This window comes from Ursus arctos, unplaced genomic scaffold, assembly GCF_023065955.2.
Source record: "Ursus arctos isolate Adak ecotype North America unplaced genomic scaffold, UrsArc2.0 scaffold_3, whole genome shotgun sequence".
Lineage (NCBI taxonomy): Eukaryota > Metazoa > Chordata > Mammalia > Carnivora > Ursidae > Ursus > Ursus arctos.
Window position 1 is genome coordinate 17,342,473 of NW_026622985.1, and position 487,587 is coordinate 17,830,059.

At 46.8% G+C, this 487,587-nt stretch overlaps 5 protein-coding genes, 2 long non-coding RNA genes and 1 pseudogene across 20 annotated transcripts in view; 4 read left to right on the top strand and 4 right to left on the bottom strand.

Moving 5' to 3' along the window:
* The window catches only part of SYPL1 (synaptophysin like 1), a 24,292-nt gene extending 9,997 nt beyond the window's left edge, over positions 1-14,295 (top strand). The window contains exons 2-5 of one of the 3 annotated variants that reach the window (XM_026503692.4): positions 4,949-5,070; positions 6,313-6,520; positions 11,045-11,230; positions 12,852-14,295. In XM_026503692.4, coding sequence (XP_026359477.1) covers positions 4,949-5,070; positions 6,313-6,520; positions 11,045-11,230; positions 12,852-12,986 — 651 coding nt within the window. In that variant the 3' untranslated portion in view covers positions 12,987-14,295. Of the gene's footprint in view, positions 1-4,948; positions 5,071-6,312; positions 6,521-11,044; positions 11,231-12,851 lie in introns of those variants that run through there. The other 2 variants (XM_057304072.1, XM_044385777.3) reach the window with 2 other exon arrangements.
* Positions 14,296-55,619: 41,324 nt separating this feature from the next.
* LOC113258705 (uncharacterized) lies at positions 55,620-96,456 on the top strand. Of its 4 annotated transcripts, XR_008956261.1 has the most exons (9): positions 55,620-57,731; positions 62,400-62,539; positions 76,649-76,764; positions 77,482-77,592; positions 80,007-80,092; positions 91,259-92,891; positions 93,921-94,097; positions 94,868-96,029; positions 96,281-96,456. It is a non-coding gene; the product is annotated as an uncharacterized LOC113258705 (long non-coding RNA). The 4 variants fall into 4 exon arrangements; XR_006410000.3 differs by lacking the exons at positions 91,259-92,891; positions 93,921-94,097; positions 94,868-96,029; positions 96,281-96,456 and adding exons at positions 64,724-65,136; positions 80,843-82,920; XR_008956260.1 differs by lacking the exons at positions 76,649-76,764; positions 91,259-92,891; positions 93,921-94,097; positions 94,868-96,029; positions 96,281-96,456 and adding an exon at positions 80,843-82,920.
* CDHR3 (cadherin related family member 3) lies at positions 68,114-128,034 on the bottom strand. The gene is made up of 19 exons (XM_026503703.4): positions 127,924-128,034; positions 117,598-117,800; positions 113,298-113,463; positions 110,177-110,274; positions 99,845-99,939; positions 98,952-99,056; positions 94,250-94,398; positions 92,227-92,416; positions 86,234-86,405; positions 84,917-85,019; positions 83,925-84,023; positions 82,242-82,468; positions 80,050-80,221; positions 78,091-78,341; positions 76,080-76,261; positions 73,994-74,007; positions 72,561-72,592; positions 70,760-70,808; positions 68,114-69,090 (listed from the first exon to the last, which is right to left on the bottom strand). Exons 1-19 carry the CDS (start codon positions 127,967-127,969, stop codon positions 68,789-68,791), a joined length of 2,655 nt encoding a protein of 884 aa, XP_026359488.4. The 5' UTR covers positions 127,970-128,034; the 3' UTR covers positions 68,114-68,788.
* On the bottom strand, positions 106,261-107,067 carry LOC113265627 (cathepsin Z-like; annotated as a pseudogene).
* A 28,396-nt stretch (positions 128,035-156,430) lies between the features above and the next one.
* Positions 156,431-200,977, bottom strand: LOC113258717 (uncharacterized). Of its 2 annotated transcripts, none has more exons than XR_008956262.1 (5): positions 200,637-200,977; positions 169,950-170,645; positions 165,442-165,511; positions 165,079-165,170; positions 156,431-157,156 (listed from the first exon to the last, which is right to left on the bottom strand). It is a non-coding gene; the product is annotated as an uncharacterized LOC113258717 (long non-coding RNA). The 2 variants fall into 2 exon arrangements; XR_003317337.4 differs by lacking the exon at positions 200,637-200,977 and adding an exon at positions 190,086-190,384.
* A 416-nt stretch (positions 200,978-201,393) lies between these two features.
* ATXN7L1 (ataxin 7 like 1) lies at positions 201,394-430,506 on the top strand. Of its 8 annotated transcripts, XM_057304073.1 has the most exons (13): positions 201,403-201,606; positions 202,121-202,189; positions 283,189-283,293; positions 381,484-381,706; positions 401,395-401,675; positions 404,896-404,978; positions 405,854-406,110; positions 416,551-416,743; positions 420,589-420,710; positions 422,135-422,440; positions 424,911-425,850; positions 428,634-428,708; positions 430,251-430,506. In XM_057304073.1, the coding sequence occupies exons 1-13, from the start codon at positions 201,426-201,428 to the stop codon at positions 430,290-430,292; spliced, it is 2,877 nt and encodes a 958-aa protein (XP_057160056.1). In that variant the 5' UTR covers positions 201,403-201,425; the 3' UTR covers positions 430,293-430,506. The 8 variants fall into 8 exon arrangements, with proteins under 8 accessions (XP_026359556.2, XP_057160056.1, XP_026359566.2 ...); XM_026503771.4 differs by lacking the exon at positions 422,135-422,440 and having other exon boundaries at positions 201,394-201,606; XM_026503781.4 differs by lacking the exon at positions 422,135-422,440 and having other exon boundaries at positions 430,254-430,506.
* Positions 430,507-447,936: 17,430 nt separating this feature from the next.
* Positions 447,937-457,304, top strand: EFCAB10 (EF-hand calcium binding domain 10). Its single transcript, XM_026503866.4, has 4 exons — positions 447,937-448,086; positions 455,210-455,374; positions 455,485-455,572; positions 457,229-457,304. Exons 1-4 carry the CDS (start codon positions 447,978-447,980, stop codon positions 457,263-457,265), a joined length of 399 nt encoding a protein of 132 aa, XP_026359651.1. The 5' UTR covers positions 447,937-447,977; the 3' UTR covers positions 457,266-457,304.
* RINT1 (RAD50 interactor 1) lies at positions 457,029-487,212 on the bottom strand. The gene is made up of 15 exons (XM_026503842.4): positions 487,013-487,212; positions 486,511-486,556; positions 481,108-481,292; positions 477,209-477,450; positions 474,520-474,693; positions 474,060-474,209; positions 473,385-473,541; positions 471,866-471,976; positions 471,543-471,768; positions 470,896-471,033; positions 468,111-468,310; positions 462,494-462,708; positions 458,711-458,891; positions 458,518-458,636; positions 457,029-457,609 (listed from the first exon to the last, which is right to left on the bottom strand). Exons 1-15 carry the CDS (start codon positions 487,052-487,054, stop codon positions 457,417-457,419), a joined length of 2,379 nt encoding a protein of 792 aa, XP_026359627.1. The 5' UTR covers positions 487,055-487,212; the 3' UTR covers positions 457,029-457,416.
* Between the last annotated feature and the right edge of the window lie 375 nt (positions 487,213-487,587).

The window sequence follows — 487,587 nt, forward strand, 5'->3', positions numbered from 1 at the left end:
ATTTATTTATTTGACAGAGAGAGACAGCCAGCGAGAGAGGGAGCACAAGCAGGGGGAGTGGGAGAGGAAGAAACAGGCTCCCAGCAGAGCAGGAAGCCGGATGCGGGGCTCGATCCCAGGACCCTGGGATCACGCCCTGAGCCGAAGGCAGACGCTTAACGACTGAGCCACCCAGGCACCCCCAGTATGCCATTTATTTACTAATTTTTGTATTTAGTTAGAACTAGTTTTTATTTTTGTTTCAGGTTTTGTTTTGTTTTGTTTTTAAGTAAGTCAAGACACAAGAAAAATGCCTATAGTGGAATTAATGAACCCAAGTCCGTGGCAGCCCAGGAGACAGAACAGTTCTGCCATAAGAAACTGGGTAGGGCTTTTTAAGGTGAGCTTGCTGGAGAACAATTTGGGGGTGGAAAATTCCTGGCAGAAGAAACAAATACACTGGAGGCATAAATACATGATGTGTTTCAGGGGCAGTGGTAAGTAGTAGTACCGTGTGACAGAGTCATACAGTACCTGGCAGGGAGTATAGTGCGTATAAATCTAGAAGGATAAGGTTGAGGGTACCTCAGCCATGCCTGTTAGGCCAAATTTAGAAGTTTGGGGGTTTTTTCTTTTCTTAAATTTAGTTCTGGAAAGTCGTTGCGGAAATCCCTTTAAACAGGGGAGTAATGTGACCAGATCTTCATTTCAGATCGGTGTGACATCACTGTAAAGCACCTGTCCAGTAGAAACAGATGCAAACTACAAATGCAAGCCACAATAATTTTTAAGTGTGCTAGCCACACTAAAAAAAGTGAAAAGAAACAGGTGAAATTAATTTTAATAGTATATTTTATTTATAAATCCAAATATTGTTTCAACAGGTAGTCAATATAAACAGTTATTGATGAGATATTTTACATTTTGTATAGTAAATCTTTGTAATTCATTGTCTGGTTTACACTCACAGCTATCTTAATTCAGGCAAGCCATTTTTTATTTTATTTTATTTTATTTTATTTTATTTTATTTTATTTTATTTTTTTATAATGATTTTTTATTATATTATGTTAGTCACCATACAGTACATCCCCGGTTTTCGATGTAAGGCTCGATGATTCATTAGTTGTGTATAACACCCAGTGCACCATGCAATATGTGCCCTCCTTACTACCCATCACCGGCCTATCCCATTCCCCCACCCCCCTCCCCTCTATTTTATTTTTTTAAAGATTTATTTTATTTTAGAGAGGGAGCATGGGGGAGGTGTGCAATTTGCAGAGCGGGAGGGAGAGAATCACAAGCAGATTCCCCGCTGAGCACAGACTCCCCCCCCCCCCAACACACACAGGGCTCAATCTCAGGACCCTGATATCATGACCCGAGTCAAAATCAAGAGCCAGTTGCTTAAAGGACTGAACTACCTAGGCAGTCCAAGACGAGACATTTTTAAAGTGCTCGAGAGCAGATGAGCCCATGCTACAGAAGAGATTAGAAATAAGAGGAAGAATCTGTTGGGTTAATCCCCGTGAAAAATGGTGAAGGCCTGAACAAAAATAGTGGCAGGAGTGGTTAGGTAAGTAACCAAAGCTTTTAAAAGAATGTCATCATACTGTATGAAGACTTAGGCAACTTTTTTTTTTCCACTCAGCATTAAATTTCTAGGTTTCATCCATATTGATGTGGGCAGCTGTAGTTCCTCTGTCTTTATTGCTATTAAACTGCCCATTGTAAGTGTATACTATTAGGTTTTATCCATTTTCCTCGTGCTCCCACTTTTTCTATATTTTGATACTATAAACCATGTCACTCTGAACATTCTTGTGCATGTTCTGTAGTACACATGGGTAAGAATTGCTCTTAGATCTATATATACTAGTAGATACTAATCCTTTGTGACGTTATTGCAAATACTTTCGCCTAGTTTGTAGCTTGTTTTACATTCAAAAGCTGACTTGATTTCAAAAGTTCTTTTTCTGTAGTTGAATTTAACAGTCTTTTGTAGTGTGTTTTCATTTTTAATCTTAAGTTTTTCCTTTCTCTGTGGTCACAAATTTTCTTTTATACTGTCTTAAAAAAATTTTAAAGACTTGCATTTTGGATTTGTTTTTAGCCTATCTGGACTTTTTTTTTTTTTTTTAAGATTTCATTTTATTTATTTGAGAGAGAGAGCAAGAGCAGAGGGGAGAGGAAGAAGCAGACTCCCCACTGCGCAGGGAGCCCAGCGTGGGGGTTGATCCCAGGACGTTGGGATCATGCATGACCTGAGCCAAAGCCACTTAACCAACTGAGCCACCCAGGTGCCCCTGGACCATTTATTGAAGTCCTTCTCTGTATTAGTTATCTGTTGCTACATAATAAATTACCCCAACCTTAGCACTTAGGACAGTACTCGGTTTATTATTTCAGTTAGTGTGGGTCAGGAATCTGGGAGTGGCTTAGCCTGAGGGGTTTCAGCCCAGAGTCTCCCTGTGTGCAGTCAAGCTGTTGGCTGGGATTGAGTCATCTCTAGCACCCAGCTCATTCACATGGTCTTTGGCAAGCCTCAGATGATACACTTCCAGGCTCACTCACATGGTTGCTGATAGTCCGTGGTTCCTCAACACAAGAGTTTCTCTGTAAGTTGCCTAAGTATCTTCCCAACATGGCAGCTGGCTTCCTCCAGAGCCAGTGATTGAAGAAAGAAAGGAAGGTAAATTGTAGTCTCTTTATCACCTAGTCTCAGAAAGGATGTTCCATTCCTTCTACTATATTCAATTTACTAGAAGAAGCCCACACTTAAAGGGAGGAAAATTAATCTTTGCCTTTTGAGGGGAGGAGTATCAGATTTTGTGGGCATATCTTTAAAACCACTACACTCCTTTCCTTGGTGATCTGCAATGCCAGCTTTGTTAGAATTTATCTAGTTACACACAGGTCTCTTTCTGGCCTCCTTATTGTACATCGGTTAAATTTGTGTCTCCTGTTTCTTTTTTCTATTCCTAAATGGGTGTATACCCAATTTTCAAGCCTTCTGTTTTCATCCTTTATTGTTTTCATTCTTTATTCATGAACATTTATGTGTAGAGAATATCCATTCTGTCTTTACCTGTGAACTCTTAACTGAAGATTCCAAACTGTGTGCTGTCCTCAGACTCTTCATATCTGTAACCACATTCCTTTTCATATATCTCTTCTTTACAGAAAAAAAAAAAACAACTCTTGATAGTTATGATCCTGGTTATGGCCTGATTTAACACCCTGTATTAATCTGTGAGAGGCAGTATATTAGTGTTTAACAGTACAGGCTTTGATATCCGACCTGCACTGTATTCTGTCTGTTCGCTAGATGAATGTAACCTTGAGCAAAACAAAGTCCCTGCCTTTGAGTTTATATTCTAGTGAAAAACGGACAAATACTTGAGTACTGATAGGCAGTGGTAATTACAGTGGCAGAAAACCAGAGCAGCATGAATTAAGGGAATAGATACTGTGGGGTTGGGGCATTATTAATGTAGTGTGGTTAGGAAAGGCCTCTCTGATAAAAGTCCTATTGGAACAGGGAGCTATGAAGTAGGAAGTATTCCAGGCAGAGAGTGTAGCCAGTGCCAGGGCTCTATAGAAGTTTACCCCTTATCTTTAAGGAATAGCAAGGAGACCATTTTATGTAAAGAGATTTGACAAGGGGAAAGGTGGCGATGTGTGATCAGAATTATTAAGGGAAGAAAGGATCTTGTAGACCATTATATGAACTTTGATTTTTATTCAGAGAGAACTCAGAAGCCGTTGGAGAATTTTGAGCAAAGGCTATAAAGTTTTTTGCCTTGTATTTTTAAAAGACCACCCTGGTTGGTATATTGACAGTAGACTGAAGGAGGGACGAGGACAGAAGCAGGATTATTTAGAAGGCTGTTAGAATATAATTTGGGCAAGAGGTAATAATGGTGGTTTAGATCAGGATGTTATGATGGTGGTGATCGGTTCCCAAATATGTTTTTTAAATAGAGCTATCAGAATTTGCTGAATGATTGAGCTTTTGGTCACTGCACTGTATGTGGGGTTTTTTGTTTGTTTTGTTTTGTAGAAAATTTAGAAGATACAAATAGAAAAAAGAATTATCTTTATTTTCTGTTCAGAGGTGACCACTGTTGAAATTTTGATGTATAATGTTTTTGTAGTGTGCTTCATATGTGTAGCGTAGACATGCACAATGCATGTGTAAACAAACTTTTTTTAAATTAAACTCTACCCCCAAAGGGGGCTCAAACTCACAACCCTGAAATCAAGAGTTGCATGCTCTACCAACTGAGCCAGCCAGGCGCCCCATAAACAAACTTTATATGTAATGAATGTTTTTCAGTATCATTAAATATTTGCCAACATTTTAATGACTGCGTAATGTTCCATCCTATGAATGAATTACATTTCATTTGATTCCATATCAACATTTAGGATGCTCCCAGTTTTTTCCTGTTAATAGCATTTAAGAGAATATTGCATTCTTTTAAGTATGTGCTTGATCAGGAAAACAAATTTCCAAGTACTTTTTGAGACCTGGAAATACTGAAATACTCAAAAATGAGGTCCTACAAGCTCATGAAATAGCATCTCCTCTTTGCTTGCCAGTCTCTTGGCTTAACAGTTACCATTAAAAATATACCTCCAAATCACCCCTTTTGATTTTGATACTAATAAATAAGACTTCGTTTGAATTTCATACTAATATTTAGTAGGTACACTTCAGTATGAGCAAAAGAAGTATTCTATGGACTGGTATACTAACTTCTGTATTACACTCAGGGGAAAAGAAAATCATTTGTTGACAGTTGGAAGTGAGTTTTAAGTGTTTTTCACCATCTGCATTTAATTTGTAAGTAAGAATTTCTAGAATGTTAGTGAGCCAGTTTTTGGTAATATATTTAGGCTTTAATGACCCATATTTTGGGTACAGTAATGCTTCTTCCCCCTTTTTTGGTCTCACTTTGTATAGATTGCTTCTATCTTTGCTTTTGCCACCTGTGGAGGTTTTAAGGGCAAAACAGAAATTCAAGTGACTTGCCCTAAACTTAACGAAAATAAAACGATCACAGCTGCTTTTGGTTATCCATTCAGGTAAGATATTTATTTGTTTTTATGGTTAAAAACTTTTTACTTTCATATTGACTGTAAGATTTCCAGCAGTCTGGGGGGGGGAATATTTTAAATTGCATACATGCTCATTTGTAAGTGGTGATCATTGCTCCTCAAACTGTGGCACATGGAGCAGAGTCTGTCTGCAAACTGTGTTCCTGGCCTGTGATGAATTAAGTATAGAAAACAAGAGTAAGCATTTAGAAACTTTTATATGACCTTGCCTTGACATTTTTATTCTGTCATCTCACAGTGAATCGAAAATTTAAAAACAAAACAGAGACTGCTCTATTACCTTAGTGGGAGAAGCCATGATGTGGAAGCAATCACAGCTTAAGAAAATTCAAATTTCTCATGTATTTGCAATTACTAAATAATAGCATTCTTTATATCATTTTAAGACATGTATTTAAAGCAAGGAGTTTGTGTTTATTTTCTTACTCAGACTAAAATGAATATTTTGTGAATTCTTCTGTTTATCTTCAGTGTTTATTGAAAAGTTTATTGAATATGTCCTGTGCTTAAGCCATGGTATAAATCTTGTTTCACTTACTACTTATCTGACCTCTCTAGGACTTGAAATTTCTATCCATTGACTTGGAAATCTTACCTTTTAGGGTTGTTTTGATGATCAAATAAACCCTTACACTAAAAATATGTCAGATAGCAAGGGCCTGGTTATGAATCATTGCCTCTCCACTTCCCAGCCCTTCTCTTATAAAGTTCCTATATGAGGAACTGTTATGGCACATTTAGTGATAAGTGCTTTTGCAATTTATAGGTAAGGAAATTTAAAAACAATCTAAAGTTAGCAGCTAGTTAATCTAGGGTTAAAATGTGAATCATAATTGGCTCTCCTGGTGCTAGTCACACATACTCTGCCTCCTAGAATGGAATATCATGTCTCAAATTGCAAACTATTTTGTATCAGCTCTCTTAATCTGCTAAATTCTTATTATAGGAAGATAGTAGCTGGGTGTGAAAGTGTTTAATGCAATCTATATTCAGTCTATCATAAACCAATTACAAGGCATAATTTATGTACATTTCTTAGGAAACTTTAAATATTTGAATTTTCCCCCTTTTTTCCCCAAAAGAAAATGTCCGTGATATATTTTGGGAGTGTTTTTTGAAATGTCATTTCAGTATTCTGCTTATGTATTTCTGTCTCTATTGGGAGAGTCCCAAGTAATTCACAAATTTATTTGAGCCTTTTTTTAATAGGTTGAACGAAGCATCATTTCAGGCACATCCAGATGTAAATGTGTGTAATGTAAATTGGAAAAGCTATGTCCTTATCGGAGATTACTCTTCTTCTGCACAATTTTATGTTACCTTTGCAGTCTTTGTCTTCCTGTACTGCATTGCTGCTCTTCTGCTCTATGTTGGTTATACGAGCCTGTATCGGGATAATCGAAAACTTCCCATGATTGTAAGTAAATACTTTATTTTTATACAAAAATCATTTGTACAAGTGTACCTTATATTTGGAGTTAAATATAGATTTTCTTACACTGGAAATCAAAATTCTTGGCATAAACCAGGTAAACATATTTTGATCTGAGTTTGTGTTAGAGGTTTGATCTGAGGTTGAGCTTTCTCTGGTTGTCACATTGAACCTAATTATTTGAGCCAGTTTGCAACGCTTTCTCTGTACTCTAGGGAATACAGAAGTCTGTTTGTTTCTAAATCTTACTTTAACCTGGAAAGATCTCAAACATATAGAGCATATTAGGTTGCAAGTAGAGAAATTAAGTAGAAATTAATGCCTTTAATTTGAGGAATTGCTGACCATACTAGTAGTCTTATGATGGTGTTCCTACTTCTTACCTTTTTTCTCTTTTCTCAAAGACCCCCTTTTTATGTCTCTGCAATGTTTTATTGAGCTTAATAGCCAGTATCGGAAATCAGCAAACTATGGCCCACAAGCCAAATCTGATTCATTGTGTTTTTTTTAAATAAAGTTTTGGGTTTTTGTTTTCTTGTTTTATAACACAGCCATACCCAAACATTTCCATACTGTCTATAACTGCTCTCGTGTTATAGTGGCAGAGTTTAGTGAGAGAGACCAAACGTATTTACTGTCTGGCCCATTTCAGGAAAATGCTGACTCCGGGGCTGTATTCCTAAATTCCTTAATTTAAAATCTGACCCAGATAATTCTGTAACAATTAGAGAATTCTCGCTAGTGATGTTCATGAGCTAATTTTGAATCTTGGAGATGGCAACAAAGGATTTGGATTTGAAGTCCTAACACCTTTCTTGGCTTCAGAGTCTTCTGAACTAGAAATAAAAATAATCTCGAGATTTAGGTAGTAGAATCTCTGGATTATTGGTGCAAATGCAGAGATAAGCCATGGTTTTAAGCTAGACGTCCACAACAAAAGAATAACTACAAAGTCAGTTTTAGGTGTTACTGACTTAAAGGGAGAACAGAGGTGCTTTTGAGATACCAGTCATTTATATCTTGAGAAAACCCTGTAACCTGCTGATAATTTGTGAAGTTACTTTAAAGGGAAGGCTATTTGGGTATGAAGAAATTATTAAATAAGATAACAGGTTTTATTTATTATTTATTTTTAATTTTTGCTGCCTGGATCATAAGAATACAAATGGTAAGTAAGGAATAAAACAGTCTGCTAAAATTCTTATTTATTTTGTTTCTTGTATCTGAAAAGAGATTCTCAAACCTGACGTTTTCATGAAATATTTTCTTGGACGTCTTTCAAAGAGATAAACATCAATTATTTTAATTTTCAGTGCTTAATCACCAGAAATTAAGAATCTGTAACTTGTATAGACTTTCCAAGACTTACTTAAAAATGAACTGTGGAAGGGTGCCAGGGTGACTCAGTCAGTTAAGCATCCAACTTTTGATCTCGGCTCGGATCTTGATCTCAGGGTCGTGAGTTCAAGCCCCTCATTGGAGGGGAGTTCAAGGCCCCCATGGAGCCTACTTTAAAAAAAAAAAAAAAAAGGAACTATGATAATCATATAGATACTATCTTTTATTAAAATTCTTTATAATTTAAATACTAAAGACAGTTCTCGCCATTTTGTCATTATCCCAACAAACTTTTAAGTTAACTAACAATGAGCCCTTTATGTTTCATATTTTGTTTAGTGAGTTTTTAAAAAATGACACTTTCTAAGGCAGCATCTAAATCTATTTTTGTAGAGGGTTTTTCTCTTAAAACTATAAAACTGATCTAGGGACGCCTGGGTGGCGCAGTCGGTTAAGCGTCTGCCTTCGGCTCCGGTCATGATCCTAGAGTCCTGGGGTCTAGTCCCACTTGGGGCTCCTTGCTTAGTGGGGAGCCTACTTCTCCCTGTGCCTGCCACTCCCCCGCTTGTGCGTGTGCGCGCTCTCTCTGACAAATAAATAAAATCTTTTAAAAAAAAAACCAAAAAACTGATCTTGGTGCATCATTCAGGAAGTCAAAAGAAATTTTCCATCTCGGAGTGATCAATTAGTGGTCATAGGTAATCCAGCACTAACCCTTTAGATGTTTTTTGTTGGTGGTGGTGATACAATATATAAAGGATGCTTCTTGTCTGTAAAAATTCAAGCTTCTAAATTAAATTTTGAATTCTACTTTTAATTTAACCATATAAATGTAAAAAAGTTTTCTTGAGATACTCAAATTTAAAATATAGCCAAACAGGACATTGGTTTTTTTTTTAAAGTACTCTTTGTAAATGAGGACGTGCCTTTCTGGCAATGTTCTCAATTCTCTACTAAGGTATTTCTAGGAGCATTTCAGTTGTGGCATTTAAAATCAACTTCCCTTTTTAAGTAAATATAGCATTTTTTTGGTTTTAAATAGCAGGAACTTGAGGGTTCTAGGACATGTGGAGAATCCGAAATATCCAAAAAACTGAAACCAAACAAAGATAAAGTATCCCAAATTCTAAAAATCTGTTAGGAATCCTATCCCAACTCATTGGTGGGACCAAAGCTGCCACAGGCCAATAAGGTTGTGCACTGCAGAACTGCGGGTGGGCCACACCCTAAAAACAGAGTCCTGAGTACGGCAGAGATTATTTCAGAGGCCCTCATTTCCCACACCTCCCGACCCCCGGAGGTTACTTTGTGCATCATTGTCAGAAAACTTCCCTGCTTTTGAAATATAATTTGTCATGCCAGCAGCAAAATAGATTTAAAAGAGCATAATCAGAAAAACATTGGTATGTTTTTTAATTAGGAAGTTGAAAGGAAGAAACCTGGAAATTTAAAGGATTTGACATATATGGATCAAAGCTATGAACTTTAGCCCAGAGAGAACTTGTTTAAGTGTGATAACCTTGTACTATTTATCAGTTCTCCAAAAGCATTGTGTTTCTAGCAAGTGTTTAGAAAATACCTACCTGCAGCGAAAGTGCAGCCAAGTGCAGAAGCGAAAAGGAGAGTACCCCCCACCCAGGGCAAAACATGGAAGCCATATTTCTGTCCTTTTTTCTTTGATCTACATTTTTTTAAAAGAAGACCAGGAGCAGTGGAAAGCTCAAATGCAGAATGCAAATACCTCCATCTTTGTAAAATTAGTCATTGTTTTTGGTCCCTTGTGATCACAAGGCATTTATTCATTGCCATTTTGACCTGGTGGATAAGCTATATATAGTAGAGTTTCTGTATGTTATAAGTGGTTACTGGTGTTTGGTCTCAATAAATGACTAAAAGCTGGTTGGAAAAAGTAATTAAAAACCAATCCCATTTATTTGCGGGGGGCGGGGGGGGGAGGAACACTTCTCTGATAAGCTCCAAAACCCATTTCTGAGTTTGCAGAGCTTTTTGCTACAGATATGTAAGAACCGTAGCTTTGGGTGTACCTGAATGCTAAGAATACAGAACATTAAAAGAGACAAATTTTACATTATTTCCACTTTGGCGGTTAATTTAAAGGAAAACCAGACAAGGTGGGACTTAGACTTTATATTATACAAATGCATTCTTTAAAAAGTCTTATTTAGATTTTTGTAACCCATGCTAGTTAACAAAATTTTAGTTCCCCAGCAGAATAGATGGAGTAAAGAGAATACATTTTTTTCTTTCTTCATCTTATTCAATAAGAAGCTATCCAGAATATTTAAAACTTTAGTGCTATTCTTGGAAATGTAGTAAGTAGCAAAGACTTTAGAAGAAAATTACTAGTGAGAAGATGCCTTGAGAGATTATTATTTTTTTGTCCTTAATATAATGAGTATTCTTAAAATTTTAGGGTCATGAATTTTAAAAGAAACAAGTCATCCTGGATGCATGCTTTTCGCCATTTCATTATCCAGATCATGGACAGCTAGATTTTTTTTTAAGTTTTTTATTTTAATTCCTTCCAGTCATGGGGGATTAGATTTAACTGAAGTTAGAGTTTTGCCAGAACAGTATGAGAAAGCAGGAGAAGGTGAGGGAGTTGAGTGTGTGCAAGGGGTTGTAACGAAGGACCTTAGAATAGAAATTAAAGGGGAAATGAGAGCATGAGTGAGGTTGAGAGACAGTAAAATAGTGGTAAAATCAGATTATAGGTCTCAGCGGTGTCAAAGGATTTTTGAAGTTGGGGTGCCTGAAGGAGCGTGCGCTGATAAGAGAGATGCTATTGGGAAGTGGGGGGAGTGAAACTGGGATTATGAGGGGATAGTTACTGGTGATAACAGGGTTTGAGGTGTGAGTGGGAGTGAGTGGCTTAGTCAGGGTTGTGGTGAGGGCTATGTGAAACTGAGTTCTCGTGTCAAAATCATAGGCTGCTGCATAGATGATTGAGTCTTGTTCACTGCTTTGCTCAGGCACAGGGCTAGTGATGGTAAACAGCTGCTGACTGTGGCCTTTTTTATAAAGAATGTCATGCAGGTCACTTCTCAGTACCATAAGTTCAATGTGATCTCAGTTCCTTCATCATGGATCTGAAATGTAATATGTTTAAATTAACTCTTCATTATTAACTCATACTTATTTTTGCTTTAGGACTTTGTTGTTACTCTTGTTGCCGCTTTTCTGTGGTTGGTGAGCACTTCAGCCTGGGCTAAAGCTCTTACAGATATTAAAATAGCTACCGGTCACGGTATTATCAAGGAACTTCAGCCTTGTAATCAAGAAGTGATGTGTTATTTTGGCTCTGTGACTAGTATGGGATCCCTAAATGTATCTGTGGTACGTATGCAGTATTTATGAGGTATTTTATTTCACATAGAAAAACCTTACTAGTGATATAAGAAAGCAATAGTTTTTAATCTCTGGATGAACGTATTGTTTTCATTTTTACTAAGCTATCAGAATCCTAGCTACCAGATAGTCTTTACCTTTATAACAGTGAAGAAAAGTTTGTCAGGAAAATGATTACTTGTTAACAGGTTTGAACAAGATCGTGATTGAGCCTTTCTTTTCATTAACATTGACTAGGCAAGACTTTTACCGGAAAGACACTAATAGTAGTCACTAACATTTATAAAGACTACCTTTCAGGCATTGTGCCAAGGGCATTACGTTACACTCATCTTGTTTAACTTATCCAGTAACCCTAAGAGGAATGCAGGAGATAGTATTATTATCTTCATTTCACAACTGGGAAAAAATGTAGCTCATGCGTTAATTTGTTCAAGGTAACATAGCTAGTAAGTTGGCAAGTCAGTGTGTGGACCAGATCTGACTTAGGGCCCGTTCTCTGGTCTGACTTGCTCTGGGTCTATGAAAGTAGTACTTTTATGGTTTCTTAAATTATCTAAAAAAATTGGTATATATAAATTTAGATAATATTTAGTCTATTTTACCAAAATACAGATAAATGTATTAGTAAATATGTTATTAATATACTGCATATATTATGTTTAAGGAAGTCTTCTGTCTTTTCAAGAAAATATTTTTCCAGTGGATGAAGTTAGCATGCCTTGTAGAGAAATTTGGCCAAGTTTTTGTGTTACAGCTTTAAAGTCTTTTTTTGCATTTATATTGATCATGATCTGAGATGGACAATTTCACAAATGTTGTCTTTTACGCAAATATGCAAAAAATACAAAGAATTTGGCCTTTGGTAATATGATACCACTCTCAAGCTCTTTACCCCAGTCTTACATCATATAAGTCACTATTGTTTTTATGTTTGGAGGAAAAAAATATGAAAAGAGGGTAGCTTCAGTTTATGCTGAAGACTTTTTATCTCTGAGACTTCGATCTTGTCAGATTTGTAACTGGGAAGACTAATTTCTTTTACATTGACTAATGTAGGATGTGATGTAAAGTTCTTGTGTGACTCTTTTTCTCTTCTGGCTGCAGCTGTTGGAGTAGGAGAGATAGTAAGTAGTAGGGGAGATAGAAGGGAAATAGGAAAAGATACCCAGGGCCAGTTAATAACCATTCAAATGGAGAAAAGTGAGCGCCCCCAAAGAAGGAAGCATGGATTTCTGTTCCTCTTCACCTGAAAGCACTAAAGTCTGATTACAAAGTAATAGTAGGGTTTTACTTATTTTTCTCAAATTTAATCCCATCTTCTGGGTATTGTTGAGCATGCAAAGGTAAGCTTTCTTTTAGTCATGATTTGTATGTTACAGATTTAGAGATTTTAGCTTTATTTCATTGGGAATAAATCATTATGTATACAAATTTGGCATTGAAATGGAAAGTCTTCCTTTTTTATTCTACTTTATATGTAGTTTACATTTTAAATGAAATAATGGTATACTGCCTAGAAGTGTTAAATATTTAAAGGAAAACTAAGACGGGTATAAATTTTTAAGTAGATACTAGATTTCATGGTTTTTTTTTTTCTCTTTCTTAGATCTTTGGCTTTCTGAATATGATACTTTGGGGAGGAAATGCATGGTTTGTGTACAAGGAGACCAGTTTACACAGTCCATCAAATACTTCTACTTCCCACAGCCAAGGAGGTATTCCACCTCCTTCTGGAATATAATTAAAGGGAGAAGTACACTGTATGAAATACATGTCTATACTATGACCTGTTGCCAACATCTTGAGAAGCATTATTTGTTTCTAATAAAAGTAATGGCTTTTTCAATAAATTGGTGGGTTTAAAATTTTGCTGCTTTTTTATATAAAGCCTGTGCCTTTCCTAGAAATTTAAGATGTAAGTGTATTCTCACATGTAAATTGGAAAATTCAGGGGCCTATTATGAGATGATACACATTTTTAAATGATTGGTTATTTCTTTACTAAGTTGTTTGCCTTCCAAAGTGTTTACACCTTAAGCCTTAACATATATCTTCACTCAGAAAAGAGTTACATTTTCATATCATAATAGGAAGAAAATCTCTGTTTGGAATATACACTACTGTAAGTTTGTACAGATCACATACCTAAGACCTGTCTTTGTTTAAGAAAGCCTTGATTACATAAATCATATTTAGAAAAACATATTTAGTTCAGAATTTGTATCTGAACATTGTTTATATGTTATGAAAATTTTTTAATTGCAAAGACTGGTTGTATGTTTTATTTCTGTTTTTCTAAGTGACCTACAGTACTTAATAGGTGTACTAAAACTGTTTTGGGAATGGGGTTCGGAAATTTCTGATAGATGTATAGTTAATTTAGTGATTCTGTCGCATGAGGTGTAAGCTTCCATTATGCTGGTCGTGTAATAGACTTGCTGTATAAGAAAGAACATGGCTCAGCTAGATATTTTGATATGTATGGGCATTACTCTTAGTGGTATTTGTTTGCTGTCCTTTTGTTCATCCTACTTAAGTGCAGGCTGAGACCTAGTCTCCTTGCAAGTGGAATAAAATAAACCACCTGTTTTTTGCAGACCCTTTCATAGGGTTAAAAAAAATTAAGATTGCCTTTTACTTTGGAAACATTTAACGTTTAGATTCAATGAAGTTGCTATTTTGAGTGTAGCATTGATATTGTGAAAATAAATGCAATTTGGATTTCATGTTTCTTAATGTTCATTCTTATTTCACAATGGATGATTAAGGAATTATGCATCATAAACAGGAATTTAAGTGAGCTGTATTATGGCTGCACTGTCTTTGCACGCACATTTGGGTATATTCTGAATACAGGGATTATTCACATTTTGCTTCCTAATCTTTTTGTTGTACAGGGCCAGATTTCTTGTTCTTACCACATGATTGTTTATATGTGAAGCACATCTTGCTATTGCCTTATTTTTTGTTGCTTTTGTTCATGACAAGAATTGTCAATATGAGAATGTATATCTTTTATGCAACAAACTTAATAAAGAAGTTAAAAGAAAGAGTGCACTGATTGTTATATTACAGAGAAACTTCATCTTAAAGGCAGGAGCAATGCAAAATGGAATTGATTTCCAAAGTAGGAATAATTTTTTTTAAATGTTTGGCAAGAAATAAAAGACGAAAAATTCTTTGGAGACCCTGGTTCTATCCTTTTTACTTTCAGTCTTGTTTTAAAAATGCTTATTTGTAAATTTTGGAGTCTCTAGAGCTGGAGAGGGGAATGTGGTGGTCTTGAGCAGAAAGGCAAGGTATGCTTCAGGATTACATAGCTCTCCCTTTATATTCCTCAGAGTCCTGGATGTTTTAGCATTTATTTTTCGTTGGTGGTAGTTGTACTTAATGACGTTGAAAGTTAATAGCTGTTGAGATTACAGCAAATCCAGGAAGGAGTCCTTTCTGTTGCTTTTTCACTTTGCAATTTTGATTCTGGTTTTGAGTCAACATCACAGGGTTAAGCAATTTATAGGATAATTTCTAGGACAGAAGTAGTAAAAGCTCTGGGCCACCCGGCTGGCTCAGTCGGTAGAGCATGCGACTCTTGATCTCGGGGTTGTGAGTTGGAGCCCCCACGTTGGGTATAGAGATTACTTAAAATAAATCTTTTTTTTTTTAAAGTAAATAAAAGCTTCGACTTTCTAGGTGATAGGTTGCAGAGAATTATTTATAAACAGCATCATTACTAATGTTTTTGTGAATTCAGGTCATTTGGATAAGGATACTTAAAGTAATTTTTAACCTGCTGTAAATGTTAAGGGCAGTGGTGCTTCTTATGTACTTTGTTTCACACTTAATTTAAATTTTTTAACTACGTAGTATTGCAGATAGAGAAGTATAAGAAATAGAATATAACGAAGTCCCCCACCACTAGATTGAACAAATGCTAACATTTTGTTTTGTGTCAGATTTGTTGGTTTTGACTTTTTAAGGAAATAAAACATTACAGATACAGATACCGCCTTTTCCTTACTGAAATACAGTTAGATTTTTTTTGCACTTTTACTATTGCAAGATAGTACTGAAATAAACATTTTTGTGAACCACATGAAGGCTTCTCTAGGACGTATCACTAGAAGTGGAACTGTTGGAATGTGAAATAATTCACATTTTCAGTTGTAACTTAGGTATTTCAAATTGGTCAATAAAGTGCCTGTACTGATTTCGTCTCCCACCAACAATATGTGACCCCCATTCTTGCCACTTGATGTTATTGGACTATTGCTAATCTGATGGGTTTGAAATAGTGTCTCTGGTGTGTTTTTAATTCGTATTTTCTCTAATGACTACAGAGTTTCGTGATCTTTGTGTATTTATTGGACATTTAGTTTTCTCCTACTCTATTGCCTGTTCATATCCTTTGCCAGTTTTTCTATTGTGTTTCTTTTTCCTGTAGATTTGAGGTGTTCTTTGTTCTGGATACTAATTTCTTGATACGTATATGGATTGCAGATGTCTTCTCCCTGTCCATGGCTTGTATTTTCACTTAATATTTTTTTGTCATACAAAAGTTTATCTTAACCCTGATTTAACTTTCCTCATGGTTTGTGCTTATTGTGTCTTAAGAAATTCTCAGTGTCATAAAGATATTCACTTCTGTTTCCTGAATACGTTAGATTTGTTTTTTACTTTTAGGTCTTTAAGCCATTGGCAATGTATTTTGAGGTAGGGATCTAATTTTTATATTTTTCAATACTCGTACCCAATTTTCAGAGTACCCTTTATTTAAAAGCTCATCTTTTAGGGGCACCTGGGTGACTCAGTCAGTTAAGCAGCCAGCTCTTGGTTTTGGCTTAGGTCACAATCTCAGGGTCCTGGAATCAAGCACTGCCTTGGGCTCCATGCTCAGTGGGGAGTCTGCTTGGGGACTCTTTCTCTCCCTCCCTCTCCATCCTCTTCTCCCACCCCCCACCCCCGCTTATTTCTTTCTCTAAAGTATATATCTTTATAAGATATATATATAAGATATAAAGTATATATCTTTCTCTAAAGTAAATAAATAAATCTAAATTTATTTATAAATAAATAAATAAATAAATAAATAAAGGACACCTGAGTGATGCAGTCAAATGTCTGACTTGGTTTCTGCTCAGGTGCTGCACCGTCTCAGGGTGCTGGGATGGAGCCCCCACATCAGGCTCCATGCTCAGCATGGAGTCTGCTTGAGTTTCTCTCTCCCTCTGCCCACAGCCCCCATGCACATGCATTCTTCTCTTTCTCAAATAAATAAATCTTTAAAAAAATTTAAAAATAATAGTTCATCTTTTAGTCACCTGTCATATATCAAGTTTCCATATTAATTTGTAACTCTTCTGTATGCCCTATACCAGCACCGTATTTACCCCTATCTTTCTTTAATTATATGTAACTTTCCAGTAAGAATTACTGTCTGATAGAATAAGTACCAGAGCACCATCATTATTTTTACTCAGTTGTCTTAGCTGTTGTGAGCCCTATACTTTTTTGTATAAATTTTTGGATCAGCTGGTCAAGTTCCTAAAAACCTTTTTGGGACTTCAGTTGTAAAGAATTGCATTCAATTAATGGGTCAACTTGGGGAAATGATCATATTTATATTACTGAGGCTTTGTATTTATGAACACAGTGTATCTCTCCATTTAGGTCTTTCATGTCTATCAAAGTTATAATTTTCTACATAAAGATTTAGATTTATATCTGTGTGCCTTGTAGCCTTTGTTACTATTATACATAGTAACATTTAAGTTATATTCCAAATTATTTTCATTGCTGGTCTATAGGACTTTTGACTTTTCTCTATTGATTTTTCTATAAGGTAACCTTTCTAAGCCTAGTTAATTTTAATAATTTGTAGATTCTCCTTTTTATGTGGCAAATGATGCCATATATAAATAATAATAGTTTTTTCGTTTTGTTTGGAAGCTGAGCCTTTTTTCTCCTATTATCTTTCTTTAATTATAGTTGCATGGTGATTGTCATTGAAATCTATGAAAAATAGAAAATATATGTTCATTTGAAAATACAACAGCTACCATTTTGTTTCAGGATAGCAAACTTAACCGCAAATTTATACCATCTTGTATCTTGGTCATGCTAGTAATGTATAAAATTCCATCACTGTCAACAATTCTTACGTTGTGGAACAGACAAACTGAAAATACCAGTTAGGGGGCACCTGGGTGGCTCAGTCAGTTAAGTGTCTGCCTTTGGCTCAGGTCATGACCCCAGGACTCTGGGATTGAGCCCCCTCATTGGGTTCCCTGCTCGGCAGAGAATCTGCTTCTCCCTCTACCCTGCTCCTCTTTCCCCCCAGATCATGCTTGCTCGCTCTCTCTCTCAAATAATTCTTTAAAAAAAAATAAATTGATCAAAATAAGACAGTACTATTACATGGTATATTTTACAATACTGCCATCAGAGTCAATTTCTGACTGTTAGAATTTGAATTTTGCTTGCACAAAAATAGTAATTACAAATGAAACCTTGCTTGCCAGTCACATTTGAAAAATATAGTTAATATACTTTCTTAAAAAGTTTCAGGTATAATTGACATACTATATAGAGTATACAATTTAATAAATCTATATATATCTGTGCAACTGTCACCACATCAAGGTAATTATATAAGTCAAACCCAAAATGTTCTCATGACTCTCTCACCCATCCATCCCACTTATTTCCCAGCTGCCATGGATTTTCGTCGCTGTTAAGTTTGCATTTTCTCGAGTTGTATATAAATGGATTCATACAGTATTTGTTCTTTTTGTGGGACTTCTTTCACCCAGCATGATTATTTTGAGATTCATGTTGCATATATCAACAGCCCATTCCTTTTTAGTGCTGAGTGTTCCGTTGTACTCAATTGGTGTATATGTTCACCTGGTAGATATTTGGGCTTTTTCTGGTTTGAGGCTAATACAAGTAAAGTTGCTGTGAATGTCCACATAAATGGCTTTTTATGGACATATGTCTCTCTCAGGGGTCAATAGCTAGGAGTGTGATAGCTGAATCATGTGGTAGGATTATATTTAACTTTTTAAGAAATGCCACAGTGGTTGCACAATTCTAAATTCCCACCAGCAGTGTATGAGAGTTGAGTTACTTCACATCTTATCTTCATCAACACTTAGTATGGTCAGTGTTTTAACTGTAGCCATTCTAATGGGCATGGATCTCATCATGGTTCTAATTTGCATTTCTGTAATGGCTAGTGATGTGGAGCATATTTTCATGTACTTATGTGCCATTTGTATATCTTTAGTTAAGTATCTGTTCAAAACTTTTGCCCACTGATTGTGTTTTTCTTACTGAGTTTTGAGACTTCTTTAGATAGTCTAGACACAAGTCCGTTATTGGACTTGTCATTTAATTCTCAGTCTTTCAAAGAGCATGAGTTTTTAATTTGTTTTTTTAAGGTTTTGTTTTATGTAATCTCTGTACCCAACATGGGGCTCAGACTCACAACCCTGATGTCAAGAGTCGCGTGCTCTACCGACTGAGCCAGCCAGGTGTCCCACAAGTTTTTAATTTTGATGAATTCAAATGTATCATGTTTTCCTTATGGATTGTGCTTTTGGTGTTGCATCTGTGAAATCTTTGTGTAACTCGAGGTCATAAATATTTTGGTGTTTTTTTTTCTTCTCTAAAAGTTTTGTAGTTTTAGGTTTTACGTTTTGGACTATGGTCCATTTTGAGTTTAGTTTTAAGTGTGCATGATATTGATCAAAGTTACTTTTTTTTTTTTTTTGGCATATGGATATCCAGTAGTTCCAGCACCATTTGTTGAAAAGCTGTCCTTCCTCCACCAAATTGCTTTTGCACCGTTGTTAAAAAAAAAAGAAAAAAAGAAAAAAATAGCTGTCCGTATACGTGTGTCAATTGCACTATGTTCTGTTCCACTGACCTATTTGTCAATCTTGATGCTGATACCACACTATCTTGATTACTGTAACTTTATAATAAGTGTTGAAATCAGATAGTGTGAGTCTTGCAGCTTTTTTTTTTCCAAGTTGTTTTGGCTGTTAGAGGTCTTGCATTTCCATATGAATGTTAGAATCAGCTCAGTTTCTACAAAAATGCCTACTGGGGTTTTGACTGGAATTGTGTTGAGCCTATAGACAATTCAGAAAGAATTGACATCTGATATTGAGGCTTCAACTTGTGAACATGATAGAATGCTATTTGTATAGGTCTTTAATTTCTCTCAACAGTGTTCTGTAGTTTTCAGTGTACAGAGTCTTACATGTTTTGTCAGATTTATCCCTCAGTAGTTAATATTTTTGTGTCATTATTTTTATATAGAAATATAATTTACTTTTGCATATTAATATGTCTGTTACACATATTAAGGTTGTATGCTATAACCTTGCTAACCTGACTTATACTAGTAGATAGGAGCAATCTCATGTTTCCATTCCAAGGTGCAGTTTGATTACCTGTCACAATCCCATTAGCCATCATCATCATCCCAGGAGATCAAAATGACAGATTGATCATAGGTTCTGCTGAAGCGTCTTTCCTTGATTGGAAGATAACTTTCAAAGGGGACGTGCTTTTCAGGATCCCTTTTTTAGAGGGAGAGTAATTCATCTGATTCATCCACTGATGAGCAGCCATCAGGGTCACTTTGGAGCCGGAAGCAGTGCAGAATCTCAGGCCCCACTCCACACCTGCTGACCCTGACTCTGCATTTTAACATCCCCCTGATGATTTGCATGCGTATTAAAGGTTGAATAGCATTGGTTCCTGTCGACAAAAAGCACCCTTGCAGATCCTTTACTCTGGGCAGATCTGAAAAACTAGCTTTGTGTGTAATTTATCGAAAGGAATTTCAAGCCATTATCCCATAAAAGGACTATAAAGACTTTTGTGCCCGTTGCTAGGTTGTTTGAAGAAATAGAGAAATTGATTTACATACGTTTTAGTCTTTTTACAGCATGTATTGACCTATCATCAGAACTGAGAAGGAGGCTGTAAGACCCAGGTAGAGACCTCAGATAAGTGAATAGGGCCTTACTCACAATACCATCCTCAAGAAGCAGGGAGTGCTTTGCTTTCCCTCGTCTCCTCCATTACACTTGCTTCACTCACCTCCTTAACCACACCCTAGACCTCTTTACTCTAACCGCCCCTCCTCTGATTTCTTTCTGATCAAACAAAACCTGCCATCTTTCCCACTGCATCTGTTCTCTGAGCTTACAAGGACTGCTGGCCAGTCCTTCCTTTCCTCCTCATCTCCTCTGGTTTTGCTTCTAGTTTGACTTTCTTCCCCACCTGGTGACTCCTCCCTCCTGCCAATATTCTTGACTTCCTTGCCTAGCAGATTCCCAACCACAGATCATTCTGTCGGCTTTCTCTAGTCCTACCTTCAGACTGCTGAGTACTGCTGGAAAAATCATTCAGCTGTGCAGACTCATATGACGTTGAACATGTAGAATTTTGCTGGGTCTCCTTAGCCATCCTTCCCAGGCAACTCTCATCCATTCTCCATGTGTATGCATTTCCTGAGGCTGCTAGAAGAAATCGCTACAAACCTGACTTCTTGACACAACAGAAATTTGTTCTCTCTCAGTTCTGAAGGCTCGAAGGCCAAAATCTGTTTTCCTCTGGGAAATCAAGGTGTCGGCAGAGCTGCACTCCCTCCAGAGGCCCTCAGGGAGAATTCGCTCTTTGCCAGATGGCTTCTGGTGGTTCCTAGCTTCCTTGGCTTGGGGCTCCATCACTCTTAATTGTTGCCTACGTAGTTACAGTTACGTCGCCTTCTCTTATATGTCTGTGAAATCTCTCTGCCTCTCCTAAGGCTAATTATGACAGCATTTGGGGCACACTAAGTATCCAAAGTGATCTCATCTCAAGATTCTTCATCACAGCTGCAAAGACCCTTTTACCAAGATAACGTTTACAACTCCAAGGATCAGGATTTGACATTTTGGGGTGGCCATTATTCAACCTACTATACCATTCAAAAATAATTCTGTTATGAAATACAGCACATATAAAAGTATATGAAAATGCACAGCTGTCCAACCAAGAAACAGGATGTTACCGATGCCCCTCAAATTCCTTTCACTTCCCCTCCCTGATTGGATCTTCAATTCCAAATGTTGTAGTAATTCTTCCTCTTTTTTTTTTTTGGTAGCTTTTACATCCTAAAGAATATGCGGTTTCGATTGCTGCTTTTGAAGTTTATAAAAACAAAATGGTTTGGGGTTTTGGTTTGGTTTGGTTTTTTTCTTACTTTCTTGGACATTTTTTTGAAATTTATCCCTGTCGATGAATTTCGCTGTAGTTTATTAATCCTCACAGTATAGTTTCATTATATAAATATACCAAATTGGTAGACATTTGGATTATTGGGAGCTTTTGCTATTATGCGTGGTACAGTGAATTGCCGAGTTGTAGGGTAGATGCCTGTTCAACTTAAGTGATGTAAACCATTTCTCAAAATGGTTACACCAGTTTACATTTCCTCTGGTAGTGGATGAGGGAGCCCATTGTTTCATGGTCTTACAGACAGTTGGAGTTGTTTCGACGTTCAATTTTTGCCAGTTCAGTGACTATGAAATATTTCACACTGGATTTAACATCCCTGATGATGAATGAGCTTAAGCATCCCTTCTTAACGTTGCTCTTCTCCTTTCTGTAAAATTACTATTTTTGTTGTTTCTGCCTTTTTTCTTACTGATTTGTTATAGTTCCGTAACACTCTGGATACTGTTCCTTTCACAAATACTTTTCTCTAGGTACCTAAAATAAGTCAAGAAGTGTTTGCTTTTATTCTTTACTCTGAAATAATTTGTGTAAGATTGGGATTGTTCGTTCCTTGAATATTTTGTAGAGCTCACCGGTAATATCACTGGGGCCTAGAATTCTCTTTGTGAGAAGATTATTTTTAAATCAATGTCTCAGTCTTATTTGTAATTATAGGATTATTCAGGTTTTTAAGTTTTTCTTGAATCAGTAATATTTTGAGGAATTTTTCCATTGCATCTCAGTTTTCAAATTCATTAGCATGGAATTTGATTCATATTTTTAAAGGATCAGTTTTGACTATTGATCCTTGTTAGTTTGTTTTCTTTAATTTCTGCTCTTACCTTCATTAGCCCTTTCCTTCTACTTTCTTTGGATTTGCTTTGCTGTATTTTTTTCCCTAACTTGAAGTGGTTACTTAGCTCGTTAATTTTTCGACCTTTTTCCCTAATAGGCACATTTGTGATTTTATATTTTCCACTGTTTTAGCTTTATCCCACAAGTTTTCCATGTGTGGTATTTGTATCATTTTAGTTCTAAATGTATTCACATTTTACAATTCTTTGATCTGTTGGTAATTTGGTAATGTGTTTCCCAAAATGGATTTTTCTAATTCTTTTTTTATTGGCTTCTAAGGTAATTGCATTGCAGTCTCTGCAATGATCAGTCCTCTTTGACATTTGCTTTGGCTTGCTTTTTGACCTAGTTTATGATCAAAAATGTTATTTCATGTGCTTGAAGGAACGTATATTCTATTGAGTGTGGTGTTCTATGGTTTGCCTGATGTATTAGGTTATTAATTTTATTATTTAAATCTATATGTTAACTAAAGCATATGTAAAATAGGATACAATACATTAAAAATAAAACAATGATTAAAAAAAAAGATCAGGCTAAACAAGTTTACCTGTTAGGGATTTGCTCAGCTTCTTAAATCTATAGGTTTATATCCTTTGCCAAATATGGGAGTTTTCAGCCATTATTTCTTCTAGTCCTTCTTCAGCTCTGCCCTCTTTCTCCTAGGATGATCATGACATAAATGTTAGACTTTTTTGTTGCAGTTCTGCAGGTATCAAAGATCTGTTCTTGTTTTGCTTTGTATAGTCTATTTTCTCCCTAGAAGTTGTGTAACATCTGTGTTCTAGGTTACTGATTCTTTCCTCTGTGTCTTTGATTCTGCAGTTGAGTCCGTCCGTTGTTCAGATGTTGTATTTTTCAGTTTTAAAATTTCCATTTGGGGGGCGCCTGGGTGGCTCAGTCGTTAAGTGTCTGCCTTCGGCTCAGGGCGTGATCCCGGCGTTATGGGATCGAGCCCAGCATCAGTCTCCTCCGCTGGGAGCCTGCTTCTTCCTCTCCCACTGCTTGTGATCCCTCTCTCTCTGGCTGTCTCTCTGTCAAATAAATAAATAAAATCTTTTAAAAAAAATAAAAATAAAATTTCCATTTGGGGGGGGTGCCTGGCTGGCTCAGAAGAGTATGTGACTCTTGATCTTGGGGTTGTGAGTTTGAGCCCCGTGTTGGTTATAAAGATTACTTAAATAAATAAACTTTAAAAGAATAAAATTTCCATTTAGGTCCTTATTTACTGAGACTTACTACTTCTTTGCTGTTTTTTCATTTGCTTCCAGAACGTTTATAGTTGCTTGTTGAAGCATCTGTATTAGAACTGCTTCAAAATCTTTGTCAGGTAGTTCTAACATCTCTATCATTTCAGAGTTCTCATTGTCTTCTCATTCAGTTGAAGATCTAACTGGTTCTGGGTGTGATGAGTGATTTTTACTTGAAACCTGGACATTTTGGGCATCATGTTATGAGACTCTGGTGCTTTTGTCAGCTTTCTGTTTTAACAGGCCTCCTCTGACTCTGTTCCAGCAGAGAGAGGTCGGGCCACCTCTTGATCACCTCACACGGGTGTAGCTGTTGGCTCCTCCTTCTCTTTTGCTGGTGTGGGTATTGGTAGGGCCACAGACTTTCCCTGTGCTGTTTGGCTGGAGTAGAGTGGTTATTGTCTGAACATTTTCTGTCTTGCTAGACCACCCTTTTTCTTATCCTTTGACTAGAGAAAGCCAGCTTTCGCTGGGATTTTTTTTTTTTTTTTTTTTTTTTGGTCTGCACCTGTTGGCATTTCCAGATTGCCAGCTTCTTCAGCTCCAAGTCTGGGATATATGAGGTAAATAGAAAATCCAGGGAACGCACCACTGTGTTGTGTGTTCCTTGGGTCCCAAGGCCCCTGGCTACTGTTTGATCATCTCTCCATCTTTCAGAAACTTCTTACGATCGTTTTATATATAATGTTCCAGGTTTTTAGTTGTTCTTTGCTAGAGAAATAGGGAAAGGTACATCTCTTCCGTCTTATGGGAAGCAGAAATTCTCCTTATTTTCTTATTTGTCAAACTACATGTTTAGTCAGAGGAGGGAAGGTCAGTAGAGAAAAAATGACTGTTCTCCCTAAGTAATTGTTTTCTTCCTGCTTAGCACAATGACCAGATGTGCTGGAACAATCATCAAGGTATAGAAATCGTTTTGACATAAATTTTCCTTTTACCGGGAACTCAAACCAAATAGTCAGTGTATAATTTCATTTTAAATCAGAGGTGGTGTGCATGCTCCTGATTTTACCCATGATCTGAGAGGAGATAATTTTAAAAATCATTGCTTTAGAGATAGAACTTAGTCACTTTATAAATGGGATGTGAAGTATAGCAAGCTTGAAAGTGGAAGTAACATCCGCTCTGGTCCCAAAAGGAAAGTAAATCTGGACTCTCAACTCAGTTTTTCCTTCCACTGTACTATTTGCTTTTAATAACTGTTAGCTTCTAGGGTTTATTTTATTGGGATTTTTAAGAAAACTATATAAATCAGCAAGGAATACAATTGGTTGCAAATAACAGAAACCATCCTTGAGTGGTTTAAGTAGAGGTGGTCTGTATCATACAATGCTTTACCTCTTTGAAAAAATAAATTGTGAATAAATGCACAAACCCCATGTATTTATACCTCCTACACACACACACACACACACACACACACACACACACACACAAGATCAACTGTCAAATGCTGAGAGATAAGATGAGGACTGAGAATCAGCCTTTGCATTTGACAATGTGGAATGTATTGCCTTTGATTAAGTCCATTTCAGTGGAGTTCTGGGAACAGCCTAGGTAGTCCAACAGAATGATTTGTGGTGAGAGTGGAAACTAGCAAGTATAGATGACTCCTGAGGTGTTTTGCCATAAAGTTGGGCAGAGACCTGGAAGAGCTGAAGGTGGATGTGGGGCATTTTTGTGTCCTTAAGATTTAAGATATTATAGCATGTGGGTTTTTTTTTCTTTTAAGATTTATTTATTTCAGAGACCCATAGGGAGCACTCTGGGGGAGAGGGACAGAGGGAGAGGGAGAAAGAATCTCAAGCAGACTCCCTGCCAAGTACAGAACAGGACACAGGACTCGATCTCACAACCCTTACATCATGACCTGAACCAAAATCAAGAGTTGGTCCTTCAACTGACTGAGCCACCCAGGCACCCCTACAACATGTTTTTAAGCTGAGAGGATTGATTCACTTTAGGACTAAAAAAAAACAGATGATGCAAGGAGAGGAGGGATGATTGAAGAGCTGAGTCCTTGAGAATGTAAGAGAAGAAGGGATCTGATACCCAAAGCAAAGGCTGATCTTGGTGAGAGCAAACAGTTCATCCATTATATTAGGAGAGAAAAACAGAATTTTTAAAAGTTTTGTTTACAGATTTTGGTAATTAGACTGAAGAATTTCTCTTTGGTTGCACCTGTTTCTTTCTTTCTTTCTTTTTTTTTTTAAGTTGGTTCCATGCCCGACGTGGAGCCAAATGTGGAGCTTAAGCTCATGATCGTGAGATCAAGTCCTGAGCTGAGATCAAGAGTTGGAGGCTTAACTGACTGAGCCACCCAGGCACCCCTGCACCTGTTTCTGAACATGAACTAAAAGCAAGGTCACTAAGTGAGAATGAGGAGAGAGGAGGCGTAGAGGTTTGAATGGAGGGGAGAACATATGAAATAGAGTGCATAAAAATGAAATGGTATTGTAGGGGGATCCTAGCCAATTCAGTAAGATAAGGAAAGAAGTTGTACATATAAGAAAGCAAGAAACTAAGCTGTTATTAATACCTAACACGTATCCACATAGAAAATCCAAAATGAGTACTAAGTACTAGAATTAATGAGTTTAGGAAGATAACTGAATATAAGATCAATATACAAAAGCTGCATTTCTATATAGAGTAACAATTATAAAACATAATTTAAGAAAACATATAATCTAAAGTAACAAAGAGCTAGGAAGTGAGAGATAAAGCTAATATGCAAGATTATTAGTAAGAAAACTGTAAAACTGCTCTGTTGAGTAAACAGATTTTGTTCAATTACAATAAAAATTCCAAAGTTTATGGAAAATCTTGACAACCTGATTCTTATGGAAGAGCAAAAGCCCTCAGATTACCAAGACACTCCTAGAGGGGATTAAGTAGTAACACTTAGTGTAAAGCTATTGTAATTAATATGGTATGATGTGAAGGAGAGACAAACTGACCAATAGAAGAAAATAAATTATTTAAGAAAGAAACTATGCAAATAAGTAAATTTGATGCATGATGTAGAAGATATTGCAGATTTAGTGTGTATAAAATGCCTAGCACATAATGGGTGATCAGTATATATTCATTGAATTAATGTTTAGATAAATGAGTGAGTAGAAAAAGTATGAGCTTTTTAATATTTGATGCTGGGACTATGGGTTATCCATATTTTAAAAAATTAGATTCCTCCCTCAGACTGTAATTAAAATCAATTTCAGATCAAATAAAAACCTAAATGAGAGAGTACCTGGCTGATTCAGTTGGAAAAACTTGTGACTTTTGATCTTGGGGTCATGAGTTGGAGCCCCACATGGGGTGTAGAGATTACTTAAATAAATAAAACTTAAAAAAAAAAAAAAAACCCAAACCCTAAATGTGAAGATAAAACTTTAAAAATTTTAGAACAGTCTGTGGAACAATATTTTTTAGACTTCAGGGTAGGGATGGATTTCTCAAACAGATACAAAAAATGTTCACTATAAATGAGGTAACTGACAAATTCAACTATATTAAAGTTTGGGACTTCGCTGCTGTGAAAATGAATAAATTGCATCTATATACAACAACATGTGTATCTTAGAAACAAAGCAAAGTAAAAATAGCAAATCATAGAAGGCTATTGATGTGATACTATTAAGCTCAGAAAGAAGCAATGCAAACTTGTGTAGGTATACAGTGATACATGGTTAAACATTTTCTTTCTAAAGAAGCAAGGGAATTGATAAACATAAAATTTAAAACATGATAACCTTGGAGGGAGAAAAGGGATTGGGATCTAGGAGGAGCACATGGGGATTTCAAAAGCACTGATAATGCTCTAGTTCACAAATTGGGTGGCGGGTTCTTGTGTGTTTAGTGTTTTATTATACTTCATAACGAAGGCTGTTGCATACACTCTTTCAAATGTATCAAATACCCCATAAGAAAAACATTTAAGGGAGAAAAAAATACATGGTAACATGTGCACAGTAAGACTTGCAGACGATGGCTGTGAATAGAGGCATCTATGGCTCTTCTCAGCTTAACTCATTGTTTACTGTCTAATCAACAGCATCCCACTCTGCTCCCCTCTCAATGTCTACCATCTTGTTCAAGGCAAGGTACTAGCTGTCGTCCTACTGGCTTCCTGTCTCTATCTGTCCCACCTTCATCTCAACCTCCTCATTGCTATCAAAACCACTCTAGTTCCTGGCAGTAGGGTTGAGTTACAGTGTTTTTCTCTGGCTGCACTAGTGACAGTAGGAACTTAGCTCTGCCTTCTCTTCCTTCACATGCACATGTAGTAATTCCTTCACTGCAGGTGGAATTCTGCCCTGAGGAGCAAAGCATCACAGTCACTCCTGTGCCCATCTCTCCCGCACTGCAAAAAACAAAAACAAAAAACCCTATGTAATTTATTTTGGAGAAAAAAAGGAAAATTGCTCATATATGTGTGTGAGGTTTTAGTTGCAGTTAATTATGCTGCCTGGCTGGCAAAATCAGATGATTTACCAGAAGAAACACAGACCTACAGGAAAAAGTCCTATATTGGTTTGTTCAACCAGTTATTGCCTTCTTTAAAGCATCATGGCTTTTCATTTTTTCAGTAAAAGACAGGTTTTTATGTCCCCCATAATTAACTTAAAAATATAAACATAATACTGTAATAGCTGATACAGTTAACAAATGTTTATTAAGTATTACTTTGTGCCGGGGATGCATCAGTGAGCCAAACAGAAAAACCGCCTCGTGGTGCTTACATTTTAGAGGAAGGACAAACAACAAAGAATACACCTAATCTCAGTAAATAAAAAAGGTGTGTTACCAACCAATTAGGTAAAATTTTGTGACAGAAACAGAAGAGAAAAGACAAAGCTGGTTCAAAACTTTGAGGGAGGTTTGGAGAAGAGAGACTAAAATTTTTAGGTGGTTAAGACAGGCCTCTTTGAAAAGGTGGCGTGAATACGAGGGTGTTGGTCCTGAGGTTATCAGGGAACAGCACCTAGAGGGAACAGCTAGGACAAAGGTGCTGAGGGGGGAACACGTCTCACGTGTGCAAGTGTATCAGCATCCAAAGGGATTTGTTAAAAGGGTTGGGCCCCGTGCAGTCTGGGAAGCTGGTGACAAAGCCTGGGGAGGAAGGTCGCCTGTGCAACTGGTGCTATGAGGAAGTCGTGGTAGACCAGCAGGACCAGCAGTCGGGAAGGGCTTGAACTCATGACCCTGAGATCAAGAGTCTCATGTGCCACCGACTGAGCCAGCCAGGCGCTCCCACTTTGAGCATTTTAAAATAAATGAACAGTAAAAACAAACATAAATAAGTAAATAAGTAAATAAACAAATAAATGAACAGTGATATGCTTTTAATTCTGCCCTCTCTGACAAGAGAAGAGTCTTGGGTTTGCCCTAGATTGGAGCTCTGAGATCAGGAAGTAGATAAGGTTGACCTGTGGGTTAAAGAAATGGCTTGCAGCTTTTTTGTAGTGTTACTGTTTATTTTTATAATTTCATGGAAAGACATTTTTATAAGACATTTTTCCATCTTGCAAGATATCCATGTGATACTAGCCTAACTGCCCATCTTGGTTTCTGGACCACATCCCCAAGATGTGGTAAAGACCAAATATCCTTTCCTTCCTTTCTATCTTAAATTAACAGAACTCCATTCGCTCTTTGCCACCCAACTAAAAGACTATATCCCAGCCTCTCTTGCAGCTTGGTGGCTAAATTCTGGCCAATGAAATGAAAACAGAATGTTTTATCAGACTCCAAAAGTCTCATTAAAATCTGATCTTAGGGGTGCCTGGTGGCTCAGTCAGTTAAGCGTCTGACTCTTGGTTTTGACTCAGGTCATGATCTCATGGGTCATGAGATCAAGCCCTACACTGGGCTTCATGCTCAGTGGGGAGTCTGGTTGGAGATTCGTTCCCTCTACCCCTCCTCGTACTCTTTCTCCCTCTCTAAAATGAATAAATCTTAAAAAAAAAAAAAAAACTTTAAAAAGTCCAATCTTAAATAAAACTCTTACAATAAAAATCATGCTAAGTAGGAAAACATTGGAAATTTTCCCTTGAAAATCAGGAATGAAGTAAAGGTGCCTGCTCTTATCGCTTCAGTTCAGCACTTTATAGAGATCCTGTGCAACACAAAAGGTCATGAAAAAGAAATTAAACACATTAAGGATTGAGAAGGAGGAAGTAAAACTCTTATTATTTGCAGACGATATGATTATCTAGATAGAAATCCCCTAAATAATTTTAAAATAAATTATTAAACATAAAAGAAAACTTTATATGATAAATTCAATTTCATTTCCATATACCAGACACAATTTAAAAAATAATTTATTTCTTAATATCAATATTATTGATTTACAATACTATAAAACTAGAAAAATTCTAGGGGAAAAATTAACAAAAGATGTGCAAAATCTATACATAGAGAATTAGAAAATTTTAGCAAAAAAATATCAAAGAATACCTAAATGGAGAAATATCCCATCTTTATGAATAAGATTTTAGCATAAATATGCCAGTTCTCTCCAAATTGATCTTCACATATACTGCAAATCAATTACAGTAAAAAATCTCAACAAGGTTTTTCATAGAACATGAGAAGTTGATTCTAATATATATGGAGGACCAAAAGGTGAAGGATAGATATTTTTGAAGAAGAAAAATAATGAGGGGAATTATCCTAGCCGATATAATGATTTATTGTAAAGCTATAATAATGAAGACAGTGTGGTACTGATGTAGGAAAAAAGAAACTCACCAATGGATAGAATAGAGAGCCCACAATCAGACCCATGCATATTTGAATTTTTAAGACATTTTGGAAGTAGAAAGTGGGAAAAGGAAACACTGAATAACAAATGGGGCCCAAAAAATGAAATCTGAACTTATTTCACATCTTATACAAAAATCAAACCTAGAGGCATTAAAAGCTTAAATGTCAAAAGCCAACTTTAGCCTTTAGAAGAATATGTAAGCAAAAATCTTTCTGATCTTAAGATAGGGAAGAGTTTTCTAAACAACATACAGAAGCACACTAATCATAAAAGGTATTAGTAACAAATTCAGAGACATTAAAATGAGTCATCAACACATGTCATCAACATACCGTAAAGAAGCTAAAAGTTGCAAGTAGAAGAATTACCACGCAGAATATATAAAGATTCCTACCAAACAAATAAGAAAAAGAAGAGTAAACCTGATAGAAAACTGTGCTAAGGATTCAAACAGGCCTTTCACAGAAGAGGAAACAGATACAGCTGATAAACATGAAACACTCTCAACCTTGTTATTGGGGAAATGTAAGTCAAAACCACACAGAGGTATCATTATACGACTATCGATAAAAATGGCGAAGTCTGGCAACAACAAGTTTGAAGGGAATATGAATTGATGTGATCACATTGCTGGTAGAAATGTAAACTTAATATAACCACTTGGAAAATTAGCCTGTCATCTGGTAAAGTTGTTCATGCTTTAGGACCCAGTCTAGGTATTTGCCCCCCATGAAAAATTAGCCCCTGTGTGATATAAAATAGATAGGAGAAGGTTCATAGCAAGAAAGTTTGTATTAGAAAAAGAAATAGAAATAGCCCAACTCTCTACTGGCAGGAGAAAACATAAATACAATTTGGTAGAGTCACGCAATGAACTATAATACAGAGTTGAAAATTAATGAACTGCAGTTTTACTAACCATGTAGATGTCTGAGAAACAGCACTGAGAAGTAAATACAGTGTGATACTAATTTTATTAACCAAGCAAGCCCAGTTATGTCTTTATTTAGGTGTACGAGCGTATTTGGTAAAATTCCTTTCAAAAGACAAAGGAATGGCAAACACCGAATTTAGGAGAGGAATGATCTGGGTAAGAAGCAGAGAGCAGGACAGAGGTGTCGCCCTTACTTAGGTTAAGGAAAAACGCTGGTGATATGCTAGTTCTTGGTTGGGTGTTAGTTTCAGCAGGTGTTGATTAGCAAAGAAAAATAACATGAAGTAAAAGTGGGCCGTGCATGCACCCATGATGAGAGTGTGCCATAAATCCAGGATTTTAATTGCATTCTGCGCATGTGAAACCCATGTTTTAAATTATTTATTTTTTTGAAGGCCATGAAAACCGTAAAAGAAATTTTCCTTAATCCCACTACCCAAATGCTGCAAGCAACTCCTCTTAAAAGTCTCAGTTAATGACCTGGAACATGCTTTTATGGCTTTCCAATGAAGTGTGAAGTGTTGCTGTTCTTGTCAACAAACTGTCAAACTGCATTTCCAGCAGCTCGAAGGTCAGGGGAATGATTCTGAAAACCTTGGCTGGGAATTTTAGGAAGGAAACAAAAAAAGGTGTCAGCGAAGGCTCCCTAGGGACAGTTTACAGTTTATTTTAAAAATCTGGTTCCAAAAGTCTCATTTAAATTCTAGAAAAAACAAATAGGAGTATTGCAAAGTCAATGTTTATTTTAAATGTCAGAGTTTCAGATCACATTTATATTGTAACACGCCTTGCACTTTCCTTCTGTGTGAGCCATTATTAAAATTCTCTTTATAACTTTATATAGCCCTTGGCTTCCTCATAAAAACATAGAAAGGCATTTTGATTTAGAAGTAGCAACTAGGGGCATCTGGCTGGCTCAGTCGGCAGAGCATGTGACTTGATCTCTGGGTCATGAGTTTGAGCCCCACGTTGCACATAGAGTTTATTAAAAAAAAAAAAAAAATTAGAAGGAGCAACCAAAAATGGAGTTTGGGGGGCTAGTATATAGGTGCATTTAAAGCAGTAAGCACTCTGTTCTCCAAGAGGGCAAACAAGCAAATACACACTGTCCACCATCTCTCGGGAACTCTGTGCTACGGTTCGAAGTGACTGCACTTAGGAAAAGAAAGGAACCCCATACCGTAAGTCCCTGCTGTGGGTCCAATCCGCTGAGCCTTTAGAATCCCACTTCCCCATCTGGTGAACTTCAGGCACCAGCACCTGCCTTCCCTGCCTCCCGGTCAGCGTGACGATGCCTACATGGTTCTACACGTGGACAGTCAGTAGTCAAGGAGGAAGAACGGCAGACCCCTGGGGTGCATAGTTCTTTTACACCCACTTTATCGCGCTTGGAGCACGATGTTACTGTGTATAATGACCACGGAGTTCAAAGTTCATTTATTTTTGCGTTTCTAACGGAACTCATCAAATCCTATCCGATATGTTTGATGTCAAGTCCCTAAGCAGGAGTGTGGCTCCGCGTTTAGAACGTTGTCCCTGTGATAAAAAGTATAATCCACTCTGCAGAAACCTGTTTTATGATGATCCAGTTCACGTGGTGGCTTCTAGAAAAGTGTTTTGGCGACCCCCGAGGATTGCCGGTCACTGAAATAGTAATAGTCTATGTGGAGCAATGAGTGTGGGCGTCACTTGACGCCACGGAGGGTAAACCGGTGCCTCTGAAGCAAACACTTGTCCCCACGACTTCACATTATCATTTCAAAAGCACTTGATCTTTCTTTCTGCTTGATCTCTCTTTGAGGGCGGCACTCCCAAAATGTCCGCTCTTCAGCTTCTTGACGAGTAAGTTAACGATCTGTAAATAAATCCTTAACTATCCTCAGGGATCCGCCACGTGAAGGAATCCTATCAGAAACGGAAGAATCCTTCCGAAACGCAAATACCTTCCTTGTTACGGAGCCGGCCTGAAGTTTTACCCAAGGGGCTCTTGGGGCTTTCGGAGGCAGCAAACCCCTCATACGGCCCCCTCCCCGATTTCCTTTAGTTGATCTCACTGTTTTTCGGGGAAGACAAGGGAAGAAGCATCCTAGAAAATCTTTATCTCTTATTTTTTCAAGAGGAGTAGGAGGAAGATCGAAAATAGTTAGGTCTGGCAGCTTAATCTGGGTTGGCTGTTTTTGCCAGCAATCTGTAAAATGTGTTTTTCAAGGATAAGAAGTTTGGGCCCCGGGCCAAAGCTCATGTCTGTCATCGGCAGGAAGATAAAGGATCCCTTTACCCACTCCTGTGTTCTGTTTACCTTTGTGCTTGACCGTGAGCACCATGCCTGCCACCGGCCTGGTGCGGCTCAGAGGTGACCCTCTCCTCGGGCCCTCGGGTTGGGCAAGCGTGGCAGGGCCCACCTTTGGTTGGGGGAAACCAACCAGCACCCGTTCCTGGGATTGGTCTTTAGTTTTTCATGCCGCTTAATGAAGAGGCTCAGAAAAGGAACTTGAAGTATTGCTTTTTTAATGCCCACAAAGTGCATTTCCTAAGTCAGAAGAACAGAACGTACACGTGCCCTCGGGGTGCCAGTGGCTGCCAACCACGGAGAGTGTCTGGGGGCAAGAACCCTCTGGTGGAATCTGGTGTTCATTTATTATGCAAAACTTCATTCTAGCCTGTAGCTAACGGTGGCGGTACAGCCGGCTACTCCTGGGGCATAAGGGGATGCCTGCTAAACCAAGTTTCCTGTTTCCTGTAGAAGTCACCACAGCCCTGTGGAAGGTGTCAATGAGGGGGGAAGGCTAAGGTGAGGGGGGAAGGCTAAGGCGTCAAAAAGAGATAGGATGGGCAACACAGCAGGGGCTCCATCCCTCCCTGCTCCCCCTCCCTCCTTCCCCCGGGGAAAGCTGTCTGCTCAGGGATGGAGAGGCAGGGGGCAGGGTCCCAGCTCCTTGGGGAACTGCTCCAGGCCATGTTGCACAGGAGGCCAGACACTGCTGGATTTCCCTCGCTCGTGTTCCCCACCCGGCCCCTGAGCTTCTTACTCCCTCCTTCCCGTTGAAGGCCAAGTGGACCAGCCCAGCTGAGAACCGATGGGGGTGGGGGGCTCTGACCAACAGGCAGTGAAAGAAGGATGGAGTGAATAAGTCACCTGCCCAGCCCAGCTTCCCCAAACCCTGCTCCTCAAGCTGGGGTACTGAGTATGGAGGAGGACAGACTGTGGGGCTGGAGGATGAGTGGGGTGGGAAGAATGAAGTGGCATCATCTCAATTCTACTCAAAGATTCTGAGAGGAAAGATTGAGTTTTTAAACCTGTAATGTCACTTTTTAAATTAACCCTTGTTTTTCTGAAGTTGGGTCCAGCTAAGCCCCCATTGTCTGTGTTTAAGAAGCAATGACCCAGTGACAGTGCTGCCCTTGTTTGGTGGGGGCAGGGTGTGAGGTGCCCACCCCTAGCTGCCCAGATGAGGTGACGTTCCTTTCAGGGACTGACTAGCAAGGAATGGGAAGAGGGGGCTGCGGGGGCTGGGGGCAGTGGGGGCAGTGGGGCAGGCTCTCTAGGGTGGGTTTGGCTGCCGCGCTCACCATCCTGGAACAAATCTTTAGCACCTTAGCCACAGAGAGGATGGACCCGGGTTTGTCTGGTGAGAACATGCCCTGAATTCCACCAGGCCTGCTCAGAAAGTTGGGGTGCTCTGCTCAGGGAGCTCCCAGCCTAGCGAGGCGGAGGCGAGTTCACAGGGTCCTTCATTGTGAAAGGCTGGGGCTCTGACTGGGTTCTGCAGGGCGGCAGGGACCTTAGGAGGAGCTGGAAAGAGGGAGCAGAGCATGGCGTTGGGGTCAGGAGACAGCTCGCTTAGTAAGCAGTTACACTACCCTGGTCAGGCCCCTTGTCCTCCCTGGGCCTCCATTTCTTCACCTGCTGGGTAAAGGGCTTAGAGGCTCAGGGGACCTCTGGATTCTGCCTGCGCTGGCTTGCACCTGTGCAGGGCTGTTCGCTCTCAGGAGACAGAACCCAGCCCCAGGGCAGTTCAGGTGGTGGGGGGTAGAGGGTGAGCCAGGCCGTCCTGACGCTCTAGGAAACGACAACAGCGCCTGCTGGCCTCAGACGGTCAGAGATTGCCTTGCGGGGAGGGGGATGGGCGGCCGTAGGCTGTTGGCAGCATTGATTCTGAAATCCTGCCAACCGGGGCGATGAGCAGGCCTGGTGGAATTCAGGGCATGTTCTCACCAGACAAACCCGGGTCCATTCTCTCTGTGGCAAAGGTGCTAAAGATTTGTTCCGGGGTGGTGAGCGCAGTAGCCAAACCCACCCTAGAGAGCCTGCCCCACTGCCCCACTGCCCCAGCCCCCGCAGCCCCCTCTTCCCAGTTCCTTGCTGGCAGTCCCTGAAAGGAATGTCAGCTCATCTGGGCAGCTAGGGGTGGGCACCTCGCACCCTGCCCCCCACCAAAACACATGCACCATTTTATGTAGATGTGAAACGTAAGCGACTCTGGCTGGCTTCGGAAAGGCTCCTGTCCTCCTCCTGCAGGCAGTGCCATTTTCAAGGCCAGTATTTAAGTCCTGAGGAATTCCACCATCTGTTCAAGATCGAGCCTCAGTGGCCTCCTCCTATCCCACCTGTGGGCTTCCATAATCCTGTGTGCATATCTCCACCGAGCTTAAGAGCACAGCCTTGCAGTTTATCTGTGGACCTGTCCTTCTCCCCACCAGGCCCTGAGCAGGTTCTCAGGGCAGGAATGGTTCAGTGCAGGGCGTCCATCACCTAACACCGAGGCCTCTACCAATACCCAAGTACTGGGAATGCTGTAATCAATTCCAAGTACTCTGTTCTCAGCTTTTCTCATATTACTTTTTATGGTCTCAATTCCTTCCACAGCCCTGTACTTATTTCATCTACCTTACCAAATGGTGGTGTTGGGTCATCTGGGGTGAGAAAGCTAGGGGGAAAAATGCTGAGACTCTGGCCGCTACTATTTCTAGGAGTAACGAAACTGTCTTTCTCTGGCCCAAGAGTCTCATGTCTTCCACCAACATCCATGCAGTTGTGGCACACTGATTTATTAGCCTATAAGGAGGGCAAAATCCCAGGCCCTTCACAGTTCTTGACAGCGTAGGGCATTGCAGGTAGAAGAAGCTGTATATGCAAAGGTCCTGAGGCCTGAGGGAGCACAGCCTGTTCTAGGAATTGCCAGATCAGCATGACTATGGCATAATTTCTTCCTTCAGGCTTTTGCTCAAATATCACTTCAGTAGAGTTATCTTCCTTGACTGTCCTATCAATGACCGTCCTGTCCATCTGGGAGCGATCGAGATCCTTTAAAGTATTGTGTTTGCATTTTAGGGTAATGATCCCTTTAGCAGTGTGAGGAGTTCATTGAAAGAGAGCAAGACCACTGGAGGCTGAAAGACCAGATAGGAGGTTGGTGCGTAGTCTAGAAGGATGGTGCTAATCTGGATTTAGGATATTAGGAGTGGAGAGAAATGGATGAATGTTAAAGCTACGAAGGATGTAGAATTGACAGGACTTGCTGATTGATTGGAAATGGGCTGCAGGTGAGTGAAGGTCACAGGTGGCCATTAGGGTGATGAGGTGATTGGTTCAGGGAGTTCAGGGGAAATGGGGCTCTCCTCAGGGGAGAGTTTCAAAGTGGCAAAATTTTGGCTTAAACTGTGGGGAAAGCCTGTAGACATTGCTTGACATAAATCCAATGGCAAGCGGTTTGTTGCTGTCTCCAAGGTCAGAATGTGACTCAGCAGGGGAGACCCCCAAGGAGAAGCAGGTTACAGGGCTTCCTGATGACTGAGGCCAGACAGTCCCCATTTAACTTGGTGTTTTCATACCTTCTCCAATTTCTCTTTTTCTTTTCAATACTTTCATTGATGGGGCGCCTGGGTGGCTCAGTCAGTTAAGCGTCTGCCTTCAGCTCAGGTCATGATCCCAGGGTCCTGGGATCGAGTCCCGCATCGGGCTCCCTGCTCACTTCTCCCTCTCCCTCTGCCATTCCCCCTGCTTATGCTCTCTGGCTCTCTCTATCTCTCTGTCAAACAAATAAATAAAATCTTTTTAAAAAATACTTTCATTGACATTATGAAAATTTTAAACTTTTATTTACATGCACTAAAATGCCCAGTTCTTGAGTACACATCTCTATGAATTGTTAGCTCTGTATACACTCCTATAACCACCCTTCAAACCAGGATGCAGAATGTCCCATCTCCCTGGAAAGTTTTCTGTGCCTCTTCCAAGTCCAAAGTCACAATCCACTCCAACTCACCACTGTTCTGACCTCTGTTCTCTGAGATTATTCTTGCTGGTTCTGGAACCCTACTTTCTTGTGTGTAGCTTCTTTCTCTCAGCATGACTGTGAGGTTCATGTTGTTGCATGTTTCAGAAATGTGCTCTTTTTTATAGCTGTGTAATACTCCATTGTGTAAATATGCCACAGTTTGCCTTCCACTCTCCTGTTGGTGGGCATTTGGGTTATTTGGAGTAAAGCTACAAGAACTTTCTTGTTTAAGCCTTTTTGTGTCCGTTCTCATTTGATAATTCCAGGGAAGCCCGTGTTTCCTGTGTATGAGTGGGTGTTATTAAAGGAAACCCTTCCTGACCAGGCCTTGAACTTGCTGTGGGTTTCTGCCTGGGGCAGTGTTAGGGATCGGCAGGTCTAAAAAACACCAGACAGGAACTCAATTCTCAGTGACTGGGGGTAATGTCATGTTACCTCAACTGTTTCTGTTTTATCAAAGATCATGGGGATTTGGGGGAAACATACCAGTGGTCTTGAGCAACTGTTTTCATGCACTTAGGAGACTTTTATATACTTCCCAAGGACCAGAGCTGGGGAAGGAGATGGACCCAGGATATAGGATGGGGCCCTGTGGACCTGGAGAGTGGCACTGAGCTCCCTACAGCCTGTGGCCCTAAGTCAAGGAGATGGTTTTCCCATATCATAAATGAAAAATATTTCCACTTCTGTGTAATCATGCTCATAGTATAAGCAGCCATCATGAGGATTCAGATGAAAGAGGCCATCTCCTCATTTCTGCTAAAGGACTTTTCGCACCCCTGATTGCTGGTGACAGCATGACATTCTCATAGACCCTATTTCCCTTCTAAGCAGCTTCCCAAACACTTCTGATCTCTCCCACAACTCCACCAGTAAATGCTGAGATTCCTAATGCTAGACTCCTCAGGCATTTTAGAAGAGAAAGGGAATTCTTGATCAAGCCTGGCTATGTGCCAGGTATTGTGTGGGGGAGTTTATATCCCTTTTCTTATTCAATCTTCACAACAACACAGGGAGGTGGGGGTCATCGTTCAACTTTGACAGAAGAGGAAACAGAAGTGCAGCGAGGTTAATTAACTTGCCCCAAATCACACACCAGAGCCAGGACTGATCTCAGACACGTTTGACTCTTTCTTGTCCAACACACGGCCCCTTAGGGACTGTGTGTGTCTGACCAGATCTCCTCGCCTGGATCACACTGTTTCTGGGTCTAAAAACAGTGCTGTGCTTTCAAATAGCTCTGTGGGATTCTACTGTCCTTTTATAACTTTATTACATGGAAAATAATCATAGATCTTGAGGTTAAAGTAACACCAACCCAGAATCACACATGGCCCAATGTTAAAAAGCTTAACGTGACACCAGTGTATGATGGGGACTTCCACAAACCTGCAGGCCAAAGGGGGGAGTTCCCTTTGGGGGAATTCTGTCAAAACCTAGAACATTCTATTCAAAGCGTAGAATTGCCCAGGGCTGGCTTCTCTGGCCTTCCTCTCATACTTCTTAACCTTCAGAGGGGCCTGGGACAGGACTTAGTGCCTGTTCACCTCAAGGAAAACCTGCATTCTCCGGGTGGGCTGGGCGGGTGGGGCAGGGATCTCCCCAACTGTCAGAAAGGTGCAGAAGGGCACAGACCAGCTGGGGCCTGACCCCTCGGACTGTGACAGCCCCACAGGGCTGTGATTAGCGTCTCCCCCCTCCCAGGAGCCCTGCAGTAGCAGAGCCTGAATAATTTCATGCTTCCTAATTTCTGAGGGTAGTGAATCCGTCTCCCCTCCTGCTTGCCTAGAAGAATAGCTTATGTAGATAAAAGCCTCCTGGGAAAGTCATAGAAAATCACGTCAGAAAACAAAAGACTTGTAAACGAACATTTGAATGCTCTGTGTAGTTAGCGTGGGACGCTCAGGTTGTGAGAAGCCTTCCAGAGGAGTGAACAAATGGGCCCCCGATCATTCTAGAAAGGAACCCCAGGACACTGGATTTCAAATAGGAGCAGTGAGCCCTGGAGATAGAGGAAGAGGGTGCTTCAGACTCGGCTCTCAGACATACTTCAGAGTGTCTCAGGTCAAGTCACCCAGGTCACCATAGTCAGTAGGCCCTGTCTGGGGACAGTCTACCAGGAGACCCCCTGTCCACTGGAGATATCAGCCTGCTTGCTTTCAGGGACAAAGGACACAGGGGTTAGGACTGGGAAGAGAGAGCCCCGTGAGGGTAGGGAGCCACAGAGAGTGGATTCCAGCTGCTGTAGGAGGGGAAGGCCTCACGTGGCCAGACCCAGAGAGAAAGGGGCTTCCAAGAGGCCTCACCCTCCAGTCCAGCCAAGAGGTGGGCAACGCACCCGGCAGCAAGCTGCTGCCTCTGGCAGCCCCGAGCCGTTTTCCCTTTTACAGAAAGGAAAAGGAGGGGAAAGGCTGTGAATGCTGGCCTGGCTCCCAGAAGCCGGGCTGCGGCCCAAGTGGAAACAGCCGTTCACCCGGGCCAGTGGGCTTGGCAAGCGCAGGTCAGCTCCACGGCCAGAGCGAGAGGCGGAGCCCCAGGCCCTGCCCCCCCCACCCCGACCCCGGCCCTGGTCCCTCGGTGGCCACAACGCCCACCGCACCCCTCGAAGGCCCAGCTCCCCGAGGTGGGAGGAGGAGGAGAGACAGCACTGGGTTGGGAGTGGAAGTCCCAGCGGAAGGCGGAACTTTCCTCACGTGAGCGCCCGTGGCTGGCCACAGCGGGGGGCTGCAGGACCCGCAAGCCCCTGGAGGGGTTCGTCTGGGCTGTGGGTTTGCCCCCTCCCCTGCTCAGAGCCTCCGCAGCTCCGGGACCAACAGGTACTCGGAGGTATTTACTGCCTGGTTCATAATGAGCCCCGTCAGCGCCCACGACGAGGTCCAGAGGGGTTCCCAGGGGCTCTTTGGAGCCCAGGTAGATGCCTCGGGCCCTCCCCGCCTCCGCTTCTCGGAGAGAAAATGAGGCGAATACTTCACAGAGCCCATGGATGGGTTAAACCAAGCAGCATATGGGAAGCAGGAGGGGGGCCCAATAAATAAACGAGAGTTCTCTTTTTCCAAGCACCTGGAATCCCTGATCACTTCCTTCCCTCTAGGGAAGGGGTGAGAAGCTGGGGAGCCTGGTCGGAGCAAGGACCTCGCTGGTTTTAGGGTCACATCTGTCACTCTGGAGAGCCAAGGAGGCACATCTTAGCTTGGGAAGAGGCCTCATGCTGAGGCTGGGGCCCCACGGGGGTGACATGTGCAGGAGGGCCCTGTTTAAACACAGCGGGGAGTGAGGACCCCCCCTGTGGAAGACAGACCTCCGGCTTCTCTGAAGCTCGCTGGCCTCTCCTACCTGCCCAGCTTCTCACCTGTTGGCAAGGAGAGGGACAGGTCTGACACAGTGCTTTAGAACAGAGTGCAGGCGTTCCAACATACGCCTTTCAGTGAGAGGGAATGTTAACCCCTGATTGTCCTGCCCCTCAGCAGGCCTCCTGGTGCTTCCTGCTGCTGGGACTCCATGTGTCAGTCCCTACGAGGTGGATGGATGCGCCTGTCACTTTACCAGTGTGATGACAAAGCCCACTCAGTACACTATTTCCTGCGCTCCTCACTGTAAACCAGGGAGCGGGCAGGGAAAGGGTCCTCCTCTTTTTATGGACAAAGGCATTGAGTCCCAGAGAGGTCACATGGCTTATTAGCAGAAGGACTGGAACGCATTCCCTTGTGCAGACTTGGCCCGTTAAAGGCAGAGAGGAGGGAGCCTCGTTGTTCAGCCTCACGCTCTGAGCTCTGGCAAGACATTTGCATACATACACGGGCACATGGGTACACGCACGTGCTCTGTTTCTTCCAAGGTTCCGCTTCCTGTCACCAAGGGCAGGGAAGGGACATGGAGAGGACCCTCCCCCATACTGTACAGTCCACTTTGGAAAAACAGTATGCAGGGGCTGCGGCGGTGGTGGCTTCTCTGGAGTCTGAGACCGCCTTGAGCCTGGCCCTAGACCCATTCAGGCTGTCCCCACAGAGCCAGGGTCTCCCCTAGGCCCTGCTTGGTGAGGTGCTGGGCGATGGTGCCACGGGAGACATCTGTGACTGGTGCCCTATCTCAGGCCGCTGCAAGCCAGGGCCCAGGTTAACACACCGGGCAGGGGTAGAGGGCACCACCGGGCAGCTACTGCCAGGACCAGGCGAGGCCTTCTGCACGGAAGGGGGAGAGCAGTCACTTCAGACCCAGTGAACTCTCAGCACCCACACGTTCAGGGGCTACTCCCTCCCCCGCCACTGTGGTGTGGCCCAGCCCACAGGCTGCAGAGTGTGGAGGAGGGTCAGGGCAGAGCCAAGGGGCATAAAAACAGATCTCAGAGTCCCATGGTTTTAGATTCAAATCCTGACTCCCTTTCTTAGCAACAGGGTGATCTTGGGAAGTCACTGAACCTCCCTATTTTCCAGTTTCCTTATTTGGAAACTGGGGATAATAATAGCACCTACCAGGGGCTCCTGGGTGGCTCAGTCCATCAAGCATCTGCCTTTGGCTCAGGTCATGATCTCAGGGTCCTGGAATCAAGCCCTGAATCAGGCTCCCTGCCCAGTGGGGAATCTGCTTCTCCCTCTCCCTCTGCCCCTACCCCTGCTCATGCTCTCTCTCTCTCAAATAAATGAATAAAATCTTAAAAAAAAAAAAATAGCACCTACTACAGGAGTTACTAAGCAATTTAAATGAGATAATGCACCTGAGTCACTCGTGGCAGTGCTGCTCTGGTGTTTGCTCAGTCCACGTTCACTGTCACTCCAAGGTCAGCAAAGTTAACTCTTCCCACAGCTGTTGTGCGGTGCAAATAGAAGGTGTTCTCAGAGCTGCTCATCGCATAACATGTCGTAGGCTTCACCGTTCAATGTCCTGTCTCTCCTGCTGGAATAGCATTTCCATGAGGGCAGGGATTTGTGACTGTTCACCGATGTGTCCTCGGTGCCTAGAAGACCATCTGGTGCAAAATGAAAGCTCGGTTTGTTGGCTGAAAGAGAGACAGAAAAAAAGAGAGTGAGAGACTGAGAGAAAGAAGTAAAATCTCTTTAGGAATGAAGCTGACGATGGTCCAGGGGAACCACTGCGGATCAAAGAGCTACCCTGCCTGTTGGTTTTGTTTTCGGATTTGGGTTTTTTTATTTGGCTTAAAAAAAAAATCATGAATATTAGACAGAAGAACTAATGATGTATTTAGAAACATTTGCCATTGGAATAAGAATCAGGAGATGATTTGCCTCCTGTTTGCTCTGTTGAGATCCCGCTGGTAAAAATACTTTCATCAAATGAAGCTGTCAAGTTCTAGATTTTTCATTCTTTCAGCTTGAGGCTGAAGGTCATCCCACTTCGTCTTCACTACTGGATGTTGACACTGTCACTCTCCGGCCTACATCTTCTTTAAGTGGTGTTATGTCGTGTTGCTCTGTAAGAGGCTTGCCTTTGCAATCCTAGCCAAGCCAAAGCGGACGGTCACTGGGGCTGTATTCCTGATGTTGAACTCGGGCTGACCTTCTCTGAGCTGCCTCCTGGATCACCAATGTATTATAAAAGGATAAAACTCAGGAGTAGCCAGAGGGAGGAGATGCACAGGGCAAGGTATGGGGGCAGGGTGCGGAGCGCAGGCAGGTGCCCCATTCTCCCCGAATCTCTGTACGTTCGCTACCTGGACGCTCCCTGCCTCCTTTACAGAGGCCACGGCGGCCGCGGTGGCCTGAGCTGGCTTGGCATGCACAGGGCATGCACAGGGGGTGCCCCCCCTCGGAGGGGGCAGAGGGCCACGGTCCAGATTTCTGAGAGCAGAGCAGCAAGGAGAGCAGAAGGTGACCACGGCACTCCCTCGGTCACGCCTGAGTGAGGTCTCACCAGCGAGTCTGGAAGCGGCGCCGAACCCGCTATTCAGTGTTTATTTGTTGAACATGTAATTATGCGGAAATTCCCGATGGGCTCAGCGGCATCGAGTTCTCATTCCAAGTGTGGGCTCAGTCATTTCAGGATATTCTTTCAGCGGCCTGTTTAGTTCTTAAAGGTTTCTGAGCCAGGTAAGCCCCAAGGGAAAAGTGTAAGTGAGAGTCTGTGTGGGCAGAGCAAGGCGGCAGCCCGTCGGGGTGGGGCCTCCTCCAGGCCGGCCCCAGGCTGCCGTGCTCCCTGTCACACGAGGCCCGCCTCAGCCAGTGGCATGACCCCGCTGCCCACAGGGAGGAGGGGGTATTGGGGGCCAGTTGGGGGAGCCCCTCTTTCACCTGGACTTGGTCTAGAAGGTGCTAATTGTCGGCGGATTTACCTTGTCGTAAATAGTCTGCCCTCAGTTCCCCATGGGCTTGTGAGGTGACGTGGACTGATTTTCGGTTTCAAAAATTGTCCTTGCAGCCCCACTGGCCAGGCTGAAACCTGAGAGAAGAGCCAAGGGAGGGCCCTGAGAGTGGGGGTGCGGGAGGGATCTCTGCCTCCCACCCCCCACCGTGGTGAGAAGAAGGGAAAATGCAGGGCCAGTAGGCCAGGCTTCCGGGGAAGGGCCCAGGGTCACTGAAAACCATCCCAGGAGAGCTCTCCAGGCAGGGAGGGTCCAGGATGCCTGCCTGCACTGGAAGAAACAGATCCCATAATGGTCTGGGATGGCATTTTCCTGGACACTGCCACGGTCAGCATTCCATATGTGTACTTGGCCCTCTGTGTTTCTTCTTCTGTGACATGCCTGTGTATCATTTTTGCCTATTTTTCTATTGAACTGCTGGTCTCTTTCCTGCTCCCTGTGTCCCTCCTGGAGTCCGCAGACCCTTGATCTATTCTTGATTCTAATCCTTTGTCACTTCTGGGTTATACACATCTTATCTTTTGAAATTCTTGAAAACATCTGTGATAAGCTGAGATTCTTAAACTTAATGCAGTTGAAATTATGAATCTTTCATGGCTTGCGATTGCCTGTGTGTGTCTTGTTCCATTTTGTTCTGGTTGGATGTCCCACCCTCAGGAAGCTGCTGCCACTGTGAGACCTGTGCCCCTGCCCCAAGGTGGGGATGGGCAGGCTCTCGGCATACCTTGACATCAGGAAGGGCCCTGTACCATCCTAATGGTGCCCCTGCCGTCTACCTGCATGACAATGGGCACTGGGCACAGACCAATCCTCCTGCGCGCCCCCCTCCCCCCACCCTGCCCCGGCTCAGCACGAAGGGGCCAGTGCATTGGAGTCCATAGGGGTCCACGGGGAGGTAGAGGCAACACATTGTGGATGGTTTGGACGCTGCATCCAACGGGGGGGGGGGGGGGGGTGCTGGAAATACTGTGACCAGCACAGAGCTGTCTGCTCACCACATGCCAGGATCTGCCAGGGACCATCTCACAGCTAATGACAAACCCTCCTGTCAGGGCCACAAAGCTGCGCTTTGTGATGCTGCAGTATCCCGCGTCCTCCCAGGGCAGGGCTCCAGGCCCGGCTGGTCAGCCCAGGCCACGGCGGACAATGGAGCCATAGACGGGGCCGCGCTGGCAGTGGGGTCGGTGTGGAGAATGGCAACGAGACGCCAGCTGGGCAGCAGCGGCCAGGTCCGCACACGCCTCCCGAGCTGGGTGGCAGGCGGGGCATGATTCCCCAGAGTAAACCGGACAACCTGAACCTTGAGAATCTGGCGAGCACCCAGGCAGGCTCCACAGACACCGGCCTGGGCCTGACTTGACTGTTCTCGGTCTCCCACGTCCGGCAGGAAGCCCTTGTAGAGTCAGCCCCCCCGAGCCTTCTCCCAGGGGACAGGCCTCGGCAGTGAAGTAAGGAGACACCAGGAGGAGGCCCTGAGAGGAAAGCCCATCCTCAGCCTCTCCTTTCTGCTGGGGGTGGGGGGAGGTTGGTTTAAGAGCCTCCCCGGGGGAACCATCCACCTGCAGGTCTGACCACCTGAGGCTGGGGTTCTCTGAGCCCTGCTCTCAGGGGAGGAGGGGCAGTCGGGCTTCCAGAACACTGGTTCATGTGGTATTCAATTGGTATTTTAAAACACCAGTAACGAATAGAGAAGTGTCAGGGTTTGGGGGTTTTGTTTAAAAAAATAACACAAGATGCTGAATTAAAAATTTGCATCTTTCCTATCAGACGAGCGAGGAGGGAGCTTTGACTCTGTCTGTGGCCCCATCTGAGCAGTTCTGGGCCAAGTCTCACTTCTGCCTTCCCGCTCCGCTGCTGCCCACGGCAGCTACCCCCCGGGGGGGCCATCCTCTGCCCGGCCCGTGCTTATCAGACTCCACCACCCCTCCTCTCTCTGGCCACAGACTGTGGTTCTGACCATTTTGAATATAGTTTCCCAGCTAGCTCAAAATAACCCCCCACCCCGTTACAATGGACTTATACGGAATCTGTATGTTAGACTAATCATGGACGAGACTTACACAGAGCATCCAGTGGGTGAGAAACTGTATACTGATGAAAGTGCCTGTGAATTCAGTAACCCCATGAAGTGCATCGACATTTTCTTTATCAAAGGACCATCCGGGCACCTTTGAAAAGCAACAATCCAGTAGGTGCAAGTTTGCTGTCTGTTTGGTCTAAGGACAGTGGGGAGTATGCCTGTGAGTTTGAAGACGCTCACAAAAGCTCGGGTTTCTGGAAGGGAACCCCAGTGTCCCCCCGCCTGGAGGTTCAGGGCATTCTCCGGGTTCCTCCACCAGAGAGGACAGGGCATAGAGATCCGGGTCTCCAGGGTGCCCAGTAAAATGTGGTAAAATGTGGATTCAGCCCAGGCTCCCGGCCAAGTCTGGTCTTGGATGGTGGACTGGTTGGATCAGAAGTTCTTTGCCCTTTTTTTTTTTTCCTTTTGCTGGAATGCAGAACTCCAGAGTGAAGCTTTGGAGATTTCCTATGAAAAGTGCATTTTACAATTTTACAATTCAAGGGATTCCCAGATTCCTGGAGTCCCTCCACAGGTGTCACGGAGCCCATGTTGGCTATCAGCTAGATCAAGAGATCTCAGGAAGTTCAAGTTCTAAGAGTCTGTGGTTTATGATTTGCTTAGCACCTGCTGGACTTTGATTCCCTGGCAGCAGGCTTTGAGTGGGGGCAGTGGTCTTTGTCTCCTCCTCTTCCTTCACATGTGTGGGGACCCGTGACTGTGAGGAGTGGTATAAAGCCACCCTGTCTCGTGTTCTGACTTCATTTCTTACTACTCTCCCACTTGCCTGCTCTGACCCAACTATACCAAGCTCCTTACATTTCTGCCTCAAGGCCTTTGCATTACTATTCCTACTGCCTGGAGGTCTGATTTTGAAACCATTTATGCAAAGGCAGTTTGTATTGTCATATTATGAGTCCAAAAAGTGTAAATTTTTATGAGGATGCTTTCATTCTTATTTGGCCTTAGATTGAGAAAATATCACAATGAGCACATTAAAGAATTTTTTGAAATTTGAGGGAGCTTTAATGCAGATAATAGAGGGTGTATTAGTCAGCTCTCATTACATGTGGCTACAATGACAACCAACCTCACAGTCACAGTGGCTAGCAGCAACAGCAGTACTCTGTTACATAAACAGAGTTGTTTATTCCCTGCGAATCAGCTGTGGCTCTGCCCCTGACGCCTCTTCATGGCAGGAGGAGGACCTAAGGGACTGCTGCTCAGTCTACTCTTTCACCCCCTTCAAGGAGAGGGTGACACTGAACCAAGGAGCCAGGAGCCCCTGCACTGCCTTCCCATTAACGACCTTCATGAGGAAGGGAAGTCTGCAGGGTCGCGGAGTAGAAACTTCCTCCAGCTGTAAGGATACTAGGCGCCGTCTCCCCAGAGCAGGACGGAAAAATGATCACTGCCCTAAAGCAGGAGTGGGCTGTGGCCATCGGGGAGGGACGGGAGCGTCCCAAACACCATCCACCTGGACCCCAAAGTGCCTAAGACTGCAACAGCTCCCAAACCTTCCTACCTCAACTGCCCAAAAGGGAGTAAGAGGGCTTCTGGATGCCATTAGAAAGCTTCAGGCAAAGGCAAAGAAGAGGACCGGGAGAATCCTAGGGGAAGAGGAGGCCAGGAAGAGAGAGGGAACGGGGGGGGGGGCTTGGCACACGTGTGCTCCAAGACTCCGGGCTTCTGCCCCTCGGGACAAACCGGCCAGCACGGCCAGCCCGAGGGGCTCTCTTCTTAAAGGAAGTGCCAGCAGCCTGCAGTTACCCCCAAAGCTCTGCCTACCCTCACCTGCACACCTCCCACAGGGAAGGAATGGACAAGCGAGCGGCCCCCCTAGAAAAGTGCTGGGTGATTTGTTTCCTTCTCTTGAAAGATCTCTTTTCTCAGCCCCAGGAAAACAAGTTTCAAAGTGGATTGGAAAAGGGGGGTGGGGTACAGATATGGAAAGAATGAGGGGGGAACAGATGGTGCCTGCTAAGGCGACCAGATTTTTTCCCCCAGTTAATCTGGGAATGACCTAATTTACATAGCATTTGCATAAATTTCCATTTCAAATTAAAACTGTCCTAACTTCAAGTATACAGGAGAAACTAAATGAGATCAGGCGATCTACTGTAATTGAACTCAAGCAGACTTCTGTGAAATGCAGGTCAAGCTTTTAAACCCTGGCAGATGAGGAAGGAAGTTTGCCTATTGTCCTCCTGTCCATTAGCAGGAGCAGGGCTGGAGAAGCTCTCTGCCTCTCAAATTAGAAAAAGTTACCACAGGTGGGGCCGGAGAAGTGGGAAGAACCAACATTAAGAATGGAGCAGAAAAAGCAGGGACTGTGTCTTGAGGCCAGGGTGAGGGGCTCTGGGCCCAGCACCTTCCAGGCCCAGCAGATTGGACACTTGTATGGAGAGCGGCCATCCTTTCTGCTCCTCCCGGTCATGTGTCCGGCTACTTGTCCCTCCATCCATTCATTCTCGTCCTCCCCCAGATCCCACCAGATACCCTCACGGACACACAAACTCACATGAGTGCACAGGTACACACACACACACACGTACACACACACACATCCAGTCCCAAATCTGGCAATGGGAACCGTGAAGCCCCAGGATATGCGGTCCCCTCGAGACACCAAGAATTTCCCAGGTCGGACGAACTCTCGGGCTGACTCTAGCCCACTACACGTCCAGCAGCCCCCCCAACCCCCGGATCTGGAACTAAATCAGATCCAGGCAGGGAGTTCTTAGGGCGGGTGGGAAGGACACAGAGCTACAGTGGAGCTAGGATGGTGTCGTGCACTATAGAGGCGAATGCAGGCCAGCCAGTGGCCCTGAGTGGTGCTTACTTCCGTGAAGGCTTAAGGTCAAGGTGGCCTTGTGCTGACAAGCCCGAGTGCTGCCTGCAGGGGCCGCGTCTCCCTCCCTCAGCCTACTGGTGTCTCCACACACAGCATCCCATTCTATTTCGCACCAGAGAACAGAGATGCGGGAGCCTTGCTCTCTCCCTTCCTGTTCCCCTGAAACAGATTTCGCTGAGAGTTTTCAATACCTCCCCTATGCTGGAAGTTAAAGTCCCTGTCCCCCCCACCCCCAACTCTCTTGAGACAAGAACACAGAACAGCCTGGCTCCTGGGGGTGACAGGGAGTTTGAGGAGAGGAGGGTTAAAAAAAAAAAAAAAAGAACAAGGAGAATCAGGCATTTATGAATCTTTCAAAAAATTGGCTTTGCTGCATACTTCGTTAGGAAGCGGTGACCTAGACGTCACATGAGCTCAAAGTAAGATAGAGCAAGACTAGAGAAAAGTGTCGATAGCAAGGCAAAGAGGGAAGAGAAAGGTCACGTGGGGAAGCCAGAGATCAGGGCTGGCTGATTTTTCAAAGGCGGCTCTCTCTGAGCCCCAGTCCAGCCCCAGCCCCAGGCCCCAGGCTCGGCCGCGCGGTGCCTGAGAGTCAGGAGTCTCGGAGCAGCTGCCAGATGGTCACTGCCCAGGCTGTCGGGTGGTTCAAGTTTGCCCGCCACGCCGGCCTGATGCTCCTGCCGGCCCGAGAGAGGCTCAGAGAGGGAGACCGCAGCAAAGCCAGATGTTCTCAGCCAGCTGGTCTTTTCAAGGCCCCACGGCAGCAAAACCATTCCTTTTGGGGTCAGCCCATCACTAGCATGAGAAATGCTGTGCTTTGAGCCCAGGGTGGCCACACTCATTCTGTAAAGGGCCCGAGAGCAAATATTTCAGGCTTTGCAGGCCATGCCCAGGTCTGCCACTGTAGCCACAGACGACATGCAAAGGAACGAGTGTGGCTGTGAGCCAATAATTAGAGACACTGAGATTTGAATTTCATATACTTCTCATATGTTGTGAAAGTGTTCTTATTTTGATTTTTTCCCCCCATTTAAAATCATTCTTAGCTCACAGGCCTACAAAAACAGACAGAGGGCTGGATTTGGCTGACAGGCCATACTTTGCTTTAAGCAAAGCCCAAAGCAGAAGGTTGGGACTTCATAAATGCAAATTAAGAGGAGGTTGATTTGATTTATAGAAGAATCTAAGTAGAGGATGTCTTGAGTGCATTTCAAATAAGATTTGATTGCAACTTCTTCCTGCCACACTCACGGCTACCTTTCTTCCTTTCCCTCCTTTGGTGTTTCTCAGACTGACATTTGTCGTCCATTAGTGGGATGCAAAATTCATGAACGGCATTTTGGAAAACATAGGATAGAATAGGCTAGACTAGGATAAAAAATATAGCAGAGTCCATCGCACGTAACAAAGATTATACCTTATAAAATGTTGCCAGTGGTGTGTATACTGATACATCTGCACTTACACGCCTATGTGCGTACTGGATTGTAATGGGAGATGTATTTCTGATAGTGGATCATGGTTAAAAAGACCACACTCTGGTGAATATTGGGAAAGAGAGAGGTTGAATTTCCAGCCCTCCGAGTCTGACATTTCTCTCTCTGCTCCTGCATCCCTGTGGATTTCTTTGCTGATCGACCCTGAGAACCGCTGGTCAGGGGTCCTCACCGTGGTGCTCTGGCACATGGGGTACCAGAGACGAAGAAGACACAGGCCACACCTCACTGCCTTCCTCTGCACCCCACCACGACACTGAGTGCCGCTCACTCAACACCGTGGAGACGGAGTGCCTGGTGCCTAAGAGAAGCTCGGCAAATGTTTGTTGAATGAATTCCAGACAGCAGGCTTGCAGGTGCAAATGCTCTGTGGCAGAAGGGAGCACAGTGCAATTGCGGAACCGAGAGAAACTCAGTGAGAGAGACTTAGTGGCTGTTCTGCCAGCTACCCCCCCCCCCCCGCCGCCTCAGCTTACACACACTGCGCATTAGGGCCTAGTAGGGGGTCTGAGGCAGAGCACATGCCTCCTCCCTTTTGTCAGGGAGCAAAGGGGCTTATTCTCCAAGGGACATGAGGTCCGTGCAAACATTTGGAAGAGCTCACCTTGGCATGAAGAGAGGGCCATCGCATTACTCAGTGAGAAATGCTAGTTATCACGAAGGCTTCAGAAAGATGTAGAAGTGCGTCCCAGCAACCCAGCAGAATTCCCCATTTCCGGGAGACTGAGAATGGCAAAGCAGGCTGAGGTGGGCTGAGTGGTGCCTTCACAGGCAGGGCTGGGCCGGGTGGGGCAGGGGGCTCTTAGAAGGGAGACCAAGGAGGACTGTCCCAGGGGTGCTGGCAGAAGCAGCTACAACCCTTGCCCTTGCTGCTTGCAGAGGTCCTCCCCGCAAGCTCCTTCCAGATCTCTAGCCTTCCTCTGGCTTTGGGCCTCCAGGCACAGTGGTGGCATTGACATTCACAGGCACTGGTGGTTCTAAGTGCGGTGGCTGGAGGCAGCCCCAGAGGGTGACTGCCACTCTCTGGGTCTCCTCCCTTCATGAACCAGATTTGAGACAATGGCATAACACCACACAGCAGGGACTAGGGAATAGGCTTTGGGAAGAGAGAGGGGAAAGTCACAATGCCAAAGGAGAGCAGGAAGAAACAAGCAGGCACCCTTCTGCCATCCTTCGTGGGGCAGGGTGAGCTGGGCCTCCAGGCGAGGTGTCCTCCCAGCGGAGGGCCGGCCCCCCAGGGCTGGCTGGGGCAGTACACAGGCTACTTGGCTTCAGGGAGGAGGTACACAGGCATTGTCGTGGGTGCTCAGTGCTCCCTAGGCACCGATGAAGGGCAGACAGGAAGCCCCCGGTCTGGCGAGCTTGGGGCCAGCCCCTCGGGCAGGGCGGGGTCCCAGCTAGCTCCCATCCAAGCATTGCAGAGAGCTCCCAGGGGCTCCCTCTGATCCCCTCCACCTGCTCTGCCCAACCCAGGGGAGACCTCGTGCTCCTCAGTATTTCCGTCCGCCTCCCGCCCAGCCTTCTGAATAGCCCGCCAATTCTTTGAGACCCTCCATGTGCAAGGACCTCCTGAGTCTTTCAAGATTTTGGAAAATCCATTGTGTGTACTGATGGCCTCAGACCTGACACATCCTAGTAAGAGCTGGGACTCCTGACTGTGTACTGCCCACCAGTGGACAGACAGGTGGTGGCCCCCAGTGTGGACTTGCAGTGGACCCCAAGGAGGCAGGTTGCAGAGACCCAAACTTTCCCTTCCAGCTCTCAGTGTTTGGTTGTGGTGCTGTGTTCTGGCTTGTTTTATTATTTTATTTTCTTTGGGTGAAACAAACATCTGGTACACAGATCTTCACACATTTTAAATGTCTCCGCCACCTCCTGTGGGTGTTGTAACCCCGCCCCTCTCCTAGCCTGCCGGCTCATTTGAATGTGAACTTAATGGACACTAAGTAAGTCAGCAAAGATGCTGTTTTTATGCAGTGGAGCAGATGTGTGTCTGAGGAAACGTGCTTATACAGGCGACATCGCCCGAAAGGCACCTCCAGTCCGTGCCTTGCCACCCGGCGGGACCCCAAGACAAACCACAGGCACAGCCAACCTTGTAAGTTGTGCCCTGGAAGAAGCTCTCGGGGGAACTGAATGTGAAAACACCACCTGTCTCCGTCCCCTCCACGTGGCGCCAAGGACAGCCCCTGAGCTCGAGTGGCACGCACCAGTCCAGTGCTGGGAAAATACTCTTTGCTTAACAATTCTGATGGATTAAAACCAGGGATGAATCTTTCAAGTTCCAGCCAAACGTAGTTCCAGCACTTTTGGGGATTCTGGGAAGAGCCGGATAGGCCAAGGAATGCTCTCGAAGCCTGGGTTGACTCATCCTCAGGGTTGAAGAATGCTTGCCTGACACATTCCCAGTTTGGGATTTGCCTAGACCCAGAGATGTTCCTTAGGGGAGCTGGAAGCTGGAGCAGGACAGCTGTAGCCCCACCCCCACCGCTCCAGCAAGGACAGGGGTGTGGGCTAAGGTACGAAGCAGCCCAAATGTTCACATGGGCTTTTGGGGCAGTTGTCTTCCCAGCGGAGCACAGGCCTCCCCGGCTCAGGTATGACGTGATGTGATGGAAGGACAGAGGCCCCAGTGCTGGGTCTAGCACTGCTCCTAATTGGCTCAGTCATCTTGCCCTCTCTGCGCTTCCCTCTGTTTATTTGCATAACAAAGGGGGGTCGGCGCAGACGACCTCAAAGCTTTTTGTAGATTTAAAACTCCACGGACAGGGGCGCCTGGGTGGCTCTGTGGGTTAAGCGTCCACCTTCAGCTTGGATCATGATCTCAGGGTCCTGGGATCAAGCCCCGAATTGGGCTCTCCGCTTACTGGTGAGTCTGCTTCTCCCTCTCCCTCTGTGATCTGTCTTGCTTTCACTGTCTCTCAAATAAATCAATAAATCTTAAAAAATAAAGTTAAATAAATAAAACTCCATGGACAGTTGTGTCTTCTCTAAACTCTGTCCAGTGCATGGGATCATTCGGAGATTGGCACTGGGTGTGTGAAAGCCCCCTGCAAACGGAAAGGTACCACGCACATTAGCTCTTCTGATGATGGTGAGTCTGTGAGCTCTGGATCTGCCTGGGCCGTCACCTCGCAGATACTGTTCTTAATGGATTTTCCAGCTTCTTAGATCAGAGAGTTAACAAAAGCCTGGCTGAGCCTGGATTCGGTTTCTCAGAGACTGGACTTGGGGCCTGTTCTGTTGAAACACTTTCTCGGAGCCCGGTGACAGTCACAGACCAGGTGGTGGGGGCTCCTCCCCCAGTCCATCCTGTACTGAATGCCCAGTGACATCCAGCAGCAAGCACTATGCACTAAAAGAAAACCCCCAACTGAAGAGTGGTGGGTCACTCAGTGCTTAGCACACTTTCCACTCGGTGAATGGCCCAAGTCCAGACTTGCATGTTCCAAGTCAGCCATTGTCTTGGTCATCTTCTCCGGAACCAGTGATGTTTGGCCTGAGGTCCTTGGAGAGGCAGGAGGAACTGAGCCAGGAGGAGGATCCCATAGCACCCAGCTATGATGTTTCTGTCACCTTCACCTAAAGGGGCCCCCAAGTGCACAAGCCCCAGCAAGGTCTCTAGGAAAAAGGGCTGATGCTCCCCAAGGAAACCCCACCTAGCTAGAAAAAACTGAATTTTGGCTGCTTATTATGTACATGATCTTGTTTAATATACACACCCCACGACGGGGCAGGCTGGTGCCGCTATGGTCATCACATCATCATCATCATCACCACCATCATCATCATCACCGTCATTGAAATGGAAGCACAAAGATGTTAAATAACTTTACTCAAGGTCACAAAGCACCAGTATTTGTGTATCTACTATCAGAGTCGACACTCTACTATGCCTTCCCCAGAGTAGGGACAGGTCAGCTTGGTGCCTTCATGTGACCAGAGATCTTGTTCTGTCTTGAGACACTGTTTGGCAGCAAAGTCAAAAGAGTCACCAGAACTTGGTGGGTTAAATAAATAAAACTTGAACAAAGACCTGGCAGCTTTGGAGAAATGAGCTACTGAGGTTTGAGAAGTCATTTATCTCTAGGATTCTAGGAGCCTTTGAGGAGGAATTAGACCTTAGGGACAGCTTTTTATAAAGGCCTGGGAAGAAGTCAGTCCAGGCAGAGAGGTGGCTTTCCCAGTTTAACGCTCCAGCTGAACGGTGCTAGGTGAAATAGGGACCTCCTCACCAGATTGTCTGCCACTGCCAACCGTGGTGGTTATGTCATTCTATCAAGAAGGGAGGCATTCTGGTGACTGACAAAATCACGACGGGATAATGGCAGAGCTTCCAATACACCATATGCATGGCTGGTCTGGGGCTTCCCAGGTATGAACCTCCTATTTTATAGTTTTCTGTGTGTCTTTGTTGTTGTTGTTGTTATTTCTTAAAAATATTTTATTTTTAAGGACTCTCTACACCCAACGTGGGGCTTGAACTTACAGCCCTGAGATCAACAATCACACGTTCCACTGCTCCACCAACTGAACCAGCCAGGCACCTCCCTCCTGGTTTTTTGAAAGCACTTAGGCTTGTAGCTGGAGGCTCCGGAGTTGGCATTTAGAGAGTTGACACAACACTCCAGAATAAACCAGGTGGCAGCTGGGTGCTCTGTGTCAGGGAAAAGGAGTATTAAAATGATGCTCAGTAATCCTTCTCTCCGCAGAGTCCCTCAAAGAGCATGAGCCCAGGCAGCCTTTGGCTTATAGGAAAATAAAAATGGATAACATTCACAGAGATAGCCAGTAAGCGTGATGCAGGGAGAACAGAGGTGTTCAAGGTGCAGCCAACCCTTGACAATTATTAGGAACATCCCACTCCAATCACCATCACGATTTTAGGATAGGAGAAGGTACCAGACACATCGATCATGGAAGCTATCATACCCATGATTCCTGGCTAAGAAAAACTGCCCCAGTCGTAGCGCCCAAGGAGGGAATTGTCCCCAGCTGTTCCTGATCCAATGTTTGATTGTTTTTACCACGTGACCGTCTCTTTGCCAAATGTGATTGAACAGGAGTGGATGCCTTGCCCAGGACGTGCCACCCATGGGGAACTGGCTGGTATTGTTTGATGAAGCCCATGTCAACTGACCCTACCCAAATGAGAGAATTAGCAAGTAGATCAACCAAATTATATCTTTCTCTCTTAGGGAATTGATTTTGGAAATAAAGAGAAAATGAGCTGGCTGGTAGCAGGACACGAATCATGAAGGAACACTTAGAAGAGGTGAGTGAGGAGTGCAGTCACCAAGTCACCCTGATGCCGGGGAGCACCAGGACCAGTTCTAACACAGATGTCTCCCCGCGCGGGCTGGCAATGTACCCTCACAGGTGGCGACCACATTGTGCACAAGGTGGAGGATGTACCTTTTGTTGCAACTGAAGATGTATATTGTTAAACAGTGTTTGTCAGACAGGATGTTGAGAGGAGTGCTTCAGGCAGAATGGAGAACCCCAAGTGGGTGCTTTGGAGGGAAGAGCTGGAGCATAATGACAAAGTGTGCAATGGAGTTGTGTTTTGCACAGGTGTGCAAGTTTGGTCCTGTTGAGTATAGAAGACAGCAGTTGGGGCCATAATACTTATCCTCAAATAAAATACATCTGAAGGCTTGAAGAGTAACCAAGTGAATGGGATGACAAGTGGGGATGGGATTTAATTCCTTTAAAGACTTGCCAAAAATTCTAGTATTTGAACGTGCACCACTGTATTAGGGCTCTTTTGGTTTCAAGTGACAGAAATTCAACTCAAATGAACTTTTGAAGGAACTAGATGGCTCATATAATTGAAAAACGTAAAGACAGAACTGACTTTAGTCCTGGATCCACATGTGCAAAATTAGGAGTTACCCCTTCTCTCTTACTCCGCTTTCCTCCAGTTGGCTCTCTGCTTTGGTTGGTAGGCTCTTCCCACACTTGACAAGGTGGTCAACATTGTACTGTATGGTGACTAACATAATGTAATAAAAAAATTTAAAAAAAAAAAGGTAGCCAACATTGACTTCATACTTCATGCTTCCCTCCTTCCCGCTGAGCAGCCTCAGTAGGCAAAGAGTAATGCCTACAAGTATTACCCACGTCCCACGGACAGCTCTCAGTGGTCCACCTTGGGACACGGATTGATTTCTGAACCAATCACTGGGACCAGGGAAAAGCAGCGCTCTGATTGGCCTGGGTTGGATCACGTGTCCAGCTCCGCGCTAGGGAATGACGTCATCCTACCGGCGCACAGAGCCTACTACAGAAAATGGTTGTTACTGGAGGGATGGATGTTGAACAGGCAGTGACAACAGATGCCACCTTAGCCCCAAACAAAATGGCTGAGCTCAATCTCTCCAGAGTCATGAGCCTTGAACTCCTGACGTTAACCTCCTATAGCCAATGCTCAATGACTTTCTGTTCCCAGTTCCGTGAGGGAGGATAAACAATATTTTGGGTTTATTAATAACGGGTTTATTAGGTTCTTACCTACAAAAAGAATCCACTCTGGTTTGTTTAAACAGAAAAAAATATGTTAAAGGATATTAGTGGCTCCCAGAATCTCCAGCAGAGTCAGAGAATGGGGCTTGAGGCTCTGCCACGAACAATACCCCACTGCCCACTCGTCCGGGCACAGGCTCGAGCCCACCACCCCTGTCGCAGGCTCCTGGGAGCGTCTCTGTCCCCGCTGCCTCCAGGGGCTGCACGTCCACTGCCGCGCTCCGCTCTGTCGCCAAGACGCAAGCCCCTGCCGCAGCGGCTTCCTCGCTCTTCATTCTTCCTGATTGAAGTTTCGTGTTGCTACGGCCAGTTGGCAGAGCCCGTGTCCTAGCTGCAGAGTGAGTCTGGGAAACTGAGTTCTGATCTCCACCCCGGTGAAGTAATGCCTGAAACACGGCCTACTTTCCTAAGTTAGAAAGGCTGTTCAAATGATGCCGGACTGGCACCAATATGACCCACATCCACGAGGCCACACTTCAAACAGTCGGGGCTTATATGTCTTCTGGGTTCCGGAGAGATCAAGTCACGGGGTCAAGACTCTTTATTTCCGCATGTGTCCTGCCAATAAATCTGTGAGTCTCTGATCTTTGCAACCAATGGAAGGCCGTTAACGCAAGCAGTTTGGCCAATGCAATTTGGAGAAAATTTAGCTTGGGGGAGTGTTTCCTTCCCAGCCAGATTGCATCACTAATGCTGAGATTTCTTCTTCAAGAGGAGAGTCTTCAGTGGGGCTTCTGAAGGTGCCTGCAAAGCATGGCCACGCGGAGCCTTCCCAGGAGTGCCAGCCCACAGACATTTAACAGGCCTTGTTCCAGAACTCTACGAATGCCACACTGGGCCACTGTTTCACCACAGACCATCCCCAGCCATTGGTAAGAAACGGGTTGCCAGGAGGGGGCTCCCTGGCAAGGCCTTCCCCATGTGATAAATGTCCTTCAAAGTTTGGAATCCTACAGCAGCACTTCCCAGGGGACTGGGTTATCTGACCTCCTTCCTGTGGCTCCCCACTGCTCTTAGGAGCTCAAGTGATTAAATTAAGAAGATTTTTGAGGGGCGCCTGACTGGCTCAGTTGGTGGAGCTAGCGACTCTTGATCTCAGGGTTGTGAGTTCGAGCCCCACAACAGGCGTGGAGATTACTTAATTAAACTTAAAAATATATATAGATTTTGAGTATCAACTATGTGCCAGGCATTGTACTATTGTACTGACCCTGGATGTACGCGGCCTCCAGGGACACTTCAGACAAGTATCTCAGCCAAAGCTTAACTGCAGCAACGTGAGGCAAGGATGAGAATGAAAATGTTCAAGCACCATTATCCAGAAAGAGAGACATGGTTTTCATTTTTACAGACTTATTGATCAGGGTCACTTCAGAAGCTGAGGTCTTTGACTTAATAATACAGGCACATAGGGGCACCTGGGTGGCTCTGTCAGCTGAGCGTCTGACTCTTGATTTCGGCTCAGGTCACGATCTCAGGGTTCTGAGATCAAGCCCTGAGTCGGGGTCTGCCCTGGGCGTGGAGTTTGCTTAAGATTCTCTCTCTCCCTCCCTCTCCTTCTGCCCCTGGACCCTTCTCTCTCCCCGTCTAAAATTTAAAAAGATAATAATAATAATAATAATAATAATAATAATAATAATATAGGAGTATAGTCATTATGCTTTCCAAACACAGAGTCTAACAAAGAAATGTCTCTGATCAGATCATTCCTTTGTGTAAAAGTCTTTCAAAGTTCTCACCATTAAATATATTTAATTTTATAATAAATGAAAAGTGTAAACTTGGAGCAAATAATGACCACCTGAGAAAACCCAGCCAGAGCAGTCACCTGGATACACATAACTGGCCCTCCACCCTGGCGGTGTGTGGAACTCCCCTCAGAGTATTGAAATGTTCCACAAAGCAAAATACGGGCTTTGAGAGCAAGTGAAAAGGGGAAATGTTTGCTCTAGACCCCAAATACTCTCGTCTGACCAGAGGCCTGGCCGGTCCCACGGAGGCGGCAGGTGCCCACGAGGACCGCTAGGTGTCGCTGTGAACCCGCGAGAGCCGGGCCTCACGCCGCGGGCACAGTTGAGCTTGGTCTGTTTTCAATCAACACGTTGTCAGTTTTCCTCCGCGAGGCCCCAGGGGTGTGCTAGGAATTTTTATTTCTTGAGAAATCCTGCGATTCAGCTGCCCTTTGTTGGCCCTGCTTGAGAACATGAAGACTGTGCTTGCTCTCCCAGCCCCCCAGGCTGGGGCCCCCCTGGCAAGGGTCTTTGGACCACCAGCTACAGTGCCACTCCTTCCCCGTTCCTCCTGTGAACAACCCTGGCCTCAGCCTTGCTCTCCCCCTCCCTTTCTGCCTCTTCACTCCTCTTTTTATCTTTCTCTCCCGGTGCCCAGTGACACTAATGAGCCCTCAGGGGCTCTGTGCAAAGGGCCTCATGCTAGAAGCCTTGTCCTGGTGAATTTCAAGGCACGCACACCAGCTCCCACATCAACTAGCTTGCAAATTCCATGCTCGCATTCCACCTTCCCCTTCCCCTTTTGATTTTACCCCTGGCCTTGCCCCTTTTCTCCAAAGCAGCCACAAAATTAAGGCAGTGTTGGAATGGGAGCAACAAGACGCAAAGATATCTTACTGTGAGTTTCGGACCCTAGTCCTGGCGTAAAGGGGTTGGAAGCCACCCCTGCTTTCAGACCCCCCCACCTCCCTCTGCCACTTGCTAAACCGTGAGACCTCTGGCCTTCCTTAGCTGTGAGAGCTTTCTGAGTTTCCATTCTTCAGAGGTAAATTAGATAGTACCTCCTGATGCATCCATTAAATAAAATTATAAGTACAAAGGGCCCCGTGAGATCTTGCACACTGCAAGCATTCTATAAATGCAAAGTGATTTTAATTATTATTGCATGGACACTTATGCAGACGCGTTAGCACACACTCAGCCAAAGGTACAGAACTTAGGCCCTCGTTCTCCTGAACCTGTGGTAAGATGGTGTGTTAAGGAAACAAAATCTGGGGGCACTTGGTCAGAGATGCCAAGCACCGCGGCTGATTCTAACCCTCTCTACTCATGTCAACAGTGATGAAGTTGTTCTGAGCCCAGCTGGGAGCTGTCTTGGTCAATAGCAGTAGCTTGCTTGGCAAAATGCCCTGATCGAGGTCCTGGGGCCTTCTGGGAAAAGGCCACTTGTGGGCGGAGCCGCCCCTCCCTCCCCCCTCCCGAAGGTTTGGTACACCACTCCCTGGCTTCCAGCTACCACACTGCTGCTGTGGGGTTTTGTGGGTGACCACACGGCAGAATCCCGACTGTGGGTGCCCTGTGGCAGCTCTGCAGGCCCTGAGGCTACACACCCTGGAGAGCTTGGGGGAAAGGTGGAAAGAAGGCAGAGCCGGGTCTTTTACCGGAGGCGTTTCTAGACTACTGGAGGAAGAAGCTAAATGGTAAAAAGAGCCCCTGCTGGTCCAGATTAGTAACTGCAGCCCCATCCATCCGCCTTTGGAAGAGGGGGCTCATTCTGAGTGACCCAGATCTTGATTGACTGTCTTTGGAAGGCCCTGGAATACTCAGAGCCAAGATGAGCCTGTCTCATTGAGCCGCAGACAGGTCGGGAATGTGTACAGAACGGAGGAAAGAGTAGACTGCCTTTTATGCCGCCCAACGCTGAGTGCTCTGAGCTTGGCAGGACTCTGGGAGGCCAGTGGCCATTTCAGATCCCAACCCAAGGCAGGCAGAAGAGGACAGACACTCTGGGGGTGTATGTCCTGGTCCAGAAGCTGGTGTTGACACTGTACCTGTGACAGCTTGATTTCTGCAGCCAAAAGAAGCCTTGGACTTTCAAGGAAAAGAGTTATTCGGTCAGAGGATCCACCAGAGTGTTCAGTCATCTGACACCTTTTCCCACCGGAATGCAAATCAAGGGGCATCACTGAACTCTTCCCACTCAGGCTCGGAGCAGGCACCCCCAGGAACCCTCAGGTTCCTGTCCTGGTTCTGTGACCTCTGGGCAAGTCCCCTCATCTCTCCAGCCCTCAGCTTTCTCCTCTGTAAAATGCAGGGGACGGGACCAGCCGCAAAGCAGTGCCCAGCACATCTTAGACACACGGTCCCATCCTGAGGTTGGTAGAGAGATAGCTGCAGACCCCCCGGGGGTGCAGAGGAAGCCGCCACGGAGAAGCTCGGTGAGGTCAACCCACATTCCAGAGCACGCTTAGACTCCTCCTGCCCAGGATCTGGGAAGGGCCGAATGCCCCACACCACGGCCTAGTCTGAGGGTGCCTCGCTTTCTTTGACAAATTTGGAAAACCCTCATGCCTTGGTGCTGAGAAGGCAAAATGGTACAGCCCCTTTGGAACACTCCGGCAGTTTCTCAGAAAGATACAGAATTACCACATGACCCAGCAAGTCCACTCTTAGAGACAGTCCAAGAGAAATTAGAACCTAGGCCTGCAAAAGTACTTGCACGCGAACATTCATTGCAGCATCATTCATAATAGCCGCGAGGCGCACACAGCTCGATCCAGCAGCTGATGAATGGATAAGCACAGCGCCATGTGCTCCCCCGGGAGAACGTCCCTCGGCCATGGCTGGGAAAGAAGTGCGGTGCCTGCTGCAGCCGAAACGGATCTTGGTAACGTTATGTCCAATGAAATAAGCCAAGACACAAAAGGACAAATACTCTAGGATTCTATTTCCGTGGAACGTCCAGAATAGGCAAATCCATAGAGACAGATGGATTCGTAGGTACCAGGGCCTGGGGACGGGGAATGACCGCGTATGGGACTGGGATTTATTTGGAGGAAGATGAAACTATTTTAGAATTAGGTAGTGCTGGTGGTCATACCACTTTGTGAATATACTAAAAACCCACTGAATTTTATGGGATGTGAATTAAATCACAATATGGATAATAAAATGGTTACCGAAAAAAAAAAGGGACAGTTTCGCATGCCAGCTGGAGTGTGCTCTTACTGTGGAAGGAGAAACGAGATGGGCAGTGCGGGGAGGGCTAGAGAGCCTTGCCTATAAATCAGATTAACCAGGTTCCCTCCCTCAGCCCTGCCTGGCTCTGAAGGGGCTAGGGCTGCCTCCGCGTTTTCTCAACACCACAGAAATCAAAGAGCTGCGGGGATGCTGGGGCTCAGCGTGGGGGCAGCAGGAGGCTCGCCTCCAAGCACTGGGCCAGCCCCACCCAGCAGGAAACACATAGGAAGAAAAAAGCTCCTAAGCGTGCTTTGCTTTGGTCTTAAGATTTACAAGGATCATGTTTTCCAAACTCCAAATCAGGACTGATAATTACAGTTTGTGCTCATGGGGACAGTAGGAAATACCATTTTAAGGTAGGACCGTCTCCCCAGACCTGATCATAAGGCTTCAGTTTTCCTGGACACACTCATCTGCCTTTTTCCCCTCTAAGCAGACAGGTTTCCTAAGAGCTTAGACCCTTTGGGGAGTCCCAGGGAACATTTTTTTCCTACAACTCAGGTCTCCTGGGGAAAGGTGTTTAATCAGAACTGGACAGTGGTCAACCCTTATCTGTGATTTCGCTTTCAGAGATTTTCATTACCTGCAGTTGACTACGGTCCGGAAGCAATGATCCTCCTTCTGGCGTGTTGCCAGAAGGTCGGTGGTACCTCAGTGTCACAGTGCCCATGCCATTCACCTCATCATCTCTCATCATCACAAGGAGAAGGGTGAGTACAGGACAATACGATATTTTGAGAGAGAGAGACCACATTCACCTAATTTTTATTGATGTGCATATTGATATAATTGTCCTGTTTTATTATTACTTATCGTTAGTAATCTCTTACTATGCCTCTTTTATAAATTAAACTTCATCATAAACTTTATGGATGTATAGGAAAAATATAGTACAAATAACGTTTGGTACTATCTGCCATTTCAGTCATCCACGGGGTGGGGTGTCTTGGAATGTACCCCCCATGGATGAGGGGACTACTGTACTTTTTAGACTGGGAGCAAATGTAATGCAGTGCTTGGGCTGAATGAGGTGCCTGTAACCTCTCCCGTGGCAGGGCACTGACTCCAGACCTAGAAAATCTATGCATGTTTCCTGTTTCCTCCAAGCCTGTTTGGAATATTGACAGGAAGTTCAGTGCAGCAGAAATGCTGAGGGGTTCTCTTTACTTCCCCAACACACACATGACCACCATCCCCTGGTAGTGACAGATGTCACAGATGAGGCATGGGGGCAGTTACATTTGGGAGGAACTGTTCAGTGTTCTCTGAAATGGCTGGTAGTTTCCACTAACCCCTGCTGTGGCCCTTTTCTCTAATATGGAATAGGGCCTGAGAGAACTCAGAACTTCCTTCCTATCTGAGACACTCGTTCAAGAAGTTTCCTTATACCCACCATCCCCCACCTCTGCCACCCTGGACCAAGCTACCGACATTCATATCTGGATTAATCCAATAGCCACTTCATTGGTCTACTTCCAGCCCTGTTCCCTGCCCCCCATATGTCTATTCTCAAATCAGCAGAGAGATGCCTTTTTTTTTCAAGATTTATTTATTTATTTATTTATTTATTTATTTTAGCTGGGAGGGGGAGGGAGAGGGACAAGCAGATACGCCCCCAGAGCCCACCTCGGGGCTCAATCCCACGGCCCAGAGATCACCACCTGAGCCGAAACCAAGAGTCCGCCGCTTAACAAACTATGTCACGCAGGCACCCCCAAGAGAGATGCTTTTAAAATATAAATGGTATCACCCCTGAAAGCCCTGCAAGAGCTCGCATCATACTTGGAGTAAGAACCAAAGTCCTTACTAGCGTCCCCAAAACCCTACGTGATGATTATACGATCCCCCGACCCCTCCCCATACACGCCCACAGACACACATTCCCAGCCTGTCCCCACAGATACATGCTCCCTCCCCCACAAACACCCCTCTGCAGTCACCTGCAGTCTTTATGCTCATCACCCTGTTCTTCTTACCGATCCTCGACTTGCCCCTGCCTTTGTATTTCCAGCCTGGAGGCTCTTCCCAGCTCCCTGCGTGGCTCTTTCCCCACTTGCAGCCACTGCTTCTCACCTCACTTACCGTGGGGGCGCTCCTTGAGCACCCTCGTTCACGTGGCCGTCCCCTCCCTCCGTAACCCTGACCCTGTTCATTCTTCTCAGTGGCATTTGCCACCATCAACACTTCATGCATATACATGTGGATTATGTGTCTACAGATACACATATGTAATGTGTAGAATCCATTTGTCTATCATTCCTGTGGAAATAAACGAAGACCAACCCTATGAGAAGAGCAAAAGCTACGACTTGTTCATAGCTCACTCCAGCAAGGTAGTCCGCCAGGCCACTCGAATTCTAGCAGAGACTCAAAGGCAGGCAGAGGAGCGGGAAAGCTGTAGGTGGAACAAAGGGAGGGCTTCAGGTATGGTCTGACCCGAGGCTGCGGGCGTGGGGAGGCTGCCGGCGTGGGGAGGCTGCCGGCGTGGGGAGGCCGTAAGCAGGCTCACTGGAGGGGACGCATCTTCTGCGATTGGTGGGGAGTGATACCTGGCTTTCTGTGGTCGGTCCTCAGTTGGAAGTGGACATCAAGTTAGGGAAGCTTCAGTAATTCATCAGGCCCTGGCCATTCCGGGCAGCCTGTTACAGAAGTTATCGCTCACCATCCTAGACTGAGACTAAAGAGAGCGACTTGGCTTCCGGCGAGCCTGACTTACAAAAGGCCAGCCTCCTGGGCCGCTCCTTGTGGATCAGGCCTTGGTTTCCTGCAGGTGGTGGGTCAGAGTTCTGTTTTTATCCACGGTCCGAGCGTTGTTCGTGTGTACATTCAGTCTCTCGTCCTTCACGAGGATATACACGGTAAGAACACTGTTTTATTTACTGCTCTATCCCCAGAGCCTGAAATAGCATCTGGTGCCTCGCAGGCACGCGGTGGCTGTTTGCTGTTGACTGTCCTAGTGTTCGTCCGGGTCCGGATCTCGTCGGAAACGCCGTGGCTCTGCCGCGTGGCCTGGGGAGCAAGCCCAGAGCAAGCGTGCAGAGTTCAGTCCCAGTGTGCGAATGTTCGCTGAGCGCTCGCTGCACAACGGAGGCTCTGGTGGGGCTGTGGTTACTCAGCTTACACAGCACACGCGGCGGCTGAGCGTGGATCGAAGACCGGGATTCCCAGTGCTTTCGCCTTTGCTCGGAGCTTCTCTTCTCTCCCAGTTTGAACTCCTCTCTACCTTTAAGGTCCCACGGGTTCTAGGTCCTGCATTATCCTCGGAGACTGCTGGGGCCACCCCTGCTTTCTCCAGCACGGACCGCCGGTGAGACTCATTCAGTCCCCACAACGTGCCCGTGTGGTAGCTGCTTGTCTTTTTAAGGAGATGGTGATCTTCTCAGTTGGATTATTTATTCCCTTTTAGAGCAGAAGCTGCCTCTCACCCCCAAAACAGGTGACACACAGGAAAGTCTTGGGGGTCTGAGTCTCTGCCCATCCCCCCACCCCTCCTATGTTTGACCTTTTTTTCCCCTGAGGTCCGGATCAGGTGTCTAACTGGCCCCAGGATACTTCCATTTTCCACAAACGAAATCCCCCCTGGCTCAGCGCTGCCATTCGGACATGTATGCTGGCCTGACAGCCCATGGCTGGGGCCCCCTACTCACACATCTTAATTATTTTCTGACAAGGGCTCCCCTTGAAGTCTTTTACAGAAATATTTAAATAGTTCTGAGTTACCTGTTCTTCCAGAAAGGTTTGAGTTAATTTATCTTTCAGACAGAACCCTCAAGGCCGGGGGCACCTGGGTGGCTCAGTCAGTTAAGCATCCTGACCCTTGGTTTCAGCTCAGGGCATGATCTCAGGGTCGTGAGATCGAGCCCCGAGTCAGGCTCGGTGCTCACCATGGAGTCTGCTTGGGATTCTCTCTTTCGCTCTCCCTCTGCCCGTCCTCCTGCTCCCACACTCTCGCTCTCTCTGTCTGTCGCTCAAATAAATAAATCTTAAACACACACACTCGAGGAACCAAGAAACGAATAGTCCAGGATGGTACAGGGAGCAGAATCTTTGGGGGGCGCTTATCAGCAGGCTAAGGTCAGCCGTGGCAGATGGAACGTAAGCCCCTCAAGGGCAGGGATGTGGGGCAGCTGTGTTTACTCCTGAATCAGCACCTGGCATACAGTAGATGCTCCATAAATATTTATTGAATGAATGGGAGTTACAAACACGCACATTAAGTTTGAAATGAGAAACGCCACGTTTCAATAGGGATTGTTTTCAATATTCACTCATTTTGTCGCTTTGGTTTTCTCAGCCATCACAACGCACATTACATAAAAAAAGGCAAATGATAGAAGTACAGATGCGAAAGAGGGCTCTGAGGAGTGAGTGTCCCTGCCCGGTTTCTGTTCACGCTTCCCACGGAGCACCACGGAGAGCTTGAACTCTGGAATTCACCACGTGGTTTCAAATCCCTCAACAATTATGGGTCCCTCTGTGGTCTAATCCCTGAACGTCTCTGTCCCAATTTTATGACTCAGAGGCAGGCAACTCAACATTAGCTGCAGAAGTCCATATGTGTTTAAGGCCTTGAAAGGGAAATGTGAGAAAATTTTCACAAGATCCATAGCACTCCCTGGCTTTCTTTTATTCAGATAAGTTTTTTTCCCCCAAACCTGGTAAATGTTAGAAAACAAATGGCCTCAGCCCTGGACCTCAGAGTTCTGCTTTCCTCTCACCCGGGAGCTAAATATGCAAAGGAAAAAGCAGATTTTCTCTTGGCCAAAGAACGTCTCACCTCATGCCGCTCCTGCCCCCCTGTCTTGGCTTCCTCCGGGCTCCCATCGTGGGAAGAAACTGAGCCCCTTGAACAGACCCCAGCCTTCAGGAAGTCCCTCCCTGTGTCTGACTTAAATCTCTTCTGGCCGAGAAGTCCAATTCCCCCTTGCCCTGTCATCACTGGAGAAGGGGGAACAGCTGCTCGCTGCTCTCCTTTTAATCATCCTTAATGGGCTCATAAACAGTTATTAGGTCCCCCTTCAGCCTTCCCTGAGCCTCATTTTACTTGCATTGAGGCTGAGAGCTTCTGAGGAAGGCGTCTTACTCAGGGCTCCACAGACTTGTGGAGTCTTAAATGGGTAATCAGCCACTTCACCCACTTTAACCTCCACAAATGAACAGCTCTGCCTCCTTTTGCAAAATTTAAATCCATTCAAGGGAGTTCCCTGGCAACCAACCCTTATTAATAAATCACGCCTGCTCTAGGCCAGGACAGGGCATTTTTTAAACGTTTCTTTCTCTTGAGAAGTCACACTGGCGCACAGGCACACAATAAACACACAGCTGCTCCCTCAAAGTTCTGCATTTGCAGAATTGTGGGCCTGGGGAGTTCTCAGCTGGCTCCCCAACCGAGAAGGGGGTTTGCTGCTCTAATAGACTCTCGCCTGGGCCTTTCTTGTGGTTACTGGACTAGGAACATAGCAGCTGGGGGCGGGGGGTGGGGGCGGGCAGGACATAGAGCTAGAGCAAGACCCGCTCAGCCTCCGCTAGGCACACACTAGAAAGTTCCATTTTCTGCTCCGTCATGCTACCGTTTATTTTCCGTACTGTTCACGCCCACTGGGGAAAGTCCCAATTGTTTGGTTGGTTAGCGCTTTCTACTGTATCTCCGCTCTGGGTCCTGTGGTTCCCTCCAGCGGCAGGAGGCAGGGGAGGAACAGGCAGGGAGGTGGTAAGGTGGGTGCTGTTTGAGCTTTGAGAAAGAGTGACTTCATTTCAAGAGAAATTTTAACCAGGATGGCTAAGATGGAAAGGACTGACAACACCAAGTGTGGGCAAGGAAGTAAAGCAACTGGAACTGTCCGTCACTGCTGGTGGAGTTGTACATCAGAGCCACCAACTTTGGGATTCTTGGCCGATCCCACCAATGGCTCTGACAGTTCTACTCTTAAGAATATGCTCAGAAGAAACAGGGGTTTGTGCTCAGCAAAAAACCTGCACGAGAAAGTTCATAGCGATGGGATTTATAATAGTAAAATACCGAAGCAGCCACCCAAGTGCAAATGGACAAATACACTGAGGCATATTGCTGAGAAAAAGAAGCCACACATAGAGGGGCCTAGGTGGCTCAGTCGGATAAGCATCAACTCTTGGTTTCGGCCCATCATGATCTCAAGGTTGTGGGATCGAGCCCCGAGTCCAGATCTGAGCTCCGTGGGGAGTCTGCTTGAGATTCTCTCTCTCTGCCCCTCCCCACCTCTTTCTCTCTCTCTAGAATAACTACATCTTAAAAAAAAAAAGCCAGACACAAAAGAACATTTCTGTGTGATTGTGTTTATATGAAATTCAGAAAAGGCAAAAACTAATCTGTGATGATAAAGATCAGAATAGTGGCTGCCTCGGAGGGGAGCCTATGATGAGTGGAATAGCTTAGATCTGTGCACTTGATAGAATGTAAGTTATACCTCCCTGAAAAAAGAATACAAGAAGGTGTCCGTTGTGTTTTCTTCTTCCCAGATGAATAACTCATTATGTATTCATCCATTTTTTTTTCACTGCTCTGCTTCTTTTGAAAGATTTGAGGGGACTTACAAAGGTGTGTGGCTTTGAGTGTGTTCATCAGGGAAGAAATCAGAGCGGTGCTACACTAAGGGCAGGGGATCTGGATGAAACCCGCTATGAGGGGAGCCCTCAGTATTTATATCAGGAAGTCCTGAGCACTTCCTACGGAGCTTCCCAGCAGTCAGCATGAGGAAGAAACATGATTCCACATCCAAAAGTTAACGGTTCATCTGATCGGAGGACAGAGACCCAAGAGAAACTTCTCCCATTTGGGGCCCTGGCTCTCCAAGTCCTTCAGCCCGTGTTTTCACCCTGGTGCTTCCACCCCTGCCCTCAAGGGAATAGGGCGAGGCAGTGTCCCAGGGATACTCAAGGCCCCTCCCACGTGCTGCACTGTGGGGCCCGCACCCAGATACCTGTTACTTTCCTGGGTGCGGTTTGGGGGGAGCCCAGCTCGTGAGGGCTGGGTTTCTGCTCTTTGGGGTGCCCAGCTTGCCATCCTGGTTTCTGGAACCAGGGCTTGTGTCCTCAGCCAGCGCTTTGCTGCTCAGCCCGTCTTGCTCACCGGTGCTCCTTGGTGGCCTGGTCCCTTCCCCAGTGACAGCTCTACTCGGAGCAGCTCTCTGGGGGCCGGGCTCTTTCCATCTTGGCATTTGGGTTGAGGGATCTTTCCATTTTCTGGCTCCTGTGTTTGAGTTGAATTCATATACTGCCCCAGTAACTAGGGGAAAAAATACACAATCGCCATATAAATGAGGGAATTCAAATGCTCGCCTCTCCCATCTCCACCCCGCTCCGTTCTTACCCCCAGGGAAAGAGGAAAGGCCCTAGGAGGGGTGAGTCATGGAGAGAGGAAGCAGGCTGGTGAATGGCACCATCTTCCCCAGCCTGCCCTTTCTCTGAGCTACAGGGCTCCGGCCACACAGGTATCATGCAAATCACATGCAAATATCATGCCCCCTTGGATAGAAAGGCTTAGGACAGGCTCTCGGTTGCAAGATTAAAAAGCTACAGAAGTCTTGAATTACATATTGGCTTTGGATAAATTTGGTTCAGTTTCTAATGGGGTTACCCATTATGTTCTGATTTTTTTTTAAAGATTTTATTTATTTTTTTGAGAGAGAGAGAGCGAGCAAGAGAGCCCAAGCTGGGGGGTGGGGTGGGGGGAGAAGCAGACTTCCCGCTGAGCAGGGAACCCAAAGTGGGATTTGATCCCACGACCCTGAGATCAGGACCTGAGCCGAAGGCAGACGCTTAACTGACGGAGCCACCCAGGCATCCCTGATGGGCTTGTTTTAAAAACCCCCTGCATCCCAGACACAAGAAGAAAGTCACCGAGGAAGGAGGAAAGGACTCTGACTTTAATTTCGGTTAGGTTAGCGGAGATTCGGAGACGCGGACAGGGAGTCGGGCCTCTGTGGAGACGGCGCGAGGGAGCCATCTTGACTGTGTCAGCGGCCAGCACTAATTGGTGTGTTTGTTCCCGTTAGCGCAGTTGGCTCATTTCTTCCTTGTTTCCTTCTCTCAAGCACATAAATGTGGATCACAGCCTTGATCCTCCCTGGCTTTTGCCCCAGAAGATGGAGTCCCAGGCGATGCCCCGCTCCTGCCGTTTCCCTGCGGCATGAGTGGCTCTCGGCAGAAGATCCCACCAGCACTTATGCTAATGTGGGCACATTATGGTAACAAGTACCTAATAATAGAGGGAAATTTAATTCCAGCAGCAGCAGCAGCCTCTCCTGGAGAGGAGCCATCCTTGCGAGAAGGACCGAGTCGATTGCATGTGAGGGTGGCAGGCAGCCAGCACACTTGCCTCCCGAGTTTGGTTTCCTTCCCTTTATTCACATCTATAATTGAGCCTTTGTAAGTGGAGGGATGTGTGTAAAGGAGCTAAATTTGGAGCTGATTTCATGGGGGTGAGGGGAGCTCTGGAGGCCAGCTTTACCTTATGTTCATCTCGCCGACCAAGAAGAAATTCTTGGCCCCGATCGAGGGGAAGAAGGGAGCCAAGCCTGCCATTTCTCCACCGCGCTCACTACCCACAGGACGGTGTGAGCAGCATTCGGAAAGGACGGCGGGGGGAGGTTGCGCTCCAAAGAGCAGGCAGGATTCACCAATCCCCTGAGCCGGCTTGGGATTTAGGAAGGGCGCCTAGCGAGGGCCGAGGCCTTCGGTGGAAACGCGCCGGGGCCTCACGTGTGGCCCGAGGCTTGAGCGTCTGCCCGCTCGGGGTGCCGTCCCGCGGGACGGCGGCAGGAAGGGCCAGGCCACATATTCAGATGAAGGCACAAACTGAGTTAAGGGCAGGACCTGGCATAGGGTCCTCTATGAGTCTACCCGCCTGGAAAAGGAAAAACACCTTTGGATGGATGGCATTGCCCCTTAATTACCTGGGTCGATGGCTTCTCCGTCAAAGACAGAGTTCATGTGAATCGTTTCCTGAGGGGGGGAAAGAGACAGCTTCAGGCACAATCCTGACACACCTGCCACGGGCCAGGCTTCTCCTCCTCACAACGGGCTGCGTTCCTTACCCAGGGCCTTCTTGACCCTTGTCTACTCGCTAGGCACCGTGCTAGATGCTGGGGGCATGGCAGGGAGCACGGCAGGCACGGGGGCTGCCTGCACAAAGCCTGCAGGCAGTGAGAGCCCCGCCAACAGGTGCACGGCATAGAGTGGTAAGGTGGACCGAGCGACGCTGGCGTGCTCGGGGGCCGCAGGAGGGCCAGGAGGACAGCTAACCCAGCTTGGGAGGCAGGAAAGCATCCCGAGTGAATGCTGTGTAAGCCGCACAGAAAGAAGAGCAGAAATGCCACACGACCTTGGCTGAGACCCCCTGTCAGGCCGGTGGGCAAGGCAGGCAGAGAGTGGCACTCACGTGTTCCCACCCATGGGCTCTGGCTGTGTCCCCTCGCCTAGGCCAACACAGGGTCGCATCTGGGCCTGGCCTGCCTTCCCTACGTCCTGTGCTCCGCCTCCCCTCCTTCCCCTGCTCTCTGTGCCACCCTCCGGGACCTGAGCTCTGTCCCCAAGGAACACCCCCTGTCTCACAAGGTGCCCTCCAGAGGTGCCCTTCTTTAGCTCGCTGATGAGGATAGTGTTTGGAGTCTAGGGGGTCCCTCCGGCACCGGTTCACATCACACCAGCCATCGTCTACGCACTGGCCCACGGCTCCCCAACTCCCACGACAGAGGAAATGGAGACCAGATGGGTTTTATCCATTCCAACAGCTCAGCAGCTGCGCTTTTCATGGTCATGGGGATTTACTTATTTAATTGATTAATTTAATAGTACATACTTCTGAGGTGCTCTCTGAGTGGCATCACGGGGGGTTCTTGCCTTAGACACTACGACTAAGGAGATAAGAGATCCCCTCTTCCTCCTGAGTGTAGACAGGCCCGTCTGGATAAGCACTTAGGTGACGGACCTGAAGCAGAAGTTCTGGAGCCCGGCCTTGTGTTCGTCATTGTGCATATCATTCCCCCGATTGGTGGGTCTTGGATCATCACAGACTCTTACTATCAGGGGGTGAGGGAGATGGGGAGGGGTCACCTTCAAGTTCTGTCACTTCCCAGGAGGCAGATCAGGTGCAGTAAAGAAAAAAAAGGAGATAAGGGGGGCGGCGGGGAGACTCTCCAGCTATCTTGTTACACTTGGCATCTGTGTGACTCTTAACAGTTCTCAAGGTAGTTCCCCACCTGCGACCCCAGGGCAGGTGTTCTTACTCCCATTTTACAGATGAGGAATCTAAGGTTCAAAGAGGCTGAGGGAGTCTGCCAAGTGTGCAGAGCCCACCCCTGGCCCAAGAGGTGACCTGTCTTCCTCGCTTCTCTGCAAGGTTGTGAAACAGCAAAGAAAAAATAAGTCCCACCGAAAGCTGAGGCTCGAGTTCTGGTCTTTAAGCCCTTCTCCCTCCAACCCACTCTCCTAGAGACCTAGTGTAGATAATAAACGCCACTATTCAATATTTATGAAATCCACTTCTTCTGCAAATATATCAGCAGACATGTTCAGTGGAGGGAACAAATTCTATCAGGAGCTCGTCACACAGCAATCTGTTCCAGTGGCCAAATGCAAGCATCTCCCTGAATGATAAACACTCCCATGAGGCTGTGGCAGGGTCTGCCTGAGAGGGGACGGGATAGGCCCACCACACGCCACCCAAGCCACATGCCCCGCGGCCACCACACTTACCACCAAAACCTCTGTCTTTGTAGTCTTCATTTCTGCAGGGAACAGAACAGATAGAAGTGAAGCTCCTTGGACACCAAATTGACCTTAAAATCCTACCTCCGCGATGGGATTTCTCTTAAACAGGCTTTGAACTTAGTATTGCTGACACAACAAGAATTCTCTCTCTGTAGAAATGTTTATTGACAGTTTTCTACCTTCTCAGAAAAATACACACACACACACACACGTACATGCACACACATAATAATAATATACAGAAGTTTTTTTAAGTGTTACTCTTTTCCCAATTTATTGCTATTACTGGACCTGGGAAATTAGCTTTTTACTGAAAGATAAGAAAGATCCAGTTGATACCTTTGTTTGTAATGTGCCATTTTCTTTGCATCCATTCCCTATGCCCTTTTTAAAAAGTAACTAGGGTGGGTGACCGTCTGTGAAGACCTCATTAGAATCATTTCACTTGATATGATCAATAACCATTATAATCAAATTTCTAACCCCGCTTAGTGCCTTGTGCATGTCAGACTCGCATGGCTATGGATTGAGTGATTAAAGCAATCTTTTTTGGGTGCTGGGTAGCTCAGTCAGTTAAGCAACTGCCTTTTGCTCAGGTCATGATCCTGGAGTCCTAGGATTGAGTCCCACATCAGGCTCCCTGCTCAGTGCGGAGTCTGCTTCTCCCTCTGACCCTACCCCCTCTCATGCTGTCTCTCTCTCAAATAAATAAATAAAATCTTAAACACACTTTCCAATTCTCTGTCCTGTCTCTCCCCATAGCCTGTCTTCCCCTCGAGGCAGCAACTTTCAGGGTGGGTGCTGACGTCCCCTTGGGCTTGGCATTGTTATTCAGATGGAAACTTGCTCAACTCACCAGTGCCCCAGCTCTCCCCACCCATCTGACTGCACCCCGCCCCCCTTTCCGACTCGCCTGACCCAAATAACTTGTGAAAATGATCAAATCCATTACAATCTGAGAATAAAGTGTCATTTGTTCTTGCAAAAGAGGCATCTGTCCAATACAGAGCCTCAGCTGTCCTCGGGAGCAGTCCCACCCCTCCACGTGCCACAGAAAGTAGATACTGTCTGTGTTTCTCTCATGGGGAGTTCTTCCCTCCTGGCGCCCTTGGCGGGGAGCAGACCTCTAGGTGCCTCAGTTCAGCCAGCTGGAGGCAAGTCTGGGTAGGGAACAGGCAGGACTCAGAGGAGAGATCCGAGCGCCCTAATGGCGCCATGTGCCCTGCGCTGCCCTTCTCTTTCTCCGGCTACAGCTGACCTCTGCGTCATTTTAGCCGCAGAAGCCGCGACTGGAAACACACCGAGACAGAACTGCACCCTGATTCTCTGCTGAGTTGGAACCCTTTTATTTAGTACAAGAGAGCAAGCAAAACCCAACCACAACAGCCACAAACAAAGGGGACAGGCATGGTACATACCTCCTTTCTTCACCCTATGGGGAAAAACAAGAGAAGGACAGGAATTAACCTGAGAGTGTTCTGCTCTGGTTCACACACGATAACTTAGGGCCTTTGGTCAACTGTGTTCCTTGGGATTCAGGGATTGATTAAAAGAGGGGCCACGCATGGGGACTAAAATGAAGGCTGGGCTCCCACCCCTGCTCCAAACGGAGCAGCTCCATCACTGTTGGTGTGGGACTAAAGAGGTTCTGGGAGTGTGCTAAGTTTGAAACTGTTGCCTTAGAGAACTTGAGGGAATGTATTTTCTCTGACAGCACAGGTGAGGGCATGACCAGCGGGCCTGGCAATTCTTCCTGCCTCCTCTTTCTCCCCAGTAGTCAGCTTGAGCAGAAGGCTTGGCTCAGAGCAGGAAGCTTCAAGGGCTGGCAGTGAAACCCAGTTTTCCTTTAACAGGAAGACCTGGACTTGGAGGCCAAGCCCCTTCCCATGATAACCTTGGGTTCCGTAATTCTGTGACTCTAATTTTATTCTTTGCGGTTGGGCAAACGTTGGCTGCCATATGGTACACCTAATTTCCAGAGAGGCCAGGCCTGAGTCTGTATTAATGGCTAGTTTTTCTTTTTTAAGTCAACCATGTTGGAAATGGTTAATATTTAGGCTGTAAGTTAAGGCAGTCGGGTTCAAGGTGCACTGAACCATAAAGGGCTAGGCGGCTGCAGTGTCTAGTGGATGCCTTCCTTTACGGACTTCTAAACCCCATTACGGAGCACCACCATCCCTACAAGCTTAAGCGTCACTCTATTGGAGCCAATTTTTTCTTCCAAATCCATTTGTGAGTAGAGCCCAAACAAAAATGCCTCTTTTAATTTCAGCAGATGCTCGAGGATTTCTTACCTTGAAGTCAAGGTTGCCAATAGCAACAAACTTCCCCGATAAATATGGCAAAATGCAACGCACATCCTTATGCTAATGCCTTCTACTTTTGTACAGGCTTTCTTCATCCATCGATTTTAAATTATTTGACAGTACTAGTTCATCTTCAGAATACCTTTAAAAGGTATATGAAGTCTCGTCACTCCCTCGTGGTGCCAAAACTCAGGTTCCAACATCCCAAGATACTTGAGCATAGAGCTAAGCTTGGAATCTAGAATTCTGAGCTCACTAGGACTCAGCCACAAAAAATAATGCAACAAGACTCAACAAGCCCTATATGAAGGGTTGACTCAACATCGGGAACAGTGCTAAGTGCTTGCTTTGCCTTTGCTCATTTGATTGTTTACTTTTCAAATAAGGAATTGACATTCCCAGAGGTCGCCACCTGTCTAAGGCCGTATAGAACACGGTGAGCCCAGATCCGAACCAGGCCTTGTCTCTCTCCAAAGCCCAGGCTCAGAACCATCATGCTGTCATGGTGGGAGCCTCTGAGACTCAAGAAACTGGGTCTTGGGGAAGCTTGGAACAATGAAGCGCTCTCTCCATTTCACTCTGGTGTCTCACTTCAGCCAGTAAAAGACACTCCACGGAGTACATGGTGAGAGGCACGTGAGTGAGCAGGAGGGAACTGGAGGGAGGGGAAACAGGCTTCTGCTTCCAGCCCTGGAGAGTGAGAGATTGGGGTCACATGCAAAAGAACAATGATGATTTAGTCACACAAAAGCCCAGTGAGTCACTGGAGCCAAAAGCTTAATTCCCTTATCAGTTTTCTGTGCTTCCTCTAATTCCACCCCATCCTTTAAATATTCTACAAATACCAGCACAGCATATTCTATCACTACTCACAACCAGGCTTTTTTTTCCTGAAGCGTTTATCTAGGGCAGGGTCACCGGAGGATGAAGCCCCAGTTTCATAGGGAATGTATCAAGGACAGGGCAGGTGCCCGGGAAAACCAAAGGAGCCATTTCCTGGCCCAGCAGGTGATGAAGAGGGTACCAGGACTGAGGGGAGCTGGGATTCCTTCCCCCCACCCACTTCTCCTTCCTTCACTCCAGGCTCCCTCTCTACACTGGAGAGAAATCCTAATTCCTTTCATTCCCTCTCCTGACATCACTGGAAACGATGTCCTAAAGGAAGTGATGGAAAGGGCCCAGCCCACTGACAACTTACGGAAGTTTCTGGTGCTTCCCAGTCTTGTGGAGACAGTGTCTGTGGATGGCTTTGGCCAACAGGACAAACAGGGACACCAGGAGGCCCAGAAGCAATATGGAGCCCAAAGTGATGACAAAAGGCACATACCATGCTGATGGAGAGTAAATGTTCTTTCTTAGGACCTGGTAGATGACCCTGGGCTTGAATGACAGAGGGGGGCAGGTGAGTGGAGGGTGGTTTGGGAGCCATTTTTGACATCAGCACTCTCTCAGGTCAAGTGTTGGTTCTGCTCTTTGTTCTTGCTTTGTACACCGGGGCAGCCATGTGCTCACATTTCTTGCTGCTTCAACCCATCACCTTATTTATAGTCTTTCCAAGCACCCAGGAGATCAAAACCCAGAAAATTTAGGGAACTGAAAAGCAACTCCAGGCCTATTTTTACTCTCTTTCTTCCCCTTCCCAAACACTAAAAATCCCATTGGCTTTTTTCCCTGCCAAATCATGGCATAACCCTGGGACGAATATAGCCATTGTCTCTCACTGGGAAGGCATGTGCCACGAAAGTTGTTCTTTTTAACACTTTGTAGGCTGTGCAGTGCTCCCTGGCTACAAGCGACTCTGCCAGATCACACAGGGCTGATAGCGCCGTGGAACCTCAAGCTTGGCGTTTGCTTCCTAGAGAGGGAGACAGATACCAAACAAGGTATGGAGATTCAGGGGCCGGAGATGTCACCGTCGGGTCATGTAAGCCCTAGAAGGGTGGCAGCTCCTTACTCAAGGGAGCCTACTGGCTCCTACCACAACAGAAAGCCTCTTAAGATTATCTTGTGCCTCTGTTCATTGGGGTAATATTGACTCCAGCACACGGGAGATGAGCACCCACCAGCGCGTGGTAGGACTCTGACAAGCAAAATTTGACCACCTGTCACAGGTAGCTAAGGTTCTGGTGACTTCTCCTCCAGCTCACTGCACGTGTGGGGCTGCCTACTAAGGGCACAACTTTCCTTAGGAGCAGGAAGGAAGGGGACAAAAGAGCACAAATATAAGCCAGTCCCTCCAAGGGAAGATAATCCCATTGACAGACTCCAAGCCTCGTCCTTCCTTCATCACCCTGGTCTGATTAGGGCACTTGCTTGTTTGCTTCTTACTATCTACTACGATCTGCAGTTAATGCGTGAATTTAGATACCTGTCATCTGTCTTGCTCTCTAGATCAGCAGCTCTCCAACTTTAGAGCACATCAGAATCCCCTTGCTGGCTTATTAAAAACACAGATTGCTGGGTCCCACTCCCAGAGCTTCTGAGCCAGTAGTTCTGGGGATATGGCTGGGGACTCCGGGTTCCAATATCTTTCCCTAGAGGTCATGGTCATCACAACTTCAATATTCTGGGGTGAGCCTACAAATTTGCATTTCTAACAGGTTTCCAGGTGATGCGGTTGCTGATGGTCTGGGGACCACTGACCTGCTAGAAGCTCCACGACAGCAGAGATCATTTTTGGCTTGTTCACCAAAGAGCTTGGCATATTATAGGTATTCAATCAATATTTGTAGATGGAACCAGTGAATTTTTTGGATTGGGGGTAGGAAGTAGGGTACAGAGTGATGCATAGGGATTCTTCAAAAGAAGTGGAGAAGAGCATAAAAGCAGCTACCTGCCTTTATGGACATTGACTTGCAAAGGCTCCTAAGGGGGTTGTAAAGGTAGCTGCTGGCCCCATGTCCAGGTTGGCTCCTGTGCCACAAGCACCATATGTGCTCAGTACCTGACCTGTCACAAGTCGGTGCAGAAATGCACATTCTTCTTTAGCAGCATAGGAAAAGTTCGTGGTTCCCCAAATCCAAGGTCTCACTCAGACCTTTGTCTACCACCCAGTGACTACTTCAGTCCAGCCCCTAGTCAGCTTTCCTGGCAACATCCTAACCTCTCAACTCTTTTCAGCCCATCCCATATTTCTCCTGGGTTAAGGGGCTCCATCGATGTACATCACAAGGGAGGTATCTGGGGAGACCAGGTCCCAAAGCCCTTACCCTGGGCGTTGTGGTGACAATTGTGGTGGGGTGAGGAATGACTCTAATACTCAGTGTCACCGTCCCTGTTTCAACGTGAGCCTGAGCTTTCTTCCTGCCAGACAGCAAGTTGTCATCAGTTATGTAGACAAGTAGTTTGTAGTCCCAGATTTTGTCAAGCCCACCGGCATAGTCGAAGCGTGTCGCGAGGAGCAGGCTTGTAATGTTGGACCCAGCGTTGGGAGAGAAGGTGAAATGACTGTTGATGTTGCCTAAATGTGATTTGATACAAGGATTGGGGGAAAAGAAAGAAAAGAGAATGAGATAAGGGTTTAGAAGAAAACTGTATTCCATCATTTCCTCCAACATCCATGCCTCAGGTATCAGCTGTGTTTCTGACACACCAGAGCCAGGTCAGTGATATGATATGGGCCATAACTACACCAGAGATCTCATGGGCACAGAAGAACTCTTGTGGGACACCTGGGTGGCTCAGTCGGTCAAGCGTCTGCCTTCAGCTCAGGTCATGATCCTGGGCTCCTGGGATGGAGCCCCGCGTCAGGCTCCCTGCTCCATGGGGAGTCTGCTTCTCCCTCTCCCTCTGCCTCTCCCCCTGCTCATGCTGTCTCTCAAATACATAAATAAAATCTTCAAAAAGAAAATAAGAAGAACTCTTGCTCACAAACAGTGTGGCTGTAACAAGAATGAGGTAGAAAAGAACAGCAGCGCCCGTCCCAGGAGAATGGCTGCCATCTTTCTGGGCATCAGCCAGAGATTTAATAATCCCCGGGGCAGCCTCTCCAGCCCACCCTCCTGGACAGCGTTTGTTTGAAAACAGAGGGTAACTCACACTCAGACCAGCGGGTGGGCTGGAAGAGGATAGAAAGGCCGCCCCCCCAGCCAAAGGCCAAATGCACTCCGTTGCCTTTGGTGGAACCTGGCTGGCCCCCCTGGTGGCCACCCCGGTGGTACCTCCTGGCTCGGCCGGGATCGCAGTCCCAGGTCCTCCTGCATCCACCCTGTACCCGCCTCCCCCACGGCTTGGTTGGGGTTCAAGGCTCACAGCTTAGAGTGCCCGGGGCAGAAAGGCTGCCACCCAAGCAGCCCTTGCTCAGTTCTCTGGTGGCTCCAAACTCATTACCAACGGCAAACCAGTAAATGGAGCAGGAGATGATGTAATTTCTACTCCCTTAGCAGCGAAGAGCTCCGTAAAGGCCTGAGGGTTCTCAGTATGGATTATTTCCATCTCGGCAACTGCTGTTTGGAGGCAGTCTCTGCCCCTGGGTTTGTGACACAGCCTGCTCGCGAGGCTCCCTAGCGCTGGAGTTCCCGCTCCGCCAGGGCTCAGCGGGCAGCCCGGATAGATTTTCACTCTTTCACATGGAATTGCTCTGCTTGTTTGGGTTTCAATCTCTGGCCCCAGCACTTCATTAGATGAGCTATTTTGGTCTCATTTCCATTGAGGGGTGCTCTCCTCCCCCCCACAGTGGTATATTTTTAAAGAGAGAAAGTGAGTGGAGTAAAAGAGAATTCCTGAGGACACGTTTCAGAATGCATTTAATCTATTTAATCTATTATTATCCAGAGAGAGGATTGGGATTCCCCGCCCCCATTACAAGCTGGCAGGAAAAGAGGTGGTTGAGGAGGGGGACTAAAAAAATTTAAACTACACTAATATGGTTCATGCACCATGATGGTGGGAATTGTGGAGGGTGGGGGTGCCATCCGTGGGGTTCACTCTTCCTTGGGTCTTTGGGCAACCACGGATGGGAGTCTGGGAAGCATTAGGTGAGACGGGGAAGCCAGAGGGCTTGGAGGCACAGGACCATTACACTCCTCAACCTTGCTTCCCTCATTCAAAATACCCCCTCACCCCCACCCCCCCTACACTGTGTTCCAATCAGTGTGTGAAAAGAGACCCCTTTCCCCCTAAACAGCTGCTAAGGCCTCCAACACCAAGAGCCCTTGGAAACTGTGTACCTGGGCCCATGGAGTAACGGAACGACCTGGGGCTGGAATCAAGGTCAGTACACGTCAGCTTGAAATTCTGAATGTTTGTGCCAACTTTCAGATCCACTGGGATGGCCAAGAAATAAGAGTTTGGGGTACAAATCGGCTTTTCATCATTTTCTTCAAGGATGTTCACAGTTACCTAGAACAGCAAGAAGGCAGCCAGGAATAACAGCTAGAGCTCACGGAGAATTTACTGTGTGCCAGGCCCTGGGCTAGGTGCTTTTGGTGGACCAGCTCATGGAACCTCCTCTGAGCTAGACGATATGATTATTCCCATTCTCCAGACGAGGAAACAGAGGCTTAGGGAGATTAGGTAGTAGACCTCAGGTCATTCCATTTGGTGAGAGGCACAGTTCAGGCAATCTGAACTCAAGTCTGTCCTACTCCAAGTCCTGGGCTATTAACCTCTGTTCTGTGTGTGTGTGTGTGTGTGTGTGTGCACGCGCGTGCTAGTGTGAATAAATATACACATTCACATCCCCCCCACGCACCCACATGCATCTAGACACATGGGCTCATCCCCACAGGATGCGGAGTTGTTTTCCCAGGGATGATGATGAATTTATGGTGACCCCCTATAGTTCCTTGCCCATTGCCCTTGTGAATTGGAAGTTCTGTCTTGAACTTTGGAATATAGAACAATGGTTCTTGGCTCTGGTTCCACTTTGGTAGGCCCACTCCAGACCAGATGACTTGGACTCTCGGGAGGGTGGGGTCCAGGCACTTCTGTAAATGTTCTCCAGCTGATTCTAATATGCAGCCAGGGTTGAGAACCACTGGGAGAGAAGGAGTCGACCTGGCTAAGCCGGGATCTCATCTGTGACCTGGGCTATTAGCACCGCACGAAGCCAGTGCCCTAAACTGCCACAAGCAGGAGCCGGCCTTTTCTGTTTCATCGTTGTCTTTTATGCGTGGTGAATTGGAATATGGACTGGGACGCCTGCCAGCATGGAATCACAGAACGTCAGCCCTGAAAGGGACTTATGTGATCATCACCCTTTTTAAAGGCTTATGAATTTTGAGTCGTATTCATTCTACCTTTGAAATTTGGGGATTTCAGCTATTTCTGAGCCCAGGAATAAATTGAAATGTTCACTCCAGTTAGCTCCCAAAGTGGAGTCCATTCATTTTTCTCAAAAACCCAGCCTAACAAACACGACAATTATCTTCAACTTAGCACGTCTTTTGCTCAGCCAGCAATGTCGAGCCTCACACCTCATTAAAAAAATGTCCCATTAATTCAAAGCCAGTCATCAGAGGAACTGGACTGTTCAGGCGATGGGTTATCAGGTGACTCTCCATTTAAGAGAGAGAGAAATGGGGACACAAAGATGAGCATTGCTCAGACCCCCTTGGAAAATTGGGATCAAAGTTGAGAAATGAACTCCGTCTCCTGACTGAACCAGTCGTTCTCTGTATCACACGGGGCTGCCTACCGCTAGCCAGGAGTTCATTTGCCTTATGCTTCTTCACTTTACTAATGAGAAAGACCAAGAAATAATTCCATCTTTGTGGCCATCATATTACCTTCAGATCATCTTAACCATGGACAGCACAGACCTGTTAAACCCTTGTTACTCAAAGTGTGGCCACGGACCAGCTGCACCAGTGGAAATGTGGAAACGTGTTAGAAATGCAGATTCCGAGGCCCACTCAGACCTCCCGACTCAGCGTCTGCATTTAACCAGGTGAGCAACACCAAGGTTGAGAAGCAGCAGAGCCCTGGTTCAAGCCACATCGTGTGAAAGTCTACCCTACCTGATGTGATGCGGGTGGGGTAGAAACATGGCAGAACTACTGGGGAGGGGGAAATGCATAGCTACGAAACTACACCCCACTTCTGGAGGCATGCATCTCACCCCTAGCCACTGCCAAAGCGAAGAGAGATCTAAAGGGTAACGGGAGGAAGCTGGCCACGCAGAGTGGTCATCAGTCTTGGCACGCCCCCCAGACACCCACAGACTTGGGCCTACAGATGCCCATCTTTACTTCCTAGGCTCTAGGTGTGTCCAAATGTGCTGTCCTGGACACCACGTCATTTCCATCTGTGGGATATGCCCTGTTAAGATTCCTTATCGCTACAGCCACACCTGGAAAATGCCAGAGAGATCCTAAGTCAACAGTTGGGCTGGTGTGAACACATCCACAGCCCCACTCACAGTGACTGAGCTGCTGTCCTCGCCGTTGGTGGCCTGGATTCTGAGAATATAGATGGGGGTTGTTTCGTAGTCTGCTCTCGTCACCAGCTGGAGTTCTCCCGTCTGGGGATTGATCCAAAATATGTTTGGGTACTGCGGGCTGGCTCCTCCGGTGGAAATGGAGTACACGACCCTTTTCTGGGGGTGGTCCTGATCAGCGGCGTGCACTAGGCCAACTCGGGTTTGAGCTGGAAGAATCAAGTACCTGCGATTAGTCCTACTTGGGGGGGGGGGGGGAAGACTCCAGGAGCAGACATTCCCACCGTCACCAGCAGAAGGGCTTTTGGAGGTGTCTTTGCTGTTCAAACTCTGTATGGTGTATGTCTTCAAGTCTATTAAAATCAAATTATGCTAATGAGCACGTACCGGGTAACTGGCCCTATGATCCAAGCCATAGAGTAAGGCGTGAATTGTAAGGCGTGAAAGACAATTCATGCCTTTATATGGACTCCGAGCACGCCAATTACGTGCTCATGTTACGTGATTGTAAGCAACACTGCAAAGAACATCCTCACACATACTTGGTTTGCCACAGCTTTGTCTATTTCAAATTTTGTCTTTTTGTCTCTTTCAAATTTTCTGTAATGAGCGTGAATTGCTCTTATAAACAAGATGAAAAATAAACAGTTTTTAAAAGGGTTTTAAGGACTGTTGCATTTTGCTCATTTTACAAAGCTTGTTGGTGGGGCTGCTGGAGTTCTGGCTGGCTTCTTCCGTGGGTCTTTCTCACACATCGCACTCCTGTAGGGCAGGAACCTCTTATTTCGCTGTACAGCCCCAGCACTAAGTGCTTGACCCAAAGTAGGTGATCGCTAATCGTGAAAAGATCTGTGAAGAATAATGAACCCAATCTCCGCGGCATGTGTTATTCACTGGATAAGGTATAAGGAATTAAAAGCATTCTCCTCAGAGCCTCTTCTTGTGCTTTGTTTAAAACTTCAGGCCAGGAAATGGAGACCATCCTCAAGACAGAAAATAATATGGAGAGAAGATCCTTTTAGAGGGAGTGTTTGGGTTGGTTGCCTGGTTGAACAGAGAAGAGGACGTAGCCATGAGTAAAGGATCAAAAGCGGGGCTGAAGTGTGATGATCCTAGAGTTAACGGTCCCACCTTGAAGTCAGGGGAGATGAGGAGAAGCTGAAAGAGGGGAAGAACCTACAGAAATCGAGTTGTCAGCAGAGGGCACAAGAGGCCTCCAGGGACTCCCATTACGGGCGAGAAAATGTCCTTACTTTGTTTTTAAATGAAGGAGATCTACAAATGGGAAATCTGTTCTCTATTTTTAAATTTCAATTCTCTGCGCAAGTGGGATAAAAATCACAGTGGAGACCGAGGGAAAACTTAGGCCACAGAAAGGGAAGATGAGCAGAATCAGGCACGCAGACAAGGAAGCAATCAGGGGTTCGGAGAAACGCAGCTTAAACAACAGGTTTCAAAATTTAGGTTTCACCTGAAGAGCTCCTCAGCAGGGAGGACAATTTCAAAAGAAATGAGAGATGCAGTAAACACGAATGAGCTGTGAATTGCCCTGCACAACGCCACTCGGGACCCCCTGAGCTGAAGGCGGCTTCTGCTCCGTGGACCACGCGTGTGGATGAAGGAGTCCACAAGAGCCCTGGGATCTGTGCCCTGTCGGCTCCTTACCTGGCCTTAATTCTGACACCTCGAATACGTAGGATGGCCTGTCAAAGGTAAGAGGAAACTCATTTTCAGGCTTTGTGAAGATATAAATGTAGATGTTGTCTGAAAGCAGAGATAGAAAAAAAATTAAATTGCAACACCGCACTTGGGACACATTTGTTTATTCACCATTTTTAAAGCACCTGCTGTGTCCCAGGCTCTGTGCAGAACGGAGGGGATACAAGGTGGAGAAGACCTGGTGGGTCCTGCCTTCACGATGCTTAAAGTAGTTAGCTGCCTTCGGCTGAACACGTGTGCAGGTCACTGTGGACGCCGGGAGAAGCTGGCTTGTAGGGATATTTAGAGTTACACAAACGGGCCAGGGTGGAGTGGGAGGGAGTTGTGGGCACGTGTGAAGATACCGAGGTAGAGAACGGCATGACCGTCTCAGCGAAACTGCAGTTTGGAAAAAGGGGAACTTAGAGGTGGGCAACCAGAGCAGATGGCAGAGAGTTAGGCAGGGGCCAGAGATGAAAGTCCTTGTGTGCCAGGTCCGAGTTTGAACTTAAACTTGACGGCTACGGGGAGACACGCGGAGGGCTTTCAGCGAAGAAGTAATATAATGGTATTTGCATTTCCTGAAAATCACTGTCAGAATGTGGAGGGTGCACCGGAAAATGGCAAGACAAAAGCCAGACAGAAAGATCCTTAGAAGACTCTGAGTGTTGTCATTGAGCCAAGAAAGGGGAGGTCCTGTGTTCGAGCCCTACTGCTAGAGGGGGGTGGGGCAAGAGGGGCCGCAGATCCTTGAGATTTTAGTTGAAGAAAGGACTCAGAGACAGGTCAACAGTCCCTGGCAAATGACCGGAGGACGCTGGGCTGATTCCCAAGTGTTAGGGTTTTTGAAGTCCCCTTTTGAACACAAATGCCTAGGCCAATACTGAGGCTGCCCAGTACAGTTTAGCTGTTGCTACTCAAGGGAGATACTTCATGAAATGAATCAAAATAATACTTGCTTTTATAGTAAGGAAGGGCAACGTCCTGCACCTGGACTATCACAGTGTACTTATTGCCGGCGGCTAGATTACTTGAATTTTCATAATCTAGGTCACCAATCAGCTAGATTAAAACAGAGATATCATATTACACAGAATAAACAATCCTTTTAATTAAACCGACAGAGACATTTTCATGTACTGTTAAGGGATACGTAAATTGCAAAACCTTTTTTGCAAAGCATTTTGCCCATAAGAGGAGCTTTAAACAAGTTACATCCATACCTTTGCTCACTGCTAGAGAATTTATTCAAAGGACTTGACCAGGAGAGAGAATCTGTGTTTAAAGATGTTCAGTAAGCACTATTGCCCAACAGCATAGGCTTAAGACTTCAGGTTAGCTGAAGAGAAGCATGCTATAGAATCCTATAGGCAGGGATATGTCCATCATTTAAAATATCTATGCATCTATGTATGGAATATACATAAAAATCCATAACATATCAAAACGTTAATAGTGGTTATCACTGAATGGTAATGCTGTTCTGTGTTTTCTACGTTCTACAGTGAAGATGTATTCATTTCCTAAACAGAAAAAATAGAAATTATTTTTTAGTTGATACATGTGCATAAAATTGGCAAGACTTTCTTGGGGGTAGAAGAAGGGCTTGGCATGGGAGGTGGAGAGAGAATGCCCAGTGGGCCACTCTCTATCCCTAATGCCAAGACCTCCCCCCACTCCCAGACCCTTCTGCCCTTTCACTTCCTTCTCCTCCTTCCTCATCACCCTCCGGGGGAACCCTGTAGGTAAAGGTCTCACACAGCTCATTGGGACCTGCCTTTTAGACCCACACGCCTACCAATCCTGCTTTTATGCCCCTGTGAAGCTGCTGGGGAGGGGGACACCTACACACCCCCACTCCCGCATTCTCCGCTGGGTCTGCAGGGCTTCCACAGTCAGGGCGCTGGGCTGCTTCTCTCTCACCTCACACCTCTCTGGGCCAGAGATGAGCACTCAAGTACACAGAAGTGCTTGAGCCCAGAGGGCACTAATGGGACGTGAGGGGCACACGGAACAGGCAGGCCAACTGCGAGCTTTGCAGGAAAGAATCCAGTCCTTAGCGCCCCAGGCACAACTATGCAGAACAAATGATTCCCGGAACTTGGGTAAAATAAAGAGCGAACGGGGAAAACAGAGTCACTATTAAGTTTGTCAGTTACAGTCGCTTTGAGAGGGAGTTACCTTGGAAATGTCTCTCTGCGGGGCAGCAAAAGCACTATGCATGTTACACCAGCTTCCCCAATGCCCTTTCAATGATGCAATGACCATTAACTGACCACGATTTTCCCAGAGCCAGCTGGATCCTGTGAAAATCTGCCGCTGCTCCCTACTCCAGATGGCGTGGTGAAGTTGAATCGGTTGTTTGGGGCTTCGCTGTCATCATCAAAGCAGAACTTGTTCAGGTCCAGAAGCAACGTCCCCTTGGCTGCTCTTTCAGGCACCATAATGCTGGCGAAAAGACACGATTCAGTATTTTCCCCAACAAATGGTGATTGAGTGTTCCTCCTGACATAGGCCCTAGGCTAGACACCTCTGCTTTAATTTCAGTTCAAAGCTAGTCCACGGTGACTACAGTCACTGCCTAATGGGTTCCCTGCTCTGCCCTTGCCTCCTTTCAGACTCTTCTTAACACAGCAGCCAGAGGGATCCCGTTAAAACGTTGTCGGGTCACGCCACTCCTCTGCTCCTAAATCCCAAATGGCTTCTATTTCCCTTTGATCTAGGGGGTCTTCAGGAGGTGTGCGCCCTGCCTCGCCTTACCTGTCTGAACTCAGGTCCTTCTGCAAGGCTCCCTGTCGGCTCCCGCCATCGGGCCTCCCGGTGCTCCTGGAACTCTCCCGGTGCTCCTGGAAGTCAGGCCTCAGGCCATCCCACTAGCTGTGCAAACGCTCTCCCCACAAATGCCCACCCGGCTTGCTCATTCACTTTCTTGAGTCTCCAGTCAAGGTCGCCTCCTCGGGAGCCCACCCAGGTGCCCATCTCCAGCTCCCTGCTTTATTTTAAATTCTTAGCACTTACCCTTTCCCATCTACTTATTTATCCTGTTTATCTCCTGCTTCCCTCCTGCAATGTAAGCTCCAAGAGGACAGAAATCTTTGCTCTGTTCTTGGCACGCTCGCTAATGTCTGTCGAATGAGTGAATGGTGACTTATGAGACTAGCACAGCCGTGAAGAAGAATATAAGAGAAACAGAAATCTTGCCCTGCCTGCCAGGCGCTTATGACCTGGTTAGGGAAAATCACTGGGCACCTAAGCTCCTCACCTCCCACGCTTTGAAACTCAGGATTTCCGCCACTTGTGTTCTAATGGACTTTGACGTCATAAAAGGGCCCCCTGACACGTTAGTGTCATTCACCCAACAGAGCTTTATTAAGGGTTGAATTTGGGAGTCCCGATCTCAGTTGACTCCAGTAGCACAAACGAGGAAAGCTGCCGCCACACTCGGAGCCATCTGGTCCAGCTGAGCTCGGTGTGGGAGGCCCTGAGGAAGCGTGATTAACACTTTTAGGCTTCAGTTCATTCAGGAACTTTATTGTATCTCCAGGTGTCAGGTTTTCCATCTATAATCTAGACATAAATCATGTCAGTTAGCTTTTGCTTTATAACAAACTGGCCCAAAAATGCAGTGGCTTAAAACAAGGCACTTATTATTTCTTGCAATACTAAGGGCTATCTATGCGTTCTCTGGGTTCTAGTCTGGCTTGGCTGATCCCTGTTATCTGGCCGTTCAGCTGGGGCTGGCTGGTCTGGGATGGCCGCGATCACATGCCTGCTGGCGGGAGGGCAGCAGGTGTCTGCTTCATGTTGTCGATAACCCTCCACGAGACAGGTCCAGGTTCTTTGCATGGACATCTCAGGTTCCCAAAAGTAGCAAAAGACGGCAAGTCCCAATGCATGCACCCCGTTTGATCCTCTGCTGCATCCCATTTGTGAGTGTTCCAGCGGCCAAAGCAACTGACGTGGTAGGTCCAGATCCAAGGAGTAGAAAGAGAAACCCATCTCTTGATGGGAGCAACGGCAGAATCGCATTGCAAAGGGGTGTGGGTGCAGACAGAGAGGAATTTGTGGCTGGTGTTTGGTTTGGTTTTTGCTGTCTACCTCAATCATTTCTGTCTTACAAAAATACATCGTGGCTGCCGTGAGAACGTGTCTGGAAGACCCTCAGCCGAGGAACGTGACTGATCACAGACCCTGTGCTGCTGTGCTCTGAAATCCATTGCTTCGTATGCTGTGAGGCCGCGTGCCTGCGACTTGGTGTCGCAGACATACTAAGGCAGGCTCATTCCCGTCCCATGACGGCTGACGCTGGCGCTAGGACTCCTTGATGCCCTAGCCAAACCTTCCAGAGACTACACAGCAGGCTAGAACATTTCTGCCCACCCTCCTTCCCTCTTCCCTTCACTGAGGTCAGACTTGTGTTGTGGTCTGATGACTTGCTCAGCCTTGTCTGCCTCTCCCCATTTTCTCCCCAGGCGTGTCCCCTAATGAAAGCCTCACACATTTATCCTGTCTTGGTGTCCTGTTCTCAGAACACCGGACTAGCATGTGTTATGTTGCCTAATCTTCCGCACGATCACCTCTCTCTGCACTAAACTACGGTCCCTTCTATATCCCACGTCATCTCTTCAGGGCAGCTAACGTGGGCTCTGGGCTCTGCGAAGGCAGACCAACGTCTGACAGCAAGGAGGGCGTTCGGCTGCTGAGGATAACTGGGCTTGCTTCCTGGAAAGCGGTTTTTCTGACAGGTGCCTCTTCGGCAGAGACAGCCTCTGTTTCAGTGGGATTGGGGTCCCGTTCCTGCCTTGGCTACCATGTCGTGGTTTCATTCCTAAATACTTAGAACAGACATCACTTATTAAACACCACTACGTGTGGTAACAAAAGAAACACTTGAAAATCTACCTCTAATTCCCTCATCCTCAAGCGCTCTGGATTGTTGTCCCCATTTCACAGGCGAAGAAAGAGTGGTTCAGAGTGGTTTCAAGACCTGTCCAAGAAAGCTGGCGCAGGCAGGCACGCTTCTCTCTTGTCTGTGTTAGTAAATCTGGCTGTAAGTTCCGGCAATGAATCTCCAGGCCTACAGACAGTTTGGGGATCCAGACCTTGATTCCGACTCTGGAAGCCAGAGTGTTGCATCATCCAAAGAACCCTGCTTCCTGCAGCCAGGGGCTCGTTTCAGCATCCCGGGGCTGCCTAGCCTGGTCTTGCCATTCTTCCCTCCCCGACGCTTGCTATTTTTCCCCCAAACGCATGAGTTGGAGAACCACTCCCCCTCATTCATCAAGGCCCAGCCTCAAAGGCTGGCTGCCCTTGCTCCCAGCCATCTGACCATGCTCCCTCCCCGCGCAAAGGTGACTGGCCCAGCCACAGTCTGAGCCGGCTGACCTTCTCCGCCTCTGGCTCACAAACAGCTTGCCGAGCGCTTTCAGCCAAGCGCAGGACAATTTACAACCAGAGTGGGGGCTGTCACGGTGCCTTTGATGCCTCCATCAGGCACTGGGCTCATTCATCACCAGCCTGGGAAAGCCGCAGGGGCCTCAGTGCTAAGGGCTGCTTCCATCACCAGGCTGGCCTGAGAGCCTACAGGACCCATGCGACCCACGGGGGCAGCAGGGGGCCGGGCACGCAGCCACCTGCCTCCAACCCACTGGGTGCTGGCGCCCTCCCCCTCTCTTGCACCTGCTCTCCCAAACTCCCTGGCAGGGACCATGCCAAAAGCCCTGAAGAAGGAATAAATATTCAGGGATGCGTGTTGTCTGAGCTGGGAGCAGCACCAGTCCTGTTCTGTTTGGTTTGGACGCACCCGTGTGCTCTGGCATGGTGGGAACGGGGAAGGTGGTAAGGATCGGTGGCAGGCGATACTGGGTCAGGTTTCCCAGCCCCTGGAGTTTGCAAATGAGGCTGGGTTTCTGGAATAAAGATTTCCACCTCCCGCAGCTGCAGAGGAAGGAGCCCTTTTGTTTCCCCTCCTCAGATCCTGGCTTTCACAGGATGCCTGCAAGATGGAAAAGCCAGAAGCGGGACTTGAACGCTGTTTAGAGTTACCTACAGTAATCAGTACAATTAGTCTAGTTACTGCCTGGCATTGACCTTCAGGGCTAATTTGGAGAGATTATCAAGAGTGGGACTCTGTGTGGCCTTGCCTGGACAGTCTCAGATCATCAAACTGTGGTTTTCCCAGCCAATATGGAATGCAGTCTGCAAGCTGTCATGCCACACATTGGGGGAGCCTAGACCACAGCAAGCCACAGTATGCACTCAGCAGAAGTGACCGGGAGGTGAGGAAACGGACAAGGAAACTTGGAGACAGCACGGTCCTCGCCAGTCATTGATTCCCAGAGTTCTTACTCCTCAACCCATGCCCTCCACCTCTCAGGGTGGAGGAACAAAGAAGAGCAGGCGGGCCTGGAAGGGCAGGGCATGAGGACAGGACATCGCCCCCAGCCACTAGAGCCACCCAAGAATGCTAGATTTAGATTGTCAAAGAAAATCGAAGTGGGACTGCACATGGCATCTTGACTCCATCCCCACCGCCCAGGCTCAGTTGACAGAGGTGGGTTCCATTTAAGCGTGTAATAGTGTAGAAGTCAGAACCCGAACTACCCGCAGCAATCAGCCCCACCCATCAAACGGACTCTGAGGTTATGGTTACGGGATAGAAACCTATCACACGGTCAAGGCTCGTACTGACTTGATCAGGGCCTCAGCGGGAAGCAGATGAACAGTTAGGAAGACTCTAGGAAGGGTTTAGTAAAGGGACTATTACAGAGGTGCACACAGGGTATATGGAAATCTCAAGGGATGGTGCAGTGTTTCAGGGCAAGTAAGAGTGGAGCTCCCTTACCTCCTCTAGCCCCAGAGGGGCCGGTGCAGGGAGCAGTTCCTGAAGCTGGAACAGAGATTGCTGTGTGCGATCTGGGAACTGCAGGAGGTGGAGGGATTTCTCCAGCTGACAGGCAGGGAGCCAGGAGGGTAAATACCCTGACTTGACTCTCCCCTTCATTCTAGGTCTTCCCATTGGCCACCCAGAAGGTGCAGGGCAAGGGAGCCAGTGGATAACCTTATAGGTCATATCCATACCCCTGGGGCACAGAGCAGGGCGGGGACGTCTGGAAGCTGGATCCGAAGGGGGCAAATAGGGTCCGTCCAAAACTGGGTTTAACTGTTTCGATATCAGACTCCAGGCCACACTGAGTTTTAGCATCATGCTGGGCACGCCAATTGAGAAAACAGGGAGACATTCATAAGTATAAGCAATAGTTCTATTGCCAACCCTCGACAGTCTTTGTCCTTTGTCCTAGGGTCCCTTGCATGGCCACACCATGGATTACATCTGTGTCCAAAGTCACCTAGAGCTTAAAAAGTGACCTTGCAGAACCTGTCAAAGGTGACCTCCGAGGATGACTCTCTCCGTGGGGACATCTGAAAGGGGAACATGCTCTGGTCTTGAACTTCGCTCCAGAGCAGGCATGCGCTCAGCCAGCGTCACGGTCCCGAGAAGCAGGAGACTGGCAAGCGGGAAGCCACAGAGATGAAACCAACCCTGGCAGCGACTCGTGTGGCATTTAGACAGAATTGCTAGTAGAGACACAGTGCTGTTTGCCAAAAGGCATATTAACGCAGAACCACGATGGACTTTATTTTTAAATAACACCAAAGAGGTTGTGACACGAAGAATAAGTCAAAATGGACAAAATAACTTGTTTCTGCATCTTCTCCCTTTTTGTTGCCTTTGATTTACTGGCAATTAAGTTGTGTAAGGTGAATTCGAGGCTTTGTTTTATTTTAAGTAAATACGTGGTGTGATTTATTCCTATTACGGGTGGCGTGTTTCTCGGGGAGCTCCCGGCTGCTAATCCTAAGTCTCGAGTATCTATTATAGCTGCTAACTAGCAGCACCGTCTTGCCACCGGTGGCAACAAAGAAAGAAAAGGCAAAGTCCAGAGAGGGCCTAACAAGTCTCCATGGTACGTTTCACCAACAAAGATGGACATGCGATAGGAGAGAGCAATATATATATATATTTTTTTTTATTTTTTGCCAGAGTGCAAAAGCACAAAAGGGAAACAAGGAAAAAGAAAGAAAATGAAGACAGGGAAGAGAAAAGGATCAAGAAAGGAAAACCTATCTCTGAAATCGGACAGCTCAGGTGGGTTTCTGTTATTGAGGCATGTCCCGGCTGCCCGTGATTCTTCGGTTCCTGCCAAAGAAGCCAAAGAGTGTAGGCCCACCGAGCACCGAGGGGGGGGCACCCGGCACGTGAATATACCTGAAGGTGGTCTTGGTGCACGCGGCAGGGTTGTCATTAATGTCCTCCACAATGAAGGTGATCTGCATGCGGTTCTCTTGACCCCCCGAGGGTCTGTCCTTCACCAGAACTTCCAGAGAAATGGTGGGATTTTGTCTTAATTCACCTGCATCTCGGTCTAGCCTGTGGGCCACTTGGAGCGTACCGGTCACTGAGAAGACAAAGGGAGAACACGACTCTTGGAGACTTGGAGGCAATTGGAAAGATTGTTCTGGTGTGAGGACTGGCTTGCCAGGAGAATACCTTCTATACAAACACATTTTTAAAAAACTCGTGTAAGTTCCTGTGTTAGACATTGATTGGGATGCCCGGGCTGACCCTTCCAGAACTCTCACCTCAAACTTCAGGGTTGGGCCCCTGGCAGCAGGCCTTGCCCAGAGTGACGAGACTGGTAGACAGCTGACTCCAGCTTGACCCTCTGAGTTGTCTCACTGGAGAGTGTGTCACCGAGAGACACAAGTCAGGTTATCAGTGGAGTTACAGATCAGAGGCCCGAATTCTCGCTGCCCGGAGGCCCGGATCATGGGGGTGGGAGGGCACCTCCGCCGTGACGCTGGCTGAGGCCCAGATCCCACCCTTCCTGTGACCCGCCCACTGGTTCTCATGGGATCCCCAGGACCCTGCTGGTAGGTATCCCCTATCTTTTTTTTTTTTTTCTCTGTGCCTGCTTTGGCGTGCCTTCATTTCTGTTACTTAAGACCAGAGTCTTAATAAATATGCTCCAAAAACCACTGCATTTCTTAGAAGTTACATTTGCAATAGTAGAGTGAACAGAATTCTAAACCATGGCTGTCCATCCTTCCACCGTTAGCTCAGTGAGGTCTTTGATGACAGGACACTAGAAAGTGCTCAGAGATAGAGCACAATTATGACCTTAGCCCTCCAGGCGTCCTTTGCCGTAAAGCCAATGGGGCAAATAACACATTGTCTTTCTGGGATTGTCCAATGCTCGCCTCCATAAAGTCATCATGTAAAGCAAAGCCCTTTGGAAGGATGCGATAGGAACTTATGAGGTGGTATTGCCTAGGAGTGGTCCCTGGGGTCATGGTCTTTGGTTTGAATCTGCTTCACACCCACAAGCTGTGAGGCCTTGGACAAGTCATTTGCCTTGTCCAAGTCTCTCTCTAAGCCTCAGTTCCCTCATCTATAAAGTGTGGATTAAAATAGTTCATTGGGTTGTGCTGAGTACGTGAAATGGAATACAAGTGGGTCACTTAGATAGCACCTGCTATATGCTAAGACCCCCATAAAAGATGGCTGTTCTAGGAGGGGGAACTCTCCTTCTCTGCCCTGACATACTTAGATGGGAAGATAACCCCCAGCAGCCCAGCAGATGGCTCCAGATTGATGCAGTCCGGTATGGTAACCACTAGCCACATGTGGCCATTCAGCACTTGAAATGTGGCCTGTCCAAACTGAGATGTGTGGTAAATATAAAACACACAGCGAACTTCAAAGACTTGGTACAATAAATGATAACATCAAATATGTCTCTAATAACTTTAATGTTCATGACAATATTTTGGACATGTTGGGGTCACTCAAATGCCTTATCGAAGTTAATTTCACCTGTTTCTTGTTGCTTTTTAAAAATACTAGACTACTAGACTTTAAAATTACAGATGTGGCTTCCGCTCTGTTTATTTTTTGGACAGTACTGGTCTGGATCCTCTTTTCAGAAGACTTCCAGGTACCCCCAGGATAGTGAACTCATCCGTTGCTAGAGAGCCACCTGCTTTAGGGATGAAGGAGTGATTTGGCTGGTGACCTTGGGACCCTGTTCAGTTTCCCAGACCCCTAACATCAGCTGCTTTTAACGCATCTATTACCCGGTAAGTCATGATATTCTAGACAGAAAGGCACGCCCCAGAACAGAAGACAGATCACATATTTGTGAAAGAATCCAAATGGCTGGATTAAAGGATGCACAGAAGGGTGTGTGTGTGTGTGTGTGTGTGTGTGCGTGTGTGTGTGTGTGACTTACGCTGGTTGATCACGAAATAGCGGTTAGCGGTCGTGATGCTGTAGAGAAGGAAGCCGGTAAAACCTTTATCATCCGGGTCCTCCGCTGTGATGTTGGCCACAATGGTGCCCGAAGACAGCTCCTCGGGAATCGTGTACACGCGCGCTGGGCTGGAGCAGAAATACAGCAGACACAGCTCATTTTCAGGGGCACGGGAGGGTGGAGCCTGCAAGGCGGATATTTTGGTTAGTGCTAAATATAGCACTGAGCTTCTGAAGTTGCATCCACATGCTCCGAGAAAGCCCAGCAGCTGAAAGGAGGGGGGACCGGCTTTTGTATTTCCAAAGATCACGTCCCCGCAGATGCCACCGTGTGCAGGGACCTGGGCCTCTGACTCCGATTCAGATCGGCCGGGGCTTTCACATCTCTTATAATCAGGGTACATAGCCCATCCAGCCATCTCCCTTCCCTCTCCAATTCTTGTGCAAAAGCTCCCTGAGTGATTTTAAAAATCCATCTGGACGCAGGTTCCTGACTCCCATCCCCTGGCGGCCACCAGAAGCTATGGTAGTAAACTATAAATACTTTTTATTTCTTCTTTGTCTTTTTGTTTTGCTCTGTTTTTGCCTGCGGGAGCAGAACTTGTACACCTTCCTGAGCTGCATTTATCATTAAGGTCAGCTCTCTGCACGGAGAAGCCAAGGTCACTGCCCTCCAAGGGTGACTTCTTACAAGGTAACCCCGAATCGCCAACTTAGCCATCTTCCTTCAGCCTCCAGTGCTTTGGGAACAGGCTGAAAACAAGGCAGATAGGTTCAAAGTTTTAACCACACAACTTGGGTCAACTGAGGAATTTTGAATGCACCAAATGAGGCTTATTGTTTAGAATGACTCTGCAGGAGATCCTTCTGCTGAGGGAAAATCATTTCAGTGGGGCAAATCATCACCCTCTGATTTACTAGGTTCCTAAGTTTGGATTTTCCCTTCCTTAAGGGAAGCATATCTCAGGTCTAAATGATCGCATGCATTTTGTGAGCTCAGAATTTTTCTGCAGTTCTGTTTCGTCCTCCTCGTAGGGTAGATGGGACCAGAGGGGAGAGAAAGGAGGGGGAACGTCCAGCTAACGTCAGACAGGCAGGCAGACAGAGACTGCGACCAGGCCCTTGCTCACCGGGGCTCCTGCCTGGGTTCTGGGTCTGCCCTCTGTTCTTGAGGTGACGTCCTGTCGGTGTGCCCCAGTGTGGGGGACAGTAATCTCGCTCAGGCCAAGAGGCTACCCCGGGGCTCTGTTCCTTTCCCCATGCAGCCTCACTGGGGCTCCTCACTGATGCACTTACTTGCCTGACCCTTTCTAGGGGACTGTGGTCTGCGGCCCATCGTGGGACAGGAATAGGCAAAGCAGGGTGGGGCCAAGGAGGCAGGGGTGGCAGGCACCAAACCCAGAGCCGGAGGAGAGAGGAAGGTAGCACCAGCTCCCAGAGCTAGACTAAGCCCTTGTGTCCGTTATGGGAGAGCCTCTGTTTCCAACGCTTTCTATTTTTGTTTTGGTTACTTTGAGTGGCTTCCGTCGACTTGGAACAAAGAGGTTGCTAAGGCTTCTGTGCTACCTTTACCCCTTGGCCCTGCTATTCCGAGTGTGGTCCCCGCATGTTTCACAGGCTCCCCGGGGATTCTGGATCTGAATGCAGAGCTTAGGCCAGCTCAAGACTGCCACATCGAGATCGGTGTTTTCACAAGATGACCAGGGGATCTGTCTGCACTTTAGAAGTGTGAGAAGAGCTCCTATAAGGATTCACCAGAGGTGACAACCACAGATACCCAGGCTGTCATAGGTCAGAGGACCCCTTGGGAGGAGAATCCCCTTCCTCTAAAACAGCAGTTCTCAGCTGGGGGTGAATGTGTTGGTTGTCACAAGTGGAGGCAGGGGCTGCTTCTGGCCTCCAGGGGGTAAAGCCCAGGGAGGCAGCTCCCTCTACCCCCCACAGCGCACAGGTCAGCGCCCCCCACAGGGAACATCCTCAGTGCAACTGTTTACAGCACCCCATTCTGCAGGTTCTTCGGGCCCAGCCGGGCGCTCCAGGAAATCAGGGCGCTGTGACGGGAACCAGTCAGGCTACTGGTGAGTACACGGCTCCTCGAGTGTACCATTCTCTCCTTGGCTCACCTGATAGTGAGCCTGGCAGAAGGCAACAAATCTTCGGTTTATTTGGCCTGGGGACCCAAAACCCAAGTGTGTGTAAAATATCATTTAACATAAAGGTGTGACCCATGGCCCACGGTTATGATCTATTCCGTCAGGGGCCCTGCAGCCACCAGATAGGGTCAAGGTCTGATATCAATTACATCCCCCCCACCCACCCATCCCACACATAACACCGGATTACCAGGGCCCCGGGCAAGAGGGAGACAAGGGCCAGTGGCCACACTCATGGGGAAGGGCATGAATCCCGGAGGATGGCTTCAGTGTTATGAAGGAGTATGCAGTAGGAGCATAAAAGTGTGTATGCAGTGCGAGGCACCCGGTTGAAAAGGGTGGCAGGTAAATGCAGAAGAAACGAGCTGGGGGAGAGAGTGAGGTAAAGTGCTCTGTCAAAGCAGCAAGCATTGTGCTTGCTAGGTAGAGAGTAAATATAAGTCAAGTACTTCTATAATGAGGTGCTCGACTGTCATAATAGCAGAATCCTCGAGTACACATCGGGAGGCCACAAAGCATTCAGATGTTTGCCACCACCCAGGGATAAAATGGTGAGCTCTCAACGACAGAAATAGCGCTCGCGTTGGCTGTATTAATTGTAGGACTTTACCAACTAGTAAAGACAGAAGAGTTGTTTCCACATTCTGCAGTTCCGCTTTACCCTCGAGCTCAGTGTAGCTGAATCAGTTCAAGGGTTTAATTGTGTTAATTCTGAATTGAAGAACTTAAGGCTCGTCCTGGCACTGATTTGGAAGGAAAAGAAGGATCATGGCTCAAGGGAACCATGAAAGCCCTCAAAATCAGTACCTGCTTTGAAACCGAGAGGACGCTTGCAAACCACGGGTGACTGAGGGACGCGGTCGACTTTAACTGAGCACGTGGGTGAAGTCAGGGCCGCCCCCCTGCCCCAGTGCTTCCAGGGTCAGGCTCTTGCAGACTCATCCCTGTCAACACCCACGGATCGCTGTTAGACGTAGAGCCTCATGATTTGGTACGAAATGGTTAAAAGGTCACTCAGACCCTCTGTCTGGCATGGGGCCTAACGGGATTATTTCTCAAACCAGAAAGGAGAACCAGAGTTCCAGATCCATCTCTGGGGGCCCCAGCAACCAGCCAAGGCCATGTTCTCTTTGTGCTGAGGCTAATTGCTTGTTTTTGGAAGATGTCGTCCAAACCAGATAGTCTGCCCCTTGGGAGAACTTACTTTCCCCTTTGCGACCCCGTTAGCCTGCGTCCCCACCTCACAGACTGGAACATGGGGGCAACATGGCAGACGGCGTGGGCTCCGGCCCCGCAGCCGTCGCCTGCCCCCGGGGGTTACTGATGAGTCTGCATCGCTGGGCCGGCAAATGCTGGAGTCTGAACCCAGGCTGGGGTGTCACAGCTATTTGTAAACTGCCCGTGCTGTGCTCCTGGAGGAACCCGTGGGCAGGAACGCGTTGCCTCATCCTTGCGAGCTTCACGTGGTAACGGGCATCGTTGGGAAGCGTGATGGGGGAGTGTGTCTGCTGCTCTCTCCTCCACGTGGACATCCAGCCACCGGGCTGGAGACTGTGCACATCCAGAATTGCACAACTGTGGTGTGTTTGGCCAAACGGCAGCAGCGTAGCCTGTGAATAGGGTGGCCTTAATACTCCCACTCTCAGAATACTTTTGCAAGCATTCTATGTAGTTCTGGGCCCCGGGGCTTTCTGTTGGTGGAGTCTCCGGAGCTGGATTTATTCACGAAATAGTTACTATCACTTACCAGGCAGGTGATTTTGCCGGTTTGCTCGGGCTGGCTCCTGAGCCTGCCTCAGCAACCGGGGCAGGGAAAGTCTGGTACCCAGGAAGCTGGGCAGTTTGCAGGGTCGCACGCTGGCTCAGAATCCCATCTTCCCCTCCGGTAGCCCGACCTGGAACGGGCTTGGGTCTCCCCTTTGTGCCTGGGCTGCTGCCAGGCCCATTCCCAGAGGCTGCCTGCACCAGACTCACTCACCCTCCTCACCCCTGCTGGATGTAGGAGCTGCCAGACACAGCCAGACCTCTTTCCTGGACCCACCACGGCAGGAAGAAATCTAGAATACCCCGCAGTGGGCACGCTTCTTAGGCACCGTCAAAAGAGACCTCTCCTCCGTCAGAGAGGACACCATTCTGAGAGTGGGCTTTATAGAGCCTTGACCGGTGGCGCGTGCCCTAGGATTTTGCTATTATTCATGCTGAACACTCTATTATAACAGTACCTGCCTTATATTTACCTTCTACACAGGCCCAGCAGCCACCCCGCCCCAGGGCTGTCATGTCCAGCCCCTCTCCCCACTGCCCACCATACCCACAATCCCATGGTGCAGAGGAAAGGGGAGCGAAGCTGGCAGGGGGACATCCGGAGGCTCAGAGAAAGGACGCTGAAGAGCTCAGGCCTCTTGTCTCTCCTCTGGACCAGGGCAAAGGGCATCCCTCTGTGTTGTGTTAAATGCATCTGAGAAAGCCGGGCCCCCCAGGAGAGACGGCGGCTGCACCCCATGGAGCCCAGCACGCCCTCAGGCCTACCTGGTAAAGCGAGGGATTTCGTCGTTGATGTTCACAATGTTCACCTGGATCGTCGTGGCGGCTCCGAGCCCTTGGCTATCTCTCACTCCCGCAGCCAGATGGAAACTGTCAGGGAACCCCCCCAAGTGAGGGACTCAGGCTTTGCTGACACTACCTCAAAATGGAGTGGGGAAAAATGGGGGGGGGGTGGGAGGAGAGAGGGAAGGGTCTGCCCTTTTCTGGCCACCCTCCTTCAGACAAACATGCAGAGTCAGGACTGCCATGTCAGCCCTTCCTTCCTCGTCTCTGCAAACCCACCCCTCCACTTTTCTCTCACCCTATAGTTGTTATTCCTGGCCATCATCTCCCCCATGGCTGCTCACATCCGCCATGTTATACACCATGTCTCTGTGTCCTTCCTCACAATATCCCTGTGAGCGTGTGTTACGCCCATGTGAGGAGACCAAGGCTGCCAGGGATCAAGGAACCGGCCTGGTGAGGTGAGGAGCCAAGGTCACCCTGTGTGTTTTCATCCTCAAACCCTGGTCTCTCCTCACCTCTTTCCTCAGCCACCTGCTCGCCTCCACCCTGCTGCTCTGATGTTAGCAAGCAGCTCTGACAGCTGCCTCTCCCAAGCCAGAAAGGCTCCGAGGCAATTCTCCAGATTCCTGGGGAGACTTCTCCCATCCCTCCATTCTTATTATGTGGAGATGAAGATTTGGGACGGAGAAGGAGGCCTTCCAGATAATTGCCTTAGTCCCTCTTCCTTTGGTGGGGGGGCTTACTGCCCTCTGAACTCAGTAGGAGGGCAGCAAAACACTCGGGGCCTCCCTCGCTGCCCACGGGCTGCACCAAGCCTGCTCCTCAACCCTCAGATAGACGGTACTTCAACCAAGGTCATTGGCAAAGGCTACCTTTTGTGTCCTGCTTCAAAGTCAAATTCTGTTGTGGAGAAGAGGGTCCCATTAGCAGACAGTCTGAAGTTCACTGAGGGGACGATCAGGAAATACTAAAAAACAAGGAAAAAAAAGAATGTAACTGCGAGTACCTATTCATCTTTCGCCAGGCGACTAGTTTGTTCCATTCCCATTTTATATTCTTGGCCCATGGAACATCCTCGATGCATCAAGATGAGGCCCAATGCACAGTTCTCAGACTTGATGGTTCTTGAAGCAAGAAAGTTCTGGATCTGCTGGCCTGAGCCTCTGATCTGAGAAGCCACACCCTGAGGAGCTGGTCACTGGGTCCTGCTTCAATGACAGAGCGAGTGTAAAGGCCCCTGTCGAGGCACCCTGCTTCTGAGTCCAGTCTCCTTCTCCCGGTCACCATGTTCTCACTTATGCTTCTCAGGATGACTTCTGGGGTTAAGTCCAGGTCTTGGCCTTGACCAACGCTATTTAAACATGGCTACCGTGCATGAAGCAACAGGTCAATACTACCATAAATAAGACCTGGTCTCTACCGTTGAAAGAACTTATGATATAGGAGGGTGCAAAAATGTTCACAAACATCATTCACTGACATGATGAGAGAGAAAAGGAAAGGGACAGGCGTGAGAGAGAAGAAACTTAGCAGGGCCTCAAGTCCGAGTTGGGCTGGTTTGGAGCTACAGAAGGGCTGTTTTAGAATCTGATCTCAGGTTTATGGCCACTGGTCAAGTCTTTCCATATCTTGGGGGTGTTAAGAATCTAATCCTTTATGGCTCCCAGTGCCCATCCCGGCTCTCTTGGTGACCCCCTGCCTAGCCCCACTTGCTCTGATGGGATCACAGGCTTATTTACACAGCCCACTAAGGGCAGCCCATGGGAGGACCACCCCTGTGCTATCCATGGGTGCTCATCAAGATTGCTTCCTTGCTGCCATGATGGCATCAACGAAGCAGGCGAAGGACCTGGATCAGAAGAGCTGAGTCCAAGTTCTTGTCCTCACCACAGGATCTGGGACAAGTCCCTTCCTTGCCTGTAATATAGGGACGATACCACCAACTGCTCCTCCATGTTTTTGTGAGGATTAAATCAGAAGGCACACCGGAAAATGCGAAGCACCACAGCAACACACAAGGCTTATATGTTTATAGCCATTTGTTCCAAAGGGCTTTAAGTTTCGAAGGTTTCGTTATTTCCTACTAGGATGAGAGATGATCTATCCTCAAGGCCTTAGATCTCTGGATCAGATAATCAGTGGAAATTTTGCAATCAGAGCCACAGCCCCTGAAGTCTAGAATCAAAGGAAACGCCAGCCAAGGCTTCCAACCCAGCGATTTCCTATGTTGTGTGATCGCAGCTAAGCCCCCCATAGGAGAAGACAGAATGCACAGAAAATAGATTAAAGATCTCATTTGGGGCCACTATAAGGTTTTTAACCATTTTCCTAATTGTAATAAAACATACTTTTTACATACAAATTAGGAAAGACAGAAAAATGTAAAAAAAAAAACCCTCAAGATTAGTTACCTATAAAATCTTATGATTTTCACGAATAGCCCTCTGTTCTTTTCTATGCAAATGGATACCCTCCAGACAAATTGAGACGATGCTCCAGTCAAAATTCCATTCTCTTGTTCTTTTCCTTTGTAGCCTGAGCACATCCCCATATTCTTAACTCTTATCTTACTGCCTGGCTGTTTAATGATGGCACAGCCTTCTACTGTAGGGCTTACTTTACTGAGTCTTTCCTGCTGGTCACTTAAGTGGTTCTTACCCATTTTTAAGGGGGAATATTTGGGCAACACCAAGGAACACCCTTCTTCCAGCCCCCCAAATTGTATAAAGAGCTTGGCAGCACTCAAAGTTACGATGTTTAAATCCCAAGGCCCCCCACTGTCTCTCCAGCTCACAGCCTGGGCAGCAGCTGCCTAGACGCGCAGCGCCGTCCTGTGCCTTTGAGCTGAAACTTCCCTGCAGAGAATCCTCGCGTAGCCGTAGATCAGAGGCTCAAGCTGGATGTGATGGAATGGCACGGTTTATAGACCCATGGGGGGCATTTACTATATGCACCTGGATAGGGATGCCTTTCCAATGTGTTTAATGCTCTAGGAGATAGGTCTCCAGTTCTGGTTAGTCTCAAACAGGAGAAAGTCTTGGGATACAGAGGTGACAGACAGACAAACCCTGTTCTCCAGAAGCTGATGGGCAACTGATGGAACATACAAAGGAAATGTGGGAGACGTGCTCAGAGAGAGACAAACATAGGATATGATGGGAACAGAGAAGGGGGACTTAACCCCATCTAGAATAGAAGGGTCACGAATGGGGGTGGTTGAGTTAAATGTGGTGCCTCTGGAGCCAGACTGCTGAGTCTGAACCCTGGTTCTACTACTTTCCATCTGTAAGAGCTTGTGCAACAAAGAGTAATAATAATAGGGCGTGTCCAAGGGGTTATCACATAAAGTTCTAGAACAGTGCCTGGAACATGGCAAGCCCTCAGTTGAGGTTAACTGCCACTGTCGGTTAGAGTGTAAGATCCATGAGGTAAAGGGCTTCATTTTATTCGTTACTACATCTGTAGTGCCTAACACATAATAGGTGCTCAATAAATGTTTTTCTCAATCAATATATGTTTGTTAAATGTTAAGTATCAGGGTTTTCTTCTTGCCTATTTCCCATCAGATTCCAGTGTTCCCACCTTTAAGAATCTTAAAACAAAACAAAATGGCAACAATGAAAATCTTGTCGAATTAAAAAAAATCTGTTTTACTTTGGTAAGGCGAGGCTAGATTCTGACAGCTCCCCCAGTTCTGCCTACGTCTCAGCAAGGAAGAAAAACGAAACAGCAGCAGACAGAAAGGGCGGACCACTATAGAATCGGGAACCTGGGGAATTTCTTTTTCATTTTTATTAAGAGGCTGATTTCCTGGAATCCTGATTTTTTTTTTCTTTTAACACCAGGCTAATTTCCTTATCCCTGAACCTTCGAGCCTGTGTTAATGGGAATAGCAGTTTTGTACTTAGAAAGGAGATAATATCCATAGACTAAAAATATTGTGTCATGTGGCCATTTGCCAGCAACTCGGTAAAGCTTTCTGTAAAACCTGGCGTTCTCTCCCCTTTTTAAAGGCTTGTTTAATCAAAGCTGCTCCCTTGATATTCATTCTTGGAAAACAGAAATTAAATAGAATGAGAAGCCACTGCAGCCCCTCTCTGCTCCACCACCGGCTAAGAAAAAGTCCTGAGTAATCAGATCAATTCAGTGAACAAATGCTTGCCAGACAAGCGCTGGAGTGTCCCCGCTGGGAATATTCCTTTACGGCCTCCCCAGGTCTCTCTATTTGCAGCCCCTTGCCAGCTACAGTTTGCTCAGGGACACAAAGGCTTCAGTGTGCAAGACAACAGAGCCCGAGCTTCCGGCCCCATTCCCCCTTTATTGCGTCGCTAGTGTCAGGAGAAAGGAGGGTGAGAGGAAGCTGGCCCAGTTTCCTGAAATGTCAAGCTCCCTGGGGAGAGCGTGCCACCTCGGTGGGGCTCGCTCACGGCAGCCAGAGCCACAGGCAAATCGTGATCCAACCTGTGCTGGGTGGCGGCCATCCGTGGCTTTCGGGCCTGCCGTGGAATCAAGTGATAAGAATTCAGCCTCCAGTCTCCCGAGAACAGAGCCTTCAGCTTCCAGGGGCCAAGTGTCCAGGGGGGAGGAAGGACCCTTATGCCTCCGAAGGCCAGGAGTGCCAATGGCTCAGCAAGCCCCAGAGACCATGCCCCCAAACCCACCCAGAGGACCCACAGCCCATGACATCATCTTCTAACCGCTGTGGCAGGTTATAAATACGGGGCCACATTCCCACTGCATTTTTTCAGTGTAAGGTGACTATTTTATAAAAGCCTTAATTCCTTTTTCTTCCCCTGTTCCACCCCTATCCCAGCTCAGAGATAGGAAGTGAGGGACAGAAGAAGGAGGGAATGGTGCCTAGGAGAAAAAAAGAAAAAACAAAAAACAAAAAATCCTGCTGCAAGCAAAGGCTTGGCTTGGCTTGTGAGGTATTGTTATGAGGGTGAGGTAAGTGGATGATAGGGAAGTATTTGAATGTTTTTAAGAAGAGCCACATTTACAAATGAAAATGCTATAGGTATGTAATCCTTTACTGGTAAAGCTGCCAAGGATTCTACCCTCTCATGTTGTCATTCCTTTTCCATAATCAGCCTGGGTCCTAGTCTCTGATTCAGGCTTCACTGATCTTAAGGACAACAATCTCCAGCTATTTGAGGAAGTGTCTCCCCCAACATATGAACACTCATCAGTGGTGATGTATTTGGAATGGGAATTGTCCAATACCACGCCTTTTTCCTTTCTGGAGCATTTTAACAAGAAGAACCTGGAGTAGAACGCATTTTGCAAAGACTCCTGAGTTAGCAGGCAGATGCTAGGGGGCATTGAACAAGTGGTGTGCATCTGTGTGTGTGTGTGTGTGTGTGTGTGTGTGTGTGTGTGGTGGGGGTAGAGACATGTGGAGAGCAGGAAGGGTGCTGTGACTCGGGAAATCAAGGGATGGGACACCAAGGATAGGAATTTGCCAGAACAAGGTAGAAGGGAAGGAGCAGGGGTTGGGCCAGGGGACCTCGGTTCTCACTAGAGTTCCAGGACCCAGGCAAAGGCCTCAGCTCCTTCCCTCATCTGGAAACAAGGGGCTGCTCAATGCACCTGAAAAGGCCCAACCAGCCAGCACTGGGGTTAAACCACTTTATACCCAAGAAGAGAGAAAGACAACAGCTCGCCCCAGTCTCAGAGCCACGTGCACGACAGAGGCTGGGAGACCATGACTTCCCCTGTTGCCCTCCTGCTAGCCCAGCTAGTAGCAAGGTTATTGCTCTTTTAATTTAATCCTTTGTCTGCCCTGGTGGAGACAAAGTACGTTTCACTTTATGCAAAAGTCCTTCCCTAATGGAAAGGCCGGGAGAAAGCTCCTTAATGGAGGAATCGCTGCACTGGATCACTTTGCCTCCAGCTGCGAAACTGATTAACGTCCCGAGAGTCTCCACGGAGGCTTCGCGGCGGTCGCGGCGGCCATTTCCGAGCCGGGGGAGGTGGAGTGTGGGAGTTGGGTGGGAGGGGGTTGGATCTCACTGAACCCCCTTCAAGAGGTAGGGAGAGCGCTGGGGGAGGGGGCCCAGCAAAGAAATGCCAGTCGATAGGGTTATTCGCAGACAAACCCATCTGAGCGCAGTATTACTGCGCACCTCTGAGGACCCCCGCCCCCCGCCCCCCTCACAACACGGAAGGCGCCCGGGGAGGGGCGCTGCTGCCGGAGCCAGGCCTGCGCCCTGCACCACGAGCCACCAGCCACGGGCCCCTGCGACGACCGAGCGCTTGCAGCGTGGCGGGTCTGAAAGGAGGTGAGCTCTCAGTTACTGTAGCGGACCCAGTGAGGCCGGAGACGTGGGACTAAAAGAGGAGGTAAACTAGCTCGCGAATCGTTTTTATGTGATGACGTGTTGAAAGGATAGTAGTTTGGGTAAGAGTATTTACAATTTAAAAAGTATATTCAAACTAGTTTCCCCTGTTCCAGTGTACTTTTTCCCGCGGCTACTGGGACATTTAAGTGACAGACACAGCCGTCGTTCCTGGCTCGCGCGCCAGCTCTGTCGGGCCCTGCCGGTCCAAACAACATACAACTACACGCTTTTAAAACGTCTTTGGAAAGGAGGGAGCGAGTACCAGTGGTTTCTGCATTAGCCCCACTTTTACCTTATCTGCGACACGGTTTCCATTTGTTAAGCTGGATAGGGCTTGTAGGGTTTGTTGTTTAAGGGGTTTCTGGAGACGTCCTGGAGCTATTGTTTAATCCATCCTCCCTCTGTTGTGGTTCCCGCGGGCAAGGCAACTCCTTGGAAGGCGCCGGAGAGACGGTTAGGTGCCAACCAAGCCAAGGTGGCTTCCCGCGCATGCTGTGGTGCTTTGTTCTTGTTCTGGTTTGGTTTTGTGTTCTTCCTGTGGGAAGTCGCGTATCGTATTCACCCCTTTTGGGCAATCGGAAATGGCCATCTTCTCTCTCCACCCCCACCAGTGATTCCGAGGTGATACAGGAACTGGTGGTAGGTCAGAACAGAGGTCACATAATTGCCTTGCGGATCACACCCTGGCCGGGTAGAGGGTTGGCTGCCGTCGCAGTGGCAGGGGAGCCAGGAGTCTCCGCCATCCCCTTTCAGACTCTTCCCTCAGGACTCCCCTTGCAGCTAGCACCACAGCAGCACCCACTAGCTGCGAAGTGCCATGACCAGACCAGCCGCCGGATCCTTCAGACCGTGGCAGTACCAACCCAGCGCCCCTAACAGTAGGATCCCCTCTGATGATGGCTCATAATACCGTTTCTTCAAACACCGCTCTTCGGAAGACCTGTGTCTTAAAGGATGGGGCCCTCAAACAGAGAGGACTGCTCAACAGCAAGGTTGTCGTGGGCACCGTTCCCATCTTTATAGGGGCTGGTCACTATCCTCACCCAGCCTTGCTCTCAGCCCACGGTTCTCCCCATGAATTCCAGACAATGCAGTACTCGGTGCCATGGCTGACAACCCAGCCAACCACAGAAATGACATGGTTTATGCCACGGTACTCCCCGTAGACGCCCCCTGTGTAGTGAGCCGCTAACAGCAGCTGATGGGGCCGTTGGAGTGGGTTTCTGCCATCCTCTTCTCCCCCTCCGAAAGGGAGCCATAGCTTTCCAGAGGGTGTAGCTCTGGACGGCATGGCACTGTGAGGTCAGTGCATGTTCCACATTGGTTAAACTTGTCCTACTCTTGGTCCTTGGCCTGTTGGTTGTTGCAGGTCATGTCGCCCCCAGCTTGTGGGCTGACCCCCACATGGGCAGGTCGGTGCCCACCATGCTTGTGGGAGCCCATGAGCACAGCCAGCAGGGCGGGGGCCACGCCCCCTTCCTCTTGATGTTGACCCTCTCCGCTGTGGGGCTGGTGCTGCCGTGGACCCAGCAGGAGCCACAGTCCTGGGGATGGGGTGGTTCCGGGGACACTGGCAGAGTGACCCCATTTACCTTGTACCAGTCTCAGCTCTTGGGCAGATGCGATGAGGACAGGTACTCATAAGGCCTGGAGTCTGTCCTGAGCCCCAGCTTGGACAGCTGGTCCCCGCAGGGCCAGTGGCAGCTCAGCCCCAGCCAGAATAGCCGCAGAAGCAGCAGTGGGGTCCATGCCATGGCTCCTGGCCCTGCTCTGGTGTTTCCTTAAAGCCTCTACTTGTTTCTTCTGTTCAGTGGTTCTCGAAGGGTATAGAACATCAGAATCACCTGGGAAGTTTGTGCTCCAGGAATACGTGTTTTTTCATTTATTTAATTACATTAATTAATATATTTTTTAAGTAGGCTCCGCGCCTAGCAGGGAGCCCAGTTTGAGGTCTGAACTCAGAACCTGAGGTCAGAACCTGAGCTGAGATCAGAGTCGGCTGCTTGAACCGTCAGAATCTGTGTTTTTTTAAAAAGCAGCCTAAATATATTCTCATGCAGGGGCCTGAACACCTTCTGAGAAGCCCTCCCAACCATTCAGACCAAAAGACCGGCCCTAGGATATTCGGCAAATATGCAGACTCCCAGGCCCCTCCCAGGCCCCCAGGACTGGAAAGTCTGAGAGAGACTTGGGAAATTTGGGAAACCATGTCTTCAAGTGGTGGTTCTCAGTGCCCGCTGTGCGAGAGATTCAGCTCGGGGCTCAAAAAGCCTGAGGCCTGGGTCACACCCCAGGGCAATCACATCAGACTCCTGGGCGGGGGGGACCCAGATATCTGTTGTTTTTTAAAGTTCATCTGCTGGTTTCAATTTACAGCCACAGGCTTCAGTGAGAAGCACGGGTTTGGTCATAGTAAATCAACCCATCTCCTTTCTCCTTATATAAAGCAAAATATGTCCTTTCGTGCCTCCCGAGCACCCAGAATAAAATGTCTAAGTACAGAGGCCTCACTTCCTAAACTGTTAGTACGTTTTTCTAGTCTGAGAAAGGTTCGTTCTAGATTGTGCTCACTGCCCCTGCAGGCTGGCTGTTAACTTTCTGTGCAGCTGTATGTTCTAGCGCAGGTGTGAGAGACTTCATTAACACTCTCTGCCGCATGGGGAAGCGCCCCCTCCCCAAATAACTCCTAAACACATGGCAGAAACCACAGGCGCAGCCCCCTGGTTCCAGGTCCCACGCCCTGCAGCTGCTCTCAGACCTCTTTGGATGGCAGTACATTTTCTTTTAAGGGAACAAGGCCTGCTGCTGCGTTTGCTCCCCACCTGCCGCCGCTTCCCTTCATCAGAAAGTGTAACAACCTGATCTACAAGGTGTTTTTAAAGGGGCTGCCTTGACATTATTCCTTCTGCATAATTTAAAGATGGAGATTTAAAAACATTTTTCTTGACACTTGAGTGTCCTTCCACTTGGCCCCCACTGCATCTTGTATGAACTTTATAGTAATTATCTTATTGAATTATAATAATTTGGTGTATGCATGATCATCTCCCACCCAGACTATAAACTTCTTGAGGTACAAAGATGTGTCTTACTCATCTTTGTGCCCAAAGTATCTAATAAAAAGCCTGGAACATAGTGGATTCTTGGTGAATGTCGAAAAGAACTAAATGTATAAATGAGGTACTGTATTTTGTGTTGCTGGCCCATCCAGAATCTCTTTTCACCTGGTCACCATCAAACAACAGTGGCCAACCATTCTGGCCGGTGAGTAGTAAACAGAAGTCTTCTGGGTAGGGCCTCCAGGAGGATCTTTGAGATACTGACTGCACTGGCCTGCTCCCTTCGTGCTTTTTTTTTTCCCTTCTTCGTGCCTGGAACTTTAAAGGTAAAGTCTGGAGGTGCAGCAGCCATATTGTAATCATAAGGTGAACAAAAAGAGGACAAAACCAACATACTGTGGGTGGAAGAACAGAAAGCTAGAGCCCATGTTTCTGACAGCAGCAGATGTGCCAGCCCTGGACCACCTGTCAACCTCTGCACTTCTTGTCATGGGAGAGAAAAAAGAAAAATCCCACATCCGCCACTGTGGGTTTCTGTTATTTTCAGTCAAACATACTTATAAGTGATATAACAAGGATGTTATTCATAAGTATGCATTTAAAGCACCTCGTATTGTTCTTAACACATAGTAGGGACCCATTAAGTGTTTGCCTTTTCCATTTATTCATGCAAGTAGAACCTTGAATAAATGATTTTGAGGACAGAAGGGTCATCTTCTGATAAGAACAGACTATTCCCTAACTCAAGATGTGTCTGCTAATTTGAAAACAGTTTTGTTTCAAACACTGCAGACCGTATTATATGGGTCATGGATGTTATTTCCAAGGCTCACTTCCTCCTGTTAGAAAAAGTCGCCCCGTTAAAGCTGCAAATCAAGCCCCCAACAGCAGAAACAGCCTCCCAGTGTTACCAATTCCCTGAGTGTCGTATATCAAGTACCCGCTTCTCTGTAAGGCGGGCTTTGCAGGAGGGATGCCTGCTCCAAGGTTAGTTGTCTGGCTGGTGTGAGCTTTGGTTTTTTTCTCCAGCCTGGGCTGCCCAGCTGCAGGGTGCATGGGCTGCTTGGGGGAACAGAGCTAGGAGCCACGGCGTCCTGGCCCAGACAAGCCAAGAGGCTCCTTCGCCTGAGGGTTCGTGGTTACAAGAGCTCCACTGATTACTGCATGAAGGAAATGGAGTTAGAAGGAAGAGAAGAGAGATCAGCTGTCTCAGGCCGAACTGTGAAGGAAGGCTCCAGACCTAGTCTCCTGTTTTTCTCTGTGGGATTCCCCCCCCCCCCCCCCCCGCTTCTTTGGAATTTCTGGGATTCTCTTTTAACTTTTTTATTCTTTACCTTGGCTCCAGGCAGCTTGACATCGTGTCTTGAAAAGGAAGTGGTAATGCCGGCCTTTGGAGTACACATTTTTTGCTTACTTTTAAAAGAATACAGCTGGGTTTTTATCACCTTAGAATTAAAAATACTGAGCAATTTTACTATGCCAGGCACTGTGCTAAGTGGCTTTACGTGCATATCTCATACTTACAATCCCCCAGCTGTAGGTGCCCTTCTTCCATTTTATAGATGAAGAAATGGAACCTCAGAGAGGTTAAGAACATGTCCAAGATCACACAGAGCCACGGGTCTGATCTGGGGTGTCTACGTCCGGAGCTCCCTCACCCATTCCAACATCCCCCGTACTCTATGCTATGGTGGGGGAACACCTAATCCTCCCCTCACCACTGCCCAAGCCCCCGGCTGAGGCTCCAGGCCACCGTGTCAAAGGCAGCACGGAGAAGCCCAGCCCATGTATCAAGGAGACTTACCCTGAGGGGTATATTTCGGTTTGTGTCTTCTGGATCAAAGGCCTCCACCTGGTAAATGAATCCCGGGTTTGCTCCTTCCAGTATGTAGAGGTCGAGACCTTAGATCAGCGTCCAAAGTGGAAGAAGAGGAATTTTATTAGATCAAGCAAACGAGGAATTACAGAACCAGGACAGCCGTACCCAGCCAAGGAGAACCAAGTGCATGGGCATCATGGGAAGGACGGCTGCGGAAATACAGGCCGGGCGTCAGCCCGCAGGCTGCCTGGCGTGAGCTGATGGCTTATGGGAATTTATAAAGTACTCGGGTGGCCAAGCTGGCATCACATCTTGCCACATTTCCTCTGCTGAGAGATGATCTAGGGGAGGAACCTCCGCGTGAGGCTGCTCCGTGTGCCTGATTCACTTTCACGTGCAAATTCCTCCAAAACCGAGCCCAGGTCACCTATTGAAGTGCACTTAGCATGTCAGCCGAAAGGACTTATGCAGGAATAAGGGAAGAGGGCTACAGAGGCTCACGAAGGGGACCAGAAATTGCCTTCATCTCCTTCGGAGTTCTGGGCAGCCAGGGGGCACCCGGCACCACCAGCCCGGTCTGAGGGGCCGTCACCCTCCACTCTGGCCTCTCTCTCCAAGCGCTGGTCCTTCTGCGTGAGGACTGAGAATGTGCACGTCAGCTCACTCTTTGGGACCACTGCGCTGAGGGCTTATGTTTTCTCCTTTATGACCATAACCCCCTGCACGCAGGTATTGTAATGCTCTCCACTTCACAAACGAGGAAACGGCCTCGGGGAAGTTAGGAGACTGTCTCAGCGAGGAAGGAGGTGAGAGTATAAAAATTCAAGTCCTGCCTATGTTAGATCTGAGCTCCAGCTCTCATTCACCTTTATCACTGTTCGTGCTTGCACTCAAAACGACATTTACTGAGTTCTCACTCCGTACCAGACACTGGTCTATCCACGCCCTGGGAACACAGCAGTTCACCGAACAGGAAACCCCACTCTTGTGGAGTTTGCACGGTAGTGGGAAGATACAGATAATAAAATAAATGAGCAAAATATGTGCACGTTACTGAGCAATGTCCTGGAGAAAATCAGGGAATGGAATGTTGTGGGTTAGGTTACAGTGTGAAATGGAGTGGTCGTGGAAGATTCGCGACACTTGAGTCTACATTCTTAAAGAAATGAGGATTGTAGAGATAAGGGGGATGGGGCAAAGAGCAACTGTGAAGATGCCAGTGAGGGTTGTACAGGGGACGTTCAGAGCCCGGTGAGGAGGCCAGGACTGCCATATGGGGGGGGGGGGGGAGTGTGTGGAAGAGGACACAGTGTAGGTGGGAGGGGGCCAGATTTGATGGTGCCTTAAGGAGACTCTGGCTATCCTCTTGAGGGAGATGGGAAGTTCTTGTGGGGTTTGAAGCAGAAGAGTGCCTTGATTTGACTGACAGTCAACAGGCTCCTCTGGCTGCTATGTGGAGAATAGACTGACGGAGGCAAGAGCAGAGCAGGGAGGCCAGTGAGCCCGCCATCACAGTAATCCAGGTGACACATGACTAGTGGCTTGCACCGTGGGGGTCGCGATGGAGATGCCAGGGAGCAGTCAGACTGCATAGATTTGGAAGTGGCAAGATTTCCTCATGGATTTGATTTGATGTTGGGTGTAAAAGGCAGAGGAGTCAAGGCTGACTTCGAAGTTTTGGCCCAAGCCACTGGAAGGGTGAGGTTGCCGTTAGCTAAAATGGGAAAGGCGAGAGATGCAGATTGGGGGGGCGATGGTGGGGGCTGGGGGTGGAGTGGAAGTCAAGAGTTTGATCTTAACATGCATGTTAAGTTTGAGATGTCATGTTCTGACACCAATTCCAGTGTGTGGGGGATTTTCCTACACCATCAAGCAATCCTCCGACACCAGCTGGGGGTTCTGCAATTCAACTCAATTCTGATACTATCTACCCAGAGACAGCCTTCAAATTCCACAGACCAAGGACTCACTGCCACGAGACACCCCCAACCCCCACTTCAAATACCAATTTCAAGTTCAGGTTGTCACCCATGCTTCTGACCCATGAGCTATAAATCCGAGTTTCCCACCATCCCCTCTTTGGGTTCAATGAATTTGCTAGAGGGGATCTCAAAACTCAGGGAAATACTTTGCTTACTAGATTACAGGTTTACTGCAAAAGGATAACTCAGGAGCAGAGAGATGTAAGGGAGGCATAGGGCATGATATGAAGGGAAAGGAACACAGAGCTTCCATGCTCTCTGGGCACACTACTCTCCTGGAAGGGCGAGGTGGTTCACCAGCCTGGAAGCTCTCCAAACCCCATCCTTTGGTGTTTTCATGGAGGCTTGATTACATAGGCACGATTGATTACATCATTGGCCATCAGCAATTGAGCTCCATCTCTACCCTCTTCCCCTCCACAGAGGTGGGGGTGAGGCTGAGTGGGGGACTGAAAGTTCCAACCTTCTATTTACATGGTTGGCTCCACTGGCAACCAACCCTCACACTTAGGCGACCTGAGGGCATTCCAAAAGTCACCTCACCACATCCCAGATGCCTATTAGACATAGCAGACAGAGTTGTGGGATAAGACGGCTGGATATTTGAATCAGGAGCTCAGAGGAGAAGGTGGACTAAAATGACAGAGTTGGACGTTGTCAGTATGGATAGCGGTCAAAGTCAGGAGCCCGGGAGAGATCATGCAGGAAGTCACCCTATGCTCCAGTCCTTTATACTGTCCCTGCTCTGCAGTAGACCCCAGTCACACACTGCCCTCCAGGGGTCCATGGTGAGAATGAACAGGTCAGTCAATGACCACAGCACACAGGGATGAACCTCTGATGGGCTCGGCTTGGCTTCCTCCAGAATGACCCACTCAAGGTCCCTGAACCTCATTTTCCTCCCCAGGACCGAGAGGGGTCCAAGAGAAACCACGGAGGTGAGGGGCTTTGTAAATTGTTGGGCATCATTTTGGGGAGTCCTGTGCTGGAGGACATTTCGTTTATTCCCTGCTCATTAAGCAGCTGCCTTTTCCAGGCAAACAGCTGCTGGTTTCCTCTGTCCCCCAGTGTACCCCCCCTCATGCCACTGTCTGGGCTGCACTGCACAGTCCAGTGCATCTTACCTTTTGCCAAGTTGCCTTGAAACTGAGGCGGCTCGTTCACATCTGTTACCTGGACAGTCAGGATCTGTAGGTCAGTGACACCGACGTCATCCTTAACATAAATCTGCAAATCAAATATGTTTGGTCCAGTTTCAAAGTCTAGTTGTTCCTTGCCAGTGGTGACAACCTAAGAGCAAAGGCAGAATTCTTAGTAACCATGTGAAAGGAGATCTGTTTTGTATGCGTGCATTTTGCAAAGGGATGTTACTAGGAAGGAAGCAGCCAGAATCCTGGAAACCATCTTTCCCTCACCGTCAGAGGAACCGGTTGTTTTGCCTTAGTTCTTCCAACATAAGCCCCATGACATTTCACCAAAGGGACTCCTGCACGTGATGCTGCTTTTCAGAGGAAAGAAAAATATTTAGGCAACATTCTGTTTCCAACGACCGGAGATGGAAAGCCGGGAATTAAAACCCTATCGCTACTTGGGGGAGGCACCTAGACAAGTTCCTTAGCAACCCTGAAGATAGTTGGACTTTCTGGGCTTTAAGAAGAAGCCACTGCACTTTCCTGGGATTGCTGTCTTGACTTGGTGCTCCATGGTAATTTTCCCAAGGCCACGTCTGTGAATAAACAAGGGAAGGATACATCTGCAGAAATAAGGAACAATATATACTTACATCAACAGCCGGTTCAGTGTTTTTGTGCATTTCCACACATTCTCCCACTGGTGGAAACTTGTCCCCTGCACTATAAGTGTTTTGGAGATGTGGGAGAGACATCAAGAACCAGGGCCAGAGAAACATCACCGGAATCAGTGGGAACCTGGCTGGTCCACGATGGGAGGGTCCTGCTGAGGCTAACTGGAGGCCAACCTGTGACCTCGCATGCCTACATGCAACTCCTGCCACCAGCTTAGACCACGGAGCGCCCAGAGCCCTTTGGGACCTCAAGGACTAAATTTCATAAGTGTCTTAATTATGCTAATGGAACTTTTTGTTTATAAATATGACTGGGGCCAGGCGGCATTCAGTCTCTCATGGTGAGAGTGCTTAGCTCCAGTCACACTGTCATAGCTGAACTTTGGTGTGACCTTGGGAAAGTTCTTTACCTTTCCCTGATTTTGTTTCCACATGATTATAATTAGGTAAATACTCCTTGACCTAGTTAAACAGATGAAGCATAATACAGGGTACTATAACAAAACAGTAGATCAGGGTACTGTGGAATCAGGGACAAAGTTCATTGTGAGCTGTGTGTAGTCAGGGAAGGCTTCATGGAGGAGGCTTTGCAAGCTCTCCACCAGTTGCGAGAAGACAGCCACAGATGGGAATGAGTGCATGCAGTGGACGGAGAAAGTGTGGAGGAGGGTTGAGAGAGGAAATGAGGTAGTCTCGTCTCTACCTGTGGGCAGGGTCAGCCTGGCACCCACATATGTGGAGATGACCTGTCTCCATGCTTGGCATGTGGCAGGTGAGACCTCTCCATGCCTCGGTTCCCCCCTTCTAACATGTATTTAATAGTAGTACACCACTTCGTGGCGCTGTTATGGGGATTAAATAAATGAATTCACAACATATTTAGGGGGATTCCTGGTATATGATCAATGCACCATAAATAGGAGTTGTTATCATTAGCATCATTATTGTTCACCATCCTTACCTTCCCAGGGCCCCCAGAAGTCCCAGAAGCTGTGTTTGAAACCAGAGAGGCCTGGTCCCTGGCATGATTCAGAGGTTACCCTCAGAAAGCCTTGTACAACTGAGTCCCAAGGCCAACAGTGACCAGACCGCTGGGCCAGAGACCCAAAAACCTCATCGCTAGCTTTATCCTGCAGATTGTCAAGTCAGCCCAAGGAGGAGTCAGGTTCTGCCACGGGTATGGCACTGACCTGTTCTGTAGGCAGCAGAAGCAGCTCTTGCGAGCATTTTGGGTTGGAGAATAGGATCTTTTTGGAGGGGATAGTTGATGGTATTCGGTGGTTTCTGGGGAGAAGTAACCAATGCTTCAGGACCCATGAACGTGTGGCCCATCCTAGTAGCGACACAGCGTCCAGGAGGGCACCAGGCCTGGGACAGTACACCGAACACTGGAGCCTATGTCAGCTGAGGTGCTAAGAAAGTCACCGTTCCTAGAGGTCAGACACAGGATGGAATTCATCCTTGACTGTCAGCCCTGTTTGAATCACATCAAATGTGGAAAGGCTAGCTTCTTCCACCTGATTTGGGGACTCACCAAACCAGCAACAGATGCACAGGGCAATGTGGGAGAAAGAGCCTAGGACTGGCCATCAGAAGACCTGAGTTAAGTTCTTATTTCATCTGCTATGGCTACGTGATCTCGGACACACCAGCTAACCTTGCTGTCTCTCTGTGATCTTAGTTCGAAAATAGGAATAAAGCCTTTCAGTGATGGTAGTGTCAGTGTCGGTAGTGACAATCCAGAGGTCAGGATGTGAATGTGCAATGGGACCTCCACACACCAGATGCCACATGGTCACCATCCTCCTCATCAAAGGCAGTAGACCCTAGAGGCTGAGGGTGAGAGCTCTCAATGGGGAGCAACCCTGATGTCTGATAATTGCTGAACGATAGACAAACGTGGTCTGTCCATACAGTGGAATATGACTCAGCCATGAAAAGGAAGGAAGTGTTGATCCAGGCTTAAAGGAAACTAGCCAGTCACTAAAGACCACGTCCAATGTGAATCCATTCATAGACGATGCCCAGGATAGGCAAATCTATTAAGGCAGAAAGGAGATCAGTGGGTGCCAGGCACTGGGGGAAAATAGGGACAGTGTTCTAAAATTAGATGGTGGTGATGGTCTGTGAATGCAGTAAAAACCATTGAATTGTACATTTTCAAGGTGTGAATTGTGTGCTGTATGAATTACATTGTTTCCAAAAATAGGCAGAGGTCTGAAGTCAGACTGCCTGGGTTCCAGGTTCAGCTCAGCCCCCAAAGAGCTGCGCAACCCAGGGCAAGATATTTAACAAATTTTGCTTCAGTTTGCTCCACCTGTAAAAAGGGGATAGAAATAGAAATAGAATCATCAGATTGTTTAAATATTACAAGAGGAGACACACATGACGCGTGTTCCACGGCATCCAGCATATACTCCATGCTGTACACGTGCAAGCCGTTGGCAGGGCTTCTAGGACCAGATGAGCAGCAGCTGTGGAAGACAAGCCAGATGTCTGGGGCCAGGGAGATAGGGCAGATGAGTCGCAGACCCGGCCCCGGGGGCCGGGGACTCTACACTGGATGCTGAGGTGAAGCCTGTCCTAATGTGTGCTCCGTATGCACCGAAAAACCTGCCCCCCAGTGGTGCTGAGAATACTGCCTTCCTGAGCTCTGCCTGCACCTCCTGGGTTCTCCAGGTCTGCTCTGGGGCCCAGACATGCACACTTTTTAAGAGCTCCCCTTGGGACTCTCATGATCAGCTGTGTTTAGGAACACCTAGTGTGTACCTCAAGGAGGCAACCGAGCCTCGACCAAGCAGGCTGAGCCCGTGGGGTCCCATCAGATCCCTAGGGCAATGGCAGGGAGGACCCGAGTCAGGGCTAATGATAACCACCAGAGGTTCCTAAGCCGATCGAGGGAAGGGCAGGGGTGGGGGGGAGGTGGTTCAAACACCTGGATCCTAAAGACATCCCTGGAACGGCCTCGAAGGTACAGTGGAAAACACGCAGGTAAGTCTGTCCTACCCAAGGAGGAATGCCCGCTTTGGAAAAGACTCAAGTGACAAACTAGAAAAAAGAGCGGAGGTGGCAGGGCTCCTCAATGTGAATGACTGGGCCTGAATTATCCAAGAAGAAACATTCACGCAGCGTGGCTGGACATTCAGGCTTGCATTTTTATGAAGGGTGTGTTCTTCCATATGAAAGAAGTCTCCTCAGATTTCCGTCTGGAAAATCACAGAATTCGAGAAAAGCAGAATCACCAGACACAAATTCATCAGGGCCTGGCTTTTGAGGAGATGAATACCCATACTATGCCACCCAAAGGGTTTCGATACTGTCAGTGCACACCTGACACCTAACGTCACGTGACCACGGGTGGCAATAAGAAACAGGACTTTGATTTGTAACAATTGGAGCATATTACTCATCGCACTGGATTAAGTGGAGAAAGAAGGTCCAAAGTGTTTAGGAGCCTCTCGCACAGAGGGCTCTCGGATGCCCCAGACGGGCCTTCTGGGTCTTACTAGAGGGGTGAGTGGACCAGGGAAAGGGGAGGAAATGGTCACCGATCTAGAATCCCATCCACCCTCATCTTCAGGAACCCCCTCGGTGAACAACTCGCAAGGAGATGGGCTTGCCTCGAAGTCGATGCCTGACAGCCAGTTCACCCTGAAGCCGTCAGTGAGGGGGCTTGTGTTGATAATCAGGGGCAACCCTGGGATCACAGGCGACAGCGAGGCTGATAAGTTCACGGAAAACTTGTGCACTGGAGTCTCAGGTGGAGAATTCTCGGCCACGGTGCTGGTAGCAGGCAAGTGGATTAGGCGTAGCGCTTCTCTCCCTGTGGGTTTAAGAAGGATGCAAAATGCCATGAACATAAAGCCTTGTGCTGGGAACAAGGACTTAACAGCTTGGTCTGTGGCTTCAACCCGTAGCTTGGAGTGCTGATGGAACCTGGTCACTCCCCAAGAACAAATACCCTTGCCAAGGACTGGAAATGGAAATAGATCATCTGGGAGCCAAGAAAACAACCACCACCCAACAACCATGAAATCTGCTTCTGTCATTCTGTAAATAAAGCTGCTGCTTTTCTCCTGTCTCCCTGCACCCCTTCTCTTTTCTCGAAGCCTTTGTGAAGAGCTAGGGAAAGATGAACGTGATGCCTCAGGGGACAGACATCCACTTGAAGGACCAAGTCCGGCGATGACATCCTGTCTCACAAGACTGAGGAATTTACAGGAGTTTATTTTCCTTGTCTGTGTCAGCGTTTGATTCAGCGATTCACCAAAAAATGAGTGTGCATGATCTCCACGCTCCAAAATCATGGTAGATCTCCCCGCATCTGTAAGTGATCTCAAGGACAGTTGTTTGTCATTATGGGATGCAGGGGGGGGGTGTCATGTAGAGGGTCCATCAGTACATCTTCATTGATAGATTAACTCCCATTTCACAGGGAAGGAAACAAGAGACTCAGGGAGGGCATGCCCATTGCCTTGGGCTGCATCTCAGACGGGGTGTTTTACAATTTAAGAGAAAGGGTGTTTCTTCCAAGAAAGCCTTGGGACATTCTACGGTCTCCTTGATTCTCTGCAAGATTTTGCCGGTACAGAGGAGAGCAGCAGGTCATGTTCTTTCACGCTTCCATAGTGATGGTTACTCTAGGGGGGTGAAAAGTGTTCCCCTGCAAAATAAAATCCATGTTCACTCAGAACCTCAGAATGTACCTTATTTGGAAATAGAGTCTTTGCAGATTAATTGGTTAAGAGGAGGTCATTCTGGATTGGGGTGGACCCTAATCCACCAAATGGTGTCCTTCTAAGAGGAGGACCGGACACAGAGACACAGAGGAGGAAGAAAGCTGTGTTACGATAGAGACAGAAGTTGAACTGGTGCAGCTAGAGCCAAGGAACAGCAAGCAACCACCAAAAGCTAGGAAGTCCATGGAGAACAGATCTCCCTCAGAGTTTCTAGAAGGAACCAACCCTGTCAACACCTTGACTTCATACCTCGGATCTCCTGAACTATGAGAGAATACATTTCTGTTGCTTACGGCCATCCAGTTTGTGGGAGTTTATTATGGGAGCTCTGGGAAGTCAATGCAATGACCATTTATACCATGTTCCAAGTAAGTGCACAATGTAAAATCCTTTCTCTCGTTTACTCCCCCAAAACGATCCTCTCAGATAGGTATTAGTGGCACCATTTTACAGATGAGGCAACAGACCTGAATAATAGTAAGTAACAAAACCAAAATTTACACTGAAGTCCTACTTCTCAGCCAGCTTCCTGGGGACAAGCCACTTGGAATGGGAGGGAGGTACAGGGGACAGGAAAAGGATGTGTCCTACCAAAAGGTGTGTAGAACTTCTGGAAACAAACAAGCCATGGGGAAGTGCTGGCTTTTGTAAGAGAATGTTTTTATTTCAGATTTGGGGGAGGGGATGCAGAGAAGTGGGTGCAAATGTAGAAAAAACTGAAATACAAACACATTTGTACAAGCTTTCATAAATCTAAAATCATCTTATTTAGTTTAGAGACTAAAGTTCATTATGCATAAGTTATTTTTGCTCCCAGAATTTTCCAGTTTTGTGGACACAGACGGAGCAAGGGCTCAGAAATAACAAAACAGCGGAGGTTTAGGGTGACATGGATATGAATAGATTTTTTTTAATCTAGTAAAATTGACTTTAATATTATAGCATCCTCTTGATAAAAATTAGGAGCCAAATAGTAAGCTATTTAGAGGCAAAAAAAAAAAAAGTCCCCCAAAATAGTTTTTTAAAATCAATCAGTTGCTTTGGTGCTTGGGTTTTTTTTAGGCATCATTCCCTCACGCCCTCTTTTCCCACAACCGGAAGTCATCAGGGCCCCCCTGAGCTGTTCACCAGACGGCTTCCTCTCTGTTCAGCAGGACGGGGCAGTCGTAAGCAAAATGGGAGCTTGGTAATTTCAAGGAAACCCTCACCTTCTCTTGCCCTCTCCCACTCACCCCCGTGACTCGTCCCCCACCCCCAGTCAAGGAGGAAGGAAGCAAGGAAGCCTCTGCTCATATTTAAGCAAAGACAGAACTTACTCGGTTTTTCTCAATCGCCTGCGGTTAGGTACGTGCCCAGCCCAAACGAACAGACCCAAACGAGTCACCACTTGCATTGACTGAGCTCCTACTCACCAGGCGTTGTGCGGCTCTCCTGCCTGCTCTCAGCCCTTCTGAACACAGCCCTGTGGTAGAGCTGTCCCCGTCACCATGTCACACGCCCGAGGCTGCACACTCAGCGAGATGCGGTGGTAGGCCTGTTAGACCTAGCTAACAGGTGTATGTACCTACTACAGACAGTGTGTCACGTGCCTGTCAGGTGACCACGCACACGTAATGCCTCATGGTTATTCTAAGATGGTAGCCAGATGGTGCTGGGGTCTGGTAAGACATCGGCCCCTCCACCCAGGTGTTAGGTCATGGTGATACAATCTGTGAGAGGCTGTTTGGGGGAACAAGATAAGGAATCACACCTCAGTATTAGCTTGATGTGGGCTCGGGTGTGAGAGGCTTTCTGCAGCCTCGCCCTGAACAGGCATCTTCCCAGGGCCACCAACCTGGGTGTGTCTCCTTCGAGGAACCGAGCAGGCTAGCCAAGCCGTGCTCTTCAAACACCCCCGCTAATAGCTCCTAGTTTGCTCTGCAGGGAGTGTGTCCTTTGATCTTGTTGTGCTCATTTTAACTTTGGTAAGCCCTGGGTTCCAGAAACTGATTCCATGAAAGAACCAGCCTTCCAATCCAAGGCATCTGACTCCAAGGCCAGGGCTCCTTGCACCACTCCAGACATTTATAGACTTTTTCCTCCTTGTATTTATAGACCTTTTCATAGTCCTCCTTGAATGGTCATATTTTGCATGGCAGTGAGGGAGATATGTTGGAGACAGAAGTGGATATATTTAGTGCTTCTCAAGCAATTTGTGCTAGGAACTGCCTGTTTTGTGTATGGCTAAGGCCAGGCTGTGTCCTTGGATAGGTCCTTCCTGCCAGCATTATTCTCTCTCTCTCTCTTTTTTAAGTACACTTGGGGGCTTGAACTTACAACCCTGAGGTCAAGGCCTGTGCTGAGATCGAGAGTTAGACGCATAACCGACTGAGCCACCGAGCAGCCCTCTGCTGACATTCTTGCTGGAGATGTTTTGTGCTTTATTCAGTGGCCTCTGTTCCCAAGGCAAGGTCACGTGCACCAGGGGTGTGCCACTGAATCCTAAAAACTCTGTGGCAGATACTCCAGGGACACTGGTAAGAAAGGTAGTCAAGCTGGGATCTCCCAACTCAGTTCAACAACCAGTTCTTCCAGCTCTTTTGCTATTAAAAAAGTAGTAATAGCAATATTAATAGCCATAGTAATAATAATAACTGATGGCTAGGGTCCATACCCTAAAAATAGAGCATTTAATAAGACACAAAATTCATTATACAGATCAGTTTAAGGGATGTGCCCAAAGGTACTCAGCTAGTCAGTGGCAGAGGGAAGGTTAGAAGCCAGGGAATGGCTCTAAGACCCTACACACTTGCCTTCCGATGCTGGTCTTCCGAACTTTCTCCAGTGGTCCGAGTGCTGGAGACCAAGAAGGAGGCTTTAATGGCGTTTGACTTACACATGCATCTTAATTAAGGATCAGATTAGAATTGCTTGAAGCGTACGCTTTGAAAAAGAAAGCATGCAGAAGATTTATTATCAGTCACCGAGCCCACTGAAACATCTTGCTTGCGGTGGAGATCTGGATGCATGATGGGCTCGCTTGTTTCAAAACGGGCAAAATCACCGCCTTGCCAGATATGGACCAACAAGGCCTCCTCCTGGGAGCCTGTGTTGGCATAATTAAGGCCTCTGCGGCCTCAGCTGGGGGGGAAGAAGCTGGCCAGCCTAAGCCTCCCACACCAAAGTGGTGATGTGCTTCAGAAAGCGTGGGGGATGCGACCTTCTCCCTCTAGGGATGCAGTTGCTCTCACGCTGTAAAGTGTGACTTCAATACACAGGGCAGTCCTCGCCCAAGACTGTCCCACAATAAATACCTTTTCATTCTCTCCAGTAACTAATAAAAATGGTAGTGAGAGAGATCAGGGAGTGTTGTGAAAAGAGCACAGGATTTGCAATCAGAGCTTTTGCTTTAGGTTTGAGCTCTGCCACCACTTGACTGTGTGACCTTGGGCTGGTCCCTTAGCCTCTCTGGGGCCCTGCCATTCAGGGCTGTGGTGCCACACTACCAGTGGCCGTTGAACAGAATTCAATTGCTAAAGAAGGTGCCTAGGACCCGAAGGGAAAGCTTACAAATCTATGATTTATTACAGAAAAAGGGGGCAGGTTGACAGCAATATTACAGATTGCACCACAGCTGAAGACTGCCTCCTAGCTTGAGGGCCAGAGGGGCTGGGGGTCAGCTTCCATCATCCTCTTTTCTCTAGGGGCCATATCAGAATGCACTCGCTCAGATCAGAAACCACCGATGTAGCCTCACAACTGGGAACCCAGAATAGAGTCTCTGCTGGACGTTTTTATATTTTGCTGGTCATGTCGGCACCACCTTGTTATGTAACCAGCCTCAGCAGCAGAGCCTTCCAAGCCAGGTGCAAATCATCAATGTCACTGTCATCCACGAACAATGCTTACAGGCCCACACAAACCATTCTGAAACTCCCCGGACCCCTGGCTCCAAAGCACCACTGTTCATTGGCGTGCTTCTTGCCTTGACCAGAAGTCAGTTCTGTGCAGAAACTTCAGCGAAGCAACTCAGGCTAATTCCGGGCTTACTAGAATTCACTCTCACAGGATGGATACCATATACTAAACCTGCATATACTCAATAAACCATAAAACATTATAGAATGCGGTTTCATTACTTGCAGTGTCTTCCTATACCTTTAATTTACATGATGTATACTTCCCTGGATGGGATGCTCACCCACAGTCTGGGACGGGGCGGGGGGGCGATCCATGCCAGGGAAGGCTAATGGGAGGGAGCCCTTAGGAGGACACAGAAGAAAAGGTGACTCGACTTGCAATTCTGTACATTACACTAGGTCATAGGTAGCAGGAGAAAGATGTGTTTGTCTTGGAGCAGCATCCTGGTGTTGGCCTGAAAAGGGATGGTTTCTTGCAAACCTCTTCCACTTCTTCTGTGGAAACACAGATGGGCTCCAGAGACTGGGTGCTTGGAGAGTGGTGCTGGAGAGAGGAAGACAGCCAGATTGCCACGGAAAAGGGGGTGGGAAGAGAACTGAGAGGAGGGACACCTTTTGCTTTTCTGACGTCGACTCTGAACAGGAAATTGACGTTATAGGAAAAGTAGAAACCTTTTGCAATGTGTGTTGGACTCCCTATATAGGATTAATCAGCCAACTGAAAGACTTTCTGGAGATGGACTCTGTCTTCCTGCCTTTTCAAATGATGAGAGCCTGGATAAGGAAGGGTTGTACCTAGTTCCTCAAGGAGCCTGAGACACTGAGCCTTGGGCCTCTTTTTGATTTCCCGACATTGCCTTGCAGAGGGTCAGGTGCGATGGCAGGCTTGGGGGAGGGCTATCTTCCTACAGAGACATGAGTTAGCCTCCTGTCTGGTGCTTGGCGGAGAAAACTCAGGCCAGTGGGGCTGGTACCTTTTTCAGGCTCACGTGGATCTTCCAGCTATCAAGGAACCCTTCTTGCATTAAACTCCTTGGCATTTCTCATTTCTAAGAGAGTAATACCAAAGTTAGTTCCCTGGAGGAACTTTCTCAAAATGTAGACGACTCCAGTATGTAGTGGATTTAAATATACCCAGGGGTCCTTGCTAAGTCCTCCAGGTTCAGGAACAATGCGTGGTCCTTCAGTACGGAGGAAACCAGAAGACTGTTTTATCTCCACTCCTCCACCAGTGAGCTTGGGCAGTCTGTCTAGTTTGTGTTCTGCTGGGGTCTTCCTGGGTAAGCCGTTGTGGGAATGGGACACTGTGGCATCCGGAGCATCCCGAAGAGAAATGGTTTCATTTCTCTCCTCTTACTAGGTGGTGGGAAGGACAGAAGCTCATTTAAATGCCAATCTAAGCAGACATGAGATCTCAATTTCTGCATTTGGAGGGGTATCAGTAAATATGAAAAAAAAGATCCCAAAAGGGATGATGATCAATGAAAACAACAAATATTTATCAGCTCCCATATATATATGTGTGGCACGCAGGGACCACAGAGCAGGAAGAGAAACCAAACCCGTGACTGCAGGGCTGACATTCCCCTTGAGGAAACATGATAGACACGTAGCAGTTGAATTACAGAATAACTAATGCTACCTGTTGTTAAGCGCTTATTTTGTGTAGGGCACTGTAATCAAACCTGGGCATACATTCCGCATGTGGACAAGAGGAGCTCCAGGGTGCAGTGGGTAGAACACCCACCAGGAGTTGGGGCAATCCAGGCAGGCTCCGTGGGGGAGGTGGCACCTGACTTGGGTGTTAAAGGATGGAGAGGACTTAGACCAGATGAGAGGAAAGAGGATACTGGAGCATGTTACTTTGTTTGAAATTATTACGGTGATGCCTGCTTCCAACAGCCTGAAGGCAGCTACTAGTGTCATTGCCCACCCCTGCCCTTCATGCCCTGTGACTCTGGTGTTGGAGAGCCAGGATAAGAATCAGGTTCTCAGACTCCAAGAGAAGGTGAGAGGGAAACAGTCTGCATCACAGCAGACCTTCAGGAAACCAGGATTTGCCCCATGGAAGCAAAAGCAGGGTACAGTGCATGGTCTTTTGGAGATGGAGGGATATGAGTGTGGTTTTGACAGAGAATTTCAAATATTTCTTGCAAACCATTGTGATCTGTCCCTTACACACACACACGTCTGATGATAAAGTTCCAAATGATAATGTTCAGCATGAGACACTGGTTTCTTCCTAACTTCACTCTTCCTCCAGTGGCAACAAATATCACCTCTTAACTCAAATGATTGTGGTCCAAAAAGCCTATAATTCTGGGAAAATCTGAAATGTTTACTTCAAGGGAGAGTCTGAGCTGCTCAAGACCGGCCTCACATTACCAGCTCCTCTCACCCTCTGTCAGGTAGAAGACCCCAAGATTAAAGAGGGTTCAGTATTAGGAAACCCAGTCATTTATTTATGTTCTTAACAGATCAAAGGGGAAAATTAAGTGGTCATTTCCATAAATCTGAAAAAATTTTTGATTTAAAAATCCACTGTGATTCAGAAAGAAATACCTGAAAAAAAATAAAAGTTACCTCCTTAACATATAAAACATTTCTGTTTCATACCAAAAGTTAACATCGTGCTTAATGGGGAATAAGACAAGAGTGTACATTCTTATCATTGTTCAACAACAGCCTGAAGGTATGGGCCTGGTAATTAGATAAGAGAAAGAAATACAAGATAGAAAAACAGGCAAGGAATAATCTCAGTCTTTTGGTATCGGTTGAGACCTGTTTTGTGACCCAGTATATGGTCTATTCTGGAGAAAGTTCCATGTGCATTTGAAAAGAATGAGTATACTGTTGTTCTGGGGTGTAGTGTTCTATGAGGTCCATCTGGTTCAGTATGTCATTCAAAGCTCTTGTTTCTTTGTTGATTTTCTGCTTAGGTGATCTGTCTATTGCTGAGAGCAGAGTGTTGAGGTCCCCTACTATTAACGTATTATTATCTATATGTCTTTTTATTCTGGTTAAGAGTTGGCTTATGTATCTAACTGCTCCCCTGTTGGGGGCATAGATATTTATAATTGTCATATCCACTTGTTGGATACATCCTTTAAGAATAATATAGTGTCCTTCTCTAATCTCTAACTACAGTCTTTAAAATCTAATCTGTCTGTTATGAGAATTGCTACCCCAGCTTTCTTTTGAGGTCCATTGGCATGAAAAATGGTTTTCCACCCCTTCACTTTCAGTCTGGATGTATCTTTAGGTTCAAAATGAGTCTCTTGTAGACAGCAATCTTTTTTTATCCAATCTGCCACCCTGTGGCATTTATGGGAGCATTTAGGCCATTCACATTGAGAGTGATTATTGAGAAATATGATTTTAATGATGTCATGTTGTCTGTAAAGTCTTTGTTTCTATAGATTGTAACTTTCTGTTCTGTATCACTCTTGGGGCCTTTTTACTTTTATAGAACCCCCCTTAATATCTCATGTAGGGCTGGTTTGGTGGTTACAAATTCCTACAGTTTCTGCCTATCTTGGAAGGTCCTTATCTCTCCATCAATTCTGAATGACAGCCTTGCTGGATAAAGGATCCTTGGCTGCCTGTTCTTCTCAGATAGAGCTTTAAAAATACCCTGTGAACCCTTCCTAGCCTGCCAGGTCTCTGTAGACAGGTCTGACATTATTCTAATATTTTTTCCCTCTGTAGGTAAGGATTTTCTTCCCCCTGGCTGCTTTCAATATTGTGTCCTTGGATCTAATATTTGCAAATTGCACTATGACGTGACGTGGTGTAGGCCTGTTCTCTTCGATCTTGGGAGGGGTCCTCTCTGCCTCTTGGACACGAATGCTTGTTTCCTTTGCCAGATTAGGGAAGTTCTCAGCTACAATTTGTTCAAATATCTCTTGTAGACCTCTCTCTTTCTCCACTCCCTCGGGGATTGCCGATGATTCTGACTTTGTAACGTTTCATTGAGTCAGTAATCTCCTGTAATCTACATTCTTGAGATTGGATTTTTTTGAGCCAAGTTTACAGAAAGGGGAATGAACCACGAGAGACTATGGACTCTGGCAAACAAACTGAGGGCTTCGGGGCGGGGGGGAAGACTGGGATAGGCTGGTGATGGATATTAAGGAGGGCACATATTGCGTGGTGCACTGGGTGTTATACACAAATAATGAATCATGGAACACTACATCAAAAACTAAGGATATACTGTATGGTGACTAACATGACATAATACAAAAATTATTATTAAAAAAAAGAAAAAGAAAAAAAACAGGCAAGGAAAAGTGTAAATGTTGGTTATTTTCAACATTTGGAAACTTGGAAAATGTGTGAGAGTCACCCGGAAAACCATGACAAATAATAAGATAAGTCATTAGTAGACTTCCATCCATTGTATGACAATCAATTAAAACAGACAAGGGAAGAAAAGATGCTATTCACAAATATGGAAAAAGAAAAAGGAAAAGAAAGAACTAGAAATAAACATAATCACAATGTGCAAGATCTCTGTGAAGGAAATCTTAAAATACTCCGGAAGAAAACAGAGACTTGAACAAGTATCTAGAACTGTTGAACAGAAAGGCTCAACGTCCTACGTAATAATCACTAGCATTTACTAAGCATTTACCATGTACCAGATATTCTTCCAAGTGTGTTACTATATAACTCATCAAATATGTAAATTATCCCTAAATTAATCTGCAAATTTCACATGATTCAATTCCATACATTATGCATATACTACCTATTCAAAAATAAGATTGAATTTAAAAAGCACAATTTCCATAATCCAAGCTGACGACATTAAAAGGTTCACCCAAGATTCTCCAAGCTCTTGGGTAAGGAAGAGCAAGTATAAGACGCACTAGGTTGAATCCGGTTCTTCAATCAAAAGGTGTTTTCTTTGTTCAAGACTAAGACAATAGCCCCTTGATACCTCGGTTTTCCCATAGGATGACTTGCCAACTTCCCGTTGCCCCCAGAAGGCTCCAGAGAAAAGCCAGAACTCCACAAAGACTGACTTGATATTCACACAAACTCTGCTGTGAAACTCATTTTCCTGACCTAGACCCCCAGTTAGCAAGGAGAGAAAGTGAAGTCTGTACAGAGACCAGAGACTAGACTGTGGCTTCCTTTGGCACTCCTCTTCTCCAGAGCACCCCCGCCCAGCCTCCAAGGGCTCCCAGTTGCCGCATCATCTCATTCACCAGTGCCTACTAGCTCACAGTTGAAGAAGACCTCCCAAAGGCGATTTCCTCTTTGGGGACGTTATCACAAGGTGGCAACATGGATTCCCTACCTGACATGGCACCCAGGAGAACCAGGAGAAAAACTGCTCCCTGCATCTTGGAGAGTTCACCTCTGTACGCACCTCCAGCATACTACCCAGTAGCTGAGTCCCGCCCCACACCCAAAGTTTATTCCAGATGCCACTCATCTTCAGCTCCTGGTTTTGTTGCCATGTGAGAAATCAAACAGAGGCTTTGCTGGTAACTCAGGGAGATTCCAAACACCACAGGACTGTTTGTTCTTTGATTACCTGCTTCTGTGACCTCATGGTGCCCAAGAGTCCAACCAGCCAGCCCTGGTGGGCTCACAGAGTCTATCTTAACAGTCCACAAGAGCAAAGAAAACAGAGGCCTGGAGATGGTGGTAAAAGCAGGACATCAACATCCATGATGGTCTCCACGGACCTGGACCCAGGTATCTCGTCACTCCCAGAGGCAGGGGTGGGGAGTGGAAATGTTTCTGCTGCCCTGAATTGAGGAGCAGGGCTCAGAATTGGGACCAGAACCTCCTCAAGGCCAACTGGCTGTGATAGACCCCCACCCATCACCACCGGCCCTCTAGCCTCCAGTGAAGTCTGTGGAGGAAGATGATTGGGGTTGTGAGGCTTCTGCCCACTGGGGAGTGATGTGGCCCCAGACGGGGCCGCAAGTCCTTGTGAGCGAAACACAACTGGGCTGGAGTCCAGCCTCCACTCAGAGAAGAAGCAATGGCAGCGCAGAGGGAGGGTGGGGGTGAAGAGGCCCAACCCCTCAACGTGGTGCCGTAAGAATAGAAGCTGACATGGGAAGGAAGCCAGACTTGGACCCTCCCTCCTGCTCCTCACCCGCAAGAACTGCCCACTGCTGGATGGGGGCCCAGGAGCCCAAGGCTGGTGGCAGGAGTGGGGGCGCCCCACCAGTGAACCAGCATTTGGCCACTCAGAGGTCCCCACTGTCCAGTTAGTCAGTCTGAGCCAGAGGAAGGCCAGTCGAGAGAGAGAGCGATGAGGGCTTCCCCTCTGCCTCCTCCCCGTCCTTCTGCCCCCAAGCAAACGCAGGAAGCCTGACCATACCCCACGTCCAGGCCCCAGTCTCTCGGAGTCCCAGCTCACGCTGCACCTGCCTTGAAATGAGACTTTGGTCCAGTCTGAGATGGAAATAGAAGTATGATGGACTATAAATAGTTAGAAGCCACTGGGAAGTAAGATCTTAAGGGAGATTTCATGGAGGCCAGTAGGCCATCTCAGTTCATCTGCCCCCGACCTGAGACCGCTAACTAAGCTGGTACAGCCCTTTCCAGGCACAAGGGGGCAAGGACTCAGAGGGCTGAGTGGCCTGCCCCTGGTCAAGCTGCCAGTCCGTGGCCAAGCTGGCGCTCGAGTCTCCTATGTCCCAAACCTAGGGCACCAAGGCCGGCCTCCTTCCTCGCCACTGCATCCAAACCTTCGTCAAGCCCCCTCCAGCACCGTCTGCCTGCAGCCCCTTTTCCCAATTTTGCCGCCACCAGTCTGGCTTAAGGTCCCGGCCTCTGACCTGGACTGTCTCACTAGCATCCGGTGCACCCTAGAGGAAACCCTCAGGTTCATTTCCCAGAAGTACAATTTTGGTCACTCACTCTCCCGCTTAAAATAGCAAGCAAACTTTCTCTTAGGAAAAGATGACTTTTCCTGGGTAAGGCAGGAAGATTCGAATGTCAGCCTGTAAGTTTCTGTCTGAAATAGGTAGATGGCAACAAACAAACAAACAAACAAAACCCTTGGTTTTGCTGTGTGACCTTAAGCAAATTACCTAACCTTCCAGAATCTCAGTTTGACTTCTATAAATCAGGGAGGATTATGCCTGTCTTGCAGTATTCTTGCAAGTGGCACATAAGATAGTGAAGAGGTAGAAACTGGCCCTTGGATATGCTCGACAATACTGTTTTTTCCTAATAGAGGACATCTCTAGGACCACGGCAAAGGGGAAAACCTAGTAGGTACTCCATAAACACAGGCTGAAAACATAAGAATAAATAGTTGCCAAGTTACCAATTCTCACCTCTCAGTTTTTCCTGTCATATTAGTTACTGTAAATAATCCATTTCATTATGCATAATTAAAGTTGAAGTGATGGCTCAGAGTAAGTTATGGAAAACGTCGGAATAATTAAGCCTTTGAATTAAAGGAACTCACATCTGTTTAATTTTCAGCCTGACTGCACAGCATTCTTCATGCTGCTGTTTTCACCAGGATACAGAGAACCTCCACTTAACTTCCCCCTTTCTGGTCCGGGGATCGTAAGGGTCACATTTCAGAATTTGTTGTGGGTTTGTTCTCCTGTAATTACAGCTTCTGTTTTTAGCGCTGAGGTTGTTTCTGCCATTATGATGTTCTGTGGTCCATGCGTCAGCTCCTGTCTTCTTCTCTAAGCACGTGGTCCTGGCACCAGGGACCCAGCTGGACCAGAGTCATGTGGAGGCGGGACCCTGAGTCCCCTGGCTCTCCTGCTCCTGACTGTGGCCATGCTGAGTCCTCCCAGTCCCACCAGGGTCGTAGCCAGTTGAGATAAACGAGAGGAACTTGAAGGGGGCTGGAACCTTTGGGGCAGGCACCCGTCCAGCTTCCCATGAAAGACCTGGGAGCCTTCTCCTACATTGTGCCTGGCCCAGCAGTGGTTCAGGTCCTTCGAGTATTTAAAGCAACTTTTCTGGGATCCAGCTACTGCAAATGTCTGATTTGCCAGCAAGGAAGTTGTGCTCCAAAGATTTGTTGACTTAGAATTTGGAACATGCTTTCCTACAGATTAATTGTTCACAGCCCAGAAACCCTTGCGTAAGCTATGATGCACTGGAAACATGATAGACTTGAGAGGCAGCAGAGAAGCACTGCTGTGATTTTTAAACGTTGAGCCCCCTCAGCACTTCCATGGGCACTGGGGGCCAGTCAGGGACCCCGGTCACCTTTATATCACTGGGCAAGTTCTGTCCACAACTCTCATTTATCCAGTCCTGGAACTCTGGGCTTCTGGGATCCAAACTTAGGGACACGGCACCCAGGCTCCACTGTTCCAGCACCTCTGCATGGTGGATCCCCCTTAGGAAGAGAATCCTCAAGGCCAACCCCACACTCCCAGCGACGGTAGCCATGCTGATGGCCTGCAGCTCCTTGTAGGAGTGGACACCCACCTTCCCAGGTCTTCCGTGCAGGTCAGCGTACCAGCAGGCACACCCTCTTTCTGACCACACTCCCTCAATTCTCTCACTGGCGGTGTCCAGCCAGTCCCCACAAGCTTTTCCAGGCCAGAGAAGCTCTTCTACTTCATTGCTTCCCAATTGGTTTGCATGTCACCCTGTGCCAGGTGCACGTGCCAAAGAAGTTGTGAAATTCCCCAAATTGCTTTATACTCCCTTGCCCTGTGCCATCCTCCCCCCCCCCCCCAAACATCTATCCAGGGAAAGCCTTTCAGAGGAAAGAAGGAAAACAGTGCCGCAGCCCTTCTCACTTCTAGAACCCCAGCAGCACTCACTCCTGGCCGTGAACGGCATGGGAGGGGCTCCTCTGAGGCGGAGGCCCTGCAGAAGGGGAGAAAGAATTTCCCTCTACCCTTCTGAGCCCTTGGCTGAGACCCCAGTAATAAAAGACAGATTGACAAGAGAAAAACAAATAGAAGTTTATTAATGTATATACTTCTTGGATACACGGGAGATTTCTGGGGAACAATGGATAATTCCCCAAGGGGGCTCAGAATTCAGGATTAAATACCATCTTAATAGGAAAAGGGGAAGGGGGATGTTCATGATCTTAGGGGAAGGAAATTGATTTTTCAGCAAGATGAATGGGCCCTTAAAAGAACAGATGAGAGGTATGTGACCTACTTTGTCTGGTGTGGGGTTGACTTCAGACTCCTCTCCTGTGATATGAGCAATCTTCCATGGTTGGTGGAACTCCCAGGGAGAGGATTTATGACAATTGAGTTTCTTTGGAGAATCTGTCTTCAGGCAGATGAGGAGAATTCAAAGAAAGCCTCTCCCCGTATTTGCTGTTTTTCAAGCTCAGCTCAAAATGATCAATATGCCAAAGCTGCATTTCTTGGGGTCGCGGGTCCTGAACTTCTACAGTCATATTTTGGGGTGACATAGTCTGTCACCCTGCAGGCCTGGCTCCAGGGCTGGAGGAGTGAATGAGCTTGACTTCCCTTAGCTTAGCCCTACCTGGCTCCAAGGGAGCTCAACATGGGCCTGGGCTCAGCTCTCACCCGCAAGATACTCCACATCATTCTTGTTTTCTATAACAGCGTTACTGAGATATAATTCACATGCCATATGGTGCACCCACTTAATATGTACAATTCAGTTGTTTTTAAGTATATTCACAGAGTTGTGCGACCATCGCCATCATGAATTTGAGGACACTTCCATCACCCCACACCCCTTAGCTCTCACTCTCCATGTTTCACCAGCTCCCTTCCACCACTCCAGCAACCACTCATCCACGTTCTGCCTCTATAGACTTTCCTATTCTGGACATTTCATACCAATGGGATGATATGATATGTAGCCTTTCTGACAGACTTCTTTCACTTTGCAAAATGTTTTCAAGATTCATCCCTGTTGTAGCAGGAATCTTTACTTCTTATGATTGCTGAATCATATTCTATGGTTCGGATATCCCACATGTAATTTGTCCATTCATCAGCGATGGACATTTGGGTTTTTTTTCTACTTTTTGGCTCTTATGAAAAATGCTATGAACATTCCTGTCTAAATTTTTGCAGGGACATATGTCCTCATTGCTCTTCAATATATACCCAGGAGTATAATTACTGGGTCATATGGTAACTCTGCCACATCATTGTCTCTCTTTTTTTTTTTTTTCCTGTGGTTGGTTTTTACATGTTTATAGGGGCCGCTGACAGGGAAGGGGGCCCTCTTCCTGTCAACAGAGGTGCTCATAGTCTCTTCAGCCTCTCCAAGCTTGGACCCCGGGGGATCCTAGGGTGGCTGGCATGTGGGGCACATTGCCATCATCTCAGAGGGGCCCTAGATGGCTTAGTTGATCATGATGCCGTGGTCAGTGTGGGGGCTGAGTGGGGGCAGAATTCTAGAGCCCCTTTCTGAAGCTGTAGTCCTCCTCCTACCTAACTTCTCTGCCACCGTGCTTGAGCATCCCTCCAGCTGCTCCCTTCTTCCCCCTCCTCCCTCTAGGTGGCATTCCTGTGTTCATTCAGCAAATACCGAATAGCTACTGGGAGACAGAGCCTTTTGTGCAAGCTAAGATTATAGCACAGAGTAAAACAGACCCAAATCCCTGTACATAAGGAACTGACACTCTAGAAGCACCACTCCTTCCTTCCATCCAATCAGCCACCACTCCTCTAGAAGCCTACTCTGCGCCAGGCACTGTGCTGGGCGCTAGGACTGCAAGGTCTGATATGACATGGGTCTCCCAACGAGATGCTTAAACCTAGTGCAAAGACAAACTGGTAAGTCCCCTTTACAATCAGGTGGACCAAGTACTATGCTGGAGGCATGCATGGGGCCCTGGAGGCATGGCAGCACGGGAGAAATGGAATCAAATTCAGAATGGGAGGGAGGCTGCTACAAGTTTTCCAAGAGCAGGTGTGAACTGGAGAAATGAAGGGGAAAGGCGATTCCAGGCAAAGGGAATAAACAGTGTAGAGATATGAAATAGCATGACTCCCCCCATGAGATTGTGCTAGCTCCCAGGAGGAGATCAACTTTTAAGAAGAACAAATTCTTTTGGGGTAGGTAATACATGCATGCAGTACTAAACTCCAAGTGCTCAAAAGAATAATAAATGAAAAGTAAATCTTCCTGACCACCCTGTTCCCCAGAAACTGTTTCCCTCCTCAGAGGCAATCATTGTTGTCAGAGTCTTGTGGTCCTTCTAGAGACAGTCTGTGCATATACAAACATATACTCATCTGCATTATCTTTGTTTTAGTACAAGTGAAAGCATACTGTCTACTCTGGACTTTGCCTACTTTTTTTGTCTTACTGTATCTGGGAAATTCTAACATATCAATGCATGTAGAGAAGTCTCATTCTTTTTGATAAGTGCATAGTAGTCCATTGCATGGATCTGGCATATATCATTTGTCCAGTCCCTTTTGATGGATATTTGCTTTGTTTCCAATCCTTTTCTACTACAAATCATGCTGCAATAAATATCCTTAAACATACCTAATAGCACACCTGTGAGACTATATCAGTAAATTCCAAAAAAACAGAATTGCTGAATTGAAGAAAATGTGGTTTTTACCTTTTGATAGATGTTGCCAAAATATTCCTCCAAAAGGTTGTTTCGTTTTGTGCTCCTACCAACATGGAGAGTGTGTGGGAGAGTCCCCCAAACCCTTGCTAACACAGTGTTATCGGACATTTTCCTTTTTGCCAATCTGTTGAGTAAAAAAACAGTGTCTCATTTCAATTTGCATTTCCCTTCTCATGAGTGAAGTTGAACATTTTTTCTGATATTTAAGGATCAATAGTGTTTCCTTTTCTGTGAATTACTTGTTAACTTCTACCACTTTTCTACTGGGTTGTTTTTATATTTCCTTCTGGCTTCTAGAAAGGCTTGGTAGGTTAAGGAAATTAGCACTCTGTAATGTGCATTACAAATATTGTCCCAGCTAACCATTTTATTTTTTGACCTTGTTTATAGGAATTCCTGCCATGTAAAATTTTCAGGTTTTTACATAGTCAAATTTACCATCTTGTGTTCTGTGGCTTCTAGGTTTTATGATGGTGTTAGGAGCCAGGGCCTTGGGGAGTGATTGGGTCATGAGGGTGGGGTCCTACATGTAAGGAATTAGTGCCCTCATGAAAGACACCCCACAGAGGCCCCAGAGAGCTATCTCCCCTTTCCACCAAATGAGAGTACAACAAGAAGAGGCTTTCACCCAGCATGCTGGCACTCTGATCTCAGACCTCTGGTGTCCAGAACTGTGAGAAGTAAATTTTTGTTGTTTATAAGCCCCCCAGTCTGTGGTATTTTTTGTTATAGCAGCCTGAATAGACTAAAACATACTTTTATCATTTTTATTTTCAAATGCAGGCCTCTGCTTTCTTTGGACTAATTCCTTCAGGTGTGAGTTAGGATCCAGAGGGATCTTCTCTTTCCAGCAGGTGCCTCAGAGTTCTCTTTAAGCAGCTTAGCCAGAACCCTCCTGATCTGCTGAAAGACTTAAGAACACTGGAATGCCTTTTTCTTCATATACAAAGAGTGGCTATGCTTAAGATAGAACTATTTAGCTGAGGGAATGTGCCTCTAGTCTGCTCCGCACTATGCCTGGAAGAAAAGAAGGGGAGAGATTCCCCCAGCCCAGAACGGGTCGATCTTGAAAGAGCTGAGACTTTCTCCCTGCAGGAAAGAATCAAGCCATTACTTGCTTTTCCTGGCCTCTCTCCCTTCATTTGCATGAGTGTGGGTGACTGGAAGCTCTGGGCACCTCAGCTTTGTACATAGCAATCCTATCCTATGCAAAGCATTGGGCTGAATAGATAGGGAACTGGGCCATCAGTGTCCATAACTCTCCCTTGAGTCTAAATCTTCGGGCTGAGGTACTCAGTGTTCTCTGGCCCTCTCTCTACCTTTGCCTCAGCTGGAAGTCATGTCCTTCCTCCACTTACCTGCCCCCAGGCCGCAAGAACAGAGAGAGCCTGACCTCCGGCTGAGGACCCACGGCCCTCAAGTTAGGATTCCGGCCATGAACCCCTTCACAACATCAGGAATGGCTGAAAATAACAAGTGTTGACGAGGATGTGGGGCAGCTGGAAAGCTCGTACACTGCTGGTGGGAATATAGAATGGTACAACCACTTTGGAAAAGAGTTCAGCAGTTTCTTAGAAATAAACCTACTATCCAAATGTTCATCAACTGATAAGTGGATAGACAAATGTGGTATGCACACACAGTGGAAGATTATTTGGCCAAAGAAACACCAAAAGTGAATCCTAAGGTAAACTATGGACTTTGGGTGGTCATGATGGGTCAGTGTAGACTCATGAATTATAACAAATGTACTACTCTGGTGAAAAATGGTGATAATGGGGGTGAAAATATGTGGGGCTGGGAGACATATGGGAAATCTCTTCCTTTCAATTTTGCTGTGAACCAAAAATTGCTCTAAAAAATAAGTCTTAAGGGGCTCAGTCGGTTAAGTGTCCAACTCTTGATCTCAGCTCAGGTCTTGATCTCATGGTCATGAGTTCGAGCCCCATGTTGGGCTCCATGCTGGGCATGGAGTCTACTTTTAAAAAAATGAAAATTAGAAAAATAAAAAATAAGTCTTAAAATGAAAAGAATGAAAATACATGCTATAACATGAATGAAGCAATGAAAACATTGTGGTGAGTGAAATAAGCCAGTTACAAAAGATCACATATTATACAACTCCATTCGTATGAAACTCTAGAATAAGGAAATCTTTAGAGCTGTAAAGTAGACCAGTGGTTGCTTAGGGCCGGGAATATGGGGGTTGAGGGGATGGAGGGATAACAGCTCAGAGGGCTTCTTTTTGAGGTGGTAAAGTGTTCTAAAATCGATTGTGATGTTGGTTGCATAACTCTGTGAATACATTAAAAGCCACTGAATTACACACTTTAAATGGACAAATGGTATGGTATGTGAATTACATCTTAATAAAGCTGTTAAAAAATAAACCCACTATACAATGCAGCCATTCCATTTCTAAGTATTTACCCAAAGGAAACGAGAACGTATGTCCACCCAAAGACTTGCACATAAATGCTCATAGCAGCTTTATTCATAGCAACCACAAGTTAGAAACAACCCAAATGTTCATTAGCTGGCAAATGCATAAACATTTGTGGTACATCACAATTCCACAAACAGAATACAGTTCAGGAAAAAAAAAAAAAGGAATGAATTACTGATACAATCAACATGGATACATCTCAAAATCATGTGCAGCAAAAGAAGTGAAACACAGAAGAGTATGCACTGTTTGATTTCATTTATATAAAATTCCAGAAAATGAAAACCAACCTACAGTGTCAAAAGACAGATCAGTGATCGCACAGGGCTGGAGGTGAAGAGGGGGGTAAACTGCAAAGGGGCAGGAACGCTCGCCTGGAGGTAATAAAAATGTTTTGTATCTTGACCGTGGTGGTGCTTTCATGGGATACAGTTGTCAAAACTCATCAAGTTGTACACTTTGAATGCACACAGTCCATTTTACATAAATACACCTAAACAAACATTTTAAGAGTGCACTGTAAACTGTAAAGCACAGGGTGTTTATTTACTGGGAGCGGTAGGAATACCCGAGGACCTTGGGGAAAGTCAACTACTTCCCGCCCCATAATCACTTTACATGTAAAATTAAGTGGTGGGACTAGGCCATTTCGAATACTCTCCCAATCTTTCCTATCAACCCCTCTGTGAGCATTTATTGAATACCTACTATGTGTAAGGCCCTGTGCTAATTAGGGGAAGTGCACGAATGAAAAAAGCCCTTAAGAAGCTAACAAACTAGCTCGAAGGCTGATATTTTGCTATTTGAGCAATGAAACAAATACGCTTTCATGAGTGTTTTTCTGGTATGTCTTTTTTTTTTTTTTTAAGATTTTATATATTTATTTGACAGAGAGAGTAGAAGCAGGGGGAGCAGCAGGCAGAGGGAGAAGAAGAAGCAGGCTCCCCACGGAGCAGGGAGCCTGATGCGGGGCTCAATCCCAGGACCCCAGGATCATGACCCGAGTTGAAGGCAGATGCTTAACCGATTGAGCCACCCAGGTGCCCCTGGTATGTCTTTTCCTATCTCTTTATTCTCAAACTTTCTGTGTAAATTTTAGACATGATTCTTTTTTTAAAAAAAGATTTTTATTTTTTTAAGTAATCCCTACACGCAATGTAGGGCTCGATCCCACAACCCTGAGATCAAGAGTTACATGTTCCACTGACTGAGCCAGCCAGGCGCTCCTAGACATGATTTCTGATTAGTAAGTTATATCTTGGTTTTTTTTTTTTTTTAAGATTTTATTTATTTATTCGACAGAGATAGAGACAGCCAGCGAGAGAGGGAACACAAGCAGGGGGCGTGGGAGAGAAAGAAGCAGGCTCATAGCGGAGGAGCCTGATGTGGGGCTCGATCCCAGAACGCTGGGATCACGCCCTGAGCCAAAGGCAGATGCTTAACCGCTGTGCCACCCAGGCGCCCCAGTTATATCTTGTTTTTAAAAATTCAACGTAAAATCCCTTTCTTCTAACAAATAATTTCATTTACATTTATTGTCATTAATTAGGACAATTTTCATTCCTACTCTTCCTTTTATTATTAATCAAGATTTTTCTGGTTTTTTTTTTTCCCCTGACAGATCTCTTTTCCTCTCCTCCACCCCATTAACTTGGTGATTTGCTTACTTTAATAGAACACATAACTTTATATTTTTCCCCAAAAGCTGAAGATCATTCTTATTTTTATTTTCCTCCTCTCAGAACAAAGACCTTAGCTACTTTTAGCTCTTTTAGCTCTTCTCTAAAACTTCCTCTCCCATCTTGTCTGTTTTTTATGTTATTTAAAGTTAAGTTTCTCCTTGTTTCTAAATGATTTTTAACCATCAATATTGTCAGTATTTACATTTACCCACATAATCTGCAGATTCCTTTCACATTTTTGCTTCTTGCATCTCAATGCTTTTTTTCTAGATTCATTTTTCTTCGTACTTAATACTTTAGCAGTTTGTTCTGCCTGACTCGGTAAGCAATAAGTGCTCTGTATTTCTGGAAATATTGTTTATTTCATCCTCACGTGTAAATAATAGTTTAGGTGGGTATAGAAGTCTAGCTTCACAGTTACTCTTCCTCCTCTCCTTGAGGATCTCTCTCCCTTGTCTTCTGCCATCAGGTCCTACCCATCGTAGTTTTTTGTTAATCTAATGGTGTTCTGCGTTTTGTTTTGAGGAATCTGTCTTTTCTTTCCAGTGACTTTTAAGGTTTTCATGTTACCCTCCATGTCCTGCAATTACAAAATTCTAATTTTGTTGTGAGACTACAAGCTTAGCTGCTCTCGAAGATGCATTACCACTTCCTGGTTTTGAAAACCTAACAGGCTGAAAACTGTTTTGAAAGCTCAAATGGTCTACTGTCAAGTGAAAAAGATATTCATTGAGTCAGATAGTATTATTATCAAAGAGTTTCTCATTATGTTGTCTTTTCAAAAGCACTTAAATAGATCTGATAGAAGTGGCTATAAATCAAGACTCCTGCTTAATGTCAGGTAACCTCACTTACTACATATGAAACCCAACTTTAAAATAGCACTATTTGCAAATAGCATATGAAAATCATTGTTTCATGATACTCATGTATAGGTATGTCTCATGAAGAAAACTGATCTCCAAAGGAAAAAAAAATCTGAATTTTCAAAAAGATAAATAATACTAAGCGTTCTTACAAGACCAATTTAGAGTTGTATTGGTCCAGTTTGGTTTGTTTTTGCTTAACTTTGAGGACTTATTAGGATTTTCTACCCTTTTAAAAACATTAGTATACTTTCTTTGTGCAGTCTAAATATTTCAATTTACGAAAATTTAGCTTCATATGCATCTTTTAAGAAACATATTATTTCTTAATATGAGATTCTTTTGTGTACGTATGTCATGCATGTGAGTGATTGTGTTTGTGTGGTGGATAAACCCACATTCAAAAATAAGTTCCAATTCAAGCAGCTGGGCTATAAACAGCCCTCTGTGCCTCTGTGGGCCCTCCATAACCTGCATTTAAAGCCTTGACTATATTAAAAACAAGAAAACCCTTTGCCTCTGAGCTGCTAAGATCTGTCCCTTGTTAAGTTTTCTGGACATTTAGCTGATTATATTCATGAAGTTTCCTCAAACGACTAGAAAATGTAAAAACTGTGTTAGAACTATAGAATCTTAGAGGCTGAAAGGGCCACATAGATCTTCTAGTTGGGTACTGTATAAGCTTTGCATTTTCTGGGTAGGAGAACAGTTTAAATGCCTTACCCGAGCTCACAAAGTAGCTAGTAGAGGTCCAGGAATGGACGGATGCCTGGCCTCTGTGTTCTTCTCCCTGCTGCCTTTCTCCCATTCTAAAAATGTTGTTGATAATAGTAGGAAGAGCGCGCCAGCAGCAGTAAATGATGTGTGTGTGTTACATCATAGAAAGCACTTTTATGGGCAGATAATGCCTTCTGCTATGACTACTTCATTGACCAATGCTTTGAATTTGCCAGTTAAGTGTTTCAAGCTACTGGCAGTCTCCCTCAACAGATAATGTGAGAATATAGATATTGTGCCACAGAAATCTGGCTTGCAGAACAGTGGCTGCCTAGTAGGCAAAGAACCACGGCTGAACAGGGTTCTGAGGAAGGGCCTGAGGAGTGAGAATGGATGGTCAGTCACTAGCTGTTTGGACATTATCATCACCAGCATCAACAACTCCCCAGGGCATGGCATATGGGTGGCTTACCTGAGGTTCCCAGATTTGGAGAGCTTGGACCCAGAAGACAATGGTCAAGAAGGAAGAGAAGGCTCTGCCAACAAGTATTTAAAAGGACCCTTCAAATGTATATGCATGAACCAGCTCGTGTGTGAAGGTATTGCCATGAAATGAGACTTTTCATCTTGAATTCCCATTTGAACTCATATAGAAAACCTTATCTAGCTATTTTCTGGTAAATCTACCCAACTTCAGTGACTTCCTAGCCATTCTGGTTTCATAACCGAGTCATAATCATGATTTTCTTCTCTCTCTTTCTCCTTATCCTTGAGACTGACACTAATATCCAACTACTTTCACTTTTGCCAACATGGCGGTGAGGGCTTGAGAGAGAGGTGGTGGCTGGGCACCTATTTCTTGGTGCTTTGCTGCCCTGCTGCTTCAGACGTATCCCATCCTGCCTGGTCTCCAAGATGCCTTCCCAGATTTCCTGCAGTCCTGTCCATGGGCTACAGCTTTCTGACATAGTGTTCCCTCCTTCTGGGCTCACTGCTCCATGGGCTTGCTCCCTCCCAGATATCTTTCATGTCTTACTCAGGAGCCTTGGGCATATTCACACAGCCATCCACACACTTTCAGAAATACAGGAAGCTCAGGCTAGCTTCTGGCCCTGTATGTCGTGCTGCCATTTCTACCCTACGGCTGATCCACAACAATGGATCCAATTACCATCTCTCTGGACAGGGCACAGGTCCTCTCCAGTCTCAGATGTCCAAACTCAATAGGAGCTCCCTGTGTGCCTCCACCAGACACACCCACATCCACAAGGTGGCTAGCGTGGGGGCACTGGGAGGGGGCGCAACTTCCACACTGCATCCAATTGTCTTATTTCCCCTTCAGCTCTCCCTTCCCCACTCAGGGTAAGGGTTTCACCCATTGCCTCTGAAGTAGGGAGGATGTGAGTAAAGAGAAGGCAGGGAAAAAATGGGTGCTGTCTGCTCACATCTTCTTTCAGATTTTCCTTCTGTCTATGTCTGGAGAAGGCCTTCTGAGGCTTTGTTCTCGATTTCTGCAGTTTGGATTATGGGAAGCGAAGGCTGATGTAACCACGTACCACAGACTGGGTGGCATTTTATTATCCTCCAGTTCTGGAGGCTGGAAGTCTAGGAGATCAAAGTTGTCAGCTGGGTTGGCTCCTCTTGAAGGCTGTGAGGTTGAATCTGTTCTTTGCCCCGCTCCTAGCTTCTGGGGATTTGCTGGCACCACCCCCATCTCTGCCTTCATCCTCATGTGGCTTCCTCCCTGTGTGCATGTCTGTCTTTGTGTCCAAATTTCCTCTTTTATAAGGACACCGATTGTATTGGATTAGGACCCTTTTAATTTAATTACATCTGCAAATAAGGTCACTGTGACAGTTCATTTTATGTCTTAACTAGACCATGGAATCCAGATATTTGGTCAAACATTAGGCTAGATGTTTCTCCGAAGGTTTGTTTGGTTTTTTTTTAACTGGAGATTCATGTTTACATCAGTAGGCTTTGAGTAAAGCAGATGACTTTCCATGATGCGTGTGTCGGAGGTGCGTCCAATCATCTGAAGGCCTTCATGGAAGAGACTGACCTTCCCCAGGCAAGAAGAAATATGGCAGCAACCTGCCTTTGGACTCAAACCATGACTCCTCCTTGGGTCCCCAGCCTGCCAGCCTCCTTTGCAGATTTGGGACTTGCCAAGCCTTCACAACCACATGAGCCAAGTCCTTAAAATCAATCAATTTCACCTCTCTCTCTCCATAGATAAAGAGAGAGAGACACAGATAGAAAGACAGATATCTATCAGTTCTATTTCTCTGAAGAAACTGACTAGTATTCATATAATTATAGTCAGGTATGGGGTTTGGGGGGGTAAGAACTTCAACATATCTTTATTGGGGGGAGAATTCAATCCATAAGCATTCAAGGTACAAGTGAATGGTGTGTGTGACAATGAGGGGGCAGGCATTTCCACTAACGCTATGCACGTCCCATACTCCAGAACTGTTGTCACCATCAACAACACCATTTGGTCAGTCACTAGCTATTTGGTCAGTCCCACCAGCAATGCGTGCGGGTTCCAACTTCTCCACATCCATGGCATATCATCTTAACTCTCTTAATCTATAGGTTCCCCTCTACCTTTTTCTACCATTTTTCCTCTTGTAAATTATTTGTCATTTGTCAAACTAGTAGGTCATTTTTCCTGTGGGTATTCCCTCAGTTTCTATTTTAATGATTATATTCACAGGTATTGGGTTTTTTTGTTTGTTTGTTTTTCTTTTTCTTTTTTAAGATTTATTTGAGAGAGAGAGAGAGAGCACAAATAGGGGGAGCAGCAGGCAGAGAGAGAGGGAGAAACAGGCTCCCCACCGAGCAGGGAGCCCGATGCAGGGCTCAATCCCAGAACCCTGGGATCATGACCTGAGCCAAAGGCAGACGCTTAATGACTGAGCCACCCAGCCTCAGTACTGTTTAAAATGTATTGTTTATTGTATTGTTTAAAATGCTTCTATTATCCCTGTATTTCCTGTTAACCACCCCATCTCAAACATCTCGCCCCCTTCCTCCATTCCCTCCGGCCACATTGGCTTTGTATCGGCTCAAGATACAAGCTCTTCCTGGCCCAGGGCCTTTGCATATGCTGCTTTCTCTGTTTGGAACTTTCCCCTCCACTTTCAACTTGCAGATCTCTGATAAAATGTCTCTCTTCAAAAGGCAGCTTCCTTAATCACTCTCCCTCCAAGCACCCTGGGTCCTTTTATTCATGGTTCTTACCACACTTTGCTGTGTATCCTTTCTTAGAGAGAGAAAGAGTGTGTGCATGCGTGCACATGAGCGGAGCCAGGGTGGGGGGCAGGAGAGGGGCAGTGGGAGAGGGAGAGAGAGAATCTTAAGCAGGCTCCACATCCAGTGCAGAGCCTGACAATAGAGCTCAATCTCACGACCCTGAGATCATGACCTGAGCCAAAACGAAGAGTCTGACATTTAACCAACAGAGCCACCCAGGCGCCCCTTCACTGTGTATTTCTTCCTGAGGTCATTTGCCAACAGCCCATCAGACTGTGAGCGCCATGAGGAAGGGCCCACATCTGCTTCATTCACGACTGTACCCCAGTGTGAGTCACAGCACCATTAACTTGTTAACCAAATGAGTCAGTCCACAGAGGAGCCTTGGACCTGAGCTCAAGCCAGGGGCAAGACTGTGTAGCCACCCAGGCCCTAGATCACGGACAGTCGCTCTCACAGAGAAGACAGTAATAAATGAACCACCAGTTGTAAGCAAAGGATCAATTAAAGCCCTGTTTACATTTCTTTGTCAAACATAATCACTTAGTGTTTGAATTAAAGTCAGGCTCACTGTTTACAACCTCTATTGTGCGTCAAAAATTGATATGAATTCTACACTGTGAGACAGTTGTACAAATGCTATCCCGACATTTTGCTAGATGGGGAAAGCAAGCCACAGGAAGTTCAGTAACCAGCCCAAGGTTACAAATCTAGGAAGTGATAGAGCCAGGATTCAAACCTGAGCAGTTTGGCGCTAGCGTCTGGGTTTCAGAGCACTCTTTTGACAGCCTGTGTGTCCCAATTATTGAACTCCACAGAACCACCACATATGTAAATAGCACATGGGTCCTCTAAAATAGAATGGTGCCTCCCTCTCCTACCACCTCTTCCTCAATCCTGCCCCCATATCCCTTGGAAAGAAAAGTAACTCGGAGGGCGTCTGTGGGCGGGGGGGGGGGGGGGGCGGCAGGGTATAGGGGAAGAGCCTAAAGAACCAAGATTAAATCTGGTTTAGGTTGGGTTTGTTCTTTCTTTGTTGTTTGCTGCTCTAACAAGAAGTTCCCCTGCCAATCACTGAGCAGGTGGGGTGTGGAGCGGTTTGGTCGTCAGGAAAGAACGGAAGGGGTTTCTGAGGTCTGGGTTTTCCTGACTCTCAGACTGAGGGGATAGGCTCTTTGGTATTTTAAGCTCACGGGCCTCCTGAATGGGCCACTTGGCACTTATCGATGAATCATCCAGGTTGACCCTGGGAAAAAGGGGCAAGATGAATGAATGCCTTTTGTGGGCTTTGTCTGCGGAGATAAGAAGAGCCCCAACTCCTGGGGGTCTCCGAGGCAAAGGCCTGGATAGGAGGCTGTGAAAGCAGGTATGGAGTCAGCCAGGTCAGTGCCTCTGCTTTGAGGGGACCCTTCAGGGCAATGGCTGATCTGAGAGCCATGGGACCCCTTTACAAGTGAGTGGCACTATGGCCAAGTGGGCAGTGGAATCAGCCATACACCTAGGCAGCAGCCAGAGAGCCCCATGGCCCTGCTCCATGGCAGGTGGAGGGCTCCTGGCCGTGTGGCAAGGGACAGTACACCAGCCTAACCCTTGGCACTTGACAGTACTCATCAGAGCAGCTGGATTGAGGCAAAACTGAAAAGAAAGTTTTTATTCAGTGCCCTCAGTTTGGGACACTTCTCCAACAGGCTTTCAGGAGAGAATATTCTAACAAACACTTACGTAATTGTTCATGGGAGTCAATAAGTTCTCCAGGCATATGAACTGGAGGGGAGTAGGGGGAAGTGGTATCAGGCAAATAGAGGTTTTTACTCAGATTTCCCCTATTCCTACCCTAACAAGGGAGGACTGGGAAGGAACCGTAAGCCTTTTCTCTTTAAGTGTTTCTGAGGTCTTTGATTCAGCAAGGTCCTTTCTGCCTGAGATGTCTCCCACTTTCTCTGCATTTCCTCTGCCTCTGTTAAAGGGGTACCAGGCGAGGGGGAAAGGGCATGGGGAATGAGAGAGTCTGCCCTAGGCAGAAGTGAGCAGCTGCAGTAAGCTGGACACAGGGCTCTCTTCGCTTCATCACTGTGTCTGCTTAAGGGCGCCTGGCTGATACATTAGTTGACATACCAGTGTCCCTGGGAAACTCCAAGAAGTCAATGCAAGCAAGCATGAAAGAAAACTGAGAACGATCTGGGGTTTCTATGTACCCAGCCTGGAGGACAGCTCTGCTTTCGTGAATCAAATCCGTGGGTTGCTAACTTATGCTGAGGTCTAATTGTTAGAGCCGAGATGGAGGCCAGAGTTTCCTTGGAGAGTCCACCGTAGAACCAGGTTCTATGACTCACAGCCTTGACAATGTGTGGTCTGTGAGGGAGAGACAGCGCCATTCTAGCCATGGCGGCACCCAGAGGTGGTGGCAGTAACCATCACTGACGAGGAACCAATTCAGACCTCCTTGGGTTGCAGCTGAGAAGGTGATGCTTGTGGTGGTTGTTTTTAAGTAGCCTCTCCACCCAGTGTGGAGCCCAGTGCAGGGGCCTGAACTCACAACCCTGAGATCAAGAGCTGAGTTGAGATCAAGAGGCAGACGCTTAACCAGCTGAGCCACCCAGGTGCTCCAAGAAGGTGATATTTGTAGCAGGTGAGGTTTCAGAAAATGATAACAAGAAGACATTTCTTCATGAACTGATTCAAGAAGACACAGTATGTGTATGTTTGAATATCTTAATTTGAATACATGGCCTTTGGCAGTAACTCCTGGATCGACTTAATCAACTATATGTGGTATGTGTGCATGTACCTGTGTGTGCGCACACACACACACACACACACACACACAGTATGCATACAAGGGAATTTTTTGGCAAGATACTACACTACCGGTCAGTAGGATTGGGATGGGCATGGGAGAGATGCTGGTCACAGCCTTCCCATCTTCATCTTCTTGGGGAATTTGGCCTCCCATGATCCACAGAAGGAGAAGCCTCATTTACCCTGCTCATACCACCCATAGCCACAGATGATTGGAGCACAGTGCTCAACCAACTCAAAGGACCCCAGGCCATAGACAGGGCTGTGCCAGTCATATTTGCTCTTTCGTTTTTTTCCTTTCAAGACATTGACCTAAGAGACATGGACATGGTCAAACGATGGTAGTTATGTAGAATCAAGATAGGGGAAGTGTGAGGTACCTGGCTGGCTCAGCTGGTAGAGCATGTGGCTCTTGATCTCAGGGTTGCAAGTTCGAGCCCCATGTTGGACATAGAGATTACTTAAAAATAAAAATTTTTAAAGGAATTTATGTATGCATGTATGTATGTATTTGAGAGAGAGAGAGGGTGTGCATGCATGTACGAGTGAGCACAAGCAAGGGGAGGGGCAGAGCGGAAGGGAGAGGGAGAGAGAACCCCAAGCAGACTCCCTGCTGAGCATGGAGCCCTACCCGGGGCTCGATCCTATGACCCTGAGACTACGACTACAACTGAAACCAAGAGTCCGGTGCTCAACCAAATGAGCCACCCAGGCGCCCCTTAACAATAAAATCTCAAGAAAAGATTGGGGAAGTGGGCTGATAAGTAAGTAGAAAAGGAAAGAGAAGCAGGAGACAGAAGCAGACACTCAGATGAAAGCAGAGAAGAGAAGAGTCTGTGGACCTGTGAGAGAGGCAGGGGAAGCTTGAGATCTCAACACCCCAGGTCCACTCCGAGTGATCCAAAGAGCCTTCATTGCTAATCTCAGTGTCAAACCTTTAGCCCCCATTAAACTCAAACCAGTTTGAGTAGTTTCTGTTTCTTGCAACAAAATAATCCCTAAAGCAGTATGATTGGACAAAATGAGAGGATAGGTGTCCAAGACCACAAAGACAAGCGTACCTATATGGGGATCATTAGGATGTCTGATTTTGGCAAGGTAGAGTCAGTCATACAACACGTGTGCCGGTTCATTTAAGCTTTGAGCTTTTTCTCTAAGGGCTGTCAGTTGCTCTAATGGAAAATTCCACTCTAGGGCAGTCAGCTAGTATTTTATCAGAAAAGCCACACTCCAGAAGCAGCCACTTCAAGTGCTTCTGTGATCAATGTCTCACTGAATACCTGAGGCTTTGTTAATTAGCATAGTGAATGTCAGAAATGGAGTTTTATTGTTTAAATTAGTACATTGTTAATAGGTACGATGAATATTAGAAATGAACTCTCGTTGGTGAAATTAAGGTATTCAAGATAGGTGGATTGGCTGAAATATTTTAGTCCTGTACCATCCTTCACTGTTCCATGAGCAGCACAGTAGACATGGAGATGTGTGCCCAGGGTCCCCCTCCCAGGAAGGGCTTGCTGCAAGGAGTGCAGTCGGCAGACATCTCCAGCCACTCCCTCAGGGTCAGCTTCAGTTGTAGAGAGCCTCCTTGCAGGAGTCCACCCTCCTGGGGCAGCCCTTATCCAGTGGATTGATTGACCCTGGTAGGGATAAAGTCCCAGCCATTTTGACAGAAGGCAAGACAACCCTGATGGGCAGCCTTCAGTCCAGAGCTCAACACTGGGTTGCTTGATCCCTCCTCCGGTGTACATATGTTCATATTTTCCCTCTGCTCAGTCTCTATTCTTTCACCCTCCATTCTAAAAAAATTTACCTTAAATTGTATTGAATTGAAATCCTTCTAACTGAAGTAGCTTCAAATAAAGCAGTTATTATTAACTAGTAAATAATAACTATTATTTTTTAGCATTCATACTATATTTTAAGTTATTGACATTAATAATGCTGTTCAATTTGTGGATTATAAAGCTCCATCAATATGAAAATAGATTACATCATATTCTTCATAAACTAGGAAGGGAAAACACATGCAGTAAGTATAATCGATACTCTGCGATATTCAATTTTGAGCTTTTTTTAAAAAGCCAAACAAGCCAGCCCTGTATGTTAATTCATTTCATGTCAGTTCCATTCTGTTTTTGATGATGGTTCTTTCCCCCCTTTCTTTTATGGGATTTAGTCCCTAACAAATATTTTCCACCCCAAACTCTGTCTCAGCACCTGATCACAGAGAGCTTGAATGGTGACAAATGGTGTAGGGCACCACTGAGGCTTACAGCCCTGTATTAGCGCGCTCAGGCTGCCATGACAAAGCACCAGAGACTGGGTGGCTTCAACAACAGATAGTAACTGTCACACAGCTCATCCCAAATGAAGATGTTGGCAGGGTTGGTTCCTTCCAAGGACTGTAGGGAAAGCATCTGTCCCGGGCCTCTCTCCGTGGTTTGTTGATGGCTGTCTCCTCCCTGTGTCTCCATGACATCTTCCTTCTATGCGTGTCTATGTCTGTGTCCAAAATTCTGTCTGAGATCTCACCAGAAGCACCATTAACATTCCTATTCCGAGCAGCATTCTGTTCATGATGGTATGTGTATGCTCCAAGACAATAGAAACTGCTCTCCAGCTCTTTCCCTCCTGAGCTCTCACCCAAACCACTTTCACACCCATATTTCCACAAATGATCTCTTCAAGGCAATCTAGGCTTTTTCTGTCCTGTGCTTTAAATTTGTCCATTTCCCTACCCTTACCCCATTCCAAAGCCACTTTCACATTTTAAGGGATTTGTTACACCTGCGGCCCACTTCCCAGTATTCGTAAGTGTTCTCCAAAGAAATAGAACCAATAGGAGATAAAGATCTAGATATAGAGAGATTGAGATTTATTTTAAGAAATTGGCTCACATGGTTGTGGGGGTAGCAAATCTAAAATTCAAAGGGCAAGCTGGGGGCTGGTAATTCAAGTAAGAGTTATTGTTGCAACTCTTGAGTCAACTGATGAGTCTGAAGCCTGGAAACTCAAGCTGTATCTCTATTTGCAGTCGGGAGTTAGAATTTCTTCCTCTTTGGGGCATCTCAGTCTTTGCTCTTAAAGCCTTCAACTGTTTGGATGAGGCCCAGCTACATTATGGAGGGTAATCTACTTAACTCAAACTTTACTCAAAGTTTTCTAATCTAAGTGTTAATCACATCTAAAAAAAAATGTCTTCACAGTAACATCTAGACTGGTGTTTGACTGAACAACTGGGCACCATAGCCTAACCAAGTTGACACATAAAATTAACCATCACAAATGTGTGCCCTGACAGATGGCCCCTGAGGCTTGCTCCAGTACGGCTCAGTGTCTGTGCATTGGTTCAGGGGAGCTCTGGCCACCTGTTGCTGAGTCCCAGCGTAACAGAATCCTGCCTCTGGGGTATTGTTCCCCCACTTCGAATGACCCTCTCATGCAAGGCGGTGGTAAGAGCTCTTAAAAGAACCGAGTGTTGAGTCTCCATTGAGTTTACCAAATAGTTTGTGTAAACTATTTGAACCTGTTAATAAAAAAGCATTTTATACATTTCTTATGCATGACCAAATTTGGTAGAAGATTTGGTCTCTTTACAAACTGGGAGCAAAGTTATAGGGGAGCAGTTCACCTTTATTTACCTTGATCTCCTTTAATAGCTGTCATCACTACCAAGAACCTAAGGGCATCATGACCAAGTTGACGTAGGTCAGTTCATAATGACAGTGATGTGTAGCTTCATTTTAGCTCAGGGACTCTCCCATGACTCACCACTTCATTTCATTCAGGTCTTACTGTTCAAATGTCATCCCTTCTGAGCAGCCTTCCCTGGTGAATCTAACTACATTAGCCATTGGGCATACACACACATGAGTACACACATACGCCATTATCTGTCACTATGTCCAAATCCTGCTTCATTATTCTTAATGGCACTTATCAAACCTGAATGATATTTAGCAATTTTTTATTTGGTTTGTTTTCCTCCTCTGCCAGTATGTGAGCATCAGTAGGCTATATGCCTTGCTCACAGCTTTGTCCTTAGAGCATGGAGCCATACTGGGCCTATGTTAGAAGTTAATCATTATGTGTTGATCGAATATATGAACGGACCTATGCAGAAGATCTACACCTGTCAGGTGGCAGCTATGGGACACTGGGGTTTTAAGGCACAAAAGAGATACTTTAAAAACAAGTGGTCAGCTGTCAACTTTTGGTCTGTAACCCTGCTTTACCACCCTAACCTTTGCCATTCTCACCCTTTTAAGCATCTTGATCCTTGGTCTTCCACATAAAGAAGGTTCAATTTCTGGTCCCCAGGAAATAGTTCATCTGACCAGTCCAATTGCATGAGAACTTCAGTAGATGTTGTTTTATGTCAAGGGGTATGTTTTGATTCTTCATGGGTTAGTTGGTGTTTCTCAGCAGAAACACTGAAATATAGTGACAGGTTGCTAATTAAAAGGACAAGGCCTGGCGAGTGGGGGTGACTGCTAAGCAGAAAGAGTACACTAAATAAATTGATAAAGCAAACAAAACTCCAGAGGATGTTTTAAGTCCACATAGAAGGACACTCTGTTTTCAAATATTGCTTAATTAGATAAGAAGCAACTACCTATTTACCAAAAAACTAGTGTGTCAAGTACAAATCATTCTTCATTAAAGCAATTCTCCTCCATTTCTAAACCGTTCAGCACTTTGCTAATATACTTGTAGCATAGATATGCAGAAAAAGAAAAAGAAATGTATCTCTAATTAAATCTCTCCTCCCAGAATTGATTTATGTGAAGTTTTCATTTTTCAGCACCTACAGAAACAATAGCAACCTGTGTGACTCAGTAGTGGTGATGGTGGAAGAGGTGGTGGAGGTGGAGGAGGCAGAGGAGGTGGTGGCGGGGGTGGTGATGATGGTGGAGGAGGTGGTGAAGGTGGAGGAGGCAGAGGAGGTGCTGGAGGTGGTGGCGGGGGTGGTGATGATGGTGGAGGAGGTGGTGGAGGTGGAAGAGGCAGAAGAGGTGGTGATGATGGTGGAGGAGGTGGTGATGGTGGAGGAGGCAGAGGAGGTGGTGGGGTGGAAGTGGTAGCAGAGGTAGAGGAGGTAGTGGAGGTGGAGGAGGGGGTGGAGGTGGTAGAAGAGGTACAGGTGGTGGTGAGGGGGAGTTTGAGGTCCGGGAGTGGAGGCAGAGGAGGTGAAGCTGGGGGTGCTCCAGGTGGAGACAATGACGGTGTTGGTGCAGGTGGTGGTGGTTAGAGAGGTAGTAGTAGAAAGAAGAGCATACACCTCTAAACCCCTCTATGGACCAGCCCTGAGAGACACGCTGTGGAGGCTTCCCCCTCCACCAGATCTGGCTTCAGTCCTCTCATCTCCAGAAGTTCTGGTTTCATCGAATGTGTTGGGATTGGCAGCTGTGCAGGGTTGACCTTCTGTCAACAGGTCCTCGCCTTTGCCGAGTTTAGATTTGGAGAAATGTTGCCATCTAGTGCCCCATAGGAGTCTTCACTCTTTGAGACAACAAACTAGCCTCCCCCAGCTTCATCCCCCCCTCTCCCAGACCAGAGGTCAGACACACCGCAGGCCAGGACTGGTGAGCACAGTCCCCTTACCTACAGGAGGAATTATGGAAGTGTCTCCAGAAGTTTTTTAATCCCTTTTCTCTTTACAAAATGCACAAAGAGAAAGAGCTAGATACAGCAAGAACAGTAACAGAATTAAGATTTAGGCCAGAGTTAACATTTACTGTGTAGAACATATTGAACTCTGTGAGGAATGGGGAAAAGAAATTAAGGAGAGTTCTATATACAACAGTGAACTGCATGAAGGGGAGTCATAGCATGGCCTGAACCTTGCACTCTGGGTCACCTCCTTTCTGAACCTCTCATACCCCTCCAGGCCCACCAAGCTGTAAACCCTCCCAGCCTCGCCCACGGAAAGCCCCCGGTCTGTTCTCTCAAGTTCATCCCCCTGACTTTCTGCAGTAACAGCTAGTTACATCCATCAGCGACACTGTAGTCTGTGTTCCTTGACCTCCCCTGTCAGGTAGAAGAGGCATATTTTTAACAGAAACCCTCAATGACTTCACAATGATTAGCGACTCTGCCGAGGGGCAAGTGGCAAGCCAGGCTGGTGGGGGAGCTGCTTTGATCAGGAAGCTTTCTGTAGTTTCTCTCAAACCCCAGGCCTGCTCAAACGTCAACCATGACCTTATCTTTCGGGGTGGATATATCTTGATTTAGATGTACATACTCATTTGTTTCCTTGATGCCAATCTCCCCAACTAGTCTGTTGGCTCCATGAGCGTGGGGACCCGGTCTGTTTTGTTCACTGCTAAATGCCCAGTGCCTAGCACCATGCCTGGCTCACAGGAGTCCTCTGACAAATGCTGGAGAGAAAAACTGGTGCCCATCTATGGTGATATTTGATGCAGTGCGTGGAGGCTGAGAAGTACTGCATACAACACTGACTGGTGTCACGGTTCTCCAACAGTTTTCCCAGAGCCCTTGGGTCACTGGATCTTAATTAAGCTGGAGACCCTCCACCGTCATGAAGAGACCCCCTTTCTCTACCTCCTCACCCCAACCCCTGGTCCCTGGCAAGACTTTAAAAGGTTCAAGGCAGCACAGTGTGAAAACAGCTCATCCGGTCCCTTCATTTTACAGACAAAGAACCCCACGGAAAGCAAAGAAATGTGGAAAGGTGACAAAGGTAAGAGATGAAGACAAAAAAGTATATGTTAGAGAAGGAAAGTGCTTTGTCACATTTTCCCCTTTCAGCCCTTCACCGTGATTACAGAATGCTCCTCAAGAGCTGTTCTCTCTCCTTCAGGAATTCACAGTGAGAAACATCCAGGCTGTCCTGGAAACAAAAGCGGCCTGGAGAGAAGTCAGGGGCTTGGTGTGCAAGAGGAACCTGTGGCCTCCAGGGGGCTTTGAGGATCCTGATGATTAAGAGGGTGTGTGCATCGCAGAGGATCTGTCTGGGAAATAGCACCCAAGTTGAGACGTTGAGGACAAAGGCTTTTCTGTCCTTTGCCACCCGTGAGGCAGTGCTTTTCTGAGCAGCTCTGATTATAAATCCCTGTCCTGCTAAGATGGGTAAACTTGGCAGCATTCGAGATCTGCCTTGTGTCTTAACTGTTTCTCAGTTGGTTTGGGTCTGGCAAAACCCCAAACGCATTCTGCCAAGTACTCTTTCCCTTAATTCCAAATCCCCTGAGTGGCTTAAGGGAAATTTCATCCATATGTTTCTGAGTCATTTACTGTGAACTCATCTTTTGGTAAAAGAAATATGTTCTCAAGCCAGCACAGTCCAGAGAATAGCAAAGTTTTAGGCTGAAATAGGTCATGCTTTCTTTGGGAAGAATTTCCTCAATTTTCTGAGTACGAGAAGGAGGGAAGAGAGCAATATTTCCTGTTCTCATATCCCTTCCTCTTTCTGCATGTCCTTCCTTAAGGTTTACTTGAAAGCCTCTATAATTTATGAAGCTGGTAAATGCCATATTTGCATTTGGATCTAAACAAACTCTATAGAATTGTAGTTTTCAACACAAATTCTCATTTTTAACCCACATTGGAAAAGAAACAAGCAATTATTTTTTTTTATTAATAATGATTTTTTATTATATTATGTTAGTCACCATACAGTACATCCCCGGTTTTCGATGTAAGGCTCGATGATTCATTAGTTGTGTATAACACCCAGTGCACCATGCAATATGTGCCCTCCTTACTACCCATCACCGGTCTATCCCATTCCCCCACCCCCCTCCCCTCTGTAGCCCTCAGTTTGTTTCTCATAGTCCATAGGAAACAAGCAATTATTGAACACATACTACACAACAAGTGCATCTCAGTGGCCTGGTAAGATAGACATTATCCTCATATGGAAGGAATCTGAGACTAAGAAATATTAAGTAACTAGAAAAGGCATGTACTTAATGAAAGGTAAAGCCAGAATTCAAACCTAGGGCTGACTCCCAAGTTCACATTCTCTCCACCTGTGTGTGTTCACTCAAATACATAGAACAGAGGCCCAACATGTTCTAGTTGACAGTCGCCCTAGAGCTAATGATGGATTCTGGCCAGATGTGTTTCATTAAGGCAACGGGGATTAGACTTGACCTTACTGCAAGGACTTACCCCCTTTTCTGTTGCCTCAGGAGAGTTTAGAACCTACCTTACTCACTGTGGTGAGATGTCATACAATTGACATTTCATGGAAATTGTCAGTCTTGGAAGTGAAGTTTTTGATATTGCCAATAATGATGACAAGTCTCCAGGTATAGCTATCAGTTTACAGGAATTACAGGTAATAGAGGAACATGATAAACAATACCGTGGGGATGCAGTCACAAAATCCAGAATGTTGAAAATTCCACAAGACAAATAGCCCAGTTTCTTCAATAAATAAATACCAAAGTAGGGGCAGCTGGGTGGCTCAGTCACTTGGGTGTCCAACTCTTGATTTCAGCTCAGGTCATGATCTCAGGGTCTGAGATAGAGTCCTGCATACTCAAAGCAGAGTCTGCTTAGGAGTCTTTCTCTCCCTCTCCTTCTGCCCCTCCTTCTGTGCTCTCTCTCTCTCAAATAAATAAATAAATAAAATCTATAAATAAATAAATAAATAAATACCAAAAGGGGGGAAAACGAGGTCAAGAAAGCCTATATATTTGAAAGACAAGACATTTCAACTGGATACAAAGTGTGGATCTTATTTGGATCCTGACTCAAGCAAACTAAGAATAAAAAGAAATCACGAGATAATCAGGGAAATTTGAGCGCTTCCTGGATATTTTATTTTAACAAATTAATGTTTTATGTTTTTAGATGTGATAATGGTATTGTGATTATGTTTAAAAAAGGAAAGGCAGATCTTATCTCTTAGAGATACTACTGACTTATTTACAGATGAAACAATATGATGCCTTAAACTTGTTTTAATGTAATGTGGAGTTGGGGGGGACAGATAAAGGGAGCCTGGTCACATGTGAACATCCATTGAGGCTAAGGGTTCCTTATAATAGACAGACATTTATATGTTTGAAAGTGTCCATAATTAAACTTTTAAAAATTGTTATAATTATGATGAGATTCTTTTTAAAATAAAAATAATTCTAATATTTTGCTTCCTGGACGAAGTCCTCGGGGAAACAATTTTGGGTGATCTTGGGCTAATGGTAAAGTCAATATATGCTCCCTCTCTGGCCTCACATGAAAATGAGAACAAGAACTTTAAATTAGGTTATATGACATCACATATTTTCTTTTGCAACTTTTTTTGATGGGCCTTTCCTAATATACACTAAGAGAGCACATGATATGACATGCTCCCATGACATCCACCTCCGGCTGTTTCAATAACTATCTTGTCTTATCTATGCCTTTCCTTCCCCCACTCCTGATGGATTATTTAAAAACAAATTCCAACACTCACCATGATGGACACGGAGTAATATATCAAATTGTTGAATCACCATATTGTACACCTGAAACTGATATGCCACTGTATGTTAACTATCCTAGAGTTAAAATTTAAAACTTAATAAAAAAAAATCCATGCATCATCATTTCATTTGTAAAATTTCTGTGTACATCACATATTTTTCTTTCAGATTCAGGGGATTAACAGGAGCCTCAGATGGATTTGTAGAGTGAAGAGTCCGCCCAGAGACAACGAGAGATAATCTCACGGATTTGGAGGTACAAGGAGACAGGGGAGGGCAGTTGGGGAGGCTGCAAGGAAGAAAGGCAGCAGGTGTTGAGTAACCATTGAGAATGGCAGATTAGAGGCTCAGAGCCATACTTGGGGGCTGCAGTCGCAGGAAGGGGAGGTCCCTAGCTGATGTCCAGAGTGGGGGAAGGGCTGGTTATGGAGGAGAACAGGGTCAACCCGTCTGGCCTCTGCTCTCGCCACTTGGGCGGTGTGACGTCATCAGGCCAGAGCTGCCAGGGAGGGAGCCGCGCCACCTGGGCGGTGTGACGTCATCACGTCAGCGCTGCCAGGGAGGGTGCCGCGCGGTACAGGCAAGGTTTGGGATCCTGAAATTGGTTCACGAGAACTGTCAAAACGTTTATTTCCAACCAATTTGTTAGAAACACTCCTCTGCCTCTTTCAGGAGAGAAATGCAACGTACATTTAGCCTTTTCCTGATGACTTAAAGGTCATCAGGGACAATTTTGGGTTGAGCTCAAATGTGGTCATGCCTCCAGAGATTTGGGAATTATTTTACATGTGTGCTCCTAAGCCAGATGGTCACTAGATTGTTCTTTTTTAACAGGATAAGATGAAAGTGGAAGACAATCTTCTTTCCCATCAGCTGTAGCTTTTTACAGCCATCAGTGTACCTCTGTTCTGCTTCTGACTTGGCGCTTCTAACCCGGCTGTGAAGATTGTTACACCTGTGTCTCAGGTAAGAGTCAATTGGCCATGAGAATCCAAGGGGCTCACCTCTGAGTACAGTGTATGGAATTTGTGCCACCTATTTTGCGTCTTCAAAGCCTCGTTGTGGTTTACTTTTTAGTTATTGGCTGAATCCTGGGCGGTTAAGGCTGTTGAGTAGATGATGTATTACTTCTGTATTGCTCACAGCTGTTTGATAAAAGATCAAAAAAGATCCTAAATCAGATCTCAGCATTTTCCAGAGATCAGAAAATATGGCAAGACCTAGGAGCTGGGCATTAAGTAGCCCGAAAATATAGCACACCATGGTAAAAACATCCTCCCGGACACCCCGGGATCTTGGTGGGAAAGGATCACGAGTGGAAATGGTCATTTTTAAAAGCACGTTTTATTCTAGAGAAGTGCACCTAACAAAAAGAGACACAGAACTTTAAATAAGAACACGTTCAGAAAAATCAGTAAGTCTAGGAGGGAAAAAATGCTCATCTGATGAAGTGAATGAAAGATGTTTTCCTAAAACATAATACGAAACTTTGCATAAAGAGGCCAGAGGGCCTCGACTCCCCAGACATCTGTTAAAGTCTCGGTGACCCACATGAAGAGCAGGTGGTCACCTTTCCTGTTGTCTTACTGACAGTTCCCTCTCTCAGCAAGGAGACCCCATTTTCCATTTCATTTTGACCAACAACGAAGTGTAGTTGATGTGTTGGAAATGAGAGACCTCTCCTGTCTGATGCTCATGGTGGTCCGGGGTTCCCCAGCACAAGAGATTGGAATGCAGGGTGCTGGCAAACAAGGGGCCTGGAGAAAGAAGGTTTTCACACTGTAGGGAAAAGACAGAAGACATTTTATGAACTGAGGCCTAGCAGTGACTCTCAACCCTTCCTGAGCAGCAAAATCATGTGGGGAATATTTATTCATCGAATTTCCCTGGTTGAGGTAAAATTTAAATAAACTAAATGTACAATCTTTAAGACCCCACACTGCATATGAGCTTAGATGAATGCATATGCTTGTCACCCATCCTGCTATCAAGATATAGGATATGTCTGTCACCCCAGAAAAATCCCTCACTCACTTCCTGGTCACAAATGGGCTGTGCCTTCCTACAGGCAACGTCCGTTCTGTTCCTTTCTCTGTATCTTGGTTATGATGGTTCTTGAACTTCATATAAACGGAATCACAGAGTAGGTCATCTTTTGTGTGTGGCTTCTTCACTCGGCCTCATGTTTCCCAGGTCCATCCATGTTGTCACATGAATCGGGACCTCTTCTCTGTAACAGTGGGGACAGACCACAGTTTGCTCCTTCTGTCTCCAGTTGAGGGACATCTGGATTGTTTCCAATTTGGGGCTGTTATTAATGTGGCTGTGAAGTCTTTGAGTGTACGTGTGTTTTGGTTTCTCTTGGATAAAAACAGATGTTGTGTTTCTGTCCTGAGGTGGGTGTGTGTTTCACTCTGTGAGGAACTGCCAGACCAACATGGTCACACCATTCTGGTCCCCTAGCAGAAGCCTGTGAGGGGTCTAGCACTTTCCATCCTCATGTTGTCAGGTTTGTCTTTTACTTTAACTGTTAGTGGGCTTTTGATTTTGGTTTTACTTTGCCCTTCTCTGATGCCCAGTGGTGCTGAACACATTTTCACATGCTGATTGGCCACTTATATATTTTCCTTTGTGAAGTGCCTATTCAAGCTTTTTGGCCGCTGGTTGTCTTGTTACTGAATTATAGGAATTGCTACGATATGCTGGATACAAGTTGTTTCTCAGATATATGTGTGGTAAATATTTTCAACCAGTCTGTGACTTATACCTTCTTAACAGTCTTTTTGATGAGTAGAAGTTTTTAATTTTGACGAAGTCCATTTTTACCTTTTTTTTTTCTTTTGTGATCGTCTGGGCAAACTTAAAGTAAAAATACCCATGCCCGGGCACGAGAGATCTGGTTCAATTGGTCTGGATTGGGACCAAGCATCGGTGCTTTTGAAAGGTTGCTTGAATCCTTCCCATGTACAGCCAAGGTCGAGAACACCAGCACTAAGAGGAAATACGACTCGAAATATAGAGGGCTCTAAAAAATGAAATTCTGGAAATATAACATGGCATAATCCAAATGAGCATTAAGGAGATACCTTAAAACCCCCTGTGTCAGTGCAGGGGATGTTTCGGTGAGGGGGTGGGGAGAGGGGTACAGAAGGAGGACGGGGCGGAAGAGGCTGTGGGCTTGACAGCTCCTTGAAACACCCAGAGAGCAAAAAATGGACCTTGTAACATGGTGTTTGGGACAAGAAGATGAACAAGAAAGACGAGGGCTTGGAGTAGATGAGGAACAGATGACGGATCTGCCCAGGCACGCTTGTCCTTCTGTCCCCTGCCATCTGGAAGCAGAATGTACAGCACCAGTGAAAGAGAACACAGGCGGCGAAGAGGGACCAGCAGCTGAAGATGGATGGGGACACGGAGAGGCAGCCCCGAGCAGCTCTAAATGAGCTCAGGTTTTCAGGCCTCATGAATTACAGTCCAGGGAACAGGAAGACCTCGCAGGGGTAATTGAGGAATCACACTGTAATCTCTGAAAATCATGGACTGAGGGAACATGGCCAGAAAACCCAGGAGGAAAAAAATGCTCCAAGTTTCAAAGCAAGGGCTGTCAGCAACCGTCAGGTCATGGCAGTGTCTCGCATGTGCCCCGGGGATGGGCCCCTTGAAGACTGGGCAGCCTGAGGCAGCTGTCCAGGGAAGCCCAAACCCGCCCTGCACACAAAAAAGCAGGTCTGCCTACAAACCCAGTTGACAAGACTCTCCTTGCCAGGCTAGATCTTATGAACGCAGGTCTCGGCCCAGCCCTGCTTCACTATACCTTTAGCTTCTCTTATAGGAGTAATAATCCTGCTGTTAATTATTTACATTTATTGAGTACCTACTATATGCCAGGCTCGTGTTTCTCAAATTCTAAACTCTTGAGTCCTCAAGAATCCACACTCATCCCAGACAGAGATCCATAGATTGCTTGTTTGCAAAGCACTGGGTAGTGAGTGGCTAAATACAGCCAGACAGCAGAATAGTATTCTGCTGAATAGTATTCAGTTTGAAAACGAAATGAGCTATCAAGACACAAAAAGACATGGAGGAATGTTAAATGCATGTTACTAAGTAAAAAGAGGCCAATCCGAAAAGACTAGATACTATATGATTCCAACTATATGACATTCTGCAAAAGGCAAAACTATAGAGACAGTAAAAAGATCAGTGGTTGCCAGGGGTTGGGGGGAGGAAGGGGGATAGGAAGAGCACAGCGGATTTTGGGGGAGTGTAACGACTATGTGTGATACTTCAGTGGTGGATACACGTCATGGTGCGCTTGTCCAAACCCACAGAATGCGCGCCACCGCCAAGAGTGAGCCCTTATGGAAACTAGGGACTTTGGATGATATTGATGTGTCAGTGTAGGTTCATTGACTGTAACAAATGTGCTGGGGGGTGTTGATTTTGGGGGAAGCCGTGCATGTGTGGGGTAGGGGTATATAGGAACTCTGTTTTCTGCTCAATTTTGCTATGAACTGAAAAGTCCCCTAAAAAATAAAGTCTGTGTTTAAAAAATAAGCTAAGAACAGAGAACAAAAATTTTGTAGAGAACATTTGGACTCCTAAAAGTACAACCATGAACCCAGTTGAAGAAATAGTGTGTAAGGGGCTTCATATGCATTATTTCTAATTTTTTTTTTTTTAAGAGAGGAGGAGAGGGGGTGGGAGGGACAGAGGGAGAAGAAGAGAGAGAATCCCAAGCAGGCTCCACACCCAGTGCAGAGCCTGACATGGGGCCCCATTGCACAACCCTGAGATCATGACCTGAACCAAAATCAAGAGTCGGATGCTTAAACAACCGAGCCACTCAGGCGCCCTGCATTATTTCTAATTCTTAAAATCACCAGCAGGATATGTATTATTATTCTAATTTTAGAGATGATTTAACTGGGACAGATTTAAGTAAGTTGACCCAAATCACATTGCTAGTAACTGGCAGGACAGGATTAAGCTCAAGTCTTCCATGTAATGAAAAACCCATGCTCTTGACCATGGCACCCCACCGCCTCCTACTGCCACCTCAGCTTACCTGCTGTGTACTTACTTAGCCAGCTTCAGCTCCATCTCAGACCTCTTTCAGCCTAGCTTTGCTTGCATGCTTCTCCCCTCGTCCCGACTGTGTTGCTGCCGGGACCCCTAACCTACCCTCAGTCCAGTCCTCAGTCTTAATTCCCAGCCCTGTTGACCGAATGTTTGCCAACCTCCTTCTAAGCTAGCCAGCCCCTTACCCAGCACCACTCCTACCTGCAGCCTCAATTCTGCCTTCCTCTCATCTGTATACCCAGCCGTGCCTTGCCCAGCCCAGCCCCGCAGCAGGAATCAGGACCCTGTCCTGGCTCAAGCCCCAGGCATAGCAGATTGAGCCATGAAATGGAAGCACTCCTGGTCCCCCCTGCCCGAGGTAAAGGAGACCAAGTCTTCATCACTTTCAGGAAGTGATGTTGTCATATTAACTAAGATCAGTCGTAGACCAACATCGGACACCATCTATGAACTTGAGGTGCCTTGTTTTGTGAAGAGGCTTATATTCATCCCCAGCTCTGGTGTCTTTTGGAATAAATGGCTATAATGTCAATACTCTAAGTGGTAGCTCTCAAGGGACAGGACAAAAGTCATTAGCTCCCTTGCAAAGTAAAAAAAAAAAAAAAAATGCGAGCCCAATTTTGCATTGTTATAAGGAACCACTATCCATGAATTGCTGCACCAACAATGCCTACATCATAACCTCGTCTCTTTGCTAAGACATGGAAGCAGATGGTCCATACTTGTCTGGGAGCCAGTTTCAGTAATGCTGTTATTCTCTCTGTCCAGAGATGGGTGGCAATATCTGTTACCTATTTAAATACCTTCTGGAATTTTGGAGAGTGCTTGTCTATAAGATGATATTTCAACTTTTTAATGCGTTCATTTTAAGTATAATTGCCGTTCTAACTTTGTATGTGAAGTCAAGTTCACATACAAACAGGGAAAAAAGCGGGCAAATGGTCAGCCAGCCAGTAGAAGTTGGAATTGGTGGGCGGAATTCCTGAGTCCCTCATGGCAGCTATCACATCTTTTCTCCACAAAGGTGAAGCGATGCCTTCTGGAAGTCAAGCAGGGGTTGTGCCATAGCAAAATAAGGGATCATTTGCTGAGCTCCATCTCCCTGGGTCGTAGCCATGGTCTATCGAGGACACTTGGAGAGCCTAGGAGGCTCAGGGGTATTCTCATCTGAGCCAAGGCTAAGAATGAATATCAATTTTATTAATTATTTTGTGTGTGGGAACTGAAACGTGCGGAGTCCTCAGAAGCCATGATCCTGACTTTGTTGCCCGTGATGAACATTACTACCAAGGTCACACTGGTGTGCACTGGGACGCAGATCCCATGCGACCCACCCACCACCGCCATGAAGAGTTCATCAAAACCAAGTTTTGCCATCTATCTTCTTTGGTCATCTTTGTGAAAAAAATAACACCAGGGAGCTAAGGCTATGAAACGGGTAGAAGGCTTTCAATGCCACAGTCATGCATGGCTGCTGCCTAATTCACCAGGCCAGGTCTTGGCAGTCGTGTTCTCTACCAGATTACACTCTCAGAGGCCTTATACCCCAGATAAGTAAAGGATAGAAGCAGACATAATAGCCTCTGGGCTCAGCCTAATCACTAAGCAAGCTTTCTGTGCTCACCAAGCAATGATTGTATTATAATTTGGCTTCATACATAATTGTTACAAGCTAAGAATGTACTAATTAGTGAACATGAATATTCTATCTTCTTAACAGTTATATTTTTCAAAATAAGTTATTTAATAATCTTCCACTCTATACAAAATGAATTAGTTTCCTACCGCCACTATTAACAATTACCACAAAGGTAGCAAGTTCAACAACACAAAGCTATCATCTTAGAGTTCCATAGATCAGAAGTCTAAAATCAAGGTGGGCAGGGCCGTATTTTTGCCAGCGGCTCTATGAGAGAATCTGTCTCCTTGTCTTTTCCAGCTTCTAAAGGCCATCCACCTGCATTGCTTGGCCCGTGCCCTTTCCTCTGTCTCCAAACCCAGCAATGTTACAATTCTCTGATTCTTCTTGTGTTCGTCACATTTCTTTATGGACCACAACTCAGAAAGGTTCTCCACTTTTGCTCTTAAAGACTCATGTAATGACATTGACCCCACCTGGATAATCCAGGAAAATCGCCCCATCTCAAAATCCTTAACTTCATCACATCTGCAAAGTCTGCTTTCCCATGTAAAGTAACATATTCACAGATTCTGTTGATTAGAACATGGATATCTTTGGGGGCCACTATTCTGCCTACCCCAAAGATAAAAAGTAATCTTAACGCCATTCATACTTTCAGTGCCTCTCATAATCCCTGGGCTTGTGAATTAGAGTTTATGAGATTGGTATCATCTATTTCAATTTTTTTAAGGGAAGGGCCATCTTTCATTTATCAGGCTTAATAGCATTATGGAACAAATTATTCATCAAAGAGTATTTATTGAGACCCACACTGTGAGAGAGGACTATCATCTAGGCATGATCTTTTAGGGAAACGATTTCAGTATCTATTAATTTCTCACCCCTTATCTAAAAGGCCCTGACATGCCTCTGGATTTACAGGTGAAATACAAAACTATAGAAGTACATCTTTTTCACTGGTGGGAGTCAAATTTCTGGATTGTATCAACTTCAAGTATGGCATCCAGATGGATCAACACCATCCCCTACACACCTATCCCACTCAGCTCCAAGATGAGCCGTGTTTATATTTTGAGGACCTTCCACAAAAAGCAGCTACCAAAATTGTATACCTTTGAGGAGTTATCCACTGGATCTTTAAAGACCTGAAGAAATTATTTACCTCTGTTCTGACTCACAGCAACCTTTCCAGGGAGAAGGAGAACCCCTTCCCTATTTCCTGTCCTTTCCTGGTCTAGATATCACCAACATGGCGACCCTGCAGGAGCATGACTTTCTACAAATTCTTCTCCTTCAAAGAGATCTAGACCAGTGCTGTCGCACAGAACTTTCTTCAGTGATGAAAATGTTCTGTAATCAGCATTGATCAATACAGGAGCAAGTAGCCACATGTGGCTACAGAGCATTTCAAATGCAGCTAGTGTGACTTAGCAACCAAATTTTTAATTTTGATTCATCAATTTCAATTTAATATAAATGTGGCTACTAGCTTCCATATTGGACAGGGCAGGTTGAGACCATCTGGGAAAAAGGAGAACTTGGCCACCAAGGTCACATTTTGATGCTGTAGATCCCACCTAGAGGGATAGGAATCAGACAGTCTATCATACCACTGTGCATGGACCACTGCAAACCCATTTCCAGAGTCTAAGATGCTGAGACCAAGCATCAGACCTACTGTTTCAACATCACCACACACAGCATCCTGAGCGTCCGGAAACATAGGTTTTCTCTTCTGGCCCAGAGGACTGCCTCCCCGGCCAGTTCAAGGCAGCAGGCTCAATGCACAAGATCGCCCAGAAATTTGTCACAACTCATCCTTGCTGTCTTTGCATTTTTCAGCAGAGAGCAGCAGCAAAAGGCACAGACCAGCGGCCACTGTTTGGCCACTGAGGCAACCATAGAGTACACCTTCTTTTTTTTTTTTTAATTTTATTTATTTATTTACTTAAGAGAGAGATTGAGAGAGAGCACAAGTGGGGAGAGGGGCAGAGGGAGAAGCAGACTCCTCACTGAACAGGGAGCCCAACGCGGGGCTTGATCGCCGGACCCCAGAATCATGAACTGAGCCAAAGGCAGATGCTTAACCGACTGAGCCACACAGGTACCCCCAGGGTGCACTTTCTAACTCCCAGACACCGTGGCTGTGTCTTATTTCTCAGTTGGCACCACCATTATATTTTATAAATTGGACCTTCTGGCAGTTCTATAAGGAGATGCCAACAAAAAATGGACATATTCAAGGAGTGTTCTTGGGTCAGCTCTTCATTGAGTCTCTGCCACATTCCCAGTAATTTAACCCAGTAACTAGGCTGTGGGTGTAACTGGTGTTATCCCGAGCTCCCCAAGGCAGAGTCTTTCACCACTATTCATCATATTGGCTAATGCATCTACTAACATAGCTCATTTTCTATCAGGCCTACAAGAAACCCACGGCAGCTATGACTGCCCAGATGCGTATGTGAAATGCATTTCATTTTCATGAATCCTCCCAAGTGGGTTCCTCTGTACTGTAGCCTCAGTTTATACCCCAATTGTTGCAAAGCAGAAATTAAAGATGACTTTTTCTCTATGCTCCACTACCACCATCACCAAGCTATCCCTTCTCCCCACAGTTAAATTTCCCCTCTCATACCCATTTGTTCTGCTACATTTATGCCAGTTCCTGCCAGCCCCCAGATCTCTTAAAGCCATCATGTTAAAAATAACTGCCAGTGCAAATGTCCCATTGGCAGGCCAATTCATACATAATCTTGCACCAGATCAGGTCTGTCTATGAGATTAGGGTGAACAAACTGTCTCTCTGGAGAAATTCTCCATGTTAGGAACCTAGTACAGATACCCACCAAAATGCCCCAATTCTGCCATTTCTGCTATGTACCCAAAACTCTAAGATGGTGACTGACTCTTCTCTAGTCCTATTTCCCATTGCCTAAGTCAGCCACTCTGGGGGACTGGGGCCATAGATCCTCCTTACCCCTCAAATTCATCTGCTTCTTCATCATCCCCTCCTCTTGGCAACCAAGCTTGATTCCATGTCATGCCCATAGCACCTGGCTGCCTCCGCTCCTGATGAAAGATATGAAAGGATTCCAAAAATGTTTTAATTCCTGGTGAACTAGGAGATGTGACCTGGTATTGTACCTTCTACATACATAACCTCTAAATAACAATGCCCTCTGTCACCAATAAGTATCATGACCCAATAGACTGAACTTGGGTAGGGGGACATAATGTTTCAAGATAGAGACCATTTAAAGGGCTGGTCTTTCAAAGGGACTGTTCATTCATTAATAGTGAATGTATGAGTGCCTAGATTTGATGAATATTTTTCATTTACCTTGATGTGCCAAGCTCTGTGCTAAGCACTAGGGATTCCAAGATGTTTTCTGGCCCTCAAGAAGCTCACACTGTAGAGGAGAGGCAAGCAAATAAACCAATTATTACAATACGCAGTAACTATATCCTGTGAAAGAAATAAGATAAGGGCACTTGGAGAGGGTCACGTTCTTTATAATGGGGAGAGGGAGCAGGTGGTAGGCAGGGGAGGCACGCTGAGCAGACTAGCAATGAGTCAGGTGCATGGGGGTAAGGTTGGGGCAGGTATTTCTGGTGCCAGGGGCAATATGTTCAGTAGCATCTATGAAATGACCACCCAGAACACAGATGACCAGAGCCTGAGGTGGGTGAAATAAGGTGGGAGGAAGTGGGACGTGAGGTACCCCCAAGGAGGAGCAGCCATTTCATGCTAAAGGGCATGATTTCATTCTGAAGGTCATAGGAAAACCAATGAAGGCTGTTGAAGCAGGGGAGAGATATGATCCACTTTGTGTTTCAAAATAAGGACTGAATCCACATTGTGGAGACTTAATAGGAAGCCAAATCTGTAGGCAAGAGGACCAATGAGGTGGCTGTGTAGTGATTCAAGAGTGAGATGACAGGGGTGCCTGGTTGGCTCAGCGAGAAAGCACTTGACTCTTGACCTTGAGGTCCTGAGTTTAAGCCCCACATTGAGCATAGAGATTACTTAAAAAAAACAAAAACAAAACCAGAGTGAGATGACAATGGCCAGGGTGAAGACAGAGCACTGGAGAGAAACAGGCAGTTTGGGGAAATATTAGAGGTAGAAAGAATAGGGCTTGGTGATTAAACTGGCCAATGGGAAGCAGGGGCACTGTAGGAGAACCCCCAAATTTCTGGTTTGGACAGTTGGGTAGTTGGTGTCATTTGCTGAGGCAGGGAATGAAGTTGTCCTATTATACAAGACCCAAGGAGGCAGCTTATTCCTCCAAGATCCATCCCCACTCTTTTTTTTTTTTTTTTAAGATTTTATTTATTTATTTGAGAGAGATAGAGACAGCCAGCGAGAGAGGGAACACAAGCAAGGGGAGTGGGAGAGGAAGAAGCAGGCTCATAGCGGAGGAGCCTGATGTGGGGCTCGATCCCACAACGCTGGGATCATGCCCTGAGCCGAAGGCAGACGCTTAACCGCTGTGCCACCCAGGCGCCCCTCCATCCCCACTCTTAACTCACATCAGCCTCACCCTCCCGACTCTTAGATTTTCTAGGCTTCTTAGTTTCAATCAAACATCAGCCTCCAGTCTTCTCCTGCTTCCCGGTTTTGCTCCCTGAAGGAACATCTGCTTTTGTCCCATTCTTGATCTGTCCTGGCCCCTTGATGCATCTGTAGGGTGGATCCTTGAGCTCATCCCACTGACTGCTAGTCAAGTGTCCACTCTAATTAACCAGTCCAGCTTATGCACTTAACCAGCCACCCACCTTGTCACTTTAACCTCACTTTAACCATATTCAGGGCAGAGCAATCAGGACTCAGAGCCCAGAAATGAGAACAGAGATCTTGAGAAGGAAAACAGTAGCTATCTTTACGTGTTTGGGGGAAAAAACAGGAGAAACGTTTTTCTGTGTTGCTCTAAAAGGTACCGTTGAGACCAATCCATAGAAACGTTTGTAGGGGAAATGTCTTTCAATTTGCCCTAAGGAAGAACTGGTTCAACTCTGACCACTTGTGAAAAGCTGTGAGTGTGCCGGGTCAGAGGTCATGCAGTGACGCTTGTGCAACCACCCGCCAGAGAGGATAGTCAAGGGAAGCCGGCCTTGGGAGTTGGGGGCGGTCAGTGGTTCCGAACCCAGGCTGATCATTAGAGGCACAAGGAGAGCTTTCCCACGTGCAGGTTTCAGGTCCACATGCAGTCCCGATGAGTCTGGACAAGTCAGGGGTCAGAATATGTCTGTTAGTAAAGCTTGCCAAGAGACTGATGGAGAGCCAGGCCTGGATACCTCTGGATTATGACCTCTCTGTTTCCTTGAGTTTAAGAATCTGTGATATGATATATGCTGAGTTGGGTGCCTGGGTGGCTCAGTCAGTAAATCATCTGCCTTCAGCTCAGGTCTTGATTCCAGGGTCCTGGGATCGAGCCCTGCGTCGGGCTCCCTGATCGGTGAGGGGTCTGCTTCTCTGCCCTTCCCCTGGCTCGTACTCTCTCTTTCTCTCTCTTGCTCACTCTCTCTCAAATAAATAAATATTAAAGAGTAAGGAGGAGCTCCTAGGCTTGGGAGGAGGGTGTAGCTTAGAGTATTAAATACTAGTCAATTACTGGTTACAAGTCATCTGAACTCAGTAAGCACCTCTCCATTATATTAAGACATTGGCTTATTCTCAGAGCAGCATTTCCCAACTTGGGCAAAGAAGGACACCTAAAGAACTCGAGAATGCAAATGTACACCAAACATTGTGTGCATGGCTGCATAAGTTGGCCTCCTGCAGATTTTTACTACTATTTTTGAACTTGACGTGGACCCTATTGTAATCAATAGAATACATAGGTAGTTACTTAAAAACATTACTGAACTCACAGCAGTTTTTCATCCCCAAGATCTCAATCGATGGGACCAAATACAAGTACATGGGGACATGCACCAACCCTTTTCTGCTTGCAGGAGTCAAAACTGAGCTCCATAGCTTAGCAGGGGCCTGTCTCTGTTCCTTTTCCTCCCATACACTCTGCAAATAGCTTTCTCTGGCTTCGCCTGGAGCCGGCTCTTCAGGTGTTGGGAGACAGGAGACACAAAGAGGGGCTGGAGAAAAGAGCGTGGATATAGCCACCTTCTTTCTGTGGTGGGGAGGTCTGCTTCCCACCAAGTCAAAATCTTCATACGTTTTTCCAGCAAACAGCTCTCTGAGGCTACAAACATAAGTGAAATAAAGTGTAATTTACTTGATTTTTTAAAAAGACAGCTATTAGAAAACAAAGAATTATCAGGAAGAGGATTGCCTGAATCCTTCATCGCTTTCAAAAAGTAATCATTGATTTTCTACGATGTGCAAGCTTTGTAAGCTGCCCTCCAGGAGTTTACAAAAGAGTGGGAATGGAGAAGAAAGGTTATGCATGCGCAAAGTCGGACCCAGTAACTTATTAGCTTCTATTAAATTAGATTATAGCTGTACAGTTTGGAAACCTTTTTCAAATGATGAAATTCGGTGCTGGCACATTGTTGAAAATGATGCACCCACCCCTACCCCCCCATGCTGGCAGCCTAAATTGATAGAGTCCTTTACCAAAGCAATTTAATGGTGCATTCAAGAGCCTTAAAATGTTCAGGCCCCTTGATCCAAACATTTATGGGAATTTTATTTTGAGTAAATAAGCCAAAGGAAGTTAAAGTTATATGCAGAAATAATTTCATGGTGCACCATTTCTAATATTGAAACTTTAGAAGCAATCAAAAGGCTTAACAATAGAGGAATATAAAGGTAAATCATAGTAAGGCTACTCAACAAAATACTATGTACCCTATAAAATGTTAATAATAAAGAATATAGAAACGTGACGAACGCAGAAGAGAAAGTACTGAGTGAAAAAAAGCAATATGTGAATGTATCAATGCCATAATTATAGAGGAATAAAAATATATTACCTATATTACCTACAGATAAGGGCTGTACGGAAACATGAAAAAATCCAAAGGATTTTATTTATTGTTAGGAATTTTTGTGTGAATTTATCTGTTTTTATCCTAGAGTATGTTTACATCATGATAAAGCTTGGTACACAAAAGAAAGTCCGAACGTGAGCACAGGGAGGATTTCTGCCTCCACTTGCATATTATGGATTTGAGAGGCCGTTATCATGAATTCTCAATCTAAACATGTCCCTCTTCTCAGGGGGAGGGAGAAATTTGAACTCACAGTACAAGACACTGCAATGCTAGGGTTTTCACACAAATCAGGCATGGTGTCTCCATTCAGGTCTAGAAGGAGATACAAGCAATGTCTGGCACTTGTTATAACTGGCAAACTGGCCTGTGTCATGTAAGCCTCACAAAACCCTCTAGATGGGTGGCTCAGTCGTTAAGCCTCTGCCTTCAGCTCAGGGCGTGATCCCAGGGTTCTGGGATTGAGCCCCACATCGGGCTCCTCCGCTGGGAGCCTGCTTCTTCCTCTCCCACTCCCCCTGCTTGTGTTCCCTCTCTCACTGGCTGTCTCTCTCTCTGTCAATAAATAAGTAAAATCTTAAAAAAACAAACAAAAAACCCTCTAGAATGTGTTCTTTCCAAAGGAGAAAAGAGGGGCACTTGGGTGGCTCACTTTGTTAAGCGTCTGCCTTTGGCTCTGGTCACGATCCCAGGGTCCTGGGATCGAATCCCGCATCGGGCTTCTCGCTCAGCAGAAAGCCTGCTTCTCCCTCTCCCACTCCCCCTGCTTGTGTTCCTTTGCACCATCCCAAATGGAAACCTAATCGGCAGCAGCTCCCCATTCCCTCCTACTTCCTGGTAACCACCGATTTGCTTTCTGTCTCTATGAATGTGCTTCTCCTGGGCATCTCCTACCTATGCAATCATGGACTGCATGGCCCCAGCAGCTGGCTGCTTCCACTCTGCATAATGCCTTCGAGGTTCATCCATGTTGTAGCGTGTGTCAGTATCTCATTCCTTTTCCTGGCGGAATAGTATTCCATTGTATGGATATGCTGCCTTCTGCTTATCCATTCACCTGTTGATGCATGCTGTAGTTGTTTCCATCTCTTGGCTTCCATTCACTTTTCTCCGCAGCTCTGAAGTCCTTTAGGGCACAGAAGACCTAGAGAGGAAGAGCTTTCTAAGTCAAGGGTCTGGAGCAGGCTTGTAATTTTCAAAGTGTGATCTCCCAACCAGCAGCACTTAGGAACTTCTAGAAATGCAAAATCTCCATCCCTGCCCTAGACTGACTGAATCAGAGTCTCTGGGGGAAGTGGTTATAAGACTCCATGTTTTAACACGTTCTGCAGGTGACTCAGACACAGGCTGAAGTTTGAGAACCACTGTGTTACTGACTCTGGCTGGGGTTCCAACTCGAGGCGCATTTGCTGCTTTCGCTCAGGTCAAGCTGCCCCACACTGCACACGAAGCACCTTCAGAGCAGTGGGGTCCAGCCCTGATGGTGCAGTCATAACACCCCGCCTGTCGGGATCCAAGTTGCTAGTGTCACCGAGTTCAGCTGGTGCATGAGACAAGGTTGACATGACTCCCTTGTGTTATCACAGCTCTCTGTAATAAACAAACACATGTTGTAAGGAAATAGACTTAATTAGAGAACTGCATCCTAGCAGTTTACATTGTTGAGTGTCTCGTACACAGGGAACCGCAATCAACATGCTCACTTCAGAGAAGCTACCAGAAAACAATTGGCAGGGGCTCCACAGTCCTCGGCTTTCTGCTTCTCCTTCCCACCTGGGAGGGTCCCTGCTCTTCCCGCCAGTCGCACCCCTGCTCACCTGTCCATCCTGGGGGCCAGGGGTCATGGCACCTCTGCACCTTTGCTCAGGCTGTGACACGCCCCCCCAACTCCCCACTCATCTGATCTCATCTGTCCCTCCTTATTCAGCCCCACTTCCACCTTCTCTCCTGAAAGCCTAGGAGGGGCCATGCCAGCCAACAGCCATCTCTTCCCCCTGGTTTCCAGTGCCCCCATCCCTTATTTAGTCATATCGTATGGCCATCATCAGTTTGGGGTCATTGTTTTAAAAAATAGACACCAGGATGCCTGGGTGGCTCCGTCGGTTAAGCATCTGCCTTTGGTTCAGGTCATGATCCTGGGGTCCTGGGATCAAGTCCCTCATCGGGCTCCCTGCTCAGCGGGGAGCCTGCTTCTCCCTCTCCCTGCCACTCCCCCTGCTTGTGCGTGCTCTCTCTCTCTCTCACAAATAAATAAATATGATCTTTAAAAAAAAATAAAAAATAAAAAAATATATAAATAAATCAACACCCTTTTTAGAGCAGTTTTCAGTTCATAGCAAACCTGAGCAGACAGTACAGAGATTTCTCCTCCACCCCTTGCGCCCCTCACACACACAGCCGCCCCCATTATCAGCGTCCCCCGCCAGAGTGAGACCTTTGTTGAGGATCCACGGCGACACATCAGTATTACCCAGAGCTCATCCTTTACATTAGAGTTTGTTCTTGTACGTTTTATGGGTTCAGGCACGTGTATAATGCCATGTATCCACCATTACGGCGTCATCAAGAACAGTTTCACTGGCCTAAAACTCCCCTGTGCTCCACCTGTTCGTTTCTCCCTCCCCACAAGCCCTGGCAAGCACAGATCCTGTCACTGTGTCTGTAGTCTTGCCTTCTCCAGAATGTCACAGAATTGGAATCATGCAGTATGTAGCCTTTTCAGGTTGCCTTCTTTCACTTAGGAACATGCACTTAGGAACTTCTCATGGTTCACAAGCTCATTTCTGATCATTTGTATTATATTCTTATTTTGTCTTTACTTTGTAAGAATTTAATTCCCAACGATTCTGTAAGCTCTGATGTGTATGATATAGCAGGGGGGAAATGTTATTTAAAACCATGACTCTGGGGGCGCCTGGATGGCTCAGTCAGTTAAACATCTGCCTTTGGCTCAGGTCATGATCCCGGGGTCCTGGGATCGAGTCCCTCATTGGGCTTCCTGCTCAGGGGGGAGTCTGCTTCTCCCTCTCATCCTCCCTCTGTGCTCTCCCTCCCTCTCTCTCTCTAAAATAAATAAATAAATAAAATCTTAAAAAAAAAAAAGAAACATGCTATATGGGCCTTGATGAGACTTTTGGGGTGAGAAAATCAAGCTCTGGGCTTGGCCTGGGAAGTAAAGGGGAAAATGAAGAATGAGCTAAACTCCGTTCTGTAAGGAAGTAACTGGAATTTAGGGTTGGAGGAACTAGTCAGCTGGGCCGACAACAGCTCCTGAGGAAGAGCAAGCCCGTGAAGATGATGCTAAGCCAGGGCCTTAAGGGAACATGGTCAGTAATCCTGATAAGGGACAGGACAGTCGGCTCTCTACTATTGCCTCTATCTGCTGTGCCCCAATTCCTCTGCTTAGACCAAGCACAAAACCTAAGGCACAAAGGACAAGGGACTTGGGGCTTTGTACAGCAGAGGGTGACAGGGGCAAGGAAAACGCAGTCACCCCTGGGACTGAGAAGCCCCAGTGCGCTGAGCAGGAGACCACTAGCCCTCAGAGAGTGTCTGGAAATCCTGAGGAGGGCCTGGATTGCCCAGAAGGCGAGACAGGACTCTGCTAATTGCACTGGATCACAAAAAGAGGATGAGCCCAGAAGGCTGGACCATTTAGAATCCTGCTTGTTTTACAATTACGATCACACAATGTCTACTGTGCAGAAACAGCACAAATGCTATGTTTGGCCTTTCTGGATCATTTTGCTGTGATGGTGGTTGAGATGGGGCGGGGGGGTTTAGGAGTGCTTCCCACCAGATAGTGTAGGAGGCCAATATCTTAGGCAAAAATCACAATAAAAGGAATGTGCATTGAGTATCCTATGGGTGCCGTATATTCATTTTTTTGAAATAGCCAAAACAGGAACTTTACTGCCTTGACACTTTTTCAGACTAAAATTATTGCAGCCATGATATACAGAGAATTTTGGGTCCTTCGTCATCCATATGTCTGCGCATTCAAGTGGACTGAAGATCCCTTTCTTTCTTTCTTTTTTTTTTTTTTAGATTAATTTATTTTAGAGAGAGAGGGAGAGAGCCTGTGCATGGGGGGAGGGGCAGAGGGAGAGAAACAGACTCCCTGCTGAGTGTAGAGCCCCACGTGGGGCTCAGTCCCATGACCCTGAGACCATGACCTGAGCCAAAACCAAAAGTCAGATGGTCAACCAACTGAGCCACCCAGGCACCCCTGAAGATCCCCTGCTAAGGTGGATCTTGGACCTGTTCCCCTGTTTACTCTCCCCTTTTCTGAGCAAGGTCATGAGCACCTTCAGTTCAAGCCCTTCTGAATCTGTTGGTTCTATCCCATCTTGGCCAACAGAGAAACCACACTGCACCACACTCACCCAACCCACAGAATGTCTGCTCCGTAGGAACTTCTCAAGATTTAGACATTCCCTTGAATTCACTGCTGCCCAAGATCTGTCAAAGCCTCAGCTGACAAGGACCATTACAAGGATGTTGAGTCCAAGAAGTTTTCCAAAGCGAGAGGGGCAGTGGCATGGACCCAGGAGCCTGCCTGCCTAGGTGTGAAGCCTGGCTATGAGCTCTGTGACCCTGGGGAGCTCTCTTAACATTTTTTTCTGGGCCTCGGTTTACTCATCTGCAAAATCGGGCTATCATAGTACCAATTTCACATGGTCGCAGAGAGACGTAAGTGAGGTGATCCACACGGAGGGCTCAGCGCCCTCACTGGCCCCTCATAGTGCCCAGTAAGCATTAGCAATTACTGCCTCTGGTGAAGCCACTACAGCCGAGGACTCTATTATGTTGGCTCTCAGTGGAATGCTTTCTATTGGATTGTGCTGTGCCTTGTTGCCATTAGCCTCTGTTAAGGGACAACCAGTGGCACTTGGTACCGCATTTACTCTAAAGAAGTTGTTGAGGACACTGTTTATAACGTTGCCGTGTCCTCCTTAGAAGGGCTCTAGAGGTCTTTCTTTCCACCTTAGTCTGGGAAGTCGCCTCTCCTGAGCGCTCTTTTCATCTTATGAGTGCCATGAATGATTTAACAATCAGGTGTCTGGCCTCACCCGGGCCCTGAGAAAGCAAGTACAACTTTGCAGTAGGTATCTTCGCATGGGCCTCATGGCTGGCTTCGGTTTATGAGCCTACCCCTTGTTTTCCTTATGTGGCATCATTCTCTGCCTGGGAATGATAATTCATCATCATCATCATCATCATGATCCACTGAGCCACTGAGCACCTTCTGTAGGCCAGGCCAGTGCTAGGAGCTTTATGTGAACTGTCATTGATGTTCGCCCAAATCCACCAGGGATACGTGATCGCCAATCTCCAAATAAAGAAACCCCAGGGAAGGGAGAGGGTGGGATCCATCCAGGTCTCTGGTGAGGGAATGGGAGTGCTGGGATTCCAGCCACCCCATCACACACCCCTAACTGATGTTCTTTCCTAGAAGGTGAGGCATTTTTGTGTACTGTCACAAGTCCTTGGAGGAACAAGTCATGGGATAAATAAGCGAATCACATTTTAAAAGATGCCTTCCCTTCCTAGTTCGCTTATTTAACCGGTGGGACTAGGATCCCAGGACACCCTGACTAACAGCCTTGGTGAAAATGAAGAGATCAGGAAGCAGCAAAAGCAAGGAGAATGCGGCTCCTGGTGCCTGGGACATTATTTGTTGATCGCAGCATGACATCGCAGATAAGACCCAGGCTCTGCAGTCTCTGGCCTTCTTCTCACTGTGCCTCAGTCTCCTTATCTATAAAATGGGTATGCTGAGAATCCTCCCTTCATGGGAAGGAAGTGCAGTACTGGTTAAGAACGCAGAGCCCAGCCATCTTCGAATCCAGGCTCTGACATGAGCTGAATGACCTGAACAAGTTTTTGGGTTTTTTTTTAAAGATTTTATTTCTCTATTCAACAGAGATAGAGACAGCCAGCGAGAGAGGGAACACAAGCAGGGGGAGTGGGAGAGGAAGAAGCAGGCTCATAGCAGAGGAACCTGATGTGGGGCTCGATCCCATAACGCCGGGATCACGCCCTGAGCCGAAGGCAGACGCTTAACCGCTGTGCCACCCAGGCGCCCCCTGAACAAGTTTTTTTAACCTTTTTGAGCCTAAGTCTTCATCTGTAGAATGAGGATGCTGGTAGCTACTCCTTTCGAGGAGAAATAACATAAATTAATATACGATTGAATGATTTCAACTAGCTTGGCACATGGGAAGCACCGTATTAACCGTCAGCTCTTCCCACTGCTATTATTCTACGTGCAAATGCTTGGAGTGGCCGGCAATGGCCACTGGCTATCATCATCCCCACCCCCCACCTGCCAATTATGAAGACTGAGCAGCAAGCCGCACTCTGGGAAACTTCAGTCTCCCCCAGGGTGGGCGAGGGCAAGAATTTGTGAGCAGCTCTTTGTGTGGGAAACTTGAGCGTGAGTCCTCCCAAGCCCCCTCCAAGCCGAAGCAAGGAGGGAAGGCTGGAAGGAGGGAAGAGGGTGAGGACGAACTATCTTAGATGCACCTGCTTTCTCAAGGCAGAGAGAGCCTCAACATTTGAATTTCCAAACTAAATAAACCCACAAGCTCAACTCTTCAGCCGTCTGTTGGCAAATGAGCTCTGTGGCCTGAAGACTGAGAATGTGTTTCTTATGTAAATCCACGTGAACAAATAGGACACGTTCTTCTTCCTTTTCCAAATAATCCAGCCTGGGAACAAGAGGTCAACATCTGGTTAAGCAGGGGTGAGGCGGCCGCCCAGGTGGGGTCCCTACCAGGCTTCCCACCACCTGCTCCTCACAGCTCCCGTTCTCCTCTCTGCACTCCCGAATCATTTTCTCTTATTGTCATACCTCCAGGCACTGAAAGCTACCTTGGCAAATTAGAGATGAGGTCAGAAATAGACACAGGGCTGTTACTGAGAAGAATTTCAAAGGAGAGGAAAGCATCTTCGGAAACAGAAGCTGGAGCAGAGCAAAAAGAGAACTTTAAGGCTCCAGGTGAAGAAACACAAGCATGATAGAGAAAAACATAGGAGAATAGGATCCAAGAATCAGGATGTATTATTATGTTCATTACTGAACCTTTTTAAAATGCTCACTGTGCACCAAACCTACATGCATCCTCTCATTCGCTCTTTGAAGATGGGTGTTATGATCCTCATCACTTTATAGATGGGGAAACTGAGGTTTAGAGAGGCTTGGAGATTTGCCTGCTCATCACTGTGCCCAGTATGAGTCAGGAAAGACTGGAGAAGATTCACAAAAGATCCATAAAGATAAAGAGGTATCTGAAATTCACAGCTTTTATCAAGAGGCTAGAAATCCTAGAATTGTTCAGTATAGTGAAAAGAGGGCTGGGGAGCCGGTGTCGAGGGGAGGAAAACTTTGTAGTGATATTCATTGCCCCCTTTCCTTTTTCCTAATGGGTCCTTGAGTGTCCCACGGTCGTGGCTGGGGGAGCTCGCCGCACCCTCAGTTCCAGGAGAGGGCGCTAACGTGCTCAAGCCAGTCAGCACTGAGCATCTCCCACACATGCTCCCCCGCAGTGAGTCGTGCAGGGGGGTGAGTGTAAGACCCACTTTGAGCCAGTGAGATATGAGGCGTGTTTCCTGGGGCCTTCTGAGAAAAAAAAATCTCTTCCATTGTATGGAAGCTACCCCTTCCCCCCCGCCCCCAAATAATAACTGTATCCACTGGGGCTGAATAAGGAAGCATGTGGCCCTGAGTGGTAACAACTAATGGGAGCCTTCAAATATCCATTCTCTCTTTCTTCTTGGATATAAGAATGATTCAATTTCTGACTAGGCACACTTGAGTACAGCAAAAGATTCTGTTTCCCAGTCTTGCAACAGCCCTATGTGACTGCGATCCAGCCAATGAAATGCAAGCAAAAGGGTTGTGTGGTAATTCCAACGAGTCTCCTTACGAGTGAGGGGGCAAGACTTTCTCATGGTCCTTCCTCTTGCCCAGAATTCAGAGATAATGGTGAGAGTTCCAACAGTCATTTTGGACCTTGAGGAGACCTTGAGAAAGGGAGCCATGCCCTGAGACGTGGAACTTCAAGTTAGACATCTGGGCCCATGGCATGAGGGAGCCACCATTCCAGCCCTGGACTGCCTGCGTCTGGATTTCTCTTACATGGGGGAGAAATATACATTTCTCTTGTTATAACCACTGTAATAGTGGATTTCCCATCACATAGAGTAAACTCAATTCTGATAGATGGACGCAGACTTCTGCTGACAAACATCTTGTAGCCACAAAGGAAGGCACACTTGGAATAAAGCTGATACCATGGTAGCAGAGCAGAAACAAAAGAAACCAGATCTTTCAACAGATCATGGAGCTGCTGGATCAAGCTTTTCCTGAATCTGGAATTTATCATGGGACTTTGCAGTTACATGAACAAATTGCTTTATTTTTAAAGCTTATTTAAATTGAGGGGTTTGCTACTTGTAACCAAAAGCATCTTAGTAGCTATATACTTACCAATACTCTTAAGGAGGTAATACATTAGTACACAGTATTTCATTTCCAAAGGAAACAGTAGAAGCAGAAGTGTATTTAAAATGCATCTGGGCTTTCCTTACAGTGGACTCATTAAACACATGGAATAAGGCGTGGATGACTTTTTTTAAATCACCTAACCTTTACTGAGCCTTTGCTATGAGCCAGGTATTTGACATAAATTATTCTTCATCCCTGCAATGGTATTGAATGGAAGAAATAATTATTCTGGTTTTGCAAGTGCTGAAATCAAGGCCCAGAGATTTAAATAAGTTGCCCAAGGTCATGTAACTCATAAGGACACAGCTGAGACTGGGAGCCAGGCCTGCAGAGATCCCCCACCCACGAGCTTTGCACCACACTGAGCCCCGACCGCAGATCCCACATGTCCTAATTAATGTTCTGAAGCTCCTGTTTTTAATCTTTGCCTTTGGGAACCTCGCAGCTTGGGCAATTTTGAAGGAGACTTATATCAGACCACAAAGAGGGGCCTGCAGTTGGGTGACCCAGGATATCTTCCTGGTCAGAGATACTACCGTCCCCTCTCTTTCTTGCCTTGCCTTGCCCTCTCTCACTCTCTGGCTTTCTCTGGGGAATGGCAGGCACATGTGGACACTTGGACGCTCTTCCTCTTCGGGCCTGGACCAATTGTGAAGAGCATCTGTCCTGGATATTGGATCCGGCTCGTTGTCTGCCTTAACAAATTACTCTGTCTCCCTAATGTTTGTGCCACTCCTCTGCTGAATGTTTGAGTCTCCTCTTCGGTTAAGATGTACAGTTGAACGTGCCGCTCCAGGATGGCATTGGCCCCGGCGGACCAGTGCTGAGACAGCGTATCCAGACTGAGCCGGCCCCACATCCAGTCCGCCCTGGGTTTTCGCGTCCTGTTTCGTTCTGTTGGTTTGTGTGCCTACGAATGACTACACTGAGGAGTTCTGTGTAATATTTACTGAAGTTAGAGCACGTCCTGCTCATTTGCTGACATTATGTAATTCTGTATAAGCAAAGGCTGTCTCCAAACGTGAAGTCATGTGAGGGCTACTACCTGTGACTCTATGCTATGCAGAAAGGATCCCCTTTGGTTAAATATTTTCAAATAATTCAAAAGTTTTAAAAAGGTCAGATAAATAGAATTAAATTTCTTTCCCTTGGCCCAGTTGCCATGTTTCTTCCTTGGATAAGTCACTGTGCAACCATCAGTGAGGTAATATCGTCAAAGGAGCCTATACAAGAATATATAAATATCAGTCGCTGACATTTCTCAGAATGCTGATAACATTTTGTCTGCCCAGACAAGTCAGAGGCTCCAGCTTTTCTATACATAAGCCACCACAGTATAATTTACCATGGAACTCTTGGTGCCTAAAATAATATCCAAGCAAGTTTCCCAAATATACTGATTCTCCAGGGTGTTTCCCACTCCCACAATCCACTTAAGAGCTTCACTAGTAACCGATAAAAGAAGCAATGGGGATCCTTTGGTATCCAGGAAATAGGTACTTCCCAAGAAGCAACTTAAAAGCATGAAATTCTGTCTTAAATATATTTTATATGCTCATACAACACCTAGCAGAGCACTGTTAAAATAGTGTATGTTCAAGAGCATGAGAAGACAAGCCACAGACTGGGAGAAAATACTTGCGAAAGACATATCCGATAAAAGACTGTTAGCCAAAATATACAAAGAACTCCTAAAATTCAACAATAAGAAATCAAACAACCCGGTTTTTTAAATGGGCAAAAGATAGGAATAGACCTCTCACTGAAGTTATACAGATGGCAAATAAGCACAGGAAAAGATTCTCAACATCTTCTGTCATGAGGGAATTGCAAATTAAAACAATGAGACTCTACTATATACCTGTTAGAATCACCAAAATCCAGAACATAATATCACCAAATCCTGGCGAGGATGCACAGCAACGGCGACTCTCATTCATTGCTGATGTGAAAGCAAAACGGTACAGCCACGCTGGGAGACAGGATGGCACTTTCTTACAAAATGAAATACGCTATCTCCATATATCCAGCTTTCAGGCTCCTTGGTGCTTCCCCAAATGAATTAAAAACTCGTTTCTACAGAAACCTGCACATGGATGCTTCTAGCCCCTTTATTCACAATTGCCAAAACTTGGAAACAACCAAAATGTCCTTTAGTAGATGACTGGATAAATAATAAACTGTGGTACATCCCGACAATGGAGGATTATTCAGCGCTAAAAAGAAATGAGTTGTTAAGATACACAAGGACATGGAGAAAGCTGAAAGGCATATTACTCAGTGAAAGAAGTCAATCGGAAAAGGCTACGTACCATAGGATCCCAACTCTGTGACATTGTGGAAAAGGCAAAACCACAGAGACAGTAAAAAGATTTGTGATCACCAGGGGTTGGGAAGAGGGAGGGATAAATAGGCAGAGCACAGAGGATTTTTAGGCGAATGAAATTATTCTGTATGACACTACAATGGTGGATACATTTCGTTATATCAGCATCCAAACCCAGAGAATGCACAACACCAAGAGTGAGCCATAATGTAAACTACAGACTTTGGATGACAATAAGGTGTCAGCGTAGGTGCATGGATTCTAACAAATGCACACTCTGGTCCAGGATGTTGGCAGTGGGACAGGCTGTGCATGCGTGGGTCAGGGGGTAGCTGGGAACGCTGTACTTTCTACTACTGAATTTTCTGTGAACCTCAAACTGCTTTAGAAAATAAAGCTGGCTTTGCCAGGTAATGGCAAAGGCTCAACCTCAGCCAACTCCCAAGTCGAGATGCCACTGTATGCCTCCATTATCCTGGAGGGGGGTCGTGCAGTCTGAAAAGCAGAAAGTAATGCCTTTCCACTGGACACAGTCATGGAAATAGACCAAAGAAGTTTCTGTAACCCTGGAAACAAAGCCAGACATATCATTTCAGTTCTAAAGGGCAGATTCTAAGCAACCCTAATGCTATCCAACGCCACTGCTCATGCCACACACGTCGTCCTCACACAACACACACGGACCGTAGGAGGGGCACCAGGAGAGTCCCTATGAAAAGATCAGCACCTCTGGTCTGAAATTAAAGAAATAAGTGTGGGAGAGCGTTGAATGCAAATTCTTTCTCTTCTAAAGCTAAGAAAGCTACTTCGTTGTCGGTCAGAGAGCCTCTTTACAACTACTGTCAGCTGAAAGACGAAAAGAAAACAACTCCATAGGGAAAATCATTTTCCCGTGCCTCAACAGTTCTGAGGAAGTTCATGGGAACATCCACATGAAAGTGTGCTCAAACAGCTTACACATCAGCGTATGCACTGAACTTCGGAGGCTCCTATTTTAAATGAAAATAAGCATATAGCACGGTTCCCTATGGGAAGCTCTACCAAGACCCAAACTTAGATTATGGCTTCTTTGAAAGGACCTTGAAAGGCATTTAGTCCAACCTGCCATCCAACGCAGGAATCTCTTCTGAAACATACTTGCTGCCTCTGCTTAGAGAGAATTTGCTGTGCCCTCAAACTCCCCTTTTCACTGTTTTGCATCTGGGTACCAAAACCTGCCCCCTATGTAACTTCTAAACATCGGGCTATGCCTTCCTTCTAGAACCAGAAAATAAGAATGGTCCTTCTTCCTGGCGCCAGCCCTTAGCAGCCATGTGACCTTCAGCAAGTTACTGAGTTGCTGAAATGTTAGCACCATGCCCGGCATATGATTAGCACCCCATAATTATTAGCTGTTAATATAATTAGCTATTAGACACAATAGCCCCTCCCTTAACCATGAAATGGTGATTCCATTATTAGGCGTGCAAGGAGCAGAGACAGTCTCAGATTCCTTTAAATCAGTGCCTGTCAACCTGCCGGTGGAATACTAGATTTGGGGGCCACATGCTTGAAGGGTTTAAACGGCATCCACGGTTATCCTGGGATTCACCTGAATCGGCACTATTTGGGTGTGGCTCTTCTTCCCGGATGGATTCTCAGCAGGCCAAGTTCTCACATGTCCTCATTTCTTTAGCACCAGCTTGCCGTCAGGTCCACCTTTGACCCCTGACCTCTGACCAGCACCAGGCTGGACTCTGGCTGTATACCACATCACATGGTGCTCAGTTCAGCAGTCTTGCTTTCTGGAATTGCACAGCAACAGACACACACACACACACACACACAAATTTTACATCTTGCCAAAATTTGGCAGCGCACTTTGGTAGAGTTTGAGGCACTGCAGTAAACCACCCCACATCAAGTGAGAAGTGGTGTCTTAAGCAACAAGATTTATTTGGAGGCCACCCTGGGAAATAGAGGAGTCGAGAATCTCCAACTTAAAGCCAGGCCTCATGGCGACTCGCGCTCAATCCAGGAGCTGGAAGGTTGCTTAGGATACAACGCGGCTCTAACAACTGGGTTCTAACAGTAAATAAAATTGCCATCTGTTGAGCTCTTAATATGGGCTAGGCACTGTGCCAAGCATTTTACAAGTGTTAGCTATCTTTTTTTTAAAAACCTGTTTAAATTGTGAAATAAAATACTCTTAGATTAAAGTGTTCAAAACAAATGTACAGTATAATGAACAATCACAAAGCAAACACTAGAATAATGACCTCCTCAGTCAAGAAATAGAATACCTTCAAGTACCGCAGGACCCACCTGCCCTAAGCATCCCCGTCTATCCCAGAATGCTCCCCTCCCCGGAAGCAACCAGCTTTCCAACTTTTGTGATCATCGCTTCCTTCCCTTTCTTGATTGTTTGCTGAACAATATATGCTACACAATATAAACTCCATTATATAGAGTTTCATGCTACCAATTTTTAAATTTTAAAGTAAAATCATATGGTGTGTATTATTTCTTTTGTTCAATACTGTGTGTGTAAGATTCATTCATGTTGTTCCCCATAGCATAGTCCGTTCATTTTTTGGTGCTGTATAATACTCCATCATATGACTATATCGCAATCTATCCACTCTACAGCTGATGGATCTTTGTGTTGTTCCTAGCATGAGGTGATGAACAAAGTTATAGACGAGCTTGTGTATACATTGCAGTGTATATGAGAAGTTCTTCTTAGAGGTGTATCTCCAAGAATAGAATTACTGGGTTGTGCAATGTGCCCACCTTCAGGCTGATAGATAATGCTAAAGTGTTTTCCAAAATGCTTATACTCATCTACACTCCCACCAGCAGCATTGAGATTTCTGGTTCTCTGCATGCTTTTCATCAACACTTGGTATTAACAGATTTTTCAAAATTTGCCAATCTGACATGCATATGTAGTATTTAATTATAGTTTTTATGCCTAGTTTTAATACATTGACTCCTACTTCATACATTCATCTCAATCTTGCTACTTTTGCTCAGCACTGTGTTTATAGGATTCATCTTTTTTTGTTGCATATGGAACCTCACTGGATTTCCCTCATTAATGAGGTTGAGGGTATTTCCATATATTTTCGAGACACGCTCTGTCCTCTTTTGGTAAGCTCTTGTTCAAGTCTTTTGCTTGTTTGTCCATGGAGTTGGCTATCTTTTTCTTATTGATTTTCCCCAGTTCAATTCTAGATCCTGGTTCTCTAGTGGTCTTACGTGTTGCAAATACCTTCTTTCACTCTCTCGTGTGCTTCTTTAATCCTCACAAGCTGAAGAAAAAGATATTATGGCATCTGTTTCATGGTTGAGGAGACAGAACTGAGCCTTTGAGAAGTCACTGCCTTGTCTGGGGTCCCCCTGCGAATCACCCTCACAGCTGGGCAAGCAAACCTGGCTCTGCTCTCTGGCCACACGTGGGGGGTTGTGGGGTGGTGGTGGTGGTCTGTCAGTCCTCTCCCATGCTCTGCAGTCCTTCTGCTACTTCTGCCCCTGCGCCTCTCTTCATTCCTTCTTCCTTCCTGATGGCTTCCACTTTCTGCCCTCTCCTCGTGTGACCTTTCCCATGTCCCTAGTTCCAGATGTCGTCACTCCCCGAAGGAGGTTGTCAGCTCCATCTGGCACTGTCCCCATCATGGGTGGGCTTCACACCAATCACATCATGGCCAGGCCTCCAGTGCTCTCCCAGTCCTCCTGTGGCCAGAGTGGCGGAATCACAGGGTCAGCCTGCTTCGGGTGGAGCCGTGGGCATATGGGAACTCAGCAGAGAGACTGCTCTGCAAAGCTGCTGTCTCCTCCCGACCTTTGCTTTTCCAGCTAACCCTCGCCTGCTCCTTTCACATCATCCCAATCAGTCTGCCCAACACTCCTGGGTGTCTTCCAGGATGCCACACTCCCCACCCAAGCCCACCCAAGCCACCCAAGCCCACCCAAGCCACCCAAGCCTCAGTTCTCATCAACTCCTATCAAACCCTATCCGATCTCTCTCCTAAGTCTACCCACTCTCTCTAGGGTAGACACACTGTGGCCTCCACCCTAGTCCAGGTTCTGCCCCAGGGCAGACTACCACCATCTGCTACCTTGAAACCCTTGCCTCTCTTCCCCTTGCTCCCTGCTCTTTGCTCCCCTGGGAACCCTTCCAGTCCTATTGACAGGCCAGACACGCTCTCACCACAGGGCCTTTGCACTTGCGATGTGAGCTGACCAGCTGTGCTGTGGTCACCTGTCACCACACCCCACCTGGTTTATTTCAGGCCTCAGCAGTGTGGCCTCTCTGACGTACACAGGTGACCTGCACATCCCTGCAAACCTGTTATCTCAGTTGTAGGCTGAACATGGTTTGTGCAAACAAGATAGGATTGTCTTCTGCTTATCAGACAGGCAAAGATTATGATTATTGATAAAATCCTGTGTTGAGGCTGCAAGAAAACATGCACTCTGATTTGCACTCTCATTGAGGTGCCACCTAAATGGTAGGAAGTATGGCAACAACTGTCATTTAAATGTTGCAGACCTTTTGCCCCAGCATTTCCACCTCCACAAATTTATCCTTTAGAAAGAAATACTCCCACCAGTTCATTGGGAAGGTTATGCAGAACAAGTTTATAACATTGTTTATAATTGTGAAATGTGGAAACAGTACGCATATCAATGAGACACTAGTTAAACTGTGGTACGTTCATAAAATGGAGTATGACTCGGCCAGCCATTTAAAAGAACAGGGTAGATCTCTTTGTATTCATGGGAAAGGATGTCTAAGATATATCAAGCTAAAAAAAATTAAAAAGACTATGGTTCCATTTTTATGTTTTTAAAATATAAGGCACCTGTATTTTTAAAAGTTGGGGAAAATGCACAAACCTATTGACAGTGGCTATCTCTGGGGAAGCAAGATGAGTTAACAGGGGATTTTTCTTTTCTATGTTATATGTTTCTGTGATGTTTGATTTTTGCTCTTTTATTACCACAATTTATAATCTGAAAAAATATTTAATGCAGAAAGAAAAATCACAGCTACATAATTAAATCTAGACTCTTCTCCCTAGAGTGTAAGCTCTCTGAGGTCAGCAAGTCCTTTATCCTATGCAGTGTTGTTCCGCCACAGCCTAGCCAGGGCCAGGTACATAGAAGGTGACCACTGAACGTTTGTTCATTGAATGAATAAATGAATGAATGTAACTGTTTCTGTGGCCCCATAAAACGTGGTGCCCACTCAATACTCCAGAAACAGACCGGTGGCTGCCTCCTCTCTTAAGCTGTACTCCATTCTGTAAAAAGCCGTAAAAGTGTTTCACCATCAGTTGTTTGCTGATATGGAGCTTTAGGGCCTTCACACAAATACTGATTTAGGCACATAATTTTATATTTTGTCACTGTCAGATTTTATCTTTAACATTTTGTTCACACCTGCCAACGTATTTTACAACCCAATTCCTGACATCTAACTAAATATAAGTCCTACTAGCTTTATATTACCCACACTTGATTTTACAATTTATATGACTTATATGTTTACTTCCAATTTAGTTATAAATAAAGAAAACGGCACAGGACAGGGCCTCCAACAGAACCCTGCAGCCCTCTGTGAGAGATGGCTCTCCACGTTGACATGGAAGGATCTGGTCTTTCTGTGCACAGTTAAGCTCAAGCACAATTAAGCTTGTTCCTACCTCAGGGCCTTTGCACTTACAACTCTTGCCAATTGGAAAGCTTTGTCCAGATGGTAACTCCTTCTTGATATTCAGGGCTCAGCTCTAAGAGCTCTCATCAGAAAGGCTCTCCTACTGCCCAATCTAAAATAATTCCCTCCTCAACTCCACATTACCTTGTTTTGTTTTCTTTAAAGCACTTAGTAATACCTAAAGTTAACCTGGTTCATATTTCTCATTTACCTCTCTATAACCTGCTCGCTCCCTCCACCTGGTGTCAGAGGGGACATCGTCAGCCCTATTCTCTATCTCCTATGCCTGGAACACTGTACTTAATAAATATTTGCCAGGGGAATGAATAAACAGACCTTGTCAGATACCTGTGACTCCAGCTGCCTGACAACTGTCCTGTAGACCCTTGTCCCCATTTTATCTGCGAGGATGTTTTATTAGTTTCCTGGGGCTGCTGTAATAAATTACCACAAGTCTGGGGGCTTCAAACAACCACAGTTTATTCTCTCCTAATTCCGGAGGCCAGAAGTCCAAAATCGAGATGTCAAAAGGGCAGCGCTCCTTCCGGGGGCTCTAGGAGGCAATCTGCTGCTTGCCTCTTCCAGCTTCCGGTGGCTGCTCGTGTTCCCTGGCATGGGGCTGCATCACCCTGATCTTCAAGGCCAGCACCTTCAAATCTTTATCTGTTCCATCTTTACATCACCTTCTCCCTTTTTGGGTCCTTGTAACATCTCCCTCTGCCTCCCTCTTAAAAGGATCCAGGTGATGGCATTTAGGGCCCAGCTGGATAATCCGGGATAATCTCTCCTGCTCAAGACACTTCACTCAATCACATCTGCAAGACTTGACCACATACTACCATAGGTAGTACATTCATAGGTTTCAGGGTTTAGCACCCAGTATCTTTGGGGACCACCATTCAGCCCCCTGCAGGTATCATTAGTGACTCTGAGAAATGCCTTTGCAAAATGGGGCCGCATCACACGTCCAGGATTTCTCTTTCCCGCTCCTCTGGTGGCACTTGCCACAGAGGAGAGCTCAGTAAATGTTTCCTGAATGAATAAACGTATAGATGTTGTTCGGCTCACCCACTCCCCACCCCAGCCCTCAAAAGGAGGGGAAAAAATGGGCTTATAGTTCCTTTAGTAGAGCTGGTTTCCCCAATTCACAGATTCTCAAGAAGCCAGAATGGGTTTGGAAACTGGAGTCTTTTCATAAGTGAGCTCCATCTGACATGCTGCCAATACCCATCGGGAAGGATATATGATTAGTGAATGGGTAACAAGACTAAAATTATTTACGAATGAGCCTTGCCCACTAAAGAGGGTTTGGGCTGTGCTCACATTTGGTTTCTCTCCTCTCCAGCACTCTGAGGAGGGTTGTGTTACAGCCAAATTAGTTCTTTGGCTTTCGTGATATTGGATAAGAGAACAGGGAGAGACCAAAGGGCACTGACGAGGCAGAAGGGAAATGAGTGTGTCTTTCCCAAATTGAGGGGACCCCCGATGGACTTCATCTAAAAGGGCAGCCTCTGGGGCAGGGGCTGCTTAGATCCATAAGAGGGTCATTCCATAGTAAAAACTATTTTCAAGTCCCTGGTCTGGCTCCCAGTGTGGTACCATACACCTGACTCCCTGCTGATAGGAGCTGGCTAGTCTACAGTTATTGCATGTATTAGGGTTGTTTGTTTTTTTTTTTTTTAAGATTTTATTTATTTGACAGAGCACAAACAGGGAGAGCAGCAGGCAGAGGGAGAGGGAGAAGCAGACTCTCTGCTGAGCAGGGAGCCCAACGTGGGGCTCGATCCTAGGATCCTGGGATCATGACCTGAGCCGAAGGCAGACACTCAACCAATTGAACCACCCAGGTGCCCTGCATGTATTATGTTTTAATACTTCCTTGGCAAAACCAGAGAGCAAAGACCTCCTGATGTAGGGCCTTGGTCCCTATCCCCACACTCCCACCATGATAGGTTTCTCTGGAGAAGGTGTCAGTTGGTGGGGTTTGGTAGCCTGAGATTGCATCTGGGCTGGGATGCACCCTGGCTAAGCAGCAGGGAAAAAGCTCTGACAGCTGAGAACAGAGACAGGTCGTCCCATGGCACCATCGTGGTGATGGGGATCATCGATCTTACGATCTTACGCTCAACCTCAGTGGTGCTCAAGACCTCCCCTGCATCACCCTGCAGGAAGGACTTTGGCTGAAAGGGGTGTGGGGTTGAGGACAATCAAGGGGACTTCCCTGAGGTCTGTAAGGGAAGAGGATTCTCTTCTCTCCCTGCTCCCTGGAATAAACACCGAGAGGGCCAAACAGGCAAGCGAGAGGGCCGGGGAGAGAGCAGGAGGCACAGGTCTAACTTGAAGCATGAAGAAGGGATTGAGGCTCACATGTGGCTCAGCCCAGCATGCCAGCAGAGCAGCCCAGAGACCAGCTCGCCCACAACAGTCCCAGTAGCTAGGACAAGATGTGTGTTTGCCGGCGATGCCCTCCTCATCAGAGTAGTAACGCTGCCATGAAGGGGCATCATTCCATGGAAAGCTGCTTGCTTCGAGGGAGCTGTGGCAGGCCATGGCGTTTCTTTGTCTGCATAGTAATTAGAACTTAGGGTTGATGCCACAGTTTTCCTGAGAACACATCAGTGCAATTATAAAGCATATCAATGAGGCAGTGATGATTCACTCCGCAAAGAATCTAAACAAACTAGTCCTTTCTAATTCCCATTACGGCTTTTCCTGAAGGGAGGCATACATGTTTTGTGGTTGAGAAAAAGAATGCCTATCACCAGTTCTTACTTGCAGTAACTTATCTGTGAGTTTATGAAGGGATTGAACCCCTTCTGGGAGACAGCCTGAACTGGAGAAATGGAAACAACACTGCACCTCATCTGATATAATGCCCACACTGGTAAATTTGAAACAAGGAGCTCAAGGGGTTTGAGAGCACCAGATCCGATTATGAAAATTTCACGGGTTAATTCCTGAAAACTTGGTCCTTTAAAAAAGTATATAACTCCACAAAGGAAAAGACTGATAGGTGTAACGGCATAAAAATCTTCTGAATCCATTCATACACATGTGCATACACAAATCCACCAGAAATAAAATTAAAAGACAAATAGTATAGGAAAAAAATCTTGCAGCTTAAACACAAAGGTTTACTTTAATATATAAAGAGCTTTCATAATTCAATAAGAGAAAGTTCAACACTCTGATAGAAAAATAAGTGATTTATTAAAAAAGAAATAATCATCAATAATCAGAGATACAACCAAAATAAGTAAGAGCTGAAATTCTTCCCAGCTGGGCTGAAAAATGAAAAAAGAATCAAAGATACACCCCAGATGAGGCAGGGAGTGGGAATTTTCACACACACTGTTTGACAAATTCAAAATTTTAAATGCATATCCCCTCTGACTTGTCAATTTCATATATAAGAAACCTCCCAAATAACCATGAATGTGAGAAAAGATTTGGCTAGAAAACATTTATTATAACATTGTTAATAAAATATATAAATGAAACAACTAAATGCCCCAAATTGAGGATTTAAATATATTATAGTTTAAGAACTAGGATACAATGTAGTCTTTAAAAGTGGTTATTTAAAGGGGGCACCTGGCTGGTGCAATCAGTTAAGTGTCCGACTCTTGGTTTCGGCTCAGATCTTGATCTCAAGGTTGTGTAATTGAGCCCCGAGTTGGGCTCTGTGCTTAGGATGGAGTCTGCTTGAGATTCTCTCTCCCTCTATCTCTGCCCCTCCCCCCACTCATGCTCACGTGCTCTCTCTAAAATAAATAAATTTTTAAAAAGTTATTTTAAAAGGGTGATTTCATCTATATATGTTGACTACATTATTATATAGTTCTATATATATAATTTTATGTAGTATCCATATCTATGTATGTATATATGGAATGCTACTCTGAGTAAAATCATTTAGTTTGGAGATTGGGATCTAAAAATACATAAATATATGACAGATATAGTTATATAGATAGATCAAAATATTAACACTTATTTCTATGTTTGTGGTAACTCATTTATGCTGCTTGTTTTTCTTCCAAATGCTTTGTAAAAATTACTTTATATGCAAGGAGAAAAATACAACCATTTCAAAAAGACAGAACGCACATGTGGGCAAATATCATTAAGGTGGAAGCATCCCTTTTGGTCACTGAGGATTCGCAGACTAAGCAAAAGTAGTCCGTAATGAATCACTTAGAATTAGGGTAGCCATATAATTTATCACCAAAACCAGGACACTTTTGAGACTGAAAGGACAAGCTATTAATAATTTTGTATAATCCGGGACTCCCCAGGCAAACTCAGCCATGTCGTCATCCTACTTAGGATGAAAAATCTGTTTAACTTGCCTTTGAAAACAACCCAGGGTTAGAGTATTAGAGTAAATCACAAACACAGAGTTCCCTTTTATCAAAAGTACAGTCAGGTGTCATTTCTAAACATGCCGGCCAGATGGCTAAAGAATCTTAAAAAGTTCAAGTTTCTCACCTGATGAGCTCCTATCCGCAGAGCCCTCATTTTAGAGATTCGTTCTTGACAAAGAGTATTTCTCGAAGAAATCTGCCACTTGCCGAAGAACACACAGTATTATACTCAAGTTATCTCATACTGTAGATTTTAATCTTGGAAACGTTGTGTAACACTTTCAAACCCTTCTGATTCCAAATCCCCTTGTGACTTGCCTATTTTCCACTAAGGGCTTTGTTGTAGGGAATTATTGTCTATGTGACCTGAGGCTCTCACTTAAGAAGGCCACTGTCTCCCATGCATACTCTGCCCACAGGCTATTCATGTCCTCCCCCCCCCTTCCCAGCCCAGCTCAAATTTCTCCAGTGTCCTGAGACCTCCGCTGCTGTGGCAGCAACCCTGGCCTGCTCGGGCACCAACGACCTTTGTCACCTGCACATCGGAACAGCACCTTCTCAAGGCCTATCCTGTTCTCCAATCACTGACTACACACACGTCTTCCTCCCTGGCCAAAGTAACTACTATGCCACCTGGCACGGGGCCAGGCCAGGCCAGTCTGTCAACCTCTCTTATTCTAATTATAAAACAAGGGTTGCAATTCCTTTATATACCCCGCCTCCCACCCAAAATTGAGTATTTATTAGGCATGAGAAAAGACCATTTTTTTTTTTGCTTAGCCAGAGTCTGTGAATGCCAAGGTGTTTGCATAGGTGGAAAAATTAAAGCCTTCTCAACGGAGGCAATGGGTGAGGCCTTTCCCCCCTAAAAGCACCATGAAATGGCACACACTAAAGATTTAGAACAAAGCTGGAACAGAGAGTAGTGTCTGTGTGTTATAAAGATGGTTACGTTGCTACAAGGGACGAAAGCTCAGACAGGCTCTGTTAACACATGGGATACGATCACTCCCACCTGACAATATTTTACTTGGATTTGATGCTCCCTGTATGGGGCCTACATGGAGCTTGTCAGCTGATCGATGCTCCAACATTTGCCCTCGCCCTCCTAGGAGTCCGGCACCTGCCATTCCTTGGCATTGATTACACACTAGGAGACATACATTGCTAAATCAATCGTGGGTCAATCCATAATTGAAACGATACTCTGCACCTCCTGCTGCCAAATTTATAAACTGATATACATGTCAATGTTTCTTCCTCCAAGCCAAGCTTAGGATGACTTAAACCGTAACAGAAGTATGAACAACCAAATTTAGATAGCAAGATTGTTCTATTTATTCCATCACGCAAGGCACTCTATTTCCCACACAGCTCCCAGCTGAACTGCTAACATACAAAGAGTCATCAATAACCCCCTTCTTTTCTGCTAGTCCATCTAGCACTTCCATGAGCATTAGGGAGAGGCACACTTTCTTGAAGAAACTTTACTTCTGTTAGAAAATCACTTCATGGTCCTGATTGTTAGAACAAACCACTTTCTTGCCATCTGCCTAGAAAATTATCACAATAAATCTGTGTCTGTCCTGTGAATGGCGCTCTCTGAAAAGTGGCACAGTTGTGCAGTGCACAACTTGTGCAATGGCCGAGGCCCGGTGTTTGATAACTTTGGAATATAAGAAACCAGAGGGAGGGCGCTGTGCTTTACTTCCTCTCTGTGCCTCACTTTTATCATCCATAACTTGGGAATAATAAGAGCTATCTAGCATGGGGGTCTTAGCACTGATCAACTTTCCCATTAGAGTAGGTAAGCCATGGTCTGTAAGGGATTCCGAGACAAAGAGGCGACCACATTACTTGACTATTGTGTAAGAACTATATCCATTTGCTTTGATTCTACAAATTCATCCAATAACATAATTTGGCTTTCATATACTGAAAGGGAAAGGACCTTGGGTTTAACTCGTAGTGATGGATGATGGGTCTCACAGCCCTGCCACATTCTTACTGGGTTTCTGTGTGAGGAAAGAAGCCCAAAATGACAAAGAAGTTGCTGGGGGTTAGGTGTTCATTCTCTGGAAATGAAAAAGAAAGAAAGAAAACTGGAAATGAGTTGTCCTATATCAGGGGTTCTGGATCCTAGAGCTATGATTTGGGGCTGGATAAATCGTCCCGTGCATCTAACAGCAGGATATTTACCAGCATCACCGGCCTCTACCTGCTAGATGCCAGTTGTATACCCCACCCCTAGTCAGGACAACCAGAAATGTCTCCAGCCATTGCCAAATAGCCTTGGAGTGAGGATGGGAGACAGCAAAATCATCCCTGGTTGAGAAACACTGGTCTACATGAAAATGTAAATTTATAGCCTTAGTATCATTCTTGGGACATCGTCATCTATGAATAAGCTGGCCTCCAGACAGCAAAGATCTGGGCTTTACTCTAAGTTCTGCAGCGATTGTATTATGAGCTTAAAGACACCAGGCTTCTATTTCCTGTCCTATAAATAATAACCCAAACTCTAGCCTCCCATTTTCAGGATTTTCTCCTTTTGAAAATATCGGGCTGGGGCTGGAAGAAAGGCATTAGGGACTGCTGGGGGCTGCCCCCTGCTCACTTTGTGTCTGGCCACCTCCTGGGGTCCGGTGACTGCCATCTTCTCTAGACGAGTGGTGCTGCTACCACACAGGGCTGGCAAGAAGTAAAGCTAGCAAGTTGCAGCCTTACGTCTATGGCTCCCATACAGGTGTAAGCCCCTGACTCGAATTACCTCAACGCCACTACCTAAGACCAGGCCATTTAGAACCTTGAGGGAAGCAAAAGAAAAGACAACACAGAAAGCCTTATGACTAGTTAGTGGGTTTAAAGATTCCTGACTCGTAGCTAGGTCATCCCAGAAGGGGTCCCCTATTGGATGCTGCTTGGCCCAGCTCCTGGCCCACAAGAGGCTCTTACCTGCCTGCTCCCCAAACAGGGGGAGCTCAGCCCTCATCCCAGGTCCTCTCCCTCCCTCTGCTCCAGCCTCTTGTGCTCATGGCTCCTTCTCACCCTGGGATGACTGACAGATGGGAATATCCCCATAGAGTCTCAACTATTAACCACAAGGTTTGGCCTTTTCAGATAGTTGGGAGGACAATCTCTAGAACAATTCATTTTCCTAAGTCTGAGATATTTGGTTTGGAAAATCATCTTGGGGGAGGCTTTCCCCAAGAATCCAAGCTGGCTGTAGTCTTTGGGCCCAAGCTTTATGCTACCCATGAAATGGGCATGAGGTCAGGTTTCCAATGATCTTCCTCACATGGCCCGGTCTCCATCATGAGATGTCCCCATGACAACTGTTTAACAATGACACCTAGAACACACTTCTCAGGAATAAAAAATACTTCCCAAGAGATAGAGTGCTGTGGTCTGAATGACTGTGTCCCACCGCAAATTCATACGGTTGAAATCCTACTCCTGAAGGTGATGGTGTCAGGAGTAGGGCCTTTGGGGCCTAGGGGGGAAGAGTGGGTCATGAAGGTGGAACCCTTATCAAAGAGACCCTAGAGAGCTAGCCTGCCCCTTCCGCCATGTGGGGACATGGTAAAAAGGTGCCATCTATGAACCAAGAAACCCTCACTGAACGCTCCATTTTCCAATGCCATGGTCCCAGACTTCCGGCTTCCAGAATTGTGAGAAAGACATTTCTGTTGTATATAAGCCCTTCAGTCTGTGGTAATTTGTTACAGCAACCCAAGCAGACCAAGACAGGATTCTCAATCCATAGTGGAAAAGAAACGTTTTTTTCCCAACACACCAGCAAAACATATTATAAAACAAGAGCAATTAAAACTGTGGAATAGTATGGAAAAGACAGGCCAAGCCATGGAACAGAAAAGAGAGCTCAGAAACAGACCCATGTATTTGGGAAGTGAGTATAAGACTGATCTCTATGGAAAGAAAGGCTAAGCTATTTAATATATGCCTGGGGAAAAGTGGTAACTGGGAAAAAATCAAAAATTAAATTTTTACCTTACATCATTAACCAAGAATAATCTAAGAGCTAAATGTAAAAACAAAAAGCTGTAAAGCATAAAGAAAAAAATACAAGAAAATATTTTGTGACCTTGGGGGAAGAGAAGTTCTTCTTAAGCAAGACACAAAACACAAAAAGCCTCAAGGAAAAATCTAATACACCTGACTACAACCAAATGAAAAAAAAATGTGTATAGAAAAGATGCTACACACAAGGTTAAAAGAAGAGAAGCATCAAGCTGGAAAATGACATTATTTTCAAACAGACAAGAGCTCTCAATCTAGAACGTATAGAGAATTCCTAAGAATCAATAAAAAGATCTGAGAATGCCAATAAGAAATCAACAACACGTACTAACAGCAATTTACAGAGTGAAAATACAATGGACATAAGAACAAATGCTCAAAAATATACCAGAAATGAGGAAAGTGCAAATTAAATAAGAGATGTTTTTACCCTAAGATTGGCAAAATTAAAATGTTTGAAAACGTTGGGTAGGAATTAGGGCGTGAGGCAATGGGCCCATTCGTATGCTGCTAGTGCGAGCATCAGTCAGTCAGCGACTTCAGAAGACAATTTGGCAGAACTATGAAAATTTAAAATGCACATACCCAGCAATTCTACTTTTGGGTAGAAATACTCCCTCATGTGCCCAGGAAGCAGATCTAAAAATAAAGATGTTGACCACTCTGTTTTCCAGAAAACAAGAAAGCTCAATGTCTATCACTAGGACAACAGACAGGCTCCAGAACGTTTTGTGGAATAGTATGCAGCAGTTTAAAAGGAGGTATGTCCGCATATAATGACGTGCAATTGCATGCGTGAAAAAAGAAAATTGCTGCAGAAAAATATGCACGAAATGGTCTGTTGCACCTGTCAGTCTTGTTTAATAAGCTCATGCAAGGGTTCTCTCCCTGCCAGGGAGAAGACACGTCTCTCTACAAAAGGTTGCTGTTCATGTTCAAAAGAAAACAGGAGCACACATGAGGCAATATCATCTATGCCTGTGATGCTAAATAGAGACAGTAGATAAGTGTATAGAGAATGGTTTGGAAACCGCCTTCAGATCTGGGAGTATGGGAGCAATCCGGGGGCAGGGACGTGTCCATGTTTGAAGGAAATACTCAAAGGGAATTTCCCTCTTATCACTACCATTTTACTATCTCATGGGAACACATTCGTAAGTATTTCTTGGAATACACTATTCAATTTTTTTTTTTTTTTTACAAAAGACAATAAACTGTTTTTGGAGGGAGTAAGTAATTTGCAGAGACCCCACTCGGCTTACTATTAAGACAACTATTTACATGGCCGTGCAAAAGCAGTTTTGCCTCCAAGCACACTTTGGATTTTGCAGTTCCTCAGCAGAACAGAAAAGTCTTGTAGGGCCTTCCCCAGAACAAAGGGATATACACCCTGCCCTGAAGTCCACGTCAAATGAAGTTTCAGGCAGAAGACTGTTGACAGAAGTCTCCACCAACTGATGCGGGACAGCAAGCCCATATGAAGGAACAGGACCTTGGTTTCCTTTCTAAGTAGAAGAATGGTCAGAAGCAACCACAGGAGCCCTCCTAGCATCAGAGAGCCAGCCCGTTTCTGACTGGCCAGTGTTGTCTACACAATGAGTTGCAGCTAAAGTAATAATCATAGCAAACGTTTACAGGGGTCCACTGTGCTCCAGGCCCTAGGCTGGGGGCTCCATACCCAGAATCTCACTCCATCCTCACAATGATCTGAAGCGAAGAGCCTTGGTACCCATTTAACAGATAGTGAAACTGAGGTTGGGCTCAATTAAGAAAGGTTCTCAAGCAAATGACTGAAGAGCAATTCTCATTGACCATGTGCCGATCTCAAACCCGTACTCACCCTGCACTGCCTCCCCAGCTATATGAACGGGTGAGTTTGGTGGGGGAGGGGGAGCTTTGCTCCAATTAATAAGTGCACACGTCTTAAGTTTGTCTATATTTATATTTAGGTGAAGGGCCAAAAGTGATTTCTATAACAATGCCAAGGAGATGCTATCTTTTCTCCTATCTGACTCCTGAAGAAGAGCAATGGACAGAAACGGGGCAGGCTCTGCCACACTCAGGGGAACAGTGACCTCCTCAGCCTGCAGCAGCAAGGGGTTCTGGGGAGCCCTAAGAGATTAAAGCCCCAGATGAGTCAGCCAGGGCTGTCAAGGCAGCTGTCCCTCAATACCACGCATTCCCATTTTACACCTTTCTGCCAAAGTCAGAATGCAAATTGCATATTTTTGTAGTTCTGTTTATTACCAGAGTCCCTGTCTACTTAGACCAGACACAAGGCTAGGGCCTTATACTGAAACCAATAACCCAATGCCTGGAATTCCTATTTTCTTTCCTACCTCCGTTGCTACTGGGGGTCTTTTCTCCCGGTCCTCTTTGATCCCGCGACATGTGAGGGGCAGGGAAGAGGCAGGCAACCTTGTCTAACAAGGCCAGGGAGACAGCACACCTGCCTTCCAGATGCTAAAAGGTAACAACGTATGTAACAAATTTCCCCCCCAATTACAATGTTCAGAGAGAGGGGGTTCGGGAAATAAATTTAGAGAGAAGAGTGGCAGATGGGATAGATGGATTCAATTAAGACAAAGAACATCAAACAATTCCAGGGATGCCTCATTCTAATGGAATGTCATTTTCTCCTCGTCGCCTCCAGGGAGCTCCCAACAACAGTCTAGGTAGGAAGTAGGGTGCACACACAGCGCCTCGACCCCAGCAGGAGCTTAATATCCTCAAATGAGAGAGCTAATATTACCTCTTCTCTTCTTTTCAATAATGAGGTAAAACAGCGCATGAATCAGACTAAGTGAATGCAGGCTGCGTATTAGATGCACATCTCTCCAGAACCAGGTGTTATTCAGATTAAATAGGTATTTTCCACTGCCATGTCTGTGGAACTGATTTCTTTATTTGGTCTATGCAAGAGTCTCCTTTTTAATTAAATCAACCCCTGTTATTTTTCTAAGACAGATAATAAAACAATAAAAATATTTACATCCCTTTTATCTTCCCAAACATTAATCATGAAGGGAAGAAGGTGTTATACCTTTGCTAGACAGTTTTATCACATAGACATTATACTAATACGCTTTAAATGACTGTTTTGCGGGTCAATTTATACCTGTTAAGAAGGTATAAGATTCTTGTTGCCACTAACAATATTTGTAACTCTCTATTACCAAAAAGAATTCAAGTCTGCAATAAATTTGCCATATGTATAGTTGATAAGTAAGTACAGACGTGTTTATAATACTACATATGCACCATGTTGACCCAAATACTACTGTCGATTGACCTCAATTTTCATCTGAATTCAGTGTAAAAGTCTAGTAGTATGATGAGCAATGCTTCCTTCCTTCTCTGGCTCCCGGTGGTATAATTTAATTGACAGCCATGTGATCCAGTTACTAAGTCATAGGTGGGTTCCAGTTTCACATAGTTGGTATTATTATCTCTATGGTCGGTGGAGACACTGGGCAAGGCTGAGGGTGGAAACCGCAATTATACTCCAGAAGTCTAACTGCAGTCATGTATACGCATTCTGATTACCAGTTAAACAGGCAGTGTATCTAACGTCTGTCTTATAGAGATGCTAAACCACTTCTAGGTTCCAGCCCATACTTTACTATGTTACAAACTAAAATGCTCCCAGCTAGAAGGGAATAATATTTAGGCTGTCACACCAGCTTCAGGGTGCTGTGTAAAAGTAATCTCTACTTGTGGGACGTGGCTGGGGGCATAAACTAATAGGAAAATATTGTACCACTGCCTTGTTTCTCTGAGACTGAGGTGACCTGACTCCTTTGGTTTTGGGGTGGTTTAAAATGGCTCCTGAGAGAGGAGAATTTTCTGGAAGCACCGAACCACTGGGCTTGAGTCCCTTCGTCACTTTACTTTCCATACACCTCAAGGATGGCAGGGTCGTAAGGGCACCAGTGTGATAGCATCACCATCAGCAAAGACTTGTTTCCAACAGTTACATCATGACCTTGTCACTGGTGAATTCTTTCCATAAAGTAGTGATTTGAGTTTACATAGCAAAAACTTGATAAAGGTAAATTACAAAACTCAGCATGTGGGAGACACTAGAGTAAACCAGTCCCACCAAGCTGGCAAGAATGATACACAATTCATAGGAGGCTCAAATGAGGACCAAGGAACATTGCTCAGACAACGTTGCTTTGTTATCTAGGCACTTTATATGCAAATCATTCTGTATTAGTTATGTATTCTTATGTAACAAGTTATGCCAGAATTTTAACAACTTAAACAACAAACACCAATTATCTCACAGTTTCGGCGGGTCAGGAATCCAGGCGTGACTTAACTGGGTGCCTCTGGCCCAAGGTTTCTCACACACGTGGGCCAGGGCTGTGGTCGTCTCCAGGCTCCACTGGAGAAAAATATGTTTCCAAACTCATTCACATGGCTATTGACAGGATTCAGCACCTCATGGACTGTTGGACCAAAGGCTCAGTTCTTCACTGACTGTTGGCCAGAGACCTCCCCCGATTCCTTGCCACCTGTGCCTCTCCATAGGGTAGCTCACAAGATGGCAGGGCGCTTCATCAGAGCTAGCCAGTGAGAGCAAGCGTGAACAAGAGAGAAGCCATAGTCTTTTTGTGACCTAACCTCAGAAGTGACATCCCATTCGTTTTGCTATATTCTGTTTGTTAGTGGCAAGCCCCTGGGTCCAGCCCACACTGGAGGGGAGGGGATCACACAAGTGCATGAATACTAGGATGTGGGAATCATTGGCATCATCTTAGAGGCTGTCTACCACATCTTCCCTTGCACGCACAATAGAGAAATAAATACAAAAAAGTGAAAGGAAAATCAGAAAGCAGCAGGGGAAGGGGAAATGTTCCAGGATCTAATTACCTAGGCCTCTGAGCTCTCTCTCTCCCCAAATCCAGCCATACAACATACCCTCCAATGAGGGGCTCTCTTCACAGAGTCTTTCATACCTGTCCCCTCCTCTCCACCTGCACGGGACACCAGAGTTCGTTTGGCCTTCATTTCCTCACACCACAAATACTGCAGCACTACTTCTAACCTGCTTCCATATCCAAGAAGTCCTGGGCACCACACCTTTCTAAGTCACACTTTCTACTTACCCTTATACACCAGAAAGCTCCACTGTCAAACAAAACCCAAACTCTTTAGGTTGCCATTCAGTGCCTTCCATAATTTGACCAGACCTGATTATACTTCCAAAACCCCAATAATAACCCACCATCCCAGGTAAACCACAATCAACCCCCCAAACACCATGCTTGCGCTCAGCTTGAAGCCTCCATTAATACCATCAATCCCCTTCCCTTGGCAAGACCAGTCTTCACCTTACGATGATAAATCCTCCCCAAGCTCTAAGGTGCAGAGCAAATCCTATCTTCTCTGTGACACATTTTCTGATCATTCTAAACTAGAGTTCAGTTCCTCTTATGATTAGGCATAGCTCTGAGAGACCAGACCATTCATTGCCCTGCCAGTCACTGTGCACTTGTCTTGTTTTTCCAAGGAGCTGATAAGTTTCACACCTTCCTTCTTCCATAGAGACCACCAGACTGTAACTCCACATGGGGCTAGGTCTCGTTTGCCTTACTCTGTGGAAAGCACTAGTCCATGACAGGCAATATTTGTTGAAAAGATGGAGGATGGATGGATGGATGGATGGATGGATGGATGGATGGATATTTGGAAGGATGTGTCAAGCACAGTGTCTAGCATATCCTAAGAGGTCAAAAAGTAATAAATCTTTGTTAATACCACCAATTCTTAAAATGAGAATTCTCCACTCACTGGCATCTTAGCCACTTAGTGGTTCCTAGGTAGAAACCCTTCCTAAGACAGAAGAGGCAAATCAGACTCGTCCAGGTCTGATGAAACACAAGCCCATTCACACAAACATCACAACCGAAGACCAATCCATAGCTCTTTCTCCATTGCTCATCCTAACACTGGCTTTGAGGTTCAGGATGCCAAGTGCAGGGTCATTAGAATAGATGGCATAGCCAGGACAGAACTCAGTCAGTACGGAGCAACTTCAAATCAGTGCGCTTCAGCCAAGGGAGCAGAAACAAAAGTGCAAAGAATCAAAAGGGTACTGGGGAAAATGAAAAATATATCGATTGTGGGGGAGTGTCTGTATATTTTAGCTCATTCTTAGTAAACGAAAGGATTCAAAGAGTGAAAACCAGAAAGAGATACCAGACCTTTTAAGGTCTTTGTTGCCTACCCCTAGGGAGAGGAGAAATCTCAATTAAAGCATCAAACATCCAAAATTCAGAGAAAATCTAACTCTTCCTTTCTAGCTGGCTAGAGCAGTTCCGCCTGGAGTGCATGCTCCCAGGAGTCAGATTCCTGGCCATAGGTTGCAGGCGCTAATGCGGGCCACCCTCGAATCCCGGCAGGGAGCTCTGGAAACTGCTCCAGGGGCTTTTCCGTGCGGTGAAGGTGCTCTCCCGCTATCGTGATCGTGGAGCAAGGTCTGCGCAGTGTTTGCCGGAGAACCCGAGACACGCAGCGCGCGGAGCATGGGGGCGGAGGGTGGGCACCGCGGCCCTGAGTTTGGAGCTTTGCAATGTCCCGCAGCCTGACTGAGCTGGGTAGGCAACTGCCCTCGCCCCCAACTCACCTGCATTTTAGAACCACTTCCATCTACCCATGGGTCTCAGCTCCCAAAGGCATCCGCGGAATCCTCCACGGTCCCAAGGTCCACCGTGACAGGAAAGAAAGGGAGAAGGGAACGATGGCTGGGAGGAGAGGTCATCGCCAGGGTCCCTCCTGGCTTGGGATGCTCGTACAGGGAAAACCCTGCCCGGCTCCTCCCCACTGGGCCGCCGGGGGTCTCGGCGGGGGGCGCCTCACCGTGGACGACAGGGAGCCGACGAGGGAAGGACACGCTGGAAGGGCTGCGTGCAAAAAAACTTTCCGTCGTCTGGCGGCCACTCTGAGGGGAAGACCTCCCCGCCTACGGCCCCGGGTCGTGCCTCTCCCCGGCCAGCCCCCCAAGCCCCCCAAGCCCCCGCCCCGCCCGCACGGCTCGCCCCGCACGCCCCGCACGCTCCGGCCCCTCGCACACGGGCTCGGGCCGCCGGGCGCAGGGGGCGGCTGTGGCGACGGCGCCACAGCATCTCCGCGCCCGCGCGCGCCGCAGCCTCCCGGCCCCGGCACGCGGCGCTGGCCCGGCGCGCGGCCCCTCCCCCGGCGCGCGGGCGCGCGGAGAGCTGCGGGCGCCTCTCTGCTGCCTCTGGCGGCCGCGCACCGCCGGCCGAACCCAGCCGGCCCCGGGCGCCGAGCGCCGGCTCCGGCTCCGGCTCCTCCTCCTCTCTCTCTCTCCCCTCCTCCGCCGCCTCCCCGCTCCCTCCTCCCGTCCCTCCCTCCCTCCCCCTTTCAGAGCACTCAATGTCGGAACGTTCCGAAGATGACGTCGGAGCGTTCTCGAATCCCGTGTCTCTCGGCTGCTGCTGCCGAAGGAACAGGGAAAAAGCAACAAGAAGGAAGAGCAATGGCGACACTGGATCGCAAAGTGCCCAGTCCGGAGGCGTTTCTGGGCAAACCCTGGTCCTCCTGGATCGACGCCGCCAAATTACACTGCTCCGACAGTAAGAACCCCACCGCCTCCTCCTCCTTTTATTATCCTGTAACCTTTCCATTCACCTAGAGCCACTGGGAAAAAGTGTGTGTGTGAGAGAGAGAGTGGCCCCCGGTGTCCTCCATGCTTCTCCCTCTCTCTCTAAATAAATACACACAGAGACAGATCATCAATGCACAGAGAGAGGCCCTGCTGCCAGGGCTGGCTGTCTGTCTGTCTTTGCCCGGCTCCCCGTGGCAGCCCGTGGGGTGGGCTTTCACAGCCCCACGGTGTATCTGTTTAAAAGGCTACTCTGTTGCTGCTTGCATAGTTTTTTTGGTACCTATCTGGGCCAGGTAGATGGCAATCCGGACTTGGGAGAAAATGTTGCATTGTCAATTTTTGAAATATTTTCATGTACAGTATTTATATCTATCTGTTTGCAAATAAACACTCTCCCTCCCCCCCCCCTTGACTTTGGCTTTTCCCCCCTTTTTGATATTTTTTTACTCATTTTCTTTTCTCCTTTTCTTTCTCATCTGCAGATGTAGATTTAGAAGAGGCTGGAAAAGAGGGTGGAAAAAGCAGGGAGGTTATGAGGCTTAATAAAGAAGGTAAGTGGAGCTACTGGCATTTTAGTGTTAGCATGTGTGGCAGAATCTTCACAGGATTTCGACTATAATGTGAATTGTTCTGCTGGGTACAGAGTGACTAAGGCTTGTCAAAAATCGAGCACGCCCAGGTGACTACTGCTTCATGTTAACTTCTTTCAAAGTATAAATACAACTTGGGGGGGGGAAGGGGGGAGACTATGGAAGGCAGAAGTTTACAGCACTTAAGCCGGAGTCCACGTTTGGACCTTCTGATGCATATCTGCTTTGGAGCATCATTGCCAAATGGTCGAGGGCGGGGGGAGGGGGTTGAAATCTCTGAAATGGGGAGCGGGGCTCCCTTCACCAGCATCCCAGCCCTCAGTGTGGGTAAATACACAACAGTTTCATGAGCCCCACATGGTCAGTCATTCCAGCAGCTACTTCTCCTTCTGCACTGAAAACCATTGTACATGGCAGACCTTTGCAGCAAGTTCCATTCGGCCCACTTTGTGTTTGGTCACACATTGTTGTGTGGCGGGCAGGGCTGGGGGCGTCTGGGTGTGCAGCCCCGACAGCGGGTCGCACATCTCCGTTTGCCCATCTCAGGTATACAGTACCTGAAATGGGACACAGTGAGTAGATAGGTCATCCCAGACTGAGGCAGGGGAGGGAAGCCACAGCCTGCTGGAACTGGGCATCAAACACACATGGTCGTCATAAATAAATCATATCCTGTTCGCGTTTGCAGGCCTGCCATATGTAACTCTGGCCTATGGGCTTCACATGGAGCAACTCCAGAGGCCACTTTCTGCTGAACAAATGGATGGGTTCATTTGAATTGTGATTTACTAACTGGTGTCTTGTAAACATGGCTGGCTGAAATTGGGGTGGGAGGAAGGCGTGAGGGGGCAGATGAGGTTGGTGGAATGTGTTGAAGGAGTCCAGGCATCACTAGGCCGTGGGAGCATTGCTCATCTAAAAGGAATGGAGGAAAGGCCATTTAGACTCCAAAGAATGGTCTCCCTCATAAACCAGAGTATCCCCCTGGAAGGCAGTTAAAACCTACTTGGAAAGATGGAACGCATTTTGTGGATCACCACCTAAGACAGCCGGTTTTCTGTGCTCAGGGATTTCCTGACCATCCAGTGAGAGGAGAATTTATGCTTTAGAAAAAATAGCATGGAGGTTAAAATATTCAAGGACAGTTCTCCAGCATAGTGTTCCTGCTAATTAATCACTTCGGGAACGAAACCTTATTCTAAAGATGTTTGCCTCTAAATATCTTAGTGTGATCCTGCCATGTGTCTCCAGGATGCACGAGGGAACGATGTCAAGTGGCAGCTTATTGGCGCTAAATGTCCATGCGTGTTGGCAGTGGAAAGTATCACTAGAAATTGTTTTTCTTTACAAACTCTTGAGATCTTTAAGAGCTCATGGGACTCCTTTGTCAGACCACTGGCCATGGAAAGGTTTCCACAAAAGAAGATGAGGTTGTGAAATCCTTTAAATAAGTTGAGTGAAGGTCATGGTGTGCCACCAATTGGTACCTCTCAGGCCTGGGCGATAGATTCTGACTGGACCACACAAAACTCATATTCTGCACCCTCCTCCCTGCGTCCATCTCCAAAGACTCTTGGTTCTCAGATTCTTTTTGCCTCTTGAGAAATAGATTCTTTTAAGGAAAAATGAAGAGCTCTCCTTTCTTCAGAGTCACAAGTGGTACATCCTGCTTATTATAGCCTTTGTCCTGTAAAGGTACAAAGATTTAGCTCCTAATTATATGCGTTTGCATTAAGGACACCCACTGTTCAGTGTAACGTGCAATTGCTGAGTTCACCAAATAGCCATGTATGGGTTGAAATCTCTTTGTTCGTGGGCCTGGTGGAGCCAGATTGGGTTAGCAATCCCTGAAGGTCTTCCTGGTATGTGCATACAGTTTCCTTTAGAGGTAGAGGATGCAGTAGTAAATATCCATCCCCTCCCCCCACGACCATGGTGAGGAACTGAAGGCTTGAGCTGGGACTCTGTGTCGGTATGTTTGGTTGCTGGGATCTGCAGAAACACTGGTTGCATTAGTCTCGCCATGGGCCTTCTTGTTGGGAGTCATTGTGTGGGTGGCCTCCAGATGGATCTGTGTTTGTGGATGGGTCTCCAGGACACAAAGTGACCTATGTGTGATCGTGTTTATCCATGTGTGTGAAATGCATAGATTGGCCATGATGCTGTTGGGAGGAAGCAGGTCTTGAAAAGAAATGTGGGCTTTAATGGCAGTGAATGAGTTAGGAATTCCAAGGGAGAAATCAAGGGATGTGATCCACATTTTAATATATTTTAAATGGTTTAAAAGAAATATAACATAAAATTTATCATTTTAACCATTTTAAAGAGTATAATTCAGTGGTGCGAGGTACATTTACAGTGTTGTACAACCATCATCCCTATACATTTCCTGAACTTTTTCATCATCCCAACCAGGAACCCTGTAGCCATTATCCAGTCACTCCCCACTGCCTCTCCCCTCAGCCCTGGAAACCTCTGTTCTATCTTCTGTCTCTATGAAGATGCCTGTTTTAAATTCTCTTTCTCTCCTCCCCGCCCTTTCTCTCTCTCCCTCTGAAATGCAGGATGTGTCCCTTTGTGTCTGGCTTATTTCGCTAAGCATAACATTTTCATCGTTTATCCTCATTGTAGCAGGTGTTAGAATTTTTTCCTTTTTATGGCTAAATAATATTCCATGGTGTCTCTATGACCGTATTTTATTTATCCAGCCATCTGTTGATGGGCCTTTGGCTTGTTTCCACATTTCGGTGTCGTGGGTAACGCTGCTGTGACCATTGTTGTGATAGGATATGTTTTATAGATGAAGCTCAGGGAGGAAAGTTAGGCTGGAAATGGAAAAGAAGAAACATTTTGCCTTCTGCCTCTGTCTGGCCCCAGCTTCAGAAGACACAGGAGGGACTTGCCGGCATTTGGAATAGCCTGATGATTGGAATGTGCTTCCTTCTTCATTCCTCATTCCTTTCACCTCTTGTGGCTTCAGTTCTCCACCTGTGTCAGTATGAAACGTTAACCGAATGCTTCAGCATTTCTGCAGTGAATTCTTCGCATTCAAGTTATTATTTCCTCCAAAGTTAGCAAAAATCACAGGCAAGAGGAGTTTGGCAAACACCCTTGAACCTTGCCAGATCATCACCTGGGTACAGAAGGTGTTGCGAACTCCATGCTTGGATGTGGTGACGTGGGGTTACACCGAGGGTGGCCTGGAGCGACAATGGAGCAGGAGAGTGGGCTCTGGGGCAGCTTCCTGAGGTTCCCCTGTATGACCTTGGGAACATCGGCTCCCTTCTCTAGGCCTCTCCTTTTACTTTTAAAGTGAGGGAGTGGGATTACACGTCCCCAGGGTCCCTTTGAGATGGCTGATCCTGACTCTATCTACTGAATGTACCTCTATTTGAGATCCAGTCATACCACACAGGCTGTTTTTAAAGAAACAACAGCAACAAAATCAAACCCTTGCACTAAAACTATCTTAACTAACTACTACACACTGGGTCTATTTTCTCACTTTATAATCTCTTGGTGGCAAACATCACCGCATCTCCTACACAAGCAAGTAGTTTGTAAAGAGTGTATGGAACACTGAGGAGTCTGAGAACACTGAGGGTCTGAGTTCAAAAGCCAGGCGCATGTGTTCCCCCAAAGTGGAAAGTAAGCGCACTCGGTCAGCTTGGACCAGTGAGGCACTGAGATTCCTTAAAGGGAGGGGGTTTCCCAGAAACCTTATTAGTCTAATCTAAGGTGTGAAATTCATCTATGATAGAAAATTCCAAGGAAGGCCATTCATCTAGCTAACCTTTTAAAATAATTTTCTCTCTCTAGCTTCATAGATTTATCTGAAGACTTTTTCCCAGCTAATTGGGAAAAAGCTCTGTGATTTAGAAGGACGGTCTTATTTTTTCATTGCCTCACCTGAGCTTTTTTTTAAGGATGTCAATTCATAAGTCGGGAGCAGGGTACATATGGCTCATAAGTGCCTGAACTATATAAAATGGAGATGCTAACAGGGTTTGAGGATTGACTAAGATAATACAAAAGGAACCAGCAAACAGTAAGCACATAATGTTTGCCTTTATTCTTTTTTTAAATTGTCATTATGATTGTCATTATCATTTATTAATGAAGCCAGTTCTAGAACACTTTATTATTATAGTTAACTAGGATTTTCAACTACCCAGTGATGAATGGAAGAGAGAGCCTGTCTCAGAAATTTCATTTTTAGAGTAAACCATGTTATCATAATTTTATAAGGCTAGTGACTTTTTAAAAACCGATTTCTATGATATCCATGTGTTTCATGGAGTGCAGTTAATATGTAGTCATTGGTAACTTTTTTTTTATAATAATAATTTTTTATTATATTATGTTAGTCACCATACGGTACATCCCTGGTTTTTGATGTAAAGTTCCATGATTCGTTACTTGCGTATAACACCCAGTGCACCATGCAATACGTGCCCTCCTTACTACCCATCGCCAGCCCATCCCATTCCCCCACCCCCCTCCCCTCTGAAGCCCTCAGTTTGTTTCCCAGAGTCCATTGTGATTTTTATTTATTTTATTTATTTATTTTTTTTATAATGATTTTTTATTATATTATGTTAGTCACCATACAGTACATCCCCGGTTTCCGATGTAAGGCTCGATGATTCATTAGTTCTGTATAACACCCAGTGCACCATGCAATACGTGCCCTCCTTACTACCCATCACCAGCCTATTTTTTTTTATCAGGAGTTAGACAATATACTTAGGCAGTTTCGGGTCTATGGCTAAGGAAGGTCTACAGAGTTCTTTCTGGGGACTGGTGAGATGTAAAGAATAATTTAAAAAATGATCCATAGTTGTTTTATCTGGTCACTGGGACAAGAAAGTCCTCAGAAGATTCTTGTTTGGATCTTTTGGAAGCCTAAGCTGGTTACTTTGGGCATTTGTCTGTGTTTTAATGTTCCCAGATGTTTTGATTTGATGGAGGTAAACTTGTGGAATGCTTCCCATTTGGAACCTGTTCTGGGGCCAGTGAGGTCTTGCCACGACTGTAAGAGTCTGCTGCTCTCCACTGAGATGCTGGCGGAGGTGGGCTGGAACGCAGGAGGAAGCCGGGAACGTGGGAACATATTCAGCTCAGGTTTGGGAGTCTTGCAGTTGTGGCCGGATGGAAGCAAATTGGAGGCAAAGATGGCAAGGGACCCGGGAAGAGTGAAGTGCTCTTAGTAGTCAAGCCAGGGAAGCCAGCGACAAGTGGTGGAGATTTATGGGAATCTGCAGGCAGCTTCCCTTTGTCATTATACAGACAACTCCGTATCTATGCTAATAGGAGATGGGAAGACACCAAGTCCACAGATTACACAGATAAACCTCATTTTTGCCATTAATTTCAACTTCCTTGTCCATTAAGCCTACTGGCCTCCCCTTTTGCTAACAAGCAGCAACATTTGTTCGCTTTAGCGTTTCATTATCATCTCTCTCGTCTTGCCCAGCGTTTGGGATGAAAGGACAGGACAGAGTGGCCTCCAGGTGGTAGGGAGGCAGGCTGGAAAGGAGGAGAAAGGCTTGGAGAATGAATACGCTTTGTAGTTGCCTCCAACTGATGGGGCGGGCGGCGGCGGGGGGGGGGGGGGGGGGGGGCGAGCGCCAGGACCAAGACTGCAAAGCTGAGAGAGAGAGCGTTTTCAAAGCCATCTAGTTTGGAAATGGAAAACATAAAGCTTCTAAAATGAGTGTCTCTTTATACATACAAGCACTTCCATGTGCTGGGTCTTCATGTGGAGAAAATGTGGCTCTGGCTCCTTCCAAAACAGGAAGTGAGGGTGGGCACACTTTGAAACGCTGTATGTGAACTTGGCTTCGAAGCAGAGTTCGCTGTGCTGGGTTCTCATCATATGTCATTTTACACGAATCATTTTTTTTTAATCTCTAGAAGATGTCGACTTTTATACACATACAGCCATTCAAATGCTTCGCATTTTCTTTAATAATGTTCACAGGTTACAAAATCCAAAAGGGTATTCCGTGAAAAGGAAGTCTCCCTCCTCCCCCCGGCCCCCGTTGCTTCCAGTGGTTTCGTACAGTTTCTCCTTCTTGCTTCCCCCGCATGGATGATAGCGTCCTGTAGGTGCTGCCCGGTGTCTCGCCATAACCCCTCATCTTACAGAGTGGTCCGTGTCCATTCGTAAGGAGCTACCACATCAGCTTCTTGGTGCCTGCGTCGTGGGATGATCATTTAAGCCTCTGAGTGTCTTGCTTAGTTTTTAATACCCCCTCCTGCTTTCTTGGCCTCCACCATGCATTGGAGACTGAATGAGCTCTTGCTGCGTGCCAGCCCTGGGCTAGGCCTGGGGAGACAGCAGTGAAAAAGCACAGCCTCTGCCTCATGGCGCTGCCATCCTGGCAGGGAAGGCAGACGTTTAAGAAGTCATGGTGACTGTGGTGAAAGGGAAAATTGGGGTGCCATTGAGAGGCATGTTGGAGGACCCTAACTCGCATTGGGGGCTCAGTGAAGGCCTCCCTCGGAGGACATTTTATCTATGCCAAAATCTAGAGGACAAATGGAAGTTTCCATGTGCAGGGCTGGCCAGGACAGAGTTAAGGGAAACAACATGTGTGAAGGCCCAAAGTGTGAGAGAATATAGAATGTTCTAGAAACCAAAGAAGTCTGTCACTAGAGTGAAGATCGCAGAGCAGAGAGTAATAACAAGGTTTCCCAACAGTGGCCCTCCTTCTTTGTGGCGGGGGACCGTCCTGTGCATTGCACGCTGTTTCTCAGCGTCCCTGGCCTCTGCCAATAGAGTCCAGTGGCTCCTTTCCCAAAAACATCTCCAGACATTGCCAGAGTTCCACTGGGGTGGGGCACAATCACCCCAATAGAGAATTACTGGTGTAAGGGGAGACTGGAAAAGAAGCCAAGAAAAGTAGACTAAGATATTCACAGAAACACTCTGCGACTACCTGTCTGTGTCTTAGGCCTACGTTCCAGGTGGGTCAACCACAGTACGCACTCAGCAGCTGGATATGGAGCTGTGACTGTCTCCTGGCTCTGGGCTGCGTTGAGGAGGATCTAAAGAGAGCGGGCTCCCTCCCTCCAGGAGCTCTCCTCTAAAGGTTGCCAGGATGACTCCTCCAGACCTCCAGTTCCATCCCATCATAAACGGTGACAGTAGTGAGATTCAGGTTCTAATTCTGGGTGGCCCAGCCCTCCCTCGTCATGGGTAGAGGAGACCCCAAGGCGCCGATTCCGATAATGACGACATTTATTGTACAGTGGCCCCGATGTCACAAGCGTCATGGTGAAGCATTAAGGATTTCAGTGTATATTTAAAGTCAGGCTGGAAATACAACTGGCTTTCTGTGCAGTTTGATTACCCATGGGACTTGTCTGAAATGGGGATGCACATGAGAGAGCAAAGCGGCTGGTTTCAGGATTTCCATGTTCAAGATTAGGAGATAGGATGGGCAAAGGAAGTCTCATTCCTGAGGGCTTCTGACCTGTGCGCCAGCTGGTCTGTGGCATTATATAGGACTGTAAGGCCATGTTCACTGCAGCCCGTAGTTCTCAGGGGCTGGCTGTCTCTGCTTAGAAGTGATTTAGAAGAGTGAGGCAGATTCGATTTCTGCGTGGTTTTCTGTGTACATTGTGTTTCTATCCTTTGGGCTAACCTGTCCTTCATGGCACTTCATTTCATTCATGACCTCCTTCAGAAGTAGACATAAAGTGGTAATGGCAGACACAGTGAGACCCTGTCCTAGACAAATCCCTTTTACCTACAGACCCCGTAGGCTGAGGAACCCTGGTGCTTACATCTGCAAACTAGGATCGTTTAGTGACTGAGGTAGGAGTGATGTCACCAAGATGGCGACTTAGGTCGTTCCTGACCTCACTCCTCCTCACAAGAACAGCTAACAATTATGTGTGGACAAGACACCAGTGGGAGAATCTGAGAACGGGGGAGAGGCTGGAGCACCCCCTGCCCCACGGAGAGCAAGACTGCACTGGAGGGTAGGAGGAGCACTGCTCAGTGGCCGCATTGGCCCTCCCCCAGGCCGGCACAGCACCACACAGAGAGGGAGCCTTGAGCCAAAGCTCCTCCCGGGAGAAGAGAGCCCTAGATGGGGGAGACATCCAGCTCTTGGGAGTGCCGTCTCCGGTCTCACCTCACAGGGGGATTCTGTGGGGCTTGACCACTGGGAGTCCAGTTGTGACTGCAATAATCCAATGTAGCCATAATGAAGAGGGAGACGGTTAGCCAGTGGGTTGGCCTTTTTCCAAATTGTGGAAACTGAATGTCAAAGACTGACTTCCACATCTCTCTCTCCTAAAACTCTTGGTGCAATGTTGTGTCGATGATGTGCTCCAGCCAATGCTGTTTGGCTGGCTCGCTCTCTCATTCTCTCCTGTGGCAGAACTCAGATTGGCCACTTCAGCCAAATGGACCTGGCTTGGGACCCTGAGGCACTTGAACTAATGAGGAGAGGCTGGGAAATCCCTTCCTGCGAGTGGGCTGAGGCAGAGGATCCGTACCATTCAGGGGCTAGACTTGGCTCGCCCGTTGCCTCTAAGTAAAGCTGGAGTCCCACTGTGAGAAACGCTTTTGTTTTCATGTAGATGCTTTATCCTCGTACCTGTGGTTTCATAACACAGTCCCGCTTGCCAAGATTAAAGGATCAGATGCTTAAAGAAAAAAGGAAGCCAAATAAGTACTAGAGCAGGACAAAGTGATACCAGGTCACCAGAGAGGGGAAGATGAAAGTGACTCCATGATGGAGCTAGTTATCTGTGCGTCTACTCTGTGGAGCTAAATGAGATTCTCCGGCTGGAGCCGAGGAGCTACCCTGCCCCAGTGCACCAGTAGGTCATGGCTTTCTGGAGTGGGCGTGGGGACACAGGGCACCCAAACTGAGGCCATGAACTAGGGTATAAAGCTGGTTGAGACACATTCCTAGCTTGGTCCTATCAGACCAAGGTGGAATCTGGCTCTTTTTAAGAGTATGTTGGGCACGGGGCGCCTGGGTGGCTCAGTTGGTTAAGCATCTGCCTTCGGCTCAGGTCATGATCTCTGGGTCCTTGGATGGAGCCCCACGTTGGGCTTTCACTGGCCTCTCTGCTCAGCAGGGAGCCCGCTTCTCCCTCTCCCACTCCCCCTGCGTGTGCTTTCACTCAAATAAATAAAATCTTTAAAAATAAAAGAGTATTTTAGGCACAAAGGGGCCGATACTGTATATTCCACTTGCAGAGGTTGCTACAGTAGTTAAATTCATAGAGACATAGTAGAGTGGTTGTTGCCAGGGGCGGGGGGAGGGCGGGGAGAGGGAGAGTTAGTGTTTAATGGGCACAGAGTTCCAGTTGGGAAAGATGACGAAGTTCTGGAGATGGACAGTGGTGACAGCTCCAAGACCGTGTGAATACACTTAGTGCCACTGACCTGTACACTTAAACATGGTTCAAGTGGCCAGTGTTATGTCTTGGGTATTTTAGCACAGAACGGCACTGGCATTGCAGCCCCGGGAGTTTCGTGGAGGGTTATTTAAATCCTGCCTATGCTCCTCACTAGCTGTGGAGTATGATACTTCTCTGAGCCCCAGTTTTCTCATTTTCAGAATAGGACTAAGCTCTCAGGGTTGTTGTGAAAATAAATGAGATACTATCAGGCATACAGCAGGTACTCAATAACGTAAGCTCCTGTTACAATGACTGTTGATTTAACTGGGCATGTGGGTCCTCTGCTTTGGCAGAGCCGCCACTCCAGGGGCCAGGCGGCGGCCTCACCACTCCAGGAGTGTTCCTGGGGTTTACTAGGCATCTTTGGGTCAACACATCGTCCCTGGTTCTTTGAGGATGCCAGGAGTAAAATCAAAGGGGTTGGACCGATGTGCCTGGGCTATTAGTTTTCAAGAGTGAATCCGTTTCGGTATTTCAAAGTGTGGTCGTTCTGGGAACCCTGCAATCTCTAGGTGCTGAACATCCCTGGCTGTGGTCGTACTGAACCAGGAGGACTAGGAGTGGAACACAGGGATGTGCATTTGTGCATTTTAAACAGGCTCTCCAGGTGGCTTTGCTGTTCACCAGACTTTCTGAACCGCTCTCTATTGGCTCTGAGAAATGGCTCTCGACTCTGCCACCTTGAGAATCCCTAGTGAAGCTCTTTAAAAACAAAAACCCCAGGACCACTCCCAGAGATTCTGACTCCACAGGTCTGGTTTAAGGGGTTCTAGGTCACTGCTTATGTATCTTTAAAAATAACAATCCTAGCTGCCATTTACTGGGCATTGACCGGGTGTCAGGCATAAAGCTAAGTGTGCATTTTTTTTTCATTTAATCCTTATGACCACCCTATGAGGCAATTCCTATTATCAACCCCATTTTAAAAGTTGGAAACTGAGGCTCAGAGAGGTTAAGTGATTTACCCAAGGTGATACAGCTGGGAATCAGTAGAGCTGGGATTTGAACCCAGAGGCAGGCTGATTCCAGAGGCCATATTCTTAGGCACTGGGTCCCTGTATTGCCCCAGGAGCAGGGGCAGGCGGGACCCCCAGGACACACCTTTGAGGCACCTGCTTACCTGTCGCACCCTGGGTACCTCCCTAGCCTCACCCCAGGACCAGACCTGTGATAGAGAGCACGTCCTTTAAGCAAAATGGCTCCAGTTTCCTTCCCCCCTCATATGGGTAAGCCTGCAGAGAGGGCCCCACAGCTCCCCCCGCCCCCGCCCTGCCCCCAGTGAACCGCTTTCCCTTCCTAAAGCCCCAGCTCTGGGGCCTCTGTGGTCAGAGTCCTGGCCTCAGGGAAATCTCAGGAGCTGACTCAAAACTGTTCCTTTTTGGGAGAAGGTGTTAGCAAAGATGGTTGCCAAGCAACTCCAGGGGCATCTATCTACAGTGATGATTTCTCTCTTTTTTCCCCCCTTTTGAACATCTTCTAGGCCGCTTTTCAGCTTCTCTGTTGTTAGTGTTTTCATGAAGGGTGCACTCCTTTGGATGATGGAAGGAAGATAGCTTTTCAATGCCCGCCGCCTTAGAGGTGTCCTTGGATGGGTGATGTGCCTGCTAAGTGGGTGTGAAAGACCTTTGCTTCCTCAGCCACACTGACACCCTCCTTGTCACTGGCTCCGAGGGGACTGGAGCAGCTGAGAAAGACACAGAATGTGTCTCCCACAGGAGACCAGGGCCAGGGCCACGTGGTAACGTTTCATTCTGTGACCTTGGCCTTCACCTGTCTTCGTTAACCTGGGCACTTAACCTTTTGTGCCTGATGACCTGGCTGGTCCTGGCAGGTGTTTCTCTCTGCTTCTCTCTGTCTCTGTCTCTCTCTCTCGCTCACTCTCAGTCTCACTCTCAGTGGTTTCACAGATCAGAAGAGCTCTTGACATGTGTTTCCTCTTCAGTGCTGTCCCCTCTCCTGCTCAGTCACCTCATCAGTGTGGGGTTTCAGGTGACATTTGACAGGCCCCATACCCCTTGGTCTGCCAGCAGGTGATTTGATCCCTCCGGCAAGGGCCGAGGGCACACAGGTTGGAACACTTCCCACACGTGACAGAATCTGCCCCAGACTGGCTGGAAGAAAGAGAAACCCCAGGAAGTGAAACTGGTCACTTTGGGTGAGGTTGACTCCATTTGGCCTCCCCACCAATGACAGCCCTCTTAACCCTGTCCCCAGACTCCAGGTTTCTTCTGTTCCCTTGCACTGCATCCTTGACCTTGACCATGGTGGCCTTCGTCACCATCCTTTGAGAAGCAGGGCAAGGCTGAAAGAGAACGTGGAATTCACATGAGTTCTGCCACCTTCAGAGGCTCAGGCCAAACATTGAATGGCAGAAGACAATTGAAAATAGAGATACGTTCAGTTTTATGCAAACCCAATAAATAATAATCCAGCCTTAAACAGATTAGGGAGCTATTTGCTTTCCAAATAGAATTATTGGATATTTCATTAAATAGTAGACCGCCTTCAAGCATTTTGGAAATTGTACATTCTTTACCAAAGTTTTGGTATGCCTCTTTTATGCCTCTTCTGCCAGCTTCTTGTGTCCTATTTCCCCCAGAGTTTGCTCTGTGTCAGGTGAACCTGGCTCCCAGCTCACACCGCAGACGTTCCCTCTGTGTGGTGACTGGCGTGTCTGCCTCCAGTCCTGGCCTCTTCCCCACACAGGGCTCAGCTCACACCTCTGGTGTTCTGCATTGGACAGCCCCCCACGGGGATCCTTACTGCATCCTGAGATTCCCCTCGGCAGGTGCAGAGCCTTCTCTGTATCTTCCCTTCTCTACTGTCTTTAGAAAGCCCCCCCCATTCCTCCTACCCTCCCTCTCTTGTTTTAAGAGTGATTCTTTGCACCTCTCCATTTCTTTCCGCTCTCCCTGCCCCCACCCCTAGGCTAGTCTGCCTCGTAGCCTACCTAGATTTTTTTTCATAATAGCTGCTTAATTGGTCTCCCTGACTCCATCTTCCTGCATACCACTTCAAAATTAATCTCCTGAAAAGTCGCATTTTATCAGGTTGTTCCTCAAATGAAAACCTTTCATCACTTCCCCAGTGACCACAGCTCATGTAGTATTCTGGGTCCTGCCCGCCTCACCCCTCCAAAAGCCACAGGTGGTTTGCCCCTCACAGCCTTAGACAAGCCATGCTCCTTCCTAATCCCGGTCTCTCCACTTCTAGAGCCTTCCCCTCAAGTGAATGCTTCTCACTCTGTAGGGCCCTGGCCACCTTCTCTCTCTGAGGAAGCCTCCCCCAGCCTCTCAGGCTGCCCAGCCCAGATCTCCGCTGGCTGTACCCACCTTGTAGTTTGGCCTTAAAGTCTTATGCTTTATGGCCATTCCACTGTCTACCAGACCATTCCATTGTTGACCTGATGAGGGGAAGGGACCATACCTTCCCTTTTTCCTTCCTCTGATATTTTCAACCAACAGAGGGCTACATTTCAGCCGTGCATCCAATTTGTTTTTTAGGTATGTGTCTTGATGTACCTGTATTTTAATTTCTTTTTTTCCTTTATTTTTCCTTAAACTGCAGTTACATACAAATAACAAAGAATTTAACCATCTTAATTTTTAAGGATCCCAGTTCAGTAATGTTAAGTACATTCATGTTGGGCAACCAATCTCCAGAATTCTTATCATCTTAGAAAACTGAAACTCTTTGTCCTTTAAATAATTCCACACTTACGTTTTCATTTTTAAACGCAGTCTAGAGATGACCTATGAGTTTCTTTGATTTATCGCCTGATATTTTAAGGTTGTTGCGATTCTAAGCATTGGTAGGACTCCTGAAGTTTCTGTTAGGTGGATATTTGGAGCAAGAATGCAAAAAGCCATAGATCAGCTTCGGGATCCTCCATGGGTCCCTCCACCAGCAAGTGAAAATTCAGTGGAGAAGTGCTATAATTTGGGCCCCAAGTCACAGATACCTCTGCACAGCCTAAAGTTTCTCAGTTCAGATTTGATGTAACCACCACCCTGCGTCTTTCTTGCTTTTTTGCCTCTCCATCTTATATTATTATTGAAATTTTCACACATATAAAAAAGCCAAAATAATAGTACTATGGTCCTTCATATAAGCACCACTTAGAGTGAAAAATTAGTGCACACTTTATCATGCTTTCTTATAAAGATAGATATTTCTGTACCATTTGGAAATAAGTTGTAGACAGCATGACACTTCACCTCGAAATATTTATCATTTTGACACATCTTGGTTGTGTAACCTTGGGCCACTACTCACTTAAGTTCTCAGAGCCTCATCTTATTATAAATATGTATGTGTGTTTTTGCTGAACCATTTGGAAGTATATCGCAGACAGCATGACACTTCACCTGTAAATACTGCAGCATACGTCCCCTAAAAATAAAGACATTCTCCTACATAATCATAATACCAGTATCACATTCAGAAAACTAATGGTAATTCCCAATAGCATCTAATATCCAGTTCCTCTTCATACTTCCCCTGTTATCCTCCCCAAAACCACTTTTTTCTCAGCTGTTTTTTTTTTAATGTATGTAGCCAGATCGCATCAAGGTTCATGCATTACATTCAGTTGTTATGTCTCTTTAATCAGTTTTAATGTAGAATAGTGCCCCCCCATATGTGTATGTGTATCTGTATGTATGTTTGTGTGTATATTTTTGTGTATTCGTCTATAAAACACTGCCATTTAAATGCTTCACATTCTGCTCATGGTGTCATTTATTTTGCTTTTCTAGGCCTTGTTTTTCCCTCATAGTAAGTTAGAGCTAAAGTCTCAAATTTAGGCTCTACATTTTGGCAAGACTACATCCCAGGTGATTCTGAGCACTTCATTAAGCATCTCCCCGTGTCAGGGCACCCCATTATTAGGTATTGGTCATTTGGTAAAGGGGTGCCCACCTCTCTCCATTGCAAAGCTGTTTTCCTTCTGTAATTGGCATGTCATTCTGTGGGTGGTGCTGGCACCACGTGAATGCCCGGTTCCCCAATAAGAAATGCCATGGAATTGGCTGGGCATCCATCGATAATCCTTGCTTGGGTCACTTACTTCTTTGGGGGTTGTAACAGTCATTTCAAATTCTGTCATTTATCTGTTTATTTGCTGACATTTATTGGTTGACATTCTCTATAAAGAAGACCTGTTTTTCGTCAGAAGGGGTTAAATTCTAAATTCCTCCTAAAAGGGCAAAGTCTTTCCCTCTAATTACCAGTTTTCAGAGTAAGGAGTTGAACACCCATGACTTAAGGTCAGGAGGAACAAGGCCAAGGACTGGGCACACCAGCATTTCAATAGGATGCATGTGTAGTGTGAAAACCCATCATCAATCGGAAATTCTAGATAGAGTGAGCTTTGTGGTACAAACCTCAGAAGTCAAGTGTGACCCCAATTTGGTTGGTAGAGCATGAGTTTACAAACGTTGAGTAACATTCACACATTCAAGTGACCCTCTTCTCCTTTAATTTGGACCTTCTCTTTAATTTGGAGAAGGAAAGAGATAATTACACCTAAAATAATCATTCTCCCACCTTTCAGCTGGAGCCTAGCATTTAACCTGGGTCTGGCAACCTGCTGAAATTAAATTGTAAAGCAGGATGAGGGATGAGGCTATGAAGCTGGAGCAGGGCATCCTGGACCGCTGATTGACTAGAGAGTGACCAAATGCCCAAGCACTGGGTTGGGCTCTGCGCAGGACACAGTGGTGGAAGCGCCCTGGTCCCTACCTCCCAGGAACTCAGGAACTGGCCATGCAGCAGGCTGGAAACACTAACCACCTAGAGAGTGAAATGTGGCCTGAGTGCCCAGGGACTCTGGGAAGGAAAATTCCAGTCTGCTGTCTGCACAACCTTTGACCTACAGGGGCTGTTTGGTTTGTGATTCTATCCGGAGCCCGGTGCAGGTGTGTAATAGGAGCCAAGTTAATGTTTGAAGGATGAATGAGTGAATGAATGAATGCTTCATCAGGGATAGGATTTGGACATTGGGGCACTCTACGGAGACAGACCGGCACAAGGAGAGCCCTGGTGAGGGCTGTGAGTTCCCCAGAAAATCACGTTTAGGAAAGGTGTCACGGAGAGCCCTGGGCCTGCCGTCAGTACTGAGGAGACACAGCTCATCGTCTATTCCAGTTGTATACTCCCTCCATACCCAACACAGTTCAGTTTTTTTATGATGTAGAATTTTCAGGAAACACACTCCTTTTCGGTTTGGTCAGGTTTGTGTGTTTTGCTTTTTCCGTTCAGTGTGCTAGGCGGAGGGTTGTTCTCTCTCTCTTTCACACACACACATACACACACACACACACACACACACACACTCACACCCCGTTAGGTCTTGCTGCCCAGTTAATCTGTCAGTTCTTTTCCATCATAATCCGTGTCATGCTAGTAAATGTTTTACAACTTGCTCTATGAATCAATGTCCATGGTACATATGTGTATGATACATTTTACCCATGAGAGGCTGTTTCGCCTACAGTTTACAAATAATAAAATACTTGATACTTTTTATTGTAAATTTCATATAGTGAGTTAATTCTCACAGAACGCTTTCCTTAATTTTTGCCAAACTCTTGGATCCCCGGCCAACCTGAGATCGAACTTGACAAACAAGTGTAGCTCCGACATAAGTGTTGGTTGATATTTTCATGTAAGTCAGCAGCTAAGATGAAAGTGAAAGAACAAAGACGTGTGTTGGAACTTCACTCGATTGTTGGTGACGAGAGTGACTTCCTTGCTGAATTGGATAATAGTTTTCAAGCATTGAGAGAATGCGTCCTCATTTTTTTGTTCTATTCACGATACAGCTATAGACATGGTTTACTTTTGAATAATTTTCTCTATCACTTTCTCAAATTTAATAACCAAAATAATAATAATAATAATAATAATAATAATAATAATAATGAATCAAGCCCTGATTTGTGGCATTTGGTAATTTCCATGGTGTAAATTCTCACCAGCATATTATAAGCTATTATGCTATCACTGAACTCAGAGTTGGGAAGAGATATGCATCCGAACGCTGTGATACAGGATTGCCACCACACAGATACAACAGGTGTAAATAACTTTAAGAGCAGCATTTCCCAACCTATGGCCCATCACTGAAATCTTAGCCGGCCCCCTGTTTTTGTAAATAAAGTTTTATTGGAATGCAGCCACACTCATTCATTTACATATTGTCCTGGTCCCTTTTGCCCTTTAATGGCAGGGTGGAGTGACTGAGACAAGACACTGAGAACCTAAAATATTGACTACCTGGGCCCTTCTAGAAAAAATAGTCAACCCATGCTGGAAAGCCTAGCTAATAGTAAATGGCAGCAAGATAAATAGGAGCCGATAAATTTTGAGTATTCTTTGTAAGATATATAACACATTTAACTGTAAGCTCATACAGTTTTTAATAATTTAATAATTGGCTCACCATATTCCTGAAAATTTAACAATGGGCTCTTGCATGTGTCCAGCTCACGACTGCAGCGTGCTGAGGGCCACTGCTTTTAGTGCCAAAAAATGAGACTGTCGCTAATAGGAAGAAGCAGCTGACAATACCAGATTGGGGGGGGAGCCACAGCAAGAAGGTTTGAACTACTTAAAATTGTGGTCTAATTCTCCATAGAAATCAGAAGAAAGCATTTTTGAGGTTAGTTTTCATATAATTTTTTTTCCCTCTTAGGGTCTGAGTTTGTTTTGGTTTTTCAAATGAGTTTTCTTCAGAGCTGATTTAAAAACTCAATGCAGCATGTGTTCCTTACCAAATTTTGTGAGCATCTGTCTCGAGCCCATTTAGCCCCTGACAGCCGCCCGGCAGCTTCCAGAACTCCCACAGATGTTCTGTGTCCCGAGAAGGGCCGACTTCCTGTTGCCGGCCATGAGCGCGAGGAGAGGTGGTCCCACCAGTTGCGTGGTGCTGGGGTTTTCCTTGCTGCCATTTCCTGCCAGTTGCCTCTGAATGGATTACAGATGGTCAGAGAAAGACTTCTTGGCACAGCGAGAGGACCAGTCTCCAGTGCTTTGTGGGGAAGGATTTATAACAGGATGGCAGTTTATGCCTACCCAGAACAGGCCTGGCGGCCGAGGCCTTGCTGAGAAAACCAGCTGCCTGTGGGGATGGGGTCTGTGGGTGGAGGGGACGGGCAGGAGGGAGGGCAGTTTACGTGTATGTGGCACCTTTCGTCCAGTGGGGTCTCAAGCTGCTACGTGTCCAAGGGTGTTGGGCTCCTGTGCAGACGGCAGCACCGGGGAATTAGGTACTGAGCTAATGTTCTGGTTGTGTCATGTTCTTTGGGGAAGAAGAATAAATCCTCCTGTCTTTTCAAAGTGAGGTAAGGGCAGGTGCGCTGTTTCCTTTTTTTTTTTTTTTTTTAAGCCACAATGAAAGCAGATTTAATTGTTAAACTTTAAAAAATATACATAATATTTACTATCTTAACCCTTTTAAGGTGTTCGATTCAGTGGCACTGAGCACGTGCCGTGTTGTGCAATCGTCACCGCAAGCCATCTCCAGAAGTTTTCCATCATCCCAAACAGAGACTCTGCACCCATTGAACAGTAACTCCCCATTTCTCCCTCTCCTCAGCCCTGGTAACCTCTACTCCGTCTCCATGAATTTACCTAATCTAGGTTCCTCAGAGAAATGGAATCATACAGTATTTGTCCTTTTGTGACTGGCTTATTCCATGTAGCATAATGTCCTCAGAGTTCATCCATATTGTGGCATATATCAGAATTTCTTTCCTTTTCATGAATGGGTAACATTCCACTGTGTGTATCTGTTACGTTTTGTTTATGCGTTTTCCCATTGTTGGGCACTTGGGCTGTGTGCCCCTTTTGGCCATTATGAATCGTGCAGCTGTGGACCCGGGTATTAGATGGAGTCGCATGGAGGAATCAGTTTGTCCAGGATGATTCCTCGGCCCTCAGGTGCGTCTCTCTGCCAAAGCTGCCAGGAATACGTGTGCAAGAAGGCCCCATTCAGGCACACCAGCCAAGGGGTCAGAGGAATTGTGCACCCTCCTCACTGCAGTCTGCCCAGAGGGGGCACCTTTTCCTACTTTGCACAAGGACGCTTTACTACCTAGAGGAGCCCCTGAGACAGAAAATTTGAAAGGCCAGAGTCCACGTGGTGCTCTTGCTTCCTGGGCAAGGGCAGACCTTGCTGGGCTGAGGCTGGGGCAGAGGGCTGAACTAACTGCACCAGGATTCCTGGGATTGGGTCTCCCTCTGCCAGAACTCAAGGCCACCTTGGGCAGTTACAGGGGCGAGGTCTGCTGCGCTTCATCTGTGAGAGAGAGTAGAGCCAGCAAAATCCATCAGAGAGAGGAGAGGTACAGGGCAGTGTCTGAGTGCATTTGGGTTCTGTCATGAAATACTCCAGACTGGTTGGCTTATAAACAACAAACATTCATTTCCCACAGTTCCGGAGGACAGACAGTCCAAGATCAGGGCACCAGCATGGTCGGGTCCTGGTGAGAATCCTCTTCTGGGTCACATACTTCTCATCATGTCCCCACATGGCAGAAGGGGTGAAGGAGCTTTGGTGGGGGGGGGCATTCTCTTTTTTTATAAGAGCCCTAATCCCTTCCATTCCTGAGGGCTTGTCGCTCATGGCCAGATCAGTTCTCCTAGGCCGCACCTCCTAACACCATCCCAGCGGGCCTTAGGATTCAACATGTGCTGTTAGGGGGATGCAGACATTCACCAGAGCAGGCAGGCCTCTGGGGATGGGGTGTGGGTGGCATGAGGCCAGAGAGCGGGCTTGAAGGCTCAGGGCCTGGAGCAAGATGGTGGTGGAACTTCACAGAGGACAAGGGAAGATGAATGGTACAGAGACCTCAGGAGGGAGAAACGGGGAAAGTGCCTCATAGAAAGTGTCATAAAGTGAATGGCTACATTCTTTCTGACCAAAGATGGTGGCAGGAGGAGAAAGAGGTGGTGGCATTTTTCCTTCATGAAATTATTATTTTTTTATACTTAAAAATTTTTTTTAAAGATTTTATTTATTTATTTGACAGAGAAAGTGAGAGACAGAGCATGAGCAGAGGGGGAGGGCAGGGAGAGGGAGAAGACAACTCCCCACTGAGCAGGGAGCCCGACTTGGGGCTCAATCCCAGACCTCTGGGATCATGACCTGAGCTGAAGGCAGACGCTCAACCGACTGAGCCACCCAGGCGCCCCTAAAAAAAATTTTTAAGTAGGCTCCATGCCCAGCATGGAGCCCAGTGTGGGGCCAGAACTCACGACCCTGAGATCAAGACCTGAGCTGAGATCAAGAGTCAGACGCTCAACCGACCGAGCCACCCAGGCGCCCCCTTCTTAATAAAAGTATTTAGCACCACCTGTTCAGAGCCCTCTGCCAGGTGTAGGAGGGGCGCAGAGTAGTGACGCTTGGCTTGTGATGTGTAAAGCCCTCCAGCTGCGTGGCGACTCTTGGAAGGCATGTTTTGTGTGCACACACGGTTTCTGGAGAGCGGTTTTATGGCTTTCCTGAGATCCTCCAAGGTATGGTCCCCCATCCCCCTTTCAAAAAAAATGGTACTTAAAGAAATTTACAGCTCCTGGGGGAGACACACATGTGCCCAGATAGAACCACGGTGCGAGCTACACGGAATGGGGCTCCCAGCAAGCAGGGAACGTGGGCCTTGCCTTAAGGGTTGGTTTTGGAGTTAGGGTTTCATGACACTTAAATCTCCTTTGAAGAAGCTTCTTCTCTGGATTGGGGTAGGGCGCTGGGGAGGAACCTTCATAGTGGAACCACTTTAAAATCTAGCTCTTCTGGGATGCCTGGGTGGCTCAGTTGGTGAAGCGTCTGCCTTTGGCTCAGGTCGGGATCCCAGGATCCTGGAATCAAGTCCCGCAGCAGGGAGGCCTGCTTCTCCCTCTGCCTACTACTGTCTCTCTCTCTGACAAATAACTAAAGACTTTTTTAAAAATTAAAAAAAAATAAATAAAATCTAGCTCTGCTGTCATGATTGTGTTCAAGCTCTTTAGAAGACACACAGAGCTACAGAGACAGGTGACGGGGTATGCTGGTTGAAGAAGCCACCTTCGAGTCTCGTCTGTGTCTAGTTGCTGGCAGAGGAGCTTGGTGGTGGAGAAGGAAGAATGTGGTCTTTGCAGTCAGATCTTGACGGATGTCTTGGCTGTGCTGCCTAAAGGCTGTGTGACTCTGGGCAAGCGACCTCACGTCTCTGGGCCTCCGCTTGCTCATTCTGACAACAGTGCCAATCCCAAGGAGGGCTAACTCACGAGCTGGTGCACTGTTGACAGTGAGGAGATGTCAGCTGTTACTGCCTGGCACAGGGGATGGGTCTGAGAAGTCCGGGGGGGGGGCTCCCACAGGTTAACTGCAATGTGTGTGCGTAAATTATAGGAGGAGCAAAAACTGGGCCAGAATTTGAGAGCAAAGGGCGGTCATTTTTCCCATCTGTAAAATGGGATGATCACAGGTACCTCATCGGGTCGTTGGGAAGATGAAGTGAAGGGGACATACAGCACTTAGCACAAGGCCCAGCCCACCCTAAATGCTCACTAGTTCTTTCCTTTCAATGCCGCCGAGTATCCCCGGAAGGGGAGCCCGGGGAGCGTTGTTCACAACGAGACACGGTGCCTTGGCAAGGGCTGTGTTCTGGATGCTGCTGGACTTAACAGCTCATAAGGAAACATCATCTAGAAAAGGCCCATAAACTGGGGTCCTAAGCAGGGAGCTGGCAGCACGTAAACCCAGTGCATCCTTTAGTTCTGTGCCAGCATTTCTAGGGGAAAGGATTATTTTTTATCATCGTATTTCATAGGGAAAAAAACCAAAACACTGCCAATTAAGCTACAGCCGCTATCGATTCTAAGAATCCATTTGGATTTTAAAGATGTCACAGTGTGTGTGGGGGGGGGGGAGTAAATACAGCTTAGAATTAATGAAATACAGTAGGGCAAAAATAGAGTATAAAGCAAAATTTACATTAATTTCTAAATTAATAAATAAATAAAAATTCTAAACATAAAGTATGAAAGTTTAAGAAACACTGAAAGCTCTGGATAGAGCCCCAGACTGCGAAAGTGTGTGTGGTTTTGCCGCGACCCTCACGGTGACTCCGTTCTAAGGGTTGAGTGGGGGGGAGGAGCACCTAGGTTTGATATCCCTGTAAGTTTAGGTGGGACGTGGGGGGGCAAGGGGTCAAGGAAGTGACCCCAGACTGTAGAACGCTCAAAGCCATCTCGGGGCCTGAACATCCTCAGATAGCCATCACTTGCGTTAACTTTGCTTAGGAGGAAAATTTACACAGGAAACTTGGAGGAGGAGAGAGGTGTCACAAAACCAAGCGAACAACCCGACACCTGGGAAAGGGCTGGACACCACAGATGGCTACCCCACAGTGAGAGAAGCTGCTTGCTGGGACCCACAGACCAGCACATCTCCCAGTGGACTCCTAGCGCTGGTGTGTTGATATCTCGGTGGAGATTTGGGGGGACAACCAGCCTCGCCCTCTTGCTCTTAAAAAACTTGTTGCATGTCGCAGGCGGGTCAGAAGGGGTCTGATTAAGCTTCCATCTCACTGCCAGGGCCCTTCTGCTCCCACCTGCTTATGGCCATGTGGGGACAGGCATCTGGAGAGTCACGGTGTGGCCAGGGAGCTTCTGCCACCTTTTCGTCAGGGAAGTAGAATGCCTCCTCCCGGCCCTGTTGAGACTAACAATTGACTCGTAATGATGGTGTCAGCCAACTTCTGTGGAGCGTGTTCCTATTTGTCGGAGTTCTGGGCTCTGGGAGCGGTAGGGGAGGCAGGCGTTACCTGGAAGGGCGTGCAGGTGGCGGAATGGAGGTGCTGAGAGACCTTGTGATCCCCTGGGGTGATAGTGCAAGGGGAGGATCCAGAGAGGAGCAGAGAGCAGTGCCGTGGCCCTGAGAGATGGCACTCGGCTGGAAAAGAAGGGACTTGCAGATGGGAGAGTGGATATTCAGTAAGCGACAGAGCACGCCAAGTGGGCCTTTCTGGAGGCTTTGGGCCTCCATGAGTATATTTATTTTAAAAAGATTTTTTTCCCCTTAATACAAAAGTAATACATGATCACTGTGAAAAATACACATCAATAAAAGAAGAAAAGAAAATGTAGCCTCACTCTGTCACCTAGAATTAACCAATGATGGTTTTGGTTAATTCTAGGTCATAATTTACCAAAATGAGATAATCTTGTATTGTTTGGATTATGGTGAGTGGTTTTTCAAGTTATTAGATAGTCCATTGCATATGTGTTCCATAATTTATTTAACCAGTTCCCTGTCACTGGATATATTGGTTGTTTTCAGGGGTTTTTTTGTTTTCAGTTTTTTATTACTAAAAATGTTGCAATTAATAAATGAATATCCTGGAGGCACCTGGATGGCTCAGTCGGTTAAGCGTCCGACTCTTGATTTTGGCTCAGGTCATGATCTCAGGGTGGTGAGGATTGGGCTCCACACTGGGCTCCATGCTCAGCGGGGGGTCTGCTTGAAATTCTCTCCCTCTCCCTTGCCCCACCACCCCCCATCCCACCCCACCCCTGTACACTTGATGTCTCTCTCTCTCTTTCAAGATAAATAAGTAAATGAATGAATGAATATCCTTGTAGCTAAATTTTTGTGTGTGTTCATGATTCTTTCCGTAGGTATATTTTTTGAAGAGGAATGCTGAGTCCAGGAGTATGATATTTTTGAGGCTTTTGATATCATTGCTAAATCGTCCTCTAGAAATATCGTACTAATTAATACTCCTATTAGGAGCATATGAGAATGACAGTTTCCTGGACTTTGGCTAGTACCTCACTAAAGATTTTCAAATATTTGATGATTTAATAAGTTTAAGTGTTTCCTTCCTTTAATTAGCACTCTTGCGAGTACTAATGAGGGTGACCATTTTGTATGTATTTATTACCCACTTGTGTATGTTTTGTGTGCGTTGCTTTTTTCATGGTTTTTGCTTAGTTTTCTATTGGTCTCTTAATATTTTTCTCACTGATTTGCAAAAGCTCTCTCTATATTAAAGCTTATTTATCATGTCTGTATTTATATGCGGATCACATGATTTTTAGGAAATCTTGTAGTTCAAAAACTCTGACTCTTTGATCTAGCCTGCAGGATGAAAGTAGCTAGGAAAAAAGAAATTCCCAGATAATTCCAAGCCATGTGGTAGGTGTTACTGAATGCTGGCAGGGACCACATAATCTTAATTATGCTGACAAGACAGAACTAAGAGTAAGAGCTACCATTTACTGAACAATTGTTATTTACCAGGCACTTTACAAATATTAGCCTTATAATTCTATGACCCTATAAAGAGCTGAGCAAACTGGGGCAGAGAAAAATTAAGCATCTCACCTGAGCTCACACAGCTAGTAAGTGGCAGAGTCAAGATTTGAACTTGGATCTGCCCATCTCTACCAGCCACATGCTTTCTACTCTACCAAGCTGACTGTCATTCTCAGCGTAAATCATAGTCGTAATTACAAGTCAAGTTTTCCTCAGCGACTTCCACAGGGAGAGTAGCAAGTTGGAGAGCACGTGATAACTGAACTCCAAAGATGCCCTTGCCGTGAACACGCCTCCCAATATAGTCCCCTCTGTGTGACCCTTGGCTGACCCCATGGTTCATATGTGTGTATGTGCATGTTTTATAATAGCTTTATTGAAGTTTAATTCATATGCCATAAAATTCACTCCTTTAAAGTATATCATTCTGCATTTTTGGCATATTCAATAAATTGTGCAAACAACACAACGAATTCCAGAACGTTTTAATAACCCCCAGAAAAAACTTCATATCCATTAGCAGTCACTCACCATTCCCTCCTCCCCCAGTCCTTGGCAACCACTAATCTGCTTTCTGTCTCTATGGATTTGCCGATTCTAGACATTACATGTAAATGAAATCATACAATATGTGGCCGTTTGTGTCTGGCTTCCTTCACTTAGTATAATGTTTTCAAGGTTCATTCATGTAGCACGAATCAGTACTTCATTCCTTTTATGGCTGGATAGTATTCGATTGTATGAATATACCACATTCTGTTTATCCATTCATCAGTTAACGTTTGGGTTGTTTCCACCTTTTGGCTGTTGTGATTTGCATTGTTAAGAATATTTGTGTACAAGTTTTTGTGTGGATGGATTTTTTTCAGCTCGCTTGGGTATATCTCTAGGAGTGGAACTGCTGGATTATGTGATATCTCTATCCTTCACTTTTTGAGGAACTGCCAACCTATTTTCCAAAGCAGCTGCATCATTGTGTCGTCTCACCAGCAGCGTATGAGGCTTCCAATTGCTCCACATCGTTGCCAACACTTGTTATTGTCCATCTTTTTGATTATAGCCATGCTAGTGGGTGTGAAGCGATATCGCATTGTGGTTTAGATTTGCATTTCCGTGATGACTGATAATTTTGAGCATCTTTTCACGTGGCACATTGCTTTTAACGTGGCACATATGGCAATCTTTATTTGGAGAAAAGTTTTGAAAATTCTTTGCCCAGTGTTTAATTAGGTTTTTTTTTCATTATGTTGTGAGAGTTCTTTATATATTCTGGATATAAGTCCTTTATCAGATATATGATTTGCAAAAAAAAAACAATAATAATAAAATAAAGAGCATGAACTCCTGCAAAAAAACAGATATATGATTTGCAAATATTTTTTCTCATTCTGTGAGTTCTCTTTTGCTTTCTTAATGGTGTCCTTTGAAGCACAATAGCTTTTAATTTTTATCATGTCCTGTTTATCAATTATTTCTTTTGTTGCTTGTGCTTTTGGTGTTACATCTAAGAAACCATTGTCTAATGTCAGGTCACAAAGGTTTACTTCTGTGTTTTCTTCTAAGAGTTTTATAGCTTTAGCTCCTACATTGTGATCTCTGATCTGTTCTGAGGTATTTTTTGTATATGGTGTGAAGTAGGGGCCCAAATTCATTCTTTTATTATGTAGTTATCCAGTTGTCTAAGCACAGTTTGTTGAAAAGACTGTTCTTTGTGCCTTTGAATTGTCTTGGAACTTCTGTTGAAAATCAATGGACTAGGGGACGCCTGGGTGGCTCAGTCGTTAAACGTCTGCCTTCGGCTCAGGTCATGATCCCAGGGTCCTGGGATCGAGCCCCGCATCGGGCTCCCTGCTCTGCTGGGAGTCTGCTTCTCCCTCTCCGTCTGCCCCTCCCCCCTCTCATGCTCTCTCTCAAATAAATAAAATCCTTAAAAAAAAAAAAAAAGAAAATCAGTGGACCATAAATCTGAGGGCTTACTTCTGGGCTGCCAGTTCTGTTGCATTGATACATATGTCTATCCTTAATGCCACTACCACACTGTCTTGATTACTGCAGCTTCATAGTATTTTTTAAAAGATTTTGTTTATTTGAGAGAGAGAGCGAGAGGGAGAGCATGAGCAGGGGAGAGAGGGAGGAGCAGGCTCCCTGCTGAAGGCAGGTGCTTAGGTGTAAGACTGAGCCACCCAAGAGCCCCAGTAGCTTCATAGTGTTTTGAAACCAGGAAATAGGAATCCTCCAGCTACTCTCTTTTTTAAGATTGTTTCTACTTGACACAATATGGGCCCCTTGAATTTCCATATGAACTTTAGGATCAGCTTGTCAATTTCTACAAAAAAAAAAAACAAAACTAGAATTATTATAGAGATTGTGTTGAATCTGTAGGTCAGTTTAGGGACAATCTTTACAATGTTAAGTGTCCAGTACATGAACATGAGATGTCTTTCCATTTATCTAAATAATTTCTTAATTTCTGTTAACTGTGTTGTTTGTAGGTTTCAGTGCCCAAGTTTTGTACCTCTTTGGCTAAATTTATTCATATTTTATTTTTTCACTGCTATTACAAATGGAATTGTTTTCTTAATTTCATTTTCAGATTGTTCAGATTTCATTTCAATTCTTGTATACAGGGCTATTATCCTGCAACTTGCTAAACTTGTTTGTTACAACTAATAGTTGTGTGTGTGTGTGTGTGTGTGTGTGTGTGTGTGTGTATTCTTTAGGATTTTCCATACGTAAGGCCATGTCATCTGCAAATGGAGATAGTTTTACTTTCTCCTTTCCAATCTGAATGCCTTTTACTTCTTTTCTTTTCTTTTTTCTTTTCTTTCTTTTTTCTCCTAATTGCTCTGGCCAGAACATCTAGTGTAGTACTGGCTAGAAGGGGCAATGGCAAGACGTCATGTCTTGTTCCTCATCTTCAGAAGAAGGCTTTCAGTCTTTCATCATTAAGTATGATATTAGGTTGTGGGCTTTTCATAAATACCCCTTAACAAGTTGAGGAAGTTCCCTTTTATTCCTAGTTTGTTGAGAATTTTTGTCATGAAAGGGTGTTGGATTTTGCCAAGTGCTTTTTCTGCATACATTGAGGTGATCATGTGGTTTTATCCTTTATTCTATTAACATGGTGTATTACATGGATTAATTTTCATATGTTGAACCACCCTTGTATTCCTGGGATAAATTCCACTTATTTAAGATACATAATCCTTTTTATATGTTGCTGAATTTAGCTTGCAGGTATTTTGTGCAGGATTTTTACATGTCATTCATTCGCAGTTTGATCAGTAATTTTCTTTTCTTATGATATCTTTTCTGATAGGGTAATAATGGCCTTGTAGAGTCGGGAAGGGTTCCCTTTGACTCACTTTTAACCAATGGAATATGACAGATGTCACTATGTGACATCTGAGTCTAGGTCATAGGAGCCTTGCAACTTCTGCTTGCATTTTGGGAACATTCGCTGTTGGGAACCCAGCTGCCATGCTGTAAGAAGCCCAAGCCCCGGGGGTGTGGGTACCCCAGTGGACATCCCTAGCTGAACTTCCAGCTCCAGCAGCATCAAACACCAACCATGGGAGAGAGCCATCTTGGACACACAGCCCAGTGATCTTCATGTGACTATATAGCTTCAGTTGACATCTAATCCGAAGAGAAAACTGCCCAGAGTCTAGTCGATCCACAGAACCGTGAGAGATAATAGCAAATTGTGGTTTTTAAGCCACAGATTTTGCGGGCAGTTTATGGCACAATAAAAGATGGAATCCATTGCCTCAGCCTGCCTCACTCAGCAGTACCTTTCTATAAGAATTATGGGGGCACACAGTGGTGTTTTTCCTCTCCCCTGTTTCTGAGAAGGCTCCAAAAGTGACAAAATAGCCAAAGGCAGCAGTGAAAAGGAGAGGCAGCATGGTGCCTGGGACACCCATACTTGGGGTAATCATTCTTCACCATGGTAGCCAGTGGCCTGTTTTGAGAAAGGCACTTGCCCAGTCGTACTCGGCCTTCACTTTTGGCAGAGTGGCTCAAAATTCACAGTGCTCATGCACCAGTCAACCCGGGACCATTTTGCTGCCCCTCTGCTACAGGACGGTTTTGCTTCAGTGAGTGCCCAGCTCTGGCATTGGCTGGTTTTTCAGGCCATCTGCTCTCTTGCTACGAGATGAATCAGTCATGTGGCACTTATCCTTAGCTCCCCACCTTTTCTCAGGTCTGCAATTGGTTTACCAGCTGGGCATCTCAGAGCCTCTTGCTAATCCCACCTTCAAGCCATTGAACAAAGTGGGGTTGCCATCCTAAAGGCCGAGGGAGCCAAGAAGGCCCACAGAAACAGATGTGCCCTAATAACCAGCAAGAGAAACAGGGCAGGATGGGCCCCAGGTGGATATGAAAGATTCTGTGGGCCTGTGCAGCCTTCCCAAATCCCAGCCTACCGCCAAAGGCCACCATTTGCTTGCTACACATAGGAACTGACCAACTCACCTGTCTGTTGGGTGTTATGTTTGCTGCGGCCATCTGTAAGTGGGTCAGTTTTGTGCATGTGTACCAAGCAACACTTCCTCGTCTCAGAAGAGGGGCCCGAGACCTCTTTTATCTCAACTTCCATAATATCAAGAACATAAGGATGTACTACATGTGAAAAAAATGTTCAACATCATTAATCACTAAGGAAATGCAAATCAAAACTGCAATGGGAGATTGCTTCACATCTACTAAAATGGCAGATAGATAGATAGATAGATAGATAGATAGATAGATATTTAGAGGGAAAGGAAGAAATCACAAGTGTTGGTGAGGATGTGGAGAAACTGAAACACTTACACGTTGTTGGTAGGAATGCACAATGGCATAGCCACTGTGGAAAGCACTTTGACAGTTCCTCAACGGTTAGACATAAAGTTACTGTCAGATCCAGCTATTCCACTCCTAGGTATATACCCAAGTTCTCACAAAAACCTGTACACCAGTATTCATAGAGGACCTGCTCACAACAGCCAAAAGGTGGAAACAACACAAATGTCCATCAACTGAAGAATGGAGAAACAGAATGTGGTATATCCATTACAATGGAAAACTATGCAACCAGAAAAAGGAATGAAGTATCGATACTTGCCTTAACATGGACGAGCCTTAAAAACATTATGCCCGGTGAAAGAAGCCAGACACAAAGGACCCTCCATTGTATGGCTTCATTTATATGAAATGTCCAGAATAGCCATAAAGAAAGTAGAGGACAGTTGCCCCGGGCTAAGGAAGAAGGGGAATTGGGAAGTACAGGGTTTTCCTTTGGGGGGTGGTGAATATTCTGGAATTAGATAATGGTAATGGTTGCATAATATTGTGAATATACTAAAAACCACTGAACTGTACACTTCAAAGTGGCTAAATATAAATTTGATGTTATGTAAATTTCATCTTAACAAAAATTTTCAGAAAAAGATGTGTTCTACTTTTAATGGTTATTGCTGTGGGATGATGATATATACTGTTTTCCCCGCAAAGGCCCTTTCCCCGGGAGGATGAGGAACTTGGCAGAGAATAGGTGCTTCCCAGAGGACCTTGACACGGCATGAAGAGCAGGGGCCTAGGAGCGAGGAATTCTAGTTCTCTGTCCCACATGCCAGCCAGACAGCCTCAGGCAAGTTCCTCAGCCCGTCAGCGCGGTGTTTAAGTCATCTCCGAATTGGAGATCTTCCTCTCATAAACACTTGTAAAGTGCTAATTATGTGCTAGGCATTAGGATTAGTCCCATGTTCCAGCTGGAGAGACTGAGGCGTAAAGAAGTAAAGCACTTGGGGCGCCTGGGTGGCACAGCGGTTAAGCGTCTGCCTTCGGCTCAGGGCGTGATCCCGGCCTTATGGGATCGAGCCCCACGTCAGGCTCTTCCGCTATGAGCCTGTTTCTTCCTCTCCCACTCCCCCTGCTTGTGTTCCCTCTCTCGCTGGCTGTCTCTATCTCTGTCGAATAAATAAATAAAATCTTAAAAAAAAAAAAAAAGAAGTAAAGCACTTGTCCAAGGTCAACCAGGCAGTGAATGGCAGAACAGGGTTCTAACCCAAGCCCTTTGGCTGCAGAATGTAGGCTCTCAAGTTGTCCTAATAGGCGTTTGTAACTCCCCTTCCTCCCGTGTCGTTGTAGAGATCCAATGCAATTATACACCGCAAAGCCCTCTTATAAACATAAACACTATGCCACGCGTACGAGGTCCGGTGTTACTCCTGCCGTCGATACTAGCAGTTAGATTTACAGGAGAAACACCTGGGGCTCATGTGCCCCAGTGATCTGCCCTGATCCCACCCTGAATGCATTCCTGTGGACTTCACCAAAGAAATTAGGATTGTCGTCTTAAGTCCTTATTTCTTTTGGTCACAGAAAAATGTCCCAGAAAGGTCTCTGGAAAGACTCCAAGATTGCCTTACTTTATGGGGCCAGGGCTTGGGAGTACAGGCAGACCAGATAGATCCTGGAATTCCTCATACCAGCTGGGGCAAGTAAACCTAGAAGGGTGACCTCACCTCCAATAAGTTCTTTGTGGTTTGTATTTGGAAAGAGGCCCGTGCATAGGATCAAGCAGGGTGAATACCCCCATTTCTTCTTGGGGCCTCTGGTCTGGGAGCCCATGGAGATGCAGGGAGGATGTGAAGGCTCTATGGCCCAGCATTTGACAGTTAGGTGGGCGAGAGTTTTGGAAGCTTGGGGAGGGGGGTGCGATGCATGACCAGAGAAGATACAAAAGGTAGCAGTAGATGCCAGAATGTTGCTCAGCTTCTGGCAGGGGTGAATCCAGGGAGCAGGAAATTTCAGAAAACGTGGCCCAGAGAGCTGGTGTGTTGGCAGGCTGGATCGAGACGTGAAATGCACCACGCTTTTTACCTAGCAGTGCACAGGCTGGCCCCAGGCAGGCCTCTCTCCCCTCCTGCCTGCAGCCCCGGTGCATTTCTGCTCGGCTCCTCCTCTTCTCCCCGACAGAGGCAGGTACGTGGCCTCATTCTGCAGAACCTTCACAGCAGCCTCCTAACTGCCCTCTCTCCTAGTTACTGCCTCTCTAATCTGGTCTTACCATCTCCAGAGGGGTTTTTCCAGAACTCACATCTGATTGTTATGCTGCTTCTTAAATCACGTTGGTGGTCCCCTGCGGTCTAATGAATGACATTGGACATATGGCCCGTCACACGTCCCCAGCCCCAGCTCCCACTCACCTTCCGCTCTTATTCCTCTGTTTCTCACTTTGTGACTCAGTCTACCTGATGGCTTCCTACGCATCCATGAAGACCCAGTCCAAATGAAGTTTCCCTGACCCCATCCCACCCTCGGCCTCATGCACAGTTAACCGAGTCCACACCTGTTTCCTGGCATATCTCAGGTGGCTCTGTGATGGCATCTATCATATCTTATTATTGTTTGTTATGTCACCTCTTTTTTCCTGATGGGCTCTGGGTTCCTTCAAGACAGGGCTCATGTCTCATACATATCCCTTTTTCCCATGCCTGGCACATAGTAGGTGCTTTATAGGTGTATTTTCCTATCATTGTTCGTGGCCTGAGTTTGAGGAGGACACGTAGACTCACCAGCGTTCTCTGTCCTGCATGCAGGGCCGGACCTAAGGCTACCGGTCCTCATGGGCTACTGAAGCTCTTCCCTGTCTTCTGGGTACACTGGGATGCAGGAGAAGGGAAAGAAGACTCCTCTCACTCTGCCCTGTGCACAAACTGACGAACAGCTGCTGTTCAGACGGCCCAGATGGACTGTCCAATATAGGCCAAGTGGCCAAAACAGACTCAAACGTGCTAATCAGGTACCATCTGGAACCCAGTCCAAATGGGGAAGCTGCCAGGAGTTACACCCATGTGCCCGACAAATTGAGAGTGAGGGCCAGTGAAGCAGTGCTGGGCTGAGGCGTGGAAATCCCCGTGTTGGGTTTGGAGCGCTCTGGCCAGGAAGAGATGCCAAACCCCCAGGCAACCATCTTCCAGGTTCAAGTTTTGATGTTCGTTGTAAGTGCACAAAATCCACAAGCTTTTTTTCCCCCCTGCATGCAGCAGCAGCAGCTTCCTAAAACATCTCTCGGCTGCGCCACTGCCCATAACCGCGTGCCATTTGGCCTTTATAAAAGGCAACACCTCTGCACTTGTAGCTAGAACACCCACAGCCAAGTGTGTCAGATGCTGTTGGCTCGTTTGGTTGGTGGCTGGGCCTGGGTGCCTCCCGCTAGGGCTGGCTTCCCTAACGTTGAGTGGGCAGTTCGAAGAGTTCTTCAGCGGTGTGAATGCATGTCTGAGCAGGAATCACCCTTCACGGGAGAATGGATTCCGTTGCTTTTCTGCTGGACCCAGTGAAGTTCCTAAGAGACTCTCGAGTGGACAGGAAGCAGAGGTGCGCTGCAGCCAACCCTTCAGATGGGGCAGGTGGGTGGATAAGGGCTCACGCCTAGATTCCCAGGGACTGGGCTGGCTCGGTTCCCAGGGATCCAAGACTGCCTGGGGATCTTGCCCTGGTGCCAGACTCAGACAGTCAGGAGAAGGGAGTGAGCCATTCAGGGGGAAATGAAGATTGCCCGTCAGAGCCCCTTTCCATTGTCTCTGCGGGTTGCACAGGAGGCTGACTCAGGTGGGACAGAGATCACTTTTATTACCTGGCCTCCCAGCTCCTGCTCCTGGTGGGGATTTCACAGAATCCAACAAATCTCCACACGGGGTGAGACCCCCATTATATCAAAAGGCTGAAATCCCTGGGGGTGTGGCCTGTACGGCAGCTGTTTCTCTCCTGATTTCCAAGGATAATGTCAAGTGCCTCCGAGTGTGTGAAATTCTGGCTGAAAGTGAATGATTGAAATGCTTTTTCCATTAAGCCGGCTCCCTTCTGCTATAGGTGTTTTCCTAACAACCCTTATGCAAATAGCTGTGAAAAGTAGGAAGTGGTAAAATGTCGAGTGTCGTCGGCTCCTGGCAGTGTTCTCAGCCAAAGCCTTCTGATTTTCCACCAGAGGAAAAAAAAGATAAGAAAGGAAGAAAGAAAGACCAGCAGACCACCAGCCCTTGGTGTGGCACTGGGCAGACACAGCCGGGAGGCCTGTGTCGTTTTCTTGTCTGCTTCTTGGAGGGCAGGATTATGTTAGAACACTGAGCCATTATGGGTCTCTAGGATCACATATCGTGCGTTATTGTCTACACAGCCAATGTAAGTTATTGATTTGCAAATGGGCAGCATTCCTTTCCAACTCCCGTGAAGGAGGTTGGAGGGAAGCTATTTTCCGAGAGAGAAGACTTGGTTCATTCTTTGCAAAAACATTTCCTGTGCAGCCGACTCCTGCTTTTAGGACCTGCGCCATAGACAGAGAATGCACGGGTGCGGTGTTCATTCATGAGGGAGGCAAGCACTTGGCAGACGGCCCCAAAGGCCCAGCGCACCTGCGGAGGCTGCGAGCTTGGCATCGGCCTCGCCATGTGAGTGGGGAAGGGTGGCCAGAGACCTGCGCCCCACCGCGAAGCCACCTTCCCCAGGGACCGTGAAGCAGATCCACGGGGAGTCCTGCAGTCCCTGGGCCTGCTTGCTTCTGTGGATCCTTTGTCAGCCATTCACCCACGTTCAGCTTTTCCCTTATCATGTGTAGATTCTGCCCCCCCCCCCCTTTGGCTGGTGCTGGGGAGGAGGGGTGAGGCAGTATTGTCCTTCCATGAACCCCTCCCAAAACAGCCAGGTAGCATCTGATGAACCCACTGTATTTCATTGGGTCTAAGATGCCAGGTGTTGACTTCTCCAGAGTTGAAATGCATCTTTAAAATCATGGCTGCATTCATGGTTTAACTGGTCTGTCGGTTTTTTTCTTGCTTAGCAGTACCTAAATTAATGGTAGATTCTTCTTACATCTGAAGAAACAGGGAGATCAGAAGACCAGTCAGGGGTTTGACCACTGCTTCAAGAGAACCTCAAATCTGAGATTTTCTTCTAGTATCTGCTCAGAGCCAAGTGCTGTGGAGGGCACCACCTGCCCTTACTGTCTCCCAGTCCCAGCACTTTGGGGGCCCACATGCCACCTGATCATGTTTGCCATCTGTCCCTCGTAATTCACTTTTCCTTCACCTCATCTCTGGGAGCCTCACCCGTGAACAGGACACCTCATTGTCCTGTCCTTTAAATGCTCGCATCCTGTTTTCTCCCTCATTGCTCTCTCATGGGTCTCTAGCATGTTCGTCTCATTTCTTTCGGGGGGTGTGGGTTTTTTTAAATTTTTTGAGGTACATTGATATACTTTATATTAGTTTCAGCTGTACAATGTAATTATTCAGTATTTGTCTATATTGTGAAATGATCACCGCAGTAAGTCTAGTTATCACCCATCACCACGCATACTTAACAGAATTTTCCTTCTTGGGATGAGAACTTTTAAAAATGTATTCTCTTAGCAACTTTCAAATATGCAGTGTAGTATTATTAACTGTAGTCATCAATGCTGTGCGTTATATTCCTATGATTTATTTATTTTATAACTGGAAGTATATACCTTTTGACTCCCTTCCCCCATTTTGTCCCACCTCCCCTCCCTACCCCCTGACAGCCACCAATTTTTTCTCTATATCTGTGAGCTTCGGTTTTTGGCTCATTTCCTTGTTTTGTTTTTAGATTCCATGTGTAAGTCAGATCACACAGTATTTGTCTTTCATTGTCTGTCTTATCTCACTTAGCATAGTGCCCTCGGGATCCATCCATGTTATTGCAAATGGCGAGATCTCATTCTTGTTTATGGCTGAGTAATATTCCTGCATGTGTGTGTGTGTGTGTGTGTGTGTGTGTGTGTGTGTGTGTGTGTACCACATTTTCTTCATCCATTCATCCGTGGATGGGCACTTAGTTTATTTCTATATCTTGGCTGTTGTCAATAATGATGTAGTGAACATGGGGAGCATACATCTTTTTGAATTAGTATTTTTGTTTTCTTCAGATAATACCCAGAAGTGAAATTACTGAATCACATGGTCATTCTGTTTTGGGTTTTTTGAGAAACCTCCGTACTGTTTTCCACAGCAGCTGCACCAGTTTGCATTCCCACCAGTGGTGCACAAGGGTTCTCTTTTCTCCACATCCTCATCAACACTTATTGTGTGTCTTTTTGATTTTCGCCATACTGACAAGAGTGAGGTGCTATCTCATGGTGTTTTGATTTGCATTTCCCGGATGGTGAGTGATGTTGGGCATCTTTTCATCGGTCTGTTGGCTGTCAGTATGTCTTCTTTGGAGAAATTCAGATCTTCTGCCCATTTTTAATTGGATTATTTGGAGGGTTTTGCTATTGAGTTGTAGAATTCTTTATATATTTTGGATATTAACACTATATCGGATATATGATTTATAAATATTTTTTGCCATTCAGTAGGTTGCCTTTTTGTTTTGTTAACGGTTTCCTTTGCTCTACAGAAGCTTGTTAGTTTGATATAGTCCCACTTGTTTATTTTTGCTTTTGCTTTTGGTGTCAAATCCAAAAAATCATCACTAAGACCAATGTCAAGGAGCTTGTTGCCTATGTTTTCTTCTAGAAGTTTTATGATTTCAAGTCTTATATTCAAGCCTTTAATCTATTTTGAGTTAATTTTTGTGTGTGGTGTAAGATTGTGATCCAGTTTCATTCTTTTGCGTGTAGCTGTCCTTTCCCAGCACCATTACTATCCTTTCGCCATTGTATAGTTTTGGCTCCTTTGCCATACATTAATTGACCATGTATGCATGGGTTTATTTCTGGGCTATTTTGTTCCCTTGATCTGTGTGTGTCTTTTTATGCCAGTACCATACTGTTTCGATGACTATAGCTTTGAGATACAGTTTGATCATCTCATTTCTTAGATTGTTTGTGGTCCTTGGATCACTTTGGTTGTTAGGATGACCCTGCAGCTCTTGGGTGACTCGGGGTCTTACATTCTCAAGCTGCACTAAGACGTTCAGCTGAATAGATACGCCCTCTTCCGCATGACAGAAACATACACTATTTACTGGCAGTCATTTGCCCGGTTGTCACTGTCGTCTGCAAGCTAATGATCCGAGGGCTGCACTGGGGTGATGGGGTCTACTAAGATCCTGAAGCGTCGGAAGCTCCTCATTTCTGTGGCTGTTTCGGAGGCTAAGGAATGAATATCTGTCTGCTGCCTCCAAGGTCTGTGCAACTGAGGCATTCCCTTTGGAAGGAGAGTTCAGGTTTCCAGTAGTTCACTTCTGATCCTGCATCCCACACTCCTCCTCCTCCTCGAGGCCCAGGGTCTGGGGCGCTGCCCTCCTTTGAATTTGTTCTGGGGATGCAGGAGTGCCTGCTCCTTCTTCCTTCGCCCCCTCTCACCAGTGATAAGTCAGATCACTTCATCTCAGAAGGAGCCCATTCTCACGCATTTACCAAAGACCCCTCACTTTCATCCCTCCACCCATTACCTCAGCAAAGTTCTGGCAGTTTCTTTCTCTGCTAGTCTTCCCTCTTAAAAAAACAGATGAGAAATAAGGGTGCCACTAGCCAGACTTCCCTGGAAAGTTTGTTTTTTTAAGATTTTATTTATGTGACAGAGAGACAGCCAGCGAGAGAGGGAACACAGCAGGGGAGTGGGAGAGGAAGAAGCAGGCTCCCAGCGGAGGAGCCTGATGTGGGGCTCGATCCCAGAACGCCGGGATCACGCCCTGAGCGGAAGGCAGATGCTTAATGACTGCGCTACCCAGGCACCCGTTTTTTGGTTTTTTTTTTAAAGAAGAATGGCAGCTTCTGTCACCAGTCCTGTGGAAGTCCCTTCAGGATCTCCCTTGTCCAGGTTTTACCATCCTCTATGACAATCAGATCTATTTTGGTTTCATGAAAGGTCAGAAAAGCTCTTCCCAGCTAGAAGAGAAATTGCTTCCCTTTTATAGGGAAATATATTCCAGGTCCCAAACACGAACTTACAAATGAGCTTTGGGAGCAAAACCAGTTTGTAAGAGGAAGACTATTTCTCCAGTGGCTTTTAAAGCTGAAATCCTAGTATCCTAGAGTCTAAACTGAGATACTGAGATGCCAAATCCAAACAGCAATCTCAGAGAGTCGTCCCCACCGACCCTGTCCCCCTTTCCTCTGGGAGCTAACTTTTTTTTTAAATTATAAAATTAAATTATAAAATTGTTTTAAACACAACCACCCACAGTCCAGAGAAGCGTAGAGTGAAGAAGGCAAAACACCCCCCACCTGCACAGTCCTGAGGATGCTCCCCTGCCTCTATTCTGCATCCCGCTTTCTGCTTCCCTTGGCATCCTTCCTAATCATCTTCCCACCAGAATTCACATGGCCTGACCTCATTCTCTTTAAAGGCCCCAAGAATATTCCATTGTTTGGGTGAACCATAATTTCTTTAGCAAGTCCCAGAGACAACCTTTAACCCTAGGAAGAGCTGATTCTCAGTGGCCCGGTGGGTCTCGGGGAGACCTGGGCCCTCACCTCCCATCTGCAGGCCTCTCCTTGCCACAGGTCATGAAGGGGCAGCCTCAAATTTCCCATAAAGAAGAGTGCTCCTCTCCCTCTTTTCCTCCAAGATATGGCAGGATTGGTTCTGGTCATATGGTCTTGGTAGATAATGCAAGATACTTTTCTGAGCCCCTGTACCGTGCATGGCCAGAGGCAGAGGGAAACAGTTGCTCTCATTTAAGAAATCTGCAGGCTCACCAGATAATGAGAATATTCCCAGTCAGTGGCCACCTTTCAGGAAGGAAGTTGGCAGTATGTATGTATCTGGATCCCAAATGTGATGACATTTGACCCCAGTGATTGGACTTCTAGGAATGTGAACTGAGTAAATAAACATACTTGTGCACACAGATTTATACACGGTGTTTTCATTACTCTATTGTTGATAAGAGTGAACAATTGAAGATAGCCTGTGTGTCCAAAGATAGGAGTTGAATAAGCTGTTGTACGTCCATCCAGTGGCATAGTATGCCGCCATTTGAAACCATGTTTTCAAACATAGTAATGACATGCAAAAATACAATAAAATATTCAGCAAACCATGTGGGATACAAAATTATAGTCAGTATGTCCACAAATTATTTTTCCAACATTTTATTATAAAAAATTTCAAACATACAGTATAATTGAACGAATTTTGCAGTGAACTATCACTAGTTCTACGATTAACATTTTTATTTACTTTGTCATATATATGATATGTATCCATGAATCTGTCTTCCTTCTATTCCTCCAATAAGCCATCTTGGTATGTTTGTTGCAGTTCAAGTTGCAGACATCAGTGAATACTGACTACAATCCCATGAATACTGCAGCCTGTGTATTATTAACTAGTATTGAATATTTGCTAGTACTTTTTTTATTTGAGGAAAAATGTATGTGCAGTGAAATATACAAACCTTATACAATCTCTGAGTTTTAACAAATGCATTCTCTTATAAAATTCAAATCCCTATAAGATGTGGTGCTTTGCCACCTGCAACTAATGTGTCATTGTGTGTAAACTATATTCAAATTAAAAATATGTGGAGAGAGATCATTACAAATTATGTTTATTATTTTTCTTATTAAGCACACATACTTATTTGTATATATGTTTATATCTAGGGTATATATCTATACAGATATATGATTTTCTTCACTATCTTATATTTTCCAATGGTATACAATGGGTACATCTATTCATTCTTTTATTCAACAAGGATTCATTGATCATGTGCTATGTGTCAGGTAGTACCCTAAATACAAGGGACTCAGGGGTTTTGTTTTTTTGTGTTTTTTTTTTTTTTTTTTTAGATTTTATTTTTAAGTAATCTCTGCACCCAGCATGGGGCTCAAAATCATAACCCCGAGATCAAGAGTCACATGCTCTACTGACTGAGCCAGCCAGGTGCCCATGGAGGATTCCGTTAACAAAACTACAAAACTCCCTATCTTTAGGAACTTACAGTCTACGAAGTGAAAGAGTCCGTAAACCAATGATAATGCAGCAGGGAAATAGGGAGTAAACAATGGACTGTGAGTGGCACAGGAGGCCTCTCGAGGGAGATGGTGCTTGATCAGAGAACTGAATGATGTGAGGAGAGAACCAAGTGAAAGTCAGAGAGTCTGGAGGCTGGGGAAGGGATCGGCAGGTGCAAAGGTCCTGCGGCAGGAAGGGAGAGCAGCTGCCATGGCTGGAGGAAACTGAGTAAGGTGGAGTGTGAAAGGAGGTGAGGTCAGAGTGGGAGGCAGGAGCAAGCCACATGGGGCTTTATAGGTTACATAAAGAGTTAGGATTTTATTCTAGTGTCGAGAGAAGCCATTAGAGTGTTTAAATCAGGGTAGTGACTTGATCTGATTTTTGTTTTTAAAAGCTCTGTCTGTTCTGTGGAGAGCCGGCTCTAGTGGGGTAAAGCTGGAAGGTGGGAAGCCGGGAGGCAAGGCTTGCTGTGGGGGCGGCAGTGTAATTACTCCCTGTAATTAGCGGTGGGCACATCCAGGACAGCCTGTGAAGATGGAGCTGACCCCACTTCATGAGGGATTAAAGATGGGATGGGACAGGGAAAGGAGGCAGGAGTCAAGAAGGATTCTTAGTTTCTAGGTCCAAGCAACTGGGGTGAATGATGGCGGTATACCTGAGGCAGGCGAACTTGTAGGGAAGTCAGGCGCTTTGCTGGGGGCATGCTGAGCACAGATGGCAAGCTTCGCCTTGTGGACCCTTCAGCGGAGAAGTCACGCGGGCAGGGCTGGATGAGCATGCCTGTGCCCCAGCGGTATTTTTATCCAAGGGGGGGTTGGAGCTACCTAAATGGGAGACGTCGGTGTGCAGATGGTGCAGGTCCGTGTGTGACGCCCTTGGGAGCAGATGGGGTTCGGAATTCAGCATTATTCAGATTTTAGAAAGACAGTCAATTAACATTCTCAGTGAGGTCTGGACATCTCCCTGTAATAAAGCACAGAGGCATTTCTTCAGCAAATTGTAACACTTCACACTTCAGTAGATAAATGAAGACTAGATATAGCCTCACGTCACGTAGGATCCGGTGTTGTCATGAAATAAGTTTTGGCACCGAAATTCTGTAAAAACTTGATTTTAGAGCTTTTGGATTTCAGAACTGCAGAAAAGGTATAGTGAGCCAGTATTCAAAGTTGTGAGTTTGGACAAGACAACCCAGGGGCGGGGTGAATAAAGAAAAGAGAGGTCCGGTTGGAGGCCAGGGCAGTGAGGAAAGAGAAGAAGCCAGAGGGTGGGGCCTCGTGGCGTTTCCAGAAGAAGCAACAGCCTCTGTCAAACCCTGCTGCAGAGTCGGAGCACGGGAGTGAGCAGCGGTGGGGGCATGTGACACATCCAAGGTCATGAGCAAATTTGACAGGAGAGAAAAGCAGCAGGAGCGAATTTCTCTGTGGAGTGGGCTGAGAGAGCATGGTTGCTGCGATGTCTGAGGGGGGCCAAAGGGTGCATCTTTGGAAGTCCTTCATTCAGTCACTCATTCGTTCATTCACTCACTCATCAGCAGATATTTATGGAGTACCCACTAGGTCCCAGGCACAGCTCTAAGATACAGTGAATAAGACAGGTCCTTGCCCCATGGAGAAGGGGGAAGACAATAAGTAAGTAAATAACACAGTCCAGGTGGTGAGACATAGAATAACCAGGTTTAAACTACACGGGTCCACTTACACAGATGTGTTTTCTTTAGTAAATACAGTACAGTCCTGTAAATGTATTTTCTCTTACGATTTTCTTAATATTTTCTTTTCTCTAACTCACATGATTGTAAGAATGCAGTCTCTAATCCATGCAACATACAAAATATGTGTCAATCAACCGTTTACATTATGGGTAAGGCTTCCGGTCGGTCAACAGTAGGCTATCCGTAGTTATGTTTTAGGGAGGCAAAAGCTATGTGTGGGTTTTCTACTGCACAGGGCCCCCCCAACCCTTGCATTGCTCGAGAGTCAGCTGTACTCTGAAAGAACCAGAAAGGGCAGTGTGGCACAGACACCTACTCTAGGGGGACCACTAGGGAGGACAAGAGCTCATCTCTGAGCTGAGAACCAAGTGATGAGAAGAGGAAAGGGAAATGCAGAGTAGGCGGTACACTGAGAGGAGTGTGCTCCCATTCAGATGGCCTTTGTCCAGGTGGAGGGGCTCGGGAGGCCCTGGAGGAGGAGGGGGGGGGGACCTGCAGGCCTCCCTCTGTAGGAGCAGAGGGCAAGAGCAGGCTGGGCCTGGGCAGAGAACACCGACCTGGGAGGGGTGGTTGGGCTGGTAGGCCCAGGCCATGGGTTTCACCTTCTAACACATGGGCCTGGAGCAGAGGGCGGTGTGATCAGAGATCTGCTGGAAGATGACTCTGGCAAAGCATGTGCTAAAAATGCTAGGAAGTTGGCCCTGGAGGCAGGGGAGCCGTTTCAGAGATGATTGCTGTGCGTGGGGGTGGGGGGGGAGTGGTAATACCCAATTTGTGTTGTTCGTAAAAATTCTTTCTTTGGTTAACAAGTCTGTGCCCCAGCATAACAAATTTTTATTTTTATCAAAATCGTACATGTACACAATTTTTAAGTCTCAAACCATACTGGAAGTCTTGTAAGAAAAATCATCAGTCCCCTCCCTTTTCTCAGTTTCTACTCCCAGATGCAAATACTTGCAAAGCACATTTTACTATTGTTTTCTGATATTTACTTCTGTAATTTAAAGTAACTGGCTTTGGGGTGCCTGGGTGGCTCAATTGGTTAAGATTCTGACTCTTGGTTTTGGCTCAGGTCATGATCTCAGGATTGTGGGATTGAGCCCCACCCCCACCCCCACCCCCACTGGGCTCCAGCAGGGAGTCTGCTTGAGTGAGATTCTCTCCCTTTGCCCTCCTCATCCCCCGCCCACCCTGCTCTTGTACGTGTGTGCACTCTGTCTCTCTCAAATAAATAAAATCTTTAGGGACACCTGGGTGGCTCAGTTGGTTAAGCGACTGCCTTCAGCCCAGGTCATGATCCCAGGGCTCTGGGATCGAGCCCCACATTGGCCCCTGGCTCAACAGGGAGTCTGCTTCTCCCTCTGCTCCTTTCCCTGCTCATGCTGTCTCTCTCTCTGACAAATAAATAAAACCTTTAAACATAAATAAATAAATAAAGCTTTAAAGAAACAAATGAAAAAATAAATAAAATAACTGGCTTTTTCTGCCATTTCTCGATTTTTTATTAGTTTTAAATTAGTAATGCCCTGCCATGAGAAATGAAGGTTCATTTCTTTGATAGTTCCTCCACACACAACACTTGTCTTCTGTCCATCCCTCCAAGATAGTGGCATGGCAGTTTTTCACTAAATAGGTATTGGGGGCTCGTAATCCTTACGGCCATGTAAGTACTACAGCCGAGGCTCCTAGTATACTGGGATTACATGTCCTTTCTTACACAACTCTGATTTCCACCACCTTATGCCCCAGTGAGGCGGACGGTGTGAAGGTATGAGGTTATGGGAACTTTCTGCTGAGCTCCCTGTGGTTAGCTGCCCCCCGCCTCAACTCCTGGGCCTCCGATTCTCGGCCTCCCTGGGTCCTTGGGGCTCAAATCAGTCGGAGACTGCCCCCCCCACCCCCCAGCTGGGGTTTACGCGGTCCTTTACTGTTTGTCCAACTGCTCCCCAGGAGCATTCAGAATTCTCTTGACATCTGGGATCTACTCTCACGTCCTTTCTTACGTTGTTCTTAGAGTTTATGCTTTTCAAAATCAGATTTGCTGTCGTAGTAGTGGGGCTTGAGGAGACAGTCGAGGTACACGTGGTGATCCATCTGCCGCGTTTAGCCACAAGTCTCCCAGAGCATTTTTTCATGCTTTCTAGCCCACAACCTTTTCATAATGGATGTCGGCAGATGTTCCGTACTTAATGATTTTCACCACCTGTTGCCCACCTCAGCCCACAGGATTGGAAGTCAGGAGTTTGGAAGTGCCCATTACCACAGCCAGTTGCTCTCTAGGCATTTTTAAATCCCTCCTGATTTTCCCAGAGCAGTCTGGGAGACCTCCTGAGTGGGCCTGAGGTGCCTTCATACTATAATGATGAGACTACGGGGCGTCCGCGTTTATTCGGCGATTCTGAAGCAGACCCCTTCCTGTAACCGGGGTGGTGCAAGGGGCAGAGTGATGAGCAGGCGGGCTGGAGCTTGGCCCTAACCAGCTGTGTGACAGTGCACAACTTACTCTCCCTCTCTGGGCCTCAGTTGCTTCGTCTATGACATGACGAAGGTGGACTAGAGCACCTCATTTCTTACCCAAACCTTGGTCAGAGCCCTCTGTAAAAACACAAAGAACAACCGTTCTGGTGGAAAGAGGAGCCACAGATGGCCCCGGGGGGAATCTTGAGATACTTCTGAGGCACCCCAGGGCTCCTAGGAACCTGGATTGAGAAGCACTGGACTTGAAGCTGTCTCTGAAGTCTCAGTAGGACAACCCTGTGAATCCTCACAGTGTTCACTGACCTGCAGTTAGTTGTGTGATAAAATGCTGTTTGAAGCAGGGTCCCAGGACATGCAGCCCCCTCTGTCTCCAGGGCCCCTGGACTTCAGGGCATAGCACGTGCTGTCCTAATCTCCCTTGCCCCATGTGGAGGCGAGAATGTTGGTTCTTGCTTCTTCTAGAAGGGGTGGATTTGTTGATTTATGGGTTAAGAGCCCTGGGATGGGAATCCTCCCAACGCAGGCTCTGTAAGAATACAGGAATTTGTTTTCCCACATTGTTTGCTTTTGATTTACTGTTTTGATGTAGGGCTGCTTTATGACTCAGATGTTATCTTCCGCTGCCAAATCACGTGTTAGGTATGTATAACATTTCCCACACAGCGACAACTTGTCCTCTTCCACAGTCACCACGGACTGCACCCCACACCCCCGCGCCAGGGAGAGGGAAAGAAGGTAAAAAACCTCTTCTAGTCACAAGTCAAGGCATGCTGTGGGCATGGGGCCGTGGTTTGCAAAGTCATTGTCTTTGTTGTTGGTGATGATGTTTGCAGAATAGGGCCCTTTTCCCCAAAAGAATCTTAAGCAGAAGTCTGATCAATAAGACAGATAAAATGGGACCCCAGCTCAGGTTGTGGGGTGGGATGGGGCAGGCTGAAGACCCCCACCAATCCCAGCAGCCCCTTGTCCAGCTCTGCCAGAGCGTCCGGGTTGTGGAGACAGACCTGGTGTCATTTCTGGTTCCACTTCCTGTACCTGGTATGACCTGGAACAAGTGACGTAACCTCCCTTTTCCCCATCTGTAAGGTGGGGTTGCAGCTGCTAGCTTTGAGCGAGCCACTTGGGAGTGGCCTCGGCGACACAGACCCTTCTCATGACCTCCTCCTTAGACCCCTAAGCTCCTTTTGGGGGAGCTTCACGTGGGAATGTTTTCGAAAACCTCACTGTACCCCAACCTCAGCAGTTTGTGTAACCCGGTTTGCTTTTTAATCCCTTCTTTCCCGAGAAGGTCCTTGTAAGGCCATTGTAACATCAGTTGTTAAGTGCTTGTGATTTTGCTTGGAATGTAAACAACATTCTGTCTTTGGCCCGTTCTGAAAGGAAGTTTTCATGTTTTCCCCTCGAGCGGAAATAGCTTTACTTTGGGAAGTACGTTTTGATCATTTGCACTGAAGTCTGCAATTTTGGTCAACCCTGAAGATGGGGAAGCTGGCAGTGGTGTGGCTCTTCTCAGTGAATGTGTGTTTGTGGGGGCTTTGTCGCTGTTCACTAACCGAACTACATGATCATGAAATTGCACAATCCTGTCTCCCCTCTCCTGCGCGCTGGCCTCCAGGAGCGTTGTGTCTGTGTGGGCAATGGGTGCGTTTGCACTCTGCCATTTGAGGGCGGAGCCTATCAAAAGCATCGATCGCCTTCTCCAAGTTGGAGATCGGAAGCTACGTATTTGCTCGTCTTCATTTGTGAAAAAGCAAATAAGACTGCTTATCTAGTATTTAAATTCTCTTTTCATTTACTCTGTCAAAGGTCTTATCCCATGAAGACAGAATTTGAAAAGTATTGTCATAGAAAATAGCTCTCATTGTATAAGCCGTGAATATCTTCTCTAGCAGGGCTCATGTGTTTCTCCTCTAGAGATCAGTGCTGTTCACAACCTCTCGTGTTCCTCGTGAGGCTTACAGCTTCTAAACCCAGTGTTTTCCCTCCTTTTTTTTTTTTTAAGATTTATTTATTGGGGAGTGGGGGGAGGGAGAGGGAGAGAGAGTCTTAAACAGTGTCTGCGCTAAACTGGGAGCCCCATGGAGGGCTCGATCTCACGACCCTGGGATCATGACCTGAGCCGAAATCAAGAGCCGGATGCTGACCCGACTGAGCCACCCAGGCGCCCCTGTGTTTTCCCTCTTATCAAGTCCTTCTTCCATTTGGGCTCTGCTTCTCATAAACTGTGAACTGTGTGAGCTGGGCCTCAGTGTCCTCCTCTGTGAAACGGGAATAATAATGGTCCCTCCATCAGAAGGCTGCTGAATGGATAAACAGCAGTAGGGCATACAAAGTGCCTCGCATGGTGTTTGGTGTAGAGCATGTGCTTGGTAAACAGCTCTTGTTGATCTTTCTCTTTATTGTCTTCTCGCTTCTCTCGTTCGTAGTCATTGGTCTCACTTGTGACCGAGGCTGGTTTACCTGGCTACCCCGGGACTTTTGTGTATCCCCCTCATCCCAGCCTTCCCATGGAATTCAGAGTAGGCACAGCCCTCTCCAAGGTGCTGTGCACCCGGGGGTCTTTCTGGTTCGTGGTCAGCTGTATGTTACTGCAAGACTTGGGCTTCTAACAAGCCGTCCCCCCTTGCTGTCCAGGGACAAGAAGCGTAGATGTCACCTGGCTGTCTTACCGGTCAGCAGGGTTCTGCTAGGGTGTGAATACTAGGTTCCTCGCCTACTTGGATGGTGAAAATGTGGTTTGTGCCTCCCCCAAGCCCAGTCCCAAACTGTAAGCCATGCACAAGGAAGCAATGGGGCAGTGGAGTTAAGAGCCTAGGTTTGAGGCCAGACTGCCCGGGGTCACCTCCCGACCTCACCACTGACTAGCTGTGTGACTTTGGACAAGTTCCATAATTTTTGTGCCTCAGTTTCCCCATCTTTCAAATAGGGATAGGAGTACTGCTTTAGTATTAAGGGTCTGCATCTCTGAAACTCAAATACTCTGAAAACGGAAAGTTTTTTTCCCCCCAGAGTTTGAGGTACACTCGTATGGCATCAAAATCTGACCAGCACTGACATGTGGCTATTTATTATACTCTTTATTTATTCAAATTAGTATGATTAGTTCTGTGTTTCACTGCAGAAATATTAATGTTTTTGATTATAGGATGCAGCAAGTACAAACCACGAGGCAGTCATTTATTTTAGGATAAGCAAAAACTTACACATGAGAGGAAGTGTAAATGCCAGTATCTAAGATTGATAAATGATGAGGTCATCAATACACATTATTTTTGGAAGAAAGTGGAGGTAAATATTCCTTGGCTCTGCTGTAAACATTACAGGTGGTCCCTCACTCTCCAAACCCTCACTCTCCATCCACTGGAAGGCAAGATATTTGGATACCTTTTGGGAGATCCATTCCTCTTATTGGAACTCCCTCTGCTTACATCCGGAACCCAGAAACCACATTAATGTGGATCACGGGGTGCCCCTCACTTTCTGAACTTGGAGTCTGACTCCAGAACTCAAGAGATTTAGATTATTGACACTGATATCAGCTTCATGTCACCACAGACCCTTCCCTGAGAGCCCTGACACAGCCTTGGGGAAGGGTCGGGGGAAGGAGAGTGGGGTGAGGGGTACGAGGGTCAAGCCCTCCTTTCCTAGAATTGAAGATGCAGAAAATTTCTGGAATCGATAAATGAAGAAATACTCACCTGAGCACGTGTCCTACAGATACAGAGGAAGACAAGAAGAAATTGCTAAAAGAATGGAATGGTTGCTTCCAGGGGGCCAAGGCCTGGGAGTGGGTCGAGACAGGGCAAGGCGCTGTTGTTTGGGGCTTCAGCTGTGTATGTATTACTTTGAAAAGAAAAAAAAAGCTCATTAAAAAATTCTTACAAAGCACGAGTGGCTTGGAGGTTCTGCAGAACTTTCAGTTATCAGCATGTGGACGCCTTTTCCTGAGGCTGTCTATTCTGTTTTGTTTTGTTTTGATTTGTTTTGTTTAGGAGACTAATGCTCCCCTTTCCTGCCAGGAGGGTGCTCTAATTGCAGATGGAGGGTGGGGACCAAGAGCATCACGGCTTCTAGTGTGGCCGTCTTTACTCTGTCCCACGACAGCAATGTCTGTCACCCTGTCCCTCCACCGGGCCTCCTGTCCCCTAGTCTGGGGACTTTTCCAATTCCTTTCCCGAGAAAATAAGCCGTCAGACTTTCTAATAACTACCCCCCATCAGATTTCTCCAGCTCCCAAGCCTGCCCAGTTATATCCCAGACACATACGCTCTCCTTGCATCTGTATCCCTTTCTGTAGACATATCGGTCACTGTTTCCTCCCATCTGCCTATTCCGTGATCACCCCTCTTCTGGCTTCCACAAATATCATTTGTTTGTTGATCTCTCCCACTTCCATTCTTTTTGCATTTCACCCCGTTTTCTTTACTGTCACATTAGGGGTATCTTTGTTGAGATAGGAAAAGAGAGTAAGGGGTAGTCTATCCACCATTCATTCAGTCGGTCAGCAGCCTGAGATCGTGTTCTCACTAGGTTCTAGGCACTGCTGGGGGTAGAGCAGTGAACAAATCCTTCCTTCTTAAAACTTCCAAAATCATGTGTACTGGACACTCCATGCTCTTCAGTGCCACAAAATGGTAATTGTTTGACCAACTGTAAGAAGAAGCTTGGACTTGTTATGGTTCAAGAGCCAGTGTGCCACCACCTGGGCACCCCTGTACTTCCTTGAACCTTTGCTGCTTGTAAGTGGCCACAAATGATGCTGAAACTGGGGTGCCTCTGCTGTGTGAGCTGGAGATTACCGTGTTTGCGTGTCGCTGGAATCCTTTTACAGAGAAAGATGATTCGTATCAGCCCTAAACTCCACAGGAGAAAACACCTTCTATGAGTCTTTATAAAACCAAGGTTAGGGGCTCCTGGGTAGCGCAGTCGTTAAAGCATCTGCCTTCGGCTCAGGGCGTGATCCTGGCGTTCCGGGATCGAGTCCCACATCGGGCTCCTCCGCTGGGAGCCTGCTTCTTCCTCTCCCACTCCCCCTGCTGTGTTCCCTCTCGCTGGCTGTCTCTGTCACATAAATAAATAAATAAAATCTTAAAAAAAAAAAAAAAAACAAGGTTATGGCTTCACCAGGCCGGGGTGCAACCTGAAAACTACACATCATTACCATTTCCTGACCAAAAGTCACTAATAACGGTATAAGGAAGAAAAAGGAGCAGGACAATCTGTTAATTTTCGGTAGTAGGAAGACTCCTCCTTAGAGAAGAGATCTCCAAGCTATTTCCCTCATGCACCCATATTGATTAAAATATTTGGAGCTGGTACCCCAACATATGTGTATTTAATACACTGTTCTATGATTGCAATTATAATTCATAATATATTGGGAGTATTATGAAACAGATACGAGATTTAAAATGTTAAAAGGATGAACTAAAAATAACTGAAATAACTAAAACTGCACTAAAAAAATAAAGTATTAATTAACAAAGAAGAAGAAATAACTAGGATTGGAAGTTTTAATATGTTTCGGCTCCCTAACGGATCATGTTGGCCATCTGACCCTCACTTAGAACGAATTGCTGGGAGAAGGGAAATGAGGACTTGGTCATAGATCGCACCTAGCCTAGCGTGGGATGGATATCAGGCAAGCCACTAGATTCTGGGCTTCAGTTTCCCCATCTGTGAAGTCATAATAGAAATACTGCAGTTTCCCTGCCTTCCTCATAGGGTGGCTGTGAAAGGGACGGGGCTGACATTTCTGAAGGTATTTTCTAGACTGTAGAGCACTCATTACACAGACCTAGTCGTGTGACCAGCCAGCCACCTCATGTCCCCGGCCAGCTGTTCTTTTTCACCATCCAGAAATCTGGCCTGCTGGTCATAAGAAGTCATGGGGTGGAAGTGGGCAAGCAAAGTCGTGGAGGGCTCCCACCCTTACTTAAAGAGACAAACACCAAAAGCAACACCAAGGCCAAATCCTGCAGCTAATGAGTCAACAGTGTCCTCTCCATTCACAGGGGAGCCTATTCTTCTCTGCGGCTCCAAGGGTCTTATGCTCTGCTCAGATAGACACTGTAAATATTGAAAAGAAAATCTGTTGTTGAGAAGCAGTATCCGTGAGACGAGAAATTCAGTGTGTCCAGCTGAACTGTCAGAGAAGGGCTCCGTGGCCTCAGCAAGACAATTAATGAGCTGCCTGATGGCGAGTCTCTGCGCGCTGCAGCTGGTCCCCGGAAGATGTCTGGGGCTGACACATTTTCATGCTACAGTGTAGCAAAACTGTATCTCTGGCATCGAGCAAAATAGAGGATTAATTATGCACAGGGAAAATAAAATGCTCCAAGAGCCAGCCAGTTAATGTAAGTACTGTGAGAGCTATAGCAACAGTCCCAGTCTACCATACTGAGCACTGACTTCATTCTCGCCACCTGCACGTCCGTGGTATATAATCCTCATCACTTTCATTTCCATTTTGCAGACGGGGAAGTGAAGGTAAAGAGAGGCGGGATGGCTTGCTCCTGGTCAGGGTGGAGCCTTAAATTCTAACCCAGGTCCCTCTGTCTCCCTTCTGCCTATAAAATGAGCTGTTTTCACCTTTGATGACAACTCACCTCACTGGGATATCCGTGTAACCGATCGTTGATGGAGTTATGAGAGGACCCCAACCTGGAAAAGGCCTGGAGATCTCCCAGTCCAGCCGCTTCCCTGAGGCCAAGTGGGGACAGAACCCCAGGCCCCCACTGCCTGCCATGGGATCTTAAAGCAGCAGCAGGTGATCTGTTGGCTTGTTACAGCCGAATCTTCCAAGGACATGGAGGGAAGTCTGCAATTGAAAACGCTCTGCTCCCCTTTTACCCAAAGCTGGAGCGCAAGTGGGAAAGTGATAGTCTTTCATCTTGGTGGCCCAGGAGAAGGCAGCTGCGTGTCTGAGCCTTTATAGTGATGAGAACCACAGCTGTCTGTCCATTCAAGCAGAGGGGCTCCAGCTTCCCCGAGGGGCCAGGTGAGCTTTGCAGGTCCCACTCCAGTCCCACTCCAGCGCCAGCACCTTCCCCCACTTCATACTCGTCCTTTCTACATTCTTCCCAAAAAGCCTTGCTCTCTGGAAAAACACTCAACTATCAGTCATCCATACCCCAATATAAATTTTAGGCCAATACACTACCTCCTGGCAATATGGACATTTTAACTGTTTTCTTGAATATCAGTTTGCAAGGCTTTGCTTCTATTTCTGTGACCTACAGACATCAATATTAGATGGGAGAGAGGACATTTGAATGGGACACAACTATTAAAAAAAAAAATCCCTAAACAAGTTAATACTTTCTACCTTTCTGTAATTTTAAACATTTTTTATTGTTAAATATCCAACACAAATGCAGAAAACTTCATAAAACAAATGCACAAATTTGTATGAGGCTGACACTGTTGTAACCACCACCCATGTTGAGAAAGGACCTTTGTAGTCATTTAGACACATGCATGTGCCCCGTTTCATTTATCATTCCCCTCCCACCCCCTAGAGCAACCTCCATCCTGAATTTTTTTTGAAGATTGTATTTATTTGAGAGAGAGAGAGAGAGGGAACACAGGCAGGGGGGAGGGGCAGAGGAAGGGCAGAAGCAGACTGCCCACTGAGCAGGGAGTGGGACTCGATCCCAGGACCCTGGGACCATGACCTGAGTCAAAGGCAGACGCTTAACCAATGGAGCCACCCAGTCGCCCCCATCCTGAATTTTTAAAACAAAGTTAAATTCAATGTGAAAATTAGCCACCCATGTGTTCAGCAATAAGGGATAAATATAGGCATCGTCTTTTCTAGCTGCAATGTTTTGGGGTCCTACTTGGCTCCAGTAACCTGGGTTTTTGGTGTAGCATTTCCACCGGGGTGCAGTTATAAATCATCCTAATGCATGCTGGCCTCAATGCCTGCTGCGGACTTGCCCAATGTGTCCAAACTTTTGGAGACCTCCCCCTTTCTGAAATTATCTTGACATCAGTCAGACAGTGGATGGTACCTTTGTTTTAAACTGAAGCTGTGTTGTGCAACTCGTCCTTCAAGCCTTGAATTTGGGCCATTATGGAGTCCAGCAAAGCCCGAAAGACTAGTTTTCTTCCACCTTAAACATTCTAAGACTGCTTTGCTGCTTTTGCTGCTAAGAATCCTAAAGCTATTGCAGAAGACAAGGATTTTCGCACAGGCAGCTTGTTAGAGTTAGCGTCTGGTATCTGGCACTCAGCCAGGATGCTTTTGGCATATTTGCAAAGCCATCGGTCATTTTCTTAACGGTTTCACTTGGGATACTATCCATCCTATCTTATATGATTTTAAACTCGTTATCTGGAAATAACTTCAAATTTACAGAGACGTTTCAAGAATAAGAATAGTAGCCCCCTATAGGTTTTACCCAATTTGTTAACTTTTGGCCCAATTTGCTTTATCAATATCTCTTTAGATGGAGAGAGAAATACATGCATACATAGAGGATAGGGATCTATAGATACATATCCATGTGTACTTTTTAATAGTCACACATCATATTTTTCTGAGCCATTTGAGGGCAAGTTACATTCTTCCTGGCACCTAACCAATGACTCGAGCATGTGTGTCTCTTACATAACCTCAGTACAGTCCTCAACTTCAGTGCGTGAAACAGCCGAGCATTTAATGCAATCAGAAGAAACCACCAACCAGCCGTGGTTTATTTTCTTCTGCACACGGAACAATAGGGTTCCATTTTCATGTGGTTTGCATGCAGCAGTCTTCAAGTCTAATTGTTTCAATCTTATTAAAATTGCCTTCTCCTGTATCCACAATAGGTAGAGGGTGCATATTGACATTTCTGTTTTCAATCAAATGTTTGTTTACTCTCTGCCCTCATTAGGGTCTCTAAATACATCAGAGGGAGAGTAAAAATAAATACTCCACCCCACTCTCAGGCCTTGGAAGTGAAAGAGTAAGCACCAGTATAATTTAACGCTTTCCTAGTCCAGTGGGAACATGTTGCCTTTTATTGGTCTCTAGCCCTTAAGGAGGGAGCTCTCAGTTCAAACATCCCTTGTACCCTCCATGCCCAGCTTCCCCTTGCTGACTGACTTTCACCATCAGATCCACCAGCTTGGATAAACTACTAAGTGACCCATGCCTGCTCTCCCTTGATTGTCTTCTAAACTCTGAGGTCACTGTTTGTGACACCTGTCATCAGCTGCATCTCACCCTGCTCCCCACACCCTGCGGGTTTCCTAGATTTCTTGGCTTCTCCTGCCTCAAAAGCAAACATTCCAGAACATTCCTGAACATTCCAGCTCACAGCTGGAGGCAAGTCTCAGCAGACATATTCCCTAATTGGAGGCCTCCCCTTGGGCTGAGAACAGATGTGGTGGGAGTGATAGCGATTCGGGGAAACTTCTCAGTGGCCGAACCCTTCCCTGAGGGCCACGGAATGTCCCTGTGCTTCAGGTGTGGGGAAAAGGAGCACGGCACTACAGGAGTGCTGTGCTTGGAAGTTTCTGGCAGCAGGAAAATCACATTTATGGTTTCTGAATTCAAACCATTTCACGCTGAGAATTTTGTCATATTTCCCCTTTGTCCTCCTCCACCTTAATCTCCCCCATTTTGAGTTGCTTTGTCACTGCATTTTCCCTATTAAAAGGTTTTTCTATAAAAATGTCAAAGGAATGCATTATTTTCTTAAATTAAGTTTTATTTTGTCAAAGATAAATTGCAAGAACGGAGTTTAAAAGCCAACAGCAGTACCCTTCTCAGCCCCCTTCAGCCCCCCAGCCTCATTCCCTAGAGCAGCCTCTTTAAAATCTTTTAGCTATTTCTTCTGGTATTGATCTCCATAAATTAGATGCTTATTCTGCATTCCCTGATGGACAGGTTTTAAACATTGCCTACTGACTTCCTGTTAGGGAAGTTTGACCCCCTCATACCACCCGCCCTCCCTCCCCTGCCCCTTCTTCCCAGTAGAGTTACATATAAAGTGGGACATGATCTGTGGTCAGTGTTTCCAGTGCAGTGATGATTTCAATATTGTTCCCTGGAGAACCAGCTCTTGTATTGGAATTACACATCCTTTCTCATAGAACTTTTTGTTTTTCTCAGAGTTAAGTGTTACCTCTAAAAGATTGCTTAGTTGACTACATACCTGTTGCACGTTTTCCCCAAATGCCCCGTAGACCTATCAAATGCCTACCAGTGCCATTTGCCAAATGCTCTCAAGCCTCCGATAATCTGTCACGTCAGCCCTGCCCTCCATGTCCCGCATCCTTCATCCTTCTGCTCCAGTCTACCCTCGTCACTCTCCAGGCATCGTCTGGGGACTTCCCTTCACTACACCTCTGTATCGTGGGTCCTTGTTTTTCTTGGACCCCATGGCTTTCTCTTTTTCACTTTAGTCCTTCATTTGAGGGGAGCACACCCTCCAGCAGCTGAGAAAGGGTGCGTGGGAAGCAAAGTTTCGGAGGCCACATAGGTCTGAAAACGCCTGTGTCCTCCCTCGGCCTAAATGATGGCTAATTGGTTATGGAATTTGGGGCTGAACATAATTTCCCTTCCAAATATTTAAAGTAACGCTCTGCTACCTTCCCGCTCCTGGAAAAGTCTGATGCCATTCTGAGTTTTTGACGTGATCTGTTTTCTCTCTGGAAGTTTATGAGATCCCCTCATTATTATTCGGAATAACATGCCTTGGATGGTTATGTTTCTCCCCCTTCCCTCCTTCCCTCCCTCCATTCCTGCCTTTCTTTGTGGCCCACTCCTTAAATTGGTTATTCCTTGAGAATTTTCAACCTGAAGATGGCTTTCTTTGATTCTGGAATATGTTCATATTTCAAATGATTCCTTTGTTTCCCCTGTTCTTCCTTTCTGGAACTCCCTGCTAGTTAGATGTTGGCCAGCCCAGACTGGCCTCTAAGTCCTTTGCCCTATTCTCCTTACCCCATATCCTTTTATGAGTCTTTTCTCCTTTCTGGGCTATTTCCTTGACTTTATTCTCCAGTATCTTCCATCGAATTTTTTTATTTCAGTTGACATATTTTTAATTTCTAGGAGTACTTTCTATTCTGATTCTTTTTCAGAGCACCATTGTTTCTGACATGTGATGTCTTGTATCACTGGTGATATTAATTACCGGAGTTTGGGGGTTTTTTTCTTTCTCTCTCTGGGTTTCCTTTTCTTCCAGAATTGCATGTTTCCTTTGAGTTCCACTTTCCTTATGATTTTGGCCTCACCTTTTCACTTCGGGAGGCTTTCTTCAAATGTCTTGTGTCTCTGAACAACAGGGGGTACATCTCCCGCTGAAGGATGTAGAGCCATTCTTCCCTCCTGCCTGGGAGGCCTAAATCATAGAGGTCAGTGGCTCATGCTCGGTTCGCTGTTCAGGATGTAGATTTTCACCGCATTCCCCGTTTTCATCCAGCACCACACTTTTGCCCCGATAAGAGCCTACCTGGAATACCACTCTCACTTCCTTGGTGGTGCTGGGCAGGGATGGGGGAAGGCTAGAGGGAATCCCTAGGGGAGGGGCTGGGGTCCAGCCTATCTCTGGTCGGCCTTGACCATAGCCCTTCCCTTCCCCTCTCCGCTACTGAGCACCTCCAGCCCTGAGCCTTCCTGAGCTGATGAACCGCAGGCCCACAGAGGAAGCCCCAGCCTGCGGGTCTGCAGGAAGGCACACCCAGGGGCCCCTCGCACATCTCTATCCTCAGCGCTCAACCATTTTAATGTCTTTAATATATTCTTCCAGGGATTTATAACATGTGGTTGAATCGGCCATGTTTCAAGGAAACAATTTTTTTAATTATACCACTGTAGACCATTTAGGGGGAGACAGCGACACTCTTAGTAAGGTAGAGAGTCAGTCTGCAATGCGGATACCTTTTCCTGGAGCCACCAACAAAGTGCAAATGTGAGATCTCGATGGTTTCTGACTCTCAGATGGTCTTGCACCTGACACTCCTCCCCCTTCACTCCACAGTAGCTGGCTCTCCAGGCACAAGGGAGCAGTCTTCCAAGTGCCTGAGACGGAGAGAATGAGCACCCCTACTTGGGTTCAGGAGTAATGTCTCATCTTTCCCCTAAAGAGACAAAAAGGAGGTGGGGGCCGAGGGGTGGGAGACCAGCCCCATCCACAGCCCTCACACCCCCTCTCAGCACCAATCCTGATCCTTATATGCTCCCCGTAAATGTTCTTTTCTAACAGCCCTGTGAACTGATTGTTCTAGACTGGCAATTTCTGTGAAACAGTAATAAATACAAAGCCCCAGGAAGAAGCCGTTCAGAACATTCTCTTCTTATTTAAGGAAGAATTTATTTTTACATCAAACTTTCTGTATCTTCTCTGAATGTCTAGCCATGAGGAGGTGAGAGACAAAGTAAAATGTTATCTTTTAAACTATGCAAGTATTTTGCAACTCTGTCCGTCCCCCTTCGGGTCCTTTCTTCTTCTGCCTTCCTTTTTATCCCTCCTTACATGTACTGGAAAGAATTTTTGAGTGGTGGAGTCATTGAGTCACTGAAATGAGGGAGAAATTGAGAGGCAGTGAGGGAGAGAAAACACTACCTGAGGCCAAGTAATGATAAAATACCTATTAATATCCTGTAAGTATATGTAAATATAATCTAGTAGCCAGATGTATGTGGGTATCCTAGGGTTCTTTTTTTTTTTTTTTAAGATTTATTTATTTATTTTAGAAAAAGAGAGATCAAGGTCAGGGGGAGAGGCAGAGGGAGAGAGAGTCTTAAGCAGACAGCACACTGAGCATGGAGCCAGACGCAGGGCTCGAGCTCACGACCCTGAGATCACGACCTGAGCTTTTCAGCTCCGACCAAGGGTCAGACACTTAACACACTAAGCCACTCAGGTACCCTATCCTAGCTTTTGTATTCCTCAGACATGAGACCCTGCATAAGCCTTAGTGGAAAACGCTCAACTGAGAGTGTCTTCTCCCCCTACCCCTTCTTCTTCAACATCATCATCATCAAAACCTCAAGTATGGTGGGGGCAGTGATAAGTTTATTGGAGTTTTCTGAAAGTTTTCTGGCCTGAGAGATCAGTTTCAGGACCACGTGGTTGTTGGCCTTGCTGTGGACAATGGTTGGAAGCTGGGACGGGCAGGGAAGGCCCCTGGCAGATAGAGCTGGTGGTGTGGGGAGAGCAGCAAAGTTGGCCTTTATCAGCAAGTGTCTAGAGGATGCTCTATTCTCCGGGAAAGATGGCTTTCCCGTAAGGGAAGACGGGTGAAGAGAAGGTTGAGGCTACAGAAACCTATTAAGAAAGATTTTGGGGGGGCGCCTGGGTAGCGCAGTCGTTAAAAGCGTCTGCCTTCGGCTCAGGGCGTGATCCCGGCGTCCCGGGATCGAGTCCCACATCGGGCTCCTCCGCTGGGAGCCTGCTTCTTCCTCTCTCTCACTCCCCTGCTGTGTTCCCTCTCTCGCTGGCTGTCTCTCTGTCACATAAATAAATTAAAAAAAAAAAATCTTTAAAAAAAAATAAAAATAAAAATAAAAAAATAAAAAAAAAAGAAAGATTTTGGGGACACCTGGGTGACTCAGTCAGTTAAGCGTCTGCGCTTGGCTCAGGTCATGATCTCAGGTCTTGGGATCAAGCCCCACATCGGGCTCCCGGCTCAGTGGGGAGCCAGCTTCTCCCTCTGCCTGCCACTCTGGCTGCTTGTGCTCTCTCTCTCTGTCAAATAAATAAATAAATAAATAAATAAATAAAATCCTTTAAAAAACAAAAAAAGAAAAAGAAGAAAGATTTTCGGGGTGCCTGGCTGGCTTAGTCAGTAAAGCATGAGACTCTTGGTCTCGGGGTCATGAGTTCAAGCCCTACATTGGGTATAGAGATTACTTAAAAATAAAATCCTTAAAAGAAGAAGAAGGAGAAAGAGGGGGAGGAGAAGAAGGAGGAGGAGGAGGAGAAGGAGAAGGGGAAGGAGAAGAACAAGGAGGAGGAGGAGGAAAAAGAGAAGGGGAAGAAGAAGGGGAAGGGGGAGAAGTAGAGGAAGAGGAAGGAGAAGAAGAATAATTTTCTAAATGGACAATTTACTAATATCTGCATCGTTTTTAACTTTAAATTAGCTCAGCCATTGGATCAAAATTAATGTCAACCAAGTTAAATTGGACTTAAGGTATTTGTATGATATCTGCAGTACATTTTGCCTATGGCTTGTAAATATATGTTAACTTTAAAGAACTTGGCAAGATTCTCATAGAAATGCTTTTATTATGTAAATATATGCTGCATTAATGTAATAATTTGTAATTTTTCCCCAAAAAAGACGAAGAAAGATTTGCAAACTGTGGGACTCATAACTGATAAGAGGAAATGGGAGTTCAGGATAGATGGAGAAATTATCCAAGAAGACCCAGTTATTGTAAGTTCAGATTTCAGAACCACTTAGTGATATTCTAGGATAATGATAAAAAGGAGATGGACTTGCTTTTGGTGAGCGTGGCAGATTCACAGAGAAAAAGAGAAGTCCCAGAAGACTGAACATAGTCAATGATTTTTTTTTATTTCCCCAAAAGGAAAAGAAACTAATTCCAGAATTTATAGAACAGAGGAGAGTCTAAACTGCATTGATAAAATGATAGGTCATGAATGCTGGAAAGGGAAGGCAGTGATCAACAGAAGCCACCCAGGTTTACTAGAAATTACACACGCCAGACAAATGCTATTTCCTCTTCTGAGAGGCTGCTGGACTGAGAGGTCAAGAAATATTTAGACACAGTGTCCCTGATTTTAACAAGGCATTTGACAAAGGTCTCTCATGAAATGTGTGTGGATAAGAGGAGAATCTGGTTCTGAACATCATGTAAGTAGGTAGATTCGTAGCCAACTGAAAGGCTGTGCCTGACTATAAGTTGTTAGGGGCAGGGATCTTTGTTTTGTTAACTGATAACCTAGAACAATGCCAGGCACACAGCAGGTGCTTAATAAATATCTGCTAAATGAGAGCACCGTTACCAAGCCAGAGAAACAATTTTCGGGAAACATGACGGGATTCTTTCCTGCCCGCTCTTGCTGAGTGTTGTGTTACTGACTTGAGTAAAGACATTGATGATCTGCTCATTAAAGTTTGTAGAGAAGAGAAAATGAGGCTTGAAAGCTAGTATTTTTTCCAGTTTTACTGAAATACAATTCACTTACAACTCCATAGTAGTTTAAAATGTACAATATAATGATTTGAGTCATGTATATGTTGTAAAATTACCTGAGTAAGTTTAGTTGGCATCTATGGTCCCAATAGTTACAAACCTTTTATCTTGTGATGAGAACGTAGATCTACTCTCCTAGCAACCAACTTTTGCTGCCCTGCTTTTCCCCATACATCCTAGCCTTGCCCACCTCAGGACCTTTGCACTAGCTCTCCCCTCTGCCTGGAGCAAGATTCCCTAGATAGCCTTCTACCTCATGATTGATGCCCTCACCTTCTTCCCGTCTTACTCAAATATCATCTTCTCAATGACACCCTTCTTAAAATTCCAGCTAGCCTTCCCACCAGTGTTCCCAAACCCCTATTTGCTGAAGTGGGTTTTCCAGAATCCTTTCCCTTTCTACATACTACATGTTATTTGAAGTATTTATTATTTATTCTTTGTCTTCCTTGCTAGAATGTAATCTCCATGAGGCAGGGCTCTTGTTGATTTTGTTCATTTTCATTTCCCAAGTGCCTGGAGCAGGGGTAGAGCCAGAATCGGACGTAGGCCTCCCCGGCTCCAAGCTTTCTACTGGGAATGACCCCTTCCAAACCTGCAAAGGTGAATCCTTCAGACACCACCTCTCGCTTATTCTCCCTGCCCCGTCTTTTGCCATCATCCTCAGTGATGTCAGTATCTCTATTAAACGTATTTGCCTAAAATGAAAAAGTTAAACTGTCCAGAAACAAAGTGCTTGTTATGTTCATACCAGGTGAGCCTGAGTACATGACATCACTTCCCTGTGCGAGTTGTTGTCCCTCGGCTGTAGAGTTTCAGTTATACAAGATGAGAAGGTTCTAGAGATCTGCTATACAGCGTTGTGCTTATAGTTAACAAGCCTGTACTGGATTCTTAAAAATGTATTAAGCTAGATCTCATGAGGGGGTTTTGTTTTTGCCACAATTAAGAAAAAAAAAAGAAAAATATTTTTAGTTCTTAATCCCTTCATTTTACTGAATTTTCTCAAGGTTAAGAGACTTGTCCAGGGGCACCTGGGTGGCACAGCGGTTAAGCGTCTGCCTTCGGCTCAGGGCATGATCCCGGCGTTCTGGGATCGAGCCCCACATCAGGCTCCTCTGCTAGGAGCCTGCTTCTTCCTCTCCCACTCCCCCTGCTTGTGTTCCCTCTCTCGCTGGCTCTCTCTATCTCTGTCAAATAAATAAATAAAATCTTAAAAAAAAAAAAAAAAGAGACTTGTCCAAACCTCCCAGCTAATAAATGGCAGGGGGTGGCAAGAATGGAGCCTCTGACTCTCGGGGCTCTTTGCCCTGCCCCAGGTGGGGCATCGGTCCTGTCCATCAGCGTCCAGATTATGGAAGGACCATATTCTGCCATCCTGGAGGGGCACACGCATACTCCCTCAGGAGAAACGCCTCACGTTTGGGCTCCATAAAATTCTTCAATGCCCCATAGGTTGGGCAATGAGAAATAAATAATCCAGACATTGGTGTTATTGATGGGTGGCTAAGGCTTCGCAAACAGGGGGTGTAAACAAAAGAACTATCTTCATTTCAAGCTTCATTAGAACCAGCAAAGACTAAAAGTCATTTTTCAAAATGGCGGGCAGTGTCAGGCATCTGTCCCCACCTGTAAGGGGCACTTGGTCTATAAAAGCAGCAAAAATAATTGTGTCTTCTGTGTCACTTGGGTAGAAGCTCCTGTCCTAATTAATTCTTATCTCCTCCTCCCTTTATAAATATGCTTGGGGAAGGTGACATCCTAGCATTTTGTTGTTGTTGTCTCTCTTCCTAACAAAGAATTCTCTTTGCTTAGGCATTTTTAGGTGCTGATTTTTTCTCATGTCCTAGAGATGCTTCTAATTAGTTGATGCTTCCTTTCCATAATAGTTCACCACAAAGAGTGGGTTTGGACTGGAGGAGGGAGCAGTTTTGCCACCTTATCAAAGTGCCACGGATCAGGTTAGCTTTCTTGGGTACTCATTCATTTTTATGCTTGTCTGGAAACAGAAACAGCAAGCTCCTTGCTAAGCGGAGCTGGAGATTGCTGGGTTTTGCAGAGCCTCCTGAAAGAGCTCCTCCAGCACTCTTTGATGAAATGCTGCCTTGAAGCCTTTGCAGTAGTGCTCACTGAAGAGATGATCTCCTTCCTTTCTCATCAGTGGAAAAACACTAGGCTCGGGACAATATATGGCAGGAGCAGACTACCGTGTCACCTTGTCCCCAAATAACCTGGCACCCACCAGGGGCTGCCTGCTGGCTGGGGGCAGACCGACTGTGCCTTCCAGAGGGAAGGTACACAGAAGACTGTCCCTTTTCCTGCTCCCTCCAGGCCAAGGATGGTGGTGTATTCTTAGGGTGGTTCTTCCATTGCTGACGGAGTCTGTGGGCACCAGAGATCCAAGATTTCCCTCCACTTTTCAGAGCTAGAAGGAGAAGCCGGTTGGGGCTTGCTTTCAGGACTTGGATTAGTCAGCCTTTACTGCAAAACAAATCATCCCAAAATTTGATAGCTTCTTAAGACAATAAACATCATTTGTCATGATTCTGGAGGTCATCAGAGTGGTTGTTCTGGTGTGGACAGCTCAGCTGGGGCTGGGCAGTCCAGGATGGATGGCCACATTCATCTGTCTGGTGGCTGGGAGGCTGGTTGAGCTGGAGTGGCCTTCCCAGCAATGGCTTATCCCACTCCATGGTAAGCCAGCCTGGGCTTCTTCACCTGAGACATCAGCGTTCCAAAAAGCAGCATGAGAGGGCAAACAAACCCCAACACACAAGCACATGATGTGTCTCTGTTTGTATCATATTTGCTGTTGTCCCCTTGGCCAAAGCAAGTTGCATGACCAAGCACAGAATCGGTGTGGGAGGGGAACGCCCAAGGGCATGGATATGCGGAAGAGTAAATGAATTGGGGTCATTCCTGCAACATCTGCCCAGGAGTGGCATATCATAGGTATGTCCTATCCTGTCCCTGTTGGGCAGTGTGCGGGGTCAGTACGGGGTGGCTCTTTCAAGGAAGACAGGAATGGGAGATACTCTTCTGCAGTGGGAGAGTGTAGTGGAGTTTGACCCATGGGGATTCAAATCCCACACCCCATTTACTATCCGTGAGACTCTAGGCAGGCAACTTCACTTGTCCAATCTCCAGTTTCTTCACCTGTAGACTGGGTGGTGCAAGCCTCCTTCGTGAGGTTCTTCAGAAGGACTGGACGATAGGATGTTTGTGAAGCTGTGTGCGTCTGGCGCTAGCTTTCACCAGGGGGCAGCTGAAGGGCACTCATGAGGGCAGCTTGGGCAGAGGGGGTGAGAGGGGGGCTCCCATGCCCAGGAGGCTTGCCTGAGCCCTGGGCTGCAGTGCTCCCAGTTCCCAAAGCCGGGGAAAGACCCTGGGAAAGGGCAAAGAAGGCTCTCCTGGCTTCTGGGAGACTAAACCCTTCTTCAGATATTTGTTGTTTAAATCAAAAAAATAAATCACCCTTGCTTGGTTGCTCATGTCCTACAGTGGCCACTTGGCTTTCATAATAGCGTTTGCCCCCAAAATAGCATTTGCTCCTTGTTGTCAGAGGCGTTGGGTCCTCTGCAGTGTTTTCCTACCTGATGTCCCATGCACGGTCCTCCGTGGCCTGTGCTGTCCTCAGCACCTGTGGATGACTCCCCTCCCCGTCTCAGCTTCCTGCACCTGTCCCCTTCCTCTTCTTGTCCTTTCCTGGTTGGTGTTCCCCAGCTTCCATCCTTTGCCGTTGTTACCAACGCCATTTCACAGGCCGACCCCGCCATATTCCCGACTCAGGGACCATCTACACGCTCGTGATTGTCTTCGTCTCTCTCTGGCCCCAGCTTGCCTCTTGAACTGCAGATCAGTTGTTCAGACTCAGTAGGTGGCAGACAAATATACCTTCCCCATTTGTCTTCGTCCGTTTGGGCTGCCATCCGAAGTACCACGGGCCGGGGCGCTTAAACCACAGATATCTATGCCTCTCCATTCTGGACGCTGGAAGTCCAAGATCAGAGTGTCAGCATGGTTGGTTCCTGGTGAGGCTGTCTCCCAATCCCATCACACTGGGAGTTAAGGCTTCAACATATGACTCTGGGGGGACACAGTTCAGCCCATAATACCTCCTACGCTTCTGCTGTCTTCCCATCCTCCTCCTTCTTTTCCCAGAACCCCAAGCCACGAAGCTCTAAGTCACTTCCCACAGTGGGTCTGTGCCGGCTGGGTCTTGGGTCCTTCCTCCTCTCTTTTCTTGTGGCCACTCCCCCAGGTCAGACGTACGCGCCCTCCCACAGACCCCTGCAGTGGCCTTCCCAGCTCCAGGCGTGCCCCAGCACGTTTACCAGTGCCGCCAGAACGAGCACCCACCACCGTTCTCCACGCTCCCCTCTCCTGCACGTGCACGCTGTAAAATCCTGCCTCCCGCCTCTCTGGCCCCGTCTCCTGCCCTTCCGCCTGCCATCCTTGCTGTCTGCTACTCTTGGCCTGTGCCGTTCCCTCACCTGGGGTTGGTGCTCTACCCTCGGCTGCAAGAAAACTCCCGCTCTTCTGCCAGGATCCAACCCCAGGCTCATCGTGGCCAAGCCTTCCCTGCCCTCTGCCACAGCACAGGCCCTCCCTCCTTTGTACCCCGTACACCCCTATTTATCGCGTGCCGGAGTGTGTTGCAGGCCTGTTTCCTTTGGTGGTCACTGGGTTCCTTGAGAGCAGGAATTATCTCATTCGTTCCGCTCTACCCCAGTGCCTGCATATAATCAGGACAGTGAAGAAGTATTGAATGAACGAACGAAGAAATGAATGAATGAGTGAGTGAATGAATGAATGACTATGGTAAGTGTGTGGTTGAGGGCGGTGAGTGAACTTCCCGCGCTGAATCACCTCAGATGCCTCGTTGGCACAGGTGCCGTCGGCGACCAGCCCACGGCCAGGATTTACCAAGCCCAGGGAGGCATGGGTGTACCCCTTCCTGCCCCCCAGCACCAGGGGCCCCTCCAGATCTCCTGCCCTGCCCGCGGAACCCACCCTCCTGCAGCAGGCCCCTGGCTGCCTCAGCAGCCACCCAGCCCAGGTTCATCGCTCCCCTCGGCAGCCCCCTTGGCCTCTCCTGCCTGTTCTGCTTAGTTCTGACATCGCTGTGTGTTGTCCTGTCGTCTGTCTGCACTGGTTACCCCGTTACCCAGTCCGGACCTTCTGCTGTCTGGCTGTTCATTGTCTGAAGCGTGCGTGTTGTCCCAGCTGTGCCCTCGCTGTGGGCGGGGGCTGCGGTTCATGCTTCTGGACTTGCACAGGCCTTGGACGTTCGGCACCTGCAACTCTGTATTCGTAACTGACCCGGGATTCCCGTCGATTCCCCACTCCTTTCCTTTCCTCCGAACCTCCGTCCTCTTTGGAAAGGCAGAATGGCCTAGGACTTCAACGTCAGCAGACCGGGTTCCCATTTTGCCTCTGCCATTCCCAAGCTGGGAGACTGGGAGCCAGCAGCTTCCCACTCTGAGCTTCTACTTCCTCACCAGTGAAATGGAGATACCATCACCCCTGCAGGGCTATTGTAAGGATTAAATGAACCAGTCGATGTCAGGCACTTAGCACGGTGCCTAGCAAGGAGTAAATAGTCAATAAGTATCGGCCGCTGTGATTGATGTTGTTTGCAGTATTATTTTATCAATAAATCCTCCCCGTAAGGGTCTAGCGTAGACCAGTCCCTGGCCGGCAGCTAACATGTGCGATGAGTGTTGGTAGAAACGTCAGACTAGCATGCAAATGGTTTCATAGGGCCGCTGCTGAAACTCTATCCCTTACTCATTAGTTGGAATGAGAGACTGATTTCCTCTGGGATGGGAGGAGAACGTGGGGGCAGGGAGACCTCCCGTCCTCTCGGTGAACGTAGCGGTCTGAATCTGATCTTGGTGCAGGGTGGGCCATGCTGGCTCCTTTCCCATACATGCTCACATCTGGGACAGCCAGACCCAGGAGACCCTCTTTAATCAGGCTTTGTCAGAGGTCATTAGCCAGGCCCTTCCCATGCATTCACATCAGGAGGTGAGGGTTTGCCTTTCCTGGATTAAGGTGGTCTCATCATGGCTGTCACTTGTCTTGAAGGGCTTTTCTTGACACACCAATGAGGGGAAGGCCAGCCTGCAGGACCTGACAGGGGATCCTGGGCCAAAGGGAGACCTGGGCCACACCTGTCCAGCACTAGGGTATGGCTAGGGCTGAGAGCAGCCCTCTGCCTCTTCATCGTCCTCTTACCGATGCAGTCCTGTCCATGGGAGGTGGGAGAGGGGGGCTGAAGCCTTAACGAAGGCATCGCTCATCCCTCACCAGCGGTGGCCCCTTACTGCCTTCTGTGGTTGGCCAGTGGCCACTCAATGGGGCCAGAGAGGGGACAGTATTCTAGCCCCATCTCTGTTTGCTAGAAAGGCAAATCGTGCATATGATTCTTACCCCCATGCTTTCCCTTCTCCGTCCCGGCTCATAACTGGGTGAAAGGATGTAAAATAGTAGACTTTTTATGGGAAGTTTTTATGGGGGAGCCTAGCCCAGTGCTGAGTTGAACAGCTACAGCAAAATCACCTGAGAAACTTTATTCCGAAACACAGATTCCTGGGACTCACTCCCAGAATTTCTAATTCACTTGGTCTGGCTAGGAGCCAGGGATCTGTACCTTAAATCTCCTAAGAGATTTTGCTGCTCAGCTAGGTACGGAACCACGAGCCTGCTCCCATGGCCTCATTTCACCGGCAGGGGCCGGGGTGTTCTAGGGACCGAGAGGGGTCTCACGTGTTGACAGGTTAGTGACAGAGGCCCAGAGTACCATAGTCTAGCCCTGTCTTCTCCCAACAGCCAGCCAAGGCCAGATGGCCGAGATCTGGGTGTCTGCGGTGAGGGCCAGCGGTGGGGCACTGACTCGGGGGCCCCCAGTTGTCCATAGTTCCAGGGAAGTGGAGGAAGGAGCCAGGGCAGAGAAGAGGAGCTCTTTGACCATTCCTTACAGAGGCCTGGGCTCCCACTCTCCGCCCTCCACAGCCACCCGTGACCGTGTAGGAGGCACCTCTACAACCCACCATTGCTGGCAGTGGAATCCTGGTAGGGGTCCACACTGAACTTGGCTGGATGGTGTCTCAGCTGTGTAGATTTGACACAGAGGTAGAAGTAGAAGTTTACCAATACAGCTGGCCCCAAGCCCCCAAGTACACCGAGTACATTTGTCTTCTGATCTGAGCATTAGACCCTTCTAGAAAGATGAGACTGTCCAGAGATACCCAGCCCTGCTCCCAGCAGTTCATACTGGGAAACCTCTAGAATGGCAGGCGCAGACCCCACAGAGACAGGCTAGGCATCGGGACCTCAAGCAGCATTTAAACCAGGAAAGCAGAAATCCACGCGTGCTGGGCAGCCCCACAAGGGGAGCACTGTGCAGGGTGCATGGGGGAGCCTCCTGCCACAGGGACTTGAGGGCCCAGAGCTGCAGTCCTGCTGGGAAAGTGTCTTCCTCAAGTCACTCCCCACCAGGCTTCAGATGGCCGCGGTGCTGGCCTGCAGGGGTGGGGGGAGAGGCTGTGTGGCCTGGCTCTTGCTGGTAGTCTTCCAGGAAGGTGGAATCTTTCTTTTCTTTCTTTTATTTATTTTTTTTTTTCTGGTAAATGAGAGGCGGTTTGACGGCACTATGAAAAAGCTTCCCCAGGCATGCAGACCTTAAGTAAATAAAAGCACAAAAATAGATTTTTCAAACCGTGTCCTTCCAGAGCATAGGAGGATTTGCTGAGAAATTGGATTGAATTCCCCCGGACTCACCTGACTGCTGCATGGAAGAACTCAAAGGAAAAGTGTGTGTTTCCCCCGGCCTATCGGCCAGATCAGTGCCAACAGCAGGGCTCGCGGCTCTTACCAGGTGACCTTTCAAAAGGCAGCTGGGGGTGTCTCAACAGCAGGCTGCGGACTAGGGCTAAAGCTTAGCTGGGCCACCCCTACACCGGAACCCTCCACTCCGTGGGATGAGAGGGAGAGTTATTGTAGGATCTCTGCCCTCCCTGGGTATTCTAGATTGGTTTCCTGCGGGTAGGAAGGCCTCTGGGCAGTCCTCAGGAGAACAGGGTTGTTTTTCTAGTGGTACTGAGGGATTGGCCCCAAAGCACCCACATCCGATTCTCTTGCACTTGGGTATGAAGACTGAATTTGCCTCATGGCCAGCCCAGGACTGGGGCTTGGGGTATGGCCGCAGGGTGTGAAGGAGGTTTTCTCCTGAGCCACAGCATGAAGACCTGAACACCAGAACACCGTTAGCATAAGAGCACCATCAAGCAGGTAGGCTTTCCGAAGCCAGGCTCGAAATGGTCCCAAACCATCCAAGGACCTAAATACAGTGCCCAGGACCACGTTCTGTAGAGTTTGGGTTCCAGCGGAGAATTTATGATGGATGAGAACCAGTGGAGTGCTGGTATACTGGTCCTCCAAACTTAGAGCCCTGATTGTATCATTTGCTGATTTTTGAGGTGTAAGGACTCCCACCATGGTGAATTTCGGAGAGCTGATGGGAAGCCGCTACATATGGAGTTGGGAAAGTTAGTTCTCGCAAGTAGTTCGGGGAGGCTCCAGCACACCACTGACTGCCTCTGACTCACAGATCCCTAGCATTTACAGTGGAGATACCTAGGAGGGGCCCACGAATCTACATGCCACAGGGACTTACACTGGCACACCCCCCCCCACCATGTACAGAACACGCCTTCCCTTGGCTAACAGCGTCTTTGAACCAGTGAGAGGTTCCATATCACTGAATTAACACTGGTGTGTACCTCTGGGTGTCTCCGTATCAGTAGTTCCTATGATAACGACAGCATTTGGACAGCTTTAGAGGAGCTCACATCCCTTGAGAAACTTGTTAAAAGTCCATCCTCCTAGACTCCACCCCCAGAGAATCTTGTTCCACAGATCTGGGATAGGGTCCAGGCATCTACGTCTGGCCACCAAATAGCAGGGAGTATTCACACCTTGGGAAACCTTCATCTACTGTTTCCTCTCCCTGTGTCTTCGACGACTTGAAGTTCAAGGTCTGGAGGCTTTGGGCATCATGATTTCATTCTCCACATTCCCTGTTTCCCTCCAGTGAAACAGGATTGTTTTCTTAAAGTCCCACCATGCAAAATCAGATTCCAAATCATAATACTAGCTGACATTGATTGAGAGCTTTTGCAAGCACCAGACATCAAAGTGTGTGACTCCCATCTCATCCTCACAACTACCCTGTTATTATCCTTCCCATTTTGTGGATGAGGAAACTGAGAAATTTCCCAAGGGTTCAAATCCAGACAGTCTGACTCCAGAACGCGCGTTCTAAGCATGACACCGAGCTGCTTCTGCAAAACAGTGATCCTCTGAAGGTGTGTTGCTTTGACTCAGCGAGTTCAGGCTCTGGTTCTGTTTGGTTGCATGGGTATTGAATCGAGCGCCTGCTGGACACTGGCACTGGTGTGAGCTATCTCATTGAATCCGCCCGGCATCCTGATGGGGAAGGTATGACTGCTATTTCCCGGAAGAGGAAAGGTAAATCAGAGAGGTTCTGTGGCTTGCCCTGTGTTGCACAGCCAGCTAGAGGCCGAGCAGGACTTTGTCGCTCAGCCTGCACTCCCCCACAGCTGCCCCGGCTACGTCTCCGGGGTGCTCTTTTAAGCATTTGAGTGGATTTCCTTGAGTGTTTGCCTTGATTTTTGACTCGTAAATGTCTGAGTCCATGTGTAAAACGTTAGTGTACAAATGGGGAAGCTAGGCCTATCCACCACTATCTGTATCCACCGGGTACCGAGGGCCGAGTGAGCTGATAAATGCAGTAAATATAGAGGAAGGGCTGGTTCGTTGTGTCTGTGGCAGGCTCCCTGGAGGAGGTCACACTCACGCTGGCCGGGAAGGACGTGCAGGACCTCAGCAAGTGTGGAGGGACGGGTAGAGGAAGGGCTGTAGGGGAGGAGGATGTGGTCAAAGCTGAACAAGGGACTCAGGGGCAGGGCTGGATCCCAGGGGCTCACAGACCCTGCCAAGAATCTCCTTTTTCTCCTCGGGCACATAACTAGCTTCATGCTTGATTTGTGATGGAAGACATTGTGATTTTTCTCCTCCAGCTGATCGATCTTATTTTCCATTAGTACCTTCAAACAGCTTTCTGTAATCCTCTCTGTGGTGGATTTTTTCTTTCTTGGTCTCTGCTCCGAAATCTGCCAGTTCTGAAGCACTGGCCCATCACGGTGGCAGCCAGGTGTGTGTGACTGGTTTGGGGGCCTTCGTGTGACGAGAGGCTCCTTTCTGTTCTCTTAGAGCAGAGACAGCGGGAGTGGCCCTGACTCCCCTGTAAGCACCCTGCCCCTGGGGGATGCCTTGGGATACCTGTCAGCAGCTTCCTGCAGTGTGGCTGTCCCAATGGCTTGAATGCTTTGGACACTGATTCCCAGGGACATTAAACAGTTCTTGCCACGGCCCTCTGGCTGTGCCAAGTGGACGCTTCTCATGACGGAGCCAAATGGCACATTCTCCTCTGCACTTGGCAGCATCGTGTGGGTGATCACTGTGGTCTTGAAGGGCACATGTGGGGCTCCCCAGCCTTGACAAATGGCCCCCTGGGGAAAAAAAATGCCGCCTTCTCTTTGCCAGTTACAGCCAGAGCCATCTCTGTGTTGCACTCAGTCACTGACACATGCCACAGGATCCAGGGGTCTCTCTTATTCTTAGACCCTCTGAATGCGAACGAGCTCACCACTGCCAGGGGACTCATCAAGACCACCAGGCACTGGGGCCACCCGTCATTCCTGGCCACTTATCTCGCGGATTCTGAGCCTACAGCTCTTCTTCATCCCCAAATCTGCAGGCGTCTCGCTGACGGTACCCCTCGTAGCCGAGCAGGGGTTAGCGTGTCTGAAATGACGGGGGCATTTTCTGGGGTGGGCGTGTTCTTGGCCCTGGGGTCTCCACTGCATGTTCTGGATGGCATCAGGAACGGTCATTTGCTAGCTGAAGCCTGCCATGTTACAGTCTCATGAAGGCATCCTCTTGTGTCTTTAAAAATGCTGCGTTTCCAGCATTTGTGAGGCACCACTGGGGGCTTCTTCGTCGACTCCGCAGGTTTCAGCAGGTTCCAGCAACACGTCATCCAAGAAACCTCGCAAACCGCTGTGTGGGAACCGTAGAGCCCCTGTGTGGTAGATGCTGCCTGGCCCCTCCAGTCCATTTCTAAATTAAAATCTCTACACAGTGATGGCAGGCCCAGTGAGACATCCTTCTTACATAATTGTCCTGATCTTAGCGGGGCTGTGAAAGCCCTCAGTATGGCATGGTTTGATTCCCACAGACGGGTAGCCCAGTCCCATCCCATTATTTTGCCTGGGGCTCTTGCTTTTATTTTCATCCAAGATGGAATGAAAGCCTCTTTGGCACGTGAATCTCAAGAAGCAAGATGGCGGACATCAAGTCCTTCAGTGTGCCTCAGAGCAGCCTTTTTTTAAGCCTAAAGTCTATTCAGGGTTTGGTGAGAAGCCTGAATTCAGTTGCCTACAAGGAGAACTTCCATTCAGACTTCTGCTTGGCTCCTACTATATGAACCGAGCTGTGCTGGGGTGGAGAAGGTGACACTGTGCATGAGGCTTGGCCCATGCTTTCATGTCGTTTATAATGCAGCCCTTGAAAACCAGCTAATACTCCTTTGGTGTTGTCTAGGTTTCTTGTTATCTTTTGTTTTCTTCTTTTTAAAATTTTTATGTATTTTTTTAAAGTCATCTCACCCTTGTCGCCTAAAATTGTAGCATTTGGTATGGCAACAAAACGGGCTGAAACTGAGTTAAGTCCACCTCAAAACCACATTGCTCAAATAATATAATGCTTCCTAATATATATAGAGAAAGAGAGATGATAGAAGAAAGAAAGGAGGAAGGGAGGGAGGGAGGGAAGGAGAAAGAGAGAAATGAGAGACATAGAAGATAGATAAGGGAGGTAGGTAAGTAGGTGGTAGGATAGATATGATTGATACATCAGTACAGGTGATTGATAGATCTAGAGAGATGATTGATGAGAAAGATATGGGAGATGAGATAAAGATAGACCAACAGATAGATGGTCCTCACTAACTCCTCTTAAGAATAAGCCACTTGGACCTTGTGCTTCGTTTACCTTTTCTAGAGATTTCCTTCATAACGTGAATGTGACATCCTCCCCTTCTCCCATCCTTCCCTCCTTCTCGGCCATCCTTCTCCTGACACACTCCCTGTTGGACTTGTCATCATAACTGAAGAGCCAAAAGGAATTAAGGGACTGGTTAGCCCTTCCTCCAGACCCTGTCAGATCGCCACAAGAAGGCAGACTGTCCTGTATGAAAAGGCACCAAAGGAGATGTTTCCATTGATTTGCCCTTGACTCATTCAAGTAGTTCTTCATAGCAGTGCTCTGTTCAGTATGGCAATTATTTTTGACCGTCCCTGTCTTATAAGGAAAGGCATCATCACCTCCTCATCCCCAAACCCACTGCCCTCTTCTTTGAGATATAGCACCTACCTCCACCTCTCAACGATCTCTCTTGGGAGGGGGTAACAAGGAGGGAAGGCATCACAGACTGTGCCAGGAGACCCAACCTGGACGCAAGAGATGCCCCGGATGGAGGTGGAAGGAGTCACCCCAGAATGAACTGGAAACAGGCCTCACACATACCAGCTCTTAAATTTCCTACCCTGAAGGCAGCTCAGGGTAGGAAGAGCCTATTCCAAACAAAGAAGCAAAGCAAAGCCCACTGAAGAAGAATTGAGGAAAATTGCCCAGGGAGGTATACTGATTTTGTGAAAACAACTATTATCTCAACTGTAGTCCTCAAGTTGAAGGTAATGTGGGCATAAAGATTTAGGCAGACATTTAAACACTTAAATGACCCAGGTGGGAGGGGTACCTGGGAGGCTCAGTCAGTTAAGCTTCCAACTCTTGGTTTTGGCTCAGGTCGTGATCTCAGGGTCATGAGATCAAGCCCCGTGTTGGGCTCTGCGCTCAGGGGGGCGTCTCCTTGAGGATTCTCTCTCTGCCCCTCTCCCCCATAAATGAATGAATGAATGAATGAATGACCGACCCAGGTGGGAGAACCTGAGAGGGGAGGAAGTCTGGTGATGACTTGCAGCCATTCCAAAGCTTTCATAGGCCCTTCTGCTTACCTAAAGCTGGAGGAAGAGGCTAGAATTTCCCCCAATAGGTTGATGCTTCTCTCTCTAGTTGAGTCATAGTGACCTAGACAGTTATTACGTAGCAGGCCTTTGGCTGGATGTGCTACATCCGCTCTTGTCCTCTCCACAGAACTTCTCTCTTGCTGGGGCCAGGGCACTGGGGCCAACATGGTGAAGGGGCTTGGAGGCTAACCTGCCCATGTGGCTGATCTCTAAACACAAGCAGCCCTTGCTGTAAGCATAGGACATCTTATCAGGACTCGGCAACCTGCCAGAGTGGTTACGTGTTCCTCATTCATCCTGAGGGCCAGAGGTGGGGATGTCAGGCCTGAAGCTACCAGCCGACCTGGCTGGAATGCTGGACAAGGATGCATGTGACTGGACAGGGAGGAGCCCGGGTGTCCCTGCAGCTGCTTGAAAGGGAGTCAGGGCTGGGCTTATATCCTGGGGAACATTTTTAGGGACAAATTGCTGCCATTGTTGCCTCAGCCATGCATAGGCAATGGGGTGCCCCTTGCAAAATGACTTTCTTAGCTACCAGGGTCATTGCTGACCTGGTAGATCCCCTGCCAGGTGTGCGTGGGGCTGAGCCTGGCTGTTGTGTTGGTCCAGTGTTGGACAGGAAAGGGCTGAAGCAGGAAGGACTGGAGGAAGTCTCCATCTTCCAGGCCTAGATCACTCACTGCCTTGATGTACAAGACACCTTACAGCCCCAGGATGAGGAAGTGGAGAATGAGACCAGGGAGAACATTCAGAAAACACCCCTAAGCCCACCCTGAACGCTGGCTCTGAGGGGCCATCACTGGGGCTGGAACGGGGAGCAGCCATGTTTGCCAGATGGGGAAGGACACAGCCTTTCATGAGTCTGGCATGGTGAGGGACAGGAATGAACCACCTCACTACAATGGCCCACCTGGTGCTTCTTAAATTCTTCTTAAATTCAGGCAGAACTTGTCTTCCAAGGAGCTCAAAGAACGAACAAATAGACATAGTTATTGCCTTCATAATCTTAGATAGGAGCATGGATATTAGGGCAATTTATTATCATTTACAACTTACCCCTTTGAGGGAAGAGAAAATTAAGGAGCATAGAAAGTAAATCAACTTCTTGGGACCTTCCGCCTCATGAGCTAATTGGCATTTATGAAGCAGCTACCACGGGCCAGACTGTTTGGCTGTAGAGCTAGAAAGGGTCCTCAGTCACAGTTCTTGTCCTCGAGAAGATCCCAGTCTGGTGAGAAAGGTAGAAGCCACGTGCACTGGTTTAGCCTGGGAGCTGTGGGCACATGTGGAGGGCACACTGGGAGGGAGTTGACTCTGCCTGTCCTCTGGGGGAGGCAGAGAAGGCTTCCCAGGAGGGCAGGGGTGAGTTGGAGAGACAGGAAGAAGGCCATAGGTAATAGTATATTGTTCCTTATATCCTTACTGTGAGCCAGCCCCTTCACACATGTGTCCTGTAATTCCAGATGAGCAAATGGTTTAGAGGGGATTGTCATGCCAAATGGCAGAGTCAGGACTTGAACTCAAGGCGGCCTGACTCCAGGGCCCAGCTCTGCAGCCCTGCATTTTACGAGGACCGTGTCTCACAGGTTTTGTTCTAAACCCTGGAGTGCAGTCTCCTCCTGGGTCCAACTGCATCCCATCACCCTTCCTTGTGCGGCAGGTTGGGAGTTCTGCTGGGTCTGAGGGGAAGCCAGAGGAGAGTCTGCTGAGGGGAGCCGGCCGAGGCCCAACGTCCAGGGAGCAGCCCCCCTCGCCTCCACACAGCGTGACCGCGTGGGTGGTAAAGGCCCTTCTGAGCAGGGAGGGATTAGGCTGTCTCACGTGGCTGAGACCGTGGCCGTGGCTGTGTTGGCCAGCAGGGGTTTGTGGGTTGGTTGGGTTGGGGATGGTTCACACAGCATCACGGGGAGCATCCACCTGCTACCAGGCCTCGCTCCCGGCTGCAGCCTTGCAGGGGGGTGCCTTCCGGCCCAGCCGCAGCACGAAGAGGCTGGGGGCCCCTTTAGTCCTGGTCTGTCAGAGAAGAAAGGCTGTGTGTCCGCCACCCGCCACCCGCGCACGCTCGCCCGCCCGCCCTCATTGATGCTGGGGAGCTCACCGCTGCTGCTTGCTTTCTAGTCCTCCTGTTGAGTTTCCGTTTCCAGATTTCATTGTTTTTGAAGCCCTCACAGTCAGGCTTTGGGTTTTCAGAGATCTGAAAGACGGAAAGTGACCGCTTTTTTTTAATTTTTTTTTTTTTTTTTGCATTTTCCTAGAGGGGAGTTCAGCATTCTGCCGGGGAAGTGGGAGGTATTGGGTCTGAGGTCATCGCTTTGAAGACCCCACGTTGTTTTGATCTCCGAATTTAAGGAGATTTTGGAGTTGAGGAACAAATAGAATCACACTGTCAGAGCAAAGGAGAGACATTTTTTATATCCCCTCAAGCTTTCCGCTTGACACAAGTGATTAAAGTGCAGCTGAAAACTCCACCGGCAGAGAGAAAAGACGAATTAATAAAAACTGTGTAATGAGCATATTAAGATTGATGGGGGACAGGAACGTGCTCCGGACCAGCCTCTCCCAGCGTGAGGAGTGCCCCTCCCGAGGTGGCCCGCGTCATTCCTGTAGGTGCCCTTCTGCGTGCGGATCAGAATCTGCTTGGAGGCAGTCATGTGTGTCTTTGAACTGCAGTGACTGTTCTTCCCAGTGATTTCCCTGTTTGAGTTTATGTAAGGGGGAGCCCCCAGATCACCACCACTGCCAGCCACCAGCTCATCTTTTTGAGAGTTTTCCAAGGAAGCCCGGCAGCACCCGGCTCCCCAGCTGTGGTCACAGGGCGGCCCTCCCTGAGGTCCTACTGAGCGCTGTGTGTCCAGCTGTCTCCCACGGGCAGAGGCGCACATTTCAGGCAGGGCTCACAATCACCTTCCTGGAAAGGGCGTGGTATGTTACAATTACATAAATACAACCTCAATTTTTTTTTTCATTACAGTAGTTTTTTGGAGTCCATTAAAAGAGAAGCATAATTTTTAAATTATAGGAAATTGTTGTTATAATAGAGTATTAGGGATGACTGCCTTGACATTTTTAGAATTCCTATAGCAACTGGGGTGGTTCCTCAACCCTGGACCAGGCTTTTGGGGAAACGGAAGGACATTTTCTGGGGCTTTTTTTTTTTTTTTTTTTTTTAATGGAAACTGAAATTCAGCGTTGTCTGTTTTGCTGTCTTCCTTTTCGGGCTGTGGGGTTGTCTCTAGCAAGCACAGGTATCACCGATGGCTGATAAGCTGCTGCACTGCCTTCAAAGCAAGTCTGCTTCTTGCAGCTTCTCTGTTCAGCCTGCGCTGCGCTCGGCATTCCCACTCGCAGAGGGAAGGCATCAATCCTGACTCACGCCTTCTCAACTTTCTCATCTTCTGAGCTCTCACCCGGTTGTTGCTTCATAATGTCAGAGTCTTAGGCTCTGGAAGGTGTCCAGGGGCAAATTCAAAGGCGCCCAGCATCTAGCTTGATCCCGAATCCACAAAAACAGCTGTCGTCCCATCTTAGCGACACATCCTGTACAACAGTGGGTTGGAGCTGTCACCCTGCCTTTTTCTTAACTGCAGCCGTTTTCTGAACATGAGGACTGGATGCAACGGAAGTCCACACACACATGTGGGCTTTGCGCGTTGAAAGTGTTCCCCTCAAAAAGCTGTGTATCTGGAATAAAATGCTACTCCTATCCAGCCCATTTCTTTTCAGTATTGACTTAAGGAACAGTCAACCAACGACACCAGGCCATCAGAGTTACTGTTTTACTTTCATAGAAACCATTCTATTTTCCTAAACTGTGTCTGTCCTTCCATCACAGCTGAGCTCTGTCCCCTCCCTCCCTCCTGTGTTGTCTGGGGGTGGGGTGCGTTTAGAGAAGGGGAGGCCGTCGGGAAGCAGGCCGAGGATGCCAGTCTACACGCACAGCATGAATGCAGTTGACAGTCGTCTCTGTCACAAATGAGAATTGTAGCGGTAGCTAGGTAGGACAAGTACAGGAGTGCCCGCTTTAAATCCGGCACTGAGAAGAGCCTGCGATAAATTTATAAGCAGCCTTAGGTTAATACCATGCTCCAAATCTGTGAGTAACCTCCGTGAATAACCCTTAATAAGTAAGCATTAAGTTGACAGACATTGGAAAGAACTCCAATAACTTAATTCTCGACTCCCCGCTACCCCCACTCCACCCACCCCACCCCCTCTTGCCACCAGACTGTGGACACGTTGTAGCCTCTGTGTGCTCATTGGATACAGAAAGTGATCCACACATTTACCTGGCTCCGTTGTGCATGGGTTCTTGGGTTCATGATCAGTACCCCAACCATAACTTTATATTAATATAATGATTCCCCCCCCGCCAAGTTCACAGAACACTCTCTGCATCCCATTGTGGTAGATGATGATTATAACCTTCTCCATTTTTGTAATGAGGGAGGTTAATACAGGGAAGAGTGATGCCAGAATGGGTGCTCGTCCATGGTTTAAATGTTCCAATAGCCAGCTCTCCAAGAGAAGAAGCCCTAGTTTATGGTGGATACTGATTCACGTGGTGTAAATATCCCCACCTTGGCTGATTTAAGCTACCAACATACCTCCCTGAATGCTGAGATAGGAAGAAACAATCAGCTCTTGTGAGCTGGTACGACGGGCTCCAGCATAAAATTGGCAGTAATGATTCTGTTCAGGGCTCCAAATTCCCCATGACCACTGGGACCAGCTCAGACCTCTATAAATCCCCAGTGAACTCTCAGGCTGAGCTCAGCCCCTGACTCGCTGGATTGCCTTGAGAAGTGTTTTTTCAAACTTCGAGCTGTGACCCATTAAAGAGTCCTGAAATTTTGAAATCTCAATGAGCATTTTTTAAATGAAGTAGAATATAATAAAACAAAAAGAAATGAGTAGAGCAGAATATATCAGAGTATAACGTGCATGTTCCAAGGAGAGATGATGGATGCATAGATGGATGGATGGATAGATATGTATATGTGTAGAGTGGGTTGGGGTCAAAAACCATAAAATACTGACCTAGAAGCAAGTGTACTCGTATCTGCAAATGGAACTAATGAAGTTTGCTCCCTCCCTGCCTGTTACCAGGCCAGGGGCATGACTAAGGTCACCTGTGTGATAGTGCCCTGGTGGTGCTAGCACCCTATCTGACCTGCAGTTCGTCTATGTGCAGGGGCAAAATGAGGCAAAACGGAGAGGTTTGGCTTTCTCTGGGAGATGGTTGAACACTGTGTTTGAAACTGGGCAAAGTCTCATCATTTTTGTGCACGTGCTTTCCTGGAATCAAGCCACAGCCAAAGAGAGAGCCCTCCCAAAGGCTTTCAGCCCTCATCAGTCCACACACGTGTGCAAACTCTGCAGGTGGGAGGGACCCCCGGGCTTCCCTGGAGGTCTGCTGTGAGTGGTCGTGAGGGAGACACAAAGGATATGTTGCCTGGAGCAAGGACTCTCTCAGTGGAGAAAGAGCTAGTTAGTTCTGAAAGGTAGGAAAGATGAGCTTGGTTAAGGCTTTCTCCACACGTTCTCCTGGATCCCTGGTGGAAGAAAACACAAGCTTTTATGAGCCATCACAGCAACCCCGTGAACTGTAAGCCCCATTTCATTGATGAGGAAACTGACACTCAGAGAGGTTGGGCACTTTCCCTGAGGTTGCACAGCAATGAGCACTGTGCAAAAACTCCCTCCTTCTGACCTGTGCTCATGCCTGTGCTTATGCCAGGAACTCCCTCCAAGTCTTCGGAAAGCCTGTTAGTCACCCAGTAGACCCTTCCAAACTGGTTTCTTCATCTGTGAAATGGGATTTTGCTCTATTAAGGAAGGAAGCAGCCTTTTGCTAGGAGGGAGCATCGTCCGTAGAGTCATAGAGGCCTGGCATCTCAGCCCGATTTACAAATCACTGCCCCAGGATCTCAAGCAGATTACCTTTGTTTCTTTGCCTGGAAAGTGGAGATGATGGCCACTTTCTAGGTCATTATGAGGATTAACGAAGGTAATGTTTTTACATCACAAAGTCTAGAAGGATCCATATTAACCTGTCAAGGGTGGCTTCCCCCAGGTGGTCTCCTTGCAGGTGGTTTCATTTTTCCCTGTTTTCTCATCTTTCTTCAGTGGTGCTCTGGTAAGTGCTTGGAAACCGGCTCTCCAAAAGACCAGACCTGATTTGTAGTCTGTGCCCCTTTCCGTGGTGTAAGTATCCCACAAAGGCTGATGTCAAGCTACCACCGAATGCCACTGAACAAACTGGGGAGAGACAGGCTGGGACAAGCCCACTGCAGCACACCACTGTTGTTCTTTTGCACTGAATGTGTTGTCTGGGCAGTAAGCTGAGAGAGAGAGGAAATTAATGAATAGAGTACCCAGCATTGTGCCGGGCATAATAGTTTTCAGTGCTGCCTGACTTTCCTCCATCCCCAGGCAAACAGCACACCGACTGTGATGGCCAGGCTGTGCGAGGTGGTGGTCTTCTGAGAGGCTGAGTGCCCTTATCTTGCTCCCCATCTGCCGGGCTCTCAGAACCTGGGCAGCCTATAGAGGAGACTCAAAGGTCGGCCAACTGAGGAATAATCAGGCAGGCAAGAAGGTCCTTTCACTTTCCATGGGAGACACGCTTTTAGCCAACGTGGGCAAGGTTGAAACTGTCCTAGAGGAAACCGAGAAGGGTCTCGGAGCAAAGAGCCTGAAGGGGAGCGCACACATAGACGCACGCACGCACGCAGGCACTCACCCCTGCGGCCAGCCTAAGGCCAGTCTGACTCATGACCAGAGAGGAGGGTGTGTACCTTGGGGGGGGGGGCTCTGCAGATTTCTGAAGGATTACAGAAGAAGTGGGAGTCCTGAGAGCCTTCCGACAGGTCAGCAGGTGTGCACAGCAGAGGGGCAGAGGCACGCTCGCTCCCCACACCCTGCGGACTCCGCACAGCTGCCCGCAGACAGTAAGCACTCCAGCCATTTTTATTAACGCTTGTGTTTTTAATTCATAAATTTCTTCTGTTCCCGTATAGCTTGATCTATTGCAGAAAGGATGTAAGGCCCCTCGCTAAATGCTTGTCGAATCAATAAGTAAGTCTTAGCCCTCGCCAGCTCCTGGTTTCACATGTTCCCGGACATAAAATGTGACTAAATCTAAATGAGATGCAAAATGTTAATGAAGGCTGCCGGTGACTTTGTTTTTAATTTCTTCTGGCTCTTTTGCATTTTTCAAATGTATCTTCAAAGAACATGGATCACTTTTGTTATTTAAAAAAAAAAAAGACCACGTATTATAAAAATAAACAACCCATAATAAAGAATAGGATCGAATGGTATCAGCCGTTAAGGACACCGACAGATGTCCTCTCCACGCTGTGGTGCTCAAACCAGGGGTCCCGGACATGTTGGGTGGCCCAGCGTGGACCTCCTCATGCTTCAGGACACTTGTCACAGCTGGGTTCTGTCTCGGCCTCTCTTTCCTCAGGCCTCCCGCCCACCAGGTACTGACTAATAACGTTCCCCTGCGGTAACAAGTCTTAGTCAGAAGTGGAAACAGAGGCGAGTCCTAGAGAGGGGAAATAACAGGCCGCGCCCAGGGCCACCAACAAGTGAGAAGTTCACAGGGCCTGCGTCCCCAGCCCCACCCCGGCCCCTCGGCATGTGGGCCCTCAGGCACCTGCAGCTCGAGGAGGACCTGCTGCCACCTTGTAGCCACACGTCCCCTCCGGGGCAGCGCGGGACCCAGCCCCTCGTCCGGTGACAAACGTGTCCGCTCCACGTCTGTCTGAGCGGTGGGGCTGTTCTGAGGACGCAGCGCTGACGGTGCCCTGTGAAAGCGTGTGCCGGCTGATAAACGAGCCGTCCCCACGTCATGAGGGACTCGGCTCTTCCCTGCGACCTGGCTCTGCAGTTTCGGGAGCCTTCGCACGTTTGTTAGTTTTTTTGTGAAAGACGAAGGTTGAGTCTAGAAAATGAGGGCCTGAGGGATGGGGAGAGAAAGTTCAAGAAGTTTGCGACAGAAAGCATGCTCGTGTGTACACTGTCTTTTAACTCCTCTGTCAACCATGTGGGTGCTTCCCAGCCTCCCGCTCTTCGAGGCTCGGGAGTGACTCTAGAGCCGGTGGGCTGAGAGGAGGCAAGGCCAGGTGCCCCCGGGGCTCCGTGTGCACCAGTGGTACACAGGGAGCTGTGACCATGTGTCCTCGGAACCTAACTAATTTTCTTTCTTTTTTGACTTTTATTCACATACTGTACAAATTCCCCCATGTAAAGTGTATAAGCCAGTGGTTTGTAGTATATTCACAAGATTGTACAACCATCACCACCATCTGTCTTAGAACATTTTTGTCACACCCAAAAGAAACCCTGAGCCCCTTAGCAGCAACCCCCCCAAACCCCTGCAGGCCCCCGAGCCCAAGCCAGGCACAAATCTAGTTTTGTCTCTCTAAATTTGCCTGATCTGGACACACGGAGTCCTACAGCATGTGGCCTCTTGTGTCTGTCTGCTTTCACTTTACGTCATGTCTTCAAGCTTCACCCGTGTTGTAGCCGGCGTCGGCCCCTTGTTCCTTTTCATGGCTGAATAGTATTCCATTATCTGCTGAGAACGCGTTTTGTTGATCTTCACTGGTTGATGGACATCTGGGCTGTTCCCACTTTTTGGCTGTTGTGAATAATGCTGCCACAAACATGCATGGACAAGTCTTTGTGTGGACTTGCATTCGTGTCCCTTAGGCCACACAACTGATTTTTTTAACAGTGTATAGCTGATCGTGTCTCTCCTTTGCTTGAAAACCTTCAGTAGTTTCTCTTGTTTTTAAAATCAGGTTCAAAATCCTTACTTGGTCCACAAGGCGGACAGCTTCTGGGCTCTCCCCTTCTTCTCCTGTTCCAGCCAAGAGGTTCCACTGACACACAGCCCTTCCTACCTTGGAAGCCCCGGAACTTGCCTCCCCGCCTCCCCCCAGCCCTTTGTTGAACCCCCACGCCTCCCAAGGTCTCAGCCAAAATACCTCCTGCTCAGGGAAGCCTCTTCAGTGCCTCTGACCAGGTTGGGTCCACATGCTCTCATAGGATTCCCCCATCCCTCTCCTTAGCACATACCCCAGTGAGAACCACATGATGGCTTGTGTGGTGAGCTGTTTCGTATTTCTCTCGTCTGCCGCCGTACCCTCAGGAGAGTGGGGCCCTCGTTGGCATCAGCCATGCCCGGCACTAGCACAGTGCCTGGCACTTAGGCGCTCAGTAAATATTGGGCAGATGAGTAACAGGTAATGAGGGCAGCAAACAAATCGCTTGTTTGGTGGCTTCCTTTTGCCATGGGGTCTCCCTCAAGTGGTGGGGAAACAGAGGCAGTGGCTCTCTCAGGCCTCCTGCCCCCCAACCCACCTGAGAGACCTCTGCTTAAGTTGGAATGGGTTTGGGGGAACCCCCCCCCGTCCTCGAATAACTAGAGCCCCATTGGGTGCCAGCTAACACGTGGGCTCTCTCTCAGGACAAGGTAGCTCCCCGCAGCATAGGACGTGGGGCAGCTCCCCACGCTGTCCACACTGGGGGTTACAGCGGCCCACCTGCAGGGGTGATGTGAAGAGGGGGGTCCGTGAGTCTGCAGCTTCTGTGATAGCCGGGAGCCGCATTAGGACAAACCTTGTTCCGTTTAGTAAAGATCATTGCTTTTCTGTGCGTTTCGTTTGAAAAACTGTCCTTGAGGAAATTGCGAGAGGAAACTGTAGACCTTCTGAGACTTAATTGCTTTTTTCAAAACACCGTGTTTTCATTTCCCCCACAGATATGCACTTATTTGGCCATTATCCCGCACATGACGACTTCTATCTCGTAGTGTGCAGTGCCTGCAATCAGGCCGTCAAGCCACAGGTTTTCCAGGCGCACTGCGGTAAGTGGACCCCCGCACCCCGCCGCACGTTCGCAGCCACCACTCCCACCACAGTCGCCTCCCCTTCAGCTCCCAGGCGGGTCAGCCCCGTGTGCGGGGCCACTCGCCCAAGGCGGTGGGTAAATTCTTCCTGCGGCTCTGCCTCTGCTCACAGGGGAACTATTTGCGGAGCTGTAGTCCTTCTCGGAAATGCTCAGCCCTGTCAGAACAAATGAGAGAAAACCTGCTACTTGTTTAGGGAAATGGGACCAGACTGAAGCCATCCGCCCAACCTTCGGGGGGCCTCCCAAGGTGACCATAGGAAAGGCAGAGCGGTGGCTTGAGGAGCTGCTCCTGAAAGAGGGGGCCAGACTGAGTCCTCCAGGGGTTACCCCAGGAGGGGCTGGGACTGAGGGGTTCTTGGGCTGCCGCCCCAAGGAAATGCCTGGTACTTGCAGCCTCAGGTTCACTTTCTCTCTCTCCAAGAATGCTCTCTGTGTTTGGGAACTTGCTTTCCCTCTGTATCTTTACATCCTTGGTGTAATAAATTCCCTTCAGTAGTACAACAGCAAACCCTAGACCCCCCTTTAGAGCAGGTGCCATGGACATACAACAGATAAAGTCCACATGACCGCTACTCGGGAACGCACAAACAGCTACTGACCTTGGACAGGCAGTTGCTTAACCTCGCAGGATGGACGTTTCCTTATCTTTAAACGGGGAGTTGGACCAGATGATTTCCAAAGCTGTGAACTCCCCAAGAGGCTTTCTCGATCTTTTTGCTTAAGCCCCACTCCCTTTTTGATGAACGTCATGTCTCACTGCCCCCTTTTACTGTTATAGCTCAAAGCACGTTAAGTATCGTGCCAAAAAAAAATCAAAGCAATAATAATATTGGGTATGCTTTTGTAAATTACACATTTCCTCTTTCTCACACTCAGCATTTCTGACTTTCCCCCACACCCTTCAGTTGTCAGTGTTCTGTAATAAATCGGTTTAAAGTAAAGTGAGCTGCTTATCCAAGCTCCTCCTCAGTAAATGTATTTGGGCCTTAAGAATAGTTCTTATGTATTCTAATATCATCTATGAATATGTATGTATATGATATATCCATATCTAAATATGTATATAATCTTTATCAGTGTGTGCATTTATATATATATATATATATATATATATATATATATATATATAGTGGGAATATCTTGTGTTTTTAATATGTAGAAAGAGAATCTAGGATTTAGGGGCACTTTCTAGAACTTTCTTACCTACACAAGGTAGAGAGAGGGCCCAAGATAAAGTACCATACAGAGAGCTCTGCGTAGAGGCCAAGTCTCCCGCCGTCCCTGCAGCCGGCTCCTTGAGCTAGGTTTCTCCTCCTCTTCCATGAGGAGTGATCTCCATAGGTGCTTCTAGCTCTAACATTTTCGCTTCTGGCAGACTGAGCATGAAAGGAGCAAGTTATGTGCTCGGCACGAGCTGACCTTGCTCACTGCTCTGTAGCAAATGACCCTCTCTTCCTCCAAGAGGAGAGAAAGGGTCAGACCTTTCCAAAGGGAAACTGTCAGAGACCCAGAGGTGGTGCTACCAGCTGAGGTGACAGGTGGGCGAATGGAAAGCAGAGCAGTGGCGGGAAGATCCCACACAGCTGGTTTGTTCAGTGAGTGACCGTGGCATCCATGTGGCCAATTGCTTCTGTCTGTCTCGTGATGATGCGGAGGCTAGGGCACCCCAAATGTGATAGACGTTCATTCATTCGCAGGGACTGCTGCTGTTCTGGGCACTGGGATACAGCTGCGAGTGGGACAGACGAAAATCCCATAAGCCATCAAAACCTTCCCTGGGAACTTAATTCACTGGCAGAGGCTTTGATGGAAGGAACCAGAAAGGGACCTGGGACCCCACTGTGCCCTACAGAGTTCTGCCCAAGGTGAGGCCTCATCTAGCCAGTGAAAGAGGTCTCGAGGTCTTGGCTCTGCTGACACACCTGCCTCCCTCTGTTCTAGGCCTTTTGGTTCAAGAGCCAAGTCAAGCTTAGGGAGACAGCCCAGGGTTTTGTGGCCACCTCCTCTGAGCAGTGGCAGTAAATTAGTTTGGGGGTTTGGGGTGATTGGCCTCATCACTCGAAGCCCAGCCTCCTTTGAGCTTCTCGCCGAGCCAGCTGAGCTTCTCGCCGAGCCAGCTGACAAGTAGCAGTGGAAACACAACCACAGCTCAGCAGACAGAGCGCACAACCTCCCTTGTCTTTCAGGCGTGTGTCCTGCTGATTCACAGCCCGTATTTATCAAGACCAGGAGAATGCAAGGCAGAGCTCAGAACCACAGCAATTCTTTCGGGGGCAGGGAGGATTTCTTAGTTTCCCTGAGAATTCTTTCAATGGTTTAATGATATTTCTTTTCTTGCTGTTTTATCTCCAGTGACTAGCCTTGCTATTTCCAACAAGTGAGTAAGAATGACACTGCTAAATGCCAGGGACAGTGCTGTGCGCTTTCCTTATCTTTGAGTGTAGAATCCTCTCAACAGCCCTATGAAGTAGGGACCACTGTGGTCCCTGTTTTGAACGTGAGGAAGCTAAGGCTCGGGAGCGCTTGCCTGAGGTCTCAAAGCCGTGCAGGCGCAGAGCCTGATTTTGAATGTAGGCTGCGTCACTCCAGAATGAGGGACGTACGTAGTCTGCTTGCTTGTCCCTCACTGCCCCTCTGCATGGATCCCGTGCCCTCCCTGCCTTGCCCAGACTCCAGGACCTGCCCCCGTTCACTGGCCAGGGAGCACCTGCGAGTCCAGGTCTTTAATCCCTATTTTGTTATCAGAGCTTTTTTTCAAAAGGAATCTCAGGATGAAACTTGATCTATAAATATATATGCAAAGCAGAGCCCCTGGAGTTGAACTTTGTATAGGAACTCGAGCCCCACCTACCTGGCCTCGCCTGACTCCCAACCTGCCAGGGGTCCATAGAACAGTATTTGAAGTCTGTTGTAATGGAGAGGACGTGGGCTGGGAGCCAGACAAAGCAGTTCACGTGAACTGTGTGACCTTGGGCAGGTCACCTCTGTCTCTCCACCTTGTCTGCCTCATGGAGTTGTTGGTGTGGAGTCACTGGTAGGAAGCACCTTCTTGCAAATACACCCAGAGTGTGGGTTCCTTTCCTCCCCCTTCCTGCATGTCATCGTGTCTCACTGCCCCCAGCTGGACCTGAGTCGGCCCTCCTAACAGCCATCGAATTCCGTTCTCCTGTGCCACGACACCTTCTGCCGTGCACTTCAGTTTTCTGTGGACTGTCTTGGCCCCTCTACCAGCCTCTTGGGTCTCTTCAGGACCAGGGATGTGCCTTGTTGGCTCTGTATTCCCAGCACCCAGAAATGAGTCCATCACCACCGGCCCTGGCCCCAGGAAGCAGAGCTGGGGTGCAGGGGGACGGACATACCTAGGGACCGGTATGCCTGGGGCCAGATCCCAGCTCAGCCGTGCCCAGCCCTGAGACCCTGAACTGGTCACTTTTTAAATGACAGGGGACTGGATAATGTGTTCTCTTAGCAACATACTCATTCGCAGCATGTGTGATTCAGCTCCTGGATTTTATAGATACTGGCGTGGGGGGGGGGGCAACATCCAAGATCTCGGTGTCCTGGTTGTTTAAGTTAAATTGAAAAAAGCGCACGTCGTGTGTGTGTGTGTGTGTGTGTGTGTGTGTGTGTGTGAGTATTTAGGCAGTTGGTTCTGGGGACTTTGAAGGTTGATGGTAATGTGAAAAATTGAAAGCCGTAGTGGAAAAATCATGAATTTTGGAGTCAAACAGACCCGGCTTAGAATCTTGACTAACATTTACTATCTGTGTAACGTTGGGCTAATCGCATGACCTTTCTGAGCCTCACTTTCCTCTAAAATGAAGGTGATAGTTCTTGCCTCGCAGTTACTGTGAGGAACGGAGATAAAGTAGAGTTTCCTGGCACGTGGTAAGGGAATAAAGAAAGGGTAGCTATTATTGTCAATAAAGTGTGGCTCTTTCTTATTAAGTTGAATGTTTCTTATGAAAAATGGGAAAACCGATTCAGTCAAATGCTTCCTGTCTTCGTTTCCTGCCCAGGCTCAGGGGGTGTGCGCGCTGAGGTCAGCCTGTAGACGTTGGCCTGTGATTCATCTTCAGCCTTGCGTACTCTTGGAGGCAAGATTTGTCAGCCTCGAGGATCTGGCTTTATAGGTATGGTTTACATTCACATGAGGCCCCAGTGTCAGCTTCTCTGGAAATGGCGTGAGGCTCCAGGTCCCTCTCTGCGGTCCCTGCCAGGTCCATCCTGCTTTGGCCGCCTTGCCATACAGGGTCACATGAGTCCCCACTCCCAGGACTCTCTGCATTCCTGTTTGCTCCTGACTTTGTGCCCCACACTGATGTCCCAGACATAAAAAGCAGGTGGGCCCAGAGGTGAGACCCTGTGCTTGGTATGGAGGGAGGCTCTCTGGGAGCCACCTTCTGGGCCACCCCACCTGTGTTGGTCCTCTGAGGTCTGTTTCCTGAGTCTGTGCAAGCATCCTTTTGATGCCTTTTAAACCTCCACCTTTCCTAATTCTAGTTCTAGATTTTAATTCTAGTTCTACCTTGTTATTAAAGCCCCTTAGGTGAGCTGATGAGGTGATTTAGGGGTAGTCACAGAAAGGGGGAAACAGAAGCCTTGCCTTGGAGGCTGCCCAGCCCTAGTTGTAGCTTGATACGCTGCCATGATGTGATTGGCTTATGGCTGGGAGTAGCCTCTCTGGGGTCAGTCTGCTTGGAATCAAGTTCCAGCTCTGCCATTTGTTAGTTATGTGACTTGGGCAGGTTACTTGGCCTCTCTGTGCTTTAGTGTTCTTATTCGTAAAATGGGTAGAGTGGTTTACCTCATAAGGTGGTTGTAATGATTAAAAGAACTTGGGGCGCCTGGGTGGCTCAGTCAGTGAAGCGTCCAACTTGATCTCAGCTCAGGTCTTGATCTCAGGGTCATGAGTTCAAGTCTTATATTGGGCATGGAGACTACTTAAGAAGAAGAACTTGCATTTGGAAAGTACTTCATACAATAGTGAAACAAAGTTTGCTTTAACAAGAAAAAAGGCTATCAAAAACCAAGTGATAAGCTACAGAGATTTGTAATGAAATCTTGTCCAGGGGCGCCTGGGTGGCTCAGTTGGTTAAGCGTCTGCCTTCAGCTCAGGTCATGATCCCAGGGTCCTGGGATCGAGCCCTGCATCAGGCTCCCTGCTTAGTGGGGAGTCTGCTTCTCCCTCTCCCTCTGCCCCTCCCCCTGCTTATGCACATCTCTCTCTCAAATAAATATATAAATAAAATCTTTAAAAAAAAAAAAAAGGAAAGAAAGAAATCTTATCCAAAGGGTTTTCGCTTGGGATTAAAGCAGAGCAGGAGGGTGACATGTGTGACTCTTCCTCTTATGTCAGTGCTGTTGTGGGTCCCACCCTCATCCCAGAGAGACTGCTGTTGCCATTTTTCCAAAAGGAATCCTCTGTGTGATACATGCATGCGGGTAGGTGTGTGTGTGTGTGTGTAGGGGTCTTATCTGTGTGCCCAGGCATGTGTATAAGCTCAAAACAAGGAGATGCAAGGTGCCTACAATGGAAAAAAATATCGGTATTACTTTTGGTAGGTGCGTGCTTTAACAGTCTGGAGTACTGTAATCCAGGAGAAGACTATAATAGATTTAAGCTGTGTCTTTGTAACAGGGCTGAACATTTATGAAGTTGTAGTTGTAGGATTTGTCCAAATGAAAGCAGTATGATGTTTTTTTCTTTCCTTATCTCCTAATATACTTGCATAATGAACTACTGTGAAGCAGGGTTTCTCACCAGCAACACTGTTCCCTTCAGGGGCTGGATAATTGTTTGTGATGGAGGCACCCTGTGCAGTGTGGGGCCTCTATCCACTCGATGCCAGTAGCAGCCCCCACCCTTAGTCATGACAACCAAAACCGTCTCCAGCCATTGTCAGCGTCCCCTAAGGGACAAAATCTCCCCCCGTTGAAAACGACTCCCGTAAAATAGAACACCCCCCATGTGTCAAAGCATATTCTTTGCTTTTCTATATTTAAATTTTCCTCCACGTGAAAGTGAATGTGCGTGCACATACACACGAAGCCCAGAAATAACCGCCGTGGAATCACACACACACACACACACACACACACACACACACACACACGGCAGCATGTAGAAAGTTTACTATTTCAGCTTCCACAGAGCCGGTCACCGGGCTATTTCCCCATCACATTTGTATGCAAAGCATAAAACAAGCTATCTTCTAGAAACCCATAAGCTGCAGTTTCCCACCTCAAAACCAGAAAAGGGGAGAAAAGGCAAAAGCAATAGCATGTCCATATACACAGATTCTTCAGAAATGTTCAGCCACAGTTGGTGCTTGCCCTCCACGCCGAGAACCCTGCAGCCCCACACCCCATCCATCAGACAGAGATAATCCTTGGATGTCACTGCTACTTAAAAAAAAAAATGTATTAGAACTGAAGAACCTAGATGTCATTCAGTAGACAAGAGAGGATTAATTTTTCCCCTCTTTCTCAGAGAGGCCTTTTTATTCCCTTTCCTGATTATATTTTTGAATGCCCTTCAAGTAGCTGTTTTGCATGTTGATAGTGATGCAGTCGAATTTAATGAACTGTGAGCTAAAGCAGAGAGGCTGAGCGGGAAAATAAATGAGTGACAGCAACTCACCTTCGTTCCTTCCACGCACGTCCAGATGCCGATGTCGGTTGGGTACCGGCAGTGACACAGCCCAGCAGCCCTGCACACGGGAGCCTCATTAAGGAGGTTCCAGGCTTTCCTGCCATTGTTCTTTTTATTTTATCTGTCTCTGGGTGACCTCTGGTTGAGGAGGAAACACACCATTTGTGCTTCTGAGCCCTAGAGAAAGTCCCTCTGAAAGTCGGTGTCCCCTGGGCTTCTGGGGAATCATCACCGCCTAATTATCCTACAGGACTTCCTGTCTGAACGTGTTGACGGGCACCACCGCGGAGCACTTGGGTCTAGTGTCAGTGCAGTTGGATTTGTTTGTTGAGATTACATTTCTGTTGTTGCTTCTGTTCGTCATCTTTTACGAGAGTGGATTACTTACCCCGGAGAAGTGTAAAATAATTAAAGGAAATTGTTCTCATCAAACATATTCTTTGTCGAGTCTGACAGCATTAATTAATAAGGCTTGGCAAGAGCATGTGAATATGTGCAAACTTTATATTGTTAGTAGGATTCTTTTTTACCTTTAATTTGATGAATGTATCCCCAGTCCAGAGTGAACTCCTAGATTGATACGTCTTTTGGGCTTCTTATGATCAGAAACAGTATCGGCCATTGTTTCTTCTGATGTCTTCTTCCCATCAAATCTGGTCCAGTGTGACTCATACGATAGGTCCTCAGGAAATTCCTGTAAATCCTCCAGAGATCGCTATGGAAAGAAATGGCAGACGGACCGATTACCAAACGGTTATACCTTACGTCAAGCATGACATCTGAGAGAATCTACAACAAAGTAGGACTGCGTTTTGCTCCACTTCGGATGTTTATATTTTTGAACTTGCAGCTGCTCAAATTACAGTTAATGCTGGATCTGGAACAGAGCAGGTTGACCTGGTCCCAAACCCGGACTTTTCTTTTTACTCTGCTAATGGAAAACAGAAATACCAATAACAACAATGATGATAAAGCTAATGCACGTGGTGGGCACTTACACGTACTAAGCTTTCTGTGTGTTCGTGAATCCTGTCGCCACCGTGGTCATATTGGCCGTGTCACATAGCAAAGGCAAGGGAAATTCAGAGGATTTAAGAAATTTGCTCAAGATCGGGCCGATGTAAGTGGCAGAACCAGGGTTCCAACCTCTGTCTGACTCAAGTCACTTTAACCACTGTCCAGGTTGAATGTTTTGGGTCTGGAACTCCCTGCAACACTGTAACTAGGCTTGGATACAGAAAGGTCATTGTGGTCCCCTGTGGGATCTGCACAGGGACTCACAGGCAGCTGAGTTCCCTGTCTCTTTCTCTCCCACACTGCTGACCTGGTCTGCTTACTGGCAGAGGTGAGGAACTTGGGCACAGTCTTGAGGAAAGGAAGAAGGGAGGAATAAATCAGCTCTGGTAAGTGTGTTTGGAGCCTCAGCCACAGCATTTGAACAGACCTTTAAATATCGACAGGTAAAAAGAAGGGAGCTTGTAAGAGGTGGTGGAGTGATACCATCGTCAGTACCTGCTGCCTACAGATTCCCCTTTATCGCCAACAAATGAGCAGATCCCCGAGACCCACAAACAGGAGGTACTTTCCTCTACACCCCTCGAAATTCCCTTTCTGCGTGTTTCTGGGAATTAAGTAGAAATGCTAACAAATAAACAGCAGATGTAATGGTTCAGCTCAAATTTAAAGCCAAATTAATAGGATCTTCATAACCTTAGGATTGCTGAATTCATCTTTAATTGAAAAAAAATCTGGGGCACCTGGGTGGCTCAGTCGGTTAGGCGTCCTGCCTTCGGATCAGGTCATGATCTCAGGGTCCTGGGATCGAGCCCCACATCGGGCTCCCTGCTCAGCGGGGAGCCTGCTTCTCCCTCTCCCTCTGTGTACTTCTTCCTGCTTGTGCGCACTCGCTCACTCTCTGTCAAATAAATAGTCTTTAAAAAAAGAAAAAAAACTACTTATAATCTCATCAAAGCCCATTTCTTGAAGGCTGAATCTTTTGGGTCACCTTCAGAGTCACGTGGCTTTGATTCATTCATTTATTTGAAAAATACTTGAGCACCTGTTATATGCAGGCATTGTTCTGGTGTCGCAGGCATCGTGGTAAGCATCACAAACAAGGGCATGGCTTTCTTGAGGCCTACATTCTGGTAGGTTAAATGACATAAACAAAAATGCAACCAAGTCCTATGAAGAGCTGGCACAAGAGTGTCCCAGCAGAGAGCACAGCAGAAGAGGTGGGCGGGACCAGAACTATAGAGCCCTGCAGGCCAGGGTCCAGAGTTTGGGTTTGATTCTGAGAAGACACTGAGGGCACCCAGAGAGGGAAAGACATAATTTGGTTGATATTTTTAGATGATCACTCTGGCTGCTTAGAGCCTGGGAAACCTCCTAGGGACAAGTGCAGTGCTGTGCAGATAGACAGAAAAGGATAACTTTGAGGTCCGTTCTGGAAGTGTAACTGACAGAATTTGATGATGGGCTGAATTGGGAAAGAGAGGGGTCAACATTTAGGATTAGTCAGCAGGGGAATGGTCAGTGATCTGGTGGGAATGACGGCGGAGGATGACGACATGGAAACCAAGACAGGAAAGCCTTTTTTGTAGACCCGGTCAAATGCCAAGAGGTTGAGTGAGAGGAGAAAAGAGAAGAAGCCTCTAGATTTGCCACCATAGGCTGTTACTGATCTTGACAATAGCCATCTCAGATGTGTCTTGAGATTTTTTTTTCCAAGTGCAGGTGACTTCATTTTTACATCCCTGATAGACCTCTTTTTAGGCTGACAGCGCCCCAAGTGTGTTATCTGCATTTGTGCTGAGCTCAGCTGCCACCCAACCAAACCGTCAGCTCATTCCTCTGCCCCTGGCATCCCTGTGTTCTGTGGGACTGATCACTATGCAGCGGGGTCACCTGCAAACACTAGCTGCTGAGCCTTATGCATCCCTGAGTCCCAGTGCGGAGCACATTTCCTGACTTGCTACACAGTCAGGTAGAAGGAAGGACTCCTCCAATCCCAATCAGTGTGCTCTCACACCCTCCACCTCACCAGTATTAGCATATGTGATGGCTATTGCAAATGCTCGTTGACTTGTCCATCCCATCTCTCTCCCTCTCTCTCCATCTATCCCTCTCTCTCTCTCTCTCTCTCTCTCTCACACACACACACACACACACACACACACACGTACCCCAGACCAGGAGTAGTTCCAAGGAGCCAGGAGCCCTGTCGTCACACTCACCATTATATTACCTGCGTCAGTGATGAGTGCTGGATATACAGTTGATGCTCAGTGTACTTCTTTAAAAATGAACCTTATGAGAAAAGAGGGAGGAAGCAAACAATGAAGGAAAATTGGCTTGCTATTTGTGAAGAAGCCAGATTCCACATGTAAACGAGTACATTCATTTAGAAGATACCACTCCTTGAAAGAGAATGACGGGCTGTGTTCTAATACAGTTGGAGAGGCGGCATCCGGGGAAACGTCCTTCCCCGCTGAGCGGCTTGGGAGGCTGCTGCTTTGATCCTTGACCACAGCTGATTTCTGGAGGGCTGTCACTGTAACATGACCCCTGGCTCTGACTCATCACTGGCTTGTCCTCGCTGCGCGGGCTGCACTGTTCCATTCCTCAGAGCAGTATCAACCGAGGAAAATTAGGGGAACAGTCATCGCTTTATTTAAATCCGAGGAAAGAATGTTGCCAGCACAGATTCAAAAGGTCATTTTGCAATTCTCCCCATCCTGAGCAGTGAGTAGAGCAGCATTTCCCAGGCAGCGTTCCCTCCCCGGTGTAGTGAACCGGCACCGCAAGAGCTAGAGCTGCAGGTGGACGCAGGTGGGTGCACACATGCCGGGACCCCTGCACCCAGATCCCTCCGGGGGTTTGCAGCAGCTCTCCCAAGATTGAAGTGCTCTGAGGTCTTGGAGTAAAACACAAAAACATCTCTTTCACTGTGGAGTCTCATCACTCTCAATTTATCTGAATTCAGCCATAGGCACTGGGTAATCATCATCACCATCATGATGCACTTCTGTTTCCAGTAACGTGACCCCAGACACAAACCCACCTTATCTGGGGCAGGAGCAGAGAAACAAAGATTTTTTTTTCCAGCCCTGGAGGAAGAAGTGGCCATAGACAGAGCCCACGATCCCCAGACCAGATGCACTGTGCTTTATAACAGAAGGGCATTCGGCGGTGTGGTGGTTACACATCGTTTTCACTGAGGTGATGCAGGAACCCAGCTCTTGTCCAAGCTGGAACTCTGCTGAGTGCTTGTCCTTTTAGAAAGGGCTCTGGAGTTCTCGCTCAAGGAGTTGATTCTTAGTGCTTGGCCGGGGTCCCTGAGAGTGTTACCTCCCAGAGCGTCCCATACAAGGAACCCGCGTGTAGACTTGCCTTGGGACTTTAAAGAAGGTTCCAAGCCCTCTCGTTTCTAAAGTCATAGCCCTTCCCTCGTGTGTACGTTTACTATGGCAAGTTTCTTTTTCCCTCAAGAAAGGTGCTGTTAAATTGACGTGGTGTCTCAGCAGTTAGTGGCGTCCTGGGATGGAGGGAATCCTGCAACTTGGGTGGGACCTGCCCTGTGCTGTTGCACAGAGCCAGGCCCTTTGGAAAACGGAGCGCAAGTTAGAGCAGGAGACACGGAAATAAATGAGTCCGGGGTCAATAAAGGATGAGAGTGCGCAAATGATTTCACTACGATGAATCCTGCTTCACATGGAATGAATAATAACTTTCTTTCTGGAGAAAGACACCTTTGTTTTACAAAACTGCAACTGTAGATTTCTAAGGTGTGGTTTCTGGCAAACCCTGTGATTTGTTTGCCTATTAGCATCCTCGATGCTTTGCTTCTCTCCCCCAGGAATTACTTCTTCAAATTCCTGAGCCTTCCCCAGAGCTGCGTGTGGCTGCGTTCGTGTTGTGTCCGTGGTTTCCGCTCAGCTGCACGAGTGGCTGCCCCCAGCCCATACCTGACCCTCTTCAACAAGTGCCGGCCTCCAACAGGGGCGCTCTGCGTCCGTCCCCATTAGTAAGGTCACACTGACACCGGCCCTGCATTACGGGCAGTTCTGGGTGTCATCCTGATGGCGGCCCTATCTCCAAGTTTAGGTGAGTCGTTACCAGCGTGTTTAAGGAGGCAGGGCCTGGATGGCAAGTGCTTTCAAAATTCTGACGCTGCTTTCTCGGCTGCCCTGTCAGATCCTTACCACTTGTGACACTCACTGTTGGGTTTGGCAGTGGGGCCCCTCTGCCCTCATGACAAACCTTTGCCCCGCTGCGAGGAGCCCAGAGACCCGCGGGGAGGCCCAGAGGTGGAGGGGTTGCCCGGGTGAGCTGGCCCGCCTGGGGCTTGTGATGTTTGTAAGCCAGGAAAGCACCGGGCTGTTTTAACCACCGCAGGTGCGCGGGGCACAGGCAGAAGAGCTGTGTCCTTCTCTCTTATCTTCCATCTTTCTGCCTCCCACCCCCGCTCACCCACAGAACCTACACACCTGTCAGTAATTCGATTCGGTCCACATTACCCTGATCCTGTGTTCTGTCCATTTTCTGTTGTTTGGAGGTTTTCTTTTTAATATTTGTCTCCTTAGTCAACCAGCACTGGAACTGAATTGGATCGGCAGCACGGTCCAGGGGAAGGACCATCTGTCTGGTTTGGGTTTTGTTCTGAGGGATTCCTTGGGGGAAGCGCTTCCTCCCCGCAGGATAAACGGACCTATATTTTTCCTGTGGGTCTCCCCTGCAGCCTTCCCGGATCATTTTTCAGCGGTGGTTGGCCTTGTAAAAGAACGAACAGGAGGCCCCATACAAACTGTGACCTGCAGTGTTTGCTCGATTCCAGGACACTCTTCTTTGTCAGATGTCACATCAGCCAAATAGCACTTTTCCCAGGTGCCAATGGCACTTCCAGAACAGTCTCTCCACCCAGCCCGCGCTGGTGATTAGAAAGGGATGGGCCTATAGTCTGGCGAGCCAGGCACGGCCTGGGGAATGAGCCAGGAGCAGCTTCTAGGGATGCGCTGCTGGGTCATAATTAACCCGTGCACATCCCTCTTTTCTTCTGGGACTCAGGTACTTCACCTTCCCCTTGCTGTAGAATTTAGTTTGAAGCACAAAAGAATGAAGTTATCATGGCTAGGGAGTTTCCTGTTTCTGGTGATAGCCCCTGACAAATGTCATGTCAATTAACCTGGTCCCATAGCAACTCAGCCACACAGAAAAAAAAAAAAATCACACAACCACCAAGTGGTAATTTAGGAGTGTGGTTTTAGTTTTCAGATGTAAGAGTAGTTGGGGGAGACCTTACTGTTGTTTTATTTTTGATTTCTGGTTTAGTTTGTGATGGGCAGAGAATGTTAGCTCTAAGTTCTCTGTTTTATAACTTAGGATATTTCCTTTGTGACTAGTTAGCATGCAATCATTTTTTTTTTTAATGTGTCATATGTGATTAGAAAATGTGTTTAAACTCTTTTATGTGCAAGGTTCCATGTATTTATTATTTTGTTGTTCAAATCTTGTATATCCTCACCATTTTTGTCTGCTTGGTCTGTAATTTCTGAGGAAAGGGTTTTGTTTTTTAAGATTTTATTTGTTCATTTGAGAGAGAGAGTGAGTACAAGCAGGGGGTAGAGGGGCAGAGGGGCAGAGGGAGAGGGAAAAGCAGACTCCACGCTGAGCAGAGAGCCCAGCATGGGGACTCAATCCCAGGACCCTGAGATCATGACCTGAGCAGAAGACAGACACTTAACCCACTGAGCCACCCAGGTGTCTCTCTGAGAAAAGGGTCTTAAGTCTCCTACGATAGTTGTAAGTGTGTCAGTCTCTCCTGGAACTCAAATGGCTTTTCATTTACAGTTTTGAGACTGTGCTGTTGGATGCATATAAGTTTATGACACATGTCTTTTTAGCGGTGGAGTCCTCATCCCATTAACTTCCCCCTTAGGTCCTATTTTATCTGATTAACTTTCCTGCCCAGTTTTCTTTTGGTGAGTATATGCTTGCCTTGTCTCTTTCCAGTCTTTTATTTTTAACTCTTCTGTGTCCTGTTGTCTTGGGCAGCTTTCTTGTAACCAGTATTTGTAAATTGTCCAATCTGATAGTGCCTTTTAATAGGTAAGTTTTAACCATTTACATTTATTGTGGTTACTTTATATATTTGGACTTATTTCTGTCTTTTAATTTGTGTTTCTATGTACGTTGCTTTTTATTTACTTCTTTGTTCTCCTTTCCTATCGTCCATTAGATTAGCAAAGTTTTCTTAACCTTCTTCCCATTTTTCTCTCTGCTAGTTTGGCCAGCATGATCGTATTTTATATGTATGAATTTAGTTTATATTATACATATAGGTGTATATATATATATATACATATATAATGTTAAATATATATATATATATATATTTTTGTAGTTCTTGCCATTAAGTTTTTAACATACATACTGAACAATAATTTTTTTAATAAAAGCTACCATTATCCAGGATTTCGGTGTTTTCAAACAACCCAAAGACCTTTGTACACTTTTCTCTTAACTTAAAGTCAACTGGTAATTACAATTAAGAGTTGAAATCCTGGCCCAAAGCATTGCCTTGCATTCTCAGCCTACTGACTCACAGGGGGATTAGAGGCTCCCTGATTGATTTATAAAGCATGAACTTTTTACTAATTCACTCTGTTTTACACCCTGGGGTGTTTTTGGACATCTGTCAAGTTCAGAGTGATACATTCATTTCCAGTTTTTAAAAAATCTGTCTGTCAAGTTCCTGAAAATGTTCTGAAGTAGGATTGGACAAACGAGAATTCAGAATCCTATGCTCTACTGCTAGGGCCTGTTCCCATAAATCCTGTTTGTCATGTGTAATGATTTTTAGTGAGAAAATGAAGGGGCTCCTCCCTGCTGACACCTGCTTACTTATCCCTTGATTCTCAACTGTTAATGTGCATATGAATCCCCCAGGTGTTTGCTAAATGCTCAATTGCTAAAATGCAGATTCTGATTCAGTATGTCTGTATTTCTGATGCTCTTCCAGGTGATGCTGGTGCTTTCAGTCCATAGACCACATTTGAGTAACAAGTGCTTGGAGAATAAAATTTAGCTAGGAAAATTGGGGCTTCAGCCCTGGGTCAGGGTTCCATGACACCTTACAGAACAGCAGATAGCAGAAGAAATTCTCTCTTTGGATTGGTTTGGGATTCAGGGTCATTCGAAGTCTGAAGGTCTCCTGAAAGCCTTAAGGTCTGGCAGAGCCCAGCGTGCGTGCTCAGTGTGCACACTGTGTGTCCCTCTCACCACTGCGGGCTCTGTCTGCCTTCCCTCAGTGCTGTTAGCACAGCACGTGCTTCAAATCTCAGTCCTTTCACTATGTCACCTAGACGTGACTCTGTGAGTCAGTGCCCCAAGAAAGAGCTTGCCTGGGGCCAGGGGCAGGTTTCCTGGTAATTTATGTTTAAGACAAGCTTTTAATAGAGCTACACTTTTAAATAGTAACCAGGAAAAAGATTCTCTCTTTTTAACGGGTAGCCATTTATAGGACTCAGCTGTTGAGGCTCAAGGGTAGCATTAGGCTTAAGTTTAATCTTCTGTATACCATAATTTACAGCACTGAGTAAAGCATTGTACGTACAACGATTTCAGTCATTTGCTGTGATAAATAGCTATTGCTCTTGGCGGAACAGAAACACCGTCTCTGCTTTCCATTTATGAATATTGAATGGTCTCAGGCATGCTTTTGCTGTAAGTTTTTAAAGGGGAAATCCCCACTGATCACAACTTCTCACTAGCCCGAATTGTAATTTCCCTGCTCTGTACACCCATCAGCCCTTGATCTGGACGGTAGTTCTGCAACGTGCGTGTGTCCTGGGGAATAGTGCACAGGGCACTTCTGATGATCCCTGGTGCAAGTCCTGCAGTTTTTCCCTCTGGTGGTTTGGTAGAAGATTTAACTGGCAGCAGGGAGGCACTGACAGGGATCAGGAAAGTACCTTAAAGGTGATCATCTGATGCAGGAAAAATAGACGGGATGTGATTCTGTTGGACTCCTGACAGCGAGAAGATAGTGTCAGGTCCGGAAATTGAAACGAATGGGGGCCAAAGGGGGAAAAAAAATGTCAAGATTCTAAATCTCTAGGGATCCACTTTTTCGGAACTCAGAGACACACATGCCTTCCACCACTTCCCTTAGTTCAGATACTTTATTCCCTGCCACCTGGGAGGAGGCAAAATGGGCATCCAAGTATGATGCCTGGTAGAGTGACCAGCTTGTCTTGGGAAGTCACTGGGGCCAAGTTGGCCAGTCACCCTAGACTCAGGCTTCCAGAAATTCTCCCCTCAGCCCAGTTCCTTTCCCATGGGCAAATTTTCTGCACTAGGGACTAAAATCCTTAAACTGGCATTCTTTGATTTGTCTCGTGTTTATGAGTACCCACTGTATGCCGAGCATTGCATTGGGTGGTGAGAGAGGACTCAAGGGCGAACATGAGTAGAGGGAGTGAACAAGTAAAATAGTGCCCCTTGGCCTCCTTTTGAATGCCGTGACACAGACTGCCTTCCCGTGGCCCATTTGGGAGTGGCCAGATGCCACTTAGCTGCATCATCTCTCTAGGATGGTTCCTTTGAATACAGAGACTAGAGGCTTCTATTCTCACTACGGCCTTTGGAGGGTGATCGTATATCTTTAGAAACCTCTTCAATTTCTGTAACATCTTGCTGTTTACGAAACACACTCTCTCTAGTACTTCTTCATTCTCACTGTGCTAACAACTCAGTGAGGGGAACTGGGTGCTGGCTTCCCAGTTTGGGAAGCTCAAAGAAATTCGGCGACTTTCCTAAGGTCACTGACTGATAGGCGCAGAGCTGGGACTAGTACTCAGGACTCCTGAATCTGACCTCAGTGCATTTTCTATGGACAGAGACCATGGGGGGAAAAATGCACAGCAGCAGCAAAATATTGAAGGCAAGTGTACCTTTCTGAAACTTCCAACCTCGGCCATTTCGGATTCCGGACGTACAGGCAACCAGCACGTCCTCTCGCCTTCTCGTCTCTGCTTACATGGGATCCAAACTTTCTGTAATAACTACTTGAAACAGTCTTACTGTTCTGATTCTGAAGGAATATTATTCGGTCTGCTTGTAGGTTATGATCCACCCTTTCATTTCCTGGCCAGAAGATTCCATCAGAACAAAGTTACGGTCATTTGAGCAGACGCTGAAGGCGTTCGGTTGCGTTCCGCATGAGAATAAATCCACTCAGCATTCTGATTAGTTACAATCGGTGATGAGAGAATTGTGTGGGCCAAAAACTCCAAGTATGTGTTTCATGCCTGTAACCCTACTAATGAGAAGGGGGTTTGGCAGAAAGCTGAGCTTAGTGTTGCCTGTTAGTATTCTGAGAGCTGGATTATAGACGCAGATACAATACAGTTTGATCTTGATAGCATCTCTCATTCCCAGGCCTCAGATGAGTTTAAGCAGGAAGATGAGAGGCAGTCTGGAGAGAGAATCGTATATAAGTGGTTCAAGAATCCCGGCCATCTAGGACTCCTTGGCAACCTTGCTATGACCTTGCTTCTCTCTTTGCCCATCTGTGGAATGGGCTTGGTGGTGATGCTCTGAGGTTATTATTAGAAATCAAGAACTTGAAAATGCTTGGCATGTGACTTGTGCTATAAATATGCCTCGCTGCCATGTGGAAAAGGGAGTTTTTAGCTGCAATGTATGATGAGGTGAGGCAGGGAACGTCAGTCACCGGCAGCAGGAGCCTTGCCAGAGTCTGGAGAGGTGTGAGGGAGAGGGCCAGGTGCTTGTGTGAAAGGAAGGAGAACAGAGAGACCATCTATGAAGCAGGCTCGGGCAACCTGGTGGAATGTTCAAAACAAGCAAGCACAAAATAAACGTTTGAACGTCTGGCCTGAATTTAGAAGCAAATAGGGGATTGGAGATGAGCCTCTGTCTTTTCACATTGCAGGCTCTGTGGTCCAGCTGCAGCCATCCACTGAATTCCAGAGGGTTGGGCTTGGGGAAGGAGGAAGAGCTGGGCAGACCAGTGGCCATGTGGGGTTCAGCTGCTGTGTTCGAAAGAGGATTGTATTAGGAGAAGCGGTGCAGGTTAGGAACCAGACAGACCCTGGAGCCGAGCTGTTCCGTGTACTAACGGCTCTGCTTCTCACCAGCCGGGGGACCGTCAGCCAATCCCTCGATCTCTCCATGCCTCTTTCCTCATCCACAAAGGGAGGGTGATATTAGTACCTGTCTCAGAGGTTGTCAGGAGGATAAAATGGGTAAACACGAGTGTGATGCTTACAAGAGCAGCCAGCGTCTGTGTACGTAAGCATCGTGAGGGCTTCCCCAGCCTTGCGAATTACGGAGCATGGCAGAGAAGAGACACAAACGGGATTGGTTGAGGGTTGTTCACCTCCGGAAGATTGAGTATGTTGACCATGAGTTATGTGGTCATTGTCAGAGACGCAGCGTCGGCTGGAAAAATGAAGAGTCACAGCCAGATGATAACCAGTCTTGGCTCGACCACTAGCTGCATCCACAAAAGGAGATTCCAGTGGCCAGTATCCTAGAAATTTCTGTCTGTTTATCTCACACAAGTCTGTCTTTCCCAGAGTCACTCACTGATACTGTATCTCTACTCTGGAATCCTACGAAATCATTCCCCTGTTATCTGTCTGCCTCAACATGGGAAAAATCCCTCTCCTCTGGAACTCCTGTCGAATGCCTGCCGTCCTGCCTCCCTGCAGTGTGTGGGCAGGTCTGCTCTCTGCTGCACACGTCTTCAGAATGACTGGATTTCGGGCTTTCAGAGCAAGTGTCTTTAAATCCACTGGTGAAAGGAGACAGCAGTCATCTGCGGGTTGGTGTTTGCCAAAATGTGGCCTTATGACGGGATGAAATGATGGCTCCTGGCATGAAACCTGGTTCCCCCTGGGCGTACACCCAGCCTGAACAGCTCCTTTAAAACCAGAAGCAATTTGTCATCTTTTGATTCTCTTCCAGCACTGTCCCTGTCACAGGTAGATAAATGAGGCGGCATATGGGTGTCCAAACGCAGGAACGTCTAATCCCTGCAGTTTCCCGCGGAGCCGTCACTCCACGAGGATGTAGAGCATGGTGGGGTGGTGCCTGGCTTCAGGATTGTAACCATAAGCAAATTTTTTTATCGCATGTCCCATTTCTATGCATGAAATGCTTTCTCAGAACCTCCCAGCCCCCAGCGTGCCATTGATGGGTGCGTTTCTCATTTCAGACTCCTGAAATGAATCATACGTTTGTGAGCCCAACCTCTCATGTCTCTAGTCCCACAGAATGCCACTAATCAAATCAATGTCTCAGCAGAAGCCAGAAAGCACCCCTGAATTAGAAAGAGATGGGGTGGGGCTTGGTGTTCTAAAAAGCATTGATGACAGAAGGCCAAAGGGAAAGGCGGATGTGTTTCCGTTCACCTCAAGTCCCACACTCCCTATATGGCTTGAGAGATACCCATACAGTCTTCTACCCAGCCCAATGTGGACTGTAGATTTCCTTGGTGGTATATAATTGAAGTCACCAGGTCATTCCCAAGGACACAATAGGCGGAAGAGGCCTCCCGGTGCCTCTTGCTTGCCAAAACATGGGAGAGCCGTGAAGCCCCTGTAAATGAAGGGTAGTCCTGTGGGGCAGAGGAACTCTGCTAGCCAGGGCAGGCCTGGTGCCCATGCTAAGGTCTGCGTGTGCTGCTGGTCCTGCCAGACAGCTTTGATGCCTTCTGTGGCCATCGGTCACACCCTTCACCCCCGTGGCTGCCAGATTAACCGGGCATCCACAGTCACGAGAGTCCGGGCTTGGCTGGATCGACTCAAGTTCGTTCCCTAACCACAGGAAAATCATCTGCCCTGGGAGGATTACGGTGAGTCATCGAGCATCCCTGAGGTGCCCTGAGAAAGGAGCAAACGTGGAGCATTTTCTCAAAGCTGGAGAGTGGACCAGTTTCTTCACAGGCCGCCGTAAGGACTTTGTAGCCAGCTCCTAATTATCTACGGTACTGAAGGAGAAATCTAGCATGACCTTTATCATTTAGAAACAAATCCCCCAATTGAACTTGAGCCGGCAGTTTCCTACTAGAAATCTTTGAGGGGAGGGTGATATTTCCTTTTATGTTTTCCCCATTAACCAGTGGTTTTAAAGAGGGACAAAATAACCCGGTGGCGCTGGGATCACAGCACTGGGGGATAACTGATGTGAGGTTGAGGGACGATGAGTCTAGGCCCCTTTCCTGCCTCTTCCGTTCTTCGTTCTTCCTCTACCCACTGTGTGTGTCCGCGGCATCTACTTTATCAGGTCAGGAGAAGATCAAATGTAGAAATAGCCCCGAGCCTCACCATAGGAAGCACACAACACATCTTAGCTCTTGTGACTTACCTAGACTTACGGAAACTCTTACTTCATCGAGAGGATGAAATGAGAGGGTAGTTTGTTCATACAAGACAGGTGCGGATCTGAGTGCATCTTTAAGGTAATTCTGTATTTCATTCATGGTGACATCCCATCATCTTTTCTATTTTTTTTTTTAAGCTTAAAAGGATGAGCCAGCTGTACATGATATATTAAACCCACACGTTTACTTACTTTAGAGAAGTTACTATTTTGAGAGTATTATCACTCCTGGAAAAAATAAATAAATAAAACAATTTTGGTGTGCCTCTTGCCCGTCTGGAGTTACATGTGAAGAATGATTTCCATTCCTTGGATGAGTGTCTTCAAATTCCTGCTTTCTTTTCAAGCTTTGTCATAAAGCAAGAGAAGGGAGGACTGCGAACTGGTCGTGGAAGGAGTTCCTTGTAATTTCTCTTCACCGCCCCAGTGTCTGGCGGATAGGCACTCAGTCAATGTCTTATGAATGAAAGAATGAATAATTTAGATGTTTCATCCTCTAAGTCGGTGATACTGAACCTTTAGCCATGCATCAGAATTGTTCAGGGGGTTTGTTAAAACACAGATCGCTGGGCCCCACCCTCAGAGTTTCTGCTTCAGGGGGTCTGGGGGGGGGACCTGGGAATGTGCATTTTCACCAAGCCGCCTGAGGATGCTGATGCCGTCAGCCCAGGGGCTATACTCGGAGAACCACTGCTTTGGGGTCCCTTCCACGGCGTCAGTCTACTGGTTTTTTACCTGCTTCAAGACTTCCAAGAGATTGTCTGACCAGGCCCCACAGAACTAAGATAGACTCTGTACAAAGTACCAGGATGTGATCAGATAGAAAAGCAACCTGGATTTTTTTTAATCGCGAAATACATTTTATTCCTTGTATACGTATGAGAGAAGTGAGAATCAGAACACCACCTTCTTCTTGATGGGGTCTATGCTGGTAGGACACAGCCAGTAGAGGTGGGGGTGGGGGCTACAGCTTGCCACACTTAGCCAGATTGAATCTCCAGTTTGGGAATCCCTGCTTAGTGTCGGATGCACTTAACTGCAAAGTTGAAACGAGACATGACCTTTTGCACAAACTGCAGATGAGCAAAAAGGGTACAGGAGGTGAGCATCTGATACAAAAGGGAACAAGTGCCTTGCAAAGGCTTCTCATGCTGGCTGTCGGCCTGACTGAAGTCATTAGGCCCCCGGGACTCAGAAGCACAGAGGGAGTTTCATGGCCTGAGGAAGGCTGCTCTCTGCAAAGAGTCTTTCTAAGTCCGGATGTCACTTTGGATGGCAGGCAAAGAGCCGAGAATTCCCAAACCCAGGCCCCGGAGAGCTCCCCCCACCAGGCAGCCCCCTCTCCTCAGGGAAAGAGTCCTTGAGACCATGAGGGCACTCAGTAGAGGCCAGTGACGCGTCAGTAGAAGGTACCAGAGGGACACCAGACTCCCTAAACAGAGAGAAGAGATCAAAGTGGAACCTGAGGAGGGAATTGAAGGGAAGGAGGGAACCAAGACCTTTCTCTAAAGTAGGAAGAGTGTATAAGTAACCGTTTGCCATGTCACAAATGACCCCAACATCTGGCAGCTTAAAACCACAAGTATTTCTTGCACTGCACAGTTTCCATGGGTCACAGGCCTAGAGTGGCATAGCTGGGGCTTCTGGCCCAGGCTCTCATGAGGTTGTAGTCAAGTAGTCATCTGAGCCGCTGTCATCTAAAGGCTTGGCTGGGGCCGAAGGATCCTCTTGCAAGATGGCCCACTCACCTGGCTGTAGGTGGGAGGCCTTAGTTTCTCCTGCTCACAACAGAGCGGTTGACTTCCCCCAGCACCAGCAAGCTGAGAGAGAGAGGAAGGCGGAAGCCTGAACCAAGGGCCTAAGGCTCTCCCCCACTCCAGGCGGAAGGAACGAGATGCCACCACAGACCGAGCCCCTCTCATCCTCCCCTTGCCAGGCTCAGCAAAGCACGGGAATAAGTGACATGGGGCCTTTGATGAAAGGATGACGGGAGCTTTAAAAAGGACTCCAGGGGTGGCTGTGGGAGTGCTGCCTGATGGGGCTGCGGAGGGGTGGTTATGTGCAGGAAGGGGCATCGGAAACTCTGGGGGCTTTAGCCCACAATCCTGTAGGGGTCATACGGGCCCTTTATCTCTTCAGGCCACGGGCCAGCTTGCTTACAAGGGACTGAAGACCCTGTGAGTCCCAAGGTTCAGGTGTGGTTCCAGAGAAGAGGAAGAAGGGGTGCCTGCTGAGAGCCATCTCAGTGCTAGAGAAAGAACAGTCGACAGCCTTGGCATCTCCTAGGTCGTCTGGGCTGCCGGGTGCCCAGGAGGCAAAGAAGAGCAGGCAGACGTGGTGTCCTGGAATAAAGGGGAGCTTCTGGGCTGTGCCCCCAGGAAGGATATTCCAGGAAGGGGAGAGGATGTTAGGAAGCAGGAGTGGGGAAGCCTCACTCTTTTTTATTAAAGTGACCCCATTAGGGATGATGGCTCCACACTGCTAAGCACAGAGGCAGTCAGCCCTTTGTGGCTATGGCTCCTGGGTCCCACACAGAGACCCTCCCATGGGGGCCCATGTTTATTTTGACCACCCCAGCTGCATAAATGGATCCCATGTAGCGGTCTTCTTTTGAGAATGCAGAACCATTGGTGGTCATATTGTACTGTGTCTGTTCTTATCTCCCCCTATCATCCCCAGGGAATAAGCTAATCAAACTTGCTGATGATTTTACACTAAGAAGGAGATAGCTAATAACTTGGATGACAAGTATTAGAATACAATGTGATGTGGATAAATTGGGCCCATGTATTAAGGGCTATAAAATGAGATTCCATCAAGGCATGAATAATGGTGCCTGTGGAAAGGATTAATCAAATACCCCATTAAAAGGTATAGGAATTCTGGTCAGACAGCCCCTGTTTAATTACACTCCTGCCCCCACCCCGCCCTCTCACTCGGTTCCCTCTGAAACTGCTTTCTACTAGGAAAATGTGGAAATGAGTTTAGAGGAAATTATAGAAAAATTGGGGACATACGTTTTGATAGAACAAGATCATGAAGACAGATTTAAGCAACCAGTGTTTAATTTAGAAAAAAAAAAAAGATAAGGCAATTGGCGTGAGTAATCATTTACAAATGTAATTTCCAGAGGAGCCCTGTTGATACCATTCAGCAAATGCCAACAAAGCATTTACTTTCCAAAGGGAGAAAGCAAGACAACAAGACAAATGAAGCCACCTCCAGGAATGGACCGGAGAGCAGCCAAGCCATAGAGGAGAATCAGGTGTGAGAATGGACAGTGCAGAAGGTAGACAGAGCTTCTGAAAGATCTTGGAGGACTGGCATTGTCTGGAGAAGGCTTCCTGGAAGAGGAGACTCCAGCGGAGCCCCGCAGTGTGGACAAGCTTCCATGTGCTGCAAACTCGTGAGCACACTCTGGTGACAGGGTTTAGGGAGAAAATGGGCTTGAGGAGAGCAGGGGGCCTCTGTGGGATTCTTCTCTTCATTTCCACCACTACCACCCTGGTCCAGGCTGTCATCACGTATCACCTGGACAAATGCAAAAGCCTTCCAGCTGTTTTCCGTGCTTCCACTCTTGCTCCTCTACAATCCATTCTGCACGCCAAAGTCAGAATCAAAGATCAAAGTTAATCATATCATTCTCTTGACCTGTGGCTTGCCATTGCTTTTAAGCTAAAAGTAAATCATTATCATGGCTGTGAAGTCTTGCATGGTCTGAACTACATCCTGTGCCAGGCCCCCTTTCACTCTTTATGTGCCAATCAAGCTGACCTTCTGCGTTTCAGCACATTGAGTCTTCCCGCCACAGGGCCCTTGCACATGCTTTTCCTTCTCTATATATGATTTTTTTTCTTCCTGTCCGCTTCCCAAAGCTAACTCTTTACTTATCCCTCAAAATGCATCTTAATGATTACTTCCTCCTGGAAGACTTCTCTGATTTCCTTAACTAAGTAAGCAGTCTCTTACACCTCAAAAACAAGTGTTTATTGTGTGAACATATGATTAATGTTTATCTCCCCCACTAGGCCACAAACTGCAGGAGGGCAGGGACCCAGTCTTTGATCCCCCAAAGCCTAGCACTATTTCAATTAATATGTATCTACTGGATCATAACATTTAATTCGGAACAGTGAGACTAGTGAAGAAATGATGGTTGACCGGTTTGTAGGAGAGCGCCATTGTGAATTCTTAACTGGGATGGAAAGCTGAATTCGTGTTCAAACTCTGCCACCTGCTGGTTGTAATGGTGTAAATAAATCACAGGTCCTCTCGGGGCCTGTTTCCTCGTCTGTAACATGGGGGTACCAACGGCCACTTCACATGGTTGGAGCGAGAAATTCATGAAATAATATATATAAACATTTTTGTACTGCAAAACCAGACATAAATATACTTTGTCATTTTTTCCAGTGCTTGTCATTAACTGTCGGATGGATGGATGGATGGATGGACGGACAGACGGACGGACAGATTAACAGTTAGGGAGAGCCGGGAGGGGAGCCTGGCACATGGATAGCGTGATGAAAGCCAAAAAGAGGAGGGAATTTCAAGAAGTAAGAGGAGGCGTGTTGATTGACCACAGCGTCACATACGGTAGAGCAAGCAAGGGAAGAGGGGGAAGAAAAGTCTTTTAACTCAGAAGTGACTGGCGGCCTCAGGACAAGTCCTCCTCAGCCTGTTCACGTTGTCTGTGCGTTCAGTGACATACTTTAATTGTAACTTACTCACTTTACTGATTTTTATCTTTCTGGGGGGAATCAAATTGACGTGCACACACAGCAAACTTGGTGAGATTGCTCCAGCTGCCCCCAGCAGGTTCTGCCAAGTGAAGAGGTGAGCATCAGAGGATAAGAAAATACACCACATGTGTATTTTAATAAGGCCTAGTAAACCCTGGTTATTTATTAAATCGCCATGGATTAGTAGGTTTCTGTTGCCAGGGTCGTTTCATTTTTAACTCTCTGTGTTCCAGGCCGAGGAACAGGGCTGGATGTGTAGACAGGCACCTGTGGTGTGAGATCCTGAGGGCAGTTTCACTGCTGTGAGCTTTTTCTGGGTCTCTGTGTACATCCCACTTTCTACCACAACCATCCACACAGGGTAAGTCACTCTAGCACACACACCCCCTAGCTAAGGATAGGGTCCTCTGGAGTGGTTACTCCCCAACATGGCGGCCTTGGCCTGGTGGTGCCAGGCCCTGACCCAGCCGGTCTGTCTGGCTGAACCTGAGCCCCACGCCTAACATCTCAGGACTGACTCCCATTGAGCAAGAAAGACAGGATGAGTAAATGAACCTCCGATGGCCAGTTTCAACATTCATCTTCACCCCCTTATGCTCCAGACCTGACTGACAAAACTAGATACTCGATAGGAAAAAAATTAAAAACAAACTAGAAGACCACCAGTTATTTCATTTCCGTGCAGTAGTTGGTGGTGTGGAACCTGAGTCTATGACGTAAGGAGGTGGTATTCGAGAAGACTTTAAAAGGGCTCAGGGAAGGTTCGAAGACCCCGACCTTTGAGCATGATGGCTCAAGAGCATGCATGTCTCTGCCTCTTCCCCATGTCTCCCAGATCCCGAACTTTCTTTGACAGGCATAGAGTTCAAATGTTTAGTCAGTAAAGTGGTTTCCTGTGAACTGATGCACAGTTTGCCAAAAAGGAATGCCCAGGCCCTGGTGCCTGGAAGCCCTGTTACGTACCAGCCTGGGAAGCATGGGAGGCACAAGGCAAAGGCCTCATACCTGCCTTCAGTGGCGGACCCTCATGGGGAGGCTGGGTGGTCAGTGGGGGTGCCTGGCTACAGGCAGGGCTGGACCCTCTCCCATGGCTGCCTGACAGGGGTGGCAGAGCTGGAACCTGGAACCACTGATCTGTCCTCCCTCTGGTCCCCCGAAGGCAAACCCCGAAGCTCTTGAGTCCTTCTGATGTCCAGAAACACGAGGACTCAGTCTCCTGGTTCAGAGCAGGGCCTGGAGGTGGGTTCGCAGTTCAGCTCTGCCTCGCCTAGTTCCTGCCCTCTGCTGGCTGAAGTCTCCTGTGTAGAAAATAGCTATGACCATGCTTTCTTGGAGAGGCAGTGTGAAGTTTAAAGGCCATAACGCACATAACATGCTTAGACTGAGCCCAGCCCAGCATGAGAAGTGAGCTAACAGAAGCATGGAAACCATGGTAGATTTAACCCCATTTCCAAGTTCTGGTCTGCCTTGGGACATCCCCGCTGCGCCCCAGCTCAGCCTGCCTTTCGGGAAGGTCACACACTGGGTGGCTCTTAGAGGCTGAGGTTGGAAATCTTGAGAAGCTAGGAGTCCATGATGGGGTTTGGGGTGGAGGACAGGGACAAGAGAAGAGTTTGAGGAAGAACTCTGTGTGATTCCTAGTGAGCCAGAGATGGGCCCAAAGGAGCAGCGGGAGCAGCTGGGAAGACAAGCCGTTAGACTTGAGCCCCAGCATGACAGGGTCGCAGAGCCCAGACAGGAAGGAATTCCAGGGAGTATCAGATCTTTCAGAAAGGTAGCCTAGGACAGGCACTAAGACGAAGAAAAAAGCTTCTGAATCATATCTGCCTTTTCAGTGAAAGTGAATTCAAATTAATTTAGTTGTAGAGTTTTAAACACACACGTTGTCATCACTGGAAATACGCTAGCGCGTTGTAAAAAAACTTACCGAATTGCAACTCACTTACCATCTTCACTCGAAGAGCAGGAACCCAGTCTTGCAAGCAGATTTGAAAAATCCCTGAGCCCAGGAAAGACTTGGGTCTGCCTGTCCACTGTGCCTTGTGTTCTTCTCCTGATTCTATTTTCCTCCCTGCTCCTTCCCGTCCCGCATTCTCCCCACTGTTAACAGGGAGGAGGACACACAATCCTGATCTCCTTCACGGATAAAAACCCCCCCGGGAGAACCAAGGAAAGAAATACGAACAGAGAACCAGAATGTGGTCAGTTCAGGCCTCTGCCTGATTTCTTTTATTCCCCTCTGACGTCTTTCAGGGCCCTTCCATGGCTTTATGCAACTACTGCCATAATAAAGGTCAGGAGCCTATTGAATTTGACGAGAGCCTCAGGTTTTGAATTTTTTGCTGTACCCATCAGTTTTGGAGTTTTTTCTTTCTGTGCAAATCAAAACGGACCCCACACGTGTTTAATTTTTTTTTCTTTTAAAGATTTCATTTATATTCATTTACTGTGTGAGCACGTGCACACACAAGCAGGGGGAGCAGCAGGCAGAGGGAGAAGCAGCTCCCCGCTGAGCAAGGAGCCCGATGCAGGACTCGATCCCAGGACCCTGAGATCAGACCTGAGCCGAAGGCAGACGCTTCACCGACTGAGCCACCCAGGCGTCCCTCACACGTGTTTAAGTGTTATAAAACCTCTTGTCTCCTAGTACAAGAGTGCTCAGTTCTTTTGTCCCTTTTGGGATGTCAGAGCCCTGGAGTGTGTAATTTAGGGTCCTCAACTTATTAGGGGGGTCTCGAGGTCACCACTAAGTGGATGCACTCTGTATTAAGTCAATATTTGATAAAGCCTTTTGAAATGCTAATTATGTTTGTGGGACTGTCTTCTGAGATTAGAGAAAGGAAGAACTTTTTTTAAGTGTAACTTTTCTTGCTCCAAACCGTAAGTAAATGGCCAGATCTCATCTTCCCTTCATCTGTCATTTATATTTATTACATTTGGTGAGTCTGGTTAGTGGTCGAGATTCCTTCGGTTTTTGCTACATCCAGGCTCCTATTATGCAATCATCTTTGATAAAACTTAACAGTATACAACCGTGGGCCCTGGGGCATAGTGCGATGTCAAACCCCATTCCAAACTATATTGGAAGGCATTAAAGAGAAGCATTCCCCAGTCACTTCCAATTGTTTAAAAAAAAAAAAAAGTCATAAATCAGTAGTTCCACAGAGAGCTCCCTCAGATCCCATTCTCCTCCTGTCTCATTACCTCTATTGTGAGAAAGTGATTACGGGGGGAGGGAGGGTGCCCTCCTTGAGAACATGCCTTGCATACGGGGTTTTTCTCAAGCAGGTGATTATTTGCATTAAGAATGAGTAGCACTTGGACGTGTTGGCCTGCACCAAGGCAAAATCCAGACAGTGGAAAAAGGCAGGTTTGGTAGTCTGAGACTTCCAACAGATAATTTGCAAGGAAGAGGCATAGATGGAGGGAGAACTGGTGGTCACTTAAAAGAAACATAAAGGACATCTAAAATATGGATGGGACTGGCCTACAGCGTCTCAGGACACACAGTTGGGTGATGATACCATAAATAAGCAGGAGCTGAAGAGTATAAGTTAGGAGTGTGGCTGCTTCTGGGGGCCGGGGGGTGGGCTGCAGTTGGGACGAGTGCGTGGAGGGGCCTCTGGGAGGGCGGCACAGTCCTCTCCCCTGACCTGGCCGGTGCTTACTGGGGCGCTTGCCTTCTTATCTTTCCCAGTGCATTTGCTTTGTGTGGTTTTGAGTGTCTATGCTTTATTTTACAATAGAAACTTCTATTTTAATGAGTCCATTTGGGGTTCATATTACCTACAGTCTTTGGCTTGGGTTGTGAGGGGAGGTCGTCTTAAAATATGTCTTTGTTTTCTTGCTGAGAGAAAAGTTATAAATCCAGCTGGAAATTCACCAGTGGGGTTGTCTGGCAGCTTGGTTGGAACTATGAGCCTGGTGGTGGAGCTTTTTCTGGGTCCTGGCTACTGAAAATCCTATGGTCTTTCCTTTTTCCCCTTTTTTCCTTTTTTTAATGTAGCGAATTATCTAGTCAGTTCCTTTGGTAATGGTATAAGCACCTGCAAACCCGCCTTCCCTGAACAAAACCCGGGACCCCGACAACACCTGCTCCTGCTCTTCCTTCTCCCTGATCTTTGGAAATCTTTAAAGGCCATAAAGGTTTGCTTAGGGGAACTTACCCCTGCCGTGAGCCCCTACCTTTCTCCACCTCGCTGCCCCTGGAAGTGCCAGTCTGAAGCGACCTCCCTTCTGGTGTGATTTTAGGGTGACCTCTCACATCTCTCCGTCCAGCAGGGGCATCATTCCTTTACCTCGAGGCTTTTGCCCCTATTAAGTGCAGTTTCTCGAGAGCATTGACCACCTTAGCACGAGTAAGTCAGGTGAGAGCTAGCTTCAATGGGGGTAAAGTCATAAAGAGTAGGACTCTTGAAGCCTGAGACTGGGACACAGTGAGAAGATCCAACGGGGGGTTGGTGGGAGTCTACCTTTTCTTCCTTTTCTTCTTATTACATCTGACCTCAACATGTTGATATTTGTCAACTAACTCTAGGCTCCCACTAAAACACAGCATTTCCATCCGTCCCTAGAGCTGCCTGAAGCTAGTTATCCAACTTTCTCGGTGCATAAGCCTGAGTCCAAATCTGTTTGGTAAGGAAGGGCAGGGACCTCATCTGTTTTTGCTCGCCATTGAATTCACAATCCCTGGCACGGTGCTCGGCACATGGTGGCTGCTCAGGAGACACTGGATGAAGACGATGAATGAATAAACAAGGAACCAGGCCAACAACCAGCTTGCAGTGAGAAAGCTTGCACAGGGATCTCCAGAGAGGTGCAGGGATGAAGTGACTGCTGTTGCTCTGTAGGCTCTCGGGGACACCTCCGCCTCGCTTCCACCCCTGGGCATCTCCTCAGAGCAGCCTAGGTCAGCCACCCTGTGCCTCCCTGTCCTCCACAAGGGGAGCAGCCAGCAGCTCGTTCTTGAGAAGTACCAGCTCTTCCCACATTTTCTCCCACTTGGACCACACTCCTGGAGTCATGGAAGTATTTCCCCAGACGCTGTCTCATGGGCACTACACAATAACCCCGTGACGTAGGTACTTCCCACTTTATAGAGGAGGAAACTGAGGCCGGGGAGGATTCAAGTCGCTTTTGAGGAACAGAGCTATAACTAGAACATGGAACTCTGGGTCCCTGCGTCCAGGACCCTTCCTGCTGCCCTGTCCTAGGCGCCGAGATCCCAATAAAGGGGGATCAAGGATCAGCCTTGCCCTCAGGAGGCTTCAAATCCATTTTGGGCACAGAAGGCGACCTTACACAGTAAACATAGGCCACTGAACATCCTGGAGCACCACCCAATCCTTCCCCAGGGTAGCTTCACAGAGATGGTATGAAAGATTCCTGTCATTGCTCCTCAGAAAGTTTCTCTCTCTAAACTTATTTACAGAGTATGGAACGGGGTGGCCCCGCAGGCGTCCACTGTCTGCTATAATGGGGAGGACGGGGAGAGCACAAATAATAGAAACCCAGAGGAAATCCCAAAGACCTTATTTTGATCAATTGTGTCAGTCTCACACTTCGGACCTCATTAGAAATGACCACATTGTGGATGGGAAAAGGAGAGCAATGGGTCAAGTCCACAATTGCGACAACCACTCCCTGGAACAGAGTTACTGCCCGACACGCTTATGCTTTTGGACACCCCCCCCCCCCAGCTCTTTCTCGCATCCCTCTCTTCCGATGCTCTCTATGACCCCCTGCAGGCAGTGGCCCCAGGCCCCCTCCCTGCTGGAACTTGAATCTGAGCTCTTTCTGGCCCACACCTCTTTTCTGGCTTTTTTCCTACGGTGGCCCATGTCGTCCCTCTCTTTCAGCCGTCCTTGAGAATGACCCAGCAGTGGCGGCTCCACCACCTGCGAGCCCACAGCCCTGACGCTCACGAAGTCTTGCTTGTATTACGTTGGTTAAGTGCTCACTGATCGCTTAGCTGCATTATAATCATTTAATTTGTCTATGCCTATGAGGAAGAGATGCTTTATTTAGAAGCTTAATAGTGAAAATTTCCGAGTCTTTAGTTCGCGATGGGCTTGCTGGCATTAGGATGATCCCAGGGTCTGCCCACTGTGCTCCTGATATACTAGGCACAGGAGGGTAGAGACCCAGGAGGCTTGGTCCACGGTCCAGCCAGCGTGCTGAGGACCTCGGGAGGGTTGTGGCTCGGTTCGCGGAGAGAGGACAGACCGATGCAGGAAGGCAGGATAATGAGAAAACCTTTGAAAAAATAATCAGATTTTTTAATGCTCCTCCTGGGGCAAAAAGACAGAAAAATTGATCTTCTTGAGCCCCAGGTCGGGGCTAGTCCTGAGGTTGCCAGGCAGTGGTTCTTAGCCAGGACTGTACATTACGGTGACCTGGGAAGCTTTCCCACATCCTGACGGGGCATCTGTGTTCTTAAAACCACACATGGTTCCAGTGTGCAGCCAAGCTTGAGAACCGGCGATCGGACGGGTGGTGACAGCTTCGTCCTGTGTCATCCTGGCTGGGCTGAACTACATCTCCCAGAATTCCCTGTCCTGTGGGTTCCTAATTGGACTGGATCACAGAGGGATTCTCGGGAGAGCTGGAGGACAGAAGGGAAGCAGTACGTGCGTTGTTGCCTCCCTGCTGGCTCACCCCATTGCTGGGTAGCAGCGGCCGCGCCTGCAGTCACCCCACCTTTCCCTGGATCCCCCTCCGGCTTCTCTGATTACACGGCCAGCTGCGAGTGCTTAGCTCCATGGCTTCTGGGGGATATCCCTACTATCAAGGTCAAAGGCAGCAAGAGTTTTACTCCATCCTCATGGGGTTCCAGATTATTCTTGGTCTACCAAGGTCTTTCCTTCCCAACCACCTGCCCTACGGACTTCACGCTCCAGCATCAAACACAAAAACAACAGCCTTATAGGGGCTGTTTAACCAGCAAGTCCTACTGTGAAAGGTCAAATAACCCTTCTTGATCCGTATATAGATCCATCCGTATCCATCCTTATAGTTCTGCTTCCTCACCTGAACCGACCGATATAGGTAGTTTTCAGAATTGTGGAGGAAAGGGTTGTTTTTATCCACAGAGAGAAGGCCTTTCTTAAACTGGAGGCTCAGTTTAAGAAAGAGATCCAAGTGGCTCTGATTGAAGGGAGAGACAAGTCTGACAGTTCCCTGTCTCAATCGCCGTTCCCCACGGTGACACATGAGGGGCAACTTGAAAAACTTTGGTAGATTCATGCTCTCCAAGCCTAGTGGTGCATGGGAAACCAGACTTCTCTGGGGAAAATCTTAAAAATGTAAATTCCTGGGCTTTACTTCACATCTAGGAATAAGAATCTCAGAGGATGGGGTCCAAAGTGGGAATTTTTCAGAAGCCTCCTCTACCCCAGCCTTTCCGGGCTGTTGGTAACATTCCAGTTTTTGATGTGGGTGCTCGTCACGTGAGGCTGTTTTGTACACCCAAAGTTAACAGGTGGCATGCTGTGATTTTTGCTCTTTCCTATATGCATGTTATACCTCAGTTAAAAAAAAATGTACCACCCTCCACCCTCCCACTCCCCATAATCCCATATTCCAGTGACTGGCCAAAGTTGACAACCGCCCGTCTAGAAGATTCCTTGTACCCTTCCAGGCAAAATGCAGAGAGGAGGAGTCAGCCATTGGGAATAGTTAAGGTGCATCCACAGTCCTAACGATACAATCCTACGCAGTTATTATAACACTCGAGGAGGAGAGTATGAAACAGTGAGGCAGCCAGCGGCTTGAAGCAGTAGGCATGGGTTGCAAGGAGAATGAGAGGGGGCAGTTTGGAAGATCATACTGGAGCCAGATCATGGAAAGCTTTGAATGGCAAACTGAGAAAAATGACAAGCCACTTTCAAAGAGTTAAGACCTTATTATGAGGAGTAGCATTGGGGGTGGGGGGGGGCGCAGGGCAGGGCGGTTGGGGAGGGGTGGTGCTTACAGATTTTGAAAGTGATTGATAAAAGTAACATTTTAAAAAGTGCAATTGTAAAGAGGCACCTGGGTTAACATTTAGGCTCACAAAACATTGCTTGAGATGCAAACTGGTGAGTGACAGAGCAGAGGGCAGGCCCTGGCCTGGAAATGGGACGTGACCTTCCTTTGGTGTTAAGACAGACTTGGCAACCTGCTCTTCTTCCTGAAGTGCCCGCAGTCTATACACACAGTTCTGGAATGCTCTTTAACAGAAAAAAAAAAAAAGGGTAAATCTCCATTTCTCCCATTTGAAGGCCGAGGAGATTCCTGCAAAGCTCAGCCGTTACAGGTACGGGAAGATTTTAGAGTCAGAGTGCAGGGACAAACTTCACAGGCTGGTGATTCATTTTTGGCCGTAAGTGTTCAGAACAGGTCCAGCTGTGGTTCTCAGCAGGGCACTTGGACCTGGGGAGCAGCAGATTTGGGGACAACAGTAGAGAAGCGGGTTGAATTAAGATTGTTTCTGGGGCTTTTGAAATAAAGAAGAACAGGACCTACCGCAGAGGGATTCTGAAGCTCCCCCGATTTAAATCCACCAGCCTAAATACGGTCTTGCATCTGCTTTAACACCCAGGAACCGGTTTCCATAGCCTCTTTTAATGGCCCTTTCTGGGTGTGACTACTCTGTGCACCTCCTCCCCACCCCACCCCCAGGCCCCAGAAGACACCTCCAAAGACTACAACTCCGAGAGCTTTCACAGTAAGGGCAGAATTAGGCTTAAATATATTGGTTAAGAAAATCAAACCTGGGGGCACCTGGGTGGCGCAGCCGTTAAGCGTCTGCCTTCGGCTCAGGGCGTGATCCTGGCGTTCTGGGATCGAGCCCCACATCAGGCTCCTCCACTGGGAGCCTGCTTCTTCCTCTCCCACTCCCCCTGCTTGTGTTCCCTCTCTCGCTGGCTGTCTCTGTCAAATAAATAAATACAATCTTTAAAAGAAAGAAAAGAAAAGAGAGAGAGAGAGAAAGGAAAGAAAGAAAGAAAGAAAGAAAGAAAGAAAGAAAGAAAGAAAGAAAGAAAGAAAGAAAGGAGGAAAAAATCAAACCTGGCTGGCTCAGTCTGAGGAGAGTGCAATGCTTCATCTCAGGGTCGTGAGTTCGAGCCCCACGGAGGGCATAGAGATTACGTAAATAAATAAAACTTAAAAAAAAAAAATCAGACCATAGGCATCATCCACCTTTGGAGAGATAGACTTTCTTTTTCCTTCTTGTCTGACTTAGAGTATTTTCACGTCACCCTTTCGTACTCCCCCATGCTGTAACCACACCCTAAACTCGATTTCTAAGACTACTCACAGAGAACTCTTTGACCCCCCGGGAATTCCCTCTGGAGGCCCACACACTCCCAAACATCTCTCCACCAGTTCACTGGCATGTGCAGAGGGAATGCAAACCAATCTTAACATTGGTTTCACTCTAAAATAGCTAACAAAACAACTGTAGTAATGGAAACAGTAATGTGAGGGGCATTTCAAAGGGAGAAGCCAGTTCCCATGCATTCCTGCCATTTCCTTCCTTCACCTCCTACAGATAATTTGAGAATTGATATCCACAAATTCTGTCTCCCACTGCCCGTTCCCCTCCCCAACTCAGGGCCTTTCACAGTTTTTTTCTTGCCAGCATCTTTCAGGAAAGGGAAGTTTACTTTAAGAGTCTGTCCCGCTGGCTCACGAAACCACCTGACCTGCTCCTTGCTCTCCGGGGTGGGCCCAGCCCTGAGGACACAGAGGAAGCCCTGTCCACACCTGGCTCTGGGTTGTTTTGCTCAGATCATGTGTAGCAGCTCTCCAGAGCACTTTACTTGGCTAATAAAAGTTGGCAGAGACACAGGGCACAAAGGTCCAAAGCCCCAGGCTCGACAAGGAAGCCTCTGAAAGCAGGAGGGTGAGCCTTAGCTTTCTGGCTCAGTCATGCTCAGGCTCAGGTAGCCAGGAGGGCGCCCAGCTGGGTCACTGTCTGGCAGGAGGGTTCCGTGATGTCAGTGTCATGTCTGCATGGATCTCAAAGCATAGCACCCGTCCATTTGTGTGGTCCAATAGGCAACGTCTACTCAAAACAGAACTACGGAGTGTTAGAGCTGGAAAGTGTCCTCCAAGATGACAGATCCAACCTCTGAGCCCCCTCGCTATGGTAGAGGGACCCAAGACCTGCTTAGGTCATGCAGGTGATTTGCCCAGAGTCCCTCAGGTGGCGAGAGAGCTGGGCTGCTCTCCCAGGTGTCAAGGTCCAGCATTCCGCCAATGCCCCTTGTCCCTTTTCACAGAAGCAATGTCTCTTTGTGTTTCTCATCAGGACTGTGGATGGCCAAGACATTACCAGGAACAGCAGAGGGTCACGAGGCCCTCAGCCCTGGAAAAGTCATGGCCCCCACCCAGGCTGGGCCTTCGGTTAGACATACTTTTTATTTTTATTTTTTTAACCACAAGTAATCCTTAAAGCGAATTTGCCTTTGTTTCTTCCTTCTTGGTCTTCCTTTCAGTTACTTGTTATTTAGGTCTCCAGGGGCTGTGCATGTGTGGGATGTTTCTGAGAACTCCAACTGTAGGCACGAGAGCTCATGTTTAGCCTTGACTATGATAAACTTCACCAGTTTTAGAGTAAAAAAAAAAAAAAAAGTGATGTGCTGTGCAGACCGAATCCGTATATGACGATTTTATGTCCATAACACGTGTTTTCACACTGGTGGAAGTGTGCCTTATAACATTCCAGGGGAAATGTAGATTTAATTACAGTGGCCTTTATTTATTGAGATATAATTGACATATAACATCGTATTCGCTTTAGGTGTACAATATAGTGATTTATTATATGATTATCTTAATTCATCAAGTCAGTAATACATGTACCTATTAAAATATTCAGAAGGGGGACAGCTGGGTAGCTCACTTGGTGAAGCGTCTGCCTTCAGCTCAGGCCATGATCTCAGGGTCCGGGATCGAGCCCCACATCGGGCTCCTTGCTCAGTGGGGAGTCCACTTCTCCCTATGCCTGCCACTCCCCTTGCTTGTGCTCACTCTTTGTCTCTCTCTCTCTCTCTCTGACAAATAAAATCTTTAAAAAAAAAAAATTCAGAAGTTACCAAGAGGGTCTACACTGACAAGTCCTCCTCCCTTGCCCCCAGCGACCCATTCACCCTCCCAGAGGCCATAGCTGCTAAATCTTCCCAAAGTTAGGCAAGCATAGATGTGTTCATTTCTTTTTCTTTTCTAATAAGTGGGTGTGTATTACATACACTGTTCTGCTCCTTGCTTCTTCAACTTAACAATGCATTCACTCATTGCTTTAACAAACATGAACTGAGCTCCTATTAGGTGCCACTCAGTAGCTAGAATACAAAGGGAACTGAACAGATCCCTCGCCTCTAGGAACTCCATGGGGGGATAGAGACGGGGAAACAAATCAGGAAAGTCAGTGTGGGGAGGGGCAGGGAGTGCTGTTTCCCATGAGCCAGTCGGGGAAGGCCTGTCTGAAGAGGCTTGAGGCCGGTCCTGCGTGAACTTGGAGACGGAGCTTCGTGGATACTTTGCAGCAGGACTCCAGGCAGGGAGATCGGCCAGGGAAAGATGCTGAATCTGGGCCATGCCAGGCCGGTCACGCTCCTGGGGCAGCAGAGCTGGGGTGCCTGGAGCTTCTAGGGTGAGGAACAGTGATAAAGGGGCGTGACTATGCAGGAGGCCCACCAGGTAAACCCTTGTGAGGACTAGGGTTTATTCAGAGTGAGGCAGAAGTGCATGGGAGGTTTTGAGCTCCCTCTCGTCCCTGGGGGGGGGGGGGACACACACGTGGAAAGGGAAGAGCGGGAACGGAACCCATCAGAAGGTGCTCGTGGAAGCGCGAGGGGAGAAAGCACAATGGCCTGAATCGGGCTGGTGTCAGTGGTGCTGGGGAAAAGCCGATTCTGGGTCTGTTTGGAAGGTGGGGCCAACAGGGTGATGTGGCTGATGGTATAGCTGTGAAGGGCCAGTGAACGGGAGGCTGGGCTGACCCTCAGGGCTTGGCCTGAGCAACCGGGAGAATGGAGGGGCTGGACTGAGATGAGCGAGAGCAGGGGAGGGGAGAAGGGGGAGCCTTTGGCTTCGCACAGGTTATATTAGAGGTGCCCATTCAATGGGCAAGAGTTGGATGTTGGATACAGAGTGGGGACTTCAGACAGAGGTCAGGGTTGGGGGACAAGTTTGAGACTCGTTAGCATATAGGTGTTCCTTGGAGCCCTGGGAACAGATTAGGTTAGAGCCGTACATTTTTCATACCATGATCCCTCTGCAGGAAAGGATGAGGATGCTGACACCAGGGCCTCACCCCCTCTTGACAGGTCCCCATCCATTACCCCCAAGGCCAGAGGGATCCATGTCCTGTCACAGCTGTCACTCCTTTGTGGCTGAATGCACTGTGGGGTCACACAGTGTGGAGTCGAAGAAAGAGCATTGGGAGGGGGATCAGGACCCAGAATCCAGGGCTGGCTCGGGCCCAGTCAGCTGAGGGACAACATGCACCTGGTCACGTCACCTGTAAGGGCTGGAATTAGGTGGTCTCTGAGGACCCTTCCCACAGTAACCTTATTTGCCTGTGAGTCCAGTGGCCTGAGAAGGACAAAAGAAATCCCTACACACCAGCCACGTGAAAAACTACGTTCCAAGGACATTCACAGAGTGAAAGGGAGACAGTGTGGTTGACTGTGGAGTGCTTGTCTGGTGGGGAGGAAGGACAGTTCAGACTCACAGGAAAGTTGCAAAAATACTTCAACCCCCTCCCCCATATATATGTGTGTAGATGCACATTTTCATATGTTTTTTATATATTGTGGTTTATAGGTTTTTTGAACTGTTTGAGAGTAAGTTGCAAGTATCATGTCCTTTTAGCCCTAAATATTTCAATGTGTATTTCCTAAAATCAAAGAGACTCTCTTACGTAACTGTAGTACAATTATCAACATCAGGAAACTAATGTTACTAACAGAGACCTTATTCAAATGTTGCCAACTTCCCGTATAGCCAAGAAAAAGGTAAAAATCCAGAATTACGTTTTGGGTTTAGCTGTCAACGTTCCTTTGTCTCCTTGCTTGGGGGGAGGGTCCTGCAGCCTTCGGCTCCCAGCCTTGACCCTGGTGAAGATTACAAGCTATTATCTTGTAAAACGTCCCTCAGTTTGGTTTGCCAGACGTTTCCTCACTGTTAGATTCAGGTTTTGTATTTGGGGCGGGAAGGCTCTTTCCAGGGGGTAAGGTCTGAGTCTGAGATGTTGGGTCAAGGACAAAGGAAGAGCAAGGGCATTGCCACTCGGGTGAAGAGAAGAAGCCCTTTTGGTGCGGACCAGACAGCTCAGAAACTAGAGTGGGAACTGAAAGAGAATGTTCAGCTAGTGTGGACGCCACGCGTGTTAAATACATTCTGAGCTAAATTTGGCAAGAAAAGTAGGGTTAATCTCCCCAGTTATTCTGAGCCATTAAAAAATCTTTGCTCCAGGGCGCCTGGGTGGCTCAGTTGGCTAAGCATCTGCCCTGGGCTCAGGACATGATCCCAGGGTCCTCGGATTGAGCGCCCTCCTCCCCACCCCGCCAGGTTGGGCTCCCTACTCAGCGGGGGAGTCAGCTTCTCCCTCTGCTCCTCCCCCCTGCTTGTGGTCTCTCATGTGCACACGCATGCGTTCTCAAATAAGTAAATAAAATATTTTTTAAAAAATCATTCCTTCTGTGTAGGGCCTGCGTGGGATATACACTTAACATGCCTCCTCTCACTCAGTTTCAGTGACCCGAGGGCCCACAGCGTTTCTCTTGTTTTACAAATGGGGAAACTGAGGCCCAGGGAGCAAGTGAAGTTAGGAGTGGTGTCAGGCTCATGCTCTTTGCACTCCACAGTGCTGTTTCAAACCTGTGAGAGGGTTTCCTCCGCAATCAGCCCTCGCTTTGCTTTGCTCACAACAAGGCTTGAATAAAGACTCCAGCTCTATTTTCCACTCATGTCAGTGATTGATACTTGATTAATGTTCAGGATTGCCGTCATCTAGAGCGTAATTTTCACAGATGCAAAGACCAATTTTGTTGTTACTGAGGCGGAAAGATCTATTTCCTCCTAAGTTATCAGACAGATTTGGAGGGAACCGGTAAGCACCGGGGCGTCTCGCCGGCTCATCCTGAGAGGAAGCTGTGCCCCATCTGGCCTCCTTAGCCTTTGGGGGGGCAGGGCAGGAAGCTGGGAGCCGGAGGCCCCAGGGCACACGTGTGGGCACTGCCTGGGCTACTACTCTGTGTGTGCGACTCTCATCCTCTGAGGGGAAGAAACCTCTCTTCGATCATTGCTGCCTTCTCAGTGTCGCCCTGAGGGGCTGCGTGGGACCGCGGAGAAATCTCCTTGTGGACTTTACAGATGTAATGGGCGTCACTTCCTCCCCCGACCGAAAATCCTCACTGAGAAGACTCCCGTCTTGTCAGAACTGCTGAGCCAGGCTGCTGCCCCCACACCCCAGCTCCCAGGGGCAGCGGTTGGAGTACCGGGTTCGAGTCCGGCTCCGTGCAGCAGGCTGCCCGGCCTCTTGGGGTTTCTGGCGGTGGGAAGGGTGTGCTGAGTACCTAGCCCCTGTTCCTGGCACAGATATGCCATCGTCTTCGGTCTTTCCTCTTCTCCCTCCTTTATTTTCTGTCCAGTCACCTTCTCCTCCATGTTGCTCTGCTGCTCCCTCCTTTCCCTTCTCTGACTCCCTTAGTCAAAGCAAGAGTTACTATTTTGTACCTAAATCACAAACAGAGATTGGGAGTCCCCTGCCCCTCTGACCAGGAAAGTAAAAAGACCCATCAAATCCTAGTTTGCAAAGCAATGACCTTGGCCTTAGGAGGTCTTGCTTTCCCCCAGAGAAGCATTCACTTCACCATTTTAGCTGGATGACCAGGGCTGGAAGGTGGGGTGGGCGTGACGTGTTGAGAGGGGGAAGGGCAAGCAGCTGGCCACTGGAAGATATCCACTAGGGGTAGCTGTGGGATCAGCAGCCAGTGACCAGCTTTATAGGAGGGACCCGATTTTGTGTGTGTGTGTGTGTGTGTGTGTGTGTGTGTGTGTGTGTGTGTGTGTGAAAATGGGGGGCCTTTTTAAATTCAAAATTGAAATAGCGTTCCTGGAAGTGTGAATATGGAAAAATTAAACAGAGCTTCAATAAATGGTTGTGAATGTGAAATGGGTGAAGAATGTTAAGTATTTAGAATAACACTTGCCGGGGTGCCTGGGTGGCTGTCTTTAAGCATCTGCCTTCGGCTCAGGGCGTAATCCTGGAGTTCTGGGATCGAGCCCCACATCGGGCTCTTCCGCTGGGAGCCTGCTTCTTTCTCTTCCACTCCTCCTGCTTGTGTTCCCTCTCTCACTGGCTGTCTCTCTATCTGTCAAATGAATAAAATCTTAAAAAAAAAAAAAAAAAAAAAAGAACACTTGCCCCAGGGTAGCCCTCAAGCAAGTGGTAGCCATTTCTTGTGGTGGTAAAGGGCCTGGACTCTCCAGCCAGATAGCCTGAGTCCACATTCCAGCTCTAACATTTCTAGTTGCGTAGCCTTGGAGAGAAGTTCCTTTATCTCTCTGTGTCTCAGTTTCTGTATCTGTAAAGTGGATATGATCAGAGTACCTTCATGGGAGGATTGTTGTGAAAATTCATCAAAATCAAATGAATTCATATCCCTAAGGCACTTCACAGAGCACCAGGAGTGTATTAAGCAAACCACAGTAGAGTCATTACCTGGGGCGCCTGGGTGGCTCAGTCGGTTAAGCGGCTGACTCTTGATTTCGGCACAGGTCATGATCTCAGGGTCATGAAATCGAGGCCTGCGTCCAGCTCCACACTGGGCATGGAGCCGGTTTAGGATTCTCTTTCTCCTCCCTCTGCCCCTTCCCGCCATGCTTTCCCTCCCCCCACCCCAGAAAAAGAGTTATTATCTGCTGTACTGGTCAGTGAGAAAATTACCCCTGGATTTTGCTCATATCCAGGCATGTTCGAAAACATCAAAAAAGAGGCTGGTACTGTTGAACTTAGAACACAAGCTGTGTTTCAAGGCTAGGTCCCTGCAGCAGATGAAGCAGGGCATGTCCACCACGGGGTAAGTTGCACGAGAGACAGAGCGCTCTCACTCCTCTGCAGTTCTGGTCTTTGCCTTGGTGCATGACGGCCTGTTCTAGAGCGAGGATCAGACGCTCGCTGTATCAGCGTCTTAGGGCTGCTGTCACAGAGCACCGCGACAGAAGATCCTTGTCTTACAATTCTAGAAGCTAGACGTCTGAGATCGAGGTGTCCACAGCGTCTCTTCCTTCTGAGGGCTGAGGGGAGAATCTGCTCCTTGCCTATCCCTGGCTTCCGGTGTTCCACCCGCCATCTTAGACCTTCCTTGGCTTCTAGATGCACCACCCCAGTCTCTGTCTTCCTCTTCTCATGCTGTTCTCCCTGTGTGTATCTGTCTCTGTGTTCAGATTTCCCTCTGCTAAGGACACAGTCCTATTAAAGTAGGGCCTGCCCTCATGACCTTGTCTTAATTCGATCATCTGCAAAGACCCTATTTACAAGAAAGGTCACATTCCCAAGTATGGGGGGCAGGGGGCGGGGCGCAGGGTTATGACCTCCGCATCTTTTAGGGACCAGGGTTAGGGACCTCCGCATCCCTAAACCCAGTTCAACCCACAGGACTCACAGCCCCTCAAGCCCTCCCATTGGAATTGCCAAAACCGCCTTCCAGCGGGGCCGATCCCTCGGGCCTCACCTCCCATTCCCGCTCACCTTCCATACAGTGGGTGAACAATCATTGTCCCACTCCATTGTCCCCACAGAAGTATTTATTTCATTCCTGATACTGGGATCAGAAAAGAACGTTGAGCTCAAATGGGTCAGAATCAAACACCATCAGCAATGTGTTGAAAGCCAAGGCTGTACAAGGTTATAGGGAGGGGGGGGTGACCTGGTTCTTGGGTAAAGAAAACTAAGGCTTTATTTTGTGTGAGCGACTCTGTTGGCCCAGTGCTCTGGCCGAAGTTCAGTGTGGCCATTTGGGGTCGATTGAGTTTTCTCTGGGTTCTTTTCCTGTATCCAGAGGAGGCCACACAGTGCGGTAGAATTAGCATTTGGAGCAGAGCGTCATGTCTGTTCTGCTGCTGCCCAGCTATGTGAACTTGGACCTGCCTTTCTGGGGCTTGGTGTGTTCGTTAGTCCACTGAGGAAGCTGGATTCACAACGAAGTGACTGTTGATCAAGGTCAAAGGTATATGTGACTTTATCATACTTAATCCTCACCACAAGCTGCTAAAATTAGTGTTATCCCCATTTCACAAATAGGAAGCCTCAAAGAATTGAAAGGGCCTCAGAAGCCCACATTATTCTTTCACTGACTCTGAGACCAGTGGTTTTCCATCGCACTGCTTAGTCTACTCACTCGGGAGAGCTCCAGGTTCGAGGCCGAGCATGTCTGGGAGCAGGGCCTGGGTGCTGGTACTTTCTGAGAGCTCTCCAGGTAACTCTGATATGTTCCCAGCGTGAGAATCACTGCTCTAAATGTTCTCTGGATCTCCCCTGGTCTAGAAGCCATAGGAGTGCCCGTGGCCTCTGAAGTCGTTGCTGAACTCCTCAGGCCCAGCCCTGGGAATTAAAATTCACTTAACCCAAGAATGTGTATTTTCTGATTCTGAGTGTCATGAACCACTGATTGAATCTGCTTTCTTTGTTTGACATTGAGTACCATGCCCAAGGTCACACGGCTCATGAGTGGCAGAGCTGGGATTCTCCATCCCCTGCTGTCCCCCACTTTCTCTTCCACATGCTCTGGGGAAGGCATGGAATGCATGGTACGGTTACCTAAAAATGTTTTGTTTTGTTTTTTAATTTGAGTACCCTGGCCCCACCCCAGACCAATTAAGTTACAACCTCTGGGGGTGGGTCTGAATGTCTGGCCTTATGGGAGCCTTTTACCAACTTGAGTGTGCATATGACTCCCGTGAGGGTCTTGATAAAATGCAAATTCTGGGGCACCTGGGTGGCTCAGTTGGTCAAGCATTCAACTCGATTTCAGCTCAGGTCATGCTCTCAGGGTTGTGAGATGGAGTCCCGAGCCAGGCTCCACACCCAGTGTGGAGCCTGCTTAAGATTCTCTCTCTCCCTCTCCCTCTGTCCCCCCACCCCTGCCACACAGGCGCGTACCCTCTCTCTCTAAAAAAAAAAAAACAAACCAATTAAGTTCTGTATCATCACAAAAAAAAATGCAGTTCTGCTTCCATGGTCTGGGGTGGGGTCTAGGATTCTGCATTTCAAAACAGGCTCCCCTGTTGCCGGCCCGGGGACCACACTTGCGCAGCAAGGCCTTCAGGTGTGGTCCCAGGCCCCTCAGAGTCTGCAGACTGCCACCCGTCTGCTGGCACCTCCCTTGCCCGCCTCAGTTTGTACTCACTGGATTTGCATCCGCCCTCTCTTCAGCAGAGACTTTCCACTGTATCGTTTATCAAAGTTGGCCTCCCTACCCACACTTTAAAGTATCTCGACCCCAGGGACCTTGGTTCCAAATTCTTCACCTTTGCCCTTCTCAGCCCATCTATGGAGCACTGTGTTCTTCTCTGGCTGAGCAAATACCCAGGACCCATCCACTAAGTCATTTCTTTTTGAAGTAATCTCTGTGCCCAACGTGGGGCTTGAACCCCCAACCCCAAGATCCAGAGTCACACACTCTGTTGACTGAGCCAGCCCGGTGCCCCATTACTAAGTAGGTATACCAGAACCATGCCCACAGCCCTCCGTGGAGGAGCTTGCTGTCCTATAGGGAAGGTAAGACAAGTGTGAAAGTCACAGGTACCATGCTTAGGGGTTAGTGTGTGGGGCCAGACTGCCTGGGTTTGAATCCCAGCTCTGCTACTAGCCCTGTGGCCTTGAACAAATTACTGAGCCTCCGTTTCCCCAACTATAAAATAGGGACAAGAATAATACATTCTTCGTAGGATTGTTCTGAAGGCTGAATGAACTAACAGCTGTAAATGCTGGTACACGTGGTAGGCTGTATGTTAAGTGCTAGTAATATTTAGTTATAGGGAGAGAGAATTGACAACAGTAGCATGACATGCTAGCGCGTGAAGGATTCATCGTATCTGGATATCCAGAGATGGAAAAAGGGCATTCACGGTGGTGGGAAAAGCATGGGCGGAGATCCGGAGGCAGACATCCGAGGACATACAGAGCCTGAAGGTTAGATTGACAGACGCTGCCAGGGTGCCTGAAGCAATAGCTAGACGGGCTTAGCATACCCATTGATGCCAGGTGGTGGGACTCCTTAAAGACCAAACTGAAAAGTCCAGATTTTATTCTTGAAACAAAGAGAGGGCCAGTCCTGGGAGACCTTTTTTTTTTTTTTTTTTTTTTTTTGAGATTTTATTTTTAAGTAATCTCTACACCCAACATGGGGGTCGAACTCACAAGCCAGAGATCAAGAGTCGAATGCGAGAGAATACACAAGGCAATTAAGTGACCTTGAGCCAGGTCATGAAAAGAGTCGCATAGCATGGAATCCATCTAAGCAGTGGAATTCACCACCCCGACCCTTGGGCCACTCTCTGCCGGCAGGATCTTGTCTCCTCCGAGCCACACAACCCTTAGATTATCCTCTCTAGTTAAGAGCTTCCAGCAGGAACGCTGTTGTTATTTCTTTTCCCTCTGGCTTAATTCTTAACCCTCCAGTAACAGACTCACATGGTAGGCGATGTCTAAGCTCACACACACACAGGTCAGCAGGCAGCACATAGAGCTGCTGCGAGCTGTTCGCTTCTCTGCGCACCTAGAGGTGAGAAATTTGTCTGTAACATGAGATCTTGAGAGTACCTATCTCACTGAATGGTCCTGAGGGGTAAATGAGCTAGTAGAAGAAAAGCGGTTAGCACCCTATGCCTAGTGCATGGTCAGTGATCAGTAAGCATTCGCTATTACTACAACAGAGGGGATCAGAAAAGCTCATGGTCTGCAGCATTAGAATGAGAAAGAAAACGCAGTAGCCAATTGGGAAAGGTGTAAAAGACTTACAAAAGCACTGTATGTGAGCATCTTTGGCAATAAATTTGAAAATCTAGAGGAAATGAAGAATTTCATAGCAAAATATAAATTATCAAAATTGCCCCCAAAGAGGTAGAACACCTGAATTGACCAATAACCATAGAATCCTTTAAAAAGTTTATTAAAGGGGCCCTTTTTTAAAGGTCTTCATGGTCTTATGACTGGATACTATCTAGTCTTCAAAAACCAGGTATCTTCTTTGTTATTCAAACTATTTCAGGTCATAGAATAAGATGAAAATTTCCCTCAATTCGTTTTATGAAGCCAGCATGACCTCAGTATTTAAACCTGAAAAGCACATGTCTCTTCTATCTCAAAAGCTTTAGAGGAAAAAGATGACCCTACCAAAGAAAGATGGGGAAGAAAGCAATACTCGGTGTGCACCAAAGCACTTGCTCTGAGGCCCCAGGTTCTCCCCTAAAGGTGCATAAGAATCACTGGGGGACGCCAGGCCCCACTCCCAGAGGTCCTGAGTTCCTGAGTCTGGGGAAGCATCGGGCCACAGATATGCTCTTCAAGCTCCCCAGATCCACTGCTTTACAGGAACAGGAAGTTACATAAATCCACAAGCCTGGTTTAGGGTTCCAGACCATCCGAGCACAGCAGAAGCCGTTTGAGGAGAGACTTTTAGCCAAACCTTTGGCACTATCAGAGCTAGAAGAGGCAGCCACTGGCCATGGACACGCCCTGCCTTCGGTCACAGCCTGAAGGGCTCCACAAAGCTCCAGGTGCCATGTCTTGAGAGACCAAAGACCTAGCCAGCAACAAGGCCACTCATATTGGTAAGCTCTGAGCCAGCAGCCTTGCCTGCTGCAAAGGAAGGCCAGGAGAGCCCACAGAGTTTTAGTCTCTGGAATCCAATGGGATTTTAATGATAGACCTGTTCACTATCGTGCCGCAGGGTGATTAAGCACACGTGGGAAGCCGTTACATAAATCATTAATTCGCAGTGTGTGCACACAGTCAGTCCACAGGCCTGGCTTCTCCTCCTTCATCCATTCCCCACTTCCCATGCTCGGCATGGGACAGCACTATGACCTCCCAGGCTGAAGCCTTAGCAGACAGTCCCGTCGGCTCCATAGAGGACAGATGTCCTAAATCCATCCCTGACCGGTGGCCCTAGAATCCCTTCCCACCATCCATCGTCCTCAGAACTCAAGGTGAAGATACTAGTTTCGTATCTGTCTTCAGTCCCAGCGTTAGTTGTAAATCTACTCTCCATCCCTTGTTTCATTAAATCATAATAATAAGGCAATTGAACAACTTTCACCATAAGACAGTAATTTAAAAAAAATGAATAGATTGTTGGCTTAGGTTTGGTTAATTAATAGAGGAGAAATGCAAACTGTATTCCTATGCGCACCACACCCCCTCCATCCAAGTGAAAGAACCAGCAGGAAATCGCAGTGGGTTCTCAAAGTCACTGCATCATTAAAGGAAGTGAAAGAACAAACGAAAAATTCCAAGGAGCGGTGGTGAAGTGGTATAATGTCCGCTGTTCGCTTTATAATAGACCCTAAAAGGAGCAGTTGGGGTGGGAATCGATAAAATAGGAATGGCAGACTCTTAACTGTTGCAGCTGTGTGGTGGGTACGGGTGCGTGTGATGTTCTTCTCTCCTTTTGTGTACGAAGTTTTCCATAAGAAGAAAGAAAAGAAGGCAGGGAGAGTCAACACGCTGGTAGGGATGAGCTTCCCTTGGCACATAACTGATGGAAGATTCTGGACCCCGAAATACATGGGGGCGGTCCGGGAAAACGGACGGGGGTCTCAGTGCAGTTGAGCTTCTGCAGCTCTGCGTGCTGGTGGCAGGGCCTGTGTGAGACTCGGTGTCTCCCTGGCTCAGAGCAAGGGCTCTCTGAAAGCTGGTCGGCAGATATCATCATTACTATTATCGATGTTGCTATTACGTAGCCCAGGACATGGGGATCTAGTACGAAAGAGGCTGAGGAAACAAGGATTTCTTCTAGCTATTTACCTTGAAACCATGTGTAGCCCTCAGAGGAGGCACCACAGAGAGGAGGGACGAGTCTTTGTTCCCATAGAATAAATGTGCCAGCTCTGTCTGCAAGCCTCCACCTTTTCAGCGAATGCTGACAATTTCATGCACCCCATCGGGAAGTGAGAGCATAAATATAAAGGCGAGAAAATGCCAGAGCTCATGGAGAAATCCAGTCATGACTAGGAAGGATAGTCTCATGTGTATTCTCTCTTCGCTCTCTCCATCGCCCTCATGCTTTGTCTCCCACTCTCTTCTTCCTCTCTCTCCCCTTCCCACCCCCCCAATTATTCACTTTGATTGGACTTTGGAAGACTTACAATATCTTCCCTTTGAAGAAGGCCTAGCCTGGTCAGTGATGTTTATATGTCAACATTCGGGAATCACTTTCATTTACTAGCAAGCCCCATCTTCTAAGAAACTCCAGAGCCGGCCAAGTCAAGGTTTTTACAAAATATAAAAGGAGGCTGAGGGCTGTGACAGCTTTAGAAGCGTACACAATAGCCAACGGGCCCGCGGCCGGAGGAGAGGCGAGGGTGGAAAGAGCTGGTGCAGGCTTGCCTCAAATGTTAACCAAAGATTATTGATGGTCTACTTAATCTGCAAAGGATTACCTTGACAGGGATTGGGCTGCCGATCCTGATTTTGGTCTAACCATAGAATTTTTGAGTGATGGCAGATTGGCCCCCGCCAGAAGCGGCAGCTGCCTCGGGCTCTGAGGCCCACTGAGAAGCCGTCGGAGCAAAAGATGGGAGCTTGGGTTTTTCTTTTGTTCTGTTTTGTTTGTCTGTCTGTTGGTTTGGGTTCTGTTTTTGTGTTTAAGCATTTGCTGCCTGAGAACACCGCACGTGTGTTGAGGACTTCACAGTGTCAAAAGCACATTTCTTTGGGGGTCACATCCTTGGATGCTCCCGGCAGCACTGTGTGGCAGGCTGTCCGGGGCTCTCAGACCCCTGTTTACGGCTGAGGAAACTAATGCTCAGAGTTTAATGAGTTGGGGGTCCAAAAACTAGCAGCAGAGCTATCACTAAATTCTTCAGTTCTCTGCCATTAGAGAGAAAGACAAAGGGATGTACCCAATGCCACTTAATCATGCAGGGTCTGGGGGCGCCTGGGGGGCTCAGTCGGTTAAGCATCTGCCTTCGGCTCAGGTCATGATCCGGAGTCCTGGGATCAAGCGGGGAGTCTGCTTCTCCCTCCCTTTCTGCCCCTCCCCCTGCTCGTGCTTCTTCTCTTTCTCTCTCTCTCTCTCTCTCCCCTCCCTCTCTCTTTCTCTCTCTCAAATAAATAAAATCTTTTAAAACAAAAAAACATTCAGTGTCTGGGACTTACCAGGGCCTCAAAGGGATCAGATGGATAGATGGATGGATGGAACTCGCAGATGTTGGAAAGTGGGTTTTATTCACCTTTGTACCCTTGGGACCCACCACAGTACTTTGACATCCTAAATATTTGTCAAATGAATAATCCACTTACATGTTTGTACTTCCACTTTATGTACAAAAGTGTGCATACTTTTGTACAAAGACAAACAAGAGTTTGTGAAAAAGGTAACGTTTTGAGCTGTAAAGAATCGAAGGGACTAAGAAATACAATGTCAGTGTAACTATTACTATTTATCAACACATATCATTCACCATACTACAGTGTAAAAAATCTCCCATGCATTCGTGTATTCATTCCAAAGTTATTACTGAGTGCCTTTTAAGTACTAAGTTATAGGGGCGCCTGGGTGGCACAGTGGTTAAGCGTCTGCCTTTGGCTCAGGGCGTGATCCCGGCGTTATGGGATCGAGCCCCACATCAGGCTCCTCTGCTGTGAGCCTGCTTCTTCCTCTCCCACTTCCCCTGCTTGTGTTCCCTCTCTTGCTGGCTGTCTCTATCTCTGTCAAATAAATAAAGAAAATCTTTTAAAAAAAAATGAGTACTAAGTTATAGTCTAGATATTGATAATAAACAGTGAACAAGAAAAATGTGGTCTCCGCTCTCACAGAAGTTGCCTTGTATTTGGAGATAACCGATAATGAGCAACTAAATAGACAGCATGTTAGTACAGAGAAAGAAAAAATTCAGCCGGCAAAGGAAACGTAGCGATGGTGCAGGGGTTGCTATTTTAGCCACAAAGGCCTTTCTGATACTGTGACATTTGAGTAGAGACCCAAAAGAAGTGGTGAGGACAAGTTGTGAGCTCTCCCAAAGGTAGAGCATTCCAGGCAGAGGAACAGCAGGTGCAAAGGCCCTGAGGCAGGAGCATGCTTGTTGTAGGAGCCCAGTGTGAGGGGCAGGGGTAAATGAAGCAGATAGTTACAGGAGATTAAGGAATTTGAACAGAAAAGTGTTGGAATCTCCCCAGGCTCTGGCTCTTACCAGCTACTGCTCACACTGAAACCAGCAGCCAGTGGGATAAGTCCAGGGGCTGACAGGGTAAACCGTGAGTTACACACAAGATGGATAATGACCCTGCCCCGCCCCCAACTTAGGCTCCAGTTGGCTTGGTATTGACCTACAAATGCCTGTCTGGGCAACTGCACACTTGACTTGCCGAGGCCTCAGCAGCCATCACTGGGCGCTGCAAGACCTAGAAAGCCAACTGCCCCACGCAGCTAAATCAGACTACAAATTCATCCCAGCTGGAGTCTGAGGTGCTTGGCCTCCTTGTCCTGAAATCTCTCAATAGGAAAAAAGTCCATGATCTATTCTTGTAAATCTGAAATCTCTACTTAGATTTCGGGTTTGTTTGTTTTTCTTTAGAAAGGAATAGGAAATAGTGTATAAGTTAAAAGAACACTTCTTTTAATAGATTTTATTTTTTAGGGGCACCTGTGTGGCTCAGGTCAGTTAAGCATCCAACTCTTGATTTTAGCTCAGGTCATGATCTCAGTGCAGGCTCCCCTGCAAAGTTCCTCCCCCCACCCTTTTCCATCCCATAGTCTTTGGAAGGAAGTCACTATGCACAGCCCACACTTATGAAGTGAGGAGTCGTGCTCTCCCTCCTTAAGGATGGAGTGTCTACGTATATTATTTGGAATTCTTTTGAAAGGGCGATCTCTGTCTTCTTCCCCATTTATTTATTATTCGATCACTTGTTTATATCAATATGGACTCACAAATCTGTATACTTTGGGGTTCCAATCCAATACTACTTTGTTTATTTTTTTGCTCTAATTGTTCCAGTTTTGGCCATTGGGAGCTCCATTGACTCCTGTGTTCTTTTGACATGCAGGAGTTTGAGGGTTTTTGCGGGGGACGGGGAGTAGGGTGAGCTCTTCCTTACCTTTTGGCACTACCAGACACTCCAGGCTCATCTTGTATATCTTTCCCCTGTCAAAAATCAACCATTTCCCCAAGGAGTCCTTGTTCCTTTTACTGAAGAATGGTATTAGAAACCAGGATCTGGGGTTGCCTGGGTGGCTCAGTAGGTTAAGCATCTGACTATTGATTTCGGCTCAGGTCAGGTTCTCAGGGTCATGAGATCGAGACCCGTGTCAGGCTCAGTGCTCAGTGGGGAGTCCGCTTGAGATTCTGTCTCTCTCCCTCTGCCCCCCACCCCCTGCGCTCACATGCTTGCTCTTTCTCTCTCTCTCAAATAAATAAATCTTTAAAAAAAAAAAAATGAAAGAAAGAACCAAGACCTGGGCACAGTGTGTGCTCACTGCTGCTGGAATGTTGTTGTTTCCAGGCCCTCTCAGCTGACAGAGCAAGAAAATATCTATAAATATTTCTGTATATAATCATCTGTAGCTATAGGAAGGTAAACAGGAATTCATGCTGATGTCTCCAGCTCCTCCCTGTTACCACATGGATCATTCTAGCTTATCTGTAAATTTCTACTCCAACAGGAGAAAACCTGGCTTCCCCCATATGCTGTCCATTTCATTGTTCAATTCCAGTCTGCTTCGACAGCAGTATCAGAATTGTTAACCAGTGTCCCCATGGGAAACAACTTTATCTGCTAGAATACAACGCTTACGTGCACTTTCTTTTGCCTTTAGTCTTACAGACTCCACTCATTTCGAAGGTTACTTAAGTCAACACTTTTCCCCAACCCTCTTCAGTGAGGTGGTTTCATACATTTGCAATAGAGGTAGAGTCTCTTGTCACAGTCTGCATTCCTTCCTGAGATCTAAGGGGACAATTTTTTTTTTTTTTAGTAAGCACTATGCCCGCTTGTGGGGCTTGAGTTCACAACCCTGAGATCAAGAGTCACATGCTCTACCAACTGAGCCAGCCAGGGGCCCTTAAGGGGACACTTTTTTTTTTTAAGATTTTATTTTTTTAAGTAATCTCTACACCCAACATGGGTCTCAAACTTATAACCCCAATATGAAGAGTTGCAACCCCAATATGTGACTCTTGATCTCGGGGTCATGAGTTTGAGACCCATGGTGGAGGTAGAGATTACTTAATAAATAAATACATTATTTTAAAAAGAGAGAGAGAGAGTCATATGCTCTACCAACTGAGCCAGCCAGGTGCCCCAGGGAACATTTTTTTAATGTTTTATCTCTAGCAAGGATAATAAATTCACAGAGAAAAACTACCATAAGAAACAAAGTGGTATAATCATTTTTTTTTCATTGCCTTGATTTTTTTAAAAAAGTAATTCTTGGGGTGCCTGGGTGGCTAAGTGTCTGCCTTCGGCTCAGGTCACGATTCCAGAGTCCTGGGATCAAGTCCTGCATCTGTCTCCCTGCTCAGCGGAGAGCCTGCTTCTCCCTCTGCCTGCTGCTCCCCCTGCTTGTGCTTTCTCTCTCCCTCTTTCTCTCTGTCAAATTAATAAATAAAATCTTTAAAAAAAAAAAGTAATTCTCACATTACGCAAGTGATACATTCATTATAAGTTCAACTGCTTGGGCACCTGGGTAGTTTGGTTGGTTAAGTATCTGCCTTCGGCTCAGGTCATGATCCCAGGGTCCTGGGATTGAGTCCTGCATCTGTCTCCCTGCTCAACGGGGAGTCTGCTTCTCCCTTTGCCTCTGCACCTCTGCCCTGCTCGTGCTCACTCCCTCTCTCTCTCTCAAATAAATAAAATCTTAAAAAAAAAAAATAAACTACTTAATACTACTTCACTGCTACTCCAAGCCCAGTTCCCCTCCTAATGGTGAACATTGCTATCATCTGGGCTATGTCTGTGCTCATGTTTTTCTTGCAAGTATATCCTCATATATGTACCCATAGAAAATGTGTAGCAGTGCTGGGGCACCTGGGTAGCTCAGTCGGTTCGGCATTCAACTCTTGATTTCCACTCAGGTCTTGATCTCCGGGTCCTGAGTTCAAGCCCCACGTTGAAAATGTGTAAAAAAAGAAAAAAAAAAGTGCAGCAATGTTGTATGCGTTCTGACATAAATGGTTTCACTCATAACTGCTGCCACCCAATTTTCTCCAATCCACTCAGTTTCGATATCTCTCGAGTCTGTGTGTGGCTGTGTGGCCCATGAGTAACATTGCACAGAATGGACATGTGGGTTCCGATTGTGGGGTCCGGCTCTACTTTAATCAGCAGCACTACGGTGACAGTCTTGTACGAGCACTTCTCCAAGAATTGCTGGGTCACCGAAATGCACGTTTTCTGTAACAGCTACTGTCAAACTGCCTATCAGTATAGTCAAGCTAGGGGAAAAAAATCTTGTTCCATAGAATGTAGCTGAGTGGGACCGAGAAGAGAATCAGATTTCCAGTTTCTAATTTGTCTTAATGTTTCTCTCCAGAGGATAGTAACTAGGGGGTAAGACTCACTGTGTGTTATTTTAAAGAACCTCATGCTGTGATGATTTCCAGTGCTTTTAAATGTTAATAGTTAAATGATTAGAAGAGGGACAGTGTGGTATAGAAGGCTACCCGCTCACCCATCCTTAGCTGATGCTGTAGCAATTATCTGAGTGTGCAGGAACTTCTCTGCTTAACGGGGGCCTGGGACGCCACAGGCACAGAGGGACCAAGATGGGAGACACCGAGGGGAGATTCCTCATGGCCTCTCACATGCCCCCGACGAGTAGGAAGCTCAGGAGTTCACTCAGCAATCATGCTTGTTCATCTACGAAGGGCTGGCCGCGGGGTTGGCCTTGTGGCATCCAATTATTCAGACAGGTTGGAAATTTCCGGAATCCCCATCTGGTATCTGCATGGACAGTGGTGGCCACTTCCCTTCTGCGCCCTCGTTTCCCATTTGATTGAGTGCATGTTGGGTGCCAGGGAGGAGGCCCAGCATTGGGGAGACGGACGTGAGGGTGACATGCCGCTGTCCTGGGTGTGCTCACACCTGGCTGCGCCGGCCATCACCTCGGACCCTCGGCTCAGTCCTGACTGGGTCCTGCGAAGGGGCACAGGAGGCACTTTCTGTGCAGGCTGAGGGCTGGGAGATGCGTTACGCACCCTTAAATAACGCGAACGGCGATTCGAGCCTCCCAGATGTGCATCACTTCCCGCTTCGCTCTCACAGCCCTCTTTGTGCTCCCGGAATTATTTCCTAGGTGATTGGGCGTTTGGGTGGATGTGTGAACGCTAATAACTTGCTGTGCTGCTATTTAATCAGATGTGGAAAGATTAAATTAAAGTTGCTCACGATGTCCCTGTTCTGATTAATCAGAATCAGGTGTACGCTTCACACGCAAAGAGCAGACTCCCCACAAGGCAGGCTCTACTCACACAGCCTGTCAGCCGTGGGAAGTCGGAGATGGTGCCGTCCGAGGAGGAGGTGGCGAAGGATTCAGACAGATTTTTTTTAAAGGTTTGCGGAGGAGCTTTCATTAGAACTCTCATTATTGGGGGTTTATTCTCCCAGTGGTCCTATAATTTACCACAACTGGCTCCAGAGTGGGGAGGGCAGAGATGGAGGGAGACTGGTTGTTTCCACTTACTATTGGTTTATAGCTTTTCTCAGAGCAGATGTGATTTCTCTGGTTTTATGGTTGGTCAAGCAGTAAATTCTCTCCTCTCCTCACCTCTGTGTTCTGGACCTTGTTTGTCCTGCAGAAGAGGTTGAACAATGCCCCCTCAAAAAAAGATACACTCAAATCCCACCACCCCTACCTGTGAATGTGACCGTCTTTGGAAATTGGGTCTTTAGACACAGTCGGGGTAAGGCGAGGCTGTATTGGATTAGGGTGGGCACTAAATCCAATTTGCGCCCACCCTAATCCTAAAGGCTGGTGTGTTTATAAGGGAAAGGACAGAAAGATTTGGACATAGCAGAAGCTAGGAGGGAGACCTTGAACAAATTCTCCCTCAAGCTCTTCAGAAGGGACCCAACAACTTGATTTCTGAATTTTGGCCTCCTGAGCTGCGAAAGCACACGTTTTTGTTGTTTTCAGCCACCCGGCTGGTGGTACTTTGTTGCAGCAGCCCTGGAAACTAATACGACCTGTATTTTGGTTCTCTTGGAAAAAGGAGGCTTTGAACACAAATATCCTGCTTCCGTCAAAAAAAGATTCAGCCCCACATCTAGCAATGACTTTCAGTTCCAAAATCTAGCCTTCTCCTGTTCTCCGTGCTTTGCAGCAAAATCAAGTGCCAATCAGATATCTCAGCGGCGGCGTGGACACTTGAAGTCCCGGTCTCTCTGACCCCAGCGGCCCCGCTCAACAGCCCAGCATCGCGGAGCTGCAGCCTGGGGGCGGAGCTGCAGCCTGGGGGGCGGAGCTGCAGCCTGGGGGCGGAGCTAGAATCCACCAATAGGCCAAAGAGGAAGGGTTGTGGCTTCTGTCTCCATAGCGTTCCTAGGGAAGAGACTATAGGCCTGTGGGCCATCCTGATTTGTACCCACCTGAAACACACAGACTTTACCACAAAATACACATAGAGGGGCCAGGAAGAGGGTGGGCAGCCTAGTCCTAGGTTCTCCGTGGCTGGTGTTTTCCTTCAAAGCATCCGTTCAGGATTCACTGAATCTTCCATAATATCATAAAATTTCAGAGCTGCACAAGACCTGGGGTATGATTCAGTCCAACTCTCCACCCCATTTTATTTATAATAATGTCATCTGCTATTGTTGAATAACAATATAAATAATACCAAATACTTATTGAATACATATTGTGTGCCAGGAAACTTTTTTTTTTTTACGATTTTATTTATTTATTTGAGAGAGAGAGAGAGAGTCAGCATGAGTCGAGGGAGGGGCAGAGGGAGAGGGAAAGGCAGACGCCCCGCAGAGCAGGAGCCTGACACGGGGCTCGATCCCCAGACCCTGAGATCATGACCTGAGCCGAAATCAAGAGTCAGACACTTAACTGACTGAGCCAGCCAGGCGCCCCTGCGCCAGGAAATTTTCTAAGAGGTCTGTGTATATTAACTTATTGAATCATCACAGTAACACTTTGCCACAGGGACTCTCATTATTCCCAGTCTATAGATAAGGAAACTGAGGTACAGAGAGAAAAGGAACCTGCCCAGAGAGCAACAGCTGGCAAATGGCAGAAGCGTGTTTGCCTCACCCTGAGCCCTCTGCTCCACAGAGATGCAACACGATATGCTATGCCTTACCTCACGCAGCCAAAGAGCAAGAGCGTCAAGATCGGGAGCCACAGTGCCCGAAAACTGGAAGTGGGACTCTGTCTTCTTAATATAGACCCAGCTGCGCACACGAGTGCGTGTGCAGGCATGTGTGTGTCCATGCATGTGCACGCACACGCACACACACACACCTCTTAAAAAGAGGGACCACTAGTCACTTCCAGGGGAACACAAGCTTAGAGGAAGGGATTTAGAAGAAAGACCCCATTGTGTTATCAGTTAGGCTACCCAGTTCCCATTAATGTAAAAAACTTCTCCAAAACAAGTTTTGCCTGAGCGTTTCCCTCCCAGAAATGCACTAGTCAGAGCTGGATCTGGGAGGGGCAGTCACAGAAGAGCGCGGCCAGCCATATGGTCTCAAGATGAGGACCGTGGGTCCCGCTGGGCAGAGCAGTAGGCTGAGGCTGCCACACGAGCCCCTGGGGTTCTCCCAAGTGTTCCTCCGGGATGGTCCTTCCCCTCTGGCTTGGGGTGTTCACCAAGTTTGCAAAATGAGGTCCCAGAGGAATGACACCCGTTGGTGCCTGCACCTGCTCTGTCCCCCCTGTTCCCCACCCCCACTCTGGGACAAGACCCCTTCCCCACGTGGCCGGGCCTCCGGGAGGGGCTGTGATAGATGCGCTATGTGCCGGAGAACAGGGTGCACACAGGAAAGCATCGCTGCTCTCCAGCTGGCCTGCAGCAGACCTGTCTGGTGGCTTTGGGGGACGGTTATTAATGATGAGCCACTTGAAGGCCAGCTGTGCCGAAGGATCCAGGAATGGGTCCAGCAGCTAGGTGCAGCGCCTCGTGGCCCCCTGCCCGTCGCCAGGCTTCTCCCTGAGTCAGCCTTCTGTTCCATTCCTTCTTCTGCTTCCCTCAAGGGGCGCTGGAGGCCATGGGGGAGTCAGAGATGTGGGGAGACTTCCATACCCTGTCACACTGTGACTCTTTGTGGGTGTCATCTCTCCTCGTTCCAGCCGACGGCCCACTGGTGGAGGGAGCGAGGTCGGGCAGGAAGGCCCCCACCACCTGAAGCCACCATCCTGGCCATGCCGTTCGGCACCCGAGCAGGGCATCTGCTATCAGGTGGTTGTGGTCATGGCTGCCCGGACTGTGGCCTGGGTGAAGGGTCATCTTGCTAGAATTTCTGAGGGGTCAGAGCACAGACAGAGAAGCCATGTGTGTGGAGCCGGGGAAATTCCTGTTGCCCCTGGGCTGAAGAGATTAGAAAGGCCACGGGGCAGGACGTGAAACAAGTGCCTTTGCCAAAATGGAGGAGGCAGGGCTGCCCTGGGGAGCCTGCTCGGTGCTTAGCAAGGTTTTACTCTGCCTCGGCCAGACAGGTGAGAGCGCCCTGGGATCTTCCACTGGGTGCCCAAAGGACACCAGCTCCTCTGAGGTAAGGAGAAGGTACCTGGATTACTACTAAGCCAGGGTTAGCTCTGCCCGCTCCAGTCTACACTCTGCAGGTATTAATGAATTAACCACCTGCACTGAGGATAACAGCCCAGAGAAGCAGCTGTGGGCCAAGGACGGCACCAAGATCAAGATTTCAGCCTTCCGAAGAGGTATTCAGACCTTTTAACGAAGCCAGAAGCAGAGTCTAGGTCCCAGATTCCAGCCCAGGCCCCCAAGCTCCCTAAGGCTTAAGATATAATTCACCTTCAGCAGTAATAAGGCCAGAAGACCTTTCAGGGATTAGACAGTCACCCCGAGTTTTAGAAGAATCCCAAGTTTGGGGCGCGGCTGAAGGGAGGCTCCTTTCCTAGGTTCTCTGGCAGCGCCATCTTTGAATGCATTCTTGGCCAGGCCTCCCACCGAGGCCCTTTCTGTTCCCTGCCCTTAGCTGAGCAGCAGAAATCGACTTCAAAAGCAGGGCTCACTCCCTGTGCTGTTGTTTTTTCTGTAAGTGGTGGGTTTTAGTCTGTCCTCGGTCTATGGAGCTGCCAAATCCTAACTTCCTGTCTCTGCTGTAGGCTCCAGGTACACCCCCAATTTAAATAGGTGTCGGATTCACCCCAAATGTAATGTAATCCCTCTTTCTGAAGACGCTTCGATTCCTGACCTGCATCCTCTGTATTCGCTCCTGCTCCAGGTTAAGAGGGAGCTCCGGGGTATCTCTCTGGGATCTGGTCAGTACCACGAGGGCGTAGGGAATCCTAACCTAGTGAGCTAAGACACACAGTCATGCATGACTTCAGGAAACCAGAAAGACCCAGAGCCCCAGGTAGCAATTGTGTCTGTCAAAGTTCCTTAATCTGGAAAGGCTTACCTGAATCCTGGGGATATTGGTTTTGCCAACTACCCATGTTCCCTCGAGAGGGCCTCCCAAGCCTCCAAGAAGTGAGAGGGGGGCAGAGCCTACCCCATGGGGGCCTCCTGGGCTGAGTGTGGGAGAAGGGTGTTCCCCAGAGGAAACCTAAAGTCTGTTATTGTCAGGATGCCTGGGTGGCTCAGTTGGTTAAGCATCTGCCTTCAGCTCAGGTCCTGATCCGAGGGCCCTGCGATCGAGTCCCACATTGGGCTCCTTGCTCAGCAAGGAGCCTGCTTCTCCCTCTGCCTGCCACTCCCCCTGCTTGTGCTCTCTCTGACAAATCAATAAATACGATCTTTTAAAAAAATTAAAATAAAAATAAAGTCTGTTCTTGTAAGAGGAGAAGAAGGGGGAATGAATGCTGATCAGGCCGGAGTACCAAACGTTCTCCTTATCCACGCACTCCCTCACCTCTTTCCTTCCCTACCCTTCCCTTATCTGCCCTTCAACTACTGCTTGCAAAAGCAGAGGAAGCTCTCCGTTGTGGTGGGCAAGGTGTGTGGGCCCGGTGACCACTGTGAATGGTCTGTGACCTGGTCTTGTTCATTGGGGATCTGGAGGTAATAGGGACATGCCACAGGCCATGTAATACCTGACTTCCGTTTGTCACCTGTTTGTGCTGTCTTTCCACACCTGGAGCCGGTGCGTCCGTCCTTGCTCAACTCAGAAGCCTTCCCCACGAGCTAAATTCTCTCTCCCTGACCTGCGCTCGACCTGCACTCGGGTGCCGCAGCCTTCTCTCGGCTTCTGTTTTGTTCTGGACTTCCTGTTCTATTTTTGAGCAGTTGTAGCCTGGACACATGCCTTGGCGGACCCAGAGCCCATGTGAATGGCTAGCATCCGACCTGAATACCTGCCCTGCAGTTAGCGACCTGGGTTTGCCCCAAGTGCAAGGTGGCTGCCTGCCTCCTGTCAGTCTCCGTCCTCCACCCTCCCGACCTGGCTGGCCACATTCTCTCCTCCTACTGTCAACAGCTACACAAGAACCGTGTGTGAAGAGGTGTTTCCTTGCCTGGGAGAGTCCAGAGAGTTTATACCCATCTGTGCCCTGCCTCTCTGGGGAGCCCTCGGGCATCCACACCCAAAAGGAGGATGTGGCCCTGTCTCTTTGGAACAGTGAGTCAGGCAAACGGTGTTGTAGCTTTCTTAAACCTTCTTCTATCCCGTCCACCCCAAGGGTGGATCGCATTTACTTGGGTTCTTCTGATCGCTCAGCTTACGCAAAGTAGCACACGGGCACTCAGAATTGGAACCGCTGACTTGCTGGCTCTAATCCAAATAAGAACTTCTGCAAAATGCCCTACCCTTCCTGTGGCCACTGGGGCTGGACCCACGTGGGTTGGCGACCACGTGAGCGCTCTTTCCCACTCGGGCATCCTGCCGTAGATGAACTGGGTTACTTAGCGTAGGCACAGGACTCAACCTAAGGGGCCACCCTGTCATTATTTTTGTGTCTGGTGTTTTGGTATTTTTGTTGGTGTTTTAAAAGTGGAGCAGTTTTATTTATTTAAAGATTTTATTTATTTATTTGAGAGCGAGAGGGAGAAAAAGAGAACAAGCTGGGGATGAGGGACAGAGGGAAAGGGAGAAGCAGACTCCCGGTTGAGCAGGGAGCCCCATGCAGAATGTGGTCCCAGGACCCTGAGATCACAACCCGAGCTGAAGGCAGAAACCTAACCGACTGAGCCACCCAGGCATCCCCCAAGGGGAGCAGTTTTAAAACAAGAATTCCAGGATCAAGTTTGGTGACAAAGATTTTTTTTTATCTGATTTACACTTCACCTGCCCCCATTTCTTCTCACTCCACCCCCTACACACACACACACACACACACACACACACACACAAAACACCTTTTAATGCTGGATATTAACCATTTCCCAGTTGTCTTAATAAGAAGCAATTATAATTTTGAACTTATGATTTTAAAATATAATATTCATACTATTATAAAAGAATTCTTGCAGATTAATGACAAAAAGCAAATATACTAATTCAAGAATGGATATGACTAGGCAGTTCATTAGAGAAGAAATTCAAGTAGTCAATGAACATGAAAAATGTTCAGCCTCAATGGTAAACAAAAACAAAAAATAAAACAAAAACTTATCAAAATGGCAAATGTTTGGAAGCCAACAATACCAAGTATTAGTGAGAAAGAAGGAAAACAGACTCACTTCCAAGCTTATGTGTAAAGGGAGCTCCCTTTCCACCAGGAGTTCGACTACAGAAATCAAGGGCCTGGAACCAAAAATTCTGCTTCTAGGAATTTATATAAGAAAGTAAATAGAAATGTGTGCGAGAATTTACCTAAAGGATGTTCACTACAGAATTATCTAGAATAGCAGAAAATTAGACCAATCTGAATGCCCAAACAGTAGGGCTGTAAGAGTACTAAGGAGACCTCTCAAAATCGTTTCAAAAAATTTTTCATGGGGCACCTGAGTGGCACAGTGGGTTAAGTGCCCAACTCTTGGTTTCTGCTCAGGTCCTGATCTCGGGGTCGTGAATTCGAGCCCCACGTGGGGCTCTGTGCTCAGCGCCGAGTCTGCTCGGGATTCTCACTCTCTCTCTACCTCTGTGCCTGCCCACGTGCATGCATGCGCGTGCTGTCTCTCTAAAACAAATAAATCTTGAAGAATTTTTTTTCATAACATGGAGAAATGTTCATGATGCGGAAAAATAAATAACATTCAATATACTTAATACACAGAGCTTAGTACAATCTCATTTTTTAAAATATGCACATACATGAACTTTTAAACAAAAAGGTGTGGTAACCATGGGTAATTTTAATTTTCTTCCTTGTTCATGTCTGAATTTTCTAAATCCTTTATTACACACATACTGCTTATATGATTCAAGGTTTTTTTAATGATTTTTATTTTTAAGACATCTCCATACCCAGCGTGGGGCTCGAACTCACAACCCCAAGATCAAGAGTCACACGCTCCACTGACTGAGGCAGCCAGGGGCCCCATATGATTCGATTTTTTAAAAAATGTTAACAAACAAGTAACATGATAACAGTGCCAGAGTTAAGGTGCATGAGAACCCACTTTGGATGGGGAGTTTGTTAGGTGTTTTGTTTGTTTATTTGTTTCTAGACCAGAATCTAAATGGATCAGGAAAAAAAAAACAAAAACAAAAAAACTGGGCCCCTCATGCAAAATACCTAATATTTTTGTGGAGATTTTCAAATCCTGGAGGGAATAATGAAAAGATGAGGTCTGCTCAGGTTTTCATTTTACCACCTACACCCTGTCATTGAAATTTTTCCTTACAGATATGAAGAGTAACTACTGACATGTCTCAGTGGGATTTTAATTTATATAATAGAGCTAGGATTACATTTTTTTCTTATCTTTTAAAAAATCCTTGAAATTCTGCTTGCACCCCCTTCTCCTGAGTGAAAAGCAGATTTGATGGCAGCTTGCTGAGGCAGGGATGACATAAATGCCCCCCGAGGCGCCCTTCCTCCTCTACCACATCCTTTCTTTTCTCTTTCTCCTCCCCCGCTTTGGGGAGGGTCCCTTTTCTTTGCTTATACCTTAAGCCTGCTGGTGTCTGCTTGGGATGCCCCAGCCACAGTCAACATGATAACTGCTTCCTCCAAGAGTCTATAGGACAGGAGATGGGCGGATTGGTTTGGCTCCGAACAGACTGGCATCGTCATTGTAGTATCGGGTGTGTACTTGAAGCTGATTTTTCACACCATGATCCCTGCTCCACTTCTCGGGTATGGGATTGGGTACATTTTTTGATAAATACGCCACGGGTAACAATTTTACCAGGTGTCATAGGGAAGTAGTCAAGTGCAAAGCTATTGCTTTAAATGTGAATGTTCGCCTTTCACTAGTGAGCACTCCTCCCACACCTTGGGGTTGGGATCTTTGACACAGTCGGAGACACGTGCCCCGCCTGGGTGATAACAGTCATGCCTTGGGGCATTATTTAGACAGCTCGCCACTCCAGTTATTCAAGATCATAACTTCCTTATTCTTTTTGAGAGCTTTTCTCAGCTTGGCACCAAAGGAATTCAGGATTCAGACTGTTGTAAAGCATGATATGAAAGAATGTGAATTTTAGAAAATTGGGAAGCTCTGAGGAATTCCTGGGGTCGCCCAGTGCTGGGCACTTCCGGAGTGGCTTGACACAGTTCTCTCTTAATGCTCCCACGAGCTCCAGGAGGCGGATAGTGCACCCCAGTCTCCAGCGGAGAGGAAAAAGCTCAGACAAGTTAACATTCTTTGCCTAAAGGTTCTGCGCTGGTAACGACTGCTGGAGCTGGGTTTCACACCCCTGCCTAGCTCTTGCTGGCATACCAGGCCGCCTCCCAGAACATTCACCTAAGTAGAGAAATCTATGCCTAGTCACACGTGTGCTGTTACAATGGGTCTGGCCTGAGAAATGAACTTCCGTCAGGTTTTCTCCAACTCCAGCGAGCAGCGGAGTGTCCTGGGGAGCCGGGAAAGCACAGATCCCACTTCAGCAGGCCTGGGGTGGGCGCCCACTGATGCTGATGGTGCAGATCCGAACCCTTCTCCTGGGAGAACTCGGCCCTAGGTATGGAAGCAGCACTTGGCAGGCGAGGGCTCTGTTATGCAGAATATGGATTTAAATTCTGACCCTGCCAATTAGTGGGTGGCTTGGGCAAGCTATTTAACCTCTCTGGACTTGCTTACTCATCTTGAAAATAAGGATTTAAATAGCAGCTACTTCTCTGAGTTTTGAGGATTAGATGAGATAAGCCACGTGAAGTACTTACAATTGATAGTTCTTAATCAGGATTTGCTTTGATTAGTACCACACGGAGCCACACCGCCCTGGGGTGGAGGAAAGTGCTCTGGCCTTCTAGTCAGAAGGTTTGAGATCCCGCCTGGACCACTTCCGAAGCGCGGAGGCTCACTGGGGGTGGGAGGCCCACCAAGGCCTCCTGTGCCTCCAGGCAGAAGGGCTGACGGGTACCTGAGTAGCCTCTTGCTCTGGGGACCAGTACGGAGCTTGGATCCGGGAGTCCTCTGGAGCCTCCTGATCGGGGCTTCCCACGGATGCCTACGTGGCTTCCAGGGCCCACGTCAGACACAGCTCAGGCAGGGGGCACACACCAAGTGCCCTGTCCCAGCTGTCCCGCCAGAGCCCTAGCCTTTCCCCCTGGGGCCTAGGGTCACCTTATTGCCACTGTGCCTGATATAGGTTAAGGGCCTCGGGCCCTGCTTCCTTTTCATTGCATTTTATTTAATTTCTGTGTCGAGAAGGCCCTGCGGACCCGCGGGTGGAAATAACAGAAACACGGGTACGTCTCCCCAGGGCCCTCTCCGCACTTCACCCGCTGCGCTCCTGCAGCAGCTCGGGCTCCAGGGCAGTGCTGCCGTGTCTGTGGTGCGGGCATTGCCTCAGAGCCCAGCCGCAGCACCCGCGCTCCGTGGCGGAGTGTGGCCATTGAGAGCCTTCTGCAGAGAGTGTCGTTTCCAGCCCAGCAGCAGCCGCATCCCTTGCCCGGTCCCTGGCTGTTGGAAGATGTAGGTCTTACTATTACTCAGGGCCGGTGGGGCCAACAGGATCGGGAGATTGTTGGCATTGACAAGGTACTTTGTTACGGTTCCAAAGAGGAGGAGGCGTGCTGTGTCATTCAGGGCCACACGGGGAAGCACCTGGGTCAGTCAGGCGGCAGAGGAAATGGGGAAAGCAGAGGCAAGAGCCTTTACTGTGGTCTCCACGGGAAGGAACAGGTGAGGCATGTAAGCAGGCGTAGCACTGGCTAGTTTGAATGATCGAAGCAGGCTCCAGGGTGTACGGGCTGTCTCTGGTTATCTGTATCTGACCCTGGCGTGACTGGGACAAGGGAATAGTGACCTAGACTGTCAAGGAGGTGGTTGTGGGTATGGGGGCTTTAAATTGGTTGATTTGCATAGGAAAGATACACTTTGGGGTGAGTCCTTTGCTATCTCTAGGAATTGGCCGGCCCAGGGTCAGCAAGGCCCTCAGATTTTTCAAGGCATCAGAAATACAGAAAAATAAAAAGGCATGATTAAGATGCCGACACGTGGAATCTGCATTTTAACCAGATCTCCAGGTAATTAATGAGCACACTCAAGTTTGAGAAGCACTGCTCTAGTGCCCTCTTCTCTGATAGTCGGAATTGGGTCTGTGAAAAGCCAGAGAGCAACAGATGCCCTTAGCCATTCTGTGCACGAGAAGCAGGGACGGTGGGGCGCCTGGGTGGCTCAGTCGGTTAAGCATCTGACTCTTGATTTCAGCTCAGGTTATGATCTCAGGGTCCTGAGATCGAGCCCCGCATCCCAGCTCCATGCTGAGCCTGGAGCCTGCTTAAGATTCTCTCCCTCTCCCTCTGCCCCAAGCCCCGCAAGCACACATGCGTGCTCACTCTCACTGTCTCGCTGAAAAAAAAAAAAAAGAAAGAAAGCAAGCAGGGGTGGTGACTACGGATTTGGGAGACTAGCTACATTGAAATCTTAAATGGACAGCTAAGAAAAAACTGTCCCAGAACATTAACAACGCTTTTCATTTCCTGGGCATATGCTAATAATATTCTTTTGATGGTTAATAATGATTGGTGTAGCAGTTGTAGATACTGGGAAAACAAATGTGGTATTCATTTCTATAACAGAACTTATTCAAAAGTAGGGAACTTACCACCTCATCAGTGAATGGAGAGAAAAGCCAGTGTTTTTATCCCCTTTTACAATGGGAAAATTGGTCAATAAATTAGCCCATAAAACTCAGGTTTCCTCTCCTCTCAAATGAGTAGTGCTTCAATTTCTTGTAATGGGACATTAATCTCTTCGGTGTGACCAGTTATCTCTGGGTGACCGGTGCAACTTCCATTTGTCAGCACGCACAGAAACTCCTCTAGAAGGAGCCTGACTGGCCCACTCCACTTGGAGAGGAGGCAGTATATTGAGAAAGAATCGAGAGCAAGAGGAACCAGAGCCAAGTGTGGGTGTCGCTTAGAATCAGTGCTCGGACATAAAGGGACCTTTGAATCCATCCAGTGAAATCTCTCGTTTTAAAGATAAGGACTCTGAGGCCCAGGATGTGAGTAGCTCGCATGAGGTGCTGGGACTCCTGGACGCTGAGCAGGGCAGGACGCAGGCTCCAGGCCCAGGGCCAGCCTTCGCTGTTCTCCATGGCACTGGAGTCACTTTCTCCTCCCCCCCGATTTGGGCAGAGCACCTCCTCCTCCTAGATGAGAGCCAAGCGCTTCGTGCCCAGTCTGGCAGTGCTGACGGTGCAGCCGTGTAGTTCCTTTCTTTGCTTTATTTATTTATACCCAGCCTTGTTGCAAAAGGATTTAAGGCTGCTTGTAAAATTGCAAACAACAGAGCAAGATAAAATAAATTTCAAATAAGTGAGAAAGATGAGACAAAGGAGTAAGTCGCTTCCCAGCAGCTTTGCCCAGCGCCACCCTGCTCAGGCCCAGAAATCTGAGTGATCGCTGTGAGGCCTGTGCACCTGGCCCCCTCTAAACTCAGCACGTTGGCGGGTTTTTCTCCCTGGCTGCTGTGAGAGCCTCTCCCCCTTTGTGGTTAAGATGCCCTTCTGAAGGTCACTTTGAGGGACTTGGAAATTCTTGGCAGTGGGTGACATCAGCGGGGCTGGCCACGGTGGTGATGGTGGCATTGTTGACACTGCTCTGTTAAGGCCAGGCAGGAGAGAAGAGCTCACGGGTCCGCAGAACCTTGGGACCGTTAGAGCTGTCCCATATCCGTCTCCTTCTTGGCCGCTGCAGGCTGGAAGGAAGAGGCCGAGTGTTGCCAGAGTTCACAGCCATTGCTTTCCGCCACCCCTGCTCATCTTGATCCCTTTTGCACCGTGTCAGCCTATGCTTCAGCTCTGATGTCTTGGTTCTGGAAGGCCAGCTCCCTGGATGCTTTGACTTCTTCATGCAAGGGACCCAGGCATCCTCCCTGCTCTGTGGACCTCCGCTGGCTCCCACAGACGGGCCTCATTCTCAGGCAGGCTCTGCCTCAGGCCCTCTCTCTCTCTGACTTCGTGGGCCTTGTCCCGACCCCCCGCTGGTGTGGGTGGCCTCTTTGATCCCTTCCAAGACCCTGCTGGTGCAGAATGAATCAAAGCTAAGTCCACCGGAAATCCCAGGACTCATGACAGCTCTCCCCCTAGACATGTCTGGGAATGCGCATTTTGTGGCTGTCATAGTACCCGGCATTGGTTAGATCAGAGTGGCTGAGCGCTCTGCCATGCCAGGGACAGCTCCGCCCAGGGAAAAATTATCCCACCAAGAATGCCAGGTGCATCCCTGCTGATAAACACCGATAAGGACTCAGGAACGCCTAAATATTTACACGCGTACAGTAGCATCCCAACAGCCACGCTGCAGATTTCTTGGTTTGTGCCCAAGAGCTTAGTGGGAGGAAATCACTAAATTATTTTTATCTACACAGTGTGGTTAGAAAGAATTACATTCTGAAGGGTCAGGCTCTGCTGGGAATTGTTTATTTCATTAGGCCGAAGTCCCACGGTCAGATCAAGCTGCGGCTCTACTGAGGCATCTGGGACCCAGTAACTTCTCAGCTCAGCTGGGCACCCTGGCGTTGGTGAGCGCCCCATGAGCCGCCAGAGCCCCCTGGCACATGAGTGCTGTCGGATCACCCCGGCCCCCACGGGGATGCCGGTAGCTGGCAAAGCACCAGCGACCTGTGACTGGTTGCATTGGGAAAATTTCTCCAGAGGTTTTTTTTTTGTTTTTTTGTTTTTGTAACAAGCAAAGGAACAGAGCACTCAAAATTAAATAGACTGTTGCCTCTCATAAAAACCCGCTCTCATGCTCTTAGGCTTAAAAAATAATTTTTGAGCCCACTGGCTAAGACAAGTAATTAAGATTAGGTAGCCCTCAGACCACTAAAGACTGCAGGCCTAGCTGATCCCTGCATTCTCTCTCGCTTTACCGTGGATTGGCAAATTATTTCCTGGTTTATCCACACGCTCTCTAACACACTTTGAGTGCCTGCTACGTGCCAAGGCTGACACGAGATCTTTGACTTCGGCTCTTCAGGGAATCATGGAAGAGGGAGGCCGGCCCACGGGTCAGTCCAGGGCTGTGTACCACGCACTCAGTGGAGATGTGCTCAGCGTGTCCTGGGAGCACTGAGACAGGGACTGGAGTGCCACCCAGCAGAGGTGACGGGTGCCGGGGTCTCCCAGATAGCCCGAATGTGGGAACATTTGAACCGGATCTTGAAAGACGACGAAGAGTTAACCAAGGTGCAGAACGAAAGGGTGCCTTCCAGGGAGAGAACACTGTGCACCAAGTCACAGAGGCAAGAAACAAAAGGTTCTCAGTAGTCCAGTGCGGCAGGAGGGAAGGAGGCCGGGGGAGGGTATCAGAGTGAGCCCGAGCGCCCGGAGCCCTGGAGACAAGTGCTGTGACAGATTCTTAGGGACTGATTCTTCTGCAGCTCAAAGACGCAAGAGGCCATTAGACATCTCTCAATGCCACATGTCAATCAAAATAATTAAAAGCAAAAGAACCGGAAAGCTGGTTCATATACTCCAACATCCATCTAGCTTTCCTCCCCCCGAAAAAGCTTTTGATAAAGTAAGATGAAGTGCCAGAAGATGTGTGTGTTCAGTAGCAGGACATGAAGTGAGTAGAGTGAAAGTAATAAAAATAAAATAAAATTTTAAAAACCTCAATCCCTGCCACACTGAGGAATCTCTAACTCCGGATAGCAGAGCGTCCTTGGGTTCAGAGTCCGACAGAGTTCAAGTTCTAAATTCAGGTTCTGCCTTGATTCACTGAAGTTTTAACAGCTCTGGACTTTGATTTCCTCTTGTAGACATGAGGGTGATGATACCAATCTCATCGTGTTGTTGTGAAGATTAAACCATGTCAGCCCAGTGGTTTTTATTACCAGCTCGTTGTGTTGTGTTGTTTTGTAAGTGACGTCTCAATCGAACGTGGGGCCCAAACTCACGACCCTGAGAGTCAGAGTTGCACACCCTACCGAGTGAGCCAGCCCGACGCCCCCACCCGCTCGTTATTTGTTACTTTTTAAGGTACTAACTTAATCCAGAGCAAGCAGCAGATGATGGTATACGAGGACCGGTGATCGTTCAGTGGAGTAAAGAACAGTCACAGAGGAGTTAGTAAAATAGATTCTAGAAAGAAAGAATTCCTATTTCTGTTATTCACTGGATAAATGTCTGTCACATACTTTCTGTGGTCAGGCACCGCGTGAGGCGTAGGGACTAGAAGAGTGAAAGACAGCCCCGGTGTCTGCCTTCATGAGGCTTGTAATCTGGTATGAAAAGGAGTATGTTGGGTGTTTTTTTTTTAAGAGTTTTTACAATTTATTTTTGCTAGAGAGAGAGCAGAGCGCATGAGGGAGGGGAGAGGGAGAAGCAGACTCCCCGCTGAGCAAGGAGCCCGACGCGGAACTTGATCCCAGGGTCCCGGGATCAGGACCTGAGCCAAAGGCAGACGCTTCACCGACTGAGCCGCCCAGGCCCCCGAAAAGGACTATGTTTTAAGGGATCCCTTCCTGAAATCTTGCCGCTAGAGACTCACCCAGAGGCATGCTCCCTGTGGACCGACCTAAGCTGGTTCGGCCGAACAGAACTCCTAGGTTCTGGTAGGAAACAGTTGCCGCTGCAGAAAGGTGTAGAAGGTTGAGGTGCTGAGGGCTGCTTCTCCCCTACAACCTCGCTACCAGCTTATAGTGAACTCTTCCTGTCAGACTGAAGGCTGCCATAGATACCACAGTGATCAAACAAACGTGTGTCAGCCGGTGGGAAGAAAATTGACTTAACCAACTCGGTAAACGTGATGGAGTCCCAGCCTCCTCTCCTTGGAGGTATTCCAGCCATACTTACACAAAAGGTTCACTCGAGGCAGTTGCAAGACTATTCCAAACACAGGACTATTTCCCCAAATCAGCGTCATGCTGGCATCAACCCTCCTAATTCACTGGCTGCACACGGCAGCCTCGGGTGCCCTCCCTGAGGGCGAAGGGCAGGCCTCACTGCATTGGAACCCGCTGTTTATTCAAGGGTGGGATGTCTCTAAAGGTCTTGGCCAGGCCACATATCATGAATACCTCTAATTTCACCGAAAAGAATCCATGTCTGGCATTCATTATACTAAGTCACAAATTTCACCAAACAGAAGCCCATGTTTTATGTTGAGAGCATTGATCAAATTATGGATAGTGAAAAGATTTAAAATAGCCAGCCACTTTGGGGTTTTTTTGTGTTTTTTTTTAAATTTTTATCAAGTTTTTAATCTTAATTCCTGTATAGTTAAAAAACAGTGTTCTGTTAGTTTCAGGTGTACAACATGGTGATTCAACAGTTCTGTACATTACTCAGTGCTCATCATGATAAGAGTAACTCTTTAATCCCCATCACCTATTTTACCCGTCCCTCCACCCACCTCCCCTTAAAGTAGCCACTTCTGGAGTGTGACCTCTCAGATTAATACGGGTTGCCCAATCTGGACTTTGTATTCTTGATAGCATGTGAGCTGATGACCTGGAGATAGAGCCCAGACTCACTGGCTCATTCACAACAGAACACCAGTCAGACTCAAGTACTTTTTTTCTCTTTTATTTATTTTTACTCAAGTACTATAACGTAAATCATTGACATTGTAACCGAGTTCCATTTCTCTGTTCTATTCAAAAGGTATGATTTCCAGTGTCAGGCAGGGGGACTGATTATATCCAAAATCACCATAAAATCCTGGATTGTTCAGGAAAGTTGCGCTGGGCCGGCCCATCCATTTCATACCTCCTTTTACTTTCAGGAGGTGTCCAGTTAGGATAATAAAGTCTATGGCTATTCTATTTATAGAAAATGCTGTAGCACCAAACAAAATGAACACACCCGGGAGAACTGGGTTCGAATCCTGTCTCTACCAGTTCCCACTAGGCAGGCCTTAGGCAAATTGCTTCATCGGGATAAAGCTTAACGTTCCTCATTTGTAAACTGAGAGTGATACACTTGCCCTCCCTCCCCAGTCATTTTTTGAGGGAAATACCAGTTATCCCATGGATGTGAGTAAACTCTATGGAGAGAAGGGCACTAACAAGAGTTAGGGGTTATTCCTGTCCTTAAAGCCAACTTTGGTTTATGCTTTGAGTTGACTCTGGCTTGGGAGAAAACTAGCTTTAGAATATAGATGACAGGGGCACCTGGGTGGCGTAGTTGGTCAAGCTTTCGGGGCAGGATGTGATCTCAAGGTGGTGAGATCAAGCCCTGCATTGGGCTCCCTGGTCAGTGTGGAGTCTGCTTAAGATCTCTCTGCCCCTCCCCCTGCTCTCTCTCGGCCCCTCCCCCCATTTGCTGGCGCGTTTGGGTGTGTGTGTGCTTGCGCTCTCTCGCTGTCTCTCAAATAAGTAAATAAATCTTTAGAATAGAGATCATGTCAACTCTCTCACTTGTCTTTCTATGGAATGGAGAGACCCCATGTGTAGCCCTGTTTCTGCCAGGGAGGTGAAAGCCATCCCCTTCCTGCTTCGGGATTTACTTTTACCCTTAATTCCATCGGAGAAGAGAGCATGAGCCTTGCAAGTATAACCATAGGTCTTTCCTTTGCCTTAACGTGCATTCATGTAAAAATCTTCCAGTAAAGATTCAACTTACCCTTCTTTATATGAGTAGAACTCTTTTGAAAGTTTGAGAAGACCTAACTAGTGAGAGCCAAAGGTGAAAGCCAGTCTGAGAATCCTGCCTTGTTGACGCCTAGACAGAGCAAATGTTCCCATGGCAACAGTCACAACGGAGGTGAGGATGGGGTGGGGAGCCCCGACAGGAGTACTGTTTTGCATAATAATGTAGTTTTATTTTTTTCAAAGTGAAAATTGCTTTTCTCTCTTATTACGAAAGTAATACATTGTAAAAACTGCCCAAATTTCGAGAAATATAAGAAAGTAAATATTTTGGTGTAAAACTTGACGATCATTTTTCTGTGTGTATGTGTTTGTCTATGTGTTGTACGTGTGTATCTATGTGCATATATCTTATATTTTAAGAAATAAAAGTGGAATCCTATTATAGACATTACTTTGAAATCTGCCCTTTTTTTCCATTTAAAATTGTTAAGGAAACATTTCAGTAAATATAGATCTATGTCATCATTTGTATAGCTTCCTAGCATTGCATGGATTAGCGGTGTCAGTAATTTACTTACCCAGGGCCTGATTGCTTGTTATTTAGGTTTGGTGAGGGGCACAGTATCTACCCCTCTTGCTGTAATTTTTTAAAAAATCAATATAAGATATCTACTCTGAAAAAAAAAAGATATCTGCTCTTACCGCACCTCTGCGCATGCGTGCACACACACGCTTGTCAACATTCCGCCAGGGGAACGTCTCATTTATTTATTAGTTTGTCTTCTTTGCATTTAGGTGGACAGAGTCCGAGAGTTGAAGTGTAGACCCGGGAGGGCTAGTCAACGACAGGGCAAAGGGCAGCTCGGCTGGGCGTGGAAAGCCAGAGTAGGGCGTTGCGAACTGCCTGGAGTAGGGTCAGTTACTTGCCCAATAACCTCCTCGTACACAGCAGCCCGGGTCTGGTCATTTACGATGCAGCACTGTTGCTGGAAGCTTCTGTCATTCAGTAGCCCTTCAAGCAATGAAAGGGGCTCTGCATCAGAATACTCCTTTCGAAAAAGAGAAACTCGCGTGCACGTGCAGATGTCCCCATGTGGTGCATCCCATGCCCGTATCGTGAACTCTACTCTGGCCAGGAGCACTCGACGAGCACCGAGTTCCACGGGGCACCCACGGGAGCACCCACCGGGCTGTCCCTGAGAAGCGGCTTCCACTTAGCTTATGCAGGAACCTACCAGGCTGGATGGTCTGATTTCCAAGTTCAGCATATTAGTCCTCTGAGAAGGACGAGGGGGGCAGGCCCTGCTGGGGAAAAAGAAGTGACGCCACAGTGCAGAAGAATAAAAGTGAAAGGCAGAGAGTGGGAAGCGGAGGCCCCTTCTGTGCTGGGGCACATCGCCCTGCACACTTTCTCAGTGTTTGTAAACTGCGGGCACCGCCTGTGATGGGGGGGCCGTCAGCTTCGTGAGTCTGGACCAACGTTTTACACAGCAGGAGATGAGAACGTGTCAGCGTGTTTTTTACTTAGTGAAAACAAAAATCTTTTTTTTTTTAAGATTTTTATTTATTTATTTGAGAGAGAGAGAGAGAGCATGAGCAGGGGAGGAGCAAGGGGAGAGGGAGAAGTAGACTCCCCACTGAGCAGGGAGCCCGATGCAGGGCTCGATCCCAGGACCCCGGGATCGTGACCTGAGCTGAAGGCAGACGCTTAACCAACGGAGCCATCCAGGCGCCCCGTGAAGATAAATATTATCTTTCAGAGTTGGGGTCACATCCATGGGGTCACACTAGGGCGCAGGGTAAAATTTATGACTTCAGGTGGATTGCGGTCAGGAAGTTGGAAGGCAACAGTTGTAGGGCTCTCAAGTCGTCACCGTTGTACAGCAAAGTTTAGAACAGAGTGCCCTGAATGATGATCTTGAGTTATCACCAAAAAAAAAAGGATCAAACAATGTTCAAAGTCTGCCGTTTAAGAGGACAAAGTACAGTGGGATGATCTTTTGGAAAGATTCCTATTACAAAGTGCCTCCAATATTTTTTGAAGATTTAGTGTTTTAAATTTTAAGTGGAAAGCCTTTCTACCTTCTCCCTACCTTGAATCACAAACATAACTTTTAAAAACACCAAATTTGAGGGGCGCTTGGGTGGCTCAGTCTGTTAAGCATCTGCCTTCAGCTCAGGTCATGATCCCAGGGTCTCGGTATAGAGCCCACCCCCCCCCACCCCCGCCGGCTCAGCAGGGTGTCTGCTTCTCCCTCTGCCTCTGCCCCTCCCCCTTGCTCCAGCTCTCATGCTCTCTCTCTCATGCACTCTTCTCTCAAATAAATAAATAAAATCTTTATTTAAAAAAACACCAAATTTGACTGGAGGGGAGGAATAAGAAAAACCTAAAAAATAGCAAAATAAAATATTGTACTTTAAAATAATTGACTAAAAGAAAATTAATTGAAACACCAGATCTGAGACATATTTAATGTGATGGTATTCCCCTTCCAAGTATATACCTAGTGAGGTATACACGTGTCTTTTTGATGTATGTTATGAGGAATTTCAGTCATTCGTTCAAAACGCGTATTAAAAACTCACAGCAAGGCTTCTGCACTTGGCTAGGCGTCAGCCTTCAAGATAAAAGAGGCTCGGAACTGGCCCTCAAGGAACCTACAGTCCAGTGGTCCGATTCCAGTCAGCCCACATTTACAGGCGCTTTGCAATTTGTGATGCAGTAGGGCTCAGGCTGGCTGAAATTGATACTCTTCTGAAAACCCCAGGGTATGTGGCCTCCGTGTGTGTAACCACTGGCCCTGTGGCTTTGGTCACGAGGCCACATCACCAGGGATTAAGCCAAAAGCCAGTGCCAGGTAAGATCAGGAAGGCTGGCTCAGCCCCTGTGAATCCAGGCAGAAGTGAAGAGCCCTGAGCTGGGCCACAGGTCCTGACCTGAAAGTGTGCAGGGCAACGTCAGGGATGAGAACCCAAGGGGCAAAGCCAAATCTGCGGCCACAGCTGCTGACACACTTACCTTGCCTTTCTGGCTCCTGACACCTCAGGCCTCTGCCCTTTTTTTTTTTTTTTTTTTGGCTCTGTCCTTTTCCTGACCAGCTTTCCACGTATCTGGGCCATGTTCTGAAGACCTTCCCGGTCCCTGACCAGCTTCCTCCTGTGGGTATGGACTCTGAACCGGCTCCCTTTGCTAGGGGCAGTCCTGACGCCCAGAGTGTGGGTCCAGGGCCCCAGCTCTGTCTCCCCCTATGCCGTCCTCCTCCAGGGGCTGGAGGTATGTGCTCATCTGCCTTCCCAAAACCACTGTCCCCATTGGCAGAGCACCATTTGTCTGGTCTATGGTAGAGCCCCTTTGCGGAGCACACCAATACTAACCACGTTTCCGCTAATATTCCATAGCCCTCTCTTAGTGCACTTTTACTGATTTGATAGTACAGATCGGGTGGTCATGCCTCAGGGATTTTCAGAAGTTCCTGATTTTAAATAGCCTACCCTGTCTTCCCTAAATATGCCAGTGCTTGTCAAACCATGTGTTCTCCTTTTAAGTTTTAAAAAAACGGTCTCTCTGCTCAGAGGAGTCACAAGTTATGTGGAAGTACTCTACTCGCTTTGTATCTTGTAAGCAAATGAGTTTTCCTGCCGAGACTGTTCTCATTTACCCAGGCCCTGTATTCTTTTCAGGCAGCATGGATGCAAATGTCCTGTGGTCACCAAAACAACCTCAAATAAACCAGTGAGAGGGACCACCTGTGCATTCCTCTGACCATAGAGCCTCTGCAGTCAACAGGAGCTTATGCATTTGATTAGTCCTCACCAGCTCAACTGCTTTAGTCACTTTGAACATGAAGTCCACATTGACCCCCACCTTCTCTGGCCTTTGCTTCTATGCTTTCTTATTGTGTTTTCAGGGGAGAAAGGAAGGGGAGAGAGATAGACTCATAAGGCAGTGTCCAGGTACTCTAGAACTCTATAATCTTCACCTCCGGACCATCCCCCCTCCTGCCCTCTACATTCGGCATCGCTGGTCATGGTGCTGAGCACTTGGGTCCCCAACAGATGTCCCTGTTCCCCTTACAAACCCTGTGGCCATCCGCAGGAACTCACTACCAAGCTCCCTCGGAGGAAATGCCCTAAACCTGCAATAAACTTGCTCACAGTGTATCATGCAACAGTGATATCATTTTCTATCAAGCTCTGAGCGTGTCCACTCAGCACAGCCAAGGAACCCTTCATTTGATCCAGTGTTTTCAGTGGCCTCTGCTGCAGAAGAACTCAACAGAAGCATAGCTCTGAAACACACTCATGAAGAAGACATCCACCACACCGTCTGCTAAGCCAAATCCCTCCCCCATGCGAGACAGCACACCTTGGAAATGCAGACTGCATAATGTTCAGCAGAGCAGGCCTGCTGGGACACTCTGCTCGGGCGGGCTTCTCCTTAGGGGAGGATTAGGTGAAGAGCCAGGGGTTAGCACGTGGGTGAACTCATCAAATCAAAGAAGGACAGTGTGCAAACGGGGTGGAGGTGGTGGCTTCCCATTGACTCGGAGCTGTGCTGTCCAGGTGTCTGAAGCTTGCAGGCGCAGAGAGGAACCTTCTGGGTCAGGGAGTTGCAATCTGAACTGTAACCGAAAAGCCGTGAAGACAGTTCTGAGAGAATCTAGAGGTGATGTGCTCTGACAGTACAACCATTTGGGTGGCCTTTTTGGTACGATCATTGTGTGTTCTGGGAACATGGCAGCGGCAAGCAAGACAGGCTGGGTGAGGAGTCAGGAGACCCAGCGCTGCGCATTCTTTGCAGTGTGGCCCTCGACATGATTGTGGCCCTTCCAGAATCTCGGTGTCCTTGTCTGAGAATTGGAATGATAAAGCCCGCCACTTTTAAAGTGCTTCGCGAATAGAAAGCACCAGGCCAGCGCACGCGAGTCATCATCGCTCGTTCGCTCGCTCGCTCGCGGGGCTGAGACCGAGGCCTCCCTGGGCCTCAGCTTTCTTCCTTTGTTGCTTGGGCCCTGCCCATTCAGGATGTTTCTGAGGGTCAAAGAATTTAATGTGCATGAAGGGGACACGTAAACCATGGCGTTCCATGTGAAGGGCACGCCTTGCGAAAGTTCTGGGTCACTTCGTGGAGTCACTTGATAATCCGGAGGCCGGGGCTGGTTTGAGACTCCCTCTGCCCGACCTGATCCGTCTCTCTGGTGGCGGCCCTTCCCCTGTCCTCCCCTCCCCCACCCCAGCCTTCTTCCTCCCCAGCCCCTTCCTTTGTCTTGGATGCTTTCAATTGCCTTTGCTCTTCTCTCTTGATCTGTCAGGCAACTGCTGTGTTTCGCTCCAGGGGGGCTCCGTTCCAGACCAGAGAAACCATTTCGATATACAGTTTGTAATAAAATGTGGATTCCTTCGAGAGGAAAGGAGCAGCCACCAGGTGGGCTCATGTTCACCACCATTGTACTGCTGACCCCCCAGAACTAGAGGAACAACATTTACTCACAAATCTGGCCTGTGTCACAGTGTTTTCCCAACAACCTGTTACTACTTACTCGTTACTTTTCCCTAAGCCTCTGGAGTGGGGAAGTGGCAACACTTGATTCTTCAAATCAAAGCTGGATGATAGATAATTAGTGTAGAACAAGAAAGAATTCACTGAAAATTTAAGCCAACAGGCATTCACTTGGACGGTTACAATTGGAATCGAGGAGACACATTCAGGTAGAAACCGGGACGTGTTCTAAGGAAGACAAAGAGGGGGCAGGGCTAGGCATGCAGTTCTCATTCAGGTCCTCTATGCAAAACGGATTGAAACTAGGCTAGCTGGGATTGGTCGGGTTAATATACAAATGAGGGATTGAACCGTGTTAATTGCACGGGCTCTTTCTGAAATGGAGAGTGAGGATGATTCAGATGTCGTGATGAGGAAGTTAAGTCCTGGCTGAGGGCTTTCGGCTGGCTGAAAGGTTTCTAAAAAGTTCCTGGATCTGCGATAAGGACATGCATATATTCCTCCTCTCCTTATGGCCTCCCAACCCCATTTTAAAAAGAGACGGCCTTAGCTAGGCTTGCTTGCTGCATTTTGCAATCTCCATAGGTAGACAGATAGATGATAGATGATACATAGATAATGGGATAATTTCTCACTCTTACATCTACACCCCAGTTCTCTTGGAATTCAGTTTCTCAAATCCTCAGGTAACTCTAAAATGTTATCCGGCTAATTGTCTTGGTCCTAACCTGAGATGGTGCTGAATGCATTCTGAAAAAGAAATGGAAAACCTGGTTAAATATGAGATGTAAACATTCCTTTTTATTTTATTTTGCCAGATGAAAATACTTTATTCACTGTCACCAAAAGAACACAGAGTGCAGTCCTGGACGAAGGAGAAGGGTTGGCCCCAGCAACCCTAAACCCAGAGGGGACAGGGAAACCTTTCTCAGGACCAGGACAGAAACAGCCCAGGGACACGGCCCCCTCCATCTGCTTCCTGTGTGGCTCCGTGATCTCACTGCATGGAGCAGGGAGCTTGGAAGTCCCTTTCCTGTGTCTCGAAATCTCCGTTCAGCACGCCCCTTTTTTCTCCTCTGGGACTTGCCAACTTCCAAATCCCAGGGCTTCTGCAGTCACCCCCAGATGTGCACCAAGGCCTCAGCATTTGCACAACCTCTTAGTCAATCTCAGAGTAAAAGATGCTTCAAGGAAGCACCCGGTTCCTTCTGCTAATAACGGCAGTTTGTCATGTGACACCTGCCCCTCCCCCCCACTCTGATTCTCTCCGAAAACCCCCCACCCACCCCACCAATAAACTAGGTTGACGTCTGTCCTTTATCTGCCAACATCTCCATTTCCTTCAAGGTGGTAATCTTTTTGCTTTTGTTATTTAAGTTATGCTTTCTTCTTAATTGTTCCCCAATTGCTGTGGGGCTTGCATAAACAGTTAACAAAAACACGGCGCACGAGGCAGCCGTTTCGCTTTCTGTGCTTGTTGTTCTTGGCACTGGGTCAGTTCTATGAACTTCTGGTGTCCAACTGGTAGGACCTGAAACTCTGTGTTTAACAAGTGCCTGTAGTCAAAACAGTCGGCGTGTGCAACCTCGGCTAGCTGGGCCGCTGCAGCTGGTCAGCCGCGGTCCCGACCGCGCAGAGCGCCGAATCACGTTGCTCCGTCTCAGGGGTGGGCTTTTGTTGTTTAGTTCTTGCGGTGTTTTGTGGGCTTTTTTTCCTTTTTTTTTTTTTTTTTTTTTTGGTTTTTTTGTGATGGCATCCGTGCTAATGTGGATCTCTTCAGGTTCCAAAAGTACAACATGTTACAGTCGTCGTAGAATCAGATTAAGTTGGCAGCCTGAGTCTCTCTGTAAGTGGTTTTAGTTTACATTTCTTCTCCTAGCAGGATGTTTTGCATAATTTTGCTGATCCTGGGTTATTTATAGACTTTTCTGAAGAAATGGGGATGCATGAGAGTTTTCTGTTCTAACTGGGGAAAGTGAGAGCCGTGTCTGCAGGGAGGAAAACGGCCCGTGCCTGTGTAGGCAGAGGGTTATTTTAGCTCCTGAAAATTAATGTCTCCTCGAGGTCACTTGATAACATTCCGGAGCGTCCCGTCCAGCCACTGACATCGGATACCCTGATGATTGTCTTAGGACGCGTTGTTTTCCTTTGGTCGGTCAAAAATGGAGTAAAATGAAAGTCGTGATGCCATTTCCTCCGGGGCGCTCTGGGAGGGTGGATGCAGTGATTGGGTATTGTTTCAAATGGCCGGAGTGGGTTTGCGGTGGCTGTGCTGTCCCACCCGCAGGAACCGTGTTCGCTGGCTACCGCAGCCTGCCCAGAAGCCGCTTGGCAGGACCCACCGGGAGCCGGGGGGAGGGGCAGAGGAAGGCCGGCCGCTGGAAAGTTGGTGGCTATCAGAGTTTGTCCTCCTCTAAATGGCAGTGATCCTCGGGTGTTTATAACATTAAAAAAGAGTAATGATCGACTGCAAGGTGGCATACCGGCTAATGCGTGATCTCTTCGACCTTCTGGCCTGGGGGTAGCGTCTTCGGGGGTGGGTGTGTGCAGGAATGAGGAGGAAATCTGGGCACGCTTGAAATCACTAAGCCAGAATGAACACTCCATGAAAGGGCTTCCCATAATATTTACCAGAAGAGTTGGCTAAAAATTGCTCTGCTTTGCCCACTGAATGGCTGTGTAATTAAATCACCCCTTGATAGCGTACCTTGAGCACCTCCCATCTCTGCCGGCCGCTCCCGGAATTTGCATGGGTAAGGAGCACGTTTTCCAGCATAATGAGTGCGGGAGTCCCAGTCTAATGGTCCAGGAGAACGTCGTAAATGAGACACTTCATTGTGCCTCGGGTTAAATATTTTAAAACAAACAAATCGGAAGGGAAGGAGAAAACAGTAAACATTGTTTGGGCCCGTGAAAGGCCTTCTAAGTGGGGAGTCCGCCCTGCTGCTGGTTGTTGGGTCCCTCGCAGACAGGTCCACACTTCTCACCCCCACCATCACCGACTCGCACACGCAAATGAAAACGGATGGTTGAGACGGAAATTTCCAAGGTAGTAAACATGGCGTCGTCGTGACTGCTGAGTGCTGCCAGGAGCAGATTTCTTTTTCTCCTCCATGTTTCTCTCATCTGTAGGAAAGTGGGGTTTTGTTGGTGGTGCTTTGCTAAGCTTTGGTTTGGTTTGGTTTGGTTTGGTTGGCCTCTCACCTTGTGGAGAGTGATGATGAGGCTGTCTTGCTTCTGGTCTTTTCATTTAGAGCGTGCGCTCTGCTTTCTCCCGGTAGCCCCGCTGAGCTGGTGAAGGACGGGTTAAGCCCTTGGGTCCCAGCAGGAGGCTGAAGATGGGGCATGGCTTGCACTGCAGGGCCTGGGGAACGAGCAGGCAGGCCCTGGACATTTCTCCGTCAGGCTGCCGCGCCCTCGTTGCGCACCCAAACCCGTGAACTGCCCGCAGATGTTTAGGGGACCCTTTGTTCTGTGATTCTCATCTGCCCCCATGGATGCGGTCCCTACGACACTTCGCTCTTCCTCCTCCTGTATTGAGGGTGAGATAGGATTTGAGGCTCACGTTTTGAAAGGGTCGGAGGTGTGTGTTGGTTTGTGGGCATCTCAGCTGGCGATGAATATGGGGCTCCCACTCCGCTCTGTGAATAACGTCATGGCCAGAGTGAATGAAGAGACGAGAAGGGAACCTACAGGCCTTTCTGATGGAGTTGGAGAGAGATGGCGGTGAATAGGGAAAGGTTTCCCAGTCATCCTGCCCTGAGGCTTTTGCATTTGAATTAGCCAGTCCCGCCCACCAGGGGATCCTTGAGAAAGTGAAGGCACAGCCCTTTGCCAGCCTCCCAGAGCATGTCGCCCCTCCCAGGCCCTCCAGACATCTGCCGGCCGACACCTTTCAAATACCCTCCTTCCTTGCTTTGATCCCCAACGCCAGCCTGGAGAGAGCTGTGCTTGGATTGATCATTGATTGGTGTGTCTGGGCCCCTTAGCAGCGGTAAGCATTTGTGGGTCCATCTGGGGGCCCACTCCTGGCCCCTGGGTAGTGGTTCTGCTGGGCCCCACGCTCAGTGGGAAGCCCAGGGTCTGGCAGAGTCGGGGGGGGGGGGGGATGGGCGGAGGCATCCAGGCAAACTTGGAGATTGGGTGGATTCCCAATTCCCAATGCCTAAGGCAACACTGGGCCAGAAGATCTGGAGTCTGCTGGTGGCTACCTCACTCAGCTATTAGCCCACTTATCCCCAAGGTCTTATCCTTTTCTGGAACAACAGCAACGACATACAGATTAGGCGGAACCCCCAAGGGTAAGAGGCCAAACCAGAAAGTTAGCTGATGAAAGGAGTTGGTTACTACTCAGCTGTGGCTTGGTCATCCTGTTTCATCCCAGACGCTTGTGCACCTGTAGGCTACCTCAGCCTTGGGCCTCTGGGGAGGGCAGGATTTGCCAGTCTTCAAGGACGGGTAGACTGTCCCCACTTTGACCTTGCTACAGTTTGCCATCAACGTGGCACATCTCAGACTAAGGAGGAAGATACATTTGATCCACAGCCTGTCAGAGGTTAGGAGTCCCTTGTCCTCTGTCCTCCGTCCTATACTTTTTCTCTCCAATCTGGTAAACCGGAAGGGTTTTTTAGTAAATCAATTGCATGAATTTGCTAGGACTGTTATAACAAGATACCACAGACTGGGTGGCTTAAAGCACAGAAATTTATTTTTTCACAGTTGTGGAGGCTGGAAGTCCCAAGATCAAGGTGCCAGCAGGCTTGGTTTCTCCTGAGTCCTCCTTCCTTGGCTTGCAGATGGCTGTCTTCTTGCTGTCTCTTCATCAGGTTGTCCCTCTTCTTACCGAAGGACTCCAGTCATACTGGAGCAGAGCCCACCCTAACTGGCCTCATTTTTAACTTTATCACCTCTTTAAAGACCTAATCTGCCCATTCAGTCACATTCCGAGGTACTGGGGATTGGGACTTCAACATATGAATTTGGGGGCAACATAATTCAGCCCATAACACCAGTCAACTCAGCCTGGTCCCACCTCAGCTCCATTCCTTAGCAGCGTCAGAACACTGCAGTAACCAGCATGATGTAGAACTTCGTCTGTGACTTGTTTCTGTGTGTGTGACTGTGGAGAATCAGGCCCCATCTCTCTGTGTGGGTGCATAGTCAAAGAGAACACAATGAGAAAAAGACAAAATATGTTCAAAGGCACAAGAAGTCACCGGTGGCTGTGAAAGTCTGAGTAAGCTTTCATGTGTCCTGTGATGATTTTTAGATGATTTCAGCAGCCCACCTGTCTTGAGGAAGGCTGTTGTAGGGGTGGGTTGAGCAAGGGTAGCTCGCAGACCAGTGGGCCCCAGAAGTCATCTGACAGAAAGCGTTACCTTCCCTTCTGGGCCTCTTCCTCCCGGTGCCTTTCTGGGCAGACTCCCTGATCTGTGAATAGATTCATTGGCATAATCCTCTCAGTGTCTTGCCAACAATTATGTATATATATTTAAATCTGCCCTCCGTGTTCATTCCCTCTGGAAGTTGGGAAACCAGCCTTACATGGACCAGGAGAGGAAAATTTAGCCACTTATGTCTCCCATTTCAACGGCTGCTCTTTTCCCAGGGGCCTGTGGTTGGCCATTCATCTCCCTCCCTCTTCCCTTGCTGTGGGACATCTTTGACCCGGAGATGCTAGGGGCCACCAGGTTGCCTTCTGATAGCCCTTTGCAAAAAATGTCCCCCGAGATCTTTTCTCGATAAAGAACATTTGTTCCCTAAGAAGGCACCCGCCCTCCGCCAAGACAAGAGCAGAGTTCCTGGGGGCCCACCATGAGAATGGCAGAGACAAAAGCCTAGTATTCTTGGAAACTGCCACTCCATTCAGAAACCTAAGGATGAGTTGTGGTCAAGCCACAGGGGAGCTAAGAGCAGCCCTCCCAGCCCTTCATTACCTGCTAGGTTCCTGCTGCAGATGACTCAGGTCCTGGGCTCGACAGCAGGGCCATGGAGAGACAGTGTGTTCCTGCAGGCCGGTGGGAGGACCTGTTACCCTTTGTAAGTTAGCCTGGATTCTGGTCTGAGACGAGGGAGAAGGTGATTGCTGCCAGGAGAGGAGGCCAGGAGTTGGCTCCCTTGCAGCAGTCCAGCTGGTCTGTGCTGAAAAGACCTGCCTCAGTACTGCTACTGGTTCCTCCTAGGTTTCACAGGTGGGTTTCTGCCGGTGGAGGTGGGATCTGGGTTATTTATAACCGCAATAATCATAAAACTGTTCTTTTATGTTTGCGTAACCCGACTCAACTTTTAACCCTCTTTTACATGCCTGATCTCACTGACTCCTCCTTATAGCCCTGGAGGGGCAGGTATTGTTAACCCCAGAGCATGGAAATTCTGGAAGGAGAGCCAGGGTTGAGACTCCAGCTCCTGGACTCCAATGCTCCTTCTCTTGATTTCAGCTGCCTACTGTCTGGATCTTTAGGAAAACCTAAAGTGTAATTAATGAATTGCTGGGGGCTCAGAATAGACAAGTCTGAGAGCTAAAAGCTCCAGGGGTCTCAGTAATGGGGGGCTCTCACACTTTGGTGAATTTTACCTTTGGAAGTTTGATCAAGTTCTCACAGTATATGGCGAAGAAAAATCCCCTCCTGCTTCCGTTGCCAATAAGAAGGTAGTTTGGGAATTGGAAAACCAAGTGGTTGGGTTTTTGTTTTTTTTTTAATTGTATTTCTTGTCAGTTATAAAAGCAACATTTGATTGGCTCACTATGTGCAATGCACTGCTCTGACCTTAACGCTTAATCTTTACCACCAAGAGGATGGCTGTTGTTAGCTCCATTTGTCAGTTGCCCATGAGATCCCTACGAGGGAAGATGAAGAAATGCGGGCTAAGTGACACACCTGCCCTGAATGGCCAAGAGCGCTGTTCCCAGGTCACGGTCACTCTGGGCGGTGTATATATACAGGCTGCACACTTGGCCGCGTCCTCTTCCACGTTATAAGTAAGGGTTTGGAAGAAGAATGGTATTGGTGGCAGGCTTCTCCAGTTTGCAGGTGGCAAATTTGGAAGGGAGATGGATACGTTAATGGGTCAGGGTCCAAAACGATTTCAGCAGGCCAGAGCAGTAGGCTAAATCCAACCAGCTGACATTTTTAAAGGATACCTGTGGATACGCTGCTTGGCAGGAAAATGTGTGAAATAAGACTTAGGGGTGATACAGTTATGAAAAATAAAAAATCGAGGTTGGCTCTCTAGCTGCGTGAGTAGGAGGATAATGTTGAAGATAGACAGCTAGGAGCTGCTCAGACCCCATCTGTAATGTTCTCTCTTCTGAGTCCCACGGTTCGTGAAGGACAGATAGTAGAGCCAAAGAGGACGCACAGATGAGAACAGTGAAAATGATGTTTTGTGAGGTATGGTTTAAAAAGACATCTGGGGTATTTAGCCTGGAGAAAGATTTCAAGGAGCAAATATTTGGCAAAGTGTCCCATCGAAGGGAAGTAGACTGGGTCAAGGTGACCCCCGTAGAGCAGAAATGGGATTAGCGCGTGGCATTGCAAAGCAGCTCAAAGTAGGGGAGGTCGCTCCAACAGCCGATGGAGACGCCATGCTGTCTCACCTGGTGCGCGCTTGGACGGCCCCATCCACACTGCAGCCTGCAGGGGAGAAGCCAGGCTGGGCCAGAGTGCTGGGGACACAGCAGCAGCCCCGAGAGGGGCCGGCAGGGGTTAGCAGAGAGTGATTACCTGTGGGGCTTCTTCTTGCCTCTTGGGAGTCTGTTACTCTGTCCCAACTTCAAGGTCTAAGACCTAGGTGCCTTTGGTGGCAGTGATGATTCCATCAAGGGAATGGTGATCCCTTGATGGAAATGACAGTTGTATCAGAGGTGAAGGGCTGGCAGAGGGGAACTGTGCTTCAGGGCCTGGTGTGTATTTGTGCGCGTGCGTGTGTGTGTGTGTGTGTGTGTGTGTGTGTGTATGTGCACGTGTGACATTGTTTAAAATAAATTCACACTTCTTCATGGACCTGAACTGGCCTTGTTTGAGAACTACTATCTTGGAGTGCCTTTGAGCTGTCTCCTACTGGCCACTTTAATTCCCTTAACTTAAAAATTAACCTCCTTTAGGGGCGCCTGGGTGGCTCAGTTGGTTAAGCAACCAACTCTTGATTTTGGCTCAGGTCATGATCTCAGGGTCATGGGATCGAGTCCCATGTCGGGCTCCTAGCTCAGCGCAGAGTCTGCTTCTCCCTCTCTCTCTGCTCCTCCCCCACTCTCTCTGTCCCCCTCTATCTCTAAAATTAATTAATTAATTACCTCCTTTAAGTGATTCCAAGTAGGGTTTTGAAGGTAACTCTGAGTTATCCTGAAGCCGTTTTTCCTTGTGTTGCTGTGAACATTTGTACACAAGGATTTAGGTATATCTTTTGGGTATATACTTTAGGGTAGAATTGTTGGATTCTGTGGTAATTCAATGTTTAATTTTTTGAGGAACTACCATACTGTTTCCTTTCTGTTTCTTGTTTTTGAGAGACAGAGCGTGAGTGCAAGTGGGCGGAGCAGCAGAGGCAGAGGGAGACAGAGAATCTTAAGCAGGCTCCATGCCCAACGCGGAGCCCGACTCAGGGCTCGATCTCATGACCCTGAGATCATGACCTGAGCCGAAATCAAGAGTCTGATGCTTAACTGACTGGGCCACCCAGGCGCCACCCAAACTGTTTTCCATAGAGGCTATACCATTTTAGTCCCACTGATAGTGCCTAAGGATTTTGGTTTTTCCACATCTCTCCAGCACTTGTCATTTTACATTTTTAGTTGTTCTGGGTTATTTTTTATATATAAGCACCTACTAGGTGTGAAGATTTGCTCCTTAGTGACTAATGATACTGAGCACTCTTTCCTGTGCTTTTTGGCCATATCTGAATCTCCTTTGGAGAAATGTCTGTGTTCAAGTCCTTGTCCATTTTTTAACTGGGTTGAACCTGTCTGCTTTGTATTTAGAATTAAGGTCTAAACTTCCTGTTCCTCCGATGCTAGAGCAGTAGTAGTAAATATTGCATCTTTTTATCATAAACCACCTATTTGCTGAGAACCCAGGCCACCAACTCATCACCTGGGCACCTGAGGTAGCAGGAGAGCACAGGGTGAAAGAGGCAGGGGAAGGTGCTCCAGAAGGATCAAAGGGCTCTGGGAGAGTTGACCCGAGGAAGCTGTTCACATTTGTCTTTGGAAAGACTCTGGCTCCCAGGCCATGGAGCCTGCCCTTTCTTCTGTGAAACATTGCAACATCCTGCAGGCCTCCTCTTAACAGTCTCCTGAGCGGGGGAAGTGCACCCATGGGCCCTTGACCTACTGGCCTGGGGTCCAGCAGAGAAGGCTCACAGCCTTACCCAGCTCACAGCCTTACCCATGGGAGCAGCCTGTCTCCAGGCAAAGCTGCAAGTGACCGGGAAAGGAGGGCCGGACGCTCCCTCCAGTGAGCCTGGGTCAGGTGGGTGGTTAGCTCGTGCCCCCTCATTCCCACTGGCTCCGTCCCAAAGAAATGGAATTGTGGAGACCAGTTCTTTTTTGCCAGCCAGCCCAGTGCCCTCCGTGTCAGAAACAGATGAATTCTCCTCCATTCTGGGAAGAAACTCTCTCTACAAGAGAGGAACGGGAGCCAAGAACCCAGAGGCCCAAAGTCATGTTGTCTTGAATTATTCTCTCGGGAAACTCCCTCTCGCTGGCTTCGGTTATGCTGATAAGCCACTGAAGGAATGGTCCCAACATAGGACAGTCTTGCAAAGGCAGGTGGGCCCTGCTTCGCTTGTGTGGCATGGTTTGGCTTGATACCATCTCCCCTGGGCTGAAAGTTCTCCATAGGAGCTGTACTTCTGAGGCTTGTAAAGCTTTTGTGTCTTAAAAGTTTGTTGTTATTTTTCCTTATTAGAGGGCATATATTCTTCAGCCCGGATTGACTTAAGATTTATCAGGTAATAGCCAGGTTTTACAAAGAAATGTTGGGTGGAATTCAGCAGAGATCTCAGTAGAGATCTCTGCCCAAAACACACTGTGCCACTGGATTTTTTTTTTTAATTGAGGTGAAATTCGCCTAACATTTTTAAAAAGATTTATTTATTTATTTTAGAGAGAGAGAGCAGGGGGAGGGGCAGAAGGAGAGAGAGTCTCAAGCGGACTCCACGCTGAGCCCAGAGCCCAACTCGGGGCTCGATCTCACGATCCTGAGATCACGACCTGAGCTGAAACTTAAGTGCCAGAAGCTTAACCGACTGAGCCACCCAGGTGCCTCTCACCTAACAATTTTAGAACATACAGTTCGGTGGCACTGAGTTCCTTCCCAGTGCTGGGTAACCAGCACCTCTGTGTAGTTCCAAAACATTTTCATCACCCCCAAAAGAGCCCTTATACCCATTAAGTAGTCACTCCCCTCTGCCTTCTTCCCCAGCCCCTGGCAATCACTGATCTGCTTTCTGTCTCTACGTATTTACCTATTCTGGATATTTCTGATCGGTGGAATCCTACAGCATGTGGCCTTTTGTGGACCGTTGGGTTTTTTTGGACCATCCTCCTCCCCCAATCTCCTTGCCAAGATGAAGGAATGAACTCCCTAAATAGCCAGAATGAATGAAAACTCCCTGCTGGAATTAGTAGTTAAAATGTCCCACAAAAGTATCTTTCAGTCTTTGTAATGATGTCCCTACTCTCCAAAGCACAGTGCCGGGCATTGCAGTGGACTCTGCCCGGCATGCTGGACCGGCCCTGGGGAAAGGAGGAGCGGAAAGGCCTGAGCGCCCGCAGGCAGCCCGGACCAGGCCCGAGTGGACAGCGGCTCCGGGAGCCGGGCCCACGCAGTTTGCACGTGGCCATCAAACCCGGGAAGGGGGAGGGGGTTGCAGCAGGGCCCCCAGCCCTTCCCAAACACTGCTCAGATCAGCCCCCCGGGGGAGCCCGCTGCCTCTGACCACACCTTATGTGTGCAGTTCAGGAAAACCCAAGTTCATCTGCCAAATTCAGGATACAGCCCTGACTGTTCCGGGCTTTTCTTTCTGCCTTTCCCTAATCGCATCTGGGCGTGCTCTCTTAAAGGGGAAGTGGTGCGTTCTGACTGGCCAGGGCCCTCCGCCAGGAGCCAGGAAGCGTCTCTCACGAGTCGCGTTGCCCAGCGTGTCACTGGCTCAGCCTCCTTATCCAAACGGCAAGGCTGTCTCCCCGGGATGTGTAAGTGTGAGCGCAGGGCACGTTTGCCACACAGGACGGCGTGGGGCTGGGCCCAGGTCACGGAAGAGAGAGCCCGGCAGGCGGAGCGTGCTGTCAACCCACGAGCCATTTAGCAAGGACGAGGTGTAGCACAGACAGCGCTCTCGGCTGTGGGCTGGCGCCGGAGCGAGACAGGGCTGAGGCGTGCAGTGGGGAGAGGAGCTGCCTCAGAAAGAGGTCAGGAGTAGGAGGCTGGGTTGGGGACCAGTCTATTTTGGACAGCCCTTGTGGAGGCGCAAGCCTCGGGGCCTGGGTAGGAGTGGAGTGGAAAATTTTGTAGCACACCTCTCCTAGCCGGGGGAACCTCACCCACCGTCCCCCCACTTCTCTGCATTTCTGCACAGCCCCAGCCACACTGAGGCATAACCCTCCCCGGCCATTAGTTTGGTCATTTTTATAAGTAATTTGCGTGAAGACATAGTTCAGGTCTCTCGCACTCCAACTTTGAAAATCACTTGCCCCTCGCGACTTGTGATTTTTCCTTGTTTTCCTACTTGTGGATGGATGGTCGTCAGTCCAGGGGGTGCCCACGGCGGGCCGCGGGTGGCCTCGGGGGGCCGGCCCCCCGCCCCCCACCCCTGGCAGGCTGGCTGGCTCCCGAGGATGACGGGCGGTGTGCCCGGCCTGGTTCCTAGCTCGGGGTTTGTTTCCTGTGTGCCCACGGAGACATCGAGGGGAAAGCTCACACCCGCTCATGCACACAGTTACTAACTCAGTGCCCCAAGTGAGTGACTGCCGGTGGGAGGACAGACCCCCCACCCCTGTGTTAGACGCCCTTCTGCCCCAGGCTTTTGTGCGCATGGGGCCGATGGCTGATCTTCAGTCAGGTAAAAGGCTTTGTTCTCCCCGAAATAAGTCAGACCTTCCGCTCCTAAGGAAGGGGGCAGAGGGAAACAGGAGGGGGCCGGGGAGAGACCAAACAAATGTGTGTGTCTGTGCACACATATTGACAGGGTACAACCACACCCTGTTTCAAGACAACTTCCTGTTTGCCACTGCCAACTGCCACTCCAAGGAGAACAGAAGTGGTTCCGTTATTAGTGGCTGCTGCTGCAGGACCCCGGCAGCCTGTGGGGTGAGTGGTCTGAGTGCCGCTGCGAGCTGAGCAGGGAGCTGAGACTTTGCACCTTCTGTCCTGGGAGACTGTGGCCCTGCACGCGTGAAATTGGAGGTTAGGAACAGAGAGAAATCGAGCCGCGGTGGCCTCTCCTTCCTCAGCCTGTGTTTTTTCCAACAGTGTGCTCCCAGAGGATTCTTGTCCATGGAATAGTTTTAATTCAGGGGCGGGGAGAAGGCAGGAGCTACCCACTTAGTAAGGCTGCTCCTCATATTTTTTTTAAAATCTACATTTTCATGCGTACGGGGAACGGACAGTAAGTGAGTTGGCACTTACTACAGGGGTTTGGTCGCTACCTCCTCTGTGTTCTCGAGCCTCTCAACACTCATTTCTTCAACACTGAACGCAGCGAGTGCCTATTAGGGCGAGACCCAGGGCTAAACGCCAGGGGTAAGAGTGAACAAGACACCTGCCCTCGAGGTACGTCCAATGACAGGACGCCTAGGCCAGTCAGCCAGTGATGACAGCCTGTGATGTGTGCTGAGATCGGGCGCCTCAGTGTGCTGGGGGGGCACCTGCCCACTTACAACCCTATGACGTGGACAGTGTTGTCCCCATTTTATAGGTAAGGAAACTGGGGCTCTGGGGGGAGGGTTACATTATCTGCCCAGGCACAGAGCTAATGGGTGACAGAGCTGGGATTTGAGCCCAGATCTTTCTGATTCCAAAGACAGCAGTGTCTGGTCCTCATTTTCTTTGACTCCCAAAGCTGGCGCAGGGCATGAGAATCACCTCAGTACCTTTTTTTTTTTTAATAGGATTTCATTTATTTATTTGACAGAGAGAGCGAGCACACAAGTAGGGGGAGCGGCAGGCAGAGGGGGAAGCAGTCTCCCCGCTGAGCAGGAGCCTGATGTGGGGCTCGATCCCAGGACCCTGGGCCGAAGGCAGATGCTTAACCGTCTGAGCCACCCACGCGTCCCACCTCGGGACCTTTTAAAAAATACAGATTTGGGGGGCACCTGGGTAGCGCAGTCGTTAAGCGTCTGCCTTCGGCTCAGGGCGTGATCTTGGCGTTCCGGGATCGAGTCCCACATCGGGCTCCTCGGCTGGGAGCCTGCTTCTTCCTCTCCCTCTCCCCTGCTGTGTTCCCTCTCTCGCTGGCCGTCTCTCTGTCACATAAATAAATAAAATCTTTAAAAAAAAATACAGATTTGGGGGCCCTGGCCTTGCTGCGCCGAGTGGTCTCTGAGGTAGAGGTATGGCCTGGGCACTTTCTCCACCTCGTGGCAGCAGGACCCACCCCGCCTCCCGTGGGGTGTGGACAAGGCACGCCTGTGATAGGGACTCTTCATGCACTCAGCCCAAGGCTTCTGGGGAAAGGTTACTGATGTCGCCTCAAGACAGTATTGAGAAGATTCAGTCCGGCTGTTCAGGTGTTTTAGACATTGGGAATCCCTCCCTATTCGTGTATCTTCTCCCCAAAGACACACCAGCCTATGCCTCCTGCTTCACTCAGTTTCCAGCTGCCTGTCACACCCGTCCCCCGGGCGCCCCTGGGGTGGGAAGGATGTTAGCTGTGCCATCCTAAGGGAGAATCCAACAACTTCCCCTAAAGCTGGAAGCCATCGGTTTTCATCTAAGTTTTGGTGGCTCCTGTGTTTGAACTTGTGTGGCTTGTGCAGTGGGTATGTTGGGTGGTTATGGGACGCGGTCACTCTGATGGTGAAGTTAATACCGTGCAGGGGGAATTCCTTGTCAACCCCTCCACTACCATGTGGGCTCTGGGCACATGGGAACAGCTGGGACAATAAAAGACCTGATATTATTAAGAACATCAGGGCTCAGGCTGCAGGCAGAGTCCCACAAAGCAGGAGGGCTCTTCACGGGACCCGCAGGCTGCCTCCTTAGGGGGAGCCTTCCTCCACCACTCAGGGTGACCGAGTGGTGGCCAGCCCGGGATCTGGAGGGTCTCCCCACCCGGAGGGAACCCTCTGGCAATGACAGTGTCTTGTCTCCACCATCATATCCCAGTGCTTGGCGCACAGTTTCGTGCCTAGGAAATGCTTTATGAATGAGAGAACAGGGTTGACTTGAACACGTTTTACTCCTTCCTACCTTTGTATTTGCACCTGTTCTCCCTCCTTTGCCCCCTCTCGGATTAAGGACGTGTTAGTGTTGTTGTTGTTGTTGTTGTTGTTGTTGTTGTTGTTTTTATAAGCTTCTTTTTTTTCTAAGATTTTATTTATTTATTTGACAGAGAGTGAGACAACGAGGGAACACAAGCAGGGGGAGTGGGAGAGGGAGAAGCAGGCTCCCTGCTGAGCAGGGAACCCAACTCGGGGCTCGATCCCAGGACCCTGGGATCATGACCCGAGCCGAAGGCAGACACTTAACGGCTGAGCCACCCAGGCGCCCCTGTTAGTGTTGTAGTGGTTTTTGTTTGTTTATTTGATCTTTTTTCTTGTATGGACTTCAACAGGTTTTCCAAAACTGAGCCTATTAAGCAATCCATCCCATATCCATCTCTTTTTCCCTCATCTATCTATATTATATATTCATATGTGTGTGTTACAAGTTTTTTGTTTTTATAAAGTAATGATTCATGTTTACACATTATTTGTGATATTTGTAATTTCCTTGTGGACTTGGGCATACGATCTCACATACACCTTTCCTTAGGTTGGGAAAATGGCCCTTATTCTTGTCATTTTCAGTTGTTTTATTATAGATCGTTCAGGTCAATTGTGATATTTTTTACTATTATAAACAGAGCCACACTGAGAGTATCTTTGCACTTTTTTGCTGGGTGGGGTGGGATGGATGATTTCCTTGAGGTCTACTTTCCAGACTACAGTTACCAGATGACTAGGTCAAAGGCTGTGAATTCTTGTTTGGTTCTTCCTATCATAACTGCTTGGTCTCCAGAGAAATGTCATCCCTTGAAAGTACCCCCAGCAGTGTGTGCATGAGTTTGTTTTCCCAGAGGTCTGTATTTGCTGTGGTTTTTTCTTCGAGCTAGGTTTGGTGCCTAGTGAGGGCTGGGGGTTCATCCCTGAGGGCTGGTGGAAATATTTTAGGGCCCTGAGAAGTCCCTGGGACTCCCCAAATCCTGCTCAGCAGTGGATGATGCCAGAAATTTGCACCTTAGTATAAATAACCAATAAAAGAAGGAGGGAGAGCTACAGGGAGGAGATAAGAGAATCTCAAGTTACCTAGCTTCACAGTTGTGTCTCGGGCCAGCTCTGAAAATGGGAAATGCTTTGTCAAGAATCGTGGGAGAAACCACGTTGCTGAGGTGTAGAGGGGAGAGAATATCCAAGCAAGGTGGCATGGTGGGAAGAGCATTGGCTTAGGCTGGGCAGACCTGGGCTCTCCTCCCAAATGCCGAGGTCTGCATGACCTTGGTCTTGTTTCATAATCTTGCTAAGCTTTCATTTCCCCATCTATAACAAGGAGGCTAACAGCATCCACTTTGGCGGGCTGTTGGGCAGATTATATGAGCTGGAAGGCGTAAAAGTAGCTTGCGCCGTGCCTGACGCAGAGGCACTCAAGAATGCCAGCTCTCCTCCTAACGAAATGAATGGACAGAGTGACCAGATGACCGAGAAACCAAACTAGAGCCTGGAGGGATTTGAGAACCGAGCTGGCACGAGCCACCAGCTCACAGTGGCATTTGTCAGAGTGCTGCAGACAGTGCCCACTGCCTGGCAGTGGGTAGGAGGTGAAGAGGGTGGAGAAGACCTAGTATAAGCTAATTGGTGGCAGACGCGCATGCCTTCAGGAGCACTTCTGCAGCCACTCAGGCCCCGGTATCTTTTAAAGAGGTGCTCCAGCCTGAGGAGGGAGTAGGCATTCCGAAGGAGCTCACAGCACTCCTGGCATTGGAGCTGCTTGGCACGGCTCTGCCTGCCACAGTCACTTGACTTTGCTGTGTCTTCATTTCGTCCCCTGCTGAGGACGGCTGATTCAATATGCCTCCTCTAACCACCATGGCACTATATTTAGTGTCTAACTACCATTGTAGCAAATGAGACCACAGGCTCAGATTCTAGCCCCCACTCTTCCGCTAAATTGCCTTGTGACTCCAGACAAGTTTCTCCTAAGGCAGTCTGCCTCGTGTCCACGGCTGTGACCTGGGGACTACCTGCCTCAGTGGGGGGTTACAGGTTCCCTGTGCCGGGGGCCGTGCTGCACCCCTCAGCTTCTGGCTCCAGTCTTCTTTTGGAAGAAGGTCTGTTGGAATTCAGGGTTGTCCTTTCTGGAAGGCATCCTGACTGCAGCTTCGACTGCAGATGTAGTCCATTGATAAAACAGAGCCCGGCTAATGATTTGCCAAGCACTTGCCCTCCAAGCTGGGGGCTGAGAGAGAGTCCGCGCTGTCAAATGAGAAAGCCGCATGCTAGCCTAAGCCTGAGTGAGCCAACACAGCCATGGTGGGCCACGGGTGACCGCGGTGCTCAAAGTCTCTTGGGAGGGGGTGGGTCCTCTAAAAGCCATATTGGAAAATTCTGGGACAATTTCTTTCTAAAGCCGCTATAGGGAACCAACCACCCTGGGTGTTGATAGCGGGGTCAGTCATTCATGAGGCATCTGTGCTGAGGTTTTCAATGCAGGATATTGATGCTGTATGAAAATATCCCAGCGAATAAGCATGGGATGGGGGAGGTCCAAATTTTTACTGAGACGGAATTGCACGAGGACCTGGTGGATCTGGCCAGCGGAGAGCAAGGGGAGAGGATGGTGGAGACACCAGGCTCCCCAGGCCTACCGGAGATGTTCAGAATGCTGGGAGGCGGTGTCTGCAAGCGCCCTCCTCGGCTGGCCTCCAGCTGTGCGCCCTGGAGTCACACCTGGATGGTTAAGGCGTGTGTGGTGAAGGCGGCTAGGGTGGCCTTAGAACAGCCAGCTGCCAAGACCACGGTCAGGATGTCTTGTGGCAGAAATGCAAAACAAGTAAAAGGATTTGGTTTTTCATTTCTTTGGTCCTGGGGTCCCCAGCTTCTCCGAGGCTGGGGTCTCAGGCTGTGGGTGTGAGACTGCTGACCGCCACCTAAAAGTTGTCTCTTTCCTCTTCCTAAGGGAGCAGGCGTGCCCTGCTGGGATGCCCACACACGGTGGGCGGGGTGGGGTGGGCGATCCTGAGAACTCTTCCAGGCTTCCCCCATCGACTGCAGCATCTTCCAAGATTGTAAGGTGATAGAGCTCAGACCACAGGCTCTGATGTTTCCTAGCTCTGCACCCTCGGGCAAGTCGTGTCTCTGAACTTCGGTTTTTTCATCCGTAGCATAGAGCTAATAATAGTACCTCTCTTAGGGTACTGTAAGATTAAATGCTCGAAGGGAAATCAAGTGTTTAGCAGAGTGCGTGATACATGGGACTTTCTTGATAAATTATTGTAGTGTTGGCCAGAGGACAGAGGGGTGAGACCAGAGGTTGCCGAGCCCAGATCAATCACTGAGGTTGTTCTTGACACTTAAGTCCACCTGGGTGTTCTCACAGTGACTTTGTTTCCACGTTAGTAGGTCAGTGGTAGTTCTGTTTAGCGTTAGCACGATAGATCGATTTGGTCTTTCTGTCTGGAAAGAAATGTGTCGTAAGAGCGATGACCTGTTGCAGTCTTTCCCTTTGAAAGCTATCCCTCAAAGAAATAATCCTAAAATACTTTTTAAATAAATTATTTTTAAAAAAATAAGCCCCCCCAAAAAAAGGGAAGAAGGAAACCAGACAGTAAGTAGGTAGTATGAGAGTGGGTAGATAATATAGAGCAATGACTGGATATTATCTAACCATTCAGAATGACCGGTATATGGGGATCAGTAATGTATAAATAGAATAACGTTAGTTGAAAAAGAATAGTCCAAAATATCAATTGATTCCAGTTTTGCTCATGCATCTATTTACGTTACCAAAGAAAGAAAAATTGGAGAAAAAGACTTTTTCTCTAAAAAATTTTTTAAAGTCTATAAAATATTTGAATAGTGAATAAAAAATAAATTGTTCTATCCACTCTTCCTGGGCAAGGCAACTGGAAGAAGAATAATTATAAGGCTCTACCTTAGGCCGTCCCTTGGCCAAAACAGCAAAAAATAAGCCCAGAGTAGGTGAGGACTCATGTCGGAATGATTGTCATATAAATCTGGCACACTTTACCCAGAGACATTGCACCTGCACAGCAGTACCTTTTACAAGAAACTCAGACCCTGTCTGCTCCTGTCAGCAGCCCACCCACCTCTCCACCAAAAGACAAAAGCCATGTGAGTTATCCACAGGCAGGTCCTCCCAGACTAGAGAAACACCAACTGAATAGGAATTGGATCTTTCTGAAAAATCTACTCACTCCACGCTACCCAGGACATCAGTTCTCCCCATTTTCAAAAGCTTCTCCGAGTGAAGCGTGCAGCTCGCCTCCTAAGGGAGGCTCTGATCACTGTGACCCGGGTTCCCCACTTTAGATCCCTGCACAGCCTTTCTCGCCTGCACCAGTGGCTGCCAATCTTGTTCTCGAAGCTCAGGGGACAGAAGTACGGGTCTCTTTGCGGGACACCTTGAAAGAGTGAGACATTTACTCCAGTCTGAACAATAAGGAGCAGTTCAAATAGGAAGCAATGCTTTAATCTGTTTGTCACAATTCAAAATCACACATTTAAAAAATGAAGGGTCAAGGACTATCTTCAAGTTTTGACGAGTAGTCTCTCCTAGACAACTTGTTCTAATTGGTCATTTAAGAAGAATTTATGGAACTAAAAACCAAGAAAAAAGCATATCCGTTGATTTCACTTTTTCCTGTGAATTTAGCAGAAGGACATGTTGGCTGGGTCACTAAACAGAATTCCCTGAGAAGGTGATTTTAGAATCATTGGTCTGGCTCATTCGTTTTGTCCTTAATGGCACCCTTCCTTGTGATTTATCTTTGTTTACTTGTATTATCATTATTATTACTTAAAAACTATAATTCCAATAGAGTTAACATACAGTTTATTTTAGTTTCAGGTGCACAATATAGTGATTCAACAATTCTGTATGTTACTCCCTGCTCATCGCAACAAGTGTACTTTTTTTTAAGAGAGAATCCTTTTTTTTTTTAAGAGAGAGTGTGCAAGTTGAGTGGGGAGCAGAGGGGGAGGGAGAGAGGGGATCTTAAGCAGGCTCCCATCCATCAACAGAGCCTGTCTCGGGGCTTGATCTCAGGCTCCTGAGCTGAAATCAAGCGTCGGACACCTCACTGACTGAGCCACCCAGCCAGGCACCCCAATCTTAACCCGCAGCATCTCTTTCACCCATCCCCCCACGCACCTCCCTCTGGCAAACCACCAGTTTGTTTTCCCTAGTTAAGAGTGTTTTTTGTTTTCTCTCTCTCTCTCTCTCTCTCTTTTTTTACTTCGTTTGTTTCATTTCTTAAATTCCACATATGAGTGAGATCATATGGTATTTGTGTCTCTCCATTTACTTGTATTATTTTTAAAAACTCTTAGTTTAGCAAAACAAAGTTTCTCTTCGTTATCAAAGGTTACCTCTCCACCAGAGGACTATTTCTGCACATCCTTTCCCCCTACCCACTGTGTCAGCTTGAGCAAGTGATCAGCAAGTGAGTAAATGAAGAAAATTTCAAAACAGTGGTGGTAAACATCAAAGTCATATTTTCATTCTGGAAACCCCTGCCAAGAAAAGGAATTACTAAGCCAGATGCTTCGGAAGGGCAGCAAGAACTATGGATTTGAAGTGAGAAGACTTGGTTCTGGTCTCGGCGTGACCCCCAACTAGCTTTGCCCTGTAGGCTGGTAACTGATAACCCCTCTAACCTCACCCATCAGCAAGGAGATCGGACCAACTGACTTTCGATCCAGTTCTGACCTTCTGTGATTCTGAGTCCTGCACTTCCTAATTTCCTGGCTTCAAATCTTGGTCACAGTACACCCCATTTCCTGTCTTCCTGAGAAGCCGCTCGGCCCCTGCACACGGCACAGAGGCCCATTCCTCGCATTGCCATTGGCCCTGACCTTGGCGAGTCACCTCGCCACTCTGGGTCGTCTTTGGCCAGTCAGCCGTGAGGAGGGTGGAGACGCCTGGCTGCTTCCTGCCTGTCTCACAGGAGTTGTACAGGCCAGTACAATTTCACAAAGGATGAATTCCTACAGGGAAGATCCTGCCTGGGTAAAATATTTCAATACTTCAGCTGTAATTATTGCCATAATATTCGGGAATCATGAGGGACGAGGAGAGAAGGAACAGGTCCAAGTATCCTTGTATTTATGGTAATGGAGAAACAAGAGACCTGAGAAGCCACCTGGGGACCCTCTTCATTTACAGATAAAGATATGGAAACAGAATGTGTAAGTGGTGAACTCCGGCCGTACCCTCAATACTGCGATGTGGCTGGAGTTGGGGCCTCGATCTCTGGCTCACAGCCCAGGGTTCTCCCATACATCAAAACAGATGCCCTGCGACCAACTCTTGGTTTGTAAAACCTACAGCACGATGACTCTGGGACCTGAGCGTAGATGCAAGGTCTACTCTGACTCAGTGAAGAAAAATTACCCAGTAAAGTTACTCAGTGTAGGCAACCTGTGAGCCTTGGTCAGACAGAAGTACCCAACAATCAGATGATGCTCGAAAATCCACTCCCCCACCAATCTCCACTTCATCAGAGGATGAGAGTCGGTCTGCTTGAGACAGCCTGGCAGCCCATTGGCGTGAGGCAACCCAGAGAAACCCCCAAAGTCCCATTCCTGATCGCCAGATTAGTCTGGCTTTCTTCTCCCAGGTCAGGTGCCTGGAATAACTGCCAGAAATGTCTCGCTCATGAGAAAAGCCTGATACCCAGCTTGGAGATGGCGGGACAACGTGGACTGCCACCTTGTTCATTATCAGTGTTCAACCCAGATTTCCAGATTGTGGTCTCCAGTTCTTCCCATCAGGACATCTTTTTTTTTTTGAAGATTTTATTTTTAAGTACTCTCTACCCCCAGCACGGGTGAGGCTCGAACTTACAACGCCGAGATCAAGAGTCTCATACTCTGCCGACTGAGCCGGCCAGTCGCCTCCCATCAGGGTGTCTGACATAATTTCGTTTATTTATTCAGCACATGAACGAAGCATTAAGTGTAGGGGGGGGGGGGTCTTGTAGTAGGCGCCAGAGAGCCAGAGCGGACTTAGGATTTCAGAGCCTTTGTCTTTTGGGGGTCCAGGATTCCTTCCTATAATTGTGTACAAAGTATTTGTGCATGTGTCAGTGTGCGTTTTTCTTGAGAGGTGGTCCTTAGCGTGGATCAAACCTGTTACCCTGTAACAGTTAGGGGCTTTACATCGTGCACCTGTTGTACTGGCCAGCATCCTCGTCCTGCCCGTTGAGTCGCAACCACAGGGGCTGATGGCGTGAGAACAAGTGAGGCATGTCTGCCCAGAATTCTGGTATTTTCTGTAGAACCTCAAGAAGCTGTACCCGTCCGCCCACACCCAGGCCCCACATCTGTGACTTCTCCTCGGCACGGATGTCCTCCTGCAGGTCCTGGCCCAGCCGCTGGGGCCTGGCCCTCCGTGAGCCCTGGAGAGGCCGCAGTGGCATGTGGACAGAAGCCGGGCCCTTCCTGATATTCAAAGACCCTTTCATTCAGCCCTTCTGGTCCTTCCGACCTTCGTGCTCCTGCTTGGGGTGGGGGGCGGCCGGGTTCAAGAATTTCCTATTTGTTCTCTTGAGAGCCCCTGCCCTACCTGCTGCTCTGAGGGACCTTGTGGCCTCCGAGTAGCTGTCTGGGGGTCAGTTTGGCTATGTGGTTATCCCACTGTGCTCTGGGAACCCCTGGTGTCCCCTCTGCTTGTCCTGCAGTGGTCGTTTTGCAGAAGGCTAGCCTGGTGAATGCCTCCTGTGAGAACCTGGGTATTAGTTTAGCCTGCCATTCGATACAGAAATGTAGAACGCCATCACTCCTCATTGGTAGGATAGGAGCAGAGGTCCAGACAAAATCGTAGTCAGAACTGGGGCTCAGGGGTGCTGACCGTGCAAGATAAAGGCTTTTGTCTTTGCCTGTTGTGTATTTGTGCATGAGCATGTGAGTCTCACTTGCTTCGGATGATGTGCTGAGTTCTCTTCTTTCTTCCTCTGTAGAGAGAAGACACGGTTCAATGTGTAGACCTTCTCCCTCTCCAGCCTCTCCACCCTCCAATTCCAGGACATCGTTAGTACAGGTAAAAACAAAAGCCTGTCTCAGCGGCCAGAACTCTGCCAGCAGCACCTCAAAGCCATTCAAAACGCCCAAAGACAATCTACTTACCTCCAGCAGCAAACAGCACACAGTCTTTTCTGCAAAAGGATCAAGGGACAAACCATGGTGAGTGTTGGGGCCCTGGCAGCCAGCAGCTGTCTGTTCCCCCTGCTCGTCCCCGGTCACCGCAGGAAACGGTGTATACCCTCTGGCTTTGTTCCTGGGCGTCGTGTCCAGGAATTTGGGGAATGAGGAGGGAAGGGACAGAAAACCAGACCTGTGGGACGGAAACCTAAACCCCTAGAAGGCACACGGGGCCTGAAAGCACCACGTGCCTGACGGGGGAAGCCTTTCTGTTCCTGAGAGCTGAGCCAAGTCGTGTGGAAGAACAGGGTGACAGGAAAATACTCCTCAGTTAGGTGGTCATCTCTCAATTTTCTGCCCCAGTGAAGAGAAGCGCTGATGTAAATAATCAAAAGCACGGACAGTCTGCCCAGCGGGGAGTGAGGCCGTGGTCCCTGCCTGAAGGCCCTGGGAGGCAGGCCTCCCACCGAGCCTCCCTGCCGCGAGCAGCCGGCCTCCGCTCCTGGAATAGCTGTCCACAGAGGCAGGTAATTGGGAGCTGACCACTGGAGGAAAAGAGGAAATCCTAAGAGAATGTCACCCCTTTGATGGGGTGGGTGAGGGCTAGTTTCAGGTGACTGTGGAGAATCAGAGGCTTTGGGTTCATGTTTTTATCTCAGTCTTTACCCACAAGTCAAGAAGGGATTGCCTGTGGAGTGGACGGATAGGAAACCAGACCTGAAAAGGAGGACAGGAGGCAGAGGGGAATGTCTTCAAATGCAGGCAGCCCCAACGTGGGACAACACTTAAGGGCTGGCTTCTGACAGAGCCTCTAGCCTTCTTGTTCAGGCGTCGTGAAGGCAGACAAGGGATAAGTGTGGAGCCTGCCTAATTTATATATTTAAAGAGAAAAAGTGTTCTGTTAATTAATGATAGTTAATTACACTTAAGTTCATACCTAGTAAAGCTGTGGACTAAAATCATCCATCAATTAGTTTGTCACTGCTCACTGGAAATTATGATGACTTTGTAAAGAGCTAATTATGCCAGATCAATTAGAGAGCCTCTTGTGATAGAGTGGAAAGGTTTAGACACAGCTGTCAAGGAGGGGAGTTACCTGTCATGCAGGTGGGCCTCGTGGGCAAGCTTTGTTCTCTCGGCTTGTTAGCATCCTGGGGCCATCCTGTAGGAGGGTGTAGCTGGCTAGGGGAGATCCAGCCTGAGAGTGACGGTGGGTGGCCTCTGGAGCTGCTGGCTCAGACCAAGAGGCCCCCTTGTATCAGTGGCCTCAGAGAGTACCTGCAAGCTTCTTCGCCGAGGCAGCCTCGGGTGTCCCTCTGTAAGCACACGCTCCGGCATCATGGCCCATGTACGGAACTCAGCCGGGTGACTCTGGGCAAGTTGCTCGATCCAGTGTGCCTCAATTTTCCTCACCTGTAAAATGGGGCTAGTGAGAGTTCTAGCCTGTGGAGTTGTTGTGAGGGTCCAGTGAGCTAATCTTTATAAAGGCAGCGAGCGCAGTGTCTGGGGCAGAGCACGCATTCGGTAAATATGTGATGACAATGGTACCATCGTCACTGTCATGTGAGCCCAAGGACAGAGCTGCTCTAACTGGTGATGAAGGTTGAGAAGTCAAATCTCTCTGCAGAGCTAGAGAAATGGAGTTGAAAATGGAAAAGGATAAGTCATTTCTTCAGAGTCCAGAGTACTGAGAGACCAGAGGAGGAGAGCTGGACAAGGGGCTTGTGAGGAATGAGCCAGAAGGAGAATCAGGGGTCATGGAGGATCATACCATGAACACAACGAATGACAGGTGATAGACATGGTCCCAGCAGCGTGAGACATGCTCCAAGACGTCTCGAGGAAGGCCAGCCCCCATGGAGACCCCTGGGTTAGATCAGCCCCCAGGCTCCGTTCAGACCAATGCCATGCGCACTCATGAAGACTGCTGTGGGCCGGGCCCTTCAGCCAGTGCAGGGTGGTTCTGAAAGAGTCTGAGAACATGAGCCAGGGCCCAAAGAAGAGCAGCCGGAAGGATTGCATGGAGGGAAATCCTTCTTATGAAAAAAGAGGCTCCAGAAACTAGAGCGCTTGCCTTGTGTGAAGAGCAGAAAGCCAGCTGGCGATTGCCCACCCCAAGGAGGCAGATCTGAAGACCGACGAGGGGTGCGCCGCGAGGGAGGCTCAGCGCTCACTGTAGCTGCCTCCCCCTTTCTCCCCGCCCACCAGCCCAGCTACCGGCCCCTACCCTGCATCGCCAGGATGTGTCGGGAAAGCTGGGGAGACTTTTCCTGGAGACTGGGAGGGCTCCACCTTGGCTCTGTCAGCCTTCCCCAGAGAGCAGTGAGAGCCAGCACTGAGCTGGGGGCAAGAGAAGTCTGGGCTCAGCTGCGAACTTTCTGTGTGACCTTCAACAAGTCACTCACTTTTCTGAGTCTCATTTTCAAGCCTGAATAGTTTGTGATTCTAAGTCACAGTCATCTCAAAAATTCTCAAAGGTTCCTCATTGCCTACTGGATTAAGAGCTAGGCCCTCAGCCCAACATAAGAGACCCTCTGCAAACTGGCTCCAAACCCCCTAATCCAGTGCAGTACCATCCCATTACCCCAGCTTCCCCACCATGTCTTCCTCTGGTCCCTTTGTCTAGAACATCCATCCATCTTTACTCAATTTAACATTTAATAAGCACCTACAATAATACTATGTGCCAATTCTGTAACAAGGCCTGGGGATACATAGGGCCCCCTGATGTCATCTGTGGCATCTTTGTGCAAGATAGAAAAAGGCCTGGAAACAGCCCTGTCCCAGAATGCAGTGTTGGCTAATGGTCTTTGTCCCCTACTCACTTCCTCAAGCAGACATCCTGGTGCAGTGTATAACCCATACAACTGTACACTACAGCCTTGGGGACGCAAAATTAAATAAGAAACAGACTCTTGGGGCGCCTGGGTGGCTCAGTCAGTTAAGCATCTCCCTTTGGCTCAGGTCATGATCTTAGTGGGGAATCTGCTTCTCCCTCTCCCTCTGCACCTCTCTCCACCCCAGCTTGTGCACTCTTGCGTGCTTTCTCTCTCTCTCTCTTTCTCTCGAATGAATAACGTAAATAAATAAAAAGACACAGACTCTCTTAGGGAGTCTGTAATAAAAAGAGACATAAGCTAACACCGAGTACATTGTGTTAAGAACTCAGATATTGGTAGCACAAAAGATGGGCACCGAACCCAGCCTGAGGACTCAGGACAAGTTTTTCAGAAGGGGTCACCCTTGAGCTAAATTTGAAGGATAAGTAGGAATAATCTGGAGAAAGAAAACTGGATTCGAATGGTGAATGTTATGTTGTATATATTTTACCACAAGGTGGGTTTTTTTTTTAACTTTTTTTCAGAAAGTGGGAAGAGGGTCCCAGGCAAAGGGAACAGAATGTACAGACCTATGTGCACGTGGGGAGAGGTGGCGGGTGAAATTGCACCGTATTACGAAGTTCCGCTCAATGTGCTAAATTCAGGGACTTGGACTTCATCCTGAAGCTTCCAGGGGCACCTGGCAGCTCAGGCGGTTAAGCATCTGACTTGATTTCAGCTCAGATCATGATCTCAGGGTCGTGAGATCCAGCCCTGCGTCAGGCTCTGTGCTGGGCGTGGAGCCTGCTTAAGATTCTCCCTCCCTCTGCCCTCCCCCCCCCCCCGAAGCTTCGGTGGTGGTGGAGCCCCTGCCAGCCGTACAAAGGATAGCTTGAGGGGCCACTGGGAAAGCAGCAAGAACAGTGAGGGTGCGCTTGCATAAACCAGGTGAGGTGCGGTGACATCCCACACGCAGGCAGCCGTCGTGGGCATGTGCAGAAGGGGTCAGGCCGGAGAAGTATTAGGCAGGAAACTGCCACAGGACCTCAGTGTTGCTTGCACGCGGGGCTTGGAGTACAAGAGAAGACCAGGATGCCGCTGACCTCCCAGGCCTGGGCACCTGGGTGGCTGGTCCTGCGCTTTCTCAAGAGGAGGATAGGAAGGGCCAGAGTTTAGGGTGGATTCAGCTGGGGAGTCCGTGCAGTGTGAAGTGCAGACACCCGGAGATAGTGCAGGTTCCGGTCCAGACCGCCGCGATAAAGCGAATAGCACAGTAAAGCAAGTCACACGAATTTTGGGGTTTCCCGATGCATATAAAAATGTTATGTGTACACTAGACTGTAGTCTGTTAAGTGTGCAACAGCATTGTGTCTTTAAAAAACAGTGTATACACCTTAATTTTAAATATTTTATTGCCGTGAGAAGTGCTCACCATTATCTGAGCTTTCGGTGAGTCATCGTCTTTTTGCTGGTGGATGGTCTTGCTGCGACGTGGGTGGGTGCTGACAGATCGGGGTGGCGGTTGCTGGAGATTGGGGTGGCCGTGGCAAGTTCTTAAAAGTAAGACAACAATGAAATTTGCCGCATTGGTTGGCTCTTCCTTTCAAGAAGGATTTCTCTGTAGCATGTGATGCTGTTCCATAGCATTTTATCCACAGTCGACAGCACTCCTTTCGACGTCGGAGACCATCCTCTCAAGCCTGCCGCTGCTTTATCTGCTAGGTTTCTGCCATATTCGCAGTCCTTTGCTGTCATTTCCAGTCTTCACAGCATCTTCTCCAGGAGTAAATTCCATCCCAGGAAACCACTCTCTCTGCTCCTCCACCAGGAGTGACTCCTCATCTGTTCGAGCTCTAGCATGAGGTGGGAACATTCGGCCACATCTTCGGGCTCCACTTCTCATCCTGATTCTCTGGCTGTTTCCACCCCCGCAGTTACTTCCTCCCCTGAAGCCTCGAACCCCTCTTCATGGCATCTAGAGTGGTGAATCCTTCCCAGATGGTTTTCGGTTCACTTTGCCCAGCTCCGTCAGAAGAACTACTGTCTACGGCAGCTATGGCCTATGAAAGCCTTACTATTTCTCCCATAGTAAGACCTGAAAATCAACATGACTGCCTGATCCCTGGGCTGCAGGACTGGACGCTGTGTTAGGAGGCATGAGAACAACATGAATCCGGTTGTCCATCTCCATCAGAGCTCCTGGGTGACCAGGTTCATTGTCAGTGAGAGTCATACGTTGAAAGGAACCTTTTTTCCTGAGCAGTAGGTCTCAACAACGGGCTGAAAGTATTCTGTAAACCATGCTGTACACAGGTGGTGTCATGCAAGCTCCGGTGTCTGTTTAGAGAGCACAGGCAGAGGAGATGTAGTGCAATTCTTAAGGCCCCAGGATTCTTGGAATCGTGAATGAGCGTTAGATAGAACCTGAAGGCACCAGCTGCCTGTCAGGAGGGTCGGCCTGTCCTTTGAAGCCTCAAAGCCAGACATTGACTTCTCTCTAGCTACAGAAGTCCCAGATGGCATCTTCCTCCAATAGAAAGCGGTTTCACCTACACTGAAACCCTGTTGTTAGTGCAGCCACCTTCGTGCATGATCTTAGCCTCTTCTGGAATCTTCTGGAGTAACCTGCTGCAGCTTCTACACCAGCACCTTCTGCTTCACCTTGCACTTTTATGTTATAGAGACAGCTTCTTTCTCTAAACCTCATGAACCAACCTCAGCTAGCTTCAGACTTTTCCTCTATAGCTTCCTCACTTCTCTCAGCCTTCACAGAGATGAGGAGAGTTAGGGCCTCGCTCTGGACCAGGCTTTGGCTGAAGGGAGTGTTGTGGCTGGTTTGATCTTCTGTCCAGACCGCTAAAACATTCTCTGTATCAGCGATAAGGCTGTTTTGCTTTCTTATCATTCATGCGTTCGCTGGAGTAGCACTTTTAATTTCCTTCAATAATTTTTCCTTTGCATTCACAACCTTGCTAACCGGTGCAAGAGGCCAAGCTTTTGGCCTCTCTCGGCTTTCAACGTGCCTTCCTTTCTACACTTAAGCATTTCTAGCTTTCGGTTTAAAATGAGAGACGAGTGACTCTTTTTTTTCCCATTGAACACTCACAGGCTATTGTTGGGTTATTCACTGGGCTGATTTCAAGATCCTTGTGTCTCAGGGAATGGGGGGGGAGGCCGAGGAGAGGGGGAGAGCCAGAGAATGGCTGGTCGGTGGAGCCGTCAAAATACATTTGTTGATCACTGCATTTGTGGTCTTACAACATCCCAAACCAGGATTACAATAGTCACACCAAAGATCACCGATCACAAGTATAATAATAATGAAAAGTTTGAAATATTGCAAGAATTACCAAAACGTGACACTGAGACACAAAGTAAAAGATGCTGTTGGAAAAATGGCACCGAAAGACTTGTTCAGTGCGGTGTATGGGAAGTGCGACAGAGCGAAATGCAGTAAAACGCCCGCATGGAGATGTTCGGTTGGTGGCGTCGGATGTGTGGACCCAGAGGTCAGGAGAGAGGCCTGGGCTGGGAATGGAGCTTTGAGAGTCATCAGTGTAGACACAGGCATTGAGACTGGAGATACAGATGGCTCCTCAGGGAAGACACGTGGCTCGAGAGGAGCAGGGGCCAAGGGCAGGGCCAAAGACTCGAGTGGGGGGCCCGGGGGAAGAGGGGTCTGAGGAGGCAGGGACTGCTTAGCCGAGATTCTTCCCACAGCATCCTGGCCCTTCTTTCCTGGTCCACATCCTCACTGCCTCTCCCACTGGCCCCCTTCTTCTTGAACCCTGCCCCTCACCCACGTCCTCCCCATCAGGCCCCCAGTACGCTCTCATCTCCTTTCAATTCCCACGACACTTCATTCCTGCCTCCCCTGGGACTCTATCCATGGTCTGCCCCAGGTTAGACCTCCTGTCACTCCTTCGGCTCGGTAGGAAATGCAGGGCCTTGCACTCAGCAAACATGGTCCCCTTGTCGGTAAATATTTGTTGAATTGAATGAAATTGATCTGACCATTGAAAGGGTTTGTCAGATTTCTATTCTTGGAGACAGTTAACTTTTTATCTACAACTGTTTGGACTGGCACTTTCCAATGGAAATATGATGTGTGACACACGTGGAATGGTACATTTTCTAGTAGCCACGTTGGAAAAAGCAAAAAGGTCACAATTTTTCGTAATGTATTTTATTTAACCTAATGTAGCCACAATCTTATAATTTCAACATATAATCAGTGAGATCATTTTCGTTCTTTTTTTTTTCCTACCAAGTCTTTGAAATCCTGTGTTTTACAGTTACAGCACGTGTCAATTTGGACAGTACATTTTCATCAGAAACACTTAATCCTATATTTAGATTTCATAAACAACTAGAGATTATAAAATGAATTCACATACTCAGCTTGTTCCAAACACACTTCGCATTTTCTAATAACCGAATCAAGTTCCTCAAATTCGATCAAATTTAAAATTCAGTTCCTCAGCCACTTTTTAAAGTGTTCAATAGTGGGGCATCCGGGTGGCTCAGTCGGTTAAGTATCTGTCTTCAGTTCAGGTCATGATCCCAGGGTCCTGGGATCGAGTCCCGCATCGGGCTTCTCGCTCAGCGGGGAGCCTGCTTCTCCCTCTGCCCCTCCCCCCTGCTTGTGCACTCTCTCTCTCTCTCTGACAAATAAATAAAATCTTTAAAAAGAAAAAAACATGCTCAATAGCCATAAATGGCTAGTGGCTGCTGTACACAGCACAGATCTGGACATCTAGGCCGGGTCACCCTGGGTGGGGCCCTCTGGTTCTTTGATTCACGGGTGCGTGAATGTGGCTCCTGGCATCTCTGTGATGTTATGCTCCCCACAGGAGCTGACAGATTCCAGGATGGAAGGCACGTTTGCTCTGCTCCCAGGTTATCCTGCTGCTGCTGGGTGTAAGGCAGGATCGGGCCTGGCGGACCCAGGCAGGAGCTCTGTAGCAGCCCCTAAAGCTCAGGAACGCATAAGGCTTGTGTGCAGGTGCTGGACCGTGGCCTTTAGAATAGACTTAACAGCAGGTCAGGGGCGTCCTTTTCCAAGTAGCTCAAATTCCCATGTACGGCAATAAACAACAGCACTCCTGAGTTCAGGCTGACCTCCTGGCATGTCACGCAAGGTTAAATGGCCTGCAGGTGTGTTGTTTTCTCCCTTCTGTGGCTGGGGTGGTTAAAAAATAGCTTTGCATTAGAAGAAAGGGAGAAACAGAGAGGGCGTCCCTGCACCACCAGATTTGTCCCCTGCGGATCTGCCGGCAGCACTCACAGCCCTCCCCCTCCACCCCCCACCCCGTTTAGCACTTCCCAGATAATACCCTGCCCATCATCTTGCTGTATAGGTGTCCACGGAGCCCATAAAAGCCAAGGGACGGTGGCAAGATGATTCTGTCCCCAGGTGCAAGTCGAGAGGGAATTACGGCTCTTTGGCTCTTTTGAGCTGAAATGAACATTTCAGCTTTTACTTGTGAGCTTCCTGCTCAGCCAGGGGACTAGCCCCACATAGGGACATGGTTGGCCTCTCTGACTTTCCCATCTGCTGTCCCTTTGGCCGCCCTGGTCCAGGATGGGAGCCACAGGGACACTCAAACCTGCAAACCCATTGATGTGGGTGGGAGCAGGGGGGAGACTTTCCTCCTTGCATGGCTTGTTGCCTTCTCTTTGGGCCTTATCAGCCCACACGTGTGTGCTGAATGCTAAATATGCTCAGCTATTAAAAATGCAGGAGATGAGCCTGCTACTCCAGAAGGAAAATGAGCCAGAGCAAAAGAAAAATCAGCAGGCTCCCAGGCCTCCTGTGTGTGCCCGACAGTGAGGTGGGGGGCAGAGTCCCTCCCCTCCCTTAGGCAGGGCTCCTCGGGATGCCTAGAATGGGAGCTGTGTCGTCCTGGAATGGTGGGGGCTTGGGGGTTCAGGGAGTACCCGTGCTCGGGAAGCCTTTCCCAGCACTGTATGGAGAGGGGAGGGATAGCTGAGAGGCCCTGGCCCAGCCCCTTGGGAGGAGTGAGGCTGGCTTATCGGGTCCTGCCTGGTGTTGCCATGAAGTGGGGGCAAGACTACGGCTTGTTAGTAATGGCTCCTGGAGGATGTAGGGAGTTGTCTCGGGGCTCCCACTCAGGCTGGGAAATACCAAAGATCTGAATGAATGAATGAATGATGCGTGAATGAATGAAGAAGTCTGTGAAATAGAACTGCTCCTTCCCCCTCCTCAAGAGATTTTTCTGATGCTAGAGGAAACGACAGTTATAAATGGCCTACCTTTCAAGTTCTTGATGAGAAATCAGAGTCCCAATTCCCATCATGGAATTATTGTCCCTGTCCCAATTATAAGAGCTAGGAAGGGAGAACTGTGGGTCCTGCATGATAAAAAGGAAAAACCCTTTGTGCTCTGGCAAGAAGGGGAAGGTTTGGTGCTTCCCATCCCACAGGCTCCATCTATGTTTGTGCCCATGTCCCAGCAGGCACTTGACGGAGTCAGAAGGGAGCTGAGGAGTCATCAGTATGGCATTGCACAGAAGTCCCTCCCTGGATCCCACATCCAAATCCAGACCCTCACACGAGAGATGGGGGGGGGGGGGCAAGGGAGGAGGAGTGGGGCAGAGGGTGGGAGAGGAAAGGCGGGTGGAAAAAAGTAAGTAGGTGGAGGTTACTGGGATGGGTCCCAGAGGGAAGGGTTGGAAAGGGTAGCTGGCGAGAGATTGGGAGGGACAGGCCAGAATATGCAAGCATCCAGGTGGGAACGGTGTCCCTTCCCGGACAGGGAGTCATAGGAACTGAAACATCTCAAGAGCTGCAAGCTCGCTGGGTTTCCACACAATCAGGATAAGGACAATGGACAGCTCCTTGTGTATAAACTCAGCTGACCTTGTCAAGTCTCAGAAGTGCTCAGAAGTAGGGACCAGAGTCTGGGGAAGGAAACCAGAGGCTCAGACAGCCGGGGAAGGGGGAAAGGGGTGTGCCGGAGAAAGGCAGTAGGAGCCGCAAAGATGCGTAGCCACTGTGTCCTCTGTGTTTGTGCTGCACATTGTACTTTTGAGATGCCTCCGTAGCCCCAACCCCTTTTAAGCCTCACATCTACTTGGTGATGAAGCAGGCCCACATTGATAAAGCGAATGGCCGAGCCGGAACCCTACCACCGGGCTTCTCACTGTCAGTACCAAGATCAAGTGCTCCGTCCATAGAGCTGCCTGAGGTCAAGCCCCATTGCTGCCCTTCTCTTTGCTGAATGAATGCTATGGGGCAACCTTTCTAAGCCCCAGGTTCCTTACCTATCACGTGGGGCTGAGGGTGAGGCACGACGTTCCGTGTAAGCTCGAAGCCTACTGGCCAGCATGTGGCAGGTGCTCAGTGTGTGAGTGTCAAGGGACAATGAGAAGAGTAAGGGACCAGGTGGAGGGTCGACAAGCTGCCCCCAGTCTTCGTCATCGTGTTGGCACCATGGAGAGAGAGCCGCAGGCTGGTCCTTACCTAAACCATGTGTTCTGGTGGAGCGCTGGTTTGGTTTTCATCCTGACTTAACCTTTGCTGAGAACCGTCATTCATTCATTGACCATTTCTTGAGCCCTTCCTAAGTGCCCAGTAATGCATATGTCCCTGGGGTGACTCCAGAGCGACGGGTACACTTGGTCAAGATCCTTGTCCTCGGGTGGCAGCTCGTTTTCTCGTCAGGCCACATAAACGCAGAACTGAGCCCTTGCAGTTTGACATGATGAATGTGGTACAAACACGTAGGAAGGAACAGCCAGCGCTTCAAGAGAAGAGGACATTTCATCCGGATCTGGGCAGATGGGGAGTGTTCACCCAGAGAAGGGAGGAAGGCACCCCTGAAGAAGGAGCCACCCAGCCCACGTAGAGGCCTGGAGCCAGGCCGCGCACGCCGGGTGTTCGAGGAGCGGTGAGAGCCCCAGGAGGCTGTGGGGAAGGTTCCCCGGGGTGGGAGCTGTGGTGGGCTGGGCTGGGCCATGAGGTTGGAGTGGGGAGTGGAGTGGGCCGTGGGGAGCCTGCTGAGTCTTCCAGCAGCGGGGCAGCAGGGTCAGATGTGCCTGGTGGCCGAGTGGGGGCGCGGTAGAGCCAAGGGGCTAGGACGGCAAGGACGGGGCAGGCTCAGGTAGACTCGTGAGTGACTGAATGTTGGGGAAGAGCCAAGGTCTCTAACTGGATGGTGATGTTGTTCACATATGGTTTTTTAAAAAGACAAAGTGTATTTAATTTGGGACAAAGAATTTCCTGAGTCTGCTGTCAGTCCATGTGAAGACTCTAACTCTCGATGGTTTAAACAAAGTGTGCTCAGTGTTCTGGATGGAGGCGGGTGGGGTGCGGGGCAGGCAGCCTGGTATTGGATTCGGGGATGGAGAAGGAAAGAGCAGGGCGAATGACAGCCTCTTGTGAAGGAAGACGCTCCCTGGGGCTCTTCATCTCGGAAGGAAGCTGGGGAGCAGAGGCTGGGGCCCCCACAGGTGGCCCGGGATGCTAGGCTGAGCACCTGAGCTCGGGGCTCGGCTCCCGGCCTCCCCCGGCAGGGGCACGGATGCTGTTCTGTGAGGAGTCCTCTTCCCTCTCCTGGGTCGGCTTTGGCTCCTGGGCTTGAGAGAGACCGTAAATGTCTTGGCGGCGCTGGCTCTGGAAGGCGAGGAGCAGGCCGGCGACCCGGCGCTTGCAGCTCCAGTCGCGGGAGCCTCTGACCTCTGGTGGCTGCAGAGGGAAGTGCTATCCACTTGCGGCTCCAGAGCCAGAGCCGAGCCTGTCCTGGGCCCGGGGCTTCTGGAGCTCTCTTCCGCTCTGCACTGGGCCCGGGGCTTCTGGGGCTTTGTTCCGCTCTGCACCGGCGCTCCCTGCAGAATCCACTTGCTCCCTGGCCCCTGCCCTCTCACATCCTGCCCTCAAAAGCTGTGATACCCTTTATGCATTGATGTGACTTTCACTGAGTATTCATTTTAGGGGCCATTGGTTTGGCCTAGGGTTTGAGTCAAACCCCTCTTGGATGCACTGGCCAAGGCCGCACCACTGCAGGCAAGCTAGTCCAACATGCACCCCAGAGGCAGCCTGTCCAGCATGCTGTACTACTGTGCCAGGACTGTTTTTCCTTCTCTGTCTTCCTCTCTCTAGCTTGTTGATTTTCCCCACAATCTTAGGGCATTATGACTCCCCAGGAACGTCATTTAGTGCCTGTTGATCTCCCAGCGGGCTTGGAGACCACCTCCTGAGCTCCCTGCCTTGGGAAGCCCTGATTAACAAACTGTGCTGGAGAGACTAGCAGAGGCTGGTACTGGGGCCTCCTGCTTCCAGGAAATCTGGAGCAGCTTAGAAGGGGGTGGGTGCAGTTATTCTTCCAGAAGACACCATAGAGCCAGAAGGACCCCCATTGCCTAACATACTTTGGGGTTGCAGGACAACATGTTCGCGTTAAGGAGGCTGGAGTTCCTGCCCGCTCTTCCTCCAGAATGTGTTCTCCAGGTGGGAGCTCGAACCACTAGTCCAGGCTTGGGCAGTGCATAGAAGACCAGAGATTGAGAAGCAGGGAGGGGAAGACTTCCTCCCTAGTTCTGTTTTTCCTTTTCACTGCACCCCCCAGAAGTGGCCCTCCACTCTGGGTGAGTATGGAAGGCCACCAGCTCCCACACTCTGCTGCCCCTGCTTCCCCCCACCTCATGTACCCCTCCCACCATGGTGGGACCAGAAGGGCGAAGGGGACATATATTTCTGGTGAGTTGCACCCCAGATGTATACCCCAGAAGAATCAGGGTCAGTAGGGAGAGGGGACAGCGGGATCATCTCCCCTTTTTGTTTTCGCTCCAACTTATTGAAAGCCAACCGTGTGCCCAGCGTTCTGCTAAGCACTTCATGTGTATCATCTCATGTCATCCCTTCAGATCTCTGTCATGATCTTCACTTTACTGATAGAGAAACTGAGGCCCAGAGTGGTGAAGTCCTGAGCTGAGGTAGGCAGGGCAGCCCTGTATACCTGAGTGGGTTTTGCCCTGCTGGAGGCTGTCCCACCGAGGAGGCAAGAAGCTGAAACCAGCTGTCCTCCACTTCTTCTAATTCTAATTCAGCCTCCCTTCTTGTAATTCTCCCAAAAGTCCTTAGGGGCTCACGGAGGCCCCGAAACCGGGAAGTCAGATGGCCTTCCCACCCTAACGCAACCAGCTTTGGGAAAAGCAGGATTCAGATCTAGGTTCGTCTGACTTGAAGCCAGCATCCCTAACCGTTATCCTCCACTCTCTTGCAGCGCCCTCTAGAGCAGTGACAAGGCACAGACCTTAGATTAGGCCCTGCTTGTCCTTGCTGGGTTTATTTCACTTGCCTCTGGCCACTTTTCCAATTCATCAAAGTCATCTTGTTCCTCTCTCCCCCGCTCCTAACCAGCTTAAGGGAAAGTCCCACATCATTCTTCACAGTGGCTAATCGCCTCTTCCCCCAGCTGATGGACGAGGTGTTGGCCCATCATCCAAGCCCCTGATGAAGATCTTACACCTTCCTGGACAGCGAGGGCCCCTGTGAGCTCTGCTGGGTGCTGCTCGGGGCTGACACAGGACGCTGCTAGCCGATCTCTGCCGCTGCCGCCAGGGCCACTCACCCCCCACAGCTGTGTGGTCTGACCACATTTCCCCAGGTTACTGAGGGTGGGTTCTATGGGAGCAAATCCAAAGCCATGCAAAAGGCCAGGAGAGGTTATACACAGTGCTTTCTCTCTGACCGCCAGACCTGACGCTCAGCCACCAAATAATATTAGATGAATCTGGCAGTTTTTTTATTGACTCTGCCCTGTGGCTGATTACCCTGTTTTCTGTTTGCTTAAGGTGTTTACAAATTGGCTTTCTGAAAGTTTTCCCAATCTTTTCCCAGATTAAATAAATTTTAAAAAAACATTTATTCATTCATCAGGATGTATGTCGTACCTCTTCTCTGCATCGTCCCGTGGTGGGACTTTGTAGCTCTGTGAGGCCGATTTCTTAGCAATTGGCTGACTCAGGCTTCAAGAACGTCCCAGGGATTTTCTCTACTTACAGAATTTAAATGTGATGTAAATAATGTCCTGATAGCAGCCCCACAGAATGCACCCCAAAGAGCCAAATAGAATGCCTTCTCTGAGGGTCTTTTAAAATAGAGCAGATCCTCTTCTATTCGGGACGACTTAAATGCCGTCACTGCTTAGAAGGCAGGAGGCTGGGTGAGGTGCAGTAAATCGGGAGAGCCTCGAAATTCTGCCAGGCCAGTAGCAGAGGCACATAGGCCTTTGTTGAAAGAACGGGTGGGAAGAAACCAGACAGCTGAGCGCTCTCATGACACATAACCCGCAGCACAAATACCATATGTCTTCAGGCTCTTGCCTGACAAACCCATCCTCACCCTGCATGGCTAAGTGGAGCAGAGCTGGCACCGGTGTCTGCGGGCCTGAAGACTTTCCGAACCATTCTTTTAAGGCTTATTGGTTGACAGTGAAAGACTAAATCATGATCCCCAGGCAAGGGGAGCGGGCCGGAGAGTGGCTGGCCCTGAGAGACACGGGTGGCCCTTGAAAGGGCGCTTGTACAAAGCTCCACTCTGCTCTTCTGCAGACGTCACTGGGCACGGAGAGGAATCCACCTGATGCCAGGAGAGCCATTTTTCTTAGAGCCTGAGCACCCTCCTTGGTCCGAAATGGTAAATTCAGACAGGCCCCCAGGAAGAGGACGTGGCAGCCAGACAGCACGAACGCAGCAAGGTAGACCTCTCCCCCACAGAGCAAGGAGGACGAGGGAGGACTGTTCTGGGCTGTGGGAGCCCTTCCCAGGACCAGAGACAGAGCTGGCGACTCCCAGAGTGTTCAACAAGCCACAGCCCTAAGCCCCCCGAAAGAGTGCATCCCAAGTGAACGAAACAGGCATTATGAAAGCCACGAGGGCCGAGCGTGGACTCCTCTTTCCCTTTCAGACACTGCTTCTCAGAGGAGGGCCAGTAGCGAGGTGGCCCATGCGCCTAACTGGGAGACTCTGGGGCGCACGTGAGTGCATCCCTGCCTACGGCAAGGGACGGAACCTGGGGGCCTTCAGCCAGCCTCGGGGCTCACTGCCAGGCTTGTGTATCACCTAAGCACACAGAGTCATGAATCCGCGTAGTCATCCGGGTGTTGCCAGCTCCCCACGCTGCCCAGCTCCCAACAGCACACGGAGGTGTCTGAGTTACTGGGATTCCATGCGGGGGAGATGCCCACACCGCAAAGGCAGGGGTCAGCATCTTCTGGCTTCTTTCCAGTGGAAAAAATTAAACCTGGTATTTGGGGTCTGCTGCCCAGGGCTGGGATGCCGTACTGGCCAGGGGTGATGGGAGGGGAAGTGGGCCCAATGAGAGCGGCGGCGATGGGAGAAAGCGGGAGGCAGTTCTGAGGCGATGGCTTCCAGACGGCCGCACTCCCACGCCCTGGAGTGTAGACACACGCGGGGATCTGTGTGCGCGGGAAGCAGCGGCTGGGGCACTCTGCACCTTCCTGAGCTCTTAGCTGAGAAAAGTTGGAGTCTCTGGGATTGGTTTTCCAAGTTGTGTGGCACCATCTTGCGATCATGTCCTCCCTTGTTCATCAATTTAGGATCTGAGGGCTGTTGCCAACAGTGGCGAAGAAAAGAGACTGAATATTCCAGTGGACCAATGGCTGACATTTGTCCTGGGGAATGAGGTGGCAAGGGCCAACGGGAAGGCTTTTCAACTCTCTATCTCTGATTCTCATTTCTTCTGGGGATGGGTTTGACCCTTCCCGCCATCACTGAGCTGCCTGCTTCCCTGTCTTCTTTTAACTCCCAGCAGAAGTACCTTCTCAGCTCAGACCAGAGGCAGGTTACCTTAGAGGGGAAGCCTAAAAAGTATCCAGGTCAGGGGTGCCTGGCTGGCTCAGTCAGAAGGGCATGTGACTTTTGATCTCGGGGTTGTGAGTTCGAGCCCCACGTTGGATATAGAGATTATTTAAAAATAAAATCTTAAAAAAAAAAAGTATCCAAGTCAGTTCCCAGGTTCTCCTCCTTCATTTTACCTACAGCCATTTTCCATTTGTTATTGGACACCCTTAGAATTCTCACCCAAAACAACTGGAGTCTCCTATTCTCTTCCCACTGCCAAGATGGAGCCCACCCACCTGGCATCAGAGGCTTACTCAGTGGCTCAGCCCCTTACTACTCACCTGATCTTTGGAACTCTGAAATACTCTTGATCAGACTTTATTCCCCCTAACACCTCCCATTCTAATGCAAGAAAACTCAATCCAGAGAACTTCACATTGGCCTTCTCTTCTAGTTTCTGATAGGCTCCAATTCCACATCCTGCTTAAGGACGTTGGGATTGAAGTCCAACTGGAGTTCTGGAAGCGTTGTCAGTACAGGGTATGAATGAACCACACTTGTTATATAGTGGAGAAAATTCCAAATTAGGAGATCAGTCACAGATATTAGCTGGCCTGGCTCAAGCTTGGTTACTACACACAGTTGGGAAGAAGCATCACCAAAGCGATGAGTCAACTGGCACTGTTCCAAATGGCTGGGCCTAGTGTACCTGTGCTCTGATGGCTGAGTTAAGGAGCCCATTGGAGCTGGATGTTGACTTTAGGGGAGAAACACAGACTGTACTGTGAGCATCTGAGGACCATTTGGCTCAGTTTTAAAATTTATTTCAGTTCCTACAATTGCTCTGGATTATTCTATCCCAACATTGTATATTTGTCTGCTGAGCTCGTGGTACTCAACATGTGCCCTGGCATTTTTCACAGAAACTGGAGGCCTTCCCTTTTCTCATACCCACTCATGGGACAAGAGCTAGATTTGAAACCCAACGGTCCTAATTTTCTTTCCTGAATTTACTGGGCTTCACGAAGAAGTATACCAGAGAAGGCCACTCAGGCGCTAGAGAATCTTCCCACCTGGTAGTCCATCAACACTTGAAATTTAACTTCTTTCTTTAAAAAAATAAAAATCAACAGATCAGAACAAAGGTGACAAAATCAACAAGAGCTTTTTTTTTTTAAGATTTTATTTATTTATTCGACAGAGATAGAGACAGCCAGCGAGAGAGGGAACACAAGCAGGGGAGCGGGAGAGGAAGAAGCAGGCTCATAGCAGAGGAGCCTCGTGGGGCTCGATCCCATAGCGCCGGGATCACGCCCTGAGCCGAAGGCAGACGCTCAACCGCTGTGCCACCCAGGTGCCCCTCAACAAGAGCTTTTTAAGCAGGTTCTTATAATGTGTATTTTTTAAAGTCAGGATATTGATGTATAATTTAAGTTGCATGAATTTGGGGGGGTTGGATTGTATTTTTAATTGTGGCAAAATACACATAAGAAAATTTACCATCCTGGGCACCTTGGTGGCTCAGTCAATTAAGCGTCCGACTCTTGATTTTGGCTCAGGTCATGATCTCAGGGTCATGAGATTGAGCCCCACATTGGGCTTTGCATTCAGTGGGGAGTCTGCTTAAGATTCTCTCCCTCCCTCTCTCTCTGCCCCTCCACCATACCCTCCACCCCACTGTGCACGCACACGTGCACACTCTCTCTCTCTCTTTAAAAAAAAAAAAAAAGAGGGGTGCCTGGGTGGCTTAGTGGGTTGAACATCCAACTTGGGTCGTGATCTCACAGGTTGTGGGATCGAGCCCTGTGTTAGGCTCCATACTCAGTGGGGGAGTCTGCTTAAGATTCTCTCCCTCTGCCCCTCTCCTCCCTTACTCTTGCATGCTCTCTCTCGCTCTCTCTCTCTCTAAAATAAATAGATCTTTAATAAAATAAATGAATTGAATTGAACTTTTTAAAAAAGAAAGAAAAAAGAATATTTACCATCCTAACCATTTTTAATATATAGTACAGCAGTGTTAAGTACATTCACGGTGTCGTGCAACCAATCTCCAGAACTCTTTTCATCTTGCAAAACTGCAACTTTCACCCATGGACCAACAGCTCCCCATTTTTCCCTCAGCCAGCCCTTGCAACCACCTTTCTACTTTCTGTCTTGGAATTTGGCCCCTCTAGGCGCCTCATGTGAGTGGAATTCTGTAGTATTCGTCTTTTTCTGACTGGCTTATTTCACTTAGCGTGATGTTCTCAGTGTTCATCTGTGTGTCAGAATTTCCTTCCTTTTTAAGGCTGAATAATATTCCATTGTATGACTAGCCCACATTTTGTTTATCCAATCACCTGCTAATGGACAGCTTTTGAATTGTGCCACTGTGAACATGGGTGTGGGAACGGCTCTTCAAGACCCTGATTTGTGTTAGTGTCTCTTAAAATTGAGTAAAGGAAGCCTAGAAGAATTCCATATCCCGTGGTTTTACTTTTTTTTTTTTTTACCGTTCAGAAAAACTCAGGAATGCAGCACTAATTTCACCAGGTAATATCTTTACAATTTCTCAGTGTGCTGACTTTTCAAGGGCTTCTTGTGCCGTTCTTCAGTCATATGTGAGCGCTTTGAGAATTGCCATTAAACAGAAAGTGGCCGCAGTCTAGCTGTATGTCAGTGATTGAGACACTGATCAAAGGCGGAATTATCAGGGGCTTGGTGTATTACTAAAACCCACCGTTCCAGTTCCCCTCACACAGGACTTGAAGTCCCACACCATCCTTCCCCAGGCCAAGAAAGCACGTGGTCCCGGGATAAAGACGGGGAAGTCCAGCTACAATCTGCTTCACCACCGAGTGCCCTTCTCACTGGCAAAGACCTATAAATAACATCTGTGATCTGGTTTCGGAGTCAGCAAAGGGGCAAGGGCTGAGGGGTTGCTGAAATAATTTCATGAACAAATTGACCAAAAAAATGATCTGTGAATAAATCGTAGAGAAGGAAGAGCTCGCCAGCCATGTGAACAGATAAGACTCCTCCCCTGCAAAACCAGCCTCTCTTTCATCCCTACATTGTCTGCAGGCATGTATAAGCTATATTCTAGATCATTTCGCATTCAAATAGCTAAGTCGGCTCCACTCAGCTCAGAGACGATTGGGGGGCTGAAGTGTTAGCGTTCTGCCCTCCTGCAAGGAGGAAAGGGAATCTAGTTCAGGAGCCAAAGGAAAGCGTATTCATCTCATCTCATCTTTTAAGACCTGGAGAGAGACTCCTCCATGGCCCCCCAGATCCAGAGTCCTCCAGCATTAAATGCACAGAAATCAAATACATATCCATTACAGGAGAAATCGTAGGGCGGTGGAGCTGAGGTGACAGATTTTGAAGAGCAAACATGCACCTTTGTGCTCTGTCTTCTTAAAATTCATCGTCTCACCTGCCAGCCTTGAGAATTGCCTATTTACATAACTAGCTGCCTGAAATGGAATATTCGATAACGTTACACAGTGCCTCACTCCATTTGAGCCCATCCCCAGGATAGGAGCGATCCAGAAGTCCTCCAACAGCATGTAGCATGGCGCACTGGCCTGCCGCCATGCCTCCGTGTGGTGTGAGCCTGTCAGCACTCCCGAGCTAAGCAGATGTCAGGCCTGATCGCCGAGGTGGGAGACCAGCAAGCAGCAGGGGGAGGGGACGTGATTCAGCAAGCGGCACAGTAGTAAGCCGTCTTCAGGGGACAAACAGCATCTCTCCCTGAGCTTCCCAGCGGGCACCTTGTTCTGCCCAAGGTGCTGTCTCAGAGCCCGCCGGCAGAGAGGGACTGAGAAGGGGGGAGCTGCAGGATCTATGGGGACAACCCGGTGCAGGAGGGAATCAGTCAGCACTGATGCCCGCCCTGGCGCTGCGCCAGCCTCGAACCCCCTGTTGTTCCTTTCCAAGGCACCGATCTCCCTCCCATCAAAACGGGAATCCTGCTGCTGGCTTATAAGGGGAGTCAAAATAAGTGATAAGGAGGTGTTCTGGTGATGATAATCGCGTATAGCTTCTCAGCGGACCTCATGTATCAAAGAAGGCAATTGTGTGTGTTTGTTCATTTATTTTTCAGCGTTCCGGTTCCTGTAGTCAGTTTAGAGAAAATTCCTAACCTAGTGAAGGCAGACGGTGCCAATGTCAAAATGAACTCTACAACCACTACCGCGGTCACCTGCTCCACCTCATCCTGTGCTGTCTCCACCCCACCTTTAATCAAGCCAGTCTTGATGTCCAAGTCAGTGCCACCTTCCCCAGAGAAGATCTTAAATGGCAAAGGAATTTTGTCCACCACAATAGACAAGAAACACCAAAATGGCACCAAAAACAACAACAAGCCTTACAGGAGACTTTCAGGTACGTGTCTGTATCCTTCGAGTCTGGCGCACAATTAGACTGCCTCTGACTCACATCCATGACCAAGGAGTGGTGTGTTCTTATCCTTAAGCAGGTCCGTTTTGTTGTAAGGGGAACACAGGATTTACCTGCCAACAGGACCCCAACCGAAAAATGCGAGGAATGGGTTCTCTTATTTCTGGGCCGGACAAGGCTCTAGCTCCCGGCTCAGTGCTCAGCAGGAGGGGTCCTCCCCCCGGCCCAGGAGGCAGGATGCCTTACACCAACCACGACAGCCCACAGCCCGTGCATCCTGAGGGTCTTATCATGCTGCTGGGCTGAACCGGCCCCCCGGGTTCTGTAGAAGCGTCCCTGTGGGGACTTTGGACAGCCACAGGGATACCTCACAGTAGGTCAGGGCTGACGTGGGACAGTACAGTGAGTGCCATCTGCCCCACTCTGCGCTTAGGTCTTAGTTGGTTGCCTGGTTGATTCTGTGGTCTGGGGCTATGACCGCCTTTCCCACATAATCAGGTCGGAATTCCCATTTGGGATCACTTAGGCTGGCATAGCCCATGAGAGCTTGAGGGATTTCTCTCGGATCTCCTTCTCAGTTGTCTGCGTAGACACTTGGGATGCCTGGAAAGGTGCACAGGCCCATCTCTGAGGCAGTGGTTGCCCTGAGGGACCCTCACGTGGGTGATATGTGCTTTGGATTTGTTGTGGAACTAAATCTGGTGGTTCTGCTTTCTCCAAAAGACCAAGAAAAGCTATAAACTTTACAACTTCTTCACACACAGGGGGCATTTATCAAATGTTGACTGGAAAAAAAAAAAAGAAAGAAAGAAAGAAAGAAAATACAGTGAAAGCCACCCGATGAGAGAGAAACTGTGCTCTCCAATAAGATCATAGTTCTGAATCAGCCTAAAAAGTGTGGGTCATTTTTATTTTTTACTTCATGTTAATCTGTATTTCAGTTTTTCTATCTTACATCTCTAACCGTTAAAAAAAAAAAAAAAAGTCATTCCTTTAAAGTTCTTTGGACCTAAGGCATTCAAAAGATTTTTACCCTGGAAGTCTCCCTATGTACTATTCACCCACTCTCAAGAAAGGAAGGTAGAGCCTGGCACTCTCTTTGAGCATGGGGCGGGGGGGGTGTGTGGACAGGAGCCCCCAGCTCCTGGCTCTCTTCCTGAGTGGAAAGTTCAGTTTCACTCTGCAGAGGTGGGTGGCCACATCCCTGGAAAAACCAGTAGACCCAGCTGGGCAGTGTCCAGAGGCAGAAGCGTGGCCATGGCTTCCAGCCTACACCCCAATCTGAAGTTGTAGAGGGATTGTGGTGGGGTTTTTTTTGGTGTTTGTTGGTTTTGCATTTTGTTGACTCTTTTGTCTCATTGGGTCTTTTGCTTGTTTCTATCTCGCTTTCACATTTGGCAGCCAGCTCCTGCCCCCCAGCCAAACAACCTGCTCAGTTGCAGGCCAACGTGAGCGCTGGTGTGGATCTGGGCCCGGGTCTGACTCTGACAGGCCCAAGGGAAAGAACTCGGTGGCAAGCAGCCTGGGGCCTGGCACCCAGGCCCTACTCAGTGGGCAGAGAGGGCTCAGAGGAAACGGGCATCTCCAGACCTCGCAGTTTTCTAGTCTTAAATGTGAAGCTTAAAAAAAAGAAAGAAAGAAAAAAAAAGTTGGGGGTGGGGGCGCCTGGCTGGCTCAGTAGAGCACGCAACTCTTCATCTCTGGGTCGTGAGTTCGAGCCCCACGCTGGGTGTAGAGATGACTAAAATTAAAATCTTTAAAAAAGAAGAAGATGATGATGATGACAATGACAAAAGACAAAAAAAAAGGGGGGGGGGAGGCCTTTAGATGACCAGCCAGGAAACCTGTCTTGGACCTAAGAATGGTTTTCACTGCAGCCGTCATCATCACCATCATTGCAACCACCACGGGCCCCAGACTTTCTTTTAAAAACAGAACACATTCATTTATTATGCTCACAGTTTCCCCCCACCAATCTCAGACAGCTTTTCAGGTAATCTCTTTTTAGTTTGCAGCCATTCAAACCTCTTAAGGAGACACTCCGCCAAATTCATATACAACCCCCACCCACCCACCGACACTGCTGCCGGCCTCCCCAAATGCGCAGAGGAGCTGTGTCTTCCCGGTGCTGCAGGACTCAGGGGGTTGCCGGGTGCCTTCCAGAAATAGTACAGACTATCCGAGACGTGGAACTTTGAAGCTGAAAGGGTCCTTAAGGGATTATCTCAGGTCCCTTCGTTTTCCAGGGGAGGGGAGCATGTCGGTAATCCAGAAGGGGCAAAGGATCCAAAGTGGGCATAAGAAGGGCAGGGTCCTCAGGAGTCACCTCACCATGAGCCATCAGCAGTCCAGTAGGAAGGCAGGAACCAGAGAAAGCCCGGCCTCCCTGCAGCCATCCTTCGTCCCCAGTGGGTTGGCTCGCCGTGGCTGTTCCCATTTGGAGCAACAGGCGCCATGCTGGGAGCCGAGCAAGCTGTGAGGCCGGCAGGCCTTGCCCTCTGTGCACCTCCCCCTGCCGTGCGCAGACAGCACACGCCCAGACTTTCCCCCTGCCCCGCCTGTGACACCGCCAGACGCTCCTGAATCAGGTAAAGGACCTTCCTGGGCAGCGGGGCTGCATGGATAGCCCGTTGGTGAGGACTTTGCAGAGCACAAGAGAGGCAGGTCACACTGACACGGCAAGGAGTAATTTCCCGCTGAAATGGCCAAAACTCAAGGGAAGGCAAGGGGCTGGGGGAAGGTGACATATTCTTGGAGCTGCCCAGGAAAAAGCGGCCCTCGAGCCTCGGGTGGCTCTCCCTGGTCTGCAGCCAGCTATGCCCGAAGTGCCAAGGGTTTGGGAAACCGTCTAAGTGAAGTAAAGTGTGCAAGCATCAGGGCTCCCTGCCCTCGGTGCCTGCCCCCACCCTAGTCCCTGCGCCTTGTGCTGCGTCCCACATCCCCACCGAAGCTGGACGTAGAACTCGGGGGTCAGAGGGGAGTGCCATTTCCCCCTGAGCGGTTCTTGAAGCATTTTAGCAGCCGGTTGGAGAAAAAAAAAAAGAAAAAGAAAAACAAAACAAAACAACAACAAAAAAAAACCCAGATTGCCTGACAATGTCTCACTTGTTGGTGCAAATGTGCATTTTTTTAAAAATGTAGTCTTAATGCCAAATCCTATTTAGTCTCCTTTTTTCTTATATTTTTTGTTTGTTTCTTAAACCAGAGAGAGAATTTGACCCAAATAAACACTGTGGAGTATTGGATCCCGAGACAAAGAAACCTTGCACAAGATCCCTCACCTGCAAGGTATTTCTCTTTCCATAAAAAATACTTCCTGCTCTCGCTGGGGCCTTTGTCGAAATGTTTGCATGCCACTCTCTGCACACGGCAGGGTGTGGAACCTCGACATGACCCCCAGCTGTTCTTTGTAAGGGAAATGCTTTCTTCTCTTCCATGGTAGCAGAGTGCCTGCCTCAAGCTGGCTGGCTTTTTAAGAAGGAAAAAAAAATAGGCTTCCCCTGTTACTTGTGAGGCCAGACAGTAAATTGTATTTATAGGCACTCACAGGCGGTTCTAAACCCTGCTACGTTTTAATGTATGCAGGAGCGGCGGCGGCGGCGGCGGCGGCCTGAAAGGCAGCCGTGGAGGGAGGACCAGCGGCCGCGCCCCTGATCCGGCCACGCCGGGTGGCCAGGGGGACAGCTGACCCAAGGCGGCCGCCATCGGATAGCCCCCGACCCCGCATTTCATGCTGAACTGCTAGCGCTTCTTGGGATCGAGGCCGCGGCGCCCTCCGCCTGGGGGCTCTGTGGGTCCGGCCGCGCGAGCTCCCGCCTGCACCTGGATGAACTCGAGCGCATCCTCACCGGCGCCCTTCCTCAGAGAGGCTTCCGTGGGCTCTGCGCGGAAGCTGTCATTCTGTGCCAGTTGTTGGTGTTTTTTGGTTTTTTTTTTTTTTTTTTTAGGAAGCTTTGGCTTCTTCACACCAGGAGTGTAGGGCATGGTTGTGTTTGTGTGGTGTCTGCCTCTTCCCAGCCACAGAACGGGAGCTGTTGCCTTGAAGTTGACTTTTCAAGCACCTCTAAATTCCCATGAATTGCTGTTTCTGAAATGGAGGGCCTGGGGAAGCAGGTTTATGTGCTGATCAAAGAGGCTGTGCTTTTCATCTCTCTTCTCCTTAGACACATTCGCTAAGCCATCGGAGGGCAGTCCCGGGCCGGAAAAAACAATTTGACCTCCTCCTGGCGGAACACAAAGCCAAGTCCCGGGAAAAAGAAGTTAAAGATAAAGAGCATCTCCTGACTTCGGCGAGGGAAGTACTTCCAAACCAACCCGGGCCGGCGCAGGACTGTCTGCCAGGACCTTCAGGGAGCTCTGGGCCAGAACCGAAAGTCGCGTCCCCTGCAAAATCCAGGCCACCTAACTCTGTGCTTCCTAGGTAAGTCCCACTTTGGCGATACAAGCCCTGAGTCCTAGGTCAACTGACTAGGTCAAGTGACTTGCCGGGTCGTGTGTGGTCTGATCACATGGCAGACGGAAGTCGTAACAGCCCTACCTCCTAGAGCGGCTGTGAAGTTTAAGCAAGATCGTGGGCTTACGTAAGGGGCCCAGCCAGTGCCTGCCACATAGCGTTTGGTGGATTTTACTGCTGTCACCATCATCACCATCATCATCTTCATAGCAGACCTTTATCAGACAGAGCAAGACTAATCTGGAAATTAATACCTGGAAGGGTGACATATCAGGCACTGGGCAACTCTCCGGTTGCCTGCATTTTTAGATGAGTTGGACACTCCTGGCACCCATAGTGGGGTAGTCATCACACCTTAGGAGCCCATTTGCCACATTATTTTTTTGTGAATTTTTTCCACAACTCTCCTATGATCAGGGCGAAAGGAAAATTGGCATCACAGAGGCTGTTTGTCCTTACATCTCCCTCCACACCAAGAAAGCTAAGCCATCTGTTTGGGGTTTTATTTGGTTGACCTGGAGAGAGGAAAGAACAGAAAACAGAATTAAAACCATTTGGATTAGGAGTGATTTAAAATCCATGCATGTCTGTTTTGATGGGCAGTGGAGTCCTGAGCAGCCGACCAAGTTCCAGGTAATGGGACAGGGAGCCCTTCATCCAAAAATATTTGTCTAGTGCTTGCTCCATAAGCAAGGTGCCGGCATACCTCCTTTTCAGCGGGCTTCACTTTATTGCACTTCGCAGAGATTGCATTTTTTTTTCTTTTTACAAGTCGAAGGTTTGTAGCAACCCTGTGTCGAGCAAGTCCGTCAGCGCCATTTTTCCAACTGCATTTGCTCACTTCGTGTCTCTGTGTCAATAAAATATTTTTAAATTAAAGCATGTACATTAGGAATAATGCTATTGCACACTTAATAGAATGCAGTGTAATGTAGGCATAACTTTTATAGGCACTGGGAAGCAAAAGAAATGTATTTAATTCGCTTTATTGTGATACTGGCTTTATGGAACAGTCTAGAACCAACCCGCGCTAACTCCCAGGTACACCTGAACTGTGTCAGGTACTTTTAAGCAAGGGCACAGAGATTAATGCAATTAGATCCTGCTTTTCAAGAATTCAGAGTTTAGAAGCTAAGAGACTCAGATATCCATAACTTCATGAAAAGGAAACTAATAAAATAATGAGAAGTACAGATAGTGGTCTTATCTGATCACGTACAACATGAATCTCAAAGGGTAACTGTCCGGTCGGCAAGCAGGCATTAAAAGAACACAGTTAGAAAAGAAGGGGAAGGAGTCGATTGTTTAAGCAAAAGCAGATATTTGATGACAGTTGGGACGGATCTGCTGGGTTCTCACCCTCCTGCGTTCCACTTTGGTACAAGCCTGATCCCGTTCGATAGCCAGAGCCCCTCTGTCAGAACCGCCAAGGTCGGCATCAGGTTCAGAGGACACGGTCCGGTGGAACGGCCACCCGCACCCATTTCCTGCGTCGTAACCGTTGCCCTGGTGTTGCCACCGACTTAATGTCACGTCATTTTGCAGGGTCATTTTATAACTGCCTCTCACGGTAACGCCAGAATTTGATGAAGGATATGTATTACCTTTCCTGAGCTTTAGAGTTAAGCAGGCAGTTCTGTTCCAGATTTCCGGGAGAGGCTTCAAGTCTCTGTGTAGTGGCTTTCAAACTCTTTTGTGGCTGTTGAGCTTCTTTCTTCCCACAGAACCTAACACGGTACCCAGTATAAAAGCAGAGACCTGCTTCACCTAAAGCCAGCTCCACTCTGCTCCCATCACACATGTACCTAGAGCCTGCTGTCCTCCAGCCCGTCCAAGAAATCCCCTTGGAGTCCCCAAGGGCTCCAGGGAACCCCGTTTGAAAACCATCTTTTATTATAGGTTCACCGTAGATTTTGACCGATGGAGGCACTTCTCACTCCCCCGCAGAGTACCTGGCTTAACGGAGGAGCCAGGGGGCAGCTGTTAAAAAAATAAAACAGGTAGTGGAGGCTTAAGAGCGGCTTCTTCTTCTTCTTCTTCTTTTTTTTTTTAAGATTTCATTTATTTATTTGAGAGAGAAAACACGAGTGGCGGGGAGGGGCAGAGGGAGAGGAAGAAGCAGACTTCCCACTGAACAGAACCCCTGCTGAGCCGGATGTGGGGCTTGATCCCAGGACCCCAAGATCATGACCTGAGCTGAAGGTCGTGACCAGATGCCCTACTGACTGAGCCACCCAGGCACCCCGAGAGCAGATTCTTAATGTTCTTTTTTAGTTTAATTTTCAGGGGAATGTTTGTCAATAGAGAAATGCCAGGTGTTTATGTTCTTCTCATAAGGAAGCAGAAGAAAGATGGAGAGTGTGGTTCATCAGCAAAAAGAATGTCTCTGAAAGGAAGGATGAGGCCAAGTGTTGGCTAACAGAATAATTGTTAAGGATGTTTTCACAGTTGATATAAACTCCAGAAAACTCAGGGATGAGCTCGGTTCAAAACTTGGTGGGAAATAACTTCCTTTTTCACGTGGTTTTAGTTAGGATGAGACCCCCACACAATCAGAGATTGAAAAAGCATGATCAGAATTTGATGTCCTCCTTGGGGCCTTGGCTGGGTGGCTCGGTCGGTAGAGTGTGTCAGTGACTCTTGATCTTGGCGTTGTGAGTTAGAGCCCCATATTGGGTGTAGAGATCACTTAAAATAAAATCTTAAAAAAAAAAAAAGAATTTAGTGTCTTAGCATAAAACTTAAATCAACATTTATCTCCTCATATTAGTGATATACAATATATATTATAGCTATTTCAATCACAGTGATCAACTATAATTAGCAAAAATATATATATATCACTCATGAATGGAAATACTGTAATCCCTTCCCAGTGGTGAATTCCTTTTGTAGGAAATGCTAACGCATGTGAATATATTTTTTACATATCGTTGGGTAACCTTGAAAATATTTCAGTTCTCATATTCTTGAATTACAACCTGCTCTTGTCAAGGGTTCCTGAAAAAAGAACTTAGGTCTAGAGCTGGAAAAGTTAAAGTCAGTAGCAAGGGCTGGCACAAGGTTGGAAGTGCAAATGCCAGCTCCGTGCTGACTAACGAGATGAGTGCGGCCATGTTTCTGAGCCTCTGTACCTTCAAACTGCTCATCTGTGAAGTGGAGCTTAGAAGAATTAGGTGAGAAGTACCAAGTTCCTAGTACGCACTCAATTAGTGGTAGCTGCTAGTGATTGGTAGTAGCGTTCCATGGAAAGCAGGTGGGTAAATAAAGGCCTTGGTGCCACCTGATTTCCATTTGCCCATCCTCCTGGCTGCTGTTCACCAACCTGGGGGCCCTTGAATAATATACCCCTACTCTCTGTTTCTTTGCCCCAACTCTAAGGGAACATATTACATGCCCCAAAGAGTCCCAGGGCTATGGATGACCAGCCCAACCAAACCCATCAGGATTTTTGTGGAAAGGGGGAGGAGGACAGAGGGTTGAGCCAGTCTCTGACAAGCCAGGCTCTGACAAGCCAGTCTCTGGCTCCCAGGCGGGAGGGAGGAAAGGTAGGCCATGGCAGCCAGTGCTGACAGAATCTGGGCACATTCCCCTCTGTCTTGTGGACACTCACACATCTAATCTTAAAGTATAAAAATAGTGGGGTGCCTGGATGGCTCAGTCAGTTGGGCATCCGACTTTTGGTTTCGGCTCAGGTCGTGGTCTCAGGGTCCTGAGATGGAGCCCTGCTACTCGCTCAGCGCCCAGCACAGAATCTGCTTGAGATTCTCTGCCCCTCCCACTGCTCATGTGCGAGCGCAGAGCACACTCTTTTGCACTCTATCTCTCTCATTCTCTAAAATAAATAAGATCTTTTTTAAAAAAAGGTATAAAAATGACAAAAATCCAAGGAATCTTAGACTGGCACGGGCAGTGGGGAGAGAGGCAGAAGGTTCTAGATACCTGAAAAAGGGCGGAGATGATTCTGGAGTGAAAGCAACTCCAGCTTGGGCCTCATTAGGATAAATGTTATTGCTACACTGTAAGCCTTGACTTAATGTGTGTCCCTCTGTTTTTTTCTACATCCATTTGTCAGTATGGGGGGCTTTGAAGTCAAGCAAATAGTATCAACTCTCATTTCCGCTTCTTATTAGCTTTGCCACCCATTCCCTCATCTGAGAAATGTAGACAACTTACACCCACCTAAAGCAGCGTGTAAATTGGATGAGAAAATGTATGTTGCCTGTCGAGCACATAGTAGGGACTCAGTTAAGGTCAGTTGCCTTGTGTTCTCTTCCCCAAAGCACTCAGACAGACTGGTGCTCGTGCTTCCTCAAAGGGGTGGAGAAGGGAACTTTCCCTAAGTTTCCCTGAGTGGAACTGGATAGGGACCATTGATTGTTGCATAGTCTTTAGAACAGACTGGTGAATGGAGAATGGCAGGTGATGTCATGCTGACATCAGAAGGGTGGATGGCAGCTTAACAAATTCGAGTGACTTTTTCCAACACACTCTCATGACTAGTTACCCTGTTCCCCATCATTCCTCGCCAAGGCTTGTTTCTGAGACATAGGTTGGTTCCCGCAAGCTCCTTCCCTCAGGTTCTGCCCTGAAGTATAGCGATCAGAGCTGGAAGGTCTTGAAAGCATCCCCCATTTCATTATTGCCAGGAGGGTGCCTATATCTTGAGTAAAACAAGACATCATCACTCATGATTCTGTCTCTGCTCTCAGAGGCCATTCTGCTCTAGACACAAATTTCCATGGACAGCTTCACTCTGTAGGATTCTCCTCCCCCATCTCTCTTTTTTTCTGGCAAGTGGAATTTATTATTAAGTATTTCAGCCATTTTTTTCTTTTTTCTTTCCTTGATTAAACTTTTTTTTTTAATCAAAGTAAAAATGGACACATAGTTCAAAAGTCAAATAGAACCAAAAGACTTAGAAGGAAAAACAGTAGTTGCTGCCATCCTGGGGGCTCTCTCTACCCACTCTGTGTTAGAGTACCTGTTTCCTGGGCCCCATTGCCTCCCTCTGTCTTGGTTTGCTCCTTTATTCTGATGGAGTATCTCCTTCATCAGCTTCCTGTGGAAAGGTGAAAAGGGGGTCAATTTTTAGAAACTTTACACACCTGAAAATGTTTTTATCTACCCTTACATTTAATTGATAATCTCTCTAAGTATATAACTGGATTGAAAATCATTTCCCTACAGAATTATGAAGATATTTTTTATTGGCTTCTAACATCAAGGTTTTTATTGGGAAGTCTGATAGCATTCTCTTTGCATATGCTCAGTTTTTAATATCTGAAACCTGGGGCTCTGAAATTTCACAGGGATCATTCAATATGGGTCTTTTTTCATTCATAGTACTGGGTACTTAGTAGATCCTTTCAGTCTATGAGCACCTGTTTCAGGGATAATTTTGTATGTTACATCTTGGTTAATTTTCTCCCCACTATTGTCTTTATTCTCTTTATTGGCCTCCCATTAGTTGGATGTTGGACCTTTTGCTCTGATCTTTTCATTCTCTTACCTCTTTTCTCCTGCTCTCTCAATCTCTTGTTACATTTTCTAAAAGGTTTTCTTTTATTTTACCTTCAAAACTGTATATGAAATAACCAGTTTATGATTCACTTTTTTTAATCTTTAGGATCTGGTCCTTAGATAAAAAGAACTTCTAACAATTGCTTCTTTTTTAAAGATTTATTTATTTATTTGAGAGAGAGAGAGAGTGCATGAGAGGATGAGCAAGGAGAGGGGCAGAGGGGGGAGGGATAGAATCTTAAGCAGACTCCCCACTGAGCCAGGAGCCCCACGTGGGGCTTGATCTCAAGACCCTGAGATCATGACCTGAGCCGAAATTGAGAGTTGAATGCTTAACTGACTGAGCCACACTCCTATAATTGCTTCTTATAATATCCTACAAGATACCATCATTTTGCAGAGGTAATACCATTCTAATATTTTTAAGATATGTTTTTTGGTTTTTTCCTCTTTCTTCACTGTCTTCATTTCTTTCATGTGTGTGTTCATGCGTTTGATGTTTGTCTGGTCATTCTCATGATGGAGATGTTCCAGAAATGTTTGGTGATCCCTAACCATTCACATTTAGAAGAGAAGTGCTAACAGGCTGATTGGAAGTCTTTGTGTGGGACTGTCAACAAAAAGGTCATCAGGTCACCAATCAGCTTTTTTTTGGAGGGTTCCCAAAGGCAAGATCTGGAAGCCTTTGCCCCATGATGTGCCTGGTGATAGGCATTCTGGGAATGCCCACTGAGGATTTGACTTGAGATAGCCCATGGTCACCTTGTTTCCAGCCCTGTGCCTCTCTCCTGATCTCTGCTGAGCCTGGCATCCCCTTGTCTAGGGTCTCTCCAGTTCAGTTTCTCTGGAGAGTAAACTTTTGTTCCCTTGTTGGAGAGTTGATGGGAAGGGGTGGGGCCTGGCAGGGGCGATGGTGAGTCACCGGCTGTGTGAGCTCGTAGTGTTGACCTGTGGGTCCAGCTACCACATGGGAAGACTTTCAACTTTCCCACTAGGTTTAGCCCTCACCTCACCCATGACCTTTGCAGCTCAAGGTAGGTCCAGGTGCCCTGCTTCTCAGAGGCTCTGTGGTAGGTCAGCTCTTTACCCTGCGGTTTATGCTTCTCCAGACACATTCTGTGTTCGGAAAGTATGTTCTAGTCTCGTGTTCACACGGTATCAGTCAGGATGCTTCAGGAGCAAGGAGCAGAAAACCTAATCTTACTAAATGCTTAAGTAATATAAAATGTTCTTATCACACATGACAAGAAGCCCAGAGGTGAAAGAGCACCAGTCCCCAAGGATGAGGAATTGGCTCTCATTCCCTGACTTTCTTTTACTCCATCCTCCTCAGTCTTCTGGTTTCATCTTCAAAGTTTATAGCAAGTTGGCTGCCGCACTTCCAGGGACATCCAGAAGAGGGTGAAGACCACTTTTTCCTTGTGTCTCGTTTTTAAAATGAGGAAAATCTTTGCAACCTCCCCCCAGAAAAGTTTTTTTATGTATTTCTCACACCCTTTTCCAAAGCAATCATTAGCAAGATGACTGAGATTTCCATTATTGGTTTAGGGGTGAGATGGCGGCTGGGAAGTAATCACCATACGGATCACTCTATTTCTGCTGGTCTCTTTGTTCTTCGGGGCCCCACTGTTTTCATCCTTTTGCTGTGATTTTAGTAGTATTTGGGGAGGACGAGGAGACAGGTGTGTTGGATCCATGCGGCCCATCTAACAGGAAGTTCTTCAGCTATTTCCTTACACGCATCTGTACTACTAGCTCACTTTCTGGGTTTTTTCTGTTGTTGAGGGTTTTTTTACTTTTTGTTATGACATTTTTCCCATGTACAGAAAAGTAGAAAGAATAATAAAACAAACACGTGCATACCTAGTGCTGGGTGTGAAGCAACACTGTTGATTTTAACAGCTATAATATTAATATTTCGCAATTACATTTACTTCATCTACATTTTCTGATGATACATTTTGAGGTAAATTACAGATATGGCATTTCACCTCTAAAGATTTCCACATGCATCTTTAAAAAGTAAAGATATTTTCCTGTGTAACCAAAATTCTATTAATCACACTTAACAAAATCCAGCTCACTTTTATCTTCTGCAGGACAAGGAGGTCCTATCACCATGGGGAAGACCTCAAAAAGAGCCTGCTAGAAATTTTGGAAACAATGTCAGTGTCCATCAGTAGACCAGTTGAGTAAATTATGATATATCCATACTATGGAATATTGGGGAATATTAAAAATGATGATATAGTTCCACACATGGAAAGATTTCTACAACATCACTAGGCTGGGGGAAAAAAAGCATGTCTCAAAATAGTACATACAGCGTCATCCAGTTCTTGCTTAAAAATGCATGTGCCCATGTGTGCACCGTAGAGAAATCTGGAAGGATATAAATCAAAATGCTAATAGCACTTGATCTTGAGTGGCAGGATTATGGATGCCATTTTCTTTCTTTATATGTTTCAGCATTATCAAAATTGTTTCGGTGTTTGGGTCTTCAGCTGTATATAGGCAATAATGTTGTTGCCCCTTCTGATACAGGAGAGTAAGTATCTGGGAATGCACCTGAGGTGATGTGTTCTCTGGACTATACCCTTGGAACATGCAGAATGAATGGCATCTTTGTTTTCATAAATATAGGAAGGTGATAGTCAATAACAAATTGTCACACCAACAGAGTTCTTAGAGTAACACTGAAAAACTACCTGCGGCCTTGTTTTTGGTTTCCTGTGGGTTTGGTTTTTTTTTTATTGTGGCAAAATATACATAATGCAAAATTTACCATTTTAACCATTTCTAAGTGTAGAGGTTCATGGCATAAGTACATTCACATTGTGGCACGACCGTCACCACCATCCATCTCCAGAACTTTCTGTCATCTCATACTGAGACTCTGAACCCATCCCTGATACCTGATAGCCACCTTTCTCCTTTCTGTCCCTATGAACGTGACTATTGCGGGTACCTTACATAAGTGGAATCATACAATATTTGTCCTTTGTGACTGGCTTATTTCACTCAGCATCACGTTCTCAAGGCTCATCCATGTTGTAGCTGTGTCCGGATTTCCTTCCTTTTTAAGACTTAACTAATATTCCATTGTCTGGATATACCATATTATGTTTTATCCATTCATCTGTCTATTGTTGGGCATTTGGATTGTTTCCACCTTTGTGGCTTTGCTTTTCAAGCACTGTGCTTTGAGGATCTGGTCTGAACTCAGCTATTTGACACCTGGAGGGAATTGAGAGTGAAAATGAGGGAGAAGGGAGGAAATCAACAGTGTTGCTTCATGTTGCTCAAAGGGGCAGCTCTCAAAGCAGAATGCAGAAAATCCATTTTTTTTTTAAAGATCTGGATTTTGGAGCGCCTGGGGGGCTCAGTCAGTTAAGCGTCTGCCTTCGGCTCAGATCAGGATCCCAGGGTCCTGGGATCGAGTTCCGTATCAGTCTCCCTGCTCAGCAGAGGAGTGGTCGTTCGCGCTCTCACTCTCTGACAAGTAAATAAATAAAATCTTTAAAAAAAAAAAATCTGGATTTTTTTTTCCTCCCAAACTTCTTTTTCTCCCTGTATTTCTCCCTGGTCAAACACCTGATAAGAGTGGAGAAGCAGGAAAAACAACTGATAACTGACTATTCCTCTTCTAAGTCTTTTACTGACACAGATATGTTTGGTCTGTTTTTGCTTTTGCCTGTTTTGGTTTTTGCTGCTGGTGAAGCATACAGTGCTTCTTACTGTGACGTTGCTTTTCTGTAAGCTCAGCCTTCATCGAGGTGAGGTCTGCTGGATTGTTCCTACACAAGGAACTCGTTCATTCCTTCATTGAGAAGCATAGTTCTTCAGCACCTATTGTAAGCCGACCATGCCAGCCTGTGGTTCTAGGGGCTTGTCACAAGTTAAATGGAAACATTCATCCTCAGGAGATACAATTAAACTACGTGTGGCTCGATATTAAGAAACACATCTGGAGCTCCCAGGTGGGGCTCAGTCTGTTAAGCGTCTGCCTTAGGCCCAGGTCATGATTCCAGAGCCTGGGATCCAGCCCCGTGTTGGGCTCCCTGCTCAGCAGGGAGTCTGCTTCTCCCTCTCCCTCGGCCCCTCCCCCTGCCCCTCATGCTTTCTCTCTCACTCTGCTCTCTCTCAAATAAATAAATAAAATCTTAAAAAAAGAAAAAAGAAACGCATCTGGGGGTGCCTGGCTGGCTTGGTCGGTGGGTCGGTGGAGCATGCAGCTCTTAGGGTCATGAGTTCAAACCCCACATTGGGTGTAGAGCTTACTTTAAAAAAAAAAAGGAAAAAGAATACAAGAAACAGATGTGGCTGTGGAGTAAGAGACTTGTGCCCCATCACTGGGACAAAACCTTTTTTCATGCCAGTGTGATAATTTCATAAAGCTATAGTTTAGTAGCCAAAAAACAAGTGGAGGGCTATCTTCCATCACGACTGATATTCTGGTAATTGGTTTGAAGTTGTTTACTTGGCTGGTCTTCCTGTCAGTTTTCACTTTCAGGAAGAAGCAACTACATGGCAAGTACAAATTACTTACATGCAAACAGATGAGTAATTGTAACTGAATTCATTAGAAGACTAGTTTTAAGTTAATTCTCTATTACTGTATTTTATATTCCACTTATACTGCTGGAGTTTTCCCTGGTGCCTGAACTTCAGCAGGGCAGAGCCTAAGCACCGTGGATCATTGTAGAAAGCTGGTTGATGCTAACCTGATCTCAGCCTGAATGTTTCCCTCGCGTAAATTTGCCATTGACCTGCCTTCTTTGATGTATCGAGAGAGCTGATCGGTCTGCCTTCCGAGCGCCCTTCAACTGGGTGGGTCTTCCTCCCTTAGCAAAGTTCATTCTGTCCGTTCTCCTTTGCCCTCAGACCATCATCTGCAAATAGCATCAGCAGCAGCACATCTTCAAATCACAGTGGCTACACCCCGGAACCCCCCCTGCCCCCCGCTGGAGGTGACCTCACCAGCCGACTGTCAAGTGATGAAGGGGAGATGGACGGAGCTGACGAACCCGAGAAGTTAGACTGTCATTTCTCTACCCACCACCCCAGACCTCTTGCGGTAGGCCACCGTGTTTCCATCCTTGCATTCCCCCCCCCTCCCCCGCCAGTGCCCTGCAGGCATTTAGGTGGTCCTGCCAGACAGCACGCATTCCAAAGGAGAGGCTGCCAGAACAGTGGTTGATGGAAAGGTTTACCCTGGGGTTGAATGATTGCCTTCAAATTACCCTTGAAAATCACAGAAGGAAAGGGCAGGGCTCCCTATTGATTATAATCCTTTAAACACCTGAGTATCCGTGGTCTACCTTGAAGCGAGAATGCCTGAGAAATGGTGTTTATATAAGTGCACTGGGGAGTTGACCTTGTGGCCCTGCCCAGCTAAAAATGGAGCCTCTGGTTGCCAGAGTTCGTCTAGCTCACCTGCTTTGAAAACCGTCTGTCTTAGCAGTAGGCCAGGTGTGAGCCCTAGCTGCTTTTCTCCCCTGTTGATTCTGAGTTTTATTGTTATTAGTAAGTGTGACCATATGGCAGCAGAACTGAGAGAGAGAGAGAGAGAGAGAGAGAGAGAGAGTGTGTGTGTGTGTGTGTGTGTGTGTGTGTGTGTGTGTGTTGAAGAGAGGAGAGGAAGAAGCATTTCACATCAGCATGATTACTGATTAACGAAAAGGTACAATTCTTTCCCAATTCCTTGAAAGAGTCCACTATCGACAGTTCAGAAGGTCCTTGAAATCAAGGTGGGATTTGTAAGGAGGCGTGAGCTGAAGGCTTGTTTTTGTTTTGTGCTACCATCATAGAGCCAAATTCAAACCCCATGACCCGTTTGCTCTGGTCCCAGCTGGAGCCCTGTAGGGTTACCTTTGACTAACCCTAGATGTCATGGGCTGTGCAGGGAAAATCAATCCTGCACTGGGGGCACCTGGCTGGCTCAATGGGTGGAGCATGTGACTCTTGATCTCGGGGTTGTGAGTTCGAGCCCCACACTGGGTTTAGAGATTGCTTAAATAAATAAAATCTTTTTAAAAAAGCCAATTCTGGGGGCGCCTGGGTAGCGCAGTCGTTAAAGCGTCTGCCTTTGGCTCAGGGCGTGATCCCGGCATACGGGGATCGAGTCCCACATCAGGCTCCTCCGCTATGAGCCTGCTTCTTCCTCTCCCTCTCCCCTGCTGTGTTCCCTCTCTCGCTGGCTGTCTCTCTGTCACATAAATAAATAAAATCTTTAAAAAAAAAAAGCCAATTCTGTGACAAGATAGAGTGAGTCCCTCCTCCCTTCTATCTGTGTGATGAATAAAGGCCAAATTCACTTCCTGTTTCTGTGGATGATGGTGACCTGTGGTTCACCAACAGCCTGAGACTTTGCTGCTTGGCCAGTGCAGAAATAGGGACAGGGAGGAATGCCGTTAACTGCCAGGAATAGAACATTGAACTCGTATACAGTGTCTACACCACAGTCAGTGATTCATCTTACGGAACAAGAGGTCCAGAGGTAGGTGATTGCCAGCTGGGTTCAGCATCTCTGCAATATGGTGCTGCTGACGGAGAATTTCCGCAAGCCTCTTTGCCTGTCGTACAGTCTCCCTGTGCCTGCGACAGCTCCCATGTCACATCCTCACCCACCAGCATTCTCCAAAGGGTGGAAGGGGACAAACAGAAAGGGAGTCTCTTTCTAAGGCGTTATCTTATATCATTTCTTAAGGAAGGAAATCTTCCAGCGAGCTCCCGCAGCAGGCTTCCGTTTCCGCCCAGCAGAAATGGGTCACGTGCCCACCCCTACACCAACCAGGGGTTCAGAATGATGGGATTGCAGTGACACAGGATGAAAGGAGCCATGATTCATCTCAGGGTTCTGGGAAGGGACCCCCCTCCCTTCCCTGCTCCCTGTGCTGTGTCAGATACCAGAACAAAAGGGCGGCTCCGTTAGGCAGGAAAAAGAGGGGGAGAAGTACGGGTGGGACGGCAGTAGATGAGACTGGCCATCAGCGGGGTCTGCACAGGGCTGGCACGGTGAGGATAGGCAGGGCCATTGAAGGCACGCTATGCGGCGGAGAACAGGAGACTCTTGGACGGTTAACCTTGCATCTGTATGGAATTAGAGACCTAGGTAGCAGAGACAATAGGGAGCCTCCAGCTTCCGATTCTAAAAGAGATACTGGACTCCACCAGAAGGCCAGAGTCCAGAGCATGGGATATTTGTCCAAATGACAGGCTGCCAGGCTCCAGTGGATTAGGTCAACTCTGGGCATGGCGGATTTGTGTGCCCTTAATGTTTTGCTGATTTAAATGGAAAGCCCATGGATTGTTTCCTTGCTTTGTCCTTTCTCTTATGGTCAGTTGATACATTAAATCATTTTTTGTCACAAACAGTCATTCAGGGTGTCTTTAGCAACTGGGACGAAAGAAGAAAAGATGTCTTGACCTGGAACAGCTCCCACGTGCTGCTGGGGACCGGCTTCCACATTGGAGAATCCCCCCTTTGTATATTTTCTTGCTCGATCTGTAAGCACTTGATATGAAAGTGCAGGAAAGAGTTTTTCATCAGGAGTACAAGATTTGATGGGTGACAAAATTTTAGTGCAAAACCCCCAAAACATAAGCAGAAACAAAACAAAGGGAAGGTCTTGCATTTCCTCCGAAGAACCGTTCCAAAGGCTGGTTCCAGGAAGAGTTTGTGGAATGAGTGCCAAACCCAGCACTGTGTCTGGGATGGAGGCCAGGGAGCTGCTGGGAGGTCTGAGGAAAGGGGGAGAAGCTGTATTTGAGTTATAGAGTCTTATGCAGACTCTCCTGAGCTCTAGACCAGCCAAATGTCACCTTCTCGGAGGTCGCTTCTCGCATTTCTGTCTGCTGGCCTTCTGGTTGCCCTAACATCATAATCCAGTGATGTCCATTAAACATCTTACTGCTCATACTTCAGCCACGTGTTCTAAATGTGATGATTTGCTTTAAACATTTTGTAGGACCTTGTCTCTCCAATCCATTCTTTAGCCCAAATCCTTTCCCTGCCACCCTCATACGGAGGAGGAAGAAGAGAACGAGGCTTCAGCCTTTATACATTTAAAATCAAGCGAGGCACATAGACATTATATAGAGAGAACATAAAGCAGCCATGCAGCAATTCCAAGGTGAAATGTAATAAGGCATGCGGTAGGTGTGTGGTGGGAGCTCAGAGGGACGCGGTTGGTCAGATAAGGGCCATTGGAAATGAGAGTCTTGATTAGGGCGCTCAGGCAGGGGAGAATTGGGACTTCAAGAGAAGGAAGGAGATAGGGAGCAGAGGAAACAGCATGAACAAGCCAAGGGAACAGCATGAATGGAAGCGTGGTGACGGTGATGTGTCGCAGGGCAGCTTGCAAGTGCCGAGAGGTGGACGCGAGGTCAGGACTGGGGAAGGAAGGAGTTTATGGCCGCATTGGAAGTGAAGTGGCTCTGTTGACAACAGATAGGAAAGCTCTGACCAGTTGGCAGACTGCGTCAGGACAAGCAGTGTCCATTACTGCGATGAGAAGCAGGGAACCGCTGAGTCCCTGAGGAAGACGGATGATACCATAAGCAGGCAGTGCTGAAAAATCCCCCTGGCACTGGTTTGGTTTGGTTTTGTTGGTTTGGTTTTGTGTGTGTGTTTGTTTTGAACCTATGATACTGGCTGGATCCCAGGTGTAGAGAAGGTAGCCCTCAGTGCCACAGAAAATTAAATGTCACTACTGTTGAGTCCTAATGCGAGGTTCTGCAAAAAATCAAGAGCACAGACAAAAGCACCACAGAAATATTTTTGGCTTCAGTACTATTTGCTTCTTTATTTTGAGTAAAATTGTACCCCTGTGTGTTTTTGTGCAAATGTTATTTTTCTCTGCATGGTTTATATTAGCTTATTAACCTGTAATCAAAATTAAAATGTTTTTTCCCTCACAGTTTTGCTCATTCGGGAGTCGCCTCATGGGACGAGGGTACTATGTGTTTGATAGAAGATGGGATCGTTTTCGATTCGCACTAAACTCCATGGTAGAAAAACACTTGAATTCACAGATGTGGAAGTAAGTGAGCCGTTTTTGTGCAATATATGCTCAGAGCTGCCCCACGACTGTCTGAACTCTAACTTTCTGGATGAATGTGGTAGTCGGCTTTTCATAGAACAAAATGATTCTGAAATCGGGATCCCTGATTAATTTGTAAATGCCAGTTCTACTTAATGGCTTTCCCACAGTTTCTCAGGGACACGTACGACGTGTGGTATGCTTTGTCCTCTTTGGAGATCATTTTCGGGTTGGTAATCTTCTAAACTAAGTGAAAAAGGCATTAGAAAAGATCTTGTTTATTTAAGAGTGTTAAAGGGCCTTTTTGCTATGACTAAGAACATCTAAGAATACTAAGAATATGCCTCTATCTGTAATGTTAATGCTACAATGTCAAAACTAAAAATTTCACAATGGTTATGGACCAATTTCTAATTGTTTGATGTCCTGTGAAAAAAATAAGTACCGCAGCCAACAGGCAGATCCTGAGTGATGTTTGAAGTTAGTTAAGCTTGTCTTTGGCCCTTCCCGCCTCGCTAGAGCTCTCTCCCCGCCACACCCCAGCTTATATTCCATTTTCTGATCCCCCTTTCTTCTCCAACACCTCCCAATGTATTTACGTCTTAACAGGAGATTCATAAAAAAGGGAAGGAAACATCCTGACTTAGGCAAATGCCCTCGTAAAGGAGTGACGACCTAGATCCCTCTGCAACCACAGCACACACGGGGCTTGCGTCCCGGCCCCTCGGTAATGCACGGCCAGCCCGCACCCCCACTCCTACAAAAGTGAGCCCCTGGGACATCCTAATCCGTTAGCATCACGGACCTCCCAGGTCTGGGCCCAGGCGGTTCAGGAAAGCCACTGCCAAGCCCCTCGCCCCTCCCAGGGAAGCCCGGGAAAGGCGAGAAGGCGTTCCTGACAACGGGAGGGTGCTGTGGGGACAAGGGAGCAGAATTCAGAGCTGGCCCCTCTCCCCAGCAGCTGTGGCACCTCAGCCCCTTTCCACTGCAATGCCCAAAGAGCCTCCAGCGCCAACCTTGTAGCAGAAGCCAGCCCCACGGGGGGGTGCGGGAAGCAGTCCCAGTGCACTCCATGGTGACACTTACTACCAAATAGGAAAGGGCCACAAGAGAAGCTTATCGTTTCTTCTCACTGCAGCGACAGCTCAGTGTGTCCGAGGGGCGCCCTCCGTGTCTGCCTGGGTCCGCTCTAAACCGCCTCCGCCGGGCGCTGCATGCGGGACTCCTGGGTTCTCGGTGTTTCGGTGATTGACCCTTGTGCGATTGTCCCCCCAAGATGGCAGCCAGCCCTGGCGATTCTCGCAGCCCTTTGCGCTCCCGTGTTGTGGAAGTGTAAATCCCGGACACGTGGAAGGAATGTGTTGATCTGTATTTCGCTACCTGGTGTCCTGTCAGCTCAAGCTCCATATTCCTTTCCTCCTCAGGCACAGAAACCCGAGCCCCAGGGCATCAGGTCCCTCCCCCCTTTTCAGGACTTGCCTAACCAATCTGCTGTCACTGAGCAACATTGGGGCTGCCTGGGTGTCAACTCTGGAGAGCGTAGCACCCCGCTGCCCTCTCAACCTCGCTGCCCAAACCCCAGGCCCCGACGGGCCCGAACCTGGAGGGATGGCAGCCGATGGGGGCGTGGAAGACATTAGGAAGAAAAGGAACGGCCAAGACTCTTTTTTCTTTAACAAGCATTTAACTCTGCATCAGGAGACGCCAACACAGTATTCTCTTTCAGCCAGGTCAGCATCTGGATCTCCATGCCAGCTGGCAGGGGAGGAGGGGCACTGTCAGTGCTGTACTCGCATCTGTGGGCTTTTGTACGGGACTTCCCTAGGCCAGCGTGCAAAGTTGAAACCAGGGCACAGCCCGCAGAGCTGAAGTCCTCTGCCATCCACCTAGAAAAACACATAAACTGTTGAGCGCGGGAGGCAGGGGCTTCCCGGGACGGTGAGCCGCCACGTGCCCCTCGCCCTGCTTCTCCCCTGCCCTTTCTCCCCTCCGCCTCTGCCCTCCACTTAGGACTAGTGGGGAGAGGAAGAAAAGGGACAGAAGGTAGACGAAGAAAATAGCATCCACCCCTCCCCCGGGTGTCAGCCGGGTAACACCGACGACTTCAGCCCTGCTTGTCCTCACAAGTCGAAACACACTTACACGATTTAATGGGAAAATTATAAAGCGGGGCATTCAGAGTCGATCCCGGTTAAGGCCATTGATTGGGGTCCTCTCTAAATGAGCCATCTGGTATCCGTAAATAACATTTCTTAACAAGTCACTGCCAAACCTCTGCCCGCATGTATTTCTATCCCTACTTTAGCTGGTAAGAAACTGGAGTCAGGGAAAGATGGAGCAGGCTGGCGACAGAGACGGCGGGGAGAGTGTCCTAGCATCACACTTCCCGAGAAGTCCTCCCGATAGCGTCAGGGCGGGGTTGTGCAGTGCCGGACAGTTTGAAGGGCGGGTCCAGGCCTGTCGGGTCTGCTGTCGTGGGAGTCCTTGCCCCGCATGCATAGTTATGTTGCTGCCGAGAATCCACGCGCTCACCCATCCACCCACCCATCCATCCATCCATTCATTCACTCATTTGTTCATTGCAACAAGTACTAAGGAGCACTGACTGACAGGACCTTTACGTCCTTTGGGCTTAAGAAAAAGTAGATTTTCGAAGGCCATCATGGCCACAGTGGATTTGGCAACGTTTTTCCTCTTATATTTGATCCGTGTGATCTGATGTTTTCAAGGACCCTGTGCTTCTGCATTCAAGGATTCCTCTGGATTCCACCCTAAAGATGGAAGCCATAAGCTCCACCAGGTTGCAGGCAGAAAACCGAGGCCTCAGGGCAGCGCTAGGAGAGGAATTCCCTCCTCAGCATCTACTCTTTCTGGAGTCCAGGGGCACCCCGTCCTGCTGCTACAGCGGAGAGGGCGGCTTCCAAGGAGCCAAGGAATTTCTAGAGGCCCCGTCTCACACCTGTTCGAAGCCTGGGGGTGCAAGTCCCAAGTCTGCCCACCTTCAAGTGCTGCTTTCAAAGAGAGAGAGCTAGTTCCTGATGGCTCAGCTACACTGAAAATGATGTCCAGAGTAGCAGGGAGGGGGAGCAAGGGGAAAGATAGGAAAGCGCCTGTTTGAAAATATTCACCTGGCTCCTGAGGTCAGTATCCTTTCCTGCAAGAAAAAAAAAAAAAAAAAAAACAGGAACAAATGGTGACCCCAAGACCCCTGTGCTCCTCCCAGTTCCCAGAGTAGCAGCAACCTCGAGCCAGACCATGGATTGGAGGTGGGAGTCCACAGACGGAGTTTCCAGGAAGGCCCCAAGAGTGACCCGCCCCCTGGTGCTGGCCTGGACCCCACACAGTGCAGGGGGCAGGGAGTTTGCTCGCAGGCACCCCCCAACCTTTTGGAAGACCCCCTCCCCCCGACCATGTGTTCTCCTCTGCCCATATCCTGCATCTGTCTTCAGAACAAACTGGAAATTCCTGACCCCCTGGTCTGGATCCTTGTGGGTCTCTGTCGTCTCACCCCATCCTAACACAGGGACGGGAAGACTGTGGAAGGGCAGCCACACCCCCATTGTAGCCCTCAGAGCAAGAGCTGAGGTCGGGTGAGGTGAATAAGAATAAATCGGAGCCAGCAGCCCAAGCTCACGTGTTCGTGCCTCTCTGCAGAATAAAGCGGAGGCTGCAGACAGCGTAGGCAAGAGGGTGCTGGCCTGCCAGCAGCGGGGGCGGGGGTTGCTGGGAAGGCCCGAAAGGCAGTGTGCAGGGCTTTCCCCCAGGTGCAGGTGGCAAAGCCCTGTCCTCACACTTCTTGAAGACTTCAAGTTAGGACCTACCTGTGAAATGACTACTTCTCATTAAAAATCACCGTCATCACTGCCAAAAAAAGAAAAGAGGGAGAGAGAGGGAGGGGGAATTTTATATTCTAAATAACAGTTGACTTGATTCATGAACCCAAATTATCCAGTAGCCAAGCATGGAGAAAAGGATCTGAGAACCTGAAAGTGATTAAAACTAGGTTTCTGGATGTTGCAATGGGGGGAGCCACAGGGAAGGGCCATAATTCAGAGTCCGCCATCCTTCCAGGCTTCATCTTCCATAGTGTGGTCCGACCGGGGTTTCTCTGTAGCCCTGCCGCTCACACGTATTCGAGCCTCTGGAGCGCTGCCAAGCCTGTTTCTCACGGTTTCTCTTTCACTCTTCTCTCATGTTTAGGAAGATCCCTCCTGCGGCAGATAGCCCCATGCCCTCGCCAGCAGCCCACATCACCACCCCCGTTCCAGCATCCGTTTCCCAGCCTTTCAACAACCCCAGTGCTGTGTATCTTCCTTCAGCTCCCATCAGCTCGAGACTCACCTCTTCTTACATAATGACATCAGCCATGCTCTCAAACGCAGCTTTTGTGGCGTCGCCGGACCCGAGCGCCCTCATGTCACACACCACAGCTTTCCCCCATGTGGCTGCAACCCTCAGCATCATGGACTCAACCTTCAAGGCCCCATCTGCCGTGTCCCCGATACCAGCCGTCATCCCTTCCCCATCCCACAAGCCATCCAAAACCAAAACCAGCAAATCCTCAAAAGTCAAAGACCTGTCCGCCCGTAGCGACGAGTCTCCAAGTAACAAAAAGAGGAAGCCGCAGCCTTCGACTTCCTCCTCCTCCTCCTCATTAACCTTGCAGACATCCCTCTCGTCTCCATTATCAGGGCCCCACAAAAAGAACTGTGTTTTGAATGCCAGTTCAGCTTTGAACTCCTATCAGGCGGCCCCTCCCTATAACAGTCTGTCTGTGCACAACTCAAACAATGGGGTGAGCCCACTCAGTGCCAAACTGGAGCCCTCAGGACGGACCTCGCTGCCCGGCGGCCCCACGGACATAGTGAGACACGTGGGCTCGGTGGGCGGCAGCAGTGACTCCTGTCCCCTCTCTGTGCCCTCCCTTGCAGGGGACCTCTCTCTGGCCTCACACAATGCCGTGTCTTCGCTGCCCCTCTCTTTTGACAAATCAGAAGGAAAAAAGCGTAAGAACTCGAGTTCTAGTAGCAAAGCCTGTAAAATCACTAAAATGCCTGGTATGAATAGCGTTCACAAAAAGACCCCGCCCAGCCTTCTCGCACCGGTGCCCGATCCCGTTAACAGCACCTCCTCTCGGCAGGTAAGGGACCCGTGCTTCCAGGGGCCTCCTGGCACTGCCTTCGTGGGCTCTGGGGGGCGGAGGGGGCTGGGCAGCGCCCCTGCTGAGCCGGGTGGCTCAGGCCGGTAACAGAGAGCACCCTCTGTTCTGAGCACGGTTTAGTGAACACGTACTTTGTGCGGCTCTCACTGTGTGCTGAGCTGTTCTAAGCTCTATGCAAGTGTCACTGCTTAAACCCCGCCACCCAGAGTGGTTGGTGCATTTGTTATCACCGCTTTACAGACGAGGAAACTGAGGCACGGGGCGATGCTGAGCTCCCTCTCCACTTCTGTTTCTTCTGTATCTTGAGTTCTGAGGACAATCTCATTAAATCTGATCTCTGGAAAGCCCCTTAGGAAGAGCCTGAGGCCCAGGCAGGTTCAGTGATGTGGGGGGCGGACCATCTGGGGTGTGGTGGCTGGTGCTGCCGCCTCCCGGGTGACTGTTCCCGCTCCTATGGTAAAACTGCATCTCACACCAATCGGCACAGAAGTGTCCGATGATGTCACTGTGCAAGTAGGAGGCTGTATGGTGAGGAAGCCCAGGAGGATGGGGCGAGAAGAGTCCAAGCTCAGGCGTCCTCAAGCCTGGTCTTTCCCCCCGGGTGGGAGTGGGGGAGTTATTAGGAGAGGCCTGCACCCCCTCCAGGTGCTGCCGCTTGGGCACCCAGGAGAGGGCGGAGGTGGCGGAGGGCTGAGCCCGCAGGCCTGCCCCGGAACCTGATGGTGGGCTGCGGCTGCCCAGGTTTAGAATTAAGCGGGCCGGACCCTAAGCCCAGCCCTGTGTGGGGATGAGGACTTCGGAGAGATGAGAGGCAGTTGTTAAACAGATGTTTTAATGTTTTATGTCGTCTTTATATGAGGCTAGTTAAAACCTCACGAAGAGAACATCTTGAGGGGGATTCACAAATCACAAGTAGACACATGCAAGACAGCACATTTGGATCCCAAGGGCCAGGCAAGCTGCCAACTGAGGCCAAGGTGAGATAGGGAGAGATGTAGGTCCTTGCACTGGAGCCTGGGACATTCATACCCGTCTGCAGTTGCAGCAGGTGTCCCAGGGTCTGACCCCCAATTCCAGGGGTGTAGGGGAGGGGGGCCAGCCCTGAGACTACTCTGCTGGTCGGGGCCACCACCAGGCCTCAGGACGATGAAGGGCAGAACCAGGGCTTCCTAAACTTGAATGTGTACAGGAATTCCTGGAGGTGTGTGTTGGGGGGGGGGGGGGTTCTTATTAAATACAGACTCTGAGTCAGCAGGTCAGGGGTGCCACTGCACTGGTTTACAGGCCACACCCTGACAGCACGGGGCTTGAACTCACAACCCTGAGATCAGGAGTCTGATACTTACCAACTGAGCCATCCAGGCGCCCCCTAGTGTCACCCATTTTAGATAAAGTTCTAGCCGTTAACACTTATTTAGGGATGGGCTCTGTTCCAAGCCCTTCAGATATATTCATTCATTTAATTGTTACCTGTTATTACCCCCCATTTTACAAATGAGTAAATTGAGGCACAGGAATGTTAAACAACATGCCCAGAGTCACACAGCAAGGAAATAGTAGGGCGGAGATTTAAACCCAGGCAGTTTGGCTCTGGAGTCTGGGCTCTTAACCTTCATGCCTCCGTGTTCATGGAATGTCTCTGTACTGAGTCAACGTTGCCCTGTTTGTCCTTGGGTCAGCAGGACTCTACGAAATGTTTAGCAAACACAATGAATTAGTCAAAACCAGTGGTGAAAGGAGCAGACAGGCCTCTACCAGAGTATTTATCAGGAGGGAAATCGAAAAAGCTGATGCCTTGAATAGCTGCCTCGGCTCTAGCCCTCATTGACTCTCATGTGGGTGATACCTGGGTGCTTGTCACTGGGCCATTTAGGAAACTTTTGTCCAGCGTCACCCCCCGGGGATGGCCAAGTGCTAGGGAAAGGCCTTTGCAATTCTGTTAGGAGACTGGGAGAAGCATGACGTAGGTTGAAGAAATGCAAGGTAAACATGTGCTTTGGGAATCTACTTAATTGTATCTGGTAGGTGTAAGACCCGAATTTCCCACAGAGATGTTAAATTGAACAGAAAAACAAGACTGCGAGTGTAAGGCAGACGTCTTTATGCCAAGCTGAATTAACACGGAGGACAAGCTCTTTATAGGCCCAAGGAGGAGCTGCGGGTGGGCAGCGTACTCACCCGAGGAGCCCGCCCACCACGTGCCCAGGACAGGAAGGGGAGGAGCCCGACGGCCACACCCATCGCCCGGCCACACCCATCGCCCCCCCACCCCCCGTGCCGGCTCCCACCTGACTGGGGAAGCCTGGGGCCATTTGGCTAGTTTCCTGAAGAACAGCAAGGTGTTCGCTGTGTCCCGTGGCCAGGAAAATCGACCCAGAATAAGAGGCAAGCGTTTATCCTGAGCTAGTCCCAGGGAGTCAGGGCTGGGAGCAAGATAGGTCTGGGACGGGTCTGGGAGGTCAGAGGCGGAGAAGCGGGGACTCTGCAGGGGTAAGTGCCCCCCTAACCCCCGGAGGGGCGAGGCCTCTCGCCGGACGCCTTCATCCTCATCCCTGAAACTCACAGGCCACATCTGGGACGCAGAATTAAGAGTTCCCCTCCATTCCTCTTTTCCTGTGGGACGGGAGGTGCCCCCGGAGCCATTTGCGTCCTCTGCCATCTGAGATGGAAACTCGAGCGGCACACCACTGGAGGGCGCTGTTGTACCCTGGGCGCCGCGGGACACCGGTGGATCTGAGTGGGACTTCGCTGGTGTCTTTCAGGTCGGGAAAAATAGCAGCCTAGCTTTGTCACAATCCAGCCCTTCAAGCATATCCAGCCCAGGACACAGCCGGCCGGTAAGTCACCGGGGGAGAAGGACATGGGGTCACCAGCAGAGAGCGCGAGGGCCTTGGGACAGACCCTGGCTCACACCTCAGCTCCAGTTAAGAGCATAGCTTCCTGGCTTCTGGAGCTTGGCCTTCTTGATAGTAGCTGTGTGTCCTTAGCTAAGTTACTTAACTTCTCTGTGCTTCAGTTTCCCCACCCACAAGGGGATCGTAATGGCCCCTACCCCGTATGGCTTTTGTGAGGATTAATTTATTTGCATAAAGCCTGTAGAAAATGCCTGACGCGTAACAAACACACAAGTCTTAGCCCCGATTATTAATCGCAGCTGTGTGATATTAGGCACATTCTCTGAATCTCAGTGTTTTCATCTGTTAAATGGCAAAGGTGACACCTACCTCCTGAGGTTATTGTGAAAATTAATGAATTGACCCAAGGGCCTTGCTCGGGGCACGGATCCATCAGCCCTTTCTCAAGGCCTCTGGTGAGCTGTGGCTACTGATCAAGATGTGGTTTCCTGGTGGGAATCTCCGGGTAGATCTAGCAGTTTTTACAAACAGTGTGAGAGTAGTCAGCGTACAAATGATTTTCTCCAGTGGAGTGCGTGTGCCTCTGAGGGGGGCCGAGGGAGGGTAGGGGGTGGGGTAAGGCGTGTTCTACGTGACAGGAAAAAATACATGCATGGCTGTGTTAGGTCGTTTTCGATGTGCTGTAGCTTTTGTAGATACCAAATTGAAATATGTTTGTCTGCATTTTGGCCTCTGGGGTTTCCCCACCAATGTTGGGTCGTGTTTGGGTGAAGATTATAGGGAAGTAGTTTTTGTATCCCCAGATCAAGGAGAGTCTCCAGCAATTTGAGTCACTTTTTGTGCCTGAGCACCTGCAGCCTATACTCTGTGCCAGGGGGAGGGGATGCGGGTGGAGTGGGGGGGGGCTATGCCCTGGTAACCTGCCCCTGTTCGCGGCGCCCTCCTGCACAGTTTGCGGGCTGCACCTGTTGCCTACACAGTCACCCTTAACAAACATAATAATAATAAAATAGCATTTGCTGAGGCTTTTCTCTATGCTGCGCCCTTTACATACGTTACATACGTGAAACCCTCGTAGCAACCCTGTGAGGGACAAATGATGATCCTCGTGTTAAGACTGAAGGTGCCCGGACTAAGAGGCTAAGTAACTTGAACCCAAAGCTTCCATACTTAATCCAACACTAAACGTCTTCCTTAGAGAATTCTCCACGTGGTCTACAGGTTAGGTAGGAAAAGGTACAGGTCCATTATTCCAGTGCTCCCTGCAGGAGGGGACCCCTCCATGCGTGTCCACAGGATGTGTCCCTGTGTCTTCCCCCGAGTGAGGACCTGCGTGGCCACATCACAAGCACCGAGCCCGGAGCCCCGAGCCCTCCGCATCCGGCGTCTCACTGGCTCCTCGCCGCTGCCTTAGGCCCAGGGTGGCTCAGTATCACAGCTGGGACAACAGAGCCTCTGTTCTCGAATTCTCGCCAGTCATCCCAAGTGTATGGTTTTGAAACAAGCTTTTCTTTTCTTTCCTAGAAGACCACAAACAGAACGGGCAGGATAAGGACTCTTCCATAGCAAGACTGTGAAGCCACTTCCAAACCTATGCCAGGCCGCCAAGGCCGAGGCGGGAGGAGGAGGGAGGGGAGCGCGCAGCCGGGGAGAGTCTGTTTCCTGGGCCGGGTGCCTGTGGCTCTGGCCTTTCTTCTTCCTTTTTTAATTGACCAGTTTTTAGTTTTGAAGAAAAAAGCAAAAGGCAAAAGAACGTGAATTTAAGATTTACGGAAAACAATACCAGTGTTTTGTTTCGATTCTTTCATTTGCCATGTGTATTCGTTCTTCCAAGTTTGGGGTCGCCCCTCTAGCTTCCGACGCTGCTGCTGCACCATCATGTCGCTCCAGCCGCGAGAGCAGACAGGCCGCATGTCCGTTCCCGCTTGGCCTTGTCTGAAACCTTGAACTTGAGCACATGCTGCGGTGCTCCTTTCCGTGACCTCTCCCACCCGTCCCTTCCACCCCCTCCCCCCTGCCTCTCACCGGGTCCCCACTGGCCATGCGGAAGGAGCTGGCTCGGAAGGAGCTGGCTCGCACCGGCTCCCCCCGGACGGCATGTGGGGGAGGGGCTTTGCTGGGGAACAGCCTGTGTTTGGGGAGCCGAGACCCCAAACCCCCGCCCAGGCTGAGCGCCCTCGTCAGGTTTCTGCGCTGCACCAGACCCGCGGGAGCCAGATGCTATGGGCAAAACGAAGAAGAATGGCCGTGGAATTATGTCTTTTGGCGAATACCACTGTCCAGCTGTGCAGCTCAGAGAGGATCTGCTGGGTCAGGGACAGGGGCTGGAATGGGCCTGGAAGGTGGCAGGAGGCAGAGCTCATGCAGAGGGGAGGATATCCCTCAAAAGACCGATTATCTGAGCTCGTTAGGAATCCATGCGGCGGAACCCCTTCCAGGGTGCGGGTGTACGAGGGCGCCTAAGTCAGGCGACCCAGAGAAGGAGAAATCCCAGGGAGAAGGTCACGAGACCCCAGGAGGCCACTCAGGGCTTGAGACGCAGCTTCCACAGCGCTGGAAATTCACAAGCTGCCCCCCCCCCCACCCGGGAGGACTAGGCAAGAGGAGGATAAGCAGGGCTAGGGGGGCAGGAAGGGTTTGAGCTAAGCTTCCATGGAGGGTTAACACCTGATGAGAATAAATACAGCGCCGCCCGTGCACCTCCGTGCCCTGGGCCCCAGGGGCCCCTGCGATCAGCACACCATCGATCAGCTTGGGCTAGGTTATCAGCAGCCCCACCTCGGATACAGCCATCCCAGGGAGGTGTCGTAGCCCAGCTACCGCTTAGTGAAGAAGCTATTTGGAAGAACGGGAAGAGAGAAGCTAGAGCCCTACAGCTATGAAACTGTTCACACTGGAGTTCTGAAGGAAATAGCAATACCACAAGCTCTGCTAGGGAATGGTAATCAGGAAAGGAGTTCACCATATGAAACAGGCATTCTGTGCTATTAATCATGAACCTTTATATACGGTGTAATAGCAAGAGATACTAGGAAGTTTTGCTTCATCCCTAAATCAGAAATGAATGCCAGTTTCACAGCTGGACCCAAACCCTCAGCCCTACCCCGAAGTTTTCCTTTTCCTTCCCATCCCCACAACCCAAAGATCAGACTACTGTTAACCTTTCACCACATTGGATTTCGCAAAGACGGGAGGCAAACGGAGTGATTTGTATCAATGGAATTGCACTGACCGTGTTTCTTATAGGATTCCTAAAATTTTTAATATAAAATGAAGATTTTTTTAAAAATCAGGAGTTGATATTAGGTACCAGGACATTAGTTCAGATGATTTCATTTTTATTTCTACAGTGTTAAAAGTGCACTTATATGCCTGTTTATTTACGTCTTGGGAAAAAGAGACTACAAATTGAAGGGAAGGTGGTTACTTTTTCTTTAAAAAAAAAAAAGTTAAGGCAGATTTTAAGACTTATAAAATGTTTAAGAAATTATAAACAGGTTAGACCCTTTGGAAAAAAAGTTTAGAAGATATTCTTAAAGTAAATTTTTATAGTGTTAATTTTGTAATAATTTATGTTTTACTATATTACAGAGCTAACTGACCAGAATAGTTTCAGAAACAATATGAAACGTAGGAAAGTTTAAGCAATGTTTATATTTTTAAAATGTTCTTTGAATTATGTTTTTATTGTACATTTCTTCAGACTGAAAAGTATGTACATATCTTTGTTATTTTTGCACAATTTTTTGTCTCGTTCGGTTTTAGAAGTCTGTTGTTTTTTTATAATTTATTTTAAGTTGTAAAACTTGCAGGAGTAAAAAAAAAACACACACAAAAAAATCTCAGCAACAAAATAACCCTCTGATTTATAAACTCTTACACTCAAAGAGGGAAAACAAAGGTTGAGAGATTAAGTGGCTGCTTCTGAGAAATAATGTCTCGACAGGGACGAAAGGAGCAATTCAATTGGCTTAAACATTTTAGCTGTCTGCATCTTGAATTGCAAGCTGGAATAGAGAGGCTCCCCACCGAATGCTGCTTACTTGGTGAAAGACTGGCTCTGACCAAGGTGAGGACATTTCTGGAAAACTGAGCAAAAAGGGAAAACCCACGGTGTTTCTTCCTTCACAATCAACCACAGGTTTACTTTATAATGATGTATTAAAAACTCACAGCTTGAAAAATGGAATGCAAATAAAAGGTTTTCTTTGGGTTTGTTTTAACAGAGTTCAACTGGACCAGCCTATAAAGCATTATTAGGGTGACACCCTTTGGGAACTTCTGTTCTGCGCATCCCACCCCAGCCCCTTGACTGCACACACACACACACACACACACACACACACACATACACACAACCCCACCCCACCCCCATTTGCCTGAAGATCTCGTGACTTGTCGCCAGCCATAGAGGCTCGAAAGCTCTGGGTGTTAAGCATAACACAATGCATAGACCTGTCAGCCATAAAAAAAAAAAAAAAAAAAAAAAAAAAAAAAGCGACTTGGATAACTTGTATGCCTTCTTTTGTATCAATGTACCAATTGTAAATAACACTGATCAACCTTTGTAGAGAATAGTTTCTACAGCATATTCTATTATTGCTGATTCTCAGTGAACTCTTGTTTTAAAAAAGGAAAAAAAAAGAAATTTTCTATTTACACCTTATATTTTGTTATGCTGTCAGCCCATGGCACTTTAACAAAACTCGGTGGGTTTTCTGTAGCTGGTCAGTCATGGGGTATATTCAGTAACTGTTGCACAGACAAGAATTTGCACCTGCTCATTTGTCCTTTCCTACTACCGATTTTAGAACCTTTTCCAGAAGAATTTTGGAGAAAGCATGTCCCAACGTTCTAAACAAATGCCACACTTGTGGAGTGGGTTTCTTTTCTATGATCCATATTTTGTAACACTAAGTATTTTCCTTCTTTGTCCCCGCACCTTTACGTATTAGCACTGTCAGATAGAATTCATTCCATGCCTGTGATATTGTAAGCAGAATAAAATGTCTAATGTAGGTGTAAATAGTAAATTCTATGGCTTACAGTTTTAAAAGGAAAGAACAAACATGTATCTCTTGATACTGCCATGGTTCAGCACCAGGCCTGGAGACATTCTCCAGTGAGCGATTGTACTTTTTTTTTTTTTTTTTTTTTGCTTTTTTTTTTTTTTTTTTTTTTTTGTAACATGGCTTTGTAAATAAAATAATTTATATGTTTGTAAAACAAAGTCTTCGGGTTTTTATAAAATTTAGATTTTTTGCTATTTCTTTTTTTCTTCTGGGTGAAAGTGTTCCCACCTGATGAGCCTTCCTGCTAGAACACACATCGAGAGAAGAGAGTGGATTCATTCAACAAAGATTTATGGAGCCTCCTGCAGTGACGGCCCCTGAGCTGGGCGCTCTGTGCTCAGTGAGGAGAAACAGACACAGTCCCAGCTGCTTTCTGGAAGCCACCCAGGGGGGAAGACAGTAAATAAATAAACACACGATCAAATGTGTAATTACAGATTGTGGCAAAGGCTGTGGTGGAAGGAATTGAATTCTGTGAGAGAAGAACGGGAGAAGCCGCCGTAAAACGGGGGTGATAGGGCGCTCTCAGGGAGTCCCGTCTGAGGAAGTGAGCTGAAGGCACAGTGAGGGGGAGAGAATCCCAGGCAGAGATGGTCCAAGGTAGGAAACGCTGTAAGTTCTTAGAGCCTAAGGAAGATCCACCGTGGACAGAGCAGAAGGAGGGAGATGGACAGAAGTCACGGCAAGGTCACAAAAGGCTTTCTGGAGTCTGGATTTCATGCTCAGTTTGGTGGGAATCCTTTGAAGAGCTTTAAGTAGGGGCATGGCATGACCCTCCCCCCCCCCCAAGTATGAGCTGCTGTGTGGAGAATCACTTGGAAGCTAGTTCAAGAGACCAGGTGAGACGTCACGTTCATGTGGTCCCAGGATGATGACAGTAGAGATAAGGGGAAGTGAATGGAATCGGGATATCTCTTATTAATATTAAATTGACAAGTCTTGCTTAGGAATTGGATCTGAGAGTTGGGAAAAATGACTCCCAGGTTGTATTAGGTGGAAATGCCTGCCATTTCTTCAGATGTGGAAACCAGAGGAGGGATGAGTTTTTTAGGGGGCAGGCAGGAGGAAAGTTTGGTGAAGCTCAGAAGTCCTGTTCTATGCACATGTGTTGGCTTCTCAGTGGGGTCCCTGGAACACCGAAGCTGCTGGGCCAAGTAGGCATGACATGCGCATGACTGGAAGGCTCTAAGTTGGAGGCAGCAGTCTGGGAACCTTCAGTATATGGATGACATTTAGAGCCACAAGCATGAGTGGGATTGCTTGAGAGAATGTAGAGCGAGAAGAGCAGACATTTAGAGGTTAGGGGGAAGCAGAAAACTTGCGGAGAACCCTAAGATGAAGCATTCCCAAAGAAGAGAGAACCCAACAGAAAGTGGTTCCCTCTAAGCCAGGACTATAAGATGGTTCAAGGAAGGAACAGTCACCTGAGTCAGATACTGTAAGATCCGGATGGTATCATGTTTGGAGTTATGCGGCATGGAGGTCATGGGTCACTGTTAGTTTCCTAGGGCGGCCATAACAACTTACTACGACGTAGTGGCTAAAAGCAGCATAAATTTATTCTCTCAGAGTTTTGGAGACCAGAAGTCCAAAATCAAGCAGGGCTGCCTTCCCTTTGAAGGCTCTAGAAGAGGATCCTTCTTGGTCTCTCTCAGTTTCTGCTGACTGCTAGCGGTCCATGGCATTCCTTGGCTTGTGGTTACATCCCTCCCATCTCTGCCTCCGTCTTCACATGGCTTTAGAACCCCCATGTCTTTCCCATGTCTCAGATTTCCCCCTGCCTTTCTCTTGTAAGGACATCTGTCAGTGGACTGAGAGCCCACCCTAAATCCTGGATGATCTCCCCTCCAAATCCTTTAATTCATTACATCTTTTTCCAAGTAAGTGCACACTCACAGGTTCCAGGGGTTAGGACTTGGACCTATCATTCAGGGGGTTACTATTCAACCCACTACAGCGACCTTAGCAAAGCAGGTATGATGGCATGGTGGGGACCACAGCCAGACTAAAGCAGTTTGAAGGAAATTCATATATGTTGGAAAATCTTAAGGAGATTAGAAGGCTCAAGAGAGTGGATTTGCTTCTTTTGTTTATTGTTTTTCAAGGGAGAAAAGACAAGATTATGATTCATATGCTGGTAAGACTAGGACAGTAGGGGAGGGGAAAAGCTGAAGAAGCAGGGGGTGATCAAAAAAAAAAGGGAAGGGCCCCTGGGTGGCTCATTGGGTTAAGCGGTTAAGCGTCTGACTCTTGGTTTTGGCTCATGTCAGGGTTATGAGACTGAGCCCCCCATCCAGCTCGGCACTGAGCGTGGAGCCTGCTTAAGATTCTCCCTCTCCCTCTGCCCTTCTCTCCACTTGTGCTCGCTCGCTCTCTCACTCTCTCTCTCAAAAAAAAAAGGGAAGGGAAGGCTTTGAGAAGGCAAGAAGGAGGTGAACCCAAACACATGTGTTTGTAGTGTTAAAAGAAAAACAGGCATATTTTTAAAACTCTAAGAGTTTATTTAAAGCAAAAATGGATTTGAATCAGGCAGCGCCGAACAGAGAATGGTTGGGAGCGCGCCACCAACAGGGAAGAGACTTTGACAGAGTAAAGGTGGAAGCAAGGAAGTTCTTGGATGGACTGTAGCTTAAAGCCTCGTTGGCTGTTTGTGACTGATTGTCCTCAGTGTTTGGCTGTCGTGACCGTGAGGCATTGGCGAGCAGGGACTTGGGGTGTCTTACATAGGCCGCGGGGCATCAAAGCCCCCGCAGTCTCAGAGCCTCCTTGTTTAACGAATGGACCAGGAGGAAGAGGGGCCCTGTGTCCAGGGCAATGGGGAAGAAGTCAGCGTGCAGACTGGCTGTTGGGAAGACAGGGAAGACACACCTGGTGGCTTCCATTTTCTCACTGACCACAGGGTAACTTGGGTGTGTGTGGGAGCTTGGGAGAAGTGTGCAATGTGTGAAGAAAGAATTAAGCAATTACCAGTGAAACTCGATTGCCACAGCGTTGAGAGCACATTTGAGATTCGTGATCAAGGCAAGGTCCTGGCATGGGGAAGACGATCTTGGAGGGAGGTTTGAGCACCCGAAGGGCAGAGCGGGGCCATTGGAGCTCCAAGGCAAACTAAGGCACATTTCTTATCGTTCTGCCTCACCCCCAAGTGAATATTTTCACTGTTGTGCAGAAAAGAAAACCAGGGGAAGCAGATTTGAAACTTGGCACGTAGTAAGCGCCTTGCGAATAAATGTTTTTTTTTTTTTATCCGCAAATGGATTATCCGCAGTCACAAAACCTCAGTGTGGTACTTCTAGCACCAAGGACCTCATATATCCATTTGTTCTGAGCTTTGTCTCTGACTGGCCACCCATCACTGCACTGGCCCCGGTGACATTTAACTTCATTTTGAAAGGAGCCCATACATTCTGTGCTTTCCAAACCTAGACCTCTGAGGAGCCTCCTTCAGTACTAGTCACAGGCTCAGAATCACTGTGAAAACTAGAAGTGATCTTAAAGACCCTCTTCTACAGGGGAGGGAACTGAGACACAGAGAGGTCAAATGAGGTACAAAGACCACACAGCTGGCTGATGGGCAAGCCTGTTCTTTCGGGCTAGGGCTCTTCCCATGGTATCTCACTGCTTCCTGTAGAAATAAACTCTACCTACAGACTTTCCCATAACAGTGTTTTAAAATTCTGTGTGTCGGGGCACCTGGAACACTTAGTCGGTTAACCGTCTGCCTTCAGCTCAGATCATGATCCCAGGGTCCGGGGATCAAGCCCCGCATTGGGCTCCCTGCTCAGCGGGGACCCTGCTTTCCCTCTGCCTGACGCTCCCCCTGCTTGTGCACGCTTTCTCTCTCTCTCTGACAAATACATAAATGAAATATTTTTTAAAAAATTAAAAGAAAATACTGTGTGTCTCCTAGTTGGCTTACTCAGGTCTCTGGAATTTCTTTTACTAAAATATTTGTCTCCTTTTTTATTTTTCCCATTAGGCAGTAACAACTTGCCCGATGGATTATGTCTTGCTTTCTGAGCCATTTGGGATTAGTCCGGTTCCCAGGAATGCATTTTAATAAGTGCATTTTCTTTTTTTTTTTTTAAGACTTTATTTATTTATGTGACAGAGAGACAGCCAGAGAGAGAGGAAACACAGCAGGGGAGTGGGAGAGGAAGAAGCAGGCTCCCAGCAGAGGAGCCCAATGTGGGACTCGATCCCGGAACGCCGGGATCACGCCCTGAGCGGAAGGCAGACGCTTAACGACTGCGCTACCCAGGCGCCCCAATAAGTGTATTTTCTATTCAGTACATCCTCATAAGCCATGCACCTAGGCAAGTAAATGAGGAAAGTGCAAAAAAGCTGACTATCTCAAAAACAAAACCAGTCCCACCGACGTCTGAGTCGGTACAGAACTACTGTGGGAAGCTTGCCCGCAGCTGGGAGGTGTTGCACTCGTCGTGACATTTCCAAACGCAACTCTGATCGAAGGTCATACATGCTGGAAAAGTTCTCTCAATTTAAGCAATTTTGGGAAACTTTCTGGGTTTCCCTTTCACCTTCTAATATTTCAGCAAATTTCTAATCAAAGCAAGCATCATCATCACAAAAGCATTTGCTTCCTCTGAGACCTGAGCAAGCACTGTGGAAGCTGCTAGAAAAATAGGAGCTTGTGCAGCCTGTATTAGGATTTTCAGTTTCAACTCCCTTCACTTCCCTGTCTGATTTCCTAGCCAGTTATTCCTAACCCCTCCAACACACACACACACACACACACACACACACACACACACACACAGGCATCTCTCAATTTTCCTGAGTAATCTGGACACCGTGTTGGGGGCTGATAGGGATAAGATAACAATTCTGTCAAGTTATCAGAATGGGGTAAAGGCAGAGCCCCATAGAAGTGAAGCGGACAGGGAGGAAACCATGATTCAGGAGCTTTTCTTTTGGAAAAAAATCAGATGCGTGTTTTGGGTTTTGTTCGTGATTTTTGCAGGTCTTTTGGCTCTGTCCAGCTCAATCAGCTGAGACAAGTCCGCTGTGGGCTAGATGCACAGCGCTGAGCACAGCACGGTCTGCAGAGAGGGCGCCTCGGGGGCGCTCACCTTCAAGCGTGGAGGATGTTCCCGCCAGGTCGACATGGAGCCCAGCGCTGTTCAACATTTTAATTAATGAATTGGCATGCACAGTAACCTTGGTGAATTCAAGCCTTGAATACCAACAGACAGATTTGTAGACTGGCTTTTACCTTGGCGGGGCACAAGGGAGGTTTCTGGAGCTGGAAGTGTTCTGTATCTTGACCTGGGAACTTGTTAAATGAATATAATCGTTGGTGAAATATTTAACAGGTTGTAGGCTCAAGATTTGTTCATTTCACTGTGCACTCTGAAGTTGAAAAGTTTACACACAGACGCAAGAAGTAAATGGCAGACTTGGAGGGATCATTGTGTCAGCAGAAAGAAGAAAGTTACGAAGTGGTTTAAGGAGAATACTAATGAGAGGCCCATTTTCACCCCCAAGTCCCCCAGGGACAGTAGGTGCCACAGAGGGGAGGGGGCAGCAATGGGTTGAAAATGGAGAAGGGGGTGGAAAGTGTCACTGGAGGTTGTCGGATCCCTGGGAGCCCCATCACCTCCCCCGTGCAGCCAAGGGACTGCTCTTTCCCTGCCCCCCAGCTGGAAACACAGGGTTATTTTCTAGAAAAACGGAATGGGATATGGAGATTCAGGATTAGTGTTACCAGGCTCAGCAGAGAAAGTTAGCTTGGGGTGGGATGGGGGCTGGGATGAGGCATGAGCTCGTCTCTTCTCATCATAAAATGTAGAATTTTAATTCGTTACCATTTGCGTGTGTTGCTTTGATATTTTTAAAATTTGAGTAAGTACAGTATCAGAGGCCTAAGTAATGGCGGAACATATGGGAGCCATGGGGTAATCGCTCATGTGTGTTCGACAGACTACAGTGTTTGGCTCTGGGCTTGGAAGCTTACAAAGTCTGGAAATAGGACCAGAGAAAAACTGAAAGTGAGCAAATATAATTGATTACAATGACTCCACTTTCTGGAGCTGGTTAAAAATGGAATGCCTGGGCTGCCTTTAAAGGCAGTCCTCCTTCACAGGGGGCCTTTCCCACTGGGCATCTTGTGTCGGCGATACACACGGGTTACGCTGACATTCAGGGGCTTCGTTCTCTCAAACCCTGTATATTTCATGTTTCCTTGGACTTCGAATTTACCGTTAGGGACCCCCTTACAGTTCCAAGGAGCTGTCTTGTTCAACGCCACATGGTTCCTAAAATAGTGACAGGCGTACAATAAATGCGGAATTCAGAAATGAAGCAATCGGGGCCTGACCGGCTCAGTCAGTGCAGCATGAGACTCGATCTCAGGGTTGTGGGCTCCAGCCCTATGTTGGGTGTCGAGATTACCTAAAAACAAAATCTTAAAAAAAAAAAAAAATGGAGGAGTCAATGGTGTGCAGATAAATATCAAATATCCGGCTTTTGGGGGTGACAGGGGCAGCACTTGCTGATTTCTGTGATGTTAAGACCCCCCACCATGGCCTACCCATTTCAAGCCATCAGCCCAACTTTGCTGAACACAGAGAGCGAGGAGAGGTGCACAGCCGAGTGTTCTGAGCCTGAACAAGTCAGCTCCAGGCCACCCTGATTTTGACCAGTGCAACAGATGTGCTTATGACCAGTAATACTATATTAATTCATGTTAAACTACAGGCAATAATTTAATCCATGAGCGAGACCAGAGAGGAGAACTTTGCTGTCACTTAGAAATGACCAACATTCAAGCCATCAAATTTTTTTTTTTTTTTACCGCTTTTTATTTGTCTTTTAAACTTATTTCTGTGTAAAAAGGGCATTGGGGCAAAGTGGGTATCTTAGTTTCAAAAAATAATAAAGCAATGATCTAGCTTTCTTGTAAAAGCCATCCCCACTCTGTGGGCTGTGCTCCAAATGCTTCATTTGGAAGCTAATATATTCTTCCATTAAAATGTAATATCAAGGGTGATTGGGTTGCAGGACAACCCACAAAAGCCCATTGATCCACAATGCGCTTGAAGTCTGACATCGATGCAGTCGTGTTATTTGGGGAAACGCATTCTCAGTTTCAGCTAGGGAAGACAGGATTGTGTGCCCCCGGGGCCACCATCCGCAGCCAGGAGAGACCACACCCTTCATCCCACCCTACTATCTGCCAACTGCCTGGAGTGTCAAGACTTCACAATAACTCTGTGAGGTAGGCGAGATCATTGCCCCCATTTCACAGATGAGAAAACCGAAGTTTATGGAGTCAAGTAATTTGGTGAGGACCACACAGCTTGTGAGCAGAAAGCCTTCTGGGAAAGGGTCCTTGATCCCCCAGGTAAATTGTGTGAAGAGTAAATCATCTGAGGTCATCCATCATACAAATAATTTAGAAGCACAAAGAATGTTTTTCATAAATTTTGTTCTGGGCTTCAATTTGTGGACCTAATTCAAGCTTCAACAGAACCAGTTAGTGTGATGGAAGTTAAATTTAGTCTCAGTTTATAAAACGAGGCTCAGTTTATATGATATTCTGAAATACAGAAGTGTCCTCAAAAATGAAACAGAACAGGATTGCCTGGCTGGCTCAGTCAGTAGAGGCATCTTGGGGTCATGAGTTTGAGACCCATGTTGGGTGTAGAGATTATTAAAAAAAAAAAAAAAAAAGTGAAACAGGACAGAAAAAGAAAAGAGTTCAGGTAAAAACTAGTGAAATGCAAATGAGGTCTATGCCTGAGTGAATAGTACTGTACCGGTGTTGATTTCCTAGTTCGATGGTGATGTTCTATGGTTATGTGATGTATTGTCATTGGGAAGAGCCAAAGGAAGGACACGTGGAACTTACTGCCTATTTTGGTTTTTAAGATTTTATTTATTTATTTGAGAGAGAGACGGAGAGTGAACGAGCAAGAGTGCCCGGCGTGGGGCTCGATCCCAGGACCCCGGGATCATGACCTGAGCCGAAGGCAGACACTTAACCAACTGAGCCACCCAGGAGCCCCGAGTCTATAGTTTCTTAAAGCTGCAATACAAAATCTGAAATGTTACCCCAGAAAGTCCTCCAGTAGGAAACCAAGTAGGACAGCCTGTGGACAGAGGCTATGGAGACTCCTGGGTTTAGCCACGATTTCCTCTTCTCATTTTTTTTTTAAAGATTTTACTTATTTATTTGATAGAGACAGCCAGCGAGAGAGGGAACACAAGCAGGGGGAGTGGGAGAGGGAGAAGCAGGCTCCCAGCGTAGTAGCCTGATGTGGGGCTCAATCCCAGAATGCTAGGATCATGCCCTGAGCCGAAGGCAGACGCTTAATGACTGCGCCACCCAGGCGCCCCCTCTTCTTCTCATTTTAACAAGACTGTTATGATAATAATAGCAAACACCTACGTAGCACTTAGTACTACTGGGCACCATTTTTTTAATAGCTTTACATAAGGAGCTCATTTGGTCCTCAAGACATCCCCCTGTGAGATAGATAAATTATCCCCATTATATCCATGGGGAAACTGAGGCAGAGAATTTAGGTGCTTTTGCCCAAGATTGCATAGTTATTAATGGTCAATAGTAAAACTGGATTTTAAAAAGAGGCGGTCTGGGGGCAGAGACCACTACACCACCCTGCCTCACCTGTATTTTCCTGGAAAAATTGTGCTTCATATGATTTTTCCCTCCTTTTTAACAGCAAGTAAAACTCCTAGCTGAGGGGCGCCTGGGTGGCACAGCGGTTAAGCGTCTGCCTTCGGCTCAGGGCGTGATCCCAGGGTCCTGAGATCGAGCCCCATGTCGGGCTCCCTGCTGGGAGCCTGCTTCTTCCTCTCCCACTCCCCCTGCTTGTGTTCCCTCTCTCGCTGGCAGTCTCTATCTCTGTCGAATAAATAAATAAAATCTTTAAAAAAAAAAACCAAAAAACAAAAAAACTCCTAGCTGAGGCATCTCTGACTTCCTCCTGGTTGAAAGAGAAAAAACAGAGAGGGAATCATCCCACGGTCTGTTCTGGCTGCTCAGCTTCCCTCTTACACAGTGCCCCCCAAAACACACACACTGACCGTGAGCTACAAAGCCGAGGGGCACGGGCAGCTGATGAGTCCGATGCCAAAGCCCATGCTGCTTATGCTAGTGGTCCCCAGCAGGGTGACCAAGGGCTAAGCTGACCTGGGACTTTCCTAGTTTTATCGTTAAAAGTTTCCCAGAACTGCTCCCTCGGGGTTCCGGGAGAGTTAGCAAGGAGAGTTAGTCACTGTGCTCTAGAACCACCCAGGAAGCTGGTAAAAGCTGTGATGCCTGAGACCGCCCCCCACGCCCCCCCGTCCGCAGAGCGCTTTCATCAGAGCCCCTGCGGGTGAAGGGGCAGACGCTGGGTCTGCTAACGGCTCCCCAGGAGGTGCCGGTGCGTGTCCTGGGTGGGGACGGGCTGTGGGACTATATTCTTGGGACTCCCGAGCAACATTTCTCAGACCTTCGTCGGCTGGGGCCTCCCAGGCGGCCGTGAGGCAGGGCGTGAGTCCTGGCCGTCCACCAGGGTCGCCTGGGAGGCCTTTAATGCCCGCCCATCTGGGAATGTAAAATGGTACAGCCACCTTGGAAAACAGTTTGGCAGTTTCTCAAAAAACTGCACTCACCGTATGATCCAGCAGTCCACTCCTAGCTGTTCACCTGAGGGAAATGAAATCACATGTCCCCCAAAGACCCATACACCAGTGTTCGCAGCAGCTCTGTTTGTAATAGCTCCCCGTTGAAGACAATCCAAACGTCTATCAATGGCTGAATGGTTAAACAAATTGTGGTACCCCCATCCCTGGAATCTTAGCACTAGCAAGGAATGAAATATTGCAACAACATGGGCCAATCTCAAAAAATAATTATATTGAGTGAAAGACGCTAAACCAAAAACAAATAAAAACCAAAAACAAAAAAACCCATACTGTATGGTTCCATTTATATAAAATTCTAGAAAATGTAAACTAATCTAGAGTGATAGCTAGCAGGTCAGTAGTTGCCTCGTGATGGGGGGAGCAGGGTAAGAACAGGTGAGAGGGAGGAACTAGAAAGGGACACAGGGAAACTTTTAGGGGTAATAGATATGTTCCTCGTCTTGATTGCAGTGATGGTTTCATGGATATATACGTACATCAAAACTTATCAATGAGTACACCTTAAAAATGTGCGGTTTGTTAAATGTTAACTATACCTCAATCATGCGTTTAAAACAACAACAACAGGGGCACCTGGGTGGCTCAGTTTGTTAAGCGTCTGCCTTCACCTCGCGTCATGATCCCAGGGTCCTGGGATGGAATCCCTGCATCGGGCTCCCTGCTCAGCGGGCAGTCTGCTTCTCCCTCTCCTGCCCTTAACCATGACCAAATTCTCCCTCTCTCTCTCTCTCTCTCTCTCTCTCTCTCAGAAGTAACATCTTTAAAAAGAGAGAGAGAGAGATGGCATCAACAAGGAATAGCTGACTCCACTAGGGGGCATCTGGACACTTCTCTTGAGCATGACGTCCGGGAATTGCAGATTTGGGGCTTTGGCTGCCTGAGGGGTGCTGTGAGCGGGTGCACTGTGCACACGAATGTTGCCAGGCTTGTCAGAACAGAAGACACTCAGCGAGTTAGGAAGACGTCAGCAGGGTCCAGTGTGCTCTCCTCAGCCTGTCAGCCTGACTCCGTAGTCACAGGGCATCAGATTGCTGCATTTCGATGTCAAGGTTCTAGTGACATCGTTCAAAGAGCATATTCAGGGATGGAGTAACCCATGGAGAGTAAATGAAGTTCCTACAGGGAGGCGTCTGGGTGGCTCAGTCGTTAAACGTCTGCCTTCGGCTCAGGTCATGATCCCAGGGTCCTGGGATCGAGCCCTGCATTGGGCCCCCTGCCCGGCGTGAAGCCTGCTTCTCCCTCTCCCACTCCCCCTGCTTGTGTTCCCTCTCGCTGTGTCTCTCTCTGTCAAATAAAGAAAATCTTCAAACAACAACAACAACAAAAAATGAAGTTCCTACGGAGAAGATCAAATGTCTTGAGCTTAGAGCACCAGGCAGAAATCACTGTCTCCAATGGACCACCACACAATCTTCTCTCCCTCCAATGTTCCCTCCAGGAACATTCCTGACATTTTTTAAATAGAGATTTTATTCATTTATTTGAGAGAGAGCGAGAGAGAGTACGAGCCAGGGAGGAGCAGAGGGAGAGAGACAAGCAAACTCCCAGCCAAGCACAGAGCCCCATGCAGGACTCGATCCCACCTCCCATGAGATCATGACCTGAGCCCAAACCAAGAGCTGGATGCTTAATCAACTGAACCACCCATGTGCCCCTTGACATTTTTGACTTTGCTTCTCCTGGACCTTAGGCCAGTCAGTCAAAAGACACCATGACCAGCCCCCTCTGTCTTCTGCTTCCATAACCTTTATCCCCTCTGAAGGGGTCCCTCTCCAATTCAGCCCCTCCACCATTGTCCGGCTTCTGCTGAGCTGAGCCAGAGTCACTTTCCTAAGTGATCACGCACCTTCAGGCAGCCCTGAAAGGGGCAAGCATTTGGGGGGCCATGATTTCAAGGGGGACGCACACATTAGGCTTCGCTGTTTGTTCTTCACCATCACCTCCATCGGGGAACATAAAGCAAGTCCCCAAAGGCAAGATCAAAACACGCTGGAGAGTAAGAGCTAGCCCGCATCAGCAGTTTCAAGTTCTTCCCAGAACCCAACAAGAACCAGGGGTCCGAGCTGGCCCTCGGGCCCACAGGCCCCAGAGTAACGCACTGGGGCTTTGTCGGCTTCGTTCCGTCAGGGCTCTCCAAGCTCTGGATAATTCTGTCAGCAGGACCCCGCAGGCTGCCGGCCGCACCTCTGTGAGGAAAGTACAGCTGGCCTGGATAACGGCCCCTGTCATTCCGTGTGAATCCCAGAGCAGTGCTCTCTTCCATCTCTTCGGCATGTGGGGGTGGGGATTCCACGTATGATCTCGTCAAAGGATTGGGGGGCTACAAAGCTAGCCAAGCACTCTCCTACATCATCCTGAAACAGTCTCCCTCTTAGACAGCCAAGCGGTGCTGCCAATGTGGGCGCACGATGTTCAGACCATCTCCGAGAATGACTCCTCCTCCTTGGAGCGCCTCCTCCAGACTTTGAAGACAAAGAGCCCTGTCCCTCCTCTTTGCTCAAGGCTGTGCCCATCGCCCAACCACTGGCCAGAAAGTCTCCTTCTCAAGGGGGGCCTGACCTCTGAAGATTCGGTTCGTGTCCCCGGCATGCCCGAGGCTACCTTCTGTTTCAGACTTGCTTCAGTCCCCTGGCATTGACTTTCTGTTTCCTCATTTCATGCTCTATTTTTCAATTGCTTAAAACTTATTGTTCTTAAATGCTGAGTACATTTTAAAATTTGTAAAATATATATAAAGTATGAAGAATCATGGTCCATGGACACCTGTGTACCCACAACTCAGGTAACGAAAAATCATATGACCATTACCTCTGAGGTCCCCAGAATAATCTTCCAAAATCCTATTCCCTTTCCTCTACCCTCCAAGGCAAACACTATGCTGAATTTTGTGTATAATTTCCTTGCATTTCTCAATAGATTTCCTACATATGTTATAATCTGTAAACAATATATTGTTTAGTTCTGTAGGTTTTTTACCTTTATATAAATTGATTTCTACAGTATATATTCTCTGGACAATAGACAATAAGATGCTTTTGAGATTCACCCATGTTGTTGCAAGTGGCTACAATGCATTATTCTATTGTGTAATATACCGCGGTCTTTTAAATCCATTCTTTTTTTTTTTAAGATTTTTAATTTATTTGTCAGAGAGAGATAGAGAGAGAAGCAGGCAGAGGGAGAAGCAGGCTCCCCGCTAAGCAGGGAGCCCGATGTGGGGGCCCTGGGATCACACCCAACCAACTGAGCCACCCAGGCGTCCCCAGTCCACTGTATTCTTGATGAACTTTGGGGCTGTTGTCAGTGTTTGCTATTACCAACAGTGCTGCTGTGAACACTCTTGTACCTATATCCTGGTATACCTGTCCAAGAGTTGTTCTCGGGGTGGAATTTCTGGGTCATAGTGCAGAAACATGTTTATATTATCAAGATAATTCCAAATCGTTTTTCCAAAGTGGATATTCCAGTTTATGCTCCCATCATCACTGTTTTGTTGCACTGTATCCTTGCCAACCCTTGATACTGTCCAACTTCCTAACTTTTACCCGTCTGGTACATGTAAACTGGCATTTTCTTGTACTTTTAATTTGTTTACAGGATTGCTGAAGAGGCTGAGAACATTTTCGTATGTTTATTGGCCATTTGTCTTTGCTCTCCTTTAAGCGCCTGTTCTGGGATAACTCTCTGTTGAGCCGTAAGAGCACAGCGCCTGTTCTGGGATAACTCTCTGTTGAGCGGTAAGAGCACAGCGCCTGTTCTGGGATAACTCTCTGTTGAGCGGTAAGAGCACAGGCTTCAGAGCCTGGCCCTCAAGGACAGAAGTCCCAGCCTAGAGTCTAGTTTAGAAGGTACAATGACGATTGAGGAGCGGCCCTCCTAGGCACCTGCATCCCATCTGACTCAGTGACTCTCCCTCAAAACTGTTGTCGGAGGGTCTCTGTCTGATACCATCAGCTCCACGCAGCCTCGTTAAGCAGCAGAGATGTTGGAGCTCAGGATCCCAGCATGCTTCCTGACCCCTTGATCCCGTGGAGAAAACCGACTGTCTTCCTGCTCCGTTGCCCAGGCCTGTGCTGCAGGCCGCTCACACCAAAGATGGTACTTAGGGCTCTCCACTGTACGCTCTATAACCCCACAAGTTCCTTCTGTTATTAGTGCATCCTGTGTTATTAGAACCTGAGGTCTCGTTCATTGGATCAACAAGTACTGAGCTAGGTGCTAGGGACAAAAACAGGAAAAGACAATCAGGCCCAGCCCTCAGCCGGGCTGGGGAACCGGACCATCCGCCCACAAGGGACTCTGCACCGGGCGCTCTCAGCCTCCGCGCAGGCCCCACCCCACGCCGCCCCAGGCTTCCCTCTCCGCCGCCAAGTGGAGAACTCCAGGCCCAGGTCGCCCTCTACCGGAGGCGCGTCACAGGACCGCGCCGGGCGGAGGGGGTGGAGCCGTACGTCCACGACCGACGCCGCCTGGTCGCCTAGCAACGCCGCCTCGCTGAGCAATGCAGGCAGGCGGCAGCAGGGAGCTGGAAGCCAGAAATTATTTGGAAAAACATCGGATAATGGAGTTGCTGAACTATCTCACCAGTGCCCTCCTCTTTTTCCGGCCAGGTAAGAGTCTTGCCTACCACTCGGCTTTCGGTCCCACCCGCCTCCCTGCCGAGACGGTTCCCAGAAATTCCCAGTACAGCGGTCCCTGCACGCCCGCGCCGTCGGCCCGTTCCCCTCCCCCGCCCCCCACACGCACACTCTCGCGTGCTTGAGCCCTTCTGCCAACGAACGCCGTGGCCCTCAATCAAACGCGTCCTGCTTGAACGGCCTCTTGGTGGCTACCACTGGCCGGGTGCGCGGGACTCACGCAGGTGGGGGCTCGTGGCGGGTGGGCGAGAGGCTCGAGGAACGTCCTCCTTAATACTCCGGGAGCGTGGGCGAGGGCCTGCACTTCAGTGTCCTCTTCTGGAAAATGGGGATAACAGCGAGTTTATGGACTTGTGGGGAAGATTAAATGACTAATATATAAATTAACACTATGCCTGTCAACCAACAGATGTTTCATTTTGATTTTTATAAAAGTATACGGATGGGTTTTAAAAATCAAAAAGCACTCCCAGGCTTATAATGAAAAACAGCACTTCCCTCCCTGTCCCAGATTCCTACTCTACAGGATGATTTCCATCTCCTTTAGCTCTTTACCTTGATATTTCTAAATCACAGGCTAGTACTGCTACTTACTAAGGTCCCCCCAATCCCCCAGGTTTAGATTTAACTTTATACTGTGTAAGAGGAAACTTCAGCTCTCTTACACAATGCACGCACCTGTGCTCGAGCACGCACGCACTCACACCTGTTCCCACTCATCCCCACCTTCCCAATAATATTAGAATTCAATTTTGGTGTGACCAGTATTCAGAATTTACATTATTGTTATTATTAGGCAAATATCCACAGCTAATCCATGTAGCATGCTATGATTGCATTTCCTTTGTTGATTTCCCTGAAATTAATACTACATTTCAAATGTTTACTTACATTTTCTGTGTCATTAGCACTGATTCATCAATACCCTCTTTTGGTCACCAGCAGAGATCTCCTCTCAGTAGGAAAGGAGATTCATCCTGTAATCACCACCCCCAATGCATCCCCCAGCTCTCTGTCTTCCTGCTCTGGGCTGGACTGATGGCCCAGCTGCCCCGCTGGATGGCTGTCATTCAGGGGTTTCCCTCTCTCTGACCTTAATCCTCTTCACCCGTCTCCTGTGCTTCCAGCCTGTTCATTTTACGGTGCTTTCGTCTCCCTCTTTTTTGCTTTATCCACCTCCTTCCTCTAAAGGAACATATCTTCTCGTGGCTCCCTGAGAGAGTGTGCTTTGTTCGAGCAGTAAATATTTTGAGAACTTACGTATGTGAAAATGTCTCACCCTACACTCAAACATGATGATGACTAGGGTAGATACAATTCTCGGTTAGAAAATATTGCTCTCAGAATTTGGAGGGCATTGCCCCTTTGTCTAATAATTGCCACTGTTGCTTTGAAGAGTTTGATGTCATGACATCATCAGATTCTTGACCTGTTTAATAGAAGACTTTTTTTTTTGGCCTGGAAGGTTTTAGGATTGTCTTTTTATTTTATCCCTGGTGTTCTAAATGTTTATATGCCTCGAAGTGGGTTTGGTTTTGTTTTTGTCTGTTTTTTCTAATTCACTGTACTTGTCGGTACTTTGGGGTCTTTTTTAATTTGTAGATTTTTTTTCTGTTTCCTGCTTCTTTCCTGGCCTTTTTCTCTCGAGCTCTTTATGATGTCAACCAATGTAGTATCTCGAGGATTTGTTTTTTCCTTTAACATAAAAGGCTTTGGACTGGTCTGGCAAAAACAATTCTCTAGAAGGCATGGTGGGGGAAGAGAATATAAGATACAGACAAATTTTCTTAGTAGAGGATAGGAAGGGGAAGTCTGGTAGTAGTTACGAGGTTAATAATGTAATCCCATCACATTCATAATTTAAATAATTATCAATGTAAGAAACTGAGATGCTGTTACCCCCTGTAACAATGTGAACTTTTTTTTTTTAAAGATGTTATTTATTTGAAAGAGAGCTCGCACAAGCAGGGGGGAGGGGCAAAGGGGGAAGCAGACTCCCTGCTGAGCAGGGAGCCTGATGAGGGACTCAATCCCAGGACCCTGAGATCATGGCCCAAGCTGAAGGCAGACTCTTTTTTTTTTTTTTTTTTTAAAGATTTTTTATTTATTTATTTGACAGAGACAGAGTCAGCCAGTGAGAGAGGGAACACAAGCAGGGGGAGTGGGAGAGGAAGCAGCAGGCTCATAGCAGAGGAGCCTGATGTAGGGCTTGATCCCACAACGCCGGGATCATGCCCTGAGCCGAAGGCAGACGCTCAACCGCTGTGCCACCCAGGCGCCCCTGAAGGCAGACTCATAACCGACTGAGCCACCCAGGCGCCCCACTATGTGAACTTCTTGAAACATCTCTACAAACTCCAAAGGGGGTGGGGAGGGGCAGGGAAAAGGTGAAGAAATACTGAGGAGAAGCTAGGGAAGGGTTTGGCTGGCATCCAGGGTACAGGGCAATGCCTCTCCAAGTTCCCTGCCCGGATCCTCCTAATGGCAGAGAAGAGGGGACTTGTAACTTTGGTGTCTGAGACCTTAGCCTGATGTTGCCTGACAAGTTTCTTTCGAGGCACCTGTTCTTACCATCAAGATTTACAAGTTTTGTTCTTCTGTAGATATCTCCATTTCTTATTATAAAAGTTTCATATTACTCACCAGAGTGTGATTGATTCTCAGGAAGAAACGCTATCTTTACCTTGGGTCTTACGAAGCCTCTGGCATTATGACACGTATCCCAGTTTGAAAAGCTTGAATCTTAAGGGATTTATGGAAAATAAGACTAGACAGTTTGATTGCATTACTACTGTTCAGAGAACAAGTCTACAATCCCACATCCTCAACTCCAAAATTCTATCTGAAAACCAACAGATTTTCATAACTCATTTAACAGCAAAACCTAACATAACCTGAAGTCACTCGGTAGGAAAACGTGTCACTTCCCAGTGACAATTCTGTGCTATGGAGGGAGGGAATATAAATGCTTAGGGGAGACCTTTAATAAAGGAGACAGTTATAGTAACCCAGATGAGAGATGCTGCTGTGGGAATGGTTAAGTGAGGATAAGAGATCTTTGAGAGTTATGGAGGAGAAAAACTCAATAGAGACGATAAAGGTTGATTAGGTTTGGGGCTTCCAGATGCTTCCCATATTTGAGTTAGTAGAGTGTGGTAAAGCCTGCAAATTCTAGGGAGCACATTGCCGCGATTCATACTAGCTGTGGGTCTTGGGGAAGTGATTGTTATGAAGAATACCAGGCACATAGTGAGGGCTCAGTAATTATTAGCTGCTGTTACTGAGATGTGAACTTGAGGTTTTGTTTTCCTTGAAACATTGATTGTCATTATCAGCTGAGCTTTATATAACAGGTTGTTAGTAACATTTGGATCTTCCCTTCATGTTTTATTTTGTAATTTTTTTAAAGATTTATTTATTTATTTGAGGGGGAGGGAGTGCACGAGCAGGGGGAGGGGCAGAGGGAGAGAGAGAATCTCAAGCAGACTCTGAGTCCAGGGCAGAGTCTGACAGGGGGCTTGATCCCAGGACGCTGAGATCATGACGTGAGCCATACTCAAGAGTTGGATGCTCAACCAACTGAGCCAGCCAGGCGCCCCCCTATCATGTTTTAAAAAGTTACATCTTTAGGGGCGGCTGGCTGCCTTAGTCAGTGGTGCATGCAACTCTTGTGCTTGGGGTTGTAAGTTCAAGCCCCCTGTTGGGTAGAGAGATTACTTAAAAAAATATTTCTTCAAAGTTAATATCTTCATTATTTCTGTTTTAAGTATTTAAAAAACATTTTTAGAAGCAGGCAGAGCGGGGTGCCTGGGTGGTTCGGTCACTGACTGTCTGCCTTCAGCTCAGGTCATGATCCCAGGGTCCTGGAATCCAGCCCCAAGTGCGGCTCCCTGCTCAGCAGAGAGCTTGCTTCTCCCTCTGCCCCTCCCTCCCTGCTTGTGTTCCCTCTCTTGCGATCTCTCTCTGTATCAAATAAATAAATAAAATCTTTAAAAAAAGAAAAAAAGAAGCAGGCAGAGTATAAATTATAGACTCCAGACATAAACATTATAGCATCTTATGTAGTCTAAAGGATATACAGTAAAAATCCTTCATCAGAGAAAGACACCAAGTTCCATTAGCCTTGTTTACTTTATCCTTTAAAAGTAGTGAATTGAAATTCAAATTTGGCCTTTCTCTCCTTCTGAATTTGATAAGCAGTTCAGAGAGAAGTGACAGAAGACTACATACATGATGTGATTGCCTTTAGTAACCCATTTGTTTCTATCGTCTGTTAAAATTTGTACAAAAAGGCACAAGAGAGATCTAAAAACATAATCACAATGTGTGGATGCCATTTGAATAAGTGTTTACATTCACTTTTACTTTTTAAATTTTCTTTACTATTTTTAAAGATTTTATTTATTTATTTGAGAGAGAGAATGTGCATGAGTAGGGGGAGGGGGAGGGGCAGAAGGAGAGGGAGAAGCAGGCTCCCTGCTGAGCACGGAGCCCAACATGGGACTCGATCCCAGGACCCTGAGATCATGACCTGAGCTGAAGTCAGATGCTTAACTGACTGAGCCACCCAGGTGCCCCTTCTTTTTTTATTTTTAAAAAGTGTTCACAATTCATTAAATTTGTAAGACAACCTGATACCATAAGACTCCTAGAAGAAAACACAGGGAAGAAGCTCCCTGACACAGGTCTTGGCAATGATTTTTCAGATGTGACACCAAAACACAACAAGATAAAAAAAAAAAAAAAAAAACTGGGGCTACATCAAACTTGAAAGCTTCTGCACCACAAAAGAATGAATCAACCAAATGAAAAGGCAGCCTATAGAATGGGAGAAAATATTTGCAAACTATGTATCAGTTAAGATCTAAAATGTATAAAGAACTCCTACAACTCAATAGCAAAATATCTGACTTAAAAATGGGCAAGGCAGGGTGCCTGGCTGGCTCAGTCAGGATAGCACCAGACTCTTGATCTTGGGTCATGAGTTTGAGCCCCACGCTGGGTGTAGAGATTATTAAAATAATAATAATAATAATATAACCTTAAAAAAATGGGCAGAGGAACTAAATAGACATTTTTCAGAAGAAGATATACAATGGCCTGCAGGTACGTAAAAAGATGTCTAACATCACTGGTCATCCACAATGAGATACCGCGTCACATCTCTTAGAATGGCTAGTATCAAAGGCAAAGATAACAAATCAGAATGTGGAGAGGAAGGAACCCTCGTGCTCTGCTGGAAGGACTGTGAATTGGTGCAGCCACTGTGCAAAACAGTGTGGAAGTTGCTCAAAAAAAAAAAAAAAAAATCAGAACTGCTGTGCGCTCCAGCGCTTCCGCTTCCGGGTGTGTGTCCGAAGGGAGTGAAAACAGGATCTGAAAGAGAGAGCTGCACTCTCATTTTATTGCTGCATAATTCCCAACAGCCAAGAGGTGGAAATAGCCTGTCTACAGATGAATGCATAATGAAGATGTGGTATATTTATACAACGGAATATTATTCAGCCATAAGAAAGAAGGAAATCCTGCCATTTGCAACATGGATGCCCTTTGAGGATATGCTAAGTGAGCGAAGTGAGACAAGACAGATACTGCATGCTGTCACTTATGTGGGGAAACTAAAAATGCTGGGTTAAAAACAGAGTAGAATGGGGAGTGGCGGGGGAGCAGGAGAGCTGCTGTTGGGGGCACGTACCTGCAACTAGTAGGTGAGTCTTGGAAACTGAATGCACGGCATAGTGCTTACAGACAGTAATACTGTATGAGAAACATCAAACTTGCTGAGAGAATAGATCTTAATTATTCCTGCCCCAAAAAAGAAATAATTATGTGATGTAATAAAGGTGTTAGCTAATACTACAGTGACAGTCATTATGCAAAATACACATGTATCGAATCAACATGTTATGTAAACTTATGCTACATGTCAGTTATATCTCAAAAGAAATCCTTATCTTTTAGATACATGTTCAAATATTTATTAATGAAATATTATTGCTGCAATTTACTTCAAAATAATACAGGAAGAGGGGACCCGGATGAGATGATGGTGAAATGAGACTGGCCACAAATATAAACAGTTAAAGTTGGTTGATGGGTTCATTACACTTTCTTACTTTTTTATATTTATGAAATTCTCAAGAAAAAGTCTTTTTTTTTTTTAAAGATTTTATTTATTTATGAGAGAGGGAGAGCAGGAGTAGGAGCTGAGGGAGAGGGACAAGCAGACTTGGTGCTGAGTGCTGAGCCCGACGTGGGGCTTGAACTCACGACCCTGAGATCATGACCTGAGCTGAAATTACGAGTCAGACGCTTAACCGACTGAGCCATCCAGGCGCCCCAAAAAGTCTTTTTTAAAAATATTTTATTTATTTGACAGAGAGCACGAACAGGGGGAGCAGCAGGCAGGCAGATGGACAAGCAGACTCCCCACTGAGCAAGGAGCCCTACGCGGGACTCAGTCCCAGGACCCTGGGATCATGACCTGAGCTGACGGCAGACTGTGTGTGTGTGTGTGTGTGTGTGTGTGTGTGTGTGTGTGTGTGTGTAGTGAGTGGCACTCATCATCTAAGCTGCTCCATCTTAACCTCTTTTGGCTTCATCATAACTGACCTGCATTATTTCTGGAAAGATGGATCTTTTTTCATCTTTCATGTTGCTTAAATGAAAGATAACTTACTTATCCAAAATACTGCTTTTATGTTAGAAGTGAACATTTCATGCTTCCTAACTGGAAGACTATATTAATCTAAGAGTCTGTTTTTATTTACATTTATCCCTTCTTTTAGCTGGCTGCCTTCTTCCATGCATCACGCTGTACCTTTTTTTTTTTTTTTTTTGGTTTTTGACACTCGTCTGCAAATTAGAACCACCTGAGGAGCTTTTCAAAAAATGCCCAGGTCCCATATCTTGGATAGAGCACTTTATATATGTAATTAATTGTCTAATGTCTTGTTTTTCTTGTAAGCAAGGTCTATGACCCCAGTGCCTAGTACAGTACCTTGAACTTGGTTATTTAATAATTGTTAAATGACTATTTCCATTTGTGATATATCTTAATTTTATATCAGGAAGAATTGGAACTATTCTTTTACAGAAAAACCAAGAGAGTATTTAATATCTGTATTGGAACGACTGAGAATTGCCAAGATAACGGGCGTGGCTTTCCCTTTCTTTATGGATCACTCTAACATTGTGTCTATGTTTGAGATGATGGACACTTCAAATAAAGGCACCATATCGTTTGTGCAGTACAAAGAAGGTCAGTACCATCTACCCACTGAAGTAATAGTTTGTGCTCACTCCTGAACTTTCCCTAGTTGAAAATAATGCTCACTTGTAAATTTTCCTTTCTTCTCATTGATTTTACAGGTCTAAAAACCCTGGGTCTGTTGAATGAAGATGAAGTTTTAAAAGACGATGGACATGCAATAACTTTGGAAAAATTCAGAGCTGAAGTGTAAGTTTATTTTTACATGGCTGATATTTAAATGACATGACATGACTTTGAAGTACAATGAATACCTACCTTTTGACAGAAACATTTCATTCCCTTGAAACTTTCAGCTGTCTAGAAAGCAAGGAGTGACAGTCAAGTCTGGAATTAGGAAGTTTGGGGGCAGCTTCATTCTTTTCTCAGTGGGAAAGCCCAGCAGTTCTCAAAGAATGAGGGAGAGAAGCCCCAGTCTGCTAGAACTAACAGAAAAGCTTTGAGCCCAATACACTAGTTGGAAAATCTCTCTATAAGATATGGAGCAATAGGGGCGCCTGGGTGGCACAGCAGTTTAGCGTCTGCCTTCGGCTCAGGGCGTGACCCCGGCGTTATGGGATCGAGCCCCACATCAGGCTCCTCCGCTGTGAGTCTGCTTCTTCCTCTTCCACTCCCCCTGCTTGTGTTCCCTCTCTCGCTGGCTGTCTCTATCTCTGTCAAATAAATAAATAAAATCTTAAAAAAAAAAAAAAAAGATATGGAGCAGTAAAGGTTCTCTCGGAGTATTTCCTTAAAGTTATTTATCACCAACTACATGTTTATCGATAGTATAGGTTGTGGGTCCCTGGCTGGCTCAGTCAGTAGAGCATGTGACTCTTGATCTTGGGGTCGTGAGTTCAAGCCCCATGTTGGGCATAGAGCTTACTTCAAAAAAAACAAAAAAAAAAAACCAGTATAGGTTGCATGCCAGCCTGACAATTTTCGATTTGAGGCATTATAGCTTGAAAAGTACTAACTAAATGCTAAGTCAGAATAAAAAAAAAGGAATGAAATTTAATAGTTGTAGAAGGCTTCTAACAATGTAACTCAATTCCTTTAAATATTTTGTTCTCTGAGGATTTATTAATCAAGAAATCATTATGTAACAGAGTCTAGAGGCAAGGAAATGTCGGAGGGGGAAAAAAAGCTAAAGATTCCCATCTCATTATCACTTACATAAATATTAAATAAAAACTGTTTAGTTCCCATCCTTACCCCAGGGGAAAGACTGAAACACAGTGCTCTGGCCTGAAACGTTTCATCCAAAAGAAAAGGCTGCCCACTGTCATAGGGAATGGAGCTAGGAAGGATTTTATTTATTTATTTATTTTTAAAGATTTATTTATTTATGAGAGACAGTGAGCGCGCGGGGGTAGGGCAGCAGAGCGAGAGGGAGAGCGAGAGCAGACTCCCCACTGAGCGTGGAGCCCAATGCACGGGGCTGGATCTCTCAACCCTGAGATCGTGACCTAAGCTGAAACCAAGAGTCCAACGCTCATCCGACTGAGCCACCTAGGCGCCCATAGGAAGGATTTTAAATGTAAGGACATTTGTGGAAAATGAGAGCAATTCTGTTTTAGTCACCATCTCATATGTTTTCTTACAGGAAATACCGTGAATTTCCAAACCAAATACAGGAACTTCAATTATAAACATGCATTCTAAATTGATTTTTTAAAAATTTATTTGCTGTGTTTGATTATCTACAATAGTCTCCCTTAATTAGCAAAGGAAATTGAAAATTCATTGTGATTTATTATCTCTGCTCTTGTATCCTATTCAACAGACATACTTAGCATTTCTATTTGTAAATGGAATTACTCTGAGTTTTCCTGGCTTCTGAGTTTTCTGTTTTTGTTTTCTTAGGAACAAGAGGACTGAGGAAATATGGTCAGCATTTTAATAACACCATAAGTCCAAGATAATAAATGATTCTATAAAGTTTTCAGTTGTCCAGTTTCATTAATTCAGAACGTCATCATATAACTTGAAATCCAGCTGGCTTCCTCTTTGTTAAAAACAAAAACAAAAACTCGAAAACAAAAAAGGATGCATTACTTTCCAGTGTTAGGCCAGTTTGTCCTCAGATTAAGTAGAATTTCAACATCTTGTTGAGCCAGTTTGTAAATTCCAACTTCATTTAGTGCCGCCGTGGCGGAAGGTCGCCCTGCAGCGGTCTGCAGCACATCTTTCAGAAGTAGGGCAGAACCAATGTTCAGGTTCAGAACAATACAGGCTTCTTTCACACTGTTGGAAAAAAAAAAAAAGGCAGAAGGGAAATGAGATATCCATTATCTGTATCATCCACACTATTCCATAATATTTTCATTTTCAGAAACTAAACAGCCTCCCTGCACTGCTAGTCCAAATGCCCTCTATGAAAAGTATGTATGGATTTCTTATTTGGCTCTTTTAACACATTAGGACTATGTATTTGTACAGTGTTTATATTTCATTAGGTTACTATAGTGTAATAGGACCATTGTTTTCAACGTATATCTATTACTTCCCAAAATATAATGGTGATACTAACATAACAGCCTATTAAATGTAGCTAAGACCTTAGCTAGATTAGAATATGGAAAGAGAAACAAAAAATTCAGGTAACTTACTAAAATAAGCAAAAATAAATCTTTCATTTTATAATAACTTTAAAAGGAATACTTTATAATCTCAAATTCCCCCCCAATAATTTAAATTTTAAATCAATAATTTCTAAAAATACTCCTCTAAGACTTTATCTTACATACACTTATAGTTATGCTTAGAACCAAATTTAATACTAAATAGTTAAGAAAACAAATCTTCAGGCCTGGCCTACTTTAGGTACTAAGCATATTTTTAATTTCTTTCACTTGAATATGGCAGAATTGCACTCGTTTGCATTTTCTCTCTCCAGTAACAGGCAAATAGCATTAAACCAAATGCAAGAAGCAAAAAGCCCAACACATAATTTAGATCCAGTTCTGATAAATTTGGGGGGTCATGAATCACAGATTATCTGGGTACACAGTGCATGTTTTAAAATTTCAACTGATGCTCTATTTATCCCACCAAACATCACTGGAATCCGAGAGTTAGGAAAAAAAAAAAAAGGAATCCACCTCCTCTGAACACTTGATCCATTAGCACTCACTGTTAAATATTGAGCTTACTGTTTAAAATAATTTTCCGGTCTCTTGCAATAGTGGGAGAACAAGGGGAAGAGATTCCGGGTCATATCAAACTGCAGCTGAGCCGCTCCTCCTTCATTGAAGTGATTAGCGAGAATGATCTGAAACAAAGAGCAGTTCGTGTAGCGGTCGCCGTGGGCCTCACGGCCCTCCCACGCGGTCTGCTCTTACTTACTTCTTGGTAGATGTATACGTCCAGCTTCTCCACAAGCATTTGCCAGAAAATTTTAAACAAGGAAAAGCAGAGCTGCTGCTCCAGCTGAAGGGAGCGGTCTCTGATGGTGAGCAGGAGTGGGCAGGCCGAGCTGGACAGGGACATCACCGCCTGCTCGGCCTGCGACGGCAAGGACAGCCACCTGCAAGACACAAGAGCGGCACGGCCTGTGGCACCTGAAGTTGGACTGAAAGATTTTCAAACTTGGTGTTTTTAAAGATTTAACAGATCCTTTTGAATTCCAGGAAGTGCATTTTGGATAAGAAATGATGTACAGCCCAGCATGAAAAGCTGTCTCAGAAAATAAATATATTTGGGGCGCCTGGGTGGCTCTGTCAGTTAAGCGTCTGCCTTCGGCTCAGGTCATGGTCCCGGAGTCCTGGGATCGAGTCCCCGCGTCGGGCTCCCTGCTCAGGGAGGAGTCTGCTTCTGCCTCCTCCGTTTATGCTCTCTCACTCCCTCTCGCTCAAATGGATAAGTAAAATCTTAAATAAATAAATTTATACTTTAGTTCTATATTAAATATTCTGAGGATGATACATAGTTTTTTTAAATCCCCCAATTTTAATATGACTTACTGATATAAAACAGGCAAATTGTAACCCGTATTAGCATTTAAGACATCAGCTAACTTCGTGAACTGATTTTCAGCAAAATCACAGGGACTGAAAACACTTCCACACTGATTATGAATACTGTGTGACAAGGACTGTCCTCACCCAGTACACTGTGCGGCAAAGCTAACAGAGACGTGCACACAGAGCCAGGACGGGGCGGGGAGGGGGGAAGGGTACAAGGCGGGCACAGGATACTACAGGAGCACCAGGCTTTGTAAAGTGGGTGACAGGCCCTTCAACCCCAAGTCACACACCAGCTCTGGACTTACTGATACACCTGAAGGCTCGATTATGATCCATTTATTCAAGAATGTCTGAATATATTTTGGAAAGATTTCCATCAAAAGGTCAAAGTTTGTAGTACAAAGGGCCAAATTCTGCTGTCTAGACACCTTGGAAATCTGACTGTATATATCCTCTTTTGATTTTTTTTAAGTTTTTATGTTAATCACCAGTGCTTATCACAAGTGCCCTCCTTAATGCCCATCACCTATTTCACTCACTCCCCCACCCACCTCCCCTCTGGTGACCATCAGTGTGTTCCCCATAGTTAAGAGTCTGGTTCTTGATTTGTCTCTGTTTCCCCCTGTGCTCATTTGTTTTGTTGTCTTAAATTCTACATATGAGTGAAATCATATGGTATTTATCTTTCTCTGACTTATTTCACTTAGCATAATATTCTCTAGGTCCATCCATGTCTTGCAAATGGCAAGATTTCATTCTTTTTTATGGCTGAATAATATTCCATTATAGTATATATTCCTTTATATATATACACACATAAATACACACACACACATATCCATACGTATATATGGATAAAGATATATATCCATTCATCAGTTGATGGACACTTCGGTTGTTTCCATGATTTGGCTATTGTAGATAATACTGCTATAAACATTGGGGTGTATTCATTCCTTTGAATTAGTGTTTTTATGTTGTTTGGGTAAATACCTGGTAGTGCGATTGCTGGATCATAGGGTCTACTTTTAACTTTTTGAGGAACCTCCATACTGTTTTCCATAACGGCTGCACCAGTTTGCATTCCCACCAACAGTGCACAAGGGTTCCTTTTTCTCCACATCCTTGCCAATACCTGTTGGTTCTTGTTTTTGATTGTAGCCATTCTGACAGGTGTGGGGTGATAGCTCATGGTGGTGTTGATTTGCATTTCCCTGATAGTGATGCTGAGCGTCTTTTCATGTGTCTGTGGGCCATGTGGATGTCTTCTTTGGAGAAATGTACGTATCTTCTGCCCTGTTTTTTTGTTTGTTTGTTTTTTAAAGTAAGCTCCATGCCCAGCATGGAGCCTAACACAGGGCTGAGATCAAGAGTCAGACATTCAACTGACTATGCCACCCAGGCGCCCCGTCCATTTTTTAATTGGACTATGTACTTTTGGAGTGTTGAGTTTTAGAAGTTCTATATATATTTTGGATATATAACCCTTTATCAGATATGGATTTGCAAATACCTTCTTCCATTCTGTAGGTTGCCTTTTAGTTTTGTGGACTGTTTCCTTCGCTGTACAGAAGCTTTTTATTTTGATGTAGTCCCAATAGTTCATTTTTGCTTTTGTCTCCCTTGCCTCAGGGGACCTATCTAGAAAAAAGTTGCTATGGCCAATGTCTGAGTCACTGCCTGTGCGCTCTTCTAGGATGTTTATGGTTTCGGGTCTCACATTTAGGTCTTTCATCCATTTTGAATTTATTTTTGTGTACGGTGTAAGAAAGTGGCCCAGTTTCATTCTTTTCCATGTTGCTGACCAGTTTTCCCAACACTGCTTATTGAGGAGACTGTCTTTTTCCCATTTTTCTTTACTGCTTTGTCGAAGATTAACTGACTGTATAATCATGGATTTATTTCTGGATTTTCTATTCTGTTCGATCTATGTGTCTATTTTTGTGTCAGTAATGTACTGTTTGGATGTCTGTAGCTTTGTAAAATAACTTAAGGTCTGGAATCAGGATGTTTCCAGCTTCAGTTTTTTTTTTCAAGATTGCTTTGGCTATTTGAGGTCTTTTGTGGTTCCATACAAATTTTAGGATTGTTTGTTCTAGTTCTGTGAAAAATGCTGTTGGTATTTTGATAGGGATTGCATTAAATGTGTAGATTGGTCTAGGTAGCACTGACATTTTAACGATGTTTGTTCTTCCAATCCATGAGCATGGAATGTCTTTCCATTTCTTTGTGTCCTCTTCAATTTCTTTCACCCATGCTATAGTTTTCAGAGCACAGGTCTTTCACCTCTTTGGTTAGGTTTATTTCTGGGTTATCTTATTATTTTTGGTGCAATTGTAAATGGGATGGTTTTCTTAATTTCTTTTTCTGCTTCATTATTGGTGTATAGAAATGCAACAGATTTTTGTACATCGCGTATCCTGTGACTCTGCTGAATTCATTACCAGTTCTAGCAGGTCGTTGGTGGAGTGTTTCAGGTTTTCTACATACAGTATCAGGTCATCAACAAATAAAGTTTTACTTCTTCCTTACCTATCTGTATGCCTTTCTTTTTGTTGGCGGATTGCCATGGTTAGGACTTCCAGTATTAGGCTGAATAAAGTGGTGAGAGTGGACATCCCTGTCTTGTTCCTGACCTTAGGGGGGGAACCTCAGTTTTTCCCCATTGAGGATGATGTCACTGTGGGATTTTCATGAGGTATGCTCCCTCCAAACCCACTTTGTTGAGGGTTTTTATCATGATGAATTTTGTACTTTGTCAAATGTTTTTTCTGCATCTATTGAAATGATCATATGGTTATCCTTTCTCTTATTGATGTGATGTGTCACGCTGATTAATTTGCAAATACTGAACTACTCGTGCAACCCAGGAATAAATGCCACTTGATTGTGGAGGATGATTTCTTTTAATGTACTGTTGGGTTTGGTTTGGTAATATTTTGTTGAGGATTTTTGCGTCTGTATTCATCAGGGAGATTGGCGTGTAATTCTCTTTTTTTGTGGTGCGTTTTCTGGTTTTGGTATTGGTATGGAATGAATTAGGAAGCTTTCCTTCCTCTTCTGTTTTTTTGGAATAGTTTGAGAAAATAGGTATTTATCATCTTTCAATTTTAACAAACTGGACTTGAAGAGTAGAGTTGTCAGAAAATACAAAAGGACTTACCTTTCTTTTTTATATAATTTTGCAGCTTCTTTAACTTCTCTAAAAACATGGTCTACTTGGCGGCTCAACATGTCATGCTTTAACCGTTCCAGCAGGTTAATCATGTCATCAAAGACAGAACTCTCCATCGAGGCTAGCTGTCCCAGCTGCAACTTACTGAGGGTGTTATTCTCTGCAAAGACCTCCAGTGCTGCCTGCTGAAGCTGTAGGAAGAACTGAAAGCAAAAATAGGTTAACACGGTCATTAGGGTGCTTCTTTTTTAACAGCTTGAAATATAATTCATGTATACATCTTATTCAAAGCGGACAGTTCATTGGGTTTTAGCACATATTCAGAGTTGTGCATTTATCACCAAAGTCAATTTTAGAATGTTTTCAGTACCCCAAAAAGATACCCCACAATTAACCATCATCTCCCAATCCCCTCCCTGCCTGTCCCCCGAACCGTAGGCAACTACTATCTTTCTGTCTTTGTCGACTTGCCTGTTCTGGACGTTTCATATAAATGGAATTATACATTCTATGGCTTTTTGTGACTGGCTTCTTTCACTTAGTATGTTTTCAAGGTTTATCTAGGTCGTAACATGTATCAGTACTTAATTTCTTTTCATTGCTGAATAATATTCCATTATATTTACATTTTATTTATATATATTTATATTTTATTTATCCATTCTTCAGTTGACAGATAATTGGGTTCTTGCCACATTTTGTCTTTATGAATACTGCTATGAACATTTGTGTGTAAGTTTTTTGTAGACATATGTCTTTTTTTCTCTTGGATATACCTAGAAGTACAAGTGCTGGATCACACGTGATTCTATGTTTAACTATCTGAGGATATGACAGACTATTTTCCACAATGGCTGCACCAGCCATGTGTGACCATTAAAATTTCTCCATATCTGCACTAATAACACTTACTATCTTTTTTATTATAGCCATCTTGGTTTATATTTAGTGGTATCTCACTGGGATTTTTTTTTTTTTTTTGAAATTGTGAGAGAGTGTGCATACAAGGAGGGGAGATGGGGGCTGAGGGAGAGGGAGACAGAGAATCTCAAACAGACTCTTCACCCAGCACAGAGCCCAACATGGGGCTGGATCTCACAACCTTGAGATCATGACCTGAGCCAAAATCAAGAGCCGGACATTCAACCAACTGAGCCACCCAGGCAGCCCATCTCACTGCGATTTTATTTTTTATTTTTATTTAAATTAAGTTAATTAACATATAATGTATATTGGCTTCAGAGGTAGAGGTCTCACTGTGATCTTAATTTGCTTTTGCCTGATGGCTTTTTTGGGTACTCATTTTTTCTGGACACAGACTGAGAGTTGTAGTAAACCCAGCAGATTTGAGAGTTAAGGAAATGAAAATGTTATTTTTACAGTGGCATTTTCAGTAGAATTCATATTATTTTTCTGTAGGGTAGAAAAATATTTTTCTAATATGAATAATGCTGTGGGTAATTAGCAAAAGATTAAAAAAATGTCCATTAACAGGGGACTGGTTATGGCCACACTAGTGATTGTTCATGGACGGACATATGAGAGGCCAAGTTGGTATTTTCTGCTCAAACTGAGAAGAGGCACTGGTCCTTTTCAGACTGCTGAAGGGCAATGTGAGCTTGGAGCCATCTGGGGCCACACTTCCCAGAGCCTGCCTGAGAATGAAGCCAGAAGTGAACGAGTTTAGGGCAGCCATGCCTAAAGCTTTCAGTTACACAAACAAATTCCCCACCTCCTCACCCCAGCCCCCCACCCCCACTCAGGCCAGCATGAATTGGGGTTCTGTCACCTACAACTCAAAAATTCCTGACTCTGAAGTGTTGGGTATGTCAGGCTTGGCACCATCAGGCAATAGTCAGACAGCGATTAGCATAGAATCTAAATGAATGGAAGGTGAACTCTGTCCACTTTTCTTTTTTCTATCTGGAAAATACAAGGGCTTTAATTTTATTGTAAGCATTTACAGGCTGAAGGACCATGAAGACGGTTAAATAATTTTTGAAGTTAAACAGAATTTGTACTATAATAACATACAAGGACAGAGAACTCATTCATGATTTGAAGAGTAAGTCTAAATTTAGTTATTCTTCTGTTGACAGAAGGACCCAGTTAATTCGGCATCAGATTATAAATTTCCTAAGGACAGGGATGATAGCCAATTCATCGCTGTTAACAGACTACGGCACCAAGTAAAGTAGTTTAATGAGGTTCCACAAATAATTCATTGAAGCTAAAAATCTGGCCTTGAATGAGTCTCTTATTAGATCATCTGGCACAAGAATCAGGAATGACAATTTGTTTTATGACAAAGCTTAGCAGAAAATGGAGCAGTGTGGGGGCTGAGTGAAGAAAGTACAGGGCGAGGAAAACAACACAAAGTACACAATGAATAAATGTATTCTAGCTAGGTGACTTTATAAACAAATGCTCTGACCATTACACTCTACATTATATTCATTCTATGAAATAATTATTTTGTGTCTTATTTTCCTAGCTTAGCAAATATTACATACATCAATTTCAGTTAACGTTTTTGTAGAAAAAAGGCTTTAAATCGTTACATCCCAGAGTCCAGATTAGAATAAACTATGATTATGTTTCTCAGGTTTTCAACTTGTTTATATTTGTTATTATTATATTTATTTTTGTTTCCTATTTTTTGGTTTATTACCCTGTATTTAATTAACATAAATACTTTTTTGTTTCATTTGCTCTTTCACAGTAGAGGAACACATTTTCTTCTATATAATGTGCTAGCATTATGCAATTTTTTGTTATAAATTCATAATTTAAAATATATTCTTTTAAATAAAAACAACAAAGTAAAAAATATATATATAAATATATATATATAAATATATAAATATATATATATATATTTTTTTCTTGGCACATTTTCCAGACTCTCTAACCCAGGCATTGAATATTCTTAAATGCCTGTGATTGACTGTATTTCATTTCTCCTTTTATTTTTTATTTTATTGTATTAAGATTTGACAATGTAAAGATATTTTAATTTACCTTGTCCATCTTTGTGACTCATCTGTACACACTCGAAAATTATGTTTTCTAGTATCCTATGAACTTATCACCAATCCTTAGATAATATTTCTAATTATTTTACACTGGAATTTTTCAATTCCCACTTTACCTATCACTTATTATAAGTGGTATTTTTAAGTCTTAGGGTTAAAATTATAGTTGTTTTGTTGTTTTACTTTCCTATTTTCATTTCATAACACAATCCTATAATACTTTATAACATATCTCAGTATGGTTTTTTTACCATTTAATATATATTTCACTGTTTTATGGTCATGTTGATTCTCTGTTAATACTTCCTATCATGAAACCTACTTCATAGGACACACTGGTGAAAACCCAAGCTGATTTTTGTACCCATACAGATGATCAGGGAACAGCGATTCCAAACCCAAGGGCACCCTGTCCAAGGAGTTCTGGAGACCCTCTGAGATCATTCTAATATGTAAAATATCCAAAGGAATTAATCTATGTTAAGGCTATAAAGGCTAATTAAGTTTCTTCACCTTTGGCTAGAAGTACATATTGAAAAATCTGGCTACCAAATGCCTTGATAGCCAATATATTCCTTGGATTAATAAAAAGAGTAAACAGAAATTACTAATTAATAATTATATTTAGGCAGGGCCACCTAGAGATTACATTAAAAAAATTTTTTTTTAAAGATTTTATTTATTTGACAGAGAGAGACAGTGAGAGAGGGAACACAAGGGGAGTGTGAGAGGGAGAAGCAGGCTTCCTGCTGAACAGGGAGCCCGACGCGGGGCTCCATCCCAGGACCCTGGGATCACAACCTGAGCTGAGCGCAGACACTTAACGGCTGAGCCACCTAGGTGCTTCTAATTTTTTTAAAAATAAAAATAATAGTAGTTGATACTTCTGAATGCCTTAGAACATGAGTAAATACAAGGGCACCTGAGTGGCACAGTCGGTAAGCCACTGACTCTTGATTTCGGCTCAGGTCATGATCTCAGGGTTGTGAGATCGAGGCCCGCGTCTGTGCTCAGCAGGAGTCTGCTTAGGATTCTCTCTCCCTCTCCCCCTCCCCCGCACCTCTCTCTCCCAGTCTCTTAAAAAAAAAAAAAAAAATATATATATATATATATATATATATATACACATATATATATGGCCACCTGGGCGGCTGAGTCAATTAAGCATCTGACCTGTGATTTAGGCTCAGGTCATGATCTCATGGGTTGTGGGATCAAGCCCCATGTTGGGCTCCACGCTCAGCATGGAGTCTACTTGGGATTCTCTCTCTCCCTCTCCCTCCCCCCACCCCCCGCTCTCAAGCATGTGTGCACTCTCTCTCAAATAAATAAATCTTAAATAAATAAATAAATAAATAAATAAATTTGGGCAGACTGAATCTGTCAACACACAGAATTGTGTGGAAAAAGGAAAGATAAATAAAATTCCTGGACGTAAAAGGCCTTATAATACTTGCTAACCAGACCCAAGGTTTTGATTTTTAGACTTATTTGAAAGATACTCCCCACTATAAGAAATCAGTTTTTTTAGATGGTGGTATTGTGGTTATTTTTTTTTAAAGGAGTTCTTTTAGAGATACATTTTGAAATATTTATCATGAAATACATCCATGATCTTCAAAATAAGGGTGGGGGGATAGAGAAGAGGCTTAAATAAAACAAAATTGGTGTAAGAAGCTGGGTCATAGGCATGTGGGAGTCCCTTTTATTATTCTATTTACTCAAGCTGTGTTTCTTTTTTAAAGATTTGTTTATTTGAGAGAGAGAAAGCAAGAGCATAAGCAGGAGGGGCAGAGGGAGAGCAAGAGAGAATTCCAAGCCTGACTCAGGGCTCAGTCTCCCCTGAGATCACAACCTGAGCCAAAACCAAGAGTCGGATGCTTAACTGACTGCACCACCCAGATGCCCCTCTATTTACTCATGTTTTGAAGGCATTCAAGAGGCAGCCAACATTATTATTATTTTTTATGTAATCTCTATGTGGGGCTTCAACTCACGACCCCGAGACCAAGAGTCACATGTGCCACCAACTGAGCCAGCCAGGCGCCCCTCAGATGCTGTTATTTTATCTTTCTTAAAGTTCTGGATTTTATTGATTTTGACACCATTATTCAATCTTAGCTTTTTCTGAGATGGCAATTACCATACATGAATATTTCCCAAGTCTAAAGAATAAAAAGGTTCATTCTATAGACAACTATTTCATGAAAGGTTGGCTTTCTTTTGTAATGATTAAAATACTGGGATTATTTAACCATGTGAGACTTGAGAAAAATATGTAATTTAAACATACCCCCTAAATTTGGCCTGATTGTTATTCTACCTAATGTGTAATTTCTACACACTATAAATTCAACATTTCAAAAGGTAAAACTGTTAAAACTACTAAGCTATTATTTAATACAAAAGCACATTAATGGAGCAGCTGGCTGGCTCAGTCAGAAGAGCATGTAACTCCTGATCTCAGGGTCGTGAGTTCAAGCCCCATGTTGGGTGTAGAGATTAATAAAAAAAATAATAAACTTAAAAAATATATATTAAAATAAATGAATAAAAGTACATCAACTTACCACATTGTCAGCCCAATCTGCTAGTACTGTTGAGATATAGTTCACGGCATTGAGAATCGCACAGTATCGAAAGCCAAGGGAAGCTCTAGTCTCTTCTTTCATCACCTGAGTTAATCGTATCCTAAAATCATCTACTAAGTCCTTCTGTAACTCCAGGAACTGTAGCTTTCTGGAAGCTGCAGGAAGATTTTTATATCTGTCTGTGGAGAAAGTTAATAAGACATATGAAGGTTTGTGTTCTGTCCATGACACACTTAGAGCTTTTCCCTGCTGACATTGTTTGGTGCCTTTGTCAAAAAATCTATCAGCCGTTCAAGTACGGACCTATTTCTACATTTCATAAGGGTGTGGGTTTCACAGTATAGGTACTTGTCAAAACTCACTGAACTATATACTTCAAATTTGTGTTTTTCACTGTGTATAAATTACATCTCAAATTTTTTAAGGCATGAGGAACTTGTAGGTGCGTGATTTGTGATGGTTCAACTTAAGACTTTTCAAGTTTACGATGGTGCAAAAGCCATATGCATTCATAGAAACGACTTCAAATTTGTTATTTGGATCTTTTCACAGGCTAGCAACATGGGGTACAACCCTCTCATGACCCTGGGCAGTGGGAGCAAGCCACAGCTCTGTCAGCCACGGGATGGTGAGGGCAAACAACCGATGCACTTGCAGCCATTACAGAATGGCTGTACCCACACAGCCATTCTGTTCTTCGTGGTCCGTACGGCATTCAATAAATTACATGAGATAGTCAATACTTGATAATAAGTAGGCTTTATGTTGGGTGATTCTGCCCAACTAACGGCTAATGTAAGTGTTGTGAGCATGTGCAAGGCAGGCCGGGTAAGCTGTGATATTCAGTAGGTTAGGTGTATTCAATGCATTTTTTATGACTTGAAATATTTTCAACTTAGGATAGGTTTATCACCCACTGTGAGTCTAACATCTGTATATACAAAAATCATCCCATTTCTTCAACAACAAAAAAATGACTTATTTTTTAATGGGAGGAAGGGGTGCCCAGGTGGTTCAGTTGGGTAAGTGTCTGCCTTCGACTTGGGTCATGATCATGTGTTGGGTTCCCTACTCAGAGGGGAGACTGCTTCTCTCTCTCCCTCTGTTCCTCCACACCAACCCCCACCCCCACCGCTTGTGCTCTCTCTCTTTTAAAAATCTTTAAAAATATTTATATAAATAATAAATAAATAAAATAAAATGAAGGAAGAACTACAATAGGTTAGAAGATATATACTTAAGAATTTAGGTGAGGGGCCCCTGTTGGCTCAGCTGGTTGAGCGTCCAACTTTTGGTTTCAGCTCAGGTTGTGATCTCAGGGTCGTGAGATCGAGCCCCCATCAGGCTCCATGCTCAGGGCAGAGTCTGCTTGAGATTCTCTCCCTATCCTTCTGCCCCTCCCTCTCAAGCACTCTCTCTCTCTCAAATAAATAAATAGATAAATAAAATAGTAAAAAAAAAAAAAAGAATTTACAGGTGAAATGATGTCTGAAATGTTCTTTAAAATACTCCAAGAAAAGAAAAGTTGGGGAGAAAAAAATATAAACTTTTTTACTTTAACTTTTAAACTTTAATAACAGATACCTGAGGGTTCATTATATTAATATTACTTTTGTGTGCATTTGAAAATTTCCCTAATAAAAAGTTTTTTAAAAAACAGGAGTTTTGGGGCACCTGGGTGGCTCAGTTGGTTAAGCATCTGCCTTTGGCTCAGGTCATGATGCCAGGGGCCTAGAATCGAGCCCCACATCGGGCTCCCTGCTCAGCGGGGAGACTGATTCTCCCTCTTCCTCTGCCTGCCGCTCCCCCTGCTTGTGCTCTCTGTCTCTCTGTCAAATAAGTAAATAAAATCTTAAAAAAAAAAAAAAAGACTTTTTAAAAGATTTTCTTGTGTGTTTTAGTGTTTTTCACATTCTTCTTAAGAATTAAGAATATGGAATTTTTACTGGCTAGGCTCAAATGATATTTCTTCAGGTGACTACACAGGCCCAAGAAATGGACAACACCATGGTGGTATTGAGGGCTGACGCACCTGGAGCACCAGCAAGTCTCCAGCGGGACAATGCAGATGAGTACCAGCCAAACAGGGCTAGAGGCTGCTAGACCCTCCTCCGGCCAGAACATTCTTGCACTGTAACAAGAGGTCCTATTACTATTCTAATCTGTAAAGTAACTTTATTATTGTATTGTTCTGCAATCTTTTCTTTTTTTTAAAGATTTTATTCATTTATTTGAGAGAGAGCACTAGAGAGAGAGAACAAGCACGAGTGGGGGGCAAAGGGAGAAGGAGAAGCAGGCTCCCCATAAAGCAGGAAACCTGATGCAGGACTCGATCCCAGGACCCTGGGATCAGGACCTGAGTGGAAGGCAGACGCCCAGCTGACTGAGCCACCCAGGCGTCCCTTCTGCAATCTTTTCTATATCAAAGAGAAAAAAACAATATTTAAAATTCAGGTCAATCTACTGAAGACACTTAAGCTGAATGGCAAGAGAATTCAGGTAATAAAATTAAATTCTCATTTAATTATTTTTAGGTAACCATTCAGGAATTTCCCCCTCATATATACCAGTGTTTAAGATCTTAAATTATTAAAAGTCTGAAAGCAAGAATATTGTGCTAGAGTTCTACCAAAATAGAAATTGTATTTGAAGACATTATAATAACCACTATATAATATTAATTTTGTTGAACTCCTTGAAAAAGTATCATATGAAGAGTCGGTACTTTTAAAACAAAGTTCTATCTTAAAAGACTTCTACTTACCAGTTATCACCAGTAGTAGTGTCATAAAAGTCTCTGCACAATCTGGAACTTTCATCTCATCCACATCAGTAATATCCTTATATTGGGATATCCAGGCAGCTTCTGATGAAAGCATTGAGTCCATTTTTTGAAGAGCAACTGAAATGCAGAAAAAAGGAATATGTCAGTTAAGTAGTTACAGTCATTCTAATTCTCAGCACAATTTTTTAGGAACGACTTTTCTGTAAAAAATAAACAAACCCACAACCTCCTGGTTGCACTGTATTTAACACGCTCTGGTTTAGGGTGAAACAAGATACTTGACTTCTCCCCGCCCCCCTGCCCCAAAGCTTCCAAGTATTTAAACTGATTAGACAAGCCACATCCAACAGCTTCTACCAAGAGCCGAAGTACTGCGGTACAACGTGCAGGACAGCTGACCGCATACGCTACTGCCTTGACTGCCGCACTCTGGAAACAGGCACAGCGTCGGTGTCGATTCAAGAAAAACAAGTTTGATGGGAAGAAAATAAGGCACCTTAGTAAACCCTCACCAAGAAAAATTCAGATGACTCTAGTTTTCTACCCAGAGTGGGTGAAGAAAAACACCAAAAATTAATATCCACAAAAGGAGACAATTCTCCCCCCCAATGGCTATGAACACTTACATTTTCTCTCCACGGTCAACCATCTCTGAAAACAGGTTTCCTCTGATAGAATGTGCATACAATTGGCAAAAGTCCCAGGATAGCCGTAGACACTGTGCAGCTCCCTTTCAAACAAAAGCACCTCATCCACCAGGTGACAGAAGAGCGTGTCATCGTAGAGCGAACACGGAATGTCGGCAGCTAACTTCTCAAGCACGAGCATCATAAGGCCCCGGGAAAATTCGAGCTGAAAGAAGTACGTAAGCAGAAGGTAATGCAGATGACGGGTTATTTGTGGACACATCCAGCTCTAAAGCTGGAACGCTTAGGACCGAGTCTCTTACCCTAGCATTTACCGAAGGGCCCGCTTTGTCTAATATCGGCTGAATCTTCTCATCCAGAAACTGAGAGTGATTCCCGATCCACATAAGTACCTGAGCCAGGTACCATTCAGGCTAAGGAAAGAAGTAGAACAGTTTGAATTCTTAAGTCATTCCAACTAGAAAGTTACAAGTAAAGGGCTCTACTTAATTGTATATACATAGCGCTTACAAAAATTAGTTGAAAATTCCTATGTGTAAGAATGCAATTTCTACTCTGAACTTTAAGGTCATGCAGGGCTTAATAATCATATGTTTCCCAATGTATTCCCAACAAATTCCCAAACGTGGCATAAGTCAATAAACTCATAAACTTACAATACCATATATGTATATATTGAAAATGTAGCACTTTGGGGGTGTCTGGGTGGCTGAGTCAGTTACACATCTGCCTTTGGCTCAGGTCATGATCCCAGGGTCCTAGGATCCAGCCCCGCATCAGGCTCCCTGCTTAGTGGGGAGTTTGCCCCTCATTCTCAAATAAATAAATAAATAATCTTTTAAAAATAAAATAATAAAATGTAGCTCTTTGGAAATACGTAAAATGATGAGCATTACAGAGATCTGATGGCCTTTAAATTTTTTTTTTTGCCATAACATTCCAAAATAACTTTTAAACTTGATTTTCTTCTGCTGTCTTTTGAAAATGTAAATTAAGAAAAAAACAAAAAAAAAACCACATACCTTAAAACAGGTATAATCATAGAAAAGTAAATGTAAGTAGCAGCTTTTAATATTGTCCCTAGAGCTGATTCTACAGACCTTCCAAGTTTTCTCGGGCAAGTATTCAAAAACATTTACTGAGTGGTAAATCCCTGTTGTGTGCTAGATGCTGGACATACAAACACGAATAATGGGCATGTGTCATCTCAGGGACTGTATTGTTTAGGCTTGATGACAGAGTGGAACCAGACTTTAGAAAGGAGTCAACGTAACTCACACTTTTCTCACCTTTCTTACTGCTTCTCAGCAGTGCTACGTTTATTGCTTTGTCTCACTTTCTACTTACTAATTGGTTCTACTCTTCTTTCCACCAACACCCCATCCAAAAAAGGAGGAGCCCCATACATACGAAAGAATAAGCTGAATTTAAGAACCAGAAAAAAAACACTGTGGCATTTGTGGGGCACTGTTTACACCTGGCCCCACATACTTCACTGTGCAATTGCTCCTTCGGGTTCATAAATAGAAAGAGAAGCAGAAGTCAAGATAGTCGAGTATTAGCTGTTGAATAGATTGTTGATGCTAAAATGACTTGTGGCTATACGGGCATGGCAGGCTAACGTGCGAGCGGATTCCGACAACTTCTCAACACAAGTCCGGAAACAGATCTATTGAGGGCAGTGACAAAACAGGAATTTAGCTCTTTAGAGAAAAAACAGAACTGCGAATGGAATCAGATTTTAACTTAAACCAGGGAAAGTACAGAACACTTCACATTTGCTATTAATAAAAACCAAGGACACGAGTTGAGAAAGCACACCTTGCTTATAACATTCGTCTGTCGGTTCCCTCTGAAGTGATATCTGAACCTCTTCTGAAGGGGCGTCAGCATAATCTGGATGGGCAGAACGACAGATGGGGATGCAGGAAGACAGTATTTTTCTGGAAGTTGCTTTGGCTCAGTAAGTAATTCATCTCTGACATAGTTGAGTCAAGGGAAAAAAAAGTGTATGTGTGTATATACATATATATACATGATACATTTTTCCAACAAATATACTCAGTCAAATTGTAATACAGATAATTTTACATTACATATGATTTCCATAAAAAGTGCACAAAAAATGTTATTAGAATTAATCTATCTTTCCTAAAATAAAAAATAGTAGTAAGGAAGGAGACACATTCAAGTAATCACTTTATCAAATTAACATGAAGTTACTGAGGTCTCCTCCCAATTGCCATTTTTTCTCTCAAGAGAGCTACGTGTGAGGTAAACTTGGGTCAGTCATATTTCAAACTGACCCTCCCCCGCCCCACATGCAATTCACTCTGAAGGAGAATAATCCACCCCGCCATGGGTATATATAGATCAAGTCCAAGCCCAGTACTCCCGTTTGGCTTCTTGGCCACTTTCAAACAGTTTCACTCTCTAGCCACGAATCCACTCTAGAAAAAAAGCAATTTTAGTAAGTTTTAACTCCAACAAAGATACGAGGTTTGTAGTTTCAGAAGCTGACAAAACAGTGTCTCCAGGTTAGTGTATATCTCAGGGGCACTGGCTGGTCGACTCAGGGCAGCAGTTTGAGCCTGGGGGGGTGTGATGAACGGCCAATGAAGTTGGGCCAAAATTTCCTCAAAATCACTGTAACAGAAAAGTAACACACGTATTTCAGTTAAAATACAATGATCACCAGGGGCGCCTGGGTGGCACAGCGGTTAAGCGTCTGCCTTAGGCTCAGGGCGTGATCCCGGCGTTATGGGATCGAGCCCCACATCAGGCTCCTCCGCTATGAGCCTGCTTCTTCCTCTCCCACTCCCCCTGCTTGTGTTCCCTCTCTCGCTGGCTGTCTCTCTCTCTGTCAAGTAAATAAATAAAATCTTTGAAAAAAAAAATACGATCACCAAATATCTATCTGAAAGCAATTACCATGAAATATGGGTGAATTCCTTACCTTGTAAGTTTGTCCTTGAGGATCTTATGCCAGAATTTAACAGTGGCTCTCATGAAAGCAAGAAGATGAGTACAAGATGATTCCTGAAGCTTGATATCAAGTTCTGCCATATACACGAGAGTAGAGGCTGCCTCTGGGACGTTATTGGTCATCAGATATTGCTGAATGTTATCGCTGCGAAATGAGGCAAAGCAAACTTCAAAGACAGTTTGTTCAAAATAATTCCAAATGCAGAAAAACTACTTCTCCCTCCTATTGTACATGAAGTTACATACAAGGAAAAAGGAAGCACCAGCTAGAAGTGGCTTTTTTACCAATGTGGCCAAAGCTAAAATTTTTCTAAGAAATCCAGAAATAAAGATTTCCATGTAAAACCAATTAATCAAATTCTTTGAAACCAGCCAAATAGATCCCATGAGCTACCATTTTGCTTATTTGACTTTATAAAGCAAACACTTTATTTAAAAATTAGATGTTGCATGTCAGCTATACTTCAATAAAAAATAAAAATAAAAAAATTAAAATGAGATGTTTCTTTTGATAAAAACATATATTCCAGGGGCGCCTGGGTGGCTCAGTCAGTTAAGCGTCCAACTCTTGATTTTACCTCAGGTCATGATCTCAGGGTCGTGAGATCGAGCACCCCCCCCCCCCCACTTCAGACTCTGTACAGGGGCGTGGAGCCTGCTTAAGAGTCTCTCCCTCTGCCCCTCCCCGGCTTGCACTCTCTCTCAAAAAAAAAAAAAAAAACAACAACAAGAAAAAAAATAATAACGTATTCCATAGCTTAAACCATCTAAGAATAAGGAACAAAAAATTTACTTTTTTTAAAATTTTTTTTATTACTTTTTAATTTAAAAAAATATTTTTTAAAGATTTATTTATTTGAGAGAGAGAGAAAGAGAGTGTCCAAGAGAGCCATGGGGAGGGGCAGACAGAGAGGGAGAGAGACTCTCAAGCAGACTCCCCGCTGAGCACAGAGCCTGACAGGGGGCTCGATCTCAGGACCCTGAGATCATGACCTGAGCAGAAATCAAGAATCGGATGCTCAACTGACTGAGCCACCCAGCTGTCCCAGAACGCTGCTCTTTTAAAAAAGAGAGTGCTACAGAATGAAAAGCAGGTTAACATTAGAGAGAAATTAGAAGAAGAGGAAAATCTCAGAAGCCCAAAGGAAGCCAGAAATAGAGATTTATCACGGGAGACTTAAAGGAAAGAGTATGCTATTAAAGAGAGAAATAGCTGTGCTCTACTGGATTATGAGTTTGATTCCTTTTTCTAATATGATTTTCAGGTCAAATTTCTCTTTTAAACAATTTCAACATCAGATCAAAGCTATCCATAACCGTAGTCCTATTTTAATTAATCTATTACCTTGGCTACTATAAGAGTGAGACTTTGAAACAATTTATTCTACTTAATAAGATTATTAATATTGCCCCTTATCGGTATTTTCTTTCAGACGGGCAAGGGATAGTGAAGTAAAAAAGAAGCAAGGTTTAAAATTTGTTCACTGCAAATAATTTATCTAAACAAGGAGACGGTCTAAAAAGCTTAAATTAATTCCTGGACTCACTGGTAACACTACAATCTTGAGCATATCACTCTTTGTGTAAATGTAAAACTCAGATGCAAAACAAAGATTTTCACACTGTACTGGTAGGTAAAATTCTTTAAAATCTCGGGAAACATTCAGGACAAAGTGATACTGCATTACTCTTTGGAAGACATAACATAAAATACATTAACTGTGATACATTTACAATGGGACATTAAGATTCTTGGATGACCTTTCTTTCTCAAGTCTTCCAGACAACATGAACGGTTACTGACAACTCTCGAGCAAGAGTAGTTAAAACAAAGCAGGATGGAACCATGCAGTTTGGAGGGGCTGGGGGACTATATCATGAAGCCAAAAAATCTGCCAATCTAGGCAGAAATGTTAATGTAGCTTGTCTGAAAGGCAATACCAGACACTCAGAGTCAACACCAGTGACACACACTCAATTCAGAAAGAAGTATGTACTTCTTTTCCCCCTACCCACAGGTAGCAAACTCTGTTACTCATCTAAGAATACTGTGTAGCTCTTGTTAGATGATTTCCACTGGGGGCGCCTGGATGGCTCAGTTAAGCATCTGCCTTCAGCTCAGGTCATGATCCCAGGGTCCTAGGATCCAGCCCCGCATCAGGCTCCCTACTCAGTGGGGGGTTCGCTTCTCCCTCTCACCCTGTTTGTGCACGCTCTCTCTTTCTCTCTCTCTCAAATACATAACATCTTTTTAAAAAAAGATTCCCATTGAAAATAATTCAAATTTTAGAGAAAGCAATCCATTTCATCAAGTGACCATGTCTAAAAAGTAACAATTGAGAACATTACCACATTGAAGAGTTTTATTAATTTGGTTTTATAAATAATGGTTTTTATCATGTGTTCACAACACAACTATAGGACTTAAAATTTTTACTTAGATTACTTTCTTTCAAATGCAAATTAAGCTCCCTGAAAAGTTTATGTTCATTCACAATAAAGGAAAAGAATCATTATCATAATGCTATTTTCATAACAACTGGTAAAATTTCATTATTATAATCTTTAATTAACTCAATTATTTAATGGCATGCATGCACTCGCTAAGACAGAGCCTCAAAGGAAAATAATAATTATGAGAACAAAGAGGCCCTTTTTACCTTAGTTCTTCAATTTGTGAAATCCATTTAAGGTAAGCAAGATGACGCTCAATTTCTTCAATCTGGTTGATCATGGCCCCGAGATCTTCCATCCAGGGCTGTGCAGTCAGCAAATGGCTGTTAATGGAACTGAAGAGATGAGTTTCTTGCTTCAGAAACTGATTAAGGAATTGCTTTGATTCTTCTGCATTTTTTAAGGCACTCTGAATTCTTTTAGGGATTTCTGATGAAATCGTAAGTACCTGACCATACCAAAAAAAAAAAGAAAAAAAAAAAAAAAGAACAGCAGCAATCAGATAAAATTTTCATAACCCTTTTATTTAGACCATTATCTTCAAAATACATGTTTGTTATAACAGAATTGAAAATTATCAATTGTAAGCTTCAAAAGAAAGGTGTGATTTCTGCATCCTGTACCAACGAAACCTAAACATGAAATGCTGTATGCGGAGCGTGTGGGGAGCAGCCCATCGCCCCAGTAAGAACCTCTGGATCTGCCTTCATGAGGCTCAGCACTTTCAGAAGGTCCAGCCAGAGAATATTTTTATGCTTTATCTACTAAATACTTTCCTTCAAAAACGAGTGAAGCTCCGATTCTGAAAGTCTGAGTATCTGTATGTTACAAAAGTTACCCAGGTGATTGTGATTTAAGTCCAGGTTGAGAACCACTGACCTGTAAGACAATATCCAGGTAATGCCTTGAGATATGGTATTTATTAATTCTTCTTCTAGCATATGGAAAAACTATACAAACATTAGGTATCAAAATAATATAAATACTATTATAGTGGAATTTCAATTTAATTGACACTGATTAGACATTTTGTATAAGGCCCTGTGCTAGGAATAGACAGATAAATAAGACATAGCATCTGCCCTAAAGCTCAGTTCGTATGGAAGAGAAATACAAGCAGATACCTCCTGTATCATGGGATTAATGCAATAAAAGAGAGATGCTAAGTGTAATGACTGAGGTAGTGCTTCCCAAACCTGCATGTACACAGGAATCACCTAGAGATCCGGTATAAGACCAACGCGAATGCATTAGGTCTGAAGAGGGGACTGGGATTCCGCGTGTATAACAAGCTTCCACACTTTGGATAGCGAGGTTTTGAGGTACAAGGCAATTGTGCTGCACGGCTCCTGCACACACCTTCGCAGGATGGGCAGGTATTTTCTGGGGAACTTTAGAAGGAAAGGGCATTCCAGGCAAAAGGAACGGCTGTCATGATCAGAGAACAGCAAAGAGCTGGGTAAGGCACAGAATACAGTTCAAAGAAATGGAGAAAGAAGAGATGAGTCTAGATCGGTAGGGAGAGACGAGATAGAGATCACAGGAGCATCTTGGGCCTTAGAAGTATGTGGGCTTTTTCCAACAGGCAATGGGAAACCAGTGAGAGTTTTTGTTTTTGTTTTTAAGTAGGCTCCATGCCCGGCATGGAGCCCAACGTGGGGCTTGAACTCATGACCCTGAGATCAAGACCTGAGCTGAGATCAAGAGTCAAATGCTTGGAGCGCCTGGGTGGCACAGCGGTTAAGCGTCTGCCTTCGGCTCAGGGCGTGATCCCGGCATTATGGGATCGAGCCCCACGTCAGGCTCCTCCGCTATGAGCCTGCTTCTTCCTCTCCCACTCCCCCTGCTTGTGTTCCCTCTCTCGCTGGCAGTCTCTATCTCTGTCAAATAAATAAATAAAATCTTTAAAAAAAAAAAAAAAAAAGAGTCAAATGCTTAAACAACTGAGCCACCCAGGCACCCCAAGAGACTTTAACAAGGGAATCATTCAGTTAGATTTATGATTTAGAAAGTAATGTGACAAAATATTATGTTTACTCACCTAATATTTGCAATAATAAAAACTGGAAATAGCAAAAATGTTGACCAATAAGGGCCTGATTAAATAAATTATGTACAGCTATAGCTGAATACCATAAAACCATTAAAAAAGAGAAATCTATATACACTGATATGAAAACAAGTGGTATATTACATTAATTATAAAAAGTTAAGCTATGCATATTTAAAGTATATGTATGCTTATATATACATAAAAGATTTTAACTACGTTTTATATAGATTTGCCTAATTATACATAATACAGTTTCTATAAAGAATAAAAATGAAAGATGGATACTGCGGGGATGAGAAGGAAGCAGAAGATGGGCAAACTGCCATCACGTGCAGGAGAGGCTGCAGCCCTAAACTGGGGTGGTGGCAGCAGGGGCGGGAGCGAGCACACAGCACAGGTGTGAAGGGGGCAAAACTCTGATGTCTTGGTGATGAGGCGGTGGAGGTGGATGACAGGCAATCTAGGAGGGCTCCTAGGTTTCAGGCCCGAGTGACAGGCAGATGGTGGTCTTTCCAAGGAAGGGAAAGCATCTGAAGAGACAGATACACTGAATTTAAGGTTCAGTTAGGGACTTTGGCAGAAGCTTCCATGGTCATCAGGGAAACGAGCCTGATTGGGAAGTGGAGAAAGACATTTAAGATGACTTTCTGAGGAAGCCTAACGGTAAAAGGAAGGAATTAACACTTAGTAAAAGATGAGGGCAGGGTTTTTTGTTTGGGTTTTAAGGAAAACATCTGGGTGTGTCCCTATGCTGAGGGGACAGGACTGGCTGAGGAGCAGAGGAGAAAACTATAAAAGTGTGAAGCAAGTTCACTGAGGTGGCAGGTGGGATCTGAGGTGTGAGGACCGCCTCAGATTGATCTTCGGCTGAATTAAGAAGTAGAAATGGTTGCAAATAAGTTTGTGGGATGTGGGGTAAACTGTCCAATGGATTCATGCTGAGAGTGCTCTTAATTTGTTCTTTTTGGGAAAAGGAAAAGGATGGCCAGATGGGGTAGGTATCTTGGGGGAGAATTCAGAAGAACAGTTGTGGGGAGTGGCAGAGGAGTCGACCTTCCCAGGGAAGGAGCCACGGGAGGACTGCCGGGTGGGGCTGAAGACCACTTATCTGGGCTGGCATCCGTGCACTCCGCCGTGTGATTTCCTCTGACAGGCCCAGCACGGCTTGCCTGCAGGAGTGGAAGAGGAGGATGGGGCAGGGCCAGACTCAAGAGACTTGTGGTAGACATGGGGGAAAGACAGGAAGATGGGAGGGCTGAGGTGCTGGGGTTGGGAACACAGGACGACTGACAACCCAGGGCTAAACACCAACATAGCCACACACAATTTACTTAGCCTAACGTAGTAGTTACAGGATGTAAAGCTTTTATCCTTGACAAACATGCTGTTTCAAGTACAGGGATCCACTTATTTCTTTAAGATTACATTCATTGGGTGTTTTAAAAACTATTTTAAGTAATATGTTCTCTGTAAAAAGTAAATGTGAAAATACAGAAAGATGTGAAGAAAATAAATCACCTGTTAACCCACCACCCAGAAATAACCATTGTTATGTTATACTCATTTTCATGTTTTCTCCTTATGAGTGGGCATATACAAAGTTTGGAATGATGGTGTTATAACATTTTTATATACCATGAAATGACTTAGTTGTAGAAGCACTTTAAAAGTCACTGTATGAAAAGCTACTTAAAATGTTAGCGGTCATTATGTTTTTAAGACCTAAAGCATATCAGCAGGCACTTTGTCTTTTTTTTTTTTTTTTAAGGATTTTAATTTTAGGTAATCTCTCCATCCAACATGGGGCTCAGACTCACAACCCTGAGATCAAGAGTCGCACACTCCCACGACTGAGCCAGCCACGCGGCCCCAGCATCTTTGTCTTTTACATAATTCACAAAATACCTAGCATACTGTAAGTCTTAAAACCTATTAAGTTTTAAATGATTAGACTATTTGTCACAAGCTATATCTTCAAAATTCCCTATACACTGGTTATGTTTATATTATGTGTATACTTCTGATAGTATTTCAATGAGTTTTAATACTTGCCTGTTCTTCTAACTGCATTTTATTTTCTGTCATCTGTTCTATGAGTTTATCAAGTTTCTTTAAAGATTTAAGGTCATTTCCAACTTCCTTTTCTATAAATGCAGACACGTAAGAAGGGAGATCACCATTATCTGTATCTTCATTGACTTGTTCATTTCCAACAAGAGCTGTAATATTGATGTCACCTAAAATGAAAGAATAACGTCATTCAACATTACTAAGTACCACAGGGTTAAAGGAAATACAAAAGATATACAAAGCAATGTATCTACCTTCAAAAGTTAGTAATTTAAAGAAAACACTATATATGGTATGCATATGTATGTTTGTGTATATATGCCATATATACACACAAAAATATATATACACACAAAAAAGTATATACACACAAAAACATCAAAATGAATATATATAGTGTTTATACGTACATATGCATATATGTACACACACATACACCAATACCCAAACGAACAGCTACAAAGCAATCTATCAGTCAAGTACTACAAAATGCTTAGGCGTTGAGGAAATTCAGAGTGAAGGAAAAATCCCAAAGTCTGTCCTAGTAACCACGGGTTTCAACAGATGTTGGCATGACAATGCAGTTGCAAGCAGATATTAAACTTTTCCAGAAGACTTTTATCTTACAAATCTATTTTATTACTAGAGAAAAGAAAGATCAAGTCTTATTTTATGGATGCAGTTTTTATTAAAGTAGTAATATATTTTCAGAACTTGTAAGGAAACAGATAATGTGGTCTAGAATAATACCAAAGGACTCTGGTTTTAAAATGTTAAAAGGGGGAAAAAAAGTATTGAAAGATTTCAAGTATATGAAAAAAAAATTGAAAGTTTGACCAATGAGTAAAAACTCCCCCTTATGTAACAGTAAAAAAGTTTTAGGGGCTCCTGAGTGGCTCAGACAGTTGAGCGTCCAACTCCTGGTTTCCCCTCAGGTCACGATCTCAGGGTCCTGAGATCAAGCCCCACATCAGGCTCCATGCTCAGTGAGGAGACTGCTTGAGATTCTCTCTTTCCCTCTCCCTCTGCGCCTCCCCCTGCTCACACTCTCTCTCTCTGTCTCTCATAAATAAATCTTTAAAAAAAAGTAAAGTTTTAAAAGCTTCAAATGCCATTGTACAAAGACATGTCAGAAAAAGAATAAAAGGAAGTGTGAAAGAAACACAAATTACTAAGAAAAACTCAAAATGACTAGTGCAACCACTAAGTTGTACAGTGTGAAGTGAGACTCCTTTCATGGCAGATAAGCTAGACTTGGACCGACCCACGCTGTACTTATTTAAAATGTGACAAAAGCAGGTGACTTGGAACCCTGACCATTTCGAGGGAAGAGCGGTAGCAGAGGCAGCACGGACCATGTCGGCGCAAACAACGCCCAGTGAAGACACTGTGTAGCTTTGCTCCCACCCCATTTAGTAGACGGCATTTCCCAGAGCCCATTCCTTACTGCACGCTCGAACACCCATCCTTTCCTACCATTTCCAAGTCAGCTTTTCACTCTGCAAGCATCTATACCTTCTTCCACTATCCACGATGCTTAAGAAATAATTAAGCCATTTAAGCTGCCTCTAATTCTTTATGGAATGATGTAAGATTCAAATACATAAATAATAGATTTTCAATTTTTATTCCAAGAGACAAATTTCTAGTAAACAATCCAATTCAAAGGAAATTAAATTCTCTTCCATTGTCCTCAATTTGTGGACCAACAGCACTGCTCCTCTTTTCCAGAGTATCTCCAGCTCACCTTCACTGGCCATCTGTGCCAGGCTGGACATGCCTACACCCCAGAGAAGCCTGAAGGCCACAGCGGCGGCCGCAGCGGCGTGCTGGCAAAGAAGGTAGGAGTGACGTGATCGGCAGCAACTGCTGTAGCTCTTTCCACTCCAGCCCTGCGTGCTAAGATACACTGTTTCCTTTGAAACAGTTCCTGTTCCACGTGCAGGCTATCCCCTTTTGCTTACTCACGGTATCCTTCTTGGAGGTTAGGAAACTTGGTATGATGGTGGCTGGTTTTCCACAATTTTAATTATTCCACAGACAGGGCTTAATCTCCCTAGATTTGAATAGTACTAACAGATTAAAAAAAAAAGTGGGGGGAACCTGGGTGGCTCAGGTGGTTAAGTGTCTGATTCTTGGATTCAGCTCTGGTCATGATCTTGGGGTTGTGAGAACAAGCCCCACATTGGGCTCCATGCTCAGCGGGGAGTCTGCTTGTCTCTCTCCTGTCCCCTCTGCACCCCTCCCCCTGCTCCTGCACTCTCTCTCTCAAATAAATAAAATCTTAAAAAATAAGGATAATGTAAAAATGTAAGAGGAATAGCCATTGATCTCCAGATCAAAATAAGTGCTATAAAATAAGGTCCCAGAGAAAAAGCAGACTTCCTAGAAACCAAACCTTAGAATAACCCTGAACATACAGTGCATTTCTCTACTTCAGGTTTAACTAAAGGATTTGGTACTCTCAAACCATTCACAGTGAGTTTATAAACAAATTAAAAGCTTGATTGTACTAGCATATGTTTAATTACAGAGACTACAGCAATTTCTTAAAAAAAAAAAAAAGTGTGTGTGCAGGAAAGATAAAGCTGGGGGAACAATACAGAGCCTCCTGGGGAGCAATACTGGTTGAACTTCGCCTCTGTTCTTCCCGGAGCTGCCCTTGTAAGAACTTGGCTCTTTACCAAAAATGAAGTTTGTTTTTTTTTTTTTTAAAGATTTTATTTATTTATTTGACAGAGATAGAGACAGCTAGTGAGAGAGGGAACACAAGCAGGGGGAGCGGGAGAGGAAGAAGCAGGCTCATAGCGGAGGAGCCTGATGTGGGGCTCGATCCCATAACGCCGGGATCACGCCCTGAGCCGAAGGCAGACGCTTAACCGCTGTGCCACCCAGGCGCCCCCAAAAATGAAGTTTTAAGAAAGCAGCAACGAGAGAAAGGCAGGAGGTTATGATCAGCCTCATTACAAAACAACTGTTACTTCTGATAAAATGAAAATATGAATATCTAAAAAAAGATATGCCTAAATGCAAAATGTAACTGTCAGATATTCAATTATTTATGTAAAGATTAATAGAATATATACCAATGTGTTTAGTAGTGGGACTGTTCCTCCCCCAGCCCCCCAAAACCAAATCTTCCTTCATTCTATTCACCTTGTAAGAATTAAAAGCTTATTTGTATGCTGAGAACCAGTAACTCACTAGTTAAGTAGAAGCAAAACTAGGAGAAATCTATGCCTCAACTTCCCAACTATAAATTATAATATTTGCCCAGCTTATACTTAAAGGTTATAAATGGGATTAAAGTCCATGTTTCTTGACTCTCAACCCAATTTTCTTATTTTTTTTCTTCAAATATGAGAATTGGATAGTCTGCATCAAATTTTATTAATACAGAAATCCACCTACCATTACGTACAGGAGTCACAGTGTCCTCTTTTTTTTATCTTAAAAGAAGAGCATTGTGTGGTGCATCTGCAGACACCTACAGGCAGGGCCATGTGCAGAGGGACTGGTGAATGCTAAGGTTGCTATAGATTTGGGAGCAAATTCTATCTTCACCTACTTTTATTTTTTTTCAATTAAAATTTTTTTCACCTACTTTTAAATTATATTCTTTTTTTAATTAGATTTTCTTTTTTCCCCCAAGATTTTATTTATTTCAGAGCGAAAAAGTGAGCAAGCACAAGCATGAGTGGGGGGAGGGGCAGAGGGAGATGCAGACCCCCACTGAGAAGAGAGCCCAAAGAGAGGCTTGATCCCGGGGCCCCTGGATCATGACCCGAGCTGAAGGCAGACGCTTAACTGACTGAGCCACCCACGCGCCCCTTTAAATTCTATTCTTTTGACATCACCATTTAAATGCAGCATAGTATACTCTTAGTCAAATGATATATTTTTTAAAGATTCATTTATTCATTTATTTGAGAGACAGAGAGCATGGGGGAGCAGAGGGAGAGAGAGAAGCAGACTCCCCACTAGCAGGTCGCTGAAGGCAGAGGCTTAACCAACTGAGCCACCCACGTGCCTCAAATGGTATTCATTAAGATGACACACTGATGATCTGCAAGGTTTTTATGACTCTCTTCTTGTTTTTTGTAATAAGCAAAGAAGTTGACCAAGCCACCAAAGGAGGGAAAAGGACAAAGTCTGTGTCTTTCATTGTACTAAATAACAGCTCGGTAGGCATCAACTTCCAGGCATTGGAATGGGCAAAGGTGGAAAAGGGAAAGGTTTAACTGAAAGATATGGGGTACTCTCCAATCCTTTAACAAAGGAGCGAAGTTGTGGGAGCTATGCCTGTCAAGTGCTATGGACTACTTAGAGCTTTCCTTCTGAGGCAGACTCTATCAGCAGGCAATATTAATGGCAAGCCTAACTCCTAAAGCCATTGTGGTAATGCATACACCCTTCCTCCTAGCACTATTCATTCGTAGACTATTTGCCATGGTCAGAAGAACCAAAAACCCTCTGGTGAAATAGCTGTTACATGCTTTTCCCCTCCCTCCCCTAATAAATTTCACTTCAAACGCCCCTGAAGATGCCTTGATTTCCAAAAGGCTGCCATGCTTAGCTCATTAAAGTAAAATGACAAATGTCCACATCCCTGACATATGCTCCTGTCCTAGGTAGGAAATGGAGGTATCGACGTTTTTCCTCTTCCTTGCCCAGACCAAGATCCAGGAAACAAGTTATCCTTTGTACTCTTCTTCCCAGATCAACTTTTTTTTTTTTTTTAAAGATTTTATTTATTTATTTGACAGAGAGACAGCCAGCGAGAGAGGGAACACAAGCAGGGGGAGTGGCAGAGAAAGAAGCAGGCTCCCAGTGGAGGAGCCTGATGCGGGGCTCGATCTCAAGGACCTGGGATCACGCCCTGAGCCAAAGGCAGATGCTTAACGACTGAGCCACCCAGGCGCCCCCCCCCCCCATCAACTTTTAATGGCAAATTCACCAAAGGTAAAGTACAACTAAGCAGTTGCCATTTTGACTCCAGTTAAGGTGGTAGTCATCTCTTCTAGATCATTAGCCCCTCCAAATTCCTGATGCTTGGTAAGTTGATGCTTCATTAAAATAACAGGCAGGCCCCAATTATTCTGAATCCAGTATGAGGGGCAGCACTCCCATGAATCCACACCAGTCCTTGCACTAAGTAGGGATCAGGAAGTGCTTATCTCCAAATAGTGCCATATTTTTCAATTTTAGAAAGACAGATACATATATAATTATAATCAGTACTTAATATTATGTAAGCATATTGTACAAAAGAGAGATTCATCTAAAAGCTAACAGGCTAAGGCACTTCGCTGCAGACCCTGGAGGGGGCTGAGTTTTGGAGAGATGGCTGGGTAGAGAATGCTAACGTGTTTCCAGTCTGCTTACTTTTCTCCTCGACGTCCTTCCTTTCGTCACCACTTTCAGAGCAGCACTAGAAGAACAGGGGTAACGAACACATTAAGACTGAAGAGATAGGTGTAACTCATACAGGATTCCCAGAGGGCATCCCCTGGAGCACCACGAGGTCCCAGACACCTCCCGTGGGGCCTCCCTGAGGGGCCAGGGCCATCTGATGCAGGTGGCCCTTGGGACCTCCAATGCCACCTCCCCAGGATGGCTGGAGTTACCGCGCCCAGCTTCCAGGGCCACGTCCCTGGAGCGATCTATCTGTGTCATCTCACCGGGATCACCAGAGCCACCACCTTGGGACCACCTCCCCTGGGAGGTCCGTGCCACCTCACCAGATTGCAAGGTCTATCTCCCCCGGGCCACGGAAACCACATCCCCAGGCCGCCAGGGCCGCCTTACAGACAATCTCCCTTGGGAGATCTGTGCCACCTCACTGGGTCACCAGCGTCCTTTCCCCGGGTCACCAGGGCCGCCTCACCGGGGCTGCAGGTGCCTCGCCGGTCTCGCCGGCCGGGAGCATCCCGCCTCCGCGCGAGTCCTCGGCTCCATGCGCAGCCAGCGTGGCTCGTAGAGTTCGGCGGCCGCCAGCGGCCAAACACCAGCTCAGCCTAGGAGACCGCGGGGATGGGAGCCACCGCTACTTCCCCTCCGTCTTTCTGGTTTCTTCCTCTCTTCCCAGAGAGGTCCTGCCCGCGCAGCCGCCAGGAGTGCGCCATGGCTCCCCCTGCTGGCAGGAGGCCGGCCCGGCCGCTCGGAAAGCGGGCGCCGGCCCCTGAGGCTCTCCCTTCTCAACCTCGGCAAAACGTCCACCTCTCTGAGCACTCAATGGGCCCTTTTAACCTGAAAACTCGTCGCTTTTAGTTTGAAGACGTTTTCTTGAATTTTTTGTTGGCGACCACCTCTTCCCTAACCTCTGTTGGTTTTTCTTCTAGAAATCTTTTTCAGATTTTGGATCCCCTGGAGTGGTCCTCTAATTTCTTATTTTTTTCTTTCTTATTTTTCATTTCTTTGTCCTTTCCCTTCCATTTACTTCTCCTTTCACAGGATGCTTCT

Coding starts and splice junctions, on each gene's coding strand:
- CDHR3 (XM_026503703.4), bottom strand. CDS start 127,969: ATGCAGGGAGCAGTTTTTCTCCTGGTTCTCCTGGGTGCCATGTCAG. Junction 117,801..127,923: donor TCTCCTGGGTGCCATGTCAG/GTAGGGAATCCA, acceptor TTAAACCCACAG/GGAGAGAAGCGCTACGCCTA. Junction 80,222..82,241: donor AGGACAGCAGCTCAGTCACT/GTGAGTGGGGCT, acceptor TTGCTGTTCTAG/GTAACTGTGAACATCCTTGA.
- RINT1 (XM_026503842.4), bottom strand. CDS start 487,054: ATGCTCCCGGCCGGCGAGACCGGCGAGGCACCTGCAGCCCCG. Junction 486,557..487,012: donor GCGAGGCACCTGCAGCCCCG/GTGAGGCGGCCC, acceptor CTGTTCTTCTAG/TGCTGCTCTGAAAGTGGTGA. Junction 474,694..477,208: donor TCACAAATTGAAGAACTAAG/GTAAAAAGGGCC, acceptor CTCATTTCGCAG/CGATAACATTCAGCAATATC.
- EFCAB10 (XM_026503866.4), top strand. CDS start 447,978: ATGCAGGCAGGCGGCAGCAGGGAGCTGGAAGCCAGAAATTATTTGGAA. Junction 448,087..455,209: donor CCTCCTCTTTTTCCGGCCAG/GTAAGAGTCTTG, acceptor ATTCTTTTACAG/AAAAACCAAGAGAGTATTTA. Junction 455,375..455,484: donor GTTTGTGCAGTACAAAGAAG/GTCAGTACCATC, acceptor TTGATTTTACAG/GTCTAAAAACCCTGGGTCTG.
- ATXN7L1 (XM_057304073.1), top strand. CDS start 201,426: ATGACGTCGGAGCGTTCTCGAATCCCGTGTCTCTCGGCTGCTGCTGCC. Junction 201,607..202,120: donor CAAATTACACTGCTCCGACA/GTAAGAACCCCA, acceptor TCTCATCTGCAG/ATGTAGATTTAGAAGAGGCT. Junction 381,707..401,394: donor GGATCAAGGGACAAACCATG/GTGAGTGTTGGG, acceptor TTTATTTTTCAG/CGTTCCGGTTCCTGTAGTCA.